Raw genomic sequence first — 576,716 nt, 5'->3', positions numbered from 1 at the left:
TTGGCCAGGATGGTCTCCATCTCTTGACCTCGTGATCCGCCTGTCTCGGCCTCGCAAAGTGCTGGGATTACAGGCGTGAGCCACCGCGCCAGGCCTAATTTTTGTATTTTTAGTAGAGATGGGGTTTCACTATGTTGGCCAGGCTGGTCTCAAACTCCTGACCTCATGTGATCCACCCACCTCGGCCTTCCAAAGTGCTGGGATTACAAGCATGAGCCACTACGCCCAGCCTGAAAGCTCGAAGATTCTAATCATGGCTTGGTCTTTCTGGTAAGCAGCCCCCATCCAGGGGCCCACCAAGAGCCACCTCATTAGAACGGAAGATGCTCCAATCACCCAAGAAACTCAAAAGTATTTAGGAGTTCAGTGTCAGGAACCACAGTCAAAAACAATATATTAGAACAAAAGATGCAGCTAGCACCTCTATTGCTCAGCAAATTACAAGGGTTGTAGGAGCTCTGTGTCAGGGACTTGGGGCAGAGAACAAATACGTATTTCTTACTATATCACAACATCACACCTTCAATTCCATTTGAGCTCGCCTTTCTTCTTCTACTCCCTCTCACAATGTTACCATGAGGAATTCTCTCCAGCTTGTTTGCCATTCTCTCCCGCTTTCCCTCCCCAGACAGCAGTCCTGCTCATGGCTCCTATGCACTTTGGCTCCCGCTTAGCTGAGCAGCTGGTTGGTGAACTGTGTGGGGCCACTAATTGTTACCCACAGGCCCTGATTGGGGGAGGACCCTGAGGTAATGATCCTCACACTATCCCCCTCACCAAGTAATTATGGGGGGCAAATGAAACCCTATCTTTTGGGCTCTTAACTTGAGTCACAGAATGCTTTGGAATGACCCTCTGCAGAGTAATGGATATACAATCTGGACTTTGCCTAAAATTTCAGGGCAGTCACTCTTGAAATCCAGAACTTCTTTCTGTCTGGTGGATAAATCCACTACACATCCCATAGACTCTGCGTCATAAATACCTGATGTACAAGAGATAGACACTTTATAAATCATCAACACTGACTTTGGCAGAGCCTATTACCAATATTATTTCCTGGGAGCCAGAGGAATACAAACCAAAAGTCTCCTGGTCCCTTTTCTGCCACTGGAGTGTGACTCACGGCAACTCCCTATGCTTTCTGTCTCTCTCTTTTCCCCCAATTCAGTCTCACCATCCTGTTTGGGGATTTACATAGTGGTTGTGAACCAAAGATTCACTTTGGAGGGAAACCTGGCCTAGTGATGATCCTTAGGCATCTTGTTATATATTAAAATATATGGGCCTGGTATGGTGGCTCACACCTAGTTCCCAGCACCTAGGGAGCCAACACACGAGGATCGCTTGAGCCCAGGAGGTTGAGGCTGCTGTGAGCCGTGTTCATGCCACTGCACTCCAGCCTGGGCAACAGAGCTAGACCCTGTCTCTTAAAAAAATGAGTCAACAAATTTAAATATTGTAATTATGCTCAAAAGGAAGTAGCAATTTGGTTGCTTTATTTATTTTGGGATCACTTCAAGTTTATGGACTAAGTTAGAAACATAATGCATTGCATATTTACTATGTCATATACTTATAAGTGTATATTGGCCAGGTGTGATGGCTCATGCCTATAATCCAGCACTTTGGGAGGCCAAGGCAGGTGGATCACTTGAGGTCAGGAGTTCGAGACCAGCCTGGGCAACATGGGAAAACCCCGTCTCTACTAAAAATACAAAAATTAGCTGGGCATGGTGGTGCACGCCTGTAGTCCTAGCTACTCGGGAGGCCGAGGCAGGAGAATCGCTTGAACCCGGGAGGTGGAGGTTTCAATGAGCCAAGATTGTGCCACTACATTCCAGCCTGGGTGACAGAGTAAGACCCTGTCTCAAAAAAAAAAAAAAAAAAAAATATATATATATATATATATATATAGAGAGAGAGAGAGAGAGAGAGAGAGAGAGAGAGAGTAATATGTTACATATTACAAATATATTTTTATTACCATTTTCATTTATATAATTACTTATGTAAAAGTTATGCATTTGTATAGAAATACACATATGCATACATTTCTATAGAAAACTATGTTAAGGGAAACCATTGTAAAAAAAAAACCCATTTGCAATTTTCGTATCTTCCTTATAAATCCTTGAAGAGAAGCCACTAAATTTAATACATCTCAGATAACTGTGATTCATAAATGGTAGGGGATGAAAAATATATGGCTGCTGCTCTCAAGGAATTTACAGAAAAGTAGGCATTTCATAAATACTTGGTGATTTATAATGCACTGATCTTTGGAGCCTGGATAACCTGGCTACTTAATATGTCACGCCTCGCTGATATCAAATAGACACCCAAAGGTAATGATTTCAAAGGTTATTCTAATTAACAAGGGACTACTTCAGACTCTGGCAGAATATGGTTCATTAAGTACAATTTAATCATTAAGGCAATAATATTAATTATGCATGCTTTCTGAGAAAACACCTTATCTCTTTATTCTTATTAATAACCATCTCAATTTTATAAATTACATTCAAACTTATGTACTGAAAGTTATGCAAAGGCAAGGGACCATTGTTTTAGATAGAAACAATAAATTATTTACCCAAAGCTATTCAGAAAACACTAGTCAAAACTGAAACTAGGCTTCCAAACACCCTGTCAGTATTTAAATATGTCAAGGTCAAAGTCAGATTAAGCAACTGGTCTTAGATATTTTTAGCAGTAGCTACAATTAAGATTTAATAACAGTACACAGGTCTGGAAAATGTCATAATGTCATACACCAATTATTATCTTGAAATTCATTAAGAACTCCATAATCATAAGAGTTTTGGGAGACAGGCAATGGAAAGAATATCTTGTTAGGTACCTACTATGAGCCTGGTGCTCTATGGTTCATTATGAAAATCATCTCAGTGAATTCTCGTAACAACCTTGTGATGCACATTTTTAATCTTCATTTCATCCACGAGGAAACAGAGGGGAAGAAATTTGCTCTGGTTCATTGTGCTAGTAAATGGAAGAGCTGCACAAGTTTAAATCCATAAAATAAAATGCAGAGAAGTACAAAGACAGTTGTATTTAATAACTGTAAAATGTATTAGAATGTAAATAAATAGTACCTATCTAAGTATTTTCCTGCTTATTGATGAAGGTCAGTATTTTTTTTTTATTATACTTTAAGTTCTAGGGTAGATGTGCACAACATGCAGGTTTGTTAGATATCTATACATGTGCCATGTTGGTGTGCTGCACCCATTAACTCGTCATTCACATTAGGTATATCTCCTAATGCTATCCCTCCCCACTCCCCCCACCCCACAACAGGCCCCAGTGTGTGATGTTCCCCTTTCTGTGTCCAAGTGTTCTCATTGTTCAATTCCCACCTATGAGTGAGAACAGGCGGTGTTTGGTTTTTTGTCCCTGCGATAGTTTGCTGAGAATGATGGTTTCCAGCTTCATCCATGTCCCTACAAAGGACATGAACTCATCCTTTTTTATGGCTGCACAGAATTCCATGGTGTATATGTGCCACATTTTCTTAATCCAGTCTATCATTGATGGACATTCGGGTTGGTTCCAAGTCTTTGCTATTGTGAATAGTGCTGCAGTAAACATACATGTGCATGTGTCTTTATAGTAGCATGACTTATAATCCTTTGGGTATATACCCAGTAATGAGATGGCTGGGTCAAATGGTATTTCTAGTTCTACATCCTTGAGGAATCACCACACTGTCTTCCACAATGGTTGAACTAGTTTACACTCCCACCAACAGTGTAAAAGTGTTCCTATTTCTCCACATCCTCTCCAGCACCTGTTGTTTCCTGACTTTTTAATGATCGCCATTCTAACTGGTGTGAGATGGTATCTCATTGTGGTTTTGATTTGCATTTCTCTGATGGCCCGTGATGATGAGCATTTTTTCATGTGTCTTTTGGCTGCATAAATGTCTTCTTTTGAGAAGTGTCTGTTCATATCCTTCACCCACTTGTTGATGGGGTTGTGTGTTTTTTTCTTGTAAATTTGTTTGAGTTCTTTGTAGATTCTGGATATTAGTCCTTTGTCAGATGAGTAGATTGCAAAAATTTTCTTCCATTCTGTAGGGTGCCTGTTCACTCTGATGGTAGTTTCTTTTGCTGTGCAGAAGCTCTTTAGCTTAATTAGATCCCATTTGTCAATTTTGGCTTTTGTTGCCATTGCTTTTGGTGTTTTAGACATGAAGTCCTTGCCCATGCCTATGTACTGAATGGTAATGCCTAGGTTTTCTTCTAGGGTTTTTATGGTTTTAGGTCTAACATTTAAGTCTTTAATCTATCTTGAATTAATTTTTGTATAAGGTGTAAGGAAGGGATCCAGTTTCAGCTTTCTACATATGGCTAGCCAGTTTTCCCAGCACCATTTGTTTTTGTTTTTTTTTGTTTTGTTTTGTTTGTTTGTTTGTTTGTTTTTTGAGACGGAGTCTCACTCTGTCGCCCAGGCTGGAGTGCAGTGGAGCGATCTCGGCTCACTGCAAGCTCTGCCTTCTGGGTTCACACCGTTCTCCTGCCTCAGCCTCCAGAGTAACTGGGACTACAGTCACCCGCCACCACGCCCGGCTAATTTTTTGTATTTTTAGTAGAGACGGGGTTTCACTGTGTTAGCCAGGATGGTCTCGATCTCCTGACCTCGTGATCCGCCCACCTTGGCCTCCCAAAGTGCTGGGATTACAGGCGTGAGCCACCACCCCTGGCCTACCATTTGTTAAATAGGGAATCCTTTCCCCATTTCTTGTTTTTGTCAGGTTTGTCAAAGATCAGATGGTTGTAGATGTGTGGTATTATTTCTGAGGGCTCTGTTCTGTTCCATTGGTCTATATCTCTGTTTTGGTAACGGTACCATGCTGTTTTGGTTACTGTAGCCTTGTAGTATAGTTTGAAGTCAGGTAGCGTGATGCCTCCAGCTTTGTTCTTTTGGCTTAAGATTGACTTGGCAATGCGAGCTCTTTTTTGATTCCATATGAACTTTAAAGTAGTTTTTTCCAATTCTGTGAAGAAAGTCATTGGTAGCTTGATGGGGATGGCATTGAATCTATAAATTACCTTGGGCAGTATGGCCATTTTCACAATATTGATTCTTCCTATCCATGAGCATGGGATGTTCTTCCATTTGTTTGTATCCTCTTTTATTTTGTTGAGCAGTGGTTTGTAGTTCTCCTTGACAAGGTCCTTCACATCCCTTGTAAGTTGGATTCCTAGGTATTTTATTCTCTTTCTAGCAATTGTGAGTGGGAGTTCACTCATGATTTGGCTCTCTGTTTGTCTGTTACTGGTGTATAAGAATGCTTGTGATTTTTGCACATTGATTTTGTATCTTGAGACTTTGCTGAAGTTACTTATCAGCTTAAGGAGATTTTGGGCTGAGACAATGGGGTTTTCTAGATATACAATCATGTCATCTGCAAACAGGAACAATTTGACTTCCTCTTTTCCTAATTGAATACCCTTTATTTCTTTCTCCTGCCTGATTGCCCTTGCCAGAACTTCCAACACTATGTTGAATAGGAGTGGTGAGAGAGGGCATCCCTGTCTTGTGCCAGTTTTCAAAGGGAATGCTTTCAGTTTTTTGCCCATTCAGTATGATATCGGCTGTGGATTTGTCATAAATAGCTCTTATTATTTTGAGATACGTCCCATCAATGCCTAATGTATTGAGAGTTTTTAGCAGGAAGCGCTGTTGAATTTTGTCAAAGGCCTTTTCTGCATCTATTGAGATACTCATGTATTTTGAATACATGGTGAATATCATGACTTTATTTATTTATTTATTTATTTATTTATTTATTTATTTATTTTTGAGACAGAGTCTTGCTCAGTCACCAAGACTGCAGTGGTGTAATCTTGACTCACTGCAAACTCTGCCTCCTGGGTTCAAGTGATTCTCCTGTCTCAGCCTCCCAAGTAGCTGGGATTATAGCTGTGCACCAGCACACTCGGCTAATTTTTGGAATACCATGACTTTTATGTGATGTAATCGCTGGCCCCAATCCATTCACTTTAGTGATTGTTCTTAAAGCTGATGCCGCTATAACAAGATTTTTTTTGGGGGGGTGGGCGGGGAAGCTAATGTGACTTCTACTTTTCATCTTTCCAAAAATCTTTTCATATTTGGGGACCTACCTATCTTGATTATGCAAAAAAAGATGCAAATAGAACAGCTGTACTTGATTCTGGGGCTGAAATCAGTAAATATTTATTGAGAATCTACTTTGGTGCCAGGCACTAGGCTAGGTACTGGGGGTGCTATGGGGTATTGGACAGTCAGACAAGGTCCAAGACTACTTGGGGTTGAGAGTTTGGGAAAGGCCTCTCTCAGGAGGTAACATCTGTGCTGAATTTGAATGATGAAGAGGAGCCAGTGATGCAAAGATCTGGGCTCAGAATAACCCAGGTAGTGGGAATAATACATGCTCCATTCTGATGCAGCAACACGCCTGGCATGTTATAAAAACAGAGAGAGGCAGAGGTTGAGATCAGGTAGTGAAGTAAGCAGGGGCTAGATTATGCTGATTGTATAATCAGCATAGGAAGTCTAAGTTTCTTTTAAGAACAAATAGAAGCATTGGGAATTTTTTTTTTTTTTTTTTTTTTTTTTTTTTTTTTGAGACAGAGTCTCACTCTGTCACCCAGGCTGGGTGCAGTGGTGTGATCTCGGCTCACTGCCAGCTCTGCCTCCCAGGTTCACGCCATTCTCCTGCCTCAGCCTCCCGAGTAGCTGGGACTACAGGAGCCTGCCACCAAGCCTGGCTAATTTTTTGTATTTTTAGTAGAGATGGGGTTTCACTGTGTTAGCCAGGATGGTCTCAATCTCCTGACCTCGTGATCTGCCCGCCTTGGCCTCTCAAAGTGCTGGGATTACAGGCGTGAGCCACCGCGCCCAGCCGGGAATTTTTAAGCACAGGAATACATGCTCATGTTTATAAACTTTTACAGTATCTTGGATCACAGGTCTTCAGAACTTAAAGGGAGTTTAGAGATTGCCCAGCTAAAATTTTACTTAAGAGTGAAGAAAAACTAAATCTCACAGGAATTCCATGATGTGGCCAAGGTGACACAAATAGTGCAAGCAGAGTGAGGATGTGTCCCAGTTCTGGCTCCAGAACCAATGTTCTTTCTATTTCAGTACTTGACCTTGCCATCTTAAGCTAGTACTTTTGTGGAAGAATTTAAAGCATTCTTTAAGTCTCTTTGAAAAACTGTTCCTAAGCCACAAGATAATCTATTAACGTGAACGCTGTAGTCAGCAAGCTTTAAAGACAGCACAAAGTCCTTGCTAATGTCCTGAGAAAAGTCAATACTTAGTTGGAGTGTCAATTACACTAGTGTCCCATGAATCCAATTACTTCTCAGTAACTTCAGACACCATCTATGCCAAATAGCCAACATATAATCCTGGAATCAAAATTGTCTAATGAAAGGAACCTTTGGGCTCATTTAGTCTAATCTTTTTAACAATAAGGAAATTGACTTACCTGTGTTCCTCCAAGGACTCTCCCAGTGGTTTTTCTTTCTATTGAAATACCATCTTAGCCAGGCCTGGTGGCTCATGCCTGTAATCCCAGCATTTTGGAAAGCCTAGGCAAGAGGATTGCGTGGGGCAAGGGTTCAAGACCAGCCTGGGCAACACAGGGAGACCCCATCTCTACAAAAATTAAAAAAAAAAATAGCTGGGCATGGTGGGATGCCCTTATGGTCCCAGGAGGCTGAAGTGGGAGAATGGCTTGGGCCTCGGAGGCTGAGGCTGCAGTAAGCCATGATCACACCACTGCACTCCAGCCTGGGCAACAAAGGAAGACCCTGCCTCAAAATAAGTAAATAAATAAATAATAAAAAGTAAACAAAAATACAAACAAATAAAATGATTTCAGATAACTAAAATTGCTATTTTAAATAATAAAGAGAAATGACATTATCTAGAGTAAATGTGGCAGAGATAACTCTATGTAGGCTGGTCAGAAAAGGTTTTGACAAGAGGACAATTTTGGGGAGGAATTTTGTTTTTTCTGTTGCATGCAGAAGAAACAATAGCTGCAAAGGCCTTGAGATAGGAACAAGTTTGGTCTGTTCTGGAAACCTAAGAGAAGCCTGTATGGCTGAAGTGAAGAGCAAAAGGGAGCATGGCAGGAGAGGAATCTCAGGCATGGACAGGGGCCAGAGAGGCCATGGGAGGCCCAGTGGAGCTTGGTGAGCTTGCTGTGTCACCCAGGCCAAGTGCAGTGGCACAATCGTGGCTCACTGCAACCATGACCTCCTGAACAAAAGTGATCCTCCCACCTCAGCTTCCCAAGTAGCTGGGACTACAGCGACATACCACTGCACCCAGCTAATTTTTCATTTTTTGTAGCAAAGAGGTCTTGCTATGTTGCCAAGGCAGGTCTTGAACTCTTGGACTCAAGTGATGCTCCTGCCTTACCTCCTGAAGTGCTGGGATTACAGTTGTGAGCCATTGCACCAGCCTAGACCCTAAATAAATAAATAAAAAATAAAAAAGAAGAAAAGTTAACTGAAGAAATAGCCTTCTTCCTAGGTAGATAGTAGGAAAATCAGAAGAGTGTCTCCCCAGATGCCAAGAAAAGAGAGTATTTCTAGAATGAAGAATGAGGGAGTAATTCACTATTTCACATATGTTCGAGACTTGAAGGAAAATTGGAACAGAAAAAATAAACACTGTGTTTAGCAACTGTACTAGTCAGCGTTCTCCAGGGAAACAGACCAAATAAGGTATGTAGAGATATATAAGAGAAGATTTATTATAGGAATTGGCTCATGTGGTTACAGAGCCCAAGTCCTACAATATGCCATCAGCAAGCTGGAAAACCCAGAAGGTGGAGGTATACTCTGCATAAGCCTTAAGGCTTGAGAAGCAGGAGCGCCAATGTCCAAGAACTGGAGAAGATACATGTCGCAGCTCAAAAAGACAACAAATTTGCTCTTCCTCTACCTTTTTTTTTGTTGTTCTTGTTTTGTTTTGTTGTTGAGACAGTCTCGCTCTGTTGCCCAGGCTAGAGTACAGTGGCATGATCTTGGCTCACTGCAACCTCCGCTTCCCAGGCTCAAGCGATTCTCATGCCTGAGCATCCCGAGTAGCTGGGATTACAGGAGCATGCCACCACACCCGGCTAATTTTTGTGTTTTTAGTAGAAATGGGATTTCACCATGTTGGTCAGGCTGGTCTCAAACTCCTGGCCTCAAGTGATCCACCTGTCTTGGCCTCCCAAAGTGTTGGAGTTACAGGTGTGAGCCACCACGCCCACCCCTCTACCTTTTTATTCTTTTTTTTTTTTTTTTTTTTAGAGAGACAGGGTCTCACTATGTTGCCCAGGTTTGTCTTTAACTCCTAGGCTCAAGCAATCCTCCCACCACAGCCTCCCAAAGTTCTGGTATTAGAGGCATGAGCCACTGTGCCTGGCATTTTTAATTCTATTCTGACCCTTAACTGATTACATAATGCCTACCTACATTGGTGAGGGTGGGCCCTCTTTGCTCGCTGATTCAAATGCTTCTTACAGGCATTCTAAGAAATACTGTTTCATCAGCTATCTGGGCATCCCTTAGTCAAGCTGACAAATAAAATTAACCATCACAGAAACATAGACCTCATTAATCGTCTGATAAAGCAGTTTTTGTGGAGTGGTTAGGGTGGAAGTCCAGCTGAGAGGGTTAAAGAGTAAAGGGGAAAAGAGGAAGTAAAAATGCTAACCGGGAATATCTTCAAGTTTTTCCCTGGAGTGGAAAAAATAGGGCTGTAGCTTTATGTGCATGTGTGTTCAAGGGAAGATCTGTTTTTGTTTTGAAGATGGTTTTATGCTTGTGGAAGTGTTCAGTAGAGAGAACTGGAAGATGGCAAAGACTGACAGTTAATTCTAGAAGTGATCTTCCGAAGCAGACAAGATTGAATGAACAAGCCTCTGATAAGAACAGAAACCATGGCTGGGCACGGTAGCTCACACCTGTAATCCCAGCACTTTGGGAGGCTGAGGTGGGTGGGTCAACTGAGGTCGGGAGTTCGAGACCAGCCTAACCAACATGGAAAAACCCCGTCTCTACTAAAAATACAAAATTAGTCAGGCATGATGGCGCATGCCTGTAATCCCAGCTACTCGGGAGGCTGAGGCAGGAGAATCACTTGAACCCAGGAGGCGGAGGTTGCGGTGAGCCGAGATCGCACCATTGCACTCCAGCCCGGGCAACAAGAGCAAAACTCTGTCTCAAAACAAAAACAAAAACAAAAATGAAAACAAAAACAAAAACAGAAAACATTTACATATTGTAAAGGCTGAGAAGGCCCAGAGAGGTAGAGAAAGTTGTGATAAAAGGCCAGGGCCAGGCAGTGGCTCACACCTGTAATCCCAGCGATTTGGGAGGCTGAGGTGGTGGATCACCTGAGGTCAGGAGTTCAAGACCAGCCTGGCCAACATGGTGAAACCCCACTTCTAGTAGAAATACAAAAATTAGCTTGGCGTGGTGGCATGCACCTGTAATCCCAGCTACTCAGGAGGCTGAGGCAGGAGAATAGCTTGAATCCTGGAGGCGAGGGTTGCAGTGAGCCAAGATCACACCATTGCACTCCAGCCTGAGCAACAGAGTGAGACTCCATCTCAAAAAAAAAAAAAAAAAAAAAAAAAAAGTTGTGATAATAAAGAAGATTGGGCCAGGTGCGGTGGCTCATGCCTGTGATCCCAGCACTTTGGGAAGCCAAGAAGGGCAGGTCACTTGAGTCCAGGAGTTCAAGACCAGCCTAGGCAAAATGGCAAAACCCTATCTGTACAAAAAATACAAAAATTAGCCAGGCACAGTGGAGCATGTCTGTAGTTCTAGCTACTCAGGAAGCTAAGGTGGGAGGATCATTTGAGCTCGAGAGTCAGAGGTTGCAGTGAGCCGTGATCACACTATTGCACTCTAGCCTGTGTAACAGAGCAAGATCCTGTCTCAAAAAAAAAAAAAAAAAAAAAGAAAAGAAAAGAAAGGAAAAGGTTGTGATTGTGATGCTCTTTACTCACAGGCCTCTGCTCAGGAACAGGTGTGGAAAATTAGCCAATTATCCACAATTGGGTTTAGCTAGAGTTGATATTTTGCCAAACAAGCAAGATGGAGAGTGAGGACAGCAAGCAAATTAATAGTGTTTCAAAGATAGTGATTATAAGGCCATTGACTTTAGACGAGGCTCAAAGGGAGGGGAGGACCTACGACGGTTGATGAGTGATGAAAAAGTTAAAAGAGTCAATAGGTCAGAGGCCCTGATAGGGTCAAACAATTGTAGGTTTTGAGGAGTAAGAATAAGTCATCTAGAAGAATAGGAAGTGGTGGTCAGAGTACAGAGCTATGATTGAATTTGAAGTTGTTGAAATTATTTGTGCTGACCAGGCCAGGTATGACTATGAGGAAAGTGGCCAAAATACGGGGAGTAAAGGATCATTGCAGGGAGAGAAGAGATCAGGATGCTTTGCACTAAACTAGGTAGAGAGAAGGTTACCAATACCAATAAATAGGCACAAATGAAGAAGACTGGGCTGGGCGCAGTGGCTCACACCTGCAATCCCAACACTTTGGGAGGCCAAGGTGGGTGGATCACCTGAGGTCAGGAGTTCGAGACCAGCCTGGCCAACATGGCAAAACCCCATCTGTACTAAAAATACAAAAAATAGCCAGGCTTGGTGGTGTCTGCCTTTAATCCCAGCTACTCAGGAGGCTGAGGCAGGAGAATTCCTTGAACCTGAGAGGCAGAGGTTGCAGTGAGCCGAGATCGTGCCACTGCACTCCAGCCTGGGTGACAGAGCAAGACTACGTCTAAAACAAAACAAAACTGAACTACGTTAATCCTTTTTAACAGTTTTTGTGTTTCGGTGGTCTTTTTTTTTTTTTGAGACAGTCTCACTGTTGCCCAGACTGGAGTGCAGCGGCACAATCTCGGCTAACTACAACCTCTGCCTCCCAGGTTCAAGGGATTCTCCTGCCTCAGCCTCCTGAGTAGCTGGTATTAAAGGTGCATGCCACCACAACTGGCTAATTTTTGTATTTCTAGTAGAGATGGGGTTTCGCCATGTTGGCCAGGCTGGTCTTTAACTCCTGATCTCAGGTGATCCGCCCACCTTGGCCTCCCATAGTGTTGGGATTACAGGCGTGAGCCACTGTGCCCAGCCCCAAATAGTTCATTGTAATTACATTTGCATTTCTCAATCTCTCTCTCGTTGGTTTTTTTTTTTGTTTTTTTTTTTTTTTTTTTTTTTTTTTTGAGATAGAGTCTCACTCTGTCATCCAGGCTGGAATGCGGTGGCACGATCTCATCTTACTGCAACCTCCGTCTCCTGGATTCAAGCAATTCTCCTGCCTCAGCCTCTCGAGTAGATGGGATTACAGGCGTACACCACCATACCTGGCTAATTTTTTTTTTTTTTTGAGACAGAGACTCCCTCTGTTGCCCAGGCTGGAGTGCAGTGGCGCGACCTCAGCTCACTGCAAACTCCACCTCCTGGGTTCAAGCGATTCTCCTGCCTCAGCCTCCCAAGTGGCTGGGATTACAGGCATGTGCCAGCACACCCAGCTAATTTTTGTATTTTCAGTAGAGACGGGGTTTCAACATGTTGGCCAGGCTGCTCTTGAACTCCTGACCTCAGGTGATCCACCCGCCTCAGCCTCCCAAAGTACTGGCAATACAGACATGAGCCACCACGCTGTCATTGGTCTTAATGGACCTCGTATTTAGTGCATTTATGTTACAGAACTTTTCCTCAAATGATATATTTTCTAATGCTTCAGGGACAACATTGCATGAACAAATTATTTTGGATGATTAAGAAGGGTAGTGAGAATAGGAAATTCAAACTGGAGCATAATAAAGTCATTAGACATGGAGCTAGTCAGGCAACAGATAATTTATTGAGGGAAGTTGCTACTGGAGCTATGAAGAGGATAAACAGATTTTTGATTTTGAGAAAACTTGAAACTCATGCAGAAAGGTTGCAATGACTCATTGTCTCTCAGCTGTAAAAATATGTCAATGCTTGAATTTGTTGGGCTTTTGAGGAGAAAAAGCTTTGAACTCTGGAGCCATAGAGACCAGAGGTTTGAATCCTGTCCATCATTTATTAGTTGTGTGACCTTGGGCAAATTACTGAATATGTCTGCACCTTTAGTTTTTATCTAAAAAATGGGGATTAAAAATAGTTCCTCCCTGATAGAGTTATTAATGAAGATAAAGAGACATTATCTGTATTGAGGGTTTAAAACTGTAACTGAATCATGGTAAGCACTCAATAATGGTGAGTTATAATCACTGTTATTACTGTTAAATATTATCTATAAATTGGAGACACCAAAAGCCACTTTTCAAGGCTAACAGAATAAGTGAGATGAAGAATACAAAATACCTAGCACAGTATATGCCATGCATGGAATTCTAACTGTTAGCTATTTCTCTGAAATTGATCAGCAAATCTAATTATCTAATCATTTAACTGAGAAGTGATAGAGCAATTGAGAAGTAGTAGAGGGAAAAAGTAGAGCTCTCCCTCTCTTGAACCACTTACTGATTAATGGTAGCCTTTGAAAGTCTTTCCGGGCTGGGTGTGGTGGCTCACGCCTGTAATCCTAGCGCTTTGGGAGGCCAAGGAGGGTGGATTGTCTGAGCTCAGGAGTTCGAGACCAGCCTGGGCAACATGGTGAAACCCCATCTCTACTAAAATACAAAAAATTAGCCAGGCATGGTGGTGTGTACTTGTAACCCCAGCTACTCGGGAGGCTGAGACACAAGAATTACTTGAACCCAGGAGGTGGAGGTTCAGTGAGCCAAGATTGTGCCACTGCACTCCAGCCTGGGCAACAGAGCCAGACTCTGTCTCAAAAAAAAAAAAAAAAAAAAAAAAAAAAAAGGCTTTCCAAATGGTAAAGCAGAGACTCTGATGGAAATAGCTTCAGGATTGAGGAGTCCTGAGGTGTCTGAAGAGATGAGGAAGATTCAAGCAAGCACAACTTCAATTAGCCACATTCTTTTTGAGAGCCTACATCTGTTCTCTACCTTCAGCTCAAAGTGTTATGAGCCTTTCAACAAATAACCCTCATTTTTTTCATAATAAGAACTCTGCAGCTCTCTTTAATTCCAAAGCTAATGTTCTTGGCAACTTTGTAATAGAGATGTAACCACTCAAAATAAAGCTTTCACTTATTGAATTTATATGATGTACTCCAGGCATTATGAAAAACTCTTCATATACATTATCTAATTTAAGTACAGTCATGTGCCACACAATGACATTCCAGTCAACAATGGACCACATATATATGTGCTGGTGGTCCTGAAAGATTATAATCTTTATCATCTAACCTATAAGCTGAAAAATTCTTATTGCCTGGTGATGTTGCAGACATTGTAACCTCACAGCACGAAGCATTACTCATGTGTTTGTAGTGATGCTGGTATAAACAAAGCTACTGCACTGCCAGTCATAGAAAAGTATAGCACATAGAGTTGTAACCACCCAAGGGGTTCACCTTGCCTCCTGCCTAGACAGAGCCAATTCATCAAGACAGGGGAATTGCAATAGAGAAAGAGTAATTCACACAGAGCTGGCTATGCGGGAGACCAGTTTTATTATTACTCAAGTCAGTCTCTCAAGCATTTATTTGGGGAGCAGAGGTTTTATTTTATTTTTATTTTTTTGAGACAAAGTATTGCTCTTTCCCCAGGCTGGAGTGCAGTGGTGCGATCTTGGCTCACTGCAACCTCTGCCTCCTGGGTTCAAGTGATTCTCCTGCCTCAGCCTCCCAAGTAGCTGGGAGTACATGCCTGCCAACACGCCCAGCTAATTTTTGTATTTTTAGTAGAGGTGAAGTTTCACCACGTTGGCCAGGATGGTCTTGATCACTTGACCTCGTGATCCGCCCGCCTCGGCCTCCCAAAGTCCTGGGATTACAGGCGTGAGCCACTGCACCTGCCCTACAGAGCAGAGTTTTTAAGCATGATTTGGTGGGTGGGGGAAGTCCAGTGAGCCAGGAGTGCTGATTGGTCAGAGATGAAATCATAGGGAGTTGGAGTTGTCTCCTTGCACTGAGTCAGTTCTTGGTTGGGGACCACAAGATCAAATAACCCAGTTTATTGATCTAGGTGGTGCCAGCTGATCCATCAAGTACAGGGTCTGCAAAATATGTCAAGCACTGATCTTTGGAGCAGTTTAGAGAGGGTCAGTAACTTGTAGCCTCCAGCTACATGACTCCTAAACTATAATTTCTAATCTTGTGGCTAATGTTAGTCCTACAGAGGCAATGTAGTCCCAGGCAAGAAGGAGGTCTGCTTTGGGAAAGGGCTGTCATCATCTCTGTTTTAAACTATAAACTATAAGTTTCTCCCAAAGATAGTTCAGCCTATGCCCAAGAATGAACAAGGACAGCTTGGAGGTTAGAAGCAAGATGGAGTTGGCTAAGTTAGATTTCTTTCGCTGTCTCAGTCAGTGAAATTTCACTGTCCTGGTTGCCTTTGCAAAGGCGATTTCACAGTTAGGTACAGTATAGAATACTTGCTAGTAAACAACTGTGTTGGTAGTTTATGTGTTTACCATACTATTTTATCTTTATTTATTTACTTATTTTTGAGACAGGATCTTGCTCTGTCACCCAGGCTGGAGTACAGTGACATGATCTGTGCTCACTGCAACCTTTGCCTCCTGGGTTCCAGCAATCCTCCTGCCTCAGCTTCCTGAGTAGCTGGGATTACAAGCGTGTGCTAACACGCCTGGCTAATTTTTGTGTTTTCTTAATAGATATGGGGTTTCACCATGTTGGCCAGGCTGGTCTTGACTCAAGTCATCTGCCCACCTCGGCCTCCCAAAGTGTTGGGATTACAGGCATGAGCCACCGCACCTGGCCCTTATCATTATCTTAGAGTATACTCCTACTTATAAGATAAACAGCCTCAGGCAGGTCCTTCAGGAGGTATCCAGAAGAAGACATTGTTATCATAGGAGATGACAGCTCCAGGCATATTATTGTCCCTGAGGACCTTTATGTGAGACAAGATATGGAGGTGGAATGCAATGATAATGACTGTGACCCTGTGTAAGCCTAGGCTAGTGTGTATGTTTGTGTCTTCATTTGTAACAATAAAAGTCTAAAAAGTAAAAAATAAGTATTTTTTTAATGGAAAAAAAGCTTATCCGATGAAGACATTAAAAAAAGAAAATATTTCATTGGGGCGCGGTGGCTTATGCCTGTAATCCCAGCATTTTGGGATGCTGAGGCGGGTGGATCACCTGAGGTCAGGAGTTCGCGACCAGCCTGGTCAACATGGTGAAACCCTGTCTCTACTAAAAATACAAGAAATTAGCCACACATTGTGGCGGGCACCTGTAATCCCAGCTACTCGGGAGGCTGAGGCAAGAATCGCTTGAACCCGGAGGCAGAGGTTGCAGTGAGCCGAGATCGTGCCACTGCACTCCAGCCTGGGTGACAAGAGCAAAACTCCATCTCAAAAAAAAAAAAAACAAAAAACAAAAAAAAACAAAAAAATAAGAAAAAGAAAAAGCAAAAAAGAAAAGAACAAAAAGAAAATATTTTTATACCACTGTACAATATGTGTTTTAAGCTAAGTTTTTTTGTTTCTTTTTGTTTCAACAGCTTTTGGGATGCAAGTAGTTTTTGGCTACATGGATGACTTGTATAGTGGTAAAGTCTGAGATTGTAGTGCACTGTCAACCTAGTACTGTTCATTGTACCTCCTAAGTATTTTTTTATGCCTCAACCTTTCCCAGCCTCCCTTTTCTGTGTCTCCAATGTCTGTTACACATCCACTCTGGGTTTGTTTCTGTTTTTGATTTTTGAAACGAAGTTTCGCTCTTGTTGCTGAGGCTGGAGCGCAATGCTGCGATCTTGGCTCACTGCAACCTCTGTCTCTCGGGTTCAGGCAATTCTCCTGCCTCAGCTTGCCGAGTAGCTGGGATTACAGGCATGCGCCACCACGCCTGGCTAATTTTGTATTTTTAGTAGGCATGGGGTTTCTCCATGTTGGTCAGACTAGTCTCGAATTTCCAACCTCAGGTGATCCGCCTGCCTCGGCCTCCCAAAATGCTGGGATTACAGGCATGAGCCACGGTGCCCGGCCTATACCTCCACTCTGTATGCCTTTGCATATCCATAGCTTAGCTCCCACTTATAAGCGAGAACATAGAGTATTTGGTTGTTCACTTAGAATAATGGCCTCTAGCTCCATTCAAGTTGCTGCAAAAGACTTACTTCATTCTTTTCATGTCTGAGTAGTATTCCATGGTGTATATATATCACTTTTTTTTTTTTGAGATGGAATTTCGCTCTTGTCATCTAGGCTGGAGTGCAATGGCACGATCTCGATTCACTACAACCTCCGCCTCCTGGGTTCAAGAGACTTTCCTGCCTCAGTCTCCCCAGTAGCTGGGATTAAAGGCATCCATCACCACGCCTGGCTAATTTTTATATTTTTTGTGGAGATGGGTTTCACCATGTTGGCCAGGCTGGTCTTGAACTATTGACCTCAGGTGATCTGCCTGCCTCGACCTCCCAAAGTGCTAAGATTATATAGGCATGAGCCACCGTGCCCAGCCGTATATCACATTTTTTTTAATTCAGTTATCTGTTGATGGGCACTTAGGTTGGTTCCAAATCTTTGCAATTGTGAGTTGTGCTGTGATAAACATGGATATATAGGTGTCTTTTTGATATAATGACTTCTTTTCTTAAGCTAAGTGTTATTACAAAAGAGTAAAAACGTTGAAAACATATATATGTGTGTATACATATATTGTGTATGTGTGTGTGTATATATATATATATATATATATATATATATATTTTTTTTTTTTTTTTTTGAGATGGAGTCTCACTCTGTCATCCAGGCTGGAGTGCAGTGGCGCAATCTCGGCTCACTGCAACCTCCGCCTCCTGGGTTCAGGCGATTCTCCTGCCTCAGCCTCCCAAGTAGCTGGGATTATAGGTGCGGGCCACTGCACCTGGCTAATTTTTGTATTTTTAGTAGAGACAGGGTTTCACCATGTTGGCTAGGCTCATCTCGAACTTCTGATCTCAGGTGATCCGCCTGCCTTGGCTTCCCAAAGTGCTGGGATTACAGGCATGAGCCACCACACCCGGCCTATTGAAGAAAAAATTTTTTTTGAAAAATTAAAAAAAAAAATTTAGTGTAGCCTAGGGGTACAGTGTTTTTAAAGTCTATAGTAGTGTGCAGTAATGTCCTTGGCCTTCACTCACTTACTACTCACTGACTCACCCACAGCAGCTGCCAGTCCTGCAAGCTCCATTCATAGTAAGTGCTCTGTACAGGTATACCATTATGTATTTATTTATTTTTTGAGACAGAGTCTCACTCTGTCACCCAGGCTGGAGTGTTGTGGCATGATCTCGGCTCACTGAAACCTCTGCCTCCTGGGTTCAAACGATTCTCCTGCCTTGGCCTCCAGAGTAGTTGGGATTACAGGTGCGTGTCACCATGCCCAGCTAATTTTTATATTTTTAGTTGAGACAGGGTTTTGCCATGTTAGCCAGGCTGGTCTCAAACTCCTGACCTCAGGTGATCCACTGCCTCGGCCTCCCAAAGTGCTGGGATTACAGGTGTGAGCCACTGTGCCCGGACAGGTATATAATTTTTTAACTTTTATACTGTATTTTTACTGCACCTTTTCTATGTTTAGATATACAAATACTTTCCATTGTGTTACAATTGCCTACAGTATTCAGTACAGTAACATGCTGTACAGATTTGTAGCATAGAAACAATAGGCTATACCATATAGCCTAAGTGTGTAGTAGGCTATAACATCTAGGTTTGTGTAAGCTCCTCTATGATGTTCACACAATGATGACATCATCTCATGATGCATTTCTCAGAACATATCCCCACTGTTAGGCAATGCATGACTACATATAAACAGCCCTGGGAGGTAGGTAGCATTATTGTCTAAATTTTGCCAAGAAGGAAACTGAGGCCCAAAGAGAGTAATCTGTTCAAGAATCTGCAGCTAGTGAGGGGCAGAGGCAAAATGTTAGTCTAGGTTATTCTGTCTCTGATGTCTCTGCTCTTAACCTTTAATTACACTGTAAATACCCACCATGCACTCCTCTTACCTCCTTGAGCCCAGGGTTGGTAGCAGCACAACTACGACTAAGCTCTGCGTTACTGTGCTATCTCTTGTGGCTCCTCTACACCCTACACCCATACCTTTGTAAATGGTCCTTTTGAAAATAACCCCTGTTCAAATGATCCTAGTTAGGGTATACCACCATAGGTGTCCTGCTGTGACCTTCACTGGTATAGCTCACTATGGAAGATATGGAAGAGAAGGAGTTAAACTACTCTTGCTTCCTTGCTACACAACATATATATGGGGCACACACACACACACACACACACACACACTCTTCCTGTTATGAACCGAATGGGTACCCCTGAACTCATATGTTGAAGCCCTAGCCCTCAATGTGATGGTATTTGGAGATGGGGCTTTGGTGAGGTAACTAGGTTTAGGTGAAGTCAGGAAGGTGGGGCCCTGGTCTGATGGCATTAGGGTCCTTGTGAGAAGAGAGAACAGGCTGGGCGCAGTGGCTCACGCCTGTAATCCCTGCACTTTGGGAGGCCGAGGTGGGTGGATCACCTGAGGTCAGGAGTTCGAGACCAGCCATGACCAACTTGATGAAACCCCATCTCTACTAAAATAGAAAAATTAGACTGGCATGGTGGGCACCTGTAATCCCAGCTACTCGGGAGGCTGAGGCAGGAGAACCGCTTGAACCAGGGAGGTGGGGGTTGTAGTAAGCCGAGATCACGGCACTGCACTCCAGCCTGGGCAACGAGAGTAAAACTCCATTTCAACAAACAAGCAAACCAAAAAGAGATAACAGAAGATGGAAAACTGGAAGCATTATTAGCATTCTTCTCCCACTTGGGAAGACAACATATTGTGTAGAAAATAGTGTGTAGAGATTCACACTGTGAACTTGTTTCCAAGAAGCAATAGGAAAAGTGAAATAAACCACAGGCCCTTTGAAAGAAGTGGCAGGCTGAGGCCTACACAGTAAGCCAGGTGGAAAACTGTAAGTCCCCAGAGTGTGAAAGGGGGATAAACTGCCCCAGGGATATACACTTTTACTGAGGGACCTGGCAATCCAGGCCATGGGGGAAGGCTTTAAGCCTACCCAGTTCTTGAGCTGATTTAGTGAGCGGTGAGGAGTATATGAGAAGGAGCGGCACCTGGACAGGCTTTGTGTCCAGCTCCAGCAGGGATGGAGCGAGGCGATTCCTGAACCTACCTCACAGGGGACCTCCTGGAAGTCTGCTAGACCCAGGTGGCAGTCACAAGTTGTGAGAAGCTCCCAACTGAGATTTGCAATATTATGTTGAGTGGGGACAAATGCCCTTGGCCAGAACTGAGGGGCGAGTGGGAAGTGTGCTGCAGGCATGAGGACAGGAACTGGCTGCCCCTGCTTCATGGGTGGACCAGGAGGGGCATGGTCTGAAAGTCAAGGTTTCTGTCTTGGTCAGGAAAGCTTATGGCTTGGGGCGATTTTGAGTTCTGAGTGCAGACTGTCTGGAAGCAAGCTAGCTGCTGACAGCAGAACACTGCAGGTGTGAGACTGCCTCGACAAGTGCATGGGAGCTGGATGGAGCTTACTGCCACCTGCTATACCCCATTCCCCATGTAGATTCTTTTGTCCAGCAGCAATAGCTGTGCCCCTCCTGGGGACATTACCCCAGTGGCCAGAGAACTGCCTTCCAATCCCCACTGGGGCTGCTACTTGCCCCACACATGGAGAGCCAGAGCACAGACTTGCCTGACCCAGCCCCCACCTGGCGTTACCCCTCCACCTGCCCTGGTAGCTTTACACAAAGGACACAAACATTTGGGAGCTCAATGGGTCTGACCATTGCTTGAGACATCAGAGTACCTCCCCTGGGTAACATAAAGCAAGCATAAATCCCACCTCTACCACTGCAGCTGGCACTCTTTCAAAAAAGACCACCACCTGGCTGTAGGCCAACTGGCGCAGGTAGAATAATGCAGTGCCCAGGAAGGAGAAAATGTGTGTGTGACTTCAGCTGTCACCATTGCCTGCACTATCCTGGCTAATCAGGAGATCCTGAGTCTGTCTACGTGACCAGTTCATTGTTACTACACCTGGCATTTGAGAAAGCCAACACAATAAGGCTATTTATAACCAAGGAATGTCACAGAGTCTGCATCACTCCCCTCTCACCCCCATTAGAACTAGTGCTGGTACCCACTGCTGGAAGACTTGAGGACAGGTCACGTCACTGGATCCCTTGACGACATTCCCCAGCACAGTTTGGAGTGTGGCAGCCCTACTGGGTGGCCAGACCCAGAGGAGCAGCAGCATTCACAGTAGTCTGGCTCTCAGGGCTGCTACTCTTAGGGGAAGGGGGAGTGCACCACATCAACGGAACACCTCAAGGGACAAAATAATCCAGAAGGAAGGCCTTGAGTCCCAGAACTTTCTGCTTGTGAGAAGTTTTTTCAGCAGAGGTGCAGGTGCAGTGCTGGGCTCAGCAGGAAAAGTCTCTGGCTTTATCCCAGCAGTCAGGCAGCCTTGGTACTTGTGAAGGAGAAGGGGACTTCTTTTCTCCTTCATCTGCCACTGAAGACATATCTGGGATACTCCCATGGGACCTCAGTGAGGGTGTACCTACAGACAGCCTTTCTGGAACACTTTGGAGTGACTGCATCCCTGCAGGAGGAGTACCCTCCAGGTTTAGGCTTGCACAGTGGCTAGAGTCACAGGTCCTTTCTACATGGAATATCAAAATTCCTGCAGCCAAAAAGAGGTGCCCATCTGGTATGAATTGCTGGAACACTGGGTCAGGAGTGTAACTAGGAGGTGGATCACTTTCCTGCTGGCCTGGTGAGCTGAGGTGACTTCCAACCTTCCCCCTGATAAAACCTCAGTACATTTCACTGAGAGCTCCCTCAGCTGCCTCTGTTAAGGCTGGGACCTCTGCCCACCATTTGGTATTGCTTTTACCCACCTGATTTAGCCACAACCAGTTTCTACCCAGGGATACCTTCCTTACTGGTCTGAAGTCTGAAATGTTCAACCCAGTAGATCAAATACTGGGGGATAAATATGTAAATATAAAAGTGCACATCACTGGGGAATGAGATAAGCTTCAAGAGAGCTCTGACATTCCAACCCTACAGGAGATGGTGAACCTGCTCACACACTGAACACATTTCTACTACAACAAGCATCTGAGAAAGCCATCATACAAAGACTGTCTATAACAAAGGAACTCATACAGAGTCTTCACCCCTGAAAGCAATGAGAGCTGAATTAGGCTACAGTAAACTGTAAACATTAAAGTCACATCCTCAAGGGAAAAAAGAAAGAATTTTCTTTTTTTTAAAAAAAGACACAGTTGAATCAAAAATAAATCTAAGAATAATTAGAAGAGGCTTGGTGCAGTGGCTCATGCCTCTAATCCCAGCACTTTGGGAGGCTGAGGCAGGCAGATCACAAGGTCAGGAGTTCAAAATCAGCCTGACCAACATGGTGAAACCTTGTCTTTACTAAAAATACAAAAAAAATTAGCCGCGTGTGGCGGCGCACACCTGTAATCCTAGCTACTCGAGAGGCTGAGGCAGGAGAATCACTTGAACCTGGGAGATGGAGGTTGAAGCGAGCCAAGATTGCACCACTGCACTCTAGCCTAGGTGAAGAGCAAGAATCCGTCTCAGGGTGGGGTGGGGGGTGGGGAAGAATAATTAGAAGAAACAGTCTACCCAAATGAGAAGGAACTGAAAAATAATTCTGGCAATATGACAAAACAAGGTTCTATAATACCCCCCAAAAATTGCACTAGCTCTCCAAAAATGGATGCAAACCAAGAGGAAATCTTTGAAATACTAGATAAAGAATTTAAAAAGCTGATGATTAAGGTATTCAAGGAGATATAAGAGAAAGGTGACAACCAGCATAAAGAAATTTTAAAAAATTCCGAATATGAATGAAAAATTTTCTAAAGAGATATATATCTTAAAGAAAAAACAATCCAAACTTCTGGAAATGAAAAACACATTTAGGGAATTACTAAAGGCAGTAGAAAGTTTTAAGAATACACTAGGACAAGTAGAAGAAAGAATCTCAAAACTTGAAGACAAGGCTTTTGAATTAACCTAATCAGACAAAGATAAAGAGAAAAGAGTTAAAAGAAATGAACAAAGTCTCCAAGAAATATTGGATTATGTAAATTGGCCAAACCAAAGAATCATTGATGTTCCCAAGGGAGAAGAGAGAGAAAAAAATTTGGAAAACTTATTTGAGGGAAGAATTGAGGAAAATTTATCTGGCCTTGCTGCAGATTTAGATATCCAAATACAAGAAGCTTAGATAATTCCTAGGAGATTCACTGCAAAAAGGATATCACCAAGGCATACAGTCATTAGGCTATCTAAAGTCAATGTGAAGGAAAGAGTTCTAAGGGCAGTGAGATAAAAGTGTCAGATAACCTATAAAGGAAAACCTATCAGACTAACAGCAGACTTCTCAGGAGAAACCTTACAGGCCAGAAGGGACTGGGGTCCTATCTTTAACCTTCTTAAACAGAATAACTATCATCCAAGAATTTTATGTCCAGCAAAACCAAGTTTCATAAATTAAAGAGAAATAAAGTCTTTTTTAGACAAACATATGCTGAGTGAATTTGTCACTACCAGACCATCCTAAAAGAAATGCTAAATAGAATTCTAAATCTTGAAACAAAATGTAGAACCTCTTGAAAGCATGCAACTCACAGGGCTTATAAGAAATAACACAATGAAGAAAACAAAATGTCTAGGTAACAATCAGCATGATGACTGGAACAGTACCTCGCATCTCAATATTAGCATTGAACATAAGTGGTCTAAACGCTACACTTAAAAGGTACAGATTGGCAGAATAGATAGAAAATCACAAACCAAATATCTGCTGTCTTCAAGAAACTCAGTCAACACAGAAGGATTCTTATAAACTCAAGGTAAAGGGATGGAAAAAGATATTCCACACAAATGGAAACAAAAGCAAGCAAGAGAAGCTATTCTTATATCAGGTAAAATAGACTTAGCCTGGACAACATGGTGAGACCCCATCTCTACTAAAAATACAAAAATTCAGCGGGGTGCAGTGGCATCCACATGTAGTCCCAGCTACTTAGGAGGCTGAGACAGGAGAATTGCTTGAACATGGGAGGTGGAGGTTGCAGTGAGCTGAGATTGTACCATTGTACTCCAGCCTGGGTGACAAAGCAAGAGCTTGTCTCAAAAAAAAAAAAAAAAAAAAGACTTTAAAGCAACAACAATAAGAAAAGACAAAGAAAGCCATCGTATAATGATAACAGGATCAATGCAACAAGAAGAAATTACAATCCTAAATATATATGCACCTAACTCTGGAGCTCCCAGATTCATAAAATAATTACTACTGGACATAAGAAAGAGATAGACAGCAACATGACAATAGTGGGAGACTTCAACACTCCACTGACAGCACTAGACAGATCATCAAGGAAGAAAGTCAACAAAGAAACATTGGACTTAAACTACACTTTTGAACAAATGAACCTAACGTATATTTATGACAGTCTACCCAAGAGCTGAAGAATATACATTCTTCTCATCAGCACAAGGAACATTCTCCAAGATAGATCATATAATAGACCACACAACAAGTCTCAATAAATTTAAAAAATTGAAATCATATCAAGTATCTTCTCAAACCACAGTGGAATAAAACTAAAAATGAACTCCAAAAGGAACCCTCAAAACTTTACAAATATATGGAAATTAAGCAATCTAATCCTGAATGACTTTTGGGTTAACAATGGAATCAAGATGGAAATCTTTGAAATGAACGATAATAGTGACACAAGTTAACAAAACCTTTGAGATATAGCAAAAGCAGTGCTAAGAGGAAAGTCTATAGTGCCAAATGCCTACATAAAAAAGTCTGAAAGATCACAAATTCATACTTCAAGGAACTAGAGAAACAAGAAAAAACCAAACCCAAAGCTAGCAGAAGAAAATAAATAACAAAGATCAAAGTAAAACTAAATGAAATTGAAAGAAAAATACAAAAGATCAATGAAACAAAAAGTTGATTATTTGAAAAGATGAATGAAATCAATAGACCATTAGCTAGATTAAACAAGAAGAAAGGATTTAAGTAAGCTAAATCAGAAATAAAATTGGAGACATTACCACCAACACCACAGATATATAAAAGATAATTTGAGACTACTATGAACACCTCTATGCACACAAACTAGAAATTCTAGAGAAAATAGATACATTCCTGGAAACATAAAACCCTCCTAGATTGAATCAGGAATAAATAGGAACATTAAACAGAACAATAACAAGCAATATGATTGATCAGTAATAAAAAAATTGCCAAAAACAACAAAAAAGCCCAGGCCAAATGAATTCACAGCTGAATTCTACCAGACATTCAAAGAAGAACTGGTACTAACTCTGCTGAAACTATTCCAAAAGATTGATAAAGAAGGAATCTTTCCTAACTCACTAATGAAGCCAATGTCACCATAATACCAAATCCAGGACAGGACATAACAAAAAAAGAAAACTAAAGACCAATATCCCTGATACAAACAGATGCAAAAATGCTCAACAAAATACTAGCAAACTGCATCCAACAGCACATCAAAAAGATGATACACCATGATCAAATGAGTTTCACTAGGGGATCCAAGGATAATTTAACCTATGCAAGTAAACAGATGTGATACATCACATAAACAGAATTAAAACAAAAACCACATGATCATCTCAATAGATGAAGAAAAAGCATTTGATAAAATCCAGTATTGCTTTATAACAAAAACCCTTAACAAACTAACCATAGAAGGAACATACATCAAAATAATAAAAGCCGTCTATGACAAACTCACAGGCAACATTATACTGAATGGAGAAAAGTTCAAAGCATTCCTCCTGAGAAGTGGAACATGACAAGGATGCCTACCTTCACCACTTCTATTCAACACAGTACTGGAAGTCCTAGCCAGAGCAATCAGGCAAGAGAAATAAATAAAGGGCAAACAAACTGGAAAAGAGGACGTCAAACTACTACTGCGGATGATGTGATCATATATCTAGAAAACCCTAAAGACTCATCATTTTTCTCAGAATTAGAAAAAACCATCCTAAAATGCATATGAAACCAATAAAGAACTTGAATAACCAAAACAATCCTAAGCAAAAATAATAAATATGGAGGCAGCACATTACCCAACTTCAAATTATACCAAAAGGCTATAGTAACCAAAACAGCATGGTATTGGTATAAAAGTCGATACATAGACCAATGGAACAGAATAGAGAACCAATTAATAAAGACAAATACTTACAACCAACTGGTCTTTGAGAAGCACACAAAAACATACATTGAGGAAAGGACATCCTATTCAATAAATGATGCTGGGAAAATGGATAGCCTCACGTAGAAGAACAAAACTGGATCCCTATCTCTCACCATATACAAAAATCAACTCAGGATGGATAAAATACTTAAATCTAAGACCTGAAACCATAAAAATTCTAGAAGAAAACATAGAGAGAACTCTTCTAGACATGGGGCTAGGCAAAAAATTTATGACTAAGACCCCAAAAGCAAATGCAACAAAACAAAAATAAATGGGACTTAGTGAAACTAAAAAGTTTCTGAACAATGAAGGAAATAATCATCAGGGTAAACACATAACCGAAAGAACGGAAGAAAATATCTGCAAACTGTGCCTCTGACAAAGGACTAATATTCAGACTCTACAAGGAACTCAAACAAATCAGCAAGAAAAGAACCAATAGTCTCATCAGAAAGCAGGCAAATGACATGAATAAACATCTCTCAAAAGAAGATATAAAAATGGCCAACAAAAGTATAAGAAAAATGCTGAATATCACTAATCATCAAGGAAATGAAAATTAAAACCACAATGAGATACTATCCTACCCCAGCCAGAATGGCCATTATTAAAAGGGGAAAAAACTATAGATATTGGCACAGATATGGTGAAAAGGGAATGTTGTATTCTATTGATGGGAATGTAAATCAGTACAACCTCTGTGGAAAACAGTATGGAGATTTCTTTTTTATTTTTTTTTTTGAGACGAAGTGTCACTCTGTTGCCCAAGCTGGAGTGCAGTGGCGTGATCTTGGCTCACTGCAACCTCCACCTCCCAGGTTCAAGCGATTCTCTTGCCTCAGCCTCCCAAGTAGCTGGGACTACAGGCACATACCACCATGCCTGGCTAATTTTTGTATTTTTTTGTGTTTTTTAGTAGAGACGGGGTTTCACTATGTTGGCCAAGCTGGTCTCAAACTCCTGACCTCATGATCTGCCCGCCTTGGCCTCCCAAAGTACTGGGATTACAGGCATGAGCCACCATGCCTGGGCAGAGATTTCTTAAATAACTAAAAGTAGACCTACCATTTGATTCAACAATCCCCCTACTGGGTATCTACCCAAAGGAAAAGAAGTCATCATATACAAAAGACACTTGCATGTATATGTTTATCAAAGCACAATTCACATTTGCAAAGGTATGGAATCAGCCTAAGTACCCATTAAGTGATGATGAGTGGATAAAGAAAATGTGGTATACATATATACATATATGCCACGTAAAAGAATGAACTAATGTCTTTTGCAGCAAATTGGATAGAGCTGGAGGCCATTATTTTAAGTGAAGTAATTCAAGAATGGAAAGTCAAATACTGTATGTTCTCACTTATAAGTGGGAGCTATGCTACGGATACACAAAGACATACAGAGAGGCATAATGGACATTGGAGACTCAGAAGTGGGGAGCATGGGAGGGGGGTGAGGAATAAAAAAATACCTATAGGGTGTGATGTATACCATGCAGGTGGCAGGTAAACTAAAAGCCCTTACTTCACCACTATACCATTTATCCATGTAACTAATAACCAACCACATGTGCCAAAAGCTATTGAAAGGAAAAAATAAATACATATAATGTTTTAAAAAGATAGGCCCGATAGTGTTTATAGAAGTGTATATCATGATCTATACTCACAGAATCCACAAGCTCACTGGAAAAAGAACTCCAGAAGATATAAAAAAGAAAAGTGACTTTGGATATTTGATAAATTCTTGTATTACATTTTTTTCACAGTTTCCTATCACTTAATTTAGAAACCATCTTACTATCAATTTAACTTACAAGGTATGGTGTTTGCTTTGTAGTGTGATATAAAGTAATGCTGTATTTTAATCCATATAGTTTTGGGGTTGTTCATGGAATATGCCATTAAAGATTAAGTTATTTGCTACAGCAAAAAGAAGAGATAACAGAGAGCTTCCTTGCTCCTTACCACTTCCCCCTGTTTACATGCACACAAAAAAAAGTCCATTTGAATACATGGAGAGATGATGGCTGTCTATAAGCTAAGAGAAGAGGTGTCAGAATAAAACCTACCTTGACAGCACCTTGATCTTGGACATTACAGCCTCCAGAACTCAGGTAAATAACTTCCTGTTGCTTAAGCCACCAAGACTATGGTATTTTATTATAGCAGACTGAGCAGGCTAATACTTCCTCTCCCCAGTCTGCTCAGTTTAGATATATCATAATTTTAGGTTAAATCAACATTCTGTGTTATTATGCTACTGTAAATACTGCTTACCTGTCACCTTTTAATGTATTGTATTTCTTCTCTAATGGAATTTTTATTAGTAGAGTTAAAAATTGCCTCAGTTTTTGTTTGGCAAGTTTTCTAGGAACCTGTTACTAATTCATCTCCAAACTCCCACGGAGTATAACTCTCCATTCAATATTTTCAAATATATCAGATAAGCTGATTAAGTCCATCTCTTTGTTAGAGGCATACCTCCCAAGACTTCCCCTTGCCTTGGTCCCACATATCCCGGTTGCTTCCTAGGCCTGTCGCCCTATAATTTCCCTTTGTCATCCATTCTTTTTTCCTCACTACTGTCTTAGATCTCATTTCCTGAATCTCTTGGTTTATTCCTTCAATTTGATGGAGCACATCTTCCAGGTTCTTCCTGATATGAAGCATGAGATATAAATATTTTGAGTCTCTGACATGTGAAAAAGTTGTAATCAGCTCTCACACTAGATTGCTGGGTATAGAATTCTAGATTGGAAATAAGTTCCATTGTGTTCTGGCTTCTAGCATTGCTGTTGAGATGTCCGAAACCATTCTAAAAGGGGAACCTTTTTACTTGAACTTTCCTTGATAGTTATCTGCCTTCCACCATTGACTTTGCTGCTAGACACTTAGTATCTTCTCTTTGTCCCTAGTAATCTGAAATGTCATGATGACATGACTTAGAGTGGATTTTCTCTTTTTTCATCCAGTTTTCTGAGCCCATAGCAGACCTTCTCAATCTGGGAACTGTGGAGGCTAAAGGAACTCCATCTTGGAAGTTAATCCATCATGTTGGCCTCTAATTAGCCCCTATTCCAAGAAAGCATCTAAGATTTCCAATTTATCTATTGTTCCTTGTGTAAGAGCAGGTACTTATTATAAATCCTGCCCCTAGGTCAAACAATTTTGATGTTATCATACTACAATTGTTCTAAACATCCCTTCTGAACAACCTCTCCCCTAGGGTACATAAGCCCTGGGTCTTGGGGTTAATGGTATGGGGATCCACCATCTCATCTTGCAGTTGCCTGAGACACAGACATCGCTTCTGTTTGTAAGTCTCTATTAAATGATTTCTTCATAAGAAACTGGGTTTGTCAGCCTCTTTCTTTGGCCTCTCACCTTCTTCGGACTTTAGGGTTAGGTTTACATAGGCCTGTACACTGCACAACAAGAACAAATGACCTCCACTTTGGGGAACTTTCCTTCAAATATTTCTTTGACAATTTTCTCCCTTACATTTTCAAAACTGTTATATCTTCCTTAACTATCCTGTACTTCCTGACCTAATTCTCTGATTTTGTCGTTTATTTTCCATTTTCTATTCCTTTCATTATCTATTATCTACTTTAAAGAATTTTTTCTCAATGTTATCTTAATCATTTTTCTACATTTTTTTATTTTGACTGTCATATTCTTATTTATTTATTTAATTTCATCTTTGAGAGAGGGTCTTGCTCTGTCACCCAGGCTAGAGTGCAGTAGAGCAATCACGGCTTACTGTAGCCTCCACCTCCCTGCCCCAAGTGGTCCTCCCACCTCAGCCTCCCAAGTAGCTGGGACCACAGGTGCCCACCACCAGGCCTGGCTAATTGCTTTTTTTATTTTTTTAAGAGACAGGGTCTCCCTATGTTGCTCAGGCTGGTCCTCAAACTCCTGGGCTCAAGCGATCCTCCTGATTCAACCTTCCAAGGTGATGGGATTACAGGAAGAGCTACCATACCTAGCCAAACTCTCATATATATATATATATATATATATATATATATATATATATATATATATATATATATATATATATATTTTTTTTTTTTTTTTTTTTTTTTTTTTTTTTTTCCTTGAGATAGAGACTTGCTCTGTCACCCAGGCTGGAGTGCAGTGGCACGATCTGGGTTCACTGAAACCTCCATCTCCTGGTTTCAAATGACTCTTCTGCCTCAGCCTCCTGAGTGGCTGGGATTACAGGCCTGCGCCACCATGCCTGCATAATTTTTGTTCTTTTAGTAGAGACAGGGTTTTGCCATATTGGCCGGGCTGGTTTTGAACTCTTGGCCTCAGGTGAGCCACCCACCTCGGCCTCCCAGAGTGCTGGGATTACAGGCGTGAACCACCACACCCAGCCTCATATTTCTAATTTTCAAAAAATCTTTTTCATTTTCTGGATGTTCCTTTTTTTAGAGATTCCTGTTTTTCAACAGATTCAGTTTCTCTTCTTATTTTGCAAAGATTAACATTCAGGCTTATTTAAATGTTAAATGTTATTCCATGTTATGCATTTTCAAAAGTTTTATTTTGCTTCCTGTGTCCTCAGGGTTTCTTTTTTCAAAACAATATTGGCTATTTTGGTTCTGTCTTTCCATTTTTGAGGCTTTCTTCAATTGCTTAATGATTTTAGGCTTTTGGCTCATATTTTATATTCAAGACTGTGACAGTCGGCCGGGTGCAGTGGCTTTTGCCTGTAATCCCAGCACTTTGGGAGGCTGAGGCAGGCAGATCACCTGAGGTCAGGAGTTTGAGACCAGCCTGGCTGACATGGCAAAACCCAGTCTTTACTAAAAATACAAAAATTTGCCAGGCATAGTGGCCTGTAATCCCGGTTACTTTGGAGGCTGAGGCAGGAGAATCACTTGAACCTGGGAGGCGGAGGTTGCAGTGAGCTGAGATCGCGCCATTGCACTCTAGCCTGGGTAGTAAGAATGAAACTCCATCTCAAAACAAAAACAAAAACACTGAGACAGTCAAAAGCTATTTGGACACCCTATGATTGTCAGGGCTGGTTAATTGGTGGGCTTCATCGTAAGATGGTCTGGCTGAACTCTCACTGGGTGCTCAGAAAGGAGTCCTTTAAAAGCATGGCTACCAGGCTACCAGTGTTCTTGAAGCAGACCAGGAAAGTGACAAGGGATCCATGAGGGAGTGTGGCCTTATCTCCTTGTTTTTGGTATGCCTCCTTTCTCCTAGATGTCTTGGTACACTAAGACCAGTGACTCTCTAGTAGTAAACATGTAGACTTCCGGGATCTGAGGAAGAGTCATGGGTGAGGGAGGGATCTGGGCTTACAACTATTCTTTTTAGATGTCTTCAACTAGTTCTTTTTTTTTTTTTTTTTCAAGAGACTAGTCTCTAGTGTGTTTACCAGGCTGGGCTCAACCTCACAAATTCTTGTGCTCAAGTGATCCTCTCTCTTCAGTTTCCTAAGCAGTAGGGGACTACAGGCACTTGTCATCATGCCCAACATAGTTCTTTTGTTTTTAGGTTAATTGTATCTCTACTTTCAGAGGTACCTGGTGCCTCCAATTCCTGCAGTGTTTTGAGGCTTTGCTTGAATTAACCTTCTTCTAAGTTGTTCCATTCCAGCTTAATTTTCACCATTCTCTGGTCCAGTAGGTTAATGACCACTCTTTCATCTGCTTTCCATCTTATGTTAATGTGTTACTGTCATTTCTTCTCTCGTTAACTCTGGGCTTGTGAGGCTATGTCTTTTAAAAATCCACTTACGGGCAAAAACTGGAAGCATTCCCTTTGAAAACTGGCACAAGACAGGGATGCCTTCTCTCACCACTCCTATGCAACATAGTATTGGAAGTTCTGTCCAGGACAATCAGGCAAGAGAAAGAAATAAAGGGTATTCAATTAGGAAAAGAGGAAGTCAAATTGTCCCTGTTTGCAGATGACATGATTGTATATTTAGAAAACCCCATCATCTCAGCCCAAAGTCTCCTTAAGCTGATAAGCAACTTAAGCAAAGTCTCAGATACAAAATCAATGTGCAAAAATCGCAAGCATTCCTATACACCAATAACAGACAAACAGAGAGCCAAATCATGAGTGAACTCCCACTCACAATTGCTAGAAAGAGAATAAAATACCTAGGAATCCAACTTACAAGGGATGTGAAGGACCTCTTCAAGGAGAACTACAAACCACTGCTCAACAAAATAAAAGAGGACACAAACAAATGGAAGAACATCCCATGCTCATGGATAGGAAGAATCAATATTGTGAAAATGGCCATACTGCCCAAGGTAATTTATAGATTCAATGCCATCCCCATCAAGCTACCAATGACTTTCTTCACAGAATTGGAAAAAACTACTTTAAAGTTCATATGGAATCAAAAAAGAGTCCTCATTGCCAAGACAATCCTAAGCCAAAAGAACAAAGCTGGAGGCATCACGCTACCCGACTTCAAACTATACTACAAGCCTACAGTAACCAAAACAGTATGGTACTGGTACCAAAACAGTGATATAGACCAATGGAACAGAACAGAGGCCTCAGAAATAACACCACACATCTACAACCATCTGATCTTTGACAAATCTGACAAAAACAAGAAATGGGGAAATGATTCCCTATTTAATAAATGGTGCTGGGAAAACTGGCTAGCCATATGTAGAAAGCTGAAACTGGATCCCTTCCTTACACCTTATACAAAAATTAATTCAAGATGGATTAAAGACTTAAATGTTAGACCTAAAACCATAAAAACCCTAGAAGAAAACCTAGGCAATACCATTCAGAACATAGCCATGGGCAAGGACTTCATGTGTAAAACACCAAAAGCAATGGCATCAAAAGCCAAAATTGACAAATGGGATCTAATTAAACTAAACAGCTTCTGCACAGCAAAAGAAACTACCATCAGAGTGAACAGGCAACCTACAGAATGGGATAAAATGTTTGCAGTCTGCTCATCTGACAAAGGGCTAATATCCAGAATCTACAAAGAACTTAAACAAGTTTACAAGAAAAAATCAAACAACCCCATCAACAAGTGGGTAAAGGATATGAACAGACACTTCTCAAAAGAAGGCATTTATGCAGTCAACAACAGACACATGAGAAAATGCTCATCATCACTGGTCATCCGAGAAATGCAAATCAAAACCACAATGAGACACCATCTCACACTAGTTAGAATGGCGATCATTAAAAAGTCAGGAAACAACAGGTGCTGGAGAGGATGTGGAGAAATAGGAATGCTTTTACACTGTTGGTGGGACTGTAAACTAGTTCAACCATTGTGGAAGACAGTGTGGTGATTCCTCCAGGATCTAGAACTAGATATACTGTTTGACCCAGCCATCCCATTACTGGGTATATACCCAAAGGATTATAAATCATGCTACTATAAAAACACATGCACACATATGTTTATCGCAGCACTATTCAGAATAGCGAAGACTTGGAACCAATCTAAATGTCCATCAATGACAGACTAGATTAAGAAAATATGGCACATATACACCATGGAATACTATGCAGCCATAAAGAAGGATAAATTTATGTCCTTTGTAGAGACATGGATGAAGTTGGAAACCATCATTCTGAGCAAACTATCGCAAGGACAGAAAACCAAACACCGCCTGTTCTCACTCATAGGTGGGAATTGAACAGTGAGAACACTTGGACCCAGGGAGGGGAACATCACACACCAGGGCCTGTCGTGGGGTGGGGGAAGTGGGGAGGGATAGTATTAGCAGAAATAAATGATGAGTTAATGGGTGCAGCACACCAACATGGCACGTGTATACATATGTAACAAACCTGCATGTTGTGCACATGTACCCTAGAACTTAAAGTATAATAATAATAATAAAAACCATTTACATTCCTTCTAGTGTGATTTTCCAACAGCATGGTCGTAATTATATGTGTTCAATCCACCATTTCTAATGAGCACTTTCTGTCCTCAATTTACTTGATTTTGCTGCTGCCTTTGTAACTCTAGACTACTAATTCTAGAAATGTTATTATCCTTTGGCTTCTGTGGCTACAGAATTTTTTTTCTCTTGAGGTATCATCTCATTTCTTTCTTTGGTTCTTTCTTCTTCCACTGTGTATCCCTTAAATGTTGTTGTTCCCCAGGTCTCTGCCTTAAGTCCGTTATGCTTTCATTGACACATTTGTCATAGACAATAACATCCACTTGTTTGGATTTAATAACTTCCTTAATAATGTTGACTCGAAAATCTATGTCTGTGGCTCCAGACTCACATAAAACTCAGAAACCAGATAGAGGAAAACAGGATCCTGTCTCTCTGTATCCTAATCAGGTCAGACAAACATCCTAGTGCCAAAATAGGTCCTCCGTTTAGGTAAAGGAAATAGCAGGAATAAAGGAAGGCATTCAACTTCATAAAAACAACAAACAGAACCAAGGAAGAGCTGTATCACATATGTGAAGTTTTGTTTTGTTTTGTTTTTGAGATGGAGTCTTGCTCTGTCACCCAGGCTAGAGTGCAGTGGCACGATCTCGGCTCACTGCAACCTCTGCCTCTTGGGTTCAAGCAATTCTCATACCTCAGCCTCCCAAGTAGCTGTGATTGCAGATGTGTACCATCATGCTGGGCTAATTTTTTTTGTATTTTTAGTAGAGACAGGGTTTCACCGCATTGCCCAGGCTGGTCTCGAACTCCTGGGCTCAGGCAATCCACCCTCCTCGGCCTCCAAAAGTGCTAGGATTACAGGCATGAGCCACTGTACGCGGCCTCATATGTGAGGGTTTTTTTTTTTTTTTTTTTGGTATTTTTAATTTTTTTTGTATTTTTAGTAGAAACAGGGTTTCACCATGTTGGCCAGGCTGGTCTCCAACTCCTGACCTTAGGTGATCCACCTGCCTTGGCCTCCCAAAGTGCTGGGATTACAGGCTTGAGCCACCATGCCGGGCATATGTGAGGTTTTGATGCAGTAAGAAGCAATCCCAAAATCACACTGATAATACATAAGAGTTTATTTCTCTGTCTTGAAAAGTCTGCCGTGGGTTGAGGAAAATCCCCAGGGAAGCTGTCCTATATTGGCTATCTATTCCAGGTCTCATCAATTTCACGGAACATCAATTTCAGCACATGTTGTGAATCTCACCATGGTAGGAGATGAGAGAGCTGCATAGTTGAGCACAGATATTCAGAAGTGAAATATGTCAGGTCTCTATTCATTGTCCAAAGCAAGCCACAAGATCACCTCTAACTTCAAGGGTTCAAGGAAGAACAGTTCCCTTGGACCCGGAGAATTGGACACTATTGAATAGCAGTAATTCATAACATTTAAAATATTAGACCTTAAACAGAAAATTTGGCTTTAAACAAAGTATCTATTTGTATGCTCCTAGTACCTAGAGTGATAGCCAGTACAGAGTGGGTGTCAATGTGTTGAATTGAGATATGTTTTAGAAGATGATTTGATAAGTATCTTGGAAAAGGTGTTCAGCATATCTGTATCGACACCTTATTTTCCCTTGAACACAAACAGGAACAGTGAACGTCTTTCAAACACTGACCTTTCTCCTGGGCTCAAAAGCTGGAGCCTTTTCTCAAAAATAGTTCTTGCAACATTTCTCAAAAGGAGACCTACAAATGGCAAACAGGCATATGAAAAGGTTCAACATCACTGATCATCAGAGAATTGCAAATCAAAAGTACAATGAGATATCATCTCATTCCAGTTAAAATGGCTTATATCCAAAAGACAGGCAATAACACGTGCTTGCAAGAATATGGAGAAAAGGGAACCCTTGTACACTGTTGATGGGAATGGAAATTAGTACAACCACTATGAAGAAAAGTTTAGAGGTTCCTCAAGAAACTAAAAATAGAGCTACCATATGATCTAGCAATCCCACTGCTGAGTATATAACCAAAAGAAATGAAATCAGTATATTGAAGAGATATCTGCACTCCCATGTTTATTGCAGCACTATTCACAATAGCCAAGATCTGGAAGCAACCTAAGTGTCCATCAACAGATGAATGGGTAAAGAAAATGTGGTACTTATACACAATGGAGTACTATTCAGCCATAAAAAAGAATGAAATCATGTCATTTGCAATAATGGAACTGGAGGTCATTATGTTATTAACATAATGTGAGATTAACCAGGCACAAAAAGACAATCATTGCATGTTCTCACTTATTTATGGGATCTAAAAATCAAACAATTGAAATCCAGGACATAGAGAGTAGAAGGGTGGTTACCAGAGGCTAGGAAGGGTAGTGTGGGTGTGTGTAGGGGAGGCAGTGATGGTTAATGGGTACAAAAAAAATAGTTCAAAAGAATGAATAAGACCTAATATTTGATAACAAAACAGGGGGACTATAGTCAATAATAATTTAATTGTACATTTTAAAATAAATAAAAGAGTAAAATTAGATCATTTATAGCACAAAGGATAAATGCTTGAAGGGATTCATACCCCATTTTCCATGATGCGATTATTAAGCATGGCATGCCTGTTTCAAAACATCTCATGTACCCCATAAATACATACACCTGCTATGTACCCATGAAAATTAAAAATTAAAAAAATAGTTATTGCAGCATCTAAATATTTCAAAGCCTCACTAAGAATTTGACTTTAAAGTTTGAAGAGAGGGCATTTTATGTCTATGCTTATATTTACTTTAATCAAGACCCTTCCCCAACCTCAAAGGCAAAGGTCAACATGGAAGGGGAAAAAGTTACAAAATAGTGCCTTGAAGAGTCAGGTAGTTGTTTGTGTGTTTGTGCCTGTACATGCATGTGTATGTGTGTGTATGTGTGTCTCTCTGTGTATTTGTGCACGTATGCACTTTTTATGTTGGGTGTGGAATAAAGACTTGTTGCATATAGGTGTGTTATTGTAGGTGTTGCATATAAATGTGATATTATAGGCAGATAAACATGAGCCTCATAGAGTATGAAATTAAGCACAGAAGTTTTGAGTTTCCAAGTGACAGCCCCTTTCTTATATTTTTCATCCTGTTTTCATGAAATACTATGTCTTGCCTTGTGCTTGGCATTTTTTAGCAGGTAGATTAAATCTTTTTTTGTTGTTGTTTTTTGTTTTTTGTGATGGAGTCTCACTCTGTTGCCCAGGCTGGAGTGCAGTTGCATGATCTTGGCTCACTGCAACCTTTGCCTCCTGGGTTCAAGCAATTCTCCTGCCTCAGCGTCCCAAGTAGCTGGGATTACAGGCATCCACCACCATGCCCAGCTAATTTTTGTATTTTTAGTAGGGGGGTTTCACCATGTTGGTCAGGCTGGTCTCAGACTCCTGACCTTAATTGATCCACTCGCCTCAGCCTTCCAAAGTGTTGGGATTACAGTCGTGAGCCACCACACCCAGCCTAGATAAAATCTTTAGAAATGAAGTGCCCCAGTGGTGATGATGAAAAGCCGTATTGAATGAATGGTGTAGAGGAGTACAAAGGACTCAAAAGAGGAGATTGTCTGTTTGAGATTTATTTAGGATTTCTCAGGTATTTTAGACCAAAATAATTCCATAGTTACTTTCTTTGTTTCTGTTTAAATTGTGTATACTTATCATAAACAATTCAAGCAAGAGAGACAAATGCAAAGGAGAAGGTTACAAAAATCATTCAAGTTTCCAACAACAAAAATGACCAGTCTTACATTAGGTGAACATAGTTTCAGGCCATAAACCTCAGCAGTCTCCAGTTTTCCTTCTACCTTGTTGCCTCATGTGCCTCTTACAAGTTCTCACTGATGAGGAGTCCCAGGGTCAGGACCAGACTCTCTGCTCATCTCTATCTTTACCCCAATGGCAACCTGATCAGCTTATAGCTTTAAATGATACCTGGATGCTGATGACTCCCAAATTTATGTATCCAAACTTCTTCCTTTGAAACCTGGACAGCTAGAATGTAAGGGGTTGTTGAGTGAAGGAAAGCTGAGAAAACAGAGATCCTAGTTGTGTTCTCTTTCTTTTAGCTTTAAAGTTGAATTAGTCTCTGACACTTCTAGATATACGGTCTATTGCTAACACTAGTTTTTACATCTTGAGGCCTTTTAATGCTACCTATCATTTGTTGAACATCTACTACATGTTAGGTACTGTGTCTTTCTTTTTTTAAACATACATTGTCTCATTTTACCCTTATGATTCTGTGAGGTAGATTTTCATAAAAATCAAAACAAAACAAAAACAAACAAACAAAAAAAACAAAGGCTTAGATTGATAAGCAACATGTCCGAATTGATACAGCTGGTAGGTGTTAGAGTTAGGATTCAAGCTCAGGGGATCAATCCTCTTTCTGGTATGCTATATCTATTTGTATTTCAATGTGAATTTTCATATCAGTTTGACAATTTCCACACACACACATACAGACACACAAACCCAGCTGGGATTTTGACTGGGATCAAACACTGAATTTATAGATTAATTTGGTGTGATGATTAATTTTATGTCAACTTGACTGGGCCAAGGGATGCCCAGGTAACTGGTAAAATATTATTTCTGGGTATGTTGGCGAGGGTATTTCTGGAGGAGATCAGCATCTGAACTGGTAGACTGAGTAAAGAAGTTCACATTCACCAATGTGAGTGGGCATCATCTAATACACAGAAGGCTGAAATAGAACAAAAAGGCAGAAGAAGGGTAAAAATACTACCTCTGCCTGAGCTGAGGCATCTGTCTCCTCCAGCTCTCGGACATTGGTGGTCCTGGTTCTCAGGCCTTCAGACTTGGACTGGGACTTACACTTGTGACCCCCTGGTTCTCAGGCTATCAGAATTGGACTAAATTATACCACCAGCTTTCCTGGGCCTTCAGCTTGCAGACAGCAGATAATGAAACTTCTCAGCCTCCATAACCATACCAGCCAATTCCTCATAATTAATTTCATTCTGTATATATTTCTATATCCTATTGGTTGTGTTTCTCTGGAGAACCCTGACAAATGCATTTAGGGAGAATTGACATCTTATACTACTGAGTTTTTCAATCTTGAATTGGTATTTCTCTCCACTTATTTAAGTCTTCTTTAATTGTTCTAATAAGACTTTGTGGTTTCCATTGTGAAGAAACAATTTATTCACCACCACTGTGATGGGGCAGAGGCCTTCCAGGGGTCAGAATACTAAGGCAGGAGCTTGATGGATGAGAAGTGCAATGAGGAAATTGCAAAAATATGGGCAGAAGAAATGATTAAAGGGTCCACTAGGTAAAGCAACAATTTCAAGAATTTTAAAGCAGAATAGCTGGGTGTATAAAGTTTCATCAATGGCAGGCAGCAAACAGCTGTGTGCCCTGCCAGCAACAGGGAAGCCAGGAACTCTGGAGCGTATTTATATGATGCAGCTTACCATGGACTGATGATTCAGCAGCAATTTTTCATGAGGAGGAAACTGTGATTGTTAACCGAGGTATGACAGTTGTCCTCTTTAAAAGCGAAGAACAGGCTGGGCTGAACTCAGGCCAAGTTTGCCTTCTGGGCTTTCCTTCCTTCTATCTTCCATTTCTGTAGCCCCTCCAGCCTGCTAGCATTTCCTCTTCAGCACCATCATATTTCTTCGGAAACTCCCCTTTGCCACCTGCATCTAGACCTGCTCCACAGCCCCATAAACGATCCCCAAATTATCTCCCTCCCTAGATCCTTCATCCATTCATATTTAGGATATTCAGGTGTTCAGAGAAGGAAGTGGTTAGGGGATGCAGTTAATACACATCCATGTATTAAATGACAGATAGCTAGGTGGGCATTTCTCAAATGAGGGTCCAAAGACATAATCGTAGAGATTTGAGAGGTCCGTGGGCATTTAGATAATAATAGCTAGTATTTATTGCATGCTTGTCATGTATCAGGTGCTGTTTGAAATGCTTTACATGTATTATTTGGTTTCACTATAACATTACAAAGCAGATGCCCTTATCTATATTTAACAGGTGAGCAAACTGAACATGTTCTTATTCCCATTAAACAGATGGGCAACCACGGAAAGGTTGATCAGCTCAAGGTTACACAGCTAAGAAATGACAGTATAAGGACTCAAATCCAGGCAGTCTGAGTCTAGAGCTAGTGCTCTCAACCCCAATGCTGTCATCTGGGGCTCAATTGAGCCTGGATGGTCCAAGATGCTGTCATGCATGTTTGGCAGTTAGCTGGGGCTGTTGGCTACGGCCTCCTCCTCCATTTGGTCTTTCCAGCAGGATACATCAGACTTCTTTATGCAGCAGCTGGATTCCAAAAGGTAAATGTCTTCGAGGCAATTTTTCCATGTGGAAAATTACCTTGATGCAATGGCAGCCTCCATGTATACACCTACAGGTCACGAAATAGATAGGCTTATAGGCCAAATTAAGAAGCTTAAATCACATTATCTGGTGGTTCTAAAACGTATCCTCAAAGGTTTTGGCATTACTCCTATTAAGATGTGGGGTTTATATCCCTTTCCCTTGAATAGGGGCTGGCCCTAGGGGTTGGCTTATAGCCAGTAGAATACAGTGGAAGTGATACTGTGTGACTTCCAAGGATAGGTCAGAAAACGCCACAAGCCTGCTTCTTTTTAGACATTCACTCTGGGGAAAGCCAGCTGTCTGGTGAGAAGATCACCATGCTGGAGTGGCTGTGTGAAAGTGCTCTGGTTCTCAGCCCCATTTGAGCTACCAGTCAGCCATGTCAGTGAGCCATCTTAGCTATTCAGCCCAGCTGAACTTTCAAATGACAGCAGTTGTGTTGAAATCTGATTGATACTACATAAACGACTCCAATAAAATAACTGTCCAAGTAAGTTCTTCCCCAATTTCTGAGCCTCAAAATTAAGAGCAAAATAAATTGGCTAATTAAACTACTAAGTTTTGGCATAATGTGTCTACCCAAAGAGCAGCAATAATAACCAGAAGAGTTTACCAACCAACATAAAACAGAGTGAGAAGCAAGGGGAAAGAGATAGGGTAGATTAATAAGCTTAGGATAGGCTGAAGGACCATAGCACCTAAATTCTGTTTTATGCAATGTTCTCATGTCTTATCCCTCTCCACCATCCAGTCTTCTCAGCACATAGTGTGGCTACAAGGACCAGACTGGAGAGTAAGTAAGGTGACTCAACAGACTGAAGGGGCCTGGGCTCAACATATGTCTGTTCTGTTACAGAGCTGAGGGGCAAGTGTGTCTGGTTATAATGGTAGCTGGCATTAGTTGGCTTTGTAGCTGGGGGTTTATCTGCTTTTCTTGGGAAGAGATTACATGAGGCCATAATAGCGTTACAATGGGTGTTACCAGTAGGTATGCAATTTAGGGATGACATGGCTGTAAATCTGAAGATAGTATGATCTGTACCTTATTAATACTTAAAAGTCCACTTTGTCTTTCTGCCTCTATCTAAAGCAGCATTTTCATTTGTTCCATCCTTTTTATCTATGTTCAACCCATATCCATTCATTCTATGTGTAACCTTTCTCATAAGTGACTTGCTTCTACATTTTAGTTTCTCTTGTTTTATAATAGAATTAAATATTCTATAGTAATATAGCAAAAGCATTACAGCAAACCCCAATGAGCAAACATGTATCATATCACGTTTATGATGTCCTCCTATTTATTGACCAAAACAAGTCAAATAGCCAAGCCCACAGTCAATGTAGAGGTGGACCACACAACGGAGCGGATAATAGAAGGTGTAGTTCATTGGGGATCACTACTATAACAATCTAATACTAACACATAGTTAGGAGACGGTTGATCCAGGGATCGAACTTTCCACAGTCTGTCTCTGGAGGCTACACACTAAACTACTATTCTGGAGGTGGTTGGGAATGGGTTCTTACTGAAGAACTTTTTTCAAACCTCACTTCCCAGGTCTGGGGCCTGTGATCCACCCCAGTGAATCAGAATATCTTGGGGGTAGGAAATTGTGGGGGGGATGGGGTGGTACTCCCATGAGCCTGAGACTGAAATAGCTCTGCAGAGGATTCCAGTGCACACTAGGGAATGAAGGGGGTTTCAAAGACAAGGAAGATATACTTTATGCACTCAAAAAGCTTTCATTTCCACAGAGAGCATTCTTAATTGTTGTTATTACATCACAGAGGCATCACCTTGGAATTTAAAAAAGAAGCGATTCCTTTCAATGTTTAAGAGACATCAGTGTTTCTCAAGCTTTCGTGTGTGTTATTACTGGAGGGCTTGTTAAAACCCACATGACTGGGTCCAATGTCTACGTTCTGATTCAGGAGGTGTGAAGTGGGGTCCACTATTTCTCACGTCTAAAAAGCTCTGGGACACACTTTGAGAACCAGAGTTAGAGAAGTAGGAGGCTTTAGTGGTAACAATCCTCCATTATTCAGTTTAATATTCTACTTACATGTAGCACATTTACTACCTACAAGTTTCCGGGCTGAGTGCAGCACTGTTTATGATAAGGATGGGATTTAGATCTTGATTACGCTCCAGCAGATTTATTAAGTGGATTTATTCTCTAAGGGTGCCTAAGCGTCATTAGACAGGTTCAGATAAAGCAGAGATCTCCTCCCTTAGAAGAGATTAGGGACAGCTTAATGAAGTAGGAGACCTTTCACCTGGGCCTTGAAAGATGCCTAGGACCTGGATCAGGGGAAATCGTGGACAATCAAATTATTCTTCCCGCTTTAGCACAGAGACAAAAAAATCACAAGCAACCACTAGGAAAGGTCTATGACATTCTTGCCTCTGCCTCTAGCATTAACAATTTGCATGCCAGCTGCTGGAATCTGAACGGGGAGGACTGTTCTCGTGTCAAGGGCTCAGTCTCAGACCCTCCTTGGGCAGGGGTGGAACTGGCTTCGCTTTCTCTTTGGGGCGCCCAGAGCGACTGCATTAGAGCCGGCCTGCTCGGCCGAAGCGGCGGTGGGCGCTGACTTGGCGAAGGGCGCAGCTGGGGCGCTTCGTTCCGGAGCAGAGCGCCGTGATCCCGTCGGGGCTGGGGTGGCAGCGCAGCTCTCCGCCTGTCCAGAGCGGGGCCGCACGCCGGGGCACCTTTCAGAACAAGCTCCAGATGTGGCCCCAGGTTGGGGGCCGGGTGGCAGCTGTACTACCCTGGCGGGCGAGGGGTCCAGAGCTCGTTTTCCCTATTCCGATCTGTAGGTTTAACGCCAGCACAGGGTGGCGCACCCTACCTCCTTCCACCTTCACGCACCAGCGCGGGAGGGGACGCGTGTGCACGCTCCTCCCCTAGGAGGGAGGGCGGCCCGAGAGCCTGCAGACTGCGCCTGCGCAGCCTCGCTCACACACCTCCCCGCCCCCCCGCACCTCCTTCCCCTTTCGCCCCGCCCCGTTCCCACTTCTGCTGCCGCTAGGGGTAGCGGCGGCGGCGGCGGCTGCGGCTCGGGAGCGCGGCTGCTTTGAGGGCTCGGGAACCTTACAGAGTGGGGACGTGGGGAGGCTAGAGGGTGAGAAAGCTGGCGGGAGAGTAGGGCGGCGCTGGAGGAGGGCGGTGCGTGGCTGACTCATCCTCTGGAAGATCAGACTGACAGAGACACACACTAGCCCGCCCCGCCCGCCCGCGCCGCTCCTCCTCAGCCGGGAGGCGCCCGCCCGCACCGACCGCCCGCCCTCTCCGGGCGCTGTCCGGGCCCGGCCGTCTCAGAGAAAGTTTTTCCCATCGGAGGGGCGGGAGCCGCCGCGGGCCTTTTGGAAAGGAAGTGGGGACGGAACAGGAGGCGAGAGCCGCGCGGGCCCGCGGAGTGCATGGTGCCCGGCGCCTCGGCTGCCTGGCAGGAGGACCTCGGGGCGGGGTCGAGCTGAGCCCAGCTCCTTCTCGCCTCAGCCGCGCCAGAAACCGCCTTGCCGGACGGCCGCGGGGGTCCCAGCTCCTCAGCTCGCCATGTCCCGGCTGCTGCCGCTGCTGAGGAGCCGGACCGCGCGCAGCCTGAGGCCGGGCCCGGCCGCCGCCGCCGCGCCCCGCCCGCCGTCCTGGTGCTGCTGCGGGCGGGGGCTGCTGGCGCTCGCGCCCCCCGGCGGCTTGCCGGGCGGCCCCAGGCGGCTGGGCACGCACCCCAAGAAGGAGCCCATGGAGGCGCTGAACACGGCGCAGGGCGCGCGCGACTTCATCTACAGCCTGCACTCCACGGAGAGGAGCTGCCTGCTCAAAGAGCTGCACCGCTTCGAGTCTATTGCCATTGCCCAAGGTAAGGGGGGCAGGTGGGGGGCGAGCCCGGGGGCCCCGACGCCCTCCTCTTCTCGCCAGCCCACCGGGAGCCCGCTGCGGCCCTGGATCTTGGACCCCCGCCGCCGCCCCCCTTCCGCCCCCCTCGCCTGTCTGGCCCCACGCCTGGGACGGCTGGGGGCGGGGAGACTTTCCGCCGCCCGAGTTTCCCCCAGGCAGGTAGGACGGGCGCGGGTCGTGCCAGGCAGCCGAGGCCAGCGCTAGCTACTTCCTCCCCAGCCTCCGAATCCGGAGCTTCGGCCTAAAATGCCAGTTAACGCTGTTGGGATTGAGTTTTGATTTGCCCCGTGCCTCCCCTCCCCAGCCCTCCTGTCCCTTAGCCCTTGCTGCTTTCTTGCGAGCGTGCACCCGTGCAGGTGGCATGCTGTGCCTGCTCCGAGAAAGTGCTGCAAACCCGCCTGGCAGGAAGAAACTTTTTGAACGGTTATCAAATGAAGACGTATGGGTGGGTAGCCAAAAGAAGGGGTGTAGCTTCGAAAGTCAGGGATGCTCATAGCTGCTTGTTTCCACACATGTCTGATTGCGTTAATTTCAGCAGCCAAAGGAAACATTTTCTCCAGAAATGGAAAGACAGATTCAAGTTAAACTCCAGTTTTGGTTTTTCCCAGAGGTTGAAAGAATGAAATAAATAAGGAGGTATATTTTTTGGAAATCTGTGGCTCTGTAGTAAAAGTCAGACTGATGCTCAAAAGTAATTGGGAATGATGAAAGCAAAACGATTTTTAAACTAGCATGTTAAAATAGGATATTTCTAAAAGGAGTCCAGAATGGGGTAGGGCAGAATTTGAGTCTAGGTGAAAAAGCTAAAAGTTCAGAAAATAAAAAGGATGAAAGGAGCAAACGACTAAAATGGATGTCTTAAAATATTTCTGCCACTTAAATACAGTTATGTAAACAAAACACATTGCTTCAGTTTGTATTACATTCTGATGTGTTTGAAAGTTTTAAAAAAGTTTACTCTCCTCTCTAAACTTGGTAGGTACATAAACATCTCATAGATTCCAAAGTGTAGAGCACATTGATTCGGATCATGCCATTTGATTTGCCAGACTTGAAAGTATATCTTTAGCTGATGTGCAGGAATGGAGGAAAGAATTATCTACCTCATGTAAGCAGGACGTTATCTGTACTACTTCAGAAACTTGTTTTAGTTGTGGCTTTTAATCAGATGTTTTCCCCCTCAGTTCAGGAAATTGTGGACCAATTTATAGTGGATGATTGATTCCAGACATTGTTTACCCACAGTGCTTTTACAGGAAAATGTAACGTCCGATCAATTCCGTTATTCAATGTGTAATCATGATGTTATATGCAATCATAATGAAACACTAGCACATTTGTAATCTATGTGTGCACTCAGTATGCAGTTTAAAAATAGTCAATTCTGAAAATATGCTCCTTGGAAAAATAATATAGTCAGTCATGTACTAGAACATTAACTTTTGAATCTTTCTGCACTGACAAGACTATTTGAACACACATTTTACCTTTTCCAAGTAATTTCTTGGAAATTCTGCATTGTCAACAAGTTACAAGATTGGAGGGCCCTATGAATATAGTTTTGTGGCAGTTCTTGAAAAACATGTCCTGCAAGGTGACTGAATAATTTTTTTCTCATACATTATTATTTTTTACATGCCAGCAGTATTGCAGTAGCAATGCTACATTTCCTAATAAAGATAATATTTTTAAATTTAACGTGGTTTTAAATATTCTGAAAAGGACCTAAGCACTTTAGTCAATGGAGATCATTAGCATCAATTAAACTTAGTTATGTTACTAATATGAGAGAGAAATTAGTAATTTAAATTGTCTTCTTTGCTCAGGAGAAACAGTCAAGGATATTTGAAACAATGGTTAGTCAGATGCTTATCTCTCCTCTTTATATGCTAAAGAACATCAAAGTTTAAATCAGCTATTTTTGCTGATGTCGATGACAAAATGATTGTCCTATGAATCAAATGACACAGATGCTGCTGCTTTGTTAGTGTATGTAGTCTTGGTGTTCACTTACTGTTTTCAGTATCAATACATATAGTTATGGAGATAACTAGAATCATCACTTAGGAAATTACCTTATTCATTAATCATTAAGGTAAAAGGGATTTTATTATGTTGGGAATGCGTACAGCTCATTCCATTGCTGAAATCAACAATTTTTTTCCAGCCAGATAAATGAAAAACTCCCATGTTTTCTTTTATTGTTGCTTTTTGAATAATGTTTTGAAGTACTCAACCGATGTATTGTGTGTGTGTACTAAGTGTACTTTCTAACAAAATTAATTCTATTTAAAGGGCTATTTCTTGCCATAGGCAATCTTGTGTGTCTTTGGAAAGGGTGCTTGTATAAACTAATGAAGTGTTTTGGATTTGGTATGGAAATGTTACTGAAAAAATATCATCCATGCTTTGATATGGCAGTGGAATCTGCTGTTGAAATTTGGCACATTTGCCCTTATCTTTCTTATATGTTTATCAGTAGGCATGTGATATAATCTGTGATGAGATAAAGCTTTGGAATCAGTTCGTAATAGATAAGGCAGACCTTGTGGGATATCTTATCATAGTTAAATAGAATATTGTGATTTTTAAAATTACAAACCAATTTCTTTCCCAATTTAAAAAAAAGTTGAGTTTGCGCCTTCAATTTACCTGCTCAGCCTGATCTCTCTTCTTCCAGAAACAGACCATATTCTGCTGATAGAGCATTATTCATGTTTTTACAAGTAGTACTGGCAAGCTGACATTATTACAGTGGCCTTTCAATGTTAGCCAAAATTTTTAAAACAAATTTTCTTCCCAATTTTTGTAATTAATATTTCCATTTATAATTATTTTTTAAAGCTTTTAAAATATAGCAATTTGGTATTGAAAAATAGACAGTGCTCATTGTATTAGTTATCCATTGCGGTATAACAAATTATCCTAAAACACAGTGGCTTAAAACAAGCATGTATTAACTCATAATTTCTGAGGCTCAGGAATGCTATAGCATCTTAGTTGAGTATTTCTGGCCCAGGATCTTAAGAAGTTGAAATCAAGCTCTCAGCTGGGGTGGCATCATCTGAAGTCTTAACTGGGGCTGGAGGATCCATTTCCAAGAAGTCTCACTCACATGGCTGTTGGCTGGATGTCTCAATTCCCTCCCATGTGGTCCTCCACAGGGCTGCCTGAGTATTCTCATGACATGGCAGTGGGTTTCCTCTAGAGCAAGTGATGAGAGAGCGAGAGAGCAAGAGAGAGCGAGTGTGTTTGCAAGACAGCACCTGTGGGCACCTAAGCTGGAAGCCACAGACTTTTATAACACAGTCTTAGTAGTGACAGTCCATCTCTTTTGTCCTGACACATTGTGGGAGAGTACTACAGAAGGTGTGAATACAAGGGAGTGGGAATCATCGGGGGTACATCTTTGAGGCTGGCTTCCACACTTATTTAAGGTGGTGTAATTAATGCTCATCAGAGAGTTACACAGAGAGACAAGAACTGGCTATTGGAGAGGTAAAATGAGAGATATGTTTTGAAAAAAGGAGCCTCTTAGGGAATATTTTTGTTATAATATGTATACTATAAGCCACAGACTTTTAAAACGCAGTCTTCGAAGTGACAGTCCATCTCTTTTGTCCTGACACATTGTGGGAGAGTACTACACAAGGTGTGAATACAAGGGAGTGGGAATCATCGGGGGTACATCTTTGAGGTTGGCTTCCACATTATTTAAGGTGGTGTAATTAATGCTCATCAGAGAGTTTACACAGAGAGACAAGAACTGGCTATTGGAGAGGTACAATGAGAGATATGTTTTGAAAAAGGGAGCCTCTTAGGGAATATTTTTGTTATAATATGTATACTTAAGATATTTAAAAAATGAGATTGTTTTTACATATAGCAAATAAAAGATGTATTGAGGTGAACAGAGCAGTTTTTCTATCAATGTTAGGTCTCAATTAGCTTGCATTTTTTGATTACTCTATGTGAGTGGTAATTGTGTGCTTTTGACATTTTTTACCATTTATCTACGTCTGTATACATTAACCAAATAATTCTAAACTTTAATCTTGTAGTCCCCCATTTTTTGTGATTGTTTAAGGTAGGGTGAAGAGCTTTGTTTTGAGAACTTGCCATATAGTATAAGAGGACGTTGACAAAATGAAAGACTGAAAGATAAAGAGCTTATACTAAATTGAGTATCTAAAACACTTAAAAATAAATTAGGCTTTCTTATGGAATCCCTGTTCACTAGAGATCTTGGACCTTTAACAAGATTATCCTTATTTTTTTTCAGCCCATTGCTCAGGATTATGTGAGAAAATAGAAATTCTTTTCTTAAATTTTTTTTATTTTTTGAGACAGAGTCTCACTCTGTTGCCCAGGGTGGAGTGCAGTGGTGCGATCTCAGCTCAGTGCAACTCCATCTCCCAGGTTCAAGCGATTCTCCTGCCTCAGCCTCCTGAGAAGCTGGGATTACAGACATGCACCACTGTGATTGGCTAAGTTTTGTATTTTTAGTAGAGGTGGGGTTTCACCATGTTGGCCAGGTTCATCTCGAACTCCTGACCTCAGGTGATCCACCGAGCTTAGCCTTCCAAAGTGCCGGGATTACAGCTGTGAGCACCGTGCCTAGCCTAAATATAAATTATTTTAAGCTATGAGCCTCTGGAATGGATTGGGAATAGTTTGCTTTTGTCCAATAAGAAAAAGGGCAAGAAAAACATTTTATACTGCAAATAAAGATACGTGAATAAAGATATTTCAGTGCCTTTGTTGAGATAGTAAAAAGGAATAAGGGAAGTATAGCCCCACCTAGGCCCGGCAAGAGGGGAAGAACAAGGACGTGGATAAGAAGTATGAATTGAGGCAAGAGGAGTGAGAGATCTCTGATGAGCCATGGGCTTCTATAAGTTGAGTTACACTCAGTTAAATGAAGCTTTGCTACAATCAGTTATTTTACCAATATGGAAAGAACCTAATTACAGTAGTATATTTCAGCAAGCTTAATTCTGAGTTCTTTAGAGTTACGGGGTATGTTGGAATGGTCTTATTACTAGGGATTACTGCCAGTAGAAGACAGATAATCAAGTAATCAAGTAAAGTTTTTTTTTTTCCATTATGAAAGGCATATATGCTGTTTAACAGTGTTTAATCATCACTTACATATAACATGTCCAGAGTTACGTGTGACTTCAAATAACAACCCTTCTATCATAGCTCATGATTTTGTGGATCAAGAATATAGGCAGTTGCAGGTACAGAGTTCATAGGAAATAAAAAAATAAAATTGAAAAAAAAAGGATATAGGCAGGGCTCAGCTGGATGCTGTTTCTTATGGTATCTATGGAGGTCATTACATAAACTTTGGCTGGCTGATGGTCTGGTCAGAAGGTCCAACATCGGTTTGTTTATGTGTCTGGTACTTTGGTGGATGGCTGGAGGGCTGGCCTCAACTGGAACTGTTGACCCAAGGAGATGGATGTGGCCTCACCAGCATGACAATGTTAGCATGGTTGTAATACTTAGGTCAGGGATCCCAGAGAAAATGTTCCAAGGGGGCTGGGTAGAAGCTGTAAGACTTTGTATTAGTTTTCTTTCTCTTTTTTGAGACGGAGTCTCGTGCTGTCACTCAGTCTGGAGTGCAGTGGTGTGATCTTGGCTCACTGCAACCTCTGCCTCCCGGGTTCAAGCGATTCTCCTGCTTCAGCCTCCCTGAGTAGCTGAGACTACAGGCACACACCACCACACTTGGCTAATTTTTGTATTTTTAGTAGAGGTGGGGTTTTGCCAGGTTGGCCAGGCTGGTCTGGAACTCCTGACCTCAAGCAATCCTCCTGCCTCGGCCTCCCAAAGTGCTGAGATTACAGGCGTGAACCTCCACGCCCGGCCTGTATTAGTTTTCTATTGCTGCTGTAACACCACAAATACAGTGGCATAAAACAACATATTCTCTTAGAGTTGTCAAAGTACAAAGTCCAAAATAAGTCTTAAAGGACTAAAATCAAAGTGTCAGCAAGGCTCTGTCCTTCTAGAGAGTCCAGGGCAGAATGTATTCTTTGCTTCTTTCATCTTTTGGGATTCCTTGGTTCCTGGACACATCACTAAAATCTCTGCTCCCTCATTGACCTTTTTGCCTCCCTATTATAAGAACCCTCATGATTATATTTAGGTTTTACCTGGATAATCCAGGATAATCTCACTCTCTCAAAATCCTTAATTTAATTACACTTGCAAAATTCTTTTTGCCATATAATGTAACATATATACAGGTTAGGGAATTAGAATGTGGGATATCTTTGGGGGCCATTATTCATCCTACCACAGACTTGTTATGACCTAGCTTTTGAAGTTCCAGAACATTATTTCTGCTGCATGTAATGGTCAAGCAAGTCACTAAAACCAGTTCAGATTCAAGGGAAGGGAAATTAAAAGGAGGACAGAAAGGTGATTCCTTATCAGACTCTTCACCTCTCTATTAAATAAACTTTTGGGTAATTGTTTTCCTTGATTGTGTTGTCTCTTCACTTCTAAATTCTTGACTAAATTGTAAATATTAGAAATTTGGGAAATATGGCTTCCAGGTAAGTCAAACACTTATATGTATAGTTTAATTTATCAGTAATTAATTTGCTGTTTTTCACCTTAATAGTCATTTATTGCCTATTTTTTATTTGTGACAAATTGTTATGATCAAATTTGTGGATAGGAAAATTGAAGTAATATAAAGTCAGCAATTTATAGGGTCATCCAGAGGGTCAGGTGGAACTACAGATCACGATCTTGAAAGTTTGAGATGATGTGATATTTTGCCATTATTAGTGGAGATTGTTTTCATTTTTCTAAAAATAGTGATGAGTTTGCATAACCACACTCTTGTCTGGTTTCCTTTGGTGTGTCTGGGTATAAAATAACTTGAACAAATAGGGACTAAATCCTTGAGTGTAGATTTTATTAGCATCTTGCCCAAGTCATCTGAATTAGTTAGTATGTAGCTTTACAGGACTGTAGCCTTGTCTTTGACTCACAGGTTTATGTCTGCTTTAAGTAAAGGAAAACACATAAAAACAAGTAGTTATATATTAAAATTACCTCAGACAGACAATAAGAGGTAAGAGTAAATAAGAGGTTCTTGTAGATAAAAGACTGTAGGTAACAAAATCATTTCTCCTAAGCTCTGAGACATTTACTTTGATTGCTTTTGATGATAAAATATTTGAACATATTGCATTTTTTATCTGCCTTAGTAAAAATATAATGAGCATAATTTAGCTTCTACCAGATGTCGGAGTCCTTATATACTATATTTTAATACAATAAGTTTCTTTGAGGTTACTTCTATTTGTAGACATGCTAATCATTACACCAAATGCCTCCAGAACACTGCTGTTTCAGTTGGCATGCTTTTTAGACTCTGTCATAGTGGTAGTGAAATGTGCTGGGCTTAGTCTGCCCCTCCCTCCTCCTCAGTGCTCTCAGACTTTTCTACTCTATTCTCATTCATTCCTTGTAGTTATGGTAAACTCTTTTCTGCTGTGTAAGGAGGTCTGCTTCATGACATCCTGTTATTGTTTCTAAAGTCTGATTTTACTTCTGCCAATTGTCACTCTTCCATTGTGTTTAATTTTCTTCTTTTTCCTGTCTTTTTACTTCCTCCCTTTGCTTTTCAGCAGGGTTTAATCTTGATAGACATTTCAAGGATCACTGTTCTCTTTTGTGTTTTCAGCTAACTAGTTGCATCTATCACATTATTATTGATTTTTGACTCTAGCTCTTGTACTAAAGATCTTTCTTTGATAATATCCCTCATAATAGGTTTTATAGTAGATTCTACTGCAAAGGCTATGGTTGCACAACAAAATCCTTTACATTCTCTTACTAAAGTTGTACTAGATAATAGAATTGCTCTAGATTACCTACTGGCTAAGTGGGGAAGAATCTGTGCAGTTGTTGATACTTCTTGTTTTTTTTTTTTTTTTTTTTTTTTTTTTTTTGAGACGGAGTCTCGCTCTGTCGCCCTGGCTGGAGTGCAGTGGCGGGATCTCGGCTCACTGCAAGCTCCGCCTCCCGGGTTCACACCATTCTCCTGCCTCAGCCTCCCAAGTAGCTGGGACTACAGGCGCCCGCCACTACGCCCGGCTAATTTTTTGTATTTTTAGTAGAGACGGGGTTTCACCGTTTTAGCTGGGATGGTCTCGATCTCCTGACCTCGTGATCCGCCCGCCTCGGCCTCCCAAAGTGCTGGGATTACAGGCGCTTCTTGTTTTACATGGATGTCTACATCAGGTATTATGGAGATTCAGTTGTAGGGGATTAATGAACAGGCTGCTTGGTTGAAAATGCATCAGAATTAAGCAGTTAACTGTGGAAATGACTTAAAATGGTCATGGTTAAAGACACAATTGACAAGAAAATTTGGTTATTTCTGTGGCCTACAATAATTAATTTAAAATAATCACCATAATTAGGACTGATAACATACCAAGACACACCAGAATTTTAGGAGGCTTATACAATTTTGGACTATATATTAGTAACATATCCATAAACTATAACTCAAAGAAGATTAAACATCATTTCTTATTTGACAATGCTTCCCATGTAATTTAACTTACCAGATAAGCTTGTTTCTTATCTCTCTCTTGGATGCTGCAAGGACCCTCTGTGTAACGTCTCAAAGTTAGTTTGAGGTCAAAAGACTAAACTTTCAATTTGAAATTTGATTTTGGAAGTGCATCAAATTTGTCAAAGATTTAACGCACTTAATCAAAATAGGATCAAAGATCACTGTAAAATAATTGTCATACCTTTAGCCAAAGTGGTAATTAAAAGGTTTTTAAAAGCAAAACCATTTATTCTTCGATAGAGGATTGACTCTATTTTCCACACAATCAGAAATCCTAATAGATAGCATGAGATGGAATCTGTCTCTCCTCTCCCCTCTTTCTTTTTTTGCAGTTTACTTAAAAGGTAAACAAACACATTTACTCTTTCTTTCTTCTTAATACTACACAAAATTCTTGTTCAAAAGAGAAAACCAAATTTTACTTTTGTATTAGTATATTACCAATACTAAAACTACAGCTAATTTTATTAAAAGCTTATAAACAAATTGGATTTTCATAAACCTTTTATAATCTCTTAGCATTTTTTCTATTTTTTTTTTTTGAGACAAGAGTCTTGCTCTATCACCAAGGCTGGAGTGCAATAGCATGATCTTGGCTCACTGCAACCTCCACCTCCTGGGCTCAAGCGATTCTCATGACTAAGCCTCCTGAGTAGCTGGTACTACAGGCGTACACCACCATGCCTGGCTGATTTTTGTATTTTTAGTAGAGACAGGGTTTCGCTATGTTGGCCAGGCTTGTGTTGAACTCCTGACCTCAAGTGAACCACCAGTCTCTGCCTCCCAAAGTTGTGGGATTACAGGCATGAGCCACTGCGACCAGCCAATTTTTTCTATTCTCTTTCTTTTTCCACCTTGCTATATTAATTTAGTTTTATCTGTATCTTTTAAAAAATTCCTTCATTTTGAAACAACCTTCAAATATCTTCTAAACTAGATAGATGAAATTATTTTTTCTCAGCAAATACACATTTTCATGCTTTTTACAACTTTCCTTATCAAAAACATATCTTGGCCTGGCACAGTGGCTCATGCCTGTAATCCCAGCACTTTGGGAGGCCGAGGCGGGTGGATCACCTGAGGTCAGGAGTTTAAGACCAGCCTGGTCAACATGGTGAAACCCCGAATCTACTAAAAGTACAAAAAATTAGCTGAGCGTGGTGACGGGTGCCTGTAATCCTAGCTGCTTGGGAAGCTGAGGCAGGAGAAGTGCTTGAACCCAGGAGGCAGAGGTTGCAGTGAGCCGAGATCCTGTCGTTGCACTCCAGCCTGGGCTATAAGAGCGAAACTCCATCTCAAAAAACCCTCCAAAAAACCGACAAAAAAAATCTTGCTTTTTAAAAATTATTTATTTATTTTTTATTTTTTTGAGATGGAGTTTTGCTCTGTTGCCCAGGCTGCAGTGCAGTGGCGCAATCTCCGCTCACTGCAACCTCTGCCTCCCGGGTTCAAGCAATTCTCCTGCCTCAGCCTGCTGAGTAGCTGGGATTACAGGTGCATGCCACCATTCCCGGCTAATTTTTGTATTTTTTAAATAGAGACGGGGTTTTCACCTTGTTGGCCAGACTGGTCTCGAACTCCTGACCTCAAGTGATTCACCCGCCTCTGCTCCCAAAGTGCTGGGATCACAGGTGTGAGCCACCGTGCCCGGCCCAAAATCTTGCTTTTTTTTAAACACTCTGTATACAGACTTGTTTCCTCTTATATCTAGTAGTTTTAATTATATATATTAACTTATTAACTACAGGATTTTTTTTTTTTTTTTTCGTGAGACAGAGTTTCGCTCTTGTTGCCTAGGCTGGAGTGCAATGGCGCAGTCTCGGCTCACCGCAACCTCTGCCTCCCTGGTTCAAGCCATTCTCCTGCCTCAGCCTCTGGAGTAGCTGGGATTACAGGCGCCCACCACTACGCCCAGCTTATTTTTTGTATTTTTAGTAGAGACAGGGTCTCGCCATGTTGGCCAGGCTGGTCTTGAACTCCTGACCTTGAGTGACCTACCCGCCTCGGCCTCCCAAAGTGCTGGGACTACAGGTGTGAGCCACTGTGCCCGGCCTACAGTTTTAACTCTTAGTAGCCTTAATGTCTAGCGAAAACCTGTGAAGTTGTCTTGAACTGTTTTGTATCAGTATTTGTAAATGAAAACCATTTTGCATTTTTTTAGAAAGATGTTTTCTCAATTTTTTTGTTTATTAACAGATCTAAGTATACTTAACCTTTCTGTGCCATATGAATGAATTATATATAACTGACAATTCAGAAGCCAGTCCTATTTAATTTTACTAACAATTTAAAAACTAGTTTTATTTATCAAATATTAACACATAGACACACAGAAGCAGATCTTACAGCTTTCATAAATAATTTTCATTTGCTGGCTTTTAAATAATTTTTTTTCCCCATTCTACTACCAATCTTCCAATTATCTGTTTCATTGCCCTAAGCAATTGTTAGCTGGGCAACCCTAAATTTGCATTTTCAAAGGGATGGCTCTTAGATGAAACGAGGTAGAAAATTTATATCTCCAAAGCACAGAGCTGAGATTTCAGGCCTAAATAATTAATTGTATAATCATTTGCCCAAACCAAGGAAGAAGGTTGTTGGTAAAGGCCCAGCTAAGGCAAGAGAGCCAGGAAAAGCACCTTAAACAAAGGTTAGATTTGTTTTGTGAATTCAAACCAATGGTAAGAGTTTCTAGTGACTCAGTTCTCCCTCTCTTCCTGGTGCACAGAGGCAGACACCCTTACAAATGGAGATTTTTTTTTTTTTTTTTTTTTTGTGACAGAGTCTCCCTCTGTCACCTAGGCTGGAGTGCAGTGGTGAGATTTAGGCTCACTGCAACCTCTGCCTTCTGGGTTCAAGCGACTCTCCTGCCTCAGCATCCTGAGTAGCTGGGGCTGCAGGCGCGCGCCACCATGCCCGGCTAATTTTTTGCATTTTTAGTAGAGACTGAGTTTCACCATGTTAGCCAGGATGGTCTTGATCTCCTGACCTCGTGATCTGCCTGCCTCGACCTCCCAAAGTGCTGGGATTACAGGCGTGTGCCACTGTGCCTGGCCGAGATTTTTTTTTATAGATGTAAATTTCTTTTTCAGAAGAGTTTCAAAATAGCCAGCTACATGCCAGAAAGGTATGTCTTGAAGACTTATTTAGTTGAATAGGCAGTCTTTTTAACTTAGCTACTGTTTCCTAGCTGAAATTATTGAGTTTAGGGTGAAGGCCATTAAGGAAAAGGGCAAAGAAAGCGTTCTCTGCGCCTAGACTCAATATGATAGCTCTGAAAAAGAAGCAAGGCTACTTTACCTGAGGTCCTAACTTTTATAAACACTTTATCTAGGATAGCTTTCTTTTAGCCTTTAGTGTGGTATAATTACTAAGCCAAAAGGTTAGCAGATTTAATTTTCGTTATCAATTAGTTGTTTAAGCTTTTTATTTGCCCTTTATAGTCTTTTTCCTTTTTTTTTTTGAAACAGAGTCTTGCTCTGTTGTCCAGACTGTAGTGCAGTGGTGTGATCTCAGCTCGCTGCAGCTTCTGCCTCCCAGGTTCAAGCCTCCCTTGTGCTTCAGCCTTTTGAGTAGCTGGGATCACAGGCGTGTACTACCATGCCTAGCTAATTTTTATATTTTTAGTATAGATGAGGGTTCACCATGTTGGCCAGGCTGGTCTTGAATTCCTGGCTTCAAGGGATCTGCCTGCCATGGTCTCCCAATGTGCTGGCATTACAGGCATGATCTTACAGTCTTTAAAAAGAGGCAGTAAAAATGTTGAAATCTTTTTTAGAAACTTCTGCACATCAATAGACATCGTTGGATGAGACTAATTGAGGATTCCTCACTTTCAAATGTACTGAATTACCTTTAGTAAGATTTTGCTATCTCTTTAAGTGTTTGCTGCTTCCAGGGCTTAATATTTATACATGTATAGGTAGGCATAGCCGGAAGGTGGAGTACTCAGTTCTTCAGAAATTAAGGATCTCATCTATTTGGCTTTGGCTCTTGGATCACCTTGATCAATTTAAACAGTGATTTTTCCCTACGTAAGGGTGAAAGAAAAAGAAACAAATGGGGTAGAACACAAAAATTCCTCTGAATTTCCAAAAGCCAAAGCTTGCATCCCCGGCAGTGTTGCCATTTACTACCAGTTTCTGTCTGACCCAGTCAGACATCTGAGGCCTCTAACTGGATCCAGGCCAGTTAATGATTAGATCCAATTCTGTCCTGGACCCAGTCCAGTTTCTGTCACAACTTCCAAATTCAGTTCAGATAAAAAAAATTGCTCAAACTCAGATAGCTCAAAACATACATCCATGGAGCTTTGGAATCCTAGAGAGAAGCACCCCATTTGCTGCGAGAGAGCAGTAGACACAATGGATCCTGTGGGTACCTCACTTGGCCGCTTGTTTCTGGGGGTTGCTGGGAGCTCGACTTTGGATCGCACTTCTGACACCATCTGTTAAGGGAAAACTTGAGACAAATTTAACAGAGTTTATTTGAGCAAAGAATGATTTAAGAGTTGGGCAGCCCCTGAACCAGAATAGATTCAGAGCCACTCTGGTGTTGTTGCATGGTCAGAGAGGATTTATGGATGGAAAAAGGAAAGTGACTTATGGAAAATGGAAGTGAGGTGCAGAAGCAGGCAGATTGGTTGCACCTTGACATATGCCTTATTTGAATGTGGTTTGAACAGTTTGCTACCTATGAATGCATTGGAGTATGGCTGCTGTGATTGGCTGAGACTCGGCTATTTGTTAGAAGAGTAGATTATGACCTGTTTACATACCTGCTTGGGTTATAGTTCATTATGTATATGGAGAAACCTTCAGGCTTAAAATATGTAAGGAGGCAGCATTAGGCTAAACTTAATTTAAAAACACCATGTTCACTACCATTACTTACCAATTATTGAATACTTGTTGTGTGCCAGACATAATGAGCTGAGTTTTTATGTGATTATTTTGTTTACTTCTCTTGGAGGGAGAAGGAATTATCTCTATTTTATAGATTAATATACTGATGCGAAGATTAGCTTGCCCCAAATCCTTCAACCAGTGTGTCAGAGTAGAGTCAATAACAGCTTTGGCTGGGCACAGTGGCTCATGCCTGTAATCCCAGCATTTTGGGAGGCCAAGGTGGATGGATCACCTGAAGTCAGGAGTTTGAGACCAGCCTGGCTAACATGGCGAAACCGTGTCTCTACTGAAAATACAAAAACTAGCTGGGCGTGGTGGCAGGTGCCTGTAATCCAAGCTACTCAGGAGGCTGAGGCAGGAGAATCATTTGAACCTGGGAGGCGGAGGTTGCAGTGAGCTGAGATCATGCCATTGCACTCCAGCCTAGCAATAAGGGTGAAACTCCATCTCAAAAAAAAAAAAAAAAAAGATAAAAAAGTAAAAATATATATAAAAAAAAAGGTTTGTCTGACTCCAACCTCTCTTCCTACTTACTACTTACTGCCCCTCTCTGGATACTTATATCCAGGATTTTAAACACATGGGGAAAATAACACCTCATGGTCAATAAAAGTTTAATTTTTAAACTAACTGGATGTACTGGTAACATATCTTAGTCTCCTGTATCTCCTGTGTGTTTGCATAATATGCACCATTCAATACAAAAGCAAATATGGTATTCTTACTTTGAAAATAAGGGGAATCAATGTGCAAAAAAGTTAATATATAGTGTGAAAAGTTTGGAAAAGTCAGAAAGCTAGTATTTAGGATTTGTAACTCATAAATCTCTAACCTTTAGTTTTCCTTTAGATTTTGGAAGATTTTTTATATTTGTTTTCAAAATGAATTCCTAACTCGAATGACTTTTTAAAACGAAATCTAACATTTAACCTATAGGAAAGCTCTCCAGACTTTGAGTTCATTTTCAGCTTTACTGGGTATTGTGAGATAACTATATAAAGATATTTAGTAATTAATTGTATATATCAACTCTGGAGCTCCAGAGTAAGAGTCAAGTTTGGGACTTCTACCCATATAGGTAGTAACTAGGGCTAGGCAGTATAAATAGAGTGATAGGAGAAGATCCCAGGAGAAAATGCTGAAAAACACCAGTGTTTATTGGAAGAGAACAGGAAGAAGAACAAGAACTAGAAAGAGAGAGAGGAGTAATGTCCAGAGAGACAGGAAAAAAAAAAAAAAGATATCCTAGAAGCTAAGGGTGGAAGAGGCATTTCAAGAAAGAGGGAATAAGACCAGGAACGGTGGCTCACACCTGTAATCCCATCACTTTGGGAGGACGAGTTGGGAGGATTGTTTGAGTTCAGGAGTTTGAGACCAGCCTGGACAACATGGTAAAACCCCGTCTCTACTAAAAATACAAAAATTAGCTGGGTGTGATGGTGCAAGCCTATGGTCCCAGCTACTTGGGAGGCTGAGGTGGGAAGAACACTATAGCCTGGGAAGCAGAGGTTGCAGTGAGCTGAGATCACGCCATTACACTCCAGCCTGTGTGACAGAATGAGACACTGTCTCAAAAAAATAAAAATAAAAAAAGAGTGATCTGATGCTTTAGATAGGTCAAGTAAGAGGAATATTGGGGCTGAGGTGTGTGTGGGGTCCATTAGATTTAATAACGTGAAAGAGATTGATGTCTTTGTCAGAGCAGTTTTAATGATAGCTATGTGAGGAGAAGCCAGATTTTAGTTGGCTGAGAAGGGAGTATCAATAAGGAAGGATTCAACTTTCTGAAGGAAACTTTGGATGTGGAAGGGAGATGTTGGGCAATAGCTTGATTTTATCTGAGGTCATCTCTTTACTCATAAGTCAGAAATGTGAATTTACTTTAAGTATATGTTACTGGTGTAGAGAGAAAAGGAAAACTCCTTTGCCCTCTGAAGATTCACTGACAGAAGGCAGATTAATAAGAGAAATGGCCTACAAATTTATTGGCATGCATGGGGGAAAATCACAGAGTGATTACCCGCTATCCTAATGGGGCCCACATACTTATATAGCCTTCCTTATTTAAGAAGGGAGGGGAGAGATGGGTAAAACAGGTATGTATTAGGCCATTCTTATGCTGTTATAAAGAAATAACCTGAGACTGGGTAATTTATTAAAAAAAGGTTTAATTGGTTCACCGCTCAGATTAAGGATTGACTCGTAGAGATTGGGAGAAGGATCCAGGTAGAGTTTCATGTTCTTCCTACAATACTGCTATTCCCCTCCTTCAGGTTTCTACTACAATGGGCACTTTCTTAGGGCTTTCTTGTCTTTTTTGTGTGTATCTGGTGTGATTTCTAGCAACAGAACCTGCAAGAAGGTGTGGACTCCCCCAGTTTATGCATACCCTAGTAGCTTCATACTGCCTCAAAATCTCCCACTCTGCCTTCACCTGTTCACCTACTATTTAGCTGTACCCTCTTATGGTGTCCAGTTGCAGCTATCCTAAGTAAGCAAGTACTAAGATCCTGTCTGTCCTTGCAGGTGCCTGCCCCTCTTTTGATTTAGGGCCAGTTGATTGCTCTGTGACTTCAGTTCTCTTATGGTTTAGAAATAAGCCATCAATTTGAATTGAATTTGACTGTGTTTCATTATAAAGGTGGGATGAAGCCCCTATGTTATATCACACAGTGAAAACTAGACCCCTGCTTCCCAAATTTTAATTTGCATACATCATCTGGGAATCTTATTGAAATGCAAATTGTGTTTCATTAGGTTTGAAGTGGGGCCTGAGATTCTGCATTTCTAACACATTCCCAGGGATTTCAGTGCTACAGGTCCAGGGACCATATTTTGAATAGCAAGGTTACAGAAAGTATTTTTGTTTTTAAGATAGGAAAGAGTTGAAGACATGTAGATAGTAGCTTCAGGCATGCTTGAATTGTGAAAGAAAATAGGCAAATGTGATAATGATAATATAAGATGTGGTACATTTTGTGAACTGGCTGAATTTTATGTGCATGAGAAAGATCTTCTGGTTTAAAAAACGTCCTAGAATTTTTTTTTTTTCTGCTCAAAGGGACTTCTTAATGACAATTTGAAAAAAGGTGAATTGTTAACCCTGATTTTGTAGCTATGCAACAATCACATTTGAGAAATAAATGCCGTGTAAGAGATGTGTTCTTTTTGCCTATCTTCTTTTACTTCCCATTATTACCTGGAATACACTGTCCATTGGTTAGTCTAATTTCTTTATTGAACTGTGACCTCCATCATACTTTTTTCTTTTCTGCTTTTCTTCATGTTGTTCTCCTGTGTTTTTCCCACCGAATTTTTTTATTCCTTTTTACATTTTGAAACAGTCTTAAATTTACAGAAGAGTTTCAAGTATGGCACAACAAACTTTTTTTCTCCTCTCCTAAATCATTGGATAATAAGTTTCTGATATGATGCCCTATCATTCCTCTCACAGATTGAGTTCCTTGGCAAGCAGTTTCTGAGACAAAGGTTAACATGCAAGTAGTTGATTGAGTAGTGTGCTGGTGAAATTCTCACCTTGGGAAGGGAAGGGAAAGAAGCAGGCTTGGGCAGAGGTAGAAGTAAAGGTGTAATATAGTTTCAGTGGAAGCCTCAGCTAACACCGTAGGGAGTTTTGGAGATGGGATGACACTTTTGTGTTGTCTGGAGTTGGGCAAAAGGGTTGGGCCTCTGCTTCTGTGAAAACAAGCTATTAGATGTGGAGTGCCCTGGGCAGGGTGCAGATCCCTGAGCGAGGCAGCATTCTTCAGCTGTGTCGGTCCCCCAAGATGACTGATTGTTGAGGGCTGTCTATTATCAGGACTTCTGGCAGCTAAGGATCAGATTATGTACCACATTGTCCACTGCAACGGGAGTACTGTGGTATGGATTTCCTATAAACAAGAACATTGCCCTGGATAACCACAATATAACATGGGTACTTTACTACCATCTAATACTCTGATGTCATTCAAATTCCACCAATTATCTCAGTAATTCTTTAGAGCAAAAAGATTCAGATCAGAATTGTGTGTTGCATTTAGTTGTTACCTATTTTTAATTTCCATCCATCTGGAACAGTTCCTTAGTCTTCCCCTTGAGTTGCATTGATCTTGACACTTTTGGGGATTACAGACCAGTTTTTTTGTAGCATGTCTTTGGGTTTTTTGTAGCACGTCTTTGAGAGAAACCAATTTGGGTTTCTCTCTTTCCTCATGAATATATTTCAGTTATGCATCTTTGACAGGAGTATCACAGGATTGATGTTATATTCTTTTTCATCCTATCATTTGGCCCATGATTTCAATTTGTCCTTGGTGATGTTAACTTTGGACGTTTGATTAACATGGTATCTATCTGACTTATGCACTCTAAAGTTACTGTTTTCCTTTTTATAATTTATAAGTCTTTTGTGAAGTGATACTTTGAGTCTATGAAATATCCCATTCATTTTAGCAATTTATATCAATATATTCTATTCAGTAGATTATAATTCATTACTATCATTTTTGATCTTCCAGCTACCCTATATGTGGCCAGTGGGAACCCCTTCAAGCTGGTTTCTGTGTCTTTTTGACGTGTCTTCATTACTCTTTGAATAATTCCTGGCTTGAATACTCCACAAGATGTTCCAGACTCATCTTGCACTTTTGCTGCCCTAGCCTTAGAATCAGCCATTTATACAAGAGACTCTTTTTTTTTCTCAGTGTAGATTAGTATTTAGAAACCAAGATCTGGGTGTTAGGTGTGCTCATAACTATTAGGATGTTGCCCTAAGAGTGGACAGAGCTAGTAAATAAATGAATATATGTATTTATATATAAAAGCTATATTATTTATAGTTCTATGTGTCTTTATGTATTATAAAGATTCATTACAGTTTCTTCAATACTAAGCTAATAACACAGGGCATGTTCTAGTTTTCTCACTTTCCGTATTTCTAACTCCATTCTCTGATGGAGAAATTCCTAGCTCCTATTATTTTTAATATATTTATTTATTTTTCACCACTGCTCCTGTCACCAAAATCCCATCACCACTACTGCCCACATATTCCTATACAGATGCCCTCCTTGCACCAACTTGGGCACTGACACCCTGAGCCACAATCCCTTCCCCTTAGTGTGTGGAAGCCTGTCTCAACCAACTGGTTCTTTTTTTTGTTTTTTTTTGAGACAGAGTCTCCCTCTGTCACCTAGGCTGGAGTGCAGTGGTGCGACCTCAGCTCACCACAACTTCTGCCCCCTGGGTTCAAGCAACTTTCCTGCCTCATCCTCCCTAGTAGCTGGGATTACAGGCGTGCACTACCATGCCCGGCTAATTTTTGTATTTTTTGTATAGACGGTGTTTCGTCATGTTGGCCAGGCTGGTCTCAAACTCCTGACCTCAAGTGATCTGCCCGCCTTGGCCTCTTAAAATGCTGGGATTACAGGCGTGAGCCACTGGACCCGGCCCAACTGGGTTCTGACACCTTATACCAGACCAACCTGCCTGTGTGGATACACCTCACACTGCTTGAGCTCTAAAACGCTGTTCTAGGCTTCTGTGGCTTCCCCTGCCTCCTATACAGATGCCTGCCTCACTCATTTCTTCCTCATGGCTTTTGGACAGAACTTTATGGGAGAGGGAAGAGAAATCCCACCTCCCCTCACTTACTGAAATCCTGCAATACTTTAAGGCTAAATCCTACCTCTTCTAGGAGTCTGTCTCCCACTTCTTAGGGAAATAATTTCTCCTTTCTGGAATCTTACCTGTATTTTTATTTTATTTTATTTTATTTTATTTTATTTTATTTTATTTTATTTTATTTTATTTTATTTTATGATAGTAAATTCAAGGAATTTAAGTGGAAAACATTTGACTTCTAAGAAAGAGAATCTTGTTCCTTTGATTTTACACTAATTTGTATAGGCAGAAAAAAATGTATATTAAATTTTAATGCCCTATTTCTCTGGATTTATGCAAATTCATTAATAATTCATTTTTCATTATTATAGGCAATCCCTGCTTTATATAATTTCTATATGCATGAATCTCAGTAACCATGTTTTAGTTAAATAACACCAGTTCCCAACAACTCAGTTCAAATTTCATTTAGAACAGTATAACTTTCAGTAATTGTATAAAGTACAAACTTTGCTGCTAGCTCCTCAGTCCATAAATCACTCTGTAGAAACATATGTACATCGTAATCATGACCAATCACATTGCTTTTCTTTAATAGTCTGTTGGTGATTGGTTACTATATGTCTGTCATTCAGTTCACACAGAGACAGCAAAGCATGTAGGTGTGTTTCCTCCTTGTCTCCCAGTGATAACGTGATGTTTTACAAAAATGGATAATCAAAAGGAAATGGACCAAAAGAGATAAAAGCGCAGCCAAGAAACAAAAAGTGAAAATGCTGAAGTGAAATTCTGGGAAGTGTAAATGGAGTATAGAAGAAATAGCTGACTGTGGGAATATTGACACTGCTATTGAACTGCTGTCATTTAAGAGACTCCAGATATACATCCAGAGGAGGTTAGGGAAGGTGAACTTATGGATATAAATGAAGAAAGTGAGGAGGTTGTGGTGAAAAGATGAAGCCGTTTCAGGGGAAGTGACCCTGGCAAAAAGTTCACATTAAAGGAACTCTTGGAGATATTTCATGACGTTGAAAATGTAAAGGATAAAATGTTATAAACTCATCCAGATTTAGAAAAGTGTGTGACAATTTATCAAGGTATGGAAAGATGCTCGCTGCATTTTGTAAGTTATATGATGAGAAGTTATATGAGAAGACTAGCACTGTTAAACCTGCTTCTGATAAGTTTTTTCCAAAGAAACAACACACTTTATCAGCGTTTCTAATGTTTTAAAGTATACTAAATAAACATTAGTTTTACTATTTTCAAAATTGTCCTTTACATTTATACCTGTCAATAAGAGAGTTTTTCATGTTTTGACAAAAAAATTTGAAAGGTCACAGAATGATTACAACTTTTCCCATCTGTTACTAAGGCTGCTTTGCACAGTTTAAGTTTGCGTTATCAGTTATATGACCCCACATTACTGTGCAAAGTAAAGACTGCCTGTATACTAGCATGTGGCACTTCTAAGTTTTATATATATTTTAAAGTTTATATATATATTATTTATTTTGTTGCATGCATATATTTTGATTTTAAAATATCTTTTAGCATGCAGATATCCCAAACCTGAGATTGCCATTGTGAAGCTTGCGAAGGAAGTATCCTCAGCAGAGACCCCTGATAGCTTTGGTATAGTACAGTCTTACAGTGTTGATTGCAAGTAGTGAAGCATCTATTTGATGGAACTTCTTGCTTGTTTGAAATAGACTGCCTAATTTTTCTGTTTTTGCGTTAGTGTTTTTGACTGTCTGTATGATGGAACAATAACTGCATGCTCAACTAACTGAAGGATTAAATTTTATAACTTTAAGAAAAGGCAAAATATTTATATTTAATTATATTTAAATAGAATATTTAAAAATTGTTGAAATAACCATAGCAAGTGAAACATAAGAAGCAGCAAAGTCTATGAATTTCTTTAGGACAAATGAGTAGGTAAAAAGGGCCACACACAGTGGAACCTTCAGAATATTGCGAAGAGAGACTGTATTTAAGTACAATGACTAAACTTCAGGAAATGTTCAGTATTTTAAAAATATATTTTTGAATAGTTTGACAGCCTTAAATAAGTTCATACTAAGGTCATTCATGAAAGTTTTTTAGATTCATCCACCATTCAGCTTGATATCTAACTCAGGTTACATGCTACGGTGATGGTAGAAGTGTGTGTGTGTGTGTGTGTGTGTGTGAGAGAGAGAGAGAGGGAAAGAGAGAGAGTGTAGGGGTATGTTATGAAAGAGGGAGTGGTGAGAGAGAGAGAGAAAGATTAAAACAAATATCTCTCTGTCCCTGTTTTATTTGTTTCTGATTACTATTTGATTTAGATACTTTGCCTAAGAAGTATAACACAGTGTATGAAAGGGAGTCTGAAATATTTTGTGGACCAATTGAAATTTTGTAGGGATAAGAGTTAAATAAAACTCAGACTGTATGTATAATGTCAGGCAAAAATAGCAAAAACTAAGCTGTAAGAACTTTAGAGAAATATAGGGGCATAGTGTTTTTACACACATGCACACACACACACACACACACACACACACACACTGATGTATTAGTACATTGTCTGCAAAAATACCCCAGTATACTCTTACTTTGCCAGCTCCAATATTAAAAATTTTAAATCTTAGTTTGCATGTAGAAGTTAAACATTTAATGCAAATGTATTTTGAAGAATAAAGTGTTAATTTTGAAATATTCTGAAGATATTTTAATTAGCCCTCAAATACTTATTTGATACTTATTCAAATTTATTCAAATAAAATTCAAATTTTATTCTATTAAGAATAAGATACTTATTCTTATAGATAATGGCACACAATATCACTAGGAGATCAGGAGCTGCTGAATGATAACTGATAGTAGGACTTGCCTGTCAGTGCTCTTGCCTTTTGAGACTCAGTGTTTGGTTATATCCCTACTTAGAGTAGTATGCTTCTTTATGAATGTTTAGGTGGTACATCTCTTGAAAGGATCATGAAGACCTGAACTCATTTTTTGTAACATAAAACTAAGACCCAGAGGGCTTGTAACCTGCTGAAGATTTAGTGACTAATTATATATCAGAGTAGGTATTTGTGTTAGGTCTTTTGGGTTTTTAGTTCGGTGCTGTTTTTCACTCTAATACATTTCTTCAGTGTTAGCAGTGGATTAGCCTCAGGCTATAGGGTATCCAGTTGTTTTGGAACCATGTAATAGTTTCCAGTTGTTCTGAAACCATCCAGCAGAAACCACCTAATACCTCCATTCAAAAAACATTTTATTTGGTAACTATGATGTATCATTTGATTTTCTCCTCTTTATTTTAACTTCAATTTTTTTTTAAAAAAAATGTATCTGAAGGGGAATTACATTTTATGAGGGGAAAAAAAGCAATTTGAAAAGGATATTAGTATTTTAGCTAATTGCAGTTTTATTTCAATTTCAAATACTAATGAATAACCAGTGTTTTGACAATGTTTTATATATGCACATACAATTGATTCTTGGTTCTTCCATATTTTTCTATTGAGAATTTATTAACTGAATGAGAAGTAGAATGGGAAAATGAGAATCTGAGTTCTGGACCTAGCTGTGTGTCTTTGAGTAAGTCACTTAACATCTGTGGGCCTAAGTGGCTACATCTTCAAAGTGGAGAATGAAGTCAGTATTTCACAGTGAGTGTGCTTCTGGTATTTGGGCTGGATAATTCTTTGTTATGAAGTACTCTGTTGTGCATTGTAGGAAGTTTAGATTCCTTAATGCTGGTGGTAGCATTTCCCAGTCATTATCATATCCCAGACGACCCTGCATATCCAAACCTCTTCTAGTGGGGAGGGACCACTTCATATTGAGAACTACTGGCAAATGGTCTCTAAGAATTCTTTCAGCTTCAACATTCTGTGAAAGAATTCTTATTTGGGGCATGATTGAAAAAGAAGGTAATATATCATACACCGAAAAACCTCTGCTGCTTCCTGGATACGAAACAATTTTATTTTAAAATGAATAACTTTTACGAATCTGTGTAGCCCTACTCACAGATCTACCATTTATGATGTTCCAAGATAAATTATTTTATTCTAGCTTGCCTTAGGCTTTTTCTCTACAGTATTATCCATAGCTATATGATTTTTTAAACTAAAAATTATATAGTACCATCTCTATATCTAATAAGTAAAAGCAACAAGATTTTTTTTTAAGTTGTACTATTGTTTTAATATCTTAGCCTTTAAAAAAGGAATATCATTGTATATAGTAATTATTTTCTTTATCTTCCATAGGCATAAAAGAAGGGAAGGAATATAATTTTCTGTGTTTAGAAGTATATATAGTTGTTGAAGCACACAAGTTATATGTGTGAAACTACAGGTCAGTAGTATATCTGATTATCCTTAAAAAAAAAAACTACCATGAAATGCAATAAGAAAAATAAATTATTGGCCAGGCACGGTGGCTCACGCCTGTAATCCCAGCACTTTTGGAGGCTGAGGTGGGTGGATCACCTAAGGTCAGGAGTTTGAGACCAGCCTGACCAACATGGAGAAACCCTATCTCTACTAAAAATACAAAATTAGCCAGGTATGGCGGCGCATGCCTGTAATCCTGGCTACTGCCTGTAATCCCGGCTACTGCCTGTAACCCTGGCTACTGCCTGTAACCCCAGCTTCTCGGGACACCGAGGCAGGAGAATCGCTTGAACCTGGGAGGCAGAGGTTGCGGTGAGCCGAGATCACGCCATTGCATTCCAGCCTGGGCAGCAAGAGCAAAACTCCGCCTCAAAAAAAAAAAAAAAAAGAAAAATTATTGTACCTCTAGTATTTACTATTATTTAAGTCAGAGTTAAATAGTTAATAGGGATGGTACATTAATATGGTTGATAAAGGTGATGATTAATTGAATACTATAGTTTACTTTGTGATTGCTTCTGGCCAACTCCTGTCCTCAGCTGTTATACCACTGGTCTCAACCAGTCTGGAATTCATTAGTTGCTTCTAGGTAACAGGTTGCAGTGAAGTCCCAGGTTGCTTGGTAAGTTCCCTGGAAGGTTAACAATGTGACAGTTTTAGTTCTTTTATTTACTTATTTATTTAATTAAAAAATCAATAGTTTTAGGGGTACAAGTAGTTTGTAGTTACCTGGATGAATTGTATAGTGATGAGGTCTGGGCTTTTGGTGTACCCATCACCTGAATAGTGTACGTTGTGCCCAATAGGTAGTTTTTTGTCCCTTGCCTTTCTCTTGCCTCTTCCATTCTAAGTCTCCAATTTCCATTACAATGTTAGTTTTTATAAGATATAAGTAGAAATTTCTTTCCTACATAAGGTATATGTTGCAGTAATTACTTTTAAATGCTAAATAAAATTACAAGATTACGCTCAAATGCCTTTATGGGTTTTACGTAAGACATATATATTTAGAAATAATTAAAAAGTCCTTTTACAATTAAAATTTCTGTTTAAAAAGACAGGTTAATTAAAATCTACTAAATTAAAAGTTAAGCTCTGCTGTTTCTAAAGAGCTTAACTTTAGAAAGCTTAACATTCATTTTTCAATTTTGAATGTCAGGTTTTGTAAGTATATAACTTGGCCATATTAATTTGTTTCTTTTTAAAAAAAACACTGCTGTGTTGCTTTATAAACCACTTTTGGTGCACGTTAGACTTTTTGGCATTTGATTTGCTTAAATTATTTTACTTATAACATGGTTTGCATTTTAAGTTTGTATTCTTTAATATGTTGTATATTTATTGTAAATTTTACCTTACTCATTTGAACTTTTGGTTCTATTAAAGGACTAAGCAGTTATTCATAATGTTCAGAATTGTGGGTAACTGAGACCCTTGGTCCCCAAATTGTTGCTGAAACTCACTAGTTTAATATCTATTATTTTCATAAATTTTCTAATTAGGCCAGACTGTGATTTGTGTTGTCATGTCTACTTCCTGCACTTTTGTGGGAAAGATATTAGGGTGAGTTTGGAATAAATATTAGGTGGTCAAAGGTCAGCAACTGCATAATTAGACACTTAAAGAATACTGAGTTATTTGTAATAAAGGAATAGTATATGCATTAAGCTGTTCCTTTTCTGTCATCTCAGGGTGAAGCTGCTTTGGTACTTTTCTTATTAAGTTTATTATAAATAATTTGGATTTTTACCTTCATTTGTGATTTTTATATTGCTTTTTACATCCATGATAATAGGCTGAAATATCACGTTAAGAGTCATTATTTCCATGAAAGCATAATAAAAAAAATAGACTAGGAAATAAGACTCTTTCTTTTTCAGATTTTCTTTTATTTCAAGTATGGATTTACACACCCTGTAAAGTGTGTGCTATAGTTTCACTCTGTGTCCCCACTCAAATCTCATCTCAAATTGTAATCCCCACCTGTCGAGGGAGGGACCTGGTAGGAAGTGATTGGATCATGGGGGTGGTTTCCCCTATGGTGTTCTCATGATAGGGAGGAAGTTCTCACGAGATCTGATGGTTTTAAAAGTGGCAGTTTTCCCTGCACGCTCTGTCTCTCTTGCTGCCATGTAAGATATGCCTTGCTTTCCCTTCACCCTCTGCCACGATTTTAAGTTTCCTGAAGGCTTCCCAGCTATGCGGAACTGCAAGTCAATTAAACCTTCTTTCTTGGCAGGGCACGGTGGCTTATGCCTGTAATCCCAGCACTATGGGAGGCCGAGGCAGACGGATCACGAGGTCAGGAGTTCCAGACAAGCCTGACCAACATGGTGAAACCCTGTCTCTGCTAAAAAATATACAAAAATTAGCTAGGCATGGTGGCATGTGCCTGTAATCCCAGCTACTCTGGAGGCTGAGGCAGAAGAATCACTTAAACCTGGGAGGTGGAGGTTGCAGTGAGCCGAGATTGCACCATTGCACTCCAGCCTGGGTGACAGAACGAGACTCCATCTCAAAATAAATAAATAAATAAATAAATAATAAACCTCCTTTCTTTATAAATTACCCAGTCTCAGGTAGTATCTTTATAGCAGTGTAAGAATGGATTAATACGGTAATGTTAAATTTAATGGAACATTCAACATGAAAATGACAAATTATAGTTTCTATTAAATAATAGAGCTCACTCTATATGCCATTAGCCCTGTTTCTGTGTTACAGCATCACCATTGTTGTAAACATGTTTTGTAATTTTATGATGGAGGCTAAAATGTAGAAACTATAGGTGTTGCACATTTCTTTTACTAAAATCTATTGCTTTTCAATTTAGGATGTATCTCTTAGTAGTGTTAAAAGATAATCTTTAGAAAAATTAAAGTTAGCAGGATTCATTTGAACAAAGAGACAACTCACGTGTTGGGCAGCTCTCTGAATGCTTACTGGTGACAAACCAGCACAGGTTTAGAGAGTTCCTCCCAGCAACACATGGGCAGGCAGTATTTATAGACAGATAGAAGTGCTATACAGAAACAGCCTTTTGTTTACAAGTTGGTGTTTTCCTTATTTGGACATGTCTGAGCAGTTTGCAGCCTGTCATTGGCTGAAAGGTCAGCTCCTATGATTGGCCAAAGCTCAGCTACTTGTTACAAGAATATACTTTGAGGTAGGTTGCAGTGTGTTTACATATGAAATTAGATTGCAGTTTGCTACATATGGAGGCAGCTCTAGGCCAAATTTAATTTAACAATTTCCCCCTTTTGATCAGTCTCTCAATTTTGAGAGATTGACCAAAATTTTGGGCATTGACACCATTCTTTGTCACTCACCATCATAACAGACTTGCTTGGTCTCTATGGAATTCACAATTGTTAATGTCAGGTAAGCTGAACGTTTATGTTCTCTTCATGTTTTTATTGTTCTAACCATAGCGAGGCCATTTGATATATATTGTATGGCTATACATGAGCACTTAATACTCTAGAGAGGATATGGTGTACCAGGGAGACTATTATGGCTATCAGGAGGATAATACTAAGAGACTGAAGTATACTTCTTAACAGGAGCTCCTGTCAATTGAACCAATCAAAATCAAATATATAAAAAATGAGCCAAAAGAAGAATCTACTTGTTTTAACAAAGTAGCTTACTTAATGATTTCTGGCAACTGACTTTCTATCATACCAGATATATTTATGCAAGTGCAGCAGGAGGTGTTAGCTATTGCATGCAGTCTTCTTTGTTCAGACAGCAGAGTCCAAAGGAATGATGCTGTCTGAAACAGTTTTAGCAAGAGAATTTGAAGAAGTTTGCTGGGCAGCTATAGCCTTTGCAGTAGAGTCAGCTGTAGTAGCTAATGTTTGAGACAAATTTCTAATCATAACCTCATTTACATTTATGCCAAGCCAGGGAAGGAGTATTTTACCAGAAAAAATAAAAATAAAAATGCCTATTTAGAGTGATTTACACCTGCTGGCAAATTCCCCTTTATTTTATAGTGCAAATTAAGAGGTATAGACCAATGTTCATTTTCCAGTTGGTTATGGAGTGACAGTGATACCATTAGAATCCCTAAACCACATTGGTTCCTTATTTTCCACTTATTGATACATGGAGTTACCCACATATGTGGTTGATCATAAAATCCTCCACAGATAAAAATGTATCTTGGAGGTGCACAACAGGCAGTTCCTTATGAAATGCTTTGTACATTAGAGGCCACTATTAGAGAAGCACTAGCAATATTTGTCTAAGGCTCCATTATTGGAATCATTGCAAGGTTGGAGGCTACTGACAAGGAATTAGGGTTACACATTTGCCTATAAACTGTCAAATCGTCTTCCTCTGGTTTTCTTATACAATTTCTGGCGTAATTTAACTGCAAAACCCTCACTATAGGTTTTGCCTACTGTTAGTAACATGACATATCTAACATTCAATTGCAGAAGATGTTGGTTATGAAATCTTAATTATCACATTATCTTGCCATATATAAACAGAAAAGGAACACAGGCCAAAGAGGAAAAGAGGCACAGGTTTCATAGTGACAGAGAAGTCTTGATTTGTAATCTTGGGAAAGCTGTTCACATCCAGGATGCCATCTGCTTCTGGGTAAAATAAATAGCTTTCCTGGTCAGCCTTACCTTGAGGTCTCTGATTGGTATACAGTCTGAAGAGTCTAGAGAGGCCCTCTTGAGTTAAGAGATGTGGATCAAAGACTCGAGGTCCTGAAATTTTACTGCAGAGAACATGTTGGTATTGTTTTTTCCAACAGAATTCAAGGGCAGTCATTCTAGGTCTTTTTCAAAAGACCTAAACTCCTGGTTCTAGATAGTGAAAGGTCTGATTGTCATCAGTTGGTGGGTCATGAAGGGCTTCTTTTACCTGATGATAATATACTTTGGCATCTTGCATTTAAACCTCTCAATACTGAATCAAGTCAGAGTTTATAAGAGTGGTAGATACATGAGGTTCTATTATCAGGGACATAGGACTTCCAGTAACTGTTATATAAGGGGTCAATCTATGTTTTCTAGTGGAGTGGATCTGATTGCCATCAATTGGTAATACCTTTGACCAAGGCCATCAAGTCAATTCAGTTAGCTTTGTTTAATGCCATTGTGTTTGTAGAACCTTATTTGTTTTACAACTTGTCCATTGAAGTGAGCTTTGTTTAATGCCATTGTGTTTGTAATACCTTATTTAATTGTTTTACAATTTGTCCATTGAAATGAGTAACTTTATCACTGGAGATTTCTCCAGAAATACCCTATAAAAGAAACATATTTTCTAATAACCTTTTAATTGCTCTTACAGCATCGGCCTTATGTGCAATCAGAAAGCTTCTATATAATCATAAAACCTATGTTAAATGTGGTAATTGAATGAAATTCATCTGTAAGTGGTCAAATGATTCATTAGGTGCTAGAAATGTATTACCTGAGGTTTTTTATTATCTTACCAGAATTATGGGTTTGCCAAACCAAACATTAGTTATAAACCACTTTAGCAATCTTAGAACAGTCACTCGAACAATTTTTCCCTGTAATTTGGATCATTTTATCTCTTCTGTGATGAGTCTTGGAGTGCAGAGCTTTTAATAATGGAAGTTTTCAGGAGTCAGGAATGACCAGGCAGCTGTCCAGGCTTTCCATGAGCCCATGCTTAACATTGGATTTATATCCTTTTAAATAACAATTTTATTTATCTAATTCAGGTGCATAGCACTTGTTTATTATATAGGTTATCATAGATAATTTGACTTGGATTAATCTCATAGAGTTCGTTCAAATTGCATATCTTAACAATTTCAGTACTGGCTGAACTACTGTGAAAATCTGCCAAGGCATTTCCTTAGTATTTAATTAATTCTTGTTCTGCTTTATGTTGGGTTAGCAGTTTTATGAACCAATGAGTTTCTTCCTTAGAGTTCTTGGACTCAGTCCAATGGTATGATCTTAAAGTTATCAGAAACTTGTACTTCTCAGAGTTCTTTACATGAATCTCCTTGAAGATGTAACCCTTTAGGCTTATAGTTGCTCAGGAAAGTACAAGAGTAAATAACCAAATATGAATGATAAAACTTACAATGGCCATGATTAAATATCTGATGAGAGTTCATTACAGTGATGATACAGTTGACAGGGAAATTTGATTATTTCTGTTGCATACAGCATTTGAATATAATAACTAGAATGATGACTGATTGTATTATACCAGAACCATCAGATTGCTATGAATTTCATACAGTTTCTGAAACACATCCATACAAATGAAACTCAAAGTTTAGCATTACTTATTTGGCAATACTTCTCATATAATTTAATATGTCAAATAAGCCCAGTTAGTTTAATATCTGTCTTTTTATATAAGGAGAAGCATTCTTTTGAATGCTTATATACGAGATGTTTCAAGGGCTTGACCGGAAAATCAAAGTTGAGGTCAAAAAAAAAAACTTTATTAAGAATCTAAGTTTGGGAAATGTGTTAAAAATATCAAATGTTTAAAATCCGTGATTAAAATAGGGTTACAGGTCACTGTGAACAGTAGTCATTCATTTAACAAAAGTGAAAATTACAAGACTAGACTTCAAAGGTAAATACAGAAAGCTACATAGTTGTAGAGAAAACTTAGCTCTAAATTTTAATAGAGAATATTTTGTTTTCTTAAGTGGTCAAACACCCAATAAAAGCAACATGGACCACAAGAAATTACTTTGGTAAAACACAGAATCTGTTTCCTAGATCAATTACCTAAAAGGTAAAGAAAAACTTTTCACAATTTCCTATTAAAAGTAGACCAGTAGTCCAAGAAATTCTTACTGTTTTAACACAGGGAACCAAATTCTAATTTTGTATTAGTATACTTTTGGTATTAATGCTCAGTTTTTAGAAAAACTGATAAATAATTCCCTTCTAATCTTAGCTGGCTTTGTCACACATAAAATTCTTTTTACAAGATTCGTCCTTTGCAAACCTACAACTTTCTTCTGCATTTAGATTTTGTTTTATACTTTTCCTGTTCTCATCTTGGGATGACCAGTCATTCTACTTTCAAACAAAAATTACATTTTTCCCTTAATGAAACAAAACAGCCTCATACTTTATAGCTTTTGCTTACCAAAATCATGTATTACTTTTCTTTTATACTTTATATAAAATTATTTCTCTTATTTCTAGTAATTTTAGTATATATATTAATTAGAATTCTGAACTCTTAATGACTTTAATTTCCAAAGGACACTAGGAAGCAAATAATTGTGAACTATTTGTCACACCAGCCATGTGAAGATTTGCAAATCTATGAATCATAATATCTGGAAGCGTGTACTTTCTCATAGCACAGTTTGTCAGTGTGGCACAGAACATGTTTACTAATGGCCCCAAGTATCTTTAGTCTCTGTAATAAGAAACTGTAGAAGAAGCAAAATGTTATCTATCTTCTTTGGATTTTTGGCTAGGCCTATTTGTGCACATTTTTCTCAGCCTTAAATTTCCATTCTTGATGATAAGAATGTTAAAACCTTCTGGTATAGGGAAGACATCGTTCACATGGGACTTTTATCTCTATTTAACTCACTCGTTTTTAATAATTATGCTTGGATTGCTTAGCAAGATGGGACATCAAACAGCTAGTCATCATCTTAAGTTACTTTTCTTGCTGATGAATTTTGTAATGTAGAGATAACATAAGTTTATTTCACCAGTAAACCTAGGTAGGAAAAGTCATGTATCTGTGTTAATTTTAATGTTAATGACTGTGAAGATATGTCTGTTTTAATCAAACCAATAATATTCTTATTTGCCAAAGATTACCCAAGTCGTGTGAGCTTCAAAAATCATTTGGGTCATTTCCTATTTTTCTGAGCAAATACTTCATTTATCTAAGTGCTTATTTTTCTTTAAGTCAAATAGATAGCATTCTTATACACTTTAATTTGGCAATATCATAAGGAAATAGAAAATATCACACATATATAGATATACATCATAGATGCAGACATATATAAACAGAAACAGATCTTACACCTTTCATTTAAAACTTTTAGCCATGTTCCACATACAATAATACAACACTCATGAATTTATTAAAGAATACATGGATCCAAATTGTTTTTCTGGCCAGTGGAATATTTCCTGCCCAGATAGCTACAACTTTTGAATGATATTTGTGAAAAAGACTTTAAGATGTTTTTACTTGCCTTCTGTAAAGAAGCTTTTGAAGAGGCCGTCTTTGATTTATTTTTTAAATGCCTCTGCTTGCCAGTTAAAGAATGCATCCCATTGCTTTTGTGGCATTGGGATCCTTTCTTTTCTGATACACCTCACAAGTGAGCAATTTAATCTAGGTTAAAACTTCCCTATTGTGGCCACTGTAATTCTAAGTTGTCCTTAGTAAGATTAAGGACATTTTTTTTTTCCAAAAATACACAGGTTCTGGGCCTGTAATTTTTCTCTATAAAGTTAGCCAGTGTCCCAGAAGGTGGAGTCCCAGACTCTTTAGATTTAGGGGAAACCACTTTGAAAAGGTACCTACCTGAGTCCTCCAACTGGATCCAATCCAATCCAATCCTGAATCCCATCTAGTAAAAAATGCTCAAATAAAGTCAGTGAGCTCAAAACTCAAATTCATGCTGCTCAAATCAGAGGGATCAATGTGCACAATTGGCTCTGGCCCTTTGCTTGGACACTTGGTGCTCCTGGAGGTATACTTCAGATCTCACTTTTGATGCCAAATTGCTAAAAGAAAAACATTAGACAGATTAAATATAACAAAGTTTATTTGGGCAAAGAAATAACTCATGAATTGGGCAGCACTCTGAACCTTAAAAGGTTCAGAGAGCTTCATCCAGCAATGTGGGCAGACAGTATTTATAGATAGAAAAAGGAAATTATATACAGAAATAACTTTTTTGCTATAGCTTGTGTCTGTCTTGTTTGGACATGTGTGAGCAGTTTGCAGCCTGTAATTGGCTGAAAGCTCAGCTGCTGTGATTGGCCAAGATTCAGCTACTTGTTGCAAGAATATTTTATATATATATATATATATATATATATTTTTTTTTTTTTTTTTTTTTTTTTTTTTTTTGAGACAGAGTCTTGCTCTGTTGCCCAGGCTGGAGTACAGTGGTGCGATCTGGGCTCACTGCCGCAAGCTCTGCCTCTGAGGTTCAAGTGATTCACCTGCCGCAGCCTCCTGAGTAGCTGGGACTACAGGCGCCTGCCACCACGCCCAGCTAATTTTTGTATTTTTAGTAGAGACGGGGTTTCACCATATTGGCCAGGCTGGTCTGGAACTCCTGACCTTGTGATCCACCCGCCTTGGCCTCCCAGAGTGCTGGGATTACAGGCGTGAGCCACCAGGCCTGGCCAAGAATATATTCTTAAGGTGGGTTGCAGTTGGTTTACATACTGTATCAGCTTACAATTCACTGTGTACTCAGGCAGCTTTAGGCCAAATTTAATTTGACAGTAGCATAACTTATTTAAAAAAGAAATATATCAGGCATAGTTTATCCTAAAAAGTATTTTAGATGCTTTTGTTAATATTGGACTGAAGGTTTTTTATAAAGAAGTTATTTTTAAAGGGAAGTATAATAAAGAGGAGATATACAGGTTAAATCTTATAGTGAACATTCAGACTTGTTTTGTTCTATGTATTGGAATCTTGTTGTCAATTAAAATAAGTTTGAAATTGTTGCTTGGAACTTTCTTTTAAGGATTTTGTCTTAATGACATTTTGCCTGCATTCTGAAAACATGAAAATATGAGTGTAACATTAAAAAAATAAAAATGCAGTGAGATGGGGGTAACTTGACATACTTTGTCTGCGATGAATTTTGCAGAAATAAAAAAAAACCACCCTTACATATATTCTCTCTTGCTGTTGCTCTTTCTCACTCTTTGGTTCAGTAATGCCACTTATAGGAATCTATTCTAAGGAATTTTCAGAGCAGTGCAAAATAATTTAGGTACAAATTAATGTTATTTGAAAGTATGAAAAGTAACAAATATCTAATAATAGGCTATTAATGAAATGACTATATCATTAAATACACTTTCACAAATAAAATTATTTTCTTAAAAAATTTAAAGATGTGGGAAATATTCATTATTTAATGCTTTGTGGAAAAGGCAGAATACAGTTTTGTGTATATATCTTTATAGGAAAAAGATTGAAGGACAATACGTCAAAACATTTATTTCTGATAAACTGTGGATGCTTTTAAGTTTCTTTTCGCTTTTCTGAATCTCATTAACTTTCTATAATTATATAATCTTTATAATGAAAAATAAACCAAATAAATTAAGTATTTTAGATGTTATTTTCTAATTTTTACCTCAAAATTCCTTTTAATAAAAAACAAACTCAATATCCTCATCCTTTTAACATATGCAACTATGAGTATAAGAATGTAATACTTTTATATAAAAATGGCTTGTTTAATGTAAAATATTTGCAGTCAAACCCCTATTATAACAATCAGTTTTGACTAAAATGCGGAGTCAAAGGAAAAGGCTTTGTTGACTTCTTAAAACTCTACTTCCTCATGAACAGATTGGAGAGTCTCATTTCAAACAATTTTCATTTGACTTACTACAGCATAAATCAGCAGTTTATAGTAACTGTCTTATCTTATTTAACCTTTAGCAAAGACTTTAAAATGTGAAATCTAAAGGAAAGAAATTTATATGTAAATATTATCTCATGGATTCTTGTAGATAATTTTTCTATCCTATGTATTTCTTCACATGGAATCCTATTAAGAGCAACTTTTCCTTCATTGGAAAATGTCTAAGAAAGAGGACATGTAAAGAAGTTTGGATGTTGGTTATTTTTGCCACTATTATGAATAAACTCTTATACTTCGGAAAGCAGAATATTTATTATGCCATTAAGGCTTTTTGTTCTGTGTTCATGAGGAATAGTCATCTGGTTTTCTCTTCTTTGTAAATTTCTTGGTTAGGCTTTGTTTTTAATGTTGTTCTGTCCTCATTAAATGAGTTGAAAATTATTTCCTCATCTATTTTTTGGAAGAGCTTTTGAGTTTGTAGGATTGATGTTTTTTCTTTAAATGTTTTAACAAAATTCATCAATGAAACCATCTAGGTTTGGAAGGGGTGTGTGTGTGTGCGTGTGTGTGTGTTTACATATAAAGTTTTTTGGTAACAAATAAATTTTGTTAGAGCTAGTCAGATTTTTGTTTGCTTAATCTGCTAGTTTTGGTAGGTTATATTTTTCAAGGAATTTGTCCATTTCACCTATGTTGTTGAATTTTGGGTGTAACGTTTTTCATAATACTCTTTTCTTTTTAATATCTGTGGGATCTGTAATGATGCCCCTTCTTTCATTCCTGATATGAGTAATTCTTATTCTCTTTTTGTCTATCAGTATAGCTAGAGTCTTATTAATTTTATTGATCTTTTCAAAGAACCAATTTTGACTCTTTATTGTTTGCTTTCTGTTTCATTGCTTCTTTCTACTACTTAGTTTATGTTTACTTTGCTCTGTAGCTTCTTAAGATGGAACTGTAGTTTATTTATTTTAGACCTTTCTTCTTTTTAATGTAAGTATTTCAAACTGTAAATTTCCCCCTAAGCATTCATTTAGCTGCATTCTACAAATTTTGATATATTGCATTTTCATTGTTACTCAGTTTGAAATATTTTCTAATTTCCTTTTTGATTTCCTCTTTGGTCCATGTATTTAGAAGATGTTTAATTTCCAAATTTGTTTTGTCATATATCTTATTGTTACTGATTCCATTATAGTCAGAGAACATATTTATGATTTTAATCAAATTTATTAACATGTTTTGTGGATCAGCATATGTTCTATTTTGAGGAATGTGCCATCTGCACTTGAAAATAAGATGTATTCTACAGTTGTTGAGTGTCGTTTTGTATAAATATCAATTAGATCAACATAGTTGGTAGTGTTCAAGTTTATATCTTAGTGATATTTTTGCCTAGTTTTCTGTCAATTACTAAGAAAAAGGCTTTTATATCTCCAAGTATGATTATGGAAGTGTTTGTTTTGCCCTTTAATTCTGTTAGATTCAGCATCGTGCATTATGAAATTCTGTTATTAGGCATAAACATGCAGTTGTTATGCCTCCTGATGCATTGACCCTTTTGTCATTTTGAAATGTCCCTGGTTTATTTCTGGTAATACTCTTTGTCTTTAAGTCTACCTCATCTGATATTAATAAAGCTCCAGCCTTTATAAGCCTACTGTTTGTGTAGCATATTTTTTGCCATCCATTTACTTTCAACCTATTAAACTGTAATCCTTGGGATATCATATAGTTGGGTCTTACTTTTTTTGTTCGTTTTTGTAGTCTCTGCATTTTAATTGCAGTGTTTAGTCCATTAAAATTGAATGTAATTATTGATATGGTTGGATATAAGTTTACTATTTTGCTATTTGTTTTCTGTTTGACCCTCTGTTTTTTGTTTCTGTTTTCCTTTCCTGCATTCTTTTTGCTTAATTGAACATTCCTTCAGATTCTCCTTCAAGTTACTTATTAGGTTCTTAACTATGTTCTCTTTGTATTTCATCTGTATGTGTAGTTACTCTAGGGATTACAGCATGTATTCTTAACTTTTTGCAGACTCTTATAGCTAATATTGGACCATTTTATTTTCATCATAGAAATGTTGCAACTAAATTACCAAATCAGTCCATTTACTGCCCCGTTCATCCTTAATGTTATGATGTCATATGTATTCATCTACATATTTTATAAACACTATAAGACAGTGTTACAATTTTTGCATTACACAGTCATGTCTATTTAAATTAAATCACTAGGAAAAAGTAATCTTTTATATTTACCCAGACATTTACCATTTCTGATGCTCTTTATTCCTTCCTCAAGAATTTACTTTTCAACTGCTATTTCCCTTCAGACTAAAGAATTTCTCTTGCACTTTCTGTATCGCAGGTTGACTGTTAACACATTCTTATAGCTTCAGTTATCTGAAATACATTTTGCCTTCATTCTTAAAGGATACATTTTTGGATGTAGAATACTGGACTGACGCCCATTTTCTTTCTGCATACTGAAGTTATTTTTTTGTGTGTTTAATATGTATTTAGTTCTGACTGCTTTCAAGATTTTTTCCTTTATGATAATTTTCCTTCATGTTTATTCCACTAGAAGTTCACTGAACTTCTTGAATCTTTTGAAATTTTTGTCTTGCACTAAATTTGGGAAATTTGTAGCCATTATTTATTCAAAGAGTTTTTGTTCCTAGTTTCTCTACTTGCCTTTTAATTACAATCATACATATATTAGCATATATTAGCCCTTTTAATATTTAGCCATTGGTCCCTGAGACTCAGGTTTATTATTTTTTCAATCCTTTCAGTCTCTGTTGTTCAGACTGAATAATTTTTATTGATCTGACATCATTTTCACTAACTCTTCTCTCACCTTCATTCTGCTTGTAAGCCTATCCAGTTAATTTTTTTTTAATTTTTAATTTTCTTTCTTTTTTTTTTTTTTTTTTTGAGACGGAGTCTTGTTCTGTCGCCCAGGCTGGAGTGCAGTAGTGTGATCTTGACTCACTGCAACCTCCACCTCCTAGGTTCAAGCAATTCTCCTGCCGCAGCCTCCTGAGTAGCTGGGATGATAGGTACCCCCTACCATACCTGGCTAATTTTTGTATTTTTAGTACAGATGGGGTTTCACCATGTTGGTCAGGCTGGTCTCAAACTCCTGACCTTGTGACCCACCCACCTTGGCCTCCCAAAATGCTGGGATTACAGGTGTGAGCCACCGTGCCCAGCCCCAGCTAATTTTATAATTTCAGATAATGTATCTTTCAGTTCTAGAACTTTTTATTGGTTCTTTTTTCGATATTTTCTTCTGTTTCTCTGATGAGATTTCCTGTCTTATTCATTTAAGCATATTTTTATTTACATCTTTGAATACAATTTTAATTGCTCCTTTAAAGTTTTTGTCTGCTAATTCTAACATTTGAGTGACTTTGGGATTGGTCTGTATTGTCTTCTGAAAATGGGTCACATTTTTCTTTTTCCTTGTTTGTGAAGTAATTTTGTATGTATCCTAGTTATTCCTGTAATTGCTACATTGTAGAGACTCTGGATTCTGTCTTGTTCATCTGAAAAGCATTGATTTTTGTTTGTTTTAGCAGGCATTTAATGGTTAGGTTCAAACTGCAAACTCTTGTGGGATGCCTTCAAATCTTTACTTATTTTGCCCTTAGTCGGTATTTTTGGAGTTTTCCCTGCACATGTGTGGTTCCACAAGCCAGCTGTAGACTTGAACTGAATGTATGCACAGAATTTAGGACTCTTCCTTTCTGACTCTATCCTTTCCAGGATTCCTCTCTCACTTTCTAGTTGTTTGGTTACCTGGCACCTCATCCTCTGGTTCTTCAGACAGAGACTGAGGAATTTTCATCAGAGCTTTAGTTGCTCTGCATGTTGTGACTGGAGCCTGCCCACAGGCTGAAAGCTGCAACAAACAGGTAACTAACTCACTTAGTGTCATTTCTTTTTCTGTGTTGATTCCCCTCTAGATCAACCTGGTTTCAATAATTTTCCAGTGCTTTCAGGTAGTTAATTTGTTGTATTTTTGTTTGTAGTTTGTGGTTGTTCCATGCAGGAGAATTCCTCTGATAAGAGGTTACTCAGCCATTATGGAAAGTAATATGGCAAATGTGGTATGGTGAAGTACAAGCTTAATAGTTATCTTATTGTTTTAAAATATCCAGAAAAGGAAAAGAGTATGATGTATATAATACACACAGACACACACACACACACACACACACACACGCACACACACACACAGATGGAAAGAACTGTTTTAACTCCATAGTTGATTTAATAAAACATTGGAGCAGAACACATTTCCAATGTAAGTGTAGATAGTTTATTATATGTCAAAAGAAAATTCTGAAATTAATTCATAAAATATATATATATGGAAATAAACCTTCTGGGATGTATTGTGACTATTTTCAGGGATGTTATACTGGCAGTAATTACATTTTAAAACCCATACAGATCACTGAAACCTTGGGCTGATTTACAAGTTCCGTTTTGTATTTTATAGGTAATTTTTTTTTTTTTTACTTCTGATGTATGTTTTGTTTTGATTCAGTTAACATAAGAAAGAATAACTTCTGATTTTAAAAAAAATTGGGCTGGGCATGGTGGCTCACGCCTGTAATCCTAGCACTTTGGGAGGCCGAGGTGGGTGGATCACCTGAGGTCAGTTCGAGACCAGCCTGGCCAACATGGTGAAACCTCATCTCTACTAAAAATACAAAATTAGCCAGGTGTGGTGGCACACACCTGTAGTCCCAGCTACTCGGGAGGCTGAAACAGGAGAATCGCTTAAATCTGGGAGGTGGAGGCTGCAGTGAGCCGAGATCGCGCCACTGCACTTCAGCCTGGGAGAGACAGAGTGAGACTCCATCTCAAAAAAATAATAATAATATAAAATAAATTAATAGATACTTCCTAATAAGATTGTCACTTTCTAGGAAATGTTCTTTTCATGATTCCTCTTGTACTCTGTAGGTTCTTTGTGAAGCAGGAGGCAGAATCTGTGTTTTGATTTTACTTTCACCTCTGTGCCAGTAGTTTTCCTCCCTGTTGTATCTCCTTTATTTTATATTTCTTTCTCTTAACATTTGTTATTGCCTCTGGTTTTTAATTTTTTATGTGTAGTAGGAAAGAAAGAAAGGAATATTGATTACATTATTTGATTTTTTTCTTTATTACTACACGTTTTTTACTTGCCTAGCCCTTATCTTTTCTTCTTCGCTGTTGTAGAATATTTTTAATGTTTTACTCAATGAGTTGGGAATTTGAAGAAGTAAAAGCAAGGACTCCATATACTCTCATTCTACTGGGGAGGTCCTGCTTGTTGAATTTTTAGGTATTTCAAGATGTTCCAGTCAACTGACAAGGACTTCTCACAGTGTCAGAACTGTAGTGATGATGAGACTAATGCAACTAACAAATAGTTCTGGTATGTAAATAACCACTTTTGCATGTTTACTTCACCAGAAAATTCTCTGGAGTATAGCAGTATCCTGTATTCTTAGTTAGAAATTTGGCAAACCACTTGGATGCTTTCAAAGGAGATTTTGAGTTAATGATGCTAATCAAAAATAAGAATATATTTTAATCAGATGTGAAATTCTGTAAGATTAGTATATATATCTTCATTTCTTAATTCTTCTAAAAAAGGAAAAATAAAGCTTAAGTTTGCTTCTTAGAACTTTCTAAATACTATGAAAGTTAATTAAACTCGAGGTTTTAGTGTATTTCTTACTGTAAAGCCATTATGGAACTTGGAAAATACCAGTCACTAATGTGGACCATATTTCCTTTTATGTAGGTTATCAATGGAGATTTGACTTTTACTTTTTTATACTAAATTCCTTAGTTCTTTTGTTGTTATAAAATATAAATAAATATTTTTGAAGATGTACATCTAGTTTGTAATGCGTTTCTTTGGATAATCTGGTTGTACTAAATCTTTAGAGTGATCCACTCTATGGGTTCTTCTCTATATGATAACAATTAATTCTGTCCAGTTGGTTGATCATAAAGAAGGTAGAATTTTCTACCTTTTTACCTTAAACAAATGGTGAGATGCTTATTGTTATAAGACCAGGTAGGCTGCTGCCTGTAATAATTGTTAATTTTTAGGTATAATGTTGACACGTAAAGATACTCTCTGGCTTATACTTGGGAAAACTTTGTTACTTGTGATTCTGAACAACACCCTACTTTTAAAAGTTGTTTTAATGTATGGAATACCCTATTATCCAGTGTATAGGTTCCAAAAGTTAAAATATTCAGTTATATTATATATCAATATAATATATCTTATATATTAATTAATATATATCAATATTATATAATACTATTAATATATTATAAAAGTTAAAATATTCAGTTATATCAACAGAGATTAAGGAACAAAATACAATTCAGTGAAGTCATTGTTTTCATACATTGCTTTAAAAATATTTTCTTCATTTTAAAGATATCTAGATCTATTTGAATATTCATGTTTTCCACTATCAATGATGCTTGTTTGTGTATTTCTTAAGTCATCTAGGGTTGCCATCTGAAAGAAGAGTACCTTTATTTCTAAAGTGTTTTTCTAGTGTAATTAATGCAAACAGACTCATTATCTAGATGTAAGGACTTTAAAGAAATCTGAAAAACAAAAAACAAATGAACTTACCCAGGGCTAGAGTCCATGTTAAGCTTGTAACTAAGCTCAGTTTCATTTGCTGGCCTTCTGATTTAATCCATACTGATTAATATTTTCTGTATGGACAAATGTGGTCCCTTAACCTAAAGATAATTTATGAATAAACTCTGATATTCTCCCACGTTGTAAATCTTCTGGTATTTTCTTCATTGTAATAAAAAATATCACGCTGTAGTAACTAATTCTTGCCCCACATCCTTTTTCTCCCCTTTAGAAAAATTGGAAGCTCCACCACCCACCCCAGGACAGCTGAGATATGGTAATGGTTCTATAATTGTTAAATATATGTTCATCTGTCTTTTGGCCTTGAAATAACTGTATCATTCATTGATAGCACAGAAGAGTCAGTAAATTAAATCTTTCCAGATAGAGTGGATTATCCTGTTCATTATATGAAGCACAAAGTTTATAAACTTGGCTAAGGATGTAACACAATATTGTAAAATATCTAATATTGTTAAAAATATCTAATATTATTAAAATATTGTTGCCATTTAGAAATAGAATTATTTTTATGATAGAAGTTTTCTTAATTTCTAGGAAAAAGGATGTATTTACTTTAGTTTGAATTTAAGTTGGGTAAATGCAGAACTAGAATTTCTAGGCCCAAGGCGAGATACAACTGTTCTCTGGTAGAGAAAATGTTTCCGGCTGGCTGTTTGTAAGAATGAAAAGAATAAAGTTTATTTAAAACTACGTGAAGAAGGACCTTATTACAATGCTGCTAGTGTTCTTTCTTTTCTCTATTATGATAGGAATAAATATTCAAGAATATACCAAAATAATGTAAAACAAGTTGGGATGTTATTATAAAGATGGAAGAAGTGAATTATTTAACAGTATAGTGAATTAGAGTAGGTTGTAAATTAAAGCTAAATATGAAACGTGATTTGCTAACAACTGGCAAGTTATAGAATAGTGTTTCTGAGAGTAAATTGAAGAAGCCACAAATTAGTAGGAGATCATTATATACTAGAGAGCAAATTTATATAATTTTTAAAAAAACCTAATGGCCAGTTATTTTTTCTCTGACAGGTAGAATGTAATTTATATTAGAGATTAGTAACTTTCCTCAAATACCAAAACAATTTAAAAATTCTTTAACACTTGTGTTCCCAAGTAATTTATGATTCTCCCACCTTAGATTCATACAATCTATAGTTCATAATACTGTATACTATTATCATTTTTTGTAGGTGGTATTGAAATTTACTGTTTGTATGGCTGTGTTATCATACCTAAACCCCTTTAGGGCTGGGAACCAAGTCTTATTTATCTTTGTATCTCAGGTGCCCAGTGGAGTGCTCTGTACATGTTTATTTAACTTTTTGAAAAACTATATTTTTTCCTTTTAGTTAAAATAAATTATAATTTTTAGGACATATTTATATAGGTATAAACACTAAAAACATACATCGTATAGTTCAAAGTGATTGTTTGTAACAGAGTGCCTTGGTTTTACTGACCAAGTTTTTACTAAGATAGCAATTAGTGTAATCTTAACTTAATGGGCTTATCACCTAATTTTAAGATATTTGTAACTGGCCAGTTTTAGAGATGCTATTAAAAGAATCCCAAAATGCTAATTAATCCTAACCAGTTTCATCATTATTTTTCAGTACTTAAGTAGCTTTCTCTTCACTGTAAATGTTTTATTTAGTGATTTTTTAGAATTTCATTATACTCTTCTAACCTGTTAAATTTGTAATGTGTATTGGTTCTGGAAGCTGCTTTTTATAAAATTTTGAGTGTTCAGTAAATAACCAGATTTAGGCAATAAGTGAAAAAACTAAGGCTAGACTCTTTAATTGAAAAAAAATCCCATTTTATTAATGTTTTACTTGATTTTTACAACCTTTAATAACAAATAATATTCTTTGTAATTAAAAATGTTGTCCTTGATCTTGGACATTTTTACTTAAAACAAGACGAAATTTTAAATGACCTATTTTATACCTATTATGTACTGGTTTATATAATATTGTATAGCTATAATAATATTGAATATAATAGTATTCTTATACTGTATATAGTATTGTCCCGTGGTCTTAGTCATTTATAGTGGTTGTGGGTAGAAGTGCTTTTTTTTGAGTGCTTATTAGCCTTTCCTGCTAGGTGCAGAGCTCAATATAGTAATATCGAATTTTTATAACTTCTGGATTATATTTCAATTATACTTTCTGTGGAGATAACTGCATTAAAAGAAAAAAAGACTCTAAAAATTAATAGACACATATAACCAGTTGGTTTAAGGGATTATTTTTTTGGACGTAGTACAAAACTCAGCATTTTAATGTTTGTTGAGAAAAGTCCTCAGTTGAACGGATGTTCACTATACCTTGGCAATTTTATAGATTAATTAGAATAAAGTCTTTTACCTATTCCCAGCTTTTAATCTATTTCACAGTCTGCCTTCAATTCTCCCAATCTGGAATTCTCTTCCTTTCCAGGTTAGTGGTCTTCAACTTAATGAAATAATATTTTTTGAGCATCTACCATGCCCTCAATATTCTGCTGAAGATGTAAATATGAAAGAAATGAGAATAAATGTATAAAAAATATGTAGGTATTAGTTCTTCCTAGTTACAATTTTTTTTTTTTTTTAAGATGGAGTCTTGCTCTGTTGCCAGGCTAGAGTTCAGTGGTGCAATCTTAGCTCACTGCAACCTCTGCTGCCTGGGTTCAAGTGATTCTCCTGCCTCAGCCTCCCAAGTAGCTGGGACTACAGGCACGCACCACCACACCCAGCTAATTTTTGTATTTTTAGTAGTGATGGGGTTTCACCATATTGGCCAGGATGGTCTCGATCTCTTGACCTCATGATCCGCCCGCCTCAGCCTCCCAAAGTGCTAGGATTACAGGCGTGACCTAGTTACACTTCTAATATCTCAGATCATTGAATTTATATACCCAATAGATGAAGTAAGGTGTGTTTTTGGTAGCAAGAGGTGAAGTGATAGTTTGATTTAAATCAAATATTGATTGTTTATAGTTTGCAATAGCATTTGGGAATATTGATGAATTTTGAGGGGGGAAAAAGACTGCACATAGATGAGGTAATATAGATGAGATAATCACCTTTTTCTAACATTTCTTTAAAAAAATTAGTTAGTAAAAGCACCCAAATAACTTTTCTGACATTTGATTTAGGACATTTTCATTATTTCTAATACAGAAATCGATTTTATAATATCAGACTTTAGTCATAATAGAAAAAGAGATTAATGTCAGTAGCAATCAGGTAAAATGTGGTACTCATATATGTTTACTAATTTGTTCTGTTAATTGTATGTATATATTTGTGTGTGTGTGTGTGTGTGTGTGTGTGTGTGTGTTACCAGTAAGAAAACACAAAAGTCTAACACAGTTATTTTTACATGTTTTATACTTTTTCTGGTTTGTTTTGTTTTTTCCCAATATAGTTTCTACTTATAGCAGTAGCAGCATCTATTGGCTCTGGAAAATGAGAATCAAATTCTAGAGATTATCAAGTCTGTTTAGGATACTTTGATCATATCATCTGTTTTTGTCATTCTAAGTTATAGAAATCTTAAAATATATTTTTCTGTTTTTGATGTTTTTCAGTATTCATCCACAATGCGATACCTTTCATAGGGTTTGGCTTTTTGGATAATGCAATTATGATTGTTGCTGTAAGTTCTTTCTCTCACTGCTTCTATTTTGAGTTCATAAATTAATGTGGTCTACATTTTCCTAATAATTTTTCTATTGTGATTATAAAGTTTTAATATCATAATGAACAAGGATATTTTTTACTATATCTCAGACTATAGCTCAATTTTAATTAAGCTATATTTAATATTTATTAATCATTAAGACTTTAGGTAAAGCATTTAGACAAATAGACTTTTGGTAGAGCATTCAGACAGAACATTAAAGGCCTATATTGTCCTATTCTAATTTCAACATTCTTAATAAAGAAAAATAATATGTAAAATGTTCTGATGTTCTTTAATGGTGTTGGCAATTATCACATATATAGGTAATTATTTGATTTAGTTCCTTGTTCAATTTTCCAATGTGAAAATGTTTTAAAGCATGTTTTGATACATAGTCTAGCCTTCAGTCTAGCCATTGTTTAAAGTTTCAATTCAATTAAGTGACTGTATCTCCCTTTTGCCTTGTTCCATTGTAGTGTTAAAAAAAATTCCCCTTTGTTGTGGTATTTTAATGTAAGGGTGCTCCTTAAACCTGTTTAAGCTCAGAGATGGCTGACTTACCTTTCTTACTACTATATAAGGCCTGCTAATGGATACCAATATTAGGTTCATATTCTAAAGTCAGAAGTAGATCCATAATTAAAATGCAAGTCTTCAAAAACTGCCCAGTGCTCTGTTTTCAAGAACATACCAAGTGTTAGCTACAGCTTATGAATTTATCATAATGGGGTTTTCATTACAATTAGATTTGATTTACATTAATTGTTTAAATAATCTAGCCAACTCAGATTTTAGTAGTTTCCGAGAAGGCAGTGTGGTTCTAAATAGTTGAATAAGTTTCTCACATTCACAGATACATAAATTGGCCAGTTTTATTCTTATATACATATTATGAAAATGCCATAATCAGTCAAAAAACTATTCACTCCTCTTATTTTGTCCAAGTAAAATAGATTGATCACAGTCCAGTTATTATGGCAATTATCAACTTTCAATACATATTTTTAGAATACCTTATGTGAAGTCATTCTTTTCAGATATTAGCATTAGATTGAAGGTAATAGATCTTCAGTACATTTAGTGGGAGGAGAAAAAAATATCATATACTTTGAATACCAGTTTATGAGTTCCCAGGTGGGGTCTTTATTTAAACTTGTTTGAGAAAATCGAAGTGCTTCACAACTAGAAACTTTTCTCAGTTAGGACTTAGAGAGTTTGTTGTCAGTTTCACTGACTCTAACTTTTAAAAACATTTTGTAAATGATAGCTAAAGTGTAGGAGACTACTGAAAAAGTGGAATGACCTTAGGATTGTTGAATGTGAGGAAAATATACATGAGAGATGCAGGTTTTCTTTTTGGTGTTTTGGAGATCACGTGTACTACAAATGGACATAAATAGAAGATTTGGTTTCAAAGTAGGAATTTTAAAAGTAATTTACATTGTATAGATTATAAAATTTATGTAAACATGGTTTATTCAAGAATGGTTTTGTTTGCTATATAGTCTAGCCTTATGTCCAGATTGATGGGGATCAGCTACCAAACCAAACACCCACATTCTAGAGTCAAATTATTGTAGTAATTTGTAGTTCACTATTTGGTGTTCCCCAGGTCTGTGCCTCATTGTTAGTATAACTAAGAGTGCACTATTTTTCCAGGCCTGAGATGGCTGACTCCAAATTAGTAATACCTGTTATTCTGTTTCTATTGAAATCCAGTTTCAGGGGCTTATGGGCCATTTTGTTTATTTTTTCTTATTTTTTTCCCCAGCACATCCAGAACACAGAAAATCAGTTTTTATTTAAATAATACTGAAATAAATGTTTAAGCCACTGACTTCAAGTTAAGAGTAGTAGGTGTGGCAAAAATATTATCCTGTGATAGCTGCAAACTCATTCAGAGACAATAAAATTTTCCAGTGAGGCTTCGTTATATAGAATGCTGAGACTAAAACATATAAATAATGTAACTGTAGAATCTATGAAAGGGGAAATAAGTGATTATTATCTTAAGAATGTTTTTCATCTTTTAATTAAAAAAATACTGATCAACCCCTCTCATTGTGGGACAGCTATGACTGTTTTAAGATAGTAAGTTGAGGAGATAGTTGATTCTTCTTTTTTTTTATACCATAGACATTTGATGTTTTCCTCCTTCCTGTTAGGTGTACTTTCCCACCCTAGTTGTAGTCGTAAAAACAAATTCAAACAAAAACAAAGAGGTGTGTAACCTCTTGTAATAGATTTGGCCTTTATATTGGTTGGTGTTCATATTAAGCCTTTTGTTTCATAGTTTAAAAAATATTTTTATATTATTGGATTGCTTTTTATAACTTATATTTTAGGGTTAGTTTTGGGTTACTTTACTTACAGTTTAATTGGATAGAATTTATTAGAATTCTAGAGTAGATTAATTGTATTAAGGATAATGAACCAGGTATAACTTTAAGACAACTATTAGTATTCGGTTTATTTATAATTTCTACCTCACCTATTAACACAAAATTTGATGTAACTATGGGACACAGTAAAGAAGTGGATAGTCCATTGCCCCCAAACCATCTTTGACTTTATATGGGGCTTTTCCTGCTGTTAGAAGGACCTTCAGCTGTGTTACATTCAACCAAATGATTAAGCACTTAACTATTTTTTAAATGTATGTATTGCAAGAGATTCTTCTTTGGCCACTGCCAGCGATTCATTGCTGTTAAAGATGCCATATTTATTAGACTGTTGTTATCAGGTGCCTCTCTTCTATATTGGTGCTCCAGTTTTTTTGCATTCAGATATGATGATACATATGTTTATTCTTTTTCTCTGCCTGTTTTTACCTTTTCTTCCTCTTTATTTCTTCTTCAGAAATCTGTTTCTTGGGGTATATTTACAACCTTGTCATTTGAACTTTGTGCATCAGGACAAAAGACTTTTGAACTTCAGTGCATCAGACTGTTGGGTCCATATTCGACAAGAATTATATCTTAAAGTGATGCAGCCAAAAGCTCTAGGGGAAAGAAACTTGAGGAAACCTCTTTTCAGTTTTGTAAATAATTGATGAGTAATGCATTATTTCTACGTAAAATACAGGGCGTTTTTTTCCCTCCACAAATATCATTGAGATTTGAAGCATTTTTTAGAAATGTTCAAGCATCAGTATTCAAGAGAACTCTTGAAAATTAAGTCTTCTAATGGCAGCATTGCTCAGGGATTAGAATTGAATTAGCACAATAGATCCTAGGATTTCTTCTTTATTCTGTTAGAATAGTTTAATTGTCTTCACTTCAGTTCCTCCTCTTTAAAATGAAAGTAAAATATGAGCCCCTCTTTTCTTCAGAGGAATGATGATATACATATAGAAAGTCTTAAACTCTGTCATTAAATTCAGTGGCGATACGATGGGGCTTTGTTTTGAGTGTAGATCTATTGTACTAAATGCCGTTGCTGCTTATAAATTGAATGTATAGTTTCACTACTTAATGGTTCAAGAGCTAAGTGTTATAAGGATAATTTTATAAACCCCAATTTCCCTAGAAACTGGTTTAGTCTCCTTTTAATCTTTTGATAGAGTAAATAACAATAGTATAGATGTATAGTTCAGAATTTAAAATCAATGTGAGTCGGTCTTGTTTTCAAAGAGCTTTAAAGCATTTTTCTCTGTGGTAGAAAAATAGAAATTCTAGATTTTTAATGATGAACTATATTTCTACATGTGTTGCTAATTTTATTTTTAGAAGCCTAATTTGAATGAATAAAATGTTATTGATGTTATTTCTGTATGAATGCATATATTTAATAATTTAATGAATTACTATATTATATGTGCATATATGATGTATGTAATTTTGCAGCACTAACATGTTGATTTAACTTGTATCTGTTTTTATTAATGCTTTGCTATTCTTTTATAGTCACTTCAGCTTTAATTTTTAAGATTAATTTTTTATCATATTTCAGGGAACCCATATTGAAATGTCTATTGGAATTATTTTGGGAATTTCAACTATGGCAGGTATTTAACAGTAGTAAATGTTATTATTTCATTGTACACTTATAAAACATTTCAGTAGATTAAGTTTAGAGGAGGGTAATTTATTTGAATGAGTTTACTCATTGAGATATCTGTTAATTTTCTTCATCCTATTCTTCTGATTCTTAGTTTTGTACATGTAGCACTTTTTCTGAAAATTTTAGGTACTTTATATTATTAGTTATTGGATAACAATACTCTGCTATATTGATTTCGTTAAGACAAGATTTTCTGGCAATTCAGTGTTACCCCTAAACATTTCTACCCTTGGTCTCTTTTATTTATTTATTTATTTATTTATTTATTTAGAGACGGGGTCTCACTCTGTCACCCAGGCTGCAGTTCAGTGGTGCAATCTCAGCTCACTGCAACCTCCACCTCCAGGTTCAAGGGATTCTCCTATCTCAGCCTCATGAGTAGCTGGGACTACTGGCGCCTGCCATCATTCCTGGCTAATTTTTGTATTTTTAGTAGAGACGGGGTTTCACCATGTTGGCCAGGATGGTCTTGAATGCCTGACCTCGTGATCTGCCCGCCTCGGCCTCCCAAAGTGCTAGGATTACAGATGTGAGCCACCACGCCCAGCCTATTATTTATTTTTTATTTATTTATTTTTGAGTTGGGTAGAATTTTTTTTTTCTTGAGTTGGGTAGAAAAATCAAAGAAGGAAATACAGGATTAAACATCTGTCTTCTCTGTCCCATTTACCACTCTATTCTTCACAGAGGTAAAATTTGGGAAGAGTTCTATGTTGTATTTATTGTAGAAAGCATTAGGTAAATGAGTTAATGAAAGAAACATATTTTTCTCCTTGACTTTCTTGAATTTCATAGCTGTACATGCAACTTTACCAATTCCTTTAAATATTATATGAAAGATACTACAAAATATTCTACAATTAATATTGAAACCAAAATGGAAATTGGCTGCCATAACAAAAAAACCTACTACTTAATGGAGGTAGAATAGCATAATTTCAAAATTGTGTTCTATTTCAAAACCTTGAGAGTAAGAGCTGTCCAATGAGTTACTTTGGATATGGTTGCTGTTGTTTGAGAAATATGAGAACTCTTCCAAGATCAGTGCTTTATTGATTACATAGTGATATAATTATTATTCTTTTATGTAACAATTATTTATTTTTCAAATTTTTAGCTGCTGCTTTGGGAAATCTTGTGTCAGATCTAGCTGGACTTGGGTAGGTTCATTCACTTATTCATTTGTATATTCTGTACTTGCTGTCTTTCTGTTCCCCACTCTTCTTTAATTGAGAAGCATAACAAAAGAATATTTCATTTTTCTTTGTTTTCTAGAATTAAAATTTCAAATTTACTTTTTCTAAACTAATAGTACTAAATCTTTGGTATCCATCAAATATAGATGCCTGGGTGATATCCCAGTTATACATTATTAGTGTCTCTGGAGAGGGAGCCCTGGCAGTTGTGTTTAGTAATTTTCATGAGTGGTTCTGATGTATGCAAAAGTTTATTCTAAATTTACCATAATGTAAGCAAAATGGAATTTGTGTTTACTGAAGTATTTATATGTATTTTATAGACATCTCCAAGGGTAAGACAGGAGTAAAAGGAAGAACCTCTCTCATTATTCCACCTCACCCTACTCCCAGAAAACCCAAAGAGAAGGGATATGGCTCGAATTTGAGGATACTGACTAGACATGTTTTCTAGAGGGGGGAACTTTCAAAGGAAATAATGGCCAAAGCATATATGGGTTTGGCTGTTTTTTGCTCTCTTTACTTTATGTGGCAGGAATAATGAAACAAACTAAGGACATCTATTTAGAAAAGGCCAGCTTTCTCTCTCTCTTTACATTCTTGTTCCAAGTAGCAGATGGCCTGAGTTGCTTCCTGAGCTTGGGGAAGCCTGGGGGAGTATAAATTAGACTAAGTGGACATTATTATGATAAATATGCTCTGTCTTGCTCTGTCTTTGATTTTGTCTCTTCTTTCCTTGACTCATTTGAGTGTTACAATTTCAGATTTGAATTTTTTCTTAGAAGTTTACTTAGCCCTATAATCTAGGCAAAGCAGCTTTTTAAGTGATCTAACCTTAACCTTTTATATTAGACTTCTGCACTGGAGTTTGGGGCCAAAGCCACAGTTAAAAACAAAGTTTCTTTGTTTTAGGACCATGGCAAGAATTTTATATTCTTCGAATTCCTGGCATAAATGTATCATGATATCATCTCTTAAACATTCTATTCCCAGTTTCCAACATTAAAGTAAATAATGAGAATATTACAGTCATTGTATAGCTTTCTGATATATTTAATAGAACCAAATGATCTAAGAGATTTTAAAGCCATTTAGCTATATATTGCATCATAAAACAATTGTTTTTGTTTAGAGATGAAGATTTTTCTGGAAGTCTTTGTATTTAAAAACTATTTCTCTTCTCTCTTTTGGGGGGTATCATTCAATAACAAATACCACATTTTAGGCATTCTCAGATGCATTTTAACGTATCTGATATCAGGATCCATCTTATTGTTGGTAGTATACATAGTTTAATTAGCAATATTTTTTCTTTCTTACAGTTCATAAAGTAAGGATGTATCCAATAAATGATGGCAACTTAGAATTGATAAAATACTTGAGATTGGCCTGACAGTTCTAAGGTGTTTTTGTTAGTTTACCAATCTGAGGAATTTTGGAAACTTTTGCTGTCTGATAAGTTACTAATTTGTATCATATGTTAAAGTGCTTTGCTTTGAGTTTGGAATAATTGCAGAAATTCTAATTATCTGTACAAATTGTTACATACCTTGAATTGTTTTTAAAAATAATAATAGAGAATACTTGCTCTGTCATTAATTTTCCTTTGTGTTAAATATGTTAATAAAATATTTTTAAACAATATATGCAATAAAAATTAAAAGTTGTAAAGAATGTTTATGTCATTTCTAGAGTACAAGTGCAAATGTAAAATTATCTTGTTTCTCCTTGTAGTAATTAGTTTACTATATGAGGACATTTGCATGTCTTTTTAAAAACCTATATTTTGTCCTCATGTCTTTGTTTTGTTTTGTTTGCTTTTGTAAAGGCTTTATTGAAACATAACCTATATATCATATTGTCTTGTTTCTTCAAAGACTTGCAGGCTACGTTGAAGCATTGGCTTCCAGGTTAGGCCTGTCAATTCCTGATCTCACACCAAAGCAAGTTGACATGTGGCAAACACGTCTTAGTACACATTTGGTAAGTAATTTACATGGTTTATGATAATGAGTTGGGTAGCCAGAGCAAGATTCTGTATAGTTCAGGCCCTTGAGAAATTTGAGACTAAAATTGGTTTGAATGGAGTTTTTAACAAAAATTGTCTAGACGTTGGCAGTTTTCAGAAGAACAGTAATTTGTGTTATTAACTCCTTATTTTTTGTAGGTATACTTAATTTTTAAAAAATATTTTGTAATTCACTTAGTATTAGGGAGTATCTCTTATAGGTTGGGGTCTAAAGAACATAAAACGAATAATAAACTGTGGTTATCCTTGAGGAACTTGTTTAGGTGGAAAACCAAACATATAAACAAATTATAATTTGGTATGACATATGCAGTAATGAATTATGTACAAGATATAACCATGATACAGGTAAGGGAATTAACACTGTGGGGAGTAACTTCTTTTGGTGGGGAGATTTCTTGGTTATTATTAGATCTAAGCCGATTTTTGAATTATAGATGAGACATTTACTAGATGAATAAGAGGAGTTCCAAGCATACTGACTAGCAATTAGAAGAGGATGATAAAAAAAGGGTATATTTAGGTAAATACAAGAACCGACTTTAGGAATATAATATATAGTAGCTGTAGGTATAAGCAGCAGCAGGAGACAACATTGGAGAAGTAAGCAGGGATCAGACAGGAAAGCTATTGTATGTGAATGCTAAGGAGCTTGAGCCTCTTACCTAAGTGATGGAGAGCCAGGGGAGTTTTAAGTAAGAAGTAAACTGGATGGATCATGATGCCATCAATAAAATCAAGAAAAAAAGGAGGAGGAATAAGCTTGTAAGGGAAGATAATGAGTTCTATTTTGGACGCATTGAATTTGAGATACTAATAGGACATTTGAGTGGTGACACCTAGTAGGCATTTAGGTTAGAGTCAAGAGTTAGATAGGTCAGAGTTAGTGATAATGGGTATTGTCACTCCTTCATTCAACAAATACTTATTGTTTACGTATTATATGCCAAGTAGAGATACAGGAGTTTTGAATACATTGGTTAACAAAATAAGATCTTATTTCTGATAGATCTTACATTCAAGCAGTGAGGAGACAGACAATAAACAATCTGATAAATAAAAATATTTAGCATATTAGAAGTTTATATGTGTTATGAGAATAAAAAGGGAAAACAGAGCGAGGTAGAAGAGGCTAGGAGTGCTAGGATGGAAGCAGACTGCAATATTCAATAGGAGAGTCACTGTAGGCCTCACTGAAAAGGTAGATGATTGTTCAAACCATGGGAGAAGATGAGATTTCATAGGAGAGTGGTTCTCAAAATGTGGTGCCAGCATCAGCAGGATCAACATTACCTGGTAACTTCTTAGAAATGCAAACACTCAGTCTTCATCTTAGACCTATCTATTATTGTGTAAATTATTGCAGCTGGATGGGGTGGCTCATGCTTGTAATCCCAGCACTTTGGGAGGCCGAGGCGGGTGGATCACCTGAGGTCAGGAGTTTGAGACCAGTCTGATCAGCATGGTGAAACCCTGTCTCTATTGAAAATACAAAAATTAGCTGGGCGTGGTGGCAGGCGCCTGTAATCCCAGCTTACTCAGGAGGCAGAGGCAGGAGAATTGCTTGAACTTGGGAGGCAGAGGTTGCAGTGAGCCGAGATCAAGCCATTGCACTCCAGCCTGGGTGACAGAGTGAGACTCCATCTCAAAAAAAAAAAAAAAAAAAAAAACAAAAACATGCAAATTCAGCAGCTTAAAACAACATATATTTGTTATCTCTCATTTTCTGTGGGTCAGATCAGGAATAGCTTAAATGGGTCCTCTGGAAGGCTGCAATCATGTCCAGCTAGGACTTCGTTCCTGTCTAGAAGCTCAATTGGTGATGAATCCACTTCCAGGCTCACCCAGGTCTTTGGCAAAATTAATTTTTTTGTGGCTGTGAGGGACCTAACCTCTGGCTTGCTGTTGCACTCTCATGTCCTGGAGGCCTCCCTCCATCTAGAGCAAGCTTGTGCAACTCGCTTTTGGTAATCCAAAAGTTTACCACAAATTGGTAAACTTTCTTAAAACATTATGAGATTTTTTCTGTGATTTTTTTTAAGCTTATCAGCTATCGTTAGTGTTAGTGTATTTTATGTGTGGCCCAAGAAAATTCTTCTTCTTCCAATGTGGCCCAGGGAAGCCAAAAGATTGGACACCCCGATCTACGGGTCACCTGCAGTTCTTTGCCATGTGGCCCTCTCAGTAGACCCTCTCACAACATGGCAGCCTGCATCTTCAGAGCCAGCAAGGGAGAAAGGGAATGAGTCTGCTGGCAGGATGGCAAGATGGAGCCTTATGTAATGTAATATAATCACAGGAGTAACACCCCATCACCTTTCCTATTACTCAAAGCAAGTTAGAGCATCCTACCTATGCTCAAGGGGAGGAGATTATGCAAAGACTTAAATACCAGAAGGAAGGTATCATGGAGGCCGCCTTAAAATGTGCCTGCTACAGATTCACAAAATGAAAAGTTCTGGAGACGGAACCCAGCAATTTGTGTTTTAATTCTGTTGTACATTAAAATTTGAGAACTGTTGTTCCAGAGAAAATGTGCAGAATTAAAGAACCCTAGAAAATACCTAAGAGCTCATAGTCTTATGGGAGCTATCAAGGACGAAGTTTTAAGAAGTAATGAATGATAACCAATTCCTCTTGATATAAAGAAATCAAATAAAATTTCTGAAAATTTTTTTTTGTTTTTGGATTTGGTATGTAGTTGCTCATTGATAATCATTTCTGAGCAATTTCTATGGACTGATGGAAGAAGAAAAATCAAATGACAATGAATTGAAACACTAACGGGAGGTGAAGAAGAAGAATAAAATATAAAATTAATGTTAAGTTAGATGGAATTTATTTTAATGAAGATATTGAATGTTTTGGAAGTAAACAATTTTTACCTGCAAAATATTCATACAGAGTACAAAAACATACACATAGGTAATATAGAGTTAAATTCATCACTAATCACTTTAAATCACTTTAAATCTGCAATAATTACTACCCTTTAAAATATGAGTAGTAGAAGGATCACAACTATACCAGGGAAGTGTTTGCTTTTCAATCAAAATGTAGGAAGAGTGTGGAGAAACAAAATGAGGACCTATTTGCTTGTTGTAATTTTTACTTTATAAAGGTTGAAAAGTCTTTTAAGAAAGTAGAATGTTAATTTTGGGCTTTTCCTTTTAGTTTACATGTGTCCATATCTTACAATTTGTAAGTAAAGTGAGACTAGCCCCTGATACCAGCTGGAGTTTTGAGGGAATAAGGATATTCTAACATTCTAGCAATTTGTCTTAAAAATTTTAGCATTAAAGTTGGGATCAGAAGTTTATTTTCCTGGGGCATAATAATTGTTTTCTTTCTGTATTAAAAGCAGGTTCATTTTCTCTTCTCTATGACAAAAGCATCAGATTACTAAACTAGTATTACTATATTGAGTGTGTGTGTGTCTGCGTGTGTATTGTGATAAACCCCTCACTGGTTTATGGCAACAGTGATTCTGTTCCTTAGTTGTTGACTCTGCTTGTTTTTAGAATCAAATCTTCTACTCTGTAACATAACATTTTGATTCTATACAGCCTGAAGTATTTGAAGTTAGTGACCAGCCATCTACTCATGACAAAAGCTAACTCTGAAATTTACCCATGATAGAATAAATACAGATACACATGCAGGTTCCAGTTGACACAGGTGTATTTTAAAACCTCACTTGTAATTTGGTTGTTTGAAATTCAAAAAATATTTTCTTATAAAACAGTATTACAGATGGGACTCAAGTTCTACAATTAGCCCCAGTGTAGTTAACTATGGGGCCTAGAGTATTGTAAGACATAATGATAATGTATAAATAAATGTTTTCACAATGGAAAAATTTGTTTCAGGTCCTGGATCAGGGAGTGAGAAAAGTATATCACTTTTTTTCCTCTTCTCCACCCTATTGACATTATATCTCTTGAGATAATTGGGTCAGAAATCACTGACTGGTATTCCTAAAGTGAGGGGCAAGGAAAGCCTTGGTTGCAAGAGGAATTTAACAGAATGGGTGGGAAGTGAAAGTGGGGCCTATTGGCAATGGTTATTTTCTGTATATGGGAAAGTCAGGAGTCTGAAATAGAATATAATGATTTCTCTATGCATATATTCAAATGAGTAAATATGTTAAAGTCAAAAAACAAGAAGCTAGGATTAACTTTATCAGCATGTGGAATGAAGAAAATTTCTTCTTGTTAAAACTCTGCATGAATGATACCTTTTAAAGTTTTGGCATAACGAAAATAACAGTTTTGACTATTAATATCAAGCAGTGGTCATACTACTAATACCACTACCACCACCAAAAGCCTCAAAATAAGAGTTGAAAAATTTTTATGCAAGCTATTGTCAAAATATTAATGTCTACTATTAAATTTGTTAGAAAAACTGTAGGATGTGGGCTGGGCGGGGTGGCTCACACCTGTAATTCCAGCACTTTGGGAGGCCGAGGCGGGTGGATCATGAGGTCAGGAGATCGAGACCATCCTGGCTAATACAGTGAAACCCCGGCTCTACTAAAAATACAAAAAATTAGCCGGGCGTGGTGGTGGGCACCTGTGGTCCCAGCTACTCAGGAGGCTGAGGCAGGAGAATGGCATGAACCCAGGAGACGGAGCTTGCAGTGAGTCGAGATTACATCACTGCACTCCAACCTGGGCCACAGAGAGAGACTCCGTCTCAAAAAAAAAACAAACAAAAAAAAAACTGTAGGATATGATAGCTAAATAGACAATGTATAAGAGAAAACATTTCATTCAAGACTAAAGATTATGTAGCTATCATAGTAACTGTAATGTTTGATAGAACTTATTTTGTCTTTCCCTGTGTACCTAACTAGAAGTTCCTGGAGGAGAGAGACAGACTGCATAAGATTAGTCCATCTCCATGGTACACCCAGTACAGAGTTTGACACATAGTAGCTTCTCAATAAATATTTGTATGAGGAAATGAAACTTAATTGAAAAGTATATAAACTTGATAGTCATCATAGGAATGCAAATTTTGAAAACCATTTACAAAAATAACAATTTTAAATTTTTATAATGATCTGGGTGTGGTGGCTCCCAGAGCCTGTAATCTCATTTGGGAGGCCAAGGTGGGAGGATTTCTTGAAGCCAGGAGTTCAAGATCAGCCTGGGCAACATAGGGAGACCCTGGCTCTACAAAAAAAAAAAATAATAAAAGTAACAAAATTATCTAGGCATAGTGGCATGTGTCTGTAGTTCTAGTTACTGGGGAGACTGAGTCAGGAGGCTCGCTTGAGCCAAAGAGTTCGGGAAGAGATCAGGAAGATGGCTTGAGCCAAGGCTGCAGTGGGTTATGATCATACCACTGCGTTCCAGCCTAGGTGACAAAGGGAGACCCTGTCTCTAAAACAAATAAAATAAATAAAAATGAAATAAAATTTTTATAATGTAGGTGAAGTTGCAGGATAATTGGTATGTGTGTCTACATTTATGTATACTGAAATTGCTATGTAAGTATGTGCAGCGTTGTCAAGGATGAATGCTTCATGAAGATGCACAAATATTAATACTGTTTGACTTTTAAACAAATCATTGGGGAAGAAATATACATGGAAATGCTTATTGTTATTTCACTTATAATGTTGAAGAAGTAGCAGTGGCTATGGCGGTAAAGAGAGATTTAAGTAGAATATAGACCCGTCAATTCAGTTGAACTTAGAAGTCTTTAAGTTTGTGTAGCAGTTTGGAAAAGAGTTTGTGAGAAAATGTGTGGCTATGCAGGGGTACGGATTGAGGAAGAAAACAAAGCTATGTTTACATAATGATTATATCTACATATAATTAGGTATACACAGGGATAAATATTGAAGAGGAATATATATGAAGGGTAGCAAATCCAAATATATTGAGAAGAGCTGGTGAGATTTTTTCTCTGCCTTCTTGTTATCAGAGATAAAGTAACTTTAAAAATGTTCTCTTTTGTTTCCTTAGGGCAAAGCTGTTGGGGTGACTATTGGCTGCATTCTAGGAATGTTTCCTTTAATTTTCTTTGGAGGAGGTGAAGAAGATGAAAAACTGGAAACGAAAAGTTAATCCTCTTAGAATACCTATAAAAAGATGTAAACTAATGTACCTCAGTAATTAAATATGCTGTCACAACATTTAGGAATTAAGACAGTAACAGTATAGATATGGGATCAAATAATTTAGCATGTATTATGGAAAACACTAACTTATTGTGGCTTGATCTTCTTAGGACATCTTTTTTAAAAAGCTGTTTAGTATCATTTTGTGTATATTGTTGAAATGCTTTTTCATCAATAGCAGTCAACATTTTATCCTTTCTTTTTATATTCATAATGTTATTTAAGTGTCATTGATGTACTGTATTGACTTGGGGTTTGCTTATTTGTTACTTAACATGTGTACATGCATGAAAGCATTTTTCGTTGTTCCCTGATAGTTACATTTCAACCTTGGGATTTTTCCAAATTACTTAAGATGTTTAATGTCAGTTAAAGATTTTTTTACCCTCTTTTTGGGAACATCAATTTTGTACTGTTATGCAGTAAACATTTATAATAATATAATTTCAGTCATTTCTTAACTGTCACATCTATTGAAAATGGATATAGATACAGGTTTTAAGTATTTTAAGTATATATTACTTATTTTAATTTTCTGACTTTACTATTTTAAGGGCCAGAGGGTTAATCACAAAGAGCAATTATGTGGTCTCCCTGCTACATGAAACCGTGTATACTAACAAGCGTACAATTTTTAGTTGATTTTTTTTAACCTTTTAGTTTCCCAGTTTTGAATAATTACATGGTGGATTCTGACTTTTGAGGGGAAGCAAATGATTATTTTAGAGTCTTTGAAATGGGGATTGTGGAATTAGATTGAACTAAGGGATTTAACATGATGCTTGGAAATTAAGAGACTAAAGCTTTTTTTAAAAAAAGGTGGAAAATAGGAACTGTCAAGAAGGTTTATGGTATAAATGATGAAGTTGAAGTGATGTTTGAAAGATTAATGAGATACAATTTATATTATTTGGTAAGGTTTTTTTTTTTCCCTCCAAAGATGTCATCTTCTCATCTGAATGGAATAAGTCTGAATACCCCATATTCATACTCCTAATCTCATTATATCTTATTTAGTGAATTTTATTTATGAATAATTTCTGTTGAAGTGAAAACTAGATATTTAATATTTTGCTTTTTTGCTACATAGTCTACTCAAAAATTACATGAGGAGAAATCCTTTTTCCCTTTGTTTTTCTTTTTTCTTCTTTTGTGGTATTTAAAGCATATTTTAGGTTGAAGTTACTTATTTCTAGTCTTGTACTTCTGGCTTAAGTATAACCATGTAAGAATTATAAATTTTAGTTTTCTGAACCCTTAAACTTTTTTAGCATGTGGTCTGTTACACATGCTAAAAAATTAGTCTTACTTGTAACAGCGTAATTAAACACATCATGGAGGAGAGAAACTTAAAATTAAAATAGTATTTTGGCTTTTGAAGTTATTTGTGTTGCTAAATAGATGCAGAGGTTTTACAGCAGTTTATTTTAAGGTTTTATTTATACATAATTACTTTGAACTCTTCAGAGTAGATATTTTTTCACAAGGCAGTTTGTCATAAATTCTCTCATGCGCTTCAGAATGCATAAGTGCCATCCTTTAATCATAGACTTTGAGGAGAGAAAGCATAAAAATATAGCATATAATCTAAAAATAAATATATAACATGCACAAATAATGTGACATTCTTACTGAATCAAATCATGATTCTAGAACTTGAGATCTTAAATAGAATTTCGGTTTGTATCTTCCATATAATAACCACACACAGATAACCACACAAAAAATCCTTTGTAAAATTTCTGATTGATAGGATTAGAGTGCTTAAATTTTTGGGGGGGGAAGGGTGGGGTAAAGTGTAAGTGCTTTCTTTTGTCCCTAACTTGTGTATTGATGGCAGTCCACTCTGTTTTCTAAAAATGTATTTTACTGTGGTGCTTAACTTCTTATTAATTAAATCCCGTATCAGAAACCTTGCCTGTGACTTTAGAAAGGGCTTTTGATTATTGTTTTTTCTTCTTGCTCTTGAAAGTAATCTGGTCCCAGGGAATTACTGGTTTAACTGAACATCTCCAGAATTATTTAAGGTGTCAAAATATATAACCTTCACATTGAAAGATAATTTTAATTTATGGGCATAATAAAAATTTGAATCATTCAGGTAATTTTCAAAAAATGGAGACCATTTGTCTTTAACTGAAGGTATATGTTTAAGATCATAGTCTACCCTAGTATGGTGCTTTGCCACAAAGTGATTTCTGAAGAATGGTTCTTTTTAAGATAATGACTTCATATGATCATTGTTTCATGTTACTTGCCACAAATAACTTTAATTTAGGTTGAAACTGGAACTGTTTGTTTCTCATATTAGCTACTTCTCTATTAGGAGCACAAGAACCATAGTTAAATGCAACATGAGCTACTTTAGTCCTGTTTGTTTAAATTTGTGTTGTCCATGTATTATGATTTATTAACTTGTTGATGCATGTAAATTGGGTGCATTTTGTTGCCATGTATGTTAAATGGTGACCAATGTTTTTACAAAGGAATTGAACAAAAAAAGTATCTTTTAAGAAATTTGGAATGTGGTTTTGATTTTGAAATTTGATTTCTTACTAATCTCAGAGGGCCTTGGTATATTCTGTTACTAAAGCAAACAGGATTAATGAATACGGATTTGTTACAAGGTGGCAGCAATGTCACTGAGATAGTGAATGGAACAATTTACCACCTCCCTGGAATCTGCACCTGAGATACAACATCAGCGTATGAGTGAAGAGTGAGCCCATAGAAAAGCTTTAGATAGACTCACATAAGTCACACTGATGGGTATTTACAGCAGATATATCCAAGCTGTTTATGTAATAGTCTCATTTACTTTATTCTTTTTCTCTAGAACATAAATTTTGAAGGTAATGGAAGTTTATCTTTTATACCAAAAGTTTGTATGAGCCATTTTGAAGTAAATCTTTCTAATTTTAGAATTATATTTTCTCGCCATCTTAAGACAGTATATTAAATATAATATAACCTTTTTCTTAGTGGCTAAGCATTATCTTTATGTATATTATTATTGTGTGGTAATGCAGTACCTTGAGAATCTAGTTTTTATAGTTTTCATTTTTTTTTCTGATCTTGCTTCTGGCAACTTTTATCTCTCTAATCTGCTTTTTTTCTCAGTTGTCTGGACTTAGAAACTGGTTAGCCTATCTTACCATAAATTATTTGGGAAATACTAAAAAATTGGCTTTGGATCCTGACTGAGATGATGATGATGATAGTAGTAGTAGTAATAATAATAGTTCCCTTTTATTAAACACTTATTTGGTCCTTTATGCACTAGTAATTTACACACATTATTGCATTTAATCACCTTAATGACAACATTAAGTTGGGGCTATTATCATTATCATCTCTATTTTCTCATAGCTAAATTGAGGCATGAAGAGGTTAGTTTGCCACTACGAATAAGTGGACTGGAATCCTATTTTGTCCAAGTATGAAGCCTGTCTTCTTAACTGCTAGGCAGTAGGGACATCAGTTGCATGGGCTTTGCAATGTCTGCTCTCTGCCTAGGTTCCTTTTTACCTCCAGATTCATGGAGTCATTTTCTTATCTATAATTTAAGAATATTGTGCTTACAATCCAAGATTCATTTAAGAAATCTTGTGTTCTTTATTACATACTATGTGCTAGGATGTTCAAGGCACTGAGTGAACAACCAGAACATCTGTACCCTCATGAAGCTTATTCTTTTGGGGTGGGTAGTAATAGGGGAAGAGAACACAGAAAAGCAAATATACTTTTTTTTGAGATGGAGTCTTGATGTCACCCAGGCTGGAGTGCAGTGGCGTGATCTTGGCTTATTGCAACCTCTGCTTCCTGGGTTCAAGTGATTCTCCTGCCTCAGCCTCCTGAGTAGCTGGGATTACAGTCACGTGCCACCGAGCCTAATTTTTTTGTATTTTTAGTAGAAACGGGGTTTCACCATGTTGGCCAGGCTGGCCTCAGACTCCTGACCTCCTGAGTAGCTGGGATTACAGGCACGTGCCACCGAGCCTAATTTTTTTGTATTTTTAGTAGAAACGGGGTTTCACCATGTTGGCCAGGCTGGCCTCAGACTCCTGACCTCAGGTGGTCCACCTGTCTCGGCCTCCCAAAGTGCTGGGATTACAGGCGTGAGCCCCTGCGCCCACCTGCAAATATACACTTAAATATTGTTTATGTCAGATGGTGGTAAGTTCTATAGAGATAAATGAAACAAGATAAAGAGGATAGAAAGTACCAGTGGTCATAAGTGAAGATGGTCAGTGAAGACCTGAAGGAAGCGAAGGTACAAACAGTACAGATATTCTGTGAAGAGAAAGTATCATGCTAGGTACTAGAAAGTTGGTGTTAAGAAAATCTCAGATATGTGAAATATGTTTCACTTTGGAATTCATTGTAAAATGTTTTCTTTTTGTTTCATATTACTAATAACTGCATTAAGCCTAAAGAGTAACAGTTAAATATTAAGATTAATACTTACTTCTTGCATGTTTACTGACAGCAGTAGGTGAAAATGGCACAGAAGTGTGGGGAAGCAACCCTAGAATTCAAAAAAGTCTGTAGATATTCCCATCAGCAAATCATTTACAGTTGACTCTTGAACAATGGAGGGATTAGGGACACCAACCCCCTGTGCTGCTGAAAATCTGAATACAACTTTTTACTCTCTCCAAACTTTACTTATAGCCTCCTATTGGCTGGAAGCCTTTCTGATAAATAAGCAGTAGATTAACACGTATTTTGTATGTTATATGTATCATATATTGTATTAAAATAAAGGTAGAAGAAAGAAAATGTTATTAAAATCATCAGGAAGAGAAAATACATTTACTATTCATTAAGTGGATCATGATAAAAGTCTTCATCCTCCTTGTCTTCATGTTGAGTAGGCTGAGGTGGAGGAGGAAGAGGAAGGATTGGTCTTGCTCTTAGTGGTAGCAGAGGTGCAAGGGGAAGCAGGAAAGGCAGGCACACTACGTGTAATTATGAAAATGCATTGTAACTTCTGTCTGATGTTTTGCTTTTTTTCATTTCTCAAAATATTTCTATATATGGTATTAATCCTTCTTCCACCATTTGCTTTAGTTTTAGTGCCTGTGTGATAGAAGGGTTCATGTTGTAAAATCAGTCTTGAATAATCAGAACACTTCTACCAGATTGTCTAATGTTGATTTGTTTTCTGGCACTGCTTCTAAATGTCTTCCTCCTCATTCTGTGGCACTGATTCAGAGGCACTCATCTCCAAAAGCTAAGCTTTTGAATTGCTTAGCTTTTGATTCACTCCAGGATTCAGATCTTGAAACTTTCTACCCTCCACCATTTATTTATTTATTTAATTTGACATATCTACAACCTCTTTCATGATTTTCTTGATTGGCTCTGTTGTAAATTCTGCGAAGTCACACACAACATCTGGTTGTTTTCCTCAGCAGGAATTTATTGTTTTGGGCTTGATGGCTTTCATGTCTTCTGTAGCAACAATGGCATCATCAGTGGTGGAATCCTTCCAGACTTTGATGATGTTCTCTTTGTTAGAGTTCTCTTGCATGGCACTGATGGTTCTTTGCATAGAGTACTGTGTGTAATGAGCCTATAGGTCCTTATGACTCCCTGATCTAGAAACTAAATTAGAGACATTGTGTTTGGGGGCAAATAGATCACTTCGATGCCTTTAGTATTGAACTCATGGAGTTCTGGGTGGGTGGCCAGGGGCATTGTCCAGTATCAAAACAACTTTAAAAGGCAGTCCTTTACTGGCAAGGTACTTCCTGACTTCAAAGACAAAACAGCAATGGAGCCAATCCAGAAAAAGGGTTCTTGTCGTCCAGGCCTTCTTGTTATACTGCCAGAAGACTGGCAGCTGGTGTTTATCTTTTCCCTTCAAGACTTGGGAGTTAACAGCTTTATAGATAAGTGCAGTCTTGATCATAAACCCAACAGCATTTGCAAAAACCCATAGCATTAGCCTGTCCCTTTCTGCCTTAAACCCTGGTGCTCACTTCTCTTCTTTACTAATAAATGTTCTTTGTGGCATATTATTATTTTTCCATAATAGGGCACTTCTGTCTGCCTTAAGAACCTGTTTTGGTAGATATGCTTTCTCCTCAATGATTTTCTTAATGGCATCTGGGAACTCATTTGCTGCCTCTTGGTCATCAGGAGCTGCCTCTTCTGTTATCTTAACATTTTTAAAGCCAAACTTCTTTCTAATATTATCAAGCCATCCTTTGCTGGCATTAAATTCTCTAGATTTAGATCCTTCACCTTCCTTTTGCTTTAAATTGTCATATAATGACCGCCTTTTCTCCAATCATATTAGAGCCTATAGGTACGTCTTTCTTGTAGCAATACTGCACCCACATAAAAGTTGCATTTTTAATACGAGATAAAAAGGTATATCACAAAAAGTGTAAGGTTTGCTGGTATAGATGCAGTAATGGCTTCATAAATTTTCTTAATTTTTTTTAACAGTGGTCCTTATGCTGGATTCATTTATCTTGAAGGATGGGCAACTACAGCTGCAGACCAGTACACATCAAGCAATTTAACTTTTTCTTGTAATGTCATGACTTTGCTCCTTGGGAGCACTTCCAGCGTCACTAGCGGGACTTCATATGGGTCCCTTGGTATTATTGCAAGGTTTATGGTTGTACTAAACATGATGAAAAATAACTGAGAACCATGAGAGATCACTTTTTACTACGATACACAATTTACTGGAGAGATGAACTGCCCATGTGGAGATGATAAACATCACATGGCATTTTAAGTGAATACAGCACTTGAGCTCACAGCAACAGCAACAGGAGGTAGCTCTGAAATTATGGTAGTAGTGCAGTATGTACTATAGTTAATCTTATCCAGTTGTAATTTAGTACTGCATCTTTATGTTTGTCTCAACTGCAAATGGCTCCAATGTATAGTCTGTGTATGCGTTAAGTTTTGATAAATTTTAACTTTTTTTTTTTTTGAGATGGAGTCTTGCTCTGTTGTCCAGGCTGGAGTGCAGTGGCACCATGCCGGCTCACTGCAACCTCTGTCTTCTGGGTTCAAGTGATTCTCCTGCCTCAGCCTCCCAAGTAGTTGGGATTACAGGCATGCATCCCCATGCCCAGCTAATTTTTGTATTTTTAGGAGAAACAGGGTTTCACCATGTTGGCCAGGCTGCTCTTGAACTCCTGACCTCAGGTGATCCGCCTGCCTCGGCCTCCTGAAGTGTTGGGATTACAGGCGTGAGCCACTGCGCCCGGCCAATTTTAACTTTTCATAATAGATTTGTATATATTTATGGTAGTAAATGATAAAATAGACTAGTGTCTACATATATTATATGAATTCATGACACACCTTTTTCTTAGTTTTTCAGTATTTCTAAGCTACATGGTGCATCTGCAAGTTTTTTAAATTGTTGCAAATTTCCAAAAAAATTTTCAATATATTTATCAAAATATGCATATAAGCGGTCCTATGCAGTTCAAACCCGTGTTTGAGAATCAACTTTATGACTTCCAGTGTCATTCTCCACCATTTCTGCAGTTTATCACATTTTGCTTCAGGCAGATTTGGTAAATCTTCAATGATAGTTCTCTAGGCCATTGTTTTGTAACATGATCAAATGCTTAATGGGAAATAGAATATGTATATGTATTCTTTGTCTACCAACTACCAAAGAAACAAATACTCCTCAGTTTGACTTGACTTAGTAAATAAACTTGTGTTGGGTTAATGGAGCTAATGGTTATTTTACTTTCTGCTGAATCTGTTCTCTAACCTTTTGCCCTGAGGATTAATATTAAGTATATTGATGTACAATTTTTAGAATGTGCCTGCCCCCTCTCTTCTTAACGTGACATTGCTTACCTAACTCTGGGCTTAATACTTTTACTATTCTCATATTTTATAAACAGAACAGTTTTGTGGTTATACTTCAAATTCTTTAGATATCATAAATCAATTATTTTAAACGTTTTGGCCTTAAGATCTTAACATTTAAGAACTTAACACTCAAGAACTTAATGCTCTGGAAAAATATTGATGTCCCCAAAGGGTGTTTTCTTTTTCTTGCTTTTAAAAAAGTTTGTATAAATTTAAGGGGTTTAAGTGCAGTTTTGTTACATGAGTATATTGCATAGCGGTGAAGCCTGGGCTTTTAATGTAACCATTACCTGATTAGTCTACATTGTACTCATTAAGTAATTTCTCATCCCTTATATGCCTGCCTTCCACCATCCCACCCTTCCAAGTCTCCAGTGTCCATCATTCCACACTCTATGTCCTTCTGTACACCTTATTTAGCTCCCACTTACAAGTGAGGACATACGGTATTTGACTTTCTGTTTCTGAGATGTTTCACTTAAGATAATGACCTCCAGCTCCATCCACATTGCTGCAAAAGGCATGATTTTATTATCTTTTATGGCTGAATACTGTCTCATATATATATAAATATAAAAAATATATATATATATATAAATGATGACACACATGCACACGCACACACACACACACTACATTTTCTTTATCCAGCTTCAGTTGATGGTCACTTAAGTCAATTCCCTATCTTTGCCATTGTGAATAGTGCTCCAATAGACATAAAAGTGTAGGTCTCTTTTTGATATAATGATTTCTTTTCCTTTGGGTATATACCCATTGGTGGGATTGCTGGATCAGACGGTAGTTCTGTTTTTTTTCCCCAAGTAACTTTTGTTTGTGAAGGTTTATATTGACTATATCAGAAATGAAAACTGACAAATTTAAAAAAATATTTACCAATCTTTTAAAATAAACCAATTTCATGCTAACAACATATTTTATGATAATTATTTTTCAAAAATAATTTAGTGAGAAGAGCAGCATTGTTAATACACGTTTTGCAAATCTTTTCAATGTCTGGCTTAATAGAAGACAGCTGGATTATCATACCTGTTTCTCCATTCAGTCTGTTTGATATGTTGTTTTGTTTGAGGTAAATGAAGAAATTCATCCTCATGGAGGTATTAAGTTGTAAAAGGGAGGAATATTTTAATAGCCTAGGCTGTAGATTTATTCTTGGACACTGTACCAATACTGAACAAGGGGTAGTATCTAAAAGGTTATTTGCAACATAGAATCTGAAGCCACATAAATGAGATTTTGCATTGAATTTCATTAGACTCCAGTGGTCTACCTTGCACTTTGAGTGAAACTTTTTCCCATGAATAATTTTGTGAAATCATGCATTTGGCACATGGAAACTATTGATTCACTGAGTTACGCACATCTTCCAAATGTTAATATTTTGCCATATAAAATGTTTAAAAATCATGTTTAATATGACCAGCAATCTCATTTTAAAAAGCCTCTTTAATACTGAGAGGCCATCAAATTCAGATGGCAGATACACATTTTCCAAAATAATTTTCACTTGAAAGCTTAAAATTTATCATTGGCAACAAATACTGTTAGTTTTTCTTGAAGTGACAGTTCACTTTGTTCATGTTTGAGGAAATGTCTGTCAAATACCCACATCTGAATTGCCTCGAGACTCACTACTCAAAACAACCTCACTAGTGCTTTTCCTCAAGACAACCATCATATTTTGGTATCCTCAGAAGTACTTCACATACAGTTCTCATTTTTTCATACAGAAAATTTAAAAGACTTAAGAGTAAAGATTTAAAATAAGTAATTTTTACTGCTTTATTAAGGACATTGAAGGAAACCACCCCTCCCCCACAACCCCGACTTACATGTGCATGGCAATGAAGAATACAATGACTACTAGTGCCTCATTTCAAAGATGCTGGTGCTTTTACCCACCATTGTTTTTGCGCCATTGGTGAATGTGTCACCATAGTTAAAAAGACATATAATGTCATAGTATATTTTGAAAATGTTTTGATTTCACAAACTCCCTAAAAAATTCAGAAGTCCGCAGACCATACCAACACACTTTGAGAACTGCTGTCCTGAACTTTCCTAATTTTATGAGGCTTAGTTGCAAGTAACAAAACCCCAAAATAACAGTCACTGAAATAAGATAGAAATGAATCTCCTATGGAAAATTACTGTGGCATGTTGTTCAGGGCTGGTATAAGGGTTATGCTCTGGAAAGTGGTGGTCAGAGGTCCAGCTTTTCGTCCTTCTGCTTCATCATGTACAGCTGTCATTCTCAACGTTACTTCATGATCTAAAATGGCTGCTTCAGTCCCAGCCATCTTATCTACATTCTGCCCAGGGGAGAAGAAACTAAAAAGAGATAAAAAGGCCTTGCGCCAACATTTTTTGTATTTCAAAAATTTATCTCAAACTGTGTATAATGGAGTAAAGACATAAGTTGAAAATGTACCTGTTACAAGGATGATATTAGTTCAAATATATACATGGATTCTCGGCAGACTGATTGAAATACTACAGAGCCGAATCTTTTAAAATACAACTACGGAAAACAAAGGGGGAAAACCTTAAAATACCACAATAAATTTACAGAAATATTACAAACCATAGGAAAATATTTCGAACACAGTAACTTCATTTTTTTAATCTGAACAAAATGGAAAGTTGGGATTGAACAAAAGCTATTATAAATTACCAACCATGTAAGTTTTGCACTTTTGCCCTTTTAAACAAGACCACAGAGATGGTTTGCCAGTACTTATTTTAGTTTTTTCCTTTCTTACAATTTTTTGTCCAAATTTCAATAATTTTCTTCTTTCCACGTTTGCAATTGTGCTAAATTTCAGCTGCAGCATCAAAATGCAGCAAGAAGCTTCTCGTTGAAAAATACTGGCAAATTCTCAGCTTGTAAACAGTAGACATTTTGATTGCCATGTTTATCTCGATAAATACTGTACAAAAGTTGCTTGCAAATATTAGAATATTTTTTCATCGCCTGGAGACTAGCTCTAAATATTATTGGTAAAGACCTGCAAACTTCCTGCAAAGCTCCTACCGTACCACTAGAACTTTTTAAAAGTTTTTTGTAGCTTGCTTTCTTCCAAATCTGCACAAGATCCATTCCTCCACCCTCCCCACCCCCCTGTTTTTCTCTGTACAAAAATAGTCCCCCAAAAGGAAGTTCAGGATCTCTCTCATAGAAGTTTTCTTGTCGGCATCGCGGTTTTTGCGTGAGTGTGAATGGGATTGGTGTTCTCTTTGGCAGCTGCCATTTGCTGTGGGTGATGGGATATATATATATAAATATATAAAAGAATATATATTTATATATAAATATATAAAAGAATATATATTTATATATAAATATATAAAAGAATATATATTTATATATAAATATATAAAAGAATATATATTTATATATAAATATATAAAAGAATATATATTTATATATAAATAAAAGAATATATATTTATATATAAATATATAAAAGAATATATATTTATATATAAATATATAAAAGAATATATATTTATATAAATATATAAAAGAATATATATTTATATATAAGTATATAAAAGAATATATAAATATATAAAAGAATATATATAAAAGAATATATATTTATATATATAAAAGAATATATATTTATATATAAATATATATAAAAGAATATATATATATATATAAAAGAATATATATATAAATATATAAAATATATATAAATATATAAAAGAATATATATTTATATTTATAAATATATATAAAAGAATATATATTTATAAATATATATAAAAGATTATTTATAAATATATATAAAAGAATATATATTTATAAATATATATAAAAGAATATATAGTTATATATATAAATATATATAAAAGAATATATATTTATATATATAAAAGAATATATATATAAATATATATAAAAGAATATATATATAAAAGAATATATATATAAATATATATAAAAGAATATATATTTATATATAAATATATATAAAAGAATATATATTTATATATAAATATATATAAAAGAATATATATAAATATATGTAAAAGAATATATATTTATATATATAAATATATATATAAGATAAAATATATATATATTTTTCCATTTTGAACGTATTGGGTTTTTTCCATGCTGTTTCCTACTCTCCTCTTTTGCACCCCTCCCATTTCCTTCGTTTTTCTTCGAAAATTTCTTCCCCCTCCAGTTCGCTGTCCGGCCCTCACATGTGCGAGAGGGGCAGTGTGTCGTTAATGGCCGTGGCGGGCACCGGGCTGCTCCTGTAGTGCTGGGACATGTGAAGTTGGCTGGGGCGGCGTGTTCCGGCACCTCGGCGCGGGTAAGGTACGTGCTGATCAGGTCCCGGAGGTCCCCGGCCTGGCAGGGCGCCCTGGAGTGGGAGGAAGAGGTAACCACAGCGGGGCTGGAGTAGGGTGCCCTACTGCGAGTAGGACGTGCTGTAGGTGGGCGAGCAGTTCTCGCAGGTCTGCGAACTGGTCATGGAGTTGTACTGCAGGGCGCCCACGTCATAGCGGTGTATGGGCTGCATCTGCGCGGCACCGTTGGCGTGGAGGCCCGGGTGCTGTGCGTAGCCCAGCTGGTCCTGCATCATGCTGTAGCTGCCATTGCTCCAGCCGTTCAGGTGCTTGTAACTGTCCATGCGCTGGTTCACGCCCACGCCCAGACCGGCGCCCACCCCGACCCTGTTGAGCCAACTTTTAAGTTGCCACATGACACATCTTGTCCATCAGACCTATATCACATGATCACACTGAGCTGAAAGAGAAACTTTAAATGTCTTCATTCTGTATGTCCAGTTGTATACCAAAAACTGGAAGAAGGGAAGGACATCTTGGGGGACAACTGGCTCTCTTATGACAATCCACCGCTTTGAATACCAAGTTTTCATGCCTCATTTTTTTTTCCCCAGTGTGGAAGATACCCATCCACAAGAGAGTGGGCTCAAAGTGACTGCATTTACTTCTAAATGTGCCATACTCTCTATAAGGTCTTAAATTAGCTCCTTGTTATACTTCATAAATGAAAAGAGTATCTTCCCCTACGTACCCAGAGTGTAGTAACAATTTCAATTCAGAAAGGGAAAGAGGCCGGGCGTGGTGGCTCACGCCTGTAATCCCAGCACTTTGGGAGGCCGAGGCGGGCGGATCACGAGGTCAGGAGATCGAGACCATCCTGGCTAACACGGTGAAACCCCGTCTCTACTAAAAATACAAAAAATTAGCCGGGCGAGGTGGCGGGCGCCTGTAGTCCCAGCTACTCGGGAGGCTGAGGCAGGAGAATGGCGTGAACCCCAGGGGGCGGAGCCTGCAGTGAGCCGGGATTGCGCCACTGCACTCCAGCCTGGGCGACAGCGAGACTCCGTCTCAACAAAAAAAAAAAAAAAAGAAAGGGAAAGAATGGGCAACACAACTCTCACTAGTTCCTACCAGTTATCAAATCCACCGCCACTATCCCCCAGCAGAAAAGCGGGATAAAATACGGGACTCATCTATTTGAAGGCAGTAGAAATCTGTCCAAGCAGGACTCTAAAAAGGAGTGAACATTTCTGAGGTGAGCTGACCTGTGGCTGCTTTTAGTTTGGGGGCACTTGTCCATTCTGGTTGCAGACCGGAGGCTGGTAATTTTGATTTTGTATTTTTTTAAAGCTTGCCTCCAGAGGACAGCAACCAAGAAAGCTTTTGGTAGAGATATGGAACAGCCTTAAACATGGGCAATTTCCACTCAGAAAATTTGCAAAGTTGTGGTGCTGTTTAGGAGAGAAAACAAAAGTAGGCAGAAAGCTTCATAAAACAAAGATTAAAAATCAGGACTTGCCAGAAGGAGGGGATCTGGAGAATATCCTAGGTGACCATTAGAAAACTCTGAGGCTAGGGGCACGTCAAATGTAGAATGAGCCTTATGCCAAGATTTGTAACTCTGCCTTGATTTATCATGATTCTTGGTTGGATTAAGTTCTAGCAGAAGACAGGTTGCCTCACTGAAGAAAGACATCACCCAAAGCCAGTAACATTAAAACATCTGGAAACCAATGGAAAATTACAAGAAATGCCAAAACCACATGGACCACGTGACCAAAAACTAAGAGAAAAAAAAGTGACATGAGAAACCAAGCCACAGACAATTCACATATTGGAGTTCACTGGCAAGAACTCTAAGATAACTATGACTAATGTGTTTGAGACAATTATGGATAAGATAATAGGCAAAGACTTTGATCAGAAAAGTAATCTATAAAAATCAAATGGATATTCTAGAACTGAATACAGTGTCTGGAGTTGAGAACACAGTAGGTGGATGTAATAGTGGATTTGTGTAACAAAAGACAAGATTAGTGAACTACAAGACAGGTCAGTAGAAAAAAATACATACTGAAGCATGTATTGGAGGCATGTAAACACAATGAAAAGCCTTTAGAAAGATAATTGGAGTCTTGGAATAGAATGGGGCCAAAGTAACATTTGACCAAGCTCAGAAAACTAAAGCAGGACAAAGAAAAATAGAATCACACTTAGGCACATCAAAGTAAACCAACTAAAAAGTAAAGACAGAAAACATCTTAAAGACAGCCATCTCCCACAGAAACAATGGAAACCAAAAAGACTAGAATAATACTTTTAAAGTGCTTACAGAAAGTAGCTGCTGATCTAGAAATTCATACCCTGCAAAAAATATCCTTCAAAAATGAAGGTGAAATGGGGCTGGGTGCAGTGGCTCACGCCTGTAATCCCAGCACCATGCCCGGCTAATTCTTTTGATTTTTAGTAGAAATGAGGTCTCACTGTGTTGCCCAGGTTGGTCTTGAATTCCTGAGCAAAAAAGATTCTCCTGCCTCAGCGTCCCAAATTGCTGAGATGACAGCTGTGAGCCACTGTGCCCATTTTGTTTTTGGTTTGTTTGTTTTTTAATTTGGCTCTTTTAGTTGATTTTCATGGGAGCATTGATCTAGAGCAAGTTAGTACATCAGTAGTTTCCAACCTCGAGATGATTGTGTCCCCTCCCCAGGGGACCTTTGGCAATATCTGGAGACATTTTTGACTGTCATAGATTGGGGTCAGTGAGGATACTACTGGCATCTAGTGAGTCAAGACTAGGGATGCTGGTTAACATCTGTAACAGGATAGCCCTCTGTAACAAAGAATTATCTTTCCCCAAATGTCATTAGTATCAAGATTGAGACATCCTGCATTATAAAGTTTTGATTTTAGTATTTTTTTAAAAAGCTCTCTGATTTCAGATATTTTTCTGATTTTACATTTAAAAGACCTTAAATGGCACACAAACGGTATAAATTCAAGTTGATGAACATTGAGTTCAATGTGAGTTAACTGAAGAGAATAGCCATTGGATTCTTATGTCACCCCTATTTATCTCTCTAGAGATATATGGAGGATAACTTGGTGGACAAAATACAGTTAGAAGCTGAGAATATTGGTCTCAATTTCAGCTGAGAATTTGAGATGAAACATGTATGCTTGGAAGTCATTTATACACAGCTGTTAGTTGAAGCTATTGTAATGTATAAGTCTTCTCATTTGTAAAGCACAAGAGAGCAGGGCCAAGGACAGAACTCTTAAGGGCAGGGGAAGGAGGGAAGACCATTGGTGTTTAAGGACTCCATTCCTCCATATGATCAACTCAATAGATGCAAAAAATAAATTGACAAAATGTAACACAATAATCAAACATCCATACATGATAGAAACTTCCAGCAAACTAGAACTAGAAACGAACGTTCACATCCTAATAAAGTGCATCTGTGAAAACTTACAGCAAGCATCATACTTAAAGTGAAAGACTGAAATGCTTTCTCTCTAAGATCAGAAACAAGGTGAGGGTGTATGCTCTTACCACTTCTAGCCAGTGTAATAAGGCTAAATAAATAAATGAGTAATATCCAGATTAGAAAGGAAGAGATGTCTTAATTTGCAGATGACACAATTATCTATGTAGAAAATCCTAATTAATCTACCAAAAAGCTACCAGTACCAATACATGTTTCTCAAGGTGGCAGAATATAAGATCAATTTGCCAAAATCAGTTGTATTTTTATATAGAAGCAGTGAGCAATCAGAAATTGCAATTTAAAAATAATGTAAAAAATAATAAATATTTAAGGATAACCTGCCAAAAGACATGTGAGACCTGTTCGCTGAAAACTAGTAAACACTGCTGGGATAAATAAAATCTAAATAAATAGACATATTGTATTTATATATTAGAAGATTCAACATTGTTAAGATATAATTTATTCTCAAATTCAACTATATATATTCAATACGATTTCAATAGAAATCCTAGCAGGCTTTTAAAAGAAATTACCAAATTTATATGAAAATGTAAAGAACCTAGAATAGCCAAAACAATACTGAAAAAAGAGCTAAATGGAGGATTTACACTATCTGATTTCAAGATCTATTAAAAAGCTACAGTAATCACAGTATAAAGAAAGGTAAACAGAGACAAATGGAACAAAATTTGTCCAGAAATAGACCTACAGAATTGATTTTCAACAAAGGTGCCAGGGCAATTCAATGGGAAAATGATAATATTAACAATAAATGGTGATGGAGCAAATGGATATCCATATAAACAAATAGTGAAAACAAAGAACAATAACAAAAAACAAATGAACTTCAATCCTTATTTCACACCAGCATTCAAAAAGTACTTCAAGATAAATCATAGTCCTAAATATAAGAGGTAACGTATAAAACTTCTTGAAGAAAACGTAGGAGAAAATCTCAGTGACCTTGGCTTGGCACGTGTTTCTTAAACTGGACACAAAAAGCAAGAATTATTAAAGAAAAATAAAATGGATATCATCAAAATAAAAAATGTTTGCCTTTCCAAAGATACCGTTATGAAAATGAAAATATAAACTACAAAATGGGAAAAATAGTTGGAAAACATATATCCAAGAAGGGACTTCTACCTAGAATACATAAAACTCCAATAATAACAACAAATAATTATAATAATAAATGTAATAATATAAAAAGTATACAGATGATTTGAAAAGTCACTTAAATAAGATATATGAATGGCAAATTAGTATATGAAAATATGCTCAACATAAATAGTAATGAAAATATGAATTAAAACCATACCCACTAGAATGGCTAAAACTGAATAGCTAAAATTGAAAAAACCGATACCAAGAATTGACAAAGATTTGGGACAACTGGAACGTATACTGATGGTAGGGGATGTAAAATGGTACAACCACTTTGGAAAACAGGTTACCAGTTTCATAAAAAGTTAAACATACACTTATGACTGAGCCATTCCACTTCAAGGTATTTATGCAAGGTATATTTCATAATACCTTGAAATGAAAAGAATGTATATGTCCACACGAAGACTTGTGCACTAAAGTTCATAGCAACTTTATTGCCCCCTAATAGACTACAAAACCTAAATGTCCATCAACAGGAATATGGATAAACAAATCATGGTCTATCTATACAACATAATACAAGTTAGCAGTAGAAATAAACTGTTGATACACACACAACTTGGATGGATCTAAAACTAATTCTGCTGACAGAAACCAGACAAAAAGAGTACACATTGTATGGTTCCATGTATATAAAATTCTAGAAAATGCAAACTAGTCTATAGTGATAGAAAACATATCTGGTTGTCTCAGGATGGTGAAAGGGCAAGGAGGGCATAAAGGCAGGGATTATAAAGGGGCCATAAGGAAAGTCTTGGGGGTGAGGAATGCATTTATTATCTTTTTTTTTTTTTTTTTTTGAGATGGAGTCTTGCTCTGTTGCCCAGGCTGGAGTACAGTGGTCTGATCTCGGCTCACTGCAACCTCCACCTCCTGGGTTCTAGCAATTCTCCTGCCTCAGCCTCCTGAGTAGCTGGGACTACAGGCGTGCACCACCATGCCTGGCTAATTTTTTGTATTTTAGTAGAGACAGGGTTTCACTGTGTTGCCCAGGCTGATCTCGAACTCCTGAGCTCAGCCAATCCACCTGCCTTGGCCTCCCAAACTGCTAGGATTACAGGCATGAGCCACTGTGTCTGGCCTCCCCGCATTTATTATCTTGATTGTGATAACAGGTTCACAGGTGTTTACCTATGCCAGAACTTGCCAAATTTTAGCAGTTTAAATTTTTGCAATTAAACCATATAAAAAATACCCCTAAAAAAGAAAAAAATGGGAAAACATTAAAAATCGTTACTGCTATAAGATCACCACGCATCCTCTGGGTAGGAAATAATTTCTAACTCTTCTTTATCCCCAAATCACTTTTTACTTTCATTATAGTACTTATCAGATGTCTCAGTTATCCATTATCCCAAAACTTAGTGGCTGAAAACAGTAATTTGCTATTTCTCACATTTTTGGGGTCAGCTGGGCAATTTCTCTGCTGGTCTAGCCTGAGCTCACTCAGGGGGCTGCAGCCAGCTGGTGAGTTCGCAGAAGCTGGAGGGTTTAACATGGCTTTGGCATAGATGGCTTGAAGGCGGCGACTCTCACTACATGGTCTTTCATCATTTTGTAGTCTAACTGAATATTTTTTTTCAGTGTCCATAAATCAAGTTTTATTGGAATACAGCCACATCCATTTATTTACTTTTTTAGTGAGATATGATTGTCAGACAAATAAAGCTATATATATTCAACGTATACATCTTGATGCATTGGAGGATAAGTATACACCTGTGAAACCATCACCATATTCAGTGCCCTAAACTTAACCATCACCTCTTAGGGGACTCCTGTATTAGGGTCCTCTGTAGGGGCAAAACTTACAGGATATATGTATATATGAAAGGAAGTTTATTAAGGAGAATTGACTCACATGATCACAAGGTGAAGTCCCACGATAGGCCATTTTGCAAATTGAGGACGAAGGAAGCCAGCAGTGGCAGTCTGAGTCCCAAAACCTCAAAAGTAGGGAAGCTGACAGTGCAGCCTCCAGTCTGTGGCTGAAGGCCCGAGAGGCCCTGGCAAACCACTGTTGTAAGTCCAAGAATCCAAAGGCTGAGGAACTTGGAGTCTGATGTTCAGGGGCAGGAAGCATCCAGCATGGGAGAGAGATGAAGACTGGAAGACTCAGCAAGTCAGCTTGCTCCACCTTCTTCTGCCTGCTTTTTCTAGCTGCACTGGCAGCCAATTGGATGGTGCCCACTCACATTGTGGGTGGGTCTTCCTGAGGGTGGGTCTTCCCCTCCCAGTCCACTAACTCAAATGTTAGTCTGTTCTGGCAACACCCAGCAACAACCAGATACACCCAGAAACAATACTTTGCATCCTTCAACCCAATCAAGATGACAATGTTAACCATCACACCTTGTACACTATTGGTGGGAATGTAAATTGGTACAGTCACTATGGAAAACAGTATGGTAGTTCCTCAAAAGATTAAAAATAGAACTACCAAATCATCCAACAAACCTGCTACTGGGTATATACCCAAAAAAAATTGAAATCAGGATTTCAAAGAGATGTCTGCATTCTCGTGTTCATTGTCCCATTATTCACAATAGCAAAGACATAGAAAGAACCTAAATGTCCAGATGAATGGATAAAGAAAATGTACATACAATGAAATACTATTTAGCTTTAAACGAGATGAGAATCCTGCCATTTGCTACGTCATGGATGAATGTGGAAGACATGCTAAATGAAATAAGCCAGGCCAAGTGCGGTGGCTCATGCCTGTAATCCCAGCACTTCGGGAGGCCGAGGCAGGATCACTTGAGGTCAGGAGTTCGAGACCAGCCTGGCCAACATGGTGAAGCCCCGCCTTTACTAAAAATACAAAAAAGTAGCTGGGCATGGTGGCGGGTGCCTGAAATCCCAGTTACTTGGGAGGCTGAGGCAGGAGAATTGCTTGAACCCGGGAGGCAGAGGTTGCAGTGAGCCGAGATTGCACCACTGCACTCCAGCCTGGGCAACAGAGTGAGACTCTGTCTCCAAAGTGGGGGAAATAAAAGTCAAACACGGAAGAACTACTCAATTATTCCATTTAGGAATCTAAAATAATCAAACTCGTAGAAGCAGAAGCAGAGACTTGAATGGTGATTACCAAGGTTTGGGGGAGGGTGAATCAGAGAGATGTTGATCCAAGGGTACATAGTTTCACTTATGCAAGGTGAATAAATCCTAGAGATCTACTGTACAACATCGTGCATATAGTTAACAACACTGTATTGTGTACTTAACTGAATCTTCATGTGGCAGTCGGGTACCTAATGAATAAATGCAGAAGCCATGAGGTCTCATGGGTTGCCCGGGTCCTAGATATTGCACTGTCACTCCTGCCACCTTTGACCCTTTATCAAAACAAGTTTTAAAAAACAGCCCAAATTCAAGGGGATGGAGAAATTGATGCCACCTTTCTGATGTGAGAAATGACTATGCCATATTGTAAAGGGACATGGACACGGAGATCATTAATATAATGATTTGCCCTTCCAGGTTATGCCTTATAGGCATTTTTGGTACCTGTATCCCTTCTATTAAATCATAAGTTCCTTGAAGGCAGAAATTAGATCTTATTTACCTTTGTATTTCCCTTTGCAACGATCACAGATGTTGCACGCTATGCAATAAGTGTTGAATTTTTCCGGATGACAAGACAAGTAAAAGGTAAGGGCAAAAAAAAAAAAAAAAACAAAACAAAACAGGGTTGAAGACGAAGACGCATCGTTGTAGAGGTAGGGGAGAAAAGATATATTCCAAATAATTTAAAATCATGATCTCCAAAGCAGGCAAAAGCAAAGGGCAAATATTGATGAGCCATCAGAGTATCTTTTTTTTTTTTTTGAGATGTAGTCTCACTCTGTTGCCCAGGCTGGAGTGCAGTGGCGTGCTCTTGGCTCACTGCAACCTCCGCCTCCCGGGTTCAAGCGATTCTCCTGCCTCAGCCTCCCAGGTATCTGGGACTACAGGCACACACCACCGTGCCCAGCTAATTTTGTATTTTTAGTAGAGATGGGGTTTCAACATGTTGGCCAGGCTGGTCTCAAACTCCTGACCTCAAGTGATTTGCCCGCCTCTGCCTCCCAAAGTGCTGGGATTACAGGCGTGAGCCACTGCGCCCAGCCCAGAATATCTTAATAATAACATTTTTATAGCCAAATAGGTAAAGGCAACAGATAAGAAGAGTTGAGTAGCTGCTTAAGTAGCTAGAGCTTTATTTAAATACAGCTCTTTTGATTCCAAATTTTAGGCTTTTTTTCCCCTTCTTCAAATTTTGCAACTCTGGGGTGGTATTATGTTAGGCAATTGAAGGGAGGGGTGGATAATTTAGGGGTTTTAAATTCACAGAGTAAACATTCTGGTGGTTGGTACCATGCTTTTAGTATTTATATTTCCCAGTGTATGAAATAAAAGATTTTAGAGGGACAATGCTGAAGATGCCTAAAATAAACTTTCCTTATTTATTTCTAGGCCTTTCTAAGCAGTTAGATTCCAAGAGACAAAGTATGTTGTAGAGCTGTTCTGTTTAGTCTTTTCCTGAAATTGCAGCCAGTGTTTTGCCTATCTGCTATTAACACATTACCCTTTGCCTGCCATCTCATATTTGGCATATTTTATAAACAGGCTGAAAGCTCTAAGCTGAATCCTGGCTATATCAGGTTTTGTAATTATATCTTCCTGCAATATTCTTCCCACTCAGACAGCTAATAAATAGTTTAACTGACTGAGATTCAGCCTTTCTCTTTGTCTCTGCAAAATTTAGAAATTCAAAATGCAATTCAAAATAAGTATTTTCTTCATGTACTTTCCCCATGATGTATTTGGTGTCCAACAATGAACCAAATTATGAGGAAGGTGAGTCAACAGAATCATGAGATCCAATTCTTTCTCTTGAGACTCTTATGGTATCGGAGAGATTTGCAGTCTATTTATTTTTTATTTTATTTATTTATTTATTTTTTGGAATAAGATCTCGCTCTTGTCACCAAGGCTGGAGTGTAGTGACACGATCACTGCCACCTCCGCTTCCTGGGTTCAAGCGATTCTCCTGAATCAGCCTCCCCGGTAGCTGGGATTACAGGCGACTGCCACCACGCCTGCTAATTTTTTGTATTTTTAGTAGAAACAGGGTTTCACCATGTTGGCCAGGCTGGTTTTGAACTCCTCACCTCAAGTGGTCCGTCTGCCTCAGCCTCCCAAAGTGCTGGGATTGCAGGCATGAGCCACCGCCCGGCCAGATTTGCAGTCTTTTGGGTATTCTGCAAGCTCCAGGATTCTGGGATTCTGAGTGACCCACAAAGTTCACAGTGTTGCTGCCAAGTTCTAGTAAAGCATTATGTTATACTTTTTTGTTTTTACATAATTCAACGTATTGGGCAATAAGTCACTTTGCTAGTATTCATATTAGTTAATCTTTACTCTGCAGTAAGACTTAATGTAAATGCAACCTTTTAAAATAAAAACGTTGAATTATTCCAGTTGAGGAAAAGTGCAAGTAGCAATCTTAGAGGGCAAGACATCAGTTCGGTTTAAATTAGTGAATTAAATTCTCCATGATTTCGTGGCTCCCTGTGGATACCATGAACACTCTGTTTTACCTCAGTTGTGCCATGCCTCAACATTGAGCTCCTAGAATGCAAAGGCTATTTCTAATTCATTTGTTGTGTCTTTGGTATTTGTCATAATACAATACTATAGATTATTCCTCTTTCTATGTGGTTTTAAAAATTAGGATCATTATCAATTTTGAACTTCTGAAGTCTTGATGAGAGAGTTGTAAACTCATTAAAGATAAATGAGTAGATTTAAACTATTCACGATTCTTCAGGGTTCTTTTTGTGCCTTGAGTCTCTGAGGGGAATGGTTGCTGCTGATAAGCCTAGCCACCAGTCACGTAAGAAGATATTAATATACAGCAATTTCACAGCTGAAGGCTTTTGCTTTTCCACAGCTATGTTAATAGTATTTGTCATTTGGAATCAAACAAGTCCAGGTTATTCAATTCCCGGGGGTGGGAACTTACACAAGAGAATTAACTTCTCTGAGCTCAAGTGCCCCTGTTTATAAAATGGGGACAATAAAATTTATAAAATGGTGACCTCTGTTGTAGGGTTATAAGGATTGAAATTCTATGTGTTTAGTGCCTGGTAAAATCCTTGACATGTAGAAGGTGCTCAGTAAATTATTGTAGTAAAAATACAAGTTTTTTTTTTGGGCCAGGCACGGTGGCTCACACCTGTAATCCCAGCACTTTGGGAGTCCGAGGCAGGTGGATCACTTGAGGTCAGGAGTTCAAGACCAGCCTGGCCAACATGGTGAAACATGGTCACTACTAAAAATACAAAAATTAGCTGGGTGTGGTGGTGCGTGCCTGTAATACCAGCTACTCTGGAGGCTGAGGCAGGAGAATCACTTGAACCCAGGATGCAGAAGTTGCAGTGAGCTGAAATCACGCCACTGTAGTCTAGCTTGGGGTCACTGAGTGAGACTCCATCTCAGAAAAAAAAAAAAAAGACACCAGTTTTTAACAGTCTTTCTCCTCCCTTCAATTTGGTTGTAAAATATTCGAAAAAAAAATTGGAACCTGTACATGTTTTGACCTGAAAAATAGTGGGAAAGTGAAAACATTCCACTTTCCCTTTCGGCATTTATTGTGTCACTTAATTATTTTAAGTATTGAATTTTCAGTCTGTCAGACACATTTCTGATGAAAGTTAAGTGTGATCAGGGCTCACTGCAACCTCAAATTCCTGGGCTCAAGCTATCATCCTGCCTCAGCCTCTCCAGTAGTTGGGACTATAGGGATGTACCACTGTGCCTAGCTTTTTTTTTTTTTTTTTTTTTGTAGTGATGAAGTCTCACTATGTCGCCCAGGCTGGCCTCAAACTCTTGTCCTCAAGCAATCCTTCCACCTCAACCTCCCAAGGTGTTGGGATTACAAGTGTAAGCCACCACGCCCAGCTAAAAAACAAATTTTAAAGTTATTTGTGCCACTGCTACTCCTAAAATGAATATACTGAAATGCAATGATTTGGATCCTCCCAATATTTTCTTGTGTTATGAGAAGCTGATAAAGTCTTATGAAACTCCTGTGGGATTATTGAAATAATATTTAAATCTAAGTCTTAGGTCTTGTGAGATCCTAGGCAAGTCATTTAGCTCATATGAAAAATGAGTACTACACATTATTATGATCTCAGATTTGCTTTAAGATTGAATGAAACTTTGCATGGGAAGTGGCTTTGTCATTGGAACAGCTGTTATCTTATAATAACACTGAACAGGCCGGGCGCATGGCTCACACCTGTAATTCCAGAACTTTGAGAGGTTGAGGCAGGAGAATCACTTAAGTCCAGGAGTTCGAGACCAGCCTGGCCAACATGGCAAAAACCGGTCTCTACTGAAAATACAAAAAACTAGTCAGGCACACACGTGTGGTCCCTGCTACTTGGGAGGCTGAATCAGGAGAATCGTTTGAACCCAGGAGGTGGAGGTTGCAGTGAGCTGAGATCGCGCCACTGCACTCCAGCCCGGGTGACAGAGTGAGACTCTACCTCAAAATAAATAAATAAATACATACATATATTCATACATTACAATAACACTAAACATCCATAGGGTAAAAAATGGGGGCTTTCATTTGATGGAAAACTTCAGACACAGCTCTTTTCTCATGTGAAACAGGACTGACTAATATCCGCTGGCTTCCTCAGAATTGGTTAAGAGGAGATACTTGATATCCCGGCACCTTTTTCTGATAGGCTGTTGACTGTAGCCTTAGCCTTTCTCAGCCCCTGGCCTGACTCCTCCCCTTCCCTGGGTTGTCTATATCTACCACCTCTATATCTACCACATTTTATTTATGATGGTTGTGTTGTGGGGTGAGGTGGGAAACTTGGCACTGGCTAGGTCTCCTTTGCAATCAGCCTCCCTACAGAGAAATTGGCCATTAATAATTGTATTAGGAAACATTTTATTCTTGCAGAGGGAGACCCATGCTTTACAAAAGATTCCTGACATTTGGTAGCTTGGCCTAGTTCTGGGGTGCAAAATTAGGAAGCCCATCGTTGCGGCATACCTCAGCCATATTTCCACCCCTACCTTTATCAGCTGTAAGGCTGTTATTTTTATCTTCAACTACCTGGCTTATTTATTTTCTCAAAAAGTTCAGAACTCAAATGGGAAAAAGTAGTATTCTTTATTACCCCACTGAAAAGTAAGGGCTAATTTATCCAAGTCTGGTTCCTCACAGGCTGGCCCCTGAAACACTCCACAGAAACCAGCTACTGCTGTGAGTTTAAGACAATCAACCCAACTTATGGTAGAATTCTGAAGTGGCGGTTTGGTTGGATTGATGCTCACCCAACCTAAAATACTGAGTTAGTAGACCATAGACCTGGGCTGCATATGGAGGTTCTACGTTGTTATGCAGCTGCAGCCCCCAAAGCTTGACCCCAGCCTTTTGATTTTGCCAACTGCTAAGTGCTGAGGTGATGACCCAAAAATGGAGGCCAAGGTTCTGCCACATCATATTGCTGGGACCATGGGTTTGGACCCCAGCCCTTGATCACACCATGGGAGCAGCTTATACTCTCTCAATCATGCAAATTTTTTTTTTTAAAGCCCTACAGCCAAAAGACTGAGGTTTCTCTTCCAATGCTTGACGTTTGGCCCTGCTAGATTCTTCTGTGCTGTTTGAATGCAATGGGCAACAGGGCTCACATACCTGCGATGGGTCTTTTCTCTGAATTTCTCCCCTCCCTGTCAATGTTCCAGAAGGGCCTGCTGTGTGTGTGCCCTGCTTGACCCTTCACCTCTGGTACTGTCACCCGTAACCCTCAGCATCTGTTCAGAAACAGTGATCATAATTCATCCAGAGGTCTCTGATGATTCATCCAGAGGTTTCCTAGGCAGGGAGCTTGAATTCTGAGAACTTCAAGATCACAATGAATGACAGAGATGGTTCTTTAACACCGAGGTCTTTGGTCTCTAAATTTTATGTTATTTGCCTGGGAGTTGGTACTTCCATAAACAACTATTGGGTCACAGAGAAAGGCCTGATTCCCTTGTTGCTGTGGGAATAGTTAAATGCCTTGTCTTCCAGAAGTCTTTTTATTAACCCCAGACAGCAGTTCCAGTGATGGATTTCACTGTAAATAAGAATAGCTCATTTTTCTCTGCCCTCTAGAGTTCTTTTTTTTTAGTAGATTTTTCAAAATTTTACTGAAGCTGAAGAAAAAAAAATATATATCAAAATTGATAGCACCCAGATGCTGCAGAAGTAGTGCTGCAGGTGAAAGATACCAGGCTGAGACGAATCTGGAAAAACGGGACTCTTGTAGTCGGAGCTCCAAGGAAAGACTGGATAATAGAAAAGGAAAGATGGAAAAGCCAGAAAGAAGGAGATGTTATAAGAAAGAAAAGTATACACCACACACATATGCGCGTGCACACACACACACACACACAGAGAGAGAGAGAGAGAGAGAGAGAGAAAACTTATAAAATTTTGAGTCTGTCCATTGGTAAATTACTCTGTTACAAGCCGGCAATGAAATTTGAATGGTAGTTTCCATTGCTCAATCCCATGGGAAGTTCTGAGTGTGTAGAGCAGTCAGGCCACTTTCAGTACTCTTGGGACCTCCGCAGACCAGGAGGGACTGTGATCTTGAGATCTTGATGATGCTCAACATGTATCTTGGTTCGCAAAGCATCTTCATGCAAAGGATCTCGTTTTAGTTTCACAACCCACCCGCTGAAGTAGCTGAGTGGAAACTCTCCCCTTCTACAGATAAGGGTAGAAAACAGTGACACCTAGGTCCAGGAGTAAAGATATTCACCCCTTCCGAAAATAATTTATGAATGATTTAAAATAGTTTTGTTGGGACGCAGACACAGGTACGGGATACAAAATGTAAATGTGGAGCCTTAAACATTATAGTATTTTATTTGATTTTGTGTTTTTTTATTATTATTATTATTATTATTATTATTATTATTATTATTATTTTGAGATGGAGTCTTGCTTGGTCACCCAGGCTGGAGTGCAGTGGCATGATCTCTGCTCACTGCAGCCTCTGCCTCCCAGGTTCAGGCAATTCTCCTGCCTCAGCCTCCAGAGTAGCTGGGATTTCAGGCACCCACCACCATGCCAGGCTAATTTTTGTATTTTTAGTAGAGACTGGGTTTCATCATGTTGCCCAGGTTGGTCTCGAACTCCTGACCTCAGGTGATCCGCCCGACTCGGCCTCACAAAGTGCTGGGATTACAGGCGTGAGCCACCGCACCTGGCCCATTTTGGTAGTTTAATAACCACACACGCAGGACCATCTAGGGCAAGTTCTGAGTTTGGGGGCTCCCTTGTGTAGTTCCTTCTTTTTGAATCTGTGCTGAGGATGATTTTCTTTAGATCGTGGCAGAAGTGGTACTATGCTCATTGCAGGCCTCAGTCTTAAGAAGTCCTAATGACCTCTTCTTTTGTACTCTTGGGAATCTTAAGCTGCCATGTAAGAAGTTTGGTTGCCACTGAAGAGATCACATGGCAAATCCACATGAGGAGAAGCCCTGAGATTACATGGAATGAGAGAGAGAGAGAGATAGAGGAGAGGAGAGAGGAGAGAGAGGAGGGTAGGGGAGGAGGGAGAGATCAAATTGGCTGAAAACAATAGCTGACCCCAGGCCCAGCTTTCCTGTAGCTAAATGCAGCCACAAAAGTGACCACTGTAAAGACCAGCAGAAGAACTGCTCAGTTGAGCCCCAAACCAGATTCCAGAACTGTGAGAAAATGGAATGATTGTCATTTTAAGCCACTAAATTTGGGGGCGGTTTGTTATGCAGCAATAGCTAACCAAATAGAAGTTAGCTCTCAGATGTGGTTTCTTCTGTAACAAGAACACAAAGCTAGTGGCCATGGCTTTTGGCCTGGGTGGTGAGTAGAAGCTGGAGGAGGCTCCAGGAGACTTAGTGAAGGCTGGAAGGGCAGTGAGCAGTTGGTATTAGAGTCTGGAGAAAAAACAATCTGTGTCATGTAGTGGTTGAAAGTTTGGCAACATGTTGACTATAAAAGATAGCAAATGTGTCTAAAGAACTTGGGGATCTGACTAAGAGACTATTTCCAGACAGAACGTTGAAAGTGCTAACTGTCTTCTTTTAGCTGTGCCTGATAAGGCACAAATAGAGAGAGAAGGATAAAAAATAAAAGTGTCAACACAGGAAAACTTTCCAACCCAGGACTTACTGAGTTGGAAAATAAAACTCTCTCCCCTTGCAGCTTTTCCAGTCTGCAAAAGGTTCCCAAATGGCCTTGGGGGAAGAAAGATCAAATCTAAGATGCTACCAGTAAAATGGAACATGTGAGTCAAGATCAAGTCACAGGCCGGGCGTGGTGGCTCACACCAAAATGCTGGTAATCCCAGCATTTTGGGAGGCCGAGGTGGGTGGATCACGAGGTCAGGAGTTCAAGACCAACCTGACCAAGATGGTGAAACCCCGTCTCCACTAAAAATACCAAAAAATTAGCCGGGCGTGCTGGTGGGTGCCTGTAGTCACAGCTACTCAGGAGGCTGAGGCAGAGAATTGCTTGAACCTGGGAGGCAGAGGTTGCAGTGAGCCGATATCACACCACTGCACTCCAGCCTAGGTGACAGAGTGAGACTCCATCTCAAAAAAAAATAAAAAATAAAAAAATAAAAAAAATAAAAGATCAAGTCACAAGTGTGGCTATAAGACCCTTTGTTAAGACCCCAGAAAGATTAGCAGTAGAACCTCCTAGAACCTCAGCACTAGATAAAAGTGTTTCCAAGAATCTAAAGGACATCTTCTCATAGTACTCTGACCCAAAGTATAAAGAGGTCTGTCACAAAGAGATTTGTGAGTATAGCTCTTATCTAATGGCATGAAACCTAATAAGACTTATAGGAATCCTACATAGTCTTGAAGAGAACTATATTAGCAGAAACACAGAGTTGTACTAAAAGAAACAGCTCTGCGGCCATAAAAAAGAATGAGTTCATGTCCTTTGCAGGGACATGGATGAAGCTGGAAGCCATCATTCTCAGCAAACTAACACAGGAACAGAAAACCAAACACCGCATGTTCTCACTCATAAATGGGAGCTGAACGATGAGAACACATGGACACAGGGAGGGGAACATGACATACTGGGGCCTATCAGGGGGTGGGGGGCAAGGGGAGGGAGAGCATTAGGACAAATAGCTAATGCATGCATGGCTTAAAACCTAGATGACAGGTTGATAGGTGCAGCAAACCACCATGGCACATGTATACCTGTGTAAAAAATCTGCACGTTCTGCACAAGTATCCCAGAACTTAAAGTAAAATAAATTAAAAAAAAAAGGAAAGAAAAGAAACAGCTCAACTTGAAAAGAGGCCTCTGGACTCTTTCTAAAGGCAGGAAACAGGATGAGAAAGCTATTCACCTACAGACACTGGCCATCCCTTATGGGAAAAGAAGAAATAGTCAGAAAGCAGAGTAAGGAACCATGAAGAACCACTCCCTAGGAACATAACTGTCCCTGGAGCAGGGGTAATTGGTGATATATGCCTGTCTGGACTTCAGAATTGCTGTGGACTGGCAAGTCCTGCATTCCTTCCATTCTCCTTCATTTAGATGAGAGTCTGCTGTGATTATTGTATGCTGGTCTCACTGGTATATGGGGCGAAACAATTTGTCTTCAGATCTAGAAGAAATATACCCAAGGAGTCTTATCTACACCTGGACTTGGTTTAGATGACAAGATCTTGAACCTTGAGCCAGACTGCTGCTGTAATATGGTAAGACTCTTAGGGGTCTTGGGAGAGAGTTGAGAGTATTTTGCACGTGGGAGGGCTGTGAGCCACTGGAAACCAGAGAGCAAACTGTTGCAGTTTGTTTTATTGGTGGCCCCAATAAGCTATGCCTCTTAGTATTCATAACCTTGTGTAATCCCCTTCCCATGAATCTGGTCTGGGTTTATGACTTGCTTTAACTCATCAAATGCAGCAGAAGTGACACTGTGCCAGTTCTGAGCCTTAAGAAGTACTGTCAGCTTCTGCTTTGGTGCTTCCGGATGCTGTGATCTGCCATATAAAAAGTCTAATTACCTTGCTAGAGGGGCTATATAAAAAGGCCTTAGAAAAACCCTGCCATCTCAGCATCTCAGCGGAGCCCAGCCCCCATCCAACTCACACTGAATTCAGCCAATTAGTGATCATCATCAAGATCAGCAGAAACCTTATCCAACTAAGCCCAGTCTGAATATCAGAGAGTGAGCAAATACAAAGGTTGTTGTTTTAAGCCATTAAATGTTGGGATGGTTTGTTACACAGTAATAGATAAGTGAAATAGACCCAATTAAAATAGTTGATCCATAAGCATATAACAAAACTCATTATAACAATATCTCAAAAGCATAAGAAGAAAATTCTTTATGGAAAATAAACCTTTGGTTTCACTGAAGTTAATTGACTAAATTAACTCAACCACAATTTGAGCATAAATCACAATTGAAAAGACTGACTCGGCAGAGTAAATGGAAAAGGCTCAAAGAGCCGACTATATTTAGCATCTACTTGGGTTTGGTGTGGGATGCAAGTGAGTTTTAAAATCAGGAAAAGGAAAAAACCATCAAGTCAGAGTAGAGCCTAGAGATTTGTTTATGCTTTCTCATGCCAGAAACTTGAGATCGCTTTCCTTCTTTGAGGAAGAAAAGTATGATTTGTAATTTTGCACAGCTGAGAAGAAATGTTTCCGCTATCCCTCCAAACCTCACTCCCTGCCTTCCAGCCACATACAGAACCAATGCAGCTCCTCAAATGAGCCTCTCTGCTTTGTTCATGTTATTCTTCCTGCTTGTGTTCTGTTTCCCCATCCATCCATTAACTGCTAAACTTCACCCACTTCACCCACTTGGAAAATGAGGTGAAGCTTCCACTTGGGGAAAATCTTTCTGACAACTGTCCCTCTGTGCCCTCAAGTAGGCTAATCACCCCTGCCTTGGGACACCACTGTACTTTGTTTTCACCTGTATTCTTTGGCTGTACAATTATTAGGATGGTTTGTTTGCTTGTCCTTTACTCCTCCTTGACCATAAATTTCTACTAGAGACAGGAAGAAATCCTACTGAGATAAGTATACGTGGCATTTATTACATGCTTATAATGTGGCCTAACATCAGTGGTTTTCAAAGTTTTGGTTGTATCAAGGGTGCCTATTAAAAATGCGTATTTTTAGCTGGGTGTGGGGACTCACGCCTGTCATCCCAGCACTTTGGGAGGCCAAGGGGGGCGGATCACCTGAGGTCAGGAGTTCGAGATCATCCTGGCCAACCAGGTGAAACCCTATCTCCACCAAAAATACAAAAATTAGCCAGGCGTGGTGGTGGGCACCTGTAATCCCAGCTACTTGGGAGACTGAGGCAGGAGAATGGCTTGAACCTGGGAGGTGGAGGTTGCAGTGAGCTGAGATTGCGCCATTGCAGTCCAGCCTGGGCGACAGAGTGAGTCTCCGTCTCAAAAAAAAAAAAAAAAAAAAAAAGCATATTTTCAACAACCAGCCCCAGATAGCCTCATTCATTTGGGGCTGGGAGATCTGCATTTTTAACAGGCACCTAGATACAATAATTGGTCAGGCAACTCTATCTTACAAAATATGGGCCTCAGGACCTCCTGTCTTCTCTTGCCTCTCTCTGGCTGCCTAACCTGGGCTATTTCCCTACAGTAAAGGAAAAACCAAGGAAGATAACTGGGTGAAACTCAAATCAGGTAAACACACTTTTAAAGTTCTGACCTGGAAGTTGAAGGTGCAGGCTAAAATAATAATTATTCATCAATGGTATTTATTTCCATTTTTCCTGACTTCCTTTTCCACCACTAGTCAAGAACCGGCCATATTTAAAATTATGCTGGTTGACATTTTCTCAAGGCACCCTTTGAATAACCCTTCAAAGCCAGAAAAATTTATGTATTTGGAAATTAAATTGTGATGAGCTTGTCTGTCAGCTGCATGATGTTTCCCCACTCATTCTGTTCTGGGTGATAAATCCATAATCACTGAAGTCAAGAGCTGTTCATTACATATATTCATATAACCTGGTCCGAGGCCCAGACTATCTGAATTGGCAGTAGCAATACCAGCTACTATTTATTTACCTCTTGCTTTGTGCTGTGGCTGGGATCAGTGTTTTACATCATTTTGTTCTTTAATCCGTATCAACACCTTTGAGATAGGTTTTAGAGGTAAGAAAGGTGGGGCTCAGAGAAATTTAAAACAACTCATCCAAAGGGCAAGATGAGGTAGGATGAAAAGATATGTCTGTTTCCCTCAGCACCGGAATTCCGTACTACACCGTGGGCCAGCTCCTTAGAGCCTGCCTGGGCCCGTGGCTAGGTGGTATCAGGGCAGAACTTAAGACCCACGATTCCTGGCCCCCAGCATAATTTTTTTTTATGACCTCACACATGGGGCAAAAGGAAAGCCGAAAACATTAATAATTAATTCTGGTAAAAAGAGAGGGTGGTGATATGGTTTGGCTGTGTCCCCTCCCAAATCTCATCTTGAATTGTAGTTTCCATAATCCCCACATGTCCTGGGAGGGACCAGGAGGAGAAAACTGAATCATGGGGCAGTTTCCCCCATTTTGCCGTCCTGTTCTCGTGATAGTGAGCGAGTTCTCACAAGAGCTGATGGTTTTTATAAGGGGCATTCCCTGCCCAGTGCCCCCGCCCCACCACCTTCGCTCTGCGTTATTTTCCTGCCATCATGTGAAGAAGGACATATTTACTTCCCCTTCTGCCATGACTGTAAGTTTCCTGAGGCTTGCCCAGACATGCGGAACTGTGAATCAATTAAACATCTTTCCTTTATAAATTACCCAGTCTCGAGCAGTTCTTTATTGCATTGTGAGAATGGACTAATACAGGTGGGTTGGGATTTTCCTTTACTTGTTCGGATCATTGGGAAATTTTTGATTACCAAAAGGCTAAATTATGATGTCATATGTGGCCTTGGAACAGATTATCTGGGCCTTGCCCTGTTTCCACTAACTGCTGTTTCTCTAACTTTGTGGAAAATGCTAAGACAGTTACCAATTCTTCTTGGTCCATTTTGAAGATTTGCTAAACCTCTAAAAGCCTTGTGAGACCCCTTCAGCCACTGCGGAGCTTTTTAATGGAGAACAGGAAAGGATCGTAACTAGGCCACAGGGGGGTATTTTAGTCCGAGAGCAGGCTGGTTTTATGAAAGTCCAGGCTCCCAGCAGCTTTTGTGAATATTAACGTATAAACCAGGGCAGAAAGTGGCGTCAGCAGTGCCCTGAGCAGGAAAGACTGTGGCTTTATGTAGCAGAGGCATGTCCAGGTCAGCAGCAGGGACCTGAATTCCAGGACTCTCAGCTCTGCCTGGAACTTGTGAGATCTTGGGTCAAGCTCTCAATCCGTGTGGGCCTGGTTTTTTGTTTTAAATTCTTCTAATACTACCTCTCCTGTTGGTGAACGAGGGAAATGGACATGAATGTCTGTGAAAGAACTTATCATAGGTAAGCTGTTCTGAGTGGCGCTCCATCAGCCATCTTTACTGGCTGTTTGTGGTTTTCCAACAAAACATCATAGCTTATGTGGTTAAGCAGTGTCGTGTTCACAGCAGGAATGCAACCAGCATTTGGTGGAATTGTACTGCTGAATATTTATAACTGAAAACCTCAAAGAAGAGTCCACCTCACAGATGTCACCCTTATTGCTTGCATTCCAACTATTTAAGAGCTAACCCGTTGTGCTAGTTTGAGATGACTGTTGCTTAAAGTGTGGGGTGCATTTCACTGTGATAAGCAGGATGCTTTGAAATGTCATGTAGACAAACATTTTTATTAATAATTAGGTATTTTTCACTGTGCATTTAAACAAGGTTCATTTGGAAAAGTAAATAAAAATGGACTCAACTAAAGTGTATGAAGCAAGTATTAATACAGGTGTTAGAAGGATATGACAAAATCATGCAGGTGATACATCAATGAGTATAGATTAGGATATACTCCTAGAATATAAGTCCATAACTTGTTAAGCAAAACTCATGGGGCCAGATGAGTTTCATAATTCAGAATATCTCATGCAGTATTTGACACCCCCAGAGGTAACTGAGACAACATTCTCAAGTCAAACACGTTATTATTTCTGCAGTAAAACTGATGAATATTCATCATAAGTGGGATAAAGTCTATAAATGGACTCATCAATTCAGTACAAGTTTTGCAGCCAAATGAATTACAAAAAAATATTGTTTCTCAGATGCTTTTGCATTTTGGAATTGTAGATAAGAGAGATTTTGTTGTCGTTGTTTTGGTTTTTGAGACAAGGTCTGGCTCTATCACCCAGGCTGGAGTACAGTGGTGCCATCTTGGCTCACAGCAACCTCCGCCTCCTGGGCTCAAGCGATCCTCCCACCTCAGCCTCCCAAGCAGCTGGGACTACAGGTGTGCCCCACCACACCCGGCTAATTTTTGTATTTTTTGTAGAACAGGTTTTCACCATGTTGCCTAGGCTGATCTCAAACTTGAGATCTCAAGTGATCCACCCACCTTGACTTCCCAAGGTGCTAGGATTACAGGTGTGAGCCACTGCACCTGGCCAGATAACAGATTTTTAACCTGTAGTAAAATAGGCCAAGAGGAAAAACAAGCAAATTCAAGAACCTTAGGCCTGAGCCATACTGTATAGTATGGCTATACCCCCAAACATTCTCCCTCTCATCATCTGATTTGTGAGGTAGGTCCTCCATATTACAGATGAGGAATTTGAGGCTTACAGAGGGTAGGTGACTTAGCCAAGATCACACAGCTGGTAACCAACAGGGCCAGAATTAGGATCCAAGATTAGAATCCAAGTCCTGTGCCTCCAGATATTTGATCTTTTTATACTGTAATCCATACATCATATAAGGCCTGAAGAGGCAGAGGCTGAATTCTTGAACATGTTCCCTGAGTGCAGATATGCTTTCCCCCAGGAAGGTGTCTTACCTGACTCTGTCATTTCCACCGAGGGGGGCTCTGGAGGGGAAGGATGGGAGTGGAAGATATAACCTTGGCCTTTTAATGTTGAGCTACGGATGTATCCAAGGTGCTTGGATCAATCTCTTCAGACAGTGCATGAAACCCAACTGAAATGCTTGTGACAGTCCAGTGGTATTTCAGGGAACCATTGCCTGTTTCTTCCAGAAATTCTAATAAGAATGGACATTTATTGAGCACCTGCTATATGCCAGACATTCCTTCCTCTAACAGTTTAGGGGTGTTCTTACCATTTCCCTCCCCCAGATAGAGAAATGGGAGTTCAGAGACACAGCCAAGATTACATTGCTGGTAAGTGACAAGTAAGAGTTAGGCCAGGTTTGATTCTGTTCAAGGACCACACTCTTACCCACTACCCTCAAAGAGCAGCGGCAGAGCCCTTGATTTCTGATCCACCCATGGGAGGGACGCCTTTTCCCCTGTCACCAGGGTACAGCCAGTTTCTGCATTTTGCATGCTTGTGTTCCAGAAATTCAAGTGCAAGTTGATCCAACCTCCTAAGTTTGATGGCATGGACCTTAGCATTAGGGAAGTATGCAGGAGCTGGCTGTATTCAGGAAGCCACCATAGATGCATATGGCTGGAATATTAAATGAGGGCGGGGTTTGGGGAAGAACTGGGGGCAATTGTTAAATCAGAAAGAGCCTTGTTGTTCTTGCTTAGGAGACATCAATTTTGTTCTCTAGGCAATGGAGAATCACCAGATAATTTTGCATGGGGCAATGACATGGTTATATTTCCATGTGATGTCTTATTTGGCTTGGAAATCAGGTGCTGCTTCCCAGAGGAGGTATCAGTTAACCTAGGACTGAAAGGATGGATTGGATGTCACCCAGGGACGAAGCGACTGTGACAAGATACAAGCACAGGTATGTTCGAGATTCACAATCACATGAATCGAAACAAACTACTTTCCTATATTGAGCAGCTACTGTGTGCACTGGCACATGTATATAGATTATTTCCTTTAATCATGGCAGAGCCCTGCAGGGAAAGTCATAGCTCCTAAGTCACAGGAGTGGGATTCAGCCCCATTCCTGTTAGACCTCAAAGCTCATTTTCTTTCCATCCCACACGTTGCCACTCTCTACAGATTTCAGTCTGGGCTCAGAGCACAGAGGAAAAACAGTGGAGGCTTGGACAGCCTCACACTCAGAACAGTGGAATCAGATTTTTTTTTTTTTTTTTTTTTGACACAGAATCTCACTCTGTTGCCCAGGCTGGAGTGCAATGGTGCGATATCGGCTCACTGCAACCTCCGCCTTCTGGGTTCAAGCGATTCTCCTGCTTCAGCCTCCCGAGTAGCTGGGATTACAGGTGTGCACTACCACACCCAGCTAATTTTCATATTTTTAGTAGAGATGGGGTTTCGTCATGTTGGCCAGGCTGATCTAGAACTCCTGGCCTCAAGTGATCTGCCCACCACAGCCTCCCAAAGTACTGGGGTGACAGGCGTGCGCCCCCGTGCCTGGCCAGGAATCAGATTTTTAAAGAGCCTTGACAGCTTAGTGGCTGCTGAAACTTGGTCTCTCCAGATACTTTCAGACAGTGTCCACACCCCTAAGGGGTCTATGCCAATTGAAGTCAGATGATTGCCTGGAGAAGAGGGGCTTGGTTGCTGCTCCTGTGTCTTTGTGTTTCTCTCTTCATTTTTCTGAGTCCATGTCTTCTTGGTGAAATGAGAAGTCAGGAGAAACAGTTCTGGGAGCAGGCCACACTGAGACAGGGCTGTTCAGAAGAAAAGGAGGACCCAGAGAAATTTCACACTCTTGGCCAGGATTTGGTGAATGGGGCTGAAGCCTGGGCTAGGCCTGTGTAAGACAGCCTCCACCACCCCAAGCCTCTTGACAGATGCACCGTCCTGGAGTCCAGGTGCTGACTGTCCCTGACTAATAGGCCCAGTTGAGGGGCAGTATGGAGGGGGACCGTTAAAGCATCAGTGGAAATCCATTGATAGCATCAGGTCCTCAACACGCCAGGATTTACCTGGGGGCTTGGCTGGGAACTAAATATCCCAAGGGATAGATGTATTATTATTAGGCAGGTGTGAAAGTCATTGCGGTCTTTGCCGTTACTTTTAATGGCATCATATCAATTACAGTGAGACCGGGTGGGGAGGGAGATGAGCACTCAAAGAACCAGGAGTAGCCTGAGTGTGGTTTCCCTTGGCCCAGGCTCAGACCAGGTGTGACCAGGATCAAAACAACCATGGGGACTTTAAAAAACAAACAAACAAACAACAACAACAACAACAAAAAACAAAGGTTGGGGGCGGTGGCTCATGCCTGTAATCCGAACACTTTGGGAGGCTGAGGCGGGTGGATCACTTGTGGTCAGGAGTTTGAGACCAGCCTGGCCAACATGGTGAAACTCCATCTCTACCAAAAATACAAAAATATCCAGGCATGGTGGTGGGTGCCTGTAATCCCAGCTACTTGGGAGGCTGAGGTAGAAGAATTGCTTGAACCTGGGAGGCAGAGAGGTTGCAGTGAGCCGAGATTGCACCACTGCACTCCAGCCTGAGTGATAAAGTGAGACTCCATCTCAAAAACAAAAAAAAACAAAAAAAAACCAAAAAAACCCCAAATATTGTCAAATCCAAAGAATGTGACTTACTTAAAAATGAACAATATGGCTGGGCATGGTGGCTCATGCCTGTAGTCTGAGGTGGGAAGATTGCTTGAGTCCAGGAGTTGGAGACCATCCTGGGGAATATAGTGAGACCCCATCTCTACAAAAAAATTTAAAAATTAGCCAGGTCTGGTAGCACATACCTGTAGTCCAAGCTACTCTGGAGGCTGAGGTGGGAGGATCGCTTGAGCCTGGGGGGGTCAAGTCTGCCGTCAGCTGTGATTGTGCCACTGCACTGCAGCCTGGGCAGCAGAGCGATACCGTCTCTTAAAAAACACAGAAGAAAATAAACAATGTTTTGCATATGTGTTATACTAATTTCCATGAAATGACCAGGGCCCCTCAATTCTCAGTGTACTTTTGATCCTCTTTGCTCTACATGAATATTTCTTTATGTCTTTTAGTACACGTCTTTCTACCATTGAGTCCCTGCCATTGAGGGATACAGTTCCTCCTGGCCTGACTCCAGGGCTCTCTCTTGCTGTCTTTCCAAAGGCTCTAGACCCTCGCCCCTTAGATGCTACCTTTCCCCACTGTGGCCTTACCCATCAAGAGATTTATTTTCTTGCTGCCTCTAAAGACAAGCAGATGGACTCCTCTTGTTTGAAGATTTTTTATTCTCAACTTGTCACAGTGGGGACACAGACAGCTGAGAGACAAAAATAACAAGCACAGGAGGTTATGAAGTTTTGGAAGCCTTATATAATCCGTGCTGCCACAGACCCTTTCCTGCAGGCACCGACAGCGGAGCCCGAATGGGAAGTGTAAGATGGATCCGTGTCCAAATCCTGCTCGAGCCACTTCCTAGCTGAGTGATCTTGGGTGAATCAACAGCTTACCCCTGCTAGCCTCAGTCTTCCCTCTGGAAAATGGGGATAATAATACCACTGACCCCTCTGTGTTATCTGAAGATCAAATGAGTTTACACATACCCAGTGGCCAGCCTAGTGTCAACACGTGAGAGGTGCTCCATAAATAGCTTTGTTTACAGCTTTGTGTTTACAGCTCAGATAGTATTGGAAAGGTCCTTGGACTCCACCTCTCTTTGTTCCTAAAGGTAAGGGTTATTCCTTTTCCATGCCAACCACTTTCAAGCTTGGGGGCTGCAGGTGGAATGGGTGGCACCAGTGCTTCTCCAGCTGCCTCACCTGTTTACAGAGATGGACTCACAGTTCTGAGGCTACAGGAGGGGCTGGCGGCCTCTTCATTGGGTCCTGGATGCATATGGGTAAAATGTTCCCTCGGAATGCCTTGTACATTTCGTTTCTCACTGAAAAGTAAAAGCTGGCCAGGCAGGGTGGCTCACGCTTATAATCCCAGCACTTTGGGAAGTCGAGGCAGGTGGATCACCTGAGGTCAGGAGTTCAAAACCAGCCTGGCCAACATGGTGAAACCCTGTCTCTACTAAAAATACAAAAAATTAGCCAGGGATGGTGGTGCACACCTGTAATCCCAGCTACTCAGGAGGCTGAGGCGGGAGAGTCGCTTGAACCTGGGAGGTGGAGGTTGCAGTGAGCCGAGATTGCACCATTGCACTCCAGCCTGGGCAACAGAGTGAAACTCTGTCTCACAAAAAAAGAAAACGAAGAAAAGTAAAAGACAACAATTTTATTTTCTTTTACATGCTCTCCTCCATCTCAGGGTAGTGAACATAAGGCCTGGTTATTGCTCTCCAGGGCAGGAGGCAAAGATAGCCAACTGCCTTGGAACATGCTTTATATCAAAGTGGACTTTCTGTTGGATTCTCGAGCATCTCTGCAGTTCTGAGTTAGAGGTTTTGTTGGAATGCAATCTGACCAGAGCTTTCACATTAGCTGGGAGAGTAAATCACTGTCCCTGCCATAGTGGGTGGTCACGGATTAGTCCAGCAAGGCGTCAACACTGCTGTCTCTGAGAATCCACATCCAAGGCACACCTGCCACTCCAGGTCTCCCTAACACACAGTTGTCACACTTTGATTCTTAGTTAGGATTTGAGATTGGGTTGGGGTTTGCATGCCTCCAGTTACTCAACAAAAGCTCTCCCGGGGACATCTGCACCTGTCCCCTTTTCTCTATGATAATGCTATGGGATATGGAGAGTGTCTTAGTCCATTCGGGCTGCTATAACAAATACCTTAGACTGGGTAATTTACAAACAACAGAACTTGATTGCTCATACTTCTGGCAGCTGGGAAGTCCAAGATCAAGGCACCAGTAGATTCGGAGTCTGGCAAGGGCTCGCTTCTCCCAGATGGCACCTTCTGTGTCCTCACATGGCGGAAGGGATGAGCAGGCTCCCCCAGGCCTCTTTAATAAGGGCACTAATCCCATTCACAAGGGTGGAGCTCTTAGGACCTAATTACCTCCCAAAGGCCTCACCTCTTAATAGCACCACCTTGGGGATTAAGTTTCAACAGTATGAATTCTGAGGGGGGACACAGATGTTTAGATCATAGCACAGAGGTACTAAACATGCTTTATTACTCCTGGAAAAGGAAACCAACATTATAGACCATCTAATTGTGCCAAGCACGAGTGTGGGAATGTTGCAGGCATTGTCTCACACTCTTTTTCACACCAGCTCTTTAAAAGCAGGAAAAAGGCCAGAGGCAGTGGCTCATGCCTGTAATCTCAGCACTTTGGGAGGCCAAAGTGAGTGGATTACTTGAGGTCAGTAGTTCAAGACTAGCCTGGCCGACATGGTGAAACCCTGTCTTTACTAAAAATACAAAAATTAGCCAGGCCTGGTGGCAGGCACCTGTAATCCCAGCTACTTGGGAGACTGAGGCAGGAGAATCACTTGAACCTGGAAGGCGGAGGTTGCCGTGAGCCGAGATCATGCCACTGTGCTCCAGCCTGGGCGACAGAGCGAGACTCAGTCTCAAAAACCAAACCAAACCAAAACAAAAAAAAAGCAGGAAAGAGACACTGAACCGGGGCAGCCAGTCTAATGTTTCCCTGGAACCCAGATGAAAAGTTTCCCTTTGGGAATCAAATTGGGAAAATCCACACCTGGAGGTTAGGAGCAAACCAAGCAATCATCTGTGGATGAGGCTCTAGAGGGCTTGGAACCACAAGAACTTGTACTCAGGCACGACAGGGAGTAATCCCAAGGGGACAAAACAGAATCTTTGGAATCTATTCACTTGTACTTTATAGTGTAGTGAAGGAGTATATGAATCGAAAGTGAGAGACAGGCTGGGGAACAGAAGAAAAAAAACCTGGAAGTGCCAGGAGCAGGCTGAGCCTTTCAAATTCCATCCTGCAGCATGTCTGCTGCGCCATGGATGCCACTCTCCCTATTCTTGGGTTGGTATATCCTGTTATGTATCCACCTGCAAGCACTCCAACTTGGCATCCCCAGTCATCAAGCAAGCTCTGGTTGTAATTTTGACGTCTAGGTATTTGGTGTACAGGGAAAGACGGTTGGTTGACATTTTTTACCCCATTTTACCCCATTTTTACCCCTCTGGATGTTTAGTGATGTTATTTATTTATTTATTTTGAGGTAGAGTCTTGCCCTGTCACCCAGGCTGGAGTGCAGCTGGTTGACAGTTCTACTCCTCTCCTCTAACAAACAGGCCTCGTGACCTATATAGATCAGTCCTAGGAAGTGGTGCGTGCCCCGTAGGCACCGAGGAAGGTTCTTTCCTCTGACACCCTCCTGATCTCGACCTTTGGCAGTATGATCTTGCACTGGCTCATCTATGGAAGGTCTAAGGAAGAAGACAATCATTGTTACTAACTCAATAAATCTGTAGGTACTTATTGGTTTCCAACGAAAAGTGGCAATCTGGGGAGAACAATGTCATTAAGTGGAAAAAATGAAAGGGGCAAGGTTATTATAAGTATTATAAGGTGATGCTCGTACATGGACAGAAAGGAGGAACATCAAAATCTCAAGTAGCACCTAATCCCTTCCATTCCCAGAGACGACTGCATAAGTCAGGTCGTTTTATCCCTACTGTGCAATTACGAACATCCAGAGTGGACGTGATCTGATCCAAGGAGCTGCAGCATTTATCTAATATTCACCAGAGTCTTTTTCTTTCCTTGTTGACTTTTACTGTTTTTCTCATTGAAGGAAAACACTTCACTTAGAAATGCCAGTGAATCAATAATATTTATAAAGGGCATTTTAGTTGCTCAGCATGAGGCCGGGAGGGTAATGAATCATACAAGACATAGTTTCTGCCAGGGCCGCTTTGTACAGCTGCGCAGATTGTGCACTGCACAGCCCTAGTGTGTGCTCTTTACATTGTTCCATGCACTTGTCCCCTCCCCCCAGGGGTTGCTCAGTGCAACGTGTGGGATATGGGGGACCTGTGCACATCCAGGAGGCTGATGATGAGGAGTTTGGATGTGAAGTTACAGCTACATTGTGGAGCCCCCCACAGTGCCTCTGATGTGAAACACTTTGCTCAGTGTGGGAACTGGGACTGGAAACTGTGAATTCCTTTTGTGGGAGGCTTGGTGCCTATTCATGAGAGACAAGTTCCTGTGAAGGGACTGGAAATGAAGGTGCAGAAGGCTCCTAGCCATGGGAAGAAGCTGGGATGGGAATAAGCAGAAAGTGCTCCTGCCTTACCTTTAGGCGTCAGGGGTCTCTTCAGGGAAAATAATGGACCAGAAGAAAAGAGTGCTCTCCAGAGCTGTGGCTCTTCCCTCCCTGCCACTGTTGAATGGCCCCTTAAATGTAGCTGGCCGGTAATGGAATCTCTAAAGCCACCATAAAATGAGTCAGCGTGTTTTATCTCAACTCGTGAGTTGATGTCATAGATGAGTCTGGATGTTGGGAAAAATAAATAGACTGTCTTAGTCATCGGGGCTGCCGTGATGGAATATCACAGACTGGGTGGCTTAAACAACAGAACTTAATTTTCTTACAGTTCTGGAGACTGGAAAACCAAAGTCAAAGTGTTAGCAGCTTTGCTATCTACTGAGGCCTCTCTCGGCGTCTCCCTGTGTCCTCTCGTGGTCTCTGGGCACATGCATCCCTGGTATCTCTCTGTGTCCAAATTTTCTTTTCTCATAAGGACACCAGTGAAATGGAATTAGGTCCCACTCTAACGGCCTCATTTTAACTGAATCGCCTCTTTCAGGACCTGATCTCCAAATACGATCACATTTTGAGGTACTGGGGTTTAGGGCTTCAGCATATGAATTTGGGGGAGATATAATTCAGCCTATAACATAGACCACCAGAAGTATAGTAGGGGAAAGGAAGCTTGTGCTATAAGAGAGGAGGAACGACACAGGGTCCATATTGAAATTGCAAGGCTGCTGGTCCCAGAGGGCTGTGGTTCTAAGGCAGTACCAGTTCCAGAGGCCACACACGTGGTAATATATGAATACAGTATGCACCATCTTTAGCGGTGTAGAGAGTTAAATTGAGTTGACATGTTTAGCCAGGGATAAATGTTTAAACTGAGTTTGTTGTAACCTTCCTGTTTCTATCTGGTTCTTCTCGTATGTGTAAAAATAACAATAGTAATGAATGTTTATTACATTGATTTATTAAGTGCTAGAACTACTATGCTAGAAGTTTATACAGCACACATTGCCTTCCTCAATCTGTACCACCCTTTCGGGTGGGTCTTAACTGAAATCCAGGACCCAAAGGCAAACTGAAAGTAGGTGTCGGCTCCAGGAATTGGATCTAGCCTGGCTTACTCCATGGCCTGTGCCTGTAACCACTGGGCTGTGGTAAAGGCAGAAAGGCTTGGAAAGCACCACCTGGGGTTGAAATCTCAGCTTAGCTAGTAGCCAGGAAGCCCATCCTTGCCTCTGGCTGTTCACTTCTATGTTAGAGAAGGGACTCTGGTGGATATAGATTCCAAGGAAGCCGTGTAGGGCACTATATAGCTCCCTAAACTCCCTAAGGAAGGATTGTATTTGAATGAGTTTAAGTGTATCTCTGCCTCTAGACAGCATTGGGTGGTAGTGTTGGTGGGAGGGAGATGGATTGGTGCCTCTTCTCTGATTCTATATTCAATTTCCTTGTCCAGAAAAATTGGATTACTCAAGAGGTTGAGAAAGAGAACATTGGTAATAAAGTTCAAGGAGATGGATTGTACTCAGATGTTCAATCTTTTCGATTCCAGGAAACTGATTACATTCTGCCTCTTTGACAGTGAGGGATGGCTGAGGAACTAAGAATTTCAGCCCCATTCCCAAAGGATGGCTTTTCATGTGTCTAAACAAACTCAAGAGTGATTACTAATTAACCTCGTTCTCTAGAGTCTGCCAAGAGGCCAACTATAGTGGCTTTCTAGAACCCAAAGTCATAGTCTGGAAATGCTGGTGACCCTTTATGAGAGGAAAGCTCCATCCTTAGGACTGTTGATTTCCACTTCAGAGAAGCTCAGAAACATAACACGAAGGGTAGTTTCTGGCCTCTAGTAGGAGGTGTTATTTACATATTTTTAAAAATGAAGATCAAATAAATGTATCTAGTAACGAGATTGATGACTCTTTGAAGACTCAAGGAATTGCGTCACCTCGATGATTTGTAACTCACGTATTTAACAGCAAAAATCAGTTGAAACGTGCTAAGCACTTTCACCTAGTATATTAGGGAAATAACTGATCTTCTGACCAGGAGATCTAGCTCCAGCTCTACTCTTTCCTGATCTGCTTATCTCAGTTTATAGCAGGCAGTCAACAGACACGTGTGGCCTGAATGGATAATCCAATGGGTTAAGGGCGAGACCTTGAGTAAGTCATTGTATTCATCTGCCTCAGTTTTCTCTAATCAAACTCTGATAAACCTTGACCTCTGGGCCTCTCAGGAATGTAATGAGGATCAAATGGGGACATAGATAATCAGTAGTGGCTGACATGTGTCAGCACTTACAACATGACAATCCCTGTTCTAAGTGTTTATAGAGATCTCTTTTACTCCAAATAATGATTTTCTAGATCTACAGCAAAAGTCCTCCAAAATTTGTTTAACTGTCTCTAATACTTCTCTTTCTAGTCTCATTTGAGCCCCTTTCAGTCATGCTTTTACTAAAGAGTGCTTATTAAAGTGGCCAAGGATGTCCACATGACTAAATCTATTGCCCTGCTCTGCTTCTATTTTTGAACTCTCTCTTCAGCCTTTGCCCCAGTTGGTCACGCCCTGAGAGCCGACTGCTGCCACCACGACCCCATACCTTCCTCACACCCCACCATACTACCATTCCCCTCCCTGCCCCCAGTTTTCCAGGATTCTTAGTTGGGGGAACCCTTCCCTGGCTCTGTGGTGGACTTAACGTCCATCCCACCTCACCGGTCCAGGGACTTCACTGTCAGTAGTAGCACGCCCTCCTCCCCTAGCATGTCAAAGTTTTAGGGAAATGGAAAGTCACACACTTACTATTTAGCTCAACCCCCTTGGGTGACAGGTGAGAAACTTTTGCCCCAAAGTCACACAGATACCTAAGGGTAGGGCCAGGAGAAAGCCCCAGCCCCTTGCCTCCTGCTCCAGTGCTCCAAAAAGCAACATCTCCTACGGAAAGCAATATGAATACTGTAACAATTCACAAATCAAGGCTACAAAACTTTGCTTCCAAATTTGCACTCCAGCTTTCAACTAATTTAGAATTCAAAATAAGGTTTGCAAAATGTCTATCATTTCACATTTTCTGTAGTTAACGAAAAATTTAACTTTCATGATGGGTCTTGTCATCACTTGTACTCTATGTCTGTCAGGGACCAAAGGGGACCCCAGAGGATACTGTCCAAGGGTAACAGAAGAGTTAGAATAATCCAGGTCAAAGGCAGGCAGGGTAGACTACTTAATAAGCTTTCTTCACAGATATTTTTAGACCTGCTTTTGAATATATTGTATCATTTATGGAGCAGCTACTATGTTTCTAGCATCAACTGGTTATGTTTACATATTATGATATTCAACACTCTCAAAACCTTAGGAAATAATAGTAACTACTATTTATCACTCACCGACTATGTGTCATGAATTCAGCGTTCATTACTGCCAATCCTCACAAAGCCCCTGTCTTCCTCAGGGCCAGAAACCCAAGTCAGAGTTGACTATTTGCCACTGGTCCTCAGAGTAAACATGATCAATATTCCAACTTTACACATGAGTAAACTGAGGTCTGGAGAGATTTGGCGACTTGTCTCCCAGTTTGACCTGGAAGGAAAACTTACCGAGGTCATGGCCGTTGGTAGAGTAGGAAGTGAACAGGCTGGGCTCCTCTGGGGTCAATGCACAACTTCCTTGTGTTCTTGGACAAGTTTCTAAGTGTCCAAGTTTCTGCAGCAGATGGCAGGTGAGCAAGACCTAGGATGTCTGGGATACCCCCAAGCACTTCTGAGGAGGGGCCATTGCTGACCTGGGTTGTTAAGTAAGCTTGGGGAGCTGGGATCACATGTGTCTTCCTTCGGGTCCAGCTCTAGTACATTGTCCCTGGAAAGCCACTTTCCAAACAGTGGGAAAAGTATTACTCTAATTACAAGAGCCCTTTGAAAGCCCCTCAAGAAGTTGTCAAAAAGCCCCGAATGGTTTTTGTTTGTTTGTTTGTTTGTTTGTTTTTTGAGATGGAGTTTCGCTTCATCCCCCAGGCTGGAGTGCAGTGGTGCGATCTTGGCTCACTGCAACCTCTGCCTCCCGGGTTCAAGTGATTCTCCTGCCTTGGCCTCCTGAGTTGCTGGAGTTACAAGGCGTATGCCACCACATCAGGCTAATTTTTATATTTTTAGTAGAGACGGGGTTTCACCACATTGGCCAGGCTGGTCTTGAACTCCTGGCCTCAGGTGATCCACCTGCCTTGGCCTCCCAAAGTGCTGGGATTACAGGTGTGAGCCACTGCGCCCGGCCTGCGAATGGTTTCTTAAAGTAAACAAAATTAGAAAAAGGAAAATGAAGGTGGCCCTGTACCAGAGAAGAAAAATATAATTCACAAGAACAACAAACATAGGGAACGGAGAACAAAGCTGATTTTTATTTTTGTTGTTCTGTTTTACTAAATGATTCTTCTGTGTCAGTGCTGTGCTATAAATATAGGCTAATTTCCATTTCCTCCTGCAAGCATTGGACAGATTTTACCCTCGTCTTGTCATGAGTCAGAAAGGAAGGATATTTACTATGTACTGACTGTGTGAAATAGTCAGCTGGGGTGTTGGAGTCACCTGACTAGGTCTTCCTCCCAGAATCCAGCGTCATTTCCACTTTCCTCTCACCCATTGGCTGAACTGAATTAGAAGGCAGAGGAACATGGGTGATGCAGAGCTCAGAGGCCAGCCTCCTTGGGCATAGAGGAGGTGGAGAGGGTGCAGAGGGAATCTGGAGGCTGGGTCTGCAGGGGCAGATGGAGGCTGTCTACCACAGCCCCCATGCTGAGAGCTGGGAGGGGCACGATGATCAGGGCCATCCGACAAGATGCTTAACCTGGCTTTGTACTTGGCTCATTGCTCCTGCAGATGAAGACTGGGGCTCCTCAGCAAGCCTGGGTCCTACCATAGAATGTCCCCGGGATCTTTCCAAAGCTGAAAAGTTAACCGCCGGGAGAAGGCATCTGATAGAGTGGGTCTCTTGCCTCCTAGTGGACTGACTAGGAGCCAGGAGATGTGGGATCCAGTGCAGATTCTTCCATGTGGAGTGTGTGACTGTGGGGGCAGGCCCCCTTTCTGGGCCTGATTCCTCTTTTGTGAATTTGTAGATTTAACCTAATCCAGAGGCCTCAGCCCTCCTTGTGTGTCTGAATCCCCCAGGAAACTTTAAAAACTATCAGCCTGCCCAAGCCTCACCTCCAGAGCTGCCATTTCTCTTGGCCGAGAGAGCCTGGGCACTGGTATTTTTATAAACACACCCAGGCGCGTCTCATATTGGGCTGGGATAGTGAATCTGGACTAGACCACCACATCAGTTCTGGAATTCCACTTCCAGGGGTTAAGTTCTCCTCTTTTTTCTTCCTTTCTTTCCTTTTTTTTTTTTTTTTTGAGACAAGATCTCGCTTTCTCACCCAGGCTGGAGTGCAATGGTATGATCATGGCTCACTGCAGCCTTGACCTCCCAGGCTCATGTGATGGTCCTCCCACCTCAGCCTCCCAAGTAGCTGGGACTACAGGCATGTGCCACAATGCCTGGTTAATTTTTTGTAGAGACAGATTCTCGCCATGTAGCCCAGGCTGGTCTCAAGCTTCTGGACTCAACTGATCCGCCCACCTTGGCCTCCCAAAGTTCTGGGATTACAGGTGTGAGCCACTATGACCAGCCCAGCTCTTTACTTCTCCATGGCAATAGCACAGAAGGAAATAAGCACTCTATTGAGGCTCAGCTGGCACATTTGTGATAATCATTTAGTCCTCACAACAGTTTCTAGGTTGTCATAGTTATTACACCCATTTTTATAGTTGAAGTAATTGAAGTCAGAAAGTTTTGCCATATTTTCATCAATATTTACTGAGCTCTACAGCATGTCAGTTACTATTGTAGGTGCTGGGGATACACGATGAACAAAACAGACCAACTCCCTGCTCTCCAGGAGCCCACGTCCTAGCCTGGAGATGGATAATTAGTGACAGTAGGTCCCTGGTTTTCCTGGGATTATTAACACCTGTTAACCATTCTTAGCATGACCCTTCATTCCCAAAATGTCCTAATTTGGGCAATAAATTATATTTTTATTCCATAAATAATAAAAATGTGAACATGGCTGGGTACAGTGGCATGTGCCTGTAGTCCCAGCTACTCAGGAAGCTGAGGTGAGAGGAGAGGTTGGAGGAATGAGTTCTGGAGTCAGGGCTGTAGTGAGCTGTGATCATGCCTGTGAATAGCCACTGCACTCCAGCCTGGGCAACATGGTGAGACCCCATCTCCAAAAAAACAAAACAAAAAACAGCAAAAAAATGAACATCATAGATGGTGATAAAGACATCGAATAAAATGACCACAACATTGTCTTCTCTAAAAAATTCTATGACTTATATATTTCTTAAAGTCTTTAACATCAAGACACTGTGGCTGACTCAGTTGGGAGAGTGGCTGCTGGGATTGGGTGATCGCAGAACGCCTCCCTGAGGAGGTGGCATATGAATTGAGGTGTGAATGGTAAGGAGTTGCTGGCCATGCAGAAACCCGGGAGTGATGTTTAGGTGATGGGAGCAGCAACTGCAAAGGCCCTGAGGTAGGAACAACCTTGTTTGTTGTGTCTGAGAGATTAGAAGTAGTCACTGTGGCCAATACCCAGTAAGTGCCTGGAAGGTGGAAGGAGATGAGGTCCAAGAAGTCTCGAGGACTTTGTCAGCTATGAGACGGTTTGGATGTTCAGGGCAATGGGAGGCTTAAGCTGGGGAGAGCTATGATTAAATTCAGTGGTTCTCAACCAGGGGCCCCCAGGGAACATTTGGCAATGCCTGGAGACATTTTCGGCTGTCACAATTAGGAAGGGGGAAGGTGCTACTGGAATCCAGTGGGTAGAGGACGGTGATGGTACTAAACAACAAACACGTATTGAGCCCAAAATGTCAACAGTGCTGAGGTCTTTCTTTAAAAGTTCACTCTGCATTGTTGGTGGGGATGTAAAATGGTGCAGCGGGTGTGGTGGTTCACACCAGTAATCCCAGCACTTTGGGAGGCCGAGGCGGGTGGATCACCTGAAGTCAGGAGTTTGAGACCAGCTTGGCTAACAAGGCCAAACCTTGTCTCTACTAAAAATACAAAAATTAGCCAGGCCTGGTAGTGGGTGCCTATAATCCCAGCTACTTGGGAGGCAGAGACAGGAGAATCTCTTGAACCTGGGGGCGGAGGTTGCAGTGAGCCAAGATCGCGCCACTGTACTCCCAGCCGGGGAGGAAGAGTGAAACTTCATCTCAAAGAAGAGAAAAAAGAAAAGAAAAACAGTATGGCAGTTCCTCAAAAAATTTAAAATAGAATTTACTTATGATCCAGCAATATCACTTCTGGGTATATATCCAAAAGCATTGAAAGCAAGGTCTCAGAGAGATATTTGTACACCCATATTCATAATGGCATTATTCACAATAGCCAAAAGGTGGAAACCACCAGAATTTCTGTCAATGGAAGAATGAATAAACAGAATGTGATATGCACACCATGGGCAGTTATTCAGCCTTAAAAAGGAAGGAAATTCTGACACAGTCTACAACGTGGATGAGTACATTATGCTACGTGAAATAAGGACAAACACTGAATCAATACACTTATATGAGGTACCTAGAGTACTCAACTTTATAGAAACAGAAAATAGAATAGTAATTGTTAGGGGCTGGGGGAAGGGAGAAATGAGGAGTTGCTGAATGGATACAGAGTTTCGGTTTTGCAAGATGAAAAAGTTCTGGCTTGGCACAGTGGCTCACGCCTGTAATCCCAGCACTTTGGGAGGCTGAGGTGAGCAGACCACAAGGTAAGGATCTCGAAACCAGCCTGGCCAACATAATGAAACCCCATCTCTACTAAAAATACAAAAATTAGCTGGGCATGGTGGTGCGTGCCTGTAGTACCAGCTACTCAGGAGGCTGAGGCAAGAGAATCGCTTGAACCCATGAGGCAGGGGTTGCAGTGAGCAGAGATCGCGCCACTGCACTCCAGCCTGGGCGACAGAACGAGACTCCGTCTCAAAAAAAATATTCTGGAGATTGGTTGCACAACAATATGAATATACTTACCGTTACCGAACTGTACACTTAAAAATGGTTAAGATGGTAAATTTTTCACTATTTGTATTTTATCACAATGAAAGAAAAAAGATCTCTGGCTACTAGGTGGAGAATGGACTGTTGAGTTGGTACTATGCAAGCAAGGTTACTGGTTAATAGGTTATTGCAGTGATTCAGACTAGAGATGATGGCTTGGATGTGGTGGGTAGTAACGAGATACCTGGGCAGATTTAAGGTATCTTGTGGTGGTGGAGACAAGAGGACCTGCTGCTGGTCAGGACCTGGGAATTAGGTAATATGCTTAATTCGCTAATATGCCTAATACCCAATAGGTATTAGGATTAGGTCACTCATCTGATAAATGGCAGAGCTGGGGCTTGAATGCTTGGCTGCCTCTTAAGCTCACACTCTCACTTCCTTTCCAAACATCCGCCCTTCCAACATCGTCTCTGGACTAGATATCTCACTGGGACAGCATTTGCTGCCACTTTGGTCTGTTTCATGCTATTAGGCAAATGGTAACGACTTCACAAGAGTGACTTCTAAAAAATGGCATGACATATATTTCTCAAAGCCATCAGCTTTAAAACACAGGTTTTATTTCAGATTATTGCATACTGAGCTGAGGTTTCTGCCAGCAGCTCACCGTTACACCATATCCTTTGCAGTTGTGCTTTTGCGTGGCTTTAATTGTCATGGAGGCACACAGGAATGTGGTTTTATGTACACCCTGTGGATGGGATCACAGAGATTATTTGAGCTGCCAGCTGAGACTCTTCCAACGCTGCAGAATACCTGGTCAGGGGGCAGCCAGCAGGTTTATTTACACCTCTGTTCCTTAATGTTCAGGTTGCTAGGAAACCAGACAAACATTACCAAAAAGGCTGTCTGAGGTCACCGGAGGCCCAGCTTGTGTTAATAGCCACAAATTGCAATCAAGCTTCCCTGGTTGCCAAGGTCTTCTGAAGAGGCTGAGAGTGCACCGGTTGCATTGTGTGGCCAGTTTGTTCTTTCTCTCTTGGACTTTTCCTTACCGGGCCCAAGAAAAGGCTCTCATGCAGGCAATAAAGGGAGGCTGGTAAAATCTTAGTCTGCTGATCTCAGCCATTATTCCGGGTGTGATTGGATCTCAACAAAGCAGAAAGCTTCTGCTATCTCTGAAGAATACATATGTGCAACAAATGATGGTGTCAGCAGTGTGTGTGTGTGTGTGTGTGTGTATGTGAGTGTTGGGTAGGGAGGGTGAGTGGAGAAACTTAACCACCTCTTCAAGAGGTATTTTTAAGGACTTCCCCTCCCTTTTTCTTAATGGCTGAGTCATAGTAATTGATGCTGCTGCTATAAAGCAGGTGTTCTCAAACTGTGGTCCTCAGATCGGTAGCATCAGCATCACCTGGGAACTTGTTAGGAATGCAGATTCTCAGGCAGCACCCCAGACATGCTGAATCAGTCACTCTGGAGGTGTGGCCAGCAATCTGTTTCAACAAGACCGCAGGGGATTCTGATGTGTGCTCAAGGTGGAGAGCCACGGAAAACTCTAGTCCCTGGAATCTAGCATTTACCAACTGAGTGACCTTGGGCAGTTTATTTCTAGTCCACGAGCCTCAGCCTACCACGATGAGATATTACATGCCCAGCACCTGGCATATGTCAGAGATGCTGAATTGATCCTTTGCCAATAAAACAAGCTTCACAGCAGCCTATGATTTGTTAGCTAGTAGTTGGAGGTAAACTGTGTTCAAAAAGAAGTTGCTTCTGGGGAAACTGAAGAATACTGTTTTGATGTGTCCTTTCTTATCTCAAAATCTGAATCACTGCACTTCTTCTATGATTCAGACTCTCCGCTTCTCAGAAAAAAGGAAGCTGGGTCACAGCATCTGTTCTTCCTGTTGCTCAAGGTGCCTAATTGAACTCGTAGTGACTTTGCACACAGAAGGTCAGGAAGACAGAAGGGTCCCCCCCTTCCTCATAGCCCCTCAGGTCTCGGAAACCCCTGGATCCATAGTCAGATGCCCTCCCCTAGGAGATTGATCATTCCTAAGATGTCTAGGAACCAAGACACATCCCCCAGGGGCAGCTGCTCCTTCACCATCCAGAGACACTGCCCCTTACCCTGGGGGACAGTCTTTAAAGGCCAATCTGTAACTAGGCTGAGGTTTACAAGTTTTCTTGTGCCCCACCCAAACTCTGAGGCAAAGGTTATTGGTGGCAAGCAAGAGAAAAGAGAAATTATAGGTAACTCCTCCCAGGCCACCAAGCACCGTTTGCTCTTCACCTCTTAACTCAGGATGGAATACTGAGATTCTAGAAATAATGACTACCAGGCAATCATTATGTGCCAGCCAGATGCTAAGTGCCTTCTATATATCACCTTATTTAATTTTCATGACGACTCCCAAAGAAGACTTTATCTCCATTTTACAGATGAGGAAATGGAGGCACAGAAATATTCAGCATTCTGTGGATGCCTATGGTCTCATAACTAGAATTGTAGTGGAGGCGGGATTCATATGCTGGAGGGGCAGAGCCAGGGATGCCACCTCCCAGGCTATGTGATGCTGGCTGCTGTTGAGTTGTTGTTGTTTTTATTTCCTTCCCTCCTTCCTTCCTTCCTTTCTTTCCTTCCTTTCCTTCTTTCCTTCTTTTCTTTCTTTTTCTTCCTTCCTTCCTTCCTTCCTTCTTTCCTTCCTTCCTTCCTTCCTTCCTTTCTTTCTTGACAGAGTTTCACTCTTGTTGCCCAGGCTGGAGTACAATGGTGCCATCTCAGCTCAATGCAACCTCCTCCTCCTGGATTCAAGGGAATCTCTTGCCTCAGCCTCCCAAGTAACTGGGATTACAGGCATGCAACACCACACTAGGCTAATTTTGTATTTTTTAGTAAAGATGGGGTTTCACCATGTTGGTCAGGCTGGTCTCAAACTCCTGACCTCAAGTACCTCCCAAAGTTCTGGGATTACAGATATGAACCACTGTGCCCGGCTTGTTTTTATTATTTTTCTCAATGCATGGCATGAAATTTAAAAATATGGTACGCTTCACGAATTTGCATGTCATCCTTGAGCAGGGGCCATGTGAATCTTCTCTGCATCATTTCAGTTTTAGTATATGTGCTGCTGAAGCAAGCACTGCTGTTGAGTTTTGATGGCTCAACATCCTTGTACAACCTGGGTGTCGGGACAATTGAAGCGGCTGTGGTCTTAACCTCGGTTACGCATGGGAATTGCCCAGGGAGTTTTAAAAAAATATTCACATCTGGGTCCCCCCCAGAATTTCTGATGTCATTGCATTGGGTTGTGGATTGGGCTGTGGGAGTTTTGAAAGCTCTTCTGATGATCCCAACAGCAGCCAGAATGAAGATACTCTGCCATAGACCTGAATGAGGCTTCAGAGGCTTGCAGGCCCCTGGTTGTGTGCAAATGGGTGGCCGCCCTGTTGATGGAGATTTGGCCTTTATTTTTAGGCCCTTTCTGATGTAATCTCCTTTTCACAAACAAACAAACATAAAAATAAACCTCATTCAGTCCCCAAAGCTTTCCATGTTGGAAGCTGGCATTTCTACAAGCCTGAAGGGAGAGGGAAACTTTGTGCCTTTCAGAAGAAAGTCTGACTTTGAGGAACACATTTGACCAGCATCTCTTTCAAGTCTGTCTTCCCGGATATTAACAGCCCCTTTTTCCCCAAACATAGAAATAATACATTCTAAATACATCAACCTGTTTTCTACAAAAGCTTCTTATGTATTGTAAGGTTTAAAGTACCCTGATTTGGTAATAAATAAGTAGCATGTTTTTATTTTTTAAATAAACACCCCCCTAGAATTTATAAATCCAAGGGAGTATTTTGCTCCTCAAATAAATCTCTTTGAGACTCTGTAAGAGAGGCCTGTTTTAATGATGTGATCACTCAACACTCAATGGGATTTTTCTTCCAGAATTGCCTTAGAACTGCATTAATAACAGATATCCCAAGGTGATTTTAATCATTGCTCTGCTCTTCGGTCAAACTGGATTTACTTCATTCTTTGATGACTTTATTTCCCCAACGTGGCTCTGGAAAAGTCTAACAATTTCTTTTTTTTTTTTTTTTTTTGAGGCAGAGTTTCGCTCTGTCATCCAGGCTGCAGTGCAGTGGCACGATCTTGGCTCACTGCAAGCTCCGCTTCCCTGGTTCATGCCATTCTCCTGTCTCAGCCTCCGGAGTAGCTGGGACTACAGGTGCCCACCACCATGCCCAGCTAATTTTTTGTATTTTTAGTTGAGACGGGGTTTCGCCGTGTTAGCCAGGATGGTCTCGATCTCCTGACCTTGTGATCCGCCTGCCTTGGCCTCCCAAAGTGCTGGGATTACAGGCTTGAGCCACCGTGCTCGGCCAACAATTTCTGATATTCAAATTATCCTAAGAGAATTAATGCAGGAACAGAAAACCAAATACCACATGTTCTCACTTATAAGTGGGAGCTAAGTGTTGAGTACACATGGATATAAAGATGGGAGTAATAGACATGGGGAACTACTAGAGCGGGGAGGCTGGGAAGGGGCGAGGGTTGAAAAACTACCTATTGGATCCTATACCTGGGTGATGGGATCATTTGTACACCAAACCTCAGCAACACACAACTTACCCATGTAACAAACCTGCACGTGTACCCCCTGAGACTAATATAAAAGTTGAACAAAAAAATAGGAAATGTTTCTAAATAGAACATTTCTCTAGATTTTTCTAGAGAAAGATCCTGAGGACTCATTGTTCAGTGAGTTGTCCTAAATCCCTTTTTGGAATGGTGTTGGGGGATGGGGAAGGACAGGTAAGTAGAATGACAGCTGTTTACATTGATGGTGCTGGTCTTTTGAGTTCATCTGGAGATAAAGTTCTAGCCCCATTAAATAATCAAGCAACCTGGCATCATTACTGAACCTCCTGTGCTTCAGTTTCATCAGCTGTGAAATGGGGACAAGAACATCTCATGATTGTTTCATGATTATTTCCAGAATGTCTGTAAAGCACATGGTACACAGTAGATATTTTAAATGGTAAACTATTATGATTTAATGAAGACATTGCCTGATGTCTTTTCATTTCATCATTTCCTTGAACTTTTTCCTGAATACCTGTTAAATACAGAACAGATACAAACCAAGTAAAATCTTGGCCTCTGACGTTTGAGACTCGCATTCATTTGTGCACAGAGCCAACGAATGTTTATGGAGCTCCTGCTCTATTCTGGGCCCTTCTAGGTCCACGTGCTAGGAGGGTTCAGAGCAGAGGAATCCCATTGCAGACACCCACACATTTGCATCTGGAGTTGACAAAGTCAGCCAGGTGGGGTGGCTACAGCAGGCTTATACCTGTAGAGGGGATAAGGCCCTTCAGGTGAGCCCACTGAGGAACAGAACTTCTGGGGGTTACTAAAATACCTCCTCAGCCAGGGACGCTGCCACTCACTTCAGTCCCTCAAGTTAGGGGGAAGGAGGCTGGAGGCTGTCACCTGTCACAGGCAGGTAAGCCTGACAAGTGGACATGGGCCTTTTCTTTTTTTGAGACAGAGTCTCTCTCTGTTGCCCAGGCTGGAGTGTAGTGGTGTGATCTTGGCTTACTGCGACCTCCACCCCCCCGAGAATCGCTGAGGCAATTCTCCTGCCTCAGCCTCCAGAGGAACTGGGACTACAGGCACGCACCACCGTGCCCAGCTAATTTTTATATTTTTAGTAGAGATGGGGTTTCACCATTTTGGCCAGGCTGGTCTTGAACTCCTGACCTAAAGTGATCCTCCTGCCTTGGCTTCCCAAAGTACTAGGATTACAGGTGTGAGCCACTGTGCCTGGCCAATGTGGGCCTTTTCTAAATTGAGATTTGGGGTGCAGTAAGTTGTTTGCCTTCATTGGAGGTTTGCAAGTGCAGCCGAAGGGAGCCCTGGTTCTGTGCCAGCCTCTTTTTTATTTTATTTTATTCATTTATTTATTTATTTTGGAGATGAAGTTTTGCTCTTTTTGCCCAGGCTGGAGTGCAATGACATGATCTCAGCTCACTGCAACCTCTGCCTCCCGGGTTCAAGTGATTCTCCTGCCTCAGCACCCAAGTAGCTGGGATTACAGGCGTCCACCACCACGCCTGGCTAATTTTTGTATTTTTAGTAGAGACAGGGTTTCACCATGTTGGCCAGGCTGGTCTCAAACTCCAGACCTCAGGTGATCTGCCCACCTCAGGCTCCCAAAGTGCTGGGATTACAGGCATGAGCCACCGTGCTTGGCCCACCAGCCTCTTTTTTAAACCATTATTAAGTTCTCTCTTTTCAGGCAGGTGTCTGCTGGGGTTCTGACAGATATTTCCTCTGACCCATATGATGAATTGTGTCCAAGGGTAATAGATCAAGGAGAGAAACAAACCCACACACCAACAAAAGGAAAGAAACATCTTGTAGTTTATCAGATTTAAAGATGTCTCAGTTGTGTCTCATGGGTATGTTTTCCTTGATTTTCACAGGGATCCCATGAGCTTGGCAGGAGTGTGTGATCTCACTGCATAGGTACAGACACAGCACTAATGGAGGCTGAGCACAGATGGCAGAACTGGAGACAAGCTCCCGGGAACCCAGGTCCCTGGGAGGTGGCCCTGGCCTGTGGGGTGAGTCTGTATTTCTCTCTGCATCAGAAGCTCCTCCTTGGAAATGTGGCTGTTGTGATGCTGTTTGCCTTTTTGGTTCCAATTCTCTGGTTACTCTTCACAACTTCCCTATGCTGAGATGTCTAGCTGTCTCAGTTCTGCTTTCAGGACAGAAGAGAAGGGCTTGTTGGCCCAGCTTGGGCCAGAGTTTTAAGGGGAAGGAGGATGAGTCTGGGGTATAATATTGGGGCCACAAGAAGCTGAGTAGGATAAAGATGAGACCCAGAAGGACAGCAAGGGGTCTCGGGTATTAGGAGGGAACCCTTCTACACATCTTAGCTGGGCCTGTGTGTGTGTGTGTGTGTGTGTGTGTGTGTGTGTGTGTGTGCGCGTGTGTGTGCATGTGCATACACTCACAGAGCTTCTGCTGCTGTTGCTAGGGTATATTATTCCCTCACAGACAAATCCCAAGTCCAGTCAGAAGACATTTGTGAGCTCCTTGGAGTTCCAGATCCAGGACAGGTTAGCTCAAAAGCAGAGTTGGTTTGTTCAATGCGCTCCTCCTTGTTTACTTCTACAGGAGGAGGCTTTCCTTGAGCTATGGAAAAAGGAGAAACAGGGCCCAGGTTCTGCTCGGGCCTCCCCTTCTCATGGGGTAATAGACCAGCTGGAAGCAGGTAGAAGCCACTCCAGTCTTATGAAGGGCGCCTTGTTTCTCGGTGTTGCAGAAGATCCCTGACCCAGGGAGTCAGAAGGCCCGGGTTGAGGGCCTGCCCTGTCCCCCTGCCTTCCTGCACTTGGGAAGGGCCTTACACCCTTCTGCATGTCAGTGTCTTGCTCTTCCATGGACATCATAACCCTTGTCCTAGCTCCCAGTTCTGAGGATCCAATAAAGCAATGGAGGATTAGCAAAGACACTGAGAAAATCAAGCCTTTCTCATTCAGCATCATAGGTTTCACTCTATGAACAAACAGAATAGAAGCTCAGCTTTTCTTCCCTCAGTGATGATGCCAGAATTGATCATATTTGCTCCTGGATTTGAGACTGGTGTACTTGAGCATTGGAAGCTGAACAAGACTTTCCTATGTGACTTGGGTCGTATTTGCTTCAGTAACTATCCTGCTCTCCCTACACCTCCGCATGCCTGTCCTCATCCAGAGTGTCTGTCATTGGTTTTAACCCTTCAGAATAGCTGCCTGGTGCTCCAAGGTGACATGATGGGTGTGCAACCCTCCTTGCTCGCTGATAACTTGCTTGCTGAGTTTTTCTAGGATGGGTACTCATTAACGCTTTCTAACCATCTTGCAAAGGAAGAAGTCTGAAGCAGGGTGTTGATTGTGATGGGGTTTGATGCATAACTTGTGTGAACAATTACAGAAGTGACAAGTTGTTTTCTTTCCTCTTTTCTTAAAATGGCTAATTTGGGCAAAGAAGAAAAAAAAAATCCAAGTCTCTAAGATTTGAAAGAGTGCTTGCCCGGTCTTCCTCCTGGAGGAGCAAATGAGAGAAGTGAAGTATTGCCACCCATCTGCTGGGTTGAATGAGAACCTTGGCAGGCTGCCATGTCTTGAATGTCCCTTGGGCCCAAGTGACTGAGACTTATTAGGGTAAGGTTGGAAGAGAGGGGCTCAGGATGGTCACTATATTTGTAGCTTGTAACAGTCCTAACTGGAAGGTTGACTAAGTTGAAACCATATAATCTCATTCATAAAATGGGGATACTTAAGCTGAATAATTTCTGAGATCCTTTTAGTTTGACTTAGTTTAAATTGTTTGATTTTAAGAGGAGAATGAGAAATTCAAATTTTACACAGGTATTTCTGATCCATTTGGTCTTATATCCACAAGATAGACATATGGACTTCGAAGAACTTCAAAAAAAGAACAGGTTTCTACATTATCTAGTTGATAAGGATAATCTAATATAGTCCCATAATGCACAACCTCAATTATTATATAAACACTTAATGAGAAAATATATGGCTACCAGTGTCTAGACAGGGTCCTGCTCTTTTCCTGTTTGCAATAAAGCTGAGAAGAATTCATATACATAAGAAAAAGAACACATGGAAAATTGATTAAATGCCAAAGCAGAAGTAAAAAATGGTATGAGACTCTAGAGGAATGAACGGAAGCATTTGACTTGCAAGAATGAGGAAGCTGACTCAGAAGATGGGCCTTAGAGAATGAAAATTATTTCTGTTCTATTAGAGAGAATGGAGGAAGTGATTCCAGGCAGAGGGAGCATGCGAGCAAAAACAGGGAGGCCTGGAAACACATGACTTATTCAGGTCCCAGTGAGGCATAAGCAGAATGAAGGGGTTGGGTGATGAAAATACTGGCAAGGAGTTAAATATTAATCAGATTATGGAGACCTTGAAGGTCAGGTAAATACAGACACATAGGCACTAGGGGAATTACTTGTTTATATCTGTATTTAATTATACATGATTATTACCAAGTGGCATTATTAGCAAGAGGAATTGATTTGGGTGAGACTGGAGGCAGAGGCCAGTCAGAGAGATCTGTTGTTTTGGGAGAGTTATACTGTGGGCCCAAGCTGGGGGAGGCTTGAGCATGTGTAGAGGGCTTCAGAGTCTGTTACGCCTTCCTGTACAGCTGTTACTATCATAACTGGTCCACCAAGTCATGCCAGTAGAAATGTAGTATGAGTAATTCCATTTACAATGAGGAAAATGAGGCTGAAAGTGGCTGAATGACTTTTCCAAGGTCACCCAAGAACTTGATCCATCGTCAAATGTATTGTCCACCAAGCAATGGAAAGCAGGGGAAGGGACATCTGCACCCCCGCCAGCATCATCCAACCCTTCTCTATGTCTGGCCTGAATGGCAACGATAGTTTCCCGGGGGGTCTTCTCATGCGCACTCTGCCCGTCTTCCATCTTCACTCCAGCCCCGGCCCATCAGAGCCTCTCCATGAGACAGGACACATTTTTTCAAAACGTTTAGACCCATTACCCTCTTGCTTAAACTCTTCAGCGGTTTGCCATTGCTCCTAGATAAAAGCAAACTTCACTGTCCCTCCAAGACCCTGCATGGCTGGGCCCTGCCTACCTCTTCAGCCTTATCCCTCTTTTGACTTTCATCCCACCAGCTACTTTGAGTGCACCTTCTTCCTTCCACCACTGGGCCTTTGCACAGCCACTCTGTCCAGAATGTTCCTTCCTTCCTTTTGGCCAGGGGACCCCTTATTCACCTTCCAGATCTCAAGTCAAACATTAACTTCTCAAAGATGCTTTCAGCTCGCCCCAACAATGAGATCAAACACTTACTACAGGTTCTCATAGAAGCCTTTGCTTCTCTTCCTTGGCAGTTGATATGGTTGTAATTTTGCAGTGGGGTGTGTGTGTGTGTGTTTGTGTGCGCGTGCATGTGTTTGGTGAATGCCTATTTTCCCCACTAGGACTATAAAGCTCTCAGGTTTCCAGACCTTGAATACTGACTGGCACCGAGTGGGCACATACTATTTGTTGAATAAATGAACAAATAATGGAAGAGACTTTGTTTTTATTATCTACTGTAACCCCCCAGTGACTCGTTTGGTGCTTGGTTACAGTAGGGACCAGCTTAAGGAATGAAGAGGCGATAAAAGGAAGGGAGGGAGCTAGAGAAGAAAAGGAAAAGAGAGGAGAAGATGGGGAAGGGAGGGAAAAGGAGGTGAGGAGAGGAGAAGAGGAAGATTTTCAAGGCTGAAGGGGCTGTGGAAAAGGGAAAGTTATTTTTGCCAAGAGGGAGGGTTAGGGTGACCAAATCATTCCCGTTTGCCTGGGACTTCCCGTTTCTGAAAGTCCTGCATCCCTGGAAATGCCTCAAGATTGCCCTGCATGAGAGCAGACAGAGCAGAACTGGGTGCACAGCAGGGAGCCACTGCAGGCCCCACCTGAAATCTGAACCTCATGGAATCGGCCCACAGATGCAGATCAGCCTGGGCATTTCACCTTGCTTTGGTCTCTAGGTCCTGGTGAACCAGTGTCCCCAAGAACCAGGGAAAGAGATGATGGATACAACAAGAAATGGGTCCCTTGCTACTTGCTTGGGAAATCTGGAAGTGGGTTATTTAATCAAGGGAAAGGGTAGGACTGCATAGGAAGTTGTGTCTGGGGGAATGATATGATCTCCTCATTAAGATGTCCTCCAGCACTGCAGTTTAAAAGGGTACATGGAGCTGTGTGAGATCGTGGATAGCTACTGTCCCCAACTGCCTATCATATAAAGTTATTGTGATGATCAAATGAGATGATGCAGGTACCAGTTGGAGTCTGGGACTTTCTGATGGCCTCAGTAAGTGGTAGATGTGTTGCTGTTGTTACTATTAGTACATGGGGGCAGTCAAGAGGCACCCTTGCCTAGAGGTTCAGAATATGGACTACGGAGTCAGCATATGAGGATTAAACCCTGTCTCTGCCCCTCTCAAGCTGCATAACCTTAGGGAGTTACCTTTTTTTTTTTTTTTTTTGAGACAGAGTCTGTGGAGCCCAGGCTGGAGTGCAGTGGCGCAATCTCTGCTCACTGCAACCTCTGCCTCCCAGGTTCAAGCTATTCTCCTGCCTCAGCCTCCCAAATAGCTGGGATTACAGGTGCACGCCACCATGCCCAGCTAATTTTTGTATTTTTAGTAGAGACGGGGTTTCACCATGTTGGCCAGGCAGGTCTTGAACTCCTGACCTCAGGTGATCTGCCCACCTTGGCCTCCCAAAGTGCTGGGATTACAGGTGTGAGCCACCGCACCAGGCCAGGGAGTTACTGTTTAGCTTGCTTTCCTCACCTGTGAAATGGAGATAATACTAGGACGCACCTCAGAAGGTCCTTGTGAGGATTAAATGAGTGAGTGGACGCAAAGCCTTTGGAACAGTGGCATTGCAAGTGCTCCCATGTACCCATTTTTATGCCTAGTGGTAAACCCTCAGGCTCTGCAGACAGATTGCCTGGGTTCCAATTCCGGGTCTGTGTGATCTTAAGTTAATTTGCCTTTTTGTGTTTAAATTTCCCAGCTATAAAGTGGGAATTAGAATAGTACCGACTTCACAGGGTAGTTCCTAAGATTGAATGATATGATGGATGTAGCACCATAAGTATTAGGCATTATTGTTATTGTTTTCCACTGGTAGATCATCTCCCATGCAGATGACTAGAACCAGCCTTGGGTACAATGCTGACCCTGGGATACTGGGTTTCCCAACCCATGGTCCCCTTTTCTCCCACTTGTGGGGCCCTTTGCATCTCAGGAAATGCTTTCTGATGGACATGTCCACCTTGGCAGGAACTAAGTCTCCGTAGTGTGGTGTGTGCTTCCTGTAGGCAGGAGCACTCTGCCCCTTTGAGGACAGAGAGTGCAGAGCAGGAAGGGGAAGCAGTGCGGGGTCCCTGAACCTGGCGCTGGTGCAGGCTGACAGATTCTCTCTGTGCAAACCCAGCCCAGAAAATACTTATGAAAGGAGTCAATCAAGTTCATTGCTGGTGGGGCTGGAGGGACCTTTTCATCTGCTTTTTAAGGATAGCCTGCCATGCTCCCAGTTTTCTTTTCCCTCTTCCTGCTCTCATCTGACGTTTGGTATCTTCTTACTTCTCTTTGGGTGCCCTTTGGCCTCTGCTGGATGCTCTTGCTGGCCTGAACTTGTCTGGCAGTGTTTCAAGATGGAGGTGAAAACCAGATTTTCCAGGGTTCCCAGACAGAATTTCTGACCTCTCAGGCTTAGCCCTTCTACAGCCACAGCATATGTGAGGCAGAATTTCCAAGGCAGCTCAGATTCCAGATAGACCTTTTGTCTGCATGAGTACTTGACACATGCCTTGATTTGCAGTTCAGAAAATAAGATTCTGTAATTATAGATAGTCTGATTGCTTATCTTATAGATAGGTACTGATGTGTTTCCCAGGCAACTCTTGCCTTTAATAGGTACCTTTGAGGTACCTGGAAGCAGACACCTCATGCAAAAGAGGGTAGGATTTTCTTTTCTTTCTTTCTTTCTTTTTTTTTTTTTTTTTTTTGAGACAGCGTCTTGCTCTGTTGCCCAGGCTGGGGTGCAATGCTGCGATCTTGGCTCACTGCAACCTCTGCCTCCCAGGTTCAAGCAACTCTCCTGCGTGAGCCTCCCAAGTAGCTGGGATTACAGGCACCCACCATCACGCCCAGCTAATTTTTATATTTTTAGTAGAGATGGGGTTTCACCATGTTGGTCAGGCTAGTCTTGAACTCCTGACCCCAGGTGATCCACTCGCCTCGGCCTTCCAAAGTGCTGGGATTTCAGGTGTGAGTCACCACTCCTGGCCAAGATTTTCAAACATAGTGTAGCCTATTGGGAGAAGTAGATTCTGGATTGTGGTGACCTTCAAACTCACAACACTGGTTGAAACATGTTTCAAAAACACTTAGGCTACCTTTCTTTATGTGGACCAGGCCATTATAGCCTCAACAAGTTCCACATTTATGCTGCTGTTTATATCTCTCTTAGGCTCTTTTAATTTTATCCCTCCTGTTCTAGCTACTGATGTATTTATCTTTCGATTTTCCCCACTGGATGCAAGGTCTTTGAGGGCTTGATGAGATTGTAGTTCTTTTTACATATGGTCATCCACCTGTCTATCAATTTTTGTGGAATCACATCACCTTAGACTGTGAGGAACCATAAAGATATTCCATTCCAATGATGCCATTAGACATCATAACCATAGCGGAATGATATGTATGTATGGATGGATGGATGGATGAATGGGTTAGTGTGGAGATGGATAAATGAGTGGCTGGATAGATTGATGGATTGGATGATGAATGAATGGGCAGGTGAATAGGATGGATGGATGGGTGAGTAGATGGATTGATTGATAAATTGATGGTTTGGAAGATGAATAGACAATTGTGTGGGTGGATGAGTAGGTGGGCAAGTGAATAAATGGATTGTTGAATTTGAAGATGAATTAGATGGTGGATGAAGGGAGAGATGGATGAATAAGTGAGTGGGTAGATGGATAGAATGATGGAAGGATGGATTATGGATAGATAGGTAGCTGGATGGTTAGGTGGCATGATCTCCCCTACTATGGGAGAGAAAGAATGTTCACGGAGAGGTTTTTGGGCTGCCTGCTTCTATTGTATCACCCACACCACTGCCCCAACAACTTGTTAATGAAGGGAAGTCCTGGGGGGGATTGAGTGATAAGAGCATGATCTCTGAAATTAGATTGCCTGGGTTAAGTGCTGACTCTATTTAACCTCTCTAAGGCTCAGTTTTCTCATGTATGAGGGGTGAGGCTTTTTCACTGGAAAATGTGTATGCTAGCTCTGGGCAGATTTTTGCTTTTTCAGATAAAAAGTCAGTGACCTTATTCCAGGGATAGATGTTCTGATTTTGGTCAGGCCCTTCTGAATGTTTATGACATTGAACCCTGTCCCTGCTGCAAGGCCCAACACCCAAGGTGATTCATTTCTTTCTATATCAGGAAGCAAAGGGCCACAGAATATATTCATTTTGCCAACACAATGTCGTTTTTCATACAAGGAAGTCTTTAGGGATGTTTGAACCACTGAGTTAAATAAGAAAGTGAATTAGAGATGGGGCTGAATGAGTGGGAAAAGCATTTCCACTGTTGTTCTCAAATATAAGGCAAAAACACTGTTGACTTTGCCATAGCACTGCCATCCCCAGGCACGGTCTCCTTTTCTTTGAGTGGATTACTTGGTGTTGGGTGATTGTAGGAACCGAGACCCTCTGCTTCCTCTTACCTACAATGTGCCTTTGAGCCTGACCTTGAAGAAGCTTATTTCTCTTGGTGCTGATCATTATCTGCATTAGTGTGAATGCTGCATGATATGTACAAGTCATGTCTTGTACTAAATGCTTTGTATGCATTTAGCCATTTGACATACTGTATATTTTATGTAGATATTTGTTACCTTTCTGCACTCACCAAAAGGATGAAGATTTTTAAGTCTGTTTTGTTCACTGCTGTAACCCCAGAAGCTAGAACGGTGCCGACACTTCATAAGTATCTAGTACATATTTAGTAAGTAATTACGTGAGTTATCTATTTCTCAGGAGGAACCTATGAGGTGAATATTATCCTTCCTGCCTCACAGATGGGGAAACTAAGACTCAGATCTTGGATAATTTTGAGGATATTTTCTTTTTTGGGGCCACCATCTGAGACTCATAGGTAAAGAAATATGCTGAAATGAATCATTTCACAAGGAAAATATGAAGAAAATAACATTGATTTAGCTCAGTTTTGCTTTTGGAAGGCAGTTATATGGACTCTATCATGGACTTGCTTCTCTGAATGGTATGCTTAATCCTCGTTTCCCATTCGCATTTGTGTTAGGGAGAAATTATCCTTATGGGCCCTGAGGCACGGATGGGAGGGAGCAGACCATGAGGACACACTTACCAGGAAGCAGGTCTTTATGCAAATGTTCTCTCAGTTCCTCCTCACCCTAACCTGGTTATCATTCCATCTCTCAGGTGAAAACACCAAGTCTGAGGCCAAGAGCAGAGCTGGCATTTCCCAGGCTACATGATGAAGATGAAGCTGCCTATCTTTTCTGCTTCCCATTTTTTTTTCTTTTTCTTATTTATTTATTTTATTTATTTATTTTTTGAGACAGAGTCTCACTCTATTACCCAGGCTGGAGTGCAGTGATGTGATCTTAGCTCACTGCAACCTGTGCCCCCGCGTTCAAGTCATTTTCATGCCTCTGCTTCCCAGGTGGCTGGGACTACAGGCACATGACACCACGGCTAATTTTTTTTTTTTTAATGGAGTCTTGCTCTGTCGCCCAGGCTGGAGTGCAATGGTGCGGTCTTGGCTCACTGTAACCTCCACCTCCCGGATTCAAGTGATTCTCCAGCCTCAGCCTCCCAAGTGGCGGGATTAAAGGTGTGTGCCACCATGCCTGGCTAATTTTTATATTTTTAGTAGAGACGTGGTTTCACCATGTTGACCAGGTGTTCTGAAACTCCTGGTTTCAAGGGATTCACCTGCCTCAGTCCCCCAAAGTGCTGGGATTATGGGCGTGAGCCACCTCAACCGGCCTGCTTCCCTTTCTCCCTCTCCCCCTCCCCCTATGCCTCCCCCCCGCTTCCCCTCCCTCTCCCTCTCCCTCTTTTTTTTGAGATGGAGTCTTGCTCTGTCGCCAGGCTGGAGTGCAGTGGCGTGATCTCAACTCACTGCAACCTCTGCCTCCCAGGTTCAAGTGATTCTCCTGCCTCAGCCTTCCAAGTAGCTGGGATTACAGGTGTGTACCACCATGCCCAGGTACCCATTTCTTTATGAGGTTATTCACATGCTCAGCTCTTTGGCAGAGGAGTCTTTGTCACTGTTGTATCTCCAGTGCCCAGCAGAGCATCAGGTATGCAGTAGGTGCTTAACAAATGTCAGCTGAGTTGATGAAATTTCCTCAAAGCAAATTCACAGGCACATCCTATTTTAAAACAAGGAGTTGAGACTCCTTGTTCCCGCCTTTCTGTTGAGAATTCATTGTGCAATCTGACCAGGCAGGAAGTGAAATGGGGATTGTTGTGGGTTTTGTCCGCTGACAGCAAGGCCCAGATGGTGACTAATTGGCCATTATTTATTTTACTCGTATGCAGCATTTTCGGTTTTCTGTCTCCCTTTGATTGATTGGGTGGCTCCGGGCTGCAGGTGGGTCCATTTTATGCTTGGTTGGTGAGTCCCACAAAGGCCCATTAAATCAATTAAGTTGGCCGGTGTGAGAAAATCTGGGAGGGGGCAGGGAATCTGCCTGGGTTTGCTTGTCAGATAAATCCTTCCGGATCACGGGGCTGCCACGGGAGTGGCTTCCACCACACCATCTCCTGTCCTGGGTGTTGTGGGGAGATGAGTCTGGATCCTACCTGGATTCTGCCTCCAAGGTGAGCACCATCAAGTGGAGATGGGACCTCTACACATCACTGAGAACCAGGGACAAGGTGTGAAGTGCTGTAGGAGCAGTGCTGAGAAAACACTCTGACAGTTTAGAGAAGGGAGTGGAGACACCTGTTGGGGCTTGGGGTGCAGTGGTGGTGAGTACAGGGTGATAAGGAAGATTTTCTGGAAGAGATGGTGTTTGACCCGGAAGGTTGGTGGGATTGGATATGCAGAGAAGATGGGAAAAGCACTCCAGGAAGCAGGTGTTTCCTAAGCCATGGCAGAGTTTGGGAAGTGTAGAGTGTAAGTTAAAGAGCAAGTAGCTCCTCCTGGCTGAAGCAAAAGGCACATGGAAGGAAAAAACTTACGTGTGAAGTGAAATCTTTGGAATAGGTTTTAGGAAGCCCAAATGCTAGGCTGGGAGGAAGGTAGGTGCAGTGGCAGAGAGTCCTGGCTTTGGAGTCTGACCTTCTGGATTGGATATGTGGCTTGCTAGCTAAGGGACCCTGGGCAGCTGCCTTGCTAGGCATCAAAGCACATAGAACTTGCCTTCTCTTTGATCCTATTGTGAAGCTGCAACAAGGATTCAAATAATCCATGGAAAGCACTTTGCTTGGGTGCCTGGTAAGGATTTCATAGATGGAAACCGCTGTATTTTTTTGTTTTTGTTATTATTAGACAGTGAAATTTCCTGAAAGCTTATGTTGAGATATTTTGGAAAGGAAGGTGGGTGAAAAAATAATCTAAGAATCTACTTTGGAATTATCCCAAAAGGTCTGGGATCTTTTTTTCACCTGTCTTGTGAGCATCTTTTTATTTATTTATTATTTTTGAAACAGAATCTCACTCTGTCACCCTGACTGGAGTGCAGTGGCACAATCATAGCTCACTGTATCCTCAAACCCCCCAGGCTCAAGAGATCCTCCCACCTCAGTTTCCCAAGTAGCTGAAACTACAGGTGGTGCCACTGCACTCAGCTAATGTTGCTTGCTATGTTGCCCAGGTTGGCCTTGAACTCCTTGCCTCAAATGTTCCTCCTGCCTTGGCCTCCCAAAATGCTGGGATTACAAGCATGTGCCACTGCACCTGGCTATGAGCATTTTTATTAATGATGAGTTGTTTATTTTGGCTGCTTCAAGGGCATAAAACAATTTATCCCAAGTCATAGTCAACCATTGTGTGGGAGGTCATATTGAATTTGACTTTTAAATAACTAGAGAGTTTAGGTAGGAAGAACAGCTCAGTTCCAAGTTCGCTTTAAGATTTATTGAGCATTGGATGGACCAGGCAAGATGGCTGAATAGGAAGAGCTCTGGTCTGCAGCTCCCAGTGAGACCAGCACAGAAGGCGGGTGATTTCTGCATTTCCAACTGAGGTGCTTGGTTGATCTCATTGGGACTGGTTAGACAGGGGGTACAGCCCATGGAGGGTGAGCAGAAGCAGGGTCGCCTCACCCAGGAAGTGCAAGGGGTCGAGGAACTCCCTCCCGTAGCCAAGGGAAGCCATGAGGGATTGTGCCATGAGGGACGGTGCTATCTGGCCCAGATACTACGGTTTTCCCATGGTCTTCGCAACTCACAGACCAGGAGATTCCCTCAGGTGCCTACACCACCAGGGCCCTGGGTTTCAAGCACAAAACTAGGCGGCTATTTTGGCAGACCCCGAACTAGCTGCAGGAGTTTTTTTTCATACCCCAGTGGCGCCTGGAACACCAGTGAGACAGAACCCCGTTCACTACCCTGGAAAGGGGGCTGAAGCGAGGGAGCTGACTGGTCTTGCTCAGTGGATCCTACCCCCATGGAGCCCAACAAACTAAGATCCACTGGCTTGAAATTCTCGCTGCCAGCACAGCATTCTGAAGTCGACCTGGGACACGTGAGCTTGCTGGGGGATGGGGCATCTGCCATTACTGAGGCTTGAGTAGGCGGTTTTCCCCTCACAGTGTAAACAAAGCCACTGGGAAGTTCGAACTGGGTGCAGAACCAACCCACTACAGCGCAGCAAAGCCGCTGTAGCCAGACTGTCTCTCTAGATGCCTCCTCTCTGGGCAGGGCATCTCTGAAAGAAAGGCAGCAGCCCCAGTCAGGGGCTTATAGATAAAACTCCTGTCTCCCTGAGACAGAGCACCTGGGGGAAGGGGCGGCTGTGGGCGCAGCTTCAGCAGACTTAAACATTCCTGCCTGTCAGCTCTGAAGACAGCAGCAGATCTCCCAGCACAGCCCTCGAGCTCTGCTAAGGAACAGATTTCCTCCTCAAATGGGTCCCTGACACCCGTGGCTCCTGACCGGGAGACACATCCCCAGGGGGGTCGACAGACACCTCTTACGAAAGAGCTCTGGCTGGCATCTGGTGGGTGCCCCTCTGGGATGAAGCTTCCAGAGGAAGGAGCAGACAGCAATATTTGCTGTTCTACAGCCTCTGCTGGTGATACCCAGGCAAACAGGGCCTGGAGTAGACCTCCAACAAACTCCAGCAGACCTGAAGAAGAGGGGCCTGTTAGAAGGAAAACTAACAAACAGAAAACAATAGCATCAACATCAACAAAAAGGATGCCCACACCAAAACCCCATCCAAAGGTCACCAACCTCAAAGATCAAAGGTAGATAAATCCACAAAGATAAGGAAAAACCAGTGCAAAAAGGCGGAAAATTCCAAAAACCAGAATGCCTCTTCTCCTCCAAAGGATCACAACTCCTCACCAGCAAGGGAACAAAACTAGACAGAGAATGAGTTTGATGAATTGACAGAAGTAGGCTTCAGAAGGTGGGTAATAACAAACTCCTCTGAGCAAAAGGAGCATGTTCTAACCCAATGCAAGGAAGCTAAGAACCTTGATAAAAGGCTACAGTAACTGCTAACTAGAATAACCAGTATACAGAAGAACATAAATTACCTGATGGAGCTGAAAAACACAGCACGAGAACTTTGTGAAGCATACACAAGTGTCAATAGCTGAATCGATCAAGCAGAAGAAACGATATCAGAGATTGAATAAAGTGTGAAGACAAGATTAGAAAAAAAAGAATGAAAAGGAATGAACAAAGCCTCCAAGAAACATGGGACTATGTGAAAAGACCAAACCTATGTTTGGTTGGTGTACCCGAAAGTGACGGGGAGAATGGAATCAAGTTGGAAAACACACTTCAGGATATTATCCAGGAGAACTTTCCCAACCTAGCAAGATAGGCCAACATTCAAATTCAGGAAATACAAAGAACACCACAGAGATACTCCTCAAGAAGAGCAACCCCAAGACACATAATCGTCAGATTCACTGAGGTTGAAATGAAGGAAAAAATGTTGAGGGTAGCCAGAGAGAAAGGTCGGGTTACCCACAAAGGGAAGCCCATCAGATTAACAGTGGGTCTCTCAGCAGAAACTCTACAAGCCAGAAGAGAGTAGGGGCCAATATTCAACATTCTTAAAGAAAAGAATTTTCAACCCAGAATTTCATATCTAGTCAAACTAAGCTTCATAAGCAAAAGAGAAATAAAATCCTTTACAGACAAGAAAATGCTGAGGGATTTTGTCACCACCACGCCTGCCTTAACAAGAGCTCCTGAAGGAAGCACTAAACATGGAAAGGAAAAACCAGTACCAGCCACTGCAAAAACATACCAAAATGTAAAGATCATCGACACTATAAAGAAACTACATCAACTAATGGGTAAAATAACCAGCTAGCATCATGACAGGATCAAACTGACATATAAAAATATTAACCTTAAATGTAAATGGGCTAAATGCCCCAATTAAAAGACAGACTGGCAAATTGGATAGAGTTAAGACCCATTGGTGTGCTGTATTCAGGAGACCCATCTCAGGTGCAAAGATACACATAGGCTCAAAATAAAGAAACGGAGAAATATTTACCAAGCAAATGGAAAGGAAAAAAAAAAGCAGGGGTTGCAATTCTAGTCTCTGATAAAACAGACTTTAAGCCAACAAAGATCAAAAAAGACAAAGAAGAGGATTACATAATGGTAAAGGGATCAATGCAACAGGAAGAGTTAATACCCTAAATATATATGTACCCAATACAGGAGCATCCGGATTCATAAAGCAAGTTCTTAGAGACCTACAAAGAGACTTAGACTCCCACACAATAATACTGGGAGACTTTAACTCCCCACTGTCAATATTAGACAGATCAATGAGACAGAAAATTAACAATGATATTCAGGACTTGAACTCAGCTCTGGACCAAGCAGACCTAATAGACATCTACAAAACTCTTCACCCCAAATCAACAGAATATACATTCTTCTCAGCACCACATAGCACTTATTCTAAAATTGACCACATAATTGGAAGTAAAACACTCCTCAGCAAATGCAAAAGAACGGAAATCATAACCGTCTCTCAGACCACAATGCAATCAAATTAGGACTCAGGATTAAGAAACTCACTCAAAACCGCACGACTACATGGAAACTGAGCAACCTGTTCCTGAATGACTACTGGGCAAATAACGAAATTAAGGGAGAAATAAATAAGTTCTTTGAAACCAATGAGAACAAAGACACAATGTACCAGAATCTCTGGGACACAGCTAAAAAAGTGTTTAGAGGGAAATTGATAGCACTAAATGCCCACAAGAGAAAGTAGGAAAGATCTAAGATCGACACCCTAACATCACAGTTAAAAGAACTAGAGAAGAAAGAGCAAACAAATGCAAAAGCTAGCAGAAGACAAGAAATAACTAAGATCAGAGCAGAACTGAAGGAGATAGAGAGATGAGAAACCCTTCAAAAAATCAGTGGATCTAGGAGCTGGTTTTTTGAAAAGATTAACAAAGTAGACCACTAGCCAGATTAATAAAGAAGAAAAGAGAGAAGAATCAAATAGACACAATAAAAAGTGATAAAGGGGATATCACCCCGATCCCACAGAAATACAAACTACCATCAGTGAATACTATAAACAACTCCATGCAAATAAACTAGAAAATCTAGAAGAAATGGATAAATTCCTGGTCACATACACCCTCCCAAGTCTAAGCCAGAAAGAAGTCAAATCCCTGAATAAACCAATAACAAGTTCTGAAATTGAGGCAGTAATTAATAGCCTACCAACCAAAAAAAGCCCAGGACCAGATGGATTCACAGCCAAATTCTACCAGAAGTACAAAGAGGAGCTGGTACCATTCCTTCTGAAATTATTCCAAACAATAGAAAAAGAGAGACTCCTCCCTAACTCATTTTATGAGGCCAGGATCATCCTGACATCAAAACCTGGCAGAGACACAGCAAAAAAAGAAGACTTCAGGCCAATATCACTGATGAACATCGGTGCAAAAATCCTCAGTGAAATACTGGCAAACCGAATCCAGCAGCACATTAAAAAGCTTTTCCACCATGATCAGGTTGGCTTTATCCCTGGGATGCAAGGCTGGTTCAACACACACAAATCAATAAATGTAATCCATCACATAAACAGAACCAATGAAAAAACCGCATGATTATATCGATAGATGCAGAAAAGGCCTTCGATAAAATTCAACACCCCTTCATGCTAAAAACACTCAATAAACCAGGTATTGATGGGGAACATATCTTAAAATAATAAGAGCTATTTATGACAAACCCACAGCCAATATCATACTGAATGGGCAAAAGCTGGAAGCATTCCCTTTGAAAACCGGCATAAGACAAGGATGCCCTCTCTCACCATTCCTATTCAACATAGTATTGGAAGTTCTGGCCAGGGCAATCAGGCAACAGAAGGAAATAAATGTTACTCAAATAGGAAGAGAGGAAGTCAAACTGTCTTTGTTTGCAGATGACATGATTGTATAGTTAGAAAACTCCATCGTCTCAGCCCCAGATCTCCTTAAGCTGATAAGCAATTTCAGCAAAGTCTCAGGATACAAAATCAATGTGCAAAAATCACAAACATTCCTATACACCAATGATAGACAAACAGAGAGCCAAATCATGAGTGAACTCCCATTCACAATTGCTACAAAGAGAATGAAATACCTAGGAATACAACTTACAAGGGCTGTGAAAGACCTCTTCAAGGTTAACTACAAACCATTGCTCAGGGAAATAAGAGAGGACAGAAACAAATGGAAAAACATTCCACACTTGTGGATAGGAACAACAAATATTATGAAAATGGCCATACTGCCCAAAGTAATTTACAAATTCAATGCTATTCCCATCAAGCTACCATTGACTTTCATCACCGAATTAGAAGAAACTACTTTAAATTTCATATGGAAGAAAAAAAGAGCCTGTATAGCCAAGACAATCCTAGGCAAAAAGAACAAAGCTAGAGGCATCATGCTACCTGACTTCAAACTATACTGCAAAGCTACAGTAACCAAAACATCATGGTATTGGTACCAACACAGATATATAGATGAATGGAACAGAACAGAGGCCTCAGAAATAACACCACACATCTACAGCCATCTGATCTTTGACAAGCCTGACAAAAACAAGCAATGGGGAAAGGATTCCCTATTTAATAAATGGTGTTGGGAAAACTGACTAGCCATATGCAGAAAACTGAAACTGGACCCTTTCCTTACACCTTATACAAAATTAACTCAAGATGGAATAAAGATTTAAATTTAAGACCTAAAACCATAAAAACCCTAGAAGAAAACCTAGGGAATACCATTCAGGGCACAGGCATGGGCAAAGACTTCATGACTAAAACACCAAAAGCAATTGCAACAAAAGCCAAAATTGACAAATGGGATCTAATTAAACTAAAGAGCTTCTGCACAGCAAAAGCAAGTATCATCAGAGTGAACAGGAAACCTACAGAATGGGAGAAAATGTTTGCAATGTATCCATCTGACAAAGGGCTAATATCCAGAATCTACAAGGAACTTAAATTTACAAGAAAAAAACAACCCCATCAAAAAGTGGGTGAAGGATATGAACAGACAATTCTCAAAAGAAGACATTTATGTGGCCAACAAACATATGAAAAAATGCTCATCATCACTGGTCATTAGAGAAATGCAAATCAAAACCACAATGAGATATCATCTCACGCCAGTTAGAATGGCGATCATTAAAAAGTGAGGAAACAACAGATGCTGGAGAGGATGTGGAAAAATAGGAATGCTTTTACACTGTTGGTGGGAGTGTAAATTAGTTCAACCATTGTGTAAGACACTATGGTGATTCCTCAGGGATCTAGAACCATAAATACCATTTGATCCAGCAATCTCATTACTGGGTATATACCCAAAGCATTATAAATCATTCTATGAAGACACATGCACATGTATGTTTATTGCAACACTATTCACAATAGCAAAGACTTGGAACCAACCCAAATGGCCATCAATGATAGGCTGGATAAAGAAAATGTGGCATGTATACACCATGGAATACTATGCAGCCATAAAAAATGATGAGTTCATGTCCTTTGCAGGGACATAGACGAAGCTGAAAACCATCATTCTCAGCAGACTAACACAGGAACAGAAAAAAAAATACCGCATGTTCTCATTCATAAGTGGGAGTTGAACAATGAGAACTTATGGGCACAGGGAGGGGAATGTCACATACTGGGGCCTGTTGGGGGATGGAGGGCAAGGGGAGGGATAGCATTAGGAGAAAGACCTAATGTAGATGACGGGTTGCTGGGTACAGCAAACCAACATGGCACATGTATACCTATGTAACAAACCTCCATGTTCTGCACTTGTATCCCAGAACTTAAAGTATATATATAAAAAAGGATTTATTGAGTACTGCATATGTGCCAAATAGTAAGTCAAGCAGTGACAATACAAAGATCAGTGGCTCATGGTCTCTGCCCCCAAGTATCTTAACTGGGTAGAGAACACTGACATGAAAATAAACAGAAAACATGGTAGCTTTGGTAAAATAAATTTGTATAGGTTCACAATTTTGGAAATAACTCTAGATAAAATACTTACTATGACCTGGTGACAGCATACCTAGGTCCACATTTGTAAAAGTAAAACATATCCCTTTCATAGTTAAATCAGTAAATTCAAAAATATGGAGTTACGGCAATGAAAGCAATAGAATTATGAATCTTTTCTTTCTTTCTTTCTTTCTTTCTTTCTTTCTTTCTTTCTTTCTTTCTTTTTTTTTTTTTTTGACAGATTCTAACTCTGTTACCCAGGCTGGAGTGCAGTGGTGCGATCTCGGCTCACTGCAACTTCCGCCTCCTGGGTTCAAGCGATTCTCCTTCCTCAGCCTCCCAAGTCGCTGGGATTACAGGTGCCCACCACCACACCTGGCTAATTTTTGTATTTTTAGTAGAGACAGGGTTTCACCATGTTGACCAGGCTATTCTCGAACTCCTGACCTCAGGCAATCTGCCCGCCTCAGCCTCCCAAAGTGCTGGGATTACAAGCGTGAGCTACCGTGCCCGGACAGAACTATAAATCTTATAGAGCAAGACACTCTCGAGTTTTGTTCTGTTCTGAGCACCTATCATTCAATTCTAGGAATTCTGGAGACACTTGAGACACCACGGGGTGGACAGGTTGACAAGCAATTGAATACTCCCTGCACACTCAGACATAATGATTCACTTAGAGAGGGAAGGAGCAGACATTGTCTTATTGCCTCCTCTGAGCCTGGCACTGTATGTGCACAGCATTGTACATAGGCCATCTCCTTTGTCATTCAACAATAACCCTATGGAATGGAAATTATTATCCTCATTTTATAGACAAAGTAACAGAACCAGAGGAGCTAAGCAATTTTCCAAAGGTCACAGAGCTGATAAGTGGCAGAGCCAGGGTTGGGACACAGGTGTGTTCAAAGCCCTTTCTGCTTTTACATTCCAGACTCTCTAATACACATGCTTTCAGTTGGCAAGGAACAATTTTTAATCAATCTAATGAAGATGCATTGCACTCTCACAAAGAAACGTTCCCTTTGAGATGAGTCATTGATCATCCACTGTATGTGAGGAGGGAAGGTGGAGGTGGCAGTTGCTTTTCTTTTCCACAGAGTCTGTCTCGATTTATCCCCTGTTTCTGACTGCCCGGCACCCCAGCTAGGCCCCTTCTCTAATCCTGGCTGCTTCTGGGACAGTCTCCCTCTAAGCAGTACTGAGGAGGGCTTCAGTTCCATGGCAGAGTTGCTCCCCATCCCTGGGCCAGCCAGCATTTGCCATACCGCTGGAGAGACATCTGACCCAGCACAGTGCAGATGCTGACTGGCTCTGTGGTGGGCAGTCTAGCAGTTCCCTGTCTCCTGAGATCCACACAAGTCGGAATTGACTAAAAACTGGATGTGGCAGTAAGAAAAATAAAGGCAATCATGCTGCACACTTACATCATTTTATAGCTTAGAGTGAGCTTTCTCATGCCTTCGTAAGGGTAGCCAGGCACTGTATTAATCCTCACAACAGCATTACAAGGTAAGTGCTCTTATCATTCCTATTTTACTGAAGATGTAACTGAAGCACAGAGAGACTACAGGGTTTACCCAAGGTCACAAAGATGAAAAGTGGCAAAACTAGGACTCAAATGCAGCCTGGCTCCAAAAGTCAACACAATCATTAAAGGACACTACCCTTTGTTGGGTCAGATAGTATCACCCACGTGGACCCTTCTAGCTCCACTTGCCCGTGACTTTGTTGATCTGTGAAGTTCTCCATCAGGTTAGACGTGTCTATACACACTGGAAACTGACTGGGTAGTTACAGGAAGGGAGAGGGCACAATGAGAAGAGGCACCTTTGGATCTGGAGTGGGAGTGAAATGAAGTAAGGGAAAGCTCTGTCCTCTCAGATGGAGAGCCAAGGTGATGTGAGCGGGCCATAGTAGGCATTTCCAGTTGCCAAAAGGATCGAGTGGGCACAGGACATTCTTTCAACCAAATGCAAATGAAAAATATTTTTACAGATGAAGCAAAGGAAATTACATTTCCTATAGACTCATAGCCTGCTCACTCACAGGTCTCTTTTTTTTTTTATGGGTGTTACTTGCATGGATAGTAGAGGGCAGAAGAAAAGGCACAAGTTAAACTTCTTTTCTCCATGTATGAGTCGGGATCCTTGAAATTAAATTCATTTCTGCTCCTTGAGTCATGAGCTGAATGCTATGCACCTGGCACGTTTGCTGGTGGGTATAAATAGTCTAGTGGGGTGGGGGTGGGGCGCTCTGCTGAATTAGTGTCTCCCAACCCTTCTTCTGCTGAGGACACTCCAAACCACACCTTTCCAGCAGCTTTACCCCAGCCTCTCTCAAACGCGTTCTATTCAGCTATTTGAAACTTTTCCTAATCCTGTAGTTCATGAACAACTGTAGAGTGAACATTTAGTGAATGTTTAGAATGGTTCTGTGACGATGCATACAATTGTAAGGCTTGTCACACATCCCCCAGAAGCTTACCATTTGGTGGAGATAAACACATAGGACAATTAGTAAATGCGACACCGATGACCTTCTGCTCTCACCAAGGATAATGTCCTTATCTTAGCTTTCTTTTTGATAATGCTAACTCCAGCACTTTTCTCTTGGGCCTTCATAAGATTGTCATATTCTAGTTTTCCTCTTTTCTCTTTTTCTCCTATCTTTCATTCCTCCTCCCCAAATTAGGTTTCCAAGTGCCAATTCTTATCTATCTGTTTATTCTCTTGAGTCAGGTTTCTAGTTCCAATGAAGTAATTTGTATTACACTAACCTGCCCCACATAATGATGAGACCATTTTTTTTTTTTTCTTGAGATGGAGTTTTGCCCTGTTGCCCAGGCTGGAGTGCAGTGATGCGATCTTGACTCACTGCAACCTCTGCCTCCCGGGTTCAAGCGATTCTCCTGCCTCAGCCTCCTGAGTAGTTGGGATTACAGGCATGTGCCACCATGCCTGGCTAATTTTTGTATTTTTAGTAAAGACGGGGTTTTGCCATGTTGGCCAGGCTGGTCTCGAACTCCTGACCTCAGGTGATCCACCCACTTTGGCCTCCCAAAGTGCCGGGATTACAGGCATGAGCCACTGCACCCAGGGAGACTGAATATTTAAAAACACATTTGAAAGCTTTGGAGAACAATCAACACAGTCAGGAAGCCCAGGAGCTATGATCCTTGAGAGACGGGCAGCAAATCAAATGAACTCCACATCTGCCACATGTAATTACGCTCTGAGGATGTTTTTTTCATTCTCAGCAAGGGGACTAAAGCCCAAGCAGAAAGCATCAACCCCCCTCCCCCTGCCCTACCGTGCTAAGTAGACAGAGGTCTCCTCAGTGTTGGGGACTGCCAGAGAGGAGAGAACCACAGAGAAGTGGGTCCCCAAATATGCAAAAGGATTCCCTGAAGGCATCAGATGATTTCTCAGTTGCACATGTGCAGAGTGAGATCCCAAGATTTCCAGAAGAATATAGCAGCAGGGAGGCTGAAGACGTGAGCAGAGATTTCAGCCACGTACAGTGCTGAGGAGATAGCATTGTCTTACCAAGATAGATGAGGCTTGGTAAACAACACCTTGAGATGTCAGTTAAGACCTCACGAGGCCCAAGGCATAGGAGTAAGGGCTGTACCCTAGAGCAGTTCTCTCAGAGTAATCACTATGCTCTAAGAGTAAGAGAAGAATTAAAATAGATCAGCAGTAACAAAGCCTACAATGGAACCTGGACAGGCTAAATGTGGTCTACTGGCTCTTTATCTGCTTGAAGAAAAACCTTAATCTTCCTTGGAGAAAAACAACATCATCTAGAGCCTCTACAAGTTTTGGTTCACAATGTCAGGCATCCAATCAAAAATTATAGATCGTCTAAAAACTGAACCACATGTCCAAACCCCAAGAGGAAAAAAGAGATAACAGAAGTAGACATACAGGAGATTCAGAAAATGATCAGGTAGAGCTTTCAAATAACTACATTTTTGATGATTCTGCTTTGGAAAAATCACAGCAACAAATATTTCCCTAAGAACATACAAATTATAACTATAGTCAATAGCTGTGCCTGAAGTCCATCTGCTTCTCATGTAGACTGTTAGGCACAGAAACCATATTTGTAATTGGAAGTAAACTGCCATATGTTTCATATGGAATATATAGTAAATTGCAAGATCTATAAAACGGGATGAACAGAGAAAGTCCTTTAGAAAATGAGATGGGACACACTCCAGGTCTAATCAGATACAACTGTACACAAAGCATCCATAAATTGACAAGAAGTGGAGCTCGCCAATTTAGAGAAGACTTGAAATATAGGAGAAAAATCTCTGCTGGCTCTTTTTTTAAAAAACAATCTTGAGAAGGCTCATCTTGTCTCTAGTCTTTAATCATGACTTTAAGGTAGGTGGTTCCCAACTCTTTACCATTTCCAGAAATTCAGGCCTGATTTTCCAGCTTTCTGATGTGCGTGTGCACCTGTGTGGCCCCTTGAACTCTCGTACTCAGTATGCCCTACACTGAGCTAATCACTGTGTCTCCTAGACTTGCTTGCCCTTCTTTCTGTTAAGGGCACCACCATTTTCCCTCATTTCTAGGCTTAGGGCTGTAATCATATTTGGCTCCTTCTTCTTCCCTAAAATCTCCTATAATTAATTTTTCTCCTCCCTATTCCCAATCCTAGGTAGGTCTTGGTGTGCCTCTTACCTGGGCCATAGACATTGTCTCTTTTTAAAAATGGAGACATAATTCACACACTATATTTAAAGATTACAATTCAGTAGCTTTAGTATATTCATAAAGATGAGTGATTATCACCAATATATATTTCTATATATGGCCTCTGTAGGGAGGCTGAGATATGGGGAAAACAAAGTCACCAGGGTAATAAGGTGGGTGAGGGGAGTTGAGGACCCTTCATGGTTGGCTTTCCAAGCAGGGAGGGCCAGGACACAAAAGCCCCAGCATCCTGTTGTAATGTTGAACTTACATCTTGGTGGCACTTTTCATCTTTTTAAATTGAAGACTCGTGGCACACTGTGAGGCAGACAAGTCAAGTGTTATTACACCCACTTGAAAGAAGAAGAAACAGGGTCCCACTGAGAGGTGCCAAGATTTCTCCAAGTTTACATGACTGGTTCTTGCAGCTCTGGTCTGAGCTTTGGCCCACGCTCTCTCCACTGGGCCACATCTTTTCCAGAGTAAAGAGATAATGTTGTACTCTATCTTGGGGGATGTAAATACATAAATTAGAGAGGATCTGGATGTGAAGCTGGCTCATTTCTTTTAAACTGTTTCTCAAGCATAGACTAAACACTGAACTTGGACTTGGCTATTTGAGTTCAGTTCTGCTATTTATCAGTTATGTGATCTTGAGGATGTCATTGAACATTCTGGAGACTCAGTTTTCTCACCTGTAAAATTGAAATGATAATACTTATCTCCCAAATTTGCTGTGAGGATTAAATCAGATAACACCTACTTAATGCTATGAAAACTGTTAAGTATTAGATGAATAGAGGTTGTTATGCTTTTTCTTTGACAGTAATGGATTCTGCAGATGGGGTTACAGGACTGTTCTTATGCAAGGGCTGTCTCAAGCTACTGAAAATATTTATTCACTTGCTCATTTATCTCTTCAACAAATAATTATCCAGAGCAAATTATATGCTGTTCTAGAGTGATGAATAAGATGGGAAATCAATCAGATAAAGTCCCTGTTGTCACTGAGCTTATATTCTTAGGAGAAGACAAATCTAAACTGGTAGACAAATAATTTCAAACAGTGATAAGTGCTATGAAGGAACTAAACATGGGAATGTAATAGTGACAGCAGGGGGTGGGTCCTTCAGGCAGGCTTGTTGGGGCAACAAAACCAGCTAAGACCCCGAGTTTTTCTCCATCCCCTGGTAGTTTCTCACCTAGATGAATTCCTGGAAAATTCTGCAGAATGAGTTCTTACAGATTTCGTTTGATCATAAAGATTGCTGTTCTGTTCTGTTCTTCACTTCCCTGGCTCTCCAGCCAGAATCAGCACAGAATACTTTGCTCTGATGAGTCTGTAGAATTTGGGGGAAGGGGCAGAGTGAGGCTCAGGCAAAGCGAGCTGATCCAGCCTGTGGTAAATTGATTTCTCTCTCAATATTCAGTCACAGCATCTCCTTTTGCATTCCAGTGCACACCGGATTTCACAAATTGGGACTAGTTCTGAATCATCACATTTTGCCCCTCTGAGTTCTATGAAGGTCTCTTGACCAGGCTTCTGAACTGAATTCCAGGGCAGCCCTTGGAGTATGGCAAACTGGGAGGGCAGGAGATGGGCATTTGGACGTCTCTTTTAATTTTGAAGCTGTTTGATAGTTAGAAGTTTGTGGTATGATGGAAGTGCATGTTTGTTTACATTTTCAATGCTTTCCTGTGCAAATATAAGCATCTCTCTGGTGGCTCTTGGTCCCAGTGAATGAGACCTTGGTCCAGTGTGCACTGTGTCCAGACTGCCTGCTCAGTGCTCCACAACAAAAGCTGCAGCTAGGTCAGCACCATCCTGACCCTGCCTGAAGGGGGCAGATTACATGGCCTCACTTAGTATGTCTGCTCTCAGTGGTGCAATGGGACCTTGCACCTGGCGGCAGCTCAAATTCCAAGTACTGTTTAGGGTTTTTTTTTTTCCTTCAATTCAGTCAATCAATCAATTTTTTTTTGTTTTTGAGGCGGAGTTTTGCTCTTGTTGCCCAGGCTTAAGTGCAATGGTGAGAAATGGTGAGATCTCGGCTCACCGCAACCTCCGTCTCCCGAGTTCAAGCGATTCTCCTACCTCAGCCTCTCGAGTAGCTGGGATTACAGGAGTGCCCCATCACACCCGGCTAATTTTTGTATTTTTAGTAGAGATGGGGTGTCTCCATGTTGGTCAGGCTGGTCTCGAACTCCTGACCTCAGGTGATCCACCCACCTCGGCCTCCCAAAGTGCTAGGATTACAGGTGTGAGCCACCGTGTCTGGCCGAGGTTGATGTTTTGATAGGAATTGCATTGAATCTGTAGATTGCTTTGGGCACTATGGTCATTTTCAGGATATTGATTCTTCCAATCCATGATTCTGCTATCCATTCTTCCAAATGGATGCTTTTCCATTTGTTTGTGTCATCTATGATTTCTTTCATCAGTGTTTTGTAGTTCTCCTTGTAGAGATCTTTAACCTCCTTGGTTAAGTATATTCCTAGGTATTTTATTATTTTTTTTTGTAGCTATTGTAGAAGTGATTGAGTTTTTGATTTGATTCTCAGCTTGGTCATTGTTGGTATATAACAGTGCTAGTGATCTATGTACATTGATTTTGTAACCTGAGACTTTACTGAATTCATTTACCAAATATAGGAGTCTTTTGGAGGAGTCTTTAGGGTTTTCTAGGTATAAGATCATTATCATTGGCAAACAGAGATAATTTGACTTCCTCTTTTCCAATTTTGATGCCCTTTATTTGTTTCTCTTGCCTGATTGCTCTGGCTAGGACTTCTAGTACTATGTTGAATAGATGTGGTGAAAGTGGGCATTCTTGTCCTGTTCCAGTTCTTAGAGGGAATGCTTTCAACTTTCCCCTGTTCAAATTGATGTTGGCTGTGGGTTTTTCATAGATGACTTTTATTATTTGGAGGTATATTCCTTCTATGCCTAGTTTGTTGAGGGTTTTTGTCATAAAAGGATGCTGTCATTTTCACAGAATTAGAAAAAACAGCTCTAAAATTAGTATGGAAACAAAAAAGAGCCTGACTAGCCAAAGCAAATTGTAAACAAAAAGAACAAATCTAGAGGCATCACATCACCTGATTTCAAATTATACTACAAGGCTATCGTAACCAAAACAGCAGGGTACTGATATAAAAGTAGACACATAGACCAGTGGAGCAAAACAGAGAACCCAGAAATAAAGCCAAATACTTATAACCAGCTGATCTTCGACAAAGCAGACAAAAACTTACACTGGGGATAGGAGACCATATTCAATAAGTGGTGCTGAGAAAACTGGCAAGCTGCACGTAGAAGAATGAAACTGGATCTCTGTCTCTCACCATATACAAAAATCAACCCGAGATGGATCAAAGCCTTAAATCTAAGACCGGAAACCATTCAAATTTTAAAAGAAAACCTAGGAAAAACTCTTCTGAACATTAGCCTAGGCAAAGAATTTATGACTAAGACCCCAAAGACAAATGCAATGAAAATAAAAATTAAAAATGGAAACTAATTAAACTAAAAAGCTTCTGAATAAACAGAAAACCTATAAAATGGAAGAAAATATTTGCGAAGTGTATATCTAACAAAGGACTAATATCCAGAATCTACAAGGAACCCAAACAAATCAGCAAGAAAAAAAAATAATACCACCAAAAAGTGGGCAAATAGCTGGGGATGGTGGCTCATGCCTGTAATCCCAGCACTTTGGGAGGCCAAGGTGAACAGATTGTTTGAGCTCAGGAGTTTGAGAACAGCTTGGGCAACATGGCAGAACTCTGTTTCTACAAAAACTATAAAAATTAACCAGGTGTGATGGCACGCACCTGTAGTCCCAGCTACTCAGGAGGCTGAAGCGGGAGGATCACCTGAGCCCAGCGGGTTGAGGTTGCAGTGAGCTGAGATTGTACTGCACTCCAGCCTGGGTGACAGAGCAAGACTCTGTCTCAAAAAAAAAAAAAAAAAAAGGGGGGGGGGGTGCAAATTATATGAACAGACATTTCTCAGAAGAAGAGGACATACAAATGGCCAACAAACATATGAAAAAATGCTCAACATCACTAATCATCAGGGAAATGCAAATTAAAACCACAAATTGCCACCACACCCCAGCTAGAATAGCCATTATTAAAAAGTCAAAAAACAATAGATGTTGGTGCAGATGTGGTGAAAAAGGAATGTTTATACACTGCTGGTGGGAATGTAGATTAGTGCAACCTCTATGGAAAACAGTATGGAGATTTCTCCAAGAATTAAAAGTAGATCTACCATTTAATCTACCAGCAATCCCACTACTAGATAATCTACCCAAAAGAAAAGAAGTCATTATATCAAAAAGAAACTTGCACGAGTATGTTTATTGCAGCACAATTTACAATTGCAAAGACGTAGAATCAACCCAAGTGCCCATTAACTGATGACTAGATTAAAAAAATGTGATATATATACACCACGGAATACTACTTAGCCATAAAAAAGGATGAAATATGTCTTTTTCAGTAACTTGGATGGATCTGGAGGTCATTATTCTAAGTGAAGTAACTCAGGAACAGAAAACCAAATACCTCATGTTCTCGCTTATTAGTGGGAGCTAAGCTGGTACTCAAAGGCATGCAGAGTGGTATAATGGACACTGGAGTGGGAAGGGTGGGAGGGAGATAAGGGATAAAAAATTACCTATCAGGCACAATGTACACTATTCAGGTTTAAAAGCCCAGACTTCACCACTGTACAGTTGATCCATGTAACTAAAAACCACTTGTACTACTAAAGCTATTGAATTAAAAAAAAAAAAATTAAATAGGCCAGGCGCGGTGGCTCACGCCTATAATCCCAGCACTTTGAGAGGCCAAGGCGGGCGGATCACAAGGTCAGGAGATCGAGACCATCCTAGCTAACATGGTGAAACCCTGTCTCTACTAAAAACACAAAAAATTAGCCAGGCATGGTGGGGGGCGCCTGTAGTCCCAGCTACTCGGAAGGCTGAGGCAGGAGAATGGCGTGAACCTGGGAGGTGGAGCTTGCAGTGAGCCGAGATCGCACCACTGCACTCCAGCCTGGGCGACAGAGCAAGACTTCATCTCAAAAAAAAAAAAAAAAAAAAAAAAAAAAAAAAAAAAAATTTCAAATAAACCTACTCTTGACTAGGCATAGAGGTTCATGCCTGCAATCCCAGCACTTTGGGAGGCCGAGGCTGGCAGATCACCTGAGGTAAGGAGTTCAAGACCAGTCTGGCCAACATGGTGAAACCCCGTCTCTACTAAAAATACAAAAAAATTAGCCAGGCATGGTGGCATGCTCCTGTAGTCCCAGCTACTTTGGAGGCTGAGGCAGGAGACTCACTTCAACCCGGGAGGCGGAGGTTGCAGTGAGCTGAGATTGTGCCACTGCACAACAGCCTGGGTGACAAAGTGAGACTCTGTCTCAAAAACGAAACAAAACAAAAGAAACAAATAAACCTACTCTTGTAGTAAAAGTGTGATACATCAAAACACCAATCAATCAATCTATACTTTGCTTCTCACCTGGTGGAAGCCACTATCATCTCTTTCCTGTACTATTGCAACAGCCTCCTAAATGTTAGTTACATCATGTTTCTCTTCGACACAAAATCTCCCAGAGACTCCCGACTTTGCTCAGAGTAAGAGATAAAGGCCTTTCAATGACTCATCTGTTGTTTCTTGTCCTCCACTCCCTTCTACTTTCTCCAAGCTCACTCTGCTCCAGCCACTCTGACCTCAGGTCCTAGACCCTGCTTACCTCAGGGCCTTTGCACTGTATCACTCCTCCCTCCGATGTCCATGTGATTGTCTCCTTACCTCTTTCATGCCTTCACTAAAATATCACCTCACTGATCAGTTTGGTCTGTTTTATTCACTGAAGTGCTCTAATCACTTGGAAGCATGCACTCAGTAAATATTTTTCAATGAACAAATAAATGAAGGAAAGAAGGACTTGGCAATGTGGTGTGGGGAAACAGGAAACAGTGGAAGCATGAAATCTTTTCTTTGCCACTGTCCCATTCCCTTTACTTGTGTCTCTTTCAGTGCTGACCTTGTGTTAAGGGCAGGATGTCTGCCTGATTCTCCTGGCACCCTGGACAGTATATTGCATATGTTCTATCTCTAGCACTTAGCACTGAAAGGTGCCTAATACATGATGGTCTGATGAAAGAAGGATCTGAGTCTTGCAGACACATGTTGTGACAGTTTGAGGGGGTGGTGGTGATGACTGCAGACTGTAACAATTAGAGAAACAGAAAGGAACTTGCAAGCTGGGCACTGAATCTGGAAGATGGGGAACAGAAAGAGAATTCCAGTCAGAGGACAAAGTCAGCAGAGGACTGGAAGCTGGAATGCTAGGGGCACCTTTGGATTGTGGTTTCCTCTGAAGCTGGGCGAGAATGGCCATGCTTTTTATGCTCTCTGGCTCCTGCACTCTTGCCCTGGGATGGGGGTGTGACAGTTTGTCCATCTTCGGTGTCTGGATTCTCTGTTCTTTGGGTTCACATCCCTCCCAACTCTATGCCCCAGGGCTTGCCCATGGACCCTGTGCAATGGGCCAGGTATTACGTTATCACTCATTGATCCAGCACGCTGGCAAACTGGAAGCTCATCTGATATGTGGCAACCCCTTCTCCACGTAGCCAGACATTCCTGACCCACTGTCCCATGTCTTGTGAGAATCTACAGGCCACCCCATCCTCAGTTCCAAAGTGAACAGCGTTACTTCCTTAGACGCCAGGCTGCGTCCTTGGGAATTTGCATGTTTCTATTTCTCCCACTGGGCTGTGAGTCCCTGGAGGGCAGAGTTGGAGTCATATTTGTATCATTTATATCTTTTAGGTGGCTCATAAATACACTAAATAAATGTGTCTTGGTTTGAGTGAGTCACTGAATGAATTCCTGAGTGGATGCTGTTCAGACAGGTGGGGCTGGCCCCAGAACGGTGCTCTAGCTGACCATGCAGGGACCACGGGTGCTGCTGTGAGTGATGCACTTTCCCAGGAAGACAGTAAGGATATTTAGCATTTACTATGCGCCAGGCCTTGTGCCAAGCGTTTCTCATACTACAGTTTGTTTACTCCTCAGAACCATCCTGTGAGGAAGGTTCCGTTAGAGTCTCCATATTTATGCTCCTGTGGGATCCTCCCAACCCCACTAGACTGTTTTAAGCTCCATGAACAAAACCTCCACAGCCTTTAGGTCTCAGCCTGTGTCATCTTTTTGGAGAAACCTTCATTGACGCCTTTATCTAAAGCATCCTTTCCTGCCATTGTCCATGATCACAGCAAAGCATCTGTTTCCTTCTAACCACTTATTACAAAGTGTAGCTGTCCTATTGATTTATTTTTTCCCTTTTCCTAAAATTTCCAACTCCCTTTCCTCTGAATGGTAGCTGTACAAGGGCAATGGCCTTGGCTCTGTTGCTAACCATCGTATCTCTAGGGCTTAGCAAAATGGCTGGTGCGTAATAGGCACACAACAAATGTCTGCTGAATGAATGATTCTGACCTAATCGTTTTGTATCTTATGCAGTGCCTGTGAAATTGTAAGGACTCCATACTTCCTGTTGCTTCAGAGAGATGCTTTAGTATTTCTCTTTCTTGGTCTAGCTCTTTTAACTTTCAAAAATATTTTCACAGGTGTCTTTTTCACAAATGTTCTGTGAGCCTGGTTATTTTTTATTCAAAAACTATATATATAACACCTACTCTATGCCAGTAGGCGTTCTGAGCACTTTACAAATGTTAACTCATTTTATCTTCATTACAACCCTGTGAGGTCAGTACTATCGTTATCCCCATTTTACAGATGAGCAAACTAAGGCACAGCAAGGTTAAATAATTTGCCCAAGATCACATGGCCAACAAATAGCTGAGCTAGAATTGAAACCCAGGCCGCCTGGCTCTGAAGTCCATGCTCTTATGGTATAGTGTTTCTTTCCAGTTCACAAAGGAAGAAATGAGTAGGGAAGAGAAAATGGAGAATTACTATTGATAGAACTCCAACTAGATTCCAGGTACTTTGCTAAGTAATCTCAATTAAGCTTCAAAATTGGATATCATCCCATTTTTGTAGATTGCAAAACTATGACTCAAAGAGATAAAGTAACTTGCCTAAGGTTATACAGATAGTGACAGAGTCGAGATTCAAACTCCAATCTTTTTCATTGTGAAGTCCCGTAGTTCCCTTTCTCCAAGCCAAATGGCAGCTAATAAAAGCAGGCTCAGAATTAGAACCTCAGCTCCTCTCCTGGAAGCCTCCTGCTTGTTACACAAGACTGGGATGCAGTCTCCATGATTTTGTTGCAATGGAAAAGCAGTTTCTCACAGCCAATATGATTCTTATTTGCATTCCTGCTTCGCATTGGTCAGGCCATGCCACATGATGGAACCAGCACTTGGTGAGACATCAGAGCAGCTTGCTCAGCCTCTCTAAACCTCACTTTCCTTGTTTGTGAAATGAGGACACTAATAGTTGTGTTTCCTACCTTAGCAGGCTATTGCAAAAATCTAATGACAATATGTTCACGAGAAGGATTTGAAGACTGTAAAAGTCTGTGAAGGAAACATGTGGCCGTGTTGTGCTTGAAGATCAAACTCTGAGGAATGAAGGACAAAAACTTGGCAGAGCCTGATGCTGTGGGAGTTTTGAGTGATTTCTCTGCAGGTGTGTCCTTGACTCAACTTCTGCTTCCAAGTCATGGTTTCTACGTCCATTTCTTTCCCATTGGCTTTTCTATCCTGGAGATGCTTAGCAAAGCAAAGCAAAGCAAAGCAAAGCAAAAAAAAAAAAAAAAAAAAAAAAAAAATTGTCATTAATGTATCCATCTGCCCAGTTTTTCATTATATAGAGCATTAAACATATAGAGTATCCTAGTTACTGGGGATAATACACAGTGCCCAAAATAATGAACTCCCATTATCATAGTCCTAATGGGAGAGATAGGCTGCTCTCTGTGTGTGTGCATGTGTGCGTGTGTGTGTGTGTGTATGTGTATCATGGAGCACTTGAAAATAATAGTAATTTACCTACATTTTCTTACTTTATCCTTATATAATAGAAATCTGACAATGAAGGGATTATACCTCCATTTTACAGATCAGGAAACTGAGGCTTTGAGGAATAAAACAGCTTAACTAAAGCCCAGTGCTCAGAAAGTATGGGGTCAGGATTCATTCTCAATGATAACTTCCAAGTCCAAATCTCATCCCAGTGATTGTACTAAACTGTATGAATACAGCTGCTTCAAACTCCCTTTTTTTCTGGTGGTTTTCATAGACTCTGCTGGGTTTATCAAACACAAGAAAGCTATGGGCATCAGACATAGTATAGAAAAGGTTGCCTGGGACTGGCTCAGGAATAGACATTAGAAGCTGGCATGAACTGAAATGGAAATGACATTGGCCTGTAATGGAGCAAAGTCCAACCCACAGTCATGGATGAGTGATGTTTGGAAAGTAGCATTAGAAAGCAGTTAGCATGTTGGTGATTTTAAAAGCTAAGCTTTTAAGGAATCTGAAATCTTTTTTGCCTTATTTTATTGTACTTGCCAAACTTCTGGAATAATTTTATGAATAGTAATAGTGAAAAACTTTTTTCTTGCTCCAGAAATTACAGGGAATACTTTGAATATTTTGTCAGTACTTTTCTTAAGGATCTGTAGACACCTTTATTAGATTTAGGAAATTCTCTTATAGTCCAAGTTTCCTAAGACTTTTCTTTCTTTCTTTCTTTCTTTCTTTCTTTCTTTCTTTCTTTCTTTCTTTCTTTCTTTCTTTCTTTCTTTCTTTTTTTCTTTCTTTCTTTCTTTCTCTTTTTCTTTCTTTCTTTCTTTCTCTTTCTTTCTTTTTTCTTCCTTCTTTCTTTCTTTCTTTCTTTCTTTTTCTTTCTTTTTCTTTCTTTCTCTCTTCTCTCTCTCTTTCTTTCTCTTTTTTTGCGATGGAGTCTTGCTCTGTTGCCCAGACTGGAGTGCGGTGGCAGGATCTCAGCTCACAGCAACCTCCACCTCCCAGGTTCAAGTGATTTTCATGCCTTAGCTGCATGAGTAGCTGGGATTACAGATGCGTGCCACCACGCCCAGCTAATTTTTGTATTTTTAGTAGAGACGGGGTTTCACCATGTTGGCCAGGCTGGTCTCGAACTCCTGACCTCAGGTGATCTGCCCACCTTGGCCTCCTAAAGTGCTGGGATTACAGGCGTGAGCCACTGCTCCTGGCTGGCTCCAAGAGTTTCATTTTTTATTTTTTAAATCACCAACATGTATGGAATTTTGTTGAATGCTTTTCAGTATGAGGAAAGTATCTTTTGTTTGTTTATTCTTAATCTGTTCATATAGTGAATTGCATTTTCAGATTTTTCTAATGTTTCACCATGTTTGCATAATTGGAATAAACTTGGCCATGATGTAGTAATTATTTTTATACCTTTATACAATTTTATACATGATAAGACTTGTTAGGGCTTTTGTATGTCTGCTTGTGAGATTGACCTGTACTTTTTGTCTGCTTTTAGCATCAGGTTATAATGTCCTCTTTTTCTATTCTTTACATGGTTTTGAATAAGATTGGAATTATATGTGTCTAAGTCTTCCAGAGATGCTAAGCAGTACGCTAGCATGCTGGGCCACTCTTGGTCTTTAAAAGCTGAAAGTGTTAGTATTTTATTCTCACTTGCTTTTTTTTTTTTTTTTTTTTTTTTTTTGAGACAGAGTCTCACTCTGTTGCCCAGGCTGGAGTGCAGTGGTGTGATCTTGGCTCACTGCAACCTCTGCCGCCCGGGGTCAGGTGATTCTCCTGACTCAGCCTCCCAGGTAGCTGAGATTACAGGTACCCACCACCACACCTGGGTAATTTTTGTATTTTTAGTAGAGACGGGGTTTCACCACGTTGGCCAGGCTGGTCTTGAACTCCTGACCTCAGGTGATCCGCCTGCCTTGGCCTCCCAAAGTGTTGGGATTACAGGTGTGAGCCACTGTGCCTGGCCCTCACCTGCTTTTATGGAGGCTCCCTCTGCTTCCTGTGCAGAGCTGATTCCACTACGGCTGGAGCAGACGCTAAAAACAATAAAATGTGTTAAATAGATAAGGGACTAATTGACAGGGAGGATGGGAATAGAGAAATTCTCAGCCTGCAGTCTGTTGCTGTGTGGCTGTCTTTGGGAGAATGTTTTAACTAAACTCCTTTATACCCATTTGACTAAATCCTGAAGGTCACAGAGAATGTCCTCCTGGTGGCTCCAGAGGAAGAAGGCTGAGACGGATTGCATTTACCTATTTTTACTGTTGTGAAATCTTATCAGTTTCAACCTGATACCAAACCCTAAATAGTCTCTTCTCTGACATTTATTTCAGAGGCTTTTTACAGATTTCCTAATCTCATCCCAAGCTCTGCAGCTGACACATTTGGGGGATTTATTAATACCCTAAAATCCTTGTGCCTTGATGCAAATCTCATCCCCCTTCTTCCTTCCCCAACTCTCTGAGTCCCTGCTGATTCTTCAAAGTCACTAATCAGGGATGAGGAGGTGGAGGTGGTGATAAAGGCTTGCGGCTGGTTAGAGAACTAGGTGCAAGGGAAAATAATTACCTATCGGGTCACTCTGTCCGCAAACTACCCTTTGAAATTCTGTTTCTATGAACTGACATAATAAGTTGTTTGGTTTTTTTTTTTTTTTATCAGTCATCTTGAACTGAAAAGAGGAATGACTTCATGTAGGATTATAAATAGTTATGGAGAGGCTGACCTAGAAGAGAAATCATTACTTATGTGGCTAACGGTAGTTGTCAGGAGAAATTAATAGGAAAAAGAGATTAAACAGTCCTGCAAAAAGGGGGATGTTTCCTGAAAACTGCTCAGAAAGGGCTTGGAAGGGCCTCAGACACCCTGTGGGGACCTTGATAAAGTTCACTGTCCTTTTTGTTCTACCACCCAGTGTTGGTACCCCAGGCTGGGGGCAGGTGTGAGTGGGTGCTCACGTTTGAATTATCCTCCCCCCGCCCTCCCCCCAGCCATACTTCACATTCCTTGTTTCAGAATCTCAGTGGAAGGAGAGGGTAACAGGAATATTAGGGCTACTCTTCTGTCTTTATGACTCCAGTTATGAAGAGAGGTTTAGATAAACTCATCGAGGAAATCTGGTGCTAGGAAAGGGTCATGAATTCTAAGAGCTAGACAACATCTTAGAGCAGAGGTTCTCGAAGGGTGGTGAAGAGGCCCCGACGGGGTGGAGTCTGAAACTTCTCAGGAGGTCCATGCTTTTTCCTTTTTTTTTTTTTTTTTTTGAGATGGAGTCTCGCTCTGTCACCCAGGCTGGAGTGCAGTGGCGCCATCTCAGCTTACTGCAACTTCTGCCTCTCAGGTTCAAGCAATTCTCCTGCCTCAGCCTCCCGAGTAGCTGGGATTACAGGCACACACCACCATGCCCGGCTAATTTTTTGTATTTTTAGTAGAGATGGGGTTTCGCCATCTTGGCCAGGCTGTCTCGAACTCTTGACCTAATGATCCGCCCACCTCAGCCTCCCAAAGTGCTGGGATTACATGTGTGAGCCACCGTGCCCGGCCGAAACCTACTTTCTTTCTTTCTTTTTTTTTTTTTTTTTGAGATGGAGTCTCGCTCTTTCGCCCAGGCCGGACTGCAGTGGCGCTGTCTCGGCTCACTGCAAGCTCCACCTCCCGGGGTCACGCCATTCTCCTGCCTCAGCCTTCTGAGTAGCTGGTATTACAGGCACCCGCCACCGCGCCCAGCTAAATTTTTGTGTTTTTAGTAGAGAAGGGGTTTCACCGTGTTAGCCAAGATGGTCTCGAGCTCCTGACCTCGTGATCCGCCCGCCTCAGCCTCCCAAAGTGCTGGGATTACAGGCGTGAGCCACCGCGCCCGGCTTGAAACCTACTTTCATAATAACACTAAGATAGTAATTGCCCTCTTGCCTTATTTATGTATGTATGTGTTTGTTTGTTCATTTATTTATTTATTTTAACTGTGTTGACATCTGCACTGATACAGCAAAGGCCATGTGCATACAGCTGCTGGCACAAATGTGGTACAAATACAAGATGGTGGGACCAAACTATTAGTCAGTGTATTCTTCACTGCCATGTATAAACATAATACATATTCAGGGACATGGAAGCAGCTGGAGGCCATTATCCTAAGCAAACTAACACAGGAACAAAAAACCAAATACTGCGTGTTTTCACTTATAAGTGGGAGCTGAATGAGGAGAACGCATGGACACGTGGTGGGGGAAAAACACATGCTGGATGCTGTCAGAGGGTGAATGGGGAGGAGGGAGAGCATCAGGAAGAATAGTTAATGGATCCTGGGCTTCATACCTAGCTCATGGAATGATCCGTGCAGCAAACCACCATGACACGTTTACCTATATAACAAACCTGTGCATCCTCCACATGTACTCCTGAACTTAAAATAAAGAATTTACTCGAGTGTTCTTGATGAAGCAGTTAAAAACTTAATTTTATTAAATCTTGACTTTTTGAGTACACCCTTTTTCTTCTTTCTTTCCCTCTTTTAGACAAGGTCTTGCTCTGTTGCCTAGCTGGAGTGCAGTGGCACGATCTTAATTGGCTGCAAACTTCGCCTCCTGGGCTCAAAAGATTCTCCTGCCTCAGCTTCCCAAGTAGCTGGGACTACAGGTACATGCCACCATGCCTGGCTAATTTTTGTATTTTTTTGTAGAGGCAGGGTTTCACCATGTTGGCCAGGCTGGTCTCGAACTCCTGACCTCAAGTGATCCACCCCCCTTGGCCTCCCAAAGTGCTGGGATTACAGGCATGAGCCACCGTGCCCGGCCCCATTTATGTGTGGTGAAAGGGAAACTATGGTGCCCATCAAACACTTCTGCTGCATACTAATGCAAAACAGTTGTCTAGAAGAAATGCAATTGTGCTATTGTTTGAGTTTTTCAGGAAACACTATTGGTTTTTCTTTTTAAGCAAATGACTGACAAACCACGGTTACTCATACTTGAATATTTGGCAGATAGTTTCTCAAAAATGAATGAAGTGACTCTGTTATTTCAAGGAAACTTACTGACAGTATTTGTTTAAGTGATATAATTTGCATTTTGAGTGAAAATTAGCATTTTGAAACTGTTCTGTCATTCTGAGCCTGAACAGCCTCCAGTAGTAACACTTTTCTGCTGCGACTGATTGTGGTATTAACAAATGTGATTATTTTTATTATTATATAATGAATTATATTAACATTGGGACGATCTATATAATCCAGCGAACCATGTATTTCCAAATGATCGAGGTATGATATTACAAAATCCATACGTGGGCAAAAGATTCACTCAAAGTGTAAGATAAATCAATGGACTTTAATGTAGCAGAGTTTAAGAAGTTCACTGAGGGCTGGGCATGGTGGCTCATGCCTGTAATCCCAGCACTTTGGGTGGCTGAGGCAGGCGGATCACAAGCTCAGGAGTTAGAGACCAGCATGGCCAATATGGTGAAACCCCGTCTCTACTAAAACTACAGAAATTAGCTGGGCGTGGTGGTGGGCACCTGTAATCCGAGCTGCTTGGGAGGCTGAGGCAGGAGAATGGCTTGAACCCGGGAGGCGGAGGTTGCAGTGAGCCGAGATTGCACCACTGCACTCCAGCCTGGGTGACAGAGTGAGACTCCGCCTCAGAAAAAAAGAAAAAAGAAAAGAAAAAGAGAAGTTCACTGAAATTTCAGATTCTATATTATCATCAATCTTTAAGACACTACCATTTGCCAAGTTAGGTACAGTATCAAACAAGAAGATCCACAATGATCTGAAAAAGCTTTTGAAATCCGCCCTCCTCTCTTCCAAACCACATATTTGTGTGAGGCAGGAATTTCTTCTTATACTCCAACTAGACTAGTTATTACACCAGATTGAATGCAGACACAAATATGAGACTCTAGCTGCCTTCTGTTAAGCCAGACATTAAAGAGATTTGTAAAAATATAAAACAATGTTACTCTTCTCTCTAAATTATTTTGAGTTGTAAATACAGATTTTTTCATAATGTTATTTAATATATAATGGGTTTATTATTGTTGCTTTAGATGAATTGATAATAAGTATTCTGAACTTTTTTAGTTTTAATTTCTAAATATGGTAAATATCAAGGGGAACATCACACACCAGGGCCTGTTGTGGGGTGGGGGGAGGGGGGAGGGATAGCATTAGGAGATACACCTAACGTAAATGACGAGTTAATGGGTGCAGCACACCAACATGGCACATATATACATATGTAACAAACCTGCATGTTGTGCACATGTACCCTAGAACTTAAAGTATAATAATAAAAAAAGAAAAAAAAGAATAATAGAAAAAAAGAAAAATAAATAAATATAGCTCATATAACCAAAAAGAATGTAAAGACCTCGTTAATTTTTTGTTTGTTTTTTCTTCAACTTCTAAGTTCAGGGGTACATGTGCAGGATGTGCAGGTTTGTTTCATAGGTAAACGTGTGCCATGGTGGTTTGCTGCACCTATCACCCCATCACCCAGGTATTAAGCCCAGTGAAAGAACTCACTAATTTTTAATAGTATAAGGGAGTCTTGCGATGAAAAATTTGAGAATCAGCCTGGGCATTATGGCTCATATCTGTAATCCCAGCATTTTGGGAGGCTGAAGCAGGAAGATCACTTGAAGCCAGGAGTTTAATACCAGCTTGGGCAACATAGCAAGATTCTGTCTCTAAAAAAAATAAACAAAAATAAGAAAATTCGTTGGGCATGGTGACCCACCCCTGTAGTCCTAGCTACTTGGGAGGCTGAGGTGGGATGATTGCTTGAGCCCAGGAGTTTGAGACTGCAGTGAACTATGATTACACCATTGACTCCACTCCGGGCGACACAACCAGCGACCTTGTCTCTGAAAAAAAAAAAAAAAAAAAAAAAAAACTTGAGAACCACTGACCAAGAGAGTTAAATTGCCCTTGGGCGAGCTGTTAAACAATGGTCCACTAAGTCTTTGAAAGGACACACTGTCTTTCACCACATTTTCAAGTTTTGGGTAATTTTTCTTAGCGCTTTTATCCATTCTAATAGATAGAGTTATCTATTGAGTGAGTTTTTATGCATTATTAAAATTGGGTCTTCATAAACTAAAAGTAATTTTGACTCAGAATTTTGAGTACACCTAAGAAACTGAGGTGTCATTTCCCAAGACAAAAGTCCCAATATGCACGCATACACGCGGATATTTGGAGTTCTGTTGGAAAGCAGAAATTAAACGGTATGTAAGTTGTGAAATCTTTTACACTTCTTAAAAGGACAAAGTAAAGTATATGGAAAAACTGCTTATGTAGAGGGAGACAGGGTATCACAGGTGCTAGGTAAGTAGCTGAGCCTGAGATTAAATTCCAGCTCTCTCCACTTGCTATTTGTTTAATCTCAGGAAAGTTAATTAACCTCTCTAATTCTCAGTTCCCTGAGACTAATAATACTTACCTCTCAGGGTTGTAGTTAGGATTTAAGGGTAAGTAGGTGTAAAACGTGTTATAGAATGCTAGGCACAAGATGAGCCCTTAATGATCATTCTTTTCATTATCTTTGTTACCATATAAAGCGTAACCCCTTGTATTAATTTTCTGCTGCAGCTGGTGCATATTGTTACTACATACTTAGTGACTTAAAATGACAGAAATGTATTCCCTTACAGTTCTGGAGGGCAGAAGTCTGAAATGTGTCTTGTGGGGCTAAATTCAATATGTTGGCAGGACTGGTTCCTGCTCTAGGCTCCTGGGGAGAATCTGTATCTTGCCTCTTCCAATAGTGACACTCCCAGTGGCTGCTGGCATTCACTTGCTGTGGGTACATCACTCCCCTCTCTGCATCAGTCATCACATCAACTTCTCCTCTGCTGTAGTCCAGTGTCCCTCTTGCCTCCCTCCCACGGGGCCATGTGTGATTACATTTAGGGCTCACTTGGATAATCCAGGACCATCTCCCCATCTCAAGGCCCTAACTTAATCACACCTGCAAAGTCCCTTTTGCTATATAGGGTAACATTCCCAGGTTCCAGGGTTTAGGACATAGATATTTTGGGGGACCATTATTCAGCCTCCTAGACCCTCTCATTTTACAGTGAGAAAACTGAGTCTCCTCAGAGGTGAGGATATTTGCAGAGAAGGTGATGCGGCTAATCTAGAGTGAGAAAAGGCCGGATCTCTACCTCCACTCCCACCGATCCCTGATTTGGAAACTGCCTGAGGCCCCTGATCTCCTGGGCTGGGCCTTTTTTTCCGAACTCCCCTGCGCCCCCTCCCAGAGCTGCCACTGCACGCAGAAATCCAGGGCATCATTGCCATCATATTCCACAAATTCATGGACACAATGCATGATTTCTGCCTTGAATTGTGCAACATGGTATCTCTCCCTTCTCAGTGATCAGGGATTGAGAGTCATACATCTATTTCTACAGTTTTGCGGGCATCAAAGTCACTTCATGTCCAGAGTGAAGATTGATCATGGTATGGTTTGTATCCAGGTGCCTAACATAAGACCAAATGACCCAAGGCTTGGCCTGTCTACAGCATCCTCATAATATGAATAATATCCAGGGGATTCAAGATTAAGAAAGATCTTAATCTTTCTTAAGAGTTCCTTTGTTCCAGCTACATATTTCTAGCCATTATAGCTCATTCCATCTCATCCCACCACCCAACAGGCTCACCCCCAGGCTGTTTATGTTCCATGGTTCCAGGGATCCATTGACCATGGGGCCTCTGCCTATCAGGGTGTGGCAGGGTGGACCATGAATGGGTTCCTGGGAGAGACAGCAAAGAGAGTTTTGCAGCTGACAATGAAATGCTGTCAAGATTTGAGACTCTTGAATAAGAAGCAAGCAAAAGCCCTCTTTCCCAAGCCCATTTTCCTAAGGAAGATCTTTTATAGTGGGTTTAATGGTACTCTGCAGCAAGATCCAGCCTTGTCCTTATCCCTGGAACCTGAGAATATTACTATATATGACACAGGAGCGACTATTACCTTAATAGTAGCAGATGTGATTAAGGATCTTGAGTTGGGGGAGATTATCCAGGATTATCTAGGTGGGTCCTAAATGCCTTTACAAGTGATTTTATAAGAACGATGCAAAGGGGCCGGGTGCGGTGGCTCACGCCTGTAATCCCAGCACTTTGGGAGGCTGAGGTGGGCGGATCACTTGAGGTCAAGAGTCTGAGACCAGCCTGGCCAACATGGTGAAACCCTGTCACTACTAAAAATACAAAAATTAGGTGGGCGTGGTGGCGGGTGCCTGTAATCTCAGCTACTTGGGAGGCTGAGGCAGGAGAATCATTTGAACTCGGGAGGCAGAGATTGCAGTGAGCCGAGATTGTGTCATGGCACTCCAGCCTGGGTGAAAGAGCAAGACTCCGTCTCAAAAAAAAGAAAAAAAATAAAGAGGCAAAGGAAGAGGAGGGGACAGGGACACCCAGAAGAGAAGGCCATGTGAAGTCACAGGCAGAGATTGGAGTGAAGTGACTAAAAACCAAGGAACACCAAAGAATGCCTACAGGAGCTGGAAGAGGAGGGGAAAATATTTTTCCATGAACCCTTCTAAGGGAGTGAGGCCCTGCTGACACCTTGATTTCAGACTTCTGTCCTCTAGAACTGTGAGAGAAACAAATTTCTGTAGTATTAAGCCATCCAGTTTGGGATAAATTGTTACAGCAGCCTCTAGGAAACAAATACATCTTTGATGGGCCGTGACAGGCACACTAGCAGATTATATGACAACAACAGTAATAACAACTAGTATTTTGTTGAACATCCATTCTCCAGCAAGCACTGCACTAAGCACCTAGTGCATCATTTCAATCAGTTACACAATCACTTCATCAGACAAGCATCATTGTCATGCACCATTTGTAGGCAAGGAAGCTGCAACTTAGGAAACTGGGCTACACAGCTAGCAAGGGAAGGAGCTGGGATGAGACCCAGGGTCTGTCTGATTCTGTTGGGTATCATCAGTAACCTTCAGAATTACTCCAAGTACAGCCCATTTCATTGAGAACAGGAGTAAGGGAAAAAGAGCAGAGCAGAGCAGAGGGCACCAGCTGCTGGCAGAGAGAGGTCCAGCCTTCCTGGGAGCACTTTGGCAGCTGCTCAGAGAATGTGTGAGCTACCCTCAAACCCTGCCAGGGGAAGGGTGGAGCTTGGCAGATGTGTGTGGAGGGGACAAAGGGGTGTTGGGGCTCAGAAATGCTCTTGGTCACTATTCAGAGCCAAAGACCATTTCATGGTGGTTCTCACTACCTGCACCTTCCGCCTAGACTGGCAAGGCAGCCAGGAAGCAGTGTTTCATGCAGTGTGGACATCAGAGGCTGGTGTTGGTCTGGTGGGTCCTCTAAGACAGTCTAAGGAGAGTCTGTCCAGATCCCTGGGAAGGAAGGCCTTGCTTGTCAAGTCATCGCTATTACATTACCTTATGCACTTGGAGGGAATTTTTATTTTCTCCCCAGGGACCAGTTTCTTTTTGATCTTACACGTCTGCTAAGGTCTATGAACTCAGCTCTTGAAGCCAGTGCAAGCTCAAAGGAAGGGAAAAAGCCAAGCAGATACCTCTCCTACACCAAGCTCAATTTAACATAGTTGGGGACAGCCTGGGTAGGCTGAGCTTCATGAGATTTCAGATCTTTGGTATTATTATACAATTGTTTTAGGAGCAAATAGGGATGGGCTCCACTGGAGATCAGGCATGTGCAAGTAATTATTTGGGATAAGAAACTTGTTGCATTTGGTGTAGCAGAAACAGAGGGAGGACAAACAGACTCCACCAGCAATTCTTTATTCATTATTCTGGGCTGTTAAAAAGCTATTCAAAGACCCTAATCTTTTTCTGTAGCCCATGGCTAAGGGTATTTACAAGGAACAAAATTAATAAGGTGAAAGGACAACATTTATTCAGCACCTTCTGTATGCCAGGTGTTTTGCATGTGGTATTTAACTTAATTTTCAAAACAATCCTGGAATAAAAATATTATTTCTCACATCTTTTCTTTTCTTTTCTTTCCTTTTTTTTTTTTTCTTTTTTTTTTTTTTTTTGAGAAGCAATCCCGCTCTGTTGCTCAGGCTAGAGTGCAATGGCACGATCTCAGCTCACTGCAACCTCTGCCTCTCGGGTTCAAGCGATTCTTGTGCCTCAGCCTCCCGAGTAGCTGGCACTACAGGTGCCCGCCACCACACCTGGCTAATTTTTGAAGTTTTAGTAGAGATGGGGTTTTGCCATGTTGGCCAGGCTGGTCTTGAACTCCTAACCTCAAATGATCCACCTGCCTTGGCTTCCCAAAGTATTGGGATTACAGGCGTGAGCCACCATGCCTGGCCTTCTCACATCTTTTCAAATAAAAAAAGCTAAAGCTCATTGAAGTTAGGTCACCTTACTTGCCACGTAGGGTTAGTAAAATGGCAAAACTAGAATTCCACAATCCATACTATTTTCACCACACCAGGCAAAATAAATGAACACTATGATGGAACTGGTAAGTACCATGAAGGAAATACACCAGGGAGATATGATGAAGCATGATGGGGAGAGGGAGGAATGCTCAGGTAAAGGGGTCAGAGCAGCAACAGAGAGGCTGATATGTGTGACCCTCACATGTACCAAAGGGATGTCTTGCAAATATCTGAATGAAACACATTGCATACAATTACATATGTAAATTCAAAAACATATTTTTCTTTGCTATTTTTGTTAGATCTAAGGGTGCACACTGATTTCTGAGCCAAAATGTCTCCAGAGTAACCCCTCTCAACTGAATGATGGATTAACTGGCAGTGGCTATTGAAAAATAACAGGCATTTTTGCAGGATTACACCATTTCCTCGGGGAGTGGGCCATTCTTCAATTGAACAAGTATTTAGTGAGTTTGTTGATAACCTCACACTCTCAGTGGCAGAAGGGTCATGGAGAGGTAGTGGCCCATAGGGGACACAAAAGTGTTAATAGAGGATAATGGGTGCCGTGACCACCTTCTGCCTGGACCCTTCTAGACAGTCTCCATGAGCTCACTGACCCTTCACACTCTAGTGCAATGTGCTTCAAAGTGGGGTCCACGGATCAGGGCCAGTCCACCAAATATTTCTTACCCAATTGGGAGGAGGTACAGAGTCCAAGAGTAAGTGCTTAGGGACATTTAGAGCAATTTAACATTACCACGACATTTTTTGTTGTGTTTTACAAAATATTAATCACAACAGATTAGAAATTATAATATTTGGTCTTTCACCACAGATAGTTGGAGAAGTCCATCTGGTATCATTAGAATGAACTTTCTAGCATGCAAATCTGGTCATGCATAAAGCCTTTTGATCTACCAAAAATAACAATGTTTGGATGTACATCTATAATTATATAAATATATGTGTTCCATTTAGATATTTTTAAGTCTCCCTGACTCATGTTTATTATATATGTGAAGGTCACATTGTTGGTTAGTCATAGTGTTAATATGTTTATTTTCCACAGAATGTTAAATACTTCTATTTTCTATATTTTTTAATGAGAAAAAATATCCAAAATCCTTAGCAGGCAAGCCAGGCCCTTGATGATCTAATCCCAACACCCCCCTTCCCTCGAGCCTCCTTCTCACCATTCTCTTTCATGACTCTGTGCCTTGTCTAGAATGTTTACTCTGCTGAAAAGCCTCTTCCCTATCTTAGCCTGGTAAAGTCTTTTTAACCCGGCTCAAGCGTTATTTCCTTCTTTAAACCCTGACCTCCTACTCAGCTTTAGTCACTCCTTATTCTGTGCTCTCATAGGACATTGTAGACCTGGGCCATAAGACTCAGCAGTATTGTAGTTATCTGTCTGTTCCCCATCGCACATCCTTTCCCGTCCTGTGCACCTGATGGGAAACCTCTCATGCTTTGAGACTCAGAACAAAGATTACCTCTTCCCTGAAGTCTTTCCATACCACATACAGTTTTAACAGCTTTCTCCTTGGTATTGCTATTATACATTGAACATGTATGGTTCACTCATTTATTCAACACAAATTTATGTTTTATTGAGCACCTACTATGTGCAAGATCCCAAAAGGACAGAAAGCTCACATTTTAGAGGTTTTTTTTTTTAAGCAAATAAACAGTAAACACAATCATTTCAGGTGGTTATAAGTACTGTGAAGGAAATACATCAGGGTGATATGACGAAGTATGATGGGGACAGAGAGGACTGCTCAAATGAAGGGGTCAGGGAAGCAACAGAGAGAATGACATGTGAGCCTGAAGGGTAAGGAGCCAAGCATTGTAAGAACAGGTACAAGTGTGCTCTAGGCAGAAGGAAGAGCAAGTGCAAAGGCCCGTGGGTGGGAACACATTTGCCATATTCCAGGGATACAGGAAAGCCAGTGGGTCTGGGGCAGGGTGAGCAAGGAGGGGAATGATAGGAGATGAGATGAGATCAGATTGGGAGGCACAGGCCATAAGTCTAGGACTTTTCAGGCCATGGCAAGATTACATTTTATTTTAAATGCAGTGGAATCCGCTTGAAGATTTAAGCAAAGGAACGATACAATCTGGTTTTTACCTTTCAAAGACCATTCTGATTGATATGTCAGGGATCAATCCTGAAACACCACTTGAGAGGTGAAAAACCACCTCTCAGTGGTTCAGTTGAGAAGCGATGGTGGCCTGGACAGGATAGTAGTGCTGGACATGGGGAGAAGGAAGGAAGGATTGATATGTCAGGGATCAATCCTGAAACACCACTTGAGAGGTGAAAAACCACTTCTCAGTGGTTCAGTTGAGAAGCGATGGTGGCCTGAACAGGATAGTAGTGCTGGACATGGGGAGAAGGAAAGGTTCAGGTCACGTTTTGAAAGTTGGACAGACAGAATAGGTGATGGCTTGGAAGGTGCACCATAATACTACAGCATGTAAGTGTAGGAATGGTAGAGTTTTTATTGGCCCTGAATCTGGGATTTAGTGAATGGTCCAGACAAAATATCTCTGATAAAAATTTCCGCTAGGGAAGCAATGTGAATTTGATTGTGTGCTAGCAGAAGTGTAGGCATTAGCATCTGAATCTGCAGACATTTTCTGATCCAACACTGCCCTTATGTTAGAGAAAGCAAATATTGGCTTGTTGGTGGAAAAGTGTCCAAATTCTAAGTCTAAGATAAAGCCCTGCACCTCACCCCAGAGACCACTCTCTTGCCTGGCAGCGAACCAATGAGCAGCCCCATTTGAACGTCATAGGTCTATCCCAATATCGGCCAAACAAAGGTATCCAGAAGACAAAATGGCAGGTCTCTGGACAAAGAAAGGGCACAACAGCCAAGGGTTCACTTTGTTGCTTGGTCCTCTGTTTTTTTCCCAGCATTTCAGAACTCCTTAGAAATCTGAGTGAATCAGGATTTGAATCAGCATGACTCCACAGTCCATATGAGAACCTCAGGGACATTAATTGTGACTGTACTCATTAGCATAAATGGCAGGTGAATCTGGTGTGCATAAATGGCAGGTGAATCTGGTGTCAATCACACTTCACCTTCCTTTGTCCAGGGAGGAGCTGGCCACAGCTCTAGCAATAGCAATAGTAATAGCTTCAGAAATGTGAGCCATTCTAATAAATCAGACTTTACTTTTTAAATTGGGGCAGGAAAAAAAAAAGAAGCTTAGCTGATGACGGTCATAATGGGCAGTATGACAAGTGCCAATTTTCTTTCTTAAATGATGTTTTAAAAAGCCTTCTTTCAACAAAAGTCATCAGCATCGTATTCATTGCAGAGGACATTTTTGGAATACTGATGTATGTTAATTAGCAAGCATATATTTTACACCTGCTGGAAGCTAGGTCTGGGGGTGGGGAAGGAATAGAGAGATGAATAAGATGTAAAAAGTTCCCTGGCAAAGGTCAGTTATTCAACTGATAGATCCTTGGTTGAGGCAGATCTGAAGAAAATGGTTGTAAAACAGGGGTAAGTGTGGTCAAACCTTGAATAATTGTTGTAAACAAAAGGCCCTAGAAACAGAGAAAGAACCCAACTGCTTGTATGATATGGAGGCAGTGTAATGAGCATTAGCTTTGGGGCCAAGTAGATTGGGTTAGAATTATACCACCCACCAGCGTTTTTATCTTGGGCAAGCCGGACTAACTTCTCTGAGCCTCAGTGTTCTCATCCACGAAATAGAGAAGGATGCTTATCTCCAGAGTTATGTAGTGAAAATAAGTGATATGAAGTATATGAAGTGTCCAAAGACCTAATACATAGTTGGTGTTCAATGAATGTTGAAAATGGTAACATAGATGGTAGGTAGAAAATGTTGAAATAGATTCTTAGTGTGTGGATTGCTCTATTATAATTTCTTTTCCCTTTCTGATGAAAAGTTACCATATTCTGGGGTATCTTAGACTCCCTAGGGAAGAGGAGGTTCTAATATTATCTGTGCTTAAATATACCAGATAAACTGATGCAATGTGATGGGTAAATGGCTAATTAGATAAGATACTGGGCCTGGGAAAGAATCACTAGCTTCAGAATAAATAGTGGCTAGAAGGAAAGCAGGTGTAGGTTTTAGGGCTTGATATCCAGGAGAATTAGGCTAGAGGCCCATATTGTAAGGGGCAAAGGGATAGTAGAGACCCTCTAATTCAATCTCTTCTTAGTACAGTTAAAGATACTGAAACCTAAAGAGGTTGAGTCACTATTCCAAGACCCTCTGAGGAAGAGCCAAGGCTGCAGTGTGAGCCTGTGAACTCTGTGTTCTTCCATTTCCTGTTCCTTGTTTCCTGGAGATCTGAAAGCAGATGGCAGTGCACGAGTCAGAAATACTGAGCTTGGAAAGTCAGAGAAGAATCTAATTTCTGAGCTCAACTCCTCTGCTTCAATATGGGAAACCACCACTTAACATTCCGTTAGAGAAACATGCTGTAGCAGTCAGAACCCACTGGTTAGGAACCAAGGCAGAAAGAGAGAAGTCAGGTCAACAATGCTTGGGTCAATGTGCTCGCTTGAGCATCTTTAGCTGATTCTAGATAATTGGTTAGTTGGTTGACTTAAACCTGTCCCAAAGGTGGCCCCTGGAAAATGAAGTTTAGATACTGAAAATCTCTCAGGATAATTTAGAGAAATAAAGGAGAAATTAAAATTGTAGACAGAAAAATGGAGTATTACATAAAAGCTACCTAACTACTCCCTAAACATATTTTCTGAGAGAACTAAAAAAAGAAACTCCTTTCTCCAAGCCTTGGGTAATACATTGGCAAAGAAAGAACCAGCATCATTGAAAAATGCTGGAGGGGCTATTTGTGAAAACCAGGGATAATGATAGAAGATACTGAAGTTGAATGGCCTTCCTGATGTCATCAAGGATCTGGATGGCATTGGTCACATAGCTTCACTCAACCACTGGAGGCAATAGGTGTGGCGACCAGAGTAAGCAGACATGCAGGGGTGGCAATCCCAGTGCTCTGGGCTTTGGTGGTGGTGAATTTATCATGGAGTCCCAAGGGTGAAAATAGATAGGCAAATCATGAAGGTTCTACTTGAAACCTTAAAATTGAACACAAAACAAAACAAAACAAAAAAACCCAAACAAATTTTAAAACTCTCTTTTTCTGCCTGTAATCCCAGCACTTTGGGAGGCTGAGGATGGCAGATCACTTCAGGTCAGGGGTTTGAGACCATCCTGGCCAACGTGATGAAACCCCATCTCTATTAAAAATACAAAAATTAGACGGACATGGTGGCAGGCACTGTAATCCCAGCTACTCGGGTGGCCGAGGCATGGGAGGCGCAGTTTGCAGTGAGCCAAGATTGCGCCACTACACTCCAGCCTGGGTGACAGAGTGAGACCCCCATCAGAAACAAACTACAACAACAACAAAAACACCTCTCCTTTTCTGGGAACTAGAGCTCATACTTGAGCCATCAAGTCATCAAAAGAGAATAGAGTCAGTTCACAAAGCTAGAGAACTGAGAACACTTAGAATGAGTGGAAGATTGAGTACCCTGAGGAAGACCCTCCAAAATCATCTCAAGTATGTAAGCACATCTTCCCTCCAGCCTTCTGAAAGGGTCCTGCAGTCATTTACCAGGGTAATTTTATTCTGAGGAAAGAAGTTACACAGATTTTTAGGGTTCATGATGCCGACTTTGAGCTATCCTTAATTCATGGGGACTTAGCACACTACTGTGGGCCAATAATCAGAGTAATGCCAGCCTCTAAAATGAAGTGCAGCATTCCTTGCCTGCTGTATCCATACCCTTGTGGAATCCCTTCTGCTTGAATGTGGGCTGGGTTTATTTGGTCTAGTAAATGAAATATGGCAGAACTTAGGGAATGTCACTTCCAAGATTGGGTTATAAAAAGATTTTTTTCTTTTTTTTGGACCTTGGGTTCTCTTTCACACTCTCTTGAATTGCTCAGCTGGGGGAAGAAAGCTCCCATGTTGTGAGGCATAAAAAGGCCCACATGTCAAAGAACTACAGCCTGCCAGCGACCACGTGACTGAGCTTGGAGGTGGATCATCCCTCAGGGAAGCCTTGAGATGACAGCAGGCTGGGAGGGATGCTCAGCCAGGACCATGCAGCCATGCTGCTCCGGCATTCCTGAACCACAGATGCTGTGAGATGGTAAGTGCTGTTCTCAGCTATTAAGTTTTGGGTAACTTGAGACGTAGCTATAGATAACTAATACCCAGTGTCGGGTGATCCACTCTATTTTTATTGTAGGCTGCTTTGCAACAGACTCACTAGAGCCTTCAGCTCACCCTGTGGTTATTTCTCTAGTCCTGTAGTGTCTGATGGAATCATAGAGGCTCAGCTTGGTAGAATTCCATAGTAGAATTCCATATTGCCCCTGGGACCCATAAATAAAGGCTACTATTGCAGAAGAGAGAAAATGAAAGCTCCCCCTCCCTGCCAGAAAAGTAAATCAAGAGCAGCCACCCTTTCCTGAGGGAACTGCAGAAATGTGTGGCATCACCAAAGACTTGAAATATATATGAGTGGTTATTTCTGTATATCACTATATTTAGTTGGTACAGAAAGATACTTGGAGGTTAAAAAATAGCAGTGGACTATCAAAAGCTTAATCAGGAAGAGACTTCTATTGCAGTCACTGATCCAAGTTGTGATTTCCTTATTGAAGCAAATTGACAAAGTCCCAAAACCTCAAAAGCCCGTGGTCCCTAATATACAACTATTAATTTGCAAAATGCTTTTTCAGCTATCCCAATGAGAAGACAAAAACAAGAAGCAGTTTGCTTTTACCTAGAGGAGGCAACAGTACATCTTCACCATTTTGCTTCAAAGTTATGTCAACTCTGGCTCTGCCATAACTTAGTACATAGGAGACTTTCTCATCTTATCATTTTGCAGGGTATCCTGTGAGTCTGTTATATTGATGACATATTGTGGATAGTCTGGAGAGCAGAAGGAGCAGGTTCACTTGTATCTTGCCAAGACATGTGTGCCAGAAGGTGCTGATACCTCAGGGAAGTTTCTGGGTGTTAGTGGAATACTCTTTCTGAAACAATATCTTAGTTCATAATAAGCTGCTTAAGTAGCAAGGTGCTGCATGGCCAGGTACATCGTCCCCTCTTACTCATGGTTTTACTTTGTGAAGTTTCAGTTGCCTATGGACAACTGCAATCTGAAAATATTAAATGGAAACCTCCAGAAATAAATAACTCATTTGTTTTAAGTTGCACTCCATTCTGAGTACTCTACAAAATCTTGCTCTGTCCTATTCCATCCTGCCCGGGACACAAATCTTCCATTTGTCAAGCATATTAACGCTGTGTATGCTACTGTTTGTTAGTCACTTAGCAGCCATCTTGGTTATTAGATCAAACAAACAAAATACATAGGGTTTGGTACTATCTACAGTTTCAGACATCCACTGGGGGTCTTGGAATGTATCCCTTACTGATAAGGCAGGGGGACTACTCTGTTAAGTTTCTCCCATGGCCCAGAAACAAGCTGAGAGCTGTTATTTGCCTAAGAAACATGGTTTTATTCTAAAACCAGGGGCCTCTGCTATGATTCTCCTATGAGGGCTTACTGCAGTTCCCAAAGAGCCTTACGATATTAATTCTAATAACACTGGTACTTCCAACCTACTTCATCAATTGGGTTATGTATTAGGGTTCTCTAGAGGGACAGGACTAATAGCACAGATGTATATATGAAAGGGCCAGCCTGACCAACATGGTGAAACCTCATCTCTACTAAAAATACAAAAATTAGCTGGGCGTGGTGGCGCATGCTTGTAATCCCAGCTACTCGGGAGGCTGAGACAGGAAAATCGCTTGAACCCAGGAGGCAGAGGTTGCAGTGAGCCAGGATTGTGCCACTGCACTCCAGCCTGGGTGACAGAGCGAGATTCCGTCTGAAAAAAGAAAAAAAGAAAAAGGGAGTTTATTAAGGAGTATTGACTCACATGATCACAAGGTAAAGTTTCACAATAGGTTGTCTGCAAACTGAGGAGCAAGGAAGCCGTCCCAAAAACCTCAAAAGTAGGAATGCTGACAGTACAGCCTTTAGCTTGTGGCCAAAGGCCCAAGAGCCCCTGGCAAACCAGTAGTGTAGGTCCAAGAGTCCAAAAGCTGAAAAATTTGGAGTCCAGTGCTTGAGGGCAGGAAGCCTCCAGCACAGGAAAAAGATGGAGGCCAGAAGACTCAGGCCAGTCTAGTCCTTCCACGTTCTTTGTCTGCTTTTATCCTAGCCGTGCTGGCAGCTGATTAGATGGTGCCCACCCAGCTTGAAGCGGGGGTCTGCCTCTTCCAGTCCACTGACTCAAATGTTAATCTCCTTTAGCAACTCCCTCACAGAAACACCCAGGGACAATACTTTGCATCCTTCAATCCCATCAAGTTGAGACTCAGTGTTAACCATCAAAGATTATAAGAGCTGAAAGTCTGAGCTGCTTGAATGGTGCCATCTAGGAGAATATTTCTTGCTTTAAATATCAGGGTAATATCAGCCTTTTAGGTCACCAGATAAATAAATTTGGGGCGCACAATCAAATATGGTACTTCTCAAATCCAAAGAAGCTTGTAAAGCCTATTTTTCTGTCACTGTTAATGTGCCCCAAATCACATATCTAACAAATGGAACCAGGTTTCAAAGCCAGGTCAATTTGGTATAATAGGAGCACAAATTTTCAGTAAGGCAGGCCCAAGGTCAAATTCAAGGTATCCCACAGTATCAGTTTCCTATTGACATCATAAAAAATTATCACAAACTTAGTGGCTTAAAACAATACGAATTAATATTCTTGTAGTTATATAGGTTAAAAGTCTGGTGCAGATCTCACTGGGCTAAAATCATGGTGTCAGCAGGGCTCTGCTCCTTCTGGAGAAGCTAGAGAAGAATCTGTTTCCTTCTGTCCAGGTTCCAGAGGCTGCCTGTATTCCCTGGCTCATGGCTCCTTCCTCATCTTTAAAGCCAGCAATGTTACCTCTCTCTGACCATTCTTCTATATCTTCTACATCTCCCTCTGCCTCTCCTCTCCTGCCTCCCTCTTCCACTTTTAAGGACCCTCCTGCTTACACTGGGCCTATAAAGATCAACCAGGGGATCTCCCAATTTTAAGGTCAGCTGATTAGCAACCTTAATTCCGTCGGCAATTTTAATTCTCTTTAGCCATGGAATCTAAGATAGTCACAGCTTCTGGGGATTAGGACATGGACATTTGAAGGCAGGCACAGTGGGCTCAGTCTGTAATCCCAGCACTTTGGGAGGCCGAGGTGGGTGGATCACCTGAGGTCAGGAGTTCGAGACCAGCCTGGCAAACATGGTGAGACCCCATCTCTACAAAAAATACAAAAATTAGCCAGGCGTGGTGGTGCACATCTGTAATCCCAGCTACTTGGGAGGCTGAGGGATGAGAATCACTTGAACCCTGGAGGCGGAGGTTGCAGTGAGCTGAGATTGCATCACTGTACTCCAGCCTGGGTGACAGAGAGACTGTCTCAAAAAAAAAAAAAAAAAAAAAGACATGAGCATTTGAGAAGCGGCATTGTTTCATTTACCATGCCCACCTATTAGGTGAATTACCTTAGGCAAATTACTTAAATCTTTAATCCTGAGCTTCCTCTTTGTAAAGTAGGAATAATAATAGCCAGGTCACTGAGATGCTATTAAATGAGATAAATGCATGTATGTCAAGCACATAGCACAGCACCTAGCACATGATAAATGCTCAGTCTTTGTAGTATTCTCTTTCCTTTCTCAAAAATAAACAAATACACAATGTAGAACTCCCAAGCCTGTGTCCTGGACCACAGTGCCCTTAAATGATGCTTACAGCTCCCCCTGGCATTCCTCGCAGAGGGAGGAGACAGTAAAGGCTCAGAGCCACGCCCACTGCCTGCTCTGTCACTGGGTGATGTGGGTCCTTTCTGTACTCTGGGACAACCCATGCTCATCACTCTTGAGGTTTTTGGCACTTGGCAGTGATTGTCCTGAGAAGGAAGTGCTCTCCTGGTATTTCCAGGGGGACAAATGAATCACTGAGTGTGGCCTTGGCAAGTGGTTCATTCTTCTATGAATGGTGACAGATACCCAAAAGGGAACAGCACTCAATGCCCAGAGACTGGCTTTGGATACAAACAAAAACAGTAGTGATATTTACTGTTCCGGACACCCCCCTATTTCTGATGTCACTTGAGGCTTACAACTTTGGGAAGTGGGTTGGGAAGGCATCACCACCAGGCCACTGGGGAAATTAAGGCAGGCAGAGTGAATTGCTTGGCCATGATGACACAGCTTATTATCAGTCCTGGTATTCCAACTTCCACACCTGGGGTTCTGCACTACTCCAGGCCCTTGCCTTAGCCTTCTCAGCCAACAGAATGGTGAAAGGGAATGAAATGGCCTCATTTGGGTTTCATCTTACCTTCTCTGGTTTGCCTCCTCCTCTGCTCCCACATCCAGTGAGGAGCCTTGCCACAGGGCAGCTCCTGGCTGTGCATGTGGGCAGGGCTGTTCCTCCTTTGCCAGGGTCCTACGCCTGTCACTACCACTGACTTGGTACTTAATCACACTCAGCCTCACACTGTTGGCTGTCCCGTGTTTGACTCCGATTTCTCCCGATTCATGGTTTGAGTTGAATTTGTAAAAAGAGGAGAGAAGTGGCTGATGCTCTATTTCCATGGTCCTCACCAGGGGCAGAATCTTCCCCTCCACTGAGAAAACATTTGAAAGTTGCATGGGGCATTTTGGTATAGTACAGTGGCTAGGGGAGCCATTAACATTCCGTGGGTGTGTGTGTGTGTTGGGGGGTAACCATCCTGACACGTGCAGGACAGTTTACACACTGCATAGCCGTGAGAACATCTCATCCAAATGTCAATAGCACCTCCACTGAGAAACACTGTTGTGATTGGAGAATCAGCCCTTGCAAAATTAGAACGACCTCTATTGGATGATCATTGTGGCTTATCTTGTAACTCTTCCTTGGGTAAAAAAAGCCACTCAAGGTAAAAAGGAGCTTTCTGCCACCCACCCTCCCCATGAAATGGCCGATTCCACAGCTTATTGGTGAGTCTCAGGGTGTTTACAGACAGAGCCAGGGCTGGGGGTTCCGTGGCAAAACACAGAACAGCACAGACTCCAAAGCCATACAACCTGGGTTGATATTGTGGCTCTGCCATTTACTAGTTGATCTTGGGCAGAGTATTTAGTCTCTCTGTGCCGCAGTTTTCACTATTTGTAAAGTAGGGGCAATTGTAGCAACCACTCTGTTTTGTTGTGCCTCGCACATGGTAAGAGTCTAATAAATGTTAGATATTATTTTTTTACAATCACTACCATCTGTGGGACCTAGGGCAGTGTACTTCTTGGCTCTATGCCTCAGTTTCCTCACATGTAAATGGGGGATAATAATACCTACTTCAAAATGTTTTCGGAAGATCAAACGAGAACAAACATGTAAAGAGTCAAGTAGAATACATGATGCTCATAAGAGCCTCATGAAGGTATTACCCCCATTTATCTTACAGGTCAGAAAACTGAGGCACAAAGAGGTTAAGTAACTTGGCCAAAGATACAACGCTAGTAAGAGGAAGAGTGTAATTTGATCCAAAGCTGTCTGGCTCTAGATTCAGTGTGCCCGGCCATTATAACCATTACAACCATTCGCTGCTGTTCATTAGCAAGCAGCTAGAACAACACGTGGCAGGTCGTGGGCACGCAGTAAATGTTAGCTCTTACTAATGGATGGCAGAAGCTGGCTCTGTTTGCTCAACACACACCTCTGAGGGTTATAGCCAGAGCCACAGACACATAGGAGCAGCCACCCTTGGTTGGCGAAGAGACAGTTCTGACCTTTAGCCACTGGTGTGGACACTCCATCCAGGCAGTGTCAGGATTCCCAGACTCCCTGCAGAGAGACCGTGCTGTGCGAGGGAATCAGGAAACTGAGAATCCGGTCTTTGTTCTGTTGCCTCTGGTCACTCACAGGGCTGTGGCTTTCCTTGGGAGAAGGAGGGAGGTGTCCAAAGATGTTACAACAATGATGGGAGGCTGGAGGTGGGAGCATGCCTTGGCGTCCCACCGTCTCTGTTAATGGGAACATTCCCCTGGTTGTTGTCACATGACTTGTGACAGCACTAGTTGGGGCAAAGCTCCTGGACTGTGCACAAGCGGGAGCGAGTTTCTGCAATAAAAAGAGAATCAACATGACACAGGGGTGCCCTTGCTAGGCCAGGCAGCATAGCATGGAGGAATGGAAGCTGATGCCGGGTGGGTGGCTGAGCTTCTCCTCTTGCCATCACCCTCCCAGCCGTGTCATTCTAGGTCTGCCCCTCAGCCTCTCTGAAGCTTATGTCTGTAACCACAAAGTAGGGATGAAAATCCCTTACCTGTCTCTTCACACACTTGTATTAAGCTTGACTATGGTAAAGTAGTAATGACCACTTAGTCACTGCTTATTACGTGTGGAACGCTGTGTGCTTTATAGACATAGCTTTATAGACATAGCTATAGACATAGCAGATTGCATCTCCATAACATCCCCGGGAGGCAGCTATCATTATTCCTGTTTTGTGAAGCTGGATGCTGACTCTCAGAGCCCATTTAGCCCATGCATGTACAATCTGCCCAAAACTTGGGCTCTGAATCACTCCATTGTGGGTGTCCAAAGAGGCAAGGAGAGAGCACTACCATCTGTTAAGCACCTACTATGTGTGAGAAAGTCCACATTCCTGGTCTTAGTCTGGCCCCACATCACCCACGATGAGGCCCTTTGAAGAGTGGAGGGGGTGGGGAGGGACGATGGTTGTTGGATTAAGGCAGTGCTGTGGTCAAGATGGCCCACTTAGACGTGAGGTCGGGTCCCAACTCATGCGTGCAAAGAACACACTCCAACAAGACGTCTAGCTTCACTGAGCCTCAGTTTCTTCTTCTATCAAATGGGGTGGATAAAGCTACGTCCCTCAAAATTTGCTGAGAGATGAAACAGGTAAAGTATGTCCCACTGTGCCTGGCTCATGGCAGCTTCTACATAAATGGTGGCTATTAATAGCTCTAATTACGAGTTTCTAGTGGCTGAGCATTGAGGAGATAAGAAGGGGCTTAGTTTTCCTTGCTCTTCAGTCCCTCCCATTCCTTTCCCAAATACGAGATTTATATCTCCTTTTGCACCCACTAATATGCCCCAGCCACAATGGCCTGTTATCACGTCCTAGGGATGACACAGTCCTGAGGCCAGATCCTTTTGTCACCTGCTGCTGGGGACTAGGATCAGCTCGCTGATGCAGATTGTCCTGGGAGGTTTCCATAACAAAGTTGGGCCGGGGAGCAGGAATTCCCTCTACTCCTGAGGGGTGGCTGGTTCAGCTGGAGACGTCCTTGTTCTCAAACTTCAGCAGGCTTCAGAATCGCCTGGAAGGCTGGTTAGGCCACCGATGGCTGGGCCCCACCCCAGTATTTCTGATTCAAGAGGTCTGGGGTGGGGCATTTCTAACAAGCTCCAGAGCTTCTGCTCTTCTCACTAAGCTATGTTGACTCTTAAAAGAATGGAAATATATTTAATTAACATTACTGAAGTGGTGTCGTGGCAAAAATCTGTCACTCCTGCTGGTCCAGGGACCACACTTTGAGAACCACTGAGCTAGAGAAACGGGAAGGGCAGAACTGGATGGATGTGGCCCCTTCCTGTGAATTTCTCTTTCTTGGAGAGAGTGTTTGTTTGTTTTTTCTCTGAGTCATCTAATGAATCTTCATGATTTCTGTTACTAAATGTCACTGTTGAGTAGCCTGATTTGAAATGGGGTATGAGGCAGTCCTGGAAACACAGCCCCATCTGAAGTCGGGGTGGGGTTAGGGGTCCCAGGCCTCAGTTAGGGAGTGGGCTCCTTGTCCACACAGGCTTCAGGGCTGATGCTGTCTTCTTGCCTCAGCTGGCATGCGTTGGCCTCCCAGGGCCCGGCAGGGCTTTCTTCACAGCTGGGCTGACTCATCTACCAGGGCAAGCCAGGGCCACAGGCACTTGCTGACAATCTGGGGTAATTTGACACTAGACTCAAACAGACACCTTGAAGAATGGACTGCCTTTTTTTGGCAGGATGCAGTGACCTGTGACTGCTACGTGAAGGCCTGGGCACTGCTGAGGTCTGGACAGAGGTAGCCTGATGATCTGGCCAGGTGCTCAGCTCTCTGCAGTTGGCTCACTTCCTGCTGTCCTCTGTGCTTGGCATTTGACAGCAACTTGTCAACTCAGCATCAGATTTCAATGCTGTCCTGATTTTCCATTCTTCTGTTACCTCCTGTCTTGGGCTCACCACAGACTCAGCAACTTGACTTAACTTGGTGTTTCTGGATGTCTTCTGTAGAAATAGCTCTGACTCACTGGCCCTCCATCACCCCCTCATCCTGTAAGCCAATCAGCATGGGAAGACAGTGGGGTTTTTCCATGTACCTCTTTGGCTGCCTTATTGTTGATATCAAGCCACTTCAGCAATAGAGATTCATTTCATAAGAGAACTATGTGATGTTCCAGTAATGTCAGAGCAAGGAAAGCTTTCCATTCATGTGGATCAGAGTTAAGGAAGAAGACGAAATGGAATCGTGGCCTCCTGTCATTTGTGGCAGGCCCCTACACCCCTGCCCCTGAAGTTCTGAGCACAGCCCATGATCTGTCAGGAGAACAGCAGGGATCTGCTTCTGGCAGGATTCTGCTCTGTGGAATCACAGATAAGCGGTTCCTATTTTTCTTCCAACACTGCAGAGAAATGACAAAATCCAGGGCCAGAATTTTCATGAATTAAATAGAGTTGGAATGGATCTGAGAGCTCGTTGGGCCAAGGGGTGGCAAATGCATTTTATTTGTGCCAATAGCAATTGTTTGGGAGGGGCTGGATAAAGCTCTACATTAGAAGCCTACTTTGAGCTCAGGCAGAAATGGTACCCTGGTCTTACAGTCACATCTGTCTTGGGCATAGGATGAGAAAGTGGTCACATATTGCCATCACTGACCCAGCTCTGTTCTCTCCATTTATGGAACAGGAAGCTAGGTCCCAGTGAATGAAAGGTCTTTCCCAGTTCCTACAACTTGTTAGTGGTAAATTTAGAAATAGAATCTAGGTTTTCTGGCCTTATTTCAGTAACATTAATTCAATACATTTTCTTTCTTTCTTTCTTTCTTTTTTTTTTTTCTTGAGATGGAGTCTCACTCCCGTTGCACAGGCTGGAGTGTGGTGGTGCAATCTCAGCTCACTGCAACCTCCACCTCCCGGGTTCAAACGATTCTCAGCTTCCCGAGTAGGTGGGATTACAGGCATGCGCTACCATGCCTGGCTAATTTTTATATTTTTAGTAGAGACGGGATTTCGCCATGTTGTCCATGCTGGTATAGAACTCCTGACCTCAGGTGATCTACCCGCCTCGGCCTCCCAAAGTGCTAGGATTACAAGCGTGAGACACTGTGCCTGGCCAACATTTTCATTCTCATTGGAATAGATGCTTTGAAAACAATTGAGTCTGAGTTCAAATCCTTAATCCATCATTTACCAGCTGTGTGACCTTGAGCATGTCACTTAATGTCTCTGTGCTTCTGTTTCCTCATTTATTAGATGGAATAAACACACCCATTTTACTATTGGGAGGATCGAATGTGATCATGGTATGTGTAGCTTGGGGCCTCACCTAAATATTCAATGTATTTTTTTTTTCCAACAGCAAATGACATGCATTATTAAGATGACAGTCTTGGGGACAGTTTGCACACCACAGTGATGGTATAATTGTGTAATTGTAGATCTAGCTTCCTCTCCTGTGAACTAACAGTTTGGGACCAGATTACCTTGAATTTTCCTCTAGCTCTAAAATTTCTATGATTGTAAATAAATGACTTTAATAGATTTTTCTTTAGCTGTTTCTATGAGCTGGTACTTGGTAAAGGAGCCCTGGAGGGTTTTCTGGAGTCAAACAAGGGTCTTTCCAGGTGCAAAGGGCATATTCAGGATTCTAATCTCTTCTATGCTGTGCAACTGATGGTCTGAGACCTCTGCATTGCGGTAAAACGAATTTTCTTCTCAGCCTTTCAAGGGCAGGAAGTGGTCTGAGTTATCAATGTCCCAGCACCCTGCATGAGCCTAGGATATGGAAGGTGGCTGACTTCACCTCTAGGGCTTGAGAAAAGCAGTCCAAGGCTCATCCATGGCCAGGGACTTGGAATTTACAAGGCCTAGGACTGAATGAGCTTGTGACTCTGGGCCCCTGGCCCAGTCACTTCCTCTTGCAGCCTGTTGATCATTCCATGCATTAAATCCGGAAGCTGCTAGGTTACGCTCTGTCCTGGCGGGGTGTGGCTAAATAGGCAGTGAGGAAATGCTGCAGCCTCTTTCACAGGGGACTGGATGGGGCCGTAACACATCGAACAGCTGTACCTCCTCTGAAAAGCCATTTCAGGTGAACCAAAGCATTCTGCCCCTACGAGGAAGAAAGGGAGGCAGTGAGGAGAGAATCAGGCCCAAAGAGCTGGGCCCAAGTGACATTTATAAATAGGAACATGGAAACTCACGGAAGAAGCCAAGCAAGGTAAAGGAGAGTGGGCAAGTCTCAGTGAGACCATTTAAGACATAAACAGCTAAGGAGAGTCTTTGAGGGCCATTATGTAACTGTTTTCCCGAACCCAGATCATAGGAGCAATTTGTAGCTGGAAAGAGAAGCATCGGAAGCTTTGGTGCTTACCTTTGTTCATTCATTTATTCAGGCACTATTCACAGCCTCGTGTGCCCCAGACTCTGCTAGCATAGGAGAAAGGACCATAACAAAGGCATTGTCTCTGTTTCCAAGATTCCAGAAATGTAACCAGGGAGGAAGGCATATAAATAGCTTGCAGAAGCAACTGTAATTATCACAGTGCCATGGCATCCACTGTTGTGTTAAATCGGGTTTCTCTTGGTGGATGTTCATTGTGGTGTCTGCCTGGAACTTGTCCGCTTCTCGGTGGAAATGCAGCCACCTTCTTTTAGGAGTATTGTTCCTCATCCCGTCCCCCTCTGAGTAAGCGCTGTCTGTCTGCACTCCTCTGACCCTAGTGATAGTTAGGAGAATGGCTAATGACCACAGTCAGGGCAATCAGAGTTCTTTCCTGGGATTCCTGTAAATGGACCTTGGGAAAGAAGAGCTTTTATTTTTTTCTGTTTTTCTTGGAAAGTGAAGCTATAAGGGAAGGCCAAGTGCTGTAGAGACCAGTCTCCTGCCTCAGAAAGATCAGCAGTTGAGGCTGGGTGCGGTGGCTCATGCCTGTAATCCTAACACTTTGGGAGGCCAAGGCGGGTGAGTCACCTGAGGTCAGGAGTTCAAGGCCAGCCTGCTCAAGATGGTGAAACCCCGTCTCTACTAAAAATACAAAAATTAGCCAGGCATGGTGGTGCACACCTGCAATCCCAGCTACTCCGGAGGCTGAGGCAGGAGAATTGCTTGAACCTGGGAGGCAGAATTTGCAGTGAGCCAAGACTGTGCCACTGCACTCCAGCCTGGGTGACAGAGACTCTGTCTTTAAAAAAAAAAAAAGTGGACAGTTAAGAAAATAAAAGGGATAGCCAGAGAAGCAGAGATAAGACACACACACACACACACTCACACACACATACACACACACTCACACACATACACACACTCACACACATACACACACTCACACAACATACACACACTCTCACACACATACATGCATATGCACACACGCACATACACACACTCACACACATACACACACTCACACACATGCACACACAAACACTCACACATACACACACTCATACACACACACACACACACAATGCAAGAGGGAGAAAATGAGAGGGAGAGAAAAGCAGATAGTTGAGGGCCTTTGAGTCCCTGGTCTTACTCTCTGCCGTACTTCTGCAGTTTACAAACACCAGCTACTCACTTCCCTTTTTGTGTTTTTGCTCAAATTCAGTGTCTGTTGCTTACCATTAAGCGTCCCATCTAATAACAATATAGCCCCTACCAAGAAGAGAGGGAAGGGAACTGGCATTCCTACCTACTAAGGACCAAGCATTTTTTAGGCACTTTGCAAACTGCCTGACTTAATTCTCTAAACAACAAGTGAGGTAGGGCTCAGCAGCCCCTTTTGATATTTCAAACAGTAAGAGAAGTTAAACAGCTTGCTCAAAGCACAGCAGTAGGAGTGAAGCAGAAGCAGGAAGTGGTATCATGCCCTGGGGTTATAGAGGTCAATCGAGAGATGCTGTCTAGGCCTTCAGGTAGTTCACAGGATTAAGCACATAGTCACAAAGAAAAATGTATTAGGTTGGTGCAGAAGTAACTGCGGCTTTTGCAACCACTTTTTTTTTTTTTTTTTTTGGAGCTGCAGTTTCATTATTGTTGACCAGGCTGGCATGGTCTCAGCTCATTGCAGCCTCCACCTTCTGGGTTCAAGCAATTCTCCTGCCTCAGCCTCCCAAGTAGCTGGGATTACAGGCACCCGCCACCATTCCTGGCTAATTTTTTTGTATTTTTAGTAGAGATGGGGTTTCACCATGTTAGTCAGGCTGGTCTCAAATTCCTAACCTCAGGTGATCTGCCCGCCTTGGCCTCCCAAAGTGCTGGGATTACAGGCATGAGCCACCGCACCCGGCCTCACAACCACTTTTAATGGCAAAAACCACAATGACTTTTGCACCAGCCTAAACTCTGGCAATCAGTTTTGAAAATAAAGAGGAAGGAGGTAGAGGAAAATCCCGACTTAAACCGAAGACTAAAGGATGGGAAGGAGCTGTGGGCAGGAGGGAGGAGGGGCGTGGATAGCCAGTGGACAGAACAGAGGCTGGGAGGCAGGAGAGGCCAAGGCATTTTTGGCAGGGAGCGGGGACACAGTCGGGGGAGGCTGTTGCAGTGATGCAATGACGGCACTGAAGTAGAGGACACGGATGTCAGGAGCAATGGAGGGATTTGAGGGAAGTGGCGGGGGGACTTGGCAGGACTCAGTCACAGCTTGGACATGGTACAGAAAAGGAAGCAAGGCTGGCTTCCTGGTTCAGAGAAGTAAAGAAAGATTTCCATGTCTGGGCTGACAGAGTGGGACAAAAAAGTGGACGCTTTCCAGGGGTACTGAGTCTGTTTGGGATGCGGAACGGTGAGACGGAAGAAGAGAAAGAAATGTACTTGTCATTTTAATTACCATTGGGGGTTCGGCTCACTTGGTGCAGTGGGTAAGAAAGCCAAAATTAAATGCAGTGAAATTTGTCCTGAAAATGGAATTCCTCAGCAGGTTAGAGAACCCTGTGCTAATAGCAATGGCTTTGACAATAGCTCCCATGAGGCCTGTCTTAGAGCACAATGCTTTGCACACTTCTGAGGCACTCAGTGTCTTTTAATTTTTAAGGAGGAAGGAAGAAAAGCAGAAAAAGAGAGACAAATACTGTATTCTAATTCTCAAAACTATACTTCAGTCAGCCAGCCAGGATCCTACACTGAGAACCCAAGTTTGTAGCAGAGCAAAGCCACTATATCTGCCTTCTCAGGACCTTCTTCCTCTTTTGGAGACAGGGTCTACTGCCAAGGCTAAAGTGTAGTGGTGCTAGCATAGCTCACTGCAGCCTCAACCTCCTGGGCTCATGTGATCCTCCTGCCTCAGCCTCCTGAGTATCTAGGACTATAGGCGCATGCCATCAAGCCTCGCTAATTTTAAAATATTTTTTATAGAGAAAGGGTCTTATTATGTTGTCCAGGCTGGCCTTGAACTCCTAGGCTCAAGTGACCGCCCCCTGCCCGCCTTGACCTCTTAAAGTATTAAGATTACAGGCGTGAGCCACCAAGCTTGGCCAAGGACCTTCTTAAAAGCTACTTTGATAATTGCAGCAATTAGCTTTGACATTGTTTTACTTCTTCAAGTAATAACAGAAAATACTTTATTCAACTGTTCAACCTTGGTAATGGTGTGAATTGAGTGTGGTACAGCCACACTGGTGTGTCCTTCACAACACTGGGGGACACTGTTCACAGACACAACAATGTGTTTGTGTCCTGGGAGTGGCGTGTGCTTGACCAGCAGGATTTGACAGTGGTCTTGCATGAGAGGACCTTAGCTCAACTTCAAACTTGGTTTCTTCATGGTTGTGTGACTCTCTGAATGAGTCCCTTCATCTCTCTGGACCTTAGTTCTATTGGCTGAAAATGGGGAAGCAAAATTGGACCAGATCAATGTTTCCAAAAGCATGTTTGCTAGAACGATCAATTCTATAGGCTATTTTTAGGTGTTATTTGATAAAACAGGTTCCAAGGTCAAAAAGCACTGGATTAAAATAAGTTAATATAGTGTGGCCTTTTTGTAAAGAAACTGTAAGATACAGATCTACAGAAACTATAAGATATGGATAAGTGATAGAAAACACTTAATGTGGAATTAAAATTGCAGAGTTTGACATTTTTGACCAGGAATTTTTCTTTTTTAAACTGGTCCTGCTCTAGCTGGAAGGCTGCATGTCATTTTATGACTGGAGTAGCTATATATATATGTATATATATATATATAACTTTTTCAACTACAAAAGACTGTAAATTGATTATAGTGAAATTGGAAAATGCAGATCAGTGAAAAGAAAATTTAAAACCACTTAGGGAAAACAAATATTTATAAAATGCTTCATTTCAAATGTAAAAACTAAAGTTACCCACTACCCTATAGAAATCCACAGTGATAACATTTTGTGTATTTCCTTCCAGACATTTTTTTCCCTCTACATGTGTCAGCACTTCCCAGATGTGATGATGGTATTTGAAAGAGCATGATCTGGAAATCCTGAGCCGTGCTGCCACAAGAAAATGGATGCACAGAGGACAAGGCCAGGCAGCGCAGGTCTTCATTACACTGAGACTTTGCCTGAGTCCCATGGTGCCCCAGTGCCCTGGCCTGGGCACATCAGCACTGCCTTCTGTCCAGGCCCCATGAGTCTCAGATGGTGGACCCTGGTGACGGAAGGCTGGGTAGATGCCATGGACCTTTCCATAGGTCATAGCCACAGCTGAGCACTTGGTGTCTTACTACTCAGTGGAGAGGAGAAGTGTGCTGAAGGGTGGTAAGAGAGTGTGTCCAGGGGCCCAGACCAGAGTGGGCCATGCCTCATCTAGAGAGCAAGCATCTTCCAGAAAGGAGAGCCCTTGGGTCCTTTTACAGAAGCAATCAGAAAAACATCGGGAATCTCCCAGAAGACTGAATGTAAGAGGACGAAGGGTCCGGGCACAGTGGCTCATTCCTGTAATCCCAGAACTTTGGGAGACTGAGGTGAGTGGATCACTTGAGGTCAGGAGTTCGAGACCAGCCTGAACAACATGGTGAAACCCCATCTCTACTAAAAATACAATATTAGCTGGGCATAGTGGCGCATGCCTGTAATCCCAGCTACTCAGGAGGCTGAGGCAGGAGAATCGCTTGAACCCAGGAGGAGGAGGTTGCAGTGAGCCGAGATTGCATCACCGCATTCCAGCCTGGGCAACAAAGCAAGACTTCATCACACACACACACACACACACACACACACACACACACACACAAACGAAACAACAACAACAACAAAACCAAAAAAAAAGAAAAAGAAAAGTCAGGTCTGGGGAGCTGAAGTGGCTGACAGAGGAGGAGGAGAATTATCTGCAGTGCTTCCCAAATTCAGGACACTCACCCAGTGCATCTCAAAGCCTGAGTCCTCATATCTCTTCTGGGGAAAGGAGAGAAAGAATTGCTGGTGGATTCTGCTGTGTTTTGCCTTGAGGTCATTATGGGCAAAATTTCACACCTATAAGGCCCATTGCTGAGGAGGGAGTGGACCTCTGTGATTCCTCTTGAGCAAAGGAATAAACATCCTAAGTTTGTGAGTAAAGCGTCCATCACATTCTCTGGAGCCATCACTGCTGTTTGGAGAGGTGGGAGTTGAGAGAGGCCATTACTGGGCAGAACCTGAGTTTTCACTTGAAGATTCGTCCCTTATGAATCCAGCCCCTAGAAAACAGAGCAGCCAGCAGGCCTGTGACATTTCAGTTTGGCTATAAAAACTACAGGTTAATAATAAAACTCTTTTCTGGTTTTAAAATTATATTCACGTGCATCAGCTCACATTTCTGAAAAAGCACTTAGGACAGCACCTGAGGCAACTTAAGCATCATATAAATGTTGGTTTTGTGGTCATTCTTGTTTTATAATTATTATTATTTGTATCCTCACCCTGGTAGGCAGACAAGGCCATAGTCAATATTATAGTCGTTTTATGGATAATAAAAAATGGGAGAGGAATTAAGTAACCTATTTAAATTCATATAATAAACAAATGGCAGAGCCAGGACTTGAAGCCAGGTTTTTAGGCTGCACATCTCAGCTTTAACAAATGACAGAACACCTGCTCTCACATGTGGCTTTATTTGTCACCTAACCACCCTCTTAGGCAGGTAGGCACTGGGGGCAGTGCTCATGAGCTAGGCTTTTCAGCAAGAACCAGACATGGATATGTATTGGTTCTGTCACTTACCAGCCCTGTGACCTGGAGCTGGTTTTTTAACCTCTCTGGGCCCCACAATTTTCACTGGTAGATGGAGTAACAGTAGTGCTGACATCCAGGGCTGTGGATGAGGATTGGGGAAGATATTTTGATATGAGTCTAGTGCTCAGCACACAATGGCAGTGATTATAATCACAATATGGTCATTTTTCAGATGAGAAAACTAGCTCAGAGAACAAATGTGATTTTCTAAAGATTTGGGTTTCCTTGCTCCTAATTCCTAGTTCCTGCCACCACTGAAATCAGGACCGTAGATGTTGCTCTCAGCATGACCATTAGTTTAGACAGCTGTAGGTAATCAGAGCCAAGCAATGCCCTCCCAAATACAACAATCACACACAGAAAAACATGGAACCCTTCTGCAGATGCCTTCCTTCACTAGCCCTAACCTCACTCTAGTGTCATCTTTATTTGGTTCAAGCCCTACCCAGTATTTCTGTCTTCACCTGGATTTAAATGCTCCTGTGATCACACATAAGCTTTCATGCATCTATGTCTCGTTTCTATAATCATTACAGTGTAAGTGAACATATAATAGCTGCTTCTTCAGACCACACTTCCTCTCGGCAGTGCCTACCACAATCATGGTAGGTATTGACTCTATGTCTAGTGGCCCCACCTTTCCTCTGTAGCCCAAGCCACATATCTTTGTTGCTTCCTTTTACTTCTTTGCTAGTCACAGTTTGTAGTTGCAGACAACAGAGTCCATTTCCATTTCTGAAAGAAAGATTTTTCCTTCTTTTTTCTTCTTCTCTCTCTTTTCTTCTCACTCACAGAATTATTCGAAGGGTAGACATCTGAGCTCTAGACTAAGCTCCCAGGTCCACATGTAGATTTGTCCCATTCACGTCGATGCAGTTGTCCCTGAGATGAGAAACCACACAGCTTTTGCCGTCCCCTGTACCAGCAAAATGGATGCCCCCTGTCCAGCCTGTGTCCCTGCATAGGTTACTTCTGGATGGAATTCTCATACTGGTGCATCTGGCTAGTTGAATCAGGCACATTTCTGCCCCCAAGCTGTGAGGGAGGCTGGGAAATGTAGGTTTTGTTTCTGCTCTGGGAAGGCAAGGGTAACACTGATGGAAACTATCCACGAGTTAATGGAGCATTTAAAGTATTTGGGGGACACAGAGCAAAGACAAGGTGTATAATCCATCTTCAGCATCCACATGTAATTGGTAAGCAAATTTCAGCAGTTCTAAATATGAACACTTCTGGGATTCATCTACTTCTCTCTACCCCACTGCAGTCCTTTGGCTCAGTGCTTCTCACATGGACAATGGCAACAGCTTGTAAGTAGTCTCTCTGGCTCAGTCCCCTTTCTGCCCTATCTCACGTATGTTTTGTAGCCAGTGTTACTCCTTTGCTTAAAATCCTCAAAGCTCCTGGTTGCTTTCAGAAGTGAGTTTAAACTTATAATTATGGCTTTTAAAATCCTTTGGAATCTCAGGCCGGGGGTGGTGGCTCACGTCTGTAATCCCAGCACTTTGGGAGGCTGAAGCGGGTGGATCACCTGAGGTCAGTAGTTCGAGACCAGCCTGGCCAACATGGTGAAACCCCGTATCCACTAAAAATACAAAGATTAGTTAGGCGTGGTGGTGGGTGCCTGTAATCACAGCTAATTGGGAGGCTGAGACAGGAGAATCACTTGAACCCGGGAGTTGGAGGTTGCAGTGAGCTGAGATCGCACCTCTGCACTCGAGCCTGGGTGACAGAGCCAGATTCTGTCTCAAAAATAATAAATTAAAATTTAAAAATCCTTCAGAATCTGGAAGATACTTCTCCAGGCCTTTCCACGTGCTGTTCCATCTGCCTGGGGGGCAATTTTGATGACTGTGTACCATTTCATCATAAAGGGACCAAACGTTATTTAATCAAGCTGTTACTATTAGAAATCATATTGACTTAAAATATGTGCTCTTTTAAAAAATGTTGCAATAAACATTCTTTTAGCCAAATATTTTGAAATGTTATTAGGGTAGACTCTAAAAAATAGAATGGGAAGTACTAGCTAGAGCATCAAGGCAAGAGAACTACAAAACACTGCTGAAAGAAATCATAAATGACACAAACAAATGGAAAAATATTCCATGCTCACAGATTGAAAGAATCAATATCATTAAAATGGCCATACTGCCCAAAGCAATTTACAGATTCAACACTATTCCTATCAACTTACCAATGTCATTTTTCACAGAAGTAGAATAAACTGTTCTAAAATTCATATGGAACCAAGAAAGAACCGAATAGCCAAGGCAATCCTAAACAAAAAGAACAAAGCCTGAGGCATCAAATTACCCAAAATTAAACTGTACCAAAGCTACGGTAACCAAAACAACATGGCACTGGTACAAAAATAGACACATAGACTAATGAAACAGAATAGAGAAGCCAGAAATAAAGCCACATACCTTCAACCGTCTGATCTTCAACAAAGTCAACAATAACAAGCAATGGAGAAAGGACTCTCTATTTCATAAATGGTGCTGGGATAGCTGGCTAGCCATATGCAGAAGAATAAAAAGTAGATCTCTAACTTTCACCATGTACAAAAATTAGCTCAAGATGGATTAAAGATTTTATTTTATTTTATTTTTTTGAGACTGAGTCTCACCCTGGCACCCAGGCTGGAGTGCAGTTGCACAATCTCAGCTCACTGCAACCTCCACCTCCTGGGTTCAAGCAATTCTTCTGCCTTAGCCTCCCGAGTAGCTGAGATTACAGGCGCCTGCCACCATGTCCAGCTAATTTTTGTATTTTTAGTAGAGACAGGGTTTCACTATGTTGGTCAGGCTGGTCTCAAACTCCTGACCTCAGGTGATCTGCCCACCTTGGCCTCCCAAAATGTTGGGATTACAGATGTGAGCCACCGCACCTGGCCAGATTAAAGATTTTAAATGTAAGACCTCAAACTATAAGAATCTTAAAAGAAAACCTAGGAAACACCATTCTGAACACTGGCATTGGGAAATAATTTGTGGCTAAGTCCTTAAAAGCAATTGCAATAAAACCAAGAATTGACAAGCGGGACCTAATTAAACTAAAGAGTTTTGCACAGGAAAAGAAACTATCAATAGAGTAAAAGACAACGTGCAGAATGGGAGAAAATATCTGCAAACTCTGCATCTGATAAAGGTCTAATACCCAAAACCTATAAGGAACCTAAACAATTCAACAAGCAAAAAACAAATAACCCCATTAAAAAGTGGGCAAAAGACATGAACAGACACTTTTTAAAGGAAGACATTCAAGTGGCCACCAAACATATAAAGAAATGCTTAACATCACTAATCATCAGAGAAATGCAAATCAAAACCACAATGAGATACCATCTCACACCAATCAGAATGGCTAAGATTTAAAAGTCAAAAACAACAACAACAGATACCAGTGAGGCTGTGGAGAAAAGGAAACACTTAAACACTGTTGGTGGGAATGTAAATTATTTCAGTCGCTGTGGAAAGCAGTTAGGATATTTCTCAAAGAACTTATACCAGAACTCTTAATACCGTTTGACCCAGCAATCCCATTACTGGGTATATATCCAAAAGAAAATAAACCATTCTACCCAAAAGACACATGCGCTTGTATTTTCATCGCAGCACTATTCACAATAGTGAAGACATGGAATCAACTTAAGTTCCCATCAATGGTGGATTGAATAAAGAAAATGTGGCACATATACACCATGGAATACTGTGCAGCCATATAAAGAATGAAATCGTGTCCTTTGCAGCAACATGGATGCAACTAATTCCTAAGCAAATTAATGCAGGAACAGAAAATCAAATACCACATGTTCTTACTTATAAGTGGTAGCTAAACATTAGGTACTTAGGAACATAAAGATGGCAACAATAGACACTGGGGACTAGTAAAGGGGGTTTGGCAGGAGGGGGGAAGGATTAAAAAACTGTTGGGTACTATGCTCACTACCTGGGTGATAAGGTCAGTTGTACCCCAAGCCTCAGCATCACACGATATACCCATGTAACAAACCTGTACACGTACCCACTGAATCTAAAATAAAAATTGGAATTATTGTTATTATTATTATTGAGACGGAGTTTTGCTCTTGTTGCCCAGGCTGGAGTGCAGTGGCTCGATCTCAGCTCACTGCCGCCTCCGCGCCCTGGGTTCAAGCAATTCTCCTGCCTTAGCCTCCCAGATAGCTGGGATTACAGATGCCCGTCACCACACCCAGCTAATTTTTGTAAAATATTGGAATTATTTTTTAAAAATAGAAACGTTGGGTCAGAAACTATAATTCTTTTCCTAAGATGTATGAAATTTATCTTTTTGTGCCTTTTAGTGAATTCTCTTATAGATTTCCTGAAGGTTGAGATTATGTCTTGTCTATCCATCCCACCAACCAACCAATCAATCAATCAATCAATTAATCAATACTTATTGAGGCACAGTACTGGGAACTGAAAACACTGTGTGAGAAGAATCAACAAAGTTCCTGCCTTTAAAGTAGGAGATAACTGGACGATCACAAGACAATGACAGTGGGTATTAGCTTCAAAGTTACTTTCCCTGAGAAGCTTTTCCAGATAGTGTGGTCTAGATCAGATCCCCCTATTGAATGCTTACTTTCTATTTTTAAAAATCTTTTTATTTTGACCCAATCTAAAACTTGTAGCAAAGTTGCAAGAATAATTAAATAATTCTTGTATATTCTTTATCCAGATTCCCCAGGTATTTGCATTTTTCTTCATTTGATTTCTCTTTCACTAGACACACATACACACAAACACAAACACACACATTATTTTATTTCTAAAATATTTGAAAGTTACAAACATGGTGTCCTTTTACCCCTACATGTTTTAGTATGTATTTTCTAAAAACAAGGATTATTCTCTTACAGAATCACAGTAAAATTATCAATTTATGAACATTATAATGGACAGAACACTATTATCTAATGTATAGCTCTTATTCGTATTCCTATCTGGTATCTATTTCTCTGTCTATCTTTTCACCAATTGTCCCAATACTCCCCTTTATAGAAAGAGTAAGTCCTGGATGATGTGTTGTATTCAGTTTCATGTCTCTTTGACCTCCTTTCATCTTGAATAGTTCTAGTTCTTCCTTTGTCATTAATGACATTGACATTTTTGAAGAGTATGAGTCATTTAGCATAATGCCCCTCAGTGTGACTTGAGTTTCTCAGATGATTAGATTCAGGTTATGGATTTTTGGCAGGAATATTATAAAAGTACATTGTGCTCATTTTAGTGAATGATTTCAGGAGGCACACAATGTTCGTCTCTCTCATTACTGAGGATGTTAACTTTGGTTAAGGTGATGTTATTTTCTTCACTATAAAGTTACTATTTTCCCCTTTATAATTAATTATTATCTCTTGACAGAGAGCCTTTGAGGCTATATAAATACCTTCTTAATTATTAAATTTTTCACCCACTAGTTTTAACATCCATATCAATGGATGCTTTAATCAATTATTATTATGATAGTTGCCAAGTGATGGTTTTCTATTTCCATCATTCCTTCTACATTTATTTGTTGGTGTTCTAATTTAAGAAAGAGAGTTTCCTTCTCCCATATTATCCATGTATCAGTATGGACTCATGGGTTCTTTTTTGTTTGTTTTTTTTTGTTTGTTTTGAGACGAAGTCTTGCTCTGTCACGGGGGCTGGGGTACAGTGGTGTGATCTCGGCTCACTGCAGCCTCCACCTCCTGGGTTCAAGAAATTCTCCTGCCTCAGCCTCCCGAGTAGCTGGGACTACAGGTACATGTCACCATGCCTGGCTAATTTTTGTATTTTTAGTAGAGATGAGTTTTCACCATGTTGGCCACGATGGTCTTGATCTCCTTACCTTGTGATCCGCCCGCCTCAGTGGATTGCAGGTGTGAGCCATCGTACCTGGCCAGGTTCTTACTTTATTGTATGGTTTAATAATTCACTACTATTGCTGTTTATTGTGATGCTCAAATTGTCCCAGAAATGGCCTGTAGTAGCCTCTTCAAGCTGTCTTCTATGTTCTTTTGACAAGTTTCCATCATTCTTCAAGGACTTCCTTACTTCCTGGCACACCAAGATGTTTTAGGCTGACATCAGCAGCATGATGGGAGCATCAGGACAGCCTTTCTCGAAACTCTTCATGGTCTTTGGTTCTCTCCCCTGTTTCCTCCATCCCTGCTCTGGGGAAAGATGTCCTAGGAATTTGAAGAGTGCACAAAATGAGGCTTAAGGTTCCTGACTCTTTGGCCAGTGATCTACCAGCCAGCAATCTGTGTCATCCAAGAGTCCCTGGATCCAGGGACATGTTGCTTCCCCACCTGTCCTCCCCTTGATACCTGGATTTTTAAAGGCATTGACTTGCCTCCACCTCAGATTTCTCTTCTCTGTGAGCATTCCCAGTTCCCAGACTTGGGCTGGGTATTGGTTTGATTTGAATTTAAGGAAAGTAATTGCCAAATTACTGAATAGTATATCTTTTGTGGCGATGGTTGTATTCTGAACAACAGAGTAAAGGCAATGTTTGGACTGTGGAATCCTGGCTCTGCCATTTTCTAGCTCTGTGTTTTTGGGCAAGATGTTTAACCTCCCTAAGTCTTAGTCTTCTCATTTGTAAAATGAGGATAGTAAACATCCATTTTGAAAAGACATTGTGAAGAAATATCCAATAATGCTTTGGAAAATAGTACCTGGTACCTGGTGTTATTAAATACTGGCTTCCCCTCTCTCCCAGTATCCCTTTATCAGATCTTGTTGAAGGACTCTGACTGGCCTTGCATGGGTCTATAAACTCATCTCTTAGCCTGGAGAATGCTGTATTCTGATTAGATGAGCCTGGATCATTTGTCTACCTCTTTGGGGATAGGGTGGGAATAGGGTGAAGTGTGCTTGGTTCCACCTGATCCACATGGAATGTACTCAAACAGGAAAGAAGGGGGAGGGGTGAAAGGTGAACAAACAGATGTCCATGCAGCTCTTAACCCTCACCTGTCCTTCTTGATGACCCCTCTGTTTCTGACTTATTCCTTCCCCCCATTTCCCACCATTATTAAAACTTCCAAGCTCAGCATTTCATTCAAATGGGTCTGATATCTGAATGTTCAATAAATATGCATTGATTGAATAAATAAGTAATGGCTTTTTTTCTTACTCCATCTGGGGAATTTTTAATCCCTGCAGGAAGCCTCCTTATAGGTCTGAAAGGACAAGTGAAGAAATCTAGAACTCGAAGAGCTATAGAGAGGGTCACCCAACAGGAGCCAAGGCCTTGGGTGGAGGAATGCAATCAACTTTAGGCAACCCTGTGGGGCCATGCTTTAGGGAATAAACACCCAACCTCATTCTTCTTCCACCTGCTAATCTCCTCTTGATGCCTCTCCCTGGCCAAACACAACCCGAAGCCAGAGGGCAAAGCAGCCTGCTAATGTAGTCCATCTGGGTCAGCTTCCTGGGGGCACAGAGCAGGTGGGAGAAGTAGCCAACAGATCTGAGGAGGAAACAAATTATCCAGTATACCCTTGTATCTTTAGCACCAAGGCATGGTGTTATCAGTGAACTGATTAATTCATTAATTTGCCTGATAATTCTTGAGCTTATGTGTTACCTCTTAGAAGCATTCCCTGATGTGCCCAGCCAGAGCTTTTCTCTCTTTGCTCATTACCCCTTTTTATTTTTTATTTTTCTATTTTTTTTTGAGACAGAGTTTCACTCTGTCACCCAGGCTGGAGTGCAGTGGTGCCATTTCAGCTCACTGCAACCTCTGCCTCCTGGGTTCAAGTGATTCTCCTGCCTCAGCCTCCCGAGTAGCTGGGACTACAGGCATGCGCCACCACGCCCAGCTCATTATTATTATTATTATTATTTTGTATTTTTAGTAGAGATGGGGTTTCGCCATGTTGGCCAGGCTGGTCTCAGACTCCTGACCTCAGGTAATCCGCCCACCTCGGTCTCCCAAAATGCTTGGATTATAGGCGTTAGCCACCACACCTGGCCTCATTTCCCCTTTTAAACACTTCCTGAGAGTTACCATAGGCATCTCTCACACATCTGTCTCCTCCCTGAGGCCCCTCTGAGCTCCCTAAAGCAGGGGCTTGTTTGAATTCATCTGAGCACCTCCAAAACTGAGCACAGGAGGCTGACTCAGAGCAGTGTTTAGAATGTGCTCTGAAAGTGAACAGCCATGTGGATGATTCATTGAATTGAGCTGATGCAAAAGACCTTGCCTGAGATGGTCCAGTTGTCAGCCCATAGAAGGGGGGTGGTGGAGCATGTTCTTTGCACAGTGGCTGCGTAGGTGTTAGGGCCTTATGCGAGACTGCAGGGGGACTGTGGGATTGAGGGATTGTGGCTGACTATGGCAGACAATTGAAGTATGACCCAGTCCTGGAGCCCCTTGCTGAGAGTTAGCAGACCACCGTTGTAGTTCTAGCTGCTACATGTGAGAGATAGTCCATCTTGGTAGTTAACAGGATGAGTATTGGAGTCAGGCTACCTGGTCTCAAATCCTGGCTGTGTGACCTCAGGCAAAATCCTTAACCCATCTACAAAATGGGGATGATAAGTTAACCTGGTAAAATTATTATAAGGACTAAGAGAGTTAATTCACATAAGGTTCTAGGGACAGCATTTAGCCTTTACTTGTAGATATATTCATTTACTTACTATAACTTCCAATTTACAGATGGGAAAGCCGAGGCACAGAGAGGTTAAATAAATCATCCATGTTCACACAGCCACTAAGTGGTAGGGCCAGAATTTAAGCACACACCATTTGGCCCTTAGTGACCTTCCTGAACCATTGCACCATTTGGCTTTGCTCCATGTGGGCAAGTCCTTAAAGAATATTATTATAGGACCTGGGAGCTGGAAGAAAGGAGAAGCTCAAAATGGAAAGTTCTATAATAATAAGTATAAGGATAATGGTGTTTTATAGATCAGCAAGATCTGATGGCAAGAACAAATTTCAATTCCCATTTTTCTAAGTGTCTTCTCCTTAAACAAGATAATGCAGATAAATCCATAATAATTAGCTCACTTTCCTTAGACTGGGTCCTGGAAATAAATAAACTAATGAAAAGGCCTTCATCTCTGATGTTACAACCTTGGGCAATGGACCGGTGAGGGTCAGGCACTAATTTTGATGTACAGGATGCGGTGGGAGGAAGAACTGTCTAAGACTTTGCTACCCAAATTCTGCTCCTTAGACCAGCAGTGAAGACTCACCTGGGAGCTTGTTGGAAATGCAGAATCGCTTTCCTCAACCCAGACCTATTGAATCTGAATCTGTATTCAACGTTGAAACAATTTTTAACAAAGCAATTCATATGCACATTAAAATTTGAAACACTATTACTGATGCTTGAGTCCTACATATCCCCACCCCACCCTCTCCCCCCAAGTCAGAAATTCTTAAGTAATTGGCCTGGGCATTAAGATTTTTCAAAACTCCCCATCTTCCAACATGGGGATTCCAAAATGCAGCAAAGTTTGAGAACCGCTGTTCTAAGGAGATGAGCCCTAGAGAAGGGAGCAGCTATAGCTGGCATACTGTCCTCCTGTTGAGACAGACTTCAGACTCTACCCAAGTGCTCTGATTTTAATTGCAGCTGCTCAGGACAGCCTAGTCCTAGTCCAGCAGGAGCCACAAAGTGCCTTCTGCCACTAGCCACAGCCATTTTACAAAATGCCTGGGCCACAAAGCTGCTTTGCCGTGAACCCTGGGCAGAAATTAAGAGTGGAAGGATGAGTATTATAACTTCCTTCTACTACTTCTATTATTCATTATGCCCAGTCAATGGGTCTAATTTTTATTTTTAAAAGCTTCCTTCCTATTGAGGAATTTGGCTGATTCATGGAGATATGTTTGGCAGCATTGAGATAAGTTTTGGGCTGGAATTTAGGAAACCACGAATTCTTCCAGAAAAGGTCAGAGGAAAAGTTACTTTCTGTTGTGAAATTAAATAATTCAAACCTAAAGCTGGCGGAACTTTAAATTATGTTGAGCCTTGAGAGCAATGCGGCCATGTGACCTGAGTCATATAGCATGCAGCTGCAACTTCTGGTTTTTCCTGTAAATGATTCGGAAGGACCGAATGGTGCCAGAGTTAAGACCTTTCCAGGCCATTACCCCTCCTTATGGAATGTTAAAGGAACCTTCCTTGGCATGCAACAAGCTGTAACCAATCAAATCACTGTAACATGTACTGACCTTGCATGGAAAATGTTGTAACCCTATTACACTTCTCTGTCTCTGCCTTATAAGTGAAACCTTAACTTCTCCACTTTGGAGCACTGACCCCATTCCTTTGGAGTCTATGTTTCCCAAGTGGCTATCCTCAAGCTTTGTGCTGAAATAAACTCAATACTTCATCATATTTTCTGAATTTCATTATTTGAGGGTGACACTTCAATAACACATTAGTGGCGAAAATTTTCTTCACTTCTTTTTTTTGAGGTAGGTTTGATTATGAATTGAACATGGAAATTGGACCTAAGAGAGAGAGAGAGACAGGCCTCACTGAGTGGAGTTAAAGAGCATATAAGTCTACAAAGCCGAGAGATTCAGGGACCAGCCACATATTTGCCACTGAATACATCTGAAAACAGCCAACCTACGTGCTTACTCTGTGCTAACCTTCATTCTAAGGGCTGTGCAAGGATGACTTAATCCTCATAATAGCCCTATAATGTGGAAACTGTTGTCATACCCACTTTACAGAGATTATCATCAAGGCTTAGAAGAGTTACGTGACTTGCTCAGGGTTGCTCGGCTTGTAACTGCTGGAGCTGGCCTTCCAAATCAGGCCTCCCAACGGACTCCCAAGCCCGCTGCCTCTGATATACCACACTTTCTACTGAGAAGTAGCATGCTGGAATTCTAAGAAGGTGTCATTTTAGTTCTGAAACAACGGAGGAAGAATTTTACAAAGAGGCCAGATGGAAAGAGAGTTGGATAAAGGAATAATATGAAAGCACTCTTCAGTCTGGGCAACATTTGGAAGAGGTTACACTGCAACTTAATTTAGGCGAGTCTTTTTCTGGGGACAAGGAAATGTCCTTGTGGTCAACTCAGTAGAATTTCATTTTAACAGAGCCAGTGGATTCTCAGGTTTCTGAGAACAAGCACGCCACTGCTTTTTGTCATTAGCATGTAACTGCTGTTCAAGTCAAACTGGTATTTAGTGACTATGAAGTAGCAAAGGAAATCTGAGACGAAAATGCAAACAAATCTGCTTGCATGCTGCGGTCACCGTCTTTTGCAAGTTTATTCAACCAGTGTTCATTGAGTGGGTGCCTTGTGCCACATCCTGTGCTTCACAGATTACAGTAGCCCACTTATCCTTGAGGAGTGGGCATAGTACCCCAGTCTAGAGATGGGAGCACTGAGGTTCAATGAAGATCTGAAATAGGTCTCAGGCTGACTCCAGAGCTTGTCCTCTTTACTGTATATCCTCTTGACGTTATAGTCCAAGGGATCTCCCTTTATAGTCCAAAGGAATCTTTCTTGGCATGTAACAAGCACAATCTTAAACTTCTTAAGCTTCAGATGTACCTGGGGTGTTGATTAACAGGCAGATTCCTGGGCCCTACTTCAAGTGAATCTGATTCTAGAAGTCTGGAGTTGGAGCCCCAGAAACTGCATGTTCAATCCTAACCCCCAATTTAGTGGTCTGAAGACTGAACTTAGTGAGTGCTATGTCAGTACTTCTCCCAGCCCCAGTCCCTGCCATAAGAAATTCACAGCTCAATCAGAGGAGGCAGACACACAATGGATTATTACAACACAAACGTGTAATCTCTAAAAAGAGGATAGGTCCTAGGATGTTCAGGCATCTGTTGTCCAGGTAGAAAGAAACAGCTGTTGGTGGGAGCAAGGCATGGCACGAAGGGGAGCAGAGCTACAGCCCTTTCCCCAGAACGCCTGTGACAGCAGACACTCCCTTTATAAACTCAGGCTTCATGCCCTTGCAGCTAGCACCACCCCACCCAAACACCACACACACACACACACACACACACACACACACACACACACACACACACAGACACACACACAGACACACACACACACACACACACACACTCTGCACCTCTCATTAATAATCAAGTCCCGTTGGCCAGAGCTTCCAAACGCTCTGAAATCTATGCATTTTTCTCGTCCTCACTGGTATTACTGTAGTGCAATCCACCACCACTCCCCTCTACCATGCAATAGCCTTCTAAAGGCACCCATCCTTGCTCCCCTCTAATTATTTTCTACAGTATCCAGGGTGATCTTTTGAAAATGTAAATCAGATTTACACATCACCCCCACCCCCATTTTAAGCTTCTCTATAGACTAAAGCCCAGATCATTATGTGTCTTGGTCTGCAAGCCTTTTCCCCATCTGGTGCTGCTTGCTGGGCAACTGCGAGGCTCACCTCCCTTATCCCTAGCACTCCATGGTCCTCATGCAAAGCCATGTGCAATTCTTCAAACCTGTTCTTTCTGCCTAGCTTTTCCATAGACTGCTCCCTCTGCCTGGAATGCCCTCCCCACCTCCGTCTGGGTAACGCTCAGAGTGCAGGGCTCTGCTCAGATGCTACTTCAGGAAGCCTTGTGACCCCTCGTACCATGTGAATTGAGTGCCCCTTGTCTGTCTCTCACAGTCCTGCCCATTTCTTCTCCGTGCACTCTGCACCCAGCACCCTGTATTTTGACTGCTTATTGCTCTCTCTTCTCCACTGGACTATAAACCCCATGAGGATAAGGGCTCACTTATCTTGACCTCCCTGTGTGTCTGAGTCATGCACAGTGCTGTGCTCAGGATGGGCTCGTGCCATATTGTTTGGGTGAAGGAATGGACAGTGGTGGGTGATGAGTGTCATCAGTCCTGGTAATTTGGTCTCAAAGACCCTTCCAGCCTTGTTCCCAAGGGCCCCTTACTATTTACTTTCATCTTGGACCTGGAGGACTTGATTCCATTGGTCCAGAAATGAACATTTTTGACAAGTTCTGTCACTTGATGCTAATGTAGGTGATTGCTGAATCTTTTCTTTTCTATTTTTGAGATGGATTCTCTCTCTGTTGCCCAGCCTGGAGTGCAGTGGCATGATATCGGCTCACTGCAACCTCCGCCTCCTGGGTTCAAGCGATTCTCCTTCCTCAGCCTGCCAAGTAGCTGAGACTACAGGCGTGCACCACCATGCCCAACTAATTTTTGTATTTTTAGTAGAGATGGGGTTTCACCATGTTGGCCAGGGGCTGGTCTCAAACTCCTGACCTCAGGTGATCCTCCTGCCTCGGCCTCCCAAAGTGCTGGGATTATAGGCGTGAACCACTGCCCCCAGTCCCTGAATCTTACTTGGAGAAATTCTGCTGGGTCATTTTCAGGCAGGGCTGAGGGGTGCGGGGACTCTCTGAGGGGTGGGGGGACTCTCTGAGGGGTGGGGGGACTCTCTGAGGGGTGGGGCTTGTCTTCTCTCTGTAAGGGGGACAAATGTCTTACCATGGGGGTAGAAGAAAAGAGCATAAAAGAGGGCAGAGCCAGTTCCTGTGGGCCTGTCCTATTTAACAACAACATAATGACAGCTAATATTATAGGATGCACGTTATGCACTAGGCCTCACACTAAGTGCTGTTTGTGGATTATCTCATTTGATCTTTCCAACCACCTGCTGAGTTGAGTACTATTATTCCCATTCTACACACATTGAAACTGACAATTAGAAATTGTAAGTTAAGCTGCCAGTGACCGGCAGATCTTAAATTCGGTCACTCCATGACTTTTCCTAGAATGTAGGGATGCAAGGTGCAGTGATTTCGGACTAGAAATGGATCTAAGGAAAATAAAGTTTCAGTTGGAAGTGAAAAGGAGAAAAAAGGTGGGATGAGAAGAAAAGAACTAAGAGGTAGAATTCCAAGCTCATTAACAGCTGGTCCTTCTGATGTTCCCAGCTGTAAGATGCCATTACTACATGGTAAGCCCTGGAAATCAAATTAGTGTGTCTCAGCCCAACCAGCCTAAGACCATCAGGGACAACCACGTAGTCTGACAGAATCAAATTTATTGACACATTGTAATGAGGGAGATCACACACCACAGAATCACGGAGAGTCTCACCAAACAAAGGAAGACGGAGTTATCATAGGAATTGGGGAAAGTATGGAGGTCAGGGAGAGCTGAAATGAAGCAGAGTTTTTATAAGCACAAAACAAATCAAGGCTGTGTATAAAGGGACCATCAGTTCTGAACAGCAAAGTGGAGGCAGGCTGCTGTTTCCCTGGAAACTACCAAGTGAAGGTAGACATGAAATGTGTCTAGAAACTCCTTATCTGAAACTCTGTAATGGAGTTGGAAATCGATGCTGCTTTTTTGTGTCAAAGTGACTTGGATTCTCCAGGCCAGAGTGGGCTATCTCATTCTTACTGAAATGATTTCAGATGGTGATGTTTCTAATAGTCTATGATTTTAGAGCACAAAGTCCCTCAGTGAGTAAGAAGTAACAGTCACAGAGAAGGGTTTGCTATGACATGTTGTGGCTCCTGGGGAGAAATATTGTCTCCTATCCACGCAGCTGTTGAATGTATTTGTGCCGGCATTCTTCTCTGTCTTATCTTTTTCTGTTGTCTTAATTGCCTTATTCTGCCTAATCCGTGTTTAGTCTGATGAATGGCTAGGCAGAATTTTTAAATTTATATTTAATTTTTAACATGTATCTTTTTATTCCCACAAATCTCATTTTAAAATCGACAAATAAAAATTATACATATTTATGGTGTACAACATGTTTCAAAATATGTACACATTGTGGAATGGCTAAATTGAACTAATTAGCACATGCATTAACCCCATACCATTTATTTGTGACAAGGACACTTAAAATCTACTTTCTTCACAATTTTCAAGTATGAAATACATTGTTCTTAACTATAGTCACCATACTGTACGATAGATCTCTTAAACTTTTCCTCCTGTGTAACTGAAACTTTTGTATTCTTTGACCAAATCTCTGCAATCCCTTAGGCAGATTTTTACTTTCTCATTCTTGGCTAATTTTTATTTTCTTCGGGCTCACATGTGTATTGGTTTCCTGTAGCTGTTGTAACAAAGTACCACCAACTGGGTGGCTTAAAATAGTAGAAAGACACTGTCTCATGGTTCTAGAGGCCAGAAGACCAGCATCAAGGTGTTGGTAGGGTTGGTTCCCTGTGGGAGAGTCTTCTATCTATTCTCTCTTTCAGTTTCTAGTGGCAGCTGCCAGTCCTTGATGTTCCTTTTCTTGTAGATGCTTCACTCCAATCTCTGCCTCTATCTTTGCGTGGTGTTCTCCCAGTGTCTGTCTTCACATGAGGTCTTCTTTCAAGGACACCAGTCTTATTCAATTAATTAGGGGCTCACACTACTCCAGGATGACCTTATTTCAATTTAGCTAATTACATTGCAAATACTTTATTTCCAAATAAGGTCACATTCTGAGTCCTGAAGGTTAGGACCTCAACATAAGCTTTTTGGAGGGACACAATTTAACTTTTAACAATGAGGAACAAAACACATTTGTTTCTAGGCCAGGGCCTAATGAGAATTAGTGCCTTGTCGCTACTCAAGTGTGGTCCACAGACAGGCAGCTTCTCCTCACCTGGGAGTGTACTAGAAATGCAGAATCTGGGATCCTGCTCCAGTCCAATGCATCAGAACCTATATTTCGACATTATCCCCATGTGATTTGTCTGCACATTAAAGTATGCAAAATAGAGTTAGTGCAGAAGCTTATTGCCCAATAGCAGCCCTGGGGACACTGCCAGTTTAAAATCTATTGGTTATTAGGAATTAAGATCCTGAAAGAAACCACCCCAGCCAGATGTGGTGGTGCATGCCTGTAGTTCCAGCTATTCAGGAGGAAGAGGTGGGAGAATTGGCTTGAACCCAAGAGTTCAGCCTGAGCCATATAGCAAGATCCCATCTCTAAAACAAACCAAAACAAAAACAACTCTTTGAAGAAACCAGCAACTGTAACAGTGGGACACAGCTAAAGAGGAGAGATTGGATTTGGGTTGTAGGTCTGCTGAGGCCTTAGGGAGGGCTGATGGGGAAGGAAGAGGAGGGAGCAGAACTGGGGCTGCTGGAATTACCCCAGCTGTTTCCAAACAGTGCAGACGTCACATAAGCACTGTAGGCCTCACTTTCCTCATCTGTAAAGTGGGCTAATACCTCCTATCCCAGTGACTGGTGTGAGAATTAAGTGTGAAATGGCAAGGGTAAATGCAAAATGAATAGCAGTTGAAGACACACAGATTGGGTCCAGCCTGAAAGAGGCAGCTGGGAAGGGGAGGCAGCTCATTCTGTCATGTCTTCATTCATTCCACATTTAGTACCTCCTCTGTGCCTGACGCTATAGTAACAGGAGTAAGTCCTCCTGTGACTCATGGTTATATGGAGGAGAAAATGAGCAAGTTTCTGAGCACTAACAATGGAAGCTGACTCAGGAACTTCTCACAGTGTGGCCCATGGGTATCAGATGGGGCACTCTGGGCCCCAGCTTGCAACAGGCAGGCTAATTCCAGGCTTTACTGCATGGTTTTACGCTCCTCTGCCTCCTTTCTTCTCATCAGTTTGGTTCCAAAAAAATGGTGGATGTGAGTCTGTAGCTGTCAGATTTAGGTGAGTCTAGCCAGTTAAAAACAACAAGGCCCAGCACTTGAGAGGCCGAGGCGGGTGGATCATGAGGTCAGGAGATTGAGACCATCCTGGCTAACATGGTGAAATCCCATCTCTACTAAAAATACAAAAAAGAAAAATTAGCCAGGCGTAGTGGCGGGCACCTGTAATCCCAGCTACTCAGGAGGCTGAGGCAGAAGAATGGTGTGAACCCGGGAGATGGAGCTTGCAGTGGGCCAAGATCACGCCACTGCACTCCAGCCTGGGCGATAGAGCTAGACTCCGTCTCAAAAAACAAACAAACAAACAAACAAACAACAACAACAAAAAAAAAAACAAGGCAGCTTCCATTCTGGAGAACGTAATGGATAGATTGTCTCATTTAAGTTTCCAGGCAAAACTTTGAGGGGTAGTAGGGGTATACCAAACTGATGTCAGCAAACCTAGCAAACCTAGGTCTGAATGCAGGATGACTTGGATAAGCTGCTTAACTCTGAGTTTCCTAATTATTTTTATTTTTATTTATTTATTTATTTTTGAGACAGAGTCTCAATCTGTCACCCAGGCTGGAGTGCAGTGGCGTGATCTCGGCTCACTACAATCTCCACCTCCCAGGTTCAAGAGATTCTCCTGCCTCAGCCTCCTGAGTAGCTGGGATTACAGGCCCCCACCACCACATCTGGCTAATTTTTGTATTTTTAGTAGAGATGGGGCTTTCACCATGTTGCCCAGGCTGGTCTCAAACTGCTGACCTCAAGTGATCTACCTGCCTCTGCCTCCTAAAGTGCTAGGATTACAGGTAAGAGCCACGGCACCTGGCCTCCTCCTTATTTTTAAGTGGGATAATAATGGTACCTACCACACAGTGCCTGGCACATGTTGATAATGTTAGTCTTTTGTAGAATTGAATCTTTCAAGTGTCAGTGGCAAGTGGACCTCCTGCTGCCTTTCCCTCTAGGAGACACTAGGTGCTACCCTGACTCTGAAAGAGACACCCTCTGCTCCCCACAAGTTCTCAGATGCCGGGTAGGCTTCCCAGAGCCCCTACAATGATTTAGCATAGGCTTTACTGAATTGTAGAAGAGAAAGAAGAAATTCGACATTCTATTTCCGAGTAATGAGCAAATTGCCATTTCTTAACGTTATTTCTAAGCCATTATGAAGAATTCAACAATCAGCGCTAATGAAGAGAAATAAATACCACATGGGAAGAACCCTGGGCACCAGCTTCAAACTTGTTCTGAATTTGGGCTCTGGGAATAATCTAATTTCCTGAAAAATGTTGCCTTTTTTTCTTTCTGTCTCTCACCTGCTCTCCAGTGGAGATGGTAAGAAAGGTTAAATGAGAAAGAAGGAGATTCAAGTTGTGATCAAAGCAATTGGAAGACTTTCCATTATTTTGCTTTAGTTTTCATCATAGAACTTCTCAATTTTTCAATAATTACAGTTTGTTTTTTCTGCTTTCTCCCTGCACTATAATCAAAGCTGCATGAGACTAGCAACTTTGTTTGATTCACCCTGGCACCCAGCACAGTGTCTGGCACATAAAAGCACATGCTCAATGAATGTGGGTTGAATGCATAAATGAATGATATACTCAAGAAGTTGCTCTAAACCCTGATTATAATTCAACAATACTGTGGGCTTTTCAAAAAAATTCAAGTTTCCAGATTCTTCATCCCAGAAATTGATTCAGAAATTCTGGCGTGGGTCCCCAAAAAGAGCATTTTTAAATATCTGTTTATATCTCTGGAAGGATCCATGAGAAATTAGTAACATCAGTTGCTTATAGGGAGGGGAATGGGGCAGATGGGGGCCACAGATAATAGGGAGACTTTTAACTGAATCTCCCTCTGTGTTTTTAAAAAACGTGAGTAATATATTATGTACTCTTAAAAGAAAAAAAATTTAAACTAAAGAATAAAAAATGTTTAGTCCAGGTGATATGCAGCCAGGATTGAAAATTCCCATTACAGACAAGTTGCTATTTCAAAGAGGAGCTGGGATTGGACAGCACGATTGAGAGGTGGGCCCCTGCTCAGCTTGAGTAATGGGCTGTCACTTAGGCAGGCTGGGAGGAGAATTTACTCTACAGGACATTGCTAGGTCCTGTAATCAACTGGGGAGAATGAGAGGGAGCCGTTGTCTGTTATTTATTTATTTATTTATTTATCTTTAGATGGATTCTCTCTCTGTCACCCAGGCTAGAGTGCAATGGCGCAATCTCAGCTCACTGCAACATCTGCCTCCAGGGTTCAAGTGATTCTCGTGCCTCAGCCTCCCAAATAGCTGGGATTACAGGTGTGTGCCACCACACCAGGCTAATTTTTGTATTTTTAGTAGAGACAGGGGTTTTCCATGTTGGCCAGGCTTGTCTCAAACTCCTGACCTCAGGTGATCCTCCCCTCTCAGCCTCCCAAAGTGCTGGAATTACAGACGAGAGCCACCGTGCCCAACCAGTTTTCTGTTATACCAGGTGTTCAGGAACCTCAAATCCTGTGTTTGAGTTAAAAAGAAAAGAAATTTCCTGTGTGCCGAGATAACCAAGTGCTCAACAAGAAGCCAACATGTCCATCCTTAATTAGTAATCAAAGTCTTACAAAAAAATCAAATCAATTTTTTTTATCAGATTGGCAAAGATTACAAGAATAATAGCTAGCCTTGGGGGAGGTATGGAGAAACAGAGTCTTACATACTACTTGTAGGAGAAGAGTGCTACAGCCTTTTGGGAGAGCAATTTTGCAATTCAGGCCAAAACCCTTAAAGGTATTTACATGACACCTTTTGCTGTGCCGAACCTTTATTAACCTCATTAGGGAAGACACCAGGTTCAAGAGGCCAGAAACCCAGCAAACAAGACATAGGGTTTTATTAGCGGCTTACATACAGGGGAGAGAGTCCAGTGGCACCGGGCTGGACAAGATATCCACCTTATATCCAGGCCAGTGGTGGCAGGCTGGGCAGGAAAAACACAACGGCCTGCAAACAGCGTGTAGTTTATATAGCATTTTCAGTTAACAGCTTCCCCTTAACGACCTCCACCTGGCAACTTTCAGGTACCCCCCCCCCCCCCCCCCCCCCCCCCCCGCCGCCCAAACTCAGGGCCTCAATCCTTCCTTATGGCCCATGTTCAACGGGACGGGACGGGACGGGACGGGGACTCAGATGTTTCTCATAAACAAGGAATGAATCTCTGGGTTGGCCACTCCTGGATTCCCTAGCTTGAAACACACATTCAGGTGCGTCTGCCATACAGGTTTATTCTAATTGTATGCTTAAATTATTACTCTCAGGGGCTTTTACCCTGCACCTTAGTAATGGTGTAGTAATTCTTGGATTTAGTAATTCGGCATTTAGCCCATGGAAGTTGAATGGTTTGGTTCTGTGTTCCCACCTACATCTCATCTTGAATTGCAATCCCAATTATAATCCCCAGGTCCAGGAAGGGACCTGTTGGAAGGTGGTTGAATCACAGGGGCGGTTCCCGCAAGCTGTTCTCGTGATAGTGAGTGAATTCTCACGAGAGCTGATGGTTCTATAAATGGCGGTTTCCCCAGCTCGCTCTTGCCTGCTGCTACGTGAGACGTGTACGCTTCTGTTTCACCTTCCGCTGTGATTCTAAGTTTCCTGAAGCCGGCTACCCTGCTTCCTGTTAAGCCTGTGGAACTGTGAGTCAATTAAACCTCTTTGCTTTATAATTAGCTAGTGTTAGGTGGTACTCTTTATAGCAATGTGAAAACGGACTAATACAGAAGAAGTATTCAGCCAAGTGAGCAAATTAATATACGTAAAGGTCTTTATATCATAGTATTTATAATAGTGATTATGTTGGTTAGAAACTGTAAACAATATAAAAGCCAACCAATATAGGATCATTTAAATTATGGTATAGTCATCTGTCCCTTACTATTCATGGAGGGAATTGGTGCCAGGACCCCCCAACAGAAGCGAAAATCTGAGGATGCTCAGGTCCTTTATATAAAATGGCACAATATTTGCATATAACCTACTACACACAGTTTCCCATACCTTAAATCGTCTCTAGATTACTTGTAATACATAATTCAATGTAAATGCTATGTAAATAGTTGTTAACACTATATTTTAAAATTTGTATTTTTATTGTTGCATTTTTTTTTCAAATATTTTCCAGTATTGATTCCATAGATACAGAACCCTCAGATATGGAGGGCAGACTGTACATCCACACAAATAGAATGCCTTGCCACCAGCAGAAATGTGAAAAGAACAGCATGACTTAACATTAGACATGACAGGCATACTCAAAGACACAACTTAGGGCAGAGTGTGATGCTATTTTTGTAAAACAAATATATATATACCTAGTTAAAAATCCTCCTTACCAAGTGGGAACGTGAGAAAGGCTGGGAATATCTGTCTATCTTATATACTTTTTTTTTTTTTTTTACTTGCTGTTTATAAAGTGCCTAATATTGTGCCTGGCACGAATCCAATACTCAGTAATCTGAGTTCTCTTCTCCTTTTCTAATAATTCTTTTGCTTCCTGCCTCTCCCTCTGCTTTCCCTAGTGGGGTGCAGTGACCTCAGTTTTCCTCTGTGTCACCCTATCCAAGGCTGTCCATTTGGACTGAGTCCCCGAGTCCCAAGTTCTCTTTCCAGGTGTCCTCAGTTTTTTATCTTCAGTTACTCATCTGGAGGAAAGGAAGCTGTGGGTTTAAAGCTAATCCCTGAGCATGGCAGGGGAAGAGTTCTGAGTTTGGGAATCTGAATCTTTTTTTTTTTTTTTTTTTTTTGAGATGGAGTCTCACTCTGTTGCCCAGGCTGGAGTGCACTGGCATGATCTTGGCTCACTGCAACCTCCATCTCCCAGGTTCAAGCGATTCTCCTGCCTGAGCCTCCCGAGTAGCTGTGATTACAGGCGCCTGCCACCACTCCTGGCTAATTTTTGTATTTTTTTTTTAATAGAGATGGGGTTTCACCATGTTGGCCAGGCTGGTCTCGAACTCTTGACCTCGTGATCCGCCTGCCTCAGCCTCCCAAAGTGCTGGGATTACAGGTGTGAGACACCGCGCCTGGCCTCAGGTAATCTGAAATTCTGAGCTCCAGTTAACATTGGGCAGGCTTTGTTTTGCAAACAACAAAATAAACCCTTGCTATTTCAAGCAATAAAGGGATTTATTTAGAGATATTCAGTAGGTCCCAATCTGAGGAAGCTCAGAGAGCTCTGAAGTGATATAGTCAGGATAGGTGCCATGGGAGCTGCTGCGGCACTGCCACCATCACCATTATCACTACCCTGACACAAGCCTCACTGGGACCAGACTGAGTATCCACCATTGCAGTGCCCACAAAAGTGGATACCTCTGCTAATATACTTGCTTTCCCAGCGTGAGGGCACCTCCTTAGATAATTCATTTTTCATCAGATCTTGTGTGAATCTAACTGGTGTGAACTAAGTCACGTGTGCAATGACCTGTAAAGCAATCTAGGATTGTGAGTTCTGGGAATGGCAGGGCTCATAATGTGAAACATTACCAAAGGGTAGACAAGGGGTTGAGAGGTTTGGGGGCCATGATGGCAAATGTATATGCCCAGTCTCTCTGTTGACATTTGTTAATTGTGCCAATGTGAGCCAGATTCCTCTGAACTGTAGTGTTTTCATCTATAAAATGATCAAAACCTGGTGGGGGAGGTGGTCATGGGATGAAGAATCTATTTCCTTTGCATCTGGATTCTAACTATTAAAGTGCAGTCCAAGAAACCAGACGGGATTCAGTGGCAATTTTGAAAGTGCCAGCTGAAAAGTGATCAAGAACCCCAAGTGCAGAGCTCTCCCTGGAAAATTCTAGGTTGGAGAATGGGGTGGGGCTCCATACCTCTCTTCCAGAAATGAATACACCCAGTCCCAGAGCTGGGCAACTTCAGGTGGAAGAGCTAGAGAGTAGCTGGCCTTGTGGATGCAGGAATCAGGAAATGTGAGCTAGCATTGCACCTGGACACCCGATGTGACCAGGAGGTCATGCTGATTTCCAGAAATCCCTCCAAGTCTTCACTGTGGCAGCTCAGCTGCAGCAACGCAGTGGCAGAGCTGGAGGTTGCATTACTGTATGCGCACATCTTCCTGTGCTTGGCACTGTAGGTGTGTGAGCGGTGAAGGAGAAATAGTTTGAAACAAGGCCAGGAGCAACCAGAAGTTACTCTGGGTTAAATTATTCTAGCCATTAAATGTATAAAATTGTAAGTGGTATATTTGGTTTTCATTAATATCTAGTCAAAATGGAAGTATTCTGCTGTCAGGAATAAATTATATAACTAAATGTATACAATTTTAAATGCACCTTACTTTTTCCTTTTACTGATGAGAATTGGACAAAAAATTATGAAATTTTCTGTTTGTAGGACCCAAATCTACAATAGTACTTCAAGGAATGAGTCCATTTTGGCATGAAGTCTCATGTTTTATGTACTCCAAAATACCAGATTAGCCTTTAGCATATCTGACACAACATGTTCCGAGGAAATCTAATAATTTCAGATAAAATATCCTGAAGCAACAAGTGCATGTTTAAGGGATTGGGTACTGGTTATCCTGAGATGCCCACCATCGCTACTAAGGGTCCCCTTTATTTTGAGAGTTTAGACAACTCAATGTGATGAAATATAATTCAATGTATTCCAGTTCAGCCAATGTGAAATAGAGCAATAATGTAGGGTGGTCACTAGTTCAGAATTAGGGAATAAGGCACCTGGAGAGTTCCTGACTTCAGGGACCTGGACTGAAATGCTTTGGAAACAAATGCAAGTCACTGTTGTTTTTGTTAGCTTGTTGTGCAGCAAGATAGTCGGTGGTGAAATCTAAGAGGGTGCTGAGAAATGCTGTGAAGAAAGCCCTCTCTCTCCTAACCAGGCTCAACCCCTGTTATCCTGCACTCACTCTGTGTGACTGTCATTGCAGCCCAACTGTGACTTGAGCTCATTATAGTTTGACACTAATTGTGGCATGGAACAGAAGACCAGGAATAAATAAGGACGGGGCTAAGTGCACGTGTGTGTGTGTGTGTGTGTGTGTGTGTATGTGCACATGTGTGTGCTTGTATTCCTGTATCTACATAAGACCAGTAGTTAATGAAACAACAAATAATGCTTTCAATCTATTCACTTTGATTAGAAACTATCAATTTCTGATGGGTGACAGATGCTTCTTTAGGAAACAAGCCCAAGAATTCCAGAAAAATTAAATGAGCTCTTGAATGACAGAAGAAACCTGGTGTTAGAGCTGCTCTTCCAACTCTCCAATCCTGTGCCTCTGATTTCACCTGGTACTCCAGGCCCTGGCCACTGTCTACCACATTACAATGATATATCACACCTACCATGTCTCTCGTCTACATGGGGTGGACTCTTTCAAGCCTCCATTTTTAGCTTTTCCCACTGCCCCTCCTACTGCTTAGGAATTTAATACTAATATAATTAATTGCCCTCAAAATGAGTCTCACAAGTAACAAAATAATGGTAATTTTTGAAAAGTGATATGCCACTATTACCTCGCCGGATTTTTAATATTAATATTAATATTGAAGGCACAGAGCGCTGCTGGTATAGCATAATTTGCTATAATTTTTCTGGATCTCTGAAGAGCAATTGGTTGCATTTTTTTAGAAGCTTTAAAATGTACATATCCAGCAGCGTTGTGTCCAGAAACTTAGCCTAAGGAAATAATTAAGAATATGACAAATATTTAGCTACTGAGATATTCACTTCAGTGTTATTCATAGTAGAAGAAATCTGTTGGAGGTAGGGAGGACTCTGTACATCTAATCAGATAACTGATTTAGTCAAAGCAATGCATATCAGTGTAATGGAATGATGTACAACCATTAAAATGATAATATGAGCTATATTTGCATGAAAAGGCATTCCACTGAAAGCAGGTTGTAAAACAAGATGGCAGTTTTGCTTCCAGGAAAATGGAGATGTGTTTCTATTTTTTCCATTGAGTATAACCAAATACCCTGGACGTAATATATAAAACAAATATTAGAAGACCCTGGAAGGTAGAGAGAAGATGGCAGGCTGGAGAGGAACTCAGGACCCAAAGAATAACACCATGATGAGTCCCTCTTTTTGTTATTTTGTTTGGCTTTCTTTGTTTTGCCTTTGTTTTATCCCAGAGTTGAGCTGATAAAGACAGCAATTCGGAAATATCACTGGGCAGAGACATTAAAAGCCCCAAGAGAAACCTGCTCTATCCAAACAGCAGCAACCTAGCAAGACAGAAAACTTAGACAATAACTCCTCTACCTCAGCTGAACAACACAAAATAAACTGCAAATCCAACCTCATCAGCAAAGTCCAGGTGAGGAGCCTAGAGTTCCACACTAACCAAATTCAATACAGGTGCCCCAACAGCCCCACCAGGATGGTGTCAGAAAAGCCCAAGTAGGAGGTTTTGTTTCCACTTTATAGTTAAGGATACCAAAACTAAAAGGCATGAAGAAGTTTGATTCTTCACAGCAACTACCAAGTCTCACAGCAGGTACAATTTCTGTGCTGCTAAACCCCCTTTCTCTGTGCGCTGTGGTGAAGCCTGTACTATTTTGCTGGCCTTTGCTGAGTTTCTCAGGGAGAGAGGAGTGAAGTCTTCAGAGGTAGCAGCAGGGTGGGGCTGGAGAAAAAGGCTTTGCACATTTCCACAGCTTTCTCTCCCAGCATGAATGAATCATTCCCTGTTTATGGTCCTCTGTGCCCACATAGCTCTTCTTCTCACATAGAAGAGATTGCTTTCAGTAAGATAACCACTATCAATTGCGTATACCTCAGTGTGTATTTGTCACTAAGTTTTCTCATCCATGGGTATCTGGAAAGGAAACCATGATTATGCTTGTATTATGGAGGACTGTGCCTTTCATTATAGGTGTTGGGATGTGCAGAGAGAGGAGGAGCAGATTGAGGTGGTACTTCTTGAATTTCTAGAATCACTTGCTCCTAGATTGCCCTGGTTCAAGGGAACTAGCTGCCAAGTGAATTCAGAAAGCTATTTAAGGCAGGAGGAGGACTGCTCCAGGGCGTAGCAACTCTGCCTCTTTATGGGAGAGGTTAATTCTGTTGGTAATTCCTATTAGGTTTACAGGTGTAGCTCCTTGCTAAAGTAAGATGATATTAGCCATTTTACTTAAGGACCAAAGATAGATTACTATGAGGGATATCTTTTTTTAAAAGCTTTTCTTTTAATTAAAATAATAAAACTCTTTGTAAAATAAATAATATATTTCCAGTCTTAGCTCTAACATGTAAGAGCTTGGAAGTCATCACTCTAGTTCTTACAAGAAAAAAGCTAAACAAACTGAAAATCAGTACCTTTTATCAGGCTTACCAGGAGATTGAGGTCACAAAGCAAACAGCCACTCTGAAATCTGGAGAGATAGGTACATCCAGAGAGTCACAGCAAAAATTTGTTTACCTGGAACAGATGCGTCTGGAATGATAAGCTGAAAGAACCCTTAAATGATAGTACTGACTAATTTCTGGAGGCTGGGTGTGGACTAGCTTGAGAGTCATAAATTCCTGGGGGCCACAGTCTTGTGGGAGATACATTTTCATGGGTTTTACTTCCAGGAACCCTACCAGCATCTCATGATGAGGACCCAGGAATTATCCCCTGTGGCTTCGGTGGGGCTAAGGGAAAATAACCATTTTGAAAAGTTCACGGATTATCCTCCATAACAAAAACCTAACCAGCAAAAGAAAAGACTTCACCAGACCCTTATTCCACTGGAGAGAAGGGCATTTGCCAGAGCCCAGAACCCTTCAGCCTTCCTGTTTTACTCAAGGTAGTGGGAGGAGGGGGAGCTAAGATACTTGTGAAGGTCACAGCCAGGGACACAGGCCTACCAAACGACAAGATTTAATAATAAAATTAGAGGATGGAACCACTCCATACATTTTTTGTGCCCGCCTTATTTTTCTTCACTCAACATTATTAGGGACATTCTTCTATGTAGGTCAATTTCTGAGTAGGTTCTGATGGAAGGATGTGGGGACACCTAGTCCAGCTAGGAGGTTGCCCTGGAACAGTATTGATGGCTACACATAGCCAGAGAAAAACAATTCTAGGAAAACACAAACTACCAGTAGAGGAGGATGCCCTCCACTCTTCAGAGGTTCAGGATTGGGTGAGGCAGAGGATGAATAGAACTGTGATCAAGGCAGGAAGGCTGAGTCTGAAGGCTTTGAGCATGGTGCCTTGGGATAAATTAATTCACGTATCTGAGGCTTATTGAGCAGGTTTTCATTTCTCAATGCACAAACTCTGTGATGCACTGGTAACAGCATGTATATGTAACATTCTCCTTAAGGGAGCCCTGGCCTCTGCCTGATGCCTGCAGTGACAGGCAGTGAGGGGAAGGTGAGGCCTCCCTAGGAATTCAGTAAGCTGTCTCTAGCATTGGTGGTGCAGTGGCATTGCTGGACGGAGCAGTGAAAACAACAGAGGCCAAGAAGGCTGATGGCTGTCATGACAAGGAGCAGTGAGTACCACTGGGGAATGGGAGTACAGCAAGGGGCTAGGAAACTGAAGTTGAATTAACAAAGGGAGGAGGGTTTTGGAGCCAAGTAGTTTAAAATAATTACTCCAGCCCTCAGTGGGTATACAAAAGGGTCATGCTCAGATGAGAATAAAGCGTTTGCTCCTCAGTTTCCTCTGAAGCACCAAAGCTACCTCCAGCTTTGGAAAAGGTGTTTTCCGTGGGAGTGGGCAAAATCACAGTGGGTTCGGACCAGTTGCGATTCCATGACATTGCCAGGAGAAAAACAAAATATTCAGCTCTCTCAGCAGGGGGACCTCAGCACCCACATAGTAATGGAGGGGCAGGACGCAAACATACCATATCTACATAGTATATAGGTAAACGCAGAGTCTGGGTAATTAGTAGTCTCAGGTTTCCTGGAAGGATCATGCTTTTTGATTCAGTTGGTTGTCTGGGAAATAGTCCAAATCTTTCTTTGCCAAACTCAGGGGTGGTAGAAACAGAATTAGCATGCCATCCGTATTTTTCAAAGAAGTGATGGAAATGGATTTTCAGTAAGATTTCTGAACCAATTTTTAAATTCATATTTTAGACTTTTACTTGGAGCTGTAGAAGAAGTGCATTCACTCCTGAGAGAGTGACAGTGTTTTTTAAAAAACCTCAAACCCAAATTGGAGTCTCTTGTTTTAATTCTAATTCTGGCACATCACCAACAACCACTGGATGTGCCAACCCAAGGATTTTTTTTTTGAAAGGAGTTTTTAGTTCTGAAGCATGTGGTTCTACTTGTGGCAGATCTAAAAATGTTGAATAATGAACAAGAATTTAGTTTTGGGAAACCTAAATGTGTTGACTGCAGAACATTTTTAGAAAAGAATCCTGATGCATTTAAACAGGCACCTGCTGGGATTGGGAAAATCCCCTCTCCTCTGCCAGGTGGAAGAAAAAAATTATTAATAAGACAATACTATATCAGTAATTTATAGAATTTGCACCTACTATAAGCCAAGCACTTGAGGATTATTATTTATAATCTTTATGTGATAGGATGTTAAAAGGAGGCTTTTTAAGCGAGTTTCTTTTTTTCTTTTTTCTTTTTGAGACGGAGTCTTGTTCTGTCACCCCGGCTGGAGTGCAGTGGCACCATCTCAGCTCACTGTAACCTCTGCCTCCTGGGTTCAAGCGATTCTCCTGCCTCAGCCTCCTGAGTAGCTGGGATTACAGGCATGCACCACCATGCCCTGCTAATGTTTGTATTTTTAGTAGAGGAGGGGTTTCACCATGTTGGCCGGACTAGTCTCGAGCTCCTGACCTCAGGTGATCTGCCTGCCTTGGCCTCCCACAGTGCTGGGATTACAGGCATGAGCCACTGCCTGTTTTCCTACTAAAGCATCAGTATTATGGTTTTTTGTTTTGTTTTGAGTGATTCTTTTTTCTTTATTATTTTTAGTTCTGGGGTACATGTATAGGATGTGCAGGTTTGTGACATAGGCAAACGTGCCATCATGGTTTACTGCACCTATCAACCCATTACATAGGTATTAAGCCCAGTAGGCTGGTTTTTGAGGATGGTGAATGTGAGCAAGACCTCCCTCATGCAGGCTTTACAACGACAATGAAGACGAATGTGTTTTGTCTTTTGGCGCCTTTACCTGGTTTAACGTCATGATAGGTGGAGAGAAGATTGGTGGAGAGAGTAGGGATGCTACCTTCCTGCCTCAAGCCGAGTGAGGAGTGCTTTGGGAGACTTGCCTAGACCTTGCCATGTCTTCCCTGTAGCCTTGACCATCAGCCAGGGCCAGAGGGTGTGGTCATTACTAAGCAAAAACTGTCCTATTTCCATACTTCCACCTCTGCTCCCGTGTTCTCCTCCTAGCCAGGCAGATCCTAAATAGCAGCCCCAGTCAGAGGACAATGAACAGTGAGAGTAGGGAGCAGAAAGACGGACCTCCTCTTCCCCCCTGCCCATTCACCAAAGCAGGCCTGAGCTTGGAGGTGGGAAGGCTTAAAGCTAAGTCAAGTTAAGAGTTTGGGTCATTAAAAGGAATTGGACTTCTATTCATTTATTTACTTTTATTATATATTTATATATTTTTAGACCAAGTCTTGCCCAGTCACCAAGGCTGGAGTACAGTGGCACAATCATGGCTCACTGCAGCCTCGACCTCCTAGGCTCAAACAGTTCTCCTGCCTTAGCCTCCCAAGTAGCTGGGACTACAGGTGTGTGCCACCACACTCAGCTAATTTTTTATTTCTTTTTGTAGAGACAGGGTCTTGCTGTGTTGCCCAGGCTGGTCTTGAACTCCTGGTCTGAAGTGATCCTACTGCTTTGGTCTCCCAAAGTGCTGGGATTACAGGCAGGAGTCACCGGGCCTGGCCAGAAATGAAATTTTAAATTGCTGGATTGTGACTGTGTTTGCAACCTAAAGGCTGTCAACTGCCCAAGTCTGAGCAGAACAGGCTGGTGCATTTGTCATTCACAGACACTGGGAGACTACCCCCTTCCCCATATAGTCTCTCCGTTCTCATCTCCACCACAGGAATAAAGTTTCAAGGGACGTAAGCGTAAAAACTAAAGCGTGTTTCAGCCCAATGCACCATCATGCTTGTTCAATAACCAGTTACATTAACAGCACCACCAACTACATGGGGATTATTTTCCCCATTTTATAGATGGGAAAATAAAGGTTAGAGAAATTAAATAGTGGAGCTGGAAATCAGATTCAGGTTTGTCTTTTAAGTCTGCAGTATGCCACCCTACTTTTGGTTATTGCACCAAAAAGAGTAAAGGTTATGCTAAAGATTAGAAATGAGAAAGAAACAGATTTTTAAGAAGGAAAAATAAGTTTTTCTAATAATTTATTTTAGATATTGTCGATACTTTTAGACCACTTTGACAGTTTATTTAAAAGGTAGAAGTAACTTTTTTCCCAAAAAGCCAGGAGTATTTTATTTGTATGAAACTACACAAGAGTATATTTTTCCCTCTGTACCTGCACACCCCAGGACAGTACATAGCACTGGGCCCCTTCCATCCCAAGAGTCTATCATTCTACATGAAAATTTAAACTTCTAAGTCAGAGAAATAAAGAGCTGAGTCTGCTTTAGCAAATAATTCACTGCAGGCTTTATTTATAAATAACAAGAGTACCAAGTGAATTTTGCATTTCATTTAATTTACACAACTTGGAAGGTAGAAGGACTTTTTAGGATTCCATCAATTTCTAGAATCTCAGCGTTTACCTGTAATCAATTTCACTCAACTTTGTATGAATGACAATCTCCTGGCCAAAAGCATGCCCAAAGGAAATTGGAGGAGCTGTACTAAGTTTTCCACCCTTTCCTACTTAACCATGATTTTGCTTTTCTATTTTCTATTGCTTGGGTGAGAACTATCACTCGACACTTGCCCTAATATCTGAAAAAGACATGCCTTGGTTTGCTGCTCTGTTGTCTTCAGTGGGGGCTCTGGAGCTAGCCCAACTTCCCAACCAAGCCTGCTCTCACCCACCCACTGCCCCACTATGCCACCCTAGCCCTGGAGTTCCTTCCCATCCCCAGCTTTGCCTGATGAAATCCTACTCTTCCAGGCATGAACATTCCTGTCTCCATGAAGCTTTTACTTGCCCCCCATAAAAACAAATGGCATCTTCTACAGGGCTCCCTGTGCACAGCCACTCAGCACCTTCCCACCTACTGCTTGTACTGGAGTTAGCTGTCTGCTCTCAGCCTTCCCTGCTGAGAGTGAGCCTCTCAGGAAGAGGCTGTGCCCTATTCTATTTGTCTTTGAGGTTCCATCTCCTCTACTGTGCCAGCATCTGATATGAATGAAAGTCTGTTGAATGAGTGAATAAATGGGTGGATAGATAGATGAATAATAAGGGAGTGAGGCTGAGCCACACTAACCACCCTTCTTGAGAGTCTACCTGTGCCAGGTGCTTTATGTACACAACTACCTGGAATTCTTACAGGAACCATGGATAGTTCCCATTTCACAGAACAGGAGTCTCCAGAGGCTATCTCCTCACTCTGTCCACTGGATTAGGCTGCCTCTTGTGACTCTTCATGGGAACCAAATGAAAGGTTGGCTGCCCGTGAAGGGGCGTTGGAGGGGAGAATGGGGAGATGGGATGGGGATGGGAGGGATGTCATCTGCCTGAGTCTCACGTGACCCAAAGCATACCCTGTCATGCCCCACGTCAGCATTAGCAAGCATAGCTCTGTCCTGCAAATGCAAATGCTAAAATTAGTTTAGCTTCATTCTCCAAAGGACATCTTTCCCCCTCCCTGCAGTGAATGCATTTACATAATTTTATTCTGAGAGGAAATAATCACTCAGCTTTTTAAAAAATGAGCCTCTTTAAGTATGTCTTTTTACCCTCTTCTCCCATCTTTTGCAAGCTGAATAGCAGTTCTGCTATATGATCTGCATTCTTTTTTCAGCATTGGTAGACATAACAGATCTCAACAACGTGGGGAGGCAGGTAAAGCAGTGCTGGAAAGGTCAGGGAAGCCAGGCTGTAAGAGCAAAAGAAAAGCAGGAGCCCCTTTGCTGATGGCCACACCCCTCCTTTCCTAATCCAGTTGGCACCCAAGTTAGACCACCTGGCATCAAAGCTGGTTCAAAACAATCTTTTAAAGGAAGAAAACTATGCAGGCGGGAGTCATACAGTGTAAGACACCCTGGGTCTATACGCAGACAGGGCAGGTCCCTTTGCTGATTCCTAACTGAACTTTTCCATCTGGAAAGTGGGGATAATAATACAGAACCTGCTCAAGTGACCTCAATGTGCCACTGTTCAGTTCGTCTGATTTTTGGTAAGGAGGTTGGTTGGTTTAGGATCCCATGAGGTTGGGGACATGGTTAAGACAACAAGATGAGGGTTCCCAATTGACCACGGAAAGGCTCTCTTATCTTGAGTTTGGAGGCTGGTTGACCTTCCCAGTGTGTTACTAGGTCAATCAACGTGTTATCTCTTTTGTTGTACTTTAAACCTCATTGTGACAGGGGCTGGTTTTCTATATAAATCAGATACTCCACATATGCAGGGACTTTGGATTCTGGTTTTTCTTTGCTAGACTATGCTTATCCAGTTGCAGGAGTTGTGTGTTTCTCTGGCCAGGCTCCTGAGAGTATAGCAGGTGCTCTTAAGGTAATTGTCTGGGGGTAATCCCTCCTCTCCAGGCGCATGCTCAGTCCTTATGCATAGGTCCCTGTGCCCTGGTCAATACTATGTAAATGCCAAGGCTCCCTTTTCCCATTAGGTAATATAATTTTTCCAAGAGTGTCTACCTGACCCATGCTGAGACAATTGAATTTCTTTTCTGGAATTTGGACTTTGGAAGAGAGAAGCAAAGACTGGGATTCACACATATAGCTGTGCTGCCAACAAAGGCCAGCAAAACATTGTTGAGTTTACTCAACCACTTGACACATGCAAAATATTCGATAAAGGTTTACTTTATTATTATTGATATTCTTTATAATCCTTCCAGCAATCCTGCCATGTAACTATTTTCTCATTCTAAGAATCAGATGAAGAGCTCAGAGATTCAAAATTCACCCCAAGGCAGAGTAACAGAACTAGAACCCAAATGCTGCTCAGTTTGCTTGCAAAGTCCCTGCTCTTGCCATTGCACTCTGAGCCTTGTTTACTGGTAGCATCATGACCCACCTTTACAGTGCAACTAAAAATAAGAAGTATGCTCACAGATTAGCTTTGAGTGATAAAATGCAGGCACAAAAGAGCATATACTGTATGTTTTTAAGTTCAAAAACTAGCCAAACTTTACTATGATAATAGAAGTCCAGTTGTTACCTTCGTGAGGGGAAGGGGAGAAGGCACAAAGGGACGTTTCTGAGATACTGGTGATATTCTGTACCTTGATTTGAATGCTGGCTACACAGGAATATTTACTTTGTAAAAATTTGTTGAGTTGTGTACTTAAGATTTGTGCATGTTATTGCTCTTGTGTTTGTTATATATCAATAAAAAATAAGAAAGGAAGAAATGAGAAATAAACTGAATTTAGGGAGGAAAACTGCCCCCTTTCTCTCACCCTTCTTATTAACCAGACTGTTTTTACTCATTTTAATAAATTCAATAGAAAACATGATAGCTTTATTCATTTTCCTGTATCTTTTTCAGACTTAATTCTTAAACATCTCTCTCATATATATGTAAATATACATTATACATATAAATATAATTGCAGTCATCTGCTAGATGCCAAGTTTTCTATTTCTGTCGTTATTGATTACTACTAAATAAAGACAGAAGTAGTAATGTTAAGCTTTTTACAGCATAATTATCAACTAAATAGCAATTGAATTTGTTTTCCTGAATCCTGCCTTCATATTTTCAATGATCCAACTTGTTTTCTTGTCTTGTAAGGCCAGAAAGCTGTAATGACTCTTAATACTCTAGAAATTAACAACCATTATTATTTTAGCCCACTTATTATGTTTAATATATTTAATGAAATTTTTACTAAAGTATAATACACATAAAGCCACACAAATCCTAAGTGAGAACTTAATGAATTATCCCAAAGTGAGAAGTCCTAGCCAGAGCAATCAGGCAAGAGAAAGAAATAAAAGGCATCCAAATAGGAAAAGAAGTCAAATTATCTCTCTTCACTGATGATATAATTCTATATGTGGAAAACCCTAACAACTCCACAAAAAGGCTCCTAGAGGTGAGAAATGACCTCAGTAAAGTTTCAGGATACAACAATGTATAAAAATCATTAGCATTTCTATACACCAATAATACTCAAGCTGAGAGAAAAATCAGGGATATAACCCAATTTACAATAGCCACACACACATAAAATATCTTGGAATACATCTAACCAAGGAGGTGAAAGATATCTACAAGGAGAAGTACAAAACACTGCTGAAGGAAGTCATAGATGACACAAACAAGTGGAAAAACATCCCACACTCATGGATTAGAGAATAAATATCATTAAAATGGCCATACTGCCCAAAGCAATTTATAGATTCAGTGCTATTCCTATCAGCTATTTCTATCAGAAAATGACCACCAACATCATTTTTCACAGAATTAGAAAAAACTATTCTAAAACTCATATGGGATCAAAAAGGAGCCTGACTAGCCAAGCAATTTTAAGCAAGAAGAACAAAGCTGGAAGCATCACACTACCTGACTTCAAACTATCCTACAAGACTACAGAAACCAAAACGGCATGGTGCTGGTACAAAAGTAGACACATAAACTAATGGAACAGAATAGAGAACCCCAAATTTGCATACCTACAACCATCTGCTCTTTAACAAAGTTGACAATACCAAGAAGTAAGGAAAGGACTCCCTATTCCATAAATGGTTCTGGGATAGCTGGCTAGCAGAAGAATGAAACTGAACCTCTACCTTTCATCATATTTTAAAATTAACTTAAGATGGATTAAAGACTTAAGTGTAACACCTACAACTGTAAAAACCCTGCAAGATAAACTAGGAAATAACATTCCGGACATATGTCCCAGCAAAGATTTTATAATGAAGATATCAAAAGCAATAGCAACAAAAACAAAAATTGACAAATAGGACCTAATTAAACTACATAGCTTCTGCACAGCAAAATAAACTATCAACAGAGTAAACAGACAACCTACAGAATAGAAGAAAATATTCACAAACTATGCATCTGACAAAGGTCTATCCAGAATCTATAAGGAACTTAAACAATTCAACAAGAAACAATCCCTTTAAAAAGTGGGCAAAAGACATGAACAGATACTTCTCAAAAGAAGACATATTTGGCCAACAAATATATGAAAAAATGCTCAACAGCATTAATCATTATAGAAATGCAAATCAAAACCACAGTGAGTTTACCGTCTCACACCAGTCAGTATGGCTGGTATTTTTTTAAAAACTAAGATGTTGGCAAGACTGCAGAGAAGAGGGAGCACTTAGAAACTGTGGGTGGGAATGTAAATTAGTTCAGCCAATGTAGAAAGCAGTTTGGAGATTTCTCAAAGAACTTAAAGCAGAAGGGCCATTCAATCCAGCAATCCCACTACTGGGTATAAACCCAAAGGAAAATAAATCATTCTACCAAAAAGATACATGCACTCATCTTTCATTGCAGCACTATTTACAATAGCAAAGACATGGAATCAACCTACATGCCCATCAACAGTGGACTGGATAAAGAAAATGTGGTACATATACACCATGGAATACTATGCAGCCATAAAAATGAATGAAATCATGTCTCTTGCAGCAACGTGGATGCAGCTAGAGGCCGTTATCCTAAGCAAATTAATGCAGAAAGAAAAAACCAAATACCCCATTTTCTCACTTATAAGTGGGAGCTGAATATTGCGTACTCATGGACATAAAGATGGGAACAGCAGACACTGGGGACTACTAGAGGGAGGAGGGTAGGATGGGAGTGAGGGTTGCAAAACTACCTACCTGGTATATGCTCACTACCTGGGTGACAGCGTCATTTGCATACCAAACCTCAGTGATGTGCAATTTACTTACCCATGTAACAAACTTATACATGTACCGCATGAACCTAAACAGTTGGGAAAAAAATTATACCAAAGTGAGCATACTTGTGTAACCACTACTGAGGTCAAGAAAGGGAATATTTCTAGCCCCCCCAGAAGCCCTCTTTGTCCCCCTTCCCAAACACTACCCTCTACTTCTCCCCGAGGCAGTCACACCAGAGATTAGTCCAATGTATTAGAACACTATATTGAGAACTGAAACCTGCAATCACAGTACACTGTCTGCATTAAGGTGATTTTATCATTCCAAACAATTCTTGCTCAGGAAAATAAAGTTATAGGTAATCTTATTGTTTGTTTCAGGTACTTCCCCTAGATTCATTTATCCAGACAATCAGCCACTCTTCCAGACATCATCAACCCCTTCTCAGGACAAAGACTAGGCTCATAAAATGAAGAGCCTGTGTAAGATTGCTGCTTTCCCTTCCTTAAATGTTTGGTGGAATTTACCAGTGAAATCATCTGTTCTTTGTGGGAACATTTTTCGTTATGGATTCGATTTCTTAAATAACTAATAGCAGTATTTGAGTCATCCATTTCTTCTCTTGTTGCTTTCAGTCAGTTGTGTTTTCCAAAGAATTTGTCCAGTTGAAGTTACTGGTGTAAAGTAGTTTATTACATTGCCTTATTCACTGTCTGTACAATGGGAACTTATATCTCCTCTTTTATTTCTAACATTAACAATTTTGTTTTCTCTGTATTTTCTTTATTACTTTTGGCCTTGTTCACTTTTCTATTGCTTTCATTTCAATGATCTCTGATCATCTCTTTATTTCCTTCCTTGTAGATTGAGTTTTCTTTTCCTATTTTTTTAAGGTAGAAATTTAGATCATTGATTTTAAAAGCTTCCCTTTTTTCTCATATCAGTATTTAAAGCTGTAAATTTCCTTTTTAGCTGTATCCCACACATTTTGACATGTTTTTTAAATCAGTCAGTCAAAAACATCTTATATTTTACTATTAACACATGGCTTGTTTGGAAGTATGTTTCCTATTGCCAAGTACTTGGAGGATTTTCTAGAAGACTGATTGTTATTAATTTCAATTTCAATTTGGCCAAGAGCATAGTAACATTTTAATCTTTTAATATGTATTGAGACTTATTTTATGAAAAAGCATGTGGTGTATCTTGGTGACTATTCCTCATACCTTGGAAAATAATCTGTATTCTGCTGTTGTCAGTTGGGTATAAATTATGCAAATGTCAATTAATTAAAATTGGTTGATAGTATCGATAGTAGTTGCTCATTCTTCCACTAACTACCAAAAGAGGAGGTTATAGTTTTCAACTATTATTGTCATTTCTCTATTTTTTCTTTTAGTTTTGGTCAGTTTTTGCTTAATGAACCTTTGTGATTTGTGTGCATATTTATTTTGAATTGTTCTTTTTTTTGATGAATTGACACTTTCAGTATTTAGGAATTAGGAAATTAGTTTTTAGGCCAGGCGCAGTGGCTCACACCTGTAATCCCATCACTTGGATCACCTGAGGTCAGGAGTTCGAAACCAGCCTGGCCAATGTGGTGAAACCCCGTCTCTATTAAAAACACAAAAAATTAGCCGGCATGGTTGTGCACACCTGTAATCCCAGCTACTCAGGAGGCTGAGGCAGGAGAATCGCTTGAACCTGGGAGATGGAGGTTGCAGTGAGCTGAGATTGTGCCACTGCACTCCAGCCTGGGCAACAGGGCAAGACTCTGTCTCAAAGAAAAAAAAAATTAGTTTTTAAAAAGTTAGAAAATAAAGTCCCCCTTTATCTCTAGTAATACTCTTTATCTTGATACCTACTTTGATCATTTTTTTCAATAATTAAGGTTTGACTCTGTCACCGAGGCTGGGGTGCAGTGGCACACTCATAGCTCACTGAAGCCTTGACCTCTCCGGTGCAAGCAAACCTCCCACCTCGGCCTTCCAAGTAGCTGGGACTACAGGCACACGCACCCACAACCAGCCAATTTGTAAATTTTTTGTAGAGACGAGATCTCCCTATATTGCCCAGGCTGGCATTGAAATCCTAGGCTCAAGTAATCCACCTGCCTCTGCCTCCCAAAGTTGTGGGATTATAGGAGTGAGCCACCATGCCCTGGCAAATTTTATTATATAGCTATAATTACAGTGCTTGTTTGTCAAAATGAAAACAGAAGAAAAATAACAAAACTGTTGATTATCAATCATGTATTAAAAGTAGTAAGAGGTTCCATAACACCAAATAGACTAGTTCTAATGTTTTCCCTAAGATAAATTTAGCAGCTCTAGCTTCTTCAGTGTTTATCAAAATACAAAAGAACAAAGTAGAAGTCGTCTTTATTGATGGCAGATCAGACCCCCTGCAGGCTGAGAGAGAGCAAGTTACATCACACATGGAGATGGGGTGCTCCTGAGGGGATGTGGGTTTAGATGGGCAGCTTGCCCAGCTTGCACGTGTTACTGCCATTGAGGCCCCAGACACCTCGCTCGTGTGTCTGAGCAAGTGTGAATGCTGGGGATGAAGGGCCCATTTTGGCCTCATGCTGACTAAGGGACAGTGGGGCCCTGCATCCCCCGAGCTGGCCACAGCAGGTGGGCAGGTGGGGTTGTCGGCCTGGGGGAGAGTGAGATGGCCATGAGCTCCAAGCCCAGCACCTAGTAACCTTGGGAGCACAGGGACAAGCACAAGGCTGTGGAACACAGGGTGACCCATGGACAAGTGAGTTGTGGGGATCTCTATTGTGACCATGCGGAACTGACTGTGGGCTGCCACTCCACTTCCTCACATTCCTGAGGGGAACGACTGAGCTGGCAACTCAAACTGCATACCTAGGCTAGGCAGGTCTCTCTCCTTCCCATGTGGTCAGATTTTCTTGGCTTGGATTTTTAACTGTTTTTTTTTAAAATGCACTGAGTTCTGGTTAAAAACCACCCACCTGGCCAGGCACGATGGCTCATGCCTGTAATCCCAGCACTTTGAGAGGCCGAGGAGGGTGGATAACGAGGTCAAGAGATTGAGACCATCCTGGCCAACATGGCAAAACCCCGTCTCTACTAAAAATACAAAAATTAGCCAGGCGTGATGGCTCGCGCCTGTAGTCCCAGCTACTCAGAAGGCTGAGGCAGGAGAATCACTTAAACCTGGGAGGCAGAGGTTGCAGTGAACTGAGATTGCACTACTACACTCCAGCCTGGCGACAGAGTAAGACTCCATCTCAAAAACAAAACAAAACAAACAAAAAAGCCAACCAACCACCAAAATGGATCTCAACACATCTCAAAAGCCAGGGGCACACCCTGCGCTCCCCACACAGTGACTCCTGGAGGCCAGATGCCCATGGGCCTACATCACTCCCCAGCTCTGAACAGTGAGTTGATTTTACTTTTTACAATAAAAGCTGAGTAATATTGCATAGGAGTACCAGAAACTGCCATATTGGAAATAAAAACTATTTACATTAAATAAAAAGACTGGCCGAAGTCTGTGTCTTCCACATTTACAGCACGGTGAGATGCACATGGTGACTCAACCACAGAGGCAGCTTCTGGCACTCACACCATGAACTACACATTTGCTACATGAGAGTAAAGTGGAAGGCAAGAGGAGGAGTGAGAGGATCGGGGTTCGTGTTCACTTCTGGTTTGGGAGCTGCTGGGACAGCAGTCCAGTCCTTCACAGAGCCCGTCGCCGCTGATGGTGCGGGTAGCCTGAATATACCAGTTCCTGTGGTGTAGGGAGTGAGCCCCAACGTGTCTGTGATCCCGGCTGCATTCTTGGTGTTGGGGAGGCCCCGCTTGTTGGAGGACTGCATCCCAAGATTGACCCCAGCTAGCATCCTCATGAGCCCCTCCTGGGCCTCGTCCATGAGCTCTCTGTCATTGCAGTCCACCACGAGGATCAGGCCTTGTGTGCACTGGAAGTAGTGGCCTTGTCCTGGCCACCCACATCCCACAGGCTGAAGCTGATGTTCTTGTACTCCGCATTCTCCACGCTGAAGTCTAAGGTGGGGACGGTGGTCATAATCTCGCCCAACTTCAGCTTGTACAGGATTGGCGTCTTCCTTGCAGCATCCAGGCCCACCATGATGATGGGCACTTCTTTTGTGCCAAAAAAGCCCTTTAAGAAGTTGGTGAAGATGTCCCCCATGCTTGCGAGTGGGTGGAAGGACACTGGCCAGGGACACCTCAGTGGCAGCTCCCCCAGCCAGGCATTGGTTCCGCTCCCTACTTTGGTCTTAATAGAAACACAACAGTTCTCTTATGCTTATTTTTTCATAAAATCTTTTCTATCCTTTTGCTTTCAAATTATCTGTGCTCTTGTGTTTAAAGCGCATCTCTTATAGACAGCATATAATTGGATCTTGGCCTTTTAAAATCTAGTTTGACAATATCTGCCTTTTAATTACAGTGTTGTTTGGTCCATTTTTATTTAATATAATTAGTCACATGGCCGAGTTTAAGTTTAACGTTTTGCAATTTGTTTTCTCTTTGTCACATTTGTTTTTTGTTTCATTGTTGGACCTTCCAAAACTAAGCAAAGAGAGGATCACCTTAATCAAATCAGGGATTAAATTATTAGAAGCCTCAGTCCTTGGGAGGGATGTTCTAGTTCCTAGTTGCTGTTACACCTAAGTATCAGCCTTTCATGTTTTCCAACTAACAGTCTTGAATATTTTCCCAAGCTGCTCCTTTTTGGAGAGCCGTGAGCCTTATTTTATTTCTCTCCAGTCCTGTGAGAATCCCCAAAACTCTACTCAGCTTCCCGGAAGCTCAGCTTTTGCTTTTGGAATCAGCAGCCAAATTGAGCAGTAAAGGAGCTGCACTTCCCTGGCTTTACTGGATCTTGTCCTGTAAGCTCTTTGCCTTGGTAACTTTCTAATGCTTTCATGGGCATTCTTCATATTTTGTTTAGGTTTTTTTTTTTTTTTTTTTTTTTTTTATCATCTTCAGCAGGATGGTTGGTCCAAAACAACCTAGTCAGTATTGCTGGAAGCAAAACTCATCATTATCATATGTTATTATTTACAGAAAAAACAATTCATAGATGTCATGGCCTCATCTGGTAATCTAGCCTGTATAACTTAACTGCTATGTAACTTGGATAAGTCATTGCCCTGCCCTGAGACCTGAGTTCCAACACTGGCCAAACACTCACAAACATTTGGTCTTTTGTATGTTTTTTGGGATCTTGCAGGGGTTAACTCCAAAAATAATTTTGTTTTGGTAGTTGTTTTTTTTTTAATTCTATGAAATTAACCTGCATTATTAGTGATTATGTAATTAAAGTTCTGAGGCAGGTAACAATTTTTATTAACCGGAAGCGTCAATTCGTTTGATGTAATCACAGCGTGTTATCAATAGCAAAACTTAATTTTGCTTTGTGCCCATATTTCTCCCTAAATATTATTTATTTGCATTTAACTTATTTTAGCTTAACAGAGATTTACCCAACCCTCTAGTGACATTTTCAGGACATGATTTTAAATGACACCTGTTATCCAGTCCCATCACTTTGTCTTATTTATGTTGTTGTTTCCTCAGGATTGGAACAAGTGACACGTCATGATTGATTTATTTATTTGTAAAGAGTTTGGTTTAGGGAGCATTGCATTGGAAATATACAAGTAAATTTGGTTTCAAGCATCCTGATCTGTTTTTCACTCGATGAACTGAGATTTTGATTCCTTTTTAATAAAAAAGCGGGGAATGTCATGTAAGAAAGCACCCAATGAAAGCAGAACCCAGAAGGAAGGGTGAGGTGGGAGAAGCTGGCTGAGAGAGAGAAGATGTCGAAAAACTTTGGGAGATCAAGTTTGTCATGGAAAGGGCAACGGGCTGGGAGCTAGAAGACCTGGGTCCTAGTCTCAGGGCTTCTGGCTGTCAGACTTTGGATAGGTCACTTCTGCCAATGGGAAGCTCAGGAAGGTAAGGGTAGAGAGAGCAGTTCTGAGCAAAGTCCATGTCCAAGGGAGGTGGAGGGTCTCTTTACCCAGTTAATTCTGAGGGTTTCCAAACAGTAGATATCCCAGGCCTTCCTTGCATGTACTCTAGGATCAATCTACCAGTAACTTCCTATCTCTAGCCCTCAGTTTCTGCATGTATAAAATAAGGAAATTGAAATCAGTAATCTTTAAGGCCTCTTATAAGCCCCAGAATTTCAAGACTTTGAAAGGAGATTTTAAGATCTTACCCAGCTTTAGAAGTTTGGAGGACCTTTGAAATTGATGCAAAATGTTGTGTGTCATGTGTGCATACAGATGTGCATTTTTCTGGGGAGAGGGTTCTTAATGTCATCATTAGGTTCCAGTATGTTCCATGAATGCAAAAATATGAAGAAACCAATGGAAAATTAATCTTAGTAATTTAATTATAATACTCTAACAAGCATCTTATTGAATAGCTTCTGAGTGTTCATATGGGCACATAGATGAATAAGATGCAGTTCATGCCTTTGAGGAATGGTTAGTCAACACATCGTCAACAGGAGTTGTATTGGTTCTCCTGGGATGTGTTGAATTGGGTCAAGAAATTCTGGGTCCTAGTCCTAGTTCCTGTAATATTTGGCTGTGACACTGACCTTCAGTTTGCTCAACCAAGAAATAGATTTAATAAAACATATTTTGCTCCCTCCTTAAAGTGGTTCATTCGATCTATAGGTTAGAGCCGTGTTAGTTACAAGGGATACAGCTGTGAATGAAACTGAGTCTGCCCCATGGAACATAGATCAGTTGGTAAGCTATGGATTTGATTTTCCTGGGATAAATGTTACAGTGTGGGTGAGAAGTGAGAAATAGATACTGTTATTCACCTCAGACAGGAGCCTGAATAAATGGCTTTATTTTCTATCCTCCTCTTCTTTTTATATTAAATTGAACTCAGAGAATAAAAAAGCATCTAGACCACCCATTTGCCCACTATGCTTCCTGAATACAGAGAGATAGCAGAGATGGGAACTGTGAGGTCTCTCTAAGGGACAGCCATATGTATTTTGCAAAGTGTTCTCTGGGCTTTAGGAGATAACGTTGGTTGGAGGATGCTGGTGGCAGCTGCTGGGAACTGAAAAGGATTGAGAGTATATAATGATACTCCCAAAATGATGGGTTGAGCATGGGATAAATGGCATTATTTCAAAAGCACATAGAAATAATAACTATATTACTAAATATTTAACAGCCTTCTAAAATAATATAGGGGCATCTCTATAGGCTAGAAACAGAGAAAGAAAACAGTAAACCATCAGCAGTGTGTATATTAGGGACAGACACTTAAATGAATATATTTAATAGTCTATATGAGATAAAAGAATGAATAAAATTCATTGATTTTTGAACAAGGACAGTGATTATGAAGGAAGAACAAGCAGTTAATTTGTTATTTTAACAAGTGCAACATTCTGAAGATTATAGAAGAGTAAATCTGTAAACTCTAAGGTTAATTATTAAAAGATAAAGAGGTAGAAAAGTTGAAAGTAAAGATAAGTAGAGGGGACAGAGCAAGAAGATACAACATAGGGGTTAAAAAAGATAAAATAAGGTGCTGGAAAATGACATGTGAAAATTTACTGCCTGAGATATTCCCAGAACTGAGGAAAGACTTGAGCTCTCAGAACAAAAAAAAAGATCTACAAAATGGAATTCAAAACAAAACAAAACAAAATCAAACCTGGGCACAATGTAGCACTGCTTCAGAATAAGCTCCGAAAGGGAAACCTAACAGCTACCATAGAGGAAAAGCAGATTACCTCCAAAGGGGTACAATCAGTGCCATCAACTTCTCAGGAGCCACATCAGATGCCATGAGACAATAAAGAACCAGCCTCAAAGTGCTGAAGATATGTATCTTTGAAGCTGAAATTCCATATCTAGCCAAGTCTGTGTTTTAACAAGCCTTCTAGGAGATCCTGAGGCATGCTGAAGTTTGAGAACCACTAGGCTGCAGCATGCTCTCCACAGACATCTAAGGGAGGACTTTTCCATTCTCAATGACTCACTACTAACTCCTTTGCTCCTGCAAATGCCTGGAACTTGGCTTGCCAAATTCTGCTCACTTTTGCCAACACCTGGAGTGGGTGGCATAACAGGGATATATCTTAACCTAAACGAGTGAAATCACAAGGGGGTTGAGTTTCAGACATTCGTAAGGTAGGTTGGAGTGGGACAAGGAGGGGCTGAGATAAGAGGCGTTATTTGGGGATCCAGATGGCTTTCCAGCAGCCACCTACATTATATGGGATGTCGCTTACTTGGGAAACAGACTTGGTCTGTGGGGAAGTGAGTCATCCTCATCTTCCCTCAGCCTCAGTACTCTAGAAGTGGAGGCTTCTCTGGCTGAGCGTGTGTCTGTGTGTTTAATGATTTCTTTGCACCAAGCCAGAGGTTGAAAGAAAGTTTGCAATAAATGTATATAAAGGGCGTGAGACCTACTTGCTTGGTTTTCAAAAGGTTTATTTTCATTCTTTCTGGGAGATGCCCTGAAGAAACTCTTTAGAGATCTTTCCTGCCAGCTAGTTCAGGTATTTACTGTCTGGCTTTTCTAGCTCTGAGTCCAGTTTTCTGCCTGAAGGACTTTTGTCATTTTTGAAGTGTTTATTTTTCCCTTTGGGTAAAAGTGAAGAAAAAATGTGACTTTCTATCAGTTAGCAGTGGAGAAGTGGTTTGAAGCTTTGCTTTTCAAACACAGTGGTGATCAGAGTTGTCTCATAGGGACCCAGAGCCCGGAACTAAGAGGAGTGGGTGGAAGATGGTCTGGAAGCCTGCAGCATCACTGTGTACTGTGCCTTGGGCTCAGTCCGAGGTTAGATTGTCTTACTCATCTGACAAAGAAATGCGTTTTGGATGCAGGGACGAATGAATAAGTGTTCTTATTTTCTGGTTGATTTGGTTTCTGTTTCCTGGCACCTAAGGCAAAATGATCAGTCCCTTGATAAATACTTTAAAATCTTTGTATAGCATCCTATAGCATGCAGAGCGCTTCTATGCTCACTGTTTTTGACTGAGCCTCCCAGGGGCACTCTGAAACTTGGATAAAAAGTGTCACCCAGTTCCGCCTTTGGGACAAAGAAGCTGAATCTTGGGAATGTTTAAAAGTATACATTCAGGAAGGTGCTGAATCTGGACCAAGAGTCTGTCTCTTTAGATTTTCTCCTCACTTAGGCAGGTAATGGAGCAAATTCATCTACCTTCCATTCAGGGCAGGGGAAGGAGAGAGTTTACTAGAAAACCATCACCATGAGAGTGATAAGGTCCTTGCTGCTATGGAGAGAATGAATTATCTGGTCCCTGCTTGGCCCCTTGTGTCATTACCAACTGGTAACAACCTGGAGGCAAGGGGAATAAAGAATTTGTCATCTCAGTCTCCAACATTAATTCCTTGAAAGGGGTCTGAATACAATAGAGAAAATTGTATTTTCAGCCATGCTTGCTCAAAAAGTAACGCTATTTAAATCAAGGGCATAACATTAAATCACAATTACAATTCGATGAAAGTACCTGGAGAGGAAAAGGATAATGTAGTGTGGGTTTGGGGTGAATCAAGATTAAATAGTCACTGTTGATTATGATAAAGAAGGAGAGAGTAGTGAAATAGTTACTTCTGGAAAATTGCGATGCTACCACTGGGTATCCAAAGGCTACACAGGGTAAATTTGGAATCCGTTTTTCATTTTCCTTACTAGTTGTTCTGCACTGGTTAATAAATATAACTTTGCCTCTCACCCCCATCTGGGGTACAGGAGAAAGTGATCAAAGGATCACATTTTAAAAATGGGTTTTATTATTTAAATGACTGGTCTTCTCTTTTTATTACTATTGTTTGAAAACAGCTGAGATCTTTTTTTTCTGATTACCATGCTACAGATGTTTATTGCAGAAAGTTTGGAAAAAACAGAAAAGCATAAAGAATGTAAAAATCACCTGTAGTTCTACCACGCGAACAGCAGTAATATTAAGGTGGTATTGTATTTACATCTAAAATTTCATCCCCACACCCATACACAATCCGCTAATTATCCCAGTTCTCATCAGCCTAGGGTGGCTACTAAAGCCACATTAGGGAGAAGTCTTTCTTTTCTTCTCTTTATACCCTGTCCTCTCTTTGGAGGGACACATTGCCAAGGCTTAAGGAAGGTGGTGAACAGTGCATCCTGATTTGCTAGGGACTTTCTGGTTTTAGCATGAAAAACTCTACATCTTGGGAACACCTCAGTTCTAGGCAAACTGGGATGGCAAGTTTACCTCTAACTCCTCCTCCCACCGCATCAGCAGAAAGCAAGACTGATTCGGTCCTGGAGAGCTGGTGGGAGGCTGGCACTTGGCGGCCATGTTGCTCTGTTGAACAAGGCTAATGTGCTAAGGTCACTGCTCATTCTTCTCAGGGCTCTTGCTTCCTGTTGGGTCTGTGCCCAGGCACAGTGAGTCTCCTGAGCTCACCATTCCCTGCCTGCCTCAGCAGCACCTAAAGCAAAAAGGCAAAGCAGTGGATTGGTTAATAAGTTAGTCCTGCTATGCTGGTCCATCTACCTTCCATTCAGGGCAGGAGAGGGAGACAGTTGACTAGAAAACCATGACCTTGAGAATGATAGGGTCTTTGCTGATATTGAGAAAATAAATTCTCTGGTCCCTGTTTGGCTCATCAAGCCTGTTGCCAGCTGATTACAACCTGGAGGCGAGGGGGAATGGGTATTTGTCGTCCCATCTCCAACATGCAAGTGCCTTGATGCGCAGATCCCTTTAAAGCAATGAGAAAACTAAGGGTTTTTGATGTGGATGCTAGGTTGAGTTCTAGTGTAATATAGCTCATTGTAGTATTATCAGACATGAGCTGAATGCTTTGTATATTGTGAATTGAAACATATGAGAGAAATTTTTATTTGCTGGGGAGACTGATTAGAAAATCAGTGAATTTGGGTAGTAATGGCTTGTGATTCTTGCAACAAGCTGGTGGATTTCCTAAGGGCAGGGTATGACTTGAGTTGGTGGCTCTGGCTCAGTGAAGGCTGAATCAAGGTCAAACAAAGATGAGGCCTCTCACTGGAACCAGCTTTGGCAGTCATGGAGCAGGTGTGCTAGTGTACTATCTTCCCTCTGCTCGCTTTTGCCTCTGTAGCTCCACCATCCTCCCTTTTCCCACACTTTATCTAGACACCCGGCACCAGCCCTTGAGGAACTCTTCAAGCCCTAACCATGCTTCCCATCAAAACTGACCGTCCTGAGGTCCCTTCCCTCAGGGGGTGGTACAAACAGCAATGACGAATCGAGCCTGCCCATCTGGGTGAATTTAGTGTCTTGGCAGCTCCTTCTGCCTATGCCCAAGGTCCCCACCCTCCTCTAAGAGCCTGGCACTGATACTTTCTGAATAGGAGTTTTACTGCGTTCTGACTCCCATCTTCACTTTGTCTCTTCTTCCTCTTTCTGATTTTCCCACGTTCTATCCTGTCTCCTTCTCTGCCTGGGAACTTCAGAGTCAAGGTTGAGTTGGATGGTCTTCCTGACTGGTTTTGGTCTCTACCCAAATTTCTATGAGTTTTATTTTTTATTTATTTATTTTTTTAAACTACCCCACATCTCTTGATTCCTGCCCAATCTTCAAGCGTTCTAAACCACCAAGGCCAACAGCACCTGAGAAACCAGCAGAAGCCCATCTCTGGCAGCCGTACCAGCCGGCCCATACTCAGAGCAGAGAGCAAGGAATTTGCTTGGTTCCCAAGACAACCATCACAGATCTAGAGGGGGAAGCTGTTCAGTGACAGAGCAATGGGTTTCTCTACTGATTCCTTTCACTGGGGTTCTTGTGGCTTAAGAGATGGGCCCCAAAGGGAGGTTAGATATGGAGCCAGCATATTAGATCACACAATGACTGGAATTTGTTCTGTCTCTCTGCAACACAGAAAGCAGTTTCACAGCCATAATCTCTATGCTCACACCAAAGGCCTATGGGAGGGACAGCCATGGGCAGGAGGCTGATGCAGGCAAAAGAGCATCAGCTGTGAAGCCTGGCTGTTCAGGCTTCAAATTCTGACCCAGTGAGTCACTAGCAGAGTAACCTTGGACAGCTACTAAACCTCTCATCTAAATTGAGGAAAATGCCTTTCTCACAGGGTTAGGAAGATTAAATTATGTAATGCATTAATACACTCATCAGGGTATGTGGCCTATTAAATAATAGGTGTTACTACTGTGTCTTTTTTTAAAGTTTATTGTGGGATCAGAATATTGACAGAGCTGTATCGTTAAGAGCAGTATTCCCCTTGCTAAAACTAATAGGCAGCCCAAGCCTGGCTCCATCCAACCACCTCTTCCAATGCTCTTTAACTGGTGGTGCTTTATGACACCAAGCAATAGATGATGATTATTGTTTCCACTGAATACAGTAAGTTCCTTGATTGGTTTAACATACATAGACTGCCTGAGAGAATAAAAACATCACCATATAATAGGTTAATGGTGAATTAAGGTCTTCGTAGTTGTGGCGGGAGAAAAGGGTTGGCTGCTGGAAACAGTATGGTACCCTGGAGGCTGCATATGTACACACTTAAGAATTCACATCACCTTTAGCAGAAGATTAGAATTCAATGGATATGAATGCTTATGCAGAATCTTCTCTCCCCCCGACATAAATTTCACAAGGAATCTCCTCCATTACTTGATCTTCTAGGGGCTGTTCAGGGCACTTGTGTCCCCGTTTGAAAGTGTAACTACTTTTCTTGAAGGTGCTATTAAATGTTTTCATTGGCTGTGGTTGTGCAAAGTCATTTTGGAAAGGAAGCTCCGTGGAACTGAGGTTGGTCCTGCTTTGTTTGACGCTGGAGGTCAGCGACCCACAGTGGTGGTCATGGATGCACTGGGAGGTGGTGGAGGAGTGCCGCGTCTTCTAGTGGTTGTTCAGTTCTTCTGACAAGTCTGCCAGATCTGCAGAAATGTCTTTGTCCCTTAGCGAAAACAGTTCATAATAAGGAGGATCAAACATTTCTTGGAACCCGGTTTTATGAAAAGCAGTTTTGCAAGCCATGACCTTTTCTTGAGGCTGTTTCACTTGTACTAAAACAGAAATAATGAGAAAGACCAAGACAATCTCTGAAGTAATGCCAATAACTGTCCCATGAGTTTCAGTGATTTGTTCAGATAGTCCTGCCTTTTCTCTTTTCTTTACAATGATTTTCATCCCAAGGGTATACACAATTTTGGACACCATTACAGACTAAAGGATTATTGATGCACATGTTGCTATGGCAAAAGACAGTGCTGCCTGTGCAGGGAGCTGATGATCCAGCAATTTTACTTTTAGCTATATACTCCAAAGAATGGAAAGCAGGAATTCAGTTACTTGCACACCAAAGTTCACAGCAGCATTACGCACAATAGCCAGAAGGTGGGAACAGACAAAATGCCTTTTGATGGGTGGGTGGATAAACAGTATGTGTTATGCTCAACAAAGGAAGTAAAGAGAATTTGAGCTAAGCCGACTACCTTCATCTGCCCACATTTGTATCACGCCTATTCCTGTTTTAAGCATTCCATCATTGGCCACAGTGCTGCGAAACTTGGCCTTCAGGTTTTCAATAGAACTGCTTTCATCGTAGACTGCAACAATGTCTCTCTTGGATTCATTTGAGTGCTCCATTGGATAATCTAGGAACCTCAAATCCTAGCTTTTGGAGTGGCTTTCATGGTCCAGATGCAATCAACGGCTTGGCCAGGTTTTGTTTTCTCTTCTTGTTGTACCTGACTAGAGTGCACTATTCCATCGGCTCCCAAGAGCTGAAACCCACAATCTCCTAGGTAAGTAAAGTCTGGATCTGGAATAAATGAATATTAGTTCTTTTCATCAGAACTAAACTTAATCCACATGAATCTCCCTGTTGATCTGATTAATGGAGGGTTTTTCATGCCGCAGTAATAATCTATAAGGGGAGAGAAACCAAATGGCCCATCTGGAACTTCCAAGGGATCAAACCGACACTCAAATGATGGCTCTATATAATAATGTTCATCGAAGCTCGATTCTTTCACGTGGAGCAGCGTCCAAAATGTAGATACGCTCCTTGTTTGGTGGATATGAGACAGGATAATTTGGTGAAGCAAAATGACCTCATTGCTGGTTTGAATCCAAATGTCATACTGGATTGCAGGAATGTGCTTGATTCCAACATTTTGTCCATCTTTGAGGGCCGAGCAGAGCCCCTCCAGGGCCATGTTCCCTAGCTGCCCGGCGCTTCGCGAGGGGCTGAGGCTGCGGCGCCATGCCCGAGGGGCGCCATCTCCTGCCCCTACACACACCCCCCATCCCCCTCCCCGACAGGCGCCACCTCCTGCTCTGCAGCACCTGGTCCCACATACAGCCAGGGGTAGGGGGGCAGAGGAGTGCGGTTGTGCTGTGTGGGATCACTGAAGTGTTACCACTATATTTCAGATAAAGAAACTGAATCCTTAACATGTGAGTCATTTGTACAAGGTCATATGGCCAAATCGTAGCTAAGCTGGAACTCAAACCCTGCCTACTGATGTCTTACAACCATAAAAGAGGAAGGGAGAGAGGAAACTATGTGTCTTAAGCTTCTGAAAATAGCTGTCAGTTTCCAGAAGATTATCATGCCATACCCAAGCCACAGGTCTAGGTTTTAATATCCTTTATTGAGCACTCACTGTATGCCAAGAATTTAACTTTATTATCACATTCTTCATGGTTCACCTATAAGTTTGGGGCTATTACCCCCATCTTTCTATCTCAGAAGGAAGGTTAAATGTTTGAACTTGGATTTAAATCCAGTTCTGCGATGTTAATGGCTTGTTCTTAATCACTGTGCATGGCCTCTCCTTATGGCTCACATGCTCTAGTCCTTGCAGGGGTTGTGATACAAAGCAGGAAAATAATACTAAACTTGGAAAGAGGCAGAAACCTGGTGTTACAGGTGGAGACAGGAGGCCTAGGGGAAGTGGAAAAAGCAGCTTTGGTAGGATTTGACCCTGGGGAGGACACACTCCTGACCTTCCTTTTTCTTCTTTTTTTTTTTTTTAAATAGAGTCTCACTCAGTTGCCCAGGCTACAGTGCAGTGGTGCAATCATAGCTCACTGCAGTCTCAAATTCATAGGCTCAAGCAATCCTCCTGCCTCAGCCTTCTAAAGAGCTGGGACTGCAAGTGCTCACACCACCACCCCTGGCAATTTTTTTTTTTTTTTTGTAGAGATGGGGTCTTGCAGTGCTGCCCAGACTGCTCTCAAACTTCCTGGCCTCAAGCGATCCTCCTGCCTAAGCCTCCCAAAGCTCTGGGATTACAGGTGTGAGTCACTGGGCCTGGCCCTTCCTCCTTCCTGTGTGCTTGTTCCTGATACATTCTTTTCTGCAGTCCCTGGTTTAAAAGATCCAGGCTTGAATCAAGTGCCAAAATATGGCTGCCAATGCTGGGAGTCTGTGAGCCAGAACCCCAATCTGATGAGAGTGATTTGAGCTAAAGCTCGACCACAGTTCCACAGCACTATCTTGTCAGTTAGGCTGCTTGGATGTCACCCTTGCCATTATCCTTCATTTTTTCCAAAGCAGCATTTCCCCATAAGGAATGACACAGACAACACCAGGGAATTGAAGAGTCAGTTGCCACTTGTTTTTGCATATCTATTCATAGAAGAAAGAATGTCAGGACAGTGACAAATCTTGGGCTTTGTCATCAGAGAACGGGGGTGGATTCTGGCTCTGCCACCACTTATTAGCTGTGTGACTTTGTAAAATTTACCTAACCTCTCTGACCATCTGTAAAATAGGAATAATTAGGGAGGAGGGGCCTGTGCCGAGGAAGACTGCACCAGTGATACCACCATCATCCATCATATCCCAGGATCTGATTCTTGCCTTGGAAAGCCCAGAGATGCACAATTGTCAGTGCTCAGGTGATGAGACCTTCCAGACTGTCTCAAGCTGAGTAAAATGTACACCCGAGTGAGGCAAACACCAGAATCCTGCTTGATTTACTTTACAGTGAAAAATAGTTCTGTCACATGGAGCAGAATGCTTGCGTTAGCATGACTAGTCTGTTTGCTCCTGTCAACAACTCACTTGGGAGGTCAAACCTTCAATGGACAGTTGCTTTGATACATATAAAGCAGAGAAGGCAGACTTTGGATAATTTTGGGATAAGATCACTGGAGTAATTTAAAATTTGCTTTGAGGGCCTACTCTATGCCTGTTATAGGCTTGTGTCCCCCGCAAAAAGGTTCATGCTTTGAAGCCCTAACCCCATGTACCTGAGGATGTGACTGTATTTGGAGATGGGGCTTTTAAATAGGAAATTAAGTTAAAGTGGGGTTGTTAGGGTGGGCCCTGTCCAGTCTGACTGCTGTCCTTATAAAAAGAGATTTGGTCACAGAGACGCATAGAGGGAAGATGGTATAAAGACACAGAAGACGACCATCCACCAGCTAAGGAGAGAGGCCTCAGGAGAAACCAACTCTGACAATACCTTGATCTTGGACTTCAGCCTCCAGAGCTGTGAGGATATACATCTGTTGTTTAAGCCCCCAAGTCTGTGGTATTTTGCTGTGGCAGTCCTACTAAATCATACACAAGGCAGCATGGTATAGGAGAATCTCTCAAAAAAGGTCTTCCAATCAGCAGCAGTAGTCACACCTGGGGAGTGTTTCTAAAAACAAGGAGGGGGCCAGGTGCGGTGGCTCATACCTGTAATCCCGGCACTTTGGGAGGCTGAGGTGGGTGATTGCTTGAGGTCAGGAGTTCGAGACCAGCCTGGCCAACATGGTGAAACCCCCGTCTCTACTACAAATACAAAAAATTAGCTGGGTGTGGTGACAGGCACCTGTAATCTCAGCTACTCGGGAGGCAGAGGCAAGAGAATCGCTTGAACCCGGGAGGTGGAGGTTGCAGTGAGACGAGATCACGCCACTGCACTCCAGTCTGGGAGACAGAGAGACTCGGTCTTAAAAAAATAAAAAGGAAGGGTGGGCACCAAAAGTTTGACCAGTATCAAAGGGTCAGTCCCCAGCAGGGAAGGCCGGGTGTGAGTAAAGCTCAGGCGTCCCCGTGGGTTTGTCTCTGTGCCCAACCCCAGTGATTGACTATGCTGAATCCTCCAGGGAGCGTGGGAATGTCAAAGAGCTGTTCCACTTGAAATCTCTTCAGGACCATGGGATGAAGCAGGCCTCTCCCGGGGCCCTCCCGGAGCACACAGTGAGTGTGGAGAGAGGCATTGTCACCCTAGCTGGTTCCCAGCCTGGCTCTGGCACAGAGGAGTGCTTAGCTATTGTAGAAAGTGTGGCAGCCTTGGGAAATGGCAACGGTTCCAGCTGAAAACACAGGCTTTAAGTCACTTTGCTGAAAATCAATCTGCTGAAAGCTAATTTACTAAAAGCCCATTCACCAAATGACCTAGTTGTTGAATTATTTCGGAGTTTTTATGAGGCTTTTGTGTCATTGTGCCTGCCTCTGCCCTGCCTCTGCATAAATCAGATTATATATGAGTGGTGCTGATGTGCTGGGGGAGAGGGGAATGTTCTTAAACGTAGGCTACTGCAGTCTCTATTTTTGTAGACGTCTATCCTGCCTCAGCTCCTGAATCTGGCCAGTCTCTGCCTCTTACCTACTATTTTGACTCAAATGAGGATATTTTCCTTTAAAAGCAATTTAATCTCTTCTGTATTTTTGTAGGTATGTGCTTTGGCATTCTGTAAAGTTAGGATTGCTGTTGGCTGCAAGCCACAAAAAACCGGACTAACAAGTTAGAAGGTTTTTTTTTTCCTTGTAACTAGAAGTCTGAATGAAGCAGTGCAGAGCTAAAGCTTTCTCATACTTCTTGGTGTGCTGTCATTGACCTTGGCTTCAGCCCTCATGTGGAAAGGTGGCTGCTGCACCTCCACGCATCACATCTATATTCCAGGCAGGAATCAAGGGACAGGACAAAGGGCAAGCAAGAGCCCGACTACTCCTCATGTCAGAGAAACCAGAGCTTTTCAAAGCCCCAGCCAGCATACTTCTTACTGGCTGTCACTGGCCAACACTTGTCACCCCAGTCTGTGCTTCTGCCCACATACCTATTCCCACTGCTGTATCTGGAGGTGAAATGATGTTGGGTGAACTACCCAAGGCCTGGTTTAAGGTTTTATTTAAAAGCAATGTTTTACTCCCTGAGTGAGAGAATAGGACTTTTTAAGCAGCTGAAATCTATAGAACACATTGGGTCATAAGAATCTATGAAATGGGGTTATTACTGTCACTGTAATCTCATTTCTACCCATCAGTTGATGAGGTCTGAGGAAACTCAGTATACAGAGGTGAATAAGACATGATAAGCATGAATTCTAGAGCCAGATAAAATGTGTTCTGGATTACAGGAGAGATCAAACAAGGTGTACTAGGGTTTGGAAGAAAGAAAGGAAGCCCCTCCTGGTGTAGAGGGTTAACATGAGCAGAGTGTCATGTACCTCTAATGCTTATTTTTAAAATTTACATCACTGCAGATTTATTTCTATTTAGTGGTCACCTTTGCTACCTCTACATGCCTGGATTCTAATTCCTAAGCCTCTAGCTGAGCTTCCTGAATGCCAAAGGAAGAAAAAAGCCCCTTGAGTATTTCCTGACAGCCCCAGGTGGGCTCTTAGGAGCAGTAAGTGACTCAGAAAAACCATAAGAAAGATTCACCACAATCTGATTTTTGTTATTTTACTGAAAATCAGTTGGCTTACAGTTAGCAAGCAGTATTGTTAAATCATCATAAACATCACAAAGACTAGCACAGGCAGAAAATTGGATAGTTCTTTAGGGAGAAAATAGTCTATTTCCAGTTACAATGCAATAGCTATTGGGAACAAAGAGAGAAGATGGTTTTAAAACCAAATAGAACTTTCTTATAATTAGCTGTGGAGCCCTAATTTCTTGATCTGTACATTGGGAATAATTATAGCCACATGTAGAAAGCATTATTGTTATTCACCAACATCCGGTTCTCCTCTGCTCTGAGCACAGGGGTCACTGTAGTTCCCTGCTCACTTGAAGTTGGGCATGTCCATCTAACTTGTTCTGGCCAATGAAATGCCAAGTCTTCCAAGTAGAAGGATTTAATAGTGTTGTAGTCTTATCACACTATTTTCCCTGACCCAGGAATTGTGGAATTAGTGTTGATAGGGAGGGTCCATATGATCAAAACAGCCTAGAATCCCAGCCAACATGTAGAGTGTTCCTCAGACTCAGAGCCAAATCTCTGAGTAAGAAATAAACTGCTAAGAAAAGGAAAAACCTCTAAGATTCGAGGGGGGGATGTTTATTACTACAGTATGGCTTGTTACTACAGTATATCCTAGCCTATTCTGACTATAGACATCACAGAGATTAACATTATAGAAGATCTCCCATAGGAAATTATCTAGAAAAATAGTATACCTGCTGCAATAAAGATCTGACAATATTAGTATTATGTATTAATGAAGTACAGAAAAACACTTAGTAAGGATATTAACAAAAGGTGCTGGGAAAAAAAAATAGATAGTCAAAAGCAAAGGAATGAAGTTGGGCTCTTATCAAACACTCTATACAAAAATTAACTCAAAATCAAAGACCGAAACGTAACAGCTAAAACTATAAAACTCTTAGAAGAAAACTTAGGAGAAAAGCTTCATGACATTAGATTTGGTAATGATTTTTTGGATATGACACTGAAGGCCCAAGCAACAAAAGAAGAAATAGACAAATTGGAGTTCATGAAAATTTTAAATTGGTATATAAAATGACTATCAACAGAGTAAACAGGCAACCATGGAATGAGAGAAAATATTTGCAAGTCACCTGTCTGATAAGGGATTAATATCCAGAATATACAGGAAACTCCTAAACTCAACAGCAGCAACAATAAAAATCTGATTAAAAATAGACAAAAGACAAACAGGAATTTATCCGAAGAAGATATACAAATGGCCAATAAGTACATGAAAAGACACTCAATGTCACTAACCATTAGGGAGAGCAAATTCAAAACCACAAGATAGCACTTCACACCCACCACCTACTGAAAAAGTTGTATCAAAAAAAAACTCCAAAAATAACAAATATTGGTAAGGATTGGATAAATTGGAACACTTCTGGATTGGAGCACTGCTGGTTGGAATATAAAGTAGTGTAGCCACTATGGAAAACAGTATGATAGTTTCTCAAAAAGTTAAAAATCAAATTACCATATGGCTCAGCAAATACACTTCTGGAAATGTACCCAAAAGAATTGAAAGCAAGGTGATAATAGATGGGATGTTGTCCCCTCTAAATCTCATGTTGAAATGTAATCCCCAATTTTGGAGGTGGGGTCTGGTGGGAAGAGTTTGGGTCATAGGGGCGAATCCCTCATGACTTAGGGCTGTCTTCAAGATAGTGAGTTCTCCTGAGATCTGGTTGGTTGAAAGTGTGTGACATCGTCCCCATCATTCTCTCTTGCTCCTGTTCTTGCCATGTGAGATGCCTGCTCCTGCTTCACCTTCCGCCATGATTGTAAGCAGCTCAAGGCCTCACAGAAGCTAAGAACATGCTAGCGCCATACTTCAGGTATAGCCCACAAAACCATGAGCTAATTAAACCTCTTTACATTTTTTTTTTCTTGTTTCCAGTGGGGTTGGATTTTTTAAATTTTTTTTAGGTTCAGGGGTACATGTGCAGGTTTGTTATATAGGTAAATTGTGTGTCACAAGGGTTTGGTGTACAGATCATTTCATCACCCCAGTAATAAGCATAATACCCAATAGGTAGTTTTTTAAATTCTCTCCCTCCTCCCCACTCAAGTAGGCCCCAGTGTCTGTTATTCCCTTCTTAGCGTCCATGTGTATTCAATGTTTAGCTCCCACTTATAAATGAGAACATGCGGTATTTGGTTTTCTGTTCCTGTGCTAGTTCACTTATGATAATGGATTCCAGCTCCATCCATGTTGCTGCGAATGACGTGATCACATTTTTTTTATGGCTGCATAGTATTCCGTGGTGTATGTGTACCATATTTTCTTTATCCAGTCTACAATTGATGGGCATTAATGTTGATTCCATGTTTTTGCTATTGTGAATAGTGCTGCAGTGAACATACGCATACATGTGTCTTCATGATAGAATGATTTATATTCCTTTGAGTATATACCCAATTACGGGATTGCTAGGTCGTATGGTACTTCTGCTTTAAGTTCTTTGAGAAATCGTCACACTACTTTCCACAATGGCTGAACTAACTTACATTTTCACCAGCAGTGTATAAGCATCCCTTTTCTTTGCAACCATGCCAATGTCTGTCATTTTTTGCCTTTTTCATAATTGCCAGTCTGACTGGTGTGAGATAGTATCTCATTGTGGTTTTGATTTGCATTTCTATAACGGTTAATGATGTTGAGCATTATTTTTCATATGCTGGTTGGCCTTGTGTATGTCTTCTTTTGAAAAGTTTCTGTTCATGTCCTATGTCCACTTTTTAATGGGGTTTTCTCTTATAAATTTAAGCTCCTAATAGATTCTGAGTATTCGCCCTTTGTCAGATGCATGGTTTGCAAATATTTTCTCTGATTCCGTAGGTTGTCTCTTTACTCCGTTGATAGTTTCCTTTCAACAGAATAAAAGGAAACTAAGGTGCAGAAACTCCTTAGTTTGATTAGGTCCCATTTGTCAATTTTTGTTTTTGTTGCAATTGCTTTGGCATCTTTGTTATAAAATCTTTGCCAAGGCCTATGTCCAGAATGATATATCCTAGGTTATCTTGCAGGGTTTTTATAGTTGTAGGTTTTACACTTAAGTCTTTGATTTTTGTATATGTTGTAAGGAAGGAGTCCAACTTCAGTCTGCTGCATATGTCTAGCCAGTTTTCCCAGCACGATTCATTGAATAGAGAATCTTTTCCCTGTTGCATATTATTGTCAACTTTGTTGAGGATCAAATGGTTGTAGGTGTGTGGCTTTGTTTCTGGTCTCTATATTCTGCTCCATTGGTCCGTGTGTCTGTTTTTTGTACCAGTACCATGCTGTTTGGTTACTGTAGGCTTGTAGTATAGTTTGAAGTCAGGTAATGTGATGCCTCTAGCTATGTTCTTTTTGCTTAGGATTCCCTTGAATACAAGCTCTTTTTTGGTTCCATATGAATTTTAAGATTATTTTTCTAACTCTGTAAAGAATGTCACTGGTAGTTTGATAGGAATAGCATTGAATCTGTATATTGCTGTGGGCCATATGGCTATTCTTACAATATTGCTTCTTCCTGTCCATGAGCATGAAGTATTTTTCCATTTGTTTGTGTCATCCCTGATTTCTTTGAGCAGTATTTTATAATTCTTATTGCAGATATCTTTCACCCTCCCTGGTTAGCTGTATTCCAAGGTATTTTATTCTTTATGTGGCTATTGTGAATGAGATTGCATTCTTGATCTGGCTATCAGCTTGAATGTTGTTGGTATATAGACATGTTACTAATTTTTGTATGTTGACTTTGTATCCTAAAACTTAGCTGAACTTATTAAATCTAGGAGCTTTTGGGCAGAAACTATGGGGTATTTTAAGTAAGAATCATGTCATCTGCAAGCAGAGATAGTTTGACTTCCTCTGTTCCTATTTGGATGACTTTTATTTCTTCCTCTTGTCTGATTGCTCTGGCTAGGACTTCCGGTACTATGTTGAATAGGAGTTGTGAGAGTGGAAATCCTCGTCTTGTTCTAGTTCTCAAGGGGAATGCTTCCAACTTTTCCCCGGGGTATGATTTCAGCTGTGAATTTTTCATAAATGGCTCTTATTTTGAGGTATGTTCCTTCAATGCCTAGTTTGAATGTTTTTAGCATACAGGGATGTTGAATTTTATTTAAGCTTTTCCTGCATCTATTGATATGATCATGTGGTTTTTGTTTTTAGATCTGTTTATGTGATGAATTACATTTATTGATTTGCATGTATTGGACCAACCTTGCATTCCAGGGATAAAGCTTATTTGTATGTGGTGGGTTAGCTTTTTGATATGCTGCTGGATTCAGTTTGCTAGTATTTTGTTGAGGATTTTTGCATCTATGTTCATTGGGGTTATGGGCCTGAATTTTTCTTTTTTTGTTGCATTTCTGCCAGGTTTGGGTATCAAGATGATGCTGGCCTCATGAAATGTGTTAGGAAGGAGTCCCTTCTCAATTTTTTGGAATAGTTTTAGTAGAAATGGTACCAGGTCTTGTTTATATATCTGGTAAAATTTGTCTGTAAATCCTTCTGGTCCTGGGGTTTTTCTGGTTGGTAGGCTTTTTATTACTGATTCAATTTTGGAACTCATTGGTCTGTACAATAATTCAATTTCTTCCTGCTTCAATCTTGGGAGATTATATGTTTCTGGGAATTTATCCATTTTTTCTAGGTTTTCTAGTTTGTATGCATAGAGGTATTTGTAGTAGTCTCAGAGTTTTTTTGTATTTTTGTGGGGTTGGTTGCAAATGTCTCCTTTGTCATTTCTGATTATGTTTATTTAGATCTTTACTTTCTTTGTTAGTCTAGCTAGTGGTCTGTAAATCTTATTTATTCTTTCCAGAAACAAACTCCTGGATTTGTTGATCATTTGTATGGTTTTTCATGTCTCAGTTTTCTATAGTTCAGCTCTAATTTTGGTTACTTATTGTCTTCTCACAGTTTCAGGGTTGTTTTGCTCTTGTTTTTCTAGTTCCTTTAGGTGAAATGTTGGTTGTTAATTTGAGATCTTTCTAACTTTTTGATGTGGACATTTAACATTATAAACATCCTTCTTAACATTGCCTTAGCTATGTCCTAGAGATTCTGGTATGTTTTATCTTTGCTCTCACTAGTTTCAAAGAATTTCTTGATTTCTACCTTAATTTCATTGTTTAACCAAAAGTCGTTTGGGAGCAGATTGTTTACTTTCCATGAAATTGTATGGTTCTGTGTGATTTTCTTAGTATTGATTTCTATTTTTGTTGTGCTGTGGTCTGAGAGTGTTCGGTATGATTTTGGGTTTTTTTGAATTTTCTGAGATTGTTTTATGGCTGTTGTGTGGTCAATTTTAGAGTGTGTTCTATATGCAGAGTACAAGAATGTATATTCTGTTGGTTTTGGGAAAAGAGTTCTGTAGATGTCTGTTAGGCCCATTTGGTCAAATGTTGAGTTCAGGTCCTGAATATCTTTGTTTGATGCCTCAACAATCTGTCAAATACTCTCAGTGATGGGTTGAAGTCTCTCACTATTATTGTATGGTTATTTAGGTTTCTTCATACATCTCTAAGAATTTGCTTTATGAATATAGGGGCTCCTGTGTTGGGTGCATATATACTTAGCATAGTTAGGTGGTCTTGTTGAATTGAACCCTTCACCACTATGTAATGTCTTTGTCTTTTTTGATCATTGTTGGTTTAATCTGTTTGGTCTGAAATTAGAATAGCAACTCCTGCTTTTTTTTTTCCTGTTTTCTGTTTGCTTGGTGCATTTTTCTCCATCCCTTTACCTTGAGCCTATGGGTTGTGTTGCATGTGTTGTGAGTCTCTTATAGATAGCATAGAATTGGGTCCTGCTTCTTTATCCAACTCGCTACTCCATGCCTTTTAATTGGGGCATTTATTAATAGCTTGTTTATAGTCAAGGTTAATATTGATATGTACAGGTTTTATTCTGTCATCATGTTGTTAGCTGGTTATTATATCAACTTGCTTGTGTGGTTGCTTTATAGTGTCAATGGTCTATGTACTTAAGTGTGTTTTCTTGGTAGCCAGTAACAATCTTTGCTTTCCATATTTAGAACTCCCTTAAGGACCTCTTGTAAGACAAATCTGGTGGTAACAAATTCTCTTAGTATTTGCTTGTCTGAGAGTGATCTTATTTCTCCTTTTCTTATGAAGCTTAGTTTGGCCAGATATGAAATTTTTTGTTGGAATTTCTTTTCTGTAACAATGCTGCATATAGGCCCCTAATCTCATCTGGCTTATAGGATTTCTACTGAAAGGTCTGCTGTTAGCTCGATGGGATTTCCTCTGTAGGTGACTTGTCCCTTTTCTCTAGCTTCCTTTAATATTTTTTTCTTTCACTTCAACCTTGAATAATCTGATGTCCATGTATCTTGGGGATGGCCATATTGTATAGCATCTCACAGGGGTTCTCTGCATTTCCTGAATGTTGGCCTCTCTAGCAAGGTTAGGGACATTTTCATGGATGCTATCCTCAGATATGTTTTCCAAGTTGCTTGCTTTCTCACCCTCTTTTTCAGGGATACCAATGAATCATAGATTTGGTCTCTTTATGTAATCCCATATATCTAGTAGGATTTGTTTATTCTTTATTGGTTTTCCCTTAATTTTGTCTGACTGAGTTATTTTGGAGAATTCATCTTTGAGCTCTGAGATTCTTTCTTCAGCTTGGTCAAGTCTGCTGTTAATACTTGCAACTGTATGATAAAGTTCTTGAACTGAGTTTTTCAGCTCTAGTAATTCAAGTTGTTCTTTCTTAAAATGGCCATTTTGTCTTTTATCTCCTGTATTGTTTTATTGTATTCCTTAGATTCCTTGGATTGGTTTTTTACTTTCTCCTGAATGTCCATCTTCCTTCCTATCCATCTTCTTCAATTTCTGACATTTCAGCCATTTCAACCTGGTTAAGAACCATTGCTGGGGAACTACTGCTATTTGGAGGCAAGAAGACACCATGGCTTTTTGAGTTGCCAGAGTTCTTGCACTGGTTCTTTCTTATCTGCATGGGCTGATGCTTCTATCTTTGAAGTTGCTGTCCTTTGTATGGGTTTTTTTAATGTTCTTTGATGCCTTTGGGGGTTTGATTGTGGTATAAGGTGGGTTCAGTCAATTGGTTTTGAGTCTAGTCCACTGCTGAGTCTTGGAACCCCCTCTAATTAGTGTCACGTTTCTTTTTTGGGGGGTTCTGGTCCATGGGGCTCCCTCAAGTAGAGGCTGCAATTGGCAGACAGGCTGTATGCCTGCTGGGTCAGCCCTAATTGTCTGTCTGAGTGCTTCCCAGGGAAACACAGTGTTGCACCCACCTGCAGAGTTCAGACAGAAGTGGGACTGTGGGCTGCAAGCTGTAGTGAGTGTGGCCTGTCTGGCTGCAATAGGTGGGGATAGCTGGAGTTGCCTGTCTTGTCATTTAGGTATTTCTGGGATAACAGGAGGCTGTTCCTCTCAGGAAATTCAGTCAGAAGTAGGACTCCTGAGCTGGGAGCACTAGCAGGTGTGGTTCACCTGGCTATGAGAGGTAGAGGTAGGTGGAGTCACTGAACCCACTGTTTGGCTGCCTCCCAGAACAACAGGAGGCTGTATCTGCTGGCTACATTCAGACAGAAGCAATACCACTTGGTTGGAAGCTCTAGCAGCCCTTGCCCACCTGGCTACCAATGGCAGGGGTGGCCCATCCTGCCATCCAGGTGCTTCCCAGGACAACAGGAGGCTGCACCTGCCAGCTGAGTTCACACAGAAGTGGGACCACTGGGCTAGAAGTCCTAACAGCCATTGCCTGCCTGGCCACCAGGGGTAGGTGAGGCCACCCACTCTGCCATCCGGGTGCTTCCTAGAATGACAAGAGGCTGTGCCTGCAACTGAGTTCAAGTGGAAGTGAGATCACTGGGCTGGAATCTCTAGCAGGCGTTGCCCTCCTGGGCTACCAGTGGCAGGAGTGGGTAGGGTCACCCACTGGCTGAGTTCACACAGAAGTAGTCTGCTGGGCTGGAAGTTGGTGCTGAGCCTTGTCTGGTGAGAGTGGGCAGAGCAATCCTACTGCTCCCAGGCACTGTGACTGCAGCCCCTACTGGGGCCATGACACCAGTGCTGGTCTGCTGCAGACGTCAAGACTTGTAGAGGTCCCCTTAGACTCAAAAGTTTCTCCTGCAAAACATCCAAGTGGCTCTCTGTCTCAGTTTAGAAGTGTGGTTGGAGAGGTTGTGTTAGGGTGCCAGGGGGATTCTCCTATTCCCAGTTTTTCATAGATCCCTGTGAAGAATGTGAATCCCTCAGGAGGCTCTCACTCACTCACCCTTTCCCATGATGGAGAGGTTCTTCCAGTTCTGCAATGAGCCCAGACAGGCTGGTGCCCAGCTTCCCTCCTCTCTGCTCTCTGTGTTCCCTGGCTGCTTTGATGGATCCTGATGTGTTTGTCAGATGATCAGCCTGCAGAGTCAGCATTGACTAGCCCTTTCGTTTCCTCTCCATGACAGCAGCACACATGAGCTGCTTCTAGTCTGCCATCTTGACCCAACTCCCCTAAACTTCTTTTCTTTATAAGTTACCCAGTCTCGGGAATTTCTTCATTGTAATGCAAGAACAGACTATCACACAGTGTCTGGAGGAGATATTTGTATACCTATGTTTATAGCCACATTAATTACAATGGCAAAAAGGTGAAAGCAATTCAAGTGCCCATGAATGGATAAACAAAATGTGGTGTTTTTATTTTATTCAGCTTTTAAAAGGAGAGAAATTCTGACACATGCTACAACATAGATGAACCTTTGAAGACAGTATACTAAGTGAAATACACCAATCACAAAAGAACAAATACTGTATTAGTCGAATTCATACAGAAAGTAGAATGGTGATTTCCAGGGGCTAGGGGGAGGGAGAAATGGGGGGTTATGGGTACAAAGTTTCAGTCTTACAATATGAAAAAAGTTCCAGAGATAGATGGCAATGATGGTTGCCTGATAATGTGAATGTACTTAATGTCACAGAACTGTACATGGCCAAGTACAGTGGCTCACATCTGTAATCCCAGCACTTAGGGACGCAGAGTCAGGAGGATAGCCTGAGCCCAGGAATTCAAGACCTGCCCAGGCAATATAGCGAGACCCCATTCTCCATGAAAAGAAAAGGAAAAAACAAAACAAAACTGTACTTGTAAAAGTAGTTAAATTGGTAAATTTTGTGTTATGTATATTATACCAAAATTAAAAGTAAATTTTAAAAAGTTAAAGGTGAAATTTAAGAGAAGCTCAGGAAATAAAAGAGAACTTTTACTTGAAGATTCTAACTGCTTGGCTTGGTCCATCAATGCAGAGGTGCCTCCTGACATGAAATTCTCCATGGGCTTTAGCTCTAACTTGAAGAGAAATGTCATCACAAAGGGGCCTAGTGTTACCTGGTCCTTTATTGAGCTGAGGTGAAGCAACTCAGACAAGGTACTGGAAGAAAGTGACTCCATTTCTGTAAGGTCAAGGAAAGCTTCTTTGTGTCAGCTGGGATTTGATTCAGCTGTGTATAACACCAACACCCCCAAATAACTTTGGCTTTAGAAAGATAGGGGTTTATTTGGCTTTTGCATAGAAAAATCCAGAGACAGACCAACTAGAAATGGCTTGGCGACTTTACAATCGATGTGACCCCAGCTATCACACCACAATTCAGATGGGATGAAGGAGGAAGAAGAAATGCATGGAGAGCCTGCCACTGAGTGAACTCCCTTTAATGAGATTTCCTAAAAGCCCTCCCCAGTGATCTCTGCTTACATAACCTTGGCTACCCCTAATAGCAAGAGATTGGAAATACGTGCCTTTAGTTTAGCACATTCTCCCCCAACTACAGCTGGGATTCTACTTCCAAGAAGGATGGAGAAATGGATGTTTATTTTGCAGCTAGCAGTGTCTGGGGTGATCGATACCTCCTTCTTGGTCTGTTTCTTCACACAACTAATTTCCAAGTTGTATGCCCGGCTGTGGGGAGCTCAGTTAAATGTCTGTACTCCGGAGTTTGTTTTCTGCACTGAGAATGGGGAGATTCTCACTAGAAGATGTGTCAAATGTGGAAAAAAAAGTATTTAAAGGTCTAGGGTAGCATGAATGAGAGATGCCCATTATATTCTCTAACCATCAAATGATGTGGTTCAAGTAAAAAGGGAGGCTCAAAACATGATAGTGTTGTGTAAAACATTTGAGATGTTTCAGGGGTGCTAGATCAACCCCTAAACTCATGAATGAACCTCAAAAAATCACTGAGGAATTTTCTGCCTGGAGGCAACCCTACCCACCTTAAATAAACCATCAGGCAGCCTCTTAGGAAGGAAAGCGCAAAGGAGTAGAAAGGAGGCCTGGGCTTGGGTCTTAGGTCTGTTCCAAATGAACGGGTGATCTGGAGGTTCCTGTAGCTGTTTCCTCTCTACAAAATGGGATTCTTGGGAGAATTCCTGAGGAACTGTATGTATTACTTTGTAATCTATAAGAGCACTGAAGGAATATTAGTTTGTTGCTTAGATAGTAAGCGATTATTAATTTAAATTCCTATGATATAGAAGACAATACACTAGACACTTTATATAATAATGTTCCTCTACTTCTGTCCCCAGTCATCACATGCCCAACCCACACAATCCTGTAAGATGGGTGTTATCTTCATTTTATGCATCAGGAACATGAGATTCAGAGCCATTGAATAACTCCCTCCAGGTCATGCAGCTAGTAAGTGGCTACGCCTAAGTTTCAGTGGCATTCTCTCCATTTCCAAAGCCCATTTTCTTTGTGCTAGTACAATGATGCAGAAACCACACAATGCTTCAGAAAAATGTACTTTTCTCAAATTGCCCTTTGTAAACTAGGGAGAACAAAGAACGTAAAGAAACTACTGCTGCGTTAAAGAAAAGCTGAACTTAAGAGTTTATGTGGCTCTCCTGAGGCTGGGATGTGGGAAGAAGTGGCAGAGTCCTGTCACATCTGCTCAGAAAGCACCTCATCCACTGTGCTTTCCAGGATTTAATCAGTCAGGGAAGGACAGGAGGGATCCTGTCCTTTTGTTTCTGAGATAATTGTCACTTGAGAGGTTGAACAGCAAATGAAAACATCTTGTTCTGAGAGAAAAGTGTCTGTGGAGCCTTCCCTTTCACATACCATAATCATCCCACCAACTTTCAAAGCTCTGCTGAATTGACTTCCAAACTGAGCTGAACTACCATGCCTGGGAGATATTCAATGTGGTAGTCGAATAGTATCTCCCTCTGCCAAAAAAAAAAAAAAAAAAAGCCCATGTCCTAATCCTAAAACCTGTGAATGGTCCTTTATATGACAAAGTGTCTCCTTTGCAAATGTGATTAAGGACCTTGTAATGGGGGAAATTATCCTGGATTATAGAGTGGGGGGCAATATTATCACATGGGCCTTAAAAGAAATAACAACTTAAGCCAGACATGGTGGCTCACGCCTGTAATCCCAGCACTTGGGAGGCCAAGACGGGCAGATCACTTGAGGTCAGCAGTTCAAGACCAGCCTGGCCAATATGGTGACACAACATCTCTACCAAAAATACAAAAATTAGCCGGGCATGGTGGCTGTTGCCTGTAATTCCAGCTACCCAGGAGGCTGAGACAGAATTGCTTGAGCCTGGGATGTGGAGGTTGCAGTGAGCCAAGATCACACCACTGCACTCCAGTGTGATCTGCACTGGGCAACAGAGTGAGACTCTGTCTCAAAATAAATAAATAAAACAAAATAATTTAAAATATTAGACGCATTAAAAAAAAAAGCAAGAACTTTTTCAGGTGTAGTCAGAGTGAGATGTGACTACAGAAGAAAGGCACAGAGAGATGCTGGAATGTTGCTGGCTTTGAAAATGGAGAAAGGGGGCCCACAGCCAAGGAATGTAGGCCGTCTCTAGAAGCTGAAAAAGGCCAGGAAGCAGCCTCTCCCCTAAAGCCTCCAGAGGGAAGGCAGCCCTGCCAGCATCATGAGTTTAGCTCAGTGAGACCCATGGTGGACTTCTGACCCACAGAACTGTAAGACAGTAAATCTGTATTGCTTTAGTCGACTGAGTTTGTTGTAATCCGTTACAGAAAGCAATAGAAAACTAATGCATTCAGGATAATTACTGGTTGAAAAGTTTCTTAGTCTGTGTAGCAGAACATTTCTAAAAGGTCTGATCCTTTTTTCTCACTGTCCATTTCCAATTAAGCCCCATACCCTGTTGATTCTGCCTGTAGAAGTGATACCTGTGACCTAAGCTACTACCTATGAGGACTGGCTTTGTGCCAGGCTCTTGCTATACGCTTTCCATACATTTTCTTCAATCTTTACACCAACGTTTGCCAAGCAGGTAATACCTTCTTTTTATCAAATGAGGAAATTGAGACTCTGGGAGGCTAAGTGACCCGCCCAGGTAGAAATGGTGGAGCCAGCATCCAAACTCCCTTGTCCTCTCTGGCAGGCACCTCTGGGAGGAACGTCATCAAGATTCTGGAATCTGGCTTTTCCTTTCCATCCTCGCAGCCATGGTCCTGGCATAGGTTCTTATATCCTGCTGAAGTGGCATCGACGTCGTTTGTCTGGGGTAATACCCGAGGTTCATTGCCTCATACCAAGGAAATTAAGAATGCAGACACACAAGGAGTGAGTTTAAGAGCAGAAGTTTAATAGGCAAAAGAGAAAATCTCCTTTGTGCAGAGGGAAGAGGTTTGGAATGGATCTTCCGGTTCCCAGTGCGATGAGGTTGGTTTTATAGATGAGCTTGAGGCAGTGTCTGATTTACATAGGGCACAGAGGATTGGTTGGACCAGATGTTCCATTTACATAGTGCACAAAGAAGCTGACCGCTCCACCCTAATCTCTTATTATGCAGATGGGTTCTCTACCTGGCTGGCGCCATGTTACCTGCTTGTTTACTGCACACATGATGACAAAGAAAAGGTGGGAGCCTCCATGTTGAACATACCTGGCTTCCAGGTAGTCCTTTTCTATTGGCATAGCTGCCGGCATTTACCTATGTAAGCTTCCAGCTTGCTTATCTATGTTTGCAGCTTGATTCTTCAGGCTGCTTTCTGTTAGAAAATTATTTTGGGGGCTGCTTTTTATTAAAAGCGACTTCCACTGAGAACTCTCTTACGCTCACTATCTGCCTAAATAATTTCTTTTTGGCTCCTTTATCACTGCCAGGGTTATGTCTTGTGATTCCTAGGATGTCTCTCTCCCACCTCAATTGTCCCTGACAATTTGTTTTGCACAGAAGGCTGAACAACTTGTCGAATTCATAGACCTGTTCTTGCCACTTCTCTGCTTAAACCCTCCCAGCGTTCACCACTTTATGTTGCATAAATCCAACCTTCTTAGCATGGCATTCAAAGCCCTTCACAATCCAGCTCTGAGTTCAATCCACCCCTTCAAACTCTCCATGCTACAGACCCATCAACGTGTTAGTCTTGCACCAGAATATGCCATGGACTTTTCCTCACCATTTATATGAACCTCCTCATATGACTAGGAAACTGTGGATCAGAGATGAGAAGGTAGCCACCTTAGGTCACATAGTTTGTATGAAACAGAGTCAACACTAGATCCAAGTTCCCCATTAGACCACACTGGAGCCTTAAAGATAGAATCTCTGATCCCTCCGCTTCCCTCATCTACTGCCATTACTGAGTGAACATAGCCACTCTCTTGTCTGAAGGGCTACTAATCTGTTCTCCATATGGAATGGAAATCTAAGTTTACCTCTCCATTGCTTAAAATTCTTCAATAGCTATCCATTGCCCTTAAAATAAAGACCCAAACCCTTAAGGATATGGCCCCTGCGTGACTTTCCAGCTCCATCTCAGGACCCTCTGACTCTCACTATGATGCCGTCATTCAGACTTCTCTATGTGCCTTGCACCCTCTCACCACGGGGCCTTTGCACATGCCATCTTCTGTCTGGGAGCTCTTCCTTCTCTCCATCTCTTCTTCTGTCATCTCCGTTAAGCCATCCCTTCCCCAGGATGCCTCTCTGATGCCAGACTGGGTACAGGCCCCCTGGAAGGTGTTCTTTCTCTGCTTCCAGTATTTTGTTTCTGTTTAGTCCATCAGTCTGTAATGATCTATGTGTGTGATTGTTTTATGTCTTCTCTCCATCAAGCTCTGTGTTCCATGAGTTTGAGCAAGGACTTTAACTGTTCACTTTTGTATCCCCAGTGCCGATTACAGCACCTGGAATGGATGGAACTCAATAATTATCTGTTAAATGAAAAAGCACCAAATGGCCCCAGCTGTTAAGTAGATCTTGTAATTTCCATGTATGTGTCTTATAAAGGAGAGAGCAAGAGAGGTACCAAATGTTTCAACCTACAGAACTGGATATCCCATCCTGTGGGTTGTTTGTTGTTTTTGTTGTTGTTGTTGTTATTGCTGGTATTAATTTTGTTTTGCTTTGTTTGGGGGAAAAAGATTCAAATGTTGTAAAATACATAAATAAAACCTTTCTGAAACAGATTTAAACTGTAAGAAAACTCTAAGCTGTCAAATGAATAAATTTAAATTAATCTTATTTAAGAACACAAGTAGGAACTCATGACAACTTCTCGGGAAATGGGTTTAAAAAAAAAAACACTAATATCTTTAGCACCAGGGCTGCACAATTAGGCACAGAACATTATTTTATTTAATTTTTACATGCAGGATAGGCATGTAATATACTATGTATAGAATACCAGACATAGCTGATTCCAAAATTATCATTGCTTTCCACTTCTTCTCACACATTTCTTAAGATGCCATCTGATCCAAAAGTGTTTCAAATACTGCTCCAGGCTTTTAGCATTTGGATGTCTTTTGACATCAAAGGAGAGTTAATGAGCTCTGTTTGACTAAGAAGGATTTTCAACTTTAGCTTTTTATTATGAACTTGAAAAATGCACATTTTGTCAAGAGTTTACCTGTCATCTTCCTGTCCACAATCCAGCAGAAAGTATAATAAATACCTTACTTTCAAATTTATCCTAAAATAATTCTCTTCTCCTTGTCAACATCACCAGAGGTGTATTCATACTTTTTCCTAAACCTCATCCGTGAAATACATTCCTTATCTGGTACCTTTCTTGGATGACCCATAATTTGAAGATAAAATATCTTGGGGAGCTACTGGAGTGAAAGATCCATGGAGGTAGGCTGACATGTTTGTCTTATCTCTGCCGTATCCCCACTGCCCAGAACATAGGAGACACTCGATGAATATTTTTAAATGGACACATAAGTTTATTAAACTTTTACATGAAAAATAATACCTTTTTATTTTAGAAGTTTTAGGAGAAACAGAAAGACAAGAAGTAAAAAAGATGATACTACTTAAAGATAATCGTTAACATTTTGGTATATTCTTCCTGACATTTTTCGCTATGCGTGTATATATATTTTCTTTTTACAATATGCTATACCTACAGTTTTCTAACCTGTATATTTTCTTACTTACAATGTATTCAATGTATATATTATATGCCATCAAATGTTTTTAACTACATCATTAATTATGGCTGTGTAATATTGCACAGTAAGAATGAATGACAGTTTCTGTAACCAATCCCACTAGAAAACATTGCCAATGCAGTAAATGTTCCATTTCAGCATTTGGGAAAAACAGGGCATTATGGTTACTAGTTGAGTGAGCATCTAGGGCCAGAATTCAGTGAAAAAGACTTCTTAAGTCCAGAATCACACAGAACATTTTTTAGCCTTTCTTGGATGGACTAGGAACATTCTAAAAATGACTTTCTGTGTAGTAGTAAATGTTACCCTTTAGAAGAGTTACATCTGTGCTAGGCTATCAAACAAAACAGTAGGCCTGGTGTTTCTGGTGTCAAGAGGGGAACTACAACCTAGCCTCTTAATACCAACACATGGCTCTTGCTGATAGAAAAAAGAGATGGTTGCCATATTGATTTGCATATGAGGCTGAAAATTGTACATGGGAATTGAGACGAAATATTCCAATTCGTCTGTTTGCTTATTTTATCTGAGAAAACCTGCCCCTCATTTTAAGTCCCTGCCTTAGGTAGGGTGGCAGATTTAGATTGTGTGATGAAGAGCAGAGGTTTACTTTCAAGAAAAACTGACCCCGTTTGACAAGTGCGTAGGATATCATTTCTAAGACTGGTTTTGAAATTAGTTTGTGCTTAAGCAGCTGGGTGTGGTGGCTCCTGCCTGTAATCCTAGCACTTTGAGAGGCCGAGGTGGACAGACCACTTGAGGCCAGGAGTTCAAGACTAGCCTGGCCAACCTGGTGAAACCCCATCTCTACTAAAAATACAAAAAAATATATTAGCCAGGTGTGGTGGCGAGTGCCTGTAATCCCAGCTACTCGGGAGGCTGAGGCATGAGAATTGCTTGAACCCAGGAGGCGGAGATTGCAGTGAGCCGAGATTGTGCCACTATACTCCAGCCTGGGTGAAGAGTAAGACACTGTCTGAAATAAAATAAAAATTTGTGCTTAAGATTCATGATAAAACCTGGTACATATGGTGGTCAGGCTAAGTGCTGAATAGTGCCAGGGATGGCCATTTGTATCATGGTCTATGGGAACACCATACTTGGTGGAGCTTGTATATCTGACAAAAGAAAGAGAATTCCTACTGGTGGCATGGAGCTGCCCCTGACCCATCCACACAATTATATTTCATATATCTTACAACACATTATAAAGTTCCCATCTGGAAATTGCCACAGAGTGTAAATCAAAATAGGTTTCTCCAGAACCAACTACTACTATTGAACATGTTCTGCAAGTGGTGACTTTAATAGAAAATCCACAACATCTCATCTCTAGATGGAAATTTCATCAATAAGGTATTTTAGATGATTTATGTGACATTGTCTGCAAGCCTGTTTCACAGCCTAAGTGAATGTGTTCTGTAAACTATAAGGATTACACAAGGTTATGATATATGGGACAGGTTCAATATCTAGTAATTTGCTATAATATTTTCAGTTTGTTTGCTCTAAAATTTTATCTTTATTTTTATATTTTTCCAATATAGAGTCTTGCTGTGTCACCAAGGCTGGAGTGCAGTGGCACAATCTCGGCTCACTGCAACCTCTGCCTCCCAAGTGGCTGGGATTACAGGTGCGTGCCACCATGCCCGATAATTTTTGTATTTTTAGTATAGAAGCTGTTTCACTATGTTGGCCAGGCTGGTCTTGAACTCCTGGCCTCAAGTGATCCACCTGCCTCAGCCTCCCAAAGTGCTGGGATTATAGGCGTGAGCCACCACAACTGGCCTAAAAATTTATTTAAGATAAAATACTTCTAATAAAATCTCTGACCCAGAACTAAACTTCTCAGAATATAACCAATTACATAAAGAAAACATTGATCTAAGTCAATTTGAGGTCATTGTTGATTACCATGAGGTGAAAGTGCCTTATTTCATGCTGCCCAAGGGATAAAACATGCCTTACAAGTTTGAAACTTGGAGGCAGGGGTTGGAGCAGGGAGGAAATGTTTCTTTTCCATCTCTTCCAAGAAGGGTTGATCTGTCCCCTTAGCACTCAGCACAGTGCCATGCATGGGACATGTTCTTAGATGCTCCCAGATAAGGAAGAGAGGATTAGTATATGGCGAGGATCTGGGTCCTCCATGATCCTCTATGAGCCCACAACGATCCTTCGGCTGATGGCTCCTGGCAAGGTGTAGATGAAAAGGACGAGGAAGATGATGAGGATGATGAGAATGAAAGCAATGATGATGTACTTTTTGTAATTCTTCCAGATGAGGTAGTACAGGCACTTAAAGGGGCTCATGAACCACGAAAAGGAGGTGTCTGGGCGGCTGAGGGGGAAGGAAGAGAAAATCAAAAAGGGGGCATCCTGTCAACACTCAGAATGCTTAAGACCCCAGGAAGTGTTTCCGACTCCCACTTTCTGAGGACCCATAGGGAGAGCCCTGAAAATGGGAGAAGAGCATGTTGCCTGAAGCAGGAGCAGCCTGACATTTATATGATGAGGATTCCTGTATCATGGTTAAAGGTTGGTGTGGAGCAGAGAGCGAGAGTCCAGTTAGAACCCAGCCCAAGGCCCCACCACCCTCCATCTGTCCAACCTGCCAGCTCAAATCCCACCTTTTCTATGAAGTCTTTCCTGACAGCCTCAGGCCCCAATGATTCCCTTCACTTCAAGTTCCTAACTCATTCATCGCTTGACTCACCCCCTTTTGAAACTACGGAGTCTTCTACGCTCTGACAACTATTTTATGAATGTGTTATTTTCCCCAAATAGATCGAAAGCTCCTGGAAGGCATACTTTATGTCTTATATGTCTTATATTTAGCTTTTTCTTCGAAAAGCTACACAGGTTGGAAAGCACCAATTGACTGCCTCCTGGCTTCCCAGTTCTCCCACAGGGCTGCTCTAAAGAAATGCCATTATCAGACACCAGCAAGGACTGCAAAGGCCCCTTCCCATTTCTGATGTTCCCACTAGCAACTCCACTCACTTGGGCTTGGCCAGGGGCTCTGGCTCCTTTCGGGCTTTTCCAACAGGATTTTTCTCAGCTTCTTCTGCTGTAACTAGGTGGAACTCAGCTTCAACCTTGCCCTGCAAAAAGATGCAAAACCTTTTGTTTCCAGTCACAAAGACCCACTGAGCCAATGGCAACCTTCTAGAAGTGTTACCAAGTTGGAGAATTCCAGAAAGTATTTTGATTATCCCGCTGCTTTATTTTGATAAATGTTGTTGCTTTTTTTGGTCCTGGGAGAAGCCATTTTTATGATGAACAGTAAAAGCCTAGGAATGATGTTATTTCAAGATTTGTGGAAGGAAAGGGTCCCATGTGTCCACACAGACACACAAGCTCCGTCACATGTACTACTCTTCTTGTAAACACTTGACATCTGAAAAAATATTACAGTAATTAGAAAGGGGACTGATTACTTGGGTGGCAGACCCTTTTGAATCCGATACAGTCTGTCTTCTCTGTCAGTTCTCAAGAGGAAACTGGTGACAGTGGCCCCACATTTGCTGAATGGCTTTTTTTCTGTCACTCTTCATTCTTTTGGTTGTCCCCACTAGTTATTGTAGGGTTATCCTTTTATTATAGCACTCCCTCCCTCTTCCTGTTCCCTCAATAAGAGATGGCCTATTTTATTTGAAAATTGTGAGTAATGTGTTTCTTTAGAGCACTATGCCATAGTTTCTGTCAGGGATGTATGTCTTGATTTATCAAAGGGTGAGATAGGACCCCCGCAAAAGTTAAGAGCCATTTTCTCTTGTTCACGCCTTCATTCGGCACTTTTGGGGATCCTTTGTATGCCACACACTGTTCTAGGCACTAGAGCCTTAACAATGATTGATTAAGAAAAACAGAATTTCTGATCTCCTGGAGCTCCTATTCTTGGTGACAGAGACGCTCATTTCTCCTGCCTCTTGGTTTTATGCATTGAAATTCAAGGTGATAGGAGGGAGGCAGAGCTGGTAGGAGTGAAGCATTTTATTACACACGATTGCTGATAAAGCTTCTTCCTCTGAATCACACATGGACTGGGCATTACTTGACTTCGGAGGTATGATTGATTTCTTACCCCAATACAAAAATCTGAGATTCTGCTGAGGCAGTGGTCTTGTGTTAACTTACCCATTCACCCTAAAAAGATCAGGACTCATTCACAAGTAGGTTTGGTTGCTGGCAGCCATTATAATATAATCATGGGAGATATAAGAAATATATAGAATACATGGGGTAAGGTTGAGGGATAGAGAGGGAGTGGCAGGGCTGTCTGAATTAGTAAAGAAGTGCAGTGGACTTTTATTACAGGTAAAATCATGAGTTAAAGTCTAGATGGTCTCATTCATCCTTTGAACTGGAACTCTGGCCCAACTCAGAGTAGCATTAAATGTCCTATGACCTAGAAATGTTTCATGAAAACATGTATATATGTAGTCTTTCATTCCCATTGAGAAATCTTAGCCCCATAGGCAATGACTTGCACATATAGGCATTCAGAAAATATTTGAAAACTGTGGGAAAAAATATAAAGCTTCTATTGATTTTAATTCTTCCTTTACACATCCATCAATAGTGGAGTGATAATAATATATCTAACTGTAATTGCAATGCTTTACGGATCACTCACTTTGTCCCAGGTTTGTTTATTCTATTAGTCTATCAATCATAGCAATAAGCAAGGTAGGTCTCCCTTATGTAGATGAAGAAATGAAATCACAGAGATCAAGTAACTTTTCCAAGGTCACACAGGCAACAAGCCAACCAACTGGAATTTGAACCCAGGTCTGTATGATACCAAAGCTCATACTCTTTCCATTATAGCAGGCTGCCTCCCAACTTATTCATCTAATTGCCAGAAAATTGGACTAGAAGGTTTTTAAGAGCCTGCCTAGCTCTAACATGAGATGATTCCATAATTGTCTTCATAATCACCATCCAATGGTATTCGTCTTCTTGAGTCTCAGTTTTCTCATCTGTCAAATGGCCAGATGTTTTCTAGGGCTATCTGGCTCTAACTTCTGGCATTGATGAAAGGCAGAGTTAAGGACTTGATGGCTGGGAGAGACTCAAGAAATAAGTCCAAAACTCATGGAAAAATGGTCTCCAATGTACAAAACAGTCTTATTTCCAGAGATCATTCACAGGTAACTTAAGCTCTGCTGAGCAGTATGTTATACACTAAGAACTTCATCCAGTTCTTCTAATTTGAAGTAGAGTCAGCTTAAGAGGAGCTAACCGATTGCTAGGATCCAGAATGCTTGGAAGAGAGAATAGAAATCAACAGAGAATAAGTTAGGGCCACAGTAAGAGGATTGCAGCTGCCCCTTTGTTCTCTACTCTTAATAAACTCAGCTCTGGCACTTTATAACTTGCATGGTGTTTCATGCATGCCCTTTTTGGCTATAGCACTTTATAACTTGCATGGTGTTTCATGCACGCCCTTTTTGGCTATGGCACTTTATAACTTGCATGGTGTTTCATGCATGCCCTTTTTGGCTATGGCACTTTATAACTTGCATGGTGTTTCATGCATGCCCTTTTTGGCTATCGCACTTTATAACTTGCATGGTGTTTCATGCATACCCTTTTTGGCTATCGCACTTTATAACTTGCATGGTGTTTCATGCATGCCCTTTTTGGCTATGGCACTTTATAACTTGCATGGTGTTTCATGCATGCCCTTTTTGGCTAGCTGACAAAGTAGATGGCGTTTTTATTACCATTTTACAGCCAAGGAAACCAAGGCTTGGTGATATTTGCTAACTGATGTTACAAAACCAGGATTTGCACCAAGGTCCTTTGATGCCAAACTCCATTCCTCTGCTACTTTACATGTCTAAGTGACAACTTGTTCTGGAAGAAAAAAAGTAGGCTACTTATTTAATAATGAATAAATGTGCTGTTTCTGAAATATTCAAGAGGAACCCTGTAATTGCTGTCATTGCTCTGGCATTAGTATATGCTTTTGATCTCTATCTGTGGGTTGGCTTTGGATAGCTTAATATTATAGCATAGCATGGCATGGCATAGCATAGCACAACACATATAGCAAATAGTCAAGTGAATAGGACTTGTGAATAGACAGATCTGCATTTGAAGCCAGGCTCTACAATTTACTAGCTGTGTGATCTTGGGTAAGTCACCTGCTCTCTTTAAGTCTCACTGTACTGAGGCTATTAACAGCATGTACCCTATACGGTTGCTTTGAAAAATAAATGAAATAACACATATGCAGTGCTTAGCCTAGGGCCTGTTAAAGGAAAGCCTTTAACTATGGTAGTTGTTAACTTCAACACTGTTTCATCAATAGAAACATGCAGTTTAACAGAAAACATCTTCTGCCCATAGAGAAAGTACCAGAAAAGTCCCACAGGCCCAGATTCCTATAGGAAAATCAATGCAAAGAAAAAGGAGGCAGAGAATATTAAATTACTTCTGTCCTAGAGATAGGTGTCATTTGTTATCATCATGAAGAGCCTTGCGCCAGCTCCACCACCCTGCTAGAACGGTCGCAATGCATCTATCGGGCATTGGGAAGGCTGCAGGGGAAAGGTGTTTACTGACAGCTTCGATAAATGCCGCTGCTCTGGGTATCGTTCTTCACAGAGGTTTCCTGTCCTGTTTCAACCATCAGCATTCAGCTCAGCACCAAGGAGAGGTCATAAGCTAATAATATCCTCTAAATGTAATTTAAAATCAGAGCTAATAAAAATAGACAGTTCAAGAGACTATCTAGTAGCCTAATGATATCCGTGGATGGGAGACAATAAAAAAAGCTCCTTGAGAAGACTGGATTTGTCATACCACATATATAATGTGCCAAACTGCACCATGCCTACAGAAGGGATGCCTTCAGAGGCTGAGAAGTGATTGCATTTGGAATGGACATGCCTTCAGCAATGATTATTCCTTATTAAAACACACCCCTGACTGGAATTACATGAGGCATTCTCATATGCTAATGGAGGAAAGTATGCTGACAAAATCTTTTAGGAAAAGGAATATATATATATATATATATATATATATATATATATATACGCACACACACACTGCATATATATGTATACATGTATTTAAGTGTATATATAGTTACATCCACATACATGCATGTACATACATATATAAGATCATGTATGACCACAAAAATACACATGTAGTTATATACAAATATATACATGCATACAACTACATGTGTGTATTGTATGTCATATATAATCTTATATGCTGAATGTAGGAATTCCATTTCTGGATAGCTAAGTTAAGGAAATAATTCAAAACTCAGAAAAAGTCTTATGTACAAAGCATAGTCATTTTTCTTTTGGATGTTCAAATTGTCCTATTTGCCCCACTGAGATATCCCAGACTCATTTTGGATTTTATCTGCCCTAGACCTGGAGTCAGCCATTTCCCCAAAAATCCCTGATTTTTGTTTCTTTGGTTGGTTGGTTTTTAGTAGGAGCTGATGTATAGAAACCAGGATCTACGTGCTAGGAGTCTTCTTTGCTACTGGGTGATTTTACTTCTAGATTCTTCAGTGGATGGAGCTTACAACATATTTGTTAAAAATCCATGAATCTATAGTGATAACAATAACAACAAAAAAAGCAAGGGAAAAATCATTAGAGATGACTCTTATACCAACTCTGAATTCTAAAATTTGGTTATTAAGTGATATAATTATGTATTTGTCCTATCTTTTTGGGGGGTGGGGGAGGAGGGTGACTGATTTATTTCCAACTGATGAGGGAAAGCTCTTTTTAACAGATAAATGCCAACCAATAAATGGAGAAAAAATGATAGTAGATAGGTAAATAGATCGATCAATAGCTTAGACAGACAGATGTAAGGAAGGGTTAGAAAAATTTTTATAAAACCAATGAAATAATTAAGATTGCCAGTAGTTATTAAAGCCTTTGGGTAGAGCAGAACAGGAATTCCCCACACCACCACGTTACCCTTTGCTAACGGCAGAGGGGAAAATGTGCCTTTACAGTGAAGAAATCTTGTATTTACCAACATAGTCAAGTGAGCAAACACAGCATCACTAATAGTGAGCCATCTGATAGCATGTGCCTCCTGGCATGATCCGCTATGGAGTAAACAGTATCACATATTAAACAACTTGATAAATGCTGTTGTATCTAACTTACACTTCACGGGAAATACAGAGGATAGAGAATAAGATAAGCAATATGATGAGAAAACAACCAGATAAAGCAAGCCTAGTCTCATCAAATAGTCAACATGAGGGGAAAATGTCAGAAGATTGTTTTAACATAGACCAAAGAGATATAATAATGCAAAGCAGTACATAAACCATGATTGAGTCTTGTTTTGAAAAGGAAACAGCTATATAAGACATTTTGGGGGCAATAGGGCATTCTTTTTCTAGATGGAGACATGAATATGGTGTGGATATCAGATTATATTAGGGAATCATTATTTACTTATATGTGGTGACAGCATTGTGGTTATGTAGGACACTGTCTATATTCCTGAGAGATGCATGCTGAGGTATTTAGGGGTAGAGTGACAGAATGTCTACAGCTTAAATTGTTCAGTCAAAAAATAGGCATATATACATACAAATACTCAAATATACTTCATATATCAATGGAGTATACCCAAATATATTGACAAAATAAATATGGCAAAATATTAGCAAGTGTTGAATCTTGGTGGTGGATCTATGGCTGATCATTGTTCCATTTCAACTTTTCTGTGTGCTCAAATTTTTTAAATGAATAAATGTTGAGGACAAACACAATAATTAAACTGGCATTTTTATTTTGAGAATATAAAGAGTTAATAATATTGCTAGTATAATGTAGGGGAATGCTCATTAGAAAACTGAGTGGAACAAAATGAAGAGGCACTATTTTAAGTATGGAATGATTACTATTATGTAAAGGGAACTAAAATTTATGCATAGAGAAAATATTAGGAATAACCAAACCATTAGCAAGTTTTCTTTAGATGGTATACATATGTGTGCTATTTTTTCTACCTTTTTGTGCTTTTCAAATTTCCTATACATTCACATTATACACCCTATCTTAAAAATCTTTATATAAAAATATCTCCCTTGTCTGCTCTTGTCTGATCTTGCTAAATACTATTTAAATGATCTATCTACCACCATCCCCAGCTAAGTTGTGAACTTCAGGATGCTAAGAATTTATCTTATTCACTGTTGAAACTTTAGAACATAACATATAAGTATGTAGCCATAATAGATGCTGACAGCTGTTTTTCACATCAAACTGGAAGCATAGAAACCTCCCTTAGAGTTTTGGTTGTTGATGTACCAGGGATAGAATTTACCTTGGCTGCCTGTCCATTTGTGGGATTAACTTGTAAAATAAATGTTTTAATCTTTGTCTCTTAAAAGAGTGATTTCTTAAAGGTTGCTTTGAGTAGGATGACTTGGGATAAGGCATATAAATTGCATAGTGCAATGTGCTTCACGAAGAACATGGTCGTAGATATTCCCTTTCTTTCTCCCAAGGGTCCCCATTCCTCAGCAATCCCGTGGAGCTGTTTTTCATTTACTGTGAGGAAAGCCACATTCCACATTCCACACTAGAAGCTGTGTGATCTAAATGTCTAAATGATACTGCTGGGGGGACACTGATAAGCAGCTTTAAAAATAAATCTGGCAGGTGGCAGTGGCCATAAACAAACCCTCTCTCGCCTGCCAGCAACTAAAACCAGACAGCCATGTTTGAATGCTGGCTTCAAAGAACGGGAGGAGAGTGCACACGGAGTTGGAATTAGAGAATGTCTAGGCTGGACATGCATGTTGGAGGCACCCAGTCTAACCTAGTGATTTTATACACATGGAAACAGAAGTGCCCCCAGGTATGGCAGGAGTTTTCCATTACACCATTTACTCTGGACCACCTAACTTGCTACCCTATTAGGAGAAAGTTATTTTCTTAATATGGTTATTGGTTACTTAAGGGGGAAAGAGTGTCAGAGGCATTTGAACCAGAGCAACTCCATCTTGAATAGGAGCTGGGTACAATGGAGCTGAGACCTACTGGGCTGCATTCCCGACGGTTAAGGCATTCTAAGTCACAGTATGAGATTGGAGGTCAGCACAAGATACAGGTCATAAAGACCTTCCTGATAAAACAGGTTGCAGTAAAGAAGCCGGCCAAAACCCACCGACCAGAGAACAAGAGTGACCTCTGGTCATCCTCACTGCTACACTCCCACCGGCGAGTGCCATGATAGTTTACAAATGCCACGGTAATGTCAGGAAGTTACCCTATATGGTCTAAAAAGAGAAGGCATGAATCCACCCCTGTTTAGCATATCATCAAGAAATAACCATAAAAATGAGCAACTAGCAGCCCTTGGGGCTGCTCGGTCTATGGAGTAGCCATTCTTTTATTCCTTTACTTTCTTAATAAACTTGCTTTCTCTTTACAGACTTGCCCTGAATTCCTTCTTGCCCAAGATGCAAGAGCCCTCTCTTGGGGTCTGGGCTGGGACCCCTTTCCTATAACAAGAGGACAAGGGTAGCTGGAATACATCCCTTCTGCAGGCCAAAGCAGGGCTTTCAGGACCAGGTTCCACGCTGCTCAGCCAAGGCTCTGACCATGGGCCACTGGTATGCATGAAGATGAAGTCAATTCTTATTTTCCCTTTAGGAGGTGTAAGGGCAACAAATAAAAATTAAAAATGAGAGGCTTAGTTCTCCCTGTTGAAAATGGGAAGAGATTTCCTTCCCCCTTTTCTTTTCTCTTAGAGCATTTACTTTAGAAAAGTTGTAAGTACTTTCTCTTCTCTCTGTAACGTATATAAATTGTTTTGAAAGCTGACAGGCCTTTTGTCTTTAACACCCAGGAATGTTTTTTTCAAGGATCTGAGAACCATCTCCTTCAAATGTAAACATCGAGAGAATAGCACCCTATACCCCAGTTTCTGTGGGAGGGTAGGAGGCTAACTTTGGTGAGCACTTTGCTCCAAGTTGCACAACTACCTCCTGTCATAAAGATTTGAGAAGACTGATTAAACGACACTGCTGGAGGGGAGGGGGGGCACTGATAACAGCTTTAAAAATAAATATGTTTAAAAAATCTCTGGCAGGTGGCATAAAGATTTGAGAAGTTTGCTTTTCCTTTGGATAAAACTAATCAAGTAACATAAATGGTCATCTCGATGACCATGTGAATCTAGAACAATGTGTGACAAATGGTGCTGTGAATTCCTCCTGAGAACTAGTTATATTTTCTCCTGAAAATATGTATGTAATGGGTGATTGCTGCTCAGCTATATAAAAGGAGGAAATTTCTGTCTTTGCAATCTCTTAACGGGTTGCTTTTAGTGACTACTCAATGATAAAACTTTACTAGCTTTTGAGTTGGGAGACTTTGTTTTAAATTGTATTTCCCCCAGAAATATCACCTCAGACTTCACCTCTGTGGTGAAGATGGCTGGTAACCCCAGGACAGTTTGGATGTCCCTTCTGTTTCTATGGCTCTTTGACAGAAAATGAAGTATGGCACAGTGGTTAGGACTCAAGAGTGTAGAAGTGAACTGCTTGTGTTTGAATCTCATCCTTCCTGACTAGCTGTGTGCTATGAGGCAAGTTACTTAAGCTTGCTGTGCCTCAGCTTCCTTCTCTATAAAATTGGGATTGATTATATATTTTTTCAGGGGGTTTTAGCAGATAAATGAATTAGTATACATTCAGTGTTTAGTGCTGTGGAAATGAACAAAGATCACCAAGATAAGAACAAACAGAGGCTATTTATTTAGAGCTACCATCACTTAGGTAGAGAGGAAGATACAAGAAAAGGGAAGTCATTGGATGTGTTCTGACTGAAAGGTGCTCGTGTGGGGAAACTGGAAGCAGGCTAAGTAGGGGGCCGTCATATGTGATTAGTTAGGGGAACATATATTAGGGAAGCCTGCAGTCATTGCCCAAGCTCTGATGGTTTGGGGCTGGTTGCTGCAGAGGTTGTAGCTTTATTGTCACGTGTGGTCTGACCACTGCTGTTTGTATGTTCAGTCTTTCAGAACTGGTTCTGGTAGTCAGTTCATATTAGCAACGCTTGTTACTACCACAGTCAGAGCAGTTGCCGGTTGCTTCTCTTGTCTGTCTTCCCCTCAAGATAGCAGCTTCTTGGGGGCAAGAGTTGCATCCTATTCATCTCTGTATTCAGGATATCCTACCAAAGCCCTGCCCAGGGGAGGCTTTCTGTAACTGTTGAAAAATGAACTGCTGAAGGAGCAACATGATCATCTAGACTCAGGAAAAAACTATGTTGATAGAAATGAAGAGCATTTAATTAGAAGCTCCTATCCTTACTACAGAAAGTGATACAGGAGTTAAGAAGAAATCACTTAGACAGCTAGTAAGGGTATGGGAGTCCTCGGTAAGGCCTTTCTCTTTAACGAAAAGCAGCCCCAAATCATTTTCTAACAAAGAGCAGCCTGTAAAGTCGAACTGCAGACATAAGCAAGCTGGGAGTTTGCACGGGTGAATGCTGGCAGGGACTAGGGACTAGACATGTTCAAGAAGGCGGCTCCATCTTCCCTTCTGTCAGCCACGTGTACAGTAAAGAACTGATAAGATGGTGCCAATCAACTGGAAAGCCTATTTGAATAATAAGATTAGGGTGGAGCAACCAGCCTTTCCTGGGCCCTATGTAAACGTCATACCTGATTGAACCAATCTGTGAGCCCTCTGTAAATCAGACACCGCCTTCTCCAGCCTGCCTGTAAAATCTGCTGCAGTCCGCAGCCTCACCACTTTATTGGACGTGTATCTCTCTCTCAAGGAGCTCCTCTCCTTTCTTCTATTAAACTTTCTACTCCTTAACCCATCCACACGTGTCCATATCCTGAATTTTTTCTCAGCATGAGACAACAAACCCCCAGACAACGTAGCCATTTCAAATCTTTAAAACAATCTCCTGTGAAAATTCATCATCATGGCCAATTCTTCAGGAGAATCATTTATAAAGTAGTTAAGAGTATGTTGCTAGAGGTTCTATTCTTCCCCCCTCCCTCCCTTTTTCTTTTCTTTCCTTTTTTCTATAGAGACAGGGACTCCCTATGTTGCCCAGGCTGGAATGCAAAGGCGTGATCATAGCTCACTGCAACCTTGAACTCCTGGGCTCAAGGGATCCTATTTCCTCAGCCTCCTGAGTAGCTAGGACTACACGTAGGTACCACCATGCCTGGCAAATTTTAAAAATTTTTTGTAGAGACGGGGTCTCATTGTGTTGCCCAGGCTGGTCTCAAATTCTGGGGCTCAAGATGTCCGTCTACTCCAAAGTGCTGGGATTACAGGTATGAGCCACCACACCCAGCCCCATCTTTTTTCTTACATTTACCAAAAGTGTAACCCCTAAGGATTAGATGTTAAAATTGACTAAGATATTTAGGTATTTTGAGTTTGAGGCGTTTCCCTCATCCTGGGGCCCAGAAGGAGATGGGAACAGGGAATGGTCAAAACAGTTTATTGCTGAGTAATGGCTCAAGCGAAAATCTGACATTTATTGAACACTTAGAATCTGTGTGCCTGGAACATACTATCTCATTTCAGGGTTACGACAGCTCATGAGGTGTACATACTTTAATTTTCTCAATCTTTACAGCTAAGAAAGCTGAGGCTCATAGTAAAGTTCAGACAGCTGGTAAATAATAGAGCCAGACTTTGAACCCAAGATGGTTTTTCTTATTAAAGGATGGAATCCAGGAGTCAGTATTTGTTGTTATTATAAACAAGGTCTCACTGTGTTGCCCAGGGTAGACTTGAGCTCCTGGGCTCCAGGGATCCTCGTGCCTCGGCACCCCAAGTAGCTGAGACTACAGGTGCATGCCACTGTGCTTGGCCCCAGTTAGCTTTGAATGCATTGCTTATCTGCTGACCTGGGGCTGTTCTAGGGTGGAATCCACCCCTCTCATTATTACTGATCACAATCCCTAGGACAATCCAGAAAGCTTTTAAAACTTTTAACACAGACATGCATTTTTTGATGCACGGAAATCCTCTGTGGGATCTTAAATTATAAAATGTGCATGTCCTCATAAAAGAGGCTTCTCTTTTATGCTAGGACTATAAGAGGTGATCTGGCCTTAGTGGCTCTGTTAGTTCTTCCCTCATGAGACCAAAGACAAAGAGGGATCTTCAAATGGACCCTCCGAAGCACAAAAGCAGAAAAACTCTGCATTGAGTCAATCAAACCAGACAGTAAATTTCCCACATAAATGTCTCACTTAAGGCCCAGTCATTACAAAACTATTCAACAAATGAATTTAAATCACTATAATAACCTGACATACCTAGGCTCTGGCAAGGCAAGGACAGCATGGAGAGAAGGTAAAAAATCATGGAAATTGCCACTACTCTGGTACCTAGCAGGTGGGGCTCAGATCATAAGCTCAAATGCTTCTACGGATCTTAACACAGTCTAGGAAAACAGACTGCCACAGCCCAAATGTTCATCCATTCGCCACTGTGTAATCTATCTAAATCTTTTGATCCCCTTGCCATTAAAATCTACCTGTCTTCTGTCATTTCTTTATTCCTCTCTGGCTTGTAAGCTGACACTTAGATAATCATATAAATCAATGTGTACTAATGTGTTCATTTTTAAAGAACATTTACTGAGCACTTATGTGCTCAGTACACTGAGTAAACAGAAGGAAACCTTATAATCTCTTGGCCGGGCGCGGTGGCTCATGCCTGTAATCCCAGCACTTTGAGAGGCTGAGGCGGGCGGATCACAAGGTCAGGAGATCGAGACCATCCTGGCTAACATGGTGAAACCCCATCTCTACTAAAAATACAAAAAATTAGCTGGGCTTGGTGGCGGGCGCCTGTAGTCCCAGCTACTAGGGAGGCTGAGACAGGAGAATGGCGTGAACCCGGGAGGTGGAGCTTGCAGTGAGCAGAGATTGCACCACTGCACTCCAGCCTGGGCGACAGAGCGAGACTCTGTCTCAAAAAAAAAAAAAAAAAAAAAAGAAAACCTTATAATCTCTTATACTAGGGTCAATTAATTATTCTTGAATTAATTGATTCATTCAATAAATATTTGAGTATTATGTGCTACGTACCACATTAGACACTGAAAATTAGGAAAGGGAACAGAAAGCAAAAACATACTTTTTGGACTCAAATTGCTGACAGTAGAAGAACCATGAAGTCCATGGACAAGTTCAAATCAGTGTGTCAAGAGATACATGTAGGGAAGTAGAAGGTAAGCCCACCCAGGCTGAGGATACCCAGGAAGGCTTCTCAGAGGGGCAACTGCTAAAAATAATCTCCAAATATTTAAGGACTAGGAGTTTTCTCAGAGAAAGGGGCTAAGGCAATCCAGGCAGAAGGACCAGTCCACAGACCAGACAAGCAAGAGTCCGGGAAGGGTTCAGGATGGTTGAGAGGGGAGCAGTGAGAGATGAAACTGTGGAGGTTTCTAGAGAATCTACACTAACCTGCTTCTCATTCACTCAACAATCCACATTCATCTACTTCTGTCTTTGCCATTCCACTAACATTGCTTTTAAACAATTGAGATATAATTCATATATCATAACGTCCACTCTGTTTTTTTTTTTTTTTTTTTTTTTTTTTTTTTTTGAGACAGAGTCTCACTCTGTCGCCCAGGCTGGAGTGCAGTGGCACGATCTCGGCTCACTGCAAGCTCCGCCTCCTGGGTTCACACCATTCTTCTGCCTCAGCATCCTGAGTAGCTGGGACTACAGGCACCCGCCACCACGCCCAGCTAATTTTTTGTATTTTTAGTAGAGACGGGGTTTCACCAAGTTCACTCTTTTAAATTATACAATTACATAGATTTTAATCTGTTCACAAAATTGTACTGGCATCGCCACTATTTGATTTCAGAACTTCTTTTTTAATCACCCCAAAAAGAAACTCCATACCAGTTGCTCCCCATTCCCCTTCTACCCTACCCCAGTCCCTGGCAACTACTCATCTATTTTCTATGGATTTGCCTATTCTGAGCATTTCACATAAATGAAATCAGACCAGTATGTGGTCTTTCAAGACAGGCTTCTTTCACTTAGCATAACATTTGCAAGGTTCATCCATGTTGTTGCACGTATCAGTATTTCATTCCTTTTCATGACTGAATAATATTCCACTGTATGGATATACTACATTTTAAAAATGGACTCATCAGCTGATGGACATTTGAGTGTTTCTGCTTTGGGGCTATTATGAATAATGCTGCTATGGACATTCACAATGCTGCTTTTTAAAAGGTCACCGGGAACCTCCATGCCGTTAAGTCCAATGGGCACATCTTTGTGGCTTCTTCTTTAAACTCTCAGGAGCACTTGACACAGTAACCAAGTGCCCTTCTCCAAAGAGCCTCCTCTCTGAGTTCCTATTTCAGCACATTTTTACTCTTTTTTCTTACATCTCTGCCTAGTCCTCTCTCTCCAATTTTGACCCTCTTCTGACCATTGTCTACACAGCATTAAGGGGATGTGTTTCCTAGGTGAGGCAGATCCCCTCCCTGCTGGAAACCATGCAATGGCTTTCCTTTGAGAATGAAGTCCAAGCTTTTCACCATAGTCTCGAGGCCTGTGTGATCAGGCTCTGGTGTCCTCCCCACTTCACCAGCACTGCCCTCATGCATCACACGCCAGTTATGGGAGGTTTTTGTTCATTGGGGTTTTAGTTTATCCAAAGCACTAAACTCATTCCTACCTCAGGCCATTCGCCTGTGGAATTTGCTCTGTGGGAAATGCTCTTCCTCCTGTGGCTCACTACATTTCATTCATCAAGTTTCAACTTAGTTTCACAGGCACAGAAAGGCCTTTCCCTGCCACCATAGTGAGTAGAAATCCCTGCATTGGGTAAGCTTTGATTCAGTGCTTTGTCTTCTGCCCAGCCTTTGTTCTGAGTCATTGCTTTCTTGGAGTATGTGTGAGTAGCTAGCTGTGGTTTTGCATGTATATGTCTGCATGTCTGAACTTGACTTTAGACTGTAAGCTCTATGATAACAGAGACCTTGTCTGTATTACTCATGTCTTATTCCCAGGGCCTATCATTTAATAGAAGCTCAGTAAATATTTGTTGGATGAAATGAAGAAATAAGTAAATGACATGGAAAATGAAGAGTAATTAGGATTAAATAACAGGAGTCTGTATATATCTCTCAAAATCTAAAGGGATATAAAATATAATAGCTGCTATTATATGATCATGCATCTAAATTTACTGCTTATTAATATACAGAAATTAGAATGATGTCAAAGGATAAGAGTTTGGACTTCTGGGCCTGGCAGTCCCCATTTGTCAACCTCGTACTGTGCTCAGGAATTTTGATCAGAGGGTTGTTAGCCTTCTACCAGGAGCCACTTTATGCCTCCATACTGTACTCATCATGGTTCTTTCACTTGGAATAGATATCTTCTCTTTTTCATCTATAAAATGCCTTTTCATTGTCCTTTGTCCTGTTTGAACCCTCAACTCCATCAGGACAATTGCATCCCTCCCACCTCTCCATTCCTTCCCTGCATTTCACACCTTGGTTATTCCACGCATGATTGGATGTTGAACTGTTTGTCCCTCTCACTGGACTCTGAGCTGGCTGAGAGCAGAGGCCATGACTCATTCATTTCTGGTTTCATTCTTGCATCCAACAAATATTGATTGCCCATAACCAAGCCCAGAGGCTGGCATGTAGTAAACCCTCATTAACTACTTGAGGGGGAATGGAACTGGCTGGAGCCTCTCCAGCAACCTCACCAATCAAGGGGATCCAATTAAGAATGGATAGAAGAGACAAACTCTCAGAAAATACAATAGAACTAGACACCATGAGGTCAGACCAGCAGCTCCCATTTACCCAGTGAGGTACTAGGGGAATCCCTGCCTCACACCCACTGGATCCTCAGAGCAGAGACAGAAAGAGAAATGGGTCTCTATCCAGACCTGCTACCGGAAAAATCCTGTCCTAGGTGTGCTTTTGCCACAAGGCACTAGAAGCAGAGGGCAGAATGCACTCATCCCAAGGGGAGGCTAGCAGCAGAAAAAAGACCCTGCTATCAGTCTCAGTACCTTTTTCCAACCTCGCTAAGTCATCCCTGCTGGCTTACAGAGGATCAGTGAAGGAGGTGAAAGAACAGGAAGAAGAAACTGTCTTCCCAATATTTGTGAAAGGTCAAAAATTCCTCCAAGCACATACCACACAATCTGACATGCATTGGCAGGAAGTGGACAATTCGGGAAAAGGGATAAATGGCTTCTCCTGCTGTCACCTTCTTTTAAAAGGATGGATCACTTTTTAAATCATGTCTTACATTTGAGGATGAAGGCATAAGGTAATTGCATTGAAATTGTACATTACTCAGGACTTTATGCATAATCTTAAGAAATGTTGAAAAAAAATTAATGCCAGGCGCATAAGTTCAGGCCAAAAGGATAGAAAATCACCTCAACATAGATAGCTAAGTCTTCTTGCATTTATAAAGCTTTAAAAATTCTTGCTTCTTAGCAGAACCTCTGCATGAAGGGTTCATGTCATTTCAAGGCATTTTACTTGAAGTTCACAAAATGACTCAGTGGAAAAGCATGATGCCCCCAACTTCCCCCATCTCCTCCACCTCCCATAGCTGTCACTTACTGTGAGTTCTTTGCTTTTAGAAAAAGGCCACCAGCCACGCACACGTTTTTGCTGGAATATAGAGATCTTGGTCTCCTCACTTGCATTTTCAAACTTGGCAAGATCACAGGCTTTGGCAGACTTAGCTGCTCGAGGGAAACTGTTGAGGTTCATTTCCAGGGTGCCTGTGGAGAGATGACCCTAACAGTTAGGGAAGCATTTTCTAAAAGTAACAGAAGAGCTTCTCAATCACCATCCTCATTCATTCATTCACCCTTCACTTCCTACTCATTCAATCAGTACCATATTGGATCACAACTATGTGCTAGGTATTGGGAGTACAAATAGGACTGAGCCACGTTTGGTGCCATCAAAAGATTAATCACATGGTAGCAGGTAGAAGACAAAGGAAGAGCTTGTTTTAACTCTTAAGTTAACAATACTTAACTTGCAAGCCTCAGCTGCAGGTAGCTTCACTGCTGACCACCTCCTCTGCTCCCTAAGCCTGGATTATTGGCTTCAGCCTTCCCCTGCTTTAGCACTGACAACCCCATGAGAGCCTCCTCACCCCACTTCACCTCTCTCTTGGTGTCCACTAAACCCCTCCAGGTCGGACACTAGTCTTATTGTCTTTGTATCTACTCTCCAGGACAGGAAGTGAACCTTAGTGGGTTCCCAACACTGTTTTTCCAACGAGGGAACACAAGGCAGAGTAAGAGATTGCCATGAGTTCTATATCTCTTTAACCATTTTTTCCTATTATAAATTAACATTTGTTAAATATGGAAAATTCAGAGCATATATACATGGGCAAAAACATGAGAATGGAAAAATTTTTCATAATTTCATCCCTAAAATGTTGACCACTGCTCTGTGTATTGGTGCTTAGCCCTCTCTCTATGACTATCCCTTTCTCCTATACATATAAACGTAGTTTACAGAAATGAGATTTTTCTCTTTTCACTTAATGTATCCTGTACAACTTTCCAATTCATTAGATATTCCCATATTTTTAATGTTTGCAGGACTATCACTTGAGTGTGTAAGCCAAAAATAAAATTTTAAGCCCCCCAACCATCTGAATAGACTCCTCCTCTCCACCAAAGGCATTCTAAAATTAACGTGAAAAGCTAGTTCAGGCCATTGATGGGAAGGGGGAGTCAGATATGCCTCATTACTGTTAACATCAACAAAGACCTTAAGACTCATAGAACAGACTCTTCAAGTCTGATAATCTATCTTCTCTAAAGTCTGTTACGTTGAGGCTTCATATGCATGAAAAAACCTTGGTCTTCACAACCCCTTATCATAACCTAGACATTCCTTTCTATTGATTCCAGGTTTTTAGACAATAACCAATTTCCAATTGGAAAATCTTTGAATCTGCCTACGAACTGGAAGCCCCCACTTCCAGTTGTCGCTAACATACATCTTACATGTATTGATTGATGTCTTATATCTCCCTAAAATGTATAAAACCAAGTTGAGGCCTGACCACTTTGGACACATGTCATCAAGACCTCCTGAGGTTATATCACAGGCATGTCCTTATTCTTGGCAAAATAAACTTCTAAATTGAGACTTGTCTCAGATACATTTTGGCTTACAAATGCTTACTATGTGTGAGGCACTACGGAGTGCTCTTTAATTGTGTTACAACAATTACAGCTCCGCCCCTCTCTGAAGTATGTAATATTACTACCCTCATTTTACAACTGAGACACAGAGCAGACCAGTAATTAGCTCAAAGTTTAATGACTTTTTAGTGATAGATCAACTTAAGTCTTTTAGAATATGTAGTGGTCCATCATGTGGATGTACCATCACTCATTTAACCATTCCCTATTAATGGCTATTTGGGATGTTTCCAGGTTTTTGCTATCATAGATAGTGCTGAAATTATTAGTCTTGTAACTAAATCAGACCAAGCTCTCCAAAAGCTGAGACAAAACCCTTAACATTAATATGTGCTTGATGAAGCCACTGGCTTACCCAGGAAGTCATCTGAGGACAGCCTTTCAAAATCCCAAACCTGCAGCACCAACACAGCAGGAGTCTTACACTCCATCTTCTCTAAAGAGAAGATGTTCTCCCTCTTGGTAATGACCATTTGCTTCTCAGCTGGGAGATACTGAAAGGGAAACAGGAAGCGCCAGTTGAAGTTGCCCTCTCCAGTCAGGGAGTTGTAATGCACATCTGTCTCCTGCTTGTCATCCTCCAAGCCCTTTAACCACCTAAAAATAGATTCAAAATAATTTAAACACTCAGAGTACATTCTCCAGGCATCAGTATAATCATAAGTGATTTAGCTTATTTCAATGTGGTCACAGAGCATAGTTTAAAAATCATTATAATTAGATTCAGTTGGAAGTTTCCATTTTAACTTGAAAGAATAAAATAGGGGTCAGAGGGTCTGCCATAATAGAAAAATGGCTCATTTCAAGGCAGGGTTGGGGAAGGGTCTTCAATTGCTTGTGTAGATCTGAAGCCCCATGCAATCAAGATAGAAAATTCAGGAAATAGGAAGTGAAAATGTAATCTGAATCTCTGTCACCCTGGGAACCCTCTTTGTAAGGGATGCCACCTCTATACTTGAGTGTTAGAACAAGATTACCCACTACACTGAGGACTCTGAAATTGGGCTGCTGTAGACCTGTGCTGTCAGGCATGCACTGGGCTGGTATAGGCTTGGGTTGTCAGACCTATGCCATCAGACTATAATTGGTCCCCTCCTCCCTGGTTCTAGGCCTAGAAAGCCCAGCAGGCCTGGATTGGTGTGGCATGGAGGGTGGGAGGGCTGCCTGCACCCATCTGGATTCCAACTCTGACTGTATCACTTACTATGCAGACATAGGTAAGTTATCTAACCTCCCTGTGCCTTTGTTTCATCTGTACACTGGAAGCAATTATAGCACCTAGTTTATAAGGTTGTTCTGAAAAATCACATGAGATGATGCCTAAATGTACCTTGGACATTCCAAATTACCTATCATGTTCTTTCGTCTTAGTATTATCTGGTCTTCCTCCTCCATCCCCAGCATAACGTAAGTTACAATTAGTACATTTATCCCTACTACTTGGTCCATGGTGAATTAATTGAGAAAATAAGTACTTTTTATTCAAACTAGTTGATAATTTCAAACCGTGTGCTTTCTGAAAGCAGACATCCTTCCTTCCCAGGGCAGGGAGGAGGGGAGTGAAGGCCTTTCTCTTCACAGAGGAGTGTCACCACTCAGGGTATGGGCCCAATTATTTAGCTAAAGATGGTGTTCACTCAACCAATACATTTGTGATGTCTGTTCTGAGGCAATGAGAGAGCTTGACGCCAGGGGAGTGTTAGGGAGCAGAGATGGTCCTTGCTTCATGGAGTCATAGTCATAGGGGAAAGGGGAGAGAGGGATATGAGTGAGTGGCAGAAGTCACTAGAGAGAGATGTGCAAAGGCCCCGTGGAAGAAGAAATAAGGATGCAGCCTTAGAAGGTCTTTCTTCTTAGTTCTTCTTGCAGAGAGCAAGGGGGCATGTGGTATGAAATGAGGCTGGAGAGAGAGAGAGGCAGGGGCTAGTTATTTGGGATATTTTAGGATGTATTAAGGACTTGAATCTGTTCAGAGAAAATGAGATGTCATTGAAGGGTTTTAAGTACAGGACTGACATGATCAGATTGTGTTTTGAAAAGCTCATGTTTAAACATAGAGAGCAAACTATTGGAGGGCAAGAATGAATATGGGGAGGCCAATTTGGATGGCATTGGTATTGCTGTGGTCCACCTAGCAAGAGATGATGGAGGAAAAGACAATGGTGGGATGTGGCGAAGATGGAGAGGATGAACAGTGCTGATGGCCACTTGGGAGGTGAAATGGACAAGCTCTGACAGCACATTAGAAATGGGGAAGTCAGTGAGCAAAGGGTCTGTAGATTTGGGGTTCTCAACCCAATGGATGATGGTGCCAGTCACTGAGATAAGAAACCGTAGAGAAGAAACAGTGTTGTAGGATTGTTTTGGTTTTAGACTTGTTCAGTTTGAGGTGCTGCTTTTGAGGAATCTACACATCGGGAACAGGAGTTGTCAAGAATGAAAATTAAAAGGTGACAACTGAAGCCATTGGTTATTTGAACTACTTGATTCAACTGAAGTGTTAGTTGAAAATGGCAGAGAGACAAAATAGTGGGAGATGAGAAGTTGGCCCAGGACAATGCTATGAGCTATTTAACTGCTAGACGGCAGAAAATGAGCTTTCAAAGGACACGGACAAGAAGTGATCAAGAGGATAAGAGAAAAAACAGATACATGTGTTGCTACAGAAGTTAAGGCAAGAAGGTGTTTCAAAAAGAAGAGATGCTTAGATGTGACAAATGCTCCTCAGACAAATGCAATAAGGACTAATTTTTTAAAACATAAGACCATTAGATTTAGCAAAATGGAGAGCACTGTCGCTTTGGTGGCATATTGGGGAGAAAGCCAGACTGGAGTTGACTGAGAAGCGAGTGGGAGGGAAGGAGACAGAGAGTGAACAAACATCGCCTTCATCACATTTTCCAGAAGGTCAGCTTCTGGAAGTCTCAACCCGAACTCTCCCAGAATCCTTCCATATTTCAAGCCATGGTAAAATACCTATTTACAGGATACATTAATCTTTCCTAAACTGGTGATGAGATAGCAATTTCAGAGGCTCTTAAGTCTGTTTGTTAAAATCTTATTCATTTTGTGTCATGCTCCTTCTATTACTCCTTTGTAAAACTTTAACTCACTTCTATATTTTTATTGTGAAAAAAATGAGAATTTTGAACCACCAGATGTGGTATGACTGCAAATCATTGATAACGTACATTCTGGAGACAGAATACTTCCTGTTAGGGGAAGGCAAAGAGATATTAGCATAAGGCTGAGAGAGGTTTTAGTTAAGGTACAGATTTAAATCACCTGTTTTCTGATGCTATACCACCTCATCCCCCTCCCTGACTAGTGGCCAAAAGGAAGCAGAGCCAAGATGTAAAAGAGATATAAAATGCTTCCCTGGGTCTTAGGTTGTATCTGTTTTTAATCAATACCACCAGCAAACAGGAAGGTCTAAATTTTAGCTTTCCCATTAGCTTCACAATCTGTTCAACATATTAATCTTTCATTAACAGCACCACATCACTCTGCTTCCTTTTGTTTAAAGGTAGATATCTGACAAATGTCACTGAATAAGTTTAGGTATCCAACGTTTAACTGAAAGATGTATATGTAATAAGATTTCCTCATAAAAATATTTTTATAAGCTAATAATTTTTAGCAAAATGACCAAATAAGACAAATATTAGACAAAGAAGGTGGCCTTAAAAGTAAGATGGCTCACTTTGTGGGCTGTGGGTTTAGTATCCTCCATGAGGCATAGATTTAGTTAGGGTTTAAAAAGGTGAGGAGGGAAGGAAATGGGAGGTTGGAGTTTGTTGATAACCTTACCCTTTCACATAAATATCACTTGATTTTTGGCCTGTGAAGATATTCTCATCCTCTAAAATGACATCTTCAGTGTTCCAGATGGTCACTCTCAATTCGTATCTGGGATGGGAGAAGGAAGCATTAGGTCGATGACCTTGAAAGCTGAGTCAGTTGGTGTCTGTGTGGTTCTAGCATTGCCTTTGGTCTATAAGTTTCCTAAAGTTTGCCAAGTTCAGAAATATCAACACTTAGGGGCTTGGTTCTGTCAGAACCAAGTATCCTAGCTGGAGACCTTAGAACCATCAAGGACATGAATTCCTATGAGCAGGTCTTCCTTCTCTTAACCAGCATTTTTCAGATGAGGAAGTGGAAACTCAGAAGCCCCTCCCTTAAGACAGGGGCCACCACCAGCTCCTGAAAAACTGGCCGGGTGGATAGTGAGGTATGATGATCAGGTAACCTGTCAGACACCAGATAAAATGTCATGATTCTTTCATCTGCTACCCTGGTCTCTTCCCCTGAAGCTGGGGCTACAGCTGACATACCCTTTGGGTCGCCTTGGAGAGATGTCAACAGGAGGTCCAGGTTGAGGCATATCCTTGGGAAACATGTCCACCCACATCTGCAGGCGGCCCTTGTTAAGAAAAAAAATATCTTCTTTAGCTTTGGGAGGGGGCTAGGGGACATGGGTAATTGATAATTCATGGTTTTATAAGATCCCTTTAGTAGAAATAGGTGTTAAGTGTAGCTTGGTAGTTTTATAGATGTATATTTAGCGTATCTGTTGACAAAAAAAGTATGTATGTATGTATATATATATATATATATATATCTTTAGGAATTAGAGCATAAATTAAGAGTAGGTGAAGGGTGAGCAAACCTTTATTGAGCATCAACTAGGGGGTAGACATAATGCTATCTATACACTTGACACACATTATCTTATGAACTCTTGCAACATCTCCACCAGGTAGATGTTACTATTTCTGTTTGACAGAGGAAAAAACATTTTGCCCATGCTTAATAGACAATATGTAGCAGAGTCCGGATTCAACCCTTGTGTTGACCCCAGAGACCTTGCTCTTTCTGCAAACTCCTAAGGATTAAAAAGATAATCCCAACTGTCACAAGTATGCTTCAATGTACCTTTACCTTCATTATCTCTGTTAATGTTCACCCCAGCCAGGATTCTGTTCTATACATAAAGAAACTAAGCTCAGATAAGTCAACAAAGTGTATCTGAAGTTCTGTGGCTAACAGTGGCAGAACAGAGCCTCCCATTCATTGCCTTGAACTCCATACATCAGATTTTACCGTGGTACAAGAGATTTAAGAGCCCATGTGAGGAGAAGCCCTGTGGATTCCATGCTAAGCTCTGTTGTATACATTCTAAGAATGCTGTCAGCTTAGGCAAGAAAGGAGTAAGGGATATGGGTTGGGATGATGGGGCAGGGGTGGATTTTATAAGAATGAGGTGGGACTCCACTAGAGCATGAAGAAGATGCAGGATTTGGATGAGGAAGGGCCTTTGGCTAGAAAATAATGGCTCTTCAGAGGAAGAGAAAATGTAAGCAAAGGTTTAGCATTTGGGAAGAAAATCAATTGAATAGAGAAAAGCAGGATGATTTATTTTCTAAAGACACATTAATATTCATCCTTAATCAAAAAGCCACATCTGACCAGCCAAGTGAAGGATCCTAGTAACCAGATGATTTCAAACACCTGGCAGTGAATTTCAGGAAACAATCATAAGCTTCTACATCTGATAATGGTTTACCCTCTCAACGCGGTCGTCCACACGTGCAATCACTAGGTCTATATCCCAATAACTCTGGGATAGCAGGGTAAGTGTTTCTGACCCATTATAATCAAACTCACATGATTTTCCCCTCACACAGTGAGTGAGTCCAGAGCTGGGACAGAAGCTGGCTCGGGGTGTGAACCTGGCATGGGCCAGGGATGCAAATTGCCTGGGCTAAATTCCATCTCTACTACTACTCATCTCTATTACTCCCCAGCTGAGTAATTCAGAGCAAATTAATTGAGCTCTCTGAACTTCAATTTCCTCATTGTAAAAGTGAGGATCATAATAAGCCCATCATGAGGCTGCATTAAGGAATAAGAGGAAGGTGTCACTCCGTTGTTTAGGAAAATCATGGTGTGTGTTCCTTGTACCAGCTTGATTATTAACAGTGCCCGCGTTCACTCCCAAATGGCCCCAGTTTGGATAAACAATTCTATGGTCATCCTAAATAGTTGAGATAATTTACGTAAAGGTCCTAGTACACGGAAGGCTCTTCACAAAGTTTATCTTGTCTTCCCTTCTGACTCCTAGCCCAGCTCTCTAGGTATTTTTTCCACACAGCTTCTTCTTGCCAGTTCTTTAAGGTAACCTACCACCTATTGCTTCTCTGGGAAAATTGTGTGTTTGTGTGTGTTATTACTAGGCTGTGTGGTTACAGATAGATTTTGGACAAAGTCCTGGGCATACCCAATGGGTTAAGTTTTTCAAATGTCCAATATTCTTCCAAAAGACTTTGGTAACTCAAATCATAAAAAGCAGTACTAAGTTGAACACTGACTCCAGGGCAGGGCTTCTCAAATTCAGCATTATTGACATTTTAGGCTGGATAATTCCCTGTTGGAGGGAAGCTGTCTTGTGTTTTCTAGGATGTTTAATTTAGCAGCATCCTTGGCCTCTACCCACTATATGCCAGTAGCAACCCCACCTACTTGTGACAACACAAAATGATTCCAGACATTGCTAAATGTACCTGAGGGAAGGTCAAAATTGTTCCTGGATGAAAACCATTACTCTACAGTACACAAGATTAACTTTTAGGGCCAGAATAGTCTTGCCCACTACCTGCTCCATTCCTGGCTTATCCTTGTGGTACAGTGGCCGAGTTTCTATGTGTTCAGGAACCAGCCTACACCCGACTTCCGGGATATCCTCCCAAGAGTGTAAAACCTTGAGGGCCAGGTGTTCATAAGACTCCACTGTCTCATCTGCAGGAAAGAAAGACAAACTTGTCAGATGTGTGTTCCTGCAAGGAGACAGTGATGGGCTGCCACATGCATTTTTAAACACTTACAGGCTTATTTAAATGTACCAAGGGGCTGGGTGCAGTGGTTCACACCTGTAATCCCAGCACTTTGGGAGGCCAAGGTGGGTAGATCACTTGAGGTCAGGAGTTCAAGATGAGCCTGGCCAAAATGGTGAAACCCTTTCTCTACTAAAAATACAAAAAATTAGCCAGGTGTGGTGGCGGGTGCCTGTAATCCCAGCTACTCAGGAGGCTGAGGCAGGAGAATCGCTTGAACCTGGGAGGCAGAGGTTGCAGTGAGCTGAGATCGCGCCACTGCACTCCAGCCTGGGTGACAGAGCAGGGACTCTGTCTCAAAATAAATAAATAAATAAATTTCCTAAGGAACAGGGAAAGAAAAACCGAAAAAGAAAAAAGTAAGGATGGAAAGAGGTGGAGAGATAGAAGGGAAGGGGAAAGAGATGGAAAGTTTAGAGAGAGGGAAATAAGACTAGTTCACAAGAGGACCCAGAGAGCAGTCTTGGTCCTGGAGTAGGGGCTCCACCCACCTCCTAAAGATCTACAGATCATAAACATGGCTTCAAGGTACTGGAGAGGGTACATTTTTGAAGGTGCAAAACTGTTTGCTAACATACTGTGAGAGGACCTGGAAAATCAGGGTGGCCCTAAGTGAGGTGGTGAGATGGGCACAATGTCCATCCATAGGGACGTCTTTTGTCTTCTCACGGTTGCTTTAGATTTCTCTCCTACCAACACCCACCCACAGGAAATGTGCTCTCATCTGCCATTCTATCAAATAAGGTTATTCATGATAAAAACTACAGGTGGAAATGATACGCGCAAAACAAGACAAAAATTGTTGAATAAAACATTGACAAAGTTTAGAATGGCCTAATTTGATATAGGAAAATTGAACTTGTCTTTAAAAAAAAGGGGCCACAGTGCCCCATTTTACAGGGTGTGATCGTGATTATACATTGCATGCCTGTATAAAAATGTTTTATTTATCCCATAAATATAAATACCTATTATGTACCCACAAAAATTAAAATAATAAAAATAATTAAAGTAATAAAAATAAAGGGGCCACAAAAAAATCTCCCAATAGCAATAATTACAATCAGTAAAAGTTGATAGAGACAAACAAGAAATCAATGAATAAATCTTTGTTAATCTTATGAACATGATTTCAGACTTCTAGTGGGCAAAAAAGTGGTAATTGTTTAATCATGTAGAATATTGACCAAAGAACTAAGTTGGCTTAATAGAGTATATTGTGAATAAATATTTTTCTCAATATATCATTAATGTCCTATCTAAATATCAATAATCTGCATGTAAGAACCTTCAATGGGTTTCTGGGCTTGAAATAACAAGGTAAAGGAAATCTTGGTATCAAAGTGGTAGGGGTCAACATAGTGTCAAACCATCCTATGTATGGTTCAGTACTTTTGATGCAGTGACCTCATGCCCTTGGCTCATTGCATCAAAAGTACTGAACCATACATAGGACACTTTAAAGCATCAAAGGCATGAGCAAGTGATATGGTTTGGGTCTGTGTCCCTGCCTAAATCTCATGTCGAACTGTAATCCCCAGTGTTGGAGGTAGGGACTGGTGGGAAGGTGACTGGATCATGGGGGCAGTTTCTCACAGATGGTTTAGCACAATCCCCCTAGTGCTGTTCTCGTGATAGACTTCTCACAAGATCTGATTGTTTAAAAATGTGTAGCACTGCCAGGCGTGGTGGCTCACACCTGTAATCCCAGCACTTTGGAAGGCCAAGGCGGGCAGATCACCTGAGGTCAGGAGTTCAAGACCAGCCTGGCCAACATGGTGAAACCCCGACTCTACTAAAAATACAAAAATTAGTCAGGTATGGTGGCGCATGCCTGTAATCCCAGCTACCCGGGAGGTGGAGGTTGCAGTGAGCCTAGATCATGCCACTGCACTCCAGCCTGGGTGACAGAATGAGACTCCATCTCAAAAAAAAAAAAAAAAAAAAAGGGTAGCACTTCCCCGCTTTCTCTCTTCGTCCTGCTCTGGCCATGTGAGTGCCATGCTGGCTCCCTGTTTGCCTTCCACCATGACTGCAAGTTTCCTGAGGCCTCCCCAGAAGCCAAGCGGATGCTACCATGCTTCCTATAGAGCCTGCAGAACTGTGAGCCAATTAAACACCTTTTCTTTATAAATTACACAGTCTCAGGCATTTCTTCACAGCAATGCAAGAACAGACCAACACAGTGTGACAGTATGAGAATTCTTCTGTATAATTAAATTAAATGTGATTTTTTTTCCCCTCACCCTAAATGTATGGAAGCCTCTCTGGGATCTTTGTGTTATGTCCCAGGATGTTCATGTGGAAAATCTACGACTTGGTGTTAAAATAGGATAGTTATTGGTATAACATTTATGGGGGTAATTTGGGTTATGTTCAATTATTTATGCTATATAATATTCACTTCAAGAATATTGCCCACCTTCTGATGCAACAATTCTACTTCTGTGACCTGTACTATAGAAATATCAGAAACACACAAAAATATGTATAAGGAAGTTCATTATAGCATTGTCACTACAAAAAAAAGAATACAATGTGAGTAAATGGCATAACCGTAAAAAGGCATATCATCACTGATCATTTCAAAGAACAAAGGAGAATCATTATAATCTATTGGAAATTTTAAAAGCTGGGCACAAAACTCTGTGTTTATTTATAATTCTGTAAAAATGTGATATATTTTCAAGTCACAGACAAGTGCAAGAAAATATGCCAGCAAGCAGCATGGTTGTATCTGAACTTGGGGATTATAAGTGATATTCATTATTCTCCTTACTTTTCCACATTTTCTACTATAAGCATGCATTACTTTTTTTTTTTTTTTTTTTTTAAGACTTGAGTCCCACTCTGTTGTTCAGGCTGGAGTGCAGTGGCACAATCTCTGGTCACTGCAACCTCCACCTCTTGAGCTCAAGTGATTCTCGTGCCTCAGCCTCCCCAGTAGCTGGGATTACAGGCATCTGCCACCACGCATGGCTACTTTTTGTATTTTTAGTAGAGATGGGGTTTCACCATGTTGGCCAGGCTGCTCTTGAACTCCTGACCTCAAGTGATCCGCCCGCCTCAGCCTCCCATAGTGCTGGGATTACAGACGTGAGCCACTGTGCCTGGCCACATTACTTTTATAATTAGATGTCCCATAGCCAAAAATATCACTAGAATCAGGATTTTCAAAAGAAGAGCAACACCAGCAGGATATTTTGCAGGGAGTTACCAGTGTCCTCTTCAGTGAAGATAGTTTTTCCAGAAAAGACTTGGTTTCCTATCTGTATTTTCCCAGGGTGAAAGTAGGGTCCATCCAGCTTGTTGTCTTTGCAGAGCTTAGTGAGGATTTCGGTGGGTTTGGACGTGTCTCTCCAGGCATTGTATCCTTCTCTGAAAAGTGGAGGGAGAACACACTTTGAGGTCCTCACTTAAAGAACCACCCAGTATGATCTGTGCAGTTTCTTTCAGATTTAACTTGCTATTCTGTGTATCTGGGGTTAGGGGGTTTGTTTTCTCTCTTTTCTGGCCAAACACAGCTTGCCTGAAAGGCAAGACTTCTGAGTAGCTTAACAGAAAAATCCTTTGAAGGTAGTTTTGTTTTTGTTTAAGTAATGTACTTTTCATTTTTTTTAAATTGAAGTGAAATTCACATAACAAAATTGACCATTTAAAAGTTGACCAATTTAGTAGCATTTAGGATATTCACAATGAGGTATAACCATCACCTTTATCTAGTTCCAAAAAGTTTCATCATCCCAAAAGAAAACCCTGTACCCAGAAAGCAGTTACTCCTCTTTCCCACCCCTCAGAGGCTTTGGCAATCACCAATCTCCTTTCTGTCTCTATGCATTTCTTTGCAGGTTATATTTGTTTAGTTTTATTAAGTCCCTAGGAGAACAGCCACTCGGCTGCTGCTTATTCCAAGTTTCAAGGTCTCTGCTTCGTCCCTCCCTTCTCCCTACCCCACCACCCCACCAAAATCATAGTATATATCCATGTCACAGATAGAGTCTTGATGTGTTGTTTCTCTAATCAGTGATAAGTTTTTAAATCTCCCCAACCTATTCTTTCCTTAAAAACTAGCTGTTTGGTTAAAATTATTAACTTGCAATGCAGCACTCCCTACAAGCCAGGACCAAGATAAGCTTGATGTCTCTGCTCATTGGGACACTGAGTTCATCAGAATTTAAACAAATCAACATGGCTTATAAAATGGAGCTATCAAGTAGTTTTCCCACATTATGCCAAAGAATCCTGAAAAGGTCATCCAAGCCAGTTCCAGAGCCACACACAGGCCTTCCCAGAAATAGGCATGCTTGTCTTGTTTTAAAAACTTTTCAGTGAATAAAGATTGCAAGTCCCCAGACAACTATACTGCTACCTGGCAGGTCAGCCAGGAAATTCTTCTGAACAAAAGATGCACCATTTGCCTGTGGCTTCCTTCCCCAATTTCAGAGTGAGAACAGCTAATCACTGTCTGAATGGAATTCTCTCAGGCACTTGGAAAGCTATGTAAATCCCCCAAGAGGCATATGGTTCCACTAGGGACTGAAAACTAAACAGGCTCTCTAGGCTTAGGGAAGAATAGACCAGAAAGAGAGACTGTATGAAATCATTCCATGAAGGATATAGGCGCTCAGAGTCTGTTACGGTGTAAATTGGCACAACCCTCTGGAGGGCCATTGTGACATATGTATTAAAAGTCCCAAAATGTGCATTCCTGTTAATGGAGCAGTCTACCTTGATGCATAAATGTTAAGTCAATTATCAGAGAGGTGTGCAGTGGCTTTTGTATGAGAATATTCATAGCAACAATATTTATAACAGAATAAAGAAAAATACAAATGCCCTAAAATTCAGGAAGGCAAATTGGTTTTACCATCTTATAATGCCTATGATTGAATTCTACAGATATATTGAAATAATGATTATAAAGAATATCTAATGACATAAAATGCTTGAGATATAAGGATAAGTACAACAAGCAGGTTACAAAACTGCGTGGATAGTAGAGTCTGGTTAGGGAGAAAATAGCATGGAACATATTGAAAATGAAATACTACACAAGAACTTTTACATGAGTGGAATAATTTGAGAGTTATTTTGTACTTTGTGTTTTCTAATTTCAATGAGTGTGTCATATTTAATAAAAATATTTTTAAAATTATGCCATACTCTTAAAGCTATCAGATACAGCATGCTTTAAAAAAATAAAGCTGGTAGTCTATATTTTAAAATTAAGCAGCATTCAAAATATTTGTAAAAAGTGGGAGTTTGGGGGAGGGAGACAGAGGAACACCAAATTGAAATTATACACACAAGATCAGGTGAGCAATCACAGTACCTGGTTTTAACATGATATTAAGTAAAGAGGCACTAAAGAGGGTAAGAAAGACAGTCTTGAATTGCCTATGCCACTCCTCCCCCATTCCCTGGCAGTGGCCCTGTAGCATGGAGAGAGGATCTGTGCACTTAGGGAAGGAAGAACACAATAATTGTGGGACTTCGGATTGGAACTCAGTGCTACCCTGTCACAGCAGAAAGAAACACCAGACACAACTCAGAACTCAGCTGGTGCCCATGCAAGGAGCATTTAGACCAGCCCTAGCTACAGGCAAATTGTCCATCCCAGCTGTTGGAACCTGAGTTGAGTTTCAGCAAGCTCCGCCACCGCAGGCTAAAGCACTCTGGGGTCCTAAATAAACATGAAAGACAGTCTTGGCCACAGGGACTGAAATTCCTGTGCAAATCCTACTGCTATGCTGAGCTCGGAGCCAGTGGACTTGGGGTGCACATGACATAGTGAAATACCAGCTGGGGCAGCCATGGGAGTGCTCGCACCACCTCTCCCCTAATCCCAGGCAGCACAGTTCAGAGGCCCAGGACAGACTCCTTCCTTCTGCTTGAGGAGAGGAAGAGCAAAGAGGATTTTGTCTTGCACCTTGAATACCAGCTCAGCTACAGTAAATACAGCACAAGGCAGAGTCTTGAGGCCTCCATTCCAAGCCCCAGCTCCCAGACATTTCTAGACATAACCTGGGCCAGAAGGGAACGTGATGCCTTGAGGGGAAGAACCCAGACATAGCAGGATTTATTTCCTACTGACTAAAGAGCCCTTGGGTTTTGAATAATCAGCAGTGAGAGCCAGGTAGTACTTGCCATGGGCCTTGGGTTAAACTCAGAGCAGTGCTGGCTTCAGGTGTGACCCAGCACATTTTCAGCTATGGTAGTGATAGGAAGAGATTGCTTCTGCTTGACGAAAGGACAGGGAAGAGCAAAGGGGACTTTGTCTTGCAGCTTGGGCACCAGCCCAGCCATCGTGGAGTAGAGAACCAAGTGGGTTCCTGGGGACCCTGATTCTAGACCTTGGCCCCAGATGGCATTTTTGGACCTGCCCTAAGCCAGAGGGCAGCCCACTGCCCTGAAAGGAGAGACACAAGCCAGGCAGCATTTGCCACAGTGAACACTGGCAGTAGCCAGGCAGTACTCACCATGGGACTGGGGCAGTGGTGGCCATGGGGAGAGACCCCTCTGCTTGAGGAAAGGGGAAGGACTTTATCTTGTGGTTTGGGTGCCAGTTCAGCCACAGTAGAATAGAGCAGCAGGTAGATTCCTAAGGTTCCTAACTCCAGCCCTTGGCTCCCAGATGGCATCTCCAGACCCATCTGGAGCTAGAGGCCTGGGGGGAAGGACAGAAGTCTGGCTGGATTTGCCACCCATTGACTGAAGAGCCCCTGGGCTTTGAGTGAACACAGGTGGTAGCCAGGCAGCGGTCACTGCAGGCCTTGGGCAAGACCTAGTGCTGTGTTTGTGGCCACATGGCTGTGTGTGTCACCCCTCCCCCAGCTCCAGGAAGCTGAGCACAGAAAGATAAACCCCATTTGTTTGGGGAAAAGAAAGGAGAAAAAGAGTCTCTGCCTGTAATCCAGGGAATTCTCCTGGATCTTACCCAAGACCACCCAGGCAATATCTCTACAAGTCTGCAGGAGCCACAGTATTACTGTGCTTAGTGTCCCCTAATGCAGATATGGCTGCAGTGACCAAATATTTAGATTATAATACCCAAGTCCCTTCAAATATTTGGAAAGCCTTCCCAAAAAGGATGGGTACAAACAAGCGCAGACTGCAAAGACTACAATAAATACCTAACTCTTCAATGCCCAGACACTGATGAACATCCACAAGCATCAGGGCCATCCGGGAAAACATTATCTCACCAAAAGAACTAAATAAGGCACCAGTGACCAATCCAGGAGAGACAGAGAGATGTTTCCTTTCATACAGAGAATTCAAAATAGTTGCATTAAGGAAGCTCAACAAAATTCAAGATAACACAAAGAAGGAATTCAGAATCCTATCCGATAAATTTAACAAAGAGAGTAAAATGATTAAAAGGAATCAAATTCTAGAACTGAAAAATGCAACAGACATACTGAAGAATGCACCAGTCTCTTAACAGCAGAATTAATCAAGCAGAAGAATTAGTGAGCTTGAAGATAGACTATTTGAAAATACACAGTCAGAGGAAACAAACAAAGAATTGAAAAGAATGAAGCATGCCTACAAGATCTAGAAAACAGCCTCCAAGAGGCAAATCTAAGAGTTACTGGCCTTAAAGAGGAGGTAGAGAGAGAGAGAGAGATCAGAGTAGAAAGTTTATTCAAAGAGATAATAAGAAACCAAGAGAAAGATATCAATATTCAAGTACAAGAAGGTTATAGAACACCAAGCAGATTTAATCCAAATAAGACTACCTCAAGACATTTAATAATCAAACTCCCAAAGGTCAAGGATAACTTAGGGATCCCAAAAGCAGCGAGAGAAAAGAAATAACATACAAAGGAGTTCCAATATGTCTGGCAGCAGACTTCTCAGTGGAAACCTTATAGGCCAGGAGAGAGTAGCATGACACATTTAAAGTACTGAAGGAAAAAAAACTTTTAGCTTAGAATAGCATATCTAGGAAAAGTATTCTTTAAATATGAAGGAGAAATAAAGACTTTCCCAGACAAACTCTGAGGGATTTCATCAACACCAGACCTGTCCTATAAGAAATGCTAAAAGAAGTTTTTTAATCTGAGAGAAAAAGGATGTTAATGATCAATAAGAAATTATATGAAGGTGGGAAGCTCACTGGTAACAGTAAGTACACAGAAAAACACAATGTTATAACACTAAGTGTGGTATATTAGTTATTCATATCTTAAGTGGAAAGATGAACATATGAACCAACCAAAAATAACTACAACAACTTTTAAAGACATAGTATAATAAGATATAAGTAGAAACAACAGAAAGTTAAAAAGCAGGGAGATGAAGTGAAAATATAGAGTTTTCATCAGTTTTATTTTTGCTTTTTTTTTTTGTTTGTTTATGCAGTTAGTGTTATCAGCTTAAAATCATGGGCTATATTATTTTCAAGCCTCATGGTAACTTCAAATAAAAACACATACAACAGATACACAAAAAATAAAAAAGCAAGAAATTAAAACATACCACCAGAGAAAATCACCTTCACTAAAAGGAAGACAAGAAGGAAGAGTAGACAGCAAAAACAATCAAAAAACAAATTTTAAAATGGAAGAATTCCTTACTTAACAATAACATTGAATATAAACGGACTAACCTCTCCAATCAAAAGACACAGTGGCTGAATGGATAAAAACACAAGACCCAATACTCCGTTGCCTACAAAAAAACATACTTTACCTATAAAGATACACATAGACTAAAAATAAAGGATTAAAAAAGATCTAACATGCAAATGGAATATAAAAAAGGAGTAGGTATACTGATTATAAAACAACATAGATTTCAAGACAAGAACTATAAAAGGAGGCAAAGAAGGTCATTATATAATGATAAAGGGGTCAATTCAGCAACAGGATATAACAGTTGCATACACACACACCCAACCGTGGAGCACCCAGATATAAAGCAAAGAGCTAAAGAGAGAGATACACCCCAATACAATAATAGCTGGAGATTTCAACACCCAATTTTCAGCACTGGGCAGGTCATCCAGACAGGACACCAACCAAGAAACACTGGACATAATCGACCCTATAGACCAAATGGACCTGATAGATGTTTACAGAACATTTCATCCAACAGCTGCAGAATACACATTCTTCTCCTTAGCACATGGAACATTCTCAAAGACAGACCACACGTTAGGCCACAAAACAAGTCTTTAAAATTTTTTTTAAATTGAAATTATATTAAGTATCTTCTCTGGCCACAATGGAATAAAACTCAAAATCGATAACAAGAGAATTTTGGAAACTATACAAACACATGGAAATTAAACAATATGCTCCTGAATGGCCAGTGGGACAATGAAGAAATTAAGAAAGAAATTTAGAAATTTCTTGAAACAAATGAAAATGGAAACATACCAACAACACTTATGGGACACAATGAAAGTAGTACTAAGAAGAAAGTTTATAGCAATAAGCACCCACATCAAAAAAGTAGAAAAACTTCAAATAAATAATGTAACAATATATCTTAATGAATTAGAAAATCAAGAGTGAACCAAACCCAAAATTAGTAGAAAAAGAGATAAGATTAACAAAATGAAAAGTTGGTTTTTCAAAAAGATAAACAAAATTGGCAACTCTTTAGCTAGGCTAAGAAAAATGGGAGACCTCCTAAATAAATAAAATTACAGACAATAAAGAAGACATTACAACCAATACTGCAGAAATTCAAATGATTATTAGAGGCTACTAATGATATGTTAGAAATAAATTGGAAAATTTGGAAATTAGCAAATAAATTGGAAAACCTAGAAGAAATGAGTGAATTCCTAGAAACATACAACCTACCAAGATTGAACCATGGAGAAGTTCAAAACCTGAATAGATCAATAACAAGTAATGAAATTGAAGCTGTAATAAAAAGTCTCCTAGCAAAGAAAAGCCCAGGATCCAAAGCTTCACTGCTGATTTTTACCAAACATTTAAAGAAGAACTAATACCAATCTGAAAAACAAAGAAAAAGGATATACTTCCAAAGTCATTTTACAAGGCCAGTATTACCCTGAAAGCAAAACCAAAGACACATCACAAAATGAAAACTATAGGCAAATATCCCTGATGAACACTGATGCAAAAGTGTTCAAGAAAAATTTTCAACAAAATACTAGCAAACCAAATTCAACATCATGTTAAAATGATCATTCATCATGATCAGGTGGAATTTATTCCAGGGATGTAATGATCATTTGACATACACAATCAATCAGTGTGATACATCATTATCAACAGAATGAAGGACACAAACCATATGATCATTTCAATTGACACTTAAAAAGCATTTGATGAAATTCAATATTCCTTCATAATTTAAGAAACCCTCAAAAAACTTGAGTATAGAAGGGACATAGCTCAACACAATAAAAAACATACACAACAGACCCACAGCTAGGATCATACTGAATGGGGAAAACGGAAAGCCTTTCCTCTAAGATCTGAAACAAAACAAGGATGCCCACTTTCACCACTGTTATTCAACATAGAACTGGAAATCCTAGCTAGAGCAATCAGATAAGACAAAGAAATAAAGGGCATCCAAATTGGAAAGAAAGAAGTTACCCTTGTGGGTAGATAATATGATCTTATATTTAAAAAAAAAAAAACTAAAGATTCCACAAGAAAACCGTTAGAACTGATAAATTCAGTAAAGTTGCAGGATACAAAATCAAGGTACAAAAATCAGTAGCATTTCTGTATGCCAACAGTGAACAATGTGAAAAAGAAATAAAGAAAGCAATCCCATTTACAATAGCTACAAATAAAATACCTAGGAATAAACTTCAAGAGAGAAAAGATCTCTACAATGAAAACTATAAAACATTGGTGCAAGAAATTGAAGAGGATACAAAAAACCACAGACATATTCCATGTTCATGGATTGGAAGAATCAGTACTGTTAAAATGTCCATAGTACCCAAAGCAACCTACAGATTCAGTGAAATCTCTATCAAAATACCAATGACATTCTTCATAGAAATAGAAAAAACAATCTTACATTTACGTGGGACCACAAAAGACACAGAATAGCCAAAGCTATATTCTAAGTGAAAAGAACAGAACTGGAGGAATCACATTACCTGACTTCAAATTATGCTACAGAGCTATAGTAACCAGAAGAGCATGGTATTGGCACAACAACAGACACATAAATCTTTTTTTTTTCTTGTCTTTTTATAGTTCTTTTCTTGAAATCTATGTTTGGAACAGAATAGAGAACCCAGAAATAAATCTATTCATCCACAGTGAACTCATTTTCAACAAAGATGCCAAAAAGATATATCAGAGAAAGGACAGTCTCTTCAATAAATGGTGCTGGGAAAACTGGATATCCATATGCAGAAGAATGAAAGTAGATCCCTGTGTCTCATCATATGCAAAAATAAAATCAACATGAATTAAAGACATTAGGTTAAGAAAAATAAACCAGGCACAGAAAGACAAACTTTGCATGTTCTCACTTAAACACTTGAACTCATGGAGATAGAGAGTGGATGATGGTTAATGAGTACAAAAATATAGTTAGATAGAATAAGATACAGTATCTGATAGCACAACAGGGCAACTATAATCAATAATTTATTGTCTATTTTAAAATAACTAAGAGAGTATAATTTGATGTTTATAATATAAAGAAAGGATAAATATTTGAGGTGATAGATATCCCATTTACCCTGATGTGATTGTTATGCATTATATTCCTGTATCAAAATATGTCATATACCCCATATATATGTATACATGTCATATACCCCATATGTGTGTGTATATAATATATACACACACACATACACATTTATGTACCCATGAAAATTAAAGATACATTTGAAAAAAGAGTGAAAGTTGGGTCAGTTCTTCCTTCATTTGTAAAATGCGGATAACGCCTCAAAGGGTGGTTCACAAAACTCAATGAGATACTCCATGTAAAGTGCTTTGTTATCGAAAGTACATGAGTGTTATAATTAGCTTGGACGCTGGCATTTGTATTATATTAATTATTCTTCTAGCATTATTCTTCACCAGGGAAACTCTATTTCAAGGCACATCTGACTGAGTGAACACATACATTTAGCTCTTGACTCTTGAAGAACCTGCCCTTGGTTCTCAATCAGAGCTGCCTCCCCAGTCACGATGACTCTCAAATGCACTGAACAGAGTTTCCCCAAGCCAGCTCTGCTGATGTGGAGCCCATTTGAGACGTTAAAGCTGAGCCTGGTCTGGCCTTCCTAGAGATGGACAACTGGGATGCAGAGTCTGGAGCCCTAAAGGCTACAACAGCTTCAGAATACCAAGTGTCTCCCGGGGAGAAAGAACTTACATCTCATACTGGCTCTGCAAGCCACAGATGGCTCGGTGTTTGCTGTAGAAGCGGTTCTCCAGGTCGATCTTGGTCTCACCAATAAGGTCATCTGTGCCAATCATGTCATGGTCATAGATCAGGATGGAGAGCAGGGACTCTTTTGGGAATGTGGCTTGGATCTCAAATGACCTGCGGTCCAAGCAGAGACTTCAAGAGTCAGTTAACATTTGGTGACACAGGGAACCATTCCCAGCTTCACTTTTAGCTAGCCCGCTATTCATGTGAACTCATTAAACACTCAGCAACTCAGTTAATACTTAGCAGATATTTGTTTGGTTTAATTTTTCATTGCAGTACAAACAATTTTCAACTCTGTTATCAATTTCAAATAGCCAATAATCTCCCCTTTTCATGGGCCACATCTTGTAGTCTTCAACTAGGGTGACAGCACGATGGAGAGGAAAAACTTTGGATTTTGGTTTCAGACAGGACTGATTTTTAATTTTGGTTTTGAATCTGCAATTTCCTGATTGTAAAACTTTGGGAAAGTTATTTAATTCCTCTTAGCCTCCATATTATAAATGAGTATATATGTCTTCTTTATAATTTAGCATGGGGTTTAAATGCAATATTGTTTCTATAAAACACGTATTTTACTTTCAGGCGTTCAACTGGTGCCCAATACATTGCCATTCCCCTTCCCCTCCATTGTTGCTTTATCAACAAGTACCAGCTACATTTATTTTAAATGAAAACCTTATCAAGGATGAAAAATTATAAAAACATAGAATTGCAAGACCAAAGCGTTGTCTCTACAAGACTATGAGCCCCTTGAGAATAGGGACCTGCCCTTTTTTTTTTTTTTTTTTTTGGTCTCTGCATTGCTGGAGCCTGCACTTGACCTGCAGAAAGTACACACAAAATAAATGTTTCCGTGAACTGTAAGAGATCTCAGAAATCACCATATCCAATCCCTTCATTTTATAGATAAATTGAAATCTAGAGAACACTAGCAACTTGCCCAAGATCATCAATCAGGCCAATCTGAGATAAGTGCCAGGTTCCTAATTCCTAGCTCGGTGCTCCTTCCATGAAACCACACCAACGCAAGGTGTCTCAAGGAACATTAATGCTGTCTGATTTTCTGTGATGATAAATTACCCAATGCTACTGCATTGGGACTGGTACTTGAAAATTAACTGCGTTATAGGGAAATGCCTTCCTGAAAACAAAATCAAGGACACAGCAGTATTCTCCAGCTGTGTAGACTGTCTGCTCTGGTACAGGATGAACTGGGCTGGGAGCGATAGACAAAGAGGAGGGGGAGGAAGGAGAATGCGAGCCCATTATTTCCCTGCATGTCCACAGGGCTGTCTGGGCTGCTGCCCTCATGGTCAGATCCACTTAACCCTGACACTTACTCCCCAGTGAAGCAGGCACAGCAACTGCAGCATGCCCAAGCCAATTAACCCTCCTCAGAGAGAGAAAAGCAGAGACGCTGGACAGCTCCAGTGACTGTAACTGACAGAAGTGGCTGTAGCAGGCCAGGGATATGGTTGTGTGGGAAAGAAATCCATATGTCTTCCATCTGAAGGCATAGTATTTCCTGCCTGAGCTCCAAGATTTACATTCTAAACTGTAATTGATACTCTGCAGGTGCATCACAAGGAAGCCTCCAGCCATGTGCCCCTGAGCCATCACCATTACTGTCACTGAAAGGACTTATTAAGGGCTTAACTGCTGCTGGCAACCATGACAGAAGACTTAATCACCCTGGCCCATCTCCCCAAGCTGTGGGTCCGTATATTAATGTCACCTAAATTTTAAATGGAGCTGTCAATAAAAGTTACCAAAAACAGGGCCGGGAGCGGTGGCTCACGACTATAATCCCAGCACTTTGGGAGGCCGAGGCAGGTGGATCACTCGAGGCCAGGAGTTCGAGACAAGCCTGGCCAACATGGTGAAACCCTGTCTCTACTAAAAATACAAAAATTAGCCCGGCGTGGTGGCAGGCGTCTGTAGTCCCAGCTACTTGGGAGGCTGAGGCAGGAGAACAGCTTGAACCCAGCAGGTGGAGGTTGCAGTGAGCCAAGATCGCGCCACTGCACTCCAGCCTGGGCGACAAGAGCAAAACTCCATCTTGAAAAAAAAAGTTACCAAAAACAGCCCACTATGGTTGAACTTCCAGTTACCCAGGGAAAAATTAGCCTTATACCAACTTGTGTCAATGAGGTACTATCCCTAGATGCAAGGGTGGTTTGGGAAAACAGAATGCATCATGAAATGGGCCAAAACTGAGACGGTGAAAGCATGAAGAGCCTCTGAGCTTCAGAGGAACAATGTTCCATTGTTCATTTGGTCATTCATTCATTCTTTAATTTATTCATTCGTTCATTCAGCATTTATTATGTGTCTACTATGTGCCAGGCACTGCGATTTTTAAGAGATAAGTAAAACAATTTCTTTCCAGTGGGGAAGGCAAATAAGAATATGGCTAAATCAGGTGGCAGGAGCTCCAACAGAGTTATGGGGAGGGTGTTACTAGTACACCTGTCTGGGGAGGGGTGACAACAGAAGGTTTCACAGGGATGACTCTTTGGCTGAGCCTTGAATGCAGATGGGAATTCTCCCTGCTCCAGATCTGCAGAACTTCTAATCTTAGCCATTTTCCCAACCAGGTCAAGCTCTCCGATTACACAGACTCAAAGGCCCCTGTACCTCTCCCTTATAGCATTCATCATACAGGCAATTTTATATCTGCCTGATTTTTCTTTTTTTGTATTCCCTGCCTCCTCCATAAGGGTGTAGGTTCCATGGAAACAGGGTCATGCACCCTGTATACCTCTCCAGTAGCTGGCACATAGTGTGCCACCAAAATGACGACCTGATTGGAAAGAAAAAAACATTTGCAATCTACTCACAGGGTGACGGTCAGTTTCATGTGTCTACTTGACTATAGTCTCCAGTTATTCAATCAAACGCTAATCCAGGTGTTGCTATGGTGGCATTTTTTTAGATGTAATTAACATCCACAATTAGTTGACTTTAATTGAAGAAGATTCTCCTTGATAATCTAAGTAGGCTTTAACCAGTAGAAAAAGCTTAAGAGCAAAAACAATAATCTCATAATAAAGAGCAAAAGCAGTATATATTGCTATGGGTTGAATTGTGTCTCCACCAAAAGATAAGTTGAAGCTCCAGATCCAGCACCTCAAAATCTGACCATATTTGGAAGTGAGGTCTTAATAGAGGTAAATCAAGATATAATGAGGTCATTAGGATGGGCTGTAATGCAATATGACTGGTGTCTTTGTAAAGAGGAAAACTTGGCACAGAGACAGATGTGCACAGAGGGAAGATGATGTGGAGAGATGCAGGGAGCAGGCCATGTGGAGATGAAGGCTGATATTGTAGCAATGCATCTACCAGCCAGGGAGCACCAGGGATTGCCAGCAGATCACCAGAAGCTGGGAGGGAGGCAGGGAGGCAGGGAATAGAGGCTCCCTTGCAGCCCACAGAAGGAAGCATCCCAGAACATCATACTTTCAGTATCCCAAACTGTGAGAATGAATTTCTGTTGTTTCGGCCACCCAGTTTATGGTACTTTGTTAAGGAAGCCCTGGGAAATTCTCTGTCTCTCCTCTGCTAGGTCCCTTCCTGTGGTGGAACCCGGATTGATACCCATAGTTCCTGCCACATCACGTCCTCCCTACACTCTGGACTTTGCAGGGCAAAGAACACCCATCCCTTCCCACCCATCCCATCCCACCTGGGATGCCTTCCCAGGGTCTTCACAGGACTTGCAGCAGCCTATTGTAATCACGCATTTATTTGATGCTCTCTCAATATTCATGGGCACCTTGAAGGTACAGACTGTGGCTTGATCCTCACTGTGTCCCAGCACTTAGCAGTGTGCCTGACACATGGTGGATTCCCAGTAATTGTGAGGAATAAATGAAGTTCTGCAGGTGGACAAGAAAAGAAAAGGCATGTCATGGTGAGGGCATAGCAAGGACAAAGTCCTGCAGATGTGAATGAGTAAGGGGAGGTCGAGCTGGTTTATTAACCCATTAGGATCTCATCATTTTGCTTTATGGTTAATTATCAAGGTGGTGGAGACAATGGCAAACATTCTGGGAAACTATAAGAGCCATGAGGAAGAAACTGTCAAAGCCTACAGACATGCATCATATCAAGATGACGTGGAGATAGGGCCCCATTAAATCCCACTGACAACTGACTGGCATTTTGTTCATCTGGCCACCCACCCACCCATCCATCCATCCATCCATCTGTTCATTCCACAAATGCATATTGAGCACCTGCTCTGTGCCAGGCCCTGTCCTAGGTGCTAGGGATGTGGCATTAACCAGACTAGACTAAGTCCCTGCTCAAATACTTCTTACATTCTAGTGGGGAGATGGGAGATGGCCAATAAACCCATAAACATCTAATCCATGTCAGAGGCTACGAAGAAAGGTAAAGCAACGCAAGATACCAGGGCACCAGGGGTTGGAGGCTGTGACACCCTCACACCGATACTGAGGCACTGAAGTTATGAGGAAGGATTCCGCAGACCCTGGCTCAAGCACAAGAACCCTCTTCTCTTCCTGCTGGAACATTGTGGGATTGTGCTGGAAACTTTTGTTCCTAAGTAAAAATTAAACACATATCCAACTAAACATCCACATCTGGAGAGCTTTTGGATGAGGTGCTGCAATGTCAGAGGCAGGAGGGAACACTGACTTCATCGTCCTCTTCTCGTTTGCCATGGCCATATAGCACGGATAGTAAAACAAGTCTAGTTCATGGCACTGTGGTGAAAGTAGCTCATAAAAAGTGCCTGCCAAGCGGTTGTCACACTGAAGCACTAGTTACATAAGTGGCAGGTGACGATAAAGGTCATCACTGGATGAGGGAAGAAAGGGTGTTTCCCCAGCACTGTCATTCTCATTAATCTGGACAGGCAAGATCATTTATTGCCCTCATTTCCTCAGGAGCAATAAAATGTAAGAGGCTAGTGCTGATTAAATGTCAGAGGCTCCAAAGTGATCACAGATGTGTAAATGAATTTAAATGGAGCCAATGGAGATTTTATGCCATGTTCCTGTTTACTCAAGATAAAAGAAATTAAACACACTAAAGATGTATCCATTGCTACAATAATTACTAAGGTGGGGAGCAAGGGAGCTAATGTGTTCTGAGTGTCAGTTGTGTGCTGGCATAGGCAATGTGATGTGCTAGGTGCTTTACATTTAATCATCTAAAGGAATATGAGAGTCAGGTGTCACTGTTGCTGCTTTGCAGGTCAGGAAAACTAGGAACAGAGAGGTTAAGCCATCTGCATAAGGTTGTAGAGCTGGTATGTAGCAGAGTGAAACCCAGGCCACCTTGATTCCAGAGTGAATGACAGACAGGTGCACAAACTCAAACAGGGAACACCAATGCTTAGCACATCATATTGGAGGATCAGTGAGCATGGCAGGATTGCTGTGAGCTGGTGAATGCCTAGTCCCCTTACACAAATGCAATAGCTTTTAACACTTTACAGGAAAACAAAGCACAACTTGAGGACAAAGTTCAACTCTTTGACCTCAGGGGTCACCTCAAATGAACCACAGAATAATATGATAGAAAAATCCCTTTAGTAGGAGACAAAAGACTAAACTTCTGGCCCATTATTCTCCAATTGTGTCATCTGAACTTGAATATGTTTCTTAACCTCCCTAGACCTTGGCTGCCTTGTTTATAAAAAGGAAATCTCTGCTCTGTTCAAAAGCACAAGGCCGAATCCAATGACCCTGCAAGATGCCTATTAAATCTAAAATCCAGAAAATTGTAATTAGAAAGCTGTGAGTATATATTTCTCTACTTAAGTTCACAAAAAAAGAAAAAGAAAAAAATTACAGTAAAGAAAGCTATGGGTAAGAAGATCACCAAGTACCACCAAATTCCTCAGGGGACCATGAAAGAATTCAACCCTGCTCCATGGACGTAGGTTTGGTTGGTTATTACCAAGAGCAGAAGCCAGTATTTAACCTCCTGGAACCATTTCACCCAGGAACACAAACATACACGCACTATCCCCACAGAAACACAGCAGGAGCAAATGCAGAAAGGACAATAAAACACAGCCCAGATGGCCACTGACCTTCCAAATACTGGGTTCAGTTGTTTAGGGATGTATTTATCCCGGTCTTTGATTTCTGTCTTGCCAAGCTTGATCACAATGTAGGGATCTGATTTGCCATCTGGATCAGCTGGACTAAGATTAAATGCCTGGAAAGGAAAAAGAAAATGTCTTTGGTTCAATAGCTCTCAACATTGGTTGTACACTGGGATTACCTTGGTGCTTTCAAAAATGCTAATGCCTGACTTCTGTCTCTAGATAGTCTGATTTAACGGGCCAGGGCTTTGGGCTTTTGAAAAACTCCCTAGATAATTCTAGTGTGCAGCCAAGGTTAAGAGCCACTACTTTAGCATCTACATTTTGCTGCTAAAAAGAAAAATTATTGGCTTTGCCCAAGTGCAACTTTCTCTGGAGTCATCTCCTCAGTGGAAAGAAGCTCTTGGCACAGAAAAATGAGAAAAATGCCGGACCAGGAGGCAGAAGGCATGAGTTTGAGTTCTAGTTCTACAGTCACGCACCGCTTAATGATGTCTTGGTCAAGGACTGACCACATGTACGATGGCAGTCCTATAAAATTATAATGGAGCTGAAAAATTCCTATGATCTAGTGACATATCTGTTGCAGCATTGTAGTGCAACACATTACTCGCATGTTTGTGGTGATGCTATAAACAAACCTACTGTGCTAACAGTCATATAAAAGTATACAATCATGTATAGTATATAATACTTGACAATGACAATAAATAATGATGTTACTGGTTTATGTATTTACTATACTTTTTAGTCTTTAGAGTGTACTTTTTCTATTTATTAAAAAAAGTTAACTGTAAAACATCCATAGGCAGGTCCATCAGAAGGCATCCAGAAAAAGGTGTTATTATAAGTGATGACAGCTCCATGCGTGTTAGTGCCCTTGAAGACCTTCCAGTGGGACAAGATGGGGAGGTAGAACACAGTGATATTGATGATCCTGACCCTGTGTAGGCCTAGGCTAACGTGTGTGTGTTTGTTTTAGTTTTTAACAACAAAGTTTAAAAAATAAAACAATTTTAAAATAGAAAAAAGCTAATCGACTAAGGATATCAAGAACATATTTGTGTACAGCTGAACAACGTGTTTGTGTTTTAAGCTAAATGTTGTTTTGACCAGCGTCAAAAGTTAAAAACTTAAAAGTTTATAAAGTAAAAAAGTTATAGTAAGCTAATTTATTATTGAATAAGGAAAAATGTGTGTTATAAATTTAGTGTAGCCTAAGTGTACAGTGTTTCTAAACTCCACAGTAGCAGACAGTAACATCCTAGGCCTTCACATTCACTCACCACTCAGTGACTCACCCAGAGCAACTTCCAGTCTGGCAAGCTCCATTCATGGTAAGTGCCCTAGACAGGTGTACCATTTTTTTCAAATCTTTTATACTGTATTTTTACTGTACCTTTCTATGTTTAGATACACAAATACCATTGTGTTAAAATTGCCTACAGTAGTCTATACAGTAATGTGCTACACAGGTTTATAGCATAGGAGTGCAATAGGCTATACTATCGTGTAGGAGGCCATACCATCTAGGTTTGTGTAAATACAGTATGACACTTGCACAGCACTGAAACAGCCTAACAACACATTTCTCAGAACGTATTCCCTTCGTTAAAAGATATATGACTATATTTCTTCTTTTTCTTTTTTTTTTTTTTTTAGACAGTATCTTGCTCTGTCACCTAGGCTAAAGTACAGTGGTGCAGTCTTGGCTCACTGCAACTTATGCCTCCCAGGCTCAAGTGATCCTCCCACCTCAGCCTCCCAAGTAGCTGGAACTACAGGCATGAGCCACCACGCCCCACTAATTTTTGTATCAGAGATGGGGTTTCACCATGTTGCCCAGGCTGGTCTCAAACTCCTGAGCTCAAGCAATCTGCCCACCTTGGCCTCCCAAAGTGCTGGGATTACAGGCATGAGCCACTGCACCTGGCCTGACTACATTTCTAAGTAGTGTGTGATATTGGGCAAATCATGTCATCTCTCTGAGATCTATCTGTAAAATCATGGTCTGGACCTGAAGGCCCTTCCCAGAACTAATGGTCTCTGAATCCATGACCCTATGACTCTTGCATTTAGCACTGACCAGTTGAATGATGATCTTTTCTGAGAGTAAAGTCTGATTCTAGACAACCTAGGCCTTAAACTGTCAAAAGCAAATACTTTCTAAGGAAAGGCCAGAGTAGGAGGATGGTAAGAAATGGTATCAAAAAGATGGAGAAACTCTGCAGCAATGAAAGCTGAGAAACAATTCCATATTTAGGACTCTATCCTGTAGATAGAATAAGGTGAGCCTATAAAGCTGTATGTTCAAGGATGTTCACTAGAACACTGTTTAATAGCCAAAAATTATAAGCAACCTATTTGTTGATTACTTGGGAAGAAACACAATGCAAAACAGTCCTTCCCATTTCTTCTTGTCACATCAGCCAATTTTAATTCTTTACAAAGCAGTTATCTGTGACACAAATCCTGTTAATTTATCCGTTCCTTTGTTTATTTTATATCTTCTTAATTCCCACATCACTCTCAACTAGTATGTAATCTCCATGAGAGCAATGGCACTGTTTATCTTGTTCATTACTTTACCTCTAGGACATAGAACAGGGTCTTAATATTTGTTGAATAAATGAATACATTTATTCAAGAAAATGCTATACAGCTACTAAAAGGAATGAAGACCTATACATACTAATCTAGAAAAAAATGGCCAACCTATCTTGTAAACTAAGGAAAAAAAGAGGTGGGGAAATTTGATTTATTTCTTTATGCGAGTTTTAAGTAGTATTTTTTTTACTTGTTAGTGTTCTTTTAATTAAAAGGTTTGAGAATTCATTTAATTATTAGTACGAGAGCAAACCACACATAATCAAACTACTAGAAATATCAATGAAAAGTATTGACTGTCCATAACTGTAGTGAATTTACCTAGGACTGCCATCTTCTGACTCCCTGTTTGTTCAAGTCCCTCCTGTCGTCAAGTTCCAGCCCAAGGCCTCCGTCCCCCATGCTACCTCCTGGACAGAAACCTGATCTGTTTATCTGGCCTTTGCCTAGAAGATAGTAAACACATAAAAGGTGTGCAGTAGATATTTTCTGAATGAATACATGAATAAGGAGACAGATCTTTCTCCAATCTCTGTAGTTCACAGAAATTCTTCCCTCTCCTTCCTACTGTTCATACTATTTCTGGATTCCCCAAACTGTATCTTAGAGAACTATAGCTCTGTAAGATTTTCTGCAGGGGAAAAAAGGTATGAGGCAAAAGTTTAGAAAATGCTGTTCAAGATTACTAAATAGGTTTGTTTGCTTCTGAAATTCTCAGAGCCTTGAATGTGCTAATGAGCTTTGTGAGTCTCAAAGCCTGGAGAAGGAAATACACGCTACTTCTCAAATTTATTTGAACATACGTTCTGTTTGCTAAGGAGTGCCTGTTTCTCCCAAAACCCAAGTGACTTCCTGAACAAAATTTTGAAAAGGTTAGTCTAAAGCATCCTGAGGCATCCTGAGGGTGGTGTTTCATGTTGACTACCCAACATTGTCAGTGACTCTAAGTTCTTCTCATCTTTCCAACTACACTGTGACTTCCCTGAAGGCAGAGACTATGTTCTTTTCATCACAACATCCCTGGCACATGGTGGTTGTGGGGAAGATGCAGAGGATGATGAAGGAAACCTGAGAACTGCATGATGGAAGAATATTTATTTCTCCCTTAGCATTAAAGGATAATTCATTTTTATTTTGTGTTACATTTATGTTCCTTTGAAAGAATGTAGGCAATGGAAGCAAACGGTTGATATAAAATAAGAGCATTATAATAAAATAATACAATTACAAAAACCACATCCAAGGTCAGGAGATTAAAACAAATCCATGAACCATTGGGGTTCATACAGTTGCTTTGATGGAGCATTAAATTTGGCCCTGAGCTTCCTGCTAATGAGGCCGAAAAGTTTCATAGTCAAAGTTTTGTGCTGTCATTATCAGAAAGAGGGAAGCTTAGAGGAGTTAACATCTTTCTTGGAAATACACTCAAAGTGAAATTTTCTACTGCAATAGTGCAGAGGCATGGCTGTGAGGAGAATTTCACAGTAACAGCTGCCCTGTTCTGCCTTGGTCCTTCCCCCCGTCTTTCCTGTAGTTTCCTGCTTCCCTCCTATTTGGTTCCCTCTCCTGCCGTAGGCAACCATAGGGAGCAGATAAAACTACACAGACGGAACAGTCCTATATGCTCAGAAAAGCCATAACATGTCTGTTTTGCCAGCCTAACTTCATACCCCTATATGTTGAACCCCTAACTCCTAAGGTGACTGTAGTTGGAGACACAGCTTTAGGGAGGTAATTAAGGTTAAATGAGGTCATAGTGGTGCTGCTCTAATATGACAGGGCTAGTGTCTTTATAGGAAAAGGAGGAGATATCAGAGCTCGCACTCTCCCTATATACACGTGCACAGAGGAAAGGCTGTGTGAGGACACAGCAAGAAGGCAGCCATCCACAAACCAGCAAGAGAGGCCTCACAAGACACCAACCCTGGTAGCAACTTGATTATAGACTTATGGCATTCAAAACTGTGGGAAAGTAAATTTCTGTTGTTTAAGCCTCCCAGTCTGCCATATATTTTGTTATGGCAGCCTGAGCAGATAAATACACCCCCTCAGAGCAAACAAGAATGGCTCACCGCGACAATGTATACTCTGATCAGCACTGTGACAGGGTGATTGGGCGGAATCCCTTGCTGGATTCTCAGCTGCCCGCTGTCCTCAGAGCTAGAATCCTGGGGGCTTTTGTAGATGCAGAAGGAGCCCTGGAACCACAAAACGCAACCCATTGAAATGAGATGGTCATATGTCCCACCAAAACCCACAGAGAGCACTGTGCTGGGAAAATGGGCACAGCTTGGGAATTTGCAGGACCTGGTTTGGTGCTAAACTTGCCAGTTGGGTGTCCTTGGGCAATTTATGTAGCCTGCTTGCATCTGAGCTTCTTCATGGTACACCAGTGAATTGGCATTGTACATTAACAACCCCCTCACAGGACTGTTATATGAAGAACAGAACAGATGGGACACGAAGTGCCTTTTACATGTGGGGTGCGGTGCTAGTGCTTCCCCATTATCTCATTCAATCCTGACTGCAGTATTCCTATTTCCAGACAGCAACTGAGGCTTAGGGAAGTGAAGCACTTTGTTCCAGATCATGCAGCTGGTTAATACTATAACTAGAATTTGAATCCAGATGGGCAAACTGTAATGCCTGTGCTATTTCCAACATAGCATGCTGCATAGAAAGGGCCCAGCTTGTAGTATGTTTATAGTGAATGCTGGCTACTACTTTGTGATGTTCACACTGTAAGTCTGCCAGATGAAGGGCTTGTGTTGCTTGATTAGTTTAATCGTCCAACTGGTAGGCTTGCATAAATCACACATTTGGTATGCCGGAGGGGAGAGAACAAAGTAAAGTTCAGTGTTCCTTTCAGGTAATGACTCTGTCTCCTTATTTTTCACCAGACTGAGCTCCAATCCACTGGTCACAAACCAAAAATATCTTAAAAGACTGGGGCTAGGTTTTGTGGAGTTCTAGAGAGGGACTTGAGTAAAAATTAAGGATTTTCCCTACACACATCCCACACCACAATTCCATTAACAGAATCGAGTCATAGCTGACATTTATGGACAGGGAGAGCCAAATAAAAGGATTAAAAATGGAACCTGCCTTAAATTTTCCTATGACTCGGTCTCCATCAAGACCATGGTCATCTTCCGTAGACTTGCCTCTGAAGAGCTCAAAAGTTTTCACCCAGTCTTCAAAATTGTTGAATTCACTCTCGAGATCACCGTCATATATCTTTAGGGAAAAGGGAGAAGATTGTGCTAAGAGGAAGGAAAGCCCAGGATTGATTTAATGAGAAATGCCAAGATTCTCCAAAACCAGCCTTGATATATGCCCCTTGGGAAAATCTGAGGCCACTGGTAATTTATCTTCAGTGAGATAAGGAACGTGGATTGGCTCAGCACTCCTGAAACTACTACTATGAAATGTTCTGATGAACTTTTAAATTCCAAAAAGTATAGGTAAATTTAAAAAATTGTAATATATAAGTATAGATACAACAAACCTTTTAGAGCTAGTTGATGCCATTGGTTGTTGGATATAGACTATAATACTTTGAGGAGATTCAAATCAATAATGTTCATTAAATATCTAATTCTGAACACATATAAGGCGATGGAATATTTGTTTTTATTGTAATGCATATAGACATGAAATTTCCAGGTGGAAAATTATATATATGCTTTGGAAATGCAAAATTGAGTTGAGTTTTAGGTTTGGTAGTATAATTTACTTATTCAACTTTCCTATATAAATTGCTTACCCAAGTTGGTTATCTATATATATAATTTTCACCCTTCAAATTTTCATAGCCATCAATATATCTCTAGCTAATACCCTCTAACTAATGTTAAGATTGGCCTAATGGAGCTGACTTTAGTTGGAGTTAAATCTCCTGTTACCTTGAGTGTGTACACATTTGCATGATGATGACAAGCACCTAGAGATGGGCCAAGGGGAGCTCAAATGCTGTAGATTACTTTGTAAGGTCCACATTAAACAATTTAAGTTACACCCCTTCTCAATATGAGGGTATAGGAAATGGAAAATGAACAAGCTTCCTGTCTTGGCTTAAATGCACATCAAAGTTTACTTCTCTACATCGGTGACAATGAAGACAAAATATCAAACAAAGGCATGACTAGGGTTGACCAAAGCACTGACAGAACCTCATTGCTGAGCATCCCTCCCCATCCATGGCAGAGATGCCTGTGTCCCCACATACCTGCAAGATGGCCAGGTTGGGGATTCCATCATCTTTGGGTTTCTTCTTGAGCATTTTGTCTTTCTTCTTCTTTGGCCCATCTTCTATATCTACCACTACCTCATCTGGCTTTGCCTCTGTGGATATTCAGCAGAAATTAGGTTTCTCATGGCGGTTGAGATGAGAAGGAACAAAGCCAAGCTCCTTCTTTCCTTTTGCTGACATGTCCTATGTTGTGACCCTTCAGAAATAGTAACTTGTGGCCAGGCACGGTGGCTCACGCCTGTAATCCCAGCACTTTGGGAGGCTGAGGCAGGCAGATCACAAGGTCAGGAGATCGAGACCATCCTGGCTAACACGGTGAAACCCCGTCTCTATTAAAAATACAAAAAATTAGCCAGGCATGGTGGCGGGCGCCTGTAGTCCCAGCTACTCGGGAGGCTGAGGCAGGAGAATAGTGTGAACCTGGGAGGCGGAGCTTGGAGTGAGCCAAGATTGCACCACTGCACTCCAGCCTGGGCGACAGAGCAAGACTCCGTCTCGGAAAAAAAAAAAAAAAAGAAATAGTAACTTGTGACCCTTCTTTTTAAAAAGAAATAGTAACTTTTTGCTGTAGGATTGTTACATACAGTCTGTACACTGCCTGACTGCAGGGCACCCCATGCACATATAAATCCAGCGTCAGTGGATCCCCTAGGGCTGAGCAATAGGAATAGGGCAATGGCCCTAATCTATGGGCCAGTGGGTTACAGTACATGTAAGAACTCATTAAACTAGGCACAGAGAGAATAAATAATTTGCCCATTCACCCAACTAGCAAAGAACAGACTCAGAACTTGGACTGACTCCAAAGCTTTTTGGAGTCACACTCTGTCAGATCCATTAAGGGAATTGAGATACATCTAGTTCAATATGAGGCTCAAATATCCTAAGGGTCTTGCGCAAAGTTGTTAGGGGGATTACTCAGTAATTTTTTAGCAGTAGGCTCTGCAGGGGAGAAACCACCTGATACGGACTGTAGCTCTGTTATTTTCTAGCTGTGTAATGTTGGACAGATTACTTGACCTCCTTGTACCTCTCTTTCATCATTTGCAAGGTGAAGATACTATTTCCTATGACATGGGGTTGGTCTTAGAATTACATGTGCTAATTAGGAGTGGTCTGAGGAACTGAGCCTGGCTCTAGTTTTTCCACTTCTATCATCGTCAAATGAAACAACATTGGCTGCTTAACGTTACAGTTGTATTTAGGCTGAGACTTACTGTTGGCTTGAATTGAGTTTGTGGTCATTTGAAATCTGACTTTCTGCCAAACAAGATCTATCCAATCCTGTAGACTGAGTTTTGGAACTCACCTCTAACAAAGTTTATCATGTTGATTTTGGCCAGTCATCCAGATTGCTTCTATTTTTATTCTACGGTTTCTACATTAAGACTGTCAACATAGGAACTTGAGCCAAAGGGTCCATTCCAGCACTGAGCTGAATTCAGAAGAACTGAGATCTGGTTCCAGCCCAGCACCAAGAGCTACATGACCACATTTTAAAGTGCTGTCATCTTCCTGAGATTGTTTCTAAACTCGGGAAAGGAGGGAGTTGAGCTCTAATACACCTCCCGTGGCTTCCATTTTACAATTTTCTCGTAACGATGGCCCTATTCTATGGACAAATGTCCCCAGAATAACTGCTTACCTGTATTGCCTTTTTTTCCCTTGGGATTTCTCTCCTTTGCCTTTGAAAAAGGAGACAATATTATTGACACCACAATACTTGATTTATTAATTGACTGCTAACAATTATCTCAGCCCTCTGCATTCCCAGAGACACTATTTTAAAAGAGTATTCAAACAGTCTGTAAGCAGTCCCCCAAAATGAAGCCGCACTGTAAAGATCTGGGGGTTAAGCCCAATAGGATGCCCTATCCTAAAAAAGAGGTATCCGCACTTCCAAGAAAAGTATGATCAAGCTATAGACATCTTTGTCCCTTATATGCAGTACCCTCTCAGCCACGAGGCAAGCAAACTATCTCCCCAATATTTTTCCACCTCCCTGGAGCATCTCCCTCATCTGCACCATGAGTTGTGTCTGTTGGCGTTTCTGGTCTTTGGGATGGTACCATAGGTTGGGGAGGTTAGCAGAGAAAGGGGAAAGGGCTGAGTTCTCACAGGAAGTGATAGTGTCCATTGCAGCAAAAGGAGGGAGGTTGCAGGCAGGGACTAACATTTGCTTTTTCGGTATATATCAATATTTGAGAAATAGTCCTAGATGCAACCATAGCCTTTCCAAACTAAAGAAGCAGAAGTGCATTCAATTAAATACAACATCGGAGTAATTTTTCTTCCCTTTTGTACTCAGGGAAATCTTACCATATCCAGTTGCCGAGCTTTTGCCGGACTCTCCAGGCCTACTCCCCACTGTCTCTCCAGCTTCATAACTAGATCTGTCTCATTCCATGGACATGAGGCCCTGCTCTTGCTATGTAAACCCACTTATAATACCATTTCCTAAGGCCAAGACCTCTGCCTTTGATAATTTCCCATGTGAACTTAGAATCCTGCTGAAGACTTGGGGTCCTTAGACTAGGGTATCTCCTGAGGCCTCAGTCATTGATGCCCACCTATCCAGAGACCCCATTTCTCCCTGCTGGACCCCCCTGAGTCTGGCTGTGGGGGCAGATCCTCCAGATACCATGCTAGACTGAACATCCTTCCAGTATTTACAGCAGAGCTTATGTCCTAGGGCCAGCTCCAGCCAAAAAGTAGGAATTTTGTAATTCCGTATCTCTGGTTCTTCCAGGCTTTTTACCTTTCTGCAGTTAACAGAACCACACCTGAGTAGGGTCTATGTATAGTGGCATTTAAAAGGAGGTTATGTAGGACTTAGGGTAGGAGAAGGTGCTGTGTTTCCTTATTGAATCTCTTAACTGCCACAGGTAGGGGAGACTCTACCTTCTGGGCTTTCTTCAGGGAGGCATAATACTTAGACCACCAGTCAATCACGTTTTCAGCAGATTCATCTGCTATGGTCCTCTTTCTCCTCTTAGTGGACCTCCGGGAAGGCTTCCTGGGATCCTGGCAAGGGATGAGGGAATGGGTTATTAGTTCAACCTCATTTGGCTGCATGCTGATGGTCAACTGGCTTGTGAGGAAGAAAACATTTAGGTGTCCACTGGAAAACACACAGAGGTATCCACTGGTTTTGTGATAGCAGCTCTCTGTATCACTTCCACAAATGAAAGTTCAAGAATCTATTCATTCATTCACTCATTCATTTAGCATTTATTGAGCATACGTGAGATACTGGTTTTGACATTAAGGATGTGTGGAGAATTAGACACAATCCTACTCTGGATACAGTACAGGAGCTAGGCATGCAACAAATGAGAACTACACTACATGATGCAATGCAATATAGCAGAAAAGGCATTAGCTTCATACTGACCTGGGTTATAAATCATTAAGCAATTAATATAAATGTTGTAATTCTCAGTTTCCTCAACTAGGGACAATAATACCCACAACTGTTCTGAGGATTAAGTACATAATTTAGGCAATTCTTTGGTGTCATTTCTGATTTGAATGGGTACAAGTAAATGACTTCTATCACATAATTGATGGGGTGGCAGGAGAGGGAGTGATAGACGTGTGGCAGAAAGGTGGCATTCATGGAAGAAGACGGGTGTCCTGCTGGAGCCTATGGATGCAGCACTCATCATGCATTCATCTTCCATTCACTCGCCAAGTCATCTCTTAAGTTGTACTATGACCCAGGCACTCTATCGAGTGCGGGGGTATAGAGATGTTGAAAAATTATCTCTTCTCTGCTGAGGCTCACAATTTTATGATTAATCTGAGATGAACACTGAATGATGAACACTGAATCCGAGAAGTCAACAGAAAGTCACAGGTGCAATGCTAGGGGAATGCAGCAAACCTGGTAAGGCGTCACAGAGGGTCGCTGACCATGGATGAAATGAGAGCAGCCCGTGCAAATGTCCATGCATCTATCTCACTTTTCCACTCTTCTTTTTATCTCAGCCTTTACCATTTGCTGGGCAGGCTGTTCCTTAAGAGCTGCTTTTTTTTTTTTTTTTTTTTTGAGATGGAGGCTCGCTCTGTTGCCCAGACTGGAATGCAGTAGCATGATCTCGGCTCACTGCAGCCTCCGCCTCCCAGGCTCAAGTGATTCTCCTGCCTCAGCCTCTGGAGTAGCTGGGATTACAGGTGAGTGCCACCACACCTGGCTAATTTTTTGTATTTTTTTTTTTAGTAGAGATGGAGTTACAGCATGTTGGCCAGGCTGGTCTTGAACTCCTGGCCTCGAGTGATCTACTCACCTCGGCCTCCCAAAGTGCTAGGATTACAGGTGTGAGCCACCATGCCCGGCCCCTTAAGACATTCTTAAAATGGCCTTCTCTTTTAATTCAATTGATACACCAAGATTTTTCACTCAAATATATAATTTAGAAAGATTAACTATATCCTTGTTTTGTGGTTCTTTGTGTACTTGTCAATCTCTCCTTCCAGAACCGTCACTAACTGTTTTCCTCCTCTTTGGAATCCAAAAGATGCATCTTCTTGGTCCCATATGATCTTGTACAAAGTAGGACCTAAATATTTGTGGAACACACTTGGAGGAAGAAACCCATGGCCTTTCCAAGCTAATGAATTAAGAAGAGTTTCCGTTCCATTAAATATTACTGTCACATTTGACCAGCACTTTAATTTCATGCACATTAACCTTCTGATCCTATAACAAAGCTGTGAAGTGGGTAACAGTATCCTCATTTTACAAAGGATGAACCGATACTCAGAAATGTGAAGCTGCTTGCCCATGGTCACACTGCAAGCAACTTCATATTGTCTGAGACCTGCAATGCAAACTCCAATGAGCCTTGTAAATATAGAGAGGGATTTTAGTCTGACCTTAGGTTTTCCATCTTTTGGTGGCTCCTGGGCTACAGGTGTGTGTTCAGGCTCCAGCATCGGGGATGAGTCAGGGACGTCAACCAGGATGGCCGGCTGGGCCTGGGCAGAGTCGGGCACCACTGTGGGAGGTGGCTCAACATCCACATAAATGTGATCTGCTGGGGGATCCTGGGAGGAGCTGTGGGCTCCAGAGGACTCAGTGGCTGTTAGCGAATCTGAAATATCTGAAATGAAAGCACATCAGGTCAGGGAGCTGGGCTGCATCACAGGGTGGTCGTTTCAGGGACCTAATACTAGGAATCAGACAGATTCGGATTCAAATACGTCAGGTTGCTAATATTTCTGAACCTCATTTTCTTATGTATAAAATGACAGTAAAAATACCCATCTCACTAGGAGGATGAAATAAGACCACGATGTAAGGCATCTGGCACATAATGGGTCATCAATAAATGGTTGTATTTGTTATTGATTCCTCAAAGTAATTTTAATCAATTGTGGTCATTGGGATTATGAAAATCAAGGTTTAGGGTGCAGATTCTGTGTCTAGGGGGATTGTCCCCCTGCTGTGTGTTAATCTGGGGAGGCTTTGGAGCTCCAGAGAGCCATGAAGCCGCCAACTGTAGGCAGAACTCTGGGCACAAAAGTACATGTGCTTGGCAGGGAGCAGGGGTATGTCCAGAGTTCATGAGATTCTTAACTGGGCTTCTGATGCCATAGAAAGGTTATAATGCTGTCCTTCACTGCCAATGGTCCTCATCTCTCCGTTTTATGCTGTAGGAGTCAGCACTCAGGAACATTTCCCAGTTCGGTACCCCCATGGCTGCCACAGACTCCTGAGTTTCTCTCTCCCCATTTGCTGACTTTCCAACAGCAAATTCAACCCAACAAACTCTTATGGGTATCTACTCCATACTGGGCATAGACACAAAGAAACCAGTGAGACAGACTAGAAATCTCAGAAATGGACAGGGGATGTATGACAACTTGGTTTATGAGAAAGATGGCAGTACAAATCATTGGGAAAACGAATGATAGGTTAGTAGACCCTTTGGGGGAAAACGGTGCTCTATGTGGAGAAAACTGCAGCTGAATCTCCACTTAAAATCATATATAAATGCAGATGATTAAAGATCTAAATGAGAAAGCTAAAACTATAAAGCTAGCAGAATATAAGATAATATCTTTGTGACCAAGGGGTGAGAAAGCGTTCCTTAAACAAGACTAAAAATATAAACTATAAAGTTTAAAACATGGAGGGGTCTGAGTATATCTCAATTAAGGATTTCTGCTCATAGATAGGAATTATAGACAAGGTTAGTAGTTATCATACTAGGAAAAGATATGAACAATATCTACAATCTACAGGATTTTAACATCTAGAAAATACAAAGAATTTGTGAATCAAAAAGAAAATTAAAGCACATAAAATATGGGCAAAGGACATGAACTGGCATCACAGAAGGAAGATTAATATGGCAGCAAGGGTATGAAGGGTGTGCAAACAGTAGCAAGCAGAGAAATACAAGTTAAAATAAAAATTAGATACTAATTTGTGTCCACAGGGTAGCAAAAAACTAAAACCAAACCAAAGCAAAACAAAAATCTAGAAAGTTGGATAATAGCAGGTGCTGCTGAAGAGGAGAAAAATGGGGTTCCAAATGCAGAACTGGCAGTATAGACTGATGTAGACTGGTGTAGATCAGTGCAGCTCTCTGGAGTGGCCCCTGGCGCTAATTAATGAAAATACATGTGCGTATTTACTGGGACCTAGTCATCTCACCCCTGGGTGTACATTCCAGAGAAATTCCCACATAGCGTCTTCCCTCAGGGAACACACACAGGGATATTCATTGCAGCACTGATCATGGAAAGGGGAGTTGAGGTAGTCAATGGGTCTAATATGAGAGGAAAGGAAAAGTAAATTGTAGATGCAGCGAGTAATAGTAACAGGCTAATGTACACACAGCAATATGGATAGAGCTTAAAACAGAGAATTGAGTGAAAAGAATAGGAAAACAAATGAAAATTATAGCATCATATTATTTAGGTAGATTAAATCGACTTAAATTTGACAAGGATGCTGGCGTAAGGCCTGCAGTGGGGAGGGCACTGGGATTAGAGATAAGGAATAAGGAGGACAGTGGATAGAATGAGAGAATCTTTGAATAGACCAGTGATGATTGTAGAGCATGGAACTGAGACGTGCAATGAACTCAACTTTGTGCACCTGAGATCCAAAATTGAACAAACTAAAACAACATCAAGCACAGAGCCAAGTAAAATGTCAGCATGGAGGCAGGAAGGAGCTTAAGTCATATTCAAGGAAGGCATGTTAGAGTTACTGACCCAATGTGAGTCAAAGTAAGAATGTGGGAGCCAAAGAAAGCAGAGGCCCCTGCAGGAGCAAGCTCATCAGAAAGATCCACCCAGCCACTTGGCTGTGGGGCATCCTCTTTGAGCCAATCCCACAGCAGGCACTCTGCAGGCACCATGACTTTATAGTTACAGCTACAAAATCTAAGAGCAGCTTCTCACCGTGCCCAGGCTGGGTTCCATCCACCTGTGTGATGGGGGCAAGGGGCTCTCTGAGTTTACACAAAAACTGCTTCAAGTAGTTGATGGTGTAGGTGCCCACAAGGGTACTCCTCCCAAAAGCTCTCCAGTCCACCACGCAGATGCTCAGTGGCGGGTGCAGAAGCTCGTTCTCAGGCAGTTCCTGCAGAGAGAGGATGAGATGAAGAAGGGGCCTGGTGACCCTTCCATGGGCAGACCCAAAGCCAGCTGGGCATCCAGTCTCCCTTGTCTCTGCCTTGCCATTCTGTCCCTCCTGGCCAGTCCTGCAGATTGCCAAAACTCTGGAGCAGTGTCTTCCCGAGCCAGGGAGTAATTCACCCAAATAGGAAGTCTGCCTTAGTAACAATTTGTCGCAGGTTTAAATTACAAAACCTCTCACCTCTGCACTCTCTCTGACAGTCATTTTCAGACCTCTTTATTTTGTCATTATCTGCCAACAGAACTCTCATCTCCAAAGACAGCTTATCCAGGCCCATTATATAAAAGAGATGAAAGTCGAGCCATTTAATACAGAGCTGAGAGTGAAGGGACAGTGCCCCAGCCACCTGTTTTCCCTGGTGGCCCCCGAGACTCAATGCAGCCTGATACAAAAGGTTTGCAAACACCATGCACATTCTTCCATTGTAGGCTTTGCTAACTGGGGATATATGTCCAGTGGAGCAGGCTGGGTTGGGCAAAGCAATTTTTTCTTTGCAATTAGTTTCAAATCGAAGCACAAAAATGTATGCTGAAATATTGAAATAAATAAAAGCACAGATGTCAAAAAAAATCACTTCAGAAGCATAAATTCACATGTAAACTCCTGACATTCTAAGTACAAATACTTTTTTAAAAACGTAGCCATTAAAATAAATCTTATTACAGTATTTTCTAGGCCAGTGGTTCTCAAATTTTATCATATATCAGAATTACCTGGAAACCTCGTTAAACCAGAAACATCTGGCCTTCCCTGCAATAGTTTCTAACTCAGAACAGCCGGGCCTGAGAATGAGCATTTCTAACAAGTTCTCAGGTGATGCTGATGCTGATGAATTGGGGACCACACTTTGGGAACCACTGTTATAGGAAAAAGTTTGTCAACCTGCTTTGATTGCTGTATGATCCACACTGGAAACGTTTCAAAACAAAACAACAACAACAAAAGTCTATTTTATCTCATTCTGAAATTCTGGCTTTTCACTAAATTAATTCTTTCTCGCAGCTAGTGGACATCTGAAACCCTAAAACATCTCATCTGTGCAAAAAAGAGGAATGAGCCAGGTCGGGAGAGTGAGAAGCTCGCACCACTTCGAAAGCGTCTGCCTGGATGCTGAAGTTCGGGTTGTTCTTGTAGCTCTGGATCACGCAGGACTTCACACCTTGTCCTCCGCACTCAATGAGAGCCTGAGGCCGATCCACAGAGAGGAGCTGCACCTTCTTCATTTCCCGAACTCCCCAGAAGAGAACCTGAGGAAAAGACCAGCAGAGCCATCACCACAGATCCACGGAGGAGCCCCACACCTGCCCTGGCTCTGTGTGGAAAAGTTAGACCTGCTCCCTGAGAACCACGCTGTGTTCCTCCAGGAAAGAACTGCACAGCTTTTTGAGGGCTCATTCTTTTTCTCTAGGTCTCCCGCCCATTCCATATCACCTCTCCTACAATTCAGGTGGGGCCACTGCCCTTGAGTGCCAAAGAACAACTCAGCTCCTCCGCTGACCCGTACCTCCACTCGGTATTTGCTCAGCACCGGCCGAATGTTGGCAGGAACCGGGTAGATCTGGGTGATGTCTGGTGGCTCAACGGGTGGGAGGCCTTGCAGCCCAGAAGGAGGAACCTACCGCACAAGGCAAGTATGAGTTAGATGCTGGAGAGACACAGGGAAGGCAACAGTGCCACACAACCACCTCATCAGTAAGATGTTCACTGTTTTGCCAACAAAAGTAATGTTTCCAGCTTAAAATACAAGGACCATGCATTTTACCATATTTAATTATTTATTAATTGATAAATGCAGTCATTTACAAGGGTAACCAACATTTAGCGAGCACTTAAGATGTACCACAAGGCTAATAACACAGAGCTCACAGTATAGAGGGGAGAGAGAAAAACAAATACGGAAGATGGTCTTTACAACTTAATAAAATTACACAAGAACCACAGCAGGGTAGTGGAGAAGGAGCTTCTATCAGTTTCCAAACATTTGAGTCTTAATGATCCCCACTCCCTTCGGACTTGTCAAGATCTCCAGAAAAGCCATTATGCACTACTACTGCTACTAATACTAATACTACTACTACAATAAAAGGATGTACATTTAATCCAACAGAGACTGCATCCTAATCAGTGAAGCAGAAAATGAAATGTTTTGAAGGCAGATGAAAACTTGTCTCTTCTTGTGCACTTGGGGTTAATGAAACTTCAGGACAATTTCAGCTTTGCTGAAATTTCACACAAAGGACTTACAGAGTTCTACTGAGAAAAGGGTCTTTTTCACTGTGTAGGCCATCCCACACTGCCCTCAAAACCTGGTTCGACACATACATCTTTCAAGAAGGTTTCCCCAAAGAAAACAAAAAATAAAAGAAGCTTTTTCTGACCCTGTCCCAGCTGCTTCTACCATTCAATGCCTTTTGAATGCAACATGTCCTTTATGCAGATTTTGTGCAGAAATAGAGGACTGAGTCCAGAAATAAGGCTCTGCTGTGTGACCCTGCACAAGTAAATTTCCATCTCTGAGCCTCAGATATTGGGCCAGATGACCCATCAAGCTCCTTGGGAATCATATGTTCTATTAAACATTGCTTTGGAGCAGGTGGTTCTCCTTACTGGGGCTGTTTGTCTGCCTGAACAATTTACAGGGACTTGGCCAATAGGAAGTCTTTATTTACTTCATTCTCCAAGCCCCTCCATGTACAGTGAGTTCTTGATAGATGTTTACCGGTTGACTGACATATTAGTCCACATGCTCCGTGTGCTAGAAAAAGCCTAACTGTGCATCAAAATCTGCAAAATGCAAATATATCACCATTCTGTTTTCACAGACATATTCTCGTTGGCAACAGCAGATGTGGTTAAGCTAATTACAAGAAAGCTCAGAAAAAGGAGAGCAGACACTGCAAATGCGCAATAGGCTTAAGGTAATGAAGCTGCAGGATACACCAGCCCAGATCAAGAAGCTGGTAAATAATGAGGATGGCAATGCCCAATACTGCCTGGCAGTGATGAGGTGAGCAATTTAGCCTGCGAGCATCACCTCACTGGGAAAGTTAATAGCCCCCCAGGCTTTAAAGGGAAAGCCACGAAACAGCTGTGATGGTGGCATAGGAGGGGCTGCCTCTAGATGTGCTTTTTAAAAAGCATCATATGTTTTATCCTGGGGCTCCTGAAGTGTCTTGGGAAATGGCCAAAGAAGTTTTGCTTTGTAAGTGCCTGAAAAATGCTGTTAAGAGCTCAACACAGCCCTTAAAGAATCCTATAACATTGTGGCAATTAAATGACTTTGCTACCAGCAAGATTAAGCTTTTTCCTGTGAAATGGGTTGGTTGCTGGCCTATAAAACCATATGCTATGCAGTTACTCAGCACATAGGCCAGGGAAAAACAAGCGATTGTTATAAAGACAAAATAGTAAGAAATGGTGGTGAGCAGGATGGGTAGTTGGTCTGAAAGCCAGACTGCTCTAATATCCCCATGGAAGTAAAATATCAGGACCTCAAAGTAGGTCCAGCTTCAGTTCCAGGACAAGGGTGAACCAGTGTGGCACACAGGGTACAAAAGTTAAGGAGGCACTCACTCTTAGGGTCATGCATGACCCTAGTCCCAGCCCTGCCCATCTGAAAAATCACTGATGCTCAGAAGCCTTTCTCCTTTCTGTCTCCCTCAGCCCATAATTTATATTTCTATTATTTCTCATCTTTAGTACAGTGGTTACTTGGGCTCTATCACTTACTAGCTCACTACATATTTTTATGTAGAAATGTCTAGCATGCAATAAAATATGGCATGCACAGAGATAAGACAATGTGATTAACAAGAAGAAACTAAGCGAAGAAAGACTCAGAGGATTCAGATAATGTGGTAATCAGACATGAACTTTAAAGTAACAATGCTTAATCTGTTCAGTAAGAAACCAGATAAAAAATTTCAATAGATAAATGAAATCTATAATAAAAAAAGAAATGGAAATTCTATAGCTGAAAATTTAGTCACTGGAAAGAAGAACTTAGTGAATAGGTTTTAAAAAAGAGGCAGGAGAAATGAGCTGGAAGATAGGCCATGTTATGGATAAAATAAAGCTCAGAGAGACAAAATGATAGACAATGCATAAAAGAAGAGGCACAGAGTATCTGATTAAAAGGTCTAATATACATGTAATTGGAATCACAGAGGACAGGCAAAAAGAGGTGAGGCAAGGAAAGGAGAAAAGGGAGAGAAGAGAAAAGAGGAGGAATAGAACAGGACAGAAGCAATCTTTGAATAGATAAAGGCTGACAATTTTCCAAAACTAATTTAAAACATCAAGCCAGGGTTTTAAAAGCTCTATAAAATCCGACAAGATGAAAACAAAACTGTGCTTTATTACAACATAGTAAAACTGCTAAAAACCAAAAATAAAGAAAAATACCTTAAAAACAATCAGATGAGGGAAAAAAATAAAGATCACTTTTTAAGGAGCAACAATAAGAATGATAACCAACCTCTCAAAAGAGAAAGCACAGCCCAAACAATGGAATAATACCTTCAGCTGAAAGAAAATTGTTTCCAACCCAGGCAAACAAAACAAAACAAAAAAACCTAAGAGGAAATTTAATGGGCACAGCGTCAAATAGTGAGATTATGGCAAAGCCAGAACCACTAGAAGAGGTAAGTGTGAACTCTGGGATAAAGTTGGTGACTTGAGGAGATCGTCTTGAGGGCTTGAGCAGGGTCTCTATCTACTGGAAGGTTTTTTGTTTTTGTTTTTTTGTTTTTTTGAGACAGTCTCACTCTGTCACCCAGGCTGGAGTGCAGAGGTGCGATCCCTGCTCACTGCAACCTCCGCCTCCCAGGTTCAAGCAATTCTCCTGCCTCAGCCTCCTGAGTAGCTGGGATTACAATTGCACGCCACCGCGCCCAGCTAATTTTGTATTTTTAGTAGAGACGGGGTATCACCATGTTAACCAGTCTGGTCTCGAACTTCCGACCTCAGGTGATCCACCCACCTCTGCCTCCAAAGGGTGCTCATTACAGGTGTGAGCCACTGTGCCTGGCCTGGAAGTTCTTAATAATATGTAAGGATCAGCCTGCTTTCCCTCCCTGAACCCTCATTAAGCCTATTTTAGGGTGGATGCCTTCTGCAAAGTCTTCATTAGCAGGTCAATAATCAGTTAATGACACTTTACCTTTAAAACAGGGAGAAAGATCACACAGAGATGCTGCCTGAAGCTAATTAAATCATCTAACTCAGACCTCTAATAAGAAGACTTAATGAGTGCCAAGCATCAGAGAATATCTCATTTTTTAAGCCAATAGAACTTAGGTTAAATCTATACCACATAGACAAAGAAGATTAAAAACAAATGAAAAAATTAGAGAACATTCACATGATGGTAAGAGAAAGAGTCCTAGAAAGTTGAATGAAAAGGAAGAATGGATTCTAAACAGGCAGAGTTAACACATAAATCCATGGAGGCTGCACAGTGCACAACCGTAGGGGAGGCCAGCCACATAGACCAAATAGCAGTGGCCCCTTTTGGGGGTGTGTAGTGCACTAACCCTGTAGGTAGGCTGAGATATTTCTAGGAATTGGGAAGTGTGTTGGGCAGAATAATGACTCCCAAAGATGTTCATATCCTAATCCTCAGAACCTGTAAGTATGTTACCTTAAATGGCAAAAAGGGATGTGGCAGATGTGATTAAATTAAGGCTCTTGGAATGAGGAGTTTATCTTGGTTTATCTGGGTGGGCCCCATGTATTCTTGAGGGTCCTTATGAGGCAGCAGCAGGAGAGTCAGAGTAGGAAGAGATGTGATAATGGAAGTAGACGGGAGGCTCGGGGGAGAAAGAGACAATGAGAGAGAGAGACTTGAAGAAGCTGTCTGGCTGGCTTGAAGGTAAAGGAAGGGCCACCAGCCAAGGAATGCAGGCCATCCCTAGAAACCAGAATAGACAAGGAAACAGATTTCCCCCTAGAGCCTCCAGAAGGAACACAGACCTGCTGATGCCCCGATGAGGGACCCTTTCAAACATCTAACCTGCAGAACTGTAAGATAATAAATTGGGTTGTCTTAAGCCACCATGTCTGTGGTCATTTGTTAGAGCAGCAATAGGAAACCAACACAGGAAGCAAAACATTCTAAGAAAGGGAGGTGGACTTTCCAGAAGGACAACATTCAAGCAGCAGAGGAGAGGAAAACTGTAATAGGAGAGAGAGGGTTCTGAAAACAAGAGAAACATTATAAAAGTAGGGGAAACGAGTGTTCTAAGTATGGAGAATGGAAAAGAAGGCCAAAGTGTGAATAACAACAGATAGTTCTGATTGCAGAAGGGGACATCGCTCTGAGGGGCCCAGGGAATGGCCCAACAGTTGAAATCTGGCTTACACACAGAATTCCATGAATGTTTGTTCATTGAATGAGTAAACAGATGCATTTTTTTTTTCAAGACAGGGTCTTGCTCTATCACCCAGGCTGGAGTGCAGTAGCATGATCATAGTTCACTGCAGCCTCCACCACCACGCCCAGCTAATTTTTTATTTTTTGTAGAGATGTGGTCTCGCCATATCGCCTAGGCTGGTCTTAAACTCCTGGACTCAAACGATCCTCCTGCCTCAGCTTCCTAAAGTGCTGGGATTACAGGCGTGAACCACCAGGCTCAGACAAAATATTTTACTGTGAGTCTATGATGTGTAAAATGTTGTGGGCTTTTCTGTGTGATGTGGAGATAAACCTCACATGTCAAATCTCATCAGTTGATCCAAAAGACTCTACCTTTAAGATATATGCAGAGCCCACCTCTCTTCCTTTCCATGGCTACACTGATTAAAGGTGCCTTTATCTCCAATCTGAGTAACTTTAAGAGTCTCCCAACGGGCCTTTCTGCTTCTCTCCTTGCCCCTTCGGAATACACTGGATCTGGCATCTTCGCGTTGCAACATTAAGTCATTGTGCCGAGAGTCCTCTCTTGGTTTCCCATCTCTCCCAGAATAAAAGCCAAAGTCCTTACCAGGCCCCATGTGATCTTTTCCCACTGGCCTCATCGCCTTCCCGCTTCCTGTCATTTGTCCATTCCAGCCACATTGACCTCCTTGAGCATGCCGGGCATAGTGAGGCTTCAGGGTCTGGAATTTGCTCTTCCCTCCGCATCTAAAGGCTCTTTGCCCAGTTAGTTGCATGGTTGCCCAGTTAACCATGCAGCTAAAATGTGAGGCTACAAAAGTAGTCTGAGGACAAATTTCAGGACAGCTTAATAGCCAGGCTACAGAAATGTGACGGTCTCCTATGGGGCAGATTTCCTCTTCAGGGAATATTAACACTTATCGTGAAAAAATGTTTTGTGGTCTAATACCTTTGGGAAATATCAAGTTTTGAAAAAGAAGTTAAAAAAAAAGTTCTTTGTTGCAGGACTTCTCAGTTTCTTTACCATGGTAACTGGCATTTCAGATCCCCAAAACAGATGTGATATAAAGCATTTCTCAAGCTTTCTTGTCACTGTATTTGGAGGGAGTGATGTTCCAAAAAAAACCAGACTTTGAGAATGTTCCTGGTGGTAAGAAGTAAGAGCCACTGAAGATTTCTGGAGAGAGGGGTGGTAACACCAACTAGTGTTCTGGAAGGAATGTGGAGGATGGAGTGAACAGGAAAAGTAAAGAAGGCCAGTAGCCCAGCAGGGAGGCCAATGTAACGTTCAGATGAGCACTAAAAGAACCCATGGGAACAGGGGATGGGAACCATTCAAGGAACAATCTGCAGGGCGGGCCTGGCTGTGGATAAAGACATGGTGTAAAGAATTAAGGCTTACTGAATTTTCAAGCTGGAGTGTCTGGGAGAACAACGGGGCTATGAGTCAGGATAGGGAGGACGGGGGCAGCTAACTTGGATAGAGGAGGGAAGTAAAAATAATGAATTCAGTCTGGTGCATAGGAGAACAAAGGTATTATATCCTTCATGTGTTTTTGAGACAGGGTCTCTTGCTCTCCTGCCCAGGCTGGAATGCAGTGATGTGATCATGATGTCACTGCAGCCTCGACCTCCCAGGCTCAAGTAATCCTCCCGCCTCCACCTCCTGAGTAGCTGGCACCATGAGCATGTGCCATCACACCCGGCTGAATTTTTATGTTTTGTAGAGACGGGGATCCCACTATGTTGCTGAGGCTAGTCTCAAATTCCTGGGCTCAAGTGATCCTCCCCGCCTCTAAATCCTTCTGAGCAAGGGCAGTTTCAGTAATGGAGATAGAGAAACTGATGCCAGACATCCACAAATGAAAACTGAGAACAGCTGGTAACAAATGAAGGCATTTTCCAGCCCCTGTCTTCTCAGTATGTATGAGATCCACATGCTAAGACAGTCATGCTGGTGATCAAATTACTTTTTGAACAAGTGATCAAAAGAGAAGAAGTCCTAATGAAATCCTAATGAATTGTATCTCAGGCTACTTACCTCTGACAGTGCTTACTTTATTAAGTCGGCTGTCAGGAAGCAGCAGGGCCTCTCACCAGTGTGCCCAGCTCAGGGCTCAGCCCACTCCAAATACAGTGACAAGAAAGCTTGAGAAATGCTGTCAACCTCAGGAGGGAGGATGAGAGGTGGGGCTACAGAACCCAGACAGCTGAGCCCACAGAGAGCATTTGGGGATCCACCAGTCCAGCCTTCATTGGCAGATGCAGCCTCTCAGACCCAGAGCACTTATTAGGACAGCATTGTGTAGTGAAAAGAGAGTTGACTGAATCCAATTCAGTTAGCATTGAGCCTCAGCTTTCTCACGTGCAAAATGGGAGTGCTGGACTAGATCTCATTTTCCCAAGTCAGCCATTCCACGACCACCTTTACCACTTGTACATCCCACAACCATTTTTTTTATTCGACACTTTTATTTTTAAAAAGGTAACTTCATCTTGCAAGGTAAAACAAGTACTACTTGACAGAAATGGAAAGTCACTTTAAAAAGAAAACCAATGAAACAAAATAGTGTCATTGGAATATGCAATGTGATGCTGTTTTTTTTGTTTGTTTGTTTCTTTGTTTGTTTTTTTGAGACAGAGTCTTGCTCTGTCGCCCAGGCTGGAGTGCAGTGACACGATCTCGGCTCACAGCAACTTCTGCCTCCTGGGTTCAAGTGATTCAGGCGCCTCAGCCTCCGGAGTAGCTGGGATTACAGATGTGCGCCACCACGCCTGGCTACTTTTTGTATTTTTAGTAGGGATAGGGTTTCTCCATGTTGGTCAGGCTGTCTCCAACTCCTGACTTCAGGTGATCCGTGCTCCTCGGCCTCCCAAAGTGCTGGGATTACAGGTGTGAGCCACCACACCTGGCCAATGTGAAGCATTTCTTTAACTTTCTCTTTACTGTATTTGGAGGGACTGGTGTTCCAAGAGGTAGACTTTGGGAAATGTTCCCATAGGTGTCACTGATCTCTTTAGGAAGGGACTGTGCCTGAAACCTGTGCTATCTCTTATTAAAAAGGGAGGTTTCAAGTTGAGAGATATTCGAGACACATGAACATCAAAAGTGGCTTTCTTCTACAAGTAGTTAGAAGGATAAAACATGGCAAAACTCCCTTCATATCAATCCAACACTATTTAATGCTGGTTTTGACCTAAAATCACTCGTTGAAAGTCTAAAATCAACAGGATTCTCACTTAAGACTGGACCAACAGTTTTGAAGTTTACATTCAGTTCTGATAGTCCATTTTACTGTGCAACACAAATCTATTTGACTAGATCTGGTTCTATTAGAATCCCATTTGGTTTTAAGATTTGTAAGACAAAGATTTTTCTAGTCCTACCCTCCTAGGCTGCAGTCATTGTGGAACTAGAGCCAATGCTTGAATTCCTGCTAATCCATTCCCCCAAGAACTCTCACCCAGCCTCAGCTCCCCTAACAGAGAGCTCACTTTTTCTCCAAGGCAGCCATTCCATCCTCAAAATTTTCTCCCTTACATGGAGCAAAAACTAGACCACACTGAAAGTCTTTGATAAGATGAGCTTAAGAACTCATTACTGTAGCCGTGTGCAACCCCAAGGCTGTAGACCTGGGCAGGGTCTGGGTTTGAATACAAGTGTGTCTAACCCCAAAGCTGCTCCCTTCCTCATTATGCTCCCCAGAATCCCCAGCTCTGGTGGGACTCTCTGGATTCTAGGCTCTCACTCGCCATATTGAGCAAGTAATTACCTTTCTATCCAGCTCAGTTCCTTTACCTGAAATACATGGTAGAATTGGACATCTTGCTTTAATATTCTAAGGCATCATTTTCAGTTTAAATAGCTATTTGTGGAGTGTTTATTCCATGCCAGGCACTTTAGATAGATTGACTATAATCCCCATTTTGCAGGTGAAACCCAGATTAAGTAGCTTACACAGGGCCATACACTAATAAATGGTGAAACTGAGATTTCTACTATGAGGTTGAGGGGCCTGTATCAGAGATTTCTCCCCTTGACCTCCTACTCACTGAGGCACCAGGAGGTGCCTGGTGGTACTTTACCTTTTAGTCAGATCAACACCTCTGTCTTAGGTTGCTTAGGCTGCTATTATATAATAGAATTCTATAGACTGGGTAGTTTAAACAATAAATGTTTATTCTCACAGTTCTGGAGGCTGGGAAGTCCAAGATCAAGGTGTCAGCCGACCTGGCATGACTGGTATCTTCATGCGACCAAGAGAGGGAGAGGTTATCTCTCTTTTGTCTCTTCTTGTCAGGGCATTAATCCCATTGAAAGTCTAAAATCCCAATAAGGATGCTAGCTCTAGCACCTTCATTCTTAACTCATTCTGTTTGTGTTAGGAATGCTTGCCTTCTGGTTTCTATACTAATTGAGTTTTGGCTTTATTTGATGTTTTTTGTTTTGTTTTTAAATTGGGATTTCTGAAAACTAGACTTACCTATATAGACATTGTTATGAACTGAATGTGACTCTCCAAAATTCATACGTTAAAATACCAACCCCAATGTGATGGTATTTGGAAGTGGGGTCTTTAGGAAGTAATGAGGTCATGAGGTCATGAGGGCAAAACGCTCATGAATGGGATTCGTGTCCTGATAAGAAGAGACACAAGAGAGATAACTTCTCTCTCTCTTGGTGGCATGAAGACACCAGTCATGCCAGGTCTGCTGACACCTTGATCTTGGACTTCCCAGCCTCCAGAACTGTGAGAAATAAACATTTATTGTTTAAACTACCCAGTCTATAGAATTCTATTATATAATAGCAGCCTAAGCGCCTAAGATAGAGGTATTGATCTGACTAAAAGGCGAAGTACCACCAGGCGCCTCCTGGTGCCTCAGTGAGTAGGAGGTCAAGGGGAGAAATCTCTGATACAGGCCCCTCAACCTACTCACTTCTTTTCCAGGTTCTCTCCACATCCTGCGTGTTCCTCTCCTAGACTGCTAGACTGCAGGGACTCAGCTTCTCTTCCCAATACCTGCTTCTGCTTTCTGAAAAAGTCTCCCCAGACACACATTCATAAATCCCCCTTGGTCTTAGTGGGAAGGACTAAGATCTCTTTGTCTTTGCAAAACTGTATAGTGTAAGGAGCAAAAGGCCTTAAAGGTCTAAGGTCAACTCAGTTCACCCAGCTGTGTGATAAGTCAGTCAATCACTTTAATCCTAAATTTACTATCTGTAAAATGGGAATCATAATACCTACCTCAGCAGGACTGAGGGAGCTTTAGTGTGATGAAAGGTATACGAGACAACAATCACCACACCGGACACATGGTAAGTGCCCACATGTTTGCTTCCTCTCTGTTTTGTATCCTTTCATGACCTGCATGGAGGCCTGCAAGCTCAGGAATTTGCACACAAGGCTGCTCAAGCATTGTTGGCCAAACCCGCAAGAATATTTCATCCTGAGATTCTGACTTATAAGCTCAGGGTATCTGGGAATAGTCCAAGTCACCTGAGTTCTTAAGCGCACCTCTCAGGTCCCCAGGAGACACATTCAGATGTGGGATTGCAGCGAGGGATCAGGCACAGCTTCATTGAAGTGGCATTTGTGGTGAGGCCACTTCTCTGGCCAGGTAGACCTAATAGATCTCGTGCCACATCTGGTTCACTCACCTGCAGCAGTTCAAATACAGCAAGGAGATCCCCTCCAGAGAGATTCCCACAAAAGATGGGGTGATAGCATAACCTGGGGGGCTCATAGTCCTGGTCAGCCAGCTTCACAACAGGAGCAGCCACTGTGGCACCCAAATATTCTGGCTTCCCCTAAAGAAGAAAAGAAATGAGTTTGTATTTCCTGATCATTAATTACCTGGTTCTGATCCACATCAATGCCATCACCTCCACAAAATAACCTCCACAAAACCATCAGCTTCCATGTCTCACTCTTTTCTCCTGCCAAGCTCCTCTTGCCCATTTCCGTAGGTCTGGGGAGCAGTGGGTTCCACTCATGCTCCTAAAAGGGTCATCCTGGCTGGCCAGGACCCTGTATGATCCTAAAAGGACCTGTATGATCCTAAAAGGGTCATACAGGCGCGGTAGCTCAGGCCTGTAATCCCAGCACTTTAGAAGGCCGTGGCAGGTGTATCATGAGGTCAAGAGATCAAGCCCATCCTGGCCAACATGGTGAAACCCTGTCTCTACTAAAAATACAAAAATTAGTTGGGCATGGTGGTGCACACCTGTAGTCCCAGCTACTTGGGAGGCTGAGGCAGGAGAATCACTTAAACCCGGGATGTGGAGGTTGCAGTAAGCCGAGATCGCACCACTGCACTCCAGCCTGGTGACAGAGAGAGATGTCTCAAAAAAAGAAAAAAGAAAAAAAAAAAGGTGGTGGGGGTGCTCATCCTAGGGGCTTTCTGGCCCAAAGCTATCTTAGGGGCTATCTCTCTCATATATTGAGCTCAGTAGGATATAGTTAAAATCATTATCCAGGGAAGACTGGAAGGGGAAAAGGAAAAATCAGGCGGCAGCAAACATTCCAAAGGATCTGCAGGGCAGGGCATCACTGTGGTTGGGAGCACGAGCTTTGGAGCCAGGCAGACTTCAGTTTGAGCTCTCACATCTGTCACTGTCTAGTTCTATGCCCTTGGGCCAGCTGCTCAACCTCTGAATGCCTCACACCTAAAAAGGATTTAAAAGTAATACCTTTCCATAGGATCATGAGAACTAAAGGAATGTAGTATAGGCTTTGCATAGGGACTGGTATACAAGTGCCCAATACATAGTAATGATGAAGATGATCAATATGTCTAAGTGATGGGGCAGTCCTGCCCTATTTTTCTTGGTAGCAAAAAAGGATATTAAAATATTTTTGTATGTATGTATGTAGGCCATATGTTTCTATAAGAAGTATGCGATGCGATGGCTCTGCTTCCTGCCTCTTTTGCAAGACTGTGTGCACATTCCCCCAGAGGCAGCATGGGGCTGCGCAGTCATTCTGCTGTGCTATTTGTCTCAAGAACTGCTAGAATACAAGCTCCTTGTGGGCAGAGTTGCCTGCACTATTCACTGCTGTGTCCCCTAGCACAGGGCAGATACTCAATGCATGCTGGCTGAGTGAAAGCTGTTGGACCTCTGCCATCCAAGGTCAGTGCCCTTGCTCTTTTTGGCTGAGGCTGGGTTTTAGCAGTCACACTGCTTCATTGTCTCTGGACTCCTGAAGCAATATGTGCAACCCCAGCTGTAGAAGGAAACTTGGTTGAGATGGAAACCAGGCTTTTGTTCAACCACACTTGAAAACAAAGCTGCCTGCTGGTGTCCACTAGTGGAGACAGACCTGTTTTGGGGATGGGTGGAGTTAGGGCAGCTGGCTAGGAAATCAGTGATCTGCCTAACAATTTGTTCATTAACCCAGCTGGGAATGGTTAATTCAAATTAGCCCTGGAAACAAAAGAGTAAACATAGCCCAAGCAACCAATTTTCCAAATATAAACTCATTTATTCCAGAACCAGCAGATTCTTATGAGGCCATTGGGAAATGAGGTAAGGTTCTAGACTGGAAGCATGGGTCCAGCAGATTCTGATTCCATTAATCTGAGCATCACCATATTTTGGGCCCTGTTTAGCTGCAGCGCACAAGGGTGAACAAAAGTTTTTGCATGTCTACATGTATTTCCCTGGGAGCAAAGTGCATATTTTCATATTCCTTTCTCTCCCACATTTCTTTTTCCCTTTAGAGTCAATAATGTCAGCTGAATTTCTCCATAAAGGGCTTGACTTAGGGTTGGGCCAGGAAAAGCCATTACTGAATGGAGATCTGGAAGGGAAATGGAAAGCAATGGGACAGCAAAGGGAAACACAGCCAGCTCAGCAGGTTAGTGTAACAGGACTATGACCTACATACAAACATACAAAAATATTTTAATATCCTTTTTTACTACCAAGAAAAAGAGGGCAGGACTCCCTCATCACTTAAACATATCAATCATCTTCATCATTACTACGTATTGGGCACTTGTATACCAGTCACTATGCAAAGCCTATACAACATTCCTTTAGTCCTCATGATCCTATAGAAAGGTATTATTTTTAACTCTTTTTTAGGCATGAGGCGTTCAGAGGTTGAGCAGCTGGCCCAAGGGCATAGAGCTAGAAAGTAGCAGATGTGAGAGCTCAAACTGAAGTCTGCCTGGCTCCAAAGTTTGTGCTCCTAACCACAATGGTACCCTGCCCTGCAGATCTTTGGAATGTTTGCTGTCACCTGATTTTTCCTAGTAGAGTGTTCAAAGACGCTCTATTGCTATTATTGTTTTCTGCATAGAAAATAAACACTAACAATTGAAAGCATGTTGTTAAGAACAAAATTGAAAAGGTAATGATTTTGTGGTCTTCCCTACAGAGCATCTATACTACATGCTAAATAGTAGAAATCCTCTTCCATAAATATACACATCTATCCCCAATTTATAGATAGGGGAATGGGGCCCAGAGGGAGGGAGTGGCTTGGAGGGCTAGAATGTGGATGTATAGACTGCTACACTAGCCTCCACCACCTGTACAGGCAAAAGTGGGCACAGGGGACCTGGTTCAGCCTCCAACCAACTATGGCTTTAAAGAAGGTATTTGAGCTTTCTGTGTCTGTTTCCTCCTCTAGGAAGCAAGATGGGAACTTCATGGTCTCCAAGGTCTCCGCTCCCCTTCTGTGATGCTCACTTCTTGACTCCCTCCTGACCTTGACCCAAAGACAGGGGCTGTCAGGAGTACTGCGAGGAGGTGGGGAAGCTTTAGGCAGGCTTCCTGGAACTACTGTTTTACTTAATATATTTGTGCTTCTGCAACCTCATGAGGAGGTAGAGATATTAAATAAAGAAACAAACCCTTTCCTTTCATTTTAGACTACCTAATTTAAGAAAAGAATATTTGTGTAAGTTAAAAAAATCCTCCAGTAAGCTTTGGACTCTATCCAAGGGTTCAGCACACAAACGTCTTTGGAGAACAAGAGGTTTGGTTCACATCATAAAAGAAAAGGGATAGAGATTAAAGTGTTGTGAAAGGCGTCGAAGCAACAAGCAAGAGAGAAAGAAACACAGAAAGGCTGAGAAAATACCCATCCATTTCTTTTCAGCCAGGGGAGATCAGTAAAAACCTCCTGTCTCCAAAAAGCATGGACATTTTTATTAAACAGCAATAGGACCTGGAATTAGCTGGAGGCTGGGTACAGTTGCAGGTTGCTTTATACAAGTATCACATTCCTGAAGAAGTGTGTAGACTGACGTTCTGTAAACCAGATCCAATTTTAATTGCCATTTAAATGGAAGTCAGTGAAAAACTCTTTTAGTAAAGCAAATGATCATCACCAATCTTTTTGGTTCTGTGAACTGTTTTCAGAGGTCAAGTTTGCCTCTAGGTACATCTAGTGTTCTCACCACTCACAGCGTCAGGACTTTATTTACTTTAAAATAAAGTGAGTGAGTTCAACGTGGCATTTTTTATGAGGTGTGGTCAGCACTGGCCCAGGGGGACACTCACCACAGCGTCGCTGTCATACAGCTCCACCACCACTAAGGGCGGGGACTCTGCCAGCTCCTTCACATCTCCATGCAGCACCAAATCATTGAACAGCAGCATCTGGTTCCAGGTCGGAGAGAGGGTCTGGGAGATTATCTGGAAGCAGGGACCAAAGAAAAGCAAAAGATCATTCAATTGAGTTATAGGGGCTCTAAGGTTCATTCATCAAATACTTATACAGGGGAAAGAGAACACATCATCATTGTGATTGCTCACCATTCAATATTCAAGTGACTATGTAAACTGAGCAGCTACTATGTACTAAACAATGCTAGGGAACACAAAGACTCCCAACCGTGGAGAAGCGTACATTCTTAAGTTTCATGAGCAGAGCCCCTACATGTTTAACACCCTCTTTGCATACATACTTTCAGCTCAGTCCTCACAGTAGTGCCAATGATAACACTAGCCACTTTTTTGAGCATTTATGGTGTGCTGAATTTCACATGCACTGTCTCATTCAACCCTCACAATAATTCTGGGAGGTAGGTTCAGTTATTTACACACATTTTACAGATCAGGAAACTGAGGCTCACTTGTCCAGAGCCAGCAAGTGGCAGAACTGAGGTTCCACCTGGACCATCTGGCAGCAAAGCCCAGGCAGGCTGCTAACCTCACCCACTCTCGCCATGTAGATGCTAATATTATCCCCATTTTATGAATGAGAACACGGAGGATTGGGGAGATTACATGATTCTTGACTTAGGAGCAAATAAAATTTTGTCATCAAATATCCTGAAGTTGGGTATTTGACCTAATATTCCTTATGTGGAATTCTACTGTTTTGTGGTTATTGACTGAATTAAATAGATCAAGGTTTTCAAAACTGCTCTCACCATTTTGCATGACAACTTTCTTACACTGATAGTAGACTGTACCATTATACAGTTGGAGCAGTCAATGGATACAGAGGATAATAATCTGCATAATTGCCCTCAGACCATGAGCATCTTGCCTAGAAGTGGCTTACAGCCCCCTCCTAGGCCATTTAAGTGGTGCCCTCAGAAGGGAGGGCATATTTGGTCTTGCATTTTCTTCTCTATTTAATTGGATGTTTGGAAACCTGCCAATTTCACACAGCCGAAGACTGGAGTTGTTTGCGGGGCAAGTGGACTCTGCACCTGGGCAGAAGCTATTCCATTAATGCAGGAGACTAGTCCTGGAAAGAGTTCAAAACCACATTTCTTTCTCTTCCAGGCAAATGAGTGATTTCATAGGTGAATGTATCACAGCAGCTGCTGGGTCCAGGGGAAGTTTCTGAACTGTGCCTTTGTCTGTCACTGTTCAATCTAGGAGGAAAGTCTAGAGGGAGACCTGGCCTGGACTCCAAAACTCGTATCAACTGTCATCTCAGCGTTTTACATCGAGTCATTTCTAGTCACAGCATTAAGTCATTTGCCCTGTGGTCACAAAGGAATATTTTTATTGCTCTTCTTTATGTGGGTCATAAAAATATTGTGCATTTTCACAATTTCCTTCTCTTCTTGCTTTTTCACTTTTAGGGTACTTTATGTCTGAGACACAACAAGATTTTAAACGTTTCAGAGAAAATCTAACTTTTCCAATAGGAAATGAATGACTTCAACCAACTAATAACAGAAGTTAAAAAGCTGCAATGCAAAGTTACCCTGTGTCAGTGACATCACAAAGAACCGTGTTTTTATGATGCTTTTCAAAATAGAAATGTGATGTGTCTTGTAGCATGCACTTGACAGCGTAATACCAAAGCAATTTGTGATCTTCACAGCATCTTTCCTATAGAAATATTTCGGTATCTTCTTTGGCACTGGGCTGTAAATACCACTTAATAAGATTCCAGAGACCAGCATTTGTTCATTCACTCATTCATTATATAAATATAGGATTCAGGACCTACAATGTGCTAGGCACAGTATTAGACACTAACACAGCACTCTGTGCATAGCAGATGCTCAATAGCTATTTGCATGAATAAGTGCGTATCGACCTGTCCTTGGAGTTGCTCCCATGAGTAAAAGGACTGCATGACCACCTCCAGGAGGTACTAAAAGGTTCACCCAAACAAACATACATTCTCCTACCTACCTCAGAAAGAAGGTAACTTCGTCCTCATTCAGTGACTGAGCATAAAAATGAGAAGACAACAGACTGCTTTCTCTTTACTATGTTTTGAGAGTTAGTATGGAGAGTGGTGATGATGAATATAGACTCTGGAGCTGCACTGCCTCAGTCGAAATCCACGCTCTTCCATTTATCAGCCATGTGACTTTAAACAAACCTCTCTTTGTGCCTCAATTTCTTTATCTGTGAAATAGGGATGATAACCTTGTACATTCCTTCCAGAGGATAAGATACTCTGCCAAGGTGCCTATAATTCGCCTCATTTCTTAAGGGCTTTCTTAAAGAGTTATGCATTATAACTGAGTTAAATGACATTATCTGGAAGTTATGGTAGCACTTAGCTAACATTTTGATGATGGAGCCAGCTGTCATGGACAGAGTATAGCTTTAGAATCAAATAACTCTGGAGGGAAATTCTAGTTTCATTACCTACCTGATGTTGGACTTGGGCACGTTGGATATTAACCCTCCAAACCTTAGTTTTCCTCATTTAAATGGGGTTAGCACCTACCCTGCGGAGTTATGAGCATTGTCCAAGAATATTAAGTGCTTGGCACACATCAGGTGCTCAATAATTGCTTGTTACCCATCCTACCCGATCCCAGCCCATATTCTTTTATAAATGAGTAAACATTTACTGAACGCCTGCCACATGGCAGCCTTGGTGCACTGGGGTAAGAGACCATTCATGTCCTCAGGACTAAGCCCCAGCCTGGTTGTTGCAAATGGCAGGTTCCGTGCTTCACCCTCTTAAGATTTCCTCCCCTTCTCCTCTAATGCTCCCTCTTAGCCACTTAGTCTGTTTCCCTCTTTCATCCCAGAAGCCTTTCTCTGTCGGAGCTTTCTCTCCTTCCCTTTGTATTTCAATCACAAGATTTCTATGTCCCATATCCCCAGTGATGTTGGGAATGACTGGATTCCCCTCTTTGAAATATTTCATTCCATTAAGTCACTTTATAAAGCACTGGTTTTTCAGGAACAGCCTTCGGAGGCTTTTTCTCCCTGAGCCCCGCGTGGTCAGGTGAGTGCTACCAGCTGAACAGTGGCACTCGGCTATGACTGCAGGGGCCCAGGTTCAGCTTTCCTCATCATTAAAAATACATAAAGGGGGCATGTCACCTGCAGACAAGTCCCTCTGTGTTAGCGCAGAAGTGAAACAGGAGAGGGAAATTGGTACCCTTTCTTATGAAAATGGAAGTGGAGTGGTTAAGCAAAGTGACTCTGGAATTGGACAAACCTGGGTTTCCATCTTGGCTCCACCATCTTCTAGCTATATCGCTTCCGAGCCTTACCTTCCTCATCTGTAGAATGAAGACACTAATAACATCCAGCTTTGGGCTGCAGTGAGATGTAGCAAATGATGCATATAAAATGCTAAGCATTGTGCCCAGCACGTGGGGAGCTTTTAGTAAATAGCAGCTATTATTATTAACAAAAATGAGGTACTTGGCTTAAAATTATGGAGACAGAGTCCAGAACTCAACAGAACCTATTTTCCCTTTCAAATAATTATTTGACAAATAAAAGCCATCTGTTCCTTTGAGATATGGATGTAAATCAAATGAAGATGCTGTATGGAGATACAAAATACAAGGATAATTACACAGCAGACCAAGGATTTAGTCCAAATCCTGTACTTCACTAAGGCCCTGGAACTCCACAGTGTTGTGGCAGGTGGAGGAGGGCTCCAGGGGTCCATCCTATGAGAACTCCCTTGCTGTAGGAAGGAAGCCTCAATTACAACAACAACAAGCAGTCACATAGGCCTTAGTTTTAAGCAAGGTACTGTCCTGGGTATTTTATCCTCTGGAAGGAATGTACAAGGTTATCATCCCTATTTCACAGATAAAGAAATTGAGGCACAAACAGAGGTTTGTTTAGAGTCACACAGCTGATAAATGGAAGAGCGTGGATTTTGACCCAGACAGCGCAGCTCCAGAGTCTATACTCATCATCACCATGCTCTATACTAACTCTCAAAACACAGGAAAGAGAAAGCAGTCTGTTGTCTTCTCATTTTTATGCTCAGTCACTGAATGAGGATGAAGTCACCTTTCTTCTGAGGTGTCTCCTGACTTCTCCCCCAGGTAGAACTAACCCTTTCTCTACCTGGCTCTTGTAGGACTCTGTACAGCCCTGCACCCTGAGGCTTATCATAGTGTAGTGACTCGTGTGTCATGAGGCCTGCATCCATGCCTGGATTGTATATTACACTGGAGCAGAGTCTGGTTCCTCTCATCCTCCAGAGCCCAGCATGTGGCCTGGCAAAAAGCCAGCACCCGACAGGCACTGGTTCAATGAATGTGAGGCTGGTTCACATCACGCTGTCAGTGTGCGAGTCATAAATCAAAATGCAGTCTACTCTATCATCGAGGTCATGGGCTTTGCCCTGGAGAACAATGTTAGCCCTCTCAACATCAGCCAATGTCATGGCCATCATTTATCAATCATTTTATAAACTTAAATATCTGCTTCTTCATGACAGTCCCATCTTAAAATGACAAACCTGAGGTTTAGTGAGTTGTGTTACTTGCCCAAAGACATGCAGCCAAAGAGGAGATGAGCTAGAAAGTAACCTTAGGGCACTGTGTGTGCTAACCCATGGTGCTTAACTCCCTGAGATGGGCAATTCTTTACTGAGTTTTCCTCTTTTCAAACCACAAATCAGAGAACAGAATAAATGTTTAAAGAACAGAATCTAATGAGACAAGCATCCTACTGGATTTTTGCTGATTAGGAATCCTTTCACATTTTAGTACTAGTTGTATAGGATAGGGAGAAAGACAGAGGAAACAGGCACAGACCCATACTATGATTTGCATATTTGTCTTTTCCAAAACTCATGTTGAAATTTAATCCCTAATGTCACAGTATTGAGAGGCGGGACCTTTAAGAGGTGTTTGGGTCATAAAGGATCTGCCTTCACAAATGGATTAATCTATGATTAATAGGCTGTCATGGGAGGGGAACTGGTGGCTTCAGAAGAAGAGGAAGAGAGGCCTGAGCGAGCATATTAGCATGCTCCACCCCCTTGCCACGTGATGCCCTGTGCTGCCTCGGAACCTGCAGGGTCCCACCAGCAAGAAGGCCCTCATCAGATACGGCTCCTCAACTTTGGACCTCCAGCCTCCATAACTGTAAAAAATAATTTCCTTTTCTTTAGAAATTACCCAGTTTCAGGTATTCTGTTATAAGCAATGCTAAATGGATTAAGACAACCCATCTCCCTTAATACTCACAATATCCATTATGAAGTAGTATTTTCCAGAGGAGGGGGACTGTGAAGCATAAAGATGTTAAAAGCATGCGAAGCTCCCCAGCTGGTGAGTGCAAAGTCTAGCGCATCTTGACCACAAAACTGGAAAATGTTTCTCCCCACTGAGACCCCTTCATAATGATTGGATCATAAACCTCCTGCAGGTTGATCTGTGCTGTTTCCTCATTTGCTCCTTCCCCACTGCACTTGGCCTCGTGCCTGGCACTTTAGCCTTCTCCGCCTCATTCCTCTTTTTCTCCCAGCCTTCCTTCGCCTCAGGGACTTGCATCCTTTGCCCTAGGACAATGAATCACACTGAAACAATAGACCTTCCCCACACCAGTCCTTCTGGGCACATATTCGCTTTTCAGTCTGAAACATCTACACACCCAAAGATGCAGGTATTTGCAACATGCCCCCGTTGTTTCTTTCCTGGGATCTTCTGTGGGTCAGTTGCAGGCTGCAGGAAAGAAGCAGGCTGTCTTGGTTACCCTGGTTACCTTTGTTGTCTGGCAGTGAGAAAGGAACGTGACTTTGGCAAAAGGGTCTGAAAGTCCATTGCTGTCAGCTGCGATGAGGCCCCGGGCTTGGTACATGTGAGCCCTCAGCTGAAAAACATGCTGTTCTGTGGACAAATCATGGAAGGGGGCAGGTGTTAGTGGGCTTTTCAAGAACAGTGTGTGCACATGTGTGTCTGTGTGTGATGTCCATCTATGTATCCACAGACAGACAAAAGGAGACCACCAGCCACATCCACCCTCCTCTGAGACAGGAATGGAAGTCCTGAAGAAAGGGAAGAGGTGATATTTATGGGGTACTTTGAACCCAGCCATCTTCCTTGGTGCTTTCACCAGGTTATGTGTCTTATTCTTCACTAAAACCATGCGAAATAGCATGCTCTCCACTTCATAGATGAGGAAAAATGGCCCACAACCAGGTTAAAAGACTTTCAAAAGTTTGCACAATTAACCCATGCCGGAGCATCGATTTTATTTCTGATTCTAAAATCCTCTTCTCTTTCTAAAATATCAAATTTTACTCCCCAGTAATTCTCCTGTTTATACAGGCATGAGTGTGTGCATGTGTGTGCATGTGGGCATGTGTGGGTGTGTGCCTGTGTGTGTGAAAGGGGCTGCTCCACATAGTTTTCACTTCAGTAAACACAATATATGTCTCAAGTCATCCATTGACTCATTTTCCATTCAGCCAGCCAGGGTCATTCTGAGCACCTACTGTGTACAGTCTTGATCTCTGAGGATTCTGTGGTAACAAGACAGTCCCTGCCCCTGGAGAGCTCCTGGGAGAAGGCAGAAGATAAGACAAGCACCCACATCACAGGCAGGGGGTCAGGGATAAGTGTCCTGTGAGAATGCTGGCAAGGAACACAGGGGTAAAGGACAGGAGTGAGCACACTGTGCTGGGATAGGAGGCCTCAGGTTGGGGCAGCTCAGGGTTCAGTGGGGAAACCTCAAGTAAGAGTTGAGTTCATCACAGTCCTTGGTCCATGGTACTTTCTGATCACTGCCCCTTGCAGGGCGCCTCTTGGTTTTTATATTCACTTATCCCTTTTTACTTCTTTACCCACTCCCATTTCACGGACTCCCCCAAAGCCACTGTGTTCAGTGTGTCTGTTTTTGTGCAGACTTGGGGAGTGGTATACAGAAGCTCTTGTGGACTAACTTGAATAACGCTACTTAGTTAAATTAAGGGTACAAATACCCTGTGAACTCCTCCACCCCCTACAATGCCATCCCTACACTTGTCTCACACAGATCCATGTGGGGACTTGTACATGGCTACTACTAATCCTTTATTAGTGTGCCTTTATCTCCTTATTTGTAAAATCGAGGTAATAATAGTTCCTCATAGGGTTATTGAAGAGAACTGAAGGGCTCAGAATGGTGCCTGGCCCATAGGAAGAACTCTAAAAGTGGGGTGAAGAGGCTGGAGTGTTGTTACTATTGCTCATTGCAATGTGAGCCTGTGGTGAGCACCTGGAAGCAACCTGCATGTCCATCACTGGGGTAGTGCAAAGGAAAAATGTCAGGAAGTTCGGGAAAGCAGTTAGGGGCAACGAATTAGAGGTACACGTGGCAAAATGGATGGATCTCAAGAATCTAAGTGCTTAGTGAGATAGGAGACAGTACTATACATGTAAAATAAGAATATGTGCACGCAAAGCAATCATTCACATTCACCAAAGCACATTCAAAGAAAAAGGGGCAGACCATAGCGGAGGTGGTGCTGCCCTTTGAGCAGAGCCCTAAAGGATGGTAACATTTGAGAGACAGAGGTGGAGGTGCCAAGACACTGGAGCAGGATGAGTCAAGACAGGGTCAAAAACACTAGGCCACATGGGGCAAGAATGTAGTCCAGTTTATCTAGAGTCTAGGGACACAGACAGCTGTAGTCGTATCACTGAGGACCTAGGAGGCCTGAACGAGGCAATCGGAAACTCTTGAAAGTCTGTGCACAGGAGCTGGTGCTAGCAGAGCAAAGCCTCAGGACGATAAAACTGAGTCAAGCTAGCCATGGACAGAAGAGGTGTCAGGGAGAAGAACCAACAAGGAGACAACACTGCTCCCTCTAGGCCAGAAGTTTAAGGACCAGAGTTTAGGCACTGGTGGAGGGGATGGAAATGAGGGGGTGGGAGGGACATGGCAGCCCTTGTTGCTATAGGACTTGACCCCTGATTGGCAGGGTGAGGAGGGACAGGAAAGGCAGGGGGTGCCAAAGACAACTCCTTACTTGATTGTCTTGAGGCTCACACACGTTTCTGTCCCTCTACCCTCCACCCCATGCCACTGTCTGGCTGCATGGGGACCAATATGGAGCCTGAGAACACAGCAACCATATCAGACCCACTCTAATCCTGCAAAGGATTTGGAAACTTGAGCTCTGCACACTTCCCAGTTAAGTCCAGGTATTTGCGGTGAAAGTTCTCCACATTCTGTCAAGGCAGGGAGAACCAGAGAAGTGATTGCTTTGGACTCAATTCTAAGTCTGTCCCCACTGTCCCTCTGTCCCCACTGCCACATACACCAATAAACCCTCACAAAACAGGCTGGGCCCTGCTGGCAAGGGAGCCCCTTAAAATGGCAACAGTAAATGATGGAATGTTCAGCAGATGGCACAGGGATTTCCCGACAGGAGTGTTTCTAGAGATGGCCCACGTGTTCCTTAGCATGCTACATAGTTTGGCAAATTTCTCAGCTGACAGTGAACTTGGAAATGGTTCATCCGGTGAAAATGTTCATCAGCTGCCCTTGAAATGGCTAACCCTGTAATTTTAGCAGACCTCCCAATGGCAGCCACACAAGCTGTGCACTGCACAACACCAGGGAGCACCATTTACTCAGTGTGAGTTTTCATTTTTCTGAAACCTTGAGTCTTACTAGTTATGTTCCTGGGACTAATCTAGTCACCCTCCTCACACTTTATTGGTACACCTCTTGTGCTATGGCTTGCTTTTTACTTGTGGTTATGAGAGATGTGTCTGTTATCCCCACTTGAGGGCCAGAATCACCTCTCACTCATCTCTATGTCACCCACTAGTTTTTCCACCATGCCTTACATATATAGGTGCAAACTAATTATTTGCTGAACAGGTATTTTCTGGAGCACAAAATTCTCCAGTAGGTGTGGAAGGCAGCCAAAGCCATCAATGCCAGTGCACAGCAGGAAAAGTTTATTAGGTCACTCTATGAAAACACACTGCAGAGGATCAGAAAGCACTAGGAAAAGTCTTTCCTCTTCTCTGAATTGTTAGTAGCTGGGATAGCAATCACATCCAGGTCCTTGGGTCTCTAGAGATAGTCGATAAAAATAGGAAGCCAAGTGAGGTTCCTATTTTTTCCTATCAAGTTAATGTGGATGTTTTTTACCCAAAGATGAAAACTCTCTCAAGGTATGGTGGAAGACAGTAGAAAGAAAGCAGGGTTTGGAGACATTTTTTTCCCCATCATTTACTAGCTATGTGTCCTTGGGCAATTTTTAAGCATCTTTGCTACATAATTTTCTTCATCTGAAAGATGAAGAGTCTTCCCAGGGTTGATTTGAGAAATCAATGACATCTTATGCATAAAGTGTAAGGCACAATGCTTGGCATGTGGTATTATGCATTTTCCAAAGACAATGCTCTTACGCATTTATATGGGGTACAGAAACCATGAGCTGAACCATTGGATATGTATTTCCAGAACCTTGTATTCTCTGACTATTGAGCAACTTCGATTCCACTGGCAGTCTAAGTTCAACCAACCTCAGAGGAGCCTTGGGCCACAGAGAAGACCTGACTCTACAGACAATTCTCCAGTGTTTCCAACATTGGCTCAACCCAAAACTCAACTTCAGCAGAAATGAAGGTAAAACTGCAGGCTGCTTTATCTGAACTCAGCAGCAAGAGATAACATAAATGGAAGTAATTTGGAAGCAGAAAGCAAAATGCAAGTGTAAGGAATATTTATAATAAAACTCAAAAATGTATCAAAACATAAACATGATGGCACTTACAGAAAATAACTACATAGAAAAAGGATTCCATAAAGCATGCTGAATTTTAAAAGCAGCCGAGCCAAGAACCAAGCTGGAGAAATATAAGTGAACCTACTGATACCAGTCTCCACTGGGTTACTACTAGGAAATGTGAATATCTGCTGTTGATATGTCAAAACTCGAATGCCACATAAAAGTAAAATCTGCCTTAATTCCACAGATCATGTAAGCACAAGAACATATTGACATTCTGACATTTTTTGCTTAAAACGCAAACTCAACCTACATAATCTGCCTACAAAGAAACTCAAATTACTTCCTCTCTATTAACAGAGAAACATAAGTGTTTATTCCAGATGTGTTTAATGATTTTACTCTTTTTAGATGGGACAATGAAAGGTAAGGTAGAACACTTAGAAACTGTACTTTACTTAAGAAGACCAATAAGTTGGCCCTAAAATAATGTGCAAAAAACTCATGCATGCTGCCCTCCTTATTATCTTTTCAGAAGCCCACCTGAGACCTCGAATGACCCTCTTTGCCCAGTGGGGACCCTACCTTGGTAGAGCAGGTTAGATGGGGGGTGATTGGTGCCAGCCCCTTTGGAGGACATTTCTGCTTCATAGCCTACTGGCAAGTTGTCCAAAATGGCACTGGCATGCTTGATGGAGCCCAGCCACAGGTACACGTCGACTTTTGCTTGCACAGACCAACCAGCCGGTCGTTTCCCAGGAGGCTGGAGAAAGGTTACAAAAAAGACTGACTTATTAGTAGGAGATAATTATAGGCCTCCCCTTTTGAGAAAAGAGGTCCTTCCTGGAGACACACCTGGAAGTATGTTCAGAGAGCAGTTCTCAAGAGCTCCTCTTAAATCAAAATAAAGACAATGGCCCCAATTGCCTTGATGCACAACTCCATATCTCCAGAGGAAGATCCAGGTCTAGTGGGACCTAAAGCTTAAACCTGCACTGTGATAAGCTCTTCCAAGCCGTGGGTCATTTAAACTTAATAGGTAGTAGGTGTGTTTATTGCCACCATTTGATAAATGGGGAAACACAGGCTCAGAGAGATAAAGTAAGTTGCCTGTGATGGCTCAGTTTTTAAGTGACAGAGACGAAAGTCAAAAATAAAAGAGATGATTCCAAATTTAGACTCTAGACTCTGAACCCCATAGCCTGACTGTCACTCTGAGCTGAAATCTTCTTCCTGGAACTTCCAACTGTCTGGAGTTCCAACCTGACTTTTTACCTCTTTGTTTCATGTAGAAGAATCCTAGTACTTCTTCCATAAGTCAGGACTCTATGACTTAGAAGAATCTACCTGGCCTGCCATGCACTTTCCTCCTGGCTAAACACCTTCACCGCTTCCTCATGCAGTGTGGTCTCAGATTCCCTTACTGCTCTGCTCTCTCTCTTTTGAATGTGCTCAGATTTGTATTTTTATTTATGTTTGCTTTAATTTCTATGTTTATGTCTGTATGAGTGGGGTAGTATTAGTATGCACAGGGAGTGTGTGCATGTCCACATGTATGTGTGTACATACGCCTGTGTGTGCATGTACTTATGTATATGTGTGTATATGCCTGCATAGGGGTGCATGTATTCTCAGAATCTAAAGACAAAATGTAGGCAGTGTGGCTCCTTTATTTCTCAGTCACCAGGATAAGGGTACTCCCTTACCCCTCTAAGGAGTCCCAGGACCCAGTCTTGGCTGTTGCCAGCAAGGCCATCATTCTGAGAGTAACCTATGGCACTTAGCTGCTACCTCTCAAAATGTTGTCAACTCTTCTTCTAAGTTCCTCTTCCTGGTGTTTCTTAGAATTTCCTGTCAGTAATTTTCTTCTTCTTCTTCTTTTTTTTTTTTAACATCACTTCCTTTCCATTGAGAGTCACAAAATCCTATTATGAAAGGCCACAACTTGCTCTGACAATTTCCAAGGACCCCATGGAGAGTCTCTGAATCCGAAATTGAGCATGGCTGTTTGCCTTTCTATTGTGCTCTGCGGGTTCCACAAATGGATTATGAGCAACTCAGCTTAGCAACTACTGCCAGTGCTGCTAGGCCCTTGCTGAGGGAGTGGGGCCAGAAGACTCAGTCCTGGCCCTCCCTCCAGGGCTCACAAAGAGGCCACTCCACTTGGCCACTTACCTTCACCTACTCAAATGCAAAGACAGAAAGTACTGAGGAAACTGAGAAGTAGCAGCAGTGATTTCCATCCTTCCTTTAGGATTCAAATATTTAGCTGGGCTTTAATGGGCACTTTAGTTGGATCCCAAAAAGAGAGGAAAGCATGTGAACAAAGATTTAGGTAATATGAGCTAATATTTAGCAAGTGCTTACTCTGTGCCAGGAATGATGCTAAGAGCTTTTGGGAAAGAAGTCACAACCAGTAAGCATAAGAGCTAGACAGAGAATGACACAGATGAAGCTGAAGAATCCTGCTCAGTATGTGGAGGAGCTGGGACTGTATTCTTTAAGCAGTAGGATGCCAGTGTTTGTTGAGCTCAAAAAAAAAAATCAAGTAAGTTTATTTTGTTGTTGGTAAAGGCAACCACTCTACAACCTGTAATTTACAAAATTATAAGACAAATCACCCTCAACTTATCACTTCTCTAATAATAATAGCCAAAATGTATTGGGGAATACATTTGTAAAATAAAATTAATACGTATTGAAAGCCTAAGATTATTTTCCTATAATAAAAGCAATCCCTCTGCCATTTGTAGACATCACTAAGACATCAATTCATAAAGAAAGGAATTTTTGTCTGTTGCTTCACTGCCGTGTCCCCAGTGCCTAAAAGAGTTCTTGGCACCCAGGAAGCATGTGGTAAATATAGGTTGAGTGAATATCCTTTATTTACTTTTCTAACAATAATAATATTTAACACATGTTGAGCACTTCTATCATTCTAGGCCCTGGTCTAATGTTTCTCTCTTCACACAGAATGTTCTATTGCCTGCAAGCTATCACCAAATCATAGGTTATCAGGGTTAGAGCCCAGACTCTCAGCCAATGCTCCTCACACACTGCTGTGAGCACATGGATTGCCAGGGCATCTGGTTAAAATGCACACTCAAATTCAACTGGTCTCTGGGAAATTTTGAGAATCTGATTTCTCCTGATGGACGCTAATCCTGCTGGTCTACAGATCTCAGTTTTAAGTATTTGTGCAGCAATGCTCTTAACTTAGTGTGCTACATTGCCCTAAGCAAAGCACATCTGAGATTCTGCAGGGTTTTCTTTTCTTTTTATCCCCCTCCCACCCTGCCCCCATAGAATCACGCTCTGTCACCCAAGCTGGAGTGACGTGGTGCAGTCTCAGCTCACTACAAACTCTGACTCCTGGGCTCAAGCCATCCTCCCACCTCAGCCTCTCAAGTAGCTTGGACCATGAGCAGGCACCACCATGCCCGGATAGTTTTGTATTTATTGATTTTTTGGGAGGTAGAGATGGGGTTTCACCATGTTTCCTAGGGTCATCTCAAACTCCTGGACTAAAGCAATCTGCCCCCCTTTGGCCTCCCAGAGTGCTAGGATTACAGGCAAGAGCCACAGAGCCTGGGCCTGTGTTTCTTTTCTTTTTTTTTGAGACAGTCTTGCTCTGTCACCCAAGCTAGAGTGCAGTGGTGCAATCTCAGCTCACTGCAGCCTCTGCCTCCCGGGTTCAAGTAATTCTCATGCCTCAGCCTCCCAAGTACCTGGGATTGCAGACATATGCCACCACACCCGGCTAATTTTTGGATTTTTAGTAGAGATAGGGTTTCACCATGTTGGCCAGGCTGGTCTTGAGCTCCTGACCTCAGGTGATCCACCCGCCTCGGCCTCCCAAAGTGCTGGGATTATAGGCATGAGCCACCATGCCAGGCTGGCCTTGTGTTTCTTAAAGTAAAACAAAACAATGACAAAAAACATCATTCATTTCTACTGCTACTAAACAATAAATGGGTGTTTAAACTCATGGTTAAAACGAAAGACTCAGCTAATGTCTTGTGAAAGTGTTCCACAAAGACTGTTGCTGCACTCCTAAAGTTAGCAACTTGTACATTTAAAAAAATATATGCAAATTGGAATTGCTGGCAAGATAATGCAGTGTCTCACTTAAGTATCTAAGTTGGATTCATTCAACATTATCGAGCACCTTCCTAGGTGCTTTCAGGAACAGGATCCCATTTTTAATTTCATGTGTACTTTCAGCCTGGTTACATGTCTGCCCCTGCCTTCCCTCAACTGGGGCTCAGAAAACAATACCCCCAAATGAAAGCCTCAGAAGCAAAAGTGTTTCTCTGACCTCCTGCCCTCTTATCTCTCAGTCCCATTCACCCCCAGGTTAGCCATAGAAACTAGAATCTCTCTTCCCTAGTGCAGGTCACAGAAACCAGAACCCCATTTCCCCAAAGCCAGCTATAAAACCTAAAAATATGACTCTAACTTTCCCTCTGCCTTTCTATGTAAAAATTGGCCATAAAGAAATTATCTGACCTATCTTGTGTAACTGTAGCCCATTCCAGAGAGGGTTCTACTCCACATCCAGAAGGAAAGAATGCTACAGAGAGGCCAAGAAGCAGCTAGGCAGACAGGCCTTGCTGTTTCCCCACTCAGTCCACTAGCATTAGATAATACCCTTTTTACTGAATCGTATTTCTACATGTCCATCCATGCTTTGTTGAACCTAAGCATAAAAATGGATGATTTCCCCCTATTTTGGGATCTTCCTTCTAAAGGCTCCCATATATTAATGTGTATATTTAATATATACATTAAATAAATTTGTATGCCTTTTCTCCTATTAATCTACCTTTTGTGAATTGATTTTTCAGCGAAGCTTCAGAGGGCCAAGGGAAAGCTCTCCCTTGGCTCCTACACCTGCTTCCCCACTCTCCTTCCTCTCTCATGTGCCCCTGAAGCTTCACCAACCACAGCAAGGTATTTCCCTCTGAGAATAGCATGGAAAGGTAGGAAAAAAGAAAACACAACAGAGAAAAACAATTAAGAATGCAAAAATGCATCAAAAAGCTGTGATCATCCATATATAAATATTGCATGAGACAGAATACTAAAGGCTCAGTCTCCCCTGTGCCTTCCCCACCTCCCACGGGGTCCTGGTGCAAGACAGCCGGCTCAAAAGGAAGAGGAAGTCTTGGCAAGTGAGAGAAGGAGAGAGAGAGGTAGTAACTCACATGAACTGTGTTGGAGTTGGTCAGTATTAGTGAGAGTGAGGTTTGTTTATGTGGTAGAGGTTTTACTCTGTGGCAGGACAGAGAAAGGTGCTATTTAGCCATCACTTCCTGCTGCATCCTAGGAAAAGCTAGATGGAAAGCTGGAACCTGGAGAACAGGAGATGGACTCCCTGTTGTGGAGAGAAGGTAGGATAGGGATGGCGATGGGAGTGAGGAGTGGACTCAGCCCAGAGCTAACTCAAGGAGAAGAGGAAGGTTGAGCGCCACCCTCTGGGCTCTGAGAGCATCTAGCTCCTTCCTTAGGAAGGGTTTCCTTTCGGTGATGAATTTCCATTTCCACATTTCCAGCCATCAGGAGCACAGTGGGGATAAGACTAAAAGGAGAGGATCGTAAACTTTTGAGTGGTGAGTTGGGCTGAGTTCTGCAAATTCTGTTCCATCATTTTTAGTAGCATCATGAATATGTTTAAATTAGAGAAAAAGGAAGATCATGCAACCCGGGACCGCAAAACCTTCATTGCTGTTACTGATCAATCATTACTTAGCCGTGTGACTACAGATGAGGCACTTTGTTTCCTCTGTATTAATAGTTTCCAGGAAGAGAAGTTTCCTAAAACTTACAAATAGCCATTCTGGATGCATAAGCTTGACAAATGTGGGCTTAAAAAGTTAAAGATGTTTCACATGGTACTGGTACCAAAACAGACATATAGACCAATGGAACAGAATAGAGACCTCAGAAATAACACCACACATCTACAACCATCTGATCTTTGACAAACCTGACACAAACGAGCAATGGGGAAATAATTCCCTATTTAATAAATGGTGCTGGGAAAACTGGCTAGCCATATGCCAAAAACTGAAACTGGACTCCTTCCTTAAACCTTATACAAAAATTAACTCAAGATGGATTAAAGACTTAAATGTAAAACCCAAAACCATAAAAATCCTAGAAGAAAACCTAGGCAATACCATTCAGGACATAGGCATGAGCAAATATTTTATGATGAAAATGCAAAAAGCAACTGCAACAAAAGCAGAAATTGACAAATGAGATCTAATTAAACTAAAGAGCTTCTTCAAAGCAAAAGAAACTCTCATCAGAGCAAACAGGCAATCTACAGAATGGGATAAAATTTTTGCATTCTACCCATCTGACAAAGGTCTAATATCCAGAATTTACAAAGAACTTAAACAAATTTACAAGAAAAAAACAACCCCATTAAAAGGAGGGCAAATGACATAAATAGACACTTCTCAAAAGAAGACATTTATACAGCCAACAAACATGAAAAAACTCAACATCACTGATCTTTAGAGAAATGCAAATCAAAACCACAGTGAGATACCATCTCACACCAGTCAGAAAGGCAATTATAAAAAAGTCAAGAAACAACAGATGCTGGCAAGGCTATGGAGAAATAGGAACACTGTTGGTGGAAGTGTAAATTAGTTCAACCACTGTGGAAGACAGTGTGGCGATTCCTCAAGGATCTAGAACCAGAAATACCATTTGATCCAGCAATCCCACTACTCTCTATATACCCAAAGGATTATAAATCATTCTACTATAAAGACACATGCACACGTATGTTTACTGCAGCACTGTTCACAATAGCAAAGACACAGAACCAACCCAAATGCCCATCGATGATAGACTGGATAAAGAAAACATGGCACATACACTCCATGGAATACTATGCAGCCATAAAAAAGAATGAGATCATGTCCTTTGCAGGAGCATGGATGAAGCTGGAAGCCACCATTCTCAGCAAACTAACACAGGAACAGAAAACCAAACACTGCATGTTCTCATTCATAAGTGGGAGTTGAACAATGAGAACACATGGACAGGAACATCACACACCGGGGCCTGTCAGGGGATGGGGGACAAGGGGAGGGAGACCATTAGGACAAATACCTAATACATGCAAGGCTTAAAACCTAGATGACAGGTTGATAGGTGCAGCAAACCACCATGGCACACGTTAACCTATGTAACAAACCTGCACATTGTGCACATGTATCCCGGAACTTAAAGTAAAATAATAAAATATAAAAAAGTTAAAGCTGTTTCCCAACTGCAGGACTTCTTGGAACCTTCCACTGGTTAATGGGCACTGTGACACTGCAAGAGTTTCCAAGGTTACAACTGCAACTTCTTAAAAGCATTTGAACATGGAACATTTACAGAGCCACTCAAAGAACAGCAGCTCTACAGAATAAAGCTTGAGGAAACTTTAGCTTAGAGAGTTTAGAGATTTACATTCTATGTTCCCCTCCCCACCCCCGCCCACCTTCACTTCCTATTTCCCAGCTAAAAAACTGGAGTGAGTGGCAGATGAGGGAATACTCAGTGTCCCTGGTGCAGCCTTTGCTTTTTCTGATCTTGCTCATTCAGTGAAGAGAAAGGGGCATAAAGAGAGATGGTGGGTGAGAGGGGACTTAAAGTCAGGAGTGAAAATCAAAACAGGAATGAAAATGGTCTCGCTGAATCATCTTATCAAGATATTTTATCAAGTTTATATAACTGGATTCAACAAGATCCAGAAAGCTACTGCCCAGAGCAATTCCAATGGCAAAAGGAAAATACAAATAAAGAAATAAGCTAAGGCTTACAGATGAAGATAATATTCAGATGATGAATGCTCCAGGGCAAAAGTTCTGCATTCTCAACTCTTCTAACCTCTGACTTTATTTGACAGCTGTTCTTTGTTCTAATTTTAAATAGTGCCAGGATACATCAAAATATTTAGAAGTGAGTAACTTTATACCACCTTTCTAGTATTTTTAGCACAGGGCCTTCTGAAGTGTTTTGCTATTTTTAATATAAATATTTCTTGCCTCCTTAGCATTCTTTGAATGGAGAAAGTTAAAGAAAATTCTTGATAATTGTGGTGAATGACTTGGGTGAAAAACTTTGTTTTTCAGTTATAGTTTTACTGGAGTGGGTTTAAAAGCCATTTTAGGCCAGGCACAATGGCTCTCGTCTGTAATCTCAGTGCTTTGGGAGGCCAAGGAAGGCAGAGGAATCACTTGAGGCCAGGAGTTTGAGATAAGCCTGGGTTACATAGTAAGATCACATCTCTATGAGAAATAAAAATTAGCCAGATGTGGTGGCACATGCCTGTCGACCTAGCTATTCAGGAGGCTAAGGTGGGAGGATTGCTTGAGCCTAGGAGTTCAAGGCTACAGTGAGCTGTGATTTTATCACTGCACTCCAGACTTGGCAATAGAATAAGGTGCTGTCTCTAAAACAAAATCATTTTACATACATGACAGAAAATAACACGGAGAGCCTCAGACAACTCGCTGGATATGAGGGGGACAAAATTACAGCAATGTCCTCTGGGAATGTGGATGTCTAGTTGTTCAAATGCCAGCATTTATTGAGTGATTACTCTGTGAGGCACAACTACATGTTCTTTACTTGCATTTATTCACTTTTTCCTCACCATGATCTCCATTTAATGAATGAAAAATAGGATGAACATTCTTTATCCATTTGAAAGTTGAAGAATGTTAAATTGCCCAAGGTCATACAACTAGTATATATTGGCCCTGGAATTCTGTTATGGGTTGAATTGTGGTCCCACAAAATTTTTATGTTGAAGTTCTAATCCCCAACACCCAAAATATGACCTTATTTGGAAATAGGGTCAATGCAGATATAATTAGTTAAGTTAAAATGACATTGTACTGGAGTAGGGTAGGTCCCTAATCCCATATGACTGGAGTCACAAAAATAATATCATATGAAGGGACAGACACAGAGGAAGAATGTCATATGGAGATTGGCGCCATTCTAGTAAAAGCCATGGAACCAACCAGAAGCTAGAAGAGAGGCCTGGAACATGCTCTTCCCTAATACCTTCAAGGGAACATGGCCCTGCCAACACCTTGACCTAGGACTTCTAACCTTCAGAACCATGAGATAATATATCTCTGTTGTTTAAGCCAGTCAGTTTATGCTACTTTGTTACAGTAGCCCTAGTGATCTAATACAAATTCCAGCCCAAATTCACCTTATTTCAAAGTCCATGCTTTAAACCATTATCCCACACTGCTTCTCATGCTTAATAATAGGGCCCTTCTGTCTGCAACATTTAAAAAAAAAAATCACATCTATAGTAAACTCTTGAGGTTAGACAGCATTTAGAGGCTATTTAATTTAGCTACCTGCTGCCATGTTTGTATCAAATAGTTGCCCAGGGTGTGTTAACACCTCTAAGGATGAGGAATGCATTATGGACTTCCATTTAGGAAACTATTTCCCTGTAATGTCTTTGTAGGGCCTGATTTTACCTGCTGGATCTCTCTCTCTCCTATACCTCCCCTCCGTCTATATACTGCCCCACAAACACTGAAACTACATTCTCATGCTGTCAAATCTCCTCAGCTAAGAACTGCTATCTCTTTACCTGTTCCTCTATGGCATGATTTTGAGCCTTTTCACCCTCCCTGAGTTAGTAAAGGAATAATTATTTTATAGCAAGAAACCAGAACTGATATTGGGAGGACAGTCAGCTATGAGTTAGGAAAAGTTAATCAGTCAACTTGTACTCTAGTCAGTTGCTGGTGGGGGTAAAGGCTTTGGACACATTTTTCTCTTATTCATTCATTTCTACTCACTGGAATAAAAATGTATTTGTAGTGGAGGTAAAATACCCAGGGCCTCCAAGCAAAGCTCAAATCTTGAGTTAGAGACAGTAGAATCTGTCCAGAGATACATGTCTATAAGGGCCCACCCAGAAGGCATCTGGGGACTCTGTCTTGATGAAGGGTGCAGGACCCCCCAGTTGAAAATTTTATATTTTTACAATTTAAAGTCACAAGGAATCCTGAACTAGCTGTTCTGTCCTTCTTCTAATTTTCTTTGAAGCTATTTTAAAATACAGATTAACTCATGTGAGAAGATGCCATGGACAAATTACACAAGTGAAAAGGTAATGAGGAAACTGATAGAAAAATGTTCATTCTAAGAATCATAGATGACACAAACAAATGCAAATACCTCCCATGCTCATGGATTGGAAGAATCAATATCATGAAAATAAGCATACTGCCCCAAACAATCAACAGATTCAATGCCCTTCCTATCAAAATACCAACGTCATTTTTTACAGAATTAGAAAAAACTATCCTAAAATTCATATGGAGCCAAAAAAGAGCCCAAATTGCCAAAGCAATCCTAAAGAAAAAGAACAAATCTAGAGGCATCACATTACCTGACTTCAAATTATACAAGGCTATAGTCACCAAAACAACATGGTACTGCTATAAAAGTAGATATATAGGCCAGTGGAATAGAATAGAGAACCTAGAAATGAAGTCAAATATTTATAACCAACTGATCTTCAGCAAACTATACAAAAACACAAATTGGAGAAAGGATGCCTTATCAATAAATGGTACTGGGAAAATGAGATAGCCACATGTAGAAGAATGAACCTGGATCTCTATTTCTCACCATATACAAAAAAATTAACTCAAGATGGATTAAAGACTTAAATCTGAGACCTGAAACCATAAAAACTCTGGAAGAAAACCTAGAAAAAAACTCTTCTGGCAAAGAATTTATGACTAAGACACCAAAAACAAATGCAACAAAAAAATAAATTGTACCTAATTAAACTAAAAAGCTTCTGCACAGCCAAAGAATCATCAGAGTAAACAGAAACCTAGAGAATGGGAGAAAAGATTTGCAAATTATGCATTCCATAAAGGACTAATATCCAGAATCTACAAGGAACTCAAACAAATCAACATAAAAAAATAATTCCATTAAAAACTGCATAAAAGACATGAATAGACACCTCCCAGAAAAAATATACAAATGGCCAACAAACATGAAAAAAATGCTCAGCATCACTAATCATCAAGGAAATGCAAATTAAAACAATGATTGAGATACCACCTTACCCCAGCTAGAATGGCCATTATTAAAAAGTCAAAAAACAATAGATGTTGGCATGGATGCAGCTAAAAAGGAATGCTTTTATACTGCTGATGGGACTGTAAATTAGCACAACCTCTACGGAAAACAGTATGGAGATTTCTCAAAGAACTAAAAATAGATCTACCATTCAACCCAGCAATCCCACTACCCACTATTGGGTATCTACCCAAAGAAAAAGATCAAAAAGACACCAGCACGTATATGTTTATTGTAGCACAATTCAAAATTGCAAAGATATGGAATCAACAACATAAGTGTCCATTGCCTGATGACTGGATTAAGAAAATGTGATATATATACACCATGAAATATGACTCAGTCATAAAAAGAATGAAATAATGTCTTTTGCAGCAACTTGAATTGAGCTGGAGGCCATTACTTATTCTAAGTGAAGTAACTCAAGAATGGAAAACCAAATACTGTATGTTCTCACTTATAAGCAGGAACTAAGCTATGGGTATGAAAAGTCATACAGAGTGGTATAAAGGACACTGAAAACTCAGAAAGGGGGAGGGTGGGATGGGGATGAGGGACAAAAAACTACCTATTCATACATTGTACACTACTCAGGTGACAGTTACACTGAAATTCTGGATTTCACCACTATTCAACTTATCCATGTAATCACAAACCACTTGTAACCCTAAAGCTACTGAAATAAAAAAAAAAAAAAATGGCCAAGTACGGTGGCTCACGCTTGTAATCCCAGCACTTTGGGAGGCCGAGGCAGGCAGATCACAAGGTCAGGAGTTGGAGACCAGCCTGGCCAACATAGTGAAACCCCATCTCTACTAAAAATACAAAAAATTAGCTAGGCATGGTGGTGGGCATCTGTAATCCCAGCTACTTGGGAGGCTGAGGCAGGAGAATCACTTGAATCCGGGAGGCGGAGGTTGCAGTGAGCCGAGGTCACGCCACTGCACTCCAGCCCGGGCGACAGTGCAAGACACTGTCTCAAAAAAAAAAAAAACCTTAAGGTTCATTGTTATTAATACTAGTAATCAAAGAGGTAAAAATTAAAGTAACCCATTAGATTAAAAAAAGAAACTTATGTGTGTCTGGTGATGTAACAGTTAAAAAAACTGAAAAAATTCCACCTAAAGGTGGTCTACTGAATTGCAATTTGAACCAAGAGGCACCAAGGTGTTCTAGTTGTCCTCCTACCTTTGAAAGCACTGGGGAATGGTCAGAGCCATGGACACACACTAGAAAGTCTGAGCCACCCTAGAGAAACAGAAATCTCCCTTCTTTTAGTTAAAATACTGCACACTTACTTTGAGGAAGTGAGTTTTGATCTTGCCGCAGTGTTTGCCCATCTGCCCCGCGACAGGGGAATAGAGGAGGTCTTTGGAGGCGATGCGGGCATAGGCCACTCTCCTGTTGTTGCTGAGCATCCAGATGAAAACGTCAGGGATAGTGTGCTGGGGCTGTGGGAATAGAGGGAGTTGGGATTGAATAGGAATGGGATTTGAAAGGTTGGCATTGAACAAAGGCACTTGCAGAGTTCTGCTATCCTGAAATATTCCCTCTTCGACAAAACAAATGCTGTGACTGACACCATCTAGGCACTGAAACATCTATGCCATCAAGCAAATTAAGTGCAGTTTCCTAGAGAAGAGAAAGCCTTACTTAGGTCATGAGTTAAAAGTGCATACAGCTGGGCGGCAGTGGCTCATGCCTGTAATCCCAGCACTTTGGGAGGCCAAGGCACGTGGATCATGAGGTCAGGAGTTCGAGATCATCCTGGCCAGTATGGTGAAACCACATCTCTACTAAAAAATACAAAAATTAGCTGGGCGTAGTGACACTTGCCTATAGTTTCAGCTACTCAGGAGGCTGAGGCAGAAGAATCGCTTGAACCCAGGAGGCGGAGGAGGTTGCAGTGAGCCGAGATCATGCCACTGCACTCCAGCCTGGGAGACAGAGCAAGACTCCATCTCAAAAAAAAAAATAAATAAATAAAGTGCCTACAAACCCACATGCCAAATTGCTCATATGAGAACATGCAAGCTGGATCTGTGATTTGGCATCTTTGGTAGCCTACTTTTCTCATCTGCAGGACAAACACTTTTGCACAACTTCCCATGGATTTTTTTTCCAATCTTGTAATAATGATTTAGTTTTAAGCACTGCTCAGAGTCAGATAACATTTCCAGAATATTCAAATGAAACAACAAAAACAAAAATCTATGAATGTCTTTGAATGACTTTCCTTACACTTGCTCTTAGGCAAGTATTTCTACAAGGAACTGTGTACCTATAATATGATTGCAAGATATTTTAGTTCCATTTTAAGTGGTTATTCAGCAGGAACTCAGCTAAATTGCACAGGAAATTAGAATTTAAAGTCGAATTAATTAAGATAGGAAGAGTAGAATTCCATGCCAAGTGGCCCATTATGTTATGGGTGTTTGAAATTCACATTTCTGAACAAACAAAACTCTCAAAACAAAAAGGAAGTATATTGTTTTAAACAAGGGTTTGACATTCCTGGACTGGAAGCAGATGCTCTGTCTTTCCAATCCCTAGTGATCAGGTAAAACTAATCCCCAAAGAGGACATCCCTTCTCTCTTCTGAGTGCTTATTCAAATTCCTATGTCTACTGACTGCCTGTCTCACCGAGTAATATGCCTCCAGGGAATGACTGATTTGCAACAAGAACTACAACTTTCAAGAAAAACAGAAGCAGTAAATCTCGCTTCCTGAAATCTTCCCACATCAAACCCTGTTTTAGAAGTTTCTACACATTTGCAAGCTTCAAGAACGAGTGTCAGTATCTGACAGATGCAAATATGAGGGCCGTTTTTAAACAGGTCATTCTAGAAGTCACCAGAAGACACCGTTTACAACTAACTTTAAAATCAGAAGCTGCCATGCCCTTTACTGGGCACGAATTTAAATCCTTTTATAGTTGAAAACCTATCAAAGTTCCTGGGCTTACGTTGACTTCACTTGAGCCCATTAGCGAATGTGCCTTTTATTTTGCTGAATGTTCAGGCTTTGTGAAAAAAAAATGAATAAAGCTGTACTTGTTTGGTTTAATTTAAAAATCTCTTCTCTAAACTAGGAGTGCCTGCGTAGCCCACTAGGGCTGGGGAGAAAAACATTGATTCATATTTCACCCGTACCAACCATTCAAACCTCCCTGGAAGACATTCCATCTAACCTTCCAAATGAGGTTTGCCTTTAGAGTCAGTTACCTCATCAACAAGAAAGCGGATTTTTTCCACAAAGTTTTGGGCTTCGTGAATCATTTCATCAACAGATAACTTTTTCTTCTGCTGCTGAATGATCCCCTTGGCCTCCTTGCACATTGCTTCCTAAAACAAGACAAGAGTCAGTGTGGGTCTTTCGAGAGATCTGGACAACAAGCAGCGTCCTGTTGCTGAAGAGACCTGAAGGTCCTGGTGAGCTCCACACTGAGTCACTCACGTGGACTGTTCCAGGGTCTGCCACCGTGCATGCTGCCTCCTTGGTGGAAATTTCACAGGATTATGGAGGCTGTAATATCATCTCACCTCTGCTTGACAGATGAGAAGCTGAAGCCCAGAAAGGCTACAGGTTTATCAAGGTCACATGGCTTATTAACCAGCACCTGAATCCAAGCTGACATGGTTTGGCTGTGTCCCACCCAAATTTCATCTTGAACTGTAATTCCCATGATCCCCACATATCATAGGAGGGACCCAGTGGGAGGTAATTTAATCATGGAGGCGTTTACCCTTATTTTGTTCTCGTGATAGTGAGTAAGGTTCTCATGAGATCTGATAGTTTTATAAGAAGCTTTTCCCCCTTTTGCTTGGCACTTCTCTTGCCTGCCACCATGTAAGATGTGACTTGCTCCTCCTTGCCTTCCACCATGACTGGAGGCCACCATGGCCTCTTAGCCATGTGGAACTGTGCGTCAATTAAACCTCTTTCCTTTATAATTACCCAGTCTTGGGTATGTCTTTATTAGCAGTGTGAGAACAGACTAACACACAGGCTTTCTGATATTTAACAACAACTGCTATGATAATAGCAGCTTAAGGTGTACTGAGCTGTTCCTCTGTGCCAGGCAACATTCTAACCACTGTATTAATCCTTTGTTACTCCTCATAACAGCCTTATGAGGTAGGTTCTATTTTTCCCATTTTACAGCTGAGGAAGCAGTAACGCAGCTACTGAATGGCAGAGCCAGAGCTGACCCCCAGCTGCATCCAGAGTCTACATGCTTAACCACTGCACTCACCACCTCTTCCCAGAGGTATGGTTGCTGCTTTCAGACCAAGAAGACATCGTATGAGAAATGCTGCCAGAAAGCTCAGTATAAGTGGTTGGAAAACCCAAAAGTGTTTATTTTGATTCATTTGTTCAGCTCACATTTATGTGCTTAGGAAAAAAAAATATTTACAGTGACTTCTAAGGCCCTGTGTGCATTGGCCCTGCCACTGTCTGCTTCATCTTATAATATTCCTTCCTCACTCACTGTGCCTCAGGCACACTGGTCCTCAGAAGCCCTAGAACTTGACAAACTTTGTCCATCCTAAAGCCGGTGTATTAGTCTGTTCTCGTGCTGCTAATAAAGACATATCCAAGACTGGGTAATTTATAAAGGAAAGAGGTTTAATGGAGAACTCACAGTTCTACATGGCTGGGGAGGACTCATGGGGAGAATCATGGGGAAGGCAAGGAGGAGCAAGTCACGTCTTACATGGATGGCAGCAGGCAAATAAACAGAGCTTGTGCAGGGAAACTACCCTTTATAAACCATCAGATCTGATGAGACTTATTCACTATCATGAAAACAGCATGGGAAGACCTGCCCCCATGATTCAATTACCTCCCAGCAGATCCCTCCCACAACACGTGAGAGCTCAAGATGAGATTTGGGTGGGGACACAGCCAAACCATATTAGCTGGTATGCCTGGTGTTTCCTCTTGCTCAAATGTTCTTCCTAGACTCTACATGGCTGGTTTCTTCTCATCTTTCAGGCCTCAACTTAAATGTCACCACTGTATTACATTCCCCCATGTTTTCCTGATCCCAGTGGCTTCTTAGAATTTCCTTTTGAATCACAATCTGTAATAATTTTTATGTATTTTCTGTTTACCTATCTATCTTCTGTCTTAATCATTAATGTGTAAACTTCAGTAGGACAAGGACCTCCTCTGTCTTGTCCTTATTGTATGCTCAGTGTCTAACAGAGCTCCTGGCACATAGGTGTTAAATAAATGTTTATGGAATGAATGAACTACTCAATCTAGAAATTCCTCAAGGACAAGCACTACGTTCTTCTAGCTTTGTTCCCAGCATCTAGAGGAGTGTGTGGCACATAGGAAGCCTCTGCTAATGTTATACACCAGGCACTATGCTTGGAGCCCAGGTCTGGGACAGGGAGAAGAAATAATGCTTTATTTTCCTGAGACATTGACAGTTTGGCGAGGTGAAAACAATACATGGTGAGGTGAAAACAATACATGCACATAATTAAAATGTATGAAGCACTGTGGTGCTAGACAGGGGCAAAGCTGGTTACCTGGAGAATATGACATTTGAGCTGAATTTTAAAATGTGAATAGAATTCATCAGAGAGTAAGAAGACAGAGGGAAGAGTTACATATGAATATACATAATCATCAAGGATTCAAAATTGTCAGAGCATAGATACATAGGAACGAACTAAAGACGGATAAGGTTGGGATGCTAGGTTGGGACCAGATAGTAAATAGCCCAATGTATCATGCAAAAGGGATTTAGATTTTATCCTATGAATGATTGAGATAACCCAGTGATTTTTTTAAACAATAATGATCTAATCAGGCTTGTGTTTTAGAAAGACCATGCTGGTTGTAATACAGAAGATGGATTAGAGGAAGACTTTTGCCATACTCTAGAACAGAGGTGCTAAGAAACTCAGTTTAGACAGTGACTCTGAAGATGAAGAAGTGGAGTTCGTTCCAGAGTCATTAAGAGGCAGAATCTGCAGGACCTAGTATTCAAATGGCTACTTAAGGTGAGAGATAAAGAGCCAATGTTGAAACTTAGCCTTCTTGTTTGAGCAGTAAGTCTAGCTGGCAGTGCCAATGCAGGATGTGGAACAAGTTGAGATAAGGTGATGGGCTCAGAGTTTGGAGTGATGTGAGATAAGCATGGAGATGCCCATTAGGAGGCTGGAAATGCAGGTCTAGAGATGAGGAGGGAGACCTAGGCCACTAAAAAAAGATATTGAAATAATCAGGCCAAGGGCTGTCAGACAATGTGAAGACAGAACTCTGCAGAAAACATGGAGTAGAGGGAAGCTGCAGAGATAGCACTTCAGCCAGAGGTGCTGAGAAAAGCCAGCATAGGAAGAAGGTCTTATTGATGGTGGGAATCTAGCCTCCCTGAAATGTTCCAGAGGACAGAAAAGAAGCATTCTGGGACGAAGGATGGATGAGGAGTTAGGAGACCTGGGTTTTAGTTTTTGGATTACAGTTAACTAGCTGTGATCTTTAGAAAAAGTCATTTAATATCTCTGAGTCCCACTCATACTTTAAAATGTCCCTGAGAAGTCAAGCACTGAGTAATTTTTCTTTGCAGAATTATCCTGGCCTCACATGAAATGTCCCTTGGTGCCCTTGCTGGCACTGACATTTTCAATTGAGATAATCCAGGGCCTGACTTGGTCTGGCAATTCTAGTCACCAGTCACTGAAGAAGAACTGAGCAACTGTTAGGCACCTAGCACATGCAGGTTCCCAGGACACAGAGGGGTAACAACTACTGACCTGCTCTCAAGAAGCGCTTTTAAATTTTAACACAATTCTCAATAGGAGGAACCTGAAGTCAAGGAGCATAGTTATTTCTTTTGATCTCTTGACTTGTGAGTCAGAGGGCCAAGCGAGTCTACCGCCTTTAACAAAATATGAAGGTCAAGAAAATGAGCAAGAGGTCACCTATTCTCCATCAGAGTAGGAAGTAGGACCAGTGGGCTTCTAGTTCATCCTTATAAACCTTCAATAAATGTTCATTTCTTTCCAACTTAACAAATAGTCCCTTTTCACTCTTGTCTCTGCATCCCAAAAATGTATGACCTTTAAACCTCAACCTCATTTGGTCTGTGACCTATGCCTCATCCGTGAGGTTTATTTTTAACTCTGTCCACAAAGTATAAATAGATTTTCACATACCAGCTCCTGCCAGCAGAGCGTAAGTCGCTTCTTATCTAAAGTGGTTTGGTTCAACATCTTGGGCTTTTTTTCTGCTTCAGAGATAAAGGCACTATAAGAAAAGAATAACAATTTTGAAACCTACTTAGTGAAAATCCATTTATATAATTCCAGAGGTTTGCAAATATTGTTTCTGCAATACAGTGGAAAGCTTTTGAAGCCATAAAACCAATATTTTTAATTTAGGATTAAGCAACTATGTATTAACTTTTCCAAGAGACAAAATGATAACTGGAAATGATGCCCAGACCCAACATTAGTTTTGGGGAACAGATTTTTTTTTCCACTTTCTTTCAGTACAATCCATTGTGATTGCTATAAAAATTCATAACAAAACCCACAAAATACTGTTTTCCTTCATCTTACAAATTTAACACACACCAAAAGTTTGCTGAAAAGTTGTATGTAAAACAAATATTTTAGATTCAATACCTAGATGTGTCCCCACCATTTAAAAACAATAGGAAAGACTGAGTAGTAACATTTTTTGGAGGTAAAGTTAAAAATGTGTTAAATAGGAAAATAGTAAAGATTGTGAATGCCATTCAAGAAGAAAAATGTAAATGGACTAAACGCTTGGGGAAATAAGATATTGCCCTCACTAGTGATAACTTAAATGCAAATTAAAATTAATAACATTTTACCTATAAAAATGAATAATATTCAAAGTTGGTGAAGATGTTGGGAGATAGTCACTCTTCTACTCTATGGAAGGTGGGTGTAAATTCTTAGTGTTTTAGAGGCTATTTGATAGCACCTATCAAAATTTAAATTTGATTCAAAATTAAACTAAATTACACTAGAATTCTTACCCTTCAAAAATAATTGAACAATTTGACAAGATTATGTTTACATAATCATATGTATTGTAGCACTGTTCATAGTAGCAAAATAAGTGGGAACAACTTAAATGTCATTAGGGACTAGTTAAATATATCATGACACATACATGCAATTGAATATTCAGGATATCTATTATGTGCACCTGTAGAAAGATGCCTGTGATATTTTGCTGAATGAAAAGGCAACCTGCTGAGCAAATGTGTGATATCATTTGTGAAGGAATATGGTATGAGTGTGGACATGAGGGTGTATGTTCCCAAATGCACAGAAAAAAGTCCAGGAGGACAAATCAAACTCTTCTCACTGGAGAGTAGGTTTGGAGAGAGAATTGAGAAGAAATTTCCTACTTGGTATATTTATTTTTTTTTAATGATGAGCATGATCATTTCAGTGATGAGCACTTCTGATGAAAAAAATCAATTATAAAGGAAACAAAAAGGAAAGTCTAAGATGCCACACCACCCAGCCCAAGGTCCCATACCAGGCTCTACCCACTGGCAGTTGAAAGTCTCACCAGAAATCCTCCTTGGACACACTAGTAATGTTACATTTTCTTTAAATTTTTTAAAAAGAATAAAAAGGATTATATTTTGAGGAGGGAATCTTGTTGCCCCATTCCTGCCTTTTCTTGTGGCAGAAGGAATTCCATTTCACTCTCCAGAATGGATCAGTGCAGGTAGACATAATCACTTCTGATCCCTTTCCTTTCCCCACAGGGAGAAATAATTTGTTTCCTCGTTAACATTGGGGTAAATGACCATAGCACATGTTTCTGTTCATTCTTCATCTTTCAGACCCAACCTGTCTGCTGGCTATGGACATCCTCCCTTACCTTCACATGTCACATGGCAAGTGCCCTCTCCTGGTGAGGGGCAAGGGTGAGATGGAGGGAGAAGCCCTGTTGAGCTGCTTGGCCATGAACAGTTTGGGGGAACAGGAAGCTTGCCTTGACCTCGGGTCCAAGGTGCTTTCTCAAACCTAACTTTTCCAGATATAAAACTAACATTTTTATCTCTGTCTTATCCTAATATTTTTTTCAGTTGGTTGTAAACTTGAAAAAGGGGGAATGATTAGCTATCATCCCAAGTAATCCCCTAACATAGAGAAGTTATTGAGCTTTTAATTTGCTCATAAACAGTTTCTAAAAGTGTGGATTGTGAAGCTTTTAAAAATGCTTAAAGGGAATTGCAGGTGGCACTAAACAGCTCACAGCAGGAGTAATATATATATATATATATATATATATATATATATATATATATATAGCTTTTATAATGAAAAACAAGAAACAAAAACTATTTCTTTTCTTTACTTTTTTTGTGAAGTAAAAATTGTAGAGTAGTTGAGAGACTGGGGAGGCAGAACTTAAAAACCTGAACACCAGAATTCAGCTACTCCCTGCCTCTCATCAGATGAATTTCCACTCCTTTTCCATTAGTTCCATTATGACAAGTTCTCATATTTGCTCAAATCTTAAACTACTTAATTTCAAGGGTTAGTCCAAGTTGTTTCCTTAAAGGGTCAGCAGCCTCTAAGATGGCTCCAGTGAGTCCTACCTCCTGCAATTCATGCCACTGTGTAATCCCCTCCCTTTGAAGGTGGGCTGGGCCTAGTGACTTGCTTCTAACAGAACCGTCAAGAGTGATGGGCTGTCACTTCCAAGACTAGGCATGGGAGACTCTGACTTCTGTCTTGCTAGGATGTTCTGACTCTTTGTGCTTGCTGGCTCTAATGAAGCCAGCTGCTCTGTCATGAGAGGCAGCTTAGAGAGGCTCACGTGGCAAGGCATTGAGGGTGGCCTCCAACCAACAGCTAGTGAGAAATTGAAGTCCTCAGCCCAATGGCCCATGAAAAACTGAATTCTGCAAATAACCACGTGAGTGATCTTGGAAGTGAATCCATCCCATTGGAACCTTGATATGACTGCAGCCAGGGAGAGACTCTGACCCAAAGGACTCAGCTGAGCCACACCTGGACCCCTGACCCACAGAAACAGTGAGATAATAACTATGATGTTAAGCCACTGAGTTTTGGGGAAATTTGTTTCTCAGTAAAAGATAACTATGTACCCTATTTTTTATCTTTTTTTATATTGTCTGCCCTCTAGAATAAGGGTTACTAATTGGTACTCAATATGTTGTATAAAAATTTCATTAAATAGTGTTGGGACACAGAAAACAATTCCCCAAAATACTGAGTGCTTTGAAAATTGCAAGGCCTCAGAAATAAGACTCAGAACCAGGGTTTCTCTCTAACCTTTTCCATGTCTCCCTGTCTCTCTGACCCTCTTTTCCAAAGCACCAAGAGAGACTCTTTAAATTTTCCTATCAGACTAAGAAAGCTTAAATGTGATTGTCTTAAGACTCCCTCCCTAGAGATCTCATCAAATAACCAGGAAAGACCAACCAACAGAGAAGAGACTGGAATCATCTGCCCAGAAAGACTTTTCATCTATTCTTCTAAGGACAGCTCCAAGAGATTACCTGGGGGACTTTGTATAAAAAATAAGACAACCTGTGTTCCTGTGCAGCTTCATCCCTCATCTTTCCCTAAGGTCGGCCTCCCTTCTCCCTGGTCCATTCATTCTTCCTAGTGATTTACTGTCCCTCAAAAGAACTGTCTACATTCTCCATCTCCCCCGTCCCCTCTGAAGAAGGATATATATAAGCTTCTGTACTGCACTGGGTAATTGAGTAATCACTCTGTGATTCTCCCCTGTGCACGTTAATACATTTGCATGCCTTTTCTCCTATTAATCTACTTTTTGTCAGTTGATTTTCAGTGAGCCTTCAGAGAGAGGAGGGAAGGTTTTCCCTCAGCCCCACAATAGTATATTCAAATATACTATTCAGGCTCACTGAATAGTATATTTCACTGAAAATAGTTGATTTTCAGTGAGCCTTCAGAGAAGAGATGTTTTCCCTCAGCCCTACTATGGTATTTTATATATTAATAGCTTATTCTTCTGCCCATCTAAGTGTCAAATAGTTGCTGAGTGTCTACCACATGCACAGCACTATGCTGGTACACTAACACTACTAGCATTTTTCTTGTTTCCTACAGAGTCTCTGTAGTAAGTCTTCCTTTGCTTTTTCCTACCTTTGATTTATGTTTGAGTTGTTACAGTGTCAAGAAGCAATAGTTAGTCCACAAGCACGAGTGAAATTACTGAACAAAATTAAGATGGATACAGCACTCTAAAACACCCATTTGAATGCATGTGAAATCGACGACTTTCTCAAGGTAATTAAAAGCTGAGACCACAGAAGCTCAGCTCCGCCTATGCCGGCTGTCTCTCCCGGTACCTGCTCCGACTGATGAAGTCACTGAGCACTGTTTTCATTTTCTCTTCAGGTGCCTCCTGTGAAATCTTGATCAATTCTCTCACTTCTTCTATACTTTCTTCCTGAAAACAAACCACAGGGGTGGAGAGATGAGGCGGTGGTAATGAGATTGGTAGTAGAGATACTAATTATAATGTACTAGAAATAACAGCTATTTTTTTTTTGTTTTGGCAATGAAGGAGGATTTATCTAGTTTTCTTGTACTTGAATTGGAAAATGCTACTGCATTCTAACTTTGAACTTTTCTTTTAGTAAGTGGAATTGGTCCACATACAAGTCTTCTCCCATACTGTTCAAACTCATTGTTTCTGTTATAGATCCATTCCCTAATGGGTACCATTTATTTAGAATCTACCCTCTGGGGAAACCTAATAACGTGGGAAATAGCTAACAATGTAGAGTAATTAGATATAATTACCCAAAACTTCAAAAGTAATGTTCAAGTCAATTTTTTACATAGGGATATAATCATATTGAATAATCCCTGAAATTAAAGGGTTCCCCATTCTTCTGATTGCATGAGTTTTGGGCCAGATAATGGGACAGATTGTATATGGCAATGGCCCTATGCTTGTATACTTAATAATCACACTTTTCCTTTGGGCCTAAATTCTAGAATTCTATTTAGTGGCCTGGAGGAAAATGGCACCTAAGGGGAAGTATATGTGTTACTACTCCTTTGCTAGAATTTACGAAACTATATTCTCTACCATATCCCAAAGTCTCGTGCCTAGGGACATATGTTCCCCTCTTTACACATTCACTATAATAGGAAACATTGTGGCATAGTTAAGGATTTGGGCTCCAGAGTCAGATTGCCTTGGTTCAAATCCAGGCTCTATCACTTACAAGTGAATTAATCCATTTATGCCCAATTTCTTTATCTGTGGAATGGAATAATAACAGAACCCACCTACAACACTATAGGGGGTATGGATATCTTCAAACAGTGCTTGGTAGTTAGTAAACATTCAGTCATGTCTCTCATGGTGGTTAGCCATGATATGCCAAGCATGGCAGGGATGCCAGCACTGAGAAAGGAATTAGAAATGAATGTCACTATGGCCTCTAGGAAAAAATTCTGATTTGCTTTGTCAAGACTCTTGGAGATAAACGATCTGTTCTGTCTGAAGAGAAGTAAGACCAGCTCAACCAAGACAGTCTGTGACCTCCATGTGCTGTGACCCCAGACTAGGCCTCCTGACCACTTTCAGAGTTTATCTCCATGTTGCCTGGAATCCCCATGGTCAGAGACAATACTTTGTTTTACAAATTGAGAGACAAGGATTATAAAGCAAATGGGACAGAGAAATTTGTTCTTGACTTAGCATAGGTTTTAACGGAACAGGAGGGTCAAGACAAAGATGATCTGGTAAGGCATGTGGGACGGAGTAGAGGGAGCACGGGAGTAGGAGAGAAGAATTTATAAAGGGGAGGTGCAAGATGTCAGAGAAACAGAGGTCCCAGCTTTCTCTCCCTCCTTGGGCTTAGGTGGGAAAATCTAGCATTGATTGGATATTGATTGGCACTGTTTACAGTATAAAATACTTTCAGACATTCAATTCCCTGAATAATTATTTAGTGGCTATCACGTGCCAGGTATTATGCTAAATGCTATAGAAACAGTGGCAAATAGTTATTGAACAAATAAACACACAAATATATTGTAAAGTATGATAAGAGGTCCAAAGGAAAATAACAGGGTGTTGGCCAGGCACAATGGCTCATGCCTATCACCCCAGCAATTTGGGGGCTGAGGCAGGAGGATTGCTTAAGCCCAGGAATTCCAGACCAGCCTGAGTAGCATAGTTACATCTTGTCTCTACCAAAAAAAAAAAAAAAAAAGTCAGGCATGGTGGCATGCATGCACCTGTAGTTCCGACTTCTTGGGATGCTGAGGTGGGAGGGTTGCCTAGGAGTTCCAGGCCAGCCTGGGCAACACAGTGAGACTCTATCTCTACAAAATATTTTAAAAATTAGCCAGGGGTGGTAGTACATGGTCCCAGCTATATGGGAGGCTGAGGCAGGAGGATTACTTGAGCCCAGAAGGTCAAGGCTGCAGTGAGCTGTGATTGTGCCACTGCATTCCAGCCTGAGTGACAAAGCAAGACCCCTTCTCAAAAACAAAACAAAACAAAACAGGGTGTTATGTAAGAAGATAAGGGGGTAGAAGGTGTCAGACTCTTCCCTGAGGAAGTCTGAAACTGAGCCCTGGAATTTGGCTGGGTTATAAGAAGACTGGAGAGGGGAAAAGTAACAGAGGAAAAGGCATGGTGGGTGGCTGCGAAGCTTAAAGGAACTTGGTTTTTTCAACATATTAAAAGGGCACCAGTGTAGTTGGAACAAAGTAAGGGAGGAAGAACTTAGGAAAGATGGGGCTATAGGTTAGGCAGGGCCTGATCTTGTAGGCAGTTGTCCACTATGCCAGGGACTTAGGATTTTTTATTAGTTGAAGCCAGGATCTATCAATTTTGTGAGAAAGTTGTCAACTCCTGCCCTTTGGAGATTAGAAAAACAGCCCATACCTAGATCCTATAACAGCCAGAAGCAGAGCAGGGATTTGAATTCAGGTAGTTTGATTCAAGTCCAGGGATTTTGCAAAATGAGGTCTCATTCCCCTAGATTTGCATAGTAGGATCCACGTGCCCTCCAAATGCAGCATCCTCAATTTATTTGTGTTTGAACTGAGGTCAACATCCTCTACTAGGTGGATTTTAAAAATCCCTTCCCCCACCAGCTTCCCAATTCTCTAATCCATCACCTGTCAGAGTCACCTACCAGGAAGTCTGCCATTTTCTCCAGCATGTTGGACCAGTGCAGCCTGAAGGTCTGGTCTCCCCAAGAGCTGATGAAATAGACACAGGGCTTCTTAGCCTCAAATGGCAAATAGTTGTAATTCCTGTGAAAACAATTAGGTCTGGAAGTTAGCTGGTAATCAGTGTTTTCCAGGCAACCCCAGTCACACGTTAATGTTTTATACGTTCTGGGCAGGACTCGGGAGGCATGATGAAAAAACTATCAAACTTTTAACACCATCTTTGATCTATAATTGGGGACCTGTGAGCAATGAACAATGAACAGTTAGATGGCTACAATGGAGAGGTATTAACAGCTACCATCAGAACCAGAACAAAGCTTAGAAATGATCACTAGAGGGCGGGATTTTTTTAGGCAGGCCTTTTTCAAGAAGGATGGCTTTATTTTTATTTAATTAATTTAATTAAGTAATTAATTTGCTGCCTCGGTCTGCAGCTCCACGACCCTCAAACTAGAACAAGACCTCTCCTCCTCCCTGACTCGCCAGCTTCCGAACCCTTGAACTACAACGACATTGCTCCTGCCTGGATCTGCAGCTCCACGACCCTAAAACCAGAACAAGACCTCTCCTCCACGGGTTGCCAGCTACCAGACCCTCGAATTACAACAACATTGCTGCTGCCTGGGTCTGCAGTTCCACGACCCTCAAACTAGAACAAGACCTCTCCTCCCCGGGTCGCCAGCTTGCAGACCCTCAAACTACGACAACATTGCTCCTCCCTGGGTCTGCAGTTCCACGACCCTCAAACTAGAACAAGACTTCTCCTGCCCGGGTTGCCAGCTACCTGACCTTCGAACTACAACAACATTGCTCCTCCTTGGGTCTGCAGCTCCATGAACCTCAAACTAGAACAAGACCTCTCCTCCCTGGGTCTCCAGCTTCCTGACCCTGGAACTACAACAACATGGCTCCTCGCTGGGTCTGCAGCTCCTCAACTCTCACCCTAGAACAGCAGCACCAGCTCCTTCCTGGACCTCCCGATCAATGACCCTCAGACTTCAAAGGCAGCACCAGTTCCACCCCCAGGCTCCAGCTCCAGCACCCTCAGATCTGAACAGCAGCAGCACCAGCTCCTGTGTGGCTCTTCTGTTTCATGATCCTTAAATTAGAACAGCAGCACCATCTTCTCCCTGGGTCTCCAGCTCTACAAAACTCAAGCTAGAATAGCAGCACCGGCTCCTCTGGGATCTTCAGCTCCACGACCCTGCAACATCAGTGCAGCACCGGCTCCTCCCCTGGGCTCCAGCTCCAGGACCCTCAAACTTGAACAAAAACACCAGCTCCTCCCCAGGCCTCCAGCTCCTTGACCCTCATAAACAATCCCTTCTTATGAAATGTAGCAGTCAGGAAAACTGCAGAGGAAGTAAATAAATAAATGTTTTCCTTTCAAAAAAAAAGTACTTAATTTGTTTTTAAAAGGCAAGGTCTTGCTCCATCACCCAGGCTGGAGTGCAGAAGGAGGATGGTTTTAAATGAGAGAGGGAAAACAGGAAGAAAAGTAACTTTTCCTTTTTAGTCTCTATGTGCCAGGCATATGTGAAAGTCAAGATAATAAATGTATTCCATAGTGGTTGTACCAGTTTACATTCCCAACAGCAGTGTAGAAGTGTTACCTTTTCACTGCATTCATGCCAACATCTATTTTTTTTATTTTTTTGATAATGGTCATTCTTGCAGGAGTAAGGTGGCTTTGTGCATTTTGAGCATTGTGGTCTTGATTTGCATTTGTGCATTTTGATCATTTGTGCATTTTGAGCATTGTGGTTTTGATTTGCATTTCCCTGATCATTAGTGATGTTGAGCATTTTTTCATATGTCTGTTGGTCATTTGTGTGTCTTCTTTTGAGAACTGTCTATTCATGTCCTTAGCCCACTTTTTGATGAGTTTTTTTTCTTGCTAATTTGAGTTCCTTGTAGATTCTAGATATTAATTCTTTGTCAGATGTATAGATTGTGAAGATTTTCTCCCACTCTGTGGGTTGTCTATTTACTCTGCTGTTACTTTTGCTGTGCAAAAGCTCTTTAGTTTAATTAAATCCCTCCTATTTATCTTTGTTTTTGTTGCATTTGCTTTTGGGTTCTTGGTCATACAATCTTTGCCTAAGCCAATGTCTAGAAGGGTTTTTCTGATGTTATCTTCTAGAATTTTTATAGTTTCAGGTCTTAAAGAACTAAAAGTAGAACTACCATTTGATCTGGCAATTCCACTATTGGATATCTACCCAGAGGAAAAGAAGTCATTAAGCAAAAAAGATATGCACACGCATGTTTATAGCAACACAATTTACGATTGGAAAAATGTGGAACTAGCCCAATTGCCCATCAATCAATGAGTGGATAAAGAAACTGTGGTGTGTGTGCGTATATATGATGGGATACTACTCAGCCATAAAAAGGAATGAATTAATGGCATTTGCAGCAACCTGGACATGATTGGAGACTATGATTCTAAGTGACACAACTCAGGAATGGAAAACCAAACATCGTATGCTTTCATTCATAAATGGGAGCTAAGCTATGAGGATGCAAAGGCATAAGAAGGATACAGTGGACTTTGGGGACTCGGAGGGGAAAGGGTAGGAAGGGAGTGAGGGATAAAAGACTACAAATTGGGTTCAGCGTATACTGCTCAGGTGATGGGTGCACCAAAATCTCACAAGTCACTACTAAAGAATTTACTCATGTAACCAAATACCATGTGTTCCACCAAAACCTATGGAAAAAGGCAATTTTAAAAAAGATAACAGATGTAAGTGCATTATATAAGCTGAAATTACTAGAGAAATGTAAAAAAATAATCATACTATCAATGAGGGTAAAGGCCTGTGTCCCAAACTAAACTTTGGCATTTCATGGCTTGCTCATCTAACCACCCTTCCCTCCATCCACTTTTCTTCCATTCTTTTCTTCCATCCATCCATCTGATATTTTTTGTTGCCAGGAATTAATGCTAGTAGGTTACCTGCTTGGCTAAAAATGGCAAGAGGAGGATAGCAAAGTAGCTAAAAGGGGAAGCTGTGGAGCCAGAAGGAATATTTAAAGATGGCAGTTGGAAATGTGAGCATGCTGATAAGAGGCAGTTAACAGTGTGAGAGAGATGACAGAAAAGCAGCAGTTAATTTATAGATTTTAATTCCAAGAAGGAAGTGGGTGGGTGTGGAGGTAGCTAAAGGGGGAGAAATATAACAAAAAGTTGAAGAAGTTCCCTGCCTAATGACAGCTATTGTTTTGACCAGGTTTTCCCCCAAACCCCATGTAATTTTTTCCCAAACACCTGGGACTGTGTGAAGAGAACTGTAGAAGACTAAAGTCCATGGAATGGGTGTGACAGGATGGCATATGGAGGAAGAAGCCTCTAGAAGGTAGGGGGGGGAGAGGGAGAGAGGGAGAGAGAGAAAGAGAGAGAGAGACATTTGTTTTCATTCCAAAAAGCTAAAGAGAACTTCAGCCTGAAAGAATGGATGGTTATTCTTTTTAGCTCTTCCACGCAAATTTCCTCTGAAGGAGACAATAAAATTAGTGAAGGTGCCCCGTGGTCTGCTCTGCAGAAAACAGACCAGCAGGTGTTTACTCAGAAGAGAAGCCACATAAGTTTTTGGCAGAAACTGAGGTTGTTATTACAGCAGGAGAACAAAAACAAGTTTAGAAACCAAACTGCTCTACTTTATCTCTTAAAAAATTATTGCACTAAGAATCCTGCAGATAGATAAATTCCCACCCCAAATTTTGCTTTGTCTCAAGGTTTCTTTGGTTTGGATCATCTCGTGCTAATGATGTTCAAGGCCTTTGTCTGTTTGGTTCTCAGGGACCTCCTAGTCTTAGTGTGTCTACATGGACAAGGATGCTGTGGCTTCTTAGGCAAACTGCAGTGCAGCTGGAGGGCAGCAGATGGCAAGGTGCTGTGCTGTTTGTGGAAAGAGGAGACTGCCAGTCTAAATGGCTGTCCCGATACAGGACCAGCTTTGTGACTTTGGGTCATCACATGATGACCTGTCATTGGATATCTTATTCTCCAGTCCCATTCCGGAGCTCCAGCCTAGTAAATAAGCTGCATGTGAATGCATGTGCTTTGCAACACTGGAAAGCCCAGAACAAATCCAAGGTGACATTTTAATGGGGGCAACAAATAAATTGTGTGTGTTCATATATATGTGCACATGCATGCATATATGTGCACACATGTATAGGGGTTGTTTGTAGACATAGAATTTTCCAACTCAGCTGCTGCCTCCCTGGCTTGCCACTATATAGACAGAGCCTCAATATGGTGACTGAAGAATGTACAGAAAGCCCAACTGTACCAAAAAAAAATACCAGCATGACTTATTTTGATCTCCTTGAGCCAGCAGGACAGCACTGATATGAGGTGCATCCAAGGATGCTTTGAGACCTCTCATCTCCTCCTAAACCCTTCCCTTACCATCTTCCCCTGAAACCCCCACCAATAGTCAACAATGGCTAATCCATCAAGGTAGAGAATGTCTTCACTGCCTGGCCCCAGTGCAAAGATGCAGAGTACCTCTGAGTAGTCTCAGAACAGTCCCCCAGAACTGCAGATCCAGCTGTTCCCTCACTGATGGCCTCAGTTTTGAGAATGAAGTTAAAAGACAGAGGAATTTTGGGTTCTCTCTGGTGTTGTGAAGAACGACAGATAAACAAGTATGGCTTTCAGGGAACGAAAAATTACCCCAAAGAAGGTGATTCTTGGAAGGCCCATGGAAGGACAGGGTTTAGAAAATTCAGGGAATGCTCAAAAACAAGAGGACAAACAGCTAAGACTATTTCAATGGACTCCATTCTGCTTTGTCCTAAATGCTTTCCCTCAATCCCTTAAGCACATTCTCATCCTTTAGGATGTTACTCTTTCTGTGACTTTCCCCAACTCCTTACCTCCTCCCCAGTGGGATTACTCACCTGACTCTGTTCCCATAGTACTCTGTACCCAATCCAGTTATAGTAATTCCTTAACTTATTCAAAAACACTTATGAGCATCTACTGCCATTCACTGGTCACAGAGATGAACAGATATGTGTGTGAATAAGGCATAGTCCCTGGCCTCAACATGCTCCCAGTTTAACAGAGGAGAGAGACAGGTAAAAAGTCTTCAATCAGTGCTTGGGGGAGGTGAGGACAAAGTCTAAATCAGACTGGGGATTCAGGGAATGGAATTGGGCTTTGTCTTGAACCTAGCAGTTCTGAGGAGGGAGATTATTGCCAGGCGTAAGGAAGAGTGTGTTCTAAGGTCCAGAAGCAGCACACAGCAGGACATATTGGGATACTGCCATGGGGCACTGCAGTTTGGAATAGAAGAAAGAATTTGTGGAGTGGCCAGAAATGAAGGTGGAGAAGTAGACTAGGATCAAATCCATAAGCTACGGCCTCCGGAATTAATCCTGAAAGCCACAGGGAGTCAATGAGTGATGTGAATCAGGAGAGTAACTGGTTCTCATAGTTTAGCGAAGGTCTTGAATAAGATTCAAACCAGGTAGGAGGTGTTGTTGCTGTTGTTGTTTTCTAGTAATGTAAGGTGAAGGTGCCAATGGCCAGAATTTTTAAATGGCATATCTGTATATCTATATATGAGAAATACTTAAGAACTGTATTGACTGGCTTCATCACTGAGCAGATGCAGGTAGGAAGGAAAAGAGAACAGTTGACGATTTTTTTTTTTTTTTTGAGACAGAGTCTTCCACTGTCGCCCAGGCTGGAGTGCAGTGGTGCGATCTCTGCTCACTGCAACCTCTGCCTCCCGGGTTCAAGCAATTCTTCTGCCTCAGCCTCTTGAGTAGCTGGGATCACAGGTGCCCGCCACCATGCCCTGCTAATTTTTTGTATTTTTAGTAGAGACAGAGTTTCATTATGTTGGACAGGCTGGTCTTGAACTCCTGACCTCGCGATCCACCCGCCTCGGCCTCCCAAAGTGCTGGGATTACACGCATGAGCCACCTCGCCTGACCAACAGTTGACAATTTTCTTGTCTGTGGCTTGGAGGACTCAGAATGGTGGGCTGAGAGATAGGAAAAATAGGGAAAGAAGAAAAGTTGTCTGTGAAGACAATGAGCCTGGTGAGTAATCTGTGGGACATCCAAGCAGAAGTGCTTAGATCTGCTGCTCAGGAAAGAGGGCTGTCTAGGAAAATAGATTTGGGAGTCCCTGTTATCCTGAGAGTAGTCATGGTTCAGTCCCCAGAGAGTGTCTAGATTGAAAAGAGCAGAGGGACTGAGGAGCGTAGAGATGTAGCTGTGTCAGGGCCATACAACATCTTCATTCTCTTCGCATACAAAATGGGGGAAGAAATATTCTATTATGAGAATCCAGTGAGATCATACATATTTCAAGATCTGGCAATAAAAGACTCTCAGTACACTATCCCTTCTTGTTTGATTGGTGCTTGACACCACTTTCTTTTAAAAAATTCTGTAATTTTACTTCTATTTGCAGGTTGAAACTTTGAATGGATTAAAGGAGATCAGTGAGAGTACATGTAAGTGCCCCCAGCTGTTTTCTGAAATTATCTTTTCTGGTGCCTGACAATTGTTTTTTTTTTTTTTTTTTTTTGAGTCTTTCAGTTTTGCAAATGACTGTGTCAAAAATAAGATAAGAAATGATGTATTCAATAATCCCATCAAATTGAATTTACATAATAGCACAGGACTCAGATGAATATAATAAGAGGATTTGGATTGAAATTGTAAGTTCTGACCTTCCTATCTTACTTTGCTTCAGTTATAGAATAAAGGGTACTTCAGATATGATCACCACCATCATCATTGCTCTGCCCTTAAATGAATTACCTAGATGTATCTGGAGGGTTGTCATGTTGCTAAAGATTCAGTTGAGTGGTACTTACCTTCTTGCTCCTATTTGCACCTTGTTCTCATAGCTGAGATTAAAAAATTATGTTTCTGGCCGGGCACAGTGGCTCAAGCCTGTAATCCCAGCACTTCAGGAGGCCGAGGCAGGAGGATCATGAGATCAGGAGATTGAGACCATCCTGGCCAACACAGTGAAACTCCATCTCTACTAAAAATACAAAAATTAGCCGGGCATGGTGGTGTGTGCCTGTAGTCCCAGATACTCGGGAGGCTGAGGCAGAAGAATCATTGAACCCACGAGGCAGAGGTTGCAGTGAGCTGAGATCGTGCCACTGCACACTGCACTCCAGTCTGGTGACCAAGCAAGACTCCGTCTCAAAAAAAAAAAAAAAAAAAAAAAAAAAAAAGGACATTTCTGATTTTAGTGAAGAACTGAAGAAAACAGTCCTAGAAACTGGACAAAATTCCACCAGCAAAATCCTTGACTGTTCTCCCAGGCTATGTCTCCTACCTGTTCCCTTCTGTCACCAGTGGCTTCTCCGGGTGAGTGGTGGAGGCCATAGGAATGGGAACATCATGGGCCACATCCCCTTGCCCTTCGTGAAGCAGTGGAAGGAGGTCTTCTTCAGCTGATTCAGCTGACTTCTTACTCCCATGATGGGATCCTCCATCAATCAGGTTTCCAAAATTACCTGCAGAGGCAGTAGCAAGGGGAAAGGGGTCAGGTGGTGGTAATCAGAATCAGTCTGCTTGGCATAAAGGATCCAAACTCATGTTCTCCCACAGCAATAAGGTAAGCTCCCATTATGAAGGTAGAAAGAGCAATGATCAGACCAACAAGACTGACAATGATGATGAGCTATCATCTCTATCCATCTTATTTTCTCTTTTGTAATAACTACACAAATGACAAATTAGAAAATACCATCAACTAAAAAAAGAGTCATTAGAAATCACAAAACTGTTATAACCATTTTAAACATTATAGTGTATAACCTTGCAGTGTCCCTGAGAACCTTGCACTATAGAGATGTTGGTAAAGAATCATAGATACGTCATTTTGTAACCTGCCTTTTTCACTAAATATCATGAACACCTTTCCAAACCTGCTTCTTCTGTAAGAGAAGACTTCTTGTCTAAATCCCCAATTAAGGGCGGGGGGTGGGGAGAGAGAGAGAGAAGCAGAGTGGGGAGAGAGGGAAGGAAAACATCATTTTTTCCCCTACAAATAGGGCAGCTTTTGTGCTATAAATATCTTTGTATAGGAATAGATATTCACTGCAGGCATACTGGTGTCATTGATCTTTCCATTTTGTAATCTAATTTCAAATGCTTTAAAAGATTTAGATGAACATTCCTCTCTTTTGGAAGGAGCTCCAAAGCTAGCCATGTTACAGAGTTTGTTGACTGTTCAAATCAAGAAAGGTTCAGGATCAAATGCCCATAATCACAAGGACCTCTTAACTTGGGAAGCCTTCCTAACTTCTTCGTTCCTGACCCCTGCCTTTCCTCTCCAGGCAGGCCAGGTGTCACTACTCTGTCTCCCTGCAATAGTCATTGGTGGTGCCCCACCCAGATCCTCTTTACCAGGAAGGAGCCCCCAAACCCCAGATACTGAGATCACTGCTAATAGCTTACAACAGCCACCTTCCGTACAGAATTGCCTTCTACTAATGGAGTCTGTCTCTCCACAGAAGATTATAAGGCCCCCTTCTTGTGCCTGAAGCCACTCACAGCTTCGTGTGGGGATATAAAAGCCCAGCCCACATGCCTCAAAGTGGGGCCAAGTCTGTGATGCCACTCACTTGAGAGCGCCTCACAGGATCAGGCTGTAGCTGGTCTCCCTGACCTCAGAGACCTGCCCTATGCTCCGTCACCCACTTCTCCTGAGAGCATGCCACCCAAACCTTACATGTATGAGAATCTTCCCAAGTTTCGTTTCTGGGAACCTAAGCTAAACAGGTCCCTAAAGTCACATCATATTCCCATCATTCCTCTACCATCTTGTTTTCAAATAATTTACTTAGATGTCTGCAAATGTCTTGAGAATGAAAATAGTATCTTGCTAATTTTTGTGTCTCCACTGGTCGTGGAATAAACACAGGGAGGGTCTTGATTCATATTTAGTGAATCAGTGACCTCAATGTGTTTCTATGTCCTTAAGAGTCTTTCTCCCAGTTCATTCCAGTTCATTCTTTTCTTCCCTTCTTCATTATTCTTACCTTAGGAATAATACTAAAATACCTGAGAGAGGCATAATAATATCCTAGAAAAAGAAGGAGACTTAGAGTTAGCAGGTTTTGTTTGAGTCCTCTTTTTAAAATTCACCAGCTATATAAGCTGAGGTGGTTGTTTGACCTCTCTGGATATCCACTATGGCTGAAACCATTGAATTTGTGGTAAATCAATCACAAAGGCAGAGCATGAGAGCAGAGAAGCAGGATAATTAGATGGGGTTTTTAATAGTAAAACAGGGAAGAGAATTGAGACAGCTGGGAAGAGTATGGCTAAAGGGATGAAACTTGTAGTCTGAGATGGACAGAGATGAAACTGAAACAGAAGAAAGGATTGGGTATCTTCATGAGTCAAAAGGAAGGTATTATAGTAAGAGACAATGAGAAGAATGGAGGGCAGGGCCAGAGAATAGGCTATTGGAGAGAAGGTCAGAGGTGGGGACACTCCCATATGCAGCTCACTACCTCCCTGTGGATCCCAGTCCACTAAGGGAATTTACTGCCTATGGGCAAGTTCTTCCTTGGATAGACCCCAAATCATCCCATTTTTTCACGTATGACCATGTGTTCTTAGGCCCATCCTAGAGCCCCACCTCATAAGTCTCCTTCCTCTTCTCTGGTCCTTTGATGCTTGAAGCCAGCTGCCAGGTCTCTCTCAGTCCCCACCCAAACCTCTCTTCTTAGAGCTAACCCTCCTGGGTCCCTCTGCCCTCTCTATAAAGATACATGTTCCCAAAATGTATCTCCATTTTCTCGTCATGCAGACAGGAGATTCTTTGTTAGGCTTCCAGCTGTACGGCTTAAAAGGGATGTATTTCATCTCTATTTTTTTCTGCCCTGTTGAAAGAGAGCTTCCTGAATATAAATCATGACCTTCTGTGATGGAATGCTCTTTCTGGGAATGGCTTTCCCAGTTGCATAATAGCCCAAGAAGATTTGGAGAGTTACATAATAACATCTACTGTATGCATGGCACTTTGTATGCCTTAACTCCTTAAACTTTGCAACTCTATGAGGAATTCATTTCACAGATGAAGAAACCGAGACTCAGAGACATTAAGTGAACTCTGGGTAATGCAACCAGGATTAGGAATCCAAGTATGTCTGAATCTAAACCTACAGTCTTAATCACTTTTGTGAAGTATGAAAATAAATCTAGAGGTGGAGCAAGATGGCCAATAGAACCCTGAAGTGATCACCCCCCACAGAAAGACCAAATTAAACAACTCTTCATACAAAATAAGCACCTTCATAAGAACCAGCAATCAGGTGAGTGATCACAGTACCTGGTTTTAACATCATATTAAGGAAAGAAGCACTGAAGAAGGTAGGAAAAACAGTCTTGAATTGCCTAAAGGTGATTCATTCTTCTCCATCCCCTAGCAGTGGCCAAATGGTGTGGAAAGAAAATCTGAGCACTTGGGGATGAAAAAAATGCAGTGATTGTGGGATTTTGCATTGGAATTCAGTGCTGCCTTGTCACAGTGGAAAGCAACACCAGGCAGAACTCAGCCGTCACCCAAGGAGGGAGCATCTAGACCAGACTTAGCCAGAAGCAAATCATCCATCCTAAGTTCCAGCAAGCTTTGCCACTGCAGGCTGAGGTGCTCTGTGGTCCTAAATAAACTTGAAAGGTAGTCTAGGCCACAAGGACTGCAATTTCTGGAAAAGTCCTGGTGCTATGCTGGGCTCAGAGACAGTGGACTTGGGGTGCACATGCCCTAGTGAGACATAAGCTGGGGCAGCCAAGGAATTTTCACTCTTCCCCCAACACTTCATAGCTCTAGGAGGGACTCCTTCCCTCTGCTTGAGGAGGGGAGAGAGGAGAGTAAAGACGACCTTGTCTTTCAACTTGGATACCAGCTCAGAATTAGCACCACACAGAGTTGTAAGATCCACATTTCAGGCCCTAGCCCACAGATGACATTTCTTTTGTTTTGTTTTTGTTTTTGTTTTTGTTTTGAGATGGAGTCTCGCTCTGTGGCCCAGGCTAGAGTGTAGTGGCTTGATCTCAGCTGACTGAAACCTCTGCCTCCCGGGTTCAGGCAATTCTCCGGCCTCAGCCTCCCAAACAGCTGGCATTGCAGCCATGTGCCACCACACCTGGCTAATTTCTGACACCTGGCTAATTTTGTATTTTTAGCAGAGACAGGGTTTCACCACGTTGGCCAGGCTGGTCTCAAACTCCTGACCTCAAGTGATCCACCTGGCTTGGCCTTCCAAAGTGCTGGGATTACAGGTGTGAGCCACCGTGCATGGCCCCCAGATGACATTTCTAAACACACCTTGGAACAGAAGGGAACCCTCTGCCTTGAAAGGAAGAACCCAGTCCTAGCAGAATTAATCATCTGCAGACTAAAGAGCCTTTGGGCCTTGAATAATTAGCAGTGGTAGCCAGGCAGTACTCACCACTGTCCTTGGGTGAGACTCAGCACCATGCTGGCTTCAGGTGTGACCCAACACATTCCCAGCGGTGTTAACTATGGGGAGAAACCCCTTCTGTTTGAGGAAAGGAGAGGAAAGAATAAAGGGGACTTTGTCTCACAGCTGAGATTCCAGCTTGGCCACAATGAGGTAGAACACCAGGCAGGTTCTCAGGGCCCCTGATTTCAGGCCTTCACTCTCCTAGACAGCATTTCTGGACCTGTCTTGGGTCAGAGAGGAGCCCATTGTCACAAAGGGAGGGACCTAAGCCTGGATTCATCATAAGCAGACTAAAGAGCCCTTGGGCCTTGAGTGAACATTGCTAATCGCCAGGCAGTACTTGCTGTGGGGCTAGGGCGGCAGTGGTCATGGGTAGAGACTCAGCTGCTTGAGAAAAGGAGAGAGAAGAGTGGAAAGAATGTTGTCTTGCAACTTGGATGCCAGCTCAGCCGCAGTAGAATAGAAAACCAGGTAGATTTCTAAGGTTTTAGATTCCAAGTCCTGGCTCCCAGATGACATCTCTGGACCCATCTGGGGCCAGGGGTGAACTCATTGCCCTGAAGGAAAGGACAGGCACCTGGCTGGATTAACCACCTGCTGAGGTACAGCCCTTGGTCCTTGACTGAACACAGGCAGTAGCCAGACAGTGGTCATCATGGGCCTTAGGCGAGACCCAGGGATGTGCTGGCTTTGGGTCTGACCCAGCCCAGTCCCAGTGGTGGTAGCAACAGAAGTGCTTGTGTCACCCCTCCCCCAGCTCCAGGCAACTCAGTACAGAGAGAGAGAGAGAGAGAGAGAGAGAGAGAGAGAGAGAGAGAGAGAGAGAGTTTCCCTCTTTTTGAGGGAAACTAAGAGAACAAGTGTCTCTGCCTATTAATCAAGAGAATTCTTTTGGATCTTACCCAAGATCACCAAGGCAGTACCTCTACAACTCTGCAAGAGCCACAGTGTTACTAGGCTTGAAGTTCCCTCTAATTCAGATGCAACTTCAGTAACCAAAGGATTAGATCACAACTCCCAAGTCCCTTCAAATATCTAGAAAGCTTTCCTAAGAAGGATGGGCGCAAACAACCCCAGACTACAAAGACTACAATAAATACCTAACTCTTCAATACCCAAACACCAAATAATATCCACAAGCATCAAGACCATCCAGGAAAACATGAGCTCACCAGGCAAACTAAATAAAGCACTAGTGACCAATTCCAGAAAGGCAGAGATATGTGAGCTTTCAGAGAAATCAAAATAGCTGTATAGAGGAAACTTAATAAAATTCAGGATAACACAGAGAAGCAATTCAGAATACTACCAGACAAATTTAACAAAGAGATTGAATAATTAGAAAGAATCAAGCAGAAATTCTGGAGCTAAAAAATGCAACCAACATACTGAAGAATACATCAGAGTCTCTTAACAGCAGAATTAAGTGGAAAGAATTAGTGAGCTTGAAGACAACCTATTTGAAAATACACAGAGGAAGCAAAAGAAAAAAAGAATAGAAAAGAATAAAACATGCCTATAAGATCTAGAAAATCACCTCTAAAGGGCAAATCTGAGAATTATTGGCCTCAAAGAGGAGGTAGAAAGACAGAGATCAGGGTAGAAAGTTTATTCAAAGGGATAATAATAACAGAGAGCTTCCCAACCCTAGAGAAAGATTTCAATATTCAAGTACAAGGTTATAGAACACCAAGCAGATTTAATCCAAAGAAGACTACCTCAAGACATTTAATAATCAAAGTCCCAAAACTCAAGGATAAAGAACCTAAAAGCAGCAAGAGAAAAGAAATAACATACAAAGAAGCTCCAATACATCTGTCAGGAGACTTCTCAGTGGAAACCTTACAGGCCAGGAGAGAGTGACATGTCATATTCAAAGTGCTAAACAATAACAACAAAAACCCTTTTATCCTAGAATAGTATATTTAGCAAAAATATTCTTTAAACATGAAGGAGAAATGAAGACTTTCACAGACAAATAAATGCTGAGAGATTTCATTGACACTAGACCTATCCTAAAAGACATGCTAAAGGAAGTTTTTCAATTTGAAAGAAAAAGATGTTAATGAGCAACAAGAAATCATCTGAAGGTACAAAACTCACTGGTAATAGTAAGTACACAAAGAAACATAGAACATTATAACACTGTAATTGTGGTGTCTAAATTACTTGTATCTTTAGTAGAAAACTAAAAGACGAACCTATCAAAAACAAATAACTACAACAACTTTAAGACATGGACAGTATACAACAAATACTTAAAAGTGAGTGGATGAAATTAAAGTGTAGAGTTTTTATTCATTTTCTCTTTGCTTTTTTTGCTTCTTTATACAATCAGCGTTATCATAAATTTAAAATATGGGTTACAAGATCGTATTTCAAGCCTTATGATAACCTCAAATCAAAAAACATACAACAGATGCACAAAAAATTAAAAGCAAGAAATTAAAACATGCCAGAGAAAATTGCCTTCAATAAAAGAAAGACAGGAAGGAAGAAAAGGAAGACCATGAAACAACCAGAAAACAAATAACAAAATAGCAGAAGTAAGTCCTTATGTATCAATAATAAAATTGAATGTAAGTGGATAAACTCTCTAATCAAAAAATATACAGTGGCAGAATAAATAAAAACACAAGGTCCAATGATCTGCTGCCTACAAGAAACACACTTCACTTATAAATACACATAGAGACTGAGAAAAATGAAAAAGGATATTCCATGTAAATGGAAACAAACAAAAAACAGGAGTAGATATAATTATATCACATAAAGTAGATTTCAACATAAAAATTATGAAAAGAGACCAAGGAGTCATTTCAGCAGGAGGATATAACAATTGAAAATACAAAGGCACCCAATGCTGAAGCACCCAGATTTATAAAGGAATTATTATTAGAGCTAAAGAGAAAGATAGACCGCAACACAATAATAGCTGGAGACTTCAATACCCTACTTTCAGCACTGGAAAAATCATCCAGACAGAAAATCAACAGAAAAACATTGGACTTAATCTGCACCATGGAACAAATGGACATAATAGATATTTATAGGACATTTCTTCTAATGGCTATAGAATACACATTCTTCTCAGCACATGGATCATTCTCAAGGACAGACCATATGTTAGGCCACAAAACAAGTCTTTAAAAATTCAAAACAATTAAAATTATATCAAGTATATTCTCTGATTACAATAGAATAAGACTAGAAATCAGTAACGCGAGAAATTTTGGAAATTATATGAGCACATATAAACAATATATTCCTGAATGCCAGTGGGTCAATAAAGAAATTAAGAAGGAAATTTAAAAATTTCTTGAAACAAATAATGGAAACACAACATACCAAAACCCATAAGATACAGCAAAAGCAGTACTAAGAGGAATGTTTATAGCAATAAGCACCTACATCAAAAAACTAGAAAAACATCAAATAAACAACCTAACGATGCATCTTAAAGAGTTGAAAAAGCAAGAGCAAACAAATTCAAAATTAGTATAAGGAAAGAAATACAGAGCAGAGCAGAACTAAATGAAATCTAAACAACAACATAAAAACAATACAAAAGATCAACAAAATGAAAAATTGGTTTTTTGAAAAGATAAAATTGACAATCCTGTAGCCAGACTAAAAAAAAAGAGAAGACCCAAATAAATAAAATCAGAGATAAAAAGGAGACATTACAACACATATTGCAAAAATTCAAAGAATCATTAGAGACTGCTATGAACAACTATGTGCCAATACATTGGAAAACCTAGAAGAAATGGATAAATTCTTAGACATAAACAACCTACCAAGATTGAATCATAAAGAAATGCAAAACCTGAACTGGCCAGTAATAAGTAATGTGATCAAAATCATAATAAAAAGTCTCCTCACAAAGAAAAGTCCAGGACCCCATGGCTTCAGTGCTGAAATTCACCAAACATTTAAAGAAAAACACAAGTTTTTTCAAGATGGTGGACTGAAGGCATGGTTACCATGACTCTCCCACTTGGAAAGACAAAATAGTGTGTAGAGATTCATGCTGTGAGCTTTTCTTCAAGAAACAATGCAGGAACTTAACAGGAAAACTTTCTGAAAGAAACTACAGACCCTCTGAAAGAAGCAGTGGGCTGCAGCCTAAACTGTGAGCCAGGCAGAATATTTTAAGTCCCCAGACTGTGAGAAGGAGATAAATTGCCTCTGGGATATACACTCCCACCAGAGAATCTCACAATCCAGGCCATGGAGGAAGACCTTAACCCTAACAAGTGCTAACTTATTTAGGGAGCAAAGAGAAACATAAAAGTAGAAGCAACCACAAGTTATGCATACATTCCCAATCTCCAGTACAGATAGAGGGAAGCCATTCCTGATCCTACCTCACAGGGGACCTTGTAGAAGCCTGCCAGCTAACTCAGGTGATGGTTGCAGGTTTACAGAAGCCCCCAGCTGAGAGGTACAAAATAATCTCAAGTGGGGACAAACTCCCTTGGCCAGAACTGGGGGACAAGTGGGAAACGTGTTGCAGCCACAAGTGCTAGAGCTGGGAGCCTGGGTTTTGCGGGTGAACTGGGAGGTGTGTGGCCTGCAAGCTGCAGTTGCTGTCTCCACCAGGGAAGGCTTATGACCTGGGGCAGTTGTAAGTTCTGAGCAGAGACTGCCTGGAACTTAGCTAGCTGCTGCTGGTGGAATACCGTGGGTGAAAGATATGTCTCGCCAATGTGTAGGAGCTGGGTGGGGCTTACTGCTGCATGCTACCCCCCACTCCTTCTCTGGACTCTTCCGTACAGAAAAGGCAGCTGTGCTCTTTCTTGAAGCATTGCCCCAGTGGTCAGAGAACTGTTTCCCTAACTCCCCATTTGAGCTGCTGCTTGCCCTGCATGTGAAGAGCCAGAGCATGGACTTGACAGGCCCAGACCCAGACCCCACCTGTCTTTGAGCCTCCACCCACACTGATAACATAACACAAAGGACAAAATTTGGAAGCTCTGTGGTTCCACTCATTGCCTGAGATGCCAGAGTACCTCCTCTGGGCAGCATAAGGCAAGCACAAATCCCACCACCACCACTGCAGCTGATACCTTTTTGCAAGCACCACCTCCTGGCTGGAGGCCAACCGACACAGTCTATTACAGCACCTTCAGGTAGAATAACAGCATCCAGGAAGGAGAAAACTTGTGCATGGCCTTAACTAACAGCATTGCTGAGCACCCTGGATAAACAGGAGGTCCTAAGTCTGCCTACATGATCAGCTCATTACTACTACAACCGGCATTTGAGAAAGCCAACACACTAAGGCTATTTATAATCAGAGAATCTCACAGAGTCTACATCACTCCCCTGACCACCCTCATTAGAACTGGTACTGGTAGCCACTGCTGGGAGACTTGAGGACAGACCACATCACTGGATCATTTGTTGGCATTTTCACAAACAAGCCTGGATTGTGGCAGCCCCTCTGGGTGGCTAGACCCAGAAGAACAGCAACATTCACTGTAGTTTGGCTCTCAGGGACTCCTACTCTGAGGGAAAGGGGCAGTGCATCATATTAAGGGAGCACCCTGTGGGACAAAAAAATCCACATAGCAGGCCTTGAGTCCCAGAACTTTCTGCTGGTGGGAAGTTTCTTTTAACAGAGGCTCAGCTGCAGTGCTGGGCTCAGCAGGAAAGTCTGTAACTCTACCCCAAAACAGTCAGGCAGCCCTGGTGCTCATCAAATAAACATTTGGTCTTGGATATACATTCTTCCTTTTTTTTTTTTTTTTTTTGAGACGGAGTCTCGCTCTGTCGCCCAGGCTGGAGTGCAGTGGCGGGATCTCGGCTCACTGCAAGCTCCGCCTCCCGGGTTCACGCCATTCTCCTGCCTCAGCCTCCCAAGTAGCTGGGACTACAGGCGCCCGCCACTACGCCCGGCTAATTTTTTGTATTTTTAGTAGAGACGGGGTTTCACCGTTTTAGCCGGGATGGTCTCGATCTCCTGACCTCGTGATCCGCCCGCCTCGGCCTCCCAAAGTGCTGGGATTACAGGCGTGAGCCACCGCGCCCGGCCGGATATACATTCTTCTTATCAGCACAGGGAACATTCTCCAAGATAGACGATATGATAGGACACAAAACAAATCTCAAACTTTTAAAAATTGAAATCATATCAAGTATCTTCTCAGACCACAGAATAAAACTAGATATCAATTCCAAAAGGAATCCTCAAAACTAAAAATACATGGAAATTAGTCTGCTCCTGAATGATTTTTGGTTTAACAATGAAATCAAGATGGAAATTTAAAAATTCTTTGAAATAAATGATAATAGTGACACAACTTATCAAAACTTCTCAGATACAGCAGAAGCAGTGCTAAGAGGAAGGACTAAATGCCTACATCAAAAAGTCTGATAGATCACAAATTGACAACCCAATGTCGCACCTCAAGGAAGTAGAAAAATAGGAAAAAAACAAAACTCAAAGAGTTAGCAGAAGAAAAGAAATAACAAAGATAAAAGCAAAACTAAATGAAATTGAAACCAAAAATATACAAGATCAATGAAACAAAAAATTGTTTCTTTAAATAGATAAGCAAAATCAATAGACCATTATCTATATTAACCAAGAAAAGAAGAAGATGGAAGATGCAAATAATCTCAATTAGAAATTAAAATGGAGACATTACCACTGATACAACAAAAATACAAAAGATCATTCAAGACTACTATGAATACTTCTATGCACACAAACTAGAAAATCTAGAGGAAATGGATAAATTCCTGGAAATATACAACATTCCTAGATTAAGAAAGGAAGAAATAGAAACCCTGAAGAGACCAATAACAAGCAGTGAGATTGAGTCAGCAATGTAAAAAAAATTGCCAACAACAAAAAAATCCTAGGGCCAGATGGATTCACAGCTGAATTCTACCAGACATTCATAAAAGAGTTAGTACCAATTCTACTGAAACTATTCCAAAAGATTGAGAAAGAGGGAATTATTTCTAACTCATTCTATGAAGCCAATATCACCCTGATTCCAAAACCAGGAAAGGACATAACAAAAAGAGAAAACTACAGAACAATATCCCTGATAAACACAGATGCAAAAATCTTCAACAAAATACTAGCAAACCAAATCCAACAGCACATCAAAAAGAAAATACACCATGATCAAGTGCATTACATTCCAGGGATGCGGGAATGGTTTAATGTATGAAAGTCAATATAAGTGATACATCAAATAAACAGAATTAAAAACCATATGATCATCTCAAAAGATGCAGCAAAAGCATTCAATAAAATACAGCATCATTTTATGATTTAAAAAAAAACCCTCAAAAAAGTAGGCATGGAAGGGACATATCTCAAAATAATAAAAGCCCTACATGAAAAACCCTCAGCCCTCAGCCAACATTATATTGAATGGGGAAAAGTTGAAAGCATTTCCCCTAAGAACTGGAACAAGATAAGGAAGCCCACTTTCACCACTTCTATGCAACTTAATACTGGAAGTCCTAACCAGAGCAATCAGGCAAGAGAAAGAAATAAAGGACATTCAAATTGGAAAAGAAGAAGTCAAACTATTGCAGTTTGCTAATGATATGATGATATACCTAGAAAACCCTAAAGACTCCTCGACTTGATAAACAAATTCATCAAAATCTCAGGTTACAAATCAATGTACACACATCAGTAGCACTGCTATATACCAACAACTTCCAAGTTGAGAATCAAATCAAGAACACAATCCCTTTTACAATAGCTGCAAAAAAGAAAAAAAAAACTAGGAATATACTTAACCAAGGAGGTGAAATATCTCTGCAAGGAGAACTACAAAACACTGCTGAAAGAAATCATAGATGACACAAATGGAAACACATCTCATGCTCATGGATTAGAAAAATCAGTGTTGTGAAAATGACCATACTTCTCAAAGCAATCTACAAATTCAATGCAGTTCCTATCAAAATACCAACATCATTTTTCACAGAATTAGAAACAATCCTAAAATTCATGTAAAACCAAAAAAAGAGCACAAATAGCCAAAGCAATCCTAAGCAAAAAGAACAAATCTGGAAGCATCACATTACCTGACTTCAAGTTATACTGCAAGGATATAGTTACTAAAACAGCATGGTATTGGTATAAAAGCAGATACATAGACCAATAGAACAGAACAGAGAACCCAGAAATAAAGCCAATACTTACCACCAACTGAATTTTGACAAAGCATACAAAACATTAATTTGGAGAAAGAACACCCTATTTAATAAATGGTGCTAGGAAAACTGGATAGCCACACGTAGAAGAATAAAACTGGATCTGTATCGTATACAAAAATCAACTCAAGATGGATCAAGGACTTAAATCTAAGACCAGAAACCACAAAATTCCTAGAAGAAAACATAGAACAATCTATTCACGACACAGTCCTAAGAAAAGAATTTATAACTAAGACCCCAAAAGCAAACACAACAAAAACCAACATAAATAAGTGGGACCTAATTAAACTAAAAAGCTTCCACACAGCAAAAGAAATAATCAGAGTAAACAGACAACCCATAGAATGGGAGAAAACCTTTGCAAACTATGCATCCAACAAAGGACTAATATCCAGAATACCAGGAACTCAAACAAATCAGCAAGAAAACAGATCTCATCAAAAAGTTGGCAAATGACATAAATAGACATTTCTCAAAAGAAGATAATACAAATGGCCAATAAACATATGAAAAAAATGCTCAACATCACTAATGATTAGGGAAATGCAAATTAAAACCACAGTGAGATACCATCCTACCCCAGCCAGAAGGGCCATTATTAAAAAGTCAAAAAACAATAGATGTTGGCGTGAATGTGGTGAAAAGGGAATGCTTACAGACTGCTGGTGGGAATGTAAATCAGTACAATCTCTATGGAAAACCATATGATGATTTCTTTTTATTTTATTTTGTTTTTTTGAGGCAGAGTCTCCTCTGCCACCCAGGCTGGAGTGCAGTGGTGCTATCTCGGCTTACTGCAAGATCCGCCTCCTGGGTTCACACCATTCTCCTGCCTCAGCCTCCCAAGTAGCTGGGACTACAGTCACCCACCACCACACCCAGCTAATTTTTTGTATTTTTAGTAGAGACGGGGTTTCACCATGTTAGCCAGGATGATCTCGATCTCCTGACCTCGTGATCCGCCCACCTCGGCCTCACAAAGTGCTGGGATTACAGGCATGAGCCACCGCGCCCAGCCAGTGATTTCTTAAAGAACTAAAAGTAGATCTACCATTCAATCCAGCAATCCTACTACTGGTTATCTACCCAAAGGAAAAAAGGTCATTATATCATAAAGACTCCTGCATGTTTATGTTTGTTGCAGCACAATTCACAATTGCAAAGATATGGAACTAACCTTAATGCCCATTGACTAATGAGTAGATAAAGAAAATGTGGTATATACACACCATGGAATACTACTTAGCCATAAAAAAGAATAAAATAATGTCTTTTGCAGCAAACTTGGATGGAGCTGGAGGTCATTATTCTAAGTGAAGTAACTCAGGAATGGAAAACCAAATACCATATGTTCTCACTTATAAGCAGGAGCTAAGCTATGGGTATGAAAAGTCATACAGAGTGGTATAATGGACTTTGGAGACTCAGAAGGAAGAGGTATGAGAGGACAAAGGATAAAAAACTATATACTGGGTACAATGTACACTGCTTGGGTGACAGGTGCAGTAAAATCCTAGACTTCATCATGGACTTCACCAAGGATGAATACAATTCATCCACGTTACCGAAAACTATTTGTATTACAAAAGCTACTGATATTTTAAAAATATTTTTAAAAAAGAATTCCAATACAAAAAAATGGAAGAGGAGGGAATACTTCCAAACTCATTCTACAAGGCCAGTATTACCCTGAAACCAAAACCATACAAAGACACAAAAAAGAAAATTACAGGCCAATATCCCTGATCAACACTGATGCAAAAATCCTCAACAAAATCCTAGCAAACCAAATTCAACAACACATTAAAAATATCATTCATCATGACCAAGTGGGATTTGTACCAAGGATGCAAAGATAGTTCAATGTACGCAAATCAATATGATACATCACGTCAACAGAATGGACAAAAACCATATGATCATTCCAATTTATGTTGAAAAAGCATTTGATAAAATTTAACATCCGTTCATGATTAAAAAAACTCTCAAAACACTAAGTACAGAAGGAACATACCTCAATACAATAAAAGCGATATATGACAGACCCACAGCTAGTTTCACACCAAATGGAAAAAAAACTGAAAGCCTTTCCTTTAAGATCTGGAAGAAGAAAAAGATGCCCACTTTCATCCCTATTACTGAACATAATACTGGGAGTCCTAGAGAGAGAAATCAGACAAGAGAAAGAAACAAAGGGCATCCAAATAGGAAATGAAGTAGTCAAATAATCCTTGTTTGCAGATGATATGATCTTATATTTGGAAAAACCTAAATATTCCACCAAAAACCTGTTAGAACTGATAAACAAATTCAGTAAAGTTGCAGGATGCAAAATCAACATTTAAAAATTAGTAGCATTTCTATATGCCAACAGTGAACAATGTGAAAAGGAAATCAAGAAAGTAATCCCATTTACAATAGCCACAAATAAAATAAAATACCTAGGAATAAACTTAATCAAAGAAGTGAAAGATCTCCACAACGAAAACTATAAAACACTGGTTAAAGAAATTGAAGAGGACACAAAAAAAGAGAGACATATTCCATGTTCATGGATTGGAAGAATCAGTATTGTTAAAACATCCACACTACCCAAAGCAATCTACAGATTCAATGCAATCTCTATCAAAATACCAATGACATTCTTCATAGAAATAGAAAAAAATTCTAAAGTTTACATGGAACCACAAGAGACGCAGAATAGCCAAAGCTATTCTAAGCAAAAAGAACAAAACTGGAGGAATCATATTACCTGATTTCAAATTATGCTACAGAGCTGTAGTAACCACAACAGTGTGGTACTGGCATAACAACAGACACATGGACAATGGAACAGAATAGAGAACCCAGAAATAAATCTATTCATCTATACTGAACTCTTTTTTTTTTTGAGACATGCTGTCTGGTTTTTTTGAGTTGCGCTCTGTCGCCCAGGCTGGAGTGCAGTGGCGCAATCTCAGCTCACTGCAACCTCCGCCTCCCGGGTTCAAGTGATTCTCCTGCCTCAGCCTCCCAAGTAGCTGGGATTACAGGCACACACCACCATGCCCGGCTAATTTTTGTATTTTTACTAGAGATGGGATTTCACCATGGTCTCGAACTCCTGACCTCGTGATCCGCCTGCCTCAGCCTCCCAAACTGCTGGGATTACAGGTGTGAGCCACCGCACCCAGCCAGTGAACTCATTTTTTACAAAAGTATCGAGAACATGTGTTGGGAAAAGGACAGTCTCTTCAATAAATGGTGCTGGGAAAACTGGATAGCCATATAAAGAAGAATGAAACTAGACCCCTATGTTCCACCATATACAAAAACCAAATCAAAATGGATTAAAGACTTAAATCTAAGTCCTCAAACTATAAGCTACTACAAGAAAACATTGGGAAAACTCTCCAGGGCATTGATCTGGGCAAAGATTTCTTGAGTAATACACCACAAGCATATGCAACCAAAACAAAAATGGACAAATGGGATCACATCGAGTTAAAAAGCTGATGTACATCAAAGGAAACAATTCATAAAGTGAGGAGACAATCCACAGAACAGGAGAAAATATCTGCATCCTATCTATCTGACAAGGGATTAATAACCAGAAGCTATAAGGAGCTCTAACAACTGTATAGGAAAAAAAAATCCAATAATCTGATTTTAAAATAGGTGAAAGATCTGAATAGCCATTTCTCAAAAAAAGACATACAAATGGCAAACAAGCATATGAAAAGGCGCTTAGCATCATTAACCATCAGAGAAACATAAATCAAACTTCAATGATATATCATTTCACCCCAGTTAAAATGGCTTGTCTCCAAATAACAGGCTAATAACAAATGCTGGTGAGGATGTGGAGAAAAGCGAACCCTCATACACTGTTGATGGGAATGCAAATTAATACAACCACTATGGAGAACAGTTTGACAGTTCCTCAGAAAACTAAAAATAGAACTACCATATGAGCCAGCAATCCCACTGTTGGGTGTATATCCAAAAGAAAGGAAGTCAGTATATCGAAGAGATGTCTGCACTCCTATGTCTGTTACAGCACTATTTACAATAGCTAGGATTTGGAAGCAACCTAAATGTCCATCAACAGATGAATAGATAAAGAAAATGTGATACAGATACACAATGGAGTACTATTCATCCATGAAAAAGAATGAGAACCTGTCATTTCCAGCAACATGGATGGAACAGGAGGTTATCATGTTAAGTGAAACGAGCCAGGCACAGAAAGACAAACTTCACATGTTCTCACTTATCTGGTGGAGAAGCTAAAAATTAAAACAATTAAACTCATTGAGATAGAGAGTGAAATGATGGTTATCAAAGGCTGGGAAGGGTAGTGGGAGGCAGGGGAGAAGTGCAGATGGTTAATGGGTACAAAAATAGAGTTCAATAGAATAAGATCTAGTATTTGATAGCACAACAGGGTGAGTACAGTCAACAACAACTTACTGTACGTTTTTAAGTAACTAAAACAGTGTAATATGGATTGTTGGTAACCAAAGAAAGGATAAATGATTGAGGTGATAGATCCCCTATATACCCTAGTGGGATTTTTACATATTGTATACCTATATCAAAATCTCATGTACCCCATAAATATATACACCTACTGTGTACCCACAAAACTTCAAATTTAAATTTAAAAGAAAATAAATCTATCCCTTATATATTGACAATAGAGTAGACAAGGAATTGTTCATCTCATTCTGAGATGCAAACCTCCACCAGAGTGCTATTATCTTCATGTAAGGCACTAACTCATTTATTCAAGAAATAGATACTAAATCCATGCTATGTGCCTGGCACTGTGCTTATCTGTACTTACCAATAGAAACTTCAAAGCTGATGGGTTTATCTCCAATCTTCCGGTCAATCATGGTAGCTTCAAAAAATGCTCCAAAGAGTAAAAATTCCTCATTTTTTTCTGGTACAATCTACAGAAAGAAAACAAAATTATTAGGCAGAACTGGCTTTTTCTCTCATTAGGAAGCTGACTTTGTGATGCTGGCCTCATCCAGCATAATTTATAAACATTTGGGTCTCTGTTTCAGCCTGAAATGGCACAGCGTTTCCCCCCAAATAAGACATGTATGAATCAGGATCTGCAAACTGCAGATCCAAATTTAGTCATTCATCTAGAATGATGCAGTCTCAACCTTCTGAGCTTCTACCTTAAAACAAAACTCCTTTTATTTTAACATATAAACTTGGTGTGCGTATCTTTCTAGGATGCTGCTGGTGAAACACGGGTTTGGAATTACCTTCTGGAGATTGGGGTTTCAGAAAACAGAAAATCAAAGACAAGAAACAGAATTACAGTATAAAATCCTTAGATTTGAGCACAACTTTATGGCTTACACAGGGTAGTCAGATACGTTATTTGTTCCTCCTTGCAACCTTAAGAGGTCAAAATTTGGATCATTCCCATTTAACAGATAAGGAAACTGAGGGAACTAAAGCTTGAGGTTGTCAAGTAACTTCGCCAAGTATACTCACCACAGACCCAGTGCTCTTTGAACTTGAACATGTATTCACCCAATGCATTAACACTGACCAGAATCAAACTTTACTTCCCCAAATAAGCAAGCCCAGATAAAAACAAATAGCAGATTAGTCACATGTACAAGCATTGGGCAATCATATGTATCCAGGGTGGGCTACATGCAATGTGGTTGCTGCTGTGAAGGGTACACAGGTCCCAGAATCACAGGTGCCTTCATATTAAAAAGGACCTTCGAGTTCATCTACTCCAACCTCCACATTTTACCTGAATAAACTAATGCTCAGAGATACTAAGCAGCTTCCCAAGGTCAAACACAGCAAATTAAAGTCAGCCAAGACTCAAGGCCTGGTTTCCAACAAGGCTGCCTTCTCAAGGAGTCCACAGTCTGGAGGACTAGACTATAACAAGTCATAAGACAGGAGTCATCACAAGGGAATACACAATTATTTGCAAATGTCTCTTATTGACAAGGAAAAGGCTGATGCTTCAGGGAACAGATGTTGCTGGACCCACTGACACAGCATTACATTTCTGAGCTAAGAGGCTGAGTCAACTGGACCCATACATTCTGTGCTTCCTGGTTTTGCAATTGGATTGATTGAACTCTGCAGAAGCAGCCATAAGGACAATCTAAGGAAATAAAGCAATTGTGGCCCCGGGGATCAAGAGCTCCATTGAGTTGAGAGTCCTAGACAGCTGCCTCAGAGAACCAAAGGGTTTCCATATCATTAGGTGAAGGATACTCCCTTCTTTCATACAGAAGCTGCTGTGGTGCCAGTCTTCCTAGGAAATGTTCCTAGTGACCAGAAAATGTCGAACAGGGTGAGGCTCAGTGCTGGATCTTAGTCACTGAGCATACCCTCCTCCTACCACTCTATCCACTGACTATTAACTAGCCTCCTATCTCACCTTCCTGAGGCTGAGTTTACTCTCTAGGAGGAGGTTAAAAACCACAGAGAGAAGTTGGGTGTGGTGGCCTGTAGTGTCAGCTACTCGGAAGGCTGTGGTGGGAAGATCGTTTGAGCCCATGAGTTTGAGACCAGCCTGGGTAACATAGCAAGACTCTGTCGCTAAAAATAAAAACCACAAAACAAGGAATTACTAAGAGACCTGGAGGGAATGTAGGCCATGTAGCCCAGAGAAGAATTTCAGGATCCAGAGTCAGACAAACAAACCCTTCCTCAAATCTCAACCCTTCCATTCCGAGGCTGATTGACTTTAAGCAAATCATGTCTATTCTCTGAGTGTCACGTTCCTCACCTGTGAAATAACCACCATCATTGGGCTTTCAGGGAGGAGAAGGGGCAGAAATGATATCATTCATGTCGAGCACCTAGTAAAAAGCCTATACATATCACCATAAATGGCAGTCAAAATAATTATTTCAGCAGGGCAGAATTGATGTCTTAATTCCACCCATCCTACAAGGTTTAACTCAAATGTCTTTCCATTCTGGAAGCACATCTTGGCTCCTCAAGCTGCTAAAATGATGATAGGTAATGTTTACTGACCTCTTACTATGTGTCAGATATGGTATTAAGAATTTTGCCCACACTATATCCTGAAATTCTCACAACTACAGCAGGAAAGAGGCATTTCTACTTTACTCACTCACAGACAATGACACTGCAGTCTGGTGAGATTAAATCTCTGCCCAAAATTATTAAGCATAACTAAGATTTATTGAGCACTATGTATGAGGCTCTGTTCTGAGCATATTTGCATATATTCATTTATCAAATCCTTAATAAGAGGTTGAGAAGCAAGAGGTTATTCTTGGAAATAAGCATAGGAATGTTAAGTCACTTACTCAGGTTCAAATGCAGGCAATGTTTCCCCAGAGGCCAAGCAGTAACCACTGCACCATACTGCCACAATTTACATCCAGCTCTCTTACTTGGGGGCTTAACATTTTAATAATTATACTTCACTCACTCCAGGAAATAACAGCACTTTATCTGTACCTCCTTAAAGCACTTACCACTTTCTACTTCCTGTTACATTTATATTTCATACCTCTCCTTCTATATCATAAACTCCATGGAGTTAGGCTCTATTTTTATTCTTACCAATATCGAGGATGACATTTAAATAAGAAGCTAGTCAGTGTGTTCACAGAATTTTAAAAATGAACCCATTTTTAGATTGGCTATGATCTGTGAAAATCTGGCACAGGGGAGATAAGCTTTGAGGGGTAATGGGGGTGAGTTGACAAAGCCAGCATCATGGGACCTCTCAACTGTCCAGATGGGCAATGAAGGTACGGCTGCAGCTGGGGAGAGGGGAGATTGGAGCTTGAGAACCAGTTGAAAAAGAAGATGCTGAAAGAAACGGCATCATCATGTTGATGAGGGTGAGCCATGAGCTGTTCAGGTGTGAGGAAGGTTGAAGCCCACTGTGGTGGCTTTAAAATATATCCACAAATTCTTTGCTAATCTTCCCCTCAAAAAATGAAACCTAATTCTCCTCCCTTTGAGGACAGGCTGGACTAAATGATTCATTTCTAACAAACAGAACATAGCAGATATGTCATTGTGTGACTTCTGTGGCCAGGTCATGAAAGACAGTTTCAGTCTTGCTCCCTCTTGGATCTGGAGAAGGCCAGCTGCCATGTCACAGGATCCTCAAGCAGTCTGTAGGAGGATCCACAGAATGAGGATGAGGCCTCCTGCCAAGAGCCAACAAAGAATCACAGTCTCCTGCCATGTGAGGAGCCATCTTCAAAGTGGGTTCTCCAGCCACAGTCAAACCTTCAGATCATGACAGCCCCTGCCCTCGCCTTGATGGAAACTTCATGAGATCCTGAGGCAGAACCACTGAGCCATGCTATTCCCAAATTACTCATCTACAGAGAAAATAAATGTTTGTTGTTTTAAGCTGCCAAGTTTTGAGATATGTTATCATGCAGCCATAGATAACTAATAAATCCAGCAAGATACTGGCCACCAACAAGAAGCCAAGATGAAGAGAGGAGGGAGGGGAAATAAGGGTTTAAATAGTGTCTGAATTTTACCTATTACCTACTACACAATAGCCAAGATACACCCTCCAACAGCCTGTAGACAAATGTACTTTCTACCCCACATAAGTTCCCAACTTCCCTTGCTTTCTGATAGAATCTGCTTCAAGTGTCTTCATCAAAATATCTTAAAGATATTTCGACTTGGATGAAGAAAATATTTTTCTAGCCTCTTTCTACTTGGCAATCCTTGTTTAGAAAAGAATAGACAGCTTCAACCCACAGCAGGAAAAACGACTACAGGGATAGATGGAGATATCAGCTTAGGTAGCTACTAAGCCACCCACAACTTCTGGTGAAATTCAAAGTTAAGTCTCCAAAGTTGGCATGTATTCTCAAGAAACACCCCTAAACACAATCCCATATAGATAATAAGTTCTAACCACAAGAAACTGGCGCACACGTTTTCAGATAATATTTCCCAATACAGTATGTGAGCTCAGAGGAGAGAACTGGGGAGGTCCACTAAGTTTCCAAAGTCACAAACAGATTGGAAAGCTCTGAATAGCTGCTTCCTGGTGGTGGGAGAAAACCATAGCGACACTGACGACAACAACAACAACAAATGCATTGCCTACTTCCTATGTATGTGCTAAGAACTCTGCTAACCATTTTACATGCATTTCCTCATTTAACCCCCAAATATGCCTATGGCAGGGTAATTATTAACTATTTCATTTTGTTGATGGGTAAACTAAAACACAGAGAGGTGTTAGTATCGGAGCCATAACTACAACCAACCCCAAGATTTCCAGCCCTATGCTCCAACCACTCCCCTACACGGTTTCTTAAGATTTATTAGGTCCCAGCAATCAAAACAAATGCCTCTTCCAAGGCTAAGGTGACCTGCTGCTATACCCCTTTGGACTCTCCAGTCTCTCCTAGAAATGAACAGCTCTGGGATTTTGAGCATCACCTCCCTTCCCTACCCGAAATTATCGCCTAGTTGACCGAGCACACTTCCAGAGGCAGAATTAGTCAAGCTAGGAGCTGGAATCTACCTACCTCCGCTACTGACAAAACATGAAGCTCTTTCATTTGCTTAACTGCAAGTTACCATTGATAAACTAAACAGTAGAGAGAATATTCACCATTTGTATTCCTCTTAGAGTCTCAGATCTCTTTCCCATAAGCAGAACCGGGCTGGGAAAGTGCTAACATGCTTCATGGTGAGTAATAAGCATACCCTAGAGTTGTGATTTCCCGCACAGGTTTGGGGTAGGGGAGTAGGTTTCTCAATTTCTTATATCCCAGCTTGTCACCTACTCTTCCTCCTCTTCATTCCTCATCCAAAATTATCTCCCATCCGGAGCTTACTCTAAGCTAACACAACTAAATAAAATTAGGCCACAGATAGAGTTTAATCAATCCCGTACCACCCACTCCCACCAACTCCTCCGGAGCACTTTTATTTCTCTTTACTTGGGTTTCCATGGGAATTGTATTTGGGGGAGTGGGGGATTCAAAGGAATTTATCATAGGCAGATGGCTGTGAAGTGTGCAAGAGGGGGCAGAGGATCAGCCTGAGAACACAGGGCTGGGCCAACACAAATTTTTCAGAGGGAATAAGACATATTCTGACAACACCTTCAGGAACCTGTGGCAGGGGCAGTCCCTGCTCTGGTTCACCTCATAGGTAAAGTACCATAATGCAGTGCCTAGACCTACCTCCGGGGGGACATCGAACGATTCCACCTCCACCTCGGTTGAGTTAGTTTTGTTTGAAGCCTGTTGGGATTTTCCATCTTCAGTTTTGTCAGCCTTGTCTTTACCTTTGGAAGATTTGGAGTCTTTGTCCTTGGAAGGCAACTTGAGCTCCTTCAGGGCCTTGGAAAATTTAGATTCCTGTGCCCGTCCTGAGAGGATTTCCACAGCAATTTCTACCAAGATTCTGCCCCTGAATGACACACCTTCCCCAAAGCCTTCGTTCATTTCCTGGTAGTCATCCATCAGACTGTGGTTCCTGGGCGAGCCATACAGGTTAATCCAGGCAGGCCCAAAGGTGGGCAGAAAGCCTAGAGAGACCCCAGGTTTTAGTTATCTCATTATGTTTTTGCTTTATAAAAGTTGCACACATTCATTTCAAAATGTAGAATATCCAAGAAAGACGAAAGAAAATATTGACAGGATATCCCATGACCAAAAGACAACGATTGCCATCTTGCCATATTTCCTTCTAGTCTTTTTTGCATTCATGTTTACACTTGTTCACAGTTGTACTAATACCATAAATGCCAATCTGCATTCTGTTCTGTTCACTTATTCATCAAATGTTTATTGATTCCCCCATGTTCTCCAGTAGGCTTTATGTTTAGTGCCAGGTACAATGCTAGATACTAAACAGAGCCTGCTGGAGAACAAAGCAGGTATAAACATTAAGCAAATAAATATTTACAGTGCAAACACTATGGAGGAAATACACTTTGTGTTGCAAGAAAAAGTAACAGGCTGATGTAACATAGAGGGGAGTTAGGCAGGCAGAGAAGAGAGAGAGTGTGTGTTCTGGCTAGAGGGAGGAGCATGTGCCAGTTAGAAAGGAGCCTGGAGCTAGAGATGAACTCTGGGAGAGTTTGAAGAGGTAGGTGGGTCTTGGGGCCTTGATAAAAATTTTGGCCTTTATCCTAAAAACTACAGAAATGTTTTAAAGGAATTTAAGCAAAGATGTGACATAATCATATGTCTTAAGATCACTATGGCTGTTACATGAAGGGTTAGAAGGCTAACTGGTTCAAGGACCACTTCATCATCAAAACTGAAGACCAGCGTCTTGAACTAGGGTGAAGGTAGTGGAGACTGACATAGGTAAATGTTTCAAGATATGTTCTGAACATAGAATTTAAAAGACCTGATGATTTGAACTTACTGCTGATGTAAGTATTTTCACTTCTTAATACATAGTGTCTGAGAAAATGCAGTGTCTATGGGAACATCGCTATGGCAACAGCTCGATGACAGGCAGTACAGTCTGGTGGCTCTGAGGCCTGAGTTCAAATCTCAGCTCTGTCATGTTCAAGCTGTGTGACCTTGGGCAGTTTTTAAACTTCCCCATGTTTCAGTTTCCTCACCTCTAAAAGGGAGATGTTAATAGTACCTGCCTCATCTTTAATTTTGAGCCCCAGCTAATCCACTGAGCCAGCCAGGCAGAGGTCAGGTAAAAGAATTTCCGCTCAGTAGATGGCATTTTATTTCTCAAAATTAAAAGAAACTATCAATTGAGTGCTTCACGCAGGCCCTTAGGAAGTGCTAAGAATATAGGCTATTATTATGAAGAAGCAAATATATCATAATCTGCTTAACAATCCCCCAGTGTTGACAATTAGATGTTTCCATGTATGGAAACTATTATCAATAGTTTTATGCCTACACATTTCCTATCCCCTACTCCCATAGACTGGATTCTAGCTCTTCCTTGAGTAGACTTAAATATAAGAATATTGTATTGAAAAGGATAGAAAGATTTTATGGTCCTGATGTCTATATTTTAAATCACTGATGTATATCTTCCTGAATGCCATCAAGATGTTCCTAAAAGGTTGTAAATAAAACATGTTTACATCTAGCTGAGATATTGTATAGATGGGCCGAGGGTGCTTTCTGCATATAGCAATCTTGTGGCAAACACTTCCATAATGTAAAGATTTAGACAAAGGTATTTATTTACTGAGGCCTCTCTATGGTATCTGTTAGGGACATAAAAATGTGTAAATCTTGTTTACTGCTCTTGACATGCCTTTAGTCTAATCAAGTAAAAAATTAAAATAATTACATTAACCATATACAGATGATATGTGATATATTTATTAATGTATATATTTGTACATACATGTATATGTATGTGTGATTATATGTAGATACACATGCATGTGCATGTATGTATGCAAAAAATATGTCAATTAGTATAAATTTGTAGCACAGAGAAAGATTGCCTGGGAATTTAAAGAAGGGAAGGTTTGTTGGGTTTTTCAAAGAATTATCTACTAATTTGGGTTTTGCAAATAAAGAGCCATATAACTGAGTGGAAATTCTTTTACCTGACCTCCACCTGGCTGGCTCAGTGGATTAGCTGAGCTAATCCACCAGCTCTCAGCTCCCACCCTGGCTCAAAGTGTGCACAGTCAGTGCACCTCGCTGCTATTCCTGCGCTCTCAGGCTCCCACCAATGGGTTGAAGACACAATTTTTGTTGGTACCATTTATTTTATGGGCCATACTAAAATATGTAGTAGGCCATATTTGGCCCATAGACCTTAGTTTACCAATCTCTGATTTACTCTAAATGTCTCATTTTTCAATTATGGGAAGACTGACTTCCTCAAGGACACATAGCAGTGTTTGTGGAAGACCCGGGACCAGGAGCAAACCTCCTGGCTCCCAGAGCCTGGCTTCATCCATTGCCCTGAACCAACTCAAACCACAGACCCTACAGTAGCATGGAAAGTGCCTAATACCTGGAAGGTGCTCTAACCCAGGGGCTCCTGACCGCCCAGAGCCATGGACCAGTACCCATCCTGTTAGGAACTGGGCCGCAAGAGATGAGCAGCAGGCAAGTGAGTATTACCACCTAGCTCCGTCTGTCAGATTAGCGGTGGCAATAGATTCTCATAGGAGTACAAACCATACTATGAACTGCACATATGAAGGACCTAGGTTGCATGCTCCTTATGAGGAGACTAATGCCCGATGATCTGAAGTGGAACAGTTTCATCCCAAAACCATCCCCCAACCCATTCATGGAAAAATAGTCTTCCATAAAACTGGTATCTGGTGCCAGAAAGGCTGGGGACTGCTGCTCTAGCCCACCCCTTTTAAAGATGAGGGCTCTAAAGCAAGCATTTTGAGACATTTTTCAAGTCAGATGGATGGGACTTTACCTTTGTCTCCATCCTGTTCGTTGGAGATTTTCTTCAGGTCAATGAAATGGGTTGCCAGGGCTACGTCATTCATGCTGCCTTCATCCCACACCTGGATTTTCACCCTCCGACACAAGGGAGGGAACATTTCCTTGAAGATCACCTGTTCATGCCACACAGGATCAGCACAGTTCTTCTGCACTGTGGTTCGCCCCTAAAAACACAGCCAGGAGGACATGAGTCATGGAAGGGACTGACTGACTACAGAAAACTCTTCAAGCCAGCTGGAAGTATAAAGTGAGTTTTCAAAGATAATGAACCTGCTTCTGACACCCACGAAAATCAGTTACACTCAGCGAACGTGACTGATGACCTGCTCTATGCTGGACACCGTGCCAGGTATCTGAGACAAAGTCACATCACAGCCCCGCCCTCAGGAAGTTCTGATCAGCATATTGGGGAATGGGAGTTCTGTGCAACTCCAGAAATACAGTGGATGTAGTTAGACCATGAGCTCATATTTTGTAGAAGTATGACCTTGTGTGAATCACTCTTCCACTCTGGACCTCAATTTCCTTGTCATAAAATGGAGGTGATGTCTTATATGATCTCCAAGTTCAGCCCAAGTCAAAAATACTTCAGTGTTCACCCCTGCCAAGGGGACACAATCAGGGTAGTTCTGTATTTTAATGGCAGAGATAACATGTGTGTGAGTTGAAGCTTCAAAATCCAGCCAACCAGGGTTAATCTCTGACCACGTACACAGGCCCTGACACCTCCAATGGCTCCTGAGCAGGGAAAAGCGATGTCCAGGCTTACATAAGACAAGGACTAACTGAGGAGATTGTGGAACAGGTCAGGAGGTGGATGGAAATTCTAAGACAAGGACTACCTGGGGAGATTGTGGAACAGGTCAGGAGGTGGGTGGAAATTCTACCGGATGTGGGGACTGAATAAACAGCTCAGAGAAGTAGCCAGGGGTGAGGAAGGATGCCTGTCTGCCTGTATCCTAAACCACAATCCACGCATAGCTCCTTTCCATTTTCTCCAATGAAGAGTGAGTGAGTAACCCTCCCCTATTTCCCTGCCACATCCCGTTGCCTTTTCTTTTTTTTTTTTTTAAAGACAGAGTCTTGCTCTGTCACCCAGGCTGGAGCACAGTGGTACAATCTCTGCTCACTGCAACCTCCGCCTCTCAAGTTCAAGCAATTCTTATGCCTTAGCCACCCAGTAGCTGGGATTACAGGGGTGCACCACCACGCCCACGCCCAGCTAATTTTTTGTGTGTTTTTAGTTGAGACAGGGTTTTGCCATGTTGGCCAGGCTGGTCTTGAGCTCCTGGCCTCAAGTGATTCACCACCTCAGCCTGCCAAAGTGCTGGGATTACAGGTGTGAGCCACCTCGCCTGGCCCCATTGCCTTTTTGTAACAAGCTTTTGCTTTCAAGGCACTTCCTAATTTTTATTAATTTGATTTGATTAAACATATCTTGGATAGAGAGCAGGGCCCTGGCCTAGCAGGCAGTGTTAGTGACAATGGTTCCTCACCATCTGCCCAGCAAAGGAGACCTCCACAAAGGGATCCACCAGGTCCTTACTGTCACCCACAAATGCCTTGGTGACGTTCGCCATGATGCTTGAATTCATTTTGGGCAACCCTTCTGCTTTGTAGAGTCTCACATAGAATCTGGCCCACGGTCTCTCCAGTGGAAACCCATTGGGGATCAAAAGGTTCCTTAGAGGGAGACAAAAACAAATGAAAAAGCTCTCTCAATTGAAGAAACAGAGAGAAAAGACAGGAGCAATTTGGAGGCAGAAAGAAAGATCCCAATATAAGACAAATCTGAAAAGAGTAAGATTCATTGCTGAAATGAGTTTTCTTTATAGTGTAAATGACAGAGAATGGTATGAATAGAGTGAATGCAAACTCGTTCAGGTCCTAGGATAGGATAAATACTGTCTCCCACTCTGAACCTTAAAAGAGGTGCATTTAAGTCTTCCCACATCACAAACCAGTGATTGAAATTATAATTCCTTCAAAGAAAACTCAGCTACATTCAGAAAAATTGGATAAGCTTAGGAATAGCTTATCTATTATGGGTTATTATAGGAAGACAGACAGTTCTTGTCCTAGAACCTGACCTCGTGAAGGAGAGTCATACCTTAATAGGACACATCTTGGTGTCTGATAGAGCAGAATGCCAGGTGACCAAGCTGAGAAGAAGCATGGTTCTCATGTACCCATAAGAAAAGTGGTGAGGGAGGGGAAAGAGATTAAAATTGGACATATCATTTCTATGCACAACCCAGGATGGACCTGTCTTACTTTTCTATTGGCTCCTCGGTGTCAGAAGTTTTAGGGCTGGTCTTCAAGACATCACCTTTTCCCATGACACTGATGTCACATTTCAGGTACCCCTTGGTGCCAGTCCTGATGTCACCAGGGTCTGTGAGCAGGGCCCACTTGTTGCAGAACTGATGACCTGTGAAAGCACCCTGACAGCTCACATCCTTCACAGATGGGCCCAGCAGCCCCACCCCTTTCTCTCCCACACGCCAAGGCCTCCCAGGCTCTCCTCCCTCTGTTGCTCTAGGTGGTAAATCATCTCAGTTTTTTCCAAACCTCATGCTGCTTCCCTCTTCCTTTCCCTCCTCTCCCTTTGCTTCCTACCAGTTCTCCATCTTTTCCCCCAATTTACCATAGATTCTTGGGAAGCCATTGACTTAGTAGAAATCACTGAGACAAGGTTCCATCTTTGATGGAATAGGGGGACATTAATGAAGTGTAGAAGTCACATACGTATTATTTACCCACAGGACATAAACCTGGCTCCTTGGTCTTTTTGTTTGGCCTCACTGTGAGTCAAAACTTCCAAGATGGCTTACATAATCTAGACTTCCGGCTTTTCTTTAAAAATGGTAAATTCTGGCAATACTGGCTTCACATTTCTTTTTTTTTTTTTTTTTTTTTTTGAGACAGAGTCTCGCTGTGATGCCTGGCTGGAGAGCAATGGTAATGCCCAAGCTGGAGAGCAATGGCATGATCTTAGCTCACTGCAACCTCTGCCTCCCTTGTTCAAGCCATTCTCCTGCCACAGCCTTCCAAGTAGCTGGGACTACAGGTGTGCACCATCACGCCCAGCTAATTTTTGTATTTTTAGTAGAGATGGGGCTTCACCATATTGGCCAGGCTGGTCTTGAACTCCTGACCTCAAGTGATCCACCCACCTCGACCTCTCAAAGTGCCAGGATTACAGGTGTGAGCCACTGCACCTGGCCAATGGCTTCACATTTCTACATGGCAGTAAATACCAAAGGCACTGAATAGCCACTGCCCTTGTATATGGAGCACAAGCCTTCCTGTCTCCTTTCCCAGACTCCACTGTTCCTTTATGCCTCACACTCAGGCTGCTGCACGCAGCTATGCTCCCTGTCTGGCCCCCACAGTCACAGGAGTTGGAATCCCTGTTGAAGATAGGGGGCCTTTCATAAAAAGATCTGTGCTGGCTCTTTTACTTACTTGCTCTTGACCTTGAACAAATTACGTTGCTTTTCTGAGTTTCTCTTTCCTACAAATCAGGGATAATAATAAGTACAGCAAATCCTTTGTATAAGGATACAAAATGCTGTAGTCATTTTTATGAGTGAGACTCTTTACTAAGCATTTTGTGTATATTAACTTACTCAATCCTCCAACAAACCTATGAAGGAAGTAGTAAGTTATCTTCATTTCTACAGATGAGGAAACTGAGGCCCAGAGAAGTTAAGTCATTTGCCCAAGGTTGCACAGCTAGGACATAGAGTGGGATTCGAACCCAGGCAATCTGACTCCAGAGTCTGTATTCTTAGTTCCTATATTCCATTGCCTCTCCTGTCCATATCTCGACTGGACAGAATTTGTGTGAGAAAAAAAACTCCCCAGAAGTAGACATATAAAATAATTTTATCATTAGACTGTAAAACATTTGAGGGCAAGAGTTATGTCTCATTCAACTTTGTATAACTGGTGCTCAGTGTTATTGAATGAATGGTCACACAGGTGAGTGAATGAATGGGATGACTCCAGGTGCTATAAACCAAAGACAAGTGAGATACAGATGGGGAGGTGATGTTTTCTTACCAGGTTGGTTGTACACGGTCCCCAGGTCTACTTTGAAAGAGCCAATCAGTACACTTCCTATCAGCTTGTGGTGAAAGACCTGAGGAGAGAGAGAGCAGGGAGTATGGCAGATTTACCTTGAGGATAAGAGGCCTTGACCCTTGTCTAGCTTTGACCCTGTCTGGAGCACAGTGGAGTTTGGCCATCAAACCACAAGGCTGTAAAGGACCTCCAGAAGCCCCTCAACACCTTCATTTCTTGCTCTTAGCAGGATTTTAGCTAATCTTCCATAGAAGGATGCCTGTCAACTCTCAGTGCCTGCAAGCTTCCTTTAACCAAAATAAATCTGAGTACAGCTCACCCTTCAACACCCATCTCTTCCTGCTGAAATTTTCCCTATCTTTCAATACCTAGAACATAAGTCACCTCCGCCATTCAGTCCCCCCAAACTGAAAGTGTTCCTTTTCTCCGCTAAACTCCTGCAACTTTGCTCACAACTTTCTCAGAGAACTCATCACATATTGCCTTGAATCATTTTAGGCATGTACAACGGTGAGAACAAAGGAGGTAATCACCCTCAATATTCTGTCTGATCAGGGCCAGCAGAGGGCCTGGCTTGGTTACAGCAGCCCATTTTCATGCTAATGCTCTCAAGATGAGGAAGTTCTAAAGGAAGGTGCAGAGCTGGTGCCAGGTTGAAAAGCCACAACGTATGAGAAACTGCTGAAGAACCAGGAGAAAAGTTCAATCTGTCACCCATAAAAGAGAAAACTGGCAGGTGTGGAGAAAGGGCAATGGCAACTGAAGTGTCTTTAAATCATGTAAATGCTGTCATGCAGAAGAGAGAGCAAGTCCCCCTCTATGGTTCCCAAATAACAGGATGAGAGATTTCCACTCAATATAAGAACAATGTTTATAACTGTCAGAACTTCCCAGCAATGGAATGAGCTTTCCTAGAGGTAGCGACCTCCCTATCACTGCAAATAATCAAGTTATGCCCCCAAGAACTCCACGTAGTAAAGGAAGAGGAGAAGGATTCTGGCACCAGTTGGAAGTTATACAAGATGTCCTCTGAGCTTCCTTCTAACTATAAAATCCTGTAAGTTCCTTAAGTCAAGGACAGTTTCCTCCTGTCATCCACCCATCACATGGCCTTGTTCACAATAGATATTCAATAAACATTCAGTGAATTAATGAATGACTAATCGAATGACAGATGAACGGAAGGCTTTTGCAGCTTCTAAACAGCTCCTTTTTGCGAAGCAAAAGAAATTCAGTTGACCTCAAGAAATGACAGCCCTCCTCATTTCTCTTTCCACTCTCTCTCCCTAACCTAAATTTTCCATGGGTGTCAGAGAACCAAGGTGAAGTACAGGCAGCCTGACTCAAGTAGAGAAGCTACAGAAGGATGCTCACATAATGTTCACTCCAAAATCCAACATGCTTGCAGTTGCTCATGTGTTTTTCCAAAGGCCTGAGAAAGAACACAAGCCAGTTTCAAGTTCTCTTCTCAGGTTGAGAGTCCCTGTGGGCAAGATGAAATGCAAGAGCCCCAAACAAATCTTTAAATAACACAGGATGCCTCTTAAAGTCATCCATCCAGTGGTTGAGTGCCAGGCAATCCTGGTGTGGTCAAGTGTTAAATCACCAGGACTCTGGGGATGTCTCACACACAGAGTACTGGGAGCCCTGCATGCCTTGGCCACTGAGAAGGGAAGACTGTCTTTGGCACCACCAGGGTGTGTTACAGGCTGGCTGTCCCAATAGCATCTGCTTACAGCAGTCCCCCACTTCTTATCCCATGTCGTATATATTCTGGGCATACTGACTTTCAGTTCATGGACTAACAGAAAAGTTGTGTTAAACATTCCCCTCTCAAGGGAAGATTTTATTTTAAAATCTTTTGTCTCTAAGAGTCTTTTAGGGACACTAAAGTCTTCTCTTCTTCGAAGTTAGAGAAACAGAGATAGGCAATGGTAGCTTTGATCCTCTGTCTAGAAGTCCACATGTCCCACAAACAGTCCTGACCCTGGTCTATGGCACAATATAAAAATCTAGTGATTAACTGTTCATCAGACAATCCTTAGAAGCCTCCTATGGAGCTGATTCCATAAACAGATGGTTGCCTGAGCAATGGAACAAAGTCCTGGGCATTGTCCCAGGTCCTGAAATATCACCTGCACCACTTGTCATCATGCCTGAAATTCAAACCTTAAGATTGTTTGTCTCTGGGTGACTTCTCATTCTTCAAGAGTCACATTCTTCAAGTCTCCTGGGAAGGTTAATGTCATAATTCCACTATTTACCTAGGCCATAATGCAGGACTTTGCTGACAGTCAGCTGTAGTTAAAGGGAACATATTTTATATATCTGTTTAGATATTATATTGAGTCAGTGATAAAGACAGGGAAGAAAATCTTCAAAACAAGTTTTGTCATCCTCACAATTCTGATTACAGCTGACTGTTGAAGAAATCATTCCCTTATTCTCCAGACTTCCTACACTGACACATGAAGTAGGAACTGTATCCTCTTAGAACTGTTTGGAAGAGAGAAACTTACTCTCCAGCCATCCTTCACCACCTTGGGAGAAGCTGTGGTGATCTGTCACGCTGGTAAGGTAGATGCAGTATGTCATCCATTGGTCTCTGTCCCTTTGCTGAATGGTGCAAAGTTTGTAACAATCCCATTTGGCCTGACTTCTCTCTCATTTGGATCAGTCTGGCTTCAACATGGGCACTTCCCCTTCCCATTCCTGTCCTCCATGTAGTGGGCAAAGTTGGATTGGGCCCTTAGATCAGGAAGCTCTGTATCTGCACTTCCCCTGGCAGAGCTGAGGAAGAGTCTATGCAGCAGACTCAATTTCCCAAGGGCAGGTCCTGAGGTCTACACTCAGAGGCAACTTTTGAAAATCCCAATGGCCACCACTTAGTCCAAATCACATCCTCTGATCCAACATTACCATTGATGAGACTGACACTTTTTTCCTGGTACTTGTTCCTATTTCTTTATTCATTACCCAACTAGGAGGAGGAGATGTGATTAATGATCATTAGTGTAGATACCAGCCCAAGAAAGAAACACCTACATTTGCCTGATTTAAAAAAAAACAAACTAAAACTGACAATGCATTAAGATGTCACTTGAAGCACGTGTCTCACATTCCCACACTAGTAAGCTACATGATTCAATCAGTAATAGCTTTACCATAGCTTACCACTTGCTTCCAAGAAGCATAGATCTTCTTAAAGTGGTTTTTCTTCCCAGACACCTCCATACTGGTGATTTCAAGTTCTGCCTGTTGGTTAGACTCACCAACTGACACTTGCCCTCCTGAATCTATTCCCCGCTAAGTATGCTGAGTTGTCCCAGAGAGTCCCCAATGCCCAAAATGTCTCCCACCTCTCCACAACTATTACCACCAATGCTATACTTACGGAGATTTTGATGATCTTGTCAAAAAGATGCACTTGGGGCCCAATGAAGTCGAAGACAAAGTACTGCAAAACAAAAAGTTCATTCTGGTCATCAACCCCAGACTTGCACCTAAGAATCCTGTCCTTGGAGTGGATTTAGATCTTTGTCATTCAAACCAACTGCTGCATGAATATATATACATCATCAATTGATTGTCAATTGTCAATTCTCTTTTTTTTTTTTTTTTTTTGGAGACAGGGTTTTGTTCTGTCGGCTAGGTTGGAGTGCAGTGGCACAATTAGGGCTCACTGCAGCCTCAACCTCCCAGGGCTCAAGTAATCCTCCCATCTCAGCCTCCTGAGTAGCTGGGACTACAGGCCTATACCACCACACCTGGATAATTTTTTTTTTAAATTTTTTGTAGAGACAGGTTCTCACTATGTTGCCCAGGCTGGTCTCAAATGAAAACAATGCTATCAATCACATTCTTGCATAGGATATGTGTCAGTAATCCTCCAAAATGAACATGAGAAATGGAATTGTCAAGTCATAGATTAAGTGCATATAACTTTTGAATAGATAGTATAAATTTTTTCCCCAAATGGGAATTTTATATTCTCACTGGCAACATGAAAATAGCCATCTCTCTATAATCTTATCAACCCTCGATAGTGTCATTTTTTAATTTATAATTATGAGTGAAAATGGTACTTCAGTATGGTTTTAAATTGGAGTGGACTTGACTAAAATCTACTTTTCCCAGGATTTTTCAGTTTCAAACATCCCTGTGAAATTACCAGGATTTACCAGGGAGAGAATACAAAAATCTATGGACATGAGGATTTTTAATATTAAGAACATGATTGAATTTTGGAGTTGGAGAAATTATCTAGACCAGTCCCATGTTTTACAGATAAGACTGAAGACTAAAGAATTTAAAAGATGCTACCCAGATTCCTATTGGTAGTTATTGTTGGGTCTGGGACCAAACCTTAGTTCTCTTGACATTATCACACAAGGGGATCAAGTACTAGATATTTCACCATCTGACTCTTGAGTCAAGATCCTCCCAAACTCAAGGTTGTAAGACTATAAGATGCAGAAAACTGAAGTGGTGTTTTGTCCTGGTTTGTGTGTTTTGGGAACTGAGGGGGACCAGGAAGGCAGGCCTGGGAAGCTGTTTCCTGGATTTTCTTTTTTGAGCTGTAGAGTGGAAGAATGGCCCCTTAGAGATGGACACAGCCACAGTAAGAAAGGAGGAACTGACCAAATGACGATGGCCTGCTTTCAAAGGGCAAAACAGAAAAAGCAAAATGTGGGAACCGAAAAATGTCATCATACATTATAAGAGATCCTCAAAATGGTGGTCCTTAGAGATCAACCAAAGATTCCATTCTGTTCAGTGTCTTCTGTTTAAGAAGACAAGACAATACATACAACATTTCAGGAAATTTCTCATATATATGCTTAAACTTTTTCAGAGTCCTGGTGTTCAAAATTTATGTGGAAAATTCACTTACACAACATTCTTCATTCTCTGAATACACCAGATGCTGTGGCTTCCTTTGGATGGACAAATGAGTTGCAATATTTATTACCTTCTGATGGGTTTCATATGTTTCAGACTCAACTGCCTCACATAGGCTTCCGAGACCTCCTGGCCAACACATATTCTTCTAGCTGGGAAATATTCCCCAGCTCCAACTAATGGGTTCCTTCAGCATCTGATGAACTTTAGGCTTGAATATTTAGGTCAAGAGTTGTAACAAAGGTTTTTAGATCAACTTTTGTGTTTCTATGTGATTTTTCTACCGGTTACACTTGGGCCCAGTTTAACGTCATTTAGATCCAGGACTTGTATGCATAATTATTATAATTAATAAATCTGTAGAGCTTTGCAGTTTTAAAGCATTTTCATATATTATCTCATATTACATCCATGCCAAAAGCTCTTCTGGGGGTAGAGCGTGGAACAAGAAGGGAAAATGTACTGACATTTCATTTATAGTCAGAGGCGCAGAGGCAGAAATGATGAAGAGGAAAGGAGTCATTAGCTCCAATGGGATTTGGGTATTTTCTGTTGATTTCATTATCCATGCTCTCCCTACCTTCCTTTTAAATGACCATTCTCATTAAGATAATAAGATTTTTTTTTTTTTCCTGAGACAACGTCTTGCTTTGTTGCCCAGGCTGGAGTGCAGTTGCGAAATCTCGGCTCACTGCAACCTCCACCTCCCAGGTTCAAGCAATTCTCCTGCCTCAGCCTCCTGACTAGATGGGATTACAGGCACATGCCACCACACCCAGTTAATTTTTGTATTTTTAGTAGAGATGGGGTTTCACCACGTTGGTCAGGCTGGTCTCAAACTCCTGACCTCGTGATCTGCCCACCTCGGCCTCCCAAAGTGTTGGGATTACAGGTGTGAGCCACTGCATCTGGCCAAGATAATAAGAATTAAGAGTGCCCTGAATTTTTTGAAATAATTCATTGTGTCAAAGAGCCTACAAGTAAGCAAATGCTCCTGTGCACTGTTCATTTGAGTATAAATTGTTACCTCTTTGGAAGGCAATTAGCGACATGGAAATTTTAAATGCATATACCTTGTGACCCAGTTATACTATTATAAGTAGTAGCAAAAGGTTAAAAGCATTTCATGTTCATTCATGAGAGACTGACTGGTTTAGTATATTATGGCATATCAAGGCAATGAAAAACTCTTCAGCCAGGAAGGCAAAATGGGAATGAGCTGTACCTCCCACAGGGATTTATTTTCAAGATACATTGTTTTGTGAAGAGTCCAGAACAGTGTGTATAGAATGCTACCATTTGGGTACAATATTTCCTTGTATTCTGGTACATGTTTGGAATATCTCTGGAAGGATACGCAAATGCCTAGTGAGAGTGAATGCTTCCAGGGAGAGGACTAGGGCATTGGGGATCAAAGATCAGAGGGAAACACATTACTCTATATCGTTATACTTTTTGTCTCTTTTGCCATATTTTTTCACCAAGTAATTTTTTTTTTTTTTTTTTTTGAGGTGGAGTCTCACTCTGTCACCCAGGCTGGAGTGCAATGGCACGATCTCGGCTCACTGAAAGCTCTGCCTCCTGGGTTCACGCCATTCTTCTGCTGCAGCCTCCCAAGTAGCTGGGACTACAGGCACCTGCCACCACGCCTGGCTAATTTTTTTGTATTTTTAGTAGAGATGGGGTTTCACCATGTTAGCCAGGATGGTCTTGATCTCCTGAGCTCGTGATCCGCACGCCGTGGCCTCCCAAAGTGCTGGGATTACAGGCGTGAGCTACTGCACCCCAACAATATTTTTATTTTAAAAAGAGAATTTAGCATGTACGATATTTAGAAATCTGAGATTTTTCTTTACAATTTCTACACAGCTTAGAAAAATGTAACTTTTACTTTCCAAGGTAGTATGCCTGTTTCAAAAACAATAATTAAGTTTCCAATGTCTCTGCCAGGAAGAAGAATATGTATCTTCTCCCTAACCGACATTCAATCAATTTATTGACTATAAACCCAGGGCTTATAATGGATGAAAATGAGCTGATAATAAATAAGAAAACGTATGTTGAAAACGTAGCAGTGAATTTAAAATCAGGAGGAATTCCTCGCCTCTCTTTTCCACTACCCTTTTGTGAAAAGCTTTAGGGGGCTGTGTTTGTAAGAAGAATCAGTTTGCCATGGGCTTAACTGGGGGCCAGGGAGGGAGGCAGGAGGGGCACAGCTCTTTGTTTGACTGAAGGATCCTGCAGAATGGTGGTGAAGAGAATCTTAGTGCAAAAGCTGTGGGTGACCTCCATGACTTACTTCATTATAAAATGGGCTGTTGGTTCCTTCCTTCACTGTGCTTTGCTTCTTCTCATCCCCAATCTCAATGGTCACAACTGGGTCAATGTTCTCACCCACCAGCTGGCGAGCCTCGGTGATGGTTATGGCAATCTGCAACACAAAGCAGTGTGGACACCATTCCGGACACCGCCATCCATGCACACAGGAAGCACTGGGGGAGGCTGGGCAGGAAGAGCCAATCACTTACTTGATAATTTTGGGATCTGACCTCCCCATCATGGATCTTAGTCAACAGTTTTGATCTATTAAAAGAAAGTTTAATATGTTTGTTTCATCAAGGAAGAATATCCATAAGTCATGATAATATTCTCCAAAGTATTTCTAAGTCCTTTCATTTAATATTATTACATATTCTGTCTACATCTCTGGGGGAGATAAGTATAAGCGGACAAATGACTTGACCTCTGAGTTTTCTCATCCTAAAAATGGAGCTTGTAATAGCATTTCTGAGATGATTGCTAGAATTAAATGATATAGTGCATATAAAGGTTTAACTCAGTACCTGGCAAGAATAAATGTCAGCTCTTTTTATATGATTATCAGTATTTTTTAAAATTTTAAACAAAATGAGAAACTGAGATGCCTCAGCAAATCAGTGGCAGAGCTGGGTCTAAATAAGGAACTCCCAGTCTCCTGCCTGATTCCATACACAGGACCATTCTGCCATGTCTAATAGATATAATCATAATTGCTTTGAAATAATTGGTAAAGGAAAAAATTGAAGGGAATGACTAAAGATACCATCTCCATGAAATTTCACATTCCAGGGGATTTCATTTATCTGGACTATCACAAGTAATTGAAAACATGTGCAACACCTGGGCATTTAGAGATGGATAACAACAGAAAGAGATGAAGAATTCCTGTTGTCATAGAAGCTGAAATCAGTGGCAAATGAACTGAGCTTGAGTTCCTGTTGCATTTTATCCCCTTGGTTACTAACAATACCATGTTGCATTTGACTTCATCCCATTTCTGCTGATTATAATTGAGTCCAATAGAGAACTGATTAAGTTAGTAAAAATCTCTGGGCATTGGAGTCAGACTGATCTGAGTTAGAATATTGTTCTCCCCAATTTTGGACTTTAGTTTTAATTTCTGCAACTGAAAGTAAAAATAAGAATTCCTACCACATAGGGTTACTCTGAGGACCCAAGGAGACAATGCAGGTAAGAAAGGGTAAATATCATTTAATTGGTTCATCAATAAGATGGCAAATTTGTACTGATTATTTATTATGTGAAAGCCCAGTGCCAGATTCAGGGGAAAAACAAAAATGAGTAAGCCATCTTCCTGGTCCTTGAGAAGTAACAATCTATCATCCATGGGAGAGAAGACAGAAGTATATTTAAAAAGAACTAGTAGGCAAGTGTAAAATGTGTCATAGGGTAAAGAAAATATGACAGAAGAGCTGTTGAGAAAAAAAGTCTTGAGGACCAGGGTACACAACAAAGATTTCACTGCAGAGGTTGGATTTGAATTGAGCATTGGTGGGTGGATAGAATTTCAATTGCTGGAGAATGTTCTGACCAAGGAAAAAGAAAAAGGCTGTTATTCCTTCCTTCTCTTTCTCCTGCCTTCCTCCACTCAATGCTATCACCCTTGTAAAATGAATAGGAAGAAATATCTTGAGTATTAAAAAATGACTGAAATCCCTATTCAGAGACTAGGGTAGAGGGGTGGTGGTTGTCAGGGTGCGGCAAAGGAAGGAAGGAGATATTGCAGTGAGTAGGTGTGTACACATTTCATGTCTTCTTTTGAGTGTCAACTTCTGAGTTATCACTTTCTCTAATTCCCACTGCCCTCTAACCCACATATATGTACCCTGCCATCCTGTCACAACCCAGAAACAACAACTCAGGATCAGCCAAGTGGGGAAGCACTAATTTGTTTTATTGATAGTAACAACTTTGAGTGAAAAAGAAAGGGAAGGGCATGAGGAATTATCACAAGTAAGAAATTGACATAAACAAATATGGTAGACTGAAAGCATTGTTAGCCCCAGTCATTGGCTTACTCTGTATCCAAACTTGTTGCCCCGTAACTTTTAGTCTCTCCAACAGAAGGCAGCAGAAATGACTTTTGCCAGTTCAAAGCCTACACCTCAAGAGAACTTCTGTACTTCCACTCTCTTAGAACCCTGCCATTGCTACCATTGGCACAAGCTCAGACTAGCCTGACGGAGGATCTGGTATCATGCAGAGAACAGCCGGTCTCAGCTGAAGCAGTACTAGGCCAGGCTACCACCAGCCAACTCCTAAACTAACCAGCAGAGCTGCCAAATGACTACAGAAACATGAATGATGCATCTGCAACTATCTGGGATCAGCAAAACTATCCAACTAATTCATTAGCAATAATAAATGCTTATTATATTAAGCCACAGATCTGGGGGCTATTTGTTACACATCATTGCTAACTGATCTAGCAAAATGCATGCAGAAGGCCAGCTTGTTTTGACTTTTTGTTGGGTAGCATAAGAACCACCTTCTGATTTGAGACAGACAAGAAGCTAAGATAATGAGCACCTTGATGAATCAAAGAGCAGGTAAGAGACAGCTCCTGCTGTCATTCCTGAACTGTGAGCGACATGAGCACCTTCACTCAGGAGATTTAAGACCAGAAGCTTGTAGAACCATGATCCTGGCCTGATGAAGGCTGAACGGTATCAAGAGGCCAGCACTGCCATAGAGAAAACTGAGCTGACACAGTCTTCCTGCCTTAGACCTTGCCTGCCTGTAGACAGTGACTATGTCTTACTCTCCTCTCTTCTCCCAGCACCTGTAGAGGTGCTTGGCACATAAGAGATGCTCAGCAAATGTGTGTTGACCACCTGCATCCATACTGTACCTTCTCTTTGGAGAAGCTGAGGGGACAGGAAAGATAGAAGCATCATCATGGACCAAATCTCCTCTCGGTCCTTCCTGGTGAGAAGGCTCCTCCTGCAGTGCTTCAGTGTCACCTTGACTATCTGGAGAAGCAAACAAAGGAAGAAAATCCTGTGAAATTGACATGTGGTGGCAATCGAGCCTCTACCTTATGCCAGCCCTGTGGCAGGCACCATAAGTGGTACAAAGAGACTAGAAGACAGACTCTGCCAGCATAAAACTTAACATCTTATTGGCAGAAATGCCAGATACATCCTTCATTTTTCTAAAACTTATGTATCTTCTGTTTCCAAAAAAGAACAGATTTATGTGGATGGGACTGTGAAAAGAAAAATCGGATTGTGAATCTAAAGTGTAAACTAAAAATAAAATCCTAAGCAACCCCCTCCCCCACCCAAGGGGACCCCAGAAAAATCTTAAAAACTGAGTTTCTGGCTGGGCACGGTGGCTCACACCTGTAATCCGAGCACTTTGGGAAGCTGAGGCAAGTGGATCACCTGAGGACAGGAGTTTGAGACCAGCCTGGCCAACATGGTGAAACCCCCTCTCTACTAAAAATACAAAAATTAGCCGGGCATGGTGGCAGACACCTGTAATTCCAGCTACTTGGGAGGCTAAGGCAGGAGCAACGCTTGAACCCAGCGGGACAGATGTTGCAGCTAAGCTGAGATCGCGCCACTTCACTCTAGCCTGGGCAAAAGAGTGAAACTCCATCTCAAAAATCAAAAAATAAAAAACAGAAATAAAACCCTAGGTTTTTGTCAATGATGAGACAGGAGGTCAGGCATACCTCATTATACTTCCTTTTTGTGGTTTAGACACAACAACTGACCAGCATTAAAATAGAGATCATAAGACTGACAGAATGGACCCTGTGGCAATAAGATACCAAATTACAAACAGGACCTAAAGTCATGACAGGCAAAGCTTAAGTCATGCACTCCTATACTTAAAAATAAAACTGTGTTCTAACTGCCACAGGTTTTTCTTTTTCTCTAGCAGCTGCACAAGCACCAGCCTCAAGATAAGCAATAAACGATTTACTGCTTGCCCACCACTGACAGACACTGAATAACTGACTCCCAGCCCCTGTTCTACAAGCTATAACTACAGCTTTAATTAGACAAGAGACTGACTTCAGTGACTTTCTCCTGATAAAAAGACCACAGACAGGCTGGGCACAGTGGTTCATGCCTGTAATCCCAGCACTTTGGAAGGCTGAGGCAGGCAGATCATGAGGTCAAGATATCGAGACCATCCTGGCTAACGTGGTGAAACCCCATCTCTACTAAAAATACAAAAAGTTAGCTGGGCGTGGTGGTGGGCACCTGTAGTCCCAGCTGCTCGGGAGGCTGAGGCAGAAGAATCGCTTGAACCCAGTAGGTGGAGATTGCAGTGAGCCGACATTGTGCCACTGCCCTCCAGCCTAGGGAGACAGAGCGAGACTCCAAGACTCCATCTCAAAAAAAAAAAAAAAAAAGAAAACAAACAAACAAAAAACACAGACCATAGACTCGTTCTGGCTGTTTAAAGAGTCTGCACACTTGAGTGCTTTTGTTTCTTAAAAAGATCTTTTTACATATAGGGCCTAATTCTAATACATTTAAAAATCAAGTCTCCACCCCAAGGTAAATTTGGGTCATATATAACATGCACGTGTGTTCAGTACACATGCATCAAGACCACCTTCTTGAATATTCATAGCTCCTCCTGTAACCTGTAATTACATATATCTGGCTAACCATTTCAGTTTGAATTCCTGTCTTACTCTTCCCTTTCTGGAAGTGTCTGTCTCTGCGCTCTGTGGGAGGCTATGCTTCCCAGACCATCAAAATGGGCACCTGGCAGGCTGTAACCCTTCATAAAAAATAAAGTCTACCTTCTTAATTTATAAATTGTATGATTTAAGTTAACAAAAGACATGTTTCAAGTCATGACCTTGCCGCAATGGAATTTTAGTGCATCATTTATTCTCTGAGCTTCATTAGCAAAATGTGATGTGCGTAAGCATCACCTAGGAAGCTGCTAAAATGCAGATTCTGATTGAGTAGGTCTGGGTGGGGCCCAAGCTTCTACATTTCTTTTTAATTTTTTGGAGACAGGGTCTTACTCTATCGCCCAGGCTGGAGCTGGGACGCAGTGGCAAGATCTCAGCTCACTACAGTTTTGAATTCCCAGGCTCGAGGATCCTCCCACCTCAGCCTCCTGAGTAGCTGTGACTGCAAGCACACTCCACCACAACCGGTGAATTTTTTCTTGTTAATATTTTTTTTAGAGAGACAAAGGGGTCTCACTATGTTGCGCAGGCTGTCTCTAACTCCTGGGCTCAGGCAAATCTCCCACCTTAGCCTCCCAAAGTGCTGGGATCGCAGGCATGAGCCACCGTGCCCAGATAAATTCTGCATTTCTAACAGCTAGATGCCAGACGAGGTTATTCCTGCCGTCTGCAGGTCAATTTTGAGTAGCAATGTGTGATATTCTGAAAAGATAGCCAGTCCTAATCTCTGAAGCCTGTAAATGTTACCTTATTTAGAAAAAAGGTCTTTGCTGATATGATTACATTAAGAGTTTGAGATGAGGTGATCCAGGTGAACCCTAATTGCAATCACATGTATCCTTAAAGGGAGATTTTCCATCGACAGAAAAAAAAAAGGTGGCAATGTGACCATGGAGGCAGAGATTAGACAGATGCTGCCACAACCGGAAGCTAGAATTGGAAGGAGTGGGGCCTGTGATTTTGGCCCAGTGATACTGATTTCCAGCATTTGGCCTCCATAACTGAGAGAGAATACATCTGCCTTCTTCTAAGTCACTGAGTTAGTGGTAGTTTGTGACACACTAGTCTAGGAAGGATAGGTTTCCTGGGAAGCCCTATGAAACAGTACACACGCATTTAGGAAACTTAAATGAATAGATAATAAACATAACCCTTATAACATTTTCCTCTCCACCCTAGATTCTAATTTAATTCATCTGGAATGTTGCTGAATGTTGAGATTGTTGAAATTCCCCAGATGATCCTAGTGTACAGCAAAGCCTGAGAACTGCTTCTCAACCAGACTTTCGGCAAAAACGAGAGTGGCTGAGCCTTCCTAATAAACCGAGAGACTCTGCATGATGTAGCTCAAAGACCTGAATCCAAAAGATTTGGGTTCAAATTCCAGTCCTTCCACTTTCTCGTTCTTTGATTCAGAGAAGTTACTTCTCTCAGCTCCGTTTTCCTCATTTGTAAAACAAGACAAGGTTAACATCATTTACCCCCCTACAGGTTAGGAAAATTAAACAAACTATATAAAGCCCCTAGCTTTATACAGGGTCCATGGTAGATGTTCAAGTCTATGTATTCCCAGTTGGATGACTTGAACAAGTCACCCAGAATTTCTTGGCATTTTTTTCCTTGCCCGTAAGACAAAAGAATTGGGCAAGAAAAGTGATTTTAAAATTTGTTAAAGCAACAGAATCCTTTTATAAATGTAACTTGATATGGAACTTCAGTATATAACACAAGCCTGTTTATATCACACTGTTTTATGTTCCATGGAGTGGAATAGGGACAGTGGCCTCCTGCAGACTCTCATAGCCACCACCTTCAGACACTCCTGAAGCCATGGTTCAGGATCCCAGGGATCCAGGGGACTCACCTTTTAAACCCATCAATTTAATGCTTTCTAAGGTACCTTCCAGCTTTGGTGCATTTTGGTTCGCTGATTTTAAACAGCAAACCACACACAACAGTACTGCATCCAAAGAAACACAGCCATGTTCAGGGAGCTCATGCACCTAGGCCAGGCCTTGTAGGTGCTCAGTAGCTACAGAGAGGATCTCTTCATGAATGGAAGTCTGCTTTTATTACCCATTCACTCAGGAAATGGAGACAAGTACAGCACTGCAGAGCTGCCAGAAGGAATGCCAGTGCCTGGCTGTGCTCCTTGAAGCAGCAAGATAAAATACCTGCTCCCCTCCTTGACTGCAAGGGCCTTCAGGCTGGGGCCTTGCTGTCGAGTTTCAAGCTTCCAGTGAACGTTCAAAGACACGTTATATATGCAAGAAAAGGTGCTAGAGTAGATGCTGAGGATGCAGGAATTAGCAAATCACATATGCCTCCCTCTAGGGGCGTTCATTCTGTACATTCTGTAGGGTGAGACATCGAGGTAGAAAGGCAGTCAGCTAAAGCTTCTTCTACAGCACTCATTCACTAATTTATTGAGTTACTGCTTTGTTCTCTTCAGTCTACTCACCATGGGCATCCAGGGTGACCTTATAAAAACCAGACCGTGTCACTTTTCTTAAAACGCCTCAATGGCTTTCCATTGCACTTAGAATAAATCTGAAGTCCATACACAATCTGCAATTAGGGACCTGCTCCATCTGGTTCTGCCCACGCTTACTGCCTGCGTGGCCCTCTCACCCACTTTATGCGCTCTATCCACAAGGCCCCCTTTCAGTTCCGTCGAATCTCACAAGCTCTCTGCTGCTTGGAATTTTTCACAGGCATCCCTCCCCCTGCACTGCTCTCCTCCCTGCCCATCGCCCAGTGGGCTCCCTCTCATCCTTGAGGTTGTAGCTTAAATGTTACCTCCCCAGAGAATTCTTCTCTGACTGCACTAAGAGACTCCCCAGCAGTCTCCATTTCAGCCCACTGTCTGTTTTGGGTTTTTTTTTAATAGCACTTTACTCAACTTGCAATGCCATTAGTTACCTCAGTCATAGTCCCAATAGGTAACAGATGGTACAATCAGAGTAAGGTGATTTGAGGACGTTTTACAAAGATGTTTATGTAGGAATACCACAAAAGATCTTGCCATCATCTGGGGCTCGCAACAGCCAAGCTGTTGCCACTCCTAGGCACCCCCCAAAATTAGCAGAGAGAGAGAGCAGTTACTGGAACCCCGAAGGAAAGGAAGTCTGGTGGGGTCAGCCTCCCTCCTGTAGGTGAGGGACAGGGTCACCTGGAGCCTGACCCATGCTCCTCCCTCCCACGCCTCCTGCTGGAGCACCCCATTGGCCAGAGCCAGCCCAAAGGCAGAGGGTAAGAGACCTCGGCCATGCCCCCATAGAAGACAGAGAGCAGCTGGCTAAGGGTGGAGAATAGATCCGGAGGGGCAAACAGAAGAGTCCTGAACAGAGCTGTCCTCCCCTCGGACCATCCAGTCTTTGCCATTAGATTCCCAGAATTTAGCCCAGGGCTGACACTTAAGACATTCTACTAATATATTTTGAATAAATGGACAAAGGGATGATTGTGGGAGGTACCCAATAACTATTTGTTGTGTAACTAATCGCTAGGTTAGGGTAGGGTAAAGAGAATTTTAAGAATTTAAGATGTAACTACAATGCCTCAAAATACACAGATGAAAAAGCAAGAGACTTAGAAAGTTTCCAAACATTTCACCCCAAACAGCCCTAACTTTCCAGGCCAGGCCAAGAAGGCAAGACCAAAGTCTCTGTTCTGTGGGCTTTGTTTTTTCAGTCTCCCACAGGGCTGGCCTGTGGACAGCAGGATGGATGCTGTTTACTTTCTAGGAGGGCCCTGATTCCTCCCTGCCCTGTTTGCTTTGTGGGTTGCAGACTTTAAAATGAGCCACAGGAGCAAACTCCTCTGAAATGCCTGTGGTCGACTGCCCTAGGTATCCGCCAGCTTCTCAGGGAGGGCTGTTAACTGGAGGCTGCCCATGGGGTAGGAAACCCAGGCTCTGATGTAAGACTCACCTGGGATCGGGAGCCAGCTTCTCCATTTATTAGCTGTGTGACCTGGGGCAAACCACTCACCTTCTCTGAACCTCTGTTATAAAATGGGGGCAAAAGAATCTACTTTTCAGAGTCATGAATGATGTATGTTAAGAAAAAGCAGCAGAGACTTATTAAATATGTCATAAATACTAGTGTTCACAAGGTCCTAGAGGGAAAGGACTATGCCTTATTCAACTTTGTGTCACAGGGCCTACCACAGTGTTACAGTTTCAAAGACACCAGGAATAACCCCAAAGCCTTTCCACCCACTCCCTGGAAGTTTCATTGAATCAACAAGGACTTTTAAGCTTTAAGCCTTGTCCCCACTGAAAATGCAATGTCCCTCATTTTCTATCCAAGGCTCTTAATCATTATCAATACCTGGGTGTTAATGAGTTTCCATACTTTTCTACCATAAGGATAGGTTCTACCTAAGGGCAAGGAGTGAAGTTAGGTACAACATATGGCTACAGGACATCTGCAGTAGATGGCAGTGAAGCAGGCCTCCCAGGAGACAAGAGGAGTGAAGATTAACGAGACCCACGGTACCATTTTGGTTTAGGAATGGTCCAGAAAACTAGCCTTGAGCTGCTTTTTAATCAAGGCTATGCAGCAGAAGTCTCCAGAGGACCACCCCATCTGTCCACTTGGAAACCACTGATCCAATTTAATTCAATAAACACTGAGGATCTACCCAGTGCTGGGCCTGGCCTCTACTGATGCAGTTCACCCTGTAACTCAAGACTTTGCCCTTTTGGAGAAGGAGGTATCCCATTCTAAGAGCAGAAAGTGAGACAGCCTGGATTTACATCCCAACGCTGTTGCTTCCTGGCTGTGTACCTCCCATGCTCGGGGCCAGCCGGCTTCATGGATATGTGGTCTGTGCAGCCATAAAGGACCCTAAGCTCAGAAGAGCCTCATTGCACTTGGCTTAAGCTCTGCGGTCACCCTCTTGACACTTTTAATAACTTAACAACTGCTGTGCATTTTTATTTTTCACTGGGCCTTGCAAATTCTGCAGCATCTCTTCCACACTTTATTTACTCTCTCTTTATCTCTGTAAACTCACTTGTAAAACTAGGGTGACAATACCTACTGCGAAGATGATGGAGGGATTCAATGAGATGTTGTGTGTGAAGCCTCCCCCACAGTAACTGTGATCCTCTTATTTTCAAAATCTTGCTTGATCTTCCCCACAGCTGTGTGAGATCAGCCCAGCAACCCACATCATTACATTAGATAAAGGAGAAGCTGAGACTCAGAGCCACTCATCCTACGTCACAGGACAAATAAGAACAGAAACAGAGTTTGAACCCTGCTGCTGTTTTCTCACAGGGACCCCTTACATGCCCACTCACCTGTTTGGCCCAGATGACCAAGGGCCTTGGGGGTTGTCTTGGGCCCACACCTGTGACTAGAAGGACCTAAAGGGTCGGGGGCAGCACATTCACACTCCCCCTCGCTCCCATTGAGAGAGAACTGCATTTTCAGCCACGGAGGGGTCACTCTGCGAGACTCTCAGGCCCCAATGGTCAGCACCCCACCCCCAGCCTCACCTTTCGCAGCCTTGTTGGCTAGGATTAACCCCTTCTCTGCCTTATTTCTCTTCTTCTTCACCTTCAGCCCAAACATCCCCTTTCTGAAAAGAAGAAAAAAAAAGAAACAATAAAAACTTTGAGTCATTTAGACGTGTTAGGAGAAGGTAAACACAAAAACACACCGAGCTTCATGAAGCCCACCAGCCTCCTCATCCACCCAGGATGAGGGCAAAAGACAAGTATCAGCAGCACCCAACAAGCTCTCCAGGGAGCTCTGCTTTTGCAGAAACCACAAAAATCCCACCCGAATTGGAATCGTGAGGTCCACCTGGAATTGCACGTAGGCGAGGCAAACTGAATACTAACAACACTAGCTGAAATTTCTATTTCTCCTGGATCACCAGGCACTCTGCTAGGCATAAAAAAGCAGTCACATCATTTATCACCACAGCAACCCTCTCCTGCCCACCTTACAGATGAGGAGCCAAGGCCCAGAGAGGCCGGGCAATGTTTCTAAGGTCACACAGTTCTGAGCATCAGAGCTACCACTGGATCCCAGGCCTGCCTGATTTCAAAGCCCAGGGTCTAACCACTGGGCAGCCAGAGCCTGTCCATTCCCTTCAGCAGAGTAAACACCATCACCAGACCTGGGCTCTCGAGACCAAGGTCAAGAAGGCCTGGAACTTACTGAGGTCTCACCATAAGCGCACAGCTCAGCTGGCACATGACACATGCCCAGAAGGTCCACTGCTATTATTGTTATTGTTAGCCATAAGCAGGAAGCCATTTCCAAGCCTCCTTCTCTCCCCACCCACTGCAACCCCCAGATGGAGTCTTGCTCTGTTGCCCAAGCTGGAGAACAGTGGCGCGATCTCAGCTCACTGCCACCTCCACCTCCCGGGTTCAAGCAATCCTCCTGCCTCAGCCTCCCAAGTAGCTGGGATTACAGGGGCCTGCCACCATGCCCGTAAGCCTCCTTCTCATTACAGGAAGCTCCCTAGTCCATGGTCTCTGACAGACAAGAGCATTCCTAATGCTCTGCCAGCCTCCTACAGAACCCCTTTCTGAGCTGGGGGACTGCTGAGAACAGGGCTCTGGGGCACAGATGGATGAAACTGGGCTGGAGGAAAGTCCTGGCCTTGATGCAGGCAGCCTGGCCAGCCCTGGAGAGAGGAGGGGAAGGAACAAGGAAGTGAACATTTGGAGGCGAAGGGAGGAGACGGCAGCAAAGGCTCAAATCCCATTCAGTGAATATCTGTGGGCCTTGAACGTGAAAAGCAGCGGAACAATCACAGTCTCCCATTTTGCTTATATGTTTAGGACTTAGGATGTGTGGAGTGCAGTGGTTAAGATCAGCCTCCACAGTTGGACTGCCTCAATTCTAATCCCAGTACTATCTCTGCAACTTTGAACAGGTCACTTAGTCTCTCTAAACTTCAGGGTCCTCATGTGTGAAATGAGATAATAAATGGAAAGTATTTAGCACCGTACCTGGAACATACTATTTCCTCAATAAACCTTAATTATTCTTATTGTCCTAAGGGTAGGATTAAGACCAGTGAGTGGAAGGCTCTAGGAGATAGATGTTCACTCAACTCATTCACTTATTCTATTCACTTATTTGCTCACTTATTCAATGTATGTCCTGCTTTTTTTAATTCAGATAAGGAATTAAGGAGCTCCCACATCAGTGCTGTTTGAACAGTGGAGTGAACTACTTTGCAAGGAAATGAGGTTCCAGTTCCTGGAGGCATGCAAGCAGAGGCCTGAGAACCACTGTTAAAGGATGTTGTAGAGAAGACAAGGCATCAGAAGGGGGGACTGGCCCAGGGGAATTCAAGGATCCTTTGAGACCCTGAGATACATTAGGATGGAAAGAATGGACTCTGAAAGCACCCAGATGTGAACAGGACCCCTAACTGCTTGGGCAAGTCCAGTACCTCCCTGATCCTCAGTTTCCTCCTGTGTATAATGGAAAGAACTACTCTACAGGATTGTTAGAATAAAATGAGGTAATGTAGCAAATCATCTAAGACAGCATCTGGGATATAGAAAGTGCTAAATAAGTGCCCTTCTTGGAGGTAGCATTTTCCCCCTTTGATTTGCCATCATCCTCTGATGAGAACATCATCCTAAATCTCCCAGGAATCTCTGGAGAACATACACAAGGAGGACTTCCAATAATAGTTTTCACTATTCTGTTTTCAAAGGGTCGTTCCCAAGCCAGGGACCTAAAGCTAGTACCTTCCCAACCCCGAATCAGCATTTATGGTCCCCAGGTGCCCCCTGCCATGAGCAGTTCAAAGAGGCAGAATCTGATGTTCCTGGGAACGTGGCCATTGGGCTCTGGAGGCTGCTTGAAGCAACTAAATGACTTCCATCCATAAATAGGGAGTTGCTAATAATAAAAGACAGTATCTGCCGAGGGAGACATAAGGTTCCTTTCGGGAGCTGACATCCTCGTCATGGGTAGCCTCAGCGTTCTGAGTTCTCCTGTAGGGAAGCCAGCGCCTGATGCATTGGGGCATGGCTGAAGACGCTGTCATGGGCTGGGGAAGAGGACGAGATGCCCCACCTTGTAGAGACAGGCACCCCTGCCCTTCTGAAGCCAAGAGCTCTGGACCCTGCTGCCCATTGGAGTCGCCTAAGGAAGTTTATAAAAATACTGATATCTCGAACCACCTTCAGAGATCTTTAATTACTCTACGGCAGACCCAGTGTTGAGAAGCAGTGGTCTAGGCGCAGCTCAGGCCTGCTGAAGAGTAAGCCAAATAAACTTCCAGGAATGCCCGAAGGATTTACAACCAGCGCGGCCCTCTTGGGTGGGCTGATGTTAGTATCACAAACACACAAGGTTGTTTGCCTGAAACTGTGAGTCAGTCATCAAGGGCACACCCAGCATGACTCCCAGCATGAAAAGGTTTCTTGATGAAAATTGATTTCTTCTCCACAGCCTTGTGACATGGAGCAGTAAGAGGAGGCATGGCTCACCAGCCCAGAATGATGGTGCCACTGGCAGATTGGGAGGTAGAAAATGAACCCGTGACACAGGGTTCAGCTTGGGCACCTGCCTGAATTCATTGTTAGCTCTAGAATTTGGGGTTGGATACTTAACTCAGATGCATATTTCTTCCCATGTGACACAAGGACATTTCTTACCCAATTCACAGGGTGATATTAAAATAGAAAACAATGTTTGTCAAGTGTAAAGCGTGCTACAAAGTGTCACAATATTCATAACAAGGAAATGTGAGTTTACAATTTTTTTACACCTGTATAAAGCACTCACTATGTGCCAGGAGCATCATTTTATACACATTATCTCCTAGGATCCCCACAGCATACCACGAGGAAGATGATGTTATGCTTGCTGACAAATAAGGGGATTTCAGGGGTTTCCAGACAATGTATTGGGATCAACCATCAAATCAGGAAGACTTACCTGGTAAGCCACTAAGGCAGCTGCCACCACATCCCCAACCACCTCTACTCTGCAGAGAATTCCAGCATGAGAACCCTCCCACTTCACAAAAAGTATAGGGCTTTCTGGTTTAGGATCATAATATCCTCCCAGGGTCATCCCCAAGATAAGGCAAGAGGTACACAGGAACCCTCATACCAACCTGGTCTCCTCAGGGTGAAAGCTACTGCGACTCCGATATCTGTATCCAAACAATAAGAGCATTAAATGAGGCACATGTTAGATTTGCTCAGCACATCTGTTCAGGTGGCATCACTCAGTGTTTAACCACAAGGCCCGCACTGCAGGGAGGCAGCCAGCCTGGCACAAGAAAGAGGGGCTGGACTGCTTGAGTGTGGGTCTCATGTAGGCCACTTTCTAACTGTGTCACTGGAGCTGGCCCTGGGACTTCTCTGAGCTCCAGGCTCCTCTTCTGTTCCTCTTGTTCAGGAAGTGGCCATAAGGTTAGTTCTGCTTTTTCTCACTGGGATGTTACATAGATGACCTTATTGATCCCTCATGCTGAACTATTAAAAGCTGTACACGTAGCTAATGTAATGTCATGTCCACCGCTCGGCAAAGCCAGGATTAGAAAATTGCTCACAGCCAGAGTTGCCACGTGTTCTCCCACTTGTGTCACCAGATTCCCCTTCTGGAATCACCTTCTCCACCTTCACTGCAGAATGGAGGCAGCTCAGGCCAAATGGCCAAACACTAAGTTACTTGTGTCAACAGCATGCCCAGTACTGGCCCATGCTGCTCTCTTCTCTACCTAAGAGGACTCAGGATACAGGTTACCTGTGCACCTCACCTTCCAAACCCAAAGCCATAACACCCAGTACGGGGCTGGGGAGGGCAGGGGGCGGACTTTAGCTGAGAATTTATTTATGTGAAATCATTACAAACTTTAAAAATTATATTTATATATTTGATGAATTCTTTCCATCCAAAGAATAAATTTGTATGTAATGAGGTCTAGCTTAAAAACAAAACAAAATCACAAAATTTTTCCACCATTCAAAGGTTATCTTAAAAGCCTTTGGGTAAATTCCCAGTAGCCTGACGGGAAATATCTTCTTGAGGATGTCCTATCTGGGTCCTCATCTTTCTAAGACTGGGATATATTCATTAACGGCAAACCACTACACATAGAAGCAGTTGTGTTGCAGAATTCAATAGAAATTGTTAAAATATAGACCCATGTGACTACTCTGCCTTGCCATGCCTCTGTAAGTTCTCTCTCTCCATGATTTTCTTATCAAAACTTACCTATTCAATGTTCTATTTCATTAAGGCAATGATGCCCCAACTTTGGCTACACATCTAATCCATATGGGGGTAGCTTTCTAAAACTGTGCCCCACACTTGACCAGATCCCATCCCCTAGGGTGTGATTTCATTGGTCAGTGATGGGACAAAGGCTCGGTGGTTTTTGAGCTCCCCTGGTGATTCTAATGTGCCACAGGTTTACAAACCCTTGTGGTTAAGTAGACAGTACCAATGAGCTATCCTCTCAAAGAGAAATCTAAAGGAAATTTAAAATAATTTCTTAACCAAAAGGAATTATTAAATGTATTAAATTCAGAGCCTTTAGTAGATACATTTGCATAGGCTGCACTTTATAATCCACGTCTACTTCCTTTCCACTCAACCTCAACCCCTACAATTAGCCCACAAAATTGGCTACCTTCTCTATTTATGCACAGGATTAGCTCAGCCTTGGAGGAACAGAATGCTCAGGTTCAGGAGAAAAAGAACAATCCTCTTCTGGATCAAAAATGTCTCAAGCAAGGCTAATGGCCTGAATGGATGGGCCCTGGCTCCCAGTCTCACGGGAGGCAGTTCATTCTTGCATACTGTGTTTTGGAAACCTTTATCTCATTGTGATAGTAGGTGGATGTTTCTGTGTTAGCCCCTAATTTTGTACATTATAGTCCCCTCAAGCATTATAATGAGATTCAAATATCACAACTCAACAAACAGTGATTGAGAATCTTAATATTTCACCTGCAAGAGTCAGCTGAGTCTAGGAAATACACCTCCAAGGATGCTAATTAATTCCTCTTCCTTTGGCTTCTCTGAACCAAGAATGACTCAGGAATAATTCAGAGCCACACTGTGTAAAGCCCATCCCTATTAAGCCAGCCTCTCATAGCCCTTCAGAGAAATGTGCTAAGTGTTCAAGGGCAAAATGGCAAGAGGGCAAGGCTGTAGGACTGCCCCAGGAAAATGGAGGCATTATTCTTGCATGCTTCCTGCCCACCCTGGGGCATGCCAACGGTGCCCACAATAGAAACAATCCTCCAAGGGTTGGGGGATCTTTTTCAGCCTGAGGTCACTGGCCTCCATCTTCTCCTGCTCCTCACCCTCTACAGCTAAGCATCAGCACATCACACATGACCGCGCTATTTAGAGTGCAAGGAAAATAGAGAAACAAATATTGGCAAGTCAAGTCAACAATGCAGTACAGATAGGACTACTAGACGCCCCCACCGCAGCCTAAGACTTCCTCTTGCCTGGGCGCCGAAGAAAATGGTTCGTCTTTCCTATTCCATCTTCTTAATATCCAGGCTAATTAAAGCCCTGCTCTCCACTCTCCTAAACATCAAGAAATCAACCTTTAAGCCAAACATAGACTACAGACCACTTCTCAGCACTTGGAACAAGCAGCTCTTTCTCCCTTTGTCCCAGCATAAATGAATCTTCAAACTCCTATCTTTTTTAGGCTTTCTGCTTTTCCTTTACTCCCCAAACCTTCTTCCTCCCATATATTGCTTGATTATCTTTTGGTGGAATTATTAGAGTACGGCATCATGTTTACATTCCTCACTTGGGAAGGGCTAAGGTCCAAAGCTCTTATTCCCATGTGGTCTTTCTTCCTTTGGGTCTACCTGCCCACAGAACATTTGTATTCTTCTTTCTGCTCTGATGTGCAAGTGGAAGTAACCACTGAGCAGAGCTTCTCCTCCCTGCAGCTGAGTGGGCAAGTCCATATGATTCAGAGGGAAGTATTTGAAAATCAATCTGGACTCTAGTCCAAACAGCTTCCTCCAATTGAGCTTCACCAGCAATTGAGGTAGTATTTTGATCCCTATTTGATGTCTGGGTTTCTTTCTCAATTGGTTTTGAATGTCTAGGGTAAAGAGAAGGGTATGTTTATAACCTCAGGAACACCAATACACTGACCCATAACAGATTTTATTACAAATGGGAATCATTAAACTTCCTAAACTTACTAAGAGAGGATCTATGGAATTCCTCTGAACCTCATTTTTTTTTTGATGCTGTGGACATTGGAAATAGGAGAATGGGTGCTATGTTAAACTAAATTAAATTACTACCTTTGCTGCAGGATTGTCAAAGCCACAATTGTGCACTGTGACTCTCCAAGAGGGTGCTATTCAGACTTTTCCAAATGGATTTGACCACCACATCTTTATCATTAAATATCTGTTAATATCTTCAAGAACACTACTTGGGACTTCAGAGAAGGAGAATCCTGGCAACTTTTAGTGTTCCTTTTCCTTTTGAAGCTTTCCTGAGATGAGCAATGATCAAGTAAGAATGACTGGGGAAACAGAGGAACCCAGGACATCTCTCCCATGCATTCCCTCCTCTGTGTCCACATGGCTCCTGGTGCTAGTGCACACTTCACTGGACTTTCTGCTTCTGTTCTCTCCCTCCTGAAACCTACTCTCTATTCCACAGCCATCTTTGCAAATCAGAGGAACAGAGAATTTTCTGAATCTGACAAACAATATTTACAAAAGTCCTTGAGTCAGTATCATACCAATATCATATATCATATCATATCATCATGTAAGATGTCCTCTGATATTTAAAAAAAAAAAAAGACAAGATGCCTGCTATTTCCCGTCTATTTAACACTGCACTGGAGGCCCTGACCAATTCAATAGTGTCTGTCTAGTTTAATTACTAACTGAATTTAGCAGGATACCTAGAAACAAAGTCAATATATAAAAGTCAGTTGTACCTCTTTATACAAAAACAAAGAATCATAAATTAAAATTAGAAATAAAAGATTTTATAATAGCATCAAAAATTCAAAAACTCAGGAATAAGTCTAAAAAATATAAACAAGACCTATACTCTGGAAATTACAAAATAAGATGAATGAATGAATATTCCATGCTTGTAGATTGGAAAGTGCAACATTAGAAAGAGGTCAAACTTCCCCAATTTGATTTGGAGATTATTTACTACATTTCCTTTGCAAAAATTTTCAATTCATACACTTAAGATTTGTGGGTATGGCTTTTTATGTTCATATGTTATGCTTCAAGATTTAATTTTTAAAAAGCATAGATTTTCAGATTGAAAGCCCTGGCTTTGAGAATCAGTACAGCCACATGCTAATTATGCAACCTTGAGTAAATCCTCAACCTTGCTGTGCCTCAGTTTCTTCATTTGTAAAATGGAGGATAAGTTATGTCTTACAGGACAATCATGGATATCAAATGAAATAATAGAGACAACATACTGTTTGCAAACACTAAAGTGTTATATCCTACACGTTAATTAAATTTAAAAACCAGCTCAACCTATTATGAATGTCTCTTAGGGTTCTCCACACTATAGCCTCAGTTCACCAACACAGCACCTGATCCTCAAACCATGTACTCCAGCCTGATGGACAGCTCCTCCTAAACTCACACACTCTCTTGTCCACGAACCATTGCTCACCGTAGGCCTTCCATTGAAGGGGACTTCTCTGATCTCTACCTAGCAACACCCAAATCTTTCTCCTAGGCCCAACTCAACTGCCTCCTTTGATGTGATGTGTTCTCCAGTTTTGCAATGGAGCAACAAGTCACTCATTCCTCTGGACTCCACTAGCACTTTGTTCTTATCTCTATTATATACTTATCACATGGATCATTACAGCTACTTGAAAAAACATCCTTCTCCTTTATTAGATGCTGAGGTTTTGAAGGCAACAATCATGCCTAGTTTACATATGTACCCTCAGTATCTAACACCATGCCTGGCACACAGCAGGGCTCAATGAATGTTGAATTATGGATAGATGAATGGACAGATGGAGTCTATAGATAGAAAGCTCCACAAGAATTCAATAGAATTTCTTTGGTCCTGTTTAAAAATGAATCATATAACAAGAAAAGAGTTAAACATCATTCCAAGAATGAGAACACAGGCAAAAGATAATAATCCTAATATTCATCTTGGAGCTGGGGAGAAAAAGGAAATTGTTCACTCTGGGGCCTGAAAAACAATTTGTACTCTGTTAATAGAGCAGCAGCTTTGGCTGTCACCCAGCCTCAGTTTCCATCCATTTCTTAAAATCACTTCCTTTTCTAATGCATCCTCCTTTTTCTTTCTCTTCATCATCATACCTTTTTTTTTTTTAGACTGAGTCTTGCTCTGTTGCCCTCCACCTCCCAGGTTCAAGTGATTCTCCTGCCTCAGCCTCCCAAGTAGCTAGGACTACAGGCACGTGCCACCACACCCGGCTAATTTTTTGTGTTTTTAGTAGAGACGGGGTTTCAATATGTTAGCCAGGATGGTCTCTATCTCCTGACCTGGTGATCTGCCCTCCTCGGCCTCCCTAAGTGCTGGGATTACAGCACCTGGCCCCTAAATACCTTTTATTGGTTGGCTATTTCTCTACCACCAGTCTCTTATAGTCATTCAAAAAAAAGTACACAGAGCCTTGTTGTGTTCCAAGCACTGCACTAGGCCCTAGTACACTCTGCCATTTTGATCAAGAAGAGATGAAATAATAAAGTCATTTCCGTGTCTTTGTGCAGAATGACTAGAGAAAAAAAATCGAGCTCAAGTAGGAGTTGGAAAAGTTTCAGTTGTTTGAATTGGGAGAGATTATAATAATTAAGCCCAGGTGTCTGCAACAAGGGTTCAGATGTGGGAGGAAGAGAGGGAAGATTGAGTATGTAACCAGGTGGCCCAATGTGGCCACCACTCCTCCTCTCGTACCTGAGGGGATCCATTTTTATGTTTTACATATTAATGAGTTTGAATAATATGTGAATAAACTTAAGTTTTAAAGTTTGAAAACCACTAATCAAAACCAACCTGTGCAGCCCGGGCACCGTGGCTCACACCTGTAATCCCAGCACTTTGGGAGGCCAAGGCGGGCAGATCGCTTGAGGTCAGGAGTTTGAGACCAGCCTGGCCAACATGGCAAAACCCTGTCTCTACTAAAAATACAAAAAAATTAGCTGGGTGTGGTGGTGTATGCCTATAATCCCAGCTACTCAGGAGACTGAGGCAGGAGAATCACTTGAACCCAGGAGGCCGAGGTTGCAGTGAGCCAAGATCTCCCCACTGCATTCCAGCTTGCATGACAAAGTGAGACTCCATCTCAAAAACAAACAAAACAAACAAAAAACTAACCTGTTCATTAAACAGATAGCAAAATTGAGGTCCAGTCCAGAGAAAAGAAAGAACCAGTTCAAGGTCATAAATCTATTCATTGGAAGAGCTAGTACTTCTGGATGTTCATTTATCCTGTGTTTAGCCACTAGGAATGCTAAAACCTTAGCAAGCATGAACACCCCTACAACGCTTCCTCTCTAAACCTAGGCCCAGTGACCTCTGATAACAGATACACTTTGAATCCCATTCAGTCAAAATTGACTTTTTTCCCAACAGAGTTTTACTTCAGAACTCCGGTATATTACATAAAATGTTCCAAGGGGTTAAAAGTGATAGCCTAATTATTTTTCTGTATATACTAAAGACATATGAAAGGAAGTTCATATCTGTTAAAAGCAAAAGCAGTTCAATGCTGAAAATGAATATGTTATTTCAAATATGACTCGCAAAGAATCTGACTTTCTTTGCATGTTTGAGTTCTTTAATAGCTTCTATAACCAAGAGGAGGAAAAATTTACTTCACTCAAGCTAATTAGTTCCAAGAATAAAAACCTTAATTAGCACAGTCAAATGAAGCTCTATAAATCAGTTAAAATTTGCAATATAATGAGGCAACTCAGTGCAATTGCTCACAAAGAGCTTCCAATCATCCATACCTCAGACATGACTTTAAAAAAAAGTAACCGCCAGAAATTTATTGCTTCAGTTTTCATTGATGTCCTGCATAGAAAAAAATAAACCTGAAGGCTCATCTATCAACCCATGAAATCAAACATAACTTTGAAGGCATTTTGGAGAGGCTTTATAAAAACAACTTATCTTCAGTGAGCCTTTTGTGTGGGATTTACAGGGCCCCCAAAACAACAGAATCCCATCAAACCTTCTCTCCCTCATTGCACAGGCTCTGCTCAGGTTCTTTATAAATTATTTTTGCAGAAGCTGAAGTTGGAGCCTCTTGAACAGGAGGAGGAGTTCAGTCCTGTCAACTTCTCCAGGAGTCACTATCCTCGGGATTTCAGCCTCAGCTCAGGGTCAAGATGTATTAAGTCCCAAATATACAGGGGCTTCCCAGTCTAGTCCTCTCAGTCTCAACTTGGAAACACAAAAGGAGGTCTAAAGTCATGCCTGGTCTCAGGCCTTGAACTCAGGGAACACAATAAAGATTTGCTACTGAAGATGATAAACTCACCAACTGCACAAACAATGAGGAAAGCTTCATTGATCCCCAATCTATGATGGGAGCAAAGTCAGAAGTGGAGAAATCCATATATTGAACTTATACATAAATATGACGCAACACTCCCTGTTCCTGCTGAAAAGCTCAACTTATAGAGAGATATGTGTCACATATGTAAAACAAGGAGAAGGATGGAGCCAAGACCCTGAGTAGATAAACTGTGCCTACAGGTCCTATTCATACAACACTTTACACTCCTCCAAGCACTTTGCCATATATGGAACCCTAGCAGAAGCCCTGTGAGGGAAAGGAGGCTGGTAGTATTTTCACAGCATACTGGGTGAGACACAGGCCCAGGTCTGGTTACCCTGTACCTCATATAGTGTGTGACCTAGAGCAAAATGCGTAACTTCTCTATGCTTGTAATTCCTCATCTGTAAGATGGGTATCAAATAGTACCTACCTCATAGAGTGCTAAGGATTGAGAGTGTGTGTACGTGTATGTGTATTTATTTATATATATATATAACTTACCTCCTGGCATATGAAAGAAAATAGTTACTATTCTTATTTGAAGACAAGAAAACTGAGGCTCTGAGAGGTTAGGCAACTTGCTCAGTTACCCAGCTATGAATTGGCCAAGCTGAGGGCAGAGCCGGGTCTTCTTGTTATTGACTGAATGCTTCTCCTTCTACACCACACTGGGATTGAGCCAATATACTTGTTCACTATATATTTGATAATAAAATGGATGAATTTATGTGTTAAATATATATTAAATATATAATATATATAATAAGATGAATATATTTGTTAAATATATCTAACAAATATATTCATTAATTTTATTATCATTATTCAGGTTGCTCTGGGACAGTCATCATAGCTACCATTCATTGAGCATGTAGAATGAGCCATGCATTGGGCTAAAAGCTCTATATACTTTTTTTCCACTTAATCCTTCCATCAGCCATCTGAATGGGGTGTTTAATCTCTTTTTCAGATAAGGAAATTGTAGTCTAAAAGGTTAAGAAAACTGCCTAAGGTCTCAAGGCTTCAGTAAAACCCTGACCCGTCAGATCTCTACTCTATGTTACCTCCTAGATATCAATCACAGCCACCATTTTTCAAGCACCTAGTCAGAGTAGTGTACCATCCAAATGGTACTTACCAAATGCAGAACACCTCACCTCGGAGAGGTTAGGGAACTTGCCTAGAGCCACACAGCAGTCTGACACCCAAGCCCAGCCCCTTTGCCCTCTGTCTGCATCCTCATCCATGATGGCCCAGGTTTCTAAGGACAAGCAGAAGAGTGGCATCTCCAAGGGCTTCCAGAAGCCCAGGCTGCAGCAAAGGGTGTGGACAGAGTTCGATAATGAGAAGCAGAGCAACAGACCTCACCTCGACCAGCAAGGCTCCTGACTGTGCCCAGAAGCACTCATACTCACCAGCTTCCTGGACCCCAGGAGGTCGGCCCAGCAGGAAGGGCAGCAGCCACCACTGTCTCGGAAGAAGGAAAGCTCCCTTTGGGAATTCAGTGGCTCAGTGGAGCACAGCAGGCTACCTCCCAGGAATGTCCTTTCTGTGTGTGTGCACCTGGCAGCTCCCTATCTCTGTTTGAAATTGAGTGCCCTCTGTTCGGGTTGGCTGCCAGAGCCCGACTCTGATCAGCAAACACAGAAGCTCAGAGCAGATCTTGAGAGGAGGGGCCGCCAATATGTTTTATTTCAAGTCAGGTGCAGGTAATTAGAGGTCGATCAAGACTCAAAAGAGCCCTAGCTCCAGACAGTGTCAATGCCCTGGGTCCAGCCACTATCCAGACATACTTGGATTTTTAATCATGTTCACCACCCCCTGCTCATGTTTTTACTGTTTATTTCACTATCATGGTTAACATTTATTGAGCACTTTACTTTTGGTAAGTTCTAGCTACCTTTACAAGTGTTATCCTATACAAGCTCCACAACAGTCTTCAAAGGCAGTATTGTTATTGTACTCAATGTACAGATGGCAAAACTGAGCCACAGAGAGATTGGTACGTGCTGGGATTTGAACTGAGGCCACCTGGCCCAGAAGCCTGTGCTCTCCAGCCCTCCAGCCTGCTGCCTCCACTCTATGGCATATCTTTGGGACCTGTATTCTGAGGCTATTTCAAAAAGGTCAAGTTTGTCAGGGAGAAAAATGAATAAAATAAGTCATTTGGATGGGTCAAATACCTCTGAAACCACCTGTAGTGAATTGAATAGTGGTTCCCCTAAAGATATATCCACATGTTGAAACCTGTGAGTGTCCCATTATTTACAAAAAGAATCTTTGCAGATATAATTAAGGATCTTGAGAAGACACTCTCCTGGATTACCCAGTGGACCCTAAATCCAATGACAAGTGACCTTTTAAGATACATAAAAGGAGAAGACACAGAGAGGAAGACACTGTGGAGATGGAGGCAGAGATTAGAGTGATGCAGTCACAAGACAAGGAACAAAGGAGCCACCAGAAGCTGGAAGAGCCAAGGAAGGATTCTCCCCCATCGTCTTCATGATCCTGCCAACATTTTTGACTTCAGACTTCTGGCCTCCAGAACTGTGAGAGGATGATGCTGTTTGAAGCAGCCATGTTTGTGGCACATGGCCAAGGCAGTCCCAGGAAAGGAATACACTGCCCCTTGTCCATTCCTCTAGCACGTCTTTATGGTGTCATGGAAAAGGAAATGCTGGGCCCTCTCCATTGTGCACCTTTGTGTTTTAGGTATGGTGCTGGGACAAGAAGAGGACCTGGCGGTGAGGGCTGAGAGGCCACCCCTGTGGGCTGGCAATGGTGTAGGAGCCTCTAAAGTGCAGAGCACTGAGGAAGGAGGCAGCATGAAGTGTGGGGAGGGGTTGGGGAGAAGGTTCTGCAGGTACAGACTAAGCAGTTAAATAGTAGCTCCCAAGGCAGCCTCGTAAACATCCCCAACTGAGCTGCAATCCTCCACTCCCTATGTATCATAAAAAGACATGCAAAGGAAGGGGCCTGGGCTCAGGGGTTCACAGACAGAGTGGGTTCCCTAGCGCATCCCTCCCTCAATTTTCCATCATGATAGAGTTGATTCCACTCGGAATCAAAGATGGTCAGAGTTGTTGAATTCCAACCTCACATGTTACCACTGGGGGAAGTGATTATTTAAAAGATGAGGTGGTCCGAGGGTACACAGCTGATCATGGCACTGCAAGAGCTGGAACCCCTAATCCAGTACCCTTTCAAGGTAGCCAAGCCTCCTTCCCTCGTCTGCTCTGTTCTTTAAATTCTTCACAAAAACAAGATCTCATGGCAACTCTTATCAGAGTTCAATAACTCCACGGAGTCCAAAGCTTTCTAAAGTTCAAACCCCTCTTCCCAGAATTTAAGTTTATTTCTCCTTTTATTTTTCTGCAGAATTGTATCCTTACCATGATCCTGCTGTGTGTGATCCAGATACAGTACACATATCAACAGAAGTCATCTGGCTACACAGTAGACATCCAGTAATAAGGATTATTGATGGCACAGCACAGGAAAATACCAAATGGACCACCCTGTACTCAAATCTCTCTGCTTCCTCTCCTACTGCATCCCTGTGGTTTGCTCTGGCCACACCACCTTCCTTCAGTGACTCGACTGGAACATGCTCCCTCCCTCCAGATCTTTGCACGTGCTCCTCTCTGCTGGAATCCAAATGCCCCTCACATACCTCTTTCTCTGGTTAACACTGTCCCATCCTTCATGGGCCACTTAACATCACATTCTCAGAAAAGTCTTCCCTGACCTCTGTGCTTTCCCCACCAGACTAACCAGGTACCCTGGTTCTATCTAAGCTCTCCAGGTTCCCAGAGCTTTTTCCTTTCATCACTCATCATAGTTTGTAATTTTATTTATGTGATTTTTTTCCATTACTGTTCACTTTCATTATTAGACAAAAAGTTTCATTAGGGCTTGAGTTGGTTTACCCTTATCACCCCAGCACCCAGCATGTAGTAGACATGTGTAATTCATTCCTAGGTTCACACCACAAACGTTTATTGAACAAAATACTGAGCTGGTATAAATAAATATACAAAAAGAAACAGACAAAACTGCCACCCATCAGGAGATTAGAGCCAAACAGAAAAGCTACAGTCAACCTTTTGAGAAATTACCCCATTACAAATCTCCTCCATGCCTTTCCTTCCCCTCTTTCCCTGTGCTTGTTCCTTAAACATTTAGCCCTGACTAGGATGTTCCCAAAGCAGAGAAAGGATGATTTGGTAAAACTTAAAGCATTCAATGCCAACAGCTCTGGGAAATAAGCTTCAGGAGTAGGGGGTGATGCCCTACAATTATCTAGGATAAAGTTTGGGAATTTTCTTTACAATTCAATTAACATCAGAATTATTTTAGAGATGCAAAAGACAGATCATATTACAAAGCAAAAAGATGTGAAACTCTGAGCAGGTGCAGTGGCTCACACCTGTAATCCCAGCACTTTGGGAAGCCAAGGTAGGTGGTTTGCTTGAGGCCAGGAGGTCAAGACCAGCCTGGCCAACATGGCAAAACCCCGTCTCTACTAAAAATACAAAAATTAGCCAGGCTTGGTGGCACGTGCCTGTAGTCCCAGCTACTCAGAAGGCTGAGGCAGGAAAACTGTTTGAACTTGGGAGGCGGAGGTTGCAGTAAGCTGAGATCGCACCATTGCACTCCAACCTGGGTGACGCTGTCTCAAAAAAAAAAGTTCTGTAACTCTTCCCCTAGCCCTCGTCCCTCTTCCAGGAATAATGCCCTTACCATGAACTGCTACACAGGATCCAGATACAAGGGCAGATTATATCAATACAAATCCACCACCACCCTCCCCCATGCTCTGCCTCCTGCCAGAGGGAATGCATTTCAGTGTCTACAATTGTTATCCCACCTACAGCCTTAGTCACAGAGTGTTTCCTTGGAGAACTCACAACAGTTGTTATCGTAATTTAACAAACATTTAATGAGTGCCTATTAGATGCCTAGCACTGTGGTTGTCCTGTGGGAAATCCAGGGCAATGATGAATAAGACACTGCCTTTGGGTCAAGAGCACAGTGCCATGCTAACAGCTGATACACTTGAAAAGCCTTTAGCCACCCCATAATAATCCTATTTCTGGAATGCTTTGTAAGTTGCAAAGAGCTTTCATTTGTAGCTATGTGAGGAAGAAAGGACAGGTCCCCCATTTGATACAGTAACTGTTTAGGTTCCAGAAGCCTTGAGTGACTTATTCTAACAAGGGGTGCAACTGGAAACAGGGGTGGTCATGAAAGTATGCCGCTCAATCTCCAGCTACAGGGAGCACACGCTGACTGACAGCTCCAGCTGCTGAGTCTTCCTGCCGGTCACTGCATCACACTGAGGCCATGCATCCTATGGGCTAAGCACAGCAAGCAAACTAACTCAAGTCCCTTCCTGCAAGACATGAGACTCCTCTAATGGGTGACTTGGGACACAAGACTCCCCAACGACCTGCAGGAAACTTTCTTAGAAGATTCTTTCTAGGCAATTTTCCTTCCCTTCTCTGTCACAGGTGTCAGACCCACAAAGCCTAAAGACCCTTCTTGCTTGTCCTGCTCCTTCCCCTTTATGCTCCCCGAATAAATCTCCAGCACTTCAGTAATGTCATCTTGGAACCTGCTTTTTGGAGGACCTAACAGCACTCTAATCCAGATCTTGGGATTCACAAATAGACCTTCCACTAATAAGGAGGCTCCATTTTGAATTGCATTTTGAAAACACTGGGGTAAACCTGGTCTCCTAGGACTTCTTAGACTTAACAATATGTAATAAAATTTATCAAAAATACAAAAGTACCACAGAATGTCATGGTTCCCAAACTGAATGGACAAGATGTGTTATTTAGCTCACCTCAGTGGAGACTGGAACATTGGTTTTTCACAGGTCACAATTTGAGAAATGCTGCCAAGCCCCATCTTCCAGCAAGTACAAACCTATGCTTCTCTTGGCATTACTACACAGCCTCAAAACTAAGGGTTTGATATTTTCTTCCCTTGCTATGCTCAGATGAATGTGCAATGCAATTGCTGAAAAGCAGGCAAAAAAAGCAAGTGACCCAGGCAACCCTCGAACAGTGTACTCTTCCCTTGAAGAATAAAAAAGTAATTATCTATTATATTAAAGCTTTGTTTGTATTTTTAGAAAATGTGATACTTTTGGATATTTGAAATAGGTGTCATCTCAAGAGACAGGTAAAGGCTGGGCGCCATGGCTCACACCTGCAATCTCAGCACTTTGGGAGGTCAAGGCAGGTAGATAGCTTGAGCTCAGGAGTTTGAGGCCAGCCTGGGCAAAAGGGCAAAACCCCATCTCTACTAAAAACACAAAAAATTATCTGGGTGTGGCAGTAGGCACCTGTAGTCCCAGCTACTCAGGAGGCTGAGGCACAAGAATTGCATAAACCCGGGAGGTGGAGGTTGCAGTGAGCCAAGATCGCACCACTGCACTTGAGCCTGGGTGACAGAATGAGGATCTGTCTCAAAAAAAAAAAAAAAAAAAAAAATTTCAGGTAAATTGTATAAGCTTTTAAACAAGCAATGGATTCTAAGTTATCTACAAGTTTTAGCACTGGACTTATTATTGTGGGCATTACCCAGTAGATCATGTTAAAAATGGTTCCACCAAATGTCAAAAGTCAGTGACTGAACCTCAACTCCCATTCATGATTCAACACCTGAATGAAAAGGGAGTAAATCCAGTGATGCAAGTCATGATGTAGCTTTTCTGTAAATTTTCTGGAGATGCAAAAGCTCAAAATGTGTGAAGCTTAATGGGAATATGCATTCCCATGTACCAAGGAGGTATTCCCCGTGTAAACATAGTTAGGTGAGAGTTATCTGAAAGAGCAAACAAGGGTCACCTTAGGGTCAAGAGACTTAAACTGAGCCTCCTCAGGTTTTCCTTCTTCTCTGTCCTTGAAAAGCACAGTAATGAAAAGGAAGTGTTCTTGGTATGATAGGATGGAGGAACTCATTGCTGTTGATGACCTACAATGTAATAAGCAAACACTTCACTGATCAGGTGTCATTAGCCTTCATAATCTTGGCAGTAAGTAGAACTATTTTTAGATGGAGAAATAAGGCCTAGAGCAATAAAGTTACTGGCACAAAATCAGAGATTACGACTGATGTTTCTTAACATCTCTTAGTACTATGTTTTATGCTGTCATCTCTTGGGGTTTTTTTCTTTCCTATATATCTCTGTATATTGCAACATTTGAACAAGGCCCATCAATTACTTTGATATCAGAAAAAAATATATTTTTCTAAAATAGAAAAAGTGAAGCAAGTTTATTATTTAAATATTTGTTGAAAAGCATATTATAAATCTTGTATTACTGACCAATTATCTATATTCGGCCATGAGTACACACAAAAGAATCAGAAAGAAGTTCCTTTTCTAAAGTTGTTAATATTCTAGATGAGAAAAACAAAAGCAATTTTATATGAAAAAATTAATTCTCACAGATTGTTACTGCCTCCTATCTTCTTTCCAACGTGAGTATCAAGGGTTTTATGAGTATTAGGTGGTCTCGGCTCATCCCTAAACCTGTAGGACTAGACACTCAAAGGCCTTTTCTCAGGGATCAGGCCATTCTCGTACTATGTGACCTCACCCATTGGTCCAGCTAATTGGTCCACAAGCCAACCAGCAGTCTTAGAGGTGATCTTTCATAAAATTTATGATAATATCTAGCTAGATAGATAAAAGAATTTAAGTATTTTAGTACGAGGCCTTTCTTGATGAATGGAAGGTTTTGTATTTGTTAATTGACTTCATCTGTTTCCCTCGTTCAGTGAATTAGGATAGAGTGAGCATTATTAAGTGTTCTTTAACAGGCTGGGCATGGTGGCTCACGCCTGTAATCCCAGCACTCTGGGAGGGCGAGGTGGACGGACCACCTTAACGTCTGGAGTTCGAGACCAGCCTGGCCAACATGGTGAAACCCCGCCTCTACTAAAAATACAAAAATTAGCCGGGCATGGTGGTGGGCACCTGTAATCCCAGCTACTCAGGAGGCTGAGGCAGGAGAATCACTTGAACCCAGGAGGCGGAGGTTGCAGTAGGCCAACATCTTGCCTTTGCACTCCAGTCTGGGCAACAAATGCGACACTCCACATCACAAAAAAAAATGTTCTTTAACAGTTAAGACCCTTGTATGAGGATAACCATTTTAACCAACAATGGTCAGGTAAAAGGAGTGAGAGAATAGATTGCATCTGATCTCTGATCTAGGTATCTAATAAATATAAGCTTTTATCAATTGTCAGTGGCTCCCTCGAGAACTGCTTCAGAAAGTTTTGAAGCTGGGATAGATGATTTGTGTCTGCTATGGGCAAGATAAAAAAGAACAGTGGTGTGTGTATTTGCTGACTCAACTACTGAATATCCCCTGGAGTGTGACTTTTGACAGCATGAATGCTACATATCTGCTTTTGTTGTATTAATAGTTACCCTCTTAACAACTGGAGGACCAGAAAATGCCAGGTGATTGTGTCCAAGTACATGAAATGTTACAGTACCCTTAATTTGCCTTAGAAAATTCAGCACTGTTTACAAAAAAAAAAAAAAAAAAAAAAAACAGGCTGCAATTATCTTTTATCTAAAAATGTCAATGTACTTTCTAAACTGTGAGAGCAATGTCTTAATTAACTCAGCAGATAATATAAAGGACCCTGAAAATCAGGTAAAAAAGTAGGACACCACACTGTCGGGGAGGAATCAGCTGCTCTGCATACCATCCCCAGGATTTAGCCTTCTCGTTGAACTTGTCCCCTGAGCAATGTGGTCTATCTTCTGGTTCTATGCTTGAAACAATGGGTTGGGGGGTTCAGAGCAATTTAAAAGCGTATGGACCGTTCACTTAGGCTGTTGGCATTCCTCCTACAGTAACATCAGATCCCAGGGGACATGCATCTGACCGAGAGGTTATTTTTCTTCCCATCCTAATACGCAGGCTTATTCACTCCTTTCCACACCCTCAGCCAACACTGCACAGCTGTTTGAGAAGCAAGTGAAATGCAAACCATCTAGAAGTTCCCAACCCTAGGAAACGCTTTGGAAAAACATTTTCAGATTTGATTTTTTTTTTTTTTTGCATTAGCCAGTTCGCAGGATTTTAAACTCATCACTTTCTCCATTTTCCTTCTGTTGGTCCCCCTTACTGTGCGTTCCCATCTCTACAGACATGACAGCACCAAAAATTAAAATTAGTGCAAGGCAAACAGAATCTTATAGTTGGTCTATTGCTCTCATCATATTGCTCATGAAGCAGAGTAAAAATCACTGGATAAAATCATTTAACTTGTGGTTTTAATTACCATATGCTTTCTGTCTTCCATCACCATGGATACTGCCAGGAGCTGTGTTGAGCGGGTGTTCAGGAGCTTGCACTTCCCTGAACCCATGTGTCTCCTGATCACCAGCAGGGTCTGCACCCAGAAGCCCCTCAGAGACAGCAGTGATTATCCTATGATACATTTCTAGGCACTTCAGTGATGGATAAGGCTAGTCAAAAACCTGCTGTTTTTGCCAAAATTCAGAGAGGTATTTGCCAGTGTTGAATTTGCACTTTGATTCTCATTCGTATTTTTGTAAACATTTTAATCAGCAGAGCTTAGACGCTTAGTTCAATTTCCTCTCTTAAAATGAACGTGGAATATCTTATTATTCCAGAAACTAAGGAAGTGCTCAAAAACTGATGGAGAAATGTCAAAAGAACATAGCCAAACAGAAGGGGCTCCCTGTGGCAAAATATGAGGCAATTTGATTATCAAAATAAATAAGAGTGGATTATAACATGTTAAATAGATAATCCATAAGCTCATACTGATAATAAAAAGGGAAAGGGGGTTGGAAAGGAAAGGAGAGGAGAAATATATTTTTTTACATAGAGGAAATAAAAGAAAAAAACTTAAGTCACCATTTTACAATCCTTATAGTGATCATTAATTAGCTAAGAATCATCAATGAAGGCTGTATTAGTCCTTTCTATAAAGAACTACCTGAGACTGCGCAATTTATAAAGAAAAGAGATTTAACTGACTCACAGTTCTACAGGCTTAACAGGAAGCATGACTGGAAGGCCTCAGGAAACTTACAATCATGGTAGAAGGGGAAGCAAGCACATCTTACCATGGCGGAGCAGGAAAGAGAGAGTGCAAGGGGTTAAGTGCCACACACTTGTAAACCATCAGATCTCATGAGAACTCAATATCATAGAACATCAAGGGGAAATCCACCCCCATGATCCAATCACCTCCCACCAGGACCCCTCCCCCCCAACACGTGGGGATTATAATTCGAGATGAGATTTGTGTGGCAATACAGAGCCAAACCACATCAGAGGCTAAAACCATTAGATGAAAGGCTGTTGGGGGCAGTCTGGTGGTACCACTTAATCAAATGATCACAGTGATCCACAATAATGAGCCAATTGATAGCACATGCCTCCTCCAGCCATACATTGAGAACATACCATCCAAGTGCTTCTCTAGGAAAAAAAAAAAAATTCAACCTGAATCTACTTATAAAGGAATAATCAAGCAAATATAAATTGAGAAAAAAGTCTGCTAAAATCTCTAAAATGTCAATGCTGACTCTCTAAAAATGTCAAATTAATGAAGACAAAAGCAAAAACTGGGAGAACTGCCCTGTATTAAAGGAGACTAGAAACATTGTGACTAAATGCAACACATGATCCTTGTTTGGATCCTGGACCAAAGACATAAATTCCCTTACCCATAAAGGACACTGTTGGAACAAATGGAGAAATCAGAACATGTGCCATATTAGATAATGGTACTGCATCAAGAGTATCAACAGTTAACCCTGGAGGCGGAGGTTGCAGTGAACTGAGATCGACGTGGCGCCACTGCACTCCAGCAGCCTGGGTGACAGAGTGAGACTTGGTCTCAAAAAAAAGTATCAATAGTATAGTATTATACCAATTTCCTGAGTGGAGTGGAGGGAGTATTGTGGCCAAGAGGATCCCCTTGTTCTTAGGAAATGATGAATAATGAATTATTTGGTGATTATGCATTATGATGTCTATGACTAAATGGTTCAGAAAAAAGCAAGGATATAGAGAAAACAGAAAACAGATGGTGAAATGTTAACTACCATATCAAGGTAAAATGCCTACAGGTGTTTATTACTCTATCTTGAAATGCTTCTGCAGATTCTCAAAATAAATAGAAAATTTTTAAAATAAAACTTCATGAGAAAAAGCTGGAAAAAAAAGCAAGAAAAATGGTGAAACCGGATAGGATTTGGAGAAAGGGAGGCTGGAAATGACCACAGTGCCTTGGTTCTAGATCTGAGTGATAGTTACATGACTTCACTTTGATCGTTTATTGAGCTGTCCATTTTTGTTTCATATACTTTTCCTCATGTTGCTCAATAAGAAACTGATATTCTAAAATCTTGCCTTATTCAATTATTTTCCACATTTTGTTTCATCACCAACACACTCAGACCTGTGCATGTGTGCACATGCACTCACATGTGTGTGCACACATATGCATAAGAGCTGGGTGCTGCTTGCTACGTGCCAGACACTGAGTTATGCACTAGGGGGAAAGTGAAAACCTGATCCCTGTGTCTGGCAGCTTATAGGCTAGTGTGAGGCTACACACACACAGACACACACACACACACACACACAGACACACATATGCTATGATAGAAAGATCAGACTATAGGGGGAAGTGGGTGGGGAGCAGACTTCTCCAAGGGCATGTCAAATAACCATGGCTTTGAAGGATGAGGAGGGTCTGGGCAACAGGACATGTTACTTTCTGCTCTGGTTTGGAACACTGCATTTACAGGATCCATTAATGACTTTGGGGACATCCTTTAGTGATGAGCTTTAGAGCTGTCCAGAGCCCTCCAGCCATGGAGTGGGAACAGCCAGACCTACACCATTTGCTGAAAGATGCTCCTCTTCCTCAGAAAAAGAAACCCTCGGACACACCAGGTGTGGGTCAGGGGAAGGCACTGATTCAATCAAGAAAAACCTGGGGCTCACAGAGGTTGAATGGCTGGTATAAAATCAGGTCATTAGTGGCAGAACCAGGGCCAGAACCCAGCCACATCCTGTTCTTTGATAGTTGACCCTTTTACCTGTCTGTCTCCTCTACTAGCACAGCAATAGCTTGTTTGGTTGGCCTGATTTTGTTTTTGTCTGTAAACTCCTGAAGGGTAGAATTTATACTCTTTTCATCACCAGTAGCCTCATACACATAAGCACAATATTTTGCAAATGCAGGTGCTCAATGAATGTGTTTAATACTCCAACGCCCTAATTACAGATAAAGGAAAAGAAGCCCAGAGAAGCTGTAAGTTGCCCAGGTTCCTATTGTACTTGCTGAAGGATCTAATTCTAGAAACTAGTTCTTCTTTTGCCCAGTCCTCCCCCCACCATTACGCCAATGCATTCCTGCTTTGGCTAATTTGAATGCCACCTTCAGGAAACTACCAGATCCAAATCCCTCCTTCACCGTTGTTAACTTAATTTTTAAAATTAGCTCATCAGTTATTTTTCAAATGAATTTATATTAAAACTTATGTTCTATTTTAAACAGAAAATGAGTAACACATGCCTTAAAAGAAAGTAACTTTAAGAATAAATACGGAGCCTGGCACGGTGGCTCACACCTGTAATCCCAGCACTTTGGGAGGCTGAGTCAGGTGGATCACCTGAGGTCAGGAGTTTCAGACCAGCCTGGCCACCATAATGAAACCCTGTCTCTACTAAAAACACAAAAATTAGCTGGGTGTGGTGGTGTGCACCTGTAATCCCAGCTACTTGGGAGGCTGAGGCAGGAGAATCGCATGAACTCAGGAGGCAGAGGTTGTAGTGAGTCGACATCACGCCACTGCACTCCAGCCTGGGCTATAGAGCGAGACTCCATCTCAAAAATAATAATAATAAAATAAAATAAATACGGTAGGGGAAGAAAGACACTGTTAAATAAACTGCAGCTCTAATAGAAGCTGTTGACTGAGATGGTTCTGAGTAAAAGGCCTATTCTCTCCTTATTCAAAAAAGAATTGGCAAGTTTTAGAGAGCTAGAGCTGTTACAGATAAGATTTCTTTTGCAAAAGCAGAATTGTAAGATATTTTTTAAAATAACTGTTTTTGTACTTCAATATTTAGTTCCATGTCACTGCACTCCCTAAAATTATGGCTTATACCCCCAGCAGGATGTGCCCTGTAATTGGGAAAGAGTTCTCTGCCTATATTTTTGTGTTAAGTGCCTTGACTGTTGAGATTTTAATATTTGCAACAAAAAGAAACAGGCAACAATATTTGATAGCACATAATGAATTGTTGATGATGTCACTTGTAGAGAAATTGGGGATGGAAGAAAACTGCTCAGGCTCTGTTCAATCTCATCCTTGAAAAAGAGAAAACAAACAAAAATACATTGTCTTTGCAGTTCAGTTACTAACAGGTCTTTCCTGCACTGGCCTATTGCAGTGGGTTGGATACTTGGCAGAGGGTTGTGAGGGTTTCTTAACCCATATCCTGCGGTACTTACTAACTGCCCTTTGTCTTTGTAAACCAAAACAATTTGTTTTTCTCACAACAGATGTGTACATAGCAAGTGAATTTCAATGGAACCAAGAGAGGTCCAGACACACTAATCCCAGATGAGATTCCTAGTAAACACCCCTCCTTGATCCCACAAAGAGGAAGTGAAAGAGAAAGAGAGCTGATTCTTCCAGTCTTCTACCAGTCTCCGTGGAAGAAGCTCAGGCTGGGGTAAAACTCATCCATCGACCATGCAGTTTTAGTGGATCTGTTGGTACACAAGACCCTGCCCTGGTTATTGGGCAGATTTACAACTTCCCATTAACATATCATTTTCCCCATGAGATACAATAAGAGATACTGCGGAAAATGCAGGCAGGGCCTCCAGAGCTTCAAAGGGTGTAGGTTTGCTGTTCTTACCCTTATGGCTTTGGGGTCTCTTGACAACTCTAAAGCCTACCACCAAAGGATGTTTCCAAAGTCATTAATGGATCCTGTAAACACCATATTCAAAACCATAGCAGAAAGGGCCTGTCAAGAAGAGTAGAACCCCAGTGGGGTGGAGGTGGGAGTCAGCCATGGGAGTCTCCAGGAAGATGCTCAACCCATGCCTCCTCACAAAGGGAGGTATAGACGTGATCTCCATCCCAAGTCATCAGAGGCCCTCCTCAAACTACAAAGACCAAGACCATGAACAGCAACATCTGCTTATTAAGTCCTACCACGTGCCAGGTACTCTGCCCAGTGTTGTACATGCACCAGCCCATTCCATCCCACAGCAATCCCTGAAGCAGGCACTAGTGTCATCCCTATTTTAAAGATGAGGAACCTGAGCAAGTTAAGCCACTTCTCTGGGGCCACTCATACAAAACGTGGTAGAAATGGAATTTGAACCCAGGCACTCCCTCCCTGAGCACAGGAGATTAGTCACTGTGCTCACCCATCCAAGTCATGAGTGTCCATAGTGCTCACCATTAAGTCCTGCCTCTTCTCTTTCTAAGGCCCAGCTCAAAGGAATGGCTCCTTCCTCTGCCCTCCAAATCCACTACGCATGTGTTTATGTGTATATGTTATGGCACTGTTAATTCATTTATTCATATAACACAAATATATTAAGTATCTTTATAGGCACCAAGAACACATGAGACAAAAAAAAATGTCAGGGAGGGAGGAAGCTGTGGTTATAAAAAATAGAGATAGACAACATGTGGGATCCTTGTGGCAATGGAGCTATTCTGTATCTTGATTGTGGTGGTGGATACACAAACTAATGTGATAAAATTACATAGAACTAAATACACACATTCACATCCACACACATCCATGAGTACAAGTCAAACTGGGGAAATCTGAATAAGATCAGTGGATTCTGTCAATGTCAATATCCTAGCTGTGATATTTTTCTATGTTACCTTTGGGCAAAACTGGTTAAAGGGTACGTGGGACCTGTCTGTATTGTTTTTTACAACTGCATGTTATCTACGTTTCTCAATAATTTACAATTATCTCAATAAAAATTTCAATTCTAAAAAAAAAAAAACAGTGCCATCTAGTAGGAAAATGTACAAGAGCCACAGACCTGAGGCTAGGAACGACTCAGTCATGTACATACTTATCTTACCCACTAGACTGTGGTATCACTAAGGGGGGAACACATGTCTCTTAGAATGCTACAGCCCTAGGGGAAAACAATGAAATAAATTTTCATGTGCTTTCATGTGCTTCCTCTCTCCCCAGTTCTCACACTTGACTTTATTTGGTAGTACTGACCCCTCATGCCAAAGATGTACCCTGATGTCTTCCCTTCCTTGTGTGTTACCCATCAAGGGCAGCCCTCAATACCGTGTCTCCAATCAGGATATAAATGACAGAGTCAGCGGAGAGTAGTAGAATTGGAGGGCAACAGAAAGACCACCGGCCCCAGAAAGAGGAGACCCGCCTCTGTATTGACCAAGTTAATTCTTCCTTGATGCAGACTTCCTCCCTAGAAAAGGGAAGAAACAGTAAGCATGAGCTCTGGCAGCTAAGAGGTGCTAGTGTCCTGGAAAGAAAATAGGATTCTGGAACCAAAAGAGCTGAAGTTAATTCTCAATTCCACTACTTACTGTCTATGTCTCTGTGGATAAATTATTGAACCTCTCCAATTTTTAATGTCTACAAACAGTTATAAAGGCTGTTCTCCTTTCCCCACCTAAATGTGAAAACACTTTGAAACTCCAGAGCACCAAACGAAAGCCCTGCCCAGTTCACTGCTGCATCTCATGCATGTGCATGGGGCAGAGTAGCCACTCAATAAAACGTGTTAAATGAATGAATCAAAGAATCACATAACAGGCCTCAAGTAAGACCATATTCTTTGTTCCAACCATCCCTTAATACACCTCTCAAGCCAAGAACCGGGAACATTCTAGAGGACCTCTAGTCAGGACTTCTTCATAGATCATCTTTTAATCCTCAGGAGACCTCATTCCCAAGGCCATTGGTGAATTCCAAACTCACGGATTCACACTGGTGAGTTCCAAGCTCATAATAATACCTATTTCACTGGTAATTAAGTCACCCCCATTTCCCTTAAAAACACCTTGCCTGGGTGTGCCTCACTTTCTCTAGAAGGCTATTCTCAACAGCATATCAGTTTAAGTAAATGATGACTCCTGTAAGAATGACCTGGCAAATAACCCTATTCTACTGATAACTTTCAACAGTGAAAGGAGATATATATGAAAGAATCCTGTTTCCTTGTTATTATCCTCAGATTCCAGTTGTATCCATTGGATTTCTTAATTGCAAACCACAGAAACCCTCTCTGGCTTAATTAAATAGAAAAAGAATGTGTTAAAGGCTGTGAAACCATTTTCAGATTTTCAAGGAGGCACAGAGAACCAGGCTTGAAGATTACAAAGCCAGGAGCAGTGCTCACCTCACCACAGATAGCCCTGGGGAAACCCCACCTCTGGACACAGACACTACTCATCCACCCCACTGGGAACTGGAGGATGCTGCAGAACCTCTGCTACTCCCCTAAGAAAACAAGCCTATTTGCCCTTCCCCACAGCAGAATGGTTCTACTCTACCTGTTTATTTGTGCCACTAGCTTTACATTCAAAATCTCAAATGCAAGCCATCTGGTTGGTGGAGCCTGTCACATGCCTGCATTCTAGCTGCAAGGGAAGCTAGGAGCAAGTTTAAATTTCCTTTAAAGGAAATTTAAAGGTGCAGAGCAGCCAAAAAGAAAAACAAAGGTCCATTCTACCAATAAAAAACTTCAATAATTTGCCATCAGGCTACAGTAATATTAGTTCATCTAAGTATCATTTTTGCTCCAAAAAAGTTTAACATATTAGAATATTCATCTATGTTACTTTTGTATGCAAAGTTAAGCATTTATTAAGATTTCGTAAGGAAAATATGAGAAGATTTTTTTCCAAATGCCATTCAAAGATAATTTACAAATCAATGAAACCTTCTTATATTCCTGCTGATAAAGAAATTAACATCCTAACTCTTACAATCATTTATAATAATTACATAAACAAAATCATCCATTATTCATGATATGCACATTGCATCCATTTCTGGAAAGAAAAAAAAGCCATGAAAAGAAATCGCCAGACAATAAACACTGTGATATATAAAGTTGCAAGAAGGGATTCAGTAAAGCTTCATAAAGAACAAATCTTGTCAAACTAAACCAATTCAGCTCTCTAACCAAGATAAGTTTAGAACATTGAGAAGAAGCAATAAATGTGATCTATTTTTATTTAGTCAGGGTTTGGCATTCTGTCTTACATAATGTGAACGTCAATAAAGTAAGATAATACCAGCCTGCCCACCCAGCTATTAACTAGAAGTACAACTTCTAAGAAAAACATTAAAGTAAGATTTCTACTAAAACAAATGGTGCTGCTACAAAAAACCAACGTAAAGGTTTTCAAAACTCAGGATAATTATTACAAAATTTGACAAGCCAAAATTCCAATTTAACAAAAACTGAGCTGCTCCTTGGATATTTAAATACAAAATTGTGAATTCTATCAATGTATCCTGGCCACTCAAATGTCCCACGGTTTTCCCAAAGGGTCAGCACAGATTCTACTATTGTTGAGCAGCTTCATTAGAAACCTGGATAGTAGAAAGAAAATTTCTTTCATGAAGCCTCTTGCCTTACCTAGCGATTGCATTTGCTATTGTTACTGACTTGCTGAATCGCTTCAGCCAAATCACGAGTTTGAATAGTTTTTTTCCCAAAATGAGATTGGTCGTTGATTCTTGTTGAGCTATCTGACTCACTTCTAGGCCATAAAACTAGGCTCCCAGGAGACTCATCTTTTTTTTTTTTTTTTTCCTGCCTGCTGACTATCTATGACCCTGGGCAAATTACAAAAGTTCTCTGGGCTCCAGTGTTCTTACTAGCACCAATGTTGGGCCAACTCTATCTCATAGAGTATCATGAGCATTAACTAAATTGATACTTGTAAAGTGCTTAGAACAGTGCCTGGCACATAATAAATGTGAAATAAATCATATGTATTACAAGCCCACCTCTTTTACCCCAAATCTTTGGAGTCCAATATGTTACAAAATTTATAATCTTTCTGATTTTAGGAGAGAGAGAGAGAATTAAGTAGTCTTCCATTAGAGTCTAAGATAATATTTCATAGTAAAATGTAATATTTCTATAGCAAATAGATATATTACTTAGAATATATATTACTTAGACAATAAATAGCTTCACATCAAGTAGTACAGCAAAAGAGTTTGTGCCACACTGAGAGAAAACTTCCAGTTTTCAGAGCTGTATGGATGTTGGAATTGTGAATAAGAGATTGTGGGCCTGAGTTGTGGCTATTCATAGTTTATATTCTGTGCCATTGCCTTATTATATATTCTACCCCCTAAAGTCTTCCAGGTCTCCTGAGTTTCTGATTGATCCCTGTATTCTTTGTATACAACCTTGGCCTAATGTTAGACAAGGTTTGCCTCCCCCACCATAACCTGAACTTACATCCTGCCCGCTCTAGCCTTCCCGGTGACGAACTCCCAGAGCTGGCCGCAGGCCAACCTTTCCCCTATGCACACTCGGGTCCTTGTGCACGGGAGCCAGACAATCTGGCCTGGGGAAACTGCATGGGCCACCTACTTCCAGGCCACGTGGACATAGTCTTTGTCCCAGAATCCAGAGGAAAGTAAGCCACCGGGATTCTTAAACATAATACTAACCTACCCTCAGAAGGCCGTCATGCAAAGAACACTCAATATGACATCACAACAAGATTCTCTTGAACTTCCAGGAATGTATGCCCAGCATCCCAAGTCTGAGAAGCACTCCTAAAGCATGCACTAGGGGACTGCTGCCACCACGTCACCAAATTTGAATATCTAGTCCCATTCTGAGTGTTAATTTACACTGCATTTTTTTATAAATGTTGACTGCCATAATTTATATAGCCATTATAAGAAGTCAGTGAGAACTTTAACGCCTTTTCTGTCATCTCCCAATAAGAAGTGAGCAGGGCTGGTTTCACAGATGTGCCACTTGTGCACTGGGCTCCATGCATAGACAAGCCCCATGCTTGCTTTATTGCTCTGCTCTTACCATCTTGAAATTCATAATCATTGTCAAACAAAGAGTCCCATGTTTTCTTTTGGACTGGGCCCTGCAAATAATGTAGCTGTACATGGAGCTGATGTTTGTAAGCAAAGCATTCTGTTATTTTCAGAAGGACCACTCAAATGTGTCTGGAAAAGACCAAACAACCCCAGACGGCAATGGTCTCCAAGGAAGGGTAGGCACACTCTGGGGTCTGGGCAAGACCGTCCATGGCAGTGCAGGAAGGAAATATTGAAACTTCTATTTATGTACACTTTATCTCATTGTTTATCTCTGTTTTTGAATGTTGCCTCCTGCTATGCTTTCTTCCTTCCATTTCATGGTAATGCCAATTTCACAGAATTGCCAATTTTCAGCTGGGCACACAGCCACCAAAATTACAAAATTGCCTTTCCTAGCATCCATTGCAGCCTGGTGCCTTATAGCTGATATGGCCGTGTGATCATTTTTAGCTGACAGGATGTTGGTCAATATGATGCTGTAACTTCCAGCTCTGTCCTGAAAGACAGGTGTCATGTTGCATCCTGCCAAAATTTTCTTCTATCCTGCTACTTGGAATGTGGATAATTCAGCAAACCATCCTGGGCCTCACAGATGAGTGAAACACTGTCAGGATTTCAGAGCTACAGGGAGGCAGAGGCTGGGTCCCTGGGTTCCCTCATAGAGCAGAGCTGCCACTTTGACCCTAGACTGTCTCCCTCCTAACTATTCCATGAGAGAGAAGTCCATTTCTATCTATTGAAGCCACTGTTTTCAGTGTCCATTACATATCGATAAATCAACATTCTGTCAGTACCTTAATACAAGAATAAAATTTATTAATAACAAATAATTGTAATCAGATGGGCAATCAAAAATTTAGAGATTTCACTTCTAGGAAATTGAATTTTAGATAGCCCATTGAATTTGAGATACATCTGGATCAAGATCACAAGTTTATCTTAGATAAATAAGTGAGCAAACATGAACAACCGGGGAAGCATTCTATTAACATTACACCATCCTCTTGGTTTTGACAGTGACCATGAGAGAACAGGGAGGTGAACAGTACGCAACCAAGTGAAGAGGAAAGTGTGGCTGCTTGCACCATCTAGCAGCCTTTCTTGTTCAGTGCACCTCATTAAAACCACAGAAAATGATTTGTGTGGGTTTTTTTCTCAATTCTCCCAGGAATAGTATGTAACTAGTAGCATTCTAAATGCATAGCAGAGAAAATGTATTATATACGATGGATGCCTCTGAGTGCCAGGGCTTCATCCTCTCGTGGAAGCCTGGTTAAGACAGACAGAGTGTGCCCTGATTAACCGAATATTCCAATTCACTATTTTCACATTCTTTTATTTATTTATTTTTTTTTTTTTGAGATGGAGTTTCAGTCTCGTTACCCGGGCTGAAGTATGATCTCGGCTCACTGCAGCCTCTGCCTCCCGGGTTCAAGCGATTCTCCTGCCTCAGCCTCCCAAGTAGCTGGGATTGCAGGCATCTGCCGCCATGCCCGGCTAATTTTTTGTATTTTTAGTAGAGACTGGGTTTTACCATGTCGGCCAGGCTGGTCTTGAACTCCTGACCTCAGATGATCCACCTCAGCCTCCCAAAGGGCTGGGATTACAGGCGTGAGCCACCGCACCCAGCCATATACTTTTTTTTTTTTTTTTTTTTTTTGATACTGAGTCTCCTCTGTCACCCAAGCTGGAGTGCAGTGGCTCGATCTCAGTTCACTGCAACCTCTGCCTCCCAAGTTCAAGCAATTCTCCTGCCTCAGCCTCTGGAGTAGCTGGGACTACAGGCACCCACCTATATATTTAGTAGAGACGGGGTTCGCCATGTTGGTCAGGCTGGTCTTGAACTTCTGACCTCAGGTGATCCACCTGCCTTGGCCTCCCAAAGTGCTGGGATTACAAGCTTGAGCCACCATGCCCAGCCAGATTTTCACTTTTTTTTTTTTTTTTTTTTTCTTAGTTGGAGTCTCGATCTGTAGTCCAGGCTGGAGCGCGGGGGCGTGATCTCGGCTCACTGCAGCTGCCTCCTGGGTCCCAGTTCAAGCAATTCTCCTGCCTTGGCCTCCCGAGTAGCTGGGATTAAAGCCACGTGCCACCATGCCCAGCTAATTTTTGTATTTTTAGTAGAGATGGTGTTAGTTAGGTTCCTCATCTGTAAAAATGAGGTGATAATAGAATCTACCTTATAGGGCAGTTGGGAGGATTAAATAAAATAACGCATGGGCTTAGCACAGGGCCAGGCATATGTTAAGGGTTCCTTAAGTGTTAGCTGCTATTATTGATATTGTCATCATCATCATCACCAACATCATCACTATGCTTAAATTACTGATTTTAAAAATAACCTAAAATAAATTGGCTACTCTTATGCATAACTTTTTCTGAGAACTCGGGAGTACCTGCAGAATTTTGCAGTGCCCTGGGGAAGCAGCATGACATTGAGTTGAACTATATGAAGTTGCTTAGAGTCAACTGTTTTTGACCCATTCAGATGGCAATTTCATATAGTTCAACAGAATACGTGGAAAAAGCAAGGGCATCAAAGCCAATGGCCGTGCATTGTATCTCATTCTGCAGGTGACATTGACGAAGTTGCTTCATTCGCCTCTCTGTGCCTCTGTCCCATCACCTAGAAAATGGAGTTTGTTTCCTTTCCCTCCAGGATCACAGCTGTGAATATCCATCAGCATCTTGCTGTCTGATTCAGACATTTTCTCTCCACCTTTGGAACCCTTGGAGGAGTTGGTGCAAAACACCTGCTTGGGCCTCTGGCTCAGATAACTTTTCCTCTGTCATTATCACCACGCTGCATAGCAGCTTATTCGGCAGAAATGTGGTGAGCAACAGCCCCTCCATAGTACAGGGAAGGATGTGGCTAGACTGAGAGCAGAGAAGGCAAGACAGAATGGGGGTCTGGGGGGGGGCTGTATAAATCTCAGCTATTGAGTTCTCCGAAGCCAGGGCCAGGCAATGAGATTTAGTGGGAGGGAGGAAAGTGGGGCTTTGGATTACACACTTTGAGTTCAAATCATGGCTCCACCGCTTACTAGCTACACTTTAAAATCTATCTCATTGGGCTGCTGTGACAGTCAATGAGATCAAGGAGAAAAAAGGTGTGCCATCGATTTATAAACCACACCACAATAATTATACACATCAATTATAAGCTACCCACAGACCAAAATGTGAACCTTAAGAGTCCAGAAACATGTCAGTTTCTCTTGGCAAAGGGACGTGGAGGATTTCCAGGTTGGCGGTGCCTACGGGAGCCCACGGCTCTGCTGTATTTCATTTATCACCAGCAGGAGGCGCTGCCTTCTCTCGCTAATGGTCTCTGAGTCCCTGGCACACACATCTTAGTTCCCCCTCACGATGGGCTGCTGGGGCCCTGCACAAAGTCCGGGCCCAGGCAATACTCTGAGAGCCTAAGCCTGCTTCTGACCAGGTTTAGGCCGGAAGAATGGCACACCAGCTTCTCTTGCTGCAACCTGAGGATTCTTTCCTCAGTCGGAGGTTTTTCTTTTTCCTGTTTCCTCCAGTGACTCAGACGGAAATTCTCCTTATCTCTCCAGCCACAGATGTTACCTTCTGTCACGCAGAATAAATGCCCCTGCCCCCAGCAGGCAGTCAGCTGGACAGCCAAGATCCCAAAGCCTCCCACAGCTGCAGCTGAGGTCATGTGAGCCACCAGCCAACGCACACAGATGGCAGCTGCTGGGAGCAGGGCACCGGGTGCATGTTGGCTTGTTTCCAGTTGGCCATGAAAAAGGCTCCTTGCAAGGGGCCTGGAGGCACGGCTCTGAGGGATTTACACTGGAAACCACCTGAGGCAAAGGTTGAAATCATAGTACCTGGGGCGAAAGGAGATAAACTGGCCAGACTGTTTCACAATTCCATACTTCCCTCATGCTGCTGCTTGGCCCAGCCCATCCTGTCAGAAATGGAGAAACAGTGGCTCAAACAGATGAATGAACTTGCCCAAGGTCTCACAGTAGATCAATGGCACGTTACAAGCGGCTTGACAAACACCTTTCAAGTCTCTCAGCCCGAGGGCGGCCTCTACACTAACCCCTTTCCTGATGCCATCATCATCAGTAAGATCCAACCTCCCCACAGCCGCCCTGTGGTGCCCTGACTTGACTTTTACCCAGCCCCAGATACCCCACAGCTTGCATCGGTTGACATGTCTGGCCCTCTGCAAGAGTACAATCCTCACACCCATCAGGATGGCTACTACCCCGCTGTCCCGGCACACACTCAAAAAAAAGGTAAGGTGGGAGAATCACTTGTGACCAGGAGTTTGAGACCATCCTGGGCAACACAGCAAGATCCAGTCTCTACAAAAAAAAAAAAAAAATCCAAAAATTAGCCTGGCATGGTGGTGGACACCTGTAGTCCCAGCTACTCAGGAAGCTGAGGCGGGAAGATCACTTGAGCCCAGAAGTTCAAGGCTGCAGTGAGGCAAGATGGCACGACTGCACTCCAGCCTAGACGACAGAGTAAAATCCTGTCTCTAAAAACTTAAAAAATAAAAATACAGAAAATAACAAGTGGTGACAAAGATATAAAGAAGTTGGAATCCTTGCACAATGTTGGCAGGAACGTAAAATGGTACAGACACTTTAGGAAACAGAATGGCGGTTACTCAAAAAATTAAAAATAGAACTACCACGTGACCCAGCAATACCGGTTCTGGGTATATATCCAAAAGAATAGAAAGCAGAATCTTGAAGAGATATTTGCACACCCATATTTGTAACAGCACTATTGATAATAGCCAAGAAATAGAAGCAACCCAATATCCATCAATGGATGAAAGGATAAACAAAACTGTGATATAGACATATAATGTACTATAACAATGAAGGAAATCTTGTCACATGCCACAACATGGATGAACCTTGAGGACATTATGTTAAGTGAATAAGTTAGGCACGAAAAGACCAATAGTATTTGATTCCACTTATATGAGGTATGAGTAGTATAGGTAGTCACACTCATAGAAACAGAGAAACAGAAAGTAGAACGGTAGTTGCCAGGGGCTGAGAGGAAGGGAAATGGGGAATTGTTTTTCAATGGGTATAGTTTCAGTTTTACAAGATGAAAAAGTTTCAGAGGTCTATTGTACAACAGTGTAAATACATTTAACACAACTGAACTGTACACTTAAAATAGTTACAATGGTAAATTTTATGGTTTTTTACAGTTAAAAATTCCTCAGCAGCAGACCATAAAATCCCTGAGTAGGGAGAGGCCCCACAGGTCACTAAGTGTATCCTCCTATACTAAGCTGGAATGTTTTCTACACAACTGTAGCCCTGCTAAGTGGTCACTCAGGCTAGACGTGGGCCCTCCTGGCCGAGCTCTGGCTCGCAGACATGGTCACTGTGCCATAATCTCCCCTTCCAACTCTTGGGACCACAGAACCAGTCTAATCGCGGTTCTTCATCACAGCCCAGCATAACTCTCAGAATACTGTATTTCTCATTTGGCCTGGACTATGACCCTCAGAGGCTAGATGATGGGGCCATCCAGGGTCAAAGAAGGATCCATGGATTTGCCAGAGGTCAGACACAAGTCACAACCTGCACCACCAGCCTCTCAGGAACTTCGTTTCCCATCCACTTGATTGTCTTGCAAGAGTCCTGATGACCTCTTCGTGGTCCTGATGACCAAGTCCACTTGCTCCAGTGGAGTTAGGGTGAGCCTCAGGGTGGGAAGTGAGTGGAAATGGAGTCTGTCAACCTCAAGAACAAAACCTGCAACCAATATAATCACAGAGTGTCCCAGGCTCAGAAGGGGACTTGAACTTGGGGTGTAATGCTCTGCAGTCACCACCTTGCAATTCTTCATAAGAATTTGAAATTGTGTTTTGTAAGAGAAGTATGATGGGACAGTGTACATGTGCCAGGGGCTTAGGGCCTTCACCCTTGTGTGTTCCTCCTCCTCCTCCCACTGCCTCCTTGCCTCTCCAGGAAAGGTTCTTGGCCACCTGCTCCCCCTTGCTGGCCCAGCTATCTCTGCTGCCTTTCACAGGTGCAGAAGAGTCCAAGTCAGGTGCAGGGACCTTAGGTGATTGATGTGGAGGGGAGCTCCGGGTACCTATGAGAGTCTGCGCTTGCCCCATGAGCATCCCTGTGCTTTAGAGAGAACATGACATTATTAATAAACCCAAATAAAGAGCACCATGACAGATCATGAGAAAGACTGTGGAAAACAGAAAAGACTTTTTTCCTGTCTTTTAAACTTAAGGGGCTCTACGTTTCCATTTTGCACTGAGCCATGCAAATTATATGGCCAACGCTGCCCAAGCACATGGCTTACTGTTCCCAAGGTACTGGACCATGAGCAGAGGTGGCTCCTCCAGCCATTGCAGTGCTGTGCTGTGGCAGGCCCCCCAGGGCAAGCACTGAGGGGCACCTGTATTGCCTACACTGGCAGGACGCTTTTCAAGTACAGGGCCTGCTGCTCAACCAGAGTCCTTCCACAATTGACCTTTATCATATGCCTCCTAGACATCTTTACTTTACATAAAGAGTAAATGCAAAGCAAGTCCTCCCTACAAGGAAGCCCAGCCTGGACCAGTTAAGGAAATAAGCAAACCTAAGGCATGAGAAGAGGTAGCTGGCCCCAGGTGTGGCAAACAGTCTCAAAGGACCAACTCTCCCATTCTCTGCTTTATGCTCTAGCAAGCCTGGACAACAGTGCCCCACTCTCTCTTCTGGCCTCCAGCCTCTCCACTGCTGAGACTTGGGGGCCCCCTCCCTTCCTTCCCAAGGAGTTCTCACTCATCCTTCAAGTCCCCACTCTCCTACGAAGTGTTCTCTTTGCCTGCCAGCACTCTCTGCCCACCCAGAGTTATTGTACTGCCTCCCCTGGGGCAGGATCCCACTGGAGCCATCCACTCTGAATTGCAGTTCCTGTTGACCACTGTATGTCCCCTGCTGGACTGAGAGCCCTTGGATGCCAGGGGCCGGTGTGTTTTCCTCCATACCCCACGCCTGACCCTGAGGGGCACTCTCTAAATGTTTGTTAAACTGAAAGGAATCCAGCCCCAAACTTCGCCTTTACACTGGAATCTCCCAGAAATCCCCTATCTGATGCCGTCCAGGCTATTCTTAAGAACGCCAAAGCAAGGTCAGTTCAATCACTGCTGAAACTGATTCCAACATTCGATGACCACCCCCCCGCCCCTGCCACCACCACCTAACAGCATTCACTCTCAGCTCTCTGCTAAACACTTTCTGCCGTGTTCTTTGATTGTGCCATGAGATTGAAGTCTCAAGACTTCAGCTAAACCTCAACCTCCCACAGCCTACACTTCTCTTGTCCCTTAATAGCCCCTGACACAAATACAAATTAAAGTTTAAAAACTTTTGACCTCTGTCTTCCCATTCCTAGGAATTTGTCCTGAGGATGCGATTGCACATAGACAAAGCTGAATACACAAGGATGATAATTATAGAATTATTACATGGGAACTGTCTCAAATACTTATCAACTGGGGACTAATTAAATAAATTTTGTACACACAATGGAATATCATGCAGTGCGAGTATGTATTTGTTGAATTTTTTTTTTTTTTTTTGAGACAGGTTGTCTCTCTGTCACCCAGGCTGGAGTGCAGTGGCACAATCTCAGTTCCCTGCAACCTCCACCTCCCATGCTCAAGCAATTCTTCCACCTCAGTTTCCTGAGTAGCTGGGACTATGGATGTGCACCACTATGCCTGGCTAATTTTTGTATTTTTATAGAGATGGGGTTTTACCATGTTGCCCAGGCTGGTCTTAAACTCCTGGGCTCAAGCTATCCACTCGCCTTGGCCTCCCAAAGTGCTGGGATTACAGGTGTGAGCCACTAGGCCCGGCCTGTATTTGTTGAATTGAAAAGATGCCCACTTCACAAGACCTAAGCACAAACTTCATTAGTTCAAGGGGAAAATGCAAGAAATGCAAGAAAAGGATTCAACAGAATTCTAGAATGCTATGACAAAAGAAACAAAAGAGAATGTAGTCCATTTTAATGTTAAACTTTTCAGTCATTTTCCCAGTAATAAAACTTCCTGTGTATGTTGATAATGTTCGGAGGAAAAGTAGGTTATAGAACAGCATGAATAATGCGATACAATTTGTGTATAAAAATGTATATATGCATAGAAAGATGCCTGAAGAGAATTTTACATCAAAAAATAAGTATTTCTCTCTGGGAGGTAGTATTTGGGATTAATTTTACTTTTTGTCTTTACACCTTTTCCTGTATTGTCTCACATTTTAATAAAGATTGTGCATTATTTTTACATTCAGCAAAGACTGTAGAGCTATGTTTTTTCTTTGGCGGGAAGGAGATAACATCTGGAACACGGAGGCTTTCAACAAATAGTTAAATGAAAACTGACTCCTAGTCCTTTTGGCCCTATGTGAGATTTAGACAAATGTCATGAATACCTGAAGTGCGGAAGGTCCTTACTGAATGTTAGAGTGCACAGCAATGTCCCAGCCTGTTCTTTGAGTGGATATTATTGATGTACTGGACACCTCGACATCAGTCAAGTCCTCTGCACTTTCAAAAGGCTTTCCCTCTCGATGTCTCATTTGACCTTAAAAATTAGATTTATGGTAAGTTCCCCAAATTGAATCTCCTAAATGTGTGTCTGGTCACCATCAGTCAACACTTCCTGTTTGGCACAGTTATTTATCAGATGGATAAATGAGTGAGTGGGTAAATGGACGGATGAATGGATGGATAAAGGAATGAATTTATATCCCTCTTTTACAGACAAGAAAACTGAGTAGAGGTGAAGCATTGTGCCTAAGGTAATGCAATTACTAAATGATAAAAATCAGTGGGTTGGAATTGCTATTCTCTGCAGTCTTCTAATCAGCTCTCTTTTATCCAAAATGTCCCCAAATCCTGTTTTCTTTAGGAGGAAATACCTCAGCATCACTGACAGACACACTTGGTAAGCAGAGGTGGTAGTCAAAATACCAATGGCATGGGTATCAACCTATCAAAGTGCCCCAGCCGTGGTGCTACTGCAGAGCCCTGGACCTCCTGCTAAACCAGACATTGACGCATTAATTGCTGGATACAAGTGGGTCTTGGCTGTCAGAAGGGCACTCAGTGGGCTCAAGACAGGAGCTGTTCACTTACTGCTATGGAAGTATTTCATTATTTTATCAACTAATATAACCATCCAAATGCACCATGGTTGGATATAAGCCTTGCTAAAAACCTCCACAACACTAAAAGGGTTGCTACCTACATGAGAAATTTTGTTCTCTCTTCACTCAAAGCAGAGCGCTTACTCCAAGAACTATTTATAATGCCACTTAAAACTTGCAATCCAATGAACTCAATCTGCATGACTAGATGGAACTGATTGTCATTATCCTCTTCTAAAAATTATCCTAAGCCTGACTGTGGCAAGAGAGTAGGGCAAACATATGGAGAGAAAAGGATAATTTGCAATGAAGGAGGCAACACCATAAAAGCTCAAAAAATCCATGAGACATTAGCACAGATCAGTGCTAGTCATGAGCCAGCATCCCGAATACATGTTTCTGTTGAAGGGCATCTTTGTTCCAGGTGCCATCCAAGAATCTGGAAGACAGTAAGACTGACCCTGATCTCAATTTGTTTACAGTCCAGGAGGGCAGAGGGACAGATATTCGTTAGCAACTGTTGTATAAAGTGGAAAGCTCCAAGAAGACAGGAGCGCTTTGAGAATTCAAAAGAGGGAGAGTTTACTTCTACCAGAGGAAATCTAGGAGGGCTGCCTGCAGAAGGCAGCTTTGACCCTGGGTCCTCTTTCAGGACAGGCAGCATTTACACTTGGGGATGAAGGAAATGCACCCTCAGAGATCAACACAGGCTCGCCTTGAAGCAAACATTATTGTCCAAGCATTTACCAGCAAAATATGCAAAATGGACATAGGGTATACTTTACTGAACTTGTCATTCTCAAATACATCCTGCCTCTCACTTGCCTGTCTTTACTCACGCTGTCTATACCTTCCACCTGGAACATTCTTCCCTCACCCTGACTCTCACTTCCACATTCAAGAATGTTATTTCCTCTTCATTCTTCTCTTCTCAGTTTAGATGCATATCCTCTAAGAAGACTTCCTTGATCCACCTAAAATGGATTAAGTGCCTCTCCCTGCCTAGGCTCTAACAGTATCCTGAACTTATCGCTATTGTAATACCTGCAACACTCAAATTTTGATTGTCTGTTTCATTATAGATCAAGACTACTAATCTGTAAACGTTCTGAGAGAGGGATCTCGTCTGGTCCATTTTTGTGGACCTAGTGCCTAGTGAAATACCATATTCATAACATGGTCAACAAAAATTTAATTAATGATGAATTGAATTTTAACAGTCAATCAGCCCAATTCTATACTAAATCCTGATTCTGTCCCTTGTCTGAACTCACAGTGTACCCATGTAATTCTACCAAATTACTTTGCAGATGAAAAGAGACCAGTGGAGTCTCTTTTCACTTTAAAAAGTGTCCAGACCCTTTTTATCCTGCCCCAAACCAAATGAAAAGCCAAGGCCACCCCTGAACCACATGACAAACTGCCCCTCACCCCCCTGGCTATCATGGCCATGAAGGCAAAGTTTTAACCCCAGCAGAGCTTCCTAAACAAGTCTGTGAGTGAGGCCAATGGACATCATTCCTGCAAAAGAATTGAAAGACCTCAACTCTCATTTACAAACTGAGATAAGAGTCTTTGAAGCAGAAAGAAATGGGAAGAGGAAGAAAAGAAACCACAAGCTTGGGTTGGCTTTCCAGTTTAGTGCAATTAAATAAGGAAAGGCCCTGTTTGGAAAAAAAGGAAAAAGAAAAAAAAAAAAGCATGTAATACCTTTTATAGTTCAGTTCAAGGAATGAAAATTTTTTTAATATTGAAAACATTAGCAATAATTACCTCCAGTGATAATATGAGTTATGATTAAATTCCTATTAGCTTCTACATTTTCCAAATATTCTAGAGTGAAGATGTATTTACTCATCAGAAGAGGAATAGTTTCTTTTAGATGCGTGGTCAGGCCCAGTTGTCCCTCCTGGCCCACTTTTTCTTACTAACCCTTAAGTCTAAATTAACCCATGAAATTTTTGAGGGGAGACCCTTGCCTCTCCCAGTCCTTTGACTCTGGCCACACCCATAAGCTTTCCTGTTAAGAGAAGGAAATATGTTACTTGGCTTTGGATGGCTTCTCCATTCTTCCTCTTTTTAGCAGCTCCTCTGGGCTAGGAACACAGCAAAATCCTGATGTCTGCCTTTATCCAGATCCTGGTCACAGGCTTCTGAGTTTCTGAGTAATTGAGTGGGTGAGGCTATTTGTGGGGATTGGGGGTTGGGGGTGTGGCTGAATCAACATTCATTGCTGTGCATGGCTGTTTACAAGAATCATGTTACTAAGTGCAATCAAAAGTGCGAAGCAAACTGTCCCACAAAGAGTGGATCAATCTTCCAGGCTTCTTAACCATCCCCACCCACTGACGTATATATATGTCTTTTTCCCCGTCAATGACAGAGCCAAAAGCTAAATGCTTTCAGGCTCAATCTCATATTCTTCTAAAAACATCATTAGAAGAGACCATAAGACCATCTCATGTCAAGGAAAACACACCAATAAGGTCATCCAGTTCTCCTAGAACAGGGATGTCTGATAGAACTTTCTACCATGATGAAAGTATTCTGTTATCTACACTGTCCAATATGGTAGCCACCAATCTATGTGACTACTGAACATTTGAAATGTGGCTAGTGCAACTGATTAAATTTTTTAAAGTTAATTTAGATTTAAATAGCCACACATAGCTAGTGGCTACCATTTTAGAACACTGCAATTTAGAATCCCAAAATGTTAACCCTAAAAAGGACCCAATAAATCATTCAGACCTTTGCAATTGCAAGACCCATTTCTAATACAGAAGATGTATCCAGACCTTTCTCATGTTAACAGAATGTTTAGTGTGTGTTCATTAAGAATGCCATATTGACCAAAATTAGGAAAAATTCAATTGTATTTTAGTTTTTTTTTTTTCAAGAAAATTACGAAGATTACAGTTAGGAATAATTTCATAACACTTTTAATTGCATTTTGTTAATCACAACAGTATCCTCATGCACACATATGATAGACATGTGTGAGGTATTATTTTGCCCAGCCCTCAAACTTGTCCAACACAAGGGTTCCCAGATCCTCTCCAATAACTCCACAGTCCCCACTCATCATGCAATAGTGCAATGTGGAAACCAATGGCTTAGTCCAACCCCTGCTTTTAGAGAGAGAAAAACAAAAACACAGAGCCCAGCAAGGGAGGACACCTGCCCAAATCACATGGCTAATAAACAGTAGAGGTGACCTGACAGCCAGACCAAGCCTCCTTTCACTCTGCCACAAAGCCCAAAGTAAAAAAACACAGCTGGAAATCTGTAAGGGAGAGGCAGCTGGCTATGTTGAAAATGCTCCTATTTTCTTTCTCTTAGGAATTGTGGAAAATAAAAAGAATAGATTTTTGTAAATATCAAATATATATGTGTGTGTGTGAATAAATTATTTAACATATGAACAAATAATTACGTAAGTTTTTCTATGAATGGACTATGGAAAAAAATGGAACTAACCCCATTTGTATTTATTAAATACAAATACTTTCTGTAGTTAGTAGGTATTAAGTAAAATGTAATAACTTTCAAGATTTTTCTGAAGCTTTTATAACTTCCCCAGTCTCTGTGGGTTTTGTTAGCATCTGTGAGTATCCTCCCAGAAACAAGCAATAAAACACAAATTATCTCTTAAAAATAAACCAGGTTTATGGGCACCTTTCAGTGATAGTAATCAAGACACAGAAGAGGGAGCCAAGATGTCATCCTCAGTTATGACAGTTACCACATTCACCTGGTGAAGAGATGGGTCTAACACCCGGTGATCTGACTCCTCTTCTCTTCCGAGATCGCTCAGACCACACTGCCTCCAATACCATACCCTGTATTGCTCTTGGTTGGCAGAAAAGTTTACTGGAGTCAGTGTTGAGGATTTAGGGCAACAGTCTTTCCATTTTAAATGTCTATGCCTTTGGATTCCCATAGCATTTGATTTTCTTTTATTTTTAACCTTGACCACAGTGACTGTGACCCTGGACTCTGGAGTTAAACTGCTGTGGCTTGAATCAAGACTCTAAAATACCTACTAACTACAGAAAGTTTGGTGATTTGCTTTACCTCTCTCAGTCTCAGTTTTTTCATTCGTAAAATGATAAAAATTTACTGCATAGCCATGTTGAAAAATTAAGGCAGATTCTCAAAAATCTCATAGAACAGTGCCTGCCAAAAAAACCTCAATGCTCTCTCGGAGATAGTATTATAATGAATTATATCTGTGAATGTGTATATGTCCCATGTTAGGCTATAAAATTCCTGAGGGCAAAGACTGTTCTTATTTTCTAACCACCCCAAGCCCCTACAGGTGCAAAACCTTATAGGTGCTGTGCAGGTGTATGTGGTGGTTACAAATGTCAGCTTTGGCATCATCAAACATACCAGAGAATGAAGGCTATGATCTTCTTACAATACTTAGTAGGCTTTCTTCTTCTTTTTTTTTAAACATTGACAAGTTTCTTAATGTCCCTGGGTCTCAGTTTCTTCATCTTTTGAATGGGTTATTAGATTAGCTAACTTGCAGTTTAATTGTGAGAATTAAAGGATCCTAGGATGTGATGAGCATTTCATAAAGGCTGGCTGCTGTGAGCATACTAATGTGCTATCCCAGCTCCCACTTTGATGAGTACCACGTAATGTTCATGCCAGAAGTTGCTAAACAAGAATCTAGGGGTTGGTTTTCAGTGCACTCCCTTATTTGCTCACTCCATGCCAAACAGATTCCCTATTGCTAATAGAGGCCAGAGGCTAGTCTACCATAAAACCAGGGTGTGCTATGATAGCAGACTTCACAGCGCACACGCCAGCTGTTCCCCCCAGGAAGGGTAAATTTGCCCTGTAATTCTCTGGAACAAAACCAACAGCCTGTTTGCACAAGAGCATGGAAATTCAAAACCAGAGATGCAGCCTAGTTTAGATGACAGGCTACGGCCCTGAGTCGGGAGCCTTGAGTCTGAGGACTTGATCTCACCAGTAACTAGCTGCATGCTCTCGGACAATCAGTTTCACAACTCCGGGACTCTGTTTCCTTTCCCCTAAAAAGAAGGGCCTAGATTAGGCAATCTCCAAGGATCATTGCAGCTCCTGTGTTTCAGCATCCTAGGATGAGCTCACTAAGTGAACAGGAAGATGGACACAGAATGCAGAGCCAGAAAGACCTAGGTTGAAACTCCTACCTGTTTGCCTTTGATCAAGCTTCTTAATCTCTCTGAAGATTAACAGAGGGTTTCTTGGGTTTCTCATGAGTAAAGTGGGGGTAATAAACATGACTACTGGAGAATTTGAAACAGTGAATGTGAAGCATGACACTGCCTGGGCCATTGTGGATGCTAAGTGGTAGCTGCAGTTATTAGCATTATTACCATTGTCACTATTATTATTATTAATACTATGACCTTTCTTTTAAAATGTTAAGGCCCAAAAACATTTTATTGCATAACTATCATGTGGAATCAAATGGGAATATCAACTCTTCACAAGTAACTTTTTTTGAAATGTGTTAACTTTCTTCTGTGTGTAATTACTATTCCTTTTCCATTTTTTTGTCTTGAATCTTTTCATTTCCAACTCTAGAACTTTACTTCCCTAATAACAAACAATATAGTTAAGTATATGAGGAATTCCATGGACTCCTGCCCAATGATCATCATCACTGTCATCATAATCGTCACTGTCATGATAACCATCACCTTTACAGCTCCATTTTTCAGTACCTGGAGTTCAGCATAATGAGTGACTCACCCTAGACCTCACTGCCCATCCCACTAGGAAGTCATAGGACCTGGACTTCAGGTTAAACTTCTGACTCTAAAGCCCATGATTATTCCACCTGACCATCAATTTCATGCATTAACTCAAGTTTTTCCTGTCATTGCCTTGACTAGTCTTAAGATATGTTTCTTTTAAAGTAACTGCCCTTCTATATATATGGAATTTGAAACACAGCATTTCTTAAAGTTTAACCCTAACTCCTTGGTATACCCAGTTGCATGCCATCTAACTTAATCAGTTTTTCCTCCCACTAGAAGACACTTAAGCAAGTTTTGGAGGACCTCTGTTTTTCACTTCAAACATATCAGGAAGGTTTATTTCAGGTGAATAGAGGCAATGTTTCAGTTAGGTTTTTTGGTCGCAAAAAAAAAGAGCTAACTCAAGTGAGGGATGAAGTATTTTAAGGATTTCCACTGAATGAAATTATGTTGAACAAAAAGAATGTTAAGTTATCACAGGATGTGGCCACACAGAGGATGGGACTGAAAGATGGTTCTTGACCCAAAGCAACTCCGGCAATGCTGAACGAAAAAGGTCCTAGGTCCTCTCCCTAGTGTTCTACCAACTTACCAACTCACCATCTGCCACCTTCTCTGGTGGTCTATCATGTTGCTCCTCTACCCCATTGTCTTCATGCCATTGATTGGATGTCTTACTCTTTCCCCAGTCAAATTCTCTACAGGAGAATATCTCCAGCTCAGCTGATTATCATCATTACTGTTTGAATAGTCTTTTCACATGACGGCATACCCTAGACCACTGATCAGCAGATGAATCTGCTGCTGCCGGGTCAGACATGGCTTAAGGCCTCAAACATGGCTGCCTAGGATGGAAATCTCAGCTAGGACAGTGGATGGGCCCACTTTACTTGGAAAGGGCTGTAAGCCACAGCAGGTGCCATGATTATCACTGCTAACAACAACAAAGTAAATTTTTTCTCTCCAGATGCTGCTACTTATTTCACACCAAGCTAAAAATGGTTTGTCATTTTTATAATTTTTTATGACTCCATATGTTTGCAAAGTCCTGATTGATGAGGAATTTCAGAGTTAACTATGATAACAACAATCAAAATAACTTCCATAGACACAGTCCTTTATGGTGATGACCTCCCTTTCATGTCCTCTGTTTCATTTGATTGCTACATCATCCCCTAGTTGACAAGGACAGCTACATCATCCCCTAGTTGACAAGGACAGCTATCATTGTCACCATTTGACAGAAGAAAAAGCTAACATTTAAGAGAAATAATTGGCCCTAGGCTATAAAACTGGTTAGTGATCCATTTGGGTTTTAGACCTGTTTTCCTAAGTTAATTTCTGAAGGCATAGAAAGCAACCTTTTTCCCCTCAACCTTTATGTGTAGCCAGTCATGAATATGTTTTGAGTCTTAATATACCTCACCAGTCTCCTTCAGTCTATGCTCAGATCCTCATTAGTTCTCACCCTGGATTGTGCGGCATCCTCCTAACTCACCTCTGCCCCCACTCAACAACCTTTTTCATCCCTTCCTCCATAGGCAACCAGAGAGGTCTTTTAGAAACTGTTTTCAACAAGTCATCTCCATGATCCCACGCCCTCACTGCCCACAGAATAAGGCCCAAACTCCTTGGGAGTGTATTGAATGTCTTGGAAGATTTCACTCTATCCACTTTTTTTTTGTCTTATCACACAAACCCCCCACCCCACACACTCATGTCCCCATGCAATGCTGGCTCCCAAGCTTGGCTTGCAGCTTTCTCCCTCTTCATCTTTCTGTAACTCACTGTCTGCAGACTAGAATTAGCCTGTAGATGGATTTGGATCCCACTGTTATAGGGTGGTTGTTTTATCAAATCCATTGACAATGTTTATGAAGATCTCCAGCTTCTCTTGAAAAATTAGTGGATCATGTTAACAGTCAAACTGAGCCTGAGGAGTGGTTAATCCCTTTACATGGGCCATGCCCCTCCAGTTGACTATAATCCTCACTATTCCCTATTGTCTTACGTTCAGCTAGCTTCACTCATAATAGTGATACGCTTGACCCCTTAGACATTTGAATTTGCAATCTTTGCCTTACGTTCTTACCATCCAAAATGTGTTTCGTCATATATTTCTATTGAAATCATAGTCACCTCTCCAACAATCACTCCTCCATAGAGTCTATATTGATTCCCTGAGCTGAAATTAATCTCTTCCCTCTCTGTCCTCCTAAACTTGTTCATTGTTGCCTCTACCTATAGCATCTAAAAGACTTCAAGTCTATCTCCTCCACTAGGTTATGAGCAATCTTATTCATCTGTGTGTTCCCACACTGCCTAAGATATGGTTATCCTTACACTTAGTAAATATCACCAAAAAAAACCTGTTGAATTAAACTTATTTAATTCAATCAACAGTTAAACTTTCCAGTAGAAGCCAACTCATCTGTGATAATATTTTCCCATTTCACATCTAGACTTGAGCTTCTGTCTACTTCTTACTAAAAGTCTTATCTACTGAGGAAACAAACTGTTTTCTAAAGTTCTATTGACTTAAAAATGCAAGCTCTTAAATAAATTATTTTCCAAAGAGTAGCAAGAGCAATAAATTTGCTTTGGCCCTGAATCAATACCACTCCCAATTGCAGAGTATCTTGTAAGAGCCTCACAAGAGAAGAGAGAGAAATACCCAGTCTTCACCCCCAGGTGAGGATTAAATCACTACATCATGTTTATCCACAAACTTCCATTTCCTCAACTAATACGTGTTTCTTACACACATTATTTGCCCAAGATAACCTATTGTTATTTCATGCAAGTTACATTTTTTATGAGTTACTTCCCCATATTTTTGGGTTTTGACATCTCTTATAACCTTTTAATGTTTTTTAACATCCATTTTTCAAGCATCTAACAGTTTATCAGGTATGGTGCTTGGTTCTGGGACGGCAAAAAGAAATACATTTGTTCTCAACTCTGGGAGGTTCACAGACTAAAGTAGAAACAAATACATCACTTAGATACTGTTTATCCAATGCTGTACATAAACAGAGCAAATTTTCGCTACCATATTTGTTGTGAATGTCCCATGTGTGCTGTGTGGTGCAGTATTTGTAAGTTTACTGCCCCTCTGACATCCAGGTTAGGTAGTAGACACTGGTGACTTATTTCTCTGCCCATTGTTTGAACTCCTTCCTATGCTCAGTATTGAGGAGAAATTGGGATTGCTACTCCCCAGAATAAGAAGAATATGGTTAAAACCCAGAGAGCTTCCCTGAAGGCCTCTCATACAATCATGTCCAGTGAGAGGCCCTCAGGGAAGCCTCCTGGGTTTTAACCATATTCTTCTCATACTGGGGAGTAGTAATCCCAATTTCTCCTCGATACTGAGCATAGGAAGGAGGTTTAGATAATGGCCAGAGAAACATGTCACCAATGCCAACTAAAGGTTGTCCAACAAAGGTTATTGGACAACATTTCCAGCCCTATGCAGGCAAAATCACCAAAAGCTTAGACACAGTGAAAGTCAGGGTTGCCCCATCAGATACTGGACCACAACTAGGTGAGTTACTGACTATCAATAAGGAAGCATGGCATGGGCCATAATGGAGGGTGGTGATAGCAGCAGCTATGACCGTGTGATCTGTTGATGGAATGAAGTCATAGCCCCTCCCTGTACCTATGTCTGCTTCCTTTCTGTATTCTGGATGATTTGTGTGTGAGTATGTGTACACAATAACATTCCTCCTTCCTCTTTAGGGTGCCTGATTATTATGATAGGGTGTGCTGGTGGTAGCAAAGTGTATAATCTTGTCAAGAATTTGGCAAACTACAGACTGCAGTCCTAGTACAGTCATCTAGGGACTTTTGTAAATAAAGTTTTATTGGAACACAGCACAACCATTCATTTACACATTGTGTATGGCTGCTGTCATGCAACAGTGACAGACATGAGTAGTCTAGACAACCACTGTGTGGACCACAAAGCTTAAAATAATCACACGGTCCCTTACAGAAAAGTTTGCCAGGCCCTGACTTTGTCCACAGGTTACAGAATATCAATGCTAAGGGAAGAACGAATATCCAAGACGTGAAATTGGACATCATCTCAGTTGGTCTTTCTTTAAAGGGGGGGTTAAAAGGTCTTCAGATGTGTGAGCAATCTTTTTTTTTTTTTTTTCTTCCGGAGATGAAGTCTTGCTCTATTACCCAGCAGGCTAGAGTGCAGTGGCGTGATCTTGGTTCACTGCAACTTCCACCTCCCAGGTTCAAGCAATTCTCCTGCCTCAGCCTCTTGAGTAGCTGGGGCTACAGGCACACACCACCACGCCAAGCTAATTTTTGTATTTTTAGTAGAGATGGGGTTTCTCTGTGTTGGCCGGGCTGGTCTTGAACTCCTGACCACAAGTAATCTGCCTGCCTCAGCCTCCCAAAGTGCTGGGATTACAGGTGTGAGCCACTGCACCCAGCCACAATCATTTTATTATACTAAATGGGAGCAACTTTTTATATCTGTGTTGTTGTTGTCAAACACTAAACATGGGAGAAAGGATGTAGGGTATCTAAAGGAATAAGCCATATTGGATATATGTCACTCACCCAGATTTTTCCTATGTCTGGAAATTATCCACAGTGTGGGTTGGGTGGGAGGCAGAGCCCACGTTCTAGAACAGAGCCTGAAAACACTAGATACTTCTTACTACACCATACCCCTAGAGGTTATGGTGCTGGCATCTAACTGAGAATTGGCCAACTGAAGGTTGGCCAAGATTCAACCAAGGCTTTGAATCTGAAGTTTGTTATGCAAAGAAATGAGCAGAGAATTCATTCCTACAGTTGGGCCAAGGGTCAGTGGAAATACCCAGTATTGGGAGCCACAGGGCTAGTGGCAAAGCCATTTACCCAGGACTGATGGGAGAGGTGGTATCACTGATGACAGCAATGCATAACCTTACCTGCCTGTCTTCATGACTCTGCCTGAATTCTGGCCCCTTGGCTTCTCTTGGTTCCTGTCTGATTTCTGATCCTGTTCTTCAATGCAATATCCCTTCAAAAAACCCCGTATTGCTTTATGTAAGTAGGAATTTTTTGTTGTTGTTTAAACCTAAGACTGCTGCTTTTACAGCAGATAACCAATGTACAACTTAGAAAAAATAATTTTAAGCTGTACAGCAATAATTTAAAATTATACAGCAATGTACAACTCAGAAAAAAATAATAATAGCTACATTTGTTAAGAGATTATCATGTGCCAGGAACCATAATAATCTTTGTATATATATTATCACACGTAATAGTTATAGATAAGGAAACTAAGGTTGGTTTAGACAGATGAAGTACTTTGTTCAAGACTACACACTTGGTAGCACCAGGTTTGTCTGTGCACAAAACCAAGGAATTTAACCACACTAGCAGCATTCCTTTAGGTCCTGTATTCTTCTGCTACAAAAAGTGGGGCTGAGACTATTCACAATAGCAAAAACATGGAATCAATCCAAATTCCCATCAATGATAAACTGGATAAAGAAAATGTGGTACATATACACCATGGGATACTATGCAGCCATAAAAAGGAATGAGATCATGTCCTTTGCAGGGACATGGATGAAGCTGGAAGCCATAATCCTTAGCAAACTAACACAGGAACAGAAAACCAACACCACACGTTCTCACTTAAAACTGGGAGCCGAACAATGAGAACACATTTACACAGAGAACAACGCACACTGTGGCCTGCCAGGGGTGTTGGGGGGAGGGAGAGTATCAGGATAAATAGATAATGCATGTGGGACTTAATATCTAGCTGATGGGTTGATAGTTGCAAACCAACTTGGTACATGTTTACCTGTGTAACAAACCTGCACGTCTTGCACATGTTTCCTGGAACTTAAAATAAAAAAAAATTTAAGTGGGATTGAATTAGTTTCCTAGATCCTAGCTAAAATGAAACTCAATGGCTGGACCAACTATGTCTTCAGGGGTGTGCTGGTAAACCAGCTCTCTAGAAAAAAAGTCCTGAGTTGTAGCATTTGCCAATTTCCATGGTGTAAATATTCCCACCATGGCTGATTTCAAACTACCAAACGTTTAACCACTTGTTCATAAATATCCTGAATGTTTAACAACTGACTCTTGAAAGCTAGTGTGAACTGGCACCAACATACTACTGTACCTGTGCCATTTCTTTCTTGTTTCTCTGTTTGTTGTTTGCCAGTTCAAACACTTTATCTTATGCTCTTGGAATCTCAGAGTGGGGAGAGATCTCAGAGGCCACTTAGACTCACTGTGTAACAGTGGAAGACACCCCTTCAAGTCAACCCTAACTTGGCATCTACCCTCTGCTCAACACTTCCAGTGGCTGGAGCTCACCACCTTCTAAGTATCTTGTATAGGTTGAAATAGTCATTATTGTCCCAAATAACTAAGCTAGTTTTAGGAAGTAGTTGCTTTTACTCTATGTTTTAGAGGTAGACTTTGAGTTGAAGTTCTCTGTCCACATATCTCTGCTGAATATGGCTCTCATAAGTAGTTGCTTGGCCAGGGCTCCACTTTTCCCCCTCACATCAGAAGGGAATTTAGGAGTGGGGGCTGGCGGGTGTGCAGTGTGATTATTTGCTTTGAGATTATTATACACAGAGCTAGTGCTAGATGCTTTCCAACCTTCCCTATAGCCTCAAGCAAGAAGAGACCTGCCTGGGAGTGGTGCTTAGCCCCACACATCACACACACACACACACACACACACACACACACACACACACACAAATATACAGAGTTTATTCTAAAATATGCAAATGCTTCTGTCACTCAGGATTCAGCATCCAGTGCTTTCAAAACAAGACTTATACACCTACATATGCCCCCTAAAGCCAATCACACCCTTTCAGGCCTCAGGGCAACAATTCTACACATCTACTGCCCTGTGTTCTTGAAGTCAAAGACATGCATGTGCCATGCCTTAAAGTCTTCTGTGTTATCACTGCCAGCTTCGGAGGAGGCCTCTGCTTTGAAGTGTGGGGAGGATTTGATTGGCAGAAGTGCTTAGGTAGGAGAAAAGATAAGTTAATTAAATTGTCAAATCCCTCTTCTCAGAGAACATGAGATTCTTGCATAACTATCATTTCCCAACAGTGCCCAGCATCCCTTGTCTTGCTTCCTTTTGTGCTATAATTTGCCTTCCCCAGGGTACTCGGGTTAGGGCGGTATTCCCAGCAGTGGCACATGGCTCCTGAGGAACATTCTACAGTATGAAACGGTCCATATTGCCCTTAAATGTGAACATACGTAAGCGTAGACTTCATATGCCTGACATTGTGCTGATTCTTTACACTGGCAATTAGATGATCATTTCCCATTTAGGAAAAAAAAAAGTGCAGCTCTCTGCCAGCACTCATTTAATTTTACGTAAACATGCTCTTTGAAGCTGAAGAAAATCTGACTGATTTTCAGTGTGGAAATAAAATATGAAAACTGTTCTTGGAGTTATTTCTAAACAGAACTAACATCAGAATTATCTGAATCATCAGAATCATCTATTTCAGAAAAATCAGATTCATCAAGTGAACCTTCAGCCAACAACTGTTTGAGAACGATGTTACGATCATGCGTAGGAATGCTACGTTTTCTAGGATTTGACATTTTCAGCGATTGAGAATTACTATATTTTGTAAATGGAAATACCACTACTAAAAACAGAATGTTGTAAATAGAATGATGTCTTTTGTTTCCAAAGTCGATATACTAGAATGATGCAAACATAATAATAAAAGCAAGATATTTTGTAGCAAAGTTATCTCAGTGTAAATGCTGCAGCCGCAAGCACCAACTGCAAGTATTCTCAGGGCAAATGAGAAATGGGTTAAACATTAAAATTGGCAACAATTTCCTCTTACTAAGATATAATTGCATTTAAAAAAAACAAATTACTAAGCATCATATATGAAGGAAAGATAGTCTTTTTCAGACAAACAAACTCTGAGAGAATTTGCCATTACCAAACAACCACGAGGACTGCTAAAAAGAGCTCTAAATCTTGAAAGAAATTCTGGAAACACAACAAAACAGAACCTCTTTAAAGCATAAATCACACCGGACCTATAAAACAAAAATAGGAGTTAAAAAGCAAAAACAACAACAACAACAAAAAATACACAGGCAACAAAGAGCACGATGAAAGCAAGAGTACCTCACATTTCAATACTAACATTGAATGTAAATGGCCTAAATGTTCCACTTAAAAGATACAGAACCACAGAATGGATAAGAACTCACCAACCATTTGCTGCCGTCAGGAGGCTCACCTAACACATAAGGACTCACATAAACTTAAAGGGGTGAAAATGGACACCAAAAGCGAGCAGGGGTAGCTATTCCTATATCAGACAAATCAAACTTTAAAGAAACAACAGTTAAAAGAGACAAAGAGGGACAGTATATGATGGTAAAAGGCCTTGTGCAACAGGAAAATATCACAATCCTAAACATATACACACCTAACACTGGAGCTGCCAAATTTATAAAACAATTACTATAGACCTAAGAAATGAGATGGACAGCAACACAATAATAGTGGGGGACTTCAATACTCCAATGACAGCACTAGACAGGTCATCAAGACAAAAAGTCAACAAAGAAACAATGAATTTTAACTATATCTTGAAACAAATGGACTTAACAGATATATACAGAAAATTTCATCTAACAACCCCAGAATACACATTCTATTCAACAGCACATGGAACTTTCTCCAAGACAGACCATGTGATAGGCCATAAAATGAGCCTCAATAAATTTAAGAAAATTGAAATTATATCAAGCACTCTCTCAGACCACAGTGGAATAAAACTGGAAATCATCTCCAAAAGTAACCTTCAAAATCATCCAAATATATGGAAATTAAATAATCTGCCCCCAAATGAGCACTGGGTCAAAAACGAAATCAAGATGGAAATTTAAAAATTCTTTGAGTTGGGCTGGGCATGGTGGCTCACACCTGTAATCCCAGTACTTGGGGAGGCTGAGGTGGGGGATAACGAAGTCTGGAGATTGAGACCCTCCTGGCTAACATGGTGAAACCCCATCTCTACTAAAAAATGCAAAAAAATTGGCCAGGCGTGGTGGCGGGCACCTATAGTCCCAGCTACCTGGGAGGCTGAGGCAGGAGAATGGTGTGAAACCGGGAGGTGGAGCTTGCAATGAGCCGAGATCACACCACTGCACTCCAAACTGGGCAACAGAGCGAGGCTCCATCTCAAAAAAAAAAAAAATTCTTCAAACTGAATGACAACAACACAACCTACCAAAACCTCTGGGATACGGCAAAGGCGGTGCTAAGAGGAAAGTTCATGGCCCTACACACCTACATCAAAAAGACTGAAAGTGCACTAACTGACATTCTAAGGTCACACCTCAAGGAACTAGAGAAACAAGAACCAAACCAAACCAAACCCAAACCCAGCAGAAGAAAGGAAATAACCAAGATCAGAGCACAACTAAATGAAGTTGAAACAAAACAAAAAAAGATAAATGAAACAAAAAGCTGGTTCTTTGAAAAATAAATAAAATTGACAGACCGTTAGCAAGATTAACCAAGAAAATCAGAAAATCCAAATAACATCGCTAAGAAACGAAACAGAAGATATTACAATTGACATCACTGAAATACAAAAGATCATTCAAGGCTACTGTGAACAACTTTACACACATAAACTAGAAAGCCTGGAAGAGATGGATTAATTCCTGGAAAAATACAACCCTCCTAGCTTAAATCAGGAAGAATTAGATATCCTGAACAGACCAATAACAAGCAGTGAGATTGAAATGGTAATTTACAAATTACCAACAACAAAAAAAGTCCCGGACCAGATGGATTCACAGCAGAATTATACCAGACATTCAAAGAAGAATTGGTTCTAACCCTTTTGACACTATTCCACAAGATAGAGAAAGAAGTAACCCTCCCTAATTCATTCTATGAAGTCAGCATCACCCTAATACCAAAACCAGGGAAGGACATAACCAAAAGAGAAGACTACAGATCAATATCCTTGATGAACATAGATGCTAAAATCCTTAACAAAATACTAGCTAACCGAATCCAACAACATATCAAAAAGATAATCCACCATGATCAAGTCTGTTTCATACCAGGGATGCAGAGATGGTTTAACATACGCAAGTCAATAAATGTGATACTCCACATAAACAGAATTAAAAACAAGAATCACATGATCATCTCAACAGATGCAGAAAAAGCATTCGACAAAATCCAGTACCACTTTATGATTAAAACTCTCAGCAAAATCGGCATACAAGGGACATACGTTAATGTAATTAAAGCCATCTATGACAAACCCACATATTATGACACATATTATTGATAAGCCAACACAATACTGAATGAAGAAAAGTTGAAAGCATCCCCTCTGAAAACTGGGACAAAACAAGGATGCCCACTCTCACCACTCCTCTTTGGAAGTCCTAGCCAGAGCAGACAAGAGAAAGAAATAAAGGGCATCCAAACCCATAAAAAGGAAGTCAAACTGTCACTGTTTGCTGATGATATGGTCATTTACCTTGAAAACCCTGAAGACTCCTCCAGAAACCTCCTAGAACTGATCAAAGAATTCAGCAGTTTCCAGATACAAGATTAATGTACAAAATCAGTAGCTCTTCTATACACCAACAGCGACCAAGCAGAGAACCAAATCAAGAACTCAACCCCTTTTAGAATAGCTGCAAATATATATATATACTTAGGAAAATACTTAACAAAGGAGTTGAAAGACCTCTATAAGAAAAACTACAAAACAATGCTGAAAGAAATCATAGACCACACAAACAAATGGAAACACATCTCATGCTCATGGATGGGTAGAATCAATATTGTGAAAATGACCATACTACCAAAAGCAATCTACAAATTCAATGCAATCCCCATCAAAATACCACCATCATTCTTCACAGCATTAGAAAAACAATTCTAAAATTCATATGGAACCAAAAAAGAACCCACATAGCCAAAGCAAGACTAAACAAAAAGAACAAATCTGGAGGCATCACACTACCTGATTCCAAACTATACTATAAGGCCATAGTCATCCAAACAGCATAGTACTGGTATAAAAATAGGCACATAGACCAATGGAACAGAATAGAGAACTCGGAAATAAACCCAAATACTTGCAGCCAACTGATCTTTGATAAAGCAAACAAAAAGTGGAGAAAGGACACTTTTTTCAACAAATGGTGCTGGGATAATTGGCTAGCCACATGTAGGAAAATAAAACTGGATCCTCATCTCTCACCTTATACAAAAGTCAACTCAAGGACTTAAACCTAAGACCTGAAACCATAAAAATTCTGGCAGATAACATTGGAAAAACTCTTCTGGACATTGGCTTAGGCAAGGATTTCATGACCAAGAACCCAAAAGCAAATGCGATAAAAACAAATACAAATAGCTGAGACCTAATAAATTAAAGAGCTTTTGCATGGCAAAAGGAACAGTCAGCAGAGTAAACAGACAACCCACAGAGTGGGAGAAAATCTTCACAATCTATACATCTGACAAAGGACTAATAATATCCAGAATCTACAACCAATGCAATCAAATCAGTAAGAAAAAAACAAACAAACAATCCCATCAAAAAGTGGGCTAAGGGCATGAATAGACAATTCTCAAAAAAAGATATACAAATGGCCAACAAACACATGAAAAAATGCTGAAATCACTAATGATCAGGGAATTGCCAATCAAAATTACAATGTGATACCACCTTACTCCTACAAGAATGTCCATAATCAAAAAATCAAAAAACAGTAGATGTTGGCATGGATGTGGTAATCAGGGAACACTTCCACACTTCTGGTGGGAATGTAAACTAGTACAGCCACAATGGAAAACAGTGTGGAGATTTCTTAAAGATCTAAAAGTAGAACTACCATTTGATCCAGCAATCCCAATACTAGGTATCTACCCAGAGGAAAAGACGTCATTATACGCAAAAGATACTTGCACATGCATGTTTATAGCAGCACAATTCACAATTGCAAAATTGTGGAACCAACACAAATGCCCAACAATCAACAACTGGATAAAAAACTGATATATATATATATGTGTGTGTGTGTGTGTGTGTATATATGTATGTATATATATATATACACATATGTATATATATGTGTATATATGTATATATGTACATACGTATATATACACATATATATGTGTATATATAGTATATATGTATATATACTATATATACACATATACGTATATACGTATACACATATATGTACATATATGTATATATATACGTATATATATACATATATATATATATAAAATGGAATACTACTCAGCCATAAAAAGGACTGAATTAACAGCATTTGCAGTGACCTGGATGAGATTGGAGACTATTAACTAAATGAAGTAACTCAGGAATGGAAAACCAAGCATTGTATGTTCTCACTGACATGAGGGAGCTAAGCTATGAGGATGCAAAGGCATAATAATGATATAATGGACTTTGGGGACTTGGAAGAGTAGGAGGGGGCAAGGGATAAAAGACTACAAATATGGTACAGTGTATACTGCTTGGGTGACGGATGCACCAAAATCTCACAAATCACCACTAAAGAACTTACTCATGTAACCAAATACCACCTGTAACCCAATAACTTATGGGAAAACATTAAAATTTTCAACTTTATTTAAATAATTTTTATTCAAAAATTGGATAGTCATTAATTATACTTATTCTTCTAAGTTTTATATTCCTCTAAGTTTAATAGTTTTGAATATTTTACAAGAAAAATCTGTTAAAACATATATAATAACTGATTTTTTATTTTTACACTTAAATTACATTTTGATTAAACTACAGTACATCCAGATTTGCATATTTTGAATACAATTACATTTTATTTTTTTAATCCTTTAAGTCAGAGATGCACAAAATATGCCTCACCACAAGTATCCAGCCTGCCATTTGCTTCTGTAACTAAAGTTAAATTGGAACGGAATCAGCCCATTCTTTTATGTTTTGTCTATGGCTGCTTTTGTGCCTCAACAGCTGAGTTGAGTAGTCATGACAGAGACAAATGTCCCATAAAGCCTAACATATTGATTTTCTGATGCTTTTACAGGCAAACTTTGCCAACATTTGCTTTACTGTCAATAGAACACAAATTACATGAAAATCCTAATTATATCAGTAAAGTTAGTGTTAAAATGAAGAAAACACAATATTTATTGAGTAAATAGCCTGCAATGAATGATGTATTCTTACATTGATTATTCACTGAAACATGGCTGGCCTATCAACAGCACACCTGGACATGCAAAATCATCATTATACTTAACTGTCCTTGAAGTTGTGCCATCTTTCAGTTCTATAAAACTAATTGTCTTACATATATTTCTGTACGTAATTATGTTGTAACTATGTGTCAAGGTATAAAGATAGAATATATTTTACCCAACACTTTGTAGCTTAAGACTTTAAATCTTTACACATGGGGATTCAGGTCTCCATTTGTCAACAGATTCTAGAACCTGCATATGTTACTAGCAGGACTAGCACTCTCCCTACCTTGTCTCACTGTGTAAACAGACTCTTGTGAGGGGAAAAATTGGCCCCATTTTACAGCTGGGGAAACTCAGTCTAGAACAGAGAGGAGATGTTGGGGGAATGTAGAACAGGGGGTAACATAATTGACTCATAATTTGCAAAGAATATCCTGGTTGGTATCCAGAGGGGATAAGGGCAAAAACAAGGGACTGAGTAGGAGTTTACTGCATTATTCCAGGTGAGGACTGAGTGACACCTGGGCTGCAGTGGCAGTTGTGGAGGGGTGGAAAATGATTGTAGATGTATCATGATGAAAGAATCTTTGGAATTTACTCTTTTCACATGTGAGATGTGTGAAAAAGAAAAGAATCAAGGGTGACCAAATAAAGAATTTCGGCCTGAATAATTGACTAGAAAGAGATGCCCACCTCCAAGATGGAGAACACCTTGACAGAATCAGGGTCAGGGCCTGGATTGAGGAGGAGCCAAGATGGGCTTCGGCGAGTTAAGTTTCAGAAGCCTATCCCCTGCCCTAGAATAGCTGCAGGGCAGCCACATTGATATATGAGCCTGAAGTTCAGGAAGAGACTGAGATTAGAGACATGAGTTTGTGAGTTATCAGCATATAGATGGTGTTTAAAGCCATTATTTTCTACCTAGAGACAGATACTATTTTACATAGTGACAACCACAGACATGGTTTATGTGTCTTTAAGAAGGAAGAACAAATCAGGGTTTATGTGTCTTTAAGAAGGAAGAACAAATACTCTAAAGCAAAGTGGGGTAGAAAAGATATCAAGGTGAAGGAAAAAAAATAATAGACGCTTTAAAATGAGAGACTCGCGAACTTTCAGGCAAAAAGAAAAGTTGCAAATCACTACCAAGACATATCCTTCCAAAAATCTTTCCAGAATCAAAGCAGAAGGGCTGGTTCCTTGCAAGAGTCCATGAGAACAGTGTCAAATTTCTTGTGAGTTACACATGCAAATACCGTAAGGAAATAAATTCCATGTGTTCTGCCTTATTTTGCTGTGTTGCAGAGCAGAAACAAGGAAGAAGCCATGCTTTCTCAGATGAACAGGTTAGGAGAACTTGTATTCCAACAGGAACTCCAACAGGAACTGAAAATTCTACTTAGAATGAATAACACATAAAGCAAAGTGTGTTGTTAAAACTGGAATCTGGAAGTTTTGGGGCTGAGTGCATTTCCCTGTGTAACCCACAGCCCTCACCACTCTCCTGTCTATCCCTGGGTTGGCTTCATTTATTTGTTACCTCCTGGGACAAGGCCATGAGCACCCTACCTGGTTTTCTCCTTCCCCGGACAGCACTTGCTCTTCCTAGAGCGGCTGCCTCCAGAACAAGCCCTCTATTTGACCCCAAGGACCCTGACTCTGAACCACACTCACAGACAGCCTGGGCTATGCATGGTATCATCCTATCCTCCCTTTGAACCCGGTATCAATAAGGCCAATAATCCATCCCTATTGTCCCTCCTGTTTATACTGATCTCCTCATCTCTATTTTCTCAGCACAGAACATCAATAACACTCTTTGTAAATTTGACTCTGCGTATCTTGTTACACTGAGCTGAGCAATGGGCGAGACAATAGTTAATGCTGCCTGTGATTTTCTTAAGGTTGATTTCACGGGTGAGATGAACAATTTCTCAGGGCTCTGTCTTCAGCCACTTTCAGCACTCATTTAAATCAAACCCAACCCACTGGACTCCCTACTTTAGTTTTCTCCATTAGCACAAGTTACTCGCTGACTCACAATATATTCAGCTTTGTTTTTTTGTTGAGAGGCAGTATAATGCCGTGGTAAGATCCCAGACTCCAGAACCCAGACAACCCAACTCCGCGACCTACGAGCTGTGGGCAAGTTACTACATTTCTCTGTGTGTCACCTTTCTCATTTGTAAACCAACAGTTCCTTCCTCATGGGGTTGTTATGAAGATTAAATGAATTAATATGTGTAAGCCATATGGAATAGAGATAGAAAGGGAATTACAATGACCTGATGCTTAGACCCTATTCAAGTTTCTCCAAGTGTACCCATGATGTCCTTAACAGCCAAAAGACCTGGTCCAGAATCATACATTGCATTTTGTTGTCACATCTCTCAAGTCTCCTTCAGTTAGCAATGGTTCCTCATCCTGTCCTTGACTTTCATGCTGTCAAAACATTTTTTGAAGATTACAGGTCACTAATGTTGTAAAACATCTCTTAATTTTTATGTGTCTGGTATTTCTTCATTACTTGATACAGGTCATGCATCTTTGGCAGAAATATCATGAAGTGATGATGCAATCTTCTCATTTCATCCTATCAGTTGGCATACAATCTCAGTTTGCCTTATTACTATGTTTACTTTGGTAAAGAAGGAGTCCACCAGGTTCCTGCAGTAGAAGGTTACTCTTTTTTCATTTGTAACGAATATTTCACAGGCAGCTACTTTTAGGCTGTGTAAATACACAGTTTAGCACTTGTTTATATCAATATAGACTCACAGTTTTCTATTTTATTCAGTGGATTGTACTCCATTACTATCATTACCATGGCTATTTGATGCCCAAATTGTGCCCACCTTAGTCAGTGGGAGCCCCTTCCAGCTGGCTTCTGACTCCTTTCAACATATCCCCATCACTTCCAGAGTACCTCCTTCTTTTAGGGGTCATCTTGTACTTTCCCTACCTCAGCCCTAGGATTAGCCATTTCTCCAAGAAGTCCTGGCTCTGTTTAATGGAAACTTGCATTTAGAAACCAAGATCTGGGTGTTAGGTGCTATTGCTATTGGAGTGTCACTGTTCCTAGGCCCTCTCAGTGAACAATGCTAGAGAACATGTACCCGTGTTTTAATGAGCATTTTACAATTGTTTAGTACATGGCATCTTCCAGAGCAATTTCTCATGATTTATCTCACTATAGTTTCATATTGTTACCAAACACCAGGGGTTCAGTATAGGTCCTGCTGCTCACCGCATAGAAAGCCAATCACTGAGACAACAATTATTGCCAAGGAAGAAGGCTTTAATCAGGTGCTGCAGCCAAGAAGATGGGAAATCAGTCACAAATCCATCTTCCTGACCAACTAAAATTAAGGGTTTATATAGTAGGCAAGAAATGTAACTACGATGGGAAAATAGGAACTCGGAAAGGGTAAGGAAGCAATCATGATGAATGAGGGGCGTGGCATTTCATTCTGTGGATGTGATAATCTGGTGAGTTTCAGTTCTTTGATACATTTTGAGAGGCCTGGTATCTCATTGTCTGAATCTGGTACATTTCAAGCTTTAAAACCAGAGGGTCAGTTTCTATGTTTATCAGAAAAAAACTGTCCATGGAGCTATTGGATTGGCTTCAATTCCCCTTTTCTATTTATCAAGTCTTCGATCACTGGAAATCTGGCTGATGATCTTTCTGGCTGCTTCATGCTGAGGAGGGGTGCTGTGGGCAGCTCCATACCAGGGGTGACCATGTGGCCACCTAAGAATCAAAGGTTAATCTAATACTACAGTTTTCTTCTAAAATGCAATCTTTCTCTGTCTAGTCCCCTGCTTCCACCAAAGATAAATCACAGCAAGATGAACCCACCTGCAAAACAGGCTTCAGTCCCACATACTTGGCTTGATTATCCACACTAAATGCAGCAAGAATCATTGTCCATGTAGGTTCTCCTAAATTGGCTTTACTGGAACCTCTCACAAGGCCATTTTAGTCAAAGCTCTGGGAAAATAATCAATTCCTTAACTGTACTCCATTATAAAAGAAAACAGGTTCTTGGTTAAATGTATGCAAATAAACACATTGCCATGAATTAGGAATATTCATAAATAGTTTACAAATTCTGGAGAAATTAAGCAGAGACAAAGAAATATGACTCAAATCCTGTTTACATATGTATACTGTCTACTCAATATATTTAAAACGTATTTCAAAACTATAAATAGTTCAAAAAGTTCTCTAATCTCTGAAAAAGAATCAGCAATATTTCAAACAGAAAAAAGTCATAAAAATTATTTCTGTCCTCCATTAGTTCAGTCCATGCAATCAACTCCTGTTCTGCTTCATATTGGGTTAGCAATCGTTGTAAACATATCAGTCTTTTAATTAGAGTCCTGGAAGTTTTCTCTCTAATCTGGTAGCATAATCTCCAAAGTTGTCCGAAACCTGCTTTCAAGAGTTCTTTCTGTGAACTCCCCCAAAGAAGCAAGCTCTGGACCGTAGCTGATTATAAGTCACTTTTTGAGAAGAATCAAAGCAAAACTACAATTTTGGATAACAAAAGCCTTAGGACAGCCATAACCAATGACCCAGTTGACAAGGAAATTTGGTTGTTTCTGTGGCATACAACAATTTAACATAATAATCATAATTATTACTGACAACATGTATTAAAACATATCAGAATTTTAGGACTCTCACACAATCCTGGAATGCATATTACCACATCTATATAAATATAACCCAAAGTAAGTTAAACACTACCTCAGAACTGACAGTGCTTCCTGCATAATTCTAACCATAACAATAAGCTTAATATGTCTCTCTTGTACTTCAGAAAAACTAATATCCAAACAAAAGTTAGTTTAAGGTTAAAAAGACTAAATTTAGAACTTGAAATTTTGCTGTTGGAAAGTCTGACAAATATCAAAGGTTTAAGACACTTGATACAACAAAATAGAATCACAGGTTATTATAAAATAGTCATTTGTTTAGCCAAAATCACAATACAAAAACATTTACCATTTGATAGGGAGGAGACTCGGTTTCCCAAACAATGAATAGAGATAGCATGAGGCCAACTAAATCTGTCTCTCTGGCCAGGCATGGTGGCTCACGCCTCTAATCCCAGCACTTTGGGAGCCTGAGGTGGGTGGATCACAAGGTCAGGAGTTCGCAACCAGCCTGGCCAATGCAGTGAAACCCCATGTCTACTAAAAATACAAAAAATTAGCTGGGCATGGTGGCGGGCACCTGTAATCCCAGCTACTTGCGGGGCTGAGACACAAGAATCACTTGAACCCAGGAGGCAGGAGTTGCAGTGAGCCAAGATCATGCCATTGCACTCCAGCCAGGGCGACAGTGCGAGACTCCATCTCAAAAAGAAAAAAAAAATCTGTCTTTCCTCCATCCTCTTTTTTCCCATTTACCCAAAAGATAAACAAAAATCTATTATTATCTCTTACATGAAAATGTTTTTCAAAAGAGAAAACCAAATTTTACCTTTGTATGGTGTATTATTAATGTTAAAGCTAATTTTAATAGAGCCTTATAAACAAATCTATCTGATTTTAATCAGTTTGACCATAAGGTAAGATTTCTATAAACCTTTTATAACCTTTTACAACTTTCTACTAAACAGCGATCTAAGCTCCAAGAAAACCCTGTTATTTCGGCACATGGGCCCAGATACTGCCCTTCTATCAGTGTGCTTTTGATATTAATGTTTTAATTAATTATAATTAATTTATAGAAAAACTCTGAACTAATCTTATCCCTCAAAATTGACCCTTACCATCTCATGAGTCCACCTCTTCTGCTATAGTCTCTGGGCTCAGAGGAACTGAATGGTTGTAATTTCTGGCCCTGTGTCTCACAAAAGCAGTTCATTTTGATTGTCACCTTCTCTGGGTCTGAGGACAAGGCTTTGAGTGGTGTCAATGCTCAAGATCTAGAAGTGAGTGCCTTTTTCATACCTGGGAGTCAAAGCCCTGTAATTTAACAGCACAAGGATTTGTTAATGGAATATTGATACTACAAAAAGTCCTATTATTCTAACATGTCACCAACTAAAACACTGTGATTTCCTGTTTGGGAGTTACTGCCTGCAGCACTTCAAAACACTGTATTAAAGTAGGTTACTCATTGCATGTATCTAATTGCTAACATTCTAATGACAGAACTGTGACCAAAAGCATCAAAAATGTAGTAGGTCCTATGCCAAACTTATCAAAGTAAGACAACTTTTCTCTCCATCATTAAAAAAAAGAAGGTAAATGCAAATCTCAGTTTTGGAACTTCAATATGAGAATAAATCTCCTTTTGTTTAAATATTATACGACAAAACAGGACAAAGTAAGAACAAGCACACAGTAATTTCTTTTCAGCTATTTTAAAAGAATATCATCGCACATTTCCAAGATTGGTTTCTAGATACAGTACTGACAATTGATTAAGTAACTTTCGTCACTAAAATCTTCAAACCAGTGCCACGCTTGTACCTATTTTGTTTTCAGATACACACATAAAAGCCCATCAGTGATAAATGGTTTGGGATCAAAGTTCGCTAGAAAGTCTCACTTTTTTTATTGTTACTTAATCCAAGTGAATATCACTTAAATAATGATGAACACAACTAAATTAGTTTGAGAGAAATTCTAATCAATATAATTTCCTTAAGGGCAAGGTGAATCTTTCCTGAACATTAAAACTTTGTACCCATATCACAATTTTTCTTCATTACCTAAAGGAAAAGATCTGAAACCAACTCAAATTATTGATTGCATTGAATTACCTTAGAAATAAACACCATTTAAACATTTTTATTCTCACCTACTTTTTAAATAACAAAATTAATAATATAATATTTCTGCTCAAAACTTGTAAAAATAAGTCTTAATAATTGATACTTAACTATTAGTTATCAATTAATAAATGGTTTTGGAGGCTTGGGGGGATTTTCTTGTTGTTGGTTTTTGTTGTTGTTGTTGTTTAACCAGGAAACTTAAAGCTCCTGTAGCTCTCTAGATCATCAGAGGTAAAAAAAAAAAAAAAAAAAAAAAATCAAATTTTTAATGGCTAGTGTGCTCTATCAATTTTTGCAGGCTTGACAAAGGTAGCTTAGGAATTCTAAATAAACAAAATAAATGATAACTTGTTGGAAATGCATAGGAAACAAAATGATTATTCATAGAGCCAAATAAAAGCCTTCCAATAAAAACTTTAAAACATCAATTATTTATATATATGTATATATAAGTTAATCCCAAAGAACAGCAAATGAATGAAAATTAAAATCAAAAACAAAGAGGAAACCAACCCCCAGTTTTTCTCCTACTCAGTCAACTTTTGAGGCTAAAGTGTTACCCAGAGCCTAAAGAAAACACGATAGATATTATGCTCCCAGTATACAAATTAATGTCTGTAAGTCCACCAATACCACTATACATTTTGTGCCATTAAGAAATTTGCTGTAGGCACATGACCAGTAAGTACTTTAGGGCTAGTATTACCTATGCAGAAGAGTAAATGGAGTATGGAACAAAGAAATGCAAACATTTATGAAATTTGACTCCATGTTAAATCTGACCTCATGCTTAACTATATTAAAAAAGAATCTTTCTCAATTTAACTTCAGCAAGACTAAGAGCTTTAACTATGAGCAATGTTAATTAGCCAAATTTCTCTAATTTTCTTTCTGGTTTTAAAGAATATTTTACTATCTAAACTTTTGTAACTTTGTTTTCTCTGAATGTGCACAAGGATAGACATACAGAGAAACAAGAAAAAAACTACATATGACTTACGCAGACCATCTGTAACATGCTTGGACTGTCTTGTCCTAAATTTTCTTTTCTTTATAACCTTCCTTTCCAAAAACATATCTTCATATTTATAACTTTCATTACATCTCTCCCTCCTCTGCTTCCTGGTTCCTTTCTTCTGTCATAAATAACCTTCTCAAGTCTATAATTTAAATTAACCTTTAGATAACTTCTGAATTAGACACAATTATTTTTCTTACTACAAACACATCTCCTTTTTTATATACAGAATTAAGTATTAACTATAATTTTTTGGTGTATGTATCTAATACTTATTTCTATTCTTTTTCTTTTTTGTATTAACTATAATTCTTATTCCCAGTAACCTTAAATTGTTGTGAAACCCTAGGAAGCAAAAAATCCTGAACTATCAGATGTTAGCATTTTATGGATGAGAATAATTCCACAACCTTTAGAAACATATTTCCCCATATCATAACCCTTTCTTAATTGGAAATGACTCAGGCATCTAATGAGCAGCAACAATAATTTTAAGTTACACAAAAAGTTCACCTAGTGCACTTACTCATTTATATTTTAGTTGTTTTTAGCAGTTTATCTATTTACACATCATTTCCTTGTTATCTGTTTTATAACCTGTGAATATCAGGTATTCATCTAATTAAGAAACTTAAAGTTAACTACATGGGGATTCTCACCAATAATTCAGAAGATTTAGCTGTTTTCATTAAACCAACAACATTAAATTAGTCTTATTTATCAAAAAATTTGCACAAAGATCATTTTATTTTGGCTGGGTTTATGGTTTTATAACCTTCTGTGCCAAACCCTGATATCTCATAATTTCTAGGAAAGACAAACGTAAAACCCATACAAAAATGTATGCGACAATTCTGAAGACATTTCTATGTTTATGTTGTCAATAATTTTAAAACCAGCTTGTTTAGTAAAGATTTACTTAAGTCATGTGAACTTGGCAATGGCTTGGACTTATTTAATTTATGAGACTCTTTTATTTGTAAGCCAATTTGGTAGACAAGACATAGGGCATAGTAAATGTACATACACATAAATGCATCTAGACATGTATATACACACACTCACACAAACATCCAATAGCTTTTGCCTTGGAATTTTAGCCATGAAATAGCAGTACAAACTCACCAGTCTACGAACATGTTCACACAGCTGAACTTTCCTAACCCAAATAGGTGATCCAGGGAAGGCTGTGAATCAAACTTTTGGGTGAAGCAGTTTCCAAGGCAGTTTGATTTTTAAAGGCCAAACCTCCCCAATCTCCAAAGAATACTGGGGCCAAACAGTACCAGAGAAGAAGATCACCTGGAACCTACTGACCAGACCCAACCCTGCTTAGAATAGCAGCATAAATGCCTGAATACATGAAACTCCATCCCACTTTCCCACTCAACAGCAAACTTCAGATTCCAAAGAATATTGGGGACAAAGAGTATTACAAAAGAATATCAGGCCGGGCATGGTGGCTCACACCTGTAATCCCAGCACTTTGGGAGGCTGAGGCAGGTGGATTGCAACAGGCCAGGAGTTCAAGACCAGCCTGGGCAACACAGTGAAGCCCCATCTGTACTAAAACTACAAAAATCAGCCAGGTGTGGTGGTATGCACCTGTAGTCCCAGCTACTCGGGAGGCTAAGGCATGAGAATTTCTTGAACCCAGGAGGTGGAGATTGCAGTGAGCCAAGATCGTGTCACTGCACTCCAACATGGGAGACAGAGTGAGACTCTGTCTCAAAAAAAGAAAAAAAAAGAGAATATCAGTTTACTGAATTAGAATTTCCCAAGACTGTATCAAACATACACACACAATCATCAAAACACAATCCAACTGCTGCAGTAACAAACAAGCCCCAAGAATGTCTAACTTGAAACAGTCAGGGTACTTGTTTCATCAAGACTAAGAGTTTTATGAGCAATGTTAATTAGCCAGATTTCTTTAATTTTCTATCTGATTTTAAAGAATATTTTACTATCTAAACTTTTTCAACTTTCTATTTTATCTGGATCTGCACAAAGACAGAGAAACAGGAAAAAATACATATGACTTACACAGACCATCTATAACATGCTTGCAAACAAAAATTCTTCCAGAATTTCTCAAATTAAGAAGAGCTAATCCCACTCTCTGGGACCCACAAAAGACATTCACTTGCCCAGACACACACACACAACAATTTCAAACAAGCCCCCAAAAGTATCTATACTGAAACAGTCAGGGTGCTTCCCTCTCTTAGTTGGGCTTGTTCAACCTGCAAATGGAAATTCCTTTAAAAATTTCCCAGATTGAGAGGAGCAGACCCCACTGTCAGGGCCCACAAAGGACACTCACCTATCTGGATGCAGATGTCAAATTTCAAAGGCAGTTCTTCCAAGTCAATCGAGAATGCAGTTGGGGCCAGCTGTGGTGGGGCCAGAGAGAGATGGAAACTGACCTCCAGCCAAGATTAAATGGGCAGCTTTTTATGGGGCTTCTGAGACACTCAGCCCATGGCAACCGAGCCAGGAGGGAACCAAATCGGTTCCCAATCAGGGAAACAAAATCTGTTACCAAAACACCGGGGGTTTGGTCTAGGTCCTGCTGCTTGCCACACAGAAAGGCAATTACTGAGACAGCAATTATTGCCAAGAAAGAAGGCTTTACTGGGTGCTGCAGCCAAGGAGGTGGGAGATCAGTCTCAAATCCATCTCCCTAACCAACTAAAATTAGGAGTTTACGTAGCAGGGAAGAAACGTAACTATGTACAGGAAAACAGGAACTCAGGAAAGATAAGGAAGCAATCTGATGAATCACAGCCTGGTGTCTCATTGTATGGATGCGATGATCTGGTGAGTTTCAGTTCTTTGATACCTTTTGAGAGGCTTGGCATCTCATTGTCTGGATCTGGTGAGTTTCGAGCTTTAAGACCAGAAGGGTCCCTTTCTATATTTATTTTAAAAAAAACTGTCTATGGGACTATTGGGTCAGTTTCGATATTTGCATAAATACCTGACACTGGTAGGACCACCATTATTGTCCTCACAGATGAGAAGGCTAAGGCCTATTTATTCAACACATTTATATTAAGTGCCTCCCTAGGATGCTTAACATACCAATGCCTGGCTATATACATATAATAGTGAAGTGGAGTGACCATACAAATTATCATCCAAATCAGGACACATTAGAGAGTGAAAGAGGGGCTGAGACGATTTGAAATTAAGACTGTCTTAGAGAAATTACAATGTATGATCACCCAGGTCTTAGACTATTTTGTGTTGCTACAGCAGAATACCTGAGACTAGGTAATTTAAGAGGTTTATTAGGCTCACACTTCTGCAAGCTGGCAAGTACAAGGGGCATAAGGCTGGTATCTACTCAGCTTCTGGTGATGGCTTTTGTGCTGGGTCAAGACATGTCAGTAGGTCAAAGGGGAACCTGATGCATGTGAGGAGCCAAAGATGAAGCACTTCCATCCTTTATAACAACTCACTCTCTCAGAGAATAATCCACTCTTGTGAGAGCAAGAATTCACTCAACCCCGGGGAGAATGGCACCAAAGGCTCATAAGGGATCTACTCCCATAACCCAAACACCTTCCACTAGGCCACACCTCTCAACACCACAACATTGGGGAGCAAATTTCCACTTGAGTGTAGGTGGGGACAAACCATATCCAAACCATAGCACCCTAAGAGTAAGACATAATTCTTGGCCTCAAAGACATCAGGATTACTGGAGAAGACTTATAAGGAATCGAGCAATTATAATCTAAGTTGATATTGTCCTGATAGGGAAGTACAGAGTGTTAGGTGCACAAAGGAAGTACTCCGAACGCAGTCTCAAGGCAAATGGCAAAGGGAAGACACAGTTTACTCATGTGAAGAAGTATGTAAGAGCCTCTGAGGCAGAGGAACAAAATGCACAGAGTCCCAGAAGTGAGAAAACATCACAATGTTTAGGAGCAAGTGTGTATGAGGTCCAGAATGTAAGTGGGGGAGGAAGGTGATGAAAGATGGGACTGGAGAAGTAGCATGGCTCCATGGCCACATCCTGGCTAAGACCTCATCCTGGGAAATTACTTGCACCTGGGCTCAAGAATGAACATGGGCCACTGCCAGAACCCAGGTCTCCCGCCCCTGGCCCAGGCTTTCTCCATGGCTGTGCATCAGGAAAGTCAGAGCCACATACTGATTACAACCACAGCTGTCTGGCTCCAAAGCCCGCTCTGCCTCTTACTGTGTGACATTGAACAGCTTCCTGTGGCTCAGTTTCCTCATCTGTGAAATAGTAATAATACCTAAATCATAAGGTTATGAGAATAAAATGAGTTAATATATATGAAGAATAATTATATCAGTGTCTGTCACTAGATGCAAACTATATAAATGTTGGCTATTACTACTGCTAGAGGAGAAACAGATGCAGTATTACCTATCATTAACCCCTTTATCAGTGCACAGTGGTCAAATGCATTTCTGAAGCAACAGCTCACTGAGAGAGAATAAGATACAAGACAGCAGTGGAAGCTTTGACAAGGACAGGTGACCAGAAATGCCCCAGAAGGGTGAGGCAAGAAGACAGGTAGACCATTCCTCAGCATGGCAAGAGGGAAAAAGAGAAAATCCACACTGCCATAGCAAGTTATCACAAACAGCATGGCCTAAACCAACAGAAATTGATTCCTTCACAGTTCCGGATGCTGGAAGTCCAAAACTAAGGTGCTGGGAGGGCTGTGTTTCCTCTGAAGGCTCAAGGATGGAATCCCCTCTCCCCTCTTTCTCACTTCTGATGGCTCCATCAGTCCTTGGCATCCTGTGGCTTGCAGGTGCATCACTCCAGTCTCTGCCTCCATCTGCACATGGCCTTCTCCAGATCTGTTGGTTCTTTTCTCTTTTTTTAAGGACACTCTAGTTGGATTTAGGGCTAACCTTAATGCAGGCTGGTGTCATCTTAACTAATTGCATCTGCAATGATTCTATTTTCAAATAGAGTTCCATTCTGAGGCTCTGGGTGGTCACAATTCCACCCACTGCACTGCCCAAACTCTGGGGCTCAGGTGAAAGCATATGCAGATGGAGCAGCAGAGAGGAAATGAGGAGGAAGGGACGGCAAGGCCAGCCAGGGCAGGGATTTCCAAGCTGCCTCACTGCAGGGTCAGCCATTCCCAGCACCAAACCTGGGGGTTCCCTACACTCTGCTTGTGTCCTTGCAAATAGTCCCTTTTCTAAACTTCTCTTCCGATTTGAGCCTGCCATCTTTTTCCTTCTGGGACCCCAGCTAATGCACACATCATTATAGCAGCACCTAGGATCCTCTGGCCCAGAAAAGCTGAAGCAAACTGCCATGAAAGAATTCTAGAATGCTCCACAAGGCCAAAACAGCCTGCACTGTGGATGAGAGCAATTCTGCCTCTGCCTTTCTCTTTCCTCTGTCCTTCCCCAGGCACCTCCCCAGCCAAGTTATGGGACACTGGGGAAGGGCTGTGACTTTGGGGCAGAGGACCTGTGTGGATCTCAGAGCTGCCCCTTGGCAGCTTCGTGGCTGGGAGCAAGCCACTTACTGCCTCACTTTCCTAATCTGCCCCATGGGGATAATTGTAACTCCATCCTAAGATTGGAGGACCATTTAGAGGGATAATATGTCCCACCTTCCCTGATACACCCACCCAGGAGAACACCATTACTCAACTCTGGGGCAGCACACACATGGTGTTCTTTGTGAATGGCACCTAGGCTGCCTAGGCAGAGGTGGCAACACAGCACTGAAGCACAGTGGTGTGATTTGTAGTGCACACAGCCCTCCTTTTCCACTTCTCCAAGAGCTCCAAAGGGCATGCACTGGTCTTTCCCAGTGTATGTATGTCATAGGAGCTCACTTAAAAAATATGAAAAAACCATGTGTATGTCATGCTCTGAATGTGTCCCCCCAAAATTCACAAGTTGAAACTTAATTACCAACATGATTGTATTAAGTAAGTATTGTAACGTGAAGTATTAAGAGGTGAGGTGTTTAAAAGGCGATGAAGTCATGAGAACAGAGCCCTCATGAATGGGACTGATGACTTTATAAAAGAGTTGCAAGAGAGCTGTTTGTCCTTTTTATCCTTCAATCCCTGACACCATGTTCATCCCCTCTGGAGGACGCAGCAAGAAGAAATCATCCCAGAAGCAAAGACTGAACCCTCACCAGACACTGAATCTACCGATGCCTTGTTCTTGGACTTCCCAGCCCCCAGAATTGTGAGAAATAAACTTCTATTGTTTGTAAATTGCCCAGTCTGTAGCATTTTGTTATAGCAGCAGGAATAGCATAAAAGGTTCTGAACAGACGTCAACCTGAATCTACCATTATTTTGTCCTCAAATGTCCCTATCTGTCTCTCAATTCTTATTCAACAAACATCCACTGAGTGTTTACTGTGCATACAAGGCCTTCTGTAAAGTTTCAGAGACTACTTAAAAACCAAGACTTGCTCTCAGCCGATTCCCTGGCCACTAACTAATGCCTAGATTCCTCTAGGCTGTGATGTGCCTGCATGCCAATGCTTTTTTGCCCCCACTTCCTTCTCTTGAGGCAGCCTGTAAAGCTGAATTCAGTTCAACATCCATGGAGCATCTCCTGGAGTCAGCCCTGGGCAAGACACAGGGAATGCAAATGCCACAGCACAGCCCCACCTCTGTGCTCCTGCACTTGCCCATCCTTCTGACCAGAAGGCTCTTCCCTGGCTTCTTACCATTGTTCACACCTTCTCATTATTCATATCTCAGCTCAAATTTACCTCTGGCTTTTTAAGGGTTTTTTTGTTGTAGTGGTGGTGGTGAATTCTTTAATCAGCTTTATTTTTTAGAACAGTTTTAGGTTCACAGCAAACCTGAGAAAAGGTAGAGAGTTCCTACACACCCCCAACCCCCACACATGTATACCCTTCCCCATCATCAATATCCCTGCACCAGAATGGTTCACTTGTTAACAATCAATGAACCTGCATTGGCATGTCATTTTCACCCAGAGTCCATAGTTTTTATTACGGTTCACTCTTGGTGTTGTACATTCTATGGGTATGGATTGATGTATAATGACATTTGTCCACCACAATAGTATCATGCGGAGTTGATTCACTGCCCTAAAAATCCTCCGTACTCTATTCATAACGTTCTTTTAGAAAGGCCTTTGATCACCCTATCTGAAAGGGCCCTCTTCTCATTTCCCTATCATTTGTTTCATATCTATTTTATTTCCTTTAGAATACTTGGCACTATCTCAGTGTTTCTTATTTTTGTATTTTGTTTATTATTTGATACTCCCACTCTATCAGCTCTGTGAAGACATCTTGTCTATCCTGATCAACGGCTGTGTTCTCAATGCCTAGCATATGGTCAGTGCTCAGTAAATATATATGGATGAATAAACCAGATAGATGTGGGCCCTGTTCCCAAAGAGAAATCAAAACCTCTGCACCCAACCAAGTAAGCACATCTCCATCTCGTTCTAACCCTAACTCTATTCTTCACTAATCACTCCGATTTCATCTATGCAGGGGCTGCTAAGACAGGTGGACATCAGGGAGCCAGGCAGCTGAGGTGCTTCATGTAGGTTTGCTCTTTTGGCTCGCTACTTTGCTCTAAACTAAACTAAACAGATCTACTAGATAGTGAATCTATTTCAAAATATTCTTGGGCATCAGGGACTTTATTTAAAAAAAAAAAATGTGGTTTTGTGGGCCGGAGTTCCAGGACATTCCCTTTGGGTTTCAATGTTCTTTAGGCAAATATCACATTCACATCAGATTTTCTTTCTTTGGTTCCCCTAAAGAATCCCTTAAATTAGTTGAAATCTGTAAGCCTTAAATTAAAAGAAGGATGATGCTATTTGATTATAATGCAGTAGTTCAAAAGTGATGATAGAAAGGTTGTGAAACAGTGATTAGCTTTTAGCACCAGGAAGTGAAAGAAATGGTGGATTACAAGCAGCTCAGCCCCTAAATTCTTAGCAGCTTTAGATGAGCTCCATGAATATGCTCAATCAGCCCCACCAAGGAGGAGTCCTGTGACTCCTTTTGCTCTGACACAACTTGAGAAAACAGGACCCGTAATCTACATTATTGCTGGTCTGTCGGGACCTGTGGAAGAAATTGTCTCTTCTCCCCAGTAAGACGAGGCCGACTCAGCTCCTCAGGGACCTTCAGGCTGCCAGGTCAAGGCCCTTATTAAGATGGGCCACACAGGGTCTACGGTATTGAAGCTTTACCCTTTTAATTTCCTTTGTGTGGGTCTAAGGATGGCTGGGTGGTGGCACTAAAGTTTGCTTTTTAAAAACTCATCCCTGAAAAGTCTGCATTCTCTGGACAAAAGGCCCACTTATTTAGAGGAAAAAGAATATTCTCTGAGTTTCACTTTTGGAAATAGGAACTCACTCTTCACTCGGACTAAATATCATATAAGTCAGTACTCAAGAGTCTTAAAGAAAAGTCAAACTTAGAACATCAAAACAAAGAGAAAATGTGCCCATTATTTGCCATAGGTGAATTGGGTACATTCTGCATTCTTGCCTTTCATCCCAACTCCCTAGCACCCCACCATTCTACCCTACCCTCATGAAGATTCATCAGGAAGACAACTACATAGAGAAAAAGCAATTTTTCTTTTTTTAGTGAGGATTTTTTTTAGTTCCTTCATTCACTTTTTAGAAATGTTAATGTATTTTATGAAAAAACAATATTCCCAAGTGAGGAAAAGATATTATTTATATCTCTTAGCATTGAACTCTAATAAACAATCTAAGTAAATAAGCAAAAGATAACTCTCAAATTACTCCCAAGGTGAACAGTCACCATTGCACATGACTTGTCATTGCAACAGACATGATTACTTACAAGAGATCTTTCCCAAGGGGAAGGGTTTGGGGTTAAGCTGCAGGTGACGTGCAATAAAGCTCAGCTTGCACTGCATCAAGTAAAAGGCCAGGGGAGGTTCTAGCCCCCAACTGGATCCTGATATGTGTGTTAGGCAAAGCTCCCAGAATTGCATCATAATTAATTGATCATCAGATATCAGGCAGGAAATCCAGGTTCTCTATTTAAATGATAGGAGCACAGCCATCATCTCACTTTTAAACAAACCAGTGCAAGGAATCAGAGACAATGCTGTGTATTCACCATTCCATTTCCTTTCCCTGGGTACCCAAGAAGGCAGCTTTGCCAACCTCCTTTGTGGTTGAGTTGGGCCTTTGTAGCTGAGTGCCGCAAGGTTGGGGACGTGGGCTGAAGTAATAGAAACCACTTTCAGGCTGTCTGGCCATAAAATACCCTGGGTCAGCTTCCCTGACTTACCTTTTCCTGTCACAAAGCCCAGTGGGTATTGGGTGGTGGGACCACTCAGTGGGAACTGGAGCAAGTAAGTTCTCTTCTCTGCAAAACTGGGAGATCAGCTTCCATCACTGCTTGTCCCGCCTAAAGCTCCTCAAGATATTAACCTCAACTGAATAAACTGGACTTGAAGAAATGGCTGCTGTGGACGGAGGACATAAACAAGGCGCTGCGATAAAGCCAGTTCCTGTGGATTGCCAGTTAAATGTCATGAAAAGAGGCGGCGTTAAATACAGTGGGAGTTAGAAGAAGGCTCGGTTGGTCTGTCTGTTGGTCGATCAGCTGGTCAATCAGTTGATCAGTTGGTTGGTTTGATGAAGGAGAGCATCTGGGAAGAGTGGAGGGAAGTTGGGAACTGGGAGTTGGTCGGGGAAGAGGGGATGCCGACGAGGAATTTCTTGCCAAGAAAATTAATTTAGGGGATGCTTTCTCCGAGAACCTTAGGGATAATCATAATTTTCAAATAGCTTTAAAGTGATATGATCTAAAGCTGTGTTGTAATTCTCTTAAATTACCTCCAATCCTTCAGTAGAGTCTGAATCTTGGAGGCAATGTCATGGTGAACGGGGGACAGCACCATCAGAAGTGCTGCCTGCCCCATGGCAACCTTAACCCATGGTAATAAGGCAGCATCCAATGGACAAACAGCTTCTGAGATCCAAGAGATGCCCAGCAACATGTGCTCCCTGGCAGAGCTGGGAGTGGAGAGAGAGCATTCGACCCTGAGAGATGTGAGGTTAAGCCTCCATTTTCCCAACATATACTTCAGTGAGTGAATGTGTGTGAGTGTGTGTGTGTGTGTATGCGCATGCACAGGTGAGTTTTCCCATAGTAGAGGACAAATACACATATTAGTGGCACTGGGATTATTTTTAAGTGACGTTAAATAATATTGACTCCGGCCAGGCACGGTGGTTCATGCCTGTAATCCCAGCACTTTGGGAGGCCAAGAAGGGCGGATCACGAGGTCAGGAGACGGAGACCATCCTGGCTAACATGGTGAAACCCCGTCTCGACTAAAATACAAAAAATTAGCTGGGCATGGTGGTGGGCGCCTGTAGTCCCAGCTACTCAGGAGGCTGAGGCAGGAGAATCGCTTGAACCTGGGAGGCAGAGCTTGCAGTGAGCCGAGATCGCACCACTGCACTCCAGCCTGGTCAACAGAGTGAGATTCCATCTCAAAAAAATAAATAAAAATAATAATAATATTGAATCTTTTTTTGAGAAAGGGTTTTGCTTTGTTGCCCAAGCTGGAGTGCAGTGGCACAATTATAGCTCACTGAAGCCTCAAACCACTGAGCTCAACTGATCTTCCCGCTTCAGCCTCTGGAGAGCTAGGACTATGGGAGCACGCCATCACACCCAGCTAATTTATTATTTTTAAATTTGTGTAGAGATGGAGCCTTGCTGTGTTTTCCAGCCTGGTCTGGCCTATTGAATCTTACGATAAGAAAATTATTAGGCACTTTCTTTCTCCCTTCCTTGATCCTTGCGGTTACATCAAAGGGAAAGTTTAATTTTGGTTCTACTGTATCCTTAGTGCTTAAACATTTGCTAATCTCACTTTTTAACAGAGAGAAAGTGGCCTCAGGCAAAGAGCCTAGCACAGGCCATGGAATAGAGCTGGAATCTATTAACATTGTTTCATTCTCAATGTTTTCACTAAAAGTGAAAACATTTTTTATAACAAAAATATTGCTTTTCTATTTTTAGCAGTGACAAGGTTTTCTTTTAAAATAAATACAGTTAAATATAAATGTTTATACAAAGGAATAGGAAAAATAGTATTTGGACAAGGCAAAAAAAAGTATTTTATTAATGTACACACAGTTCTTGTTACGTGCCAAGCACGATTCCACATGCCTCATAGATGTTAATTCGTTTATGCTCAGGATAAGGCTCATGGGTAAGGAAACTTACTCAAGGTCACACAGCTAGTGCTGCACAGGGCCTGGAGGGAGCACTAAGGGTAATCCTTCTCCTGAGATATGACTTCTACCTCCAGCCTCTCACAGTAGAAGCGACAAAAGTCAGAAATTATTGAGGTGGAGGACAGTGTTGGCTCCCTGAGAGGTGATGGGTACGTCAGAAGCTTGGGCCACAATGATGAAATTCGGGTGTTAATCAATTGCCCAATATTTAACTTATTCCTACCCAGAGATGACTCCAGCCTCTCCTTACGACTTTGACTCTGTGAACTCCAGGTTACACTTGGCCATGGAAGAGTTAAAAAGTGTATTTGGGAGCAAAAATGTCTCCAATGAGTCCCCCAATTTTCCCTGCCCTAATTCTCAGTAGTCAGCCAGCACAGCACGTGTCTTCCTGCCTCTCCTCTGGCCTGCGTCTGTTCTGGGAGGCTTTGGAACTGGGACATCTCATGTTACTGTACTGCCCCCTTCTTCCAGCTGTTTTTAATTCTAAGACTTGCCCTCTCTGGGAGAGTGACACACGATGACTTAACAATTTTAAGCCTGATTTCTTAAAGGAGACCCTCCATTTTATTAGAATAGAACGTTAAAGCAATCAGAGCATGTGATTGTTCACAATGCCAAAAAGATTTCTATAGAGCTCTCTCCCCAACCCTCACCCCTTTTTTCCTTGTATTTAGAACGATAAATCGACTTCAGTAAAGAACCGCAATAATTTATCAGCTTCTACCATGGCTGGTGATTCTTTTTTCATAGTGATAAAAGCTTTTATAGGGAAGGAAAAAAATCAGTCTCACTGGAGATAATAATTTCATTTTTTTTTTTTTTTTGCAGGGACTGGTAGAGAAACCAAAGTTAAAGGAAGCGTATTTCACATACATATTCCGGTGGATTTTTTGAAAGATATGTTATGGAGAAATCTTGGAAAAATGCTAATCCAAGTCTTGAGAGACGTAGATTCAAGCAAGATGAGGCTACCAGTGAGAGTTCTCAGAGAACGGTTCCCCAAACTGCCTCTCAAAGCAGCAGAGGGGATGACAGCCTTCTCATGCCCACTGCTGAAGGTGTTTGGCCATGTCCCCCACCTCATCTCATTCGATGCCAGTGCTGCCAGCTGCAGGCTCCCAAAGCCCCCACAAATCCTTCTTGCCCAACCTGGGCCCAGAGAACCCAGGCATGTGAGTCCAGGACCTTCACCATTTTATACAGAAAAATAGCATCAACCAGAGAAAATTATTTTGCGATTTTGGAAGCACAGAGGAAATAGGACATGGAAAAATATGATTAACAGAGGAGGGTTGGATAAAACTGTGGTGGTGAACAAAAAGAAGCCTCACAGTTCTAGACAAATCTGATGAATCAGCAATAATTGAAAAATAAATGAAAGGATGATTCTTGAGTGACGTTTGCCAAGTGCTTTCATGTGAATTTCATCATTTTGTCCTATGAGTAAACATTTCTATGGTGTTGTGCTGGGCACCAGCGATACCAGTAGGAGGAGGAAGACCCAGTCCATGCCTACAGAAGTTGCAGACCAGTGTGGGTGAGGAGGGAGCTAGACAGCAAATAGGCAGTTATGAAGCTCTGAGTGCAGGATGCAGAGAAGCACAGAGGAGGGAATGGCCAAGCCAGCCTAGGGGCCTAGCAGGTATGGGGTTAGGTAAGCTTCCCTTAGGAAGTAACATGTACTCTGTGTTTTAAAGAATATGCACAGCTTTCACCCACACAAATGTTGACAGGGACCATTCTCAGTTCTAAGGCTATATCAGTGAACAAGTCCCTGCCCTCATGCAGCATATATTCTAGTTGAGAGAGAGAAAGAGATCATAAACATACACTTATGACATGTCAGCCCCATAAGCACTATGGAAAAAAAAATCAGATTAAAGGGAAGAGAGTGATGGGGTCAAGGTGTAGAAGGGATTGCTTTTTTTCTGTAAGGTGGTTAAGGAAGAACTATTTGAAAACATAAGCTGGGCACAGTGGCTCATGCCTATAATCCCAGCACTTTGGGAGGCCAAAGGGAGAGGATTGCTTGAAGACAGAAATTTGAGACCAACCTGAGCAACGTAGTGAGACCCCATCTCTACAAAACAAAAAACAAAAAAAATGTAGCCAAGTGTGGTGGCACATGCCTGTAGTTCCGGCTACTTGGGAAGCTGTGATGGGAGGATCTCTTGAGCCCAGGAGGTCAAGGCTGCAGTGAGCTGTGATCATGCCACTGCACTCCAGTCTGGGCCACAGAACAAGACTCATCTCAAAAAAAAAAAAGTGACATTTAAATAGATCTGAGTGAAGGAAGAAGCAAGCCACAAAGAGTATCCAGGAAAGGATGAAAATATCTCAGAAAGAGAAATGAGCCAGTGCAAGGCCCTGAGAAAGGAGCTTGCTGAGTGTATTCAAGAAAGAGCAGACAGGTAAGTGGGACTGGGATGTAGAAAGAGAGGGAAGGGTGGCATGACATGGGGTCAGAGAATAGACAAAGGCCAGACTGCAGAGGGCCTTGCAGAGTGTGAACAGATCTTGAGTTGTACTCTGAGTGAAATAATGAGCAACTGAGGGGCTTTTAGAAGCAGAGTGACATGATTTGACTGAAGTTTGTCAAAGATCATTCTGAATTCTGATGGGAGAATACTATAGAGGAGAAGGTATGAAACAGGAGTGAGTTAACAGACCAGAGCCAACAGTGGCTTGGGGCAGAATGGTAGTGACAGATGGTGGACGTGGTTAGCTTCTGGACAGATTCTGAAGGGAGAGCCTGCAGGATTTGCACATAAATTGGAAATGGTATGTATGAAAGAGTGGAGTCAAGGATGACTCCAAAGCTTTTTGCCTGAGAAACTTGAGAAATGGAGTTGTCATTTATTAATATGGGAAAGACATTTAGAAGAGCATATATGGGTGGCACAGGTGGGAAGCCAGAGCCTGCTATGAAGATCTTGATGTTTGAGATGCCTGTTAGAGATGAACAAGGTGATCTGGTATAGGCAGTTGTATATACATATATGGAATTCAGGCGAGAGGCCCAGGGTACAGATATAAAATTGGAAGATGGTATTTAAAATCATGAAATCAGATAAGCCCCTTTAAAGGATAAATACTGATTTAGAAGAAGAAGAAGGCAGACAGGAGGAGGAGCAAGGCTTAAGCCCTGAATGCCTCAACTTTTTAAAGTTGAAAAGGAGACTGAGAAAAAGTGGTGCTGAGATCAAAGGAGAATAGATTCCATGACGTCCCAGAAACTGAAGAGTGAAATCAGAATTGTTAGGATTTAACAGCATGGAAGTCACTGGTGACCTCTTTCAGCAGAGTTGATTCAAGAGAGAATTGGAAAATAGAAAGTGACGACAGTGAGTACAGAAGATATTTGAGGTTTTGGGGCATTTTTTGATTGTTTTTTTTTAGACTGAGTCTCACTCTTATCACCAGGCTGGAGTGCAGTAGTGTCATCTTGGCTCACTGCAACCTCCACCTCCCGGGTTCAAGCGATTCTCCTGCCTCAGCCTTCCAAGTAGCTGGGACTACAGGTGCCCACCATCATGCCCAGCTAATTTTTGTATTTTTAGTGGAGACGGGATTTCACCATGTTGGCCAGGATGGTCTCTATCTCTTGACGTCATGATCTGCCCCCATCAGCCTCCCAAAGTGCTGGGATTACAGGTGTAAGCCACCACACTAGGCCTGAGATTTGCTTTTAAGGAAAGCAGAGAAATGAGATGGTAGCTGGAGGAACATATAGTATCAAAAAAAATAATCTTCCAAGGTGGAAAATATTATGGCACGTTTATACATTTGATCCACTAGAGAGGGAACATTTGATGATTCAGGAGAGAGAAGGTAAACCTGCCAGAGGAATGGCCTTGAGATGCTGATGGAGAAGAACAACTGGAATACAGAGGAGAATACAGAGGGGATTGACTTAGATAATAAGATGTACCAGTCATTTAATTCATTTACAGACAAAGTATAGAAAGAAGAGTGTATGATACATTACAGATGCATTGGTATTGGGAGTTGTATCAGTAGATGTATTGGTAGCGGAGTTGAAGCATGTGAAAGCTCTTTTCTGAGTATTACTATTTTCTATGTAAAATAGGAAGCCAGCTACCGTTTCTTTAGCACTTACTATTAGCAGGGACTGATCTTAGTAGTGCACATGCATGATTCATTTACTCATAATTCTATGAGGTAGTTAATATTATTACTCCCACTTTACAGAGGGTGATTCTGAGGCATGAAGACTGAGGGATAGGTAACGTGACGCAGCTAGTATGTGGCAAAAGCCTGGATGCCATCCTAGGCAGTCTGACCCTATATTCTATGACTTGAGAAAAGAAGGTATGAAATCGTCATCTGGGAAAGTAGAAGAGATAATGGATTAGGGAAATATATCAGTAAGAGCTCACTTGAGATTTGTAGTCATGGAAATAAAACCAGTCAACATGGTGGCATGTTTTTCTCTAGCCTCATTTAGCTGTCTGGGAATAGGCAAAGGATAGATAGAAAGTTTTAATTAACTATGGTTGGAATTTGGCCAGGTGAATACACTAAAGGGAGATAAGAGCAAAAGAGGCAAGGTGGTAATTATAAGATGTTCTACAGAATCTAAACTGATAAGAAGGAAAGTGACAATATGAGTGGCATGAGGGGTAGTGAGAAGACGATCAGACCAAGGTATTATAGGTCCCAGTGTGGTAAATAATTGTTGGATTCAGAGCATTAGAAGACAGAAGCAGAAAGGTCAGAGATTATGATCAGAAAGGAATGTGATACAGAGGGGATACAATTATTGATAATGACAAGATCAGGGTGTGATTGTGGGAGTGGAATGCTGTGGTAGAACAGAAGATGACATGATCATCCATGTAGACAGGGAAGCCACCAGGCATTGCTGGAGAGGGTAATGGTAATCCAGGACCCACATCTTCAAAGAGTGAAAAACAGTGTCCTGGGGTTGGGGGATGTCACCTGCACAGGGTTGCAACAGAGAAGGCTAGCAGATGCTTTAATCTGATGACAAGTACTTCAGAGCTAGAAGGAGAGAGAGAGAGAATGGCTTAAAGCCATCAGTGAGAAGAAAGTAAAACTTTTCCGCTTCAAAGTTCAATAATACGAGATGTTAAGTGGAATAAAAGGCTATCACTGATGAGGCTACAGGAGAAACAGGCTCCTCCATGGAGAAACAGGTTTTCATTACAGCAAGGAGGGAAAGGCCACATTCAGAAAAGAGGATGAAGATGCAGGGGACTGGGATGAGTTCCAAAGAGCACAATGGATGGATTTCAGGAGTTGGGGAGGAGTGAGAGATGATGTCAAATTAAAGGAAGTGTGGAGCCACATGGAGATGAGAGTCCAGGCAAGAAGGAATGATCTGGGTCCTAGTCTGCCTGAGGTGACTGACATCAACAGGGGTCAGGTGCATGGTGGATCTTGATAATCCCCAAAATGGATCATGGTTCTAAGATTGTGAGTGTTAGAGGGAGGGAAGAAATGGAATGTCATGCTTCCCAGGATCACACAAAGCTCTGAAGTCCTGCCTTCACTCCTGCTGACTACAGCCTGGAAGCCAGGCAAGAAGATATCTTAGCAGGATTTTGTGACTCTCTGGGAGACAATGGGGGAAATGAATTCCACACAGAGGGAACATCATGTCCAACATATAGCAGTGTGAATGAGACCAACATTTATGGTGAACCTTGTGTATGTTGTTATAGTTGGAGGACAGAAGTTATATGAAGAGCACTGGATGACAAGGTTTAGGAGGTTTTGAATGGTCAGATTACAGAGGACCTCGTACACATGTCAAGGAGTTGGTAATACCCAGTAGATGTAGGGAACCATGAGAAAATGCTAAATGGGAATTCTCTATCAGGTATGCTTTTTTAAATATAAGTTTTTTTTAGAATGCTCTTAGACTTATAGAAAAATTGCAAAGATAGTACAGAGTTTCTATATTCCCCATGCCCAGAATCCTGTTATTATCTTACATTAGTATGTTACATTTGTCACAATTAATGAACCAATATTGGTATATTAGAAAATTGTATTATAAAATTTATTCAGTTTGTCTTAGTTTTTCATAATGTATTACTTCCGCTCCAGCATCCCATCTAGGGCACCCCATTACATTTAACTACCACCTCTTCTTTGGCACCTCTGGGCCATTTCTCAGACTTCGTTTTTGATGACCTTCGTAGTTTTAAGAAGTACTGATCAGGTGTGTTGTAGAAGTTCCCTCAATTGTGATTTGTCTGATATTTTTCTCACAATGAGACTAGAATGACGGTGATATAGTTTGGATACTTGTCCTCACCCAAATCTCATGTTGAAATGTAATTCCCAATGTTGAGGTGGGGCCTGGTGGGAGGTGATTGGATTATGGGGCGGATCTCTCACGAATGATTTAGTGCCATCTCCTTGGTACTGTCCTCATGATAGTAAATTCTCGAAAGATATGGTTGTTTAAAGTATGTGGCACCTCACTCTCTCTCTCACTCCTGCCATGTGAGACACCTGCTCCCCCTTCACCTTCTGCCATGTTTGGAAGCTTCCTGAGGCCTCTCCAGAAGCAAATACCTGTGTTATACTTCCTGTACAGCCAATTAAACCTCTTTTCTTTATAAGTTACCCAGTCTCAGGTATTTCTTTATAGCAATGCAAGAACAGCCTAATACATATAGGTTTCAGAGGGTAGACCACAGAGGTAAAGTCCTATTCTCATCACATCATATCAAAGATATACTATCAACGTGACTTATCTCTGCTGATATTAACAGTGATCACCTGAATGAGGTAGTGTTTATAAGGGTTCTCCACTTTAAAGTGACTCTTTTCGCTCCCCTTACCATACTGTACTCATTAAATGAAAGCCACTGTGCACACTTCACTCTTAAGGAGTGGGAATCTATGCTTTACCTCCTTGAGGTATCTATACAAATAATTTGGAATTTTTTGAATGGGAGATTTATCTATTCTATTTACTTATATATCAGGATGGACTCTTGGATATTTATTTTATACTTTGGATTATGATAAAATACTACTTTATTCCAACCTTGGTCATGCGAACCTCTTTCAATTGGATCTTTCATCCCATTTACAAACTCTCAACATTATGTGTGGGGGAGGGGAGTGGGCAGGGGGTTGGTGTTTAGCGCTTCCTTTTTGGCACTACAAAGTACTCTGGGTTCCTCTTAGTTTCTGCACCAGTCCTAGAATCAACCGTTTTTTCCTGAAGAGCTCTGGTTTCTTTTATTGAAGAATGGTGTTAGAAACCAAGATCTGAGTGCCAGGTGTGTTTGTTACTACTGGGATGTTATTGTTTCAGGGCCCTTTCAGCTGGCAGCACAAGCAAATATATTTATGCATACTAACCTATGAATACATACACAAATATTTCTGTATGTAACCATCTGTATGGTAAAGTAAACACGAGTTCATACTGATGTCACCAACTCTAATCCGTTACCAAATGGATTATTATAGACTTCTCCTTTTGCTTGTCTATAACCAACCATTCCAAAAGTGAGAAAATGTCTCCTACCATCTGCCATTCATTTACTTAAGTATTCAATTCCTGTATACATATATAGTGGTTTTATAATTAACACATACCTCCATGGGAAACAACTTTATCAACCAAAGTACATTGTTTACATACTTTTGCCTTTAGTCAACATTTTCTTCCCAGCCCTTTCAGTGAGGTTGTTTCATACATTTTTAATACAGGTAGATTATTTTCTCATGTTCTGTGTCCCATCTTGGGATCCTTCAACCTCTTACATGATTATTTAAATTTGTATATATCAAGGTCCACTCTTACTGCTGTAAGGTTCTATGGGTTTTGACAATTATGTGGTGTCATGTATTCACATTACAGAACCAAACAGGATAGTTTCATCACGCTAAAACATTTCCTTTGTTTCACCTATTTAACCATACTGCCTCCCAAGCCCTTGGCAACTGTGACCTATTTATCATCTCTATAATTATGCCTTTTTCAGAATGTTACACAAATAGAATCATACTGTACATAGTCCTTTCAGACTGTCTTTTCACTTGGCAATATGCATTGAAGATGTATACATTTCTTTGTGTAGCTTAACAGTTTAATAGCTCCTTCTTTTTTACCACTGAATAATATTCCATTGCATGAATGTACTACAGCTTTTTTATCCACTCACCTATTGAAAGACATATTGGTTGTTTACTGTTTGAGGTAATAATGAATAAATCTGCTATAAACATTCACGTGCTGGGTTTTCTGTGGACATCGGTTTTCAAATCAGTTGTGCAAATACCTAGAAGCATGATTGCTGAAATATGTTAGGACTATATTTAGCTTTGTGAGAAATTGTCAAATAGTCTTCCAAAGTGGCTATACCACTTACATTTTCATCAGCAACATTTGAGAATTTCTGCTGCTTCACATCTCTATCAGCAATTGGCTTTGTTAGGTTTTTAGATTTAACCATTCTAATAGATGTGTACTAGAATCTCATTTTTGTTTACTTTAAAATTCACTAATGACAAATGACTTTGAGCATCTTTTCATATGCTTACTTGCCATCCAAGTATTTTCTTCTGTATAATGTCTGTGTAGATGTTTTGCCCAACATTGTTTCAGTATTGTTTGTTGAAAAGTCTTCTTTCTCTATCCAATTGCCTTTGCACCTTTGTAAAAGAGCAATTGACTCTTTCTGTGTATTTGTGTAGGTGTATTTCCAGGTTCTCCATGCTGTTCTGTTGATCCACATGTCTACTCTTTCACCAGTACCACACTGTCTTCATTACTGTCACTTTATATTAAGTCTTGAAATCAGGTAGAATGAGCCTTCTAACTTTGCTTCTCTTCAGTATTGTTTGCATTAGTTGAATTCTTTTGCCTTTTTATATAAACTTTAGAATTACTTGTCAATATCTACAAAGTGACTTGCTGAAATTTAAACTGAGATTTTATTAAATATATAAATTAACTTGGGAAGAATTGACATCTTAACAATGTTGAGTTGTCCGATTCATAAATATCTCTTCCTTTATTTAAATTTTAGATTCTTTCATATCTTTAGCTTGAGCTTTAGGGAGTGGGTAGCACCACTCATCCAGTCAGATAATACAGGATGAAATGGATTTGACAGCAAAAAAGTAGAAATTATGAGCTCAGCTTCAGACGTATTTCCTATGTATGAGACAATGGAAGGATCTCCAGATGAAGAAGCCCAGCCAGCATTTGGATATACAGATACAGAGCACAGGGGAAGAGATGTGCTCGGGATACAGATTTGGAAGTCACCTATACGAGGCAATGGTTGAAGCCATGGGTGTGTCCAAGAAAACAAGGGAGATCATATCTGGGCAATAATAAGAATACTGATAATGTCCAACTCTACAATGATATATAACACTAAAATATTAACTCTTGCAAAGGTGAAAAAGAAACTAGTGTAATCCTTTGTTTTTTCTACTTTTAGACCTGGCTCAGAAGCAATTTCTTTCATTATGTCTTTAGGAAAAAATATCCCTTCCTATTACTTCATCTTAGTCACCTTAAGCAAGCACATAGTCTCATCTAGTAGCACATCTAAATTCAGCCCCAAATTAGATCCAGATGCATAACTCAGACTAACCTGATAGATGACAGCTCACAACTCTCCCTACCTGTCTGAACTACTGATTAAATCATTTGTGAATCTCTCTGCAGGGCTATGCTCTTTATTTCTCTATGTGATACCTCTCTTAAAATGTCTGGCAACTCTTTGGTGACTTCCTGCCTGGTGGAACCATTAGGTCAGAATTTGTTTTGCCTCTATAGTGAAAGAAAGAATGAATTACCTTGATGTCCTGAAGTTAAGCAGACAATGGCTCCCACCGGAGTATAAAAATAAAGATGAATATCAGTTCAAGTCAGCAGCCTTTTATTTACTTTTTGCACAAACGTACCAACAGGTCTGCAGGGAGGGCTGCTTGGAGAAGGAAGCAGTGGGGTCACTTGAGGGCACCTTCCAAAGTGTGAGCAGGCAGCAGAAAATCATTTTTCTGGGAATCAATTTCATGGAAAACAACTTGTACTTTAGAATGCATTTTCATTATATAAAGAAATGAGCCATAATTATCATAAATAAAATGATCAGGGAAAATGCTAGTGGGAAATGAAAGAGCTCTCTTGAACTGACTCCATCTAGCAAGAGGCCCGCTTTGAGTCATTGCCCTAGAAATGATGCTATGTTTTTAGGCTTTTGCTTATCATCTGTCTCTTTCTTTGATTCCTCCCTCAATGTCCAAATCACTAATTCCAAACTTCTTACCACCTTTGGATTCTTAAATGTCATGATTTTAATAAGGCAGCAAGCCTTTACCAAATTCTTTTCATTAATCTAAGTAGCCTACTCGCCTGTTTGAAAACTCTGATGAAGTCACCTACCCAGATATGTTCCCACTGTACTGGTACTTTATTCCCATCCAATAAATGAGGGGAGAAGGAGCGGGGAAGGAAGAAAGGAATAAGGAGAAATCTCACAAATACAATGTCGAGGGAAAAAAGCCAGAGACACAAAAAAGTACATGTTCTATGATTCCATGGATGCAAGGCATAAAAATGGGCAAAAAAGAATCTATGCTCCTGAAATTTAGAATAATGGTTTACTCTCTGAGGGAAAGAGGGACTGGTAGAGAGCAGAACAGGACCTCATAGGTGATGCTGATGTTCTGCATCTTGATCTGGATGCTGGTAATGAGAGTGGACCCCACTGGTGGGCATTTAGTAAGTTACACATTTATGACATGTGAACTTTTCTGTAAGTTCATTATGCTTCAATAAAACCACTTAAATAAGAAAAAAAATGCCATCCATCTTCATGAAAACAGCTACGTGCAAATATTAAGGGCAATAACATCCAACATTTAGGAGAGTTCCCCATGTACCAGCTACTATTCTGAGCATTTTGCAGGTAAATCAACTCATTTTTATTCTCAAAACAACCATAGAAGGTAGGTACTAAGAGATTGTTCTCATTTTGTAAATAAAGAAACTGAATCTTAGATAAGTAATTTGCCCAGCATCACACAGATATAATGTACTAGAGTCAGAATTTCAACCCCCCAGAACCAGCATTCTTACTCGCTATTACATCTTGTATCAGAAAAATGAGAACACTGGGGTCAGAGTCAGGCACTGGAATTATTGTCTCAGGTTAAAATATGTGGCCATAGAAGACCATGTTTCCCACCTTGGACTTTGACATCCCTACAAAATCAACAGGTTGAGCTAGTTATTTTTTGTGTGGGACCACATTGTCCCTAGCCAGGGAATGCCAGTGATAACCCAGAAATTGTCCTAAATGAAAATGTCACACCATATACAAAGATCAATTCAAAATGAATAAAAGACTTAAACATAAGACCTGACATTGCAAAGCTACTATAAGAAAACACAGGAGAAAATCTCCACAACATTGGTCTAGGCAACACTTTCTCAGACAGGACCCCAAGAGCACAGGCAACAAAAATAAAAATAGACAAATGAGATTGCATCAAAATAAACATCTTCTGCACTGCAAAAGAAACAATAAAGAGACAACTCACAAATTTGAAGAAAATATTTGCAAACTATACATCTGATAAGGGGCTAATATTCAAAATATATGAGGAACTCAATTCAATAGCATAAAAACAAATAACCTGGTCAGGCGTGGTAGCTCATGTCTGTAATACCAGTACTTTGGGAGGCTGAGGCCAGAGGAGTGCTAGAGGCCAGGAGTTGGAGATCAGCCTGGGCAATAAAGAGAGACCCCATATCTACAGAAAAATTCAAAAATTAGCCAGGTATGGTCACAGGCACCTGTGGTCCTCACTACTCGGGAGGCTGAGGCAGGAGGATCGCTTGAGCTCAAGAGTTTGAGGCTGCAGTGAGCTAGATAGCACCACTGCACTCGAGCCTAATGATGACCAGTGTTGGCAAGGATGTGGAGACAAGGAAACCTTGCTGTGCTGTTGGTGAGAATATAAATTAGCACAGACATTTCAGGAAGTAGCATGATGTTTCCTTAAAACACTAAAAATAGAATTACTGTATGATTCAGCAATCTCATCTCTAGGTATATATCCAAAGAAATTAAAATGGGCATGCCAAGGATATATCTGCACTCCCGTGTTTATTTCATCATTATTCACAATAGCTAAGTTATGAAAGCAACCTCAGTGACCATCAAAGGATGAATGGGTAAAGAAAATGTAGTGTGTATATATATACATATTTTTATATACGTAGTGTATATATATATAAAATATATATACACATGATGGAATACTATACAACCTTAAAAAAATAAGGAAATGCTGACATCTGTGACAACATGGATGGAAAGGAAGGACACCGTGCTAAGTAAAATAAGCAAGGCACAAAAAGACAAATACCGTATAATCTCACCTATATGTGGAATCTAAAAAAGTCGACCTCATAGAAACAGAGCATAAATCATGCTGCTATAAAGACACATGCACACGTATGTTTATTGCGGCATTATTCACAATAGCAAAGACTTGGAACCAACCCAAATGTCCAACAGTGATAGACTGGATTAAGAAAATGTGGGGGGGAGGAGCCAAGATGGCCGAATAGGAACAGCTCCGGTCTACAGCTCCCAGCGTGAGCGACGCAGAAGACGGGTGATTTCTGCATTTCCATCTGAGGTACCGGGTTCATCTCACTAGGGAGTGCCAGACAGTGGGCGCAGGCCAGTGGGTGCGCGCACCGTGCGTGAGCCAAAGCAGGGCGAGGCATTGCCTCACCTGGGAAGCGCAAGTGGTCAGGGAGTTCCCTTTCCGAGTCAAAGAAAGGGGTGACGGACGCACCTGGAAAATCGGGTCACTCCCACCCGAATATTGCGCTTTTCAGACCGGCTTAAAAAACGGCTCACCACGAGACTATATCCCACACCTGGCTCGGAGGGTCCTACGCCCACGGAATCTCGCTGATTGCTAGCACAGCGGTCTGAGATCAAACTGCAAGGTGGCAGCGAGGCTGGGGGAGGGGCGCCCGCCATTGCCCAGGCTTGCTTAGGTAAACAAAGCAGCCTGGAAGCTCAAACTGGGTGGAGCCCACCACAGCTCAAGGAGGTCTGCATGCCTCTGTAGGCTCCACCTCTGGGGGCAGGGCACAGACAAACAAAAAGACAGCAGTAACCTCTGCAGACTTAAATGTCCCTGTCTGACAGCTTTGAAGAGAGCAGTGGTTCTCCCAGCACGCAGCTGGAGATCTGAGAACGGGCAGACTGCCTCCTCAAGTGGGTCCCTGACCCCTGACCCCTGAGCAGCCTAACTGGGAGGCACCCCCCAGCAGGGGCACACTGACACCTCACACTGCAGGGTATTCCAACAGACCTGCAGCTGAGGGTCCTGTCTGTTAGAAGGAAAACTAACAAACAGAAAGGACATCCACACCGAAAACCCATCTGTACATCACCATCATCAAAGACCAAAAGTAGATAAAACCACAAAGATGGGGAAAAAACAGAACAGAAAAACTGGAAACTCTAAAACACAGAGCACCTCTCCTCCTCCAAAGGAACGCAGCTCCTCACCAGCAATGGAACAAAGCTGGATGGAGAATGATTTTGAGGAGCTGAGAGAGGAAGGCTTCAGACGATCAAATTACTCTGAGCTACAGGAGGACATTCAAACCAAAGGCAAAGAAGTTGAAAACTTTGAAAAAAATTTAGAAGAATGTATAACTAGAATACCCAATACAGAGAAATGCTTAAAGGAGATGATGGAGCTGAAAACCAAGGCTTGAGAACTACGTGAAGAATGCAGAAGCCTCAGGAGCCGATGCGATCAACTGGAAGAAAGGGTATCAGCAATGGAAGATGAAATGAATGAAATGAAGCGAGAAGGGAAGTTTAGAGAAAAAAGAATAAAAAGAAATGAGCAAAGCCTCCAAGAAATATGGGACTATGTGAAAAGACCAAATCTACATCTGATTGGTGTACCTGAAAGTGATGCGGAGAATGGAACCAAGTTGGAAAACACTCTGCAGGATATTATCCAGGAGAACTTCCCCAATCTAGCAAGGCAGGCCAACGTTCAGATTCAGGAAATACAGAGAACGCCACAAAGATACTCCTCGAGAAGAGCAACTTTCCAAGACACATAATTGTCAGATTCACCAAAGTTGAAATGAAGGAAAAAATGTTAAGGGCAGCCAGAGAGAAAGGTCGGGTTACCCTCAAAGGGAAGCCCATCAGACTAACAGCGGATCTCTAGGCAGAAACCCTACAAGCCAGAAGAGAGTGGGGGCCAATATTCAACATTCTTAAAGAAAAGAATTTTCAACCCAGAATTTCATATCCAGCCAAACTAAGCTTCATAAGTGAAGGAGAAATAAAATACTTTACAAACAAGCAAATGCTGAGATTTTGTCACCACCAGGCCTGCCCTAAAAGAGCTCCTGAAGGAAGCGCTAAACATGGAAAGGAACAACCGGTACCAGCCGCTGCAAAATCATGCCAAAATGTAAAGACCATCGAGACTAGGAAGAAACTGCATCAACTAACGAGCAAAATAACCAGCTAACATCATAATGACAGGATCAAATTCACACATAACAATATTAACTTTAAATGTAAATGGACTAAATTCTCCAATTAAAAGACACAGACTGGCAAGTTGGATAAAGAGTCAAGACCCATCAGTGTGCTGTACTCAGGAAACCCATCTCACATGCAGAGACACACATAGGCTCAAAATAAAAGGATGGAGGAAGATCTACCAAGCAAATGGAAAATAAAAAAAGGCAGGGGTTGCAATCCTAGTCTCTGATAAAACAGACTTTAAACCAACAAAGATCAAAAGAGACAAAGAAGGCCATTACATAATGGTAAAGGGATCAATTCAACAAGAAGAGCTAACTATCTTAAATATATATGCACCCAATACAGGAGCACCCAGATTCATAAAGCAAGTCCTGAGTGACCTACAAAGAGACTTAGACTCCCACACATTAATAATGGGAGACTTTAACACCCCACTGTCAACATTAGACAGATCAATGAGACAGAAAGTCAACAAGGATACCCAGGAATTGAACTCAGCTCTGCACCAAGTGGACCTAATAGACATCTACAGAACTCTCCACCCCAAATCAACAGAATATACATTTTTTTCAGCACCACACCACACCTATTCCAAAATTGACCACATACTTGGAAGTAAAGCTCTCCTCAGCAAATGTAAAAGAACAGAAATTATAACAAACTATCTCTCAGACCACAGTGCAATCAAACTAGAACTCAGGATTAAGAATCTCACTCAAAGCCGCTCAACTACATGGAAACTGAACAACCTGCTCCTGAATGACTACTGGGTACATAACGAAATGAAGGCAGAAATAAAGATGTTCTTTGAAACCAACGAGAACAAAGACACAACATACCAGAATCTCTGGGATGCATTCAAAGCAGTGTGTAGAGGGAAATTTATAGCACTAAATGCCCACAAGAGAAAGCAGGAAAGATCCAAAATTGACACCCTGACATCACAATTAAAAGAACTAGAAAAGCAAGAGCAAACACATTCAAAAGCTAGCAGAAGGCAAGAAATAACTAAAATCTGAGCAGAACTGAAGGAAATAGAGGCACAAAAAACCCTTCAAAAAATCAATGAATCCAGGAGCTGGTTTTTTGAAAGGATCAACAAAATTGATAGACTGCTAGCAAGACTAATAAAGAAAAAGAGAGAGAAGAATCAAATAGACACAATAAAAAATGATAAAGGGGATATCACCACCGATCCCACCGAAATACAAACTACCATCAGAGAATACTACAAACACCTCTACGCAAATAAACTAGAAAATCTAGAAGAAATGGATACATTCCTCGACACATACACTCTCCCAAGACTAAACCAGGAAGAAGTTGAATCTCTGAATAGACCAATAACAGGAGCTGAAATTGTGGCAATAATCAATAGTTTACCAGCCAAAAAGAGTCCAGGACCAGATGGATTCACAGCCGAATTCTACCAGAGGTACAAGGAGGAACTGGTACCATTCCTTCTGAAACTATTCCAATCAATAGAAAAAGAGGTAATCCTCCCTAACTCATTTTATGAGGCCAGCATCATTCTGATACCAAAGCCAGGCAGAGACACAACCAAAAAAGAGGATTTTGGACCAATATCCTTGATGAACATTGATGCAAAAATCCTCAATAAAATACTGGCAAACCGAATCCAGCAGCACATCAAAAAGCTTATCCACCATGATCAAGTGGGCTTCATCCCTGGGATGCAAGGCTGGTTCACTATACGCAAATCAATAAATGCAATCCAGCATATAAACAGAGCCAAAGACAAAAACCACATGATTATCTCAATAGATGCAGAAAAAGCCTTTGACAAAATTCAACAACCCTTCATGCTAAAAACTCTCAATAAATTAGGTATTGATGGGACGTATTTCAAAATAATAAGAGCTATCTATGACAAACCCACAGCCAATATCATACTGAATGGGCAAAAACTGGAAGCATTCCCTTTGAAAACTGGCACAAGACAGGGATGCCCTCTCTCACCACTCCTATTCAACATAGTGTTGGAAGTTCTGGCCAGGGCAATCAGGCAGGAGAAGGAAATAAAGGGTATTCAATTAGGAAAAGAGGAAGTCAAATTGTCCCTGTTTGCAGACGACATGATTGTTTATCTAGAAAACCCCATCGTCTCAGCCCCAAATCTCCTTAAGCTGATAAGCAACTTCAGCAAAGTCTCAGGATACAAAATCAATGTACAAAAATCACAAGCATTCCTATACACCAACAACAGACAGAGAGCCAAATCATGAGTGAACTCCCATTCACAATTGCTTCAAAGAGAATAAAATACCTAGGAATCCAACTTACAAGGGATGTGAAGGACCTCTTCAAGGAGAACTACAAACCACTGCTCAAGGAAATAAAAGAGGATACAAACAAATGGAAGAACATTCCATGCTCATGGGTAGGAAGAATCAATATCGTGAAAATGGCCATACTGCCCAAGGTAATTTACAGATTCAATGCCATCCCCATCAAGCTACCAATGACTTTCTTCACAGAATTGGAAAAAACTACTTTAAAGTTCATATGGAACCAAAAAAGAGCCCGCATCGCCAAGTCAATCCTAAGCCAAAAGAACAAAGCTGGAGGCATCACACCACCTGACTTCAAACTATACTACAAGGATACAGTAACCAAAACAGCATGGTACTGGTACCAAAACAGAGATATAGATCAATGGAACAGAACAGAGCCCTCAGAAATAACGCCGCATACCTACAACTATCTGATCTTTGACAAACCTGAGAAAAACAAGCAATGGGGAAAGGATTCCCTATTTAATAAATGGTGCTGGGAAAACTGGCTAGCCATACGTAGAAAGCTGAAACTGGATCCCTTCCTTACACCTTATACAAAAATCAATTCAAGATGGATTAAAGATTTAAACGTTAGACCTAAAACCATAAAAACCCTAGAAGAAAACCTAGGCATTACCATTCAGGACATAGGCGTGGGCAAGGACTTCATGTCCAAAACACCAAAAGCAATGGCAACCAAAGCCAAAATTGACAAATGGGATCTAATTAAACTAAAGAGCTTCTGCACAGCAAAAGAAACTACCATCAGAGTGAACAGGCAACCTACAACATGGGAGAAAATTTTCGCAACCTACTCATCTGACAAAGGGCTAATATCCAGAATCTACAATGAACTCAAACAAATTTACAAGAAAAAAACAAACAACCCCATCAAAAAGTGGGCAAGGGACATGAACAGACACTTCTCAAAAGAAGACATTTATGCAGCCAAAAAACACATGAAAAAATGCTCATCATCACTGGCCATCAGAGAAATGCAAATCAAAACCACTATGAGATATCATCTCACACCAGTTAGAATGGCAATCATTAAAAAGTCAGGAAACAACAGGTGCTGGAGAGGATGTGGAGAAATAGGAACACTTTTACACTGTTGGTGGGACTGTAAACTAGTTCAACCATTGTGGAAGTCAGTGTGGCGATTCCTCAGGGATCTAGAAGTAGAAATACCATTTGACCCAGCCATCCCATTACTGGGTATATACCCAAATGACTATAAATCATGCTGCTATAAAGACACATGCACACGTATGTTTATTGCGGCATTATTCACAATAGCAAAGACTTGGAACCAACCCAAATGTCCAACAATGATAGACTGGATTAAGAAAATGTGGCACATATACACCATAGAATACTATGCAGCCATAAAAAATGATGAGTTCATGTCCTTTGTAGGGACATGGATGAAATTGGAAACCATCATTCTCAGTAAACTATCGCAAGAACAAAAAACCAAACACCGCATATTCTCACTCATAGGTGGGAATTGAACAATGAGATCACATGGACACAGGAAGGGGAATATCACACTCTGGGGACTGTGGTGGGGAGGGGGGAGGGGGGAGGGATAGCATTGGGAGATATACCTAATGCTAGATGACGAGTTAGTGGGTGCAGTGCACCAGCATGGCACATGTATACATATGTAACTAACCTGCACAAAGTGCACATGTACCCTAAAACTTAAAGTATAATTAAAAAAATAATAATAATAATAGTAATAATAATAATAAAAATAAATAAATAAATAAATAAAATGTGGCACATATACACCATGGAATACTATGCAGCCATAAAAAATGATGAGTTCATGTCCTTTGTAGGGACATGGATGAAATTGGAAATCATCATTCTCAGTAAACTATCGCAAGAACAAAAAACCAAACACCGCATATTCTCACTCATAGGTGGGAATTGAACAATGAGATCACATGGACACAGGAAGGGGAATATCACACTCTGGGGACTGTTGTGGGGTGGGGGGAAGGGGGAGGGGATAGCATTGGGAGATATACCTAATGCTAGATGACGAGTTAGTGGGTGCAGCGCACCAGCATGGTACATGTATACATATGTAACTAACCTGCACATTGTGCACATGTACCCTAAAACTTAAAGTATTAAAAAAAAAAAAAAAAAGAAACAGAGCAGAAAGGTGGTTACGAGAGGCTGAGATTTGTGGGAGGAGGAGGGATGGGGAAAAGGAGGATATGGATCATAGTGTAGAAAGTTTCAGTTAGACTGGAATTCAAAGTTGCTAAGATAGATTTTTAACATTCTCACCACACACAAAAAAGCGATAAATTGGTGAGGTGATGGATTAGCTTGACTGACTCTTTCCATAATGTACACATAGATCAAAACATCACATTGAAAATAAATAAATAGGCTAGGCATGGTGGCTCATGCCTGTAATCCCAGCACTTTGGGAAGCCAAGGCAGGCAGACTGCTTAAGCTCAGGAGTTTGAGACCAGCCTGTACAATGTGGCAAAACCCCATGTCTACCAAAAAATAAGAAAATTAGCTGGGCGTGGAGGTGCACACCTGTGGTCCCAGCTACTCTGCAGGCTGAGAAAGGAGGATTGCTTGAGTCCAGGAGGCAGAGGTTGCAGTGAGCCCAGATGTGCCACTGCACTCCAGCCTGTGTGACAGAATGAGACTCCGTCTCAAAAAAAAAAATGAATAAATGAATAAATAACATTACATTGTCCTCTACATATATGCACACAATTATTTGTCAATTAAAATTTTTTAAAAACATTTTTTAAAACAGCACCACCTACTTCCAAATGAGTGGTCCCTACAGGGGCAATACCGCCCTGGTGGAAAACTTCTGGCCTAAATGACCTCTACCATCCCTTCCAGAGCTGGCTTTCCACTATCCTAAACTCTGAAGGTTGATCATTGATTGAAAGCTTTGGTGCCAGAGACTGATCCACTGCTTCTCAAGCCGTCTCACCTTCTTCCTGGTCGTCTAGTGAGTCATGTTTCCCAGTCTCCCTTGCAGTTAGTTGTGATTGCATCACTGAGTTGTGGCCAAAGTATATGAAGAGAAGTGACAGATGCCATGCCCATGTCTGGACTGCTAAACCCTTGCATCTGATCTTCCACTTCCTTTCTCTCTTTCCTCATCTGCCAGCAGGTGTTGAAGATGGCACAGTCCCCATCAATCCAGGACCCAACCTCATTCCACTAGTGACTAGACTGCCAGTCAGCAAGAAATAAGCATCTGGCACTTTAAGCCACTGGGATTTCAGGTATATCTGTTACAGCAGCTAGCACTGCCTTAACTAATACATCTTCCAAACACTCACAGCCTCTTAGCATATTGACTTCTGCTGTGTCTAAAAATTTTAGCTAAGATCTCAAAGTTTAAGAGAATAGATAATATTCTCCTATATTCTAAAAACAGCACCAAGAACCTGACAGACGCCATCTCCAGAACTGTCTAGGAGGTGCCAAACTGGCCTTGAGACCCTCACCTCACCATCCTTATCAGCCTATGTAATTGTTCTTAAAGTGTCATTTAAAGGAACCTGGTTAAAGTAGGAGAACCCATCAGAGGAGGGAGTCGCCAGAGAAGAGTGGGGAGCATTTCCTCTCCTGTTTCCCATGAAGGAGGGGAAGGGATGACCCCCAGTCCCTGGCCAAATGAGGAGGGCTCCAAAGACTCTTCAAAAAAATGTGGGGATGCCTGCAGGAAGGGGAACCTGACACCTCACTCACAGGTGAGATGCTAAGTGCCAGGGCCACTCTGGAGTGAAATGTGTTCAGCTTTTGGAGAGTTTATCAGTCCCCAGGAGCTTGAGAACAGACGTGAACATATAAATTAGTTTCTGCTTTTTGTCCAGAAAATTCCGGCAGTAGGAACAGGGTAGAACCTCAGGAAGAGGAGAGAGGGCAGTGGAAGGGCGGTGGCCTCCAAGAACCTGCTGGCTGAGGGGCCTCATGGAGGACAGCCACTGCACCACTGCTGCTGGTACCCACTTCAGAGGCCGGCCACCAGGACGAGCCCATCCATCTGACACACTGTAAGAGCCAGGAACAGGAGGGGTGATAGGAAGAGAGAAAGAGTAGAGCATTCCTAACAGGTTAGTACTGAACTGGGAGGGAAGGAAAAAGTTTTAACTGCATATGATGTTAAAATTTTGATTTACACCAGACTGGATTTTTTTCTGAGATAGTGTCTCACCCTGTTGCCCAGGCTGGAGTGCAGTGGTGTGATCATATCTCATTGTAACCTTGAACTCCTGGGCTCTGGTGATCCCTCTGCCTCAGCCTCCTGAGTAGCTAGGACTACAGGTGCATGCCACAATGTCTGGCTAATTTTTAAAAAATTTTTTTGTAGATATGGAGTCTCTGTCACCCATGCTGGTCTTGAACTCCTGGCCTCAAGTGATCCTCCTGCCTTGGCCTCCCAAAGTGCTGAGATTACAGGCATGAGCCATCGTGCCAAGGCCTGGACTACTTTTTAATAATTAAATATAAATCATGATCACCAAAACAAAACATTCTAATAACTAAAATCACAGAGAACAATGAGATTTTTCTGATTTTTCACAGGGCTGGGAAGAAAAATCCATCAGAGTAAGAGATGGCAGTGGTTGGAAAAAGTAAAGACATTCTCTACTTGTACCCTCTGTGGAGTTCAGACTTTCCATAAATCAGGCACTGTGTCAATGAGGATACCCAGGAGATGAATGGAATCTACTGTCTTTCCCACGCTTGTCAAGGCATCTCATCTGAGCAGTTACCAACATCAGCACAGTGGGGCTGGTCTGCCCCATCTCCATCTGACCCGCCCAGCTTGCCCAGTGATGCATCACACCGCAATAGTGGGACATTTTTTTTCTAACAATGGTTCTACTCCCCTGGTGTAAAAGCAAATAAACGGGAATGGGGTATAACTTGATACTAAATTCTGTGAAAATAATCCATTTGCACTGCACATAGTTAATGTGTGGTGCTAACTTGCTACTCTTCATCCAAGCAGACAGAAGCAGTTGTGCCCTCATATATAGAGGTGCCAGGCAGTCGGGGACATGATGAGGAAGTGTTTCTGAAATCTCTTGTCAAAAGCATTCAACAGGAATGCTAAGAATAATGGCAATGAAACACCACCACACCAAGTAAACAATCGCATTAACTTCATTTTGCAGATGAGGAAATTGAAGCTCAGTGTGATTAAATGACTTACACAAGGGCACGGCTGCTAAGACATGAAAGAGCTTGGAACTGGACCCAAGTTCTTCCTTCTCTCACAGAAAGATATGCTTGCTGAAAGCTCTGCAGATTTGAAGATTGTGTTCTATATGTTAGTATGAGGCCTGGACCCTAATATATATATATATATATATATATATATATATACACATACATATATATATATATATACACACACACATATATACACATATACACATATATACATATATCTCATACACATGTATATACATATATCTCATACACATATGTATATACATATATCTCATACACATATGTATATACATATATCTCATACACATATGTATATACATATATCTCATACACATATGTATATACATATATCTCATACACATATGTATATACATATATCTCATACACATATGTATATACATATATCTCATACACATATGTATATACATATATCTCATATACATATGTATATACATATATCTCATATACATATGTATATACATATATCTCATATACATATGTATATCTGTAATATATATACTACATTAGTTACATATTAGTAATATATACAATATACTAATATAATTAGTAATAATATACATTAGTTATATACATTAATACATAATATATTAGGGTCATATGGGGCTGGCCCATATGACCAGCCCTACTGTGCTGATATATATACACATATATATATATATACACACACACACATATATATACACACACATATATATACACACATACACACATATTACGTATATGTGTGTGTGTGTGTGTGTACATATACACACACACACACACACACATATGGTTTTCACTTTAAAAGTCTCCTTCACATCCGTTCTCTTGCTCCACTCTGTTTACAACTTTGTGGGGTCCAGTGGGAAGACAGCCGGCCCAAGATCATGTTTTTGGTCCATGGCAGAGTCAGGACATAAACCCACACATCCAACTATTGCCCACTCCCTTTTTCCCATTCCATACTAATGCCCTGGATGAGAACTCAGTGGGCTCTAACCAACCCTCTGCTCTACGCCTGCCCTCCATGGCACCAACCTCTATGTATTGTTTAAGTTAGAACCAGAACTTACCAAGGCTACTCAAGGCCCAGAGCAGAGGACACAGCAAAAAATCAAACCAACTCCCTGCCTGCCAGGAGCTCGCAGTTTTAAATGGAATGCCATTTGTGGTTTTGTGGCCACCTACTATCCATTCCAGTCAGGCTCCCCAAACACATAAAAGAACTGAGAGCACGCATCACAGCATCCCTCTCCCATGATGCCTGGAACTGTCCTGGATCCTGAACTGTTTGAGCTAAATTCCAGCCTTTTCATCTGTCCCCTGGGCAACCTTCGATTCCATTTATATGAAATCTCCAAAATAGGTAAATCCGTATGGACAAAATGCAGATTCATTGTGACCCAGGGCCGATTGAAGAGGGAAAGCTGAGAGTAATAGGGTCTCCTTTGGAGCTAAAACTGCTTTAGAACTAGGTAGAGGTGATGATTGTAAGCCATTGTGAATGTACCGAATGCTGCGGAACTGTACACTTTGAAATAGTTATGTTACATGAATTTCACTTCAATAAAAATTTTAACAAACTAGGATACGAGACAGATTATGGTAAGTGTATAGCAGAAGAATAAACGCAGTGCCAGGAAGCCTGGAGAGATTGGCTTTCACTCCCAGTTTCACTCCCACAGTCTCCCGCTATCCCCCACCATGCCTGGCAGTCCCCACAGTCACCTCTGCTCAAGCTGCTTCCTCCTCCCAGAATGGGCTTCTTTCTTTGTTCTGCTGAGAGCCCATCCCCAAGGCTTAGACAAAATGAGAAGGGCCTGTGAAGACACCCTTGGTAATAAAGGGACAGAAGATACCCTTCGGTCCCCTGTTCTATTCACATTCCTGAAATGGGAACACCTCCTCCATTGGCCCTCTGTCCCAATCCCCATCATAGACCACCACACTCAGAAACACAGTGTGATGGACTCTTTTGTGGCAATGAATCTAAGTTTCACATTTGAGTTGACATGCTACACAGCAGAGATCCGAGATGAAGCTGTGACAGCCCAGAAGGAAAGTGACTGTGACTGCAACCACATAATCTCCCAGAACACGCAGACATCTGGGTGTGCACTGTGGGAGGAGCCTTGGATTTCCCCAGAGCTTGGAATGATCTAGAGGGTATCAACACCCTACTGGGGAAAGGAGTAATAAAATGCAGGTAATATTTTTTTCTCATCCTCTCAGTGTTGTCATAAGGATAAAATGCAATAACTTCCTCGAAACAGCTCAGAAAAGCCTAGATCATTTACAAACATAAGGCATTGTTTATGTTATAATTGCCGTGGCATCATGTTGGAGCCGTAACTGTCCTGAGAAACCATCTCACCAGACGTCTTTTCATTTTATAGATGAAGAGACTCAGGACTGACAGGAGCCTGCCAGAAGTCACACAGGCCTTTACTGAAGGGCCAGCACTCAGACGTAAACTTTCTAATCACGGTCCCTGATGCTTCCCTGAGAGCCAGGCCCACAGAAGCCCTGCATCCTTTGCTCCTCAGAGGTGCACCTTCTGCTGCCCTGTCCAGGCTCTGTGGAGTTGCAGGAGACTGGCAGCTCTGCAGAGTCCCTGGGTAGCATCACTGTGGCTTCATCAAGGCCGCGATGTTGTTCCTTCTTACATCGTTCTCAGTGAAAACCAGCCTCTGTGCTTGACACTGTTGGGTTGTCTGCAGCTTTCTGGCCTTTTCCTCCTCCAGGTCTTCATCATAGCCATGAGCATGTCACCTGCATACGTGCAACTTGGATAGGTTCTCTCAAAATATGTTACTCCACGCTTGCCCGTGGTGAGGCGTACCTACCCCTTTTTCTCTACTCATCCACCCTTGTAAAATCTCCCCTGATTAATACAATACCCCAGGAAAAAAGTAACAATTTTTCAACAGCCTTGGGTCCAAATCATCATCTGTATCATTTCCTCATTAAGACCTTTCTAAGAACTGTTGAATAAAAATGATTTCTTCTATTTTAGGCCGGGTACGGTGGCTCACGCCTATAATCCCAGCACTTTGGGAGGCTGAGGTGGGTGGATCGTTTGAGGTCAGAAGTTTGAGACCATCCTGGCCGTCATGGTGAAACCCCGTCTTCTCTAAAAATACAGAAATTAGCCGGGTGTGATGGCAAGCACCTGTAATCCCAGCTATTCTGGAGCCTGAGGCACGAGACTCACTTGAACCTGGGAGGTGGCGGCTGCAGTGAGCCAAGATTGTACCACTGCACTCCAGCCTGGGCTATAGAGTGAGACTGTCTCAAAAAAAGATTTCGTCTATTTTAAAGTCTGAGGGTGGGCACAGTGGCTCACGCACGTAATCCGAGCACTTTGGAAGGCTGAGGCAGGAGGATCGCTTGAGCCCAGGAGTTTGAGACCAACCTGAGCAACATAGCGAGGCCCCGTCTCTACAAAAATAAGAATAAAATTGATCTGATAGGTAGCTAAATAGACACATAGAATACATCTATATCTAATACATATTTCATATATGATATATGATATATAACCTTAGGGATGATTACATTTGCCTCAAAATCCATCTCCAAAAATTACAATGTGGGATTCTGGACTGGCTCCTAGAACAGAAAAAGACATTCGTGGAAAAACTTGTGAAATCCAAATAAAGCGTGGAGCTTAGTTAATAGTAATGCTGCATTTTCAGTTTCTTCATTTTCATAAATGTACCATGGTAATATAAGATGTTACCATTAGGGAAAACTGAGTGAGAAATTTAAGAGAACTCAATTATCTTTGCAACTTTTCTGTAAAATAAAAATTTATGTTTTAAAAGTCTAACAATCTTGTGAGAGGCCCCACATTTTCTATGAGTTCCTGAGGCAACTTCCTCATGCTTTTTGTCTCTATAATCCCCCAAAATTTTACCAGTCTCTCTTCTTTCTCCTCCCTCTGTCTCTGTCAAACACACACACACACACACACACACACACACACACACACACACGCATGCTCACAACATGGAGTTCAAGCAACAAGGTCAACCTGGCTACAGCGACCACTGAGTACCCAATCTGCCAACAGCAGAGACCAATGCTGAGTCCCCAATATATGGCACCATTCCCTGGGGTGACCAGCCAGCTACCTGGAGGCAGGTTGATTACATTGGACTGCTTCCATTGTGGAAGGGAGGGGAAGCATTTTGTCCTTACTGGAATACACATTTGCTCTGGATATGAACTTGCCTTCCCTGCACACAATGCTTCTGTAGAATCTATTATCTATGGACTTACAAAATGCCTTGTCCACCTTCACGATGGTCCACACAGCATTGCTCTGATCAAGGGACTCACTTCACAGCAAATGAAGCGCAGCAGTGGGTTCGTGCTCGTGGAATTCACTGGTCTCACGGTGTTCCCAACCGTTCTAAAGCAGCTGGCTTGACGGAATGGTGGAATGGCCTTTTGAAGTCAGTTACAGGCAACCTCACCAACTAGGTGACAGTACTTTACAGAAGTGGGGCAAGATTCCACAGAAAGCTGTGTATTCTTTGAATCAGCATCCAGTCAGGTGCTAGTCAGGACTCATGGGTCCAGAGATCAAGGGGTAAAAATGGGATGGCACCACTTGCTATTACCCCTAATGACTCACTAGCAAAATTTTTGCCTCTTGTTCCTTTATTATCCTGTTAGCCTAGAGATCTTAGTTCCAAAAAAGAATGCTTCCACTAGCAGATACAACAGTGATTCCATTGCACTGAAAGTTAAGGCCACAGCCAGCCACTTTGGGCTCCTCATACCTCTGAATTGACAGGCAAAGTTTTGGTGTTGTCTAGGGCGACTGATCCTGACTACCAAGGGGAAAATGTGCTACTATTCCACAATGGAGGCAAGAAAGAATATGTCTGGAATACAGGAGATCCCTTAGGGCATCTCTTAGTATTACCATACCCTGTGATTAAAATTTGTGATTAAATTCATGGAAAACTACAATAATCCAATTCACGCAGGACTACTAATGGCCCAGACCCTTCAGGAATGAAGGTTTGGGTCATCCTACCAGGTAAAGAACCTCAACCAGCTGAAAGGTTTGCCAAGTACAAAGGGAATTCAGAATGGGTAGCAGAAGGTAGTTCTAAGTATCAGGTACAACCATGTGCCCAGTTACAGAAATGAGGACTGTTATTGTCATGAGTTTATTTTGTGGTGAACATATTTGTGTACATATATGTACATTGCCTCACACAGAACATTTCGTGACTCTAGAAATTCCCTGGAGATTTGGTGGAGGTTCCAGCGCCCAGTAGACCTACAGCCATCACCATTCCCTCTCCCCTCCTGCTCCCCCGGGGAAATGATCGACATTTCTTGCACTTTCTTATTAAGAATTGTTATGCAAAAACACAAGTTCCCCAAACCTTTTCTTCTAGCACACACTTCCTGGGGGTACTTTAGCAAACAGAAGAATTCCAGGGCCAGTTGAGAACACAAGTATGTTCATAGCGGCTATATTCATAATACGCAAAAGTTGAAAACAACCTAAATATCCAACAGCCATAAAAAGGATAACTAAATTTCAGTATATTTTCACAATGGAATATCACACAGAAACAAAAAAAAACTATGACCATGAGCAACAACATGAACTAGTCTCACAAACTGATGAGGGAAGGAACCAGACACAAGAGTACAAATTGTATCATTCCACATATATGAAACTCAAAGATACACAAAAGGTGATAAAAGTCAAAATAATGGTTGCCTCGGCTGGGCACGGTGGCTCACACCTGTAATACCAGCACTTTGGGAGGCTGAGTTAGATCATGAGGTCAGGAGTTCAAGACCAGCCTGGCCAAGATGGTGAAACCCCATCTCTACTAAAAATACAAAAATTAGCCAGCCATGATGGCAGGCACCTGTAATCCCAGCTGCTCAGGAGACAGAGGCAGAGAGCTGCTTGAACCTGGGAGGCAGAGGTTGCAGTGAGCCGAGATCATGCCACTGCTCTCCAGCCTGGGCAACAGAGCAAGACTCCGTCTCAGAAAAAATAAAAAAACGAAGAATGGTTACCTCTGAGGAGGGACATTAATTAGGAAGAAGCACAAGAGTTTCCTGAGGCTACTGGAAATGTTCATTTCAGACATGTGTAAGCACATACATACACACACACACACACACACACACACACACACATTGTATATGATTCTTCCAATTTCGTGAGGACATCTGAGAAAGGGAAGGGTTGAGGGGCTATTTCATAAATATAGCCCAGCTGGAGCAATGATTTTGCGGGGAAGGGGAACATAGACTCACTAACTAGCCAGGATCCTTTTAGACTATTCTCTCTGTAACTTCTCATTAAAAACACATTTTATCTCAGAATAAATTTCAGTTTATTTCATCCTTTTTCTTGGTGTTTGAAATGGATTGAGAGATCTCAGCAGGTACAAGTTAATTTAGAGGGCTGTATCAGATGGAATATAATTAACTTCTCAGATTTCAAGTTACTCAAATCCCACACATGGGCCTCTTAGTGTCCCACCATTCTTCTCATTCATATTCACAGATGCTGGAGAGGTGGCAGCAAGAATGGAGAATCTGATTGAGCTGTGACCAATTCATGTTCCCTACAGGACACAACAGGTCTGGAAATTTGATTACAGCTCAGTCTTTAGAGACAAATGACATCTGACTGAAAGGCTGAAACCCTTCTTCATGGATTTTTTTATAAAAAGGAACATTTTGGTAGATGACATTGCACCTGCAGAGGTGATAATAACAGGATGCTGAGCTGTGCATAAGTGGCAGGACTTACTGAAGGTGATGCTATTCTGTTTACTTTCTATGCACTGGATGCTCTCACTTTACCTTATTCAATCCTTGCATCAATCTCCGAGGGACTTCTTATTATCCCCATTTTTTCCTGATGAGAAAAGTGAAGCTCAGAATGCTTAGGCAACCTGTTCAAGGTCACTCAGCCAGTATCCTCAAAACTGATGTTCCTCCCTCCATGATTAAAAAGCATGGCTCTGGGAACTGTTATGCCTAGGCTGCTGGTAGGGGCTGTTCCACTGCTGTGATTGTCATTCACGGCATGAAAACTAGAGATGGGTAATTTGGGCTGAACTGAGGAACCCTAAAAAGATTAAAGGAAAAGCTCCAGCATGTAGATATAATTGTGGGTGATCCCCATAGTCTAAAGAACTCATTGAATTGATAGGCTGTGTTCTTGGATGAATACTGAGGCAATCAAGGGTCTAAGTTGCTCCAAGAAACTGGAAACTTAGCTCTTATAAGATGAATTCTTAAAATATGCTAGCCTGTTTTAAAATGAGAGAACTATTCACTACCTCCCACAATAAGGAGTAAGTGAAGATTCCTAAGAATAAAAGCACAGAGGCAAGAAAGAAGGAAATTTTACTAAGCATTTTTATGCTAAAGGAAGCTTACTAGGCATTTTTATGCTGTGCTTTCTAATAACAGTATATCTTTACATCTTTAATACATTATGGTGAGGGAATAGTTCCGGCCCCTCTTTGCAGCTAAGGAAGTCTAAGTTCAGAGAAGTGATGTAATTTGCCCAAAGCCACACTATATGGAAATGCTTGAATTAGTATAATGGAGAGAACACTGAAGTCGGACAGGCCTGAGTTTAAATTCAACCCCAGTAATTCCTTTTTTACTAACACAGAATAACTTACCTATTTGAGCTTCAGTTTTCTGGTCTAATAAATACTTTATCATTTAGGATGCTTTTGGTTACCTGTAATTGAAAACTCAAATGAAAATGGCTTAAATAAGGAAATGTTACTATCTCACAAAGTAAGAAGTTCCAAGCTCAGGTATCTTCAGGCTGAATTGAGTGGGTCTGTGATATCACCAGAGATCCAGGTTATTCCCAGTGCTCTGCTGTGCCATCCTCCGGCAGCCTCCCTGCCCACATGGTTGCAAGATGGCTGCCACAGTTCCAGGTATCACGTTCAGACAGGACAATATCCAAAGAAATGAGAGAGGCCAACTTCTCACATGTCTCTTTTAATCAACAAAGAAAAGCATTTCCCAGAAGCTCAACGTCAGTAGTTTGGTTCTCAAATCCCATTGTCAAGAACTGAGTCACATACTCATGTCCAAACCCATCATGGACAAGGAGAATGGGACAACTCTGGTTCATTTAGACTAATAAGAATTACTTCTGAAATAAATCCACATAGGGAGGGGTAGATTCCCAAACAAAATCAGGTTGTTTTACTCCCAGCAAGGAAGAAGTCTACTGGGTAGACTAACATGAGGGTCTTCTAGACAAGTTGCCTGGTAAAATACAAGACATTCAATTACCTTTGAGTTTCAGATCAGTTTCAGAGACGTAGAACATACTTGTATTAAAAAATGTGTTATTTAGGCCAGATGCAGTGGCTCACACCTGTAATCCTAGCACTTTGGGAAGCCGAGGCAGGCGGATCACCTGAGGTCAGGAGTTTGAGACCAGCCTGGCCAACGTGGCGAAACCCCATCTCTGCTAAAAACACAAAAAAATTAGCTGGGCGTGGTGGTGTGTGCCTGTAATCACAGCACTTGGGAGACTGAGGCAGGAGAGTCACTTGAACCCAGGAGGCCGAGGTTGCAGTGAGCCGAGATCATGCCACTGCACTTCAGAGCAAGACTCCATCTCAAAAAAAAAAAAAAAGTTATTTATTGTTATTTACCTGAAATGCGAATTTAGCTGCACAGCTTGTATCTGTATTTGCTAAATCTAGCTAGCCTACTTCTGGAGCTACTAAGGTAATTAAAGAGGAAAGAAACGTATGGAAAGTAAAATTTTATGTTCTGAAAACAGTGGCCCTCATTATTATTTAAATTTAGGAAAAAGGATGGCAGGGTTCTTTCCAAAAACACAAAGCAAAAGTGTGATGGTGTGGGGCAGTAAGAATGAGGCACAACTGGTGTTTTGTAATAGACTGTTATCTCTGTTCTTTGTTCACTTCTGATCTCAATCAAAAGAAAAGCTTCTTGATTTTTGACAACAATGGTAGCTCTGCTTTGGAATAAATTTAGATATTGCACTTGATACAAGCCGTTTTGAAGAACAATATTCAAGCTTGCAATTTTTTCAAAGTATGTATAAAAGAAAATCTATTATTTTTCATATTCCTAATTGATCAAAAAGATAACTATTTAAAGAAGTAATAGATGTAATTTATTGGGTGATTATGGCATAAACATAAGTAAAATAAATAACAGTAAAGTCATAATAAATGAGAGGGAGGAATTGGGAATACACTATTATAAGCTACTTGAATTATACTTGAAGTGGGGTATAATTTATTTGAAAATACATTTAGCTTAGTTAAAAATGTAAATGGTAAACTCTAGCACAGTCACTAAAATCTTTTTTCTTTTTTTTTTTTTTTTGAGACTGAGTCTCACTCTGTCACCCAGGCTGCAGTGCAATAGCACAATCTTGGCTCACTGCAACCTCCACCTCCCAGGTTCCAGCAAGTCTTGTGCCTCAGCCTCCAAAATAGCTGGGATTACAGGTGCCTATCACATCTGGCTAATTTCTGTATTTTTAGAGAAGACGGGGTTTCATCATGATGGCCAGGATGGTCTCGAACTCCTGGCTTTCAGTGATCCACCTGCCTCAGTCTCCCAAAGTGCTGGGATTACAGGCATGAGGCACTGTGCCCAGCTAAAAAGCTTTATGTCATCATAATTCATATGCTAAGAGAAGAGGCATAAATAAAATCATATAAAATACTCCAGAAAATGCCAAATGGGGGTAAAAGATAAAAAACAAATGCAATGAACAGAAAACAGCTTGAAACATGGTAGATATTAATCCAACTATAGCAATAATTACTCTAAATGTGAAAGGTCTAAATATATCAATTAAAAGACAGATTATCAAAGTGGATAAAAAAGCAAGACCTAGCTGTATATTGCCTACAAGCAACTCACTAAATGTAAAGACTTAAATAGGTTACAAGTAAAGAGAAAAATTATAGCATGCTAACACTGATTTTAAAAAGCTGGAGTAAATATATTAATTTCAGACAAAGTAAATTTCAGAATAATTAAAATTATCAGGAAAAGAAAAGTGACATTACATAATGATAAAAGGGTCAGTTCTCCAAGACATAACAATCTTCAACATGTATGCACATAACAAAAAAGCATCAAAATTCATGAAGCAAAAACTGATAGAACTAAAAAAAATAAATCGACAAATCTACCACATAATAGAAGTGAAGGTTTCAATATTCCTCTGTCAATAATTGATAGATCAAACAGGCAGAAAATCAGTAAGAATATAAATGACATGAACAGCACTAGCCATCAACTTAATCTAATTGACATTTATAGAATACTCCACCACCACCAAGTACACATTCTTCTCATGCTCACACAGAACATTCACTAATATAGACCACATTCTGGGTCATAAAACACACTTACAAATGTAAGAAATAGGCCGGGCATGGTGGCTCACACCTGTAATCCTAGCACTTTGGGAAGCCGAGGCGGGCAGATCACTTGAAGTCAGGAGTTCGAGACCAGCTTGGCCAACATGGTAAAACCCCATCTCTACTAAAAATACAAAAAAAAAAAAAAAAACTAGCCAGACATGGTGACAGGTGCCTGTAATCCCAGCTACTTAGGAGGCTGAGGAAGGAGAATTGCTTGAATCTGGGACGCAGCGGTTGCAGTGAGCAGAGATCACGCCACATTACTCCAGCCTGGGTGACAGAGCAAGACTCTGTCTCAGAAAAAAAAAAATTTAAGAAATAAAATAGAAATTACACAAAATATGTTCTCAGATCACAATGGACTTAAGCTAGAAATCAATAGAAAGATAACTAGAAAATCCCCCAAATTTGAAAATTAACACACTTCTAAATAACCCATGGGTGAAAGAATAAGTCTCAATTTTTAAACTACTTTTGGACTAAATGAAAATGAATATACAACTCATCAAAATTTGGCTACAGAAAAATAAGAATGTATAGCAGTGAATGCTGTATTAGAAAAGAAAAAAGAAATACATTGATAATTCAAGCTTCCACCTTAGCAAACTAGAGGAAGAACAAATTAAGCCTGAAGACAGAAGAAAAGAAATAAAATTATTATGTGTTATAATTCTTAAAAGGTAGTCAAAGGAACAATTTTCTGAAAAGTTACGTCTCAGGGGCATCTTGCATATGTTCTTGAACCAGTCTGTCAGTTATATTCACCTCTCAATGTCCACTACTTTTTCCTTCTCCTCTCCAGCACCCCTCAGCAATGAACTCAAACCAAGAATCTCACATCACCATTTCCCTTGTACCTATCCTGAGAATGCCCAGGCTATAGGCATTATTCTACCAAAACACCCAAGCTCATAGTCTCCACTTCACATCTCTACCTGCCAGTGAAAACTCAAAAGCCTGCTTCTTCCTCTTTCCACTAAAGAACTCATCCCCAGCATGCACATCAACTCACCTGTACTTGCTCTTCCACCTCAGCAAACATGTCCTGACATGTTTGAATGTAAGTTTAGGCTCAAAGAGATAACTTCTACCCTGAAACGTTCTGGTGTGGGGGTCATGTATTCTCACTTATCTCCAAGTTCAATATCATTTTCAAAAACCAAATAATACTAGATAATATTTTTTAACATTTTCTATAAGCCTTGTACAAAGTGGAGGACTTAGAATATATTGTCTAATATTTGAAATAACTATATGAGGTATATATTGTTATCTCCATTACACACACACACACACACACACACACACACACACACACACACAAACCACTGAGGCTTATTAAGGTAAAGTTACATACTCAAGGCATCACAAACATCAATGATGGAGCTGGGACCAGAAACCAGACTTTTCTGACACCAAATTGTATTGTTTCAGAGAACGTGGAGTGCTTGGATTATGTGTCTGGTGAAGCAGTTCTTATGTTGCTATATGTTTTAGATTTGAAAAAATTGTCAAGATTATTCACCATGACAACCAGAGTCAGTACGGGTATTCCTTGTGTTCTCTATGAGAAAAACTGACTGTCAGGAAAACACTGAATGCCTGACTTTCCTTTCCATGGGCTTCTTTATGTCATTCTTGTCAGTTCCTTCTGTGGTTGATCTACAAACATTAGGTTATTTTCTTTCTCACAGTTCTACAAATCTACAGCAAAATCTACAGCAAAAAAAAAAAAAAAAAAAAAAAACCAAGATTTGAGTACTACAGATAAATAATATTTGGCAATACATTTAAACATTGAAATTGTCTGAAACACTTTTATAAAATTTCAACTGACTGAAAACCTCTGCAGCAAGAAACAGCAATTTTAAATATCTCCACAAGTTGTATTAAGCATAGAAAACAAGACTTAACTCTAAACAGAAAAACAAGTTTAAAATCAGTTTATTAAATATAGCTGAAATGATTGTATAGAATGTATTAGATAAAATTATCTCTTACACTAGCCATGTTTTGTGACTTTTAACATCCAAATCATTTGCTGCAAACCTTGACATCCATCGAGCATAAAAGTTTACATTTCAAGAGAATAGAAGATGATCTCTGAAAGAAAACAATCTGATGTCAAGAAAGTTCTTATCTCTTTATATAAAGTGTCAGTAAACATAAAAGAAAAACTGATGAAAAACAGACTGTGCTTGAGTTTAATGACAAGACCTTTGTTCCAACCTAGTTAATTATCAAGTAGATTCTTTAACTTTGTATGTCCTTTCAGCTATGTTAAAGGCCAGAAAAGAATATACAACATAGAACCTAAGGAAACAAAGTACTTTTAGAACCAAGTTACTCGCTTCATTTCTCTGTAATTAAAGGTGAATCCCTTCTCCAAGAGATTCATATTTCTGATTTAATATTTTCCTTTTTTGAGAAAGGAGATTAGCAAGAACATCAGCACAATGATGGAAAAGGAAGTCCCAGCGCTTGTTCCCCTACAGAAATACTGATTTAACAATGATCTACAGAACAAAATAACTTCACAAGAAGTTCAGAATCCAGTTACAAAGTTGCAGCACCCCAGGAAAGAACAAAATCAACAACAGTTGCACTGAAATGAGTAAGCAGAGCAATTTTACTTTACCCACATCAGCCCCTGCCCCAAGAAGATGCAGCTCAGCACTAAGAGCTGTTGCCCTGGTCCACAACTTCTCCCTATGCTAGGGGCAGTGGGGCTGGCAGGTGAAAAATAGGGCGTACATCCAATGCCGTGTGTAGTTTCAAATACTTTCTGAGGGGCTGTTTCCTATCTTGTCTCACCCAGAGCATTGACAGAACTGATGTAGTTTTATGGAGTTGATTAAGAGCAAAGGAAAGGAGGTGTGCATCTTTCTGTACCCAGCACATCTCTACAAGATGAGGAGAAGGTACATAACTAAAGGTTTCTATACAGGGAAACAGGGAGGATAGTGGAGCGTGCCTTCAACGTCCTGGCCCACAGTACAGCAATTAGATACCAGAGGGAGCAAGAGATTATGGGATCACCTGCCAAAAAAAAAACAACCAGTAAGTCCCTCTAATTAAGAATCTACACACACAAGACTAAAGAAGACACAACCATAAAAAAGGTTTGAGAAGCTCCCAGAATCTCCAGCCATGCTCTCACAAAAGTCTTTTTCTATTGAATTCAAAGAGACTGGGAGAAGTGGCTGTTTATTCAAATGCATGGATACCAACACAAATCCATGAGGAACACAAAGAATCAGAGAAACATGACACAATCAAATGACCAAAATAGATTTCTAGTAATTAATCCTAAAGAAATGGAGATCTATAAACTGCCTAAGATTTCAAGATAATTGTCTTAAGCAAACTCAGTGAGTTATAAGTAAACATGGATAGACAACTAAATAACATCAGGAAAATGATATGAAAAAATGAGAATATCAACAAAGAGAAACTATTCTCAAGAAGAAATTTTGGATCTGAAGAATGTAATAACTGAACTGAAAGATTCACTAGAGGACTTCAACAGCAAACCTTATCAAGCAGAAGAAATAATCTATAAACACAAAGACAGATCATTTCATTTAAAATTATCTAGTCAGAAGAGCAAAAAGAAAAAAGAAAAAAAGAGTGAAGAATGCCTAAGGGACTTATGAACATTATCAAGCAAACCAATATAGGTATTGTGGGAGTTCCAAAAGGAGAAAAATGGAGGCAGAAGGCAGAAGTTATATTCAAAGAAATAATCAGAAACTTTATGAATATGAGGATACATACATATATGTATATAACAAATATATTTTCCCAGAATGTAGTCTGTCTTTTTACTCTAAATGGTGTCTTTTATATTAGCAGAAATTTTTAATTTTAAGAAAATCATATTTATAATTCGTATGAAAATTCCCCATTAGTGTTTTTGTACCTGTTTTAAAATATTTGCCTACTTCAAGACCACAAGGAGTCTACTCTGTTTTATTCTAAAAGCTTTATTGTTTTATCTTTCATATCTGCATCTACAATCTATCTGGAATTAATTTTCATGTATAGCATGAGAAAAGGATCAAGATTAATTTTTTCAGCATAGATATGTAATTGACCCAGTACCATTTACTGAAAAAAATCATACTTCCCCCCATTGCACCATAGTGTAATTTTTGTCATAAATCATGTTGCTGTGTATGTGTGGATTTTTTGGTACTCTCTTCTGTTCCATTTTTTTGTCTAACCTTGCAACACTATCTAAACTATCATAATAACTTTAGTTCTGCAGGTCTTATTCTATGGCAAGTTAAGTCCTTTAACTTTGTTTTTCTGCAAGATCACCTCTTTTATTCATGGTTCTTTACTTTTCCATATAAATTTTTAGAATCAACTTGGAAGTTACCACTATCTCCCACTAAAAACAACAAACAATACTGAGACTCTGATTAGAATTTCTCCTACAGAACAATTTTAGAACACTTAACTTACAGTACTAAATCTTATAATCTTTTCATTTATTAAGTCTTAATTTTACCAATAAATATTGTGTAGTTTTCAAACTGTGTATTGTATTTATTCCCAGGTAAACTATTTTCTTCTGTCTGTTGGAGTCTGAGTTCATTTTTTTTTGTTTTGTTTGCTTTGTTGTGTGTAGATGATCTTGTAGTAAATATAAATTCAGCCAATATTTGAATGAGTGATACTAAGTTACTGCATGACTTTTGCTAATAGTCTCCACTTTCTGGGCCCTGATTGCCTGTCTTTAAGTTAATTGACCCACATTATGAGTTCACATCACAGAATATATTTCTTCTTCATAGTTCTTCACATAGTTTCAATTTAACCCTTGTGTAATCATTGGATTACATGTTTTCCCCATTAGACTATATGGCCACTGAGGGAAGCAACATACCTTTCTCACTACTACATCCCCCAGTACCTGACACAATTCCTATAGCAGAGTAGGTACACAACATATATTTACATAAAAAAGAATGACTGTAAAATAAGAGTTTTTTTTTAACTCCCAAGATCACATAAGTGGACCAGTGAAGAAAATATCTAAAAACAGGGTGTTCTGCTATTGAAAAATGCCTTACAGATCATTCTGGTGTCCACCTGTTCAGAAATAATCCCAGTTTAGATGATGCAACAATGGTTGTTCTCAGCAAAGACAGACCAGTGAGCTCTATTTCTGTGGAAATATTAAGTGCCTCATTCTAACATGGAACTTAGCAAACACATTCATGTCTGTTAAAGCAAAAATTTCCTAAGTAAATCTTGTTCCTTAATCCTTTTATTTGTTGAGGAGTCAGACCAAGCTTATAATGTTTTTATGACTTTGAAGTCTGCCCCTGGTCCTATCTCTTGCAAAATATTATATAAAATTCAGTACCTGGCCTTAGGTAATGACTTACCTTAACTCTCACCCTTACAACAGTTGTCAAACCATTTTTGAGATGAAAAAACTGAAGCTCGGAGAAGTTAGGCAACTTAGTTCACATATCCAGAAAATAATAGTGCCAAAATTTGATTGTAGTTCTGTTAGAATCCAATGTCTAAGCTTTTTTTTTCTGCCCACCATACCAGGGTTTCCCAACTGCTTGTTTGTAGATCCTCAAAAATTTATCAAGTTTCTCCAAGAGGTTGTTAAAGGTAATAATACCATGTTTTTTGTTTCTAACTTTAATCAATACAATAATTATCAAAAACATTTCCCTTTAATACAGAATATATTGGAGTGCTTATGTAAGTGAATCAAATGAGCAAGCAACACAATAAGTAGAGATTAGATGAATGTGCCCATGACTCAGTATATTATTCAACTGAACACTGCTAGCCACCACATGGCTTTGATCATAATACAGTTTTAGATTGTTTTTATTCTTAGTCATATATTGCTTCATTTATGCCTCAGTGGATTATTGCAAAGAAGAATGAGAAACACAAATGTTGAAATACAGGAAGTTAATGAGGAGTGTAAAAGGATTATAATTCTGTACATTACCCTCAAAACGATCTGCACAAAGGCTGTAACTCACAATAGTCTCATCAGAACTTGTATTTGGTAAATTTAACTGTCTCAGGGACTTCAAGAAGTGATGTTTTAAAAAATGGAAGGCACAATGATCATCACAATTAACTTGGCTTTTCATTTATTGCAAAGAAGTTCTCTCCATACTCCATATGTTAACATGCAGAGAAGTGTAATGATTTAAATATTCATAATGTAGTTCTTGATATTATATGTAATTGTGAAATCAGTTTGTGTGCCACAAAGAGTGAGGAAGTACCACAAAATAC

At 41.2% G+C, this 576,716-nt stretch overlaps 2 protein-coding genes, 5 long non-coding RNA genes and 4 pseudogenes across 17 annotated transcripts, besides 20 other annotated features; 5 read left to right on the top strand and 6 right to left on the bottom strand.

Annotated features, from left to right (window-relative positions):
• Nucleotides 9,812–10,012: a silencer, noted in NCBI's record as "peak7162 fragment used in MPRA reporter construct". NCBI's record gives its function as "represses an SCP1 promoter by STARR-seq MPRAs in K562 erythroleukemia cells {active_cell/tissue: K562}" and the evidence as "EXISTENCE:reporter gene assay evidence [ECO:0000049][PMID:32103011]".
• Nucleotides 43,184–43,373: an enhancer, noted in NCBI's record as "active region_27881". NCBI's record gives its function as "activates an Ori minimal core promoter by ATAC-STARR-seq in GM12878 lymphoblastoid cells {active_cell/tissue: GM12878}" and the evidence as "EXISTENCE:reporter gene assay evidence [ECO:0000049][PMID:35858748]".
• Nucleotides 43,585–43,879: an enhancer, noted in NCBI's record as "tiled region #2045; HepG2 Activating DNase matched - State 1:Tss, and K562 Activating DNase unmatched - State 1:Tss". NCBI's record gives its function as "activates a minimal TATA promoter and a strong SV40 promoter by Sharpr-MPRA in HepG2 and K562 cells {active_cell/tissue: HepG2 | K562}" and the evidence as "EXISTENCE:reporter gene assay evidence [ECO:0000049][PMID:27701403]".
• Nucleotides 43,604–43,833: a silencer, noted in NCBI's record as "silent region_19512". NCBI's record gives its function as "represses an Ori minimal core promoter by ATAC-STARR-seq in GM12878 lymphoblastoid cells {active_cell/tissue: GM12878}" and the evidence as "EXISTENCE:reporter gene assay evidence [ECO:0000049][PMID:35858748]".
• Nucleotides 43,746–110,258, top strand: TMEM65 (transmembrane protein 65). The gene is made up of 7 exons (NM_194291.3): nucleotides 43,746–44,593; nucleotides 85,655–85,699; nucleotides 89,026–89,093; nucleotides 93,072–93,126; nucleotides 94,300–94,342; nucleotides 96,256–96,361; nucleotides 102,386–110,258. Exons 1-7 carry the CDS (start codon nucleotides 44,290–44,292, stop codon nucleotides 102,485–102,487), a joined length of 723 nt encoding a protein of 240 aa, NP_919267.2. The 5' UTR covers nucleotides 43,746–44,289; the 3' UTR covers nucleotides 102,488–110,258.
• Nucleotides 43,954–44,223: a silencer, noted in NCBI's record as "silent region_19511". NCBI's record gives its function as "represses an Ori minimal core promoter by ATAC-STARR-seq in GM12878 lymphoblastoid cells {active_cell/tissue: GM12878}" and the evidence as "EXISTENCE:reporter gene assay evidence [ECO:0000049][PMID:35858748]".
• Nucleotides 44,354–44,483: a silencer, noted in NCBI's record as "silent region_19510". NCBI's record gives its function as "represses an Ori minimal core promoter by ATAC-STARR-seq in GM12878 lymphoblastoid cells {active_cell/tissue: GM12878}" and the evidence as "EXISTENCE:reporter gene assay evidence [ECO:0000049][PMID:35858748]".
• Nucleotides 44,534–44,663: a silencer, noted in NCBI's record as "silent region_19509". NCBI's record gives its function as "represses an Ori minimal core promoter by ATAC-STARR-seq in GM12878 lymphoblastoid cells {active_cell/tissue: GM12878}" and the evidence as "EXISTENCE:reporter gene assay evidence [ECO:0000049][PMID:35858748]".
• Nucleotides 44,674–44,723: a silencer, noted in NCBI's record as "silent region_19508". NCBI's record gives its function as "represses an Ori minimal core promoter by ATAC-STARR-seq in GM12878 lymphoblastoid cells {active_cell/tissue: GM12878}" and the evidence as "EXISTENCE:reporter gene assay evidence [ECO:0000049][PMID:35858748]".
• Nucleotides 75,622–75,822: a silencer, noted in NCBI's record as "peak7161 fragment used in MPRA reporter construct". NCBI's record gives its function as "represses an SCP1 promoter by STARR-seq MPRAs in K562 erythroleukemia cells {active_cell/tissue: K562}" and the evidence as "EXISTENCE:reporter gene assay evidence [ECO:0000049][PMID:32103011]".
• A 4,379-nt stretch (nucleotides 110,259–114,637) lies between the features above and the next one.
• LOC112268031 (transcription factor SOX-2-like) lies at nucleotides 114,638–123,075 on the bottom strand (annotated as a pseudogene).
• Nucleotides 144,131–145,330: an enhancer, noted in NCBI's record as "P300/CBP strongly-dependent group 1 enhancer chr8:125283358-125284557 (GRCh37/hg19 assembly coordinates)". NCBI's record gives its function as "activates an origin of replication core promoter dependent on BRD2, BRD4, P300/CBP, MED14 and CDK7 cofactors, with strong dependence on P300/CBP, by STARR-seq in HCT116 cells {active_cell/tissue: HCT116}" and the evidence as "EXISTENCE:reporter gene assay evidence [ECO:0000049][PMID:35650434]".
• RNU6-756P (RNA, U6 small nuclear 756, pseudogene) lies at nucleotides 155,695–155,801 on the bottom strand (annotated as a pseudogene).
• Nucleotides 159,273–159,352: an enhancer, noted in NCBI's record as "active region_27880". NCBI's record gives its function as "activates an Ori minimal core promoter by ATAC-STARR-seq in GM12878 lymphoblastoid cells {active_cell/tissue: GM12878}" and the evidence as "EXISTENCE:reporter gene assay evidence [ECO:0000049][PMID:35858748]".
• Nucleotides 168,762–168,891: an enhancer, noted in NCBI's record as "active region_27879". NCBI's record gives its function as "activates an Ori minimal core promoter by ATAC-STARR-seq in GM12878 lymphoblastoid cells {active_cell/tissue: GM12878}" and the evidence as "EXISTENCE:reporter gene assay evidence [ECO:0000049][PMID:35858748]".
• On the top strand, nucleotides 169,049–223,756 carry LOC101927588 (uncharacterized). Its single transcript, NR_125420.1, has 3 exons — nucleotides 169,049–169,163; nucleotides 208,126–208,331; nucleotides 222,903–223,756. It is a non-coding gene; the product is annotated as an uncharacterized LOC101927588 (long non-coding RNA).
• Nucleotides 169,285–169,579: a silencer, noted in NCBI's record as "tiled region #14070; K562 Repressive non-DNase unmatched - State 7:EnhWF". NCBI's record gives its function as "represses a minimal TATA promoter and a strong SV40 promoter by Sharpr-MPRA in K562 cells {active_cell/tissue: K562}" and the evidence as "EXISTENCE:reporter gene assay evidence [ECO:0000049][PMID:27701403]".
• Nucleotides 219,980–220,029: a silencer, noted in NCBI's record as "silent region_19507". NCBI's record gives its function as "represses an Ori minimal core promoter by ATAC-STARR-seq in GM12878 lymphoblastoid cells {active_cell/tissue: GM12878}" and the evidence as "EXISTENCE:reporter gene assay evidence [ECO:0000049][PMID:35858748]".
• Nucleotides 220,220–220,269: an enhancer, noted in NCBI's record as "active region_27878". NCBI's record gives its function as "activates an Ori minimal core promoter by ATAC-STARR-seq in GM12878 lymphoblastoid cells {active_cell/tissue: GM12878}" and the evidence as "EXISTENCE:reporter gene assay evidence [ECO:0000049][PMID:35858748]".
• Nucleotides 220,310–220,549: an enhancer, noted in NCBI's record as "active region_27877". NCBI's record gives its function as "activates an Ori minimal core promoter by ATAC-STARR-seq in GM12878 lymphoblastoid cells {active_cell/tissue: GM12878}" and the evidence as "EXISTENCE:reporter gene assay evidence [ECO:0000049][PMID:35858748]".
• Nucleotides 220,580–220,639: an enhancer, noted in NCBI's record as "active region_27876". NCBI's record gives its function as "activates an Ori minimal core promoter by ATAC-STARR-seq in GM12878 lymphoblastoid cells {active_cell/tissue: GM12878}" and the evidence as "EXISTENCE:reporter gene assay evidence [ECO:0000049][PMID:35858748]".
• Nucleotides 222,057–223,976, bottom strand: LOC124902015 (uncharacterized). The gene is made up of 2 exons (XR_007061086.1): nucleotides 223,856–223,976; nucleotides 222,057–222,347 (listed from the first exon to the last, which is right to left on the bottom strand). It is a non-coding gene; the product is annotated as an uncharacterized LOC124902015 (long non-coding RNA).
• Nucleotides 223,977–244,924: 20,948 nt separating this feature from the next.
• Nucleotides 244,925–370,376, top strand: FER1L6-AS2 (FER1L6 antisense RNA 2). The gene is made up of 5 exons (NR_103547.1): nucleotides 244,925–245,019; nucleotides 355,655–356,279; nucleotides 357,475–357,659; nucleotides 368,754–368,890; nucleotides 369,671–370,376. It is a non-coding gene; the product is annotated as an FER1L6 antisense RNA 2 (long non-coding RNA).
• ARF1P3 (ARF GTPase 1 pseudogene 3) lies at nucleotides 263,812–264,601 on the bottom strand (annotated as a pseudogene).
• Nucleotides 272,738–274,704, bottom strand: LOC392268 (neuropilin and tolloid like 2 pseudogene; annotated as a pseudogene).
• FER1L6 (fer-1 like family member 6) lies at nucleotides 296,386–564,460 on the bottom strand. Of its 10 annotated transcripts, none has more exons than XM_011517231.3 (42): nucleotides 501,757–501,874; nucleotides 463,978–464,016; nucleotides 460,373–460,455; nucleotides 453,049–453,169; nucleotides 450,386–450,440; nucleotides 450,157–450,288; nucleotides 446,350–446,412; nucleotides 442,935–443,013; nucleotides 441,141–441,297; nucleotides 440,363–440,549; nucleotides 438,838–439,030; nucleotides 435,636–435,982; nucleotides 430,271–430,379; nucleotides 413,100–413,280; nucleotides 405,733–405,853; nucleotides 402,916–403,016; nucleotides 398,729–398,819; nucleotides 394,778–394,897; nucleotides 392,851–393,003; nucleotides 380,993–381,170; nucleotides 376,441–376,565; nucleotides 370,546–370,680; nucleotides 366,691–366,840; nucleotides 356,157–356,267; nucleotides 355,738–355,899; nucleotides 354,415–354,595; nucleotides 351,874–352,100; nucleotides 349,897–350,019; nucleotides 348,641–348,680; nucleotides 346,972–347,087; nucleotides 345,849–345,980; nucleotides 344,816–344,941; nucleotides 340,122–340,249; nucleotides 333,989–334,159; nucleotides 324,864–325,024; nucleotides 321,409–321,551; nucleotides 319,088–319,176; nucleotides 318,564–318,662; nucleotides 315,109–315,350; nucleotides 313,138–313,301; nucleotides 297,503–297,603; nucleotides 296,386–296,840 (listed from the first exon to the last, which is right to left on the bottom strand). In XM_011517231.3, exons 1-42 carry the CDS (start codon nucleotides 501,777–501,779, stop codon nucleotides 296,657–296,659), a joined length of 5,643 nt encoding a protein of 1,880 aa, XP_011515533.1. In that variant the 5' UTR covers nucleotides 501,780–501,874; the 3' UTR covers nucleotides 296,386–296,656. The 10 variants fall into 10 exon arrangements, 9 of the variants coding, with proteins under 9 accessions (XP_011515533.1, XP_011515534.1, NP_001034201.2 ...); XM_011517232.4 differs by lacking the exon at nucleotides 501,757–501,874 and adding an exon at nucleotides 472,815–472,960; NM_001039112.2 differs by lacking the exons at nucleotides 463,978–464,016; nucleotides 501,757–501,874 and adding an exon at nucleotides 564,262–564,460.
• Nucleotides 375,665–432,309, top strand: FER1L6-AS1 (FER1L6 antisense RNA 1). Its single transcript, NR_040044.1, has 6 exons — nucleotides 375,665–375,821; nucleotides 400,405–400,574; nucleotides 401,973–402,164; nucleotides 402,737–402,853; nucleotides 412,215–412,257; nucleotides 430,674–432,309. It is a non-coding gene; the product is annotated as an FER1L6 antisense RNA 1 (long non-coding RNA).
• Nucleotides 409,144–409,438: a silencer, noted in NCBI's record as "tiled region #12119; HepG2 Repressive non-DNase unmatched - State 23:Low". NCBI's record gives its function as "represses a minimal TATA promoter and a strong SV40 promoter by Sharpr-MPRA in HepG2 cells {active_cell/tissue: HepG2}" and the evidence as "EXISTENCE:reporter gene assay evidence [ECO:0000049][PMID:27701403]".
• Nucleotides 491,484–491,778: a silencer, noted in NCBI's record as "tiled region #15371; HepG2 Repressive non-DNase unmatched - State 13:Ctcf". NCBI's record gives its function as "represses a minimal TATA promoter and a strong SV40 promoter by Sharpr-MPRA in HepG2 cells {active_cell/tissue: HepG2}" and the evidence as "EXISTENCE:reporter gene assay evidence [ECO:0000049][PMID:27701403]".
• LOC124902014 (uncharacterized) lies at nucleotides 550,499–559,672 on the top strand. 2 transcript variants are annotated; one of them, XR_007061085.1, is made up of 2 exons: nucleotides 550,499–550,537; nucleotides 559,324–559,672. It is a non-coding gene; the product is annotated as an uncharacterized LOC124902014 (long non-coding RNA). The 2 variants fall into 2 exon arrangements; XR_007061084.1 differs by lacking the exon at nucleotides 550,499–550,537 and adding an exon at nucleotides 557,930–558,017.
• Nucleotides 564,748–564,896: a silencer, noted in NCBI's record as "fragment chr8:124863791-124863939 (GRCh37/hg19 assembly coordinates)". NCBI's record gives its function as "represses an EF-1alpha promoter that drives an FKBP-Casp9 reporter gene in an ReSE screen in phorbol 12-myristate 13-acetate-treated (for megakaryocytic differentiation) K562 erythroleukemia cells {active_cell/tissue: K562(+PMA)}" and the evidence as "EXISTENCE:reporter gene assay evidence [ECO:0000049][PMID:32094911]".

This window comes from Homo sapiens, chromosome 8 (assembly GCF_000001405.40).
Source record: "Homo sapiens chromosome 8, GRCh38.p14 Primary Assembly".
NCBI classification, from domain to species: domain Eukaryota; kingdom Metazoa; phylum Chordata; class Mammalia; order Primates; family Hominidae; genus Homo; species Homo sapiens.
Note: the sequence above shows the minus strand (reverse complement) of the source record. Positions and strands in the feature narration are given on the sequence as shown.

Excerpts from the sequence above, each read along its gene's own strand:
- FER1L6 (XM_011517231.3), bottom strand. The coding sequence starts at position 501,779 with ATGGAGAAGCCATCCAAAGCCAA. Across the intron at positions 393,004-394,777 it reads TCCGCTTTCTTGTTGATGAG|CCCCAGCACACTATCCCTGA; the intron begins GTAACTGACTCT and ends CTATTCCCACAG. Across the intron at positions 370,681-376,440 it reads CTCACTGCCAGACAACAAAG|ATAATCTCCCAGACCCTCTC; the intron begins GTAACCAGGGTA and ends CCCTGCTTCCAG.
- TMEM65 (NM_194291.3), top strand. The coding sequence starts at position 44,290 with ATGTCCCGGCTGCTGCCGCTGCTGAGGAGCCGGACCGCGCGCAGCCTG. Across the intron at positions 89,094-93,071 it reads ATGCAATTATGATTGTTGCT|GGAACCCATATTGAAATGTC; the intron begins GTAAGTTCTTTC and ends ATCATATTTCAG. Across the intron at positions 96,362-102,385 it reads CACGTCTTAGTACACATTTG|GGCAAAGCTGTTGGGGTGAC; the intron begins GTAAGTAATTTA and ends TTGTTTCCTTAG.